This window comes from Paramormyrops kingsleyae, chromosome 8 (genome assembly GCF_048594095.1).
Source record: "Paramormyrops kingsleyae isolate MSU_618 chromosome 8, PKINGS_0.4, whole genome shotgun sequence".
NCBI classification, from domain to species: domain Eukaryota; kingdom Metazoa; phylum Chordata; class Actinopteri; order Osteoglossiformes; family Mormyridae; genus Paramormyrops; species Paramormyrops kingsleyae.
In genome coordinates, this window is record NC_132804.1 from 1408863 (window position 1) to 1960000 (window position 551138).

At 47.2% G+C, this 551138-nt stretch overlaps 12 protein-coding genes and 1 long non-coding RNA gene across 47 annotated transcripts in view; 7 read left to right on the top strand and 6 right to left on the bottom strand.

Moving 5' to 3' along the window:
• The first annotated feature begins 14241 nt into the window (after positions 1 to 14241).
• Positions 14242 to 212731, top strand: ptprga (protein tyrosine phosphatase receptor type Ga). Its single transcript, XM_072714954.1, has 31 exons — positions 14242 to 14317; positions 14435 to 15150; positions 60955 to 61056; positions 123952 to 124131; positions 126821 to 126966; positions 146079 to 146174; positions 151680 to 151746; positions 157946 to 158103; positions 163677 to 163866; positions 168896 to 169080; positions 171546 to 171654; positions 172054 to 172103; positions 173662 to 174376; positions 178262 to 178397; positions 182281 to 182319; positions 182755 to 182846; positions 195754 to 195845; positions 198233 to 198329; positions 198469 to 198551; positions 198675 to 198809; positions 199239 to 199373; positions 199729 to 199901; positions 200675 to 200810; positions 201360 to 201506; positions 205880 to 205973; positions 206366 to 206442; positions 206700 to 206828; positions 207244 to 207390; positions 207619 to 207761; positions 208786 to 208921; positions 209623 to 212731. Exons 2-31 carry the CDS (start codon positions 15063 to 15065, stop codon positions 209767 to 209769), a joined length of 4224 nt encoding a protein of 1407 aa, XP_072571055.1. The 5' UTR covers positions 14242 to 14317; positions 14435 to 15062; the 3' UTR covers positions 209770 to 212731.
• On the bottom strand, positions 208827 to 211312 carry LOC111834536 (uncharacterized). Its single transcript, XR_002836026.2, has 3 exons — positions 211230 to 211312; positions 209069 to 209183; positions 208827 to 208957 (listed from the first exon to the last, which is right to left on the bottom strand). It is a non-coding gene; the product is annotated as an uncharacterized lncRNA (long non-coding RNA).
• A 2636-nt stretch (positions 212732 to 215367) lies between the features above and the next one.
• Positions 215368 to 220022, top strand: cep15 (centrosomal protein 15). Its single transcript, XM_023793924.2, has 4 exons — positions 215368 to 215953; positions 218055 to 218178; positions 218491 to 218559; positions 218866 to 220022. The coding sequence occupies exons 1-4, from the start codon at positions 215901 to 215903 to the stop codon at positions 219055 to 219057; spliced, it is 438 nt and encodes a 145-aa protein (XP_023649692.2). The 5' UTR covers positions 215368 to 215900; the 3' UTR covers positions 219058 to 220022.
• Positions 220023 to 225768: 5746 nt separating this feature from the next.
• On the bottom strand, positions 225769 to 228838 carry fezf2 (FEZ family zinc finger 2). The gene is made up of 5 exons (XM_023794057.2): positions 228717 to 228838; positions 227617 to 228454; positions 227224 to 227358; positions 226988 to 227120; positions 225769 to 226356 (listed from the first exon to the last, which is right to left on the bottom strand). Exons 2-5 carry the CDS (start codon positions 228391 to 228393, stop codon positions 226100 to 226102), a joined length of 1302 nt encoding a protein of 433 aa, XP_023649825.1. The 5' UTR covers positions 228394 to 228454; positions 228717 to 228838; the 3' UTR covers positions 225769 to 226099.
• Positions 228839 to 239664: 10826 nt separating this feature from the next.
• Positions 239665 to 360120, bottom strand: cadpsa (Ca2+-dependent activator protein for secretion a). Of its 13 annotated transcripts, XM_023794024.2 has the most exons (31): positions 359518 to 360120; positions 335290 to 335403; positions 332488 to 332820; positions 318319 to 318399; positions 317881 to 318114; positions 316830 to 316951; positions 310246 to 310357; positions 308171 to 308310; positions 306048 to 306114; positions 302985 to 303093; positions 301970 to 302182; positions 296493 to 296629; positions 296132 to 296319; positions 292983 to 293084; positions 292439 to 292502; positions 291554 to 291677; positions 287689 to 287757; positions 286810 to 286842; positions 282146 to 282252; positions 281752 to 281781; positions 279417 to 279573; positions 277593 to 277734; positions 264200 to 264346; positions 261969 to 262124; positions 257549 to 257696; positions 256700 to 256774; positions 256499 to 256582; positions 256065 to 256097; positions 253159 to 253266; positions 243463 to 243567; positions 239665 to 239851 (listed from the first exon to the last, which is right to left on the bottom strand). In XM_023794024.2, exons 1-31 carry the CDS (start codon positions 359851 to 359853, stop codon positions 239678 to 239680), a joined length of 4044 nt encoding a protein of 1347 aa, XP_023649792.1. In that variant the 5' UTR covers positions 359854 to 360120; the 3' UTR covers positions 239665 to 239677. The 13 variants fall into 13 exon arrangements, with proteins under 13 accessions (XP_023649792.1, XP_023649782.1, XP_023649779.1 ...); XM_023794014.2 differs by lacking the exon at positions 287689 to 287757; XM_023794011.2 differs by lacking the exon at positions 286810 to 286842.
• Positions 360121 to 363135: 3015 nt separating this feature from the next.
• Positions 363136 to 381888, top strand: nampt2 (nicotinamide phosphoribosyltransferase 2). Of its 2 annotated transcripts, none has more exons than XM_023794026.2 (11): positions 363136 to 363633; positions 372015 to 372150; positions 372951 to 373054; positions 373290 to 373418; positions 373775 to 373933; positions 379056 to 379186; positions 379395 to 379620; positions 379888 to 380007; positions 380077 to 380217; positions 380575 to 380700; positions 380898 to 381888. In XM_023794026.2, the coding sequence occupies exons 1-11, from the start codon at positions 363586 to 363588 to the stop codon at positions 381060 to 381062; spliced, it is 1485 nt and encodes a 494-aa protein (XP_023649794.1). In that variant the 5' UTR covers positions 363136 to 363585; the 3' UTR covers positions 381063 to 381888. The 2 variants fall into 2 exon arrangements, with proteins under 2 accessions (XP_023649794.1, XP_023649793.1); XM_023794025.2 differs by lacking the exon at positions 363136 to 363633 and adding an exon at positions 366678 to 367507.
• Positions 381889 to 396785: 14897 nt separating this feature from the next.
• Positions 396786 to 439287, top strand: synpra (synaptoporin a). Of its 3 annotated transcripts, XM_023793925.2 has the most exons (6): positions 396787 to 397181; positions 397302 to 397367; positions 425847 to 425971; positions 433012 to 433210; positions 437313 to 437504; positions 437696 to 439287. In XM_023793925.2, the coding sequence occupies exons 1-6, from the start codon at positions 397164 to 397166 to the stop codon at positions 437975 to 437977; spliced, it is 882 nt and encodes a 293-aa protein (XP_023649693.1). In that variant the 5' UTR covers positions 396787 to 397163; the 3' UTR covers positions 437978 to 439287. The 3 variants fall into 3 exon arrangements, with proteins under 3 accessions (XP_023649695.1, XP_023649693.1, XP_023649694.1); XM_023793927.2 differs by lacking the exon at positions 397302 to 397367 and having other exon boundaries at positions 396786 to 397181; XM_023793926.2 differs by lacking the exons at positions 396787 to 397181; positions 397302 to 397367 and adding an exon at positions 420989 to 421195.
• An 11387-nt stretch (positions 439288 to 450674) lies between these two features.
• Positions 450675 to 455316, top strand: LOC111834552 (putative uncharacterized protein C3orf49). Its single transcript, XM_023793976.2, has 5 exons — positions 450675 to 450777; positions 452542 to 452711; positions 454029 to 454153; positions 454238 to 454354; positions 454613 to 455316. Exons 1-5 carry the CDS (start codon positions 450764 to 450766, stop codon positions 454802 to 454804), a joined length of 618 nt encoding a protein of 205 aa, XP_023649744.2. The 5' UTR covers positions 450675 to 450763; the 3' UTR covers positions 454805 to 455316.
• A 100-nt stretch (positions 455317 to 455416) lies between these two features.
• thoc7 (THO complex 7) lies at positions 455417 to 459137 on the bottom strand. Of its 2 annotated transcripts, none has more exons than XM_023793977.1 (8): positions 459011 to 459137; positions 458486 to 458606; positions 458120 to 458247; positions 457941 to 458027; positions 456708 to 456765; positions 456246 to 456312; positions 456093 to 456162; positions 455417 to 455629 (listed from the first exon to the last, which is right to left on the bottom strand). In XM_023793977.1, the coding sequence occupies exons 1-8, from the start codon at positions 459027 to 459029 to the stop codon at positions 455571 to 455573; spliced, it is 609 nt and encodes a 202-aa protein (XP_023649745.1). In that variant the 5' UTR covers positions 459030 to 459137; the 3' UTR covers positions 455417 to 455570. The 2 variants fall into 2 exon arrangements, with proteins under 2 accessions (XP_023649745.1, XP_023649746.1); XM_023793978.2 differs by lacking the exon at positions 459011 to 459137 and adding an exon at positions 458820 to 458928.
• Positions 459138 to 459305: 168 nt separating this feature from the next.
• atxn7 (ataxin 7) lies at positions 459306 to 482156 on the top strand. 5 transcript variants are annotated; one of them, XM_023793969.2, is made up of 15 exons: positions 459306 to 459496; positions 460616 to 460658; positions 461174 to 461271; positions 461944 to 462050; positions 462828 to 463043; positions 463236 to 463304; positions 468263 to 468367; positions 474067 to 474292; positions 475003 to 475226; positions 475550 to 475629; positions 475751 to 475986; positions 476874 to 477072; positions 477480 to 477601; positions 478102 to 479035; positions 479441 to 482156. In XM_023793969.2, the coding sequence occupies exons 5-15, from the start codon at positions 462836 to 462838 to the stop codon at positions 479456 to 479458; spliced, it is 2421 nt and encodes an 806-aa protein (XP_023649737.2). In that variant the 5' UTR covers positions 459306 to 459496; positions 460616 to 460658; positions 461174 to 461271; positions 461944 to 462050; positions 462828 to 462835; the 3' UTR covers positions 479459 to 482156. The 5 variants fall into 5 exon arrangements, with proteins under 5 accessions (XP_023649737.2, XP_072571059.1, XP_023649738.2 ...); XM_072714958.1 differs by having other exon boundaries at positions 461174 to 462050; positions 475553 to 475629; XM_023793970.2 differs by lacking the exon at positions 461944 to 462050.
• A 179-nt stretch (positions 482157 to 482335) lies between these two features.
• On the bottom strand, positions 482336 to 485171 carry psmd6 (proteasome 26S subunit, non-ATPase 6). Its single transcript, XM_023793974.2, has 8 exons — positions 484937 to 485171; positions 484262 to 484467; positions 483997 to 484142; positions 483614 to 483833; positions 483387 to 483495; positions 482990 to 483158; positions 482818 to 482895; positions 482336 to 482562 (listed from the first exon to the last, which is right to left on the bottom strand). Exons 1-8 carry the CDS (start codon positions 485079 to 485081, stop codon positions 482466 to 482468), a joined length of 1170 nt encoding a protein of 389 aa, XP_023649742.1. The 5' UTR covers positions 485082 to 485171; the 3' UTR covers positions 482336 to 482465.
• A 1230-nt stretch (positions 485172 to 486401) lies between these two features.
• On the top strand, positions 486402 to 497393 carry slc2a9l1 (solute carrier family 2 member 9, like 1). Of its 4 annotated transcripts, none has more exons than XM_072714960.1 (12): positions 486402 to 486459; positions 486592 to 486647; positions 488745 to 488882; positions 489360 to 489484; positions 489841 to 489970; positions 490099 to 490247; positions 491322 to 491509; positions 491626 to 491736; positions 491830 to 491931; positions 493167 to 493239; positions 493930 to 494057; positions 496781 to 497393. In XM_072714960.1, exons 1-12 carry the CDS (start codon positions 486436 to 486438, stop codon positions 496964 to 496966), a joined length of 1410 nt encoding a protein of 469 aa, XP_072571061.1. In that variant the 5' UTR covers positions 486402 to 486435; the 3' UTR covers positions 496967 to 497393. The 4 variants fall into 4 exon arrangements, with proteins under 4 accessions (XP_072571061.1, XP_072571060.1, XP_072571062.1 ...); XM_072714959.1 differs by lacking the exons at positions 486402 to 486459; positions 486592 to 486647 and adding exons at positions 486738 to 486847; positions 488496 to 488591 and having other exon boundaries at positions 488722 to 488882; XM_072714961.1 differs by lacking the exons at positions 486402 to 486459; positions 486592 to 486647 and adding an exon at positions 486745 to 486847 and having other exon boundaries at positions 488722 to 488882.
• A 16139-nt stretch (positions 497394 to 513532) lies between these two features.
• The window catches only part of prickle2b (prickle homolog 2b), a 71449-nt gene continuing 33843 nt past the window's right edge, over positions 513533 to 551138 (bottom strand). For 5 of the 12 annotated variants that reach the window (XM_023794039.2, XM_023794032.2, XM_072714965.1 and 2 more), the window contains 7 exons: positions 526799 to 526982; positions 524206 to 524319; positions 519779 to 519916; positions 519286 to 519489; positions 517616 to 517802; positions 516358 to 517194; positions 513533 to 514908 (listed from right to left, as the gene is read on the bottom strand). In XM_023794039.2, the coding sequence (XP_023649807.1) occupies positions 514052 to 514908; positions 516358 to 517194; positions 517616 to 517802; positions 519286 to 519489; positions 519779 to 519916; positions 524206 to 524319; positions 526799 to 526930 (2469 nt within the window). In that variant the 5' untranslated portion in view covers positions 526931 to 526982 and the 3' untranslated portion in view covers positions 513533 to 514051. The other 7 variants (XM_023794036.2, XM_023794037.2, XM_023794035.2 and 4 more) reach the window with 7 other exon arrangements.

Sequence of the window (551138 nt, forward strand, 5' to 3'; positions counted from 1 at the left end):
TACATTACTGCATATTTTGAAGAATTTTCCATCTTACCGTATCTTCCCAACGTATTGCAACCTCTCTCATGATGTAGACATTTAAAAATGAATTGAACTCTTTTTTTGCCATCAGTTGACAGAAATACCCATAGTGAAAGAAAAACATATTTGTTCAAAATGATTTAAAAATAAAAGTATTCAGTAAATGTTCATAGGTATTCAGACCCTTTATTTGGTACTCAGTAGAACTATCTTTTGCAGCAAGTCATCTTTGGTATGTATAGCTACTTCATACAACTGGACTTGAAATGTATCAGCGAACTTCAATCCTCAGGTCTCACCACTGATTATTTGGTGTCCGTGGAAGATTCTTGTTGGTTCCAGAGTTTTTCCATTTGGTAATGATGAAGGTTGGTGTCAGGGCTGCCAACTTTTGTCAGCTGGCTGAAGTAAGGTTTTCAATCGGAGGCTAGTCTGCACATGCATGTGGCAGTTTTATTACCTTGTAAATAGTCTGTAGGGTTCACAAACTAACCCAGTGCTTCAGATGTAGCTATTTTAGGTTAATAAAGGCATAATATTGGGGCGGCACGGCGGTGCAGTGGGAAACACTGTCCCCTCACACCTCTGGGACCTGGGTTCGAGTGTCCGCCATGGCTCCATGTGTTTTGGAGCCATGTTGTAGTGGGATTCCTCTGGGTACTTCACACCCCCCCCAAGCCCACAACATGCTGAGGTTAATTGGAGATACCAAATTCCCTATAAGTGTTTCAGTGTATGGTGTGTGAGTGCGCCCTGTGATGGGTTGGCATCCCATCCTGGGTTGTTCCCTGCCTTGCGCCCTGTGATGGGTTGGCACCCCATCCTGGGTTATTCCCTGCCTTGCGCCCTGTGATGGGTTGGCACCCCATCCTGGGTAGTTCCCTGCCTTGCGCCCTGTGATGGGTTGGCGCCCCATCCTGGGTTGTTCCCTGCCTTGCGCCCTGTGATGGGTTGGTGCCCCATCCTGGGTTGTTCCCTGCCTTGCGCCCTGTGATGGGTTGGCACCCCATCCTGGTTTGTTTCCTGCCTTGTGCCCTGTGAAGGGGTGGCACCCCGTCCTGGGTTGTTCCCTGCCTTGTGCCCTGTGAAGGGGTGGCACCCCATCCTGGGTTGTTCCCTGCCTTGCGCCCACTTGCACCCATAGCCTCCTATTCAGGCTCTGTGACCCTGAATAGGATGAGCAGTTACAGAAGTTTGGTGGATGAATAATGTCATGATTTGCCATTAGATTGCACTTCATAATGTGAGTTTTCTTATGCTGTATACTGGGAGATGTAAGATCTTGTGTGCCTTTCCAAATCATGTGCATTTGCTATAGGTGGACAATAGATTTTCAAGTTCTAGAAACTTCTCAAATCTGATCAAATGAAAAAGGATACACCTGAGCTCAATTTGGTGTGACATAATAAAGGGTCTGTATAATTATGTAAATGTGAGATATATTTGTTTTATTTGCAAAAATTCCTAAAAAAAAAAAATCCTAATGACTTTGTAATTATGGCTCTTGTCTGATTGCTCTTGGACAATCAGTTTAACCCAATCTGAAAATAGCCTGCAACATAACATAAATGTTATGGATATTCTCTTAAGTATATAATCAAAAGCAATACAAATGATTCTGAAAGATCGCTAATAATGGGAGAAGCATGATCTGACAATAATAACGACGGTAAATTTTGGTGTCCAGGGAATCCCTAGGCTACTAACGAGATCCGTTCCCTTAATCTCCCTTTAAGTTGAATTTGCAGGTAAGTGGGAACAGGTATGTACAGTACAGTTCTTATTTAGCGTCAATTGATCAAATGGTCGTCTTAGTATATAGTATATATTCTCCAGTCGATGAACCACTGAAGCCCACAATGTTTTCATGAGCGTAACAAAGTAGTATGTGCGTTTGTTATTACGAACCATTGTACTTCATTGAACTTCTCAATATATAGGCTTTATGGCAGTCCGTTCGTATGTACAAGTTGTACATAAGTCAGACTTTCCTAACCATGGGACCGCCTGTATTTGAGGTTTGTTACTGCTGTCCTTGAAATGTAGTGTGTTATAAAATATTAAAATGATATAAGAAGCCTCAGTCTTCTCACTGTTCATTGTTGTGCTACGCCTTTGCTAGCATTTCAGCATTGTAAGTCAGGGAGCCCATACAGTGCAGTCCAGCAGCATTGTAAGTCAGGGGGCCCATACAGTGCAGTCCAGCAGCATTGTAAGTCAGGGGGCCCATACAGTGCAGTCCAGCAGCATTGTAAGTCAGGGGGCCCATACAGTGCAGTCCAGCAGCATTGTAAGTCAGGGGGCCCATACAGTGCAGTCCAGCAGCATTGTAAGTCAGGGAGCCCATACAGTGCAGTCCAGCAGCATTGTAAGTCAGGGGGCCCATACAGTGCAGTCCAGCAGCATTGTAAGTCAGGGGGCCCATACAGTGCAGTCCAGCAGCATTGTAAGTCAGGGGGCCCATACAGTGCAGTCCAGCAGCATTGTAAGTCAGGGGGCCCATACAGTGCAGTCCAGCAGCATTGTAAGTCAGGGGGCCCATACAGTGCAGTCCAGCAGTGTTGTAAATCAGGGGGCCCATACAGTGTGTCACGCCCCACTCCGTCCGCTCCTAATGTGTGCCACGCCCACCTCATTACCTCCTGTTTCTCCCTGATTGTTCTCACCTGTGGCTCGTTACCCGTAGCTTGTCTTTTGTATTTAGTTCTCGTCTGAGTCAGTCTTCCCCAGACTCGTCATTAATGTTTGCTGTTGTGATTCCCCGGTCCTGCTTCCCGTAATAAATCCCCGTTTTGTCCTACTTCCTGACTCCGTTTCCCTGCTTACCGGATCGCCTTCTGACCGACCGTGACACAGTGCAGTCCAGCAGCATTGTAAGTCAGGGGACCCATACAGTGCAGTCCAGCAGCATTGTAAGTCAGGGGGCCCATACAGTGCAGTCCAGCAGCATCCCTTTCCTCCTCTGGCAGTTAGTGTTCCATCTTGTTTTAATGTTATATTCCACTACATGCCTACAGAAGTATATCATTTCCTAGCATGATTATTTTGGCCCATATTAGTTTTATCTAAGGTACGAGTCTTCAAATATACAAAAAGACCCCAAATGAGTCTTTTAAACTGCCTTTACTAGGCTAGTTGATTTGCAGCTGCAGCTTTTACCCCAGGTTGTATGTGATCTTTCTCTGTTTATACCGAGTGTGTGCAGTCCATTGAAAAGAGAGATATGGATTTTACTGTGTTACATATGTTATATAAGCAATTCAACATCTGGGCAAAACAGATTGACTTTTAATAAAAATTCTCCCACAACTGCCAATGGTGTCCCCTTTCATGGTGCCCAGTCTGTCCAGTAGCATACGAGTACTCAGAAGAGGTATTCTAATTTAGGAATGACTTTGTTAAGTCTACACTAATATGGTAAATCCATTATGGAAGCTGAATTAATAATAATAAAAAAGATCTATCCAATGTCTTTGCAAAATGTCAGGGCAATGACATTTAGGTAGGATGAAAACAAAATGACTTGTGATTGACGACAGTCCATTGCAAATAACTCTGCATATGCCTGAGCAAGAACATTTCATTTACATAGTTACTTTGAACAATTCACTTAAAGGAAAGGTGCCATTATATAAGCAATCATCTTACCTGAACAGGAGTAGCTTAATTATCATAACTCTGTCATAACTGAGGAGAAATACAGGCAAGGAGGGTTCCCACCACAGATCAGTTATACAATCTCAGTACTATCATAATAATCACTCTTCGTAGGTGTTCTGCTCCACATTCTAAACAGTTTGTCATTGAGTTGTTAAATCAAATTGCTCACACTCAGCACAGTGCAGATGAGATGAACAAAAGCATCTCCTTGATCAGGATGTGTGTGGAAGATGATAAATTGCATCTCTAACTTCCCTTTGACCAAACAGCTATATAATTGTGCTCCTCAGAATAAAATTAGCAGCATTCTTTGTCAGGCAAAAAATAAGTCAGCAAGATTTTCTACAAAATTGAATCAACAGCAGAAGAAACCCAATCAACATTTACAGCTTCAGCCCATATGGATTTGATCTGAACTGCCTATTTAGGCAATTTCCATGTGGCTCAGTTGTCTGTCTCAAGGAACTGACTGCCAATTCGCAAGTGATTGTGGGTCATAGGTCAGTGTCACACACAAACCATCTGGGCAAATCCGTATTAACTCTTTTGCTATTCACATGGAACCTACAGTGGCCTGGCAGTTGACACCAGCCCCAATTCATAAGCCCCAAAACATAGAGCAGACAATGAATCCCACAAAGAACATATATGAAAGAATAGGTGCCATTTTAACTATATAGTCAGAGCCTTCAGGATTCAGGATTCTGATTGGCTCATGCTAACTACAAATATCTCTCCATCAGTTTTCTAATCGCTGATCCTGGTCAGGATGATGCTGGGGTTGGATGTGGTCCCACCTTCATTTCTAATACTTGTAAAAAGGTCTATATTGAATTATCTCTGCAGTCTATGCAAACTTTTACAGTTTAAATATGTGTAAACAAGTTTGAATCTTTTATTTTCCCATATGAAATGGCAAAAAACTAATTTGTGTTCACATGCTTCACTCTAAGACACCATGAGCTCCTGTCATGAACTGACGAGACAGAGGACCCAGTTGTAGAAACACAGTTTTATTTCCAGAATCATAGTCCGTGATTGTGACCTGAAACACAGGTTGCAGAACAAAAGATAACGTGAAGAAAAAGCGAATCCAAAGTAAAGCTCATTATTTAAGAGTAAGTCCAGACATGGAAAGTTAGCAAAGCTACGGATAATGGATCCAAAAGACAAGGCAGAGGTGAGGCTGGGCTCCCCCTTTGGGTCTGGTTAGGGTTAGGGCTTCCTCTGCTGCCCCCTGGAGGACGGGCTCCCCCTTTGGGTCTGGTTAGGGTTAGGGCTTCCTCTGCTGCCCCCTGGAGGACGGGCTCCCCCTTTGGGTCTGGTTAGGGTTAGGGCTTCCTCTGCTGCCCCCTGGAGGACGGGCTCCCCCTTTGGGTCTGGTTAGGGTTAGGGCTTCCTCTGCTGCCCCCTGGAGGACGGGCTCCCCCTTTGGGTCTGGTTAGGGTTAGGGCTTCCTCTGCTGCCCCCTGGAGGACGGGCTCCCCCTTTGGGTCTGGTTAGGGTTAGGGCTTCCTCTGCTGCCCCCTGGAGGACGGGCTCCCCCTTTGGGTCTGGTTAGGGTTAGGGCTTCCTCTGCTGCCCCCTGGAGGACGGGCTCCCCCTTTGGGTCTGGTTAGGGTTAGGGCTTCCTCTGCTGCCCCCTGGAGGACGGGCTCCCCCTTTGGGTCTGGTTAGGGTTAGGGCTTCCTCTGCTGCCCCCTGGAGGACGGGCTCCCCCTTTGGGTCTGGTTAGGGTTAGGGCTTCCTCTGCTGCCCCCTGGAGGACGGGCTCCCCCTTTGGGTCTGGTTAGGGTTAGGGCTTCCTCTGCTGCCCCCTGGAGGACGGGCTCCCCCTTTGGGTCTGGTTAGGGTTAGGGCTTCCTCTGCTGCCCCCTGGAGGACGGGCCACCCCCTTCCTTCTAGCGAGTTTTTCCTTACTCACTGAGGCCTTTGGGCAGGGATGCTGTAAAGCGCTTTGAGACAATATAATGTTGTGAAAACGTGCTATACAAAAATAAATTTGTTTGTTGTTGTTTGTTTGTATAAACAGGGCAGCCAAAGAATGCTTACTCAGTACAGTGAGATTACACAATACTGCATTAAGAGGTGACTTATAACAAGGTCCTAAAATACACCACCAGTAAGTTCTTGGGTGGCAGGTGAGCTAAACTCAGCTGAGGCGGAGTGTGACCAAGCAGAGGCTTGTCTGGCTGCAGGATTATGCCTCTGTTACTGCTTCCTTCGCAAACACAAGAGAGCCTTTATATACTGTCCTCTTAGCACCAAGTCTGCTGAGCCTGCTGCACTGTGCGCATCTCGCCAAGGTTCCTGAAATGAAGACAGTGTACTATTATCAAGTTACCGTGATGGTCTACTTCATGTTCCGCACATGTCAAACACGGTTCAGAATGCAAATACATGGAGAATGTGGAGCAGTGGCAGCACGGTACGCACTTTTAGCCCTGCCACTGAGGAGACCCCAGGTAACAGGTCATATGTTTGGAGGAACAGCAACATTTTGTGGGTGTTTCACATACTATTTATGTCTCTATAGGTCAGCCAATTAAAGCACATGGAAACTACAGGTCAGCCAATGAAAATACATGGAAACTACAGGTCAGCCAATTAAAGTACATGGAAGCCCATTGACTTGAGGTTCCCTGAAAGACTAAATGCTCATTCATTTGATTTCAGCCGCTTTCACTTCTTGCAATTAGAATTTTTTTTAATAAATAAGAAATGCACTCGGATATACCATAAATATCTGACAAGTATCTTCATGCATTTTTCAGCACTCAGGCATGGCACAGTCTATGTGATCATTCCCTAATGTGAACAAATTGACCCTGAGATTTAGATGTTTCTGGAAGCATACACAAGAGTGATGTAGCTGTCACTGCATTGGCCCTGGGTTCCTTTCAATCCTTAAACAACCCCCTGAGCTGCATTTAGCATTTTTTAATGAAATGATAAATGGCATGCCATTGTACCAGTAATGCAGGCTAAAGTGGATGAGATACTGACCTGGACATAGCAGTATGATGCATGTTTTAGCACTGAAAGCATAGAGACACATTTTATCAAGATACCCATACAATGAAAGTATCAGCACATGTATTAAATAGGCTACAATTTAGAACTAATCAAGTACTTCATATCAATGTTTGGTAGTCTTTGTGATAATGTCTCCCTGCTGATTTTTACACATGAATATAACAATGGACTCGGAATTAAAATTCAAGCTCAAAATGAAAATGAAGTTAAAAGGGGAGTATAAAGGCCTCCCTAGTGTGAGCGAAATGAGAGGAAATCCGGCCCTACGGTGGGGAACCGGGCTGGACCTCAGGGGCCATCTATAGCAGAAAGACCCTGAGCACCAAGGCTGGCTGACGCCGGGTTGGGTGGCTGGGATGCGGGGAGCCTCTTCCTCTCATCGCCCTACAGTGATGTCCGCTGTCAGCCAGGCAATTAGAGGGCTGTGGGTGGACTCAAGTGGCACTCTACTCCGACTCGGCCCGACTCGGCTACGTCACTTAAGGACGGCTGACAGCATACCCCTACCAAGCTGGAATCCTTGATGAGATTAATTTGCCGTCCTAGACTGTATGAAAATCGAATATTTTCAAGGAAAGGATTAAAAGATACAGTATTCGAATGAGCAGTATATTACATATATTACGCTAATTTATTTATGCTTATCAAACGTCCATACGGTACCAGTGGCATAGACTGCTCATTAAACAATGGCAGTCTCATGACAAAGACCAATGAGTGATCATAACAAGGCCATTGATTGCCAGCCCTGGGCAGAGAAACACCTTAACTAAAATGTCCAGCTGGCCCCAATTAGGCTGCTGGCCATATTAGGGTTTAAATATGCTCAACTGGGTGTCTTATAAAGAAAGACTGGGCACTTTGAGGTTGGAGTCCAGTATGAGAGCCTTTGGGATTATTTGTTGGTTAGCAATATTCGGGACAGTTGTTTAATTGGTTTTGCACATGGTTGCATTCCTGAGCCTTTTTTGTGTGCTTTCTTCAGTAAAGGCCTTTGTTTGCCATCCAGTACCTCTATCCTGCCATTGTGGCACCTCTCCACCCTGCTACATTGAGGGACTGTAGGCAGATGGTGGCTCTTGGAGAAGCTAAGCTATTTTCCTCATTTGTTTATTCGTTGCTAGTAATATGTTGTACAGAAACACGTGGGCGATGGGGATTTATTCGCCTTTTTGATGCTGCGGGTGACTGTTATAATACAGTGAAGAAAATGGTGTAGTGATCCCATCATTTTGGGCAATGGCGGATTAGCCTGAGGGAGTCATGGACCAGGGAGGTTCCCGTTTGCAGGATTAGCTAAAAGAGACCAGTCCGTGCTACAGATGCTCATGGGTGTTGGTGATGCCTGAGTGGTAGTTTCCTATGGATCCCTTTGGGAGTCACCCCTTGATGTTGGAGAAAGAGCCTTCTGCCTGGAAGGTGTGTGGAAGCCTGCATCACTGCAGCAAGGAGGTTCACTACTACTCTGCTAGCTATGCCTTCCTGGCCAGAAGAACGATTGTGACGTGGCAGCACCAACCATAGCCCTGGGGAAGGTCTCACAGGTACCGGGGCTGGGTGCCACCTGACTGTGAGGAACAGCTATAGTCACCTTTGCCTGAAGAGGTGCCGTTGCCCACTTTTGGAAGCTGTTTTCTATCTTATCATTTTCATTAGATGTTAGTTTCTAATAACAATTCATCCTGTACTCTAAGCTCTTCAGCCCAACACTGACAAATGGCAACAATTTCACTTGAGTGTTGGAACTCTTCTGGGTGAAGTCACTCTCTCCACCCTAAGCATGGCTTGTGGTAGAAAGGTCATCGTCTTGCAGCTACTGTCTTCCCATTGCACTTCGGTTCTTTTCTTTTTTCTCCTTTACTTTTAGATATCAGTGTTCAAATTGAGGAAGCATGATTAATATTTTACTCGGTTATCCCAGAACTATCCATCCATCCATTTTCTATACCTGTTTGTCCAGAAGCTATGGATGCGAGGCAGGGAATTCCCCAGGATGGGCACCAGCTCCTCCCAGGGCTCTCCCAAAACTAAACAAACCCAATCCAGTGCTCATCCAGCTACATCAGAGAAACCTTGATTTTCAGGGAGAAAACTGCACAAACAACAACAAATACAAACTGTGGAGCTCAGGGTTCATATTTTTATTGAATAAACAGGTCAAGCAGGGGAAAAACTCCAAGGCTTGTAGCACAACACATTTCATCTTTTTGTCAAAGTGCTATTTGAACAACACACTTAAGATGCTGTCTTCACATGTTTATTCAAAGCCAACAGTAAAGCCACAAAATAAAACCCACTTCCTACCTCACATCTGCAGAAATAATTATTCAGCTCAATGCCAAGCACCTAGGCGTCATCTGTGACGTGAACTTCAGCTTCTCTCAGCATACTCTGCAAATTTCTCCGCTATGACACTGGCCCAGACCATGGCAGCTCATTCCAAATGTCATTCCATACCTCAGCTTACTAAAACACTTCATTGCTCATGTATCCATCTTTTCCCTTCCATACCAAGCCCAGATTAAGTTCAAAACCTTGGCACTGCAATTCCGAGTTTCTAGAGGCTCAATTCCATCCTACAGACAGATCCCTATCAAACGATACACACTTTTAAATCGGTCAGCTGCCTGTTGAGGTCATCTGACCATTGTACATCAGATGTGCTAGAAATCACTATTAAACGTCTATGTGATCAGAGCCCCTCATCGTTGGAACGATCTTCTGAATGACTCAACTCAAGACTCCAAACTAACTGCTTTTGACAACATTTCTTGTACCCTTACTGGACACTTAGATACGATTTTATTTAAATGACTGTGTATGATACTGTATCGGTAATGATTTTTGTACAATATTGTTTAGTGGACTGTTTATGACCATTGTTATTGTATTCAGCTGCACTCATTGTATCTGCATTGTATGACAGCCTCTGGGTGGGCCACTGATATGAGAATAGAAGGAAGGAATTGGGACTTTATTTAGGGTTGGAAGTGGAGACGGGCTGAACCAAACCAGCCCATAGGAATGAAAACAAGACAGCAGTTTTGGTGTCAGCACAAGGGGAAACAGAACAAAACAGAACAAAACAGAATGGGCTTGTATGGTGGAAGCAGCTTGATTGCACTGCGCCCTGTCATTTCCACGCCCATTCCCTCTCCTGTAGGTTACATCATAAGTCAGATAAGACAAAATGTTTGTTAAAAGAATAAATGTAAATCTGTGGTTCCATGATGGTGTCCCTCACAAATAGCTTCAGAGCAAGAATGTACTTTCAAATGTTCAAAAATGTTTTTAGTGGCAGGAAATGGTTACTAGCAAATTGATCATTGGATGATTTTCTTTCATAGAAGGTTAAAATTTCAATTCTCAAAAATTTTATTATTTATTTCCTCAATAAAGCTTTTTTTTCATGATACTGTCATGCAAATATTGAGAATTAATTTGATGTAGCCTTAATCGTTAATGTGTCCTTGCTAGTGTATCCTGTACTATGCCACCTAATGAATCTTTAGCATTTTATCTAAGGTATCCCCAAAAAAGTAAAAAACTCATTGAATAGGCAAGAATACTTCAGTGTTAAAAAAACTTCAGATAATAACCATGATACGTTTCTTCTAAGCAAGGTAATAGGTATATTCATTCATTCATCGTCCTAAAGGCAAAATGAGTATATGTACTTGAATATTTGTATTACTATCATCATCATGTCTTGTTGCTAACACTATTCAGTCATCCATCCTCAGCCTACTAACCAGGTACAGTAGGGTTTCTCTACCCCCAGTTGCAGAGCGGGGGTTTTTGTGGAAAGGTTGGTTAATTTCCAAAACATAGCTATATATTTTCATTTTTTACGACCCCTCTTGTTTGCACATTCTGTTCACAGATTATGAAATGTGTTGGTGACCCCCCAGGCCATTTTACCTGTCTGCGGACACCAAGACCTCTGTAGTGCAGGATACGGGAGGCTTGGAGCGTGTTGGGAGCACGAGGGAGATGGACACCCAGAACCAGATGGACACCCAGAACCAGATGGAAACCCAGAACCAGATGGACACCCTGAACCAGATGGAAACCTAGAACCAGATGGACACCCAGGAACAGATGGAAACCCAGAACCAGCCTGGACCAGATGTGACTCCACCAAACACACAAAACCACCAACTGTGCAGAATATAGAGACACCATGTCACCTAATTGCATGCTTTTGGACTGTGAGAAGATACTGGTGTTCTGCTACCCTGGGGATGTAGGCCAGCAGAGCTGCCCAATGAGCCAATGGCGGATGAGAAGCTACACACATTTTCATTGGCTACACCTACCTATGCAATCATTTACAAGGTTTTGGATGGAAATTGCTAGACTAGATTATTTGAATGTCTAAGAAGACGTAATTTGAACAACTATGTAATATTCTGCATAGTTTTTCCTTATTTTAAAAATATGTTTTACTGGTAAGAAGTTCAATTATGATATCAAATGCGATATTGTACTGAACACAAAAATGTCATGCCCAACCATCAAAATATCAAATAAAAAGCTCATCAAAAAATGATGGATTATCATGCCAGTCTGATTAGATGGAATAAAAATGTTTTTGAAACCATAATCTGATTACAGTATGTATATGTTACTTATTTTAAACAGCAAAATTTGATACCCAACTCCAAGTATTTCATTATTTCAGCTAATAAAACTATCCTTTCCCAAATGACCTGGCTTAGTGACAGTCATTGTGTTTGAGGGCATTGACAAAACAGACATAGAGATCATAGTCACTCTCTAGGAGCTTAACATTTCCCCCACTCAAAGACAGCTAATAACTACATTAAGTGAACCACTTGTTACAACTGGTTCAAACAAATAGCACCACGAGACAATACTGGTCAAAAACGGCAAGCGGTTTCTTACCCAAAGCTAAGCGCAAATAGAGAAACCATCCACACGAAGCATAATTAAGAAAAGGGAGCCCAAGCCAGGAGCCACCTGCTGAGATTGACAGCTTTTCTGCTGGAGGCGGGTAACTTTTGCCGACAGATTATGCGGGGACTCGGTGTGAATGGAGCCAGGCCGCTGATAATTAGGAGAGCTCAGCTTAAAAAGTAATAAAGAAGGACTGGGATGTGGAGGGAAAATGGTTCCTGCTCTGAAGCGCAACAAACAACAACTCATATAACAAGAAGCAAAACCAAAACACATAGGAATATGAAAGCCAGAGTGAAGAAAGTAAATTAGAGTAACTATGAAAAACCAAACAACAATCTTCATGGAGCCAATAGACAAAATATCATACAAAGGCTTGTCTGGAACCACCAACATGACTGACCAATGGATTCCAGGCCATTCATACAGCAACTAGAGCTTGTTGCTGCAGACTCGTCCTGGTGGTCTCTGATTGCATTCCTTCCCGGAATGCCTGTTTCCAGGGGCGCGTTCCACCTGACCTCCAGAAGGTGTAGACAGTTTTAAATAATCATGGATGGAAGAGTAGATTGTGAATGTAGCTTGAGGTGATATGTTACAAGGTTGACTTTTTACCAGAAAGTGACAAATGTATCTGGGTGTGAATTTCCTACATGAGTTGGGAAATCTAAGATCTTCACTCCAAATGGCCAGGTCAACAGTCTTCATCTGCTTGGCATTTCCTGAGCTGTTCACAGGATGTATGTGATACATGACATGCTGAGGGGGAACTGCACATGCCTGGAACTGCAAGACACAAAGAAAAGGCGTCTAATTGGTCGTTGAGCTGACAGGGGAGTTCTGGGTGCGTGTGACCCAGGGTAAATCTACCAAATCTGAGAATCTAATAAGAGAATCATCATCAGCATGTTCATCGGCAAGAACCTTGTAAATTCCTGATTTGAAGTTTCTGTAAGGTCGTTGAATTAGAGATAGCACCCTGCGGAAAGGCTGTCTGTGACTTACAAGAATGTATGAAACTCCCTCCAGATGCAGGAAGTGAACTGGGACCCTTGGTCAGTGGACCTGCAACAGGTGATTAGCAGCTACTGTACAAGCCAGTGTCGACATTCAAAGTCTAGCTTAATGGCTATGAGGTCTTGCTAACTGATGTCATAATTCCTTTCAACAGGTAAAAGGTGATGAGAGGGAAAAGACACAGCCTATGGTTAGACGCCGCCATGGGGAGTGCTAGCTAGTTAATGGCATGATGATACTGGAGATGGGGAGGTAACACAACCATTGGGTTCTTGCTGAATACCTGCATTGCTATAGAACATTCCACATCTCTAGCCGCCGGGGATGGAACAGAAAGGACTGGGGTCATTGACAGGCTGGAGTTTCCCAACGCAAGACATGTAAGAAAAATGAAGAAGGTGAACATGTACAACAGGTTCAGAAAGTACAAATCCAGACCAAGATTTTGTTTCAACCAACCAGGTGAGTATAAAGAGTTTCATTCACAGTCTACTCAACGGGTTGGCTGAAACAAAATCTTGGTCTGGATTTGTACTGTCTGGACCCGAACTTTACACCTCTGCAAAAAACATCCAACACACTTAAGCAACTACAAAATATCAGGCAAGGGCTAGATGTTGCCCGAAAACACCAAAAATGACTGAGCAGCAAACAACAGAGCCTGTCTGTCTGATCTGTCTGTCTGTCTGGTCTGGTCTGATCTGTCTGTCTGATCTGTCTGTCTGATCTGTCAGTCTGTCTGTCTGGCCAGTGGAGCTGCCTGCCCTCACTCCCTGATGTTCCCACCTGCTAACAGAGGCACGGTTCCACTTCACATCCAGACTGTGACACAACACATATTGATTGGTCAAATCGGTGGCCAAGCATTAGTAAAAATTCACTCGAATTTCACTCGCACGCACACACACACACATACACACAAGTTTAATATGGAGTCTAACATAATATATGTGCAAATATGCAGCCAAAATCGTTTTAATTATGTAATTGTGAATGTTATGCTTTAATGACGTATTTGTAATAAGAAACTGTTTAAATCATGTGAATTTAGTAGGATGCGACTTATCAAACGTGTATGTACATTGATTGCTTTTAATTTCTCAGTTTACCTTGTTTAATCTGCAGCTCATACTTCACTTTTTTTCAGACGCAGACGTCCTAAATTCTGCGGTACTGTCTCAAGGGAGTGATTTTGCTGTTGGTATGCAATTCAAATTAATCAATTAACAGCGTCCCTGACTTCAAGGGTCAAGGTCGTTGTATTAATTTGTCTTTTTCTTTCGCTGTGAGGTTTCCACGACAATTGTAAGGCACAAAGTTTATTTGTTTAATATTTAATACATTAAGAGAAGGAGCGAGAGAGCAAAAAAGTATATTTGTAATAAATTATGACCAGCTGTAATTATGGTCACAGGCAAATTCGAGGTGTATTCGCATGAAATACTGCGAAATAATGCATTTGGTGCTCTCGCATTTTAGGAGAATAAATTAATTTAATTTTCACAGAAGACAATCGGTCACAGCGTTTTGGCAAGACAATATATAAGGTTCAGCGGTACGAATAAATGTTATCCACACCCAGCGCCTCCCCATATAGTCATCGGCTTTAAATGATACAGAAAGCAGTGGTTTATAGAAACAAGGAATGGGAGTTTTACGTGTAAGTTAATCGAAGTTAGGGAATTGGGGAATAAGCTATTGGTTTAAATGTCAGACATGCCGTCTTTAAATAGTCGGCTGATTGCTCTTTATTCACGTAGTGGTTTCTCTCTCTAAGGGAGACGCACTAGACTAGAGGTTCGCAGACCAAGGGGGAGTCGGAGCGGCCGAAAACCAAGGGGAGTCGCAGGTTGCCTGATTCTTCGGCGCTAGGATCCGGAGGAATATGCTCCGACTCTCCCTCCCGTTCCCTTGAATTTTTCTCCCAAGCCTGTTTTAAAGTCTCTGCCAGACCCGGGCTCACATGCTACTTCCTGGATGGAAGAATGGAAAGCTCCCAGCTCTGCTCCAACTATTCCCTTTCTGTTTTTGCAAGAACCGCTGCAGCCATCCGCTGCATGGACTAAAGCCAGCGTTCTTTTTTTACCTCCCACGATAAATGAACTGATTAGGGCTTGAGTACTGTCCCTTGCATTTTTTTTTGTGGGGGGGAGGATTATGAAATTATGAAGAAGCTGTCGCATAAATGCGATTTTCTGAAATAAAAAAAACTATTCCTTCATATTATAACTTAACAAACCCTTCGAAACTGAGGCTAGTGATTGTGGCAACAGCAAGTTATATTGGCAGGGGGCCGGCGTTATTATTATTTTTTTATTATTCAAATAATTTCTTAATCTTTGTTTGAAATTTTAGACGGATAACTCCCAGCAGTTGCCTTTTGTGCTCTCGATGTGTTTTTTGACATGCGGAGGCTACTGCGATCGTGTTGTTGGTGGATCTTGTCTTTGATTTTCTCAGCCTTCGTCCTTTTCTGGGCCGACTGTCACCCCGGTAAGTTTCTTACCATCTGAAATCTAAAGTCTTTCGGACGCTGAAATAGTTTTCTTTATGCTATAAAATCTAATAAAAATGTCGATAAACTTTACTGATTAGGAATCGGGAAAATTTTCCTACAAAAAAATCTCTATATATAAACGCACGCAGGAGTAGCGTGATTCAATGTACGAATTTCGAACTAGTTAATTGTTTGAATTATTTCATCATAATCAGTGATCTCAATAATAAGGCTGCCTCGAGCTTTCCTCGTCTATATATATAGAACGCTATATATATAATGCATATTTGAATTATAAAAATGTAAGTTGCATTCATTGGCAACAATGTAAAGTAGCTATACTGGCAATGCCATCGGTATTTTTAGGGGGCTGACGGACGCTTCCAGAGCCGTTCGTGCAAAGGCGCCGCTTTTGCGTTTGTAGAAAAACGGCTTAGTTAAGAAACGAGGAGCGTTTTTCTCGGAGACTGTGTGGTGAAAGGCGTTCACACGAAAATCTGCTGCGATAACACTCGTCTATTACCGGAAACAAACTCGGCTACTTTGCGAGCCCCCAGCCTATGAGGGTTGGGAGCAAACACTCAAGGATTGCGAGTTTGTGTAGAGGAGGGGTTGGAAACAACGCCGTGTCGTTCGCCAAAAAGCTTTAGCATTACGCACTCTAAACATTCCATTAAATGCCGTGTGTTTGGCGCAGTGCTCTTCTAAGGGAAAGGGGGTCTCCGTTACAACGTAGCCATTTCATAGAATATATAAGCAAGTCCGATTGAAGAGCAGCGCGATCCTTAATCGTACGTAAATCGCACCCGGGACCTAGTGACGGATAATCGGTTCCCGGCCGGCCGGTTGTGGACGTCCGAAAAGCATCCACAGAAATGCACGCAGCTAAAGTGCGTTTCCGATCACTTTGTGCAGAATGTTATTTTGGATGACCTTGAATGAGACAGGCACGTAAATTGTTCCAGTTTATATATTTGTCTGTCACCAGCTTTCACAAGAATGAGCCCGTTTATCCCTTTAACTTTGCCCTGGCCAAGTGAACGCTACTAGGATGGGAGTTGCAGGGTTTGTGATAAAATCAATACCTTCCCGTATGCCTGCTCTGTCTCTCATCCATTTTAATGTTAACACGTTAAAGAAAAAAGAGAACTTTTGGATTCCCCCATTTGTTGTCTGTCTTGAATAAAATAACTGCGAGATGTATTATTTTGCAAAATTTCAGATATGTAAAGTTTGTGAATGAAAAAAATCAAGTTAAATGGCAAACTCAGGTATAGGTAGAATACTCCGACAGGATAGTGTAAACCATTGCATTTACAGGCACGTCATTTATTTGTAATCTCATGCTTAATAGGTTTACAGATTCATAATTTGTAACTCTGTAAAATATTGAAGACACATTTTGCATTTATCTGAAAAGCTTTCTTTATAATTTAAAAAATGTCAGTGTTCTGTATAGCACGAGCGGGAAAATAAAATAAAGATAAATACAGGCTTCAGCATCATCCTAAACTAGGTAGCCGTGTAGTCTCAGTCACTCAGACTGATTTGGTCAGTGAATTTGGCCATATTTTTCCTAAATGCTTTCTAGCAACACGTAACATAATGCGTATTGTACTTTTTTTGCCTTTGTGTTTCCCCCGTGAAGTGGTGGAGATTAGAAGCCATTTCCCATTTCCTTTGTTAATCATACATAAAGTTCTTCACTAAATTTGTACTGTCTGGCCCACTTAATAGTTTTTTACACTTAAAAGGTCATTTACAAGTCGCGCAATTTTTTCAGAGTGAGAAGCTGTGAAAACATGCCCTTTTATTAAATTAAGCACAAACGTAGGAATTTTATAGCAGCTGTGGTTAAGAAATGATGAACCACAGAACAGTCACAACCAGTTTGATCTGGGTTATGCATAAATAATAATAAAAACAATATGGTTTCTGTATATGTTTGTTACTGCTTCTATTATTGCTATTGTCATTAATAGTACTAGTATTTCTCAAATAGGTGGTGTCCTATATTCACTTGTTAGGTCACCTTTGGCAAAATAATATTTTAAAAAAGCCAGCTGGCCGGCATCCCCTCGCTGGGCTGTCGCCTCCCTGCTCCCATCTCCATGGTGCTCGCTTAGGCGAACGAAGACGACGTCCCGGAAGGGCACCAGTGTCCCTCCCCATGCCCCGTGTCCCAGTGTCCCCCAGCTAACGGCGAGGTTATGGGCATCGGACCTCAGTGCACGTGCTATGTGGCCATTTTTTACGGCCTGAGTTAGAAGTTTGGGTCCTGTAGCATCTGAGTCCACATTTCACTTTATCTTTAATGCTGCTGCTATTTAGAAACCCCCTTTTCCCCCATTTTAAATGTACGAATTAATTATGACTTTTTTTTCCTATTCAGTGTCTGTCTAAAATTGTATCAAAAATGTTTTTGTATCCTATGTTATAGATTTGAAAAGTTTCTGGGGAATTTAAAAAGCCCCCGTCTCTGTGGGACTTCATGTCACTTCTTCATGTAGCCTAACTGTTCAGGTACTGCCCCCCCCCCCCCCCCCCGCCAGCCTCGATAATGGCCAGTTAGCTGACTCAGCGATGGAAGTGCAAAACATCTGTTAGTAATATAAAACTGCTGAGAGTCAACAGAAGATGTCTTCGGCCATGGAGCTCTTCCGACCTTCCTGGAGTCTTGGCGCTTTGGTCATGCAACGCCGGCGTTGCCGTTTAACGGAACCCATTTCCCATGGCTGGGCAAGATAGGACTGTGGGTGATGTTGGGTGTAGACAGATGTTTACAGAAAAATTGCCTCTCCCAAGATCCTGTGAAAGACATGCATTGTTCAAGCAGGGTTCTTAGCGATACGGCATCGGTGTTTTTTTTTAATTCTTGTGATACACAATGCATTTTTGTGGGGATAATCAAACGAGATAAAAGATTCAATATCCATTCTGAGCGACGGCTGAAAATCCTGAATCTCTGGTGTACAATAGCCCAGGCTGACGTCTTGGGTGGTTGGATATTCTCCCGGCGTGGGGCAACCGTGTTAATCGCTAACATCATCTCACTGAGCTCTGCCCATTATCTGTTTAATGCTGGAGCCATGCGACTCGAATGTCCTCCTGCTCTCTTTATCAACCACGTGGCCTTGTCATCATCAGCCAGAGTCTTAACAGATCGATCGAAAGACACCCATCCTGCTCGCTGTCGAGAGGCACTCGGCTGACCGGGTCGGGGCCAGTATCTTGGCCCGGTGGCTTGAAGTTCGCCTGTCTGTGGCGTTTGCTGCTTCCCTTTCCTTTCTCGAGCCGCATCTGTTCTTTGAGTTTAATGGAGTGCTGTGTAATTCACTCCATTCAACAGAGGGCTCTCACGTTGCATTTCATTGTTTTAGCTCAACAATGTTAAATCAAGGCACGTTGAATTACTTCACAGAGGAAACATGCCCAGATTTTTCCTGCCATTCTCATTTTACAGTTCTGAAGCTGTGTTCAAGGGTTTGCCTTTGGCTCTCTCTCTCTCTTACCATGTCTCTTGCTCTCTCTCCCTCTCTTCTCTCTCTTTCTGTGTCTCTCACTCATTCTCCCTTGCTCTCTCTCTCTCTTGCTTGCGCTCTTTCACTCTCTCTCGGCCTCCTCCCCCTTCCCCCCTTTCTCTCTCTCTCCCTCTCTCTCTTTCTTCCCCCTGCCGGCTGCTTTCCATGGGCCGATTCTGTTACCGGTTTCCTGCCGGCCCCCTCTCTGTGCGAGAAACAGATTTCACGCTGTTAGATGTGGTGCCTCAGTTACCCCCAGTAAAGTACTGAAGTAGACAGTTTTTAATTGTGTATCTTTAGCGCTGATGCTGTCGCTGCTCTGAAAGGCAGTAGCCGACGGCATAGTGTGGCATAACGCCCCCCCCCCCCCCCCCCCGAATCCGCTGCAGTAATCAGGGTGATCGGAGCCTCTCGTGTGATAAGCACGCCCTGTCAGAGGGGTGACAGTCATCCCCTTCTGTCCAAGGTGGGATGGCGGTGGGGCAGGCCGGGTGGGTTAGGGATACAGTGCCGGTAACTCAGATGGGCTGGCAGAGACTTCAGGTCCACACTGACTTGTTAAGACACTTCTTTGGGAACGGACCTGATTTGGCAGAGCCTCCCAAATGACTTCATCTCTTCTAAGGAGGACAAGAGCCCACAGCAGCTAGAGGCCCCGGGAGCAGTTAGCCTGGCAGCCCGTCACGTCTGCCAATCAGATTCGAGACGAGCCGCTGTGATGGCAGAAGCAAGGGAGACGTGCGGGAGAAGCCGACCCAGAGCAGAGGGCTGCAAAGCCGCCCGATTCCCACGGAAAACTCAGGCTGTCGTCCTGATTTCCGCCATCCTCTGATTCATACGTACAGCCCCGCCCCCCACCCCCATATCATTGAGGAGATGCCGATGGAAATGAAAATAGAAACATCTCCTCCTCCCCCCTTTCCCTTCCCAAAAAGCGTGGCCTGGATACGGGAGACAGGCGCTCCGCGGTGTTACTGGCAGGCGGATATCCAGACTGCAATTCGAGACAACGAAAGAAGACGATTGATCACATTCATGCAATTGGAATTTGCATCGGTAGATCGATGTATCATCTTATGTCATTGCTGAGAGCCCCACACAGGCAGGGAAAGATGCTGATTGCGGGGGGGGGCAGTGCTCCGTGTCACCTGAGCACAAACGCTATGGATCGATTCCCTTAACCTGACCTCTGTCATGGTCACATTTATCTATAGCAACCGGCACCTAATCTGTTCAACATTTACTGCCCCCCACCCCACCCCTGCCCCAGGTCTGATGCAAGCAAAATTTTAGAGTAACAGACTAAAATGCCCTCCGGATTTATAATGGCATTTAAATTCTGCTCCAGGTCAGATCGGGGGATGTAAATAAAGGGCATTACTGTTTTGGAAGAATGCACAAATGTCAGCCGCTTGTTAATCAAGAGAGACAAGGTTGCCATGAGACGGTTTAGCGGAGTGCGGTGTTACGTTTCCAGTCCGAAGATGGTTTTAGCTACATGCATTAGTAAACCGACCCTTTACTCGGGCATGATGCTATCAGCTTAGGTTCAAATTTACATTCAAGAAGTTTGGCGCTAGCATTTCTCTGCGGTCCATTCCAGCGCTGGCCCATATCACCGCTGTTGTAACATTCAGCAAATAAAATATTGTCAAATGAAACCCGAGTGACAATGTAGTTTCTTTAGGAAACGAGTGCAGAATGAATGAAACATTCAGAGGAAGAAAAATTGATACTGAATGTGCAGGGATGTTATTCTGTAGTTTATTAACGCTCTGAATAGCTTTCAGTACGCACTCTCGTACACGGTCTGAATAGCTTTCGGTACGCACTCTCGTACACGGTCTGAATAGCTTTCGGTACGCACTCTCGTACACGGTCTGAATAGCTTTCAGTACGCACTCTCGTACACGGTCTGAATAGCTTTCAGTACGCACTCTCGTACACGGTCTGAACAGCTTTCGGTACGCACTCTTGTACACGCTCTGAATAGCTTTCGGTACGCACTCTCGTACACCTCTGCCTTAATTTAACACCTTACCCCCATTTCCAGCTTCGTCTGAAGTTTCCACCATGAAAATATTTTCATAAACATTGCTGGAGAAGGATGTAACGCTGTATTGTGTGTAAGGACAGCCCGGATCAAGTGATTTATGTACAGAATAGACTCTGAAGTCATAATTAGTGCAGATCTGGATCCCTGCATGAGAAGGTCTGCTTATTAATAACAAATTAAGGCCGTAAGTGTGGCATCTCCCCGGGAAGTTAAATGCCATTTTCACGTGAGAGCGGCATGTGTCTGTTCTGCCTTTCGTCTGCTGTTTGACGTGTAGGATATTTGTCTGAAGTGAATGACCTTCTTCGGCCAACACGTGCAGGTCAGTGTGTCTTGGTCCAGGCTCTGGTTTACACACACATACGTGTAGGTAATACTCATCTGGCATATTCATACATAAGCGCGCGGAAGACTGCGGATCTATGTGTGTTTGCGGCGCAATACTGGCTTGCTGAGGAAGTCTAGAGTGGTCCTACTGTCGATCGTATTCGATACCACTGTGATGCATGCAGAAGGCAAATAATAATTACAATGGATCCAGATGCTGGAGAGGCCTCGAGGAGATCCAGAAATGCGATACCGCCACTTTCAGGAAATGTCCAGTGTAATTAATTCCTTTCAAACGTTTTGATTGATATCGACATTTTCAGCTCTGATGTGTGAAGGGCTGAGATTTGGACGACTTTGAGCGATGGCGTGTGCGAGGGCAATCTGGGACGTCTTTGTTAGTTGCCCCCGTAAGATGGCTGTGACCCTGTCCTGCGAGGCTTGTTGCCGACAGGGCTCCGGTGTATGTGCTGACCGTAAGATGGCTGTGACTCTGTCCTGCGAGGCTTGTTGCCGACAGGGCTCCGGTGTATGGGCTGACCGTAAGATGGCTGTGACTCTGTCCTGCGAGGCTTGTTGCCGACAGGGCTCCGGTGTATGTGCTGACCGTAAGATGGCTGTGACTCTGTCCTGCGAGGCTTGTTGCCGACAGGGCTCCGGTGTATGTGCTGACCGTAAGATGGCTGTGACTCTGTCCTGCGAGGCTTGTTGCCGACAGGGCTCCGGTGTATGTGCTGACCGTAAGATGGCTGTGACTCTGTCCTGCGAGGCTTGTTGCCGACAGGGCTCCGGTGTATGTGCTGACCGTAAGATGGCTGTGACTCTGTCCTGCGAGGCTTGTTGCCGACAGGGCTCCGGTGTATGTGCTGACCGTAAGATGGCTGTGACTCTGTCCTGCGAGGCTTGTTGCCGACAGGGCTCCGGTGTATGTGCTCACCGTAAGATGGCTGTGACTCTCTCCTGCGAGGCTTGTTGCCGACAGGGCTCCGGTGTATGTGCTGACCGTAAGATGACTGTGACTCTGTCCTGCGAGGCTTGTTGCCGACAGGGCTCCGGTGTATGTGCTCACCGTAAGATGGCTGTGAGTCTGTCCTGCGAGGCTTGTTGCCGACAGGGCTCCGGTGTATGTGCTGACCGTAAGATGGCTGTGACTCTGTCCTGCGAGGCTTGTTGCCGACAGGGCTCCGGTGTATGTGCCTACCGTAAGATGGCTGTGACTCTGTCCTGCGAGGCTTGTTGCCGACAGGGCTCCGGTGTATGTGCTGACCGTAAGATGGCTGTGACTCTGTCCTGCGAGGCTTGTTGCCGACAGGGCTCCGGTGTATGGGCTGACCGTAAGATGGCTGTGACTCTGTCCTGCGAGGCTTGTTGCCGACAGGGCTCCGGTGTATGTGCTCACCGTAAGATGGCTGTGACTCTGTCCTGCGAGGCTTGTTGCCGACAGGGCTCCGGTGTATGGGCTGACCGTAAGATGGCTGTGACTCTGTCCTGCGAGGCTTGTTGCCGACAGGGCTCCGGTGTATGTGCTGACCGTAAGATGGCTGTGACTCTGTCCTGCGAGGCTTGTTGCCGACAGGGCTCCGGTGTATGTGCTCACCGTAAGATGGCTGTGACTCTGTCCTGCGAGGCTTGTTGCCGACAGGGCTCCGGTGTATGTGCTCACCATAAGATGGCTGTGACTCTGTCCTGCGAGGCTTGTTGCCGACAGGGCTCCGGTGTATGTGCTCACCGTAAGATGGCTGTGACTCTGTCCTGCGAGGCTTGTTGCCGACAGTGCTCCGGTGTATGTGCTTACCACCGTCAAATACGTTCATTCGCATTGCTGGGCCTCTTCGTCAGTTCCTTTGTGAGAGAGGTCTGAGTTCATCCATCAGAGCTTCTTTGGCCCTGTTCTTATTCTTATTTATCTCTTTTGCTATTTTATGTATCTTTTGCTTTTATGTCTCAGCATACTGAGAAGGTTTGAATTGTTGTTCAGTATGTGATCAGTAGTTTGTGAATGAACACATAGCAAAGGGGCAGCCAGACTGATATCAACAGAGTAACAGGCATAAGCGGTATAAAGTGTGTGTGTGTGTGTATGTGTGTGTGTGTGTACACCATTACAATTATTTGTGTATTATATTGCATATATACCAAACATATATGGTTACAGTTTGAATGACTCATATATTATGGGTTTAATCAAAATACTGTTAGACAGAAAGCAAAATAAATCTCATGAATGGCTTCTTTTTAGATAAGGCTGCAGCCTGTTATCGAAAGATAAACCTTTACTAATATGTGTATCTATATTTTCTGACAGATGTGCTGGGCCATTATATGAAGACTAACGATTGATGGTTTAAGTGTTGACCTGAGTTTACGATGTCGTCGTAAAAATAAAAATGTCACAGGCACAAGAATGCAGGTCTTTTGATATGCACGTGCATGCACGATAAAATAAGTTTAGAAGGTTTGTAAAAGATGCGGCAACATACAAATCATTTAAACATTTCTGGGACGAACAGTCTGATTAAAGTGTCCTGTAAGATGACACAACCTACCCCTCGTACCCCCCAGCCGGCAGATATATAAAGTAGCATTTGTGTGTTTGTGCTTTAATGTGCCGGCGGAGTGGCTTCCCCTTCGGAGAGTTAGTCTATCTTCAAAAGAGCTGCTCAAAGCCTAATGTTTGCTAGGTACTTAACCGTTTTTGGACTTTGGAGAAATGGCTGTTTTTATACTGAACAGTCCATGAAACTACGTGTCGGCCTACAGAACAATTAGACCAAAACAGATTTTATACACACACACACACACATATATATATATATATGTGTGTGTGTTTGTGTGTGGGGCTGGGCAACATGACCACATCACTGTTATATCTCTTTTAACTGAACATTTTACCTCAATTACGATTAATGAACGATTTACTCTTTTTTTCCCCCCATACTTCACTTTTTTTTCATATTTCACTGACGAGATTTGTACTGTAAATATGCTCAGATACTACAGCTGGGATATTTTTATAATGACAGACTGTATATCACACCTTTATGATTTTAAAATAATTGAAAGAAACACATACAGATGAACCATAAATGGTTCTTTATTAAATATTTCAAACAACTAAAATCAAAGCACATAAAGCTTGAAATGAAAACGTTTTATGAAAAAGGTCACGTTTTAGTTTTAATGAAAAAAGCATGTTCCCTAAAAAAAGTACAAAATAAATAGTTCGTATTTCTTGCAAACAAATTAATATAGTTTATATTTATATTTTACAGTATAGTATATAATAATATATATATATAATATATAGTTTACATTTATAGTGATCATGTCTGTCTGGGTGAAATAGATCATAATAATCATTATCACATTGGACAATCATTGTAACGGATTTTTTCCCTTTTTCTTTATGTCTCAGGCAGGTTACCATCTAAATGATATTTGTATATTTATACACGAATATAAGGTAATAAAACGGGCATCCTCGCTATTTACATTATTTTATTGACTGTATATTGACAGTATCGTCAAGTTTCAAAAACTTTTCAAATTACAGTACTGCACAAATTAAATTGCTGAACTGTGTATAATTCAAATACGCTATAATACAGTATAGTGCTGTATATAAAACATAGATTATTGTAGCTTTGCTGCTTCGTCTCGGTCGCTCGTTTTTTGGCAGTTTATCATAAACTTTGAGTCTTTCATTGTCATCGAGAGAAAATGTCTTTCTTTATCCCGTAACGTTTTCTTTGCACGCAGCATTAGCCTCGGGTAACTAGCCCAAAGCAGATTGTTTACCGCAAGGCAAAACAGGCAAATAATTTTTTTTTAAATTAAATGTAATTAAAATTTTTTCCATATGTTGTAATGTATAAAATGACCCAAAGTGAACATTGTGAGCGGACTGCTTGATTACTATAAGTAAATTATTTAACCAGTATTTGTACCCATAAAAATGGTTGATCACTGTAACTGTGATCACTATACGCAGTATACGCTTGTAAATATTGATAGTGGTGGTATGACCTTTGGTAGCTGAAACTGTTTTTGTTCGTTGTTGTCTTCATTAAAGCCACAATGTGTCCAAACGACGGACGCGGCATTTTTCTTTGGCACAAGCTGCTGGACTCGGTGTCGGCTCGGTGTTTGAGTTCACCTCCGTGCTGCCTCCATTTCGCAGACAGGATGGGGCGGAGTCACATGACAGGACACGCGGTAGTATGTTTTTAAGGGGACAGTACATGAACACACACTGGGGAAAGTATTAACAGATTATTCTTAAGTATTAACAGAAAAAAGCAAAGTAACAGACATGGACAAGATTACATCGATTAGAGGTTCTGAATGTTGGTTTTGATTAATTTTCGATTAATTGCTCAGCCCTGATTGTGTGTGTGTGTGCGTGTGCGCGTGCGCATGTATGCGTGCATGCCTACACACACAGACTCTTCATCTATTTTTATGGGGGAATCTCTAATCCCAACATGACAACCTTAACCCCTAACCAGCCCACACACACACACATAAACGCGTGCGCACATACGTATATATTATATATATTATGTATGTTTGTTTTTTATTTCTGATATGTATGATATGTGTATTTATATATATCCCATACCTCATATAATATATTCATATACACACACACACACACACACACACAGTGGTACTTCAGAACTCGAACTTAATCCGTTCAGAACTGGGGTTCGAATCCTAAAAAGTTTGAGTTGTGATCGAATTTTCCGCATAAATTACACCTAAATATGTTTAGCATTTAAACACAAAATGAACAGGATAAAACAAGAAGAGCATATACTGCACTAAACACATCTAAGCACATTTATCAAAGCAGTAATTTCTAAAGTAAGAAAATAAATGTATCCAAACAATATGTAAAGTAAAAAAAAAAAACAATGTGTCCTGCCCCGATCATCCACTCCTTCCATGTGCCACGCCCCCTCGTTACCTCGTGTGGCATCCCTGTGTAATCAGCTGTTTCTGGTTGTTGTCATTAGCCATCTGCATCTCATCATCGTTTCAGTTTGTTTCCCCAGCCCGGTCATTGTATTGTCCGTCTGCATTTTGCCTGCCTTACCTGTAATTAAACCCCGTATTCCCCGATACCCTGATGTCTGCGTTTGTCTCCGTTCCGTCCCTGATCGGCATGACAATATTATTATAATTGAATGTATTAATGGTTTATTATTAATGATATTAAAATAAGAAATCTTTATTTTAAAGTGTATTTTATATAATAATAATTACTGGTACTGTCTGTCATTGTCTAAATGCCTTTTTACTGTCTAAATATATGTATTCAGCTAGTTTAAACATGCACGATGCTATCACAGCAAATGCGAGGCTGAGACTGAAGCCTTACCCTTTGTTTCCGCTGAGAGACGTGCCCCATGACTCATTTCCACGCGCGTACAAGTTATCTTAGGTCGGCGTTCACGGTTCAACTTCTGCGATTCAGATCGAGTTCTAGGTAATTTTTTTTTTCGAACTGGTTGGTACCACTTTTAAGAAATTCGAGTTCTAATGAGTTTGAGTACTGAGGTACCACTGTGTATGTGTGTGTGTGTGTGTATATATATATATACACCGATCCCCCCACTGTCCTTAAAGCCTCCCTGTCACTGGCACATGCTGTCTCCTCTGCTAATAGCACTGTTCCGATTCGTCAGTGGGGGGGGAGACTGCCCTCAGCGGATGTCAGCCAGTAAAACTGGGATTTCACTGTGATTTAAGGAGTTCCCCAGAATGAATCCCAGCTGCATGTTTTGAGGACACCGGAGAGGCTAGATGGATCCTATTGATTCTTTTCATGCTTCATCTTTTTATAATAAGTGGGTTTGGTTTTTCCTCAGATGAGTTCAGACTCCCTATCAGGAGCCTAATTAACAGGGAATTTGAGTCCCGGAGCCTTTTCACACGGCATCTGAACGTATTGATGGCTGTATTCTCAAGCACCTTCTACAAGCAGGATCAGCGGCACTCAGTGAGGAGCTGGTGAGATGTCAGGCGTGCCCCGTACCACGCTCACGCAAAGGACGATTTACTCTCGAGCCCCTGCCTTTGGCAATTCTCTTGACAAAGGTCGACGCTTGACACGGCTGTTGGAGTCCTGGTTAGTGATCCGCCACAGCGACCTGGAGCCGGTGAAACGGCTACTGCAGGACGGCGAGATGCCGAGCGGGACCATTGAGGCAGTGAGGGAAAATTGGTGGCCAGCTGTGGCAGAAATGCGTGCGCGGGTATGTGAGGCCACAGCTGTGAGCCCCCCCACTCGCTGGAATGCGGTGAACATGGTGGGGCTCGCGTGTCGTACCCACAGCATGCCCAGGCTCTTCAGTCGCTCCTCCTAGTTAGTCTGAGGCGATGCTTTTTGCATGTTAACCAAACACTGCGTGTTGACATGGCTGCGTGGGCAACTTGCATGCCGCTAATCTCCAGAAACCGAGCCCCCTTTTGGTTTAAGTTCTCAGATGTTTCCTCTTAAGCTCTGGCCTCTCTTGCAGTTAGGTGCCTTGACTGACCACATCCTCAGGGCTGGCCTGATCTTTCGGCTGCACACGCCCCATTGCATGTCGTCTTCACTGCCCTGTGACCAGAGCTGGGGAGGCGGGGGTTTACTGGCCTGGAATAGCGATGCAGGGCCCAGCTACCGCCCTCCTTCATCAGGGGAGACAGGCTCTGTGTTACACCTGAAACGCGCTCAGATTTACACCCCTGCTGTGGCCATCTTTTAGTAGTTAATCTTGCTGGGGCTCCATGGTGTCTGATGCCTTTTGGGCAGGAGTGTGTGCGTGTGTGTGTATGTGTGTGTGTGTGTGTGTGTGGGGGGGGCATCAGCAGGGAGATGGAAAGGGGAGCATCCAGGCGCGGGGACGTGGGACACCCATAGGTGATCCCCCTTGCCGGCACAGGGGGTCAGATCCCTGGGGAAGCAGGAATGACATTCCCATGCTCAGTGCCACATCACGTAGGATGCGGAGCAGCTGCTGGCGGGGGAGGCAGATAAGCACGGCCACCGGTCCCGCTGCTTCCTTAGTCACAGCCAGCTGGTGACAAGGTCACCCTTGGACGGCCACGCAGTAAGCTGTGGCTGCCATGACCGACGCGTCATAACACCAGCTGCAGGGAGAGCCGCTATCGCAGGTGTAAGATGCAGACGAGCCAAGTCGGGGGCAGAGATGACCGGGCAACAAATGCTCAATTTACAAAAGTGTGAGATCTATTTACAGAGATATTATAGCAGAAATGGCCGATCTGTTTTCCGGACATCTGTGTTGGCATCGGATGTGCTGAGGAGTCTTGTGTTGTAGTGGCGATTTAAAATCTAAATGCGTGATTAATTTTGTAGTAAAGTCTGTGGACTTGTGATTCCGGCGATAATGCAAAGCCTTTTTAATCAAGCCGTTGACGAATGGCTGAGTGACACACAGGGGTGAAGGCTGGCGCCCTCCTGCAGATTATGATTTTGTGTTTTTCTGCAATAACCTGTTTGAATAGGCTGGTCTCTACGGCGATGTCATAGATACATACAGAAAAACACATGGGACAGACATTTGTCATTTTTTTTTCTTTTTTTAATCCAATGAATGGTTTCCTACATCGTCAATTTTGGGGGGGTTGAAAAAATGTTGCAGAAATGCCATCTGATATGTTTTTCCTTCAGTTTAAACGGCATGTGATTGTATATTTGTTCAACATTTGAAAATAAAGGCAGCTTGGTGACATTATTTTTACGTTAGAGCCGACTTCCCCCCCAGAAGACAGACAGTATCTCCAAGGCGTCTTACAGAAAGTCAAGGATGCGTGCAGACAGACCTTCTGGTTCCTGCTTGTCACTAGCACCCTTCCTTGTAGTCTTTTTTTTCCCTCCCCCCAACTCAGATACCCCGTTCTGACAGTGTTCCGTGTGTACTTATGGGAAGGGAAAAGGATCTGTGGAGCGGGTTGGGAGATCATCTCGCTGGCATCGACCTGCCAGGCTTGGCAAGCGGGTCCCGGGTAACGGGACACGGCCGCGATCGGCAGCTGTTTACACGGCCCCCGTGCCGCACGGCGGAAAGACCTGCGGCTTCTTACACAAAGAGGGATTGTGTTGCAAGAAAGAGTTTGTCCGTGCACTGCGACTGACCGTGGCAGGTGACTGGTATCAGAATATCATCACATTTCCGCTTGCGGTGACACTTGGAGCAGAATTAAAATATAAGGCTGGCCGCCCCACTGTGCGGGCGGGGTGAATCCCTGGGTGCTTATTCGCCTTCTCGGCTGGTGTGATGCGGGCACTCGTGTGACATGAAAAGCAATGACGTCCCCTGTTTAGTGTCCCTGACAAATGCACTCAACCTTCTCCTGAACGGGGGCGCTCTAAAGGAGCGACGTCTCGGGACGAAGGCTGGCCGGCTCAGAGGAGGAGCCAGGCCCAGTCAATGGAGCCTCTTTTCCACAGAATCCATCAAGGGCGTCCCATTGTCTTCACACCTGAATCATTAGTGAACATCATGGCTGCTCGTACTCGGGATACAAACTGCCCTGTAGAGCACAATGAAACTGAAAGTAAGAAATCGGACTGCTTCAAAACTGTGGCCAGTTAGTTTTGTTGCTGTGGTGTTGCTTGTTTTGTTTTGTTTTTATTTTTATTTTTCATTTTTTAACCTAACAGATGACTGTTTGTGTGCGGCAAACAGAAAAGCTCCCGCCATGCCTGAACGCAGCCACTTAACACCGGCAGGGTCTCTTCTGAGTACATGTTTTAATTTCGCGTCCTGGGAGGGAAAATGTACTTTTCCACAAGCTGGTCCGCCCACCAGCACCAGAGACAGAGATTAGCTTTGCCTGAGAACCACATTATTTAATAATGACTCGTTCTGGGTCTAAACCGGCATGAAACTGCTTCTTGGATGTGTTGTGCGGGTCCCATGTTGTCTGATAATTCCTCTTTTTCTGGACTTAGACATGGGATCAAAAGCCTTCAGATAGTGGAGTATAAACCTTCTCAAACACAAAGGAGAAATTACAGAAGTTAGAAAAGTTTTTCAGTCAGCTTTTCTATAAGTTCTCTTTAAGTTGACTCAAGTTGAGATTCTTTTGCTGCGACTGTTGCGCCTGCATGCTTAGAATGTGTGAATTCTGCTGAGGTTGATGATAACCCGTGAGGTAGCTATAATGGAGGTAATCAGCTGTACTTTTGCTGGACTGGAATTGTTTTCATTGGGATTGTATGTGAAGTATACGTAAATAACCAATGTACTCTGTTGCTGTTGCTCTTACAGTAAAAGTTTGCAGTGTGGGTTTATATAGCTTAGTGAGCTTAAAACTGCACTGATGACTATTTAGTGTAATTTGTGTCCAAAAGACCCACAGGGTGCTTATGTAATGGGATCGGTTCAATAAATCCCCCACTGTGTAGTTGTGTATGTTATGTGCTTGCTGTTAAACTATAGGAAAGCCATTTTGAATAGGTCTGTTTGTATAATATATATGTATATTGTACGGGAGTGTGGCAAAGGCAGGGGATGGATTGGTGCTACGGTTCTGGCAGTGGCTCTCGCTGACCTGTTCTGCCAGTCAAGGTGACGATTCTCGGCTGCCCCGGCATTCCGTAGGAACGTGAGCACGTCCTCGAAGAGCCGAATCGCCTGCCATCGACAGTGGGAAGGCCCCTCTTCTTTGACGCTCTGCCAACACTGGCTGATTTTTTCCCTTAATCAAAGATCTTGCATCCGACAGACTTAGTGCATTTTGTCATCTTGCCAGGAACGATAGGCTTTTCGTTTTCATGGTAATCCCACGAGCTTCTTTTTAAGCCTAACTGGTAAAGTTATCAATTCAGACAGACTAACGCCTCCCTGTAAGCAGCTTGTCAGTGAGAGATTGTGCATCCTGTCTATAAGAATGCTGTCATTCCAGGCTTATCTATATTGTACAAAACTGTGTACAGGAAGGGGCTCTGCTGTTTTTTTTTTGTATTGTTTCATATTATGAAATTTTTTGCAAATGTGTATCTCTGCAGCATTCGCAGAATACATTTTAGTATCTCTATTCTCAAAGGCCACCCCCACCCCCCTGACACACGCAGCCAGTGCCGCACCCTGGGAAATGCATTTGTGGGAGAGCGTGACCGCAGGGAGAGGGGTGAATGGAAGGCCTGGCTTGGCCCCTGCAGACCTCTCCGCGGATGTGTGTTTGAGCCGCTGAGAATATCTGCGGGCTTCCGCAGCCCTCTTCTGTGTGCTTTTTTGGGGGTGGGGCCCTAGCCGGTAAACACAGGTGCTTTTGTTCTCACGGGGGCCCTGGTGAGGGCAGCCATTCGGCCCGGTTACCTGTCCGGCACGAGCCACCCAGCATGCTCAGCATCCCTTTATTTCCCCGAGTTTCTGTAGATTGTTGATCCAAAACAAAATCCCACTAGTGGTTATATTTCAAGGCAGGGTTAAAATTATACAATTAAGACTACATTTTAGAAATATTTAATTTCTTTAAACCAAACTGTTTGTATAAGTATTAGGCAGCAGGAAAAGGACACCGCTTCAGTGGACCCGTGACTTGTTGAATATTTTTGGCACGACATTTCTGCAGCCTCCCTGAATCACGATTAGCATTAGATTGTGACGCATTCATTTGTGGAGCAAGAGGAACTTAATGTGCGACGAGAAGGTGCGTGGGCCGGACGAGGGGGTGCATGGGCCGGACGAGGGGGTGCGTGGGCCGGACGAGGAGGTGCGTGGGCCGGACGAGGTGGTGCGTGGGCCGGATGAGGGGGTGCGTGGGCCGGACGAGGAGGTGCGTGGGCCGGACGAGGGGGTGCGTGGGCCGGACGAGGGGGTGCGTGGGCCGGACGAGGGGGTGCGTGGGCCGGACCACGGGCAGGTCGCGCCTGATTGGCCAGGCACACAGTTCCTCCGGAGGTGTGTGGCTAGCAGAAAGTGGCCTGCCTTTCCTGCGGCCTGGGTCCAGTGTCCCCAGTGGAGGGCTCATTACAGGCCTACAGCTAGTTGTCTGTGTCTTAGTTTAGCTTTGGGCTCTATTTTGTCTCCATGTGGAGAAACAAAGTGAGATGAAGGAGACCGAGAACCAGTGATGTATGGCTGCGTAGATGGGAGCCGAATTTCCAGAAGGAGGATGTGATTCGCTTATCGTCTGAGCTAATGATGATGTCTTCTGTGATGGACACGGCGAGCCGCTCCAGTGGGCCGGCACCAACACGCAGGCCGGAGCTGTGGCCGGGTGTTTATATTGGTCGCTGTGGCCACACTCCTTGCATAATAAAACAGATATATCAATGACATGTGTTCATGTATATTTGTAGATAATACATGAGCCGACATTGCGGTTCAGCGTGTTCATTGTAAGTGGCTCTGTTGTGTTAGTCGATATTGTTTCCTTTATCTCTGGAGTTTTTTTTTTTTAAATCCATACATTCAGATTTAATGTTTGCCCTTGTCAAGCGAGGTATGCGGAATTCTTAAAGCCATTTGCTGCAAACTGATGTTACCAATAAATGTCCCAATGAACAGGAATTACTCCACTGAATTCAAATTTTTTTCCACCTCCTGTACAGACAGTGTTTTCGGCAACAATCACATGACCTAATGGTGCTCTTAGTGGCATACCAGTGACCAAGGCCCTGTTTAGTGGATTCTCCACCTTGCCCGGGTTACTGGGCCCTAATGCAGTGGTCCTAACCCATCGAACTACCCAGCTGTCTTTTGCCAAACTTTCCTGCGCCATATTTCACTGTGGCTTGCATTAACTCGCTCGATTCCTCTACAGTGATCGTAGTTACACACACAGGCCCTTTTAAAAGAAATATACCCTTTTTTCCCCCAAGTGAAAATTGTGCAGACATGCACATATTGCTAGCTGCTTTGCCTGTCCACTCTCCCCTTTTCCGCCATGTCGGGGCCTGTCTCATACCTCTGGCAGCATGGGCCAGATCTGCCCTTCCGTACCGATGTTTGCCGGGCCCCGGGCCCCTAGCTCCACCTGACACAGATGCTGCTGAAATCTAGTTGGTGGCCCCCTGTCCCTTCTGTGAAAATTCAGTGTCTTCCATTAAGTATTGATCACAAAATAACATCTGAGCTGAGTAACCTTAGAGGTTGGGATGGCCAAGCGAGGGCCGTTCTGCTTCGGAATTTCGACCTTGAAGCGGGAAAGGGAAGAGTCTCTCAGAGAAGGACCACAGTGCACATCTTGTCGAGTTCCTCCCCCCTGCCCCGAATTTAACCTTTCATTGCTTTTGGCCTGTGATGTTGCTGTGCTGTAGCGCTGAGCAGCCGCAGCGTGGCCAGCACAGCGGCGAGATTCTCAGTGGTCTGAGATGCTCTCGGTGATATAGACATACTGTAAGCTCTATGGGCTGCTTACTGTTGGAGCTTGAGGTCGGAAACGATCATTAATCGGCCACATGTGGCTTGAGAGATGCAGCGCGGCTCCCATCTGATCTCGTCTTACTCTATGCTTTCCTGGGACTTTACACAATCACCTGTTTGCATCTTAATTGATTGCAGCCATGGGTCATATTCAGCTGTTTTACTTACTGAAAACTGCCCTGATTGGCTCTTGAGTGCTTTCCAGTTGTTGCATTATTAATATAAGTGTATCTCATGAACTTAACAACAGTATGACACAGGTGTAGAACTATAAACTGCCAACTTGTAACTTTTCTTCTATGGGGTATGGTAATGCAGATTTTGTTCTGTGTGTCTAAACACATGGATGTGCAAATTCACAACCTTTTTATATTGTCACTTGGAAATTTTTATTTTCAGTTTAATCTGTTAATATAAACTGGTTTTGTCACATTCATGATTATTTTGCTGTTTTGGCATTTACAGACACGCACACCACACACATGCACAGACACAGACACAGACACACACCACACACAAGCACAGATGCAGGCACAGACACACACCACACACAAGCACAGAACAAACACGCATGCACAGACGCAGACACACGCGCGCACACACAGACACACACACCACACACATGCACAGATGCAGACACAGACATACACACCAAATGCATGCACAGACAAACACACATGCACAGACCCAGACACACGTGTGCACACACAGAAACACACACCACACGCATGCACAGACGCAGACACACGCGCGCACACACAGACACACACACCACATGCATGCACAGACGCAGACACACGCGCGCACACACAGACACACACACCACACGCATGCACAGACGCAGACACAGACACACACCACACGCATGCACAGATGCAGGCACAGACACACACCACACACAAGCACAGAACAAACACGCATGCACAGACGCAGACACACGCGCGCACACACAGACACACACCACATGCATGCACAGACGCAGACACACGCGCGCACACACAGACACACACACCACACGCATGCACAGACGCAGACACATGCGCGCACACACAGACACAGACACACACACCACACGCATGCACAGATGCAGACACACCAGCGCGCACACAGACACGCATACCACACGCATGCACAGACACAGACACACGCGCGCACACAGACACGCACACCACACGCATGCACAGACGCAGACACACGCGCGCACACACAGACACACACACCACACGCATGCACAGACGCAGACACATGCGCGCACACACAGACACACACACCACACGCATGCACAGACGCAGACACACGTGTGCACACACAGACACGCACACCACACGCATGCACAGACGCAGACACACGCGCGCACACACAGACACAGCACCTGCACATGCATATGTTTTGCTGTGATAATGAATTGTCATCATGTCCAATATTTCTATATTAAAGATTGGATTAGATTAGGTATAAGGACTGGGTTTGGGGTTAATGTCGCAGTTGTTGTGGTCAGAGCATAATTGTGCTTATATCTAACTGTATCATTTGTTAATTATAATACTGTCATCCAAGCAATATCCCATCTTTATAATGCCAATTAGATCACTCCGATTGGCCAATATGCCCCTTGGCACTGGGACAATCCAAAGGGGAACAACAGCAAAATCTGATGTGTGGAATCTGATGAGTGCTTTTGCTATAAGGCGATCTCACCATGTAGCCATTTAATGCACCCCCCCCCCCCCCCCCCCCTCACACACACACACACACTCTCTGTGGTGTTTGCTGTAATTCTGATAAAATCCTAATTCTCCCCATGGTGATGCAGGAATATCATACCATGTGGGCACAAGGCAACCCTGAAATTGCCTTTCATTCACTTTCTACGTGCTGGGGGGGGGGGGGTTACATTTGGCCTGGGACTTGGGATACCTGCGTAATGGAACTGTAAGGTTTCGCTCAGCTTTGTTAAAACTTAATTTTAATGTGGACTCTGCCTTTTTCTCAGACAGCACTTAGAGGGCGTATTGATCTGGAATGAAAGGGGCCGGGGGGGCGGTTGGCAGTGCCGCGGACGGGTGGGCCTCCCTGCTCAGGCCTGTCAGGCTCGCTGCCACGCTGCCCGAGTCCTTCTGTGGTATGGGGGTGGCCTCTCGCGTCACCCACTTGCTTTCATCCCTCAGTTTTATCAAGACGTGAAAGGTGCTCCGTGAAATCATCTGAAATCGATGGCGCGGCTAAAAAGAACTGCCTCCTCACTAGACACCCGGGACCTCATATTTCCCGATAATAGCCTGAGGACCGACCCCGGACCTCGCGCACGTCGCTGATTCTCCCATGGACTCGGCGCATCCCTATAAATTGCCGGTACAGCGGCGTAAGATGTGTGCCGTGGATTTCGGTAATGGCCCCCACGGTGAGATGCAAGGCTGGGGAGAGGCAGTTGGCTTCCTGATAAATAGTAGATGCAGTGGATGAAGTGCTTGGCAAACCAGGAGCAAAAGATATGTGACCTGTAATTGAACAGCCCCCCCCCCCCGCCATGATTAATCATGTTAATTAGTTTATGTACACCCTGATCGTCCTCTAATCGGAGAGCAATGGAAGCGTTTCGCTCTCGATACTCATGGCCCGGATTAATAGTGGCTGCAGGACTTGGGGACCGCTAATGTGGGAGCTATTAGCCATTTCCTGGGCGTGTGCGCCTCCCCGTGTGCCGCACCCCCCCTCCGTGTGTGGCCTCCTGTGTGCACACCCCCCCCCCCCCCCGTGTGTGGTTCTCTCTGCTCTGCCGGCTGATTTACTCTGCCTGTTGTAGCTGTAGAGGAAGCTCAGGCCGAGTTCCTCCCCAATTCCCGTAGCCTCGGCTTCCGCTGTCATGGAGGAGCACAGAAATCGTCCTGCGCTTTTGCCCTATTTTTCAATCAGCAGTGCGTATTGCTTGCTGCTGCTTCTTTGATGTAATCATCTTGAATTTCTGGAGCATCCGGTTAGAGCTTAATCATTTGCTGCATGCTGGCCGCCTGTTATTAGATTGTATCTTATGTCTCTCGGCCCTGGTCACTGCAGCCCACCCCCTGGTCAGTGCAGCCCACCCCCTGGTCACTGCAGCCCACCCCCTGGTCAGTGCAGCCCACCCCCTGGTCACTGCAGCCTACCCTCTGTGCTGCTATTAGGCCTCGGCTGCGGAACTTAGTTAATTACAGCAAATTGACCTTTTGCTTAAATCAAATGCTTGATTAAAATAACGTTAAATGGAATGCGTCAAATTAAGACTCTCTTTAAGTCTTTGGTCATGTTACACTAGATTGCTAGAAGTAATTGTAATGATGAAACCTGAATCAATGCTTCTAAATATGTTCAGTTTTGCACCTTAAAATGAATAATGCTTTGCTCATTGTCCAAATGAGTCAGTGCAAACTCAGTTGTTCAAATTGAAAATAAAGCAAAAAAAAAAAATCTAATAAGTCAAACTTGAATACAAAACTGTTTTAATTGAATTTATTTTTAAAATTTATGTTTGATTTTTTTGTTCATTAAATTTCACAAGTAATGAAATCAGATTGTTTTGAGGTTTAACATAAATAAAAATGTATTAATTCCTCTGGTAATGTATTCCATAGAGTGATTTGAATTTTGTGATGCATTAAATTAATATCTTGATCACAGGTAATTAATTAAGCGCTCAGCTGGACAGAAAACCAGCGTGTGCGATGGTTCACAAGGACAAGAAATTTAATTAATTCCGGAGTTATCTCTGCACTGTCCACCAGAGCCGCTGACCACCCCCCGGAGGCCTGGGCAGGCGGGGGCCCCTTTGGCCGCTCCCTGGCCCCGGGTGTGTACGGCAGACGTCCTGGCGGGCTGTGATGTTGTCGGCATATGGGAACAGGCTGTCTGTAACAAGGCACCAGACACTGGCATGCGGCCGTGATGCCCTTCACCATGGGAACCTGAGACTGAAGTCAAGACAAGGGTGCTCATCACTCACTATGCACTGCCTGTCAGAATAGCACCAGGAGGTGCGAAGGGACTGACACGTGCCTCGCTGCCGCAGGGAGGCCGGCACTGGATTCAGGTGTGACTCACCCTACCCTCAAGCTGCCCTTAATCGACGCATTAATCGCTAACCGCTGCGTACGACTGAGTGACGATCTTAGTGCAAAAAAGCGGCTCGTGAGCAAGAGGAAGGTGACATAACTTGCCCTTTCATAACTTTAACTGTAAGGGATCACTGCAGCTCCTTTATGCATCTTTGCTAATGCGCAGATCCTGATATACCAGCCTGGGAGACGATTATATTTATTATCATTATTAGCTGTTTAATAACTATGGGTAATCAGTGTCCCAGGTCACTCAAATTTTAATGCAGTGGATGGCAGTCCCCAGCCAGCTGTTACAGTCAGAGCCAACGTGTCAGCGGTTCAGCGGGCGGTAAATGCTCTTTTAACGGCTCCGGCGTCGAGTAAAGCTGCTATGAATCTGTGAAGGGGGAAGAAGAAATGGCTGAAATGAGCGGATTATGCGGTACGAGTCTACGAGTCGCAACACGGAAACGAAGTCGCGGATTGAGGGAATTAAGCGGTGCCTTGATGTGGAAGCATGTTTATCGTTTGTGGGGGGAAAGTGTGACTTTAAGGACCCAGTGTTGATTCCAGTGATTTGAAAATCAGTTTCACAGGCTCAGCTCAGTGATTTATAACGGTGGCATTGAAAGGTTGGGGCTTGGAGTGGATGGGGCGGCCTTGTCAAGCATGCGGACCCTAAGCACTCCGAGTGAAGTGTGTAATCCCAGCGTACATTCAGCTCTCATTGTCATTCATGCTTGGATTAGCTGCTGTGCCGCATGATTCACATGTACAAGGATCTGAATCAATATTTAGCCAAGAAGAACAAACTAACCAGCAGTAAACTGGAGAAAGGTTACTTATGGCTTACTGCAGATATATATATGTATGTGTGTGTGTGTGTGTGTGTGTGTGTGTGTGTGTGTGTGTGAGAGAGAGAGAGAGAGAGAGAGAGAGAGGGGGGGGGGGAGGGAAAGAAACAGGGGACGGGGAGTACAACGTATTAATTTTGAGCTAAATATGGAGCCAGCCATTGTAGCGGTACATTTTGAGTTCACCTTTATGAATATTAATATTAACACTTATAATTGCATTGTGACACTGGATGTTGGCTAATTTGGTTAGCATTTCCCTACATCACCAGGCCTGTAACAGTGCAGAGAAGGTGCTGCTGTGTGTCACTGACTTTATATTTGAGGAGTGGTTGGTTTAAATGTTTACATCTTCCCACAACCCTCAGCTTCATCAGTCTTTGCCAAGGATGGATGGATGGATGGATAGATGGATGTGTCTTTGTGGTTCCCTTGAGTCCCTTGTGCTGTACGCAGTGCAGCTCTGTATCCAAGGTGTATAAGGGCACTCATGAGCGCCACCTGCAGCATTCGCGTGAGACCCGTGCGATTGTCCATATGCGGGGCTGTGACGCTGTCAGCGAGCATGTCGGAGGAAGGCAGCCCACTGGTTACGTGCCCTTCTGCTGAACACCAACAGAGACTGCCGTGTCATGCTGTTCAGCGCCAGCCTGGCATGTCAAGGGACTTGTGGGAAGGGCAGACATTGGTAGGAAGCTACTGGAAGGGCTGGCTTCAGATGCATCTGAGTTACTTATTGGAACAAGATTTCAGTTAATGCCCCGGCAGGCAAAAGCTGGTTACATCCATATGTAAGTCGAACCCTTGTGGTCATGACCTTGAACACCCAGCCACAGGCGGTGTGAACTCCCCAGGACACTCCCCAGGAAACTCCCCAGGATACTCCCCAGGACACTCCCCAGGATACTCCCCAGGACACTCCCCAGGAAACTCCCCAGGACACTCCCCAGGATACTCCCCAGGAAACTCCCCAGGAAACTCCCCAGGACACTACCCAGAAAGACAGCTAGCCGTCTGCTGGCACGGTGGATATTGCCAGCTTTTTGTTTCGCTCTTGCACCGGGTAACTGTGGGAACGTCTGTGGTGGTTTTTGTTGTCAGAGGGCGCTTTTCCACCACACCAGGTAACATACATTCGGTACTTCCATAAAGTACCAAACGTATGGTACAGTGGTACCTCGGTTCTCGAACTTAATCCGTTCTGGACTCTGGATCGAATCCTGAAAAGTTCGAGTTCTGATCAAATTTTTCCCATAAGAAATAATGGAATACCAATTAATTGGGTCCCGGCCCCCCAAAATTACACCTCAATGTGTGTCTTTTATTTTAAGCATTTAAACACAAAATGAACAGGATAAAATGGCTTCCAAAAGGATAAAGATCTTATCCCAACATTACCCCTGTCCTGCCCCGATTGTCCGCTCCTTCCGTGTGCCACGCCCCCTCGTTAACCTCGTGTGGGATCCTCATGTGATCAGCTGTTTCTGGTTGCTGTCATTAATCCTCTGTTCCGCGTTTCAGTTTGTTTCCGCAGTCCGGTCATTGGGTGCGTTCGACTTGCTTACAGCGCTGGCTTAAAGCAACGCATTCTGATCCTGACGCAATGCATTACGGTTAGATGTATTGTGACATCTCACCTGGCTGCACAAACTGGAACCGCCTCCGTGACGACACGCCTTTGCCCTTATTGGCTGAAGAGTTTAGTTACACGCATGACGTTTGTATCCCAGGCAGTTTCGATGCGTAATCTGCTATTTCTCCCGAATATCACGTAAAGCAGTGAGAACTGGTTTTCAGTTAATTTACCTGGTAAAATAAAGTTTAAATAAATTACATAAATGCTCTAATAGTACACGTAAGTTAGTGGTTTATTCATTGTTAGTTACTGTAATGTTGCGCTGCTTTATTTGGTTAATCGTCCAGTCTGTGAAGAAGGCATTCAAGTAAGAATTGCATTGTAGTATGACTTATTTCTTGACGCGTACAATTTATATTAGGTCAGCGTTCACGGTTCGACTTCTGATATTCAGATCGAGTTCTAGGTCAAACTGGTTTGTTCGACTTTCAAGAAATTCGAGTTCTAGTGAGTTCGAGAACCGAGGTACCACTGTACTTCTTTTGTGTCAGTTTTCCACTGGCGTAAAAACTGGTACTGGCGCTAAATGACATCATCAGTGATCACCCCTGACTGACATCATCACAAAGAGCGACACGGTATTTCTTTCGCTGAATTCAAACGTGTTATTATAATCCTTCACTTTCCTGTAGTCCTGCTTAAGTTTTTTGATTTTCAAGCGGCATTGTTTGGTGTTTCGCGTGTGCCCCATTTCTTCCAAGCGGCTTGCTATTACGGCAAATACTTTTTTATTCCGAGTCGTGTCATCCAAATCCTGCTGGATCTGTTCATCCGACCATATGGCAATTAAGGCCTGTGTTTCCTCGTTTGTCCATCCTTCCGTTTAACTTTTTTTATATTTTTGTTTCTACTGCTTTTTATTTAGTTTCTCGCTGTTCGCTGTGTTTATTTTGTGTTTCAGCGGCAGGCTATTTGCATAACCAATCGACAGCAAATACGTTTGTAAGTCCCACCCCGAAGTACCAAAGAAGTACCCCAGCTGGTTTGGCACTTTCCGTACTGGAACTTTCGGTACTGGTACTTGACCAAAAATCAATGGAAAAGCGAAAGTACCGAAAGTACCGTACTTTGTGTGGTGGAAAAGCTCCCTAACTGTGCATGTTAGTAATTCGGCGTAGTGGCTGTTTTGATCAGGGCAAACGACGTCTGCTGCCGACATGATTGTGTGTCAGTTCAATTTTTGGATGAGTACTTGCATCATGTAGCTAAAACTGAACGGTTTTAAACTTTTGAGTCACAAGTTTTTTCGATAATTATGTCCTTTGGCTAATTATCTTTTGTTTTATTGGGTTCCAATGGTTTCCAATTAATTTTTTTTGTTAACTTGGCATGTTTTGTTTGTGCATAGTTTTATGTGCACTTTTATTCCTAGCTTTTTATTTCTAATTATTTGCTTCACAGCTATATCAAGTGAATTTTCTGAAGCTTTGCTGTAAAAAGGTTAACGGAAAGGAAAGGCGAACGAGGAATTCTAATAAATCATACTAATATCTTATTTTCATATTAACTCTTTTCTGTTGCCATGACGGCCGTTTTTTTTTAATGCTCCTACGGATGCACTCTTGCATTAGCTGACCTCTTGGTAATCCATCGGTCACCCAACCTCTAACCTTTGACATACCTGGTAAACAAAGAGACGCTCGACAAGCCGCGCCCTCACAGGCCGGGTCAGTTTGCTCTGGCCGGGCCACTTACTGCGCCAAGGAGATGCACATAAACGTCTTCCTGCGAGTCTGATCCCGACACAGCGGCATGGTCGCGCTGCGCTGAAACTAGCTTAGGGGAGGCGGGGTCAGCGTCGCCACTTAGCCAAAGGGACGCTTTAGGCTAATGCAGAGCAAACCCTGTCTGTCAGCTCGTGGGGTGCTTAGCAGCAGAGCGCCGTGCTGGGAGCTGGCGCCCTGGGGGCCAGGCGCTGGGGGATTACCCGCTCTGTCAAGGCTCCCACAGGCCAGCCGCTCCGCAGGGGTGGGGCAGAGCAGAGAGGGAACTACCAAGACTTATTGGGAGGGGAAAATTAGATTCCATCCCGAGCAACTCGACTCATTTCAGGGGAAGCGAGCTGAGATTGCATCACTTAGCGGGAGGCCTGGTTTATAGATTTTCCCGTAAGCCGGCGAACAAGGGCGGGGCGTGTGTCCCAGTCGGACGAAGGGCCCTCGCCGGGTGACGGGCGGCAGCCGGCCGCGGCGTTTGTTTATTTCATTTGGAGAGGTTACACAGGTGCGTCAAACTGCCGGGACTGAGCTGCAGGGAAAAGATTGTTCTCACCCCCTGGAAAATGTGTCAGCTGGCAAGTACCGTAAGTATTGGATTAAAAATAACGGTTATTTTTTTCCCAAGCACTTGACACACAAATTCAGCAGAATATGCATTTTTCTGGATTTGGTTTCTGTGTACCATGCAATAAAATATGTGTGTGCTTTTTTTTGTGGGGGGGGGGGGATGACTTTGGTAGTGAAATTAAAAAATGAGGTGGGGGCCTAGTTAAATTATGTTCCATGGCTATTTATACTATAAGTCAAAGGTTTCCTCCAATCAACTGAACCTCGTCCGAAACTGCCAGGACAAACCTTGTATTAACAGCTTCATCTTGGATGCACGGAGCAGTGATTTGTCACGTCTCTCCATGTAACGGCCAGTGGTGCCTTTGGCATGATCTGCTCGTCTTTTGACCTGCAGCTCAGCACAGCTCCTTCAGCCACCGGCAAAGTGCGGCTCTTTGTGTCCACCGGAGCTGAAAGACACGCCCACTTGGCAGGCCAGTGCTCCTGGACAGGAAGTCATTTGCGTGTCACTCCAGAGGAAGAGACTAGTCACCACAGTGCCCTTCTCACGCCACCAGACCCTTCACTGTGACAATGGTGTCTTTTGCTTGCCACTGATATGATCAGCCATTTGGGTAGGGCTTCTCACAGCTGTGTGATGTGATTGTTTTTCTGCTCATACCAATTGTCGGCATTCCCTAACCTTAAGCGATACCGTCTTCGATTAGACTCACAGATCACTGTGTCTGAGTTTTTAATGACTTTGCCTGTCAATGGAGTAAAATGGATGGTCTGCTCACGGTTCAGTCATTAATACAGCTGAATTCTTACAGTGGTAAGTGCCTTGTTTGAGTGCGACTCCTACCGGTAAATAACAGCTGTATAATGGACACCTTTCTCCTCTACTGATGTGTATTTAGTTTGGTTTCTGGGTTCAGTTAGCTAGGCTTAGGCCTAGTTCTGTTTAGAATCGTTACACACAGTAAAGTTCCCTCCTCCCCAGTTGTCTCTCACTCCGCACCTGACGCCAGGCCCCGTTCTCCTCCACTTCTGTCCATTCTCAGCTGCCTGCCTTTCCTCTTAGTGCTTGTGGCATCTGCCGTCACCTGAGTGGTTCACTCCAGTTGCCAGATGGATGAGTGGAAAGGCTTCCCCACCTAAGGTCACCATCTGGCAACCTTCCTTGCATACCCACCCAGCTTGCCCCATCCCCTTCACGGTGCCCTTAACTCACAGTTAAACAATCATGCCTCCAGATTCCCACCCTTCTTGGGAAACCTGACCACGGCGTCCACCATGTCCTCACTCACAGATGTTTCCGGATCTGTCAGTGGTGGCGTGAATGATGTAAGCTCGTTTTATGGATGTCAGTTGCAGCGCAAGTGTTTCACGATATTAACAATCTAATTGTGGTGATTATAAAGTGGGCAGTGAAAATAGACGTGTGCGTGGAGGCTATCATCAGGCTTTCACTTGTATTATTTTTGTTCCACTTGAAGGTAAAATTTAGCTGAAAATTCTCACATCTGGTAAGATGAGTGATCTTCAGATGCAAATTCAGAGGCAAATAAGGGTAGATTGAAGAGGTTTGGCTGCTTCCAATCAGGACACATTTGTTCTAATTCATTACGTTTAGCCAGCAGCTGGTTTTCCTTCCTCTTTAGTTTGTTTCTTCATTGTCCAAACCTGCACGATCCTTAATAGTTTGCTCAATTAATCTAATTGATTTTTAGAGGCGATTTGTAACCGCAGTCGATACCCGTGAGCGGACCGACCATTATGTAAATCAGGCTTTATTAGTTTGACTCAGTCTCGCGCTGTGATTGGATGGTGGTGTAAGGCCGCCCTAGGTGGCCGCCGGCCTCATGACGGCGAGTGCCTGCTCGGGATTCAGCTCTTACATCATAGGTACTTTGGCGGCGGTCTTAGAAACTCTTAAACTCGTAGAGTGAAGGATTATGGGACAGTGTTTGGCTTATTATGGGGAAGCTCTGCTTATATAAATGGACTTAAAGCAGGCTTTGCTTTTTGGATTTCTACATGCGAGGATCTTTGATAACACTGCGATGGCGGCGGCACACGCACATGTCTGAGGATCCGGCACCCTGATCACGCTGCTGTGTCTGGGGGGGGGGGGGGGGCAGACCCTCCATTAATAAGATGACAAAAAGTCGGAAAATAGGTTAGTGTTTGCGGATGGTATACTCTGTCTGCGGAGCGCGCGTCCCGCCTAAGCGCGTACCTGCGGATGGTATACTCTGTCTGCGGAGCGCACGTCCCGCCTAAGCGCGTACCTGCGGATGGTATACTCTGTCTGCGGAGCGCGCGTCCCGCCTAAGCGCGTACCTGCGGATGGTATACTCTGTCTGCGGAGCGCGCGTCCCGCCTAAGCGCGTACCTGCGGATGGTATACTCTGTCTGCGGAGCGCGCGTCCCGCCTAAGCGCGTACCTGCGGATGGTATACTCTGTCTGCGGAGCGCGCGTCCCGCCTAAGCGCGTACCTGCGGATGGTATACTCTGTCTGCGGAGCGCGCGTCCCGCCTAAGTGCGTACCTGCGGATGGTATACTCTGTCTGCGGAGCGCATGTGCTCCGCGTGTCCCGCCTAAGCGCGTACCTGCGGATCGCGCCTCATGCCGTTTCGTTTTCCTACCCAGGATCTTTAATTTCAGGCCTAATGTGAAAGCTCAGGGTGGCTTCCTGGGAGGGGGGGCTCTATCTGTCCGCGGTCTGCATATCCCCGGAGTGCCTGCAGTGTTGTTTTCCCACACAAATCAGGTACCGCTGTGGTTTTATTATCCGGCGAGTGGTGTAGTTGGTGTGAAGATGATTGGGAAGGTGCGCACAGCGTCAAGGCGACGTGCTCTTCAGAAACCTTGGGATGATAATGACTTTTCTCATATTTTACTCCAACTCGGCTTTGCCGTTGGCAGTATTACGCTGCTATAACTAAATTGCTTTAAACATTATATTTTTGTTTTTAAAGCTCTCAGCCCAGGCAGCCTTAATGCTGTTTTCACTCTGTGAGATAATGGGGCTTATTGGGAGACGGCCGTGCCCAAGGTTATAGATGTAGAAGAGCAAGCAGAGAGCTTGCTAATGACCTGCACCGCATGAATGCAGCTTTGGGGGTGTCAAACATCTGCATGTTAGCAGTGTTTGAAGGGTGGGTCGGGAGTGGAACGCACCCTGATCTGTTGCCAGTCTCCCATTTTGAAATGTTCACTACAACCCTTGACGACTGTTGCCGTGGGTGAGAAATCACTTACTGTTGTAACTGTCCTTGATCTAGATGATGTGCCCTGTGTCTGGCCTTTTCACGATTGGCTCAGTAAATACAGTCATGTTTAATTGGTATATTAAACCAAATGTCATTCATTTGCAGTGACTTTCATTGATCATTTCTGTCATGGTTTTTAGGAAGCCTTTCTGGAGAGCATTAGCCATCTGATCCATCAACAGTCCTCAGGGTCGATGAAACTTCCGTCACCGATACAGGTTTTAAGGAGCTAAAAATTCTGATGGCTGTAAAAATGGGTCGATATAATTTTATATGGTCAAAAGTGAAACCAAATAGTTTTCCTTAAACAGTGCTTTACTGGCTTTACAGCCCATCTGTCACACTTAAACAGTAGGATCTGATCTAAAATAATCTTAAATTATGTTGATAATAATAAATATATGAAACGTCTGCCTGTGGGTCCCAATGCCTCAGTGCAGTGACAGGGACACTGTGCTGTAAAAATGGTGCCGTCCTTCAGATGAGACATAAAACCGAGGTCCTGAGTCTCTGAGGTCATAATGGATCCCTGGGCATCCTTTGAAAGAGTAGGGGCGGTACCCCGATGCCCAGGCTAAAACTGCCCACCGTGGCCCTTTCAAATCTGGCCTCCTAATCACCCCCTATATCTAACTGGTGAATTCTCTCCTGCCCCCTCACCAGCTTAGCTACTGTGTGGTGAGCGTACTGGTGTAGAATGGCTGCCGTTGCATCATCCAGGTGGGGGCTGCACATTGGGGGTGGTTGAACTGGTTCCCCATTGGTTCTGTGATGCACTGTGGGTGTCTTGAAAAGCACTATATAAATGTAACATTGATTCATAACTAAACATGTGCACTGGGTCACTGCTCTCCCTGGACAGACTTGTAACGTTCATTAATAATCACAGACTAACAGTACTAATGCAGGAAGGATTTCCCTGCTATTCCTTTAGCCAGAGAACTCCTTGTCTCATCATAAAGCTTTAAAGAGTCATGATCAACGGTTTATCCAATAAATTTGAGAGACCTTAATATCGGCACGTTTTTATCCATCATATGATACGTCAGCTGAGCCCTAATAGGGCTCCACTGTACGACCCTGTGCTCCATGCTGTGTGTGGTCTGTAGAGTTAAGTGCTTGTATGTTCTTTCTCAGACCTGGTTAGGGTCACTGACTCCACAGATTTAAGGGTGTCGCCTAAAGTAAAAAATATATTTACATTTTTCAGGAAAAACTCACTCATGCATGTTCCCCAAGCTGCATAAGGGTGCCCCTTCCCTCATGCATGTTCCCCGAGCTGCGTAAGGGTGCCCCTTCCCTCATGCATGTTTCCCGAGCTGCGTAAGGGTGCCCCTTCCCTCATGCATGTTCCCCGAGCTGCGTAAGGGTGCCCCTTCCCTCATGCATGTTTCCCGAGCTGCGTAAGGGTGCCCCTTCCCTCATGCATGTTCCCCGAGCTGCGTAAGGGTGCCCCTTCCCTCATGCATGTGTTTGGTTCCACCTCAGCAAAGCCACCTTGTCCGGTCAACACGTAAAATATGTTTAGTTGTGTTTCCCAGAGATATTCGTGCAATGGGTCCAGCTTCCCTCCTGTCTCATGACAGCAAAAGGCAGAGTATGGAGACTGATCTGCTCTGAATCTGTTCCTGCTGCCGGCCTTTGTGTCTAGCTCTGTGCTCCGCCATCTGCGAGCCATTGTGTAACTGCTTTTGCCACCTGTAGAACAGATGTGGAACATTCCACAATCCAGTGTGCAAATTTCTGTTTCTTTATCTTCTCTATTTTCTATTTTTCCTCCCTCAAGTACTCTACAATGTGTGTTAACGACATGGCATGACTAATCTCAAAATATGAGCTTTCTGTCACCTGAGGATCAAGGAGCAGACTCAGTCTGGTTTTCTCTTGACATAAAAAAAATCTGTAGAACATTTGTTAAGTTTGATTTGCTGATGAAACTGACACCTTTGCTTGCTGCATGGCTTCAGCTAAGCTGGTTTCCCTGGGGGGGCTCCCTTCTATATGAGCTTTGTCACAGAAACACTTATAATCCTCAGCAGCCCTTTGTTCATGAACTTGTGGCACGAGAGCTGCCATAACAGACGCATTGCCAAAGTACAAAAGGACCGATAACTGCAACAGGTTTATAGGCTCAAGAGTTTTTCCAGGAATTTCATGGGTTTTGTTAATTAGAGTATTGTAGTAAAGTAGGGTATAGAGCAGGGGTGGGCAATCTTACCCGCAAAGGGCCGGTGTGTATGCAGGTTTTTGGGATAACCTTTAGGTCAGCTGTTCAGACCCAGGTGTGAGGACTCTTCAGCCAATCAGTCCTCTAATTAGTAATCTAATCAGGGAGTTTCAGCAAAAACCCGCACACAACAGCCCTTTCTGGATAAGATTGCCCACCCCTGGTATAGAGTATTGTAGTACAGCCAAAATGTTATAACCAGAGTATTTTAATACCCTGTTACACTAAGCCCCCTGGGTAACTGCGGGCAGGCCTCCTTGTAACGGCTTTCAGCAGCAGTGTGGATACATGAGGAGCAGCCCTCCACTTGCTCGCTCCCGTCCCGATGTGATCTGCTCCTCAGGGAGCATGTGGCCTGTTTGCCTGGATGTGTCAGCACCACCTGTCCGCTTCACTCCAGCGAGAGAGCAGCTCTTTAGCTAATTGCGACAATGAGCTCCCTGTTGGCCTCTGGTGCCGCTAGACCCTCAGCAGGGTGCCCAGTTAGCCACTGGTGCTTTGGGGTAGGCGCCTCACTCGGTCTGGGAGAAACAGGCCCAGTAACCAGAGGTGGTCTGGATTGCTGTGATGAGCTGGCGGCCCAGTTTGCCGGTGGGATTCTGTCTGTTTCTGATCTTCCTGCCTGTCTCTTTAAGGAAGGAAATCCATACCGCATTTGTAGAGCTTTAATTGTGCCCATTTCTGTGTTCTTTTCTCTAGTATGGGCTTCATTATGCCACCTTCATTAAATGATCGCTGTGTTCAAATAATGGCAATAATTGCGAGCTTCAGAATGTGAAAGGCAGCGTTTTGCTTTTCCTCCAGCAAGGCACGGTCGCCGTGAAACAAGGTGAAATAAATTAACTGGATCCCCACTTGGCAAGATTAAACTGAGAATAGCTTAAATGTGATGACTAGAACTGTTTATTGATTTTTAAATGTTTTTATGTTGAGTAGCAACACTGAGGTTAAATATACAATTGACCTTGAAATAATTTTCCAGCTGTTTATTGATTCCATCTAAAATTTAACTTTCAGATGCTGTCGTCTCCATTATAAAGCAATAAGCTAGGTCTATAAACTGAGGCTGCGTTAAATGTGCCGATTGGTTGGCGGTTTATTGGAATGCACCATTAGAATGTCACATGGGGGGGTACATCATCATGTTCATGTTCAGCCGTGGGGGTGAGCCGCTTTTCATCAGGTACAGTAAATTCATCATCTCGTTTTATCACCTCCCTAATAGCTTTCTCAAGGATGGATATATACTGTAGCGTGAAATAGAGCTCACTGTCGATCTGTTTAAATATAAATGAGATGTCACTGTCTCAGAGAGGGAGAAGCGAAGAATGAGGGAGGCATCGTGCGCTACTCCAACAAATCATGAAAAAAGTTGTATAAACATTAAACGCGTGTGTATCGCGGTGTGTGCCTGCTTTCTCGTATAATTATCATGAAAATGATTGATATATGTTCATGTTTTTTTTCTTGCCCTCTTTCTGTAATATTTAGATGGCCTTTTTAATCTCTTTCTTTCTGCCGCCTGCGATGACATGGAAAGATCTTCTGACAGGAAGAATAGCACTGCTTCAGACGGCAGGGCGACATGAACATTGTGAGATAGAGGGAGGAGCAGGTGTGTGCAGGGAGAGAAGGGGAGAGATTAGGGAAGGCCCACAACTCACTGAGCGCCACGCTCACCACTCATTCATTATCATTATAATTCAGTATGATTTCCTTTATAATGATTGTGATAATTGCTGGCCCAGCCGGCTGTCCATCCTTGGGCCTCAGATCCTGTCACTCTGTCCTCCTGGCGACAATATGGCCGATGAGGGACCTGCTGCTGGTGGACTGGCAGGGTGTAGAGCACGGGGGGCTCGGGGTGACTGGTGACCGTGGTGACCGGCTTTCGGGCCCCACCCTCATGTGATCCATCTCACTCGATGACCTTGTGTGTGTAGCTATAGTGTCACTCTTATGATTCAGGCTCGAATGCTGCTTTGATCACCCGTCTCCGGGGCAAAGTGACAGGGCCGATTGTAAACAGACGACACACTGTCTTCCCTCTGATCAAAGGGGGAGGATTTCTCCTGTCTTTCGTCCTACATGCAGTTGACATCCCTCTCGCCCGGAGGAGCTCTTCTGTCTGCTCCTGTGATTTTTCTTGTGATTTGTCTGATGTCGATACCTTGTCTGCTTGGGACAAAAATTGCACCAGTGTTACTGATTCTGGGACCAAGTTTCATGGAAACAGACTGAGAAACAGCTTTATTCAGTGTGAAATGTTACATTATGAATTTCCTATCCTGTACATATGTCGCTATTTGCACTTCATTTTATATTCTGCCTCATTTCATATTCTGGCTGATAATTCCGTCCAAATGTGCCAGGTCGACAGCCCATTGTTGCAATTCTAATATGTCCCGTCAAATACAGTAACAAATGTGTACAGTAAAACTCTGCTGGCCTTTTTGATGCAATACTGAGAATATCACAGGTCAGGGAGCTGATTTTAATGACGTTTTCTTATGTAACATATATAACATTATAACCCTCTAATACAGGGAGGCTGGCCACACTCTAATGCTCTCAGAATCACACCCCACGTCCTGTCACCCACAAGAAAATAATAATTAGGTTTAGATGTCCCTTGAGAAATACATTTTAAAGGTTTTTAAATTTTTTTCCATCCTGTGCTAAAAATACATTACGGCAGCTCCGCTCATTTATTAGCTGGATTCACTTCATCAGTCCGCGGCGCCGACAGAAATTGCTTTGAGCCGTTAACGCACAGTGTTTTACCTAGAAACGTCAAAAAGAGGGGGATATTTATTTTGCTGTGTCGGATCTAGATGGCTGACTCCAGAGCGTGCTGTCCCACCCTGCCCCCCCCTCCCCTCGCACCAGAGCTCAGGGGGGAGGGGGGTTACTGGACCTGTTTCTCACTGCCTTCTCTCTCACAGCCCTAGTTACGTATTCGGGACGCTGGGGCAGGGGGGAGGGCACAGTGACAGGCTTCAGCTCGGTCAGGCTCACAGGGCTGAATCTGGTAATCCCACCCAGATCTGGGGGACAAGCCCCTCTAGAAAACAATTTCTGTATTTACATTTACAAATCCCACATAACATGTTGTCAGACATGAAGAGTGGTGAGGTGTGTTTGGGAAGGACCCCTGTCATTCCCGAATACGATTTAAAAGCAGCTTGACTATTCTAGATTGTTAGACAATTAAAATTGTCTGTGTTTGCTTGTGTGATATTTACACCTATTAGGATTGTTTCTTAATTCATCCTCTTCAGTGATGCCTGTCCCTGACTATATATTAAGTGGACTGGGAATGCTGGTAAGGCACCATTATCCTCCACCATTAGATAAATCAGCCAAGTCAAGTGGGCTTTGTCGTACCATCCATATACAGACGTACAGTGGCAGGAAGCAGCCCCCCAGGACCAGCGAATGGCAACAACAGCAATAATAATAATAATAATAATAATAATAAAGTGGAAGCAGCTTTCTTCCAAGACTACGGTGCAGCATACAGCAGCTGTGACTGAGGGAGGATATAGGTAAAATAATCAAAGAGCAAAAACAGAAGACAGTGCAAAGCTGGGGCGCCGGACACCAGGGTTTATGCACCTAACACCAGGGTTTATGTACGTAACACCAGGGTTTATGCACGTAACACCAGGGTTTATGCACGTAACACCAGGGTTTATGCACGTAACACCAGGGTTTATGCACGTAACACCAGGGTTTATGTACGTAACACCAGGGTTTATGCACCTAACACCAGGGTTTATGTACGTAACACCAGGGTTTATGCACCTAACACCAGGGTTTATGTACGTAACACCAGGGTTTATGTACGTAACACCAGGGTTTATGCACGTAACACCAGGGTTTATGCACGTAACACCAGGGTTTATGTACGTAACACCAGGGTTTATGCACGTAACACCAGGGTTTATGCACGCAACACCAGGGTTTATGTACGTAACACCAGGGTTTATGTACGCAACACCAGGGTTTATGTACGTAACACCAGGGTTTATGCACGTAACACCAGGGTTTATGCACGTAACACCAGGGTTTATGCACGTAACATCAGAGTTTATATACGTAACACCAGGGTTTATGCACGTAACACCAGGGTTTATGTACGTAACACCAGGGTTTATGCAGGAATCACCAGGGTTTATGTACAGTACGTAACACCAGGGTTTATGCACGTAACACCAGGGTTTATGTACGTAACACCAAGGTTCATGTACGTAACACCAGGGTTTATGCACGTAACACCAGGGTTTATGTACGTGTGATAAGCATGTATGTGAACAAGGAGGAAGACAGCAGCAGCTGCTGAGGTGGAATACATTTAGCGGCTAAAATAAGTGCCTGTTCTCAGTAAAGAATTCCGGAAGCATGCGATGACGTAGAGCAGTGTGATGACTGGGCCGTTTTACACGCCAAGCCCCGGACCACTGTCTTACAGGCTCCTTTGAAATACAGTGACGTTCGCCTTTATTTTGTCCCGTTTTCTACCCGTCTTTCTTTTAAATGATTGCAGGCCAAGGCATCTGATAATGGACCAAAGCCGGGTGACAGAGAAGCCGGCGTTTTTCCGCCCTGCAGCGCGCGGGCAGCCGTGACGTGCCCGGGCTCGGCCTCGGCGCCGCCTTCCTGACAGTCTGCTTCAGAAAAAAACAAAATAACAACAAAACACTCTTTGCGCTACTGAATTATTAATGGTGGCGGCGGGCAAATAACAGGACTGTGTAAATGAGACGTCTGGGCCTTGAAAGTGTGATGGAGCTCTGGCCATTAGCGCGGCTTGCTGTTTATCCTACAGCCACGGGCCGTAATCTGAGAGGACTCTGTGATGCTGCGTCTCTCATGTCGCTTTTCCTGACAGGCCAGCGTCGGCCGCGGAGGGACGCGACTCTCTTCCGCTGCTCGGCGAGGAAACAGAGATTTACGGGAGGTTATATTTAGCTTTGACACTTTGAAAGATTATGAGGCAATCCTGTGAAAATAAATACAGCGAGCGAGCTGGAACGCGGGCCTCTGCGTTTCAGGGCTTTCGGGCACCTATAAACATGGCCTACTAATCTGCTCAGGCCGCATCCTGCTCTCTGTGCAAGATGAATTTGTGTCTCTCTCAGTGTGTGTGTGTGTGTGGGTCAGATATACATTACATTTTGGGGACATTCTGCGTATTTTGACGGTATGGGGACCATTTTTTCGGTCTGCATAAGGGGAAATAAAATTTTCGAAAAATTTGTGCCTGCAATCAAAAAACTAAAAATGCCAAAAGACTTGTCCTTTGTTTGGTTACTTGTGGTTAAGGTTAGGGTTGGGTAGGGGTTAAGATTGTCATTGTTGGGATATTATGGTTTTGCCCATAGAAATGAATGGAGTGTCCCCACAAAGATATGAGTACAGGTCTGTGTGTGTGTGTGTGTGTGTGTGTACATTTATTTCTTGACTTTACCAAGAAGGCTTTGGGTTATTTTGACTCATTCTTTTCAGTTTGTGTTTTCTTTAAGCGGGAACAAGACACAATTCACCTAGACAGCCCTGTTGAGGATGGGGAGTGAGCGGCTGCCTGCTGGAAGCTTAACCTCGTCCCTGGTCTCAGTACTATCAGTTTTGTTTTGTTTAAAAGCTTTGCTGCCACCAGATGGATACCTGCCATGAAGCAGTGGGCCACTTATTAGCCATTGGCAGGTGGCTCGGGTTTGTTGATCGGAGACTTGTTCCTTGCGCAAGCAGGAATCAGACGATGCACCTCTCTCCTCTCTCCTCTCTCCTACCCAAACACCATTCTTCCTAGCCTGTCATGCTGGGGCAAATCCCCAGGTGCACTGGGTTTAGCTGAAAGCTGATTGGCCCCCGACATGCCCCTCCCCTGTTATTCACAGATTCAAAACATATCATTGTTTAATGATAAGGTCGTATGAATGTCCCCTCTTGTGCCCCCCACCTTAACAAATTCTAGAATCGCCAGTGCCACCATCACCATATTATATCCATCTGGCAAATTCCTGCACATTTCGCAGTTTCAGTGTCTTGGTCTCGTCAGGGGGTATAAATTGCTTACATTTCCCTTTCATGCCTCGGATTACCTTCTGTTAGCATGAGCTCTGTCTCTATGTTTAAGCCAAGAACCACGAGGGCTGGATCCATGCAGACGAGCTGCGGCTTCAGCATGCAGACGAGCTGCGGCTTCAGCATGCAGACGAGCTGCGGCTTCAGCACGCAGACGCCATCTCTGCCACCTTGTTTGTTATTATATTCCTCTTGGTTACATTGTTATTAATGTCTGCAGGGGGGCGCCGCCCCTTTCTGTGGTGGAGCTTTGATCGTCGACATGTGGGGACCGGGGGCTCCGCCCATGACGGTATGGTTGGCTGAGCTCCTCGTGATGTGCGAGCTCTTACCATGACATCCAGGAGAAAACACCCGTTTTGTACCCTTCCCAGCAAACGGAGTCACGCTGAGTAATGTAAATACTCAACAAAGAAAAAGCCGCAGGTTAGAGATGGAGCAGCTAAAGACCTCCCAGCTCTACATTACAGGGCAATAAATATCATTTCTTCCTTGTCCCAGTATAACAGCTATTTGCTGAAACATACTTGTGTAAAGCTGAACCCAGTGTAGACATTTGAGGCGTGCTCACCCTTTACCTGTGACTGCTTACAGGTTAAAGAAGTCGAGTACTGAGTGCGGTTAGTTAGCGCCCTCCGGGATGCGTCGCCGCTGCTGTGAGCTGAACGGAGCAAATGTTTTCTTAAATGTCTATGGAATTGCAATAATGGAGCATTTCTCTGCGAAACCTAATAACAAACACACTTCGTGCCTCCGGTCTTAATTGTCGAAAAGGAGCGAGCCGACTTCAAGCGCGGCCTCCTAATTTATTCCCCATGTAATGATGCAACTACTGGTAAGCGAGTCAGAATAGGAGGACGTGTTTGTATGAATATTTTCCATGGTTTGTCATCCGCGATGCATGAATTATTCAGGGGAAAGAATGGCAAAAGTGAATAAATCCCCCTGTCTTAGGTTCATTTGTCACTCGGGTGGATGTACTTCCAGCACCTTGCTCCTGAGTCTGGTGGGCATGTTTACACATTAGCGCGGCCTGTCCGCCGAGCACGGCAGGGGACTGACGCATACTCAAAAGGTGAATGGGCAATGTCAGGGGGCGGAGCCAGTGGGTGCTTTTGCTGCTGGCTGAGTTCCGCAATAACGGGCATTTGACTTGGGCATCCACGGAACCATATAGCTGATTCCAAGGTGGTTCTGGGTGCCATCAGAGGAGGCAAGCGTGGGACCACCTCTCATAGCAGGAAGGAATGGCAAGAAGCTATTTTCTTTGCATGACCCCTTCAGAAGCAAACAGAGCTCCCAGGATTCGAATGCCCCCGACTGGCCTTAGACCCAGGGGCGATTGTCACACTTTTTTTATGGTGGTGGGATATAAGAAAGCAGTAATTCACGTAGAGAGGTAAACTTGATCATTAGCCAATGATATGTTTTGAATTAAGTGACAGACGAGGGGCACTCCAGGGGCCAATTAGCTTTCTGCTGGACCCAGTGGCCCTGTGGCCCCGCCCCTGTATACACCCCAGCTAAGACCTCACTCCTGTCTGTTGACTCTAGGCTCCTGGGCACCCAGGTTTCTCCTACTTCTTGCTCTCTTTACTAAATTCATTTCTCAGTTTATTTTCCTTTCTTTTCCTTTCCTGTTTGCCTATGCATCCTTCCTCACTTTCATGTTCGTAATCAGATCAAATCTTTTACCCGTCAGTCCCTTCTCTGACCCTGCATGTTCGGGTGTGTGTGTTTGCCGAATGGGCGCCCCCCCTGCTCCACGTCCTCTGTAATGAAGCGGGCTGATGGACTGGTGGCCTCCTTGGCTCGCTCCGTCGCTCCGTCGCTCCGTCTCTCATTAACCTCGGGGGAGCGTGATCAGACAGTGATGCCCAGCTTTTGTATGTTAATGAGCTCTAGGAAGTCAGCTGCTATTTCGGTTCCTGCCCTTCCTCTCCCCAAGCCCCCCCTCCATTCTTTCCTGTGAACTTTGGCTGATGTCCAGTGTCCTTCCTCGTGCTATGAACTCAGGATGGCCTCGTGGTTCCTCCCCAGGCCACGTCCCGTCCCAAGGGCATATTCACCGCCAATGCGATGCAATCTTAAAGGCCTGGAACGAGTGCACTGGATGATTGCCGGTGAGCACAGATTTGATGGTGACTCCGAGGCCCTTGTCTACAGGAGTGCAGCATGGGAGTGCTGTGCAAAATCCACCTTGAGTGTGAATTAAGGAGGAATGCGGGAGGAGTGCAAGCAGCAGGGGGAGCAGATGGCCAGTGCCGGCGGTGGGGTCAGCCTGAGCTTCTGAGGCGTGAGCTAGGAGTTATTTTTACGGCCGCCCTGCCCTGCCCAAATCCTCCTGAAAGGGCAGCGATCATTACTTCCAATTATGCTATTATGTCTGATGGCTTCGCCATGGCATTTAGAGTTGGTGTTCTGGGGACCGTCGTTAGCCTTCGAGGCCTCTCCTAGATTCATAAAATTCTGCCTCTACCAGGCTTCTCAGCTCAGACACCATGCTGCAAACCCACAACCCCCTACCCTTCTCTGGATAGAGACAAGTAGGACCCTTCTTGACTCGGGCGCCGTGCCGTAAACTAGATAGAGATGAGTGGGACCCTTCTCGGCTCAGATGCCATGCCGTGAACCCAAGATCCCCTATCCTTCTCTTGATATTGACTAGCAGGATCCTTCACGGCTTGGGCACTGTGCCGTAAACCCCAGGCCCCCTATCCTTCTCCCAATAGTGATGAGAAGGATCCTTTTCGGCTCGGACACCGTGCTGCAAACCCACAACCCCCTACCCTTCTCTCGATAGAGAGAAGTAGGACCCTTCTCAGCTCAGACACCATGCTGCAAACCCACAACCCCCTACCCATAGAGATGAGTGGGACCCTTCTTGGCTCAGATGCCATGCCATGAACCCAAGATCCCCTATCCTTCTCTTGATATTGACTAGCAGGATCCTTCACGGCTTGGGCACTGTGCCGTAAACCCCAGGCCCCCTATCCTTCTCCCAATAGTGATGAGAAGGATCCTTTTCGGCTCGGACACCGTGCTGTAAACCCGAGACCCCCTACCCTCCTTCAGATATTGACAAGCGGGATCATTCTCAGCTTGGACACCATGCCAAAAACTCGAGACCCCATACCCTTCTCCGGATATTGAAGAGCAGGATCCTTCTGAGCTCGGACGGCGTGCCATGAACCCGAGACCCCTGTCCTTCTACCGGATACTGACCGGCAGGATTCCTCTGAGCTTGGACGGCATGCCATAAACCCAAGAACCCCTATCCTTCCTCGGATATTGATGAGTGGGATCCTTCTCGGCTCAAACACCATAGCTTAAACACCAGATCCCCTATCCTTCTCTTGATAGTAAAATTCCTCCTTAATTGGGACGTTGTAAATCCAAGACCTTGTACCCTTCTTCAGATAGAGATGAATGGGTTCATCAGTGACTGCAGACTCCCAATTAATTGCTTTTCTTCCGTGTGACACTGCCACAACCCCATGTCTCATTTTCTGCCAGTCCTGTCTGGCCTTTGGTGCTGTGTCCGGAATGCTTTTGGCCTACTTGTGCCTACTCACAACTTAGCATGGTTGAGACCACCTTCTCAAGAGCTGTACCTGCAGAATGACCAAAAGGCAAACGTGTGCTGCGCGCCCTTGCATTTAGTCAAGTGGCATCTGCCTTGATCCGTCTCAGAAGCGCTGGCATTCCAGTGCCACTCTGATATACCCCACGCCAGGTTTCATTCACCGGGTGGCAGGCACTGATTTTTATGGATACACACCTATGTGGTCCGCTACAAGGAGGTTGAATTGAATATCGCTTTTCATCCCAATGCCACCCATCCCCCCCCGGAACAAAATGTAAAGCCTCCCCAACCCCAAGATTCAGTAGATTCCATTCTCACCCAACAGACTAGATAGAAATAAATAAATGAAGCCTGGAGAGAGGTAAAGTGAACAAAAATGACTAAGCAGTGTGACTATCAGAAGAGCAAAGATGCTGAGTTCTAAACCCTTTTGGTGAGGTTGGGGTGGGCTGAGGGTGTTCGGTAAGAAGCCTGCTGGATGAAGCTGGATTTCTCAGTGCTGACGTGCGCTTGGCACATCGCAGCACGAGAGTGACCTTGACAGAGGTGGTTTAGCTATTAATTAGCATCGAGCTGCCATGCGCCGTGTTGTCTATAACCAATCGATGTGAGTGGGGGGCGGGGTGCTCTGTTTCGTGTTGATCCTTGTTCTAAAACTGTAAAGCTAAACCCCTGTTTAGATTCTTACATTTGGCAAATAAATGGCCTGGTTTTGGGTTGCATCGCAATACTTTCCCTGCATAACCAATGGTGTGGCTCTCTCCTTGGCCAGCCAAATCCATCCTTTGGCTCGCTCCAATCGACCAACGCACAGTTTTGGCCTGGATGTCCGAAGGAAGAGACGATGTCGTAATGGTTGTGTCGTCAGTTGTCAAACTCAACAGCTGTTACTCTGACCGCTTAAGGGGGGTTGGGACATCAAGGCCAAACGGATCAACTGAGCCGCAACACGGATGTCCTTCAACTGAAGGTATTGGAGGGAGATCTGACGAATGCTAATGCCTTCGCATGTGTGTGGACAGTCCTGAAAGCTTTCAGAGGGCGTGTGTGTGCCTGTGTGGGAAAAAAGGGAGGGAAAAAAATCAGTTAAGTGAGTAGATACAAAATTATATTTCCATTGAAGTCAATGTCCAACAATATCTGTAATGCTTTTGTGTGGCGGATGATGGATATTTTGTTTTGTCATGAGTGCATAGTCAGCCAAAATATGTCGTTTCGCCTTTTAGAATTTGCAAGCCTGTGATGTGACAATGATAATGCCCTTCACAGCAGTGTTATTGTGTTAGAGCGGGTTTAGCAAGGATGCTGAAAAACATTTTGTTGCTCATTGTGTTTGTTTGAGCATAATTAATTTTTAGTTTTGCCTTGGCGAGGATGATCCCGTCCATTTTTAGTTGTCGCTTGCCATAATTTTTCTGAGCTGACATCAAGGAAGGAAGTCATGGGCCTTAGGTTTGATCTGGAGTGTCAGAGCGAATGTTGAACTTTATCCATATTTATATTAAATTAATTTGTTTCTTGGGAGTTTGTGAGCGCATGTGGCTGGAGCTGTATTAGATTTTTCTCATCCCTTACAGCGTTGTTTTTGCGGTGATAGTCAGAGCAAATGTCATCCCCGAATCTCTTCGTCATAAAACTGCATTCCTCTAATAAGAAAATTTAAATCAATTATGTCTGAATTCATTTATCAGGGGCCAGCAGGAAGGCCCAGATTTGATCAGGGCGGATGCTACTGGCATTGCATTTTCCGTTAGACATCACATGGCAGAGGACATCCAGTGAAGTCATGTTTTTAGCATTCGTGTCTCTGCAGTTTCATATGTATGCGTGGCTGAAGATGCACATATTCTAGATAATGCATGTGGTTACTAGAACATGAGATCGAAAGGTCAACAGTTCAGATTAGTAGAACACTGATTGTTGTACTAGCAGCTTAATCGGTCTAGTGAAAAACCAATTAGTAAAAATTCTCTGTAGAAACTGGGGGAATGCAAGCTATTCAACAATATTAAGTAACTCTGTTAAATGCTAGCATCAAAGAGAAGTAGCTTTGGGAGGGTTTGCAGACACAGACTGGAAGCCTGCCCTCTCTCCTTTTTGGCATGGGGGGGTCCTCCATACACCATACTGCCACACCCAGGCAGGGGGGTGGGAGGTGGTGAATGCTTAATGAGGGCCACACTGTGTCAACTCATTTTTGTTTTTAACCCACATCCACTAAAGGTCAGTGTTGCTCTTAATGGGAATCTATATAAAGCTTAGTGAGAGACCGAGTGTCTTTTCATCTCAGAAACCCCCTGCCTATAGCTTCCTACCTCAATGTGCTAAAATGACTCTTGACTGCTTGAATGCAGAGTTTGATCCAGACCCGGTGCTGGGGCTGGGGCTGGTGCTGAGCGGCCGCTCACCCCCTTCCAGGCCCCTCGCGGGCCCTCGGTCATCCTCCCCCCCCATACTGCTCTAGCCGAGCCGTTGCCAGGCAGCAAGCTGCCCATCACGGTGCGTCGACAACTGTCGCTAAGAGAACCCACTGGGTTGGAACAGGGACCTGCCCCACTGAGACTTGATTCTGCACAGCTATTGTACACGGTTCTGGAGAAGGCCCAACCTCCTCCTGCTGTTACTGTTTAAACAATTAATATTCCACTAGGTTGGCTGTGGATGACTGCAGAAGCCCAGGCTGACCCCAGAACTGGCCAAAATTTAAGCAGCGGCCCTGGCCACCACTTTAGTGCGTGCTGGGGAACCTGACTGCAGAGTCAATCACTGTCTGTGGAACATGAGCGAGGCAAGCGCATAGCCTAACCAGAGAGTCAATTTTAATATGCCTTGCCATGCGTAGAAGCAGAGCATTGTGGGCCCTCTTGACTGAGAGGCAGACCCTCCGAGCTGGTGGGATGAGGCAGCGGTGCATTGACGGGGAATCGCATAATTACATTTTCTGTTCAAAGAATATTGGGAATCAATAATGTAATTCATAGGAAAGCCATATAGTGTCCCTTTATTGACATTTGTGGTCGTGTTCAAGCTCACATCCAATAGAATTAAAGTATAAAAATCAGCTTGCCCTTGAAAAAAAAAATCGTTCATATCAAGCTTTGGCTACCCACAATTCCTGTCGAGGAAACTTCTTCATCATAATATGTTTCAGATGACATTTTGTTTTGTTAGCTAAGATTTAAGCACCCCCTGAACCAACACACGTGGCTTACGGGCTGCTTTTGGTGAGTCTTTACCCCTGGAGTAATGTTTCGGTGGTGGGCAGGTGAAATATAAAATGACTGTAACTCTGGGTGTAACTCCGAAGGTGTGTATTTACCCATTTACTCCCACTTTAATTGGCCAAAGAAATGACCTTGGAAATAAAGGTCATGGAAGGCGACAAAAACGCAACCTGGGGCATCAGGTGGCTCTCGGGGTCGTTGCTTAAGGAGTCATTAACATGTGCGGTGTGTGTGTGTGCGTGTGTGTGTGTGTGTGTGTGCGTCTTTCCGCAGCTCTGACGGAGGGTCAGCCGGCATCTTCGCCAGGGAGACAGCATGAAGCCGGCAGGACGAGGAACGGCAGGGCAGCAGCGGAGTCCTACTGGGCCTACTCAGGTGAGTCTCTGTCACAGCGACAAATTAGGGTCTGGCCCCCCGGCCTGACCCCCCCCCCCCCACCTCCTGCCTGTCGCTCGGTCTCGCCCCGGCCCTCCATCCCACTCTCTGGGGCCCCCATCCCTGGGGGCTTGGGGGGGGGGGGGCTTCCATGTTATGGATGTTTCTCCGGAGAAGAAGTGACTCCCGTTGTCCCTCGGAGCGATATTCGCCGAAGAGGAGCATTAATCTTTCAGCGTGCCCCAGAGCCCAAGGCACTAAATGATCTTTATTTTATTTATGTTTTATTTATTTAAATATTTATTTTACACGTGTATGTCCCGACAGCATGCCAGCAGTGTGGCTCTGTGGGGCCCTGACAAGCTGTAATGCCCCCCCCAGAGTTGTATCGATGTAGTCATTTGCTGGGGGGCAGGGGGGGTCCAGCATTTGTTCTTGTTCTTTGGGGTTTGCTCGTGACGCAAGGGAGCGGAGATGAGGAGAAGGTGTGTCAGGAAGCTGAAGCTGTATCGATCCACGCCACACCCCAGTCTGTAAATGGCCGAGGGGGGGTGAGGCTTGGGCCGGCACGTGATCCGAGCACGACGTAGTGTGGCTGTTCCGGAATGGGGGGCCGTGGCAACCATCCTTTTATCTAATTGTTATCCCTGCAACCCTGAGCTGTCAGACTGGGCTGGGATGAGCGCTTCTTGCTGGTGTGCGAGCCGCGGGTCTCACACCTAACACATACCGGCACATGGCGGCAGCGACGAAGCGGCTGTCAGCTTGTCTCTGTACCCTGCCCCCTGCCCCCTGCACCCTGCTCTGCCCCCTGCCCCCTGTTCTGCCCCCTGCCCCCTGTTCTGTACCCTGCCCCCTGTTCTGCACCCTGCCCCCTGTTCTGCACCCTGCCCCCTGCTCTGCCCCCTGCCCCCTGCTCTGCACCCTGCCCTCTGCTCTGCACCCTGCCCCCTGCCCCCGTGCTCTGCCCCCTGCTCTGCCCCCTGCCCCCTGCACTGCCCCCTGCTCTGCCTCTTGCACCCTGCCCCCTGCTCTGCCCCCTGCCCCTTGCACCCTGCCCCCTGCCCCCGTGCTCTGCCCCCTGCTCTGCCCCCTGCACCCTGCCCCCTGCTCTGCACCCTGCTCTGCCCCCTGCACCCTGCCCCCTGCCCCTTGCTCTGCACCCTGCCCCTGTGCTGCCGTTAGACACACGAGACCCTGTGGCCTGGGCTTCAGTGGAAAGGCATTTATAACATGCTCATGGTAGAAGGATATTCCATCTGTCAGTCAAACACAACAAAATCGGATTGGAGGACATTAATTAGGAAGTAACTTTGTGTCTAACAAGGTGGGTGAAGAAGCACCAAAGGCTTTGTGTAATCTTTGTATGACTAGTTGACGTCATCTATAACCATTTTGGAGGGTGTGATGAAGACCAGATCCATAGCTGTGGCATGTTATCAAAGTTTTTATTGGCCATGTTAATCCTGTTTTCGGTATAATTGTGGATATTGTGTAATGGAGGATGTGTATACTGGTCCATTCCCACTCCGTCTCACCTCATTTTTACATGCCAACGGTTTCAGAAATGTGAGCTTATGTGAAATCGCTGTATATGAAGGATTTGTGCTTTTAAGCAGAATAAACGTATTCTGCGCTGGATAAAAGAACTACTTTGGTGGCCTGCTGGTCTCTCCGGAGGAAATACCCAGACGCTACTCCCCCCCACTCCCAAATCGCTGCACATAGGCCCCTTTGCACCAGAAGATGGGAAGAAAATCAGTGGCTAGTTTTGATGCGTGGAAGTGTTTTGTTTTTCCCAAAGAGAGCAGAGGCAGCAATTTGCCAGCACAGCCCTTGGATAATGCGAATCGACACTAGAAAGGCGACATATTAAGCAGCAAACAGACAAACAGTATCGCTGGAACGACTCGTGCTGTTTGTCTCCGTCTGTCTTTATGTTCCCTCTTCTTCTGTTGGTCTTCCTCCGCACTTGTAGTGAAAGGCTTTAGGTAAATATCACACGACAGGGTCTGACAGCTGGGGTGTCCCCCAGGCTCGTACATCGGGCTTTTTTTGGTGGGCAAAGGCGAGCTTTCCACAGATGTGGGGGCGGCTAAGCACTTGGCTCCCAGATCGACGCTGGTGTGGGCCGACCGAGCACCATGCCTGTGGCCAGGTCCTGCAGACGACTGAGCTCGCCTTTTAATGCTAAGTATTTATACTGGGGGATGGGGGGGGGGGGCGATCCCCACTCAGGGCCTCTCAGACACGGACTCCCCGCTCACTGCTAACGCTGTTCGTGCCGTCAGTGTGGTGCGCCGCACTCCGACATGGGACCGGGCTGCCCCTCCCCGCCACCATTCCCCCCTCCCCGTGTGATTCCCGGTTCCTTTTATCGTGTGAATCATTCATTTCTGCAGACACTGTATCAGGAGCAGCCAGACATGAGACATGAAAAATTCACCGTTTACGAATTCGAGGCAAAAAAAAGAAACATTTACAAATACAAAAGCAAGTGTCCCGTATCTTACTTTCTTAGCACTGAAATATTTATATGGTGACTAACAGAACAGTGTTCCAGAACTTTCTGTGGTTATAACTTGTAGTTATTTTATGGCATTTAGGTGAAATACATTCCTATTTCTGTAGTAAATAAACTACAAGTAAATAAACAGTAAAAAAACAACTGTCCGATTGTCCTTTGACTATCAATCAAATACATCTGAAGAGAACTTTGAAATATAGAAGTTTGCACTGGTGTTACAGCATTATATTGATGAGGTGAAAACATTAGCATTACAAGATTTTATGAAAAACTTTGAAGACCCTGTTCTTTATTCTTCATGAGTAGTGGACATATTGTTCTGTGCTGTACATATCAGCTCTGGAAATGGTAAAAACAAAAAAAACAGTGAACTTTGCTTTAAAAACTGGAAAGTGTACCTCTTCTTCTTTGCCATCAGCTTGGGCTATGGGCAATTTCACAGCTACTGTGGAGTTTTGCTTGAGAGCACCCTGGCTTTTGATCAGGGCTTGAAAAATAGATGGAAATGGATGATATACATCCATTTTCAGCAGCGTATTACTTTAGAAAATTAAGGACAGTTATTTCTTCCTTTTTTATTCTGCGAATCTGTGGTCCTGTGAAGCTCGTAATATCTGAGTGGGGAAAAAACCTTTAAAAACCCCTTAAAGGCATACGGCAGTTTAAAGTATCTAAAATAGGTTCGAATTTATGGCTTGATAGAAACTCAGCTTGCTCCAGTGCTGTTGTGGAGAGGAGTCATGTCAGAAAGGGTTTTATGAAAAAAGACCGTTGGTGCTGTCCTAGTTAATGTGCGTAATAGTCCCTGTGACATTTAGTGAATCCTAAGTTTTGATGACTGTGTTACTAAGCGTGTTTCAGTGCATATGAGCGAGTGAGTGTGAGCATGTATCTGTGGGTATGAGTCTGTGTGGGTGAGTGTGAGCATGTGACTGAGTGAGTGTGGATAAGTGAGTGTGAGCTTGTGAGTGAGTGTGAGCTTGTGAGTGAGTGTGAGCATGTATCTGTGGGTATGAGTCTGTGTGGGTGAGTGTGAGCATGTGACTGAGTGAGTGTGGGTGAGTATGAGCATGTGAGTGTGAGCATGTGAGTGAGAGCATGTGAGTGAGTGTGTGTGGGTGAGTATGATGGAGTGTTATACATATGTCCCTGTGTGTTTTAGTGTCTGGTGTTTGCTTTTGCATGTGTGCTTTTGTATGTTTTTGGTCACAGAGATGTTCCAGCAAAGTTTCTGATCCCTGTCAGTGTCCTCTTCCTCCTTTACTCCGTCAGCCTCCTCTTCCTCAACATTTTCGGCCTCCTCTTCCTCCTGAACCCTGTTGGCCTCCTCATACCTCCATAATTCACTCAGCCTCCTCTTCCTGTGTCAGCCTTCTCTTCCTCTTTAACACCATCGGCCTCCGTCTTACTTAATGCCACTTCCTCCTGAACACCCTCCATCTCCTCTTCCTCCTGGAGATTGTTGGCCTCCTCTTCCTCCTGAACACCCTCCATCTCCTCTTCCTCCTGGAGATTGTTGGCCTCCTCCCCCTTCAGAATGCCCTCAGCCTCCTCTTCCTCCTAAATGCTATCAGCCTCGTCTTTCCCATCCTCCTTTTCAGAATGCTTCTCTCCTTTCTCCAAGCGCTTTTGTATGATGTGACAGCTGAGCTGCCGTGCGTGAGCCAGTCCTTGGTGAAGCACGTCATGGATCGGAGTTCGCCATGCCGGATGCTTGGGAGACTGTCGCTCCTCAGACGTCGGTGTATCCCACTGCGTGGCCTGTATTGGGAGTCATTGTGTCATTCACCAGGGTTCTGCATGTTTGCAGAAGATACTAGTATGCAAGGCTTGTCTTTATGCGTCAACAAGCCGATTTACTGTTTTAATTATATGAGCTGCTTGCCCAAACGGGGCGTATTCTCATTACATATTGATGTGACATTTGATGTGACCGGTTTGGCTTTCCTTTTCAGTTGGTGTATTTGCACTGTAGTCACCATAGTAACCTTAAATGCAACAGTCATTACTTTTCAGCCAGAATGAATATTTGCGATGATTATCAGAAGGAGCAATTTGGACTGGGATGCCAGTTGTGGGTTGCCATTCTTGAGTTCAAACACCTTGAAAAATGCTCAGCTTCATAATATATACTTTTTTATATCTGCCAGTAGACACTGACAAGCATATTTTATTACAGATTAATACAGCCCAGTCATTACTGTAATAAAAGAGTTATGTCCATCCTTTGTATTATAGAATAATTTTCAGGTAATTTCATATATAGTGAATTACTGAAAATACCCAGTAAGGGACTTAAATTATTATTTTTTTGGACCAGAACTGTGGTTTCAAGTGAGCAGTAATGTACATGCTCATTTTCAGCCCTGCGGTGGCAAAAGCCTCTGACTGGTCGCTTGGCCACCAGGCCTTGTGTGGCCATTCAAAGGGTCCTGTCATAAATCAGAGTGAGAGATGCATCCGTGGGAGTAAATAAAGGAGGGAAAGGGAAATCTCAGTATCCCGGGGCTTAGTGGATAGTGACGGCAGGGGAAGCGGAGCGGCTCCAGATGCGGTGGCTGGCAGTGTGGCAGAGGCATCTATCTACATAGGGCCGGCCACGTTAAGGAGGGCCGGCCACGTTAAGGAGGGCCGGCCACGTTAAGGAGGGCCGGCCACGTTAAGGAGGGCCGGCCACGTTAAGTAGGGCCGGCCACGTTAAGGAGGGCCGGCCACGTTAAGGAGGGCCGGCCACGTTAAGGAGGGCCGGCCAGGTTAAGGAGAGCCGGCCAGGTTAAGGAGAGCCGGCCACGTTAAGGAGGGCCGGCCACGTTAAGGAGAGCCGGCCACGTTAAGGAGGGCCGGTCACGTTAAGGAGGGCCGGCCACGTTAAGGAGAGCCGGCCACGTTAAGGAGAGCCGGCCACGTTAAGGAGAGCCGGCCACGTTAAGGAGGGCCGGCCACGTTAAGGAGAGCCGGCCACGTTAAGGAGAGGACTCAGCCTTTGCTGGCTGAATTCACCATACTGCATCATTTCCCCTATGTGCGCCTAGCCTGCCTGGTGAGGGAGTGGATTCTGAGGGGCGTTTAGCGTGACCAGCGTTTTTCTGTTCCGATGATGGAGCTGGTCATGAGGACCTTCGAGGTTTCTGTGACCGAGGTCCCAAAACACAAGCGGGCGTCTAATGGAATCACTGACCCAAACATTGCCATGTGACCAGAAGTGTGAGTGTATATGCCATACAGCCAGTCCTACAGCACATGGCCAAGTGGTCTGTGTATTTGGGAGGGTCTGTTCTCAGTCCGCAAGGTCTGCTTGACTATGCAGAGAGTCCCACCAAGAAGCTGCCCATAGCAGCCTCTCCTCTCTATCTACATATCTGACCTCGGATTCATGGTAATTGTGCAATTTAGCATGTGGTCAGTAGCCTGCCCTGTAATGCAATATGACTTGTGCAGTTTGAGTAATCTCTCTGACCCGGGGCGTGCTTCAGTGGAGTTATGTCTGTCACAGGTGGGGAGATCTGTCACATTAAGTGCAGGGGTCACATTGACGCTGGCATCATTTCCATTCAGGAGGGCTTGCAGCTCACGTCACTCACCACCAGGGGGTGCTGACACCGGGTCCAGCCATCAGTTTGTCATCATGCGCTTGCAGAGAGGAGTTCGGTTTTCCAAGGAAAACCTATCCTGGTTTTAGGCTTATAGCCATTTTTTGGTTCTTTCTTTCACTGGCAGCAGTCGTTGGAAGGGATTCTGCGGAAGGGACAAGTAATGGAGAATGGAGTGAAAAATGGCTTGTAAATGTGCAATGTAAATAGCCCCTTGCTCTCCAGTGCCCAGTGATGCAGTTGTTCCCTAGTCTTAAATATAGTGTTAAATACAGGGCTGTGTTGGTATTCAGCGGAAAGTAGAGGATTGTGCAGTGAAGGGGCAATAGGGAAAGTGTTTACAGTTTGGTGACTCGCCAACAGGCCCAGGGAGCTGAGGTGCTACAGGGATGGCCCTTTGTATGTCTGAGTCTTTGTGTTACAGGGATGGCCCTTTGTATGTCTGAGTCTTTGTGCTACAGGGATGACCCTTTGAATGTCTGAGTCTTTGTGTTACAGGGATGGCCCTTTGAATGTCTGAGTCTTTGTGTTACAGGGATGGCCCTTTGAATGTCTGAGTCTGTGTGCTACAGGGATGGCCCTTTGAATGTCTGAGTCTTTGTGTTACAGGGATGGCCCTTTGTATATCTGAGTCTTTGTGCTACAGGGATGGCCCTTTGAATGTCTGAGTCTTTGTGCTACAGGGATGGCCCTTTGTATGTCTGAGTCTTTCTGTTACAGGGATGGCCCTTTGAATATCTGAGTTTTTGTGCTACAGGGATGGCCCTTTGAATGTCTGAGTCTGTGTGCTACAGAGATGGCCCTTTGAATGTCTGAGTCTTTGTGCTACAGGGATGGCCCTTTGAATGTCTGAGTCTGTGTGCTACAGGGATGGCCCTTTGAATGTCTGAGTCTTTGTGTTACAGGGATGGCCCTTTGAATATCTGAGTCTTTGTGCTACAGGGATGGCCCTTTGTATGTCTGAGTCTTTCTGTTACAGGGATGGCCCTTTGAATATCTGAGTTTTTGTGCTACAGGGATGGCCCTTTGAATGTCTGAGTCTGTGTGCTACAGAGATGGCCCTTTGAATGTCTGAGTCTTTGTGCTACAGGGATGGCCCTTTGAATGTCTGAGTCTGTGTGCTACAGGGATGGCCCTTTGAATGTCTGAGTCTGTGTGCTACAGGGATGGCCCTTTGAATGTCTGAGTCTTTGTGCTACAGAGATGGCCCTTTGAATGTCTGAGTCTTTGTGTTACAGGGATGGCCCTTTGAATATCTGAGTCTTTGTGCTACAGGGATGGCCCTTTGAATGTCGACATGATGCCTGTGTCTTTCTCTCTCCAGCCACATTACATCCTTTGCAATACCCACGGCTGCCCTCAGGGCGGCATTGCTGCCTCCTCATTTCCAGGTTGATATTTGAACCCTGCATTCTCTAAACGCGTTCGCTTGTCTTCCCCCACAGTAACGTGGGTTTATGCACTAGTCGCAAATGAGGGTTTCTGTTTTGTGGGGCTCCCACATTACTGGAACGTTTCTGGATCAGTGCGGCTTAACTTTGATCACTGGTTATTGAGAAATGAATGGATGGGTGAACAGATGCTGTCATCAGAGTCACAGACCTCTGCGGGGTAAAGGGCCGGTTGCTGTCACAGCGACTCAAACTTTCTCTAAGATTAGCTGTTTAAATAATAGATCTGAAATGGAGATGTTGCCAGAACATTGGACCGCTGGACCAGAAGTAATCTGTGGTACTTTCCATTGGTGTGGAACCTTTCATTGCTAATGGGCTGATGAATTCTCTTTGGGGCACATTTCAGTTACTGCAGGTGTAGGTGCAAATATGATGTGGGAATTACCTACTCTTGGGCATCTTCTTTTTTTGATTTTTTAAATGCCTAATTAAAGATGTCAAACAGCAGTTCAAAGTTTAAGTGTGTTTAACTTAACCTACTTCATCTTCTGATTCTGACTTCAATAAGCAAAAGCTTGGGTGGGAAAAACCACGTAGTAATAAACAGCTCTGGTGATATCGATGGCAGTCCATCTGCGATGCTGACAATGAGGCTGGAATGGGACCTGCGAGCATTTATGGGGGGGCGTGTTTGATTGCCTGGTGCATAAATATTCTTCAACCTCTCGTGCCAAGTCGGGGGAGAGGGGCTTTACAGCTGTGTGTGTCTACAGTTTCATTCTGGCACTCGATTATAAAACAGCAAATGGATTAGCGAGAGACACATTCTGAAATTGATTAAAGTTTATTTAAAGCTTGTGTACAGGTGTCCATTTTTCATAAACGTGCAGTAATATTACCACACTGTAAGGCTTGTGGGAGGGGCCATGTGCATAATTTTTGAAATCAGGATTTATTTCTCACGCTCACCCTCAGCGCATATGTGTGTGTGTGTGTGTGTGTCTGGATGTGTGTGTGTGTTTGCAGGTGAGAAACAGAGAGAGAGAGGTGTCACTTCATGCATTTGTCCATTCGCAGGCTTGCAAATGTCAGCTCTCTCGCAGGTGCTTACAGAGAACCTAAAACCTGCTGGTGCATCCCTGCACACCACTAGACAGTAACTGTGATTATAGCAAGGAGCGCCGCTCTCAAAGGGGGCAACATGACGGGCGCAGCCCCGGCTTTTAGGGATGCTGCTGATACAGACAGCCGCACGGCACATTCTCTGGGGAAGAGGCCGGCCTGCGGGACCTGGCGTCCAGAGAGGCGGAGCTAGCTGCTCCGGGGAAGAGGCCGGCCTGCGGGACCTGGCGTCCAGAGAGGCGGAGCTAGCTGCTCCGGGGAAGAGGCCGGCCTGCGGGACCTGGCGTCCAGGGAGGCGGAGCTAGCTGCTCTGGGGAAGAGGCCGGCCTGCGGGAGCTGGCGTCCAGGGAGGCGGAGCTAGCTTAACCGTGACTTCACAGCTGCTCTTTCCTGTTTAGCTTCACAGACCTCAAAACAAAGGGTCCCGGCGGAGACCCAGCTGTTTATGCTAACGGGGCTGTGCCGAGGGGCCTTTTCCTGAGAAGGGCACTTCCATTTTTGGGGGTTGGGGGTTGACAGGCGGGGCGAGTTGACATACAGCCCAGGAAAACAAGGTCCGGCTTGCTGAGTTAATGAATCGCAGAGCAGTCTGCTGTTTGCGGCCCCCGCTGGCCGCTCTGCTGGAATAATGAGATGTTCCCAGCCTTGGAGATGAAGGGGTTCGGCAGAGCCGCCCAAACTGGAAACATGTCTTCATTGTTCCTTCATTCTCCATGAGGACAGTAATGACTTCTGCGTGTGTGATCCGGCGGTGGCGGCGGGAGGTGCTGGGCTCAGCAGCACCGGTCTTTTTTGGGAAGCGTCTTGTGTGGAATGACAGCAGCAGGTCTCAGAAGGAGGGGAGATGTTTCTTTTTCTGGCAGCAAAGATGCTCTCATGCGGACTTATGTGGGTAATAAATGATGGGAGAGATTCAGATTATGGGAGATCAGTAGGTTGCTTGGAGATACCTTTGTGGAGATGGCTTTAGGTAGGAGAGTCCGTGGGGATGGTGACTCCAGGTGTGAGAGGAGAGGAGAGAGCCTGGATCTGGGTGGCAGAGGGGAGACCACCCTGACAGGAGGCTAGAGGGAGATGATTCTGTACTGAAGGGCTGATGGCATTCAACATAATGAGGGACAAGGGCAGGACATCTGCATCGTTCGTCAGGTGTTGACATTCAGTGTGATTTCCTCGGGAAGGGAACAGTACGTGGTCTTATTAATTACACTTGAAATATTAAAAAGGCTCCATCATGCATGAAATATTAATTCATTTCACTGAGATCATTTCAGCTAAATGTTTCCAAGTGTTGTCGTACATCATCCGTGGGGTGGCGTGAAAAAAAAGATTACAGTCCTGTAAACAACTCCTGGAGACACAGTAATAATACCGCGTGAGCGTCCATCTTTGGTGAATTTTCTAGAAGTGTTTTTAGATTACACAATTCTGTTGGCTGCCACTGCTGCAATGTGTTAGGTCAGAATGGGAAAAATATAAATCAACAGATTTCATCAAAAAGTGTAGAATCAATGTGGCTTTACTACTGGAAAGCATTTTTTTAAAATTTACTGAATTTTTTTTTTGGTTTGTTCTTCATATAGGCTGTTTCGCTAACCATGACTAAATTATTGTTTTGTCCCGGAAATTGAAAAGTTTGTTCAATCATTGAGGCTTGGTGATTTGTTAGAATCTTAATGGTCCATTTCGGCCATTTTGGATTTCACTTAAAGTCACATGACAAAGGGTCTTCATATGAAGTCATTGACAGTAATATTTATATGACAGGAGATGATGTCAGCCATTTGCCTTGACTGAGCTGGAGTGCACATGTGTGCTCCTTGCTAACCACTCAGTTTGTATCCAGTATGATGTGTTACACAGCGTCCTCCTATGCATTTTGTATATATTGCTTCCAAACCCCAGATTTTTGTGTGTATTTTATTTCACTTGCCTGTTTAAATGGCGCTGACGTCCATTTAAGTTTGTGTGCATTAGTAGGTGAACTGATACAATGGGGGGGGAAACTTGGGAATTAAGTGTGAACCCTGCAGGACATATTCCTCCCAATCTCCAGCTGAATATGCAGTACCGCCCTTTTGTGCATTCGTCTGGTGAAATAAACAGCATCTATTATGCTGCATTGCAGATGAGGTTAAGCGGTATCGTGTTAAAGCCGCTTTTCCTGCCGTCCACACAGACAATAACTGGGAAGAATCCAGAGCCGCCCGTCCGATTAATCGGAAGGACCCTGTCCCAAAGGACTGGAGTCTCTCCAAGCTGAACATACGTGCACATGGGTACTAATGATTGAAATATACAAGAGACACTGAAAGATTCAGTTTTTAATTTAGAATTGGAATTACACCCCCACCCCCCTAAAACCTGGCTCTTCCCCTTCGCTTGGCAGGAGTGTGACACCAGAATTCCCAGTTCTGTGTCTCATCCCGGCCAAGAACTGAGTGCGAGCGAAACCCAGCTGCTTGTTCGGTTTGGACCTTATTACCTCCGATTGACTGAAATTCTCCCGAAGATTCTCCCAGCGAGACTCACCTATTTAATGCCCAAGTCAGTCTGGGCTGAAGGGAGGCTGGATGAGCCGAGAATGTGGTGCAGCTCCTCATGTAAGAATGAAATTGGTGCCGCACTGGAGGTGGGGCCACTGCGAGCGGCGAGATCTGTACTTTACGGGAGCTTTTCCAAGGCCCACTGAAACATGGCTGAAGTATTGTGCAGTTCCTGCCAAAAACCAGCTTTACGTGGCTGTATACATCTGTTAGTTTGTAGGGAGCAGTTACAGAACATCTGGATGATGCAGCCGCTGTGGGGCATCTCGCTGTCGACAGTGCAGAGTTCAGGCGTCCGCCGTGCATTTGCAGCTGTACATGCTGGTCCTTGTGCATTGGAGACGGCGGTGGCCCCCGTCGGCGATTACACCAGATCCCACTGATGTGATGCTGCCAAATCAGTGAAAAAACTAATGAGTTAGCTAAACTGTATACTTGTTCGATATGTTGTTTGAAATATTTTTCTAAGGCTCCTCCATTGCATATTCTGCTGGTCGGGTTCTCTGTAGAATGCCTGGGTGTTTACGTAAGCGATGGTCTTCATTTCAAAGAGAATAGCCCTCGTGCCTCGTGTTAGTGAGCATGTTTCCTCGGAAAGGAGCTCTTTTTTCACGAGGCTCGAGTCCACCTTCTCCGAGAGTCCTCTGAGCTGCCAGTGAGTGGCCAAAGGGGGTCAAATTAAATGAACAGCAAGTTGCCTGAAGGAGCGCCCTTCTCTGCCACCCTTGAGTAACACACTTGACCCAAATTGCTCTAGTAAAAATATCAGGCCGCACAAAGGTGTAAAATTGTAAGTCACTTTAGGTTAACGCATCAGTTTAGCTACGAAAGTAATATAGGAATTAAACAGGGGGCCTGTTCCACCAAGTCGGGTAGCTTCCAATGGGAGCACAGATATGAGTCAATGCAGAAATGGCAGGGAGGGGGCGGTGGCGTTTAGTGAGAGGCGGCCAAAGGCTCATGTCGATACTGCACCCTTGCATTCCTACCCACTGTGGCCAGGGAAGCGCTGGTCACGCTCAGAGGGCCGTCCACATGCACCAGGAGGGGGTGCTGGCATTTAATGACGCTGCGCCCTTGCGTTCCTACCCGATGTGGCCTGGGAGGCCCTCCTGACGCTCCGAATGCCGTGAGAGCCTGGCGGTAAACGGCGCTGATCTCTCTGGCTCTCGCATGGCCGCTGGAGCCTCTCCCATCCTGTGCGGAGTTAATTAGGACCATTTATTTTTCTGCTGAATAGCAGGTCGGATGGGGACTCCTCAAGTAGCGGCATCAAGATTAGTCATCGGCGACGCCGTCCAATGATCAGGCCGCTCATTTCTTAAATGTGGCTGCGAGAGGTCGTTTGCGGCCTGCTCTGTCTCCCAGGCCTTTCCGTGCCAGCGGCGTTGCGCGCCAAGCTGCAGCTGAGGCTAATCGCTGTGCGTCAAGGAGGGTGAGCGGCGAGGACTCATTACGGACTCATAATGGCTGCCTTAAAACGCAGAGCCCGTTTCTGAAGTCTTGAGAGAGGAGTGAAAATAACAGGAAAGTAGCAGGTCTCTGAAAGGCTGATCATTTCTGGCAGAGAGATCGGATGGTAGGGAAGCAGGAATAAAAATGAGCATGAAGAGGAAAGTTTAAAAGGAGGGTTTGCAGAAGTGCCGAGTCTGACACCATTTTACTTGGGCTTTTACAGACGATGCCAGAGAGCAGTGCATGGACAGGTTTCTGTGGTCTGTGATGTGGAGACGCTCCAATAAATCATGGATCAAAAGGTTACATGGAATTATAGTGATACTTGTTTATGGGCTGTGGTGGCTTTAAGTTGAGATCCTAGGCCTCATTCCCTTGTGGCATAATTATGGCCTTCTGGAAGCTTTTGGTGGGGGTTAGGGTTGGGCCACTTCCTGGTATTAGCATGAGCCCGGACACCTAGCCGTTTCCGGGACATGTCCGCCACACACGCTAATGCCGAGTCACCGTGACGGGGGAAGGTTGACTCTGAAAATCGAACCCATACTCAGTACCCAAAGTCCCTCTTAGGCAGATGGCTTTAACTGAGTTCCTTCCCTGAAACTTAGAGTTCTTCTTGTCTCACTTGCCCGGTTTCAATCTTCAATTTGCCACTGCTCTCAGCTTCCAGGACAAGTCTGATTGCCGCAGGTTAGCAGGTACTGCCTTGTGCCTCCCTGAGTGCTGCCGTTCCTCCGTTTGAAGCTAACCTTCGATTCCTCCTCGGGCCATGACACTACTGCTTGCTCACCGGACCCCGGCGGACTCCGCAAACACCAGGCCGCTAATTATTACAAATGAACTTTTCGCTTGGTGCGCTTTGACGCGGGATTCATCTTGGTTATCATTTAATGATGGGATCAGCAGTTTACGCCCCCTGAGCAGCTCATCTGTCACTGTCGAAGGTGAGATTTGAGAATGATGCGGCAATATGGCCGCCAGCCACAGCCGGCCGCTCAGGTTGGCCACGGAGTGGAATCGCCTTTTAATTCCGCGTGATGTATTAGCCCCGCGAGAACCAATTTTGGTGCAGAATTGAGCTCTAAATCATCTTATCAATTCCTGCTTCCACGATTTATGGCACTTCCAAAAAAGTAAATATATTAAGAATGTAAATAAATTAGTAACTTATGATTGCTAAACTAATACTGTATTGATGTATGTTTTTTCAGACTGATGGATGATATCCTCACAGAGGCCCCTGTGCCTTTCATGTACCTTTGAAGGACCTTCTGTCCTGGAAATTGCAGCACTGCATCCTGCCGAACTCCACTATGCTCATTTGCTACTTCTGGACTGGCCACGTGGAAATGACTACAGCAGAGTTAAAATAAGACAATAAAAATAAGGGTGAAAATGCGCAACGTCTCACATGAAATTGCAGGCTTCTCCCCTGGTTGCCCTGTCTCTCGCTTCCTCAGAATGTCTGTGCCATCACACTTGGGCTAAAGAATGAGTATCTGATGGGGAATGCATGGGGGGGCCCTCTGTGCGGTGTGGGGCCCCCTCTGCAATGCGTGGGGGACAGCGGCACAGCTCTGGCAGATCTGCGTGCTGAACAAGCAGACTGTTTCAGATCCTGGCGTCAGATGTGCCCTGTCCCCCTGGCAGCCCGAGATGTCACTGTCAGCCAGGGAAAGCGGGGTAGCCCTCCACTGCATGATGGCTGGGTGCAGGCCAGCTGTGCGCCGGGCTGCCGTGTGGGAGATGTCTAAATTACGGTGGCTGGCGAGGCCCAAGCTAATTACCTGTTTAACTTGTTTTCATTGGACGGGTTGCTGCCACTCTGGGCGATTGGCACTGTCTTCTGGCAACTTGGAAGTGAGTCTGCCGTAATTCAACAGCCATAATGGCGATGAGACCTTTGGTGTTGGGGTGCATGGACATTTTCAACTGAATGAAATGTTTGGGAACTCTTCTGTTGGATCAGAGCAATCTGGAATAGGGTGCGAGACCCAACCCTGTCAGCTTAGGTAGCCAATGCGGAGGCCGATCGGTGTCAGGGGAATAGGGTTCGGGACCCCGACCGCGTCATCGCGAGCAGCCAGTGCGGAGGCCGCTCGGTGGCAGGGGAATAGGGTTCGGGACCCCGACCGCGTCATCGCGAGCAGCCAGTGCGGAGGGCGCTCGGTGGCAGGGGAATAGGGTTCGTTACCCCGACCGCGTCATCGCGAGCAGCCAGTGCGGAGGGCGCTCGGTGGCAGGGGAATAGGGTTCGGGACCCCGACCGCGTCATCGCGAGCAGCCAGTGCGGAGGCCGATCGGTGTCAGGGAAATAGGGTTCGGGACCCCGACCGCGTCATCGCGAGCAGCCAGTGCGGAGGCCGCTCGGTGGCAGGGGAATAGGGTTCGGGACCCCGACCGCGTCATCGCGAGCAGCCAGTGCGGAGGCCGCTCGGTGTCAGGGGAATAGGGTTCGGGACCCCGACCTTGTTGACAGGAAATGAAGGAGAACCCAGTACTCATGCCATCTGATTAACTGCCTCGACACCCCCCACATTGTCCTTGACTGCATGGCGGGCCTTTCTCTCCCGTGTAATTAAGCTCTTAGGATGAGGAATCGCTTTCTTTTAATTAATCAATGGAGCTGTCATGTCTGCGGTTTACACAAAATAAATGTGTGTATGTGTGTGTATGTGGCTGTTTGGGGCTCCATCTTGTACCCACCTCCCATTCTGCTAAGCTGGAGGTGGGGGCAGCTTGCTCAGGTCTGATCCCACAACACTTTGATGAGCAGATGCTCCCGCTGTAATAATCACCTACTTGTTTTCAATGATCAGGATTATCTTCTGTATTTGTGTTGGACCTCTGCATGGAGATCTAATTACCCAAGCGGGGTAATTGGAAGTGGGATTGGGTTCTATGCCTCGTGCCTTTACCTCGGTATGAACTCCAGGGACTATGGCTCTCTGGTGACATGTGACCCTGCAAGTCAAAGGCCTCTCGCGATCTGTTAGCAGACGTTTTCATTCCCGGCTATTTGCATCCTTGTAAATGTGCACTTTTACCACTGTTAGCACATGTTAGCATTTAAAGTTTTGCTGGTTAAGGCAATTTGCATCTTTCAAAATAGGCAATGTTGCCTGTTAGCACATGGGAGCACTGTTAGCAAAAGCTAGTGCTTAAAGCTCTGCTGGTTATGGCAGTTTGCATTCATCTAAATGGTCAATGTTAGTGCAAGTTAGCACCGTTAGCACACATTAGCACTGTTAGCAGCAATTAACATTTAAAGCTCTCCTGGTTATGAGTTGCAGTGTAGCCTAGCCTTCAGCAGCCCCACTGTTATCAAGCGAGTGTGAGTGTGTGTGCCCTTAAGGGCAGCCCTGTATATTTTTATGTACTGGCCTGTGAATGTTCATGCGTGTGAACACCTATCATTGCGTGTTTGTACATGCATGCTTCAGAGTGGGTTTTCTATTGTCCTCACAAGGTTAGAGAAAAGAACATTTGCTTTTCTGCAACAAAAAGAGACCCAACCTTCTGTTTATCGATTTTTTTGGTTTTGTTTGAGTGGAATTAGAAGGTATTACATGCATTGGTGTTAATGGAACATCACTACAGCATGTGTGTGTGTGTGTGTGTGTGTGTGTATTCAGCAGGCCAGGGAGTGTCTCTCATCTCTCGATATACAGAATGTCTGCAGTTGGGTCTCCAGTGAGCATCATCACTCATAAGCATCTTCCGAAAGCCTTGCGGCCGATCTGATTGCTGGAAGATTCTCAGGAGTCGCTTACTGGGGCTGCTGGGGGGTGGCTGATGTCGACTGATGATTAAAACTAGAGCAGCGACCTGCACACCAGTCTCATCTAGGCAAGTAGGATCTATTTCAGCAGTGTGACATGTTTGATTCTGAGGGATCTGTGCACAGTGCGCTTCTGCCCACCCGCTCCTGTTCCTGCCCACCTGTTCCCTCTCCTGTCCGCTCACTCACTCCTGCCTGTCTGCTCCCGTTCCTACCCGCCCACTCCCACTCCTGCTAATCCACAGCTGTTTCTACCCATCTGTGGCCATTCCTGCCCACCCGCTTCCGGTCCTGCCTGCCATATCCTGCTCCTGTCCGTCCTTGGCCATTCCTGCCCGCCTGCTCCCACACTAGCCCATTCACTCCTGTTCCTGCTCGTCTGCAGCCATTCTTGCCTGTCTGCTCCCACTCCTGCCCATCTGCGGCCATTTCTGCCCGTCCGCTCCCACTGCTACCAGCCCACTCCTGCTCCTGCCTACCCAGTTCCACTCCAGGAGAGAAGGAGTAATTAATTAGTTTCGGGACAAATCCGCAGAGTGGCCGAGAGGCTGACCAAGGTGCCCGCGAGGGCAATCTGGAGAAAATGAATATTTTACTGGCCTAAGACAAGTGCGCTCTGGGCAGATGGTGGGACATTCCTCTTCTCTGACTGCTATTACAGTGTTATCACTCGCATCTCCAGCGGCTTGGCTGGCTTGATGGATCGCGTGCCCAACCGCCCTCGCCCCTCATTGCAGATGTTTAGCAGCTTATAATTGAAAATCTGAGGGGAATTATTGGCCAATCTCTCTCCGGATCCCACCATCATCGATTGGTCTCATGGGCAGTTGGAAGTAAAAATGATCTAATCACCAGCCGAGCATTGATTATTCCGGATCCATTTCGAGTCGAAGATTTCACTGAGAGCAGAGAGTCCATTTACCTCGGTTTCTATCTGTTCCTAATGGAGCTTGGGTGAATGCTGTGCTGTCTTTGTGCATGTATGTCTGTAAATATACTGTATAGCTTCTTCGGTAATTCATACCGGGAGCTTATCTGCTCAAATCAGCCTGCAGGTCAACTGAATTCACAGTGCTCTCACACAGTGAGAGTGAAATGTTCATTCCAGCAAATGCAGACCACCAAGAAAAATCAGCCTGAAGCACAGGACGTCTAACCGCCTCATCTCCCTACCTGATTAACGTAATAATTATAGATTAATAATAGCTGTGAGTATAACCTGTGTGTGTTTTTGTGTGTGCGTGGGGGGGAGGGTGGTCTTCATCAGGGGAAGTTCAGGAATGTTTCCCAATCTGCACCATGTTAGCATGTGTACTTCAGTGTGTTAGGCTGCTGCGACTGATCATCGGAAGGTTGCTGGTTCACATCCTAGAGTCGCAAGAGTGCTTTTTGCCGTTGGGCCCTTGAGCAAAGCCTAAGCATGACGCTGCTTTCTCAAAAAGGTGAGGTAAATAAATGTATGCGAGGGATCACTGCTCCAGCTCGCAAAGGCCCCTCTGCGCTAAACCTGCACAGTGCATCTAAAGCCCGGTTTTCCCAAATCCTGTCACACTGCTACATAGCTGTTTACTAACTTGCTTAAAGCCTTGTGGTTCTGGCTGCTGTAGTGACCTGCTTTAGATGGCAGCTGGGTGGATGTGAATGCAGGTTTGATTCTGACTTGTCTATGGTGCAGGTGGCACCACGCTACCAGCTGTTTTTGCAGGAATTGTTGGTTCGTTGGAGCTGTTGTTTTGTCTCGCTGGTTATCTATTGAGAAGTGAATTACATGAGCGCCTATTGATTTCTGACTTTATTCTAAAGCAGAGCGGGATGTTTGGAGCGTAAACCTTTAGCCTTTTACCAGGCGCTGCTTAATCTCCACCGCCTAAGTGCTGTTGCTTAAGAGCGTCTCATACCCGAAAATTTATCATTTGGAGCTGAGTTTGTCTTACAAATGGCTGCTTTAGGAAGTGGGTGGCGGGGGGGTCGGGGTGGGGGTCTGTACGAGGTCCTCAAGGCCTTCGGTAGTGCCTCTCCCAGAATTCAGCAATTACCATGATTCAAACAAGGCTAAAGTACAAATTTAGCCGTAATATGGATGATACTGATGCTGGGGGAGTAAAGTAATCGGGTGGGGGGTGAATCTGCATATAGTGAATGTGTGTAATAACTGGTAATGGATTTAAACGGCACGGGGAGAAGGTAGTAATTGGTGGCGGGGGGCGGAGGTCGCTCTGTGGGGATTCATCACGGCTCTTCAGTACTGCTTCTGTTTCCAGAGTGACACTCATCTGAGGCCTCATCGGGCCCTTTTTCTAGCCTGGGGGGCCATTTCCCCCCCATTAACGCCTGTGTTATGTGTCTGCACTGGCAGTTTATATGACCTTTATTTGTTTTGTCACTGAAATGAACAAACAGCCATGGTAATAATGATAATGCCGTAGGTGAGCTGGCAGAGTGAGACTCCTCTCACATCCCCACAATCCCCACCCTTTCACATCACTCCTCTCACATCCCCGCAATGTCCACCCTTTCACATCACTCCTCTCACATCCCCGCAATCCCCACCCTTTCACATCACTCCTCTCACATCCCCACAATCCCCACCCTTTCACATCACTCCTCTCACATCCCCGCAATCCCCACCCTTTCACATCACTCCTCTCACATCCCCACAATCCCCACCCTTTCACATCACTCCTCTCACATCCCAGCAATGTCCACACTTATACATCGCTGCTCACGTCCCCGCATTGCCCACTGTTTCACATCCTTTTAATGGACTGTGGGGCCAGTGGCTTCCTTTACACTGTGACTGTACTCATTCATTTTCATTTGTGTGGTTGATGAAATCGGTGATGAAATCAGGTTTGCGTGGGTCGCGAATTGTCTGTTGTAATCATTTTACTCCATCCTCTCATGTAGGCCTGTTTGTAACCTCCTATCTGCTGCCGTTGTCGTCAAATGCACTTTCTTGACTACGGAGACCTGCCTTCATGTCCTTTGCCCATATGAATGCTAATATTCATTTATTGGCTAGCAGTATTGACCCACCCCTCTGTGATCCCGTAAGCATGTGATCACATCATCTGCACATTGCTCACTTAATGAAAGGCTTGCTTCACGCTTGGCCTGTGGCCCCCCATGGTGACCCTGCAGAGCGGCCCTGTGCTGCCAGGCGGGCAGGGCCCACCGAGATGTTTCCCGAAGCCTGAGGGTCTGGCTGTGTGATTCCATGGGTGGAGTGTTGTGCCTTCCGTCAATGATCACTGTTTTTCTGCTATACTTGGAGAAATTTGGACATGGTAGAGATTAAATAGCTACTTTCACCCTGCAAGAGATGTGCCAAGGCCCATCTGTTTGGGGAGAAGCTCAGCTAGCCCTGCACCCGCTGATCCCCATGCCTTAGCTGCTCTCTTGCGTATCCTGGATGCTCTTTCTGCACTTGACTTTGATTAAACGGCCCCCTAATTAGCTGCAACTGCTGTAGCACATTAGCTAGCTCAGTGCTAACATGCACTTGTTACTGGTTATTCCCTGGAAGGTCAGTCCAGCCACACGTATGCATGCTGGCTCCCTGTTGATTTATCTTCCTTTCACTGTGAACAAGATCATCTGCTGTATAAATAAATTTAAATGTAAATAAATGCAACGGTCTTTCTGCAGATATGGGTTGTGGTTTGATAACACCTTTTGTGATCTTTTTCCATTCTAAATATTTAATACGGTATAACACACCTTTTATATATGACTGTTTTCTGCTGCTGTTGATAAATCCTTGTTTAGACTAGTCAGGCAGTGATGATGGGAAAAGCAGCATGCAAATCTAAATTTACTTCTGTTAAATGCTAGCTGCTTCCCTGACATGCAGTCACAGGAACACGTATGTTAATAAACACGCATGTGAGAACCCTGCCCAATCACTGTGAGGTTCTCGCAGGCATCGGAGGCCCGAATAAATTCCCCCCACGGCCCCCCAGGGTCTCACCAAACCTTTAACACATTACTGTGCTGTTTAAACCCCGTCTGCCCCTGTGGCTTTGACGAAGGGTAAAAGAATGTGGAATATTTAAAACGGAAGCCCCCGGTGGACCTGACGCACTTTCCTGCTAACAATCCGCCCCCTGCCCCTCAGAGACTTCTGTGGCATTTTGAGTGCAAATACCAGTTTCTGTTACTGTTGCCTCATGCAGTTTGTCCCCCCTCCCCTTCTTACAGTGGGATGCTGTAGGTAACGTCTCTCTTTTGGACGTTTCCAGTGCCACTCTCCACTTTTCTGAAGTGCTTCTTGACAGGAGTGATTTTTTTTTCTCACCTGCTTATCTTGGATTGCAAATAAAGTTCATGCTGTGGTTGGTTTTTCAGAAGGATCTTTCAGCTGTTGACAAATGACAGCTTAGCTAATATCAGAAATGGGGGGGTGAGGCAGGCGATAGCTGTGTGTGTGTGTGTGTGTATGTGTATTAGTGTGACCACATTTGTGTGTGTGAGTGTGAGCGTGATTGTGTGTTAGTGTGTATGAGTGTGAGCACATTTGTGTGTGTATGAGTGTGAGCGTGATGGTGTATGAGTGTTTGAGTGTGTATGAGTGTGAACACATTTGTGTGTATGAGTGTGTGTATGATTGTGAGCTTGATTGTGAGCTTGATTGTGTATGAGTGTGAGCACATTTGTGTGTATGAGTGTGAGCGTGATTGTGTATAAGTGTGTGAGTGTGAGCACATTTGTGCGTATGAGTGCACGCTTTAGTGACAGGTTAGACATTGAACTGGTCTCAGGGACTTCCACTTAGTATACTTTGGGAAGTGGAAACGGTTTTTATTTCCTCAGATTTTGACTAATTAAACAATTAACGTCAATCAAATTCCATTATGATAGAACTATATGATAGGGGTGCAAGGAAACAATTAAACCATACCCTCAGAACTCATTTAAAGCTGATTTTCTGATTCCGATGCCTGCATGGGACGGCTAATGACGGCAGACAGTGAAGATGCCATCCCAAAGACGGCTCTCTGGTCCATCACGCTCCTCACACAGACTTTTATTTATTCACACTTTCACACACCTCTGCCAATTTAGAAACGCCCGCTCACCTGAACAGCACGTCTGTGGACTGCGAGGGGAGATCCACTCTCTGTGGGAGGCTTCCAGAGATGGCAGGACAGATCCAAACTATGGCAGGACGGAACAATTAACAACATGACCTTAGAACTCAGTGAAGCATATGGCAGCTTAGTTTTTCCCTAAAGTAATACACTCATTGGTCAGTGAGTGTCAGGAATCAGGCAAATCAGTGCAGGAGATCAGGAAATAATTTGGGCTCATTAAACAGTTCATTTAAATCTGCACCTTTCTTCGACTTAGATTTTTATTTTGGCTGTCAGAACCAATTTTTTTACGTCTCGCTGTGAGGGCTTGGCGAGGGGAGGGTGTGCACTGGGGCTGCATATACTGCTGACTGGCTCTTTTTGGAGGATTACTGTCTTGTTTTCTCCTGAAATGCCCCCCCCCCCAAAAAAAAAAAAAAAGCAGAGCCAGTAAAGCATATTTGACCAGGAAAGGGGATCCAAGGAATCTCTAGCAGTCCCTGTCTGTGGGGTGATGATCCGAGTGGGAATACAGAAGCTGACGTTTCTCCTTAAACCCAGACAGGCCAAAGCAGAGTGACTATCTATGACTCTGTATGACTCTTTGCCCTGTATGGTAGAGTGACTATCTATGACTGTATGCCTGTTTGCCATGTATGGTAGAGTGACTATCTATGACTCTGTATGCCTGTTTGCCATGTATGGTAGAGTGACTATCTATGACTCTGTATGCCTGTTTGCCCTGTATGGTAGAGTGACTATCTATGACTCTGTATGCCTGTTTGCCATGTATGGTAGAGTGATTATCTATGACTCTGTATAACTCTGTTTGCCCTGTATGGTACAGTGATTATCTATGACTCTGTATAACTCTGTTTGCCCTGTATGGTAGAGTGATTATCTATGACTCTGTATAACTCTGTTTGCCCTGTATGGTAGAGTGATTATCTATGACTCTGTATGACTGTTTGCCCTGTATGGTAGAGTGATTATCTATGACTCTGTATGACTCTGTTTGCCCTGTATGGTAGAGTGATTATCTATGACTCTGTATGACTGTTTGCCCTGTATGGTAGAGTGATTATCTATGACTCTGTATGACTCTTTGCCCTGTATGGTAGAGTGATTATCTATGACTCTGTATGACTCTTTGCCCTGTATGGTAGCGTGATTATCTATGACTCTGTATGCCTGTTTGCCATGTATGGTAGAGTGATTATCTATGACTCTGTATAACTCTGTTTGCCCTGTATGGTAGAGTGATTATCTATGACTCTGTATAACTCTGTTTGCCCTGTATGGTAGAGTGATTATCTATGACTCTGTATGACTGTTTGCCCTGTATGGTAGAGTGATTATCTATGACTCTGTATGACTCTGTTTGCCCTGTATGGTAGAGTGATTATCTATGACTCTGTATGACTGTTTGCCCTGTATGGTAGAGTGATTATCTATGACTCTGTATGACTCTTTGCCCTGTATGGTAGAGTGATTATCTATGACTCTGTATGACTCTTTGCCCTGTATGGTAGCGTGATTATCTATGACTCTGTATGACTGTTTGCCCTGTATGGTAGAGTGATTATCTATGACTCTGTATGACTGTTTGCCCTGTATGCTAGAGTGATTATCTATGACTCTGTATGACTCTTTGCCCTGTATGGTAGAGTGATTATCTATGACTCTGTATGACTCTTTGCCCTGTATGGTAGCGTGATTATCTATGACTCTGTATGACTGTTTGCCCTGTATGGTAGAGTGATTATCTATGACTCTGTATGACTGTTTGCCCTGTATGGTAGCGTAATTATCTATGACTCTGTATAACTCTGTTTGCCCTGTATGGTAGAGTGATTATCTATGACTCTGTATGACTCTGTTTGCCCTGTATGGTAGAGTGATTATGTATGACTCTGTTTGCCCTGTATGGTAGAGTGATTATCTATGACTCTGTTTGCCCTGTATGGTAGAGTGATTATCTATGACTCTGTTTGCCCTGTATGGTAGAGTGATTATCTATGACTCTGTATGACTCTGTTTGCCCTGTATGGTGCCCCCTTCTACCTTCCACTGTCTGTCCAGTGTTGACACCCTTATTCTCAAGGGACAGACAAGTTGTATTTGTGCAGCGTTCCCTTCGATCGACGTGTAGGTCAGGAAATTCATTAAGCTAATGTGAGGAATAAAGGCACTGAACTCTGCTTTCCTTACAGATTTTTCTTTATTTGACTTTTATTGAGTTTCAGAGCTGGTTATTGGTTCTATAAAAAGTGTATAAAAGGGTTGCCTGGTTTGTGAACAGTCGTTCATGTGAATGTGACTGGATGTTCTGTACGTCCAGTAGCCAAGACAAGCTTTTCAGAATTTCGGAACAGCAAATCGTAATGGAAAGGACTTGCGGTGATCAAATCCCGAGTGCTGAACCTAGAGACCTTTTCTTCTGGGCTAAGTATGGGTTTTGTTTTTATTTTGTCCCAGGTATGTCCTGGATATTCTTTAGGAGCATTAGACTCTTTGTTGATCAATGCTTTGTTGATTTTGATGTGGTTGAGGCCTGATCAGGATCTCTTGCAGAGGCATGCATTGAGCTGTTTGTTTGTCGTGTGTTTTCAGCTTAATCTGTGTTTGTAACCACTGGCTGTAACCTTCATTCTCCATGGTTACCCACCAGCATCTAACTGGCTGGCTCCTCGTCAAGGATGACCAACTAAACTGAACATAGGTGACGAGAAAGTAGAAATAAAAGTAGAAATACCCACCCAGCTATGAATATTGCTCACCATTCCCCTGGATTTTCACCCTGGTTATTGGGAATAGTAAAGATGATCATACGTTGCTGCTGACTCTGAAATATTGGTGATCTTTGACTAATTGTGCTGTAAAACATGTATTAATTATATGTATGTTTGAGGTCAACTTGGTTGAGCTTTGTTCAATTCACCCAGAAGGACAGGAGATGAGGCCTACATCAGATCTCCCATGTGGTGTCACTCTTTAAATGGCAATCGACCCACACATGAGCTGCTCAGAGATAATCAGTTTGTCAAAGTGCTGAATGGGACTCCATCAACGACGCCGGATTCATTGTGTACCGGTGATCTTGCATAGCTGCGCTTTGTCATGTGGAACGTGTGTCGAGAATCAATTAAATTTGCCCTCCTCCCATTCACCAAGCAGAACACGGACCAGAAACCTTCTGGAAAAAAAAACTGATTTAGAGTCAATGGAATTTACAGATGCCATCGAATGGAGAATTAGCGTCTGTGATTGGGGTAGAGCGAGAGGTGGGCCGTTGTTCTCATTAAATGGGCAATAGAGCAGCCTGACAGGCCACATCACGGCCTCAATGGGTGCCCAAAGTGCCCTGGTCCTAGACATGACGCATGGAGACGAGTGCAGGGTCCTTTGGGGATACACTCCCCATGGCCCGCTGCCCCCGCCATGCCTTAGGCCCTGATCAGGGCAGTGTCACGCGGCTCCGGCCCGTGTCGACCGTCGGCACTAACAAGCGTCGCTGTGATTGGCAGCTGCCTGGGAGGTCAGCGTTTCATCCGCTGAAAGGATGACAGGAAGTTTGTCATCGGCAGTTAATGGCCGCGGCAAGAGCCACAGGGGTTCATTGGGGTTGGGGAGGGGCAAGGGAAGGGGGGTTGGACGGCTGGGTCTGTGTGTAGTTGTGTGTGTGTGTGTAGGGGGGGGAGTTAACAACAGGGGACAGAGACACATAGCAGGTGCCTCATGGTGTCCCTCCCCCTGGCTGGGGGTGGGGTGGGGAGGCTGACAGCAGGTGTGGGGGAGTTTGATAAATAGGGACGGTGAGTGATTGTGACTGTCCAGGTGACCGAACAGGGGCTGTTTTCTCTATGGAGATGTTAATAACAGCTGGAAAAGGACCGGAGGACACACAGCTCCACGCTCCGCCGCCTCGCCTCTGCATCCCATTTTCCGCCTGTTAGTAGAATCCCTGTCCCCTGTCCCCCCGCCCCCCGCCCCCCGCCCCCCGGCCGGTTTCGGGCCTGAAACGCAGCTGCTGCAGCTTATTGCGCAGCCTGGCTTGAGTCTTTCACAGAGTAATAAAAGAAGAGCCCAATGGAGATTGTGGCTCCCCAGGACAGGACAGGTCAGCAGCCAATGAAACCCCTGTGCGCTGGCGCCCTCCGCAGACTCACTCATGTCGTCGGCTGCCCCTTTTTAATCAGCTCGCACAAAGCAGCCTAATGAAATTCTCAGCTTATTTTTTGTCTTTTTTGTGTGACTCACCTCACCTAAGAACGAGCCCCATGGGTGAGCCGCCATTTTTCTCCCGCCAGTCTCTCTCACTCACTCTTGCTCTCTCTCTCTCTCTCTTGCTATCTCTCTCACTCTCTCTCACTCTTTCTCTTGCTCTCTCTAACTCTCTCTCTCTTGCTTGCTATGTCGCTCTCTTTCTCTCTCACTCTTTCTCTCTCTCTCTCTCTCTCTCTCTCTCTCTCTCTCTCTCCCTCTCTGCCCCGAGGAGCGGAGGCAGCAGCAGCTCTGCTGAGTTCGGCATTCTCCCGGACTCGGCCACTATTCACATGTAAATAAACTGCTCCTGGTATAGGGTGCGGCCATCTTGAAATAGGCAGCCATGCATTCGGAGGCTCAGCAGTGTTGATAGGGTGCTGTCACCATCTCCCATGATTCCCCTTGATTTTCACATTAAACCTGGGGAGGGCTGCATTGGATGGAAATTAAAGATCATAATTAGCTGTTCCAAGCTGGTACAATCATGGGCTGGGATCCCCTCTTCTGGGCACTGAGGCTGATATCAGTTAAATGTTTATCTTCTGATTCTCTTGTTTCTAAGGCTGACCTTGTACAAGACAAATCCTTGGACAGTTAATGTCACATTTTTAATTAGCGTCTTGCTTTGGTAATGCTTATCTCCTCCACCAGCGTGACTACTCGTCCACAGAGCCACCTTACATTTCACGGGGTGTCGGACGTGCTGACTGGGGAGTCTCCTCTGTCACCATGAGTACTCGTGACTGACTGGGGAGTCTCCTCCGTCACCATGAGTACTCGTGACTGACTGGGGAGTCTCCTCCGTCACCATGAGTACTCGTGACTGACTGGGGAGTCTCCTCCGTCACCATGAGTACTCGTCCACAGAGCCACCTTACGTTTCACGGGGTGTCTGGCTTGCTGACTGGGGAGTCTCTTCTGTCACCATGAGTACTCGTCCACAGAGCCACCGTACATTTCACGGGGTGTCCAGCGTGCTTGGTGCCATCTGAATGAGGCTTGGGCCCTCTTCCGCCCCCTGTTCCTTCCTCTGCTCCCTGCACTCAGAGGCTCTGCAGTCGGGTGATGCAGGTTGGCCTCTTTGTTCTCTGCTCTTGCGTTGTAAGAGAGACACCCCCACAAAGTACTGTGAGAGGTCTGTCACGTCCACATGAGATGAGATGAGAGGGTCTACTACAGAACAGTCTGGCCTTGTGAGCGATCGGCCTAACAGGGCATTGCTTAGCTCGTTTTCTCCTAGACTGCAGATCAGGGGAAATCTTCACTTTCAGTTTCTCCAGATTTTTCTTTGTGGTTTTTGAAAGCATTGACACCCTTCCTTATCAGCATCCACTGGCCCCAGACAACTGCTCTGTCCCCACACCTGGGGATAGAATAACACCATAACATCTGTCCATCACAGGGGTACACCCAGTCCATTGCAGGCCACATACATGTTCACACAATTGTCAGCAATTTAGTGGTGCCAGTTTAGCTTCACTACTCTTTAGACCCCATTTTGTGTGGGAGGTAACCTGTACAACATGGGAACAACATGCAAACTCCACACAGTTAGTGCGGGTGGGATTCGAACCCCCATTGGTAGACGTATGAGGTAATACTGCTACCTTCTGAGCCGCTGGGCCGCCCACATGATACGCAATGCCGAAAAAATAAATCATTAGGTGGTACATTTTTCTGAGTTGGTCTTACCATAGTGCTTAGTCATTTAAGTAATCACATTGTTTATGACTGTGTTCAGTATTTAATTAATTCCTGTAACTCTGCAGATAATGACTCAGACAGCTGGATGTCTGAGTCCCTGAGAGCTTCTTTGGGGTGAGTGACACGCTCTGTGACAGAGCTACGCTACGAGATGACAAACAAACATCGCTCTCCTCGTTCCGTGTGATGCGTGGATAGCTCCCTAAGTAGCTTTGCTGAGGGCGGCTGACGTGACAGTCAAAATAGATTAGCGCAAACACATGGTTTCATGTGAAATTAGCCATCTCTGCGCAGCTAATTAAGGCAAATAATATGGCCGTTTTTGGTGGCAGACGAAGGCAGTCTTCTATTGAGCTTCACTTCTGTGTTTTTTTCTGATGAGGCCAGGGCGACAAGTCGACAGACACCAGGTAGGTGTGAGGAGCTGAAAACTGCAGGTTTGCAGACATTCAGCAACCCAAAAAAAAAAAAGAAAGCTTGCTCTTGGAGAGAATCTAAGTGGAACTTAAAGCCTGGCTTTAATTCTTGGTGAGTGGCCTTCTTGCTGAGACATTATTTAGCCCAGAAGGAGGTAGAACCCGATCAGCTGTCCTGTGAAAGGATGTCAGTTAAAGCTTCTCTGACCGAGCTATGCAGCATCCTGTGGTTTCGCTGGAGACGGGACAGACGCGGCTCGCTGTGGGACCACACAGGGGTCACAAATGCTGCCAGTACTCCATGGGAAGAGAGACATTGCAGGAATTAGAGTAAAATGCCAGGTGATGCAATATTCATAAGGACAAGTGTATTCTGAAGGAGCAATATCGCCCCAGATAGTAACAGGAGACTTTGGGGCTCCCAGACAAGCCTGGCTGGATTTCCACTTCACAAGTGGAGCGATTCTCCCATGCAGGTCTGCCTTTGAACACGAGGAGCGTGATGCTGGACTCTTATGCCAGCATGTCAGGCTCACCTCAGTAGTTTGTTTTACAGCTGAATTTAAAAGGCTCTGACTGTTTCGCTCCCTTTGACATAGGATTCTATGGAACACAGCAGAGGCTGTTTGTGGAGTAGGCCGCTGATCCTCGGTGTGATGGGACAGGCCCTCGCATCTGTTCAGTTAATGGCTATTCGGCGAAATAACCACAATATCAACATGTACGCTTGAATGAACACATCATTTTTAAATGATGGCTAATGGTATTACTATACACTATTATAAATATTACAGTGAGAGGCTCCTCATGTGCCAGACATTCAATATGCAGCCATTTTGTGATCGTTGTGGTTTCTTTAAGTATTTGAACACACAGACACCTTTCACAAAAGTGCATCCACAACAAACACAAATCCAGCACAGGGCTGCTGTTAACTAATACAGCCTTAGCCGGAAATGGCACGTCCTTGTGCTGTAATGTATTTCTAATCGCAATGAGAATTTCTGGAGGAGCCCAGAGCTGATCTTTTGTTAATGCCTGTCTAGGGTGCTTCCATGTTGCTTTTGTTTGCATGATCAGATAATTGAAATAAGATGGGGACTTAAACCTGTACTGATTTATATGGTGATTTAAGAAAAGGATACTTTAAGAAAAGGCTACCTTAAGACAAGGCTACCTTAAGAAAAGGCTACCTTAAGAACAGGATAGCTTAAGAATAGGATACCTTAAGAAAAGGCTACCTTAAGAACAGGATAGCTTAAGAATAGGATACCTTAAGAAAAGGCTACCTTAAGAAACCTCATTTAAGCATTTCTGTCATCACAATTTAAGACGTTAATATGATTAAAGCAAGATTATATTGCTTCATGGCTGTGCATATCAATTAAAGTTGATAAAATTACCATTCAGATTGTAAAACCATTTAAGTTGCTGGAATATGTCATAAACTGAACTGGTAGAGCAAATGCATGCTACTCCTGAGTGTTGGCTTTGCTTATTTTCTCTGAGTTTTTGTTATGTGTGTCACACTGTCAGACTTCTTACTTTCCGTCAAACCCAGCTTTGCTAAAGTCCGCTGGCCTGCGCTGATCCCTGAAATACCCTCAGGCTCTCTCTGGTCGTCTCGGTCTGGGGGATGGAGCCGATTCATAGAGTATTTTCCGTGTAGGGCTGAGAGACGGCGTCGGTGTAGGGCTGAGAGACGGCGTCGGTGTAGGGCGGAGAGACGGCCTCGGTGTAGGGCGGAGAGACGCTGTCGGTGTAGGGCTCAGAGACGGCGGCGGTGTAGGCCGGTGTAGGGCTGAGAGACGGCGGCGGTGTAGGGCTGAGAGACGGTGGCGGTGTAGGGCGGTGTAGGGCGGTGTAGGGCTGAGAGATGCTGTCAGTGTAGGGCTGAGAGACGGCGGCTGTGTAGGGCTCAGAGACGGTGTCGGTGTAGGGCGGTGTAGGGCGGTGTAGGGCTGAGAGACGCTGTCGGTGTAGGGCTGAGAGACGGCGGCGGTGTAGGGCTGAGAGACGGTGGCGGTGTAGGGCGGTGTAGGGCGGTGTAGGGCTGAGAGACGCTGTCGGTGTAGGGCTGAGAGACGGCGGTGGTGTAGGGCTGAGAGACGGTGGCGGTGTAGGGCGGTGTAGGGTCACCCCAAAGACGCACCACTGGCCTTGTTGCTGCTCCTTGGGCAAGAATCAAGTTTCTGCTGCAATTCAAGGTTTTAACTGCACATTTGTGTTTAATCAAGAACACATCATTTTTATGTGGGTGAATTTAACTGCTTTAGTTTTTCAAGTCACGTTTGTAAATTCATGGAGGGAATAGTAACGTCCGTGTGTTCAGGCGCAGAGCAAAGGCAACTGGAGTGCTTCTGTTGTAGTTTTCTGTTGCTAAGGTAGATGATTGCAGTTAGCAGAGAAAGGGCTTCCACTGCCTTATCAAGATATTACCTAATTGGTCAATGGCATTTATTAGCATTGGTGTTGTGCCAGAGACGTTCCACAGTACATTATCCGCACATGATTTTCATGGCTTTGGGGGGGTGGGAGGTTATTTATCTACACTCACATAATTCTTATGGTTAATAGTTGAAGTATCAATTGTGTATGGAATAACTCGCCATAGCAATGTCATACACTGAATAATTTAAAGACATATTTTCTTGCCCATGCAGCAGCGTGAACTTATAAAATATTATTTTCTTGTGTCGACACTTTCTTCCGGATGCTGGCGCCCTGCCAGCGAAAACATAAATAAGATGCTCGTAACTCCTCCTGTCGAGACAGCCCAGACGCCTTCTATAAACGTCCTTCTGGGAGGCTAACTTTGTTCTATTAACTTCAACAGGAAGTAGCTTTCAGACAGTAGGCCATTAAGGAGGCTAATAGGGCAGACTTAACCTCTGGCGTGCTGCGATTGTGGGGTCCTGTTAGTGCCACGGCAACACGCTACTCTGTCAGTGTGCAGGTGGGCTGCAGGCAGACAGTGAGACCTGTCCTCTGCCCAGGCTGCTGGGCCGCAGGCAGACAGTGAGACCTGTCCTCTCCCCAGGCTGCTGGGCTGCAGGCAGACAGTGAGACCTGTCCTCTCCCCAGGCTGCTGGGCTGCAGGCAGACAGTGAGACCTGTCCTCTCCCCAGGCTGCTGGGCTGCAGGCAGACAGTGAGACCTGTCCTCTGCCCAGGCTGCTGGGCTGCAGGCAGACAGTGAGACCTGTCCTCTGCCCAGGCTGCTGGGCTGCAGGCAGACAGTGAGACCTGTCCTCTGCCTAGGCTGCTGGGCTGCAGGCAGACAGTGAGATCTGCACTCTGCCCAGGCTGCTGGGCTGCAGGCAGACAGTGAGACCTGTCCTCTGCCCAGGCTGCTGGGCTGCAGGCAGACAGTGAGACCTGTCCTCTCCCCAGGCTGCTGGGCTGCAGGCAGACAGTGAGACCTGTCCTCTGCCCAGGCTGCTGGGCTGCAGGCAGACAGTGAGACCTGTCCTCTGCCCAGGCTGCTGGGCTGCAGGCAGACAGTGAGACCTGTCCTCTGCACTCTCCCCAGGCTGCTAGTGCCTCAGTCCTGACAGGAACACCCTCGCCGGAGTCATAAATATCAACACCTTTTTTGTTAAAGAAACGATGTCTTGCCTTTTCTTCACCGTTCACAGCTTGTGAAACTCGTGACAGGGTGAACCGCAGGAGTGGAGTGGGCTCTCCGTCACTGCCTACGCCTGTGAAGATGCCAGCCGTGGGCTGTGCCATGTGCCAGTCGCAGTGCTCAATCCCAGTGAGGTTCCCCTTGCATTTTTTTCCCCAAATCCCCTGAAATGAATCCTTAATCTAGTTGTTTTTGTCCAGTAAGGAGCTTATTGTCTTAGCCTTTTAATTTATGGGGCCACGTTGGGCCCCGCTGGGCTGGTGAGGAATCCAGTACGCGCTGAGTACAGTGAATATTTCATGGTGGGGCACTTTCGCGTGCCAATGGACAGCCATGTGCAAGCACTGCCTTTGCCAATGTCAGTAAGCAGCGTTTGGAGAGATTCGTCGGTGGGGGTGGGGTCGGCACTTAGGGTGGAGGCAGGGGTGGGGCAGCGACGAGCGCAGTGATGGGGGGCGGCAGCGACAGAGATGAAGGGTGGGCGGTGACGGGGGAGGCAGCTGAGGTGGCGATGGGGGGCGAGGGGGATGACGACAGGGGGGGCCAGCCCCTGTCAAAATAATAAAAACACAATACGGATGATTTTATTTAGAAACTCTACCGCAGAAAAGAAAGGGCACAGCACTGTCTTGGGTACACAGTGGACAGAGAGCCAGTCCGTCACCGGGCACAGCACTGTCTTGGGTACACAGTGGACAGAGAGCCAGTCCGTCACCGGGCACAGCACTGTCTTGGGTACACAGTGGACAGAGAGCCAGTCCGTCACCGGGCACAGCACTGTCTTGGGTACACAGTGGACAGAGAGCTGGTCCGTCACCAGACACAGGGCTGGAGTACACAGTGGACAGAGAGCCGGTCCATCACCGGGCACAGGGCTGAGGTACACAGTGGACAGAGAGCCGGTCCATCACCGGGCACAGGGCTGAGGTACACAGTGGACAGAGAGCCGGTCCATCACCGGGCACAGCACTGTCTTGGGTACACAGTGGACAGAGAGCCAGTCCGTCACCGGGCACAGCACTGTCTTGGGTACACAGTGGACAGAGAGCCGGTCCGTCACCGGGCACAGGGCTGAGGTACACAGTGGACAGAGAGCTGGTCCATCACCGGGCACAGGGCTGGAGTACACAGTGGACAGAGAGCCGGTCCATCACCGGGCACAGGGTTGGGGTGCACAGTGGACAGAGAGCCGGTCCATCACCGGGCACAGGGCTGGAGTATACAGTGGACAGAGAGCCGGTCCGTCACCGGGCACAGGGTTGGGGTGCACAGTGGACAGAGAGCCGGTCCGTCACCGGGCACAGGGTTGGGGTCCACAGTGGACAGAGAGCCGGTCCATCACCGGGCACAACACTGTCTTGGGTACACAGTGGACAGAGAGCCAGTCCGTCACCGGGCACAGGGCTGAGGTACACAGTGGACAGAGAGCCGGTCCATCACCGGGCACAACACTGTCTTGGGTACACAGTGGACAGAGAGCCAGTCCGTCACCGGGCACAGCACTGTCTTGGGTACACAGTGGACAGAGAGCCGGTCCGTCACCGGGCACAAGGCTGAGGTACACAGTGGACAGAGAGCCGGTCCATCACCGGGCACAGGGCTGAGGTACACAGTGGACAGAGAGCCGGTCCATCACCGGGCACAGGGCTGGAGTACACAGTGGACAGAGAGCCGGTCCATCACCGGGCACAGGGTTGGGGTGCACAGTGGACAGAGAGCCGGTCCATCACCGGGCACAGGGCTGGAGTACACAGTGGACAGAGAGCCGGTCCGTCACCGGGCACAGGGTTGGGGTCCACAGTGGACAGAGAGCCGGTCCGTCACCGGGCACAGGGTTGGGGTGCACAGTGGACAGAGAGCCGGTCCGTCACCGGGCACAGGGTTGGGGTGCACAGTGGACAGAGAGCTGGTCCGTCACCGGGCACAGGACTGGGGTACACAGTGGACAGAGAGCCGGTCCATCACTGGGCACAGGCCTTAGGTACACAGTGGACAGAGAGCCGGTCCATCACCGGGCACAGGGTTGGGGTGCACAGTGGACAGAGAGCCGGTCCATCACCGGGCACAGGGCTGGAGTACACAGTGGACAGAGAGCCGGTCCGTCACCGGGCACAGGGTTGGGGTCCACAGTGGACAGAGAGCCGGTCCGTCACCGGGCACAGGGTTGGGGTGCACAGTGGACAGAGAGCCGGTCCGTCACCGGGCACAGGGTTGGGGTGCACAGTGGACAGAGAGCCGGTCCGTCACCGGGCACAGGGTTGGGGTGCACAGTGGACAGAGAGCTGGTCCGTCACCGGGCACAGGACTGGGGTACACAGTGGACAGAGAGCCGGTCCATCACTGGGCACAGGCCTTAGGTACACAGTGGACAGAGAGCCGGTCCATCACCGGGCACAGGGCTGGGGTACACAGTGGACGGAGAGCCGGTCCGTCACCAGGCACAGGGCTGGGGTACACAGTGGACGGAGAGCCGGTCCGTCACCAGGCACAGGGCTGGGGTACACAGCGGACGGAGAGCCGGTCCGTCACCAGGCATAGGGCTGGGGTACACAGTGGACACACACACACACACACACACACACACACACATAGCGACAGCCACTGAGCCACATTAGTTCACTTCCTCGCTTATATCCAGTTCAGGACACACATGATGGAAGCATACAGCTTTAAGAGATAAATAGTACCTTTTACTTGGAAGGGAAAAGAACTGCCATCGATCTCAAATGGTAAATATACACAGCCGTAAGCTGAAAGTCACTAATGCCTTTAGCCTTTAAGTCAGAAATCCACCACAGGTTAAAGAGGATAATCGAAAGTTAGTGGTTTTTGTCTTGAACAAGTCTGTAGCCAGGGTAAAATCAAACTGTAATTTAACTTGGTTCCTGTTTTTCTTGGGGGTGCAATGGCTAAAGTTTCAGAAGAAGTGAAAACGTTGTAAACATGGCGAATACCAGTGGTTTTCTGTTAATGGCGTCTTTACAGGTCCGTACTTCTGTTTTTATTCTTCATTTCTCAAATATGTTTTGTTTTTTATCCCCAGAAGTCGGGAATACATTTTTCCAGAGTTTTCTGACAAATAAAATAAATAAATATGAAATCTGCTCAGAGTGAAGGGGATGGGGAGACTGCAGCTGAAATTTTCCAGCTGTAATTCGATCTGGGCCGCTGTGCCCTTGCCGAGCTGGATTCCTACTTTTTGCAGGGCAGAAAGTCAGAGAGGAGATTGATTAGGTCTGTGGGCTTTACTCTAAAGTTGCCACAGTTTCGGTGCAGGACGCCCTTAGCAGAAGCCTCGGGAATTCTGAAGGCACCTTTCCTTCTGTTCCAGAACATACTCCGGTCCCTGCTCTCTAGACCAGGGTTGAAAGGTTGTTTTGGCAGGAAGGAGAGTGGAGACCATTGCCTAGAAGAGCAGTCATCAATTTTCTCTGATTCTAGGGTTTACAATATACAAGGATGAAGGCTTACAGTTATGGAACCTACTTTTTCTTTTCAAAGTTACTGCTGGATTGTTGATGTCCATACATCTTTTTTTCCTGACATAAGAACCTCTCCTAGCCATCTTGATTAGCTCCACTGGACATTAATCAGATAACAGGCCAATAAAAGCCAACATATAATGGTGCAATCTAGCCGGAAAAGCAGGGAAGATGAGCACAACGGATTCCTGTAAGACCCAGACGGTGGTATCCACAAGCAGGCCGATCAATAATGAATTTTGATTCTATTTAGAAATGTATCATAAAACATTGCTGTGGTTTTAAAGAAGAAGGGAAGAGAGCAGAGACCTCCGAGAAGCACCTCACAAGCGCTGGACGTTGTTTGGCTAGTAGTGGGGTCAGAGAATGATATGAGAATCGACACGCTTCTTTATCTTTACAATTCACTTATGCTTTCTGCCAGGGTTCCTCACAAACACCTTCTTTGAGTTTCTCCAACCATTTGCTGCGCTTATTATAGTCCATCTTCAGCACAGTTGAGTCCTGCGAGTGATTCATGGGGCTGCGGAAGAGGATAACTGTGTCGAGCAGGAGTGCTCAAGGAGAGTTCTAGCGGTTCCGATCCAAACGTGAACGTGATAGATTTCAGCCTTGCTGTCATGTGACTTGGCTCCTCCAGCTGCTCCCTGTTTCTTCCCGTTAGAAGAAGTGAAGCAGGCGCCTGTTGTTACGCCCTGTACAGTTACACAGGCCTGAAGGTGCCTGGGGGGGGTGAGGATGCTCCGACTCCATCTGTCTGCCCCAGAGGGTTCTGCTGCTCCTCCTGCGTCAGTGGATTTGCCCCGTCCCTGACCCTGGCTATGCTGGGAACCAGCCGCAGCCCATTAAACCTTCCCACTGTCTGCCAAATCCAGACCCCCCCCCCCCCCCATTCCTAAAGTGCGTCTGGAGCCCGACACGATCGATAGATGTGATGGCTTTCCTGCCGCAGGAATTCCAGGGACGTTTCCCAGGGAGCCCCGCCCACCAGGGGGCTAGAGGCCCAGTGAGAGCTCTACCTCTCAGATTGGCTCCCCCCCCCCCCGGTAAGCTGGCTCTCATTCAGACAGAAGTTTCCCCCAGGAACGTCAGACAGACTGGTTAGGAACTGGATTTCTCTGATCCCTGCTTCCGCAGTGCAATGGCCTGCGAGTGTGCAGTGCCGCAGATCAGTTAGCACAGCTGTGGATGAGAGATCCTCCACCCAGATGCGCTGTGGACTGTGCCACGCCACAGCCGTCGGTTCTGTTACACGCAGGATGTGTATCGCACCTGTTTTCTGACAGTGTTTCATGTCCAGTAACTCAGCTCCATGTTATCAGCAGAGAAAGGCCGGCTACGACCCCAGCAGCCGAGAGAGAGGGGCCTTGTAATATCATCACTGATAAGTGCTTTCTGCACTGTAATCGGGATTTAATATGTCGTAGGACAATTTGCTCAATTTCTTATTCCATTTTTTTTTATAGGTTAACGATATTTGACAGTTTAATTGCAGATGGTTTAAAATTGATAGCAAAAAGTATGCTTTTGTTAGAACTTGGTTATAACAGGCAATAAAATCTTATAAAGAAGAGGCTGAAGTAAGTACAACTAATTTGACTAATTAAAGGCATGAAGATTACTTAATTAGTTTAATCAGATTATGCATATTGTTATTTGTTTCAGTGAAACTCCAAATGATCGAGCCTTGATTTGTGTCAATTGAATTATAATCACTGTTTCACTTACCCTGATATTTCTAAATTTCTCATTTCATTTGATTTAATCATTGCCTGTTGTGGTCAATTATTATAATTTATATTTACTTAATACTGTGTTTTACTATGCCAGTTATAAATTGGCTAATTTATGGTTAGACAAAGCTGCAGATATTCACAGGTGGAGTGTCGGCAAGGGTGACTTCTCTGACAAAGGGAACTTTAATGCTCTGCCGTGTCTCACAGACTGATCATGTCTCACAGACTGATTACTGGTGGCACATTTGGAACTGCTGTATAATGTCAGTCTCCCTGGCATTTATGAGTTTTTGTGTGCTCCTGAGATTAGAAAGCATCTTGCGTCCACAAATCCACCACAGGTGCTGTCGCAGACACAGACAGGACCCAGAGAGGACCCAGACAGGACCCAGAGAGGACCCAGACAGGACCCAGGCTTCCAAAAGGTCCAGAAGGATCTGAGCCAGGGCCTCACTTGTGCCTGACCGCCTTTAGCACTTTTCCTCCAGCTTCCTCTGTACCTATATTACCTCCAGCTGTGATTCACTCGCTCCCTCCATCTGCACACAGCCAAAGGCACTTGGCACTCCGTGAATGATCCTTAAGCGATTAATGATGTGCTTCGTAGCCAAATGTTTGTATAGCAGTCACCTTAACAACCTGCACTGCCCTCTCAGACACACCACTCTGCCCGGCCAGTTCCCCGTCCCAGACCCACAATGACGCAGCACTCTGCCCGGCCAGTTCCCCGTCCCGGACCCACAATGACGCCGCACTCTGCCCGGCCAGTTCCCCGTCCCGGACCCACAAAGACGCAGCACTCTGCCCGGCCAGTTCCCCGTCCCGGACCCACAAAGACGCAGCACTCTGCCCAGCCAGTTCCCCGTCCCGGACTCACAATGACGCAGCACTCTGCCCGGCCAGTTCCCCGTCCCGGACCCACAAAGACGCAGCACTCTGCCCGGCCAGTTCCCCGTCCCGGACCCACAAAGACGCAGCACTCTGCCCGGCCAGTTCTCCTGGGAATTTTTCCTCCTACCTGGAAGTTTCATCGTCTAAGTACGCAGGCCAGAATCGTGGGCCTTTAAAATGGCAGGTGCATTCGTCCCCAACTCCTCTCGTTCCGTGAGGTTCTCCACCTCGCTCTGGTACTGTTTGTTTTGCCTGCTCTGGGAGGCCTAAAAGAGTTATGAGTGTCTTTCATTTTCCTCAAAGAGCAAGAGAGAGTAAGGGCTGGCGTGCTCTGAGCACTGTTATTCCAGATGATGCGAAGAGCTAGACTCATGCTAATTGGTTATTAGATTGCCAAGATGTGCTGGTACATGGCTAATTGGGTCAGGGCCTAGTCAAATGAAATGTCTTAATGCACTCGCTCTCCTTCATATGCAGTAATGACTGATTTTGGCTCGTCCATCAGGCTGTAATGCGTGCCTTTCTGCAATGACACGGGAGGGAGCTTTTGCCATTTCCCAGAGCGCTCGGCTGCGGGCCTGACCTTTCCAATTAAGGCACCCCCCCCCCCCCCACTGCCGCCTGTGCTGCCTTCCCCACTCTACAGGTTGTCCTGGGGGGGCCTGCAATCTTTCAAGTACCGACGATAAGCGGAGTGTGTTTTGGGTGGCTGCGCCATGAGCCTGATTCTGGCGCCGGCTGCCGTTTAACGTGCCTCCGTTTGATGTCCCCGACCCGGTCGCCTCACGCTTTGCTGGCTCCTTTCATCTGGGCCTAAACCTGGCTGGGAGCGTCCTTGTGAGAATTCCCGAAAACTGCACTGATATTATCGCACGCCCCTGGTGACCAGCAGCCACGTTAAAGGTGTCCCCGTGCACGGCCCGCCAATGACGGCAGTCTGCCTTGTCAGCCGAGCGCGGCCAGAGTAATTACCCTGTTTTAAACGTCTGTACCGGCAGAATCAGTCTTCGCCATCTCGGGTTTGTTTTATCGAGCAAGCGGGCCTCGCCACACTCAGCTGCGACGCTCCCTTCAGAAATTATCACACTCCGGCTTTAAGAGACTAATTACATCTTTATGTAGCACCGTGACATTTTCTTTCTGCATACATGCAAACTGCCTTTGTTACTGATACTATTAGGCTACCCAGAGTTGTCAAACCGCACCATTATTCGGAGGTGACTTGCCGTTTCAGCAGAAACACACAAGCGGTCCGGAAAGCCAAAACACTGAGTGCTTATTGATTTTTGCGTGCAGACGGGGCGGGCCGCAAATCGCCGCACTCCACACCCTGCCGACCACGTTCTCACTTAATTGCCTTTTACGGCACAGACATCTCCGCCCGGTACATTTTTAAAGAGGCTCCGTCACGTGAAGGAAGTCCGGTGTTGTGAAATCCATTAGGGTTTTGTTTGGAGAAAGAGAGCCATTGCAGAGAAGCAAGCCACTTCACACTGCGGTGTGCAGTGTGCAGTGTGCGCACGTGCGCCACCTGCATGTGGATAAATGCAGCTACACGGCCAGCAACACGCTCGGCCGCTGTGCTCGCTTCCCCAGTAGCAGAAGCAGCTATTTCTGTCCGCGCTTGTTTTAACGTCTGGGTGGAGTGCCGTTATTTCCAGGCCTCTCCAGGAAATGGGCAGAGATTTCCACCCATTAAAACAAGTTTAATTCACTCTGAAATGTTTCCAGTTAATTAACGAAGTTTGTGTCTTATCGCATCCCACGCTGGCGAAATGGAAGTAAGTCACGGTCAGTTATGCAACGCCTTCGTTCGCATTATATAACACGGGTCAATGAGGGAACTGGGAAGAGATACAGCGCATGGAATATCACGCCAGCAGACGTTGTAGAAGAGACGTGGATGTTTGTTGCAGGGTCCTGTATGTGCGGAGTGTTTGTGTACACTGTGACTATAGGTGGCAGTCACCGCCTCTGCCCACAGCCAATCATAGCGACCCCCATGGGAGCGCTGACATCACAGCAGAGCCGATACAGGGAGTGACTATATGTGACTCTGTGTGTGTGTCAGTGCCCTGTAATGGGCTTTCTCCCCTGCCCTGTCCTGCCTGGGATGGTCTCCAGCCCACTCCATGCCCCTGACCTGCATAAGTGGTTAGAAGATACTGCTTCTCCTCATTGCCTAGAGGTCTGCTGGACGTGTTTACTGCTCATTCACGGCAGCTGTGGGCTTAGCCTTCAGGAAAATGGCACAGGGCTGTATTTCACATTTTGCTTGACCGTTTACATTGCTGTTTATAGATACTGCATCGCAATGTTGTGTATGTTTTTATAATGTTAGTTTGTAACAGTAGTTTGTCTTGGAACCGGTCTGATAGGAACAAGAAAACACCACATGGTGTTTCCTTCACATTTTAAGAAACGCAGGATTCAAGTAACAGCTAGGTCTTCGGCACAGCTCATGACAGATCTACTGAATTTAGGAACGACCTCAGGCACTCTGATTCATTAATGAAGTTTTCCTGTTGATGGAAATTAGCTATTATTTACATTAACAGAACATCTCTCATGCCTGGCAGAGCTGCATCAGGAATGCTTAGGGTGCAGACATAACTCCTGGACGTCTCGCTGTGCCTGACTGACTCTAAATCATATGCGTTTTGATACCGCCAGTGAATTTATGAGGACGGGCGAGTGTGTCGCTGCATGTGTAAATGTGCGCGTCATTGCCCACCCCCACCCCCCCATGCCATCAGCATGGTAATGTGGGCCTTCAGCGAGTCCCTCAGGCGAGCCTGTCTCCCTTCAGGTCCTCATTCTGTCCTACTTTCCGGACCGAGAGGGAACCTGCATTTCAGAGCCCTTAATTGATAAACTCTGAAGCCATTACACAGTACCAGTGCCTTTTGTAAAAAAAAATTACAAGATAATTTTGTGATATTTTTTCTTTAATCCACCAATGTTTCAAGCAGATTAAGCCGGTACCGCATTGTGTGATAAATGGAAGAGTTGGTAGGAATGGGGCAGCCTCATTCCTATTGGCTGCTTTGCATGGTGACTGTATAAAACAGCCAATGGCTCGCTTTGCTGTTTGACCGAGGTTCTCTGGCTGGCATAAATTGGAGGCCAGTCGACCGTGACGCTCTCTCATGGCACACCGGCCACCACAGTGACACGGGACCAGGGGCCTTCTGCACCCTCGTGTGAGCTTGAAGTTGACCATCTCCTGGGGTGAAAATGCTCTTCCCTTCTTTCACTACACCCCCCCCCCAAGAGAATCTGCAGAAAATGCTGCCATTAGGTTCTTTAGTATAAATGTGGTTCTGCCATGGACAACTATAATTACTACATGTGACACGACAGAACACTTAGTACTGCTGCAGCAGGGCACTTAGCAGGAAACACAATGCTAGAGACCTCACCTGTGCCCACAGCGGACTGCACCTGCCACACCAAAGGTCAAAGGTCAGTGGTTCCCGTCCAGCCGCGCAGCCCATTGGTAGATGGCGACCACGAAAGTCTGCGATGGATTTGAATACCAAACACGGAGGCACCTGCTTGGAATTTCCGTTTGATTAGCCTGCAGTCTGGTTCTATCTTGTTCATGTGACCCCCCCCCTGCAGCCCCCGCCCATATTTGAATTCACTCAATTTGCTTGTTTGCAAACTAAATAGAGACCATGTGTTGCATGGACAGGACAGGTGAGGATGGGGCCCTTCTCCACAGTGACCGCCGCCCATATTTCACACAACATTCTCAGTTGGGTTCTAACTCTGCAGTTTTTCAGTTTATGTGGAGGCCAAGAGTCCAATCTAGTTTTAACTATTATTGTCTCTAGGGAAGAGCAGCATGTGCATTAGATATGGGCGCCGCCATGTGATAAAGCTCCTTGATTAATAATAATGATGTTTCTCCTACTGTGCAGCCCTGAGGGACTCGGAGCTACAGGACCAACTTCTTTAATAATTCTATTGCATTGGAATGATCTGATTTACTGCTGGGCATGGAGAAAGTATGCTGGTAGAGCGCTGGGAGAGCACTGGGAGAGTACTGGGAGAGTGCTGGGAGAGCACTGGGAGAGTGCTGGGAGAGCGCTAGGAGAGTACTGGGAGAGCACTGGGAAAGTACTGGGAGAGCACTGGGAGAGTACTGGGAAAGCACTGGGAGAGCGCTGGGAGAGTACTGGGAAAGCACTGGGAGAGCGCTGGGAGAGCACTGGTAGAGTGCTGGGAAAGTGCTGGGAGAGCACTGGGAGAGCGCTGGGAGAGCGCTGGGAACCCAGGAGCACAACTGGAGAATCCCAGGAGTCGTTCTAGTGCTCCAGAGTCCCGGGTCACGGGAGAGGGCACTCGGCCATGTGGAATCCTCTCCCTCGTCTCACGGTGCCAGTAACCATCAGGCAGCCGACTTGAGGAATAACCAGGTGTGTTAGGGGACCTGGGCCAGGGCCACATCTGGGGGTGCGGGGGCCGCCATGCCCTCACCATGGAAACCCATCCGCCGAGTTGGCCTCCGCGGCCGGCCATTTCCGCCGTTATTGCGTTCGCTGTCGGAATGCACATCGGTAATGAGTTTGACTGAGGGAAGTAATAACTGTGATGGGACTTTCATCAAATCAAGGCCGCTTGGTGGAATAATCAGTAACGGAATCAGGGGTGAAAGCTGACCTGACAAAATGTGAAATATCATAACCTACAGTCATAAAGGAATCAATGAGCTGCACTTTCCTCCATTCTTTGGAATATAGACACAGGAGAATGAAAGACAGCCTCTCCTTGGCCTCCGTGGACAATAAACAATGGACGCTGTGGACTGGTTGGTAAAGCGTACCAGTATGGCCTGGGGAAACTTCCTAAATCCCAGATCTCTTGTAAAATATTCCATGACCTATTTTGTTCTTGGTGTCGCACACCAGCCCAGACGTGGCAAATTCAACTTTCCGCTGTAAATAATAGTGATGTGTACAAACTGGATGGAAAAACAGTGTTCATCATTACATGTCCGATGTTGTGTGCACACCGTTAAAAAAAATTGTACAATACAGACAGAGAAATATTTAAAGCACTGTGTGAATGTTTTTTTTTTTTGGCCTTAATGGTGAGCTTTCAATTGTACGTTTAAAAGTTTGTACACTGTAGAATATGCCACAGTGTTTTATAGACCAGGTTTTTTTTGTTTCAGTTCTCATATTTCATATTTTTTAGCAGGTTTAAAACCTCTTCTTTCTTTGTTGATTGAATGATTCCTGTGAGTCCAGATATATGATGGGATTTTTTAAGTCATCCCCCCGCAGTGACTGTAAGATGTCACCTGGCACAGCCGTCATTGTGTCAAGGCCCTTTCGTCACCAAAGTAACAGTCACGGTGACCTACCGCATTACAAACTGAGAGCTGGTCGTACAGTACTTGGCTTGGGCTGAAGGTGGCCACAGGGGGGGTCACGGGAGGGGGCTTCTTTACCATTCAGAATTCCTTGCACATAGTTAATGGTCCCCCGACTCGTCTTTGTTTCCCAGAATGCCTGTGACACCTACAGGTGGTTTATGTTACCTCCTTAATTCTGTGCTCTTTTTTTCCCTTGGATACAAGCTGACCTCCTTTCCCCACCATTCTTCCCCGATAAGGTATTGTGGTTGATGATGTGGTATTTCCCAGAGGTAGAAGGGTTCAGGTATTTTATATTTCAGCTATATTGGGCATATTTGTGTCAGGGGGCACCATTGTTTCTAAGGGCTTCTGAAAATGAGAAAAAATTACATAATGGGTTTATTATAATAGGATTTGGGTTAGAAAATACAAATATGATTATTATTCCTTGGACTCAGTGCACCATCAGGTCTTTAGAAGGCAGACATTATTCCTGAACCAAAATTTTCTGTTTTTAGTTATCAACTAAAGTTATGGTCACTAAATATTCAAGGCTACTTGTCTGTATAACAGACCCATGAGGGCAGCAGAGCCACACTTCAGGAGGCCTCTTCTAGTTAATAAATCATTAGTCCTGTGAAAGGTTGCTGTCCATAGCAGCAGATCCTTGGAGGTGGAGCAGCGTGAGATGGTTGTGTGGTGCAGCGCTGCCCTTTCCCTCATGGGCTGACCTCCAAGTGCCAGAGTGTCCGTTGCGGATTAGCCCCGGGCCTGAACTTTCACAACCTGAATTGCCTTGTGTAACATGTAGCTTATTAAATTAGCAAAGCATATAATTCTTAGCTACGCGGCATCTTCCCCCATGGCTCCAAGAAGCAAGCACTGTATCCCGCACACTAGCTAATGCGACGATGCATGGAGTCGCCCTGCTCAGAGCAGCTGCGACAGCGTTACATTGTACCTGATCTCATTCCTGTACATGTTAAAGCGTTGAAGCGTTTGTTTAATGTCTGCTACAGCTGTGCTGGGAACTTGATATAATGCAGTGTTGGGATAGGCTGAGACTCTTCTTGGTTAAGTATGCATTAAGGCATATGGCAAGTTCCCTCACGTCATTGGCTGATGTATTCCCTTTGTTTGGCCCAGACGTGACATCGAGATGATGTCAGCCCATTTCTTTTGGTTTTATTACACTTGTTCATCGAAGCTCTTGGGTGTTGGTTATTACTGAATCTACCTTACATCTTGGGGATCATTAAATAATGCATCTCTGCTCCATCTCCACACACCACGGTACTGCAGCACGTGCCGCCATTCCTTGGCACACGCAGGCCTGTCCTTTGAAACGCAGCTTTGATCATTGGTGGTCACATATGTGTCAGTTCCTCATATGTATCCCTGCCATCTGTAATTAAAGATGGATCCGCACTCTCCGAAGTCCAGCACAGTGTTGCCTGGAAAATTCATCTTGGATAACAAAATGATGACTAACACATGTGTTTTTCATTCATCTGGAGCGGAGATCAGTCGCAGTGATACACATGAGAGAGTCTCTATCAAACAAAGGTTTTAATTTGCATATTATGTTTTTGAAGCCTTGAGGTAAAGAGCATGCACTGATTACTGTGCATTGCAGCCTTGGAGGTCTTGTAATTAGGTCTGTATTTATATGTGTGATGACGACCAACCAATCAGACCCTCAATTGACATCTCCTTTTGATGATGCCGAGAAAATTGTTGGAATGCATTGCAAGCAAAAAAAGTGATTAAATTTGGATATTTTCTATGAATCACCTGTCATTTTATACATTTTCATCCACAGCGAGTGGTTTTGATTAATTCTTAAGCATTTGGCCGTTAATGTTTTTCTTATCTCTGTCACAGACATTTTGAGGCAAATGGAAGAGTAAGACACGTTGGATAACGTGGCACAGGAGGTGGCATTTCCCAGAATCCTCTGCTCTGTGACTGGTAGATTAGGCCACAGCGGCAGGCGTGTTTTACGGTGCCTCGTAAGGGACCCGATTAGGCAGTTTAATTAGCAGTCTGTGTACAGTAATTACTGGCCATTGCCTGGTGTTGGCAGCCTAAGGGGGGGTTAGGTGGAAATGTCATAAAATCGTTTTTCTGTGCAGACTTTTCTGTTATATCGGATTTTCCCTGCCCCCCCCCCATACATATTGGTCCTGACCTGTGATTTGTGCATCCAACAGCTAAAACTATGTGTTTTTTTTACAATTTTAATGAGGTAACCAATGTTTTTCCCTGTTTTTTTGCTTCTTTTTGCCCTTACATAATATGCAGGGTTTGTGATATTTTATTGTCTGGGATTAAAACCTTGTCTTAAAACAGCTTTTAAGGAACCAAACCAAAGGGGCTTCTAGCCATGCATCTGTGATTGTGCCCCATGGCTGCTGTGGTCAGTCAGCAGGTTCAGCTTTGGCCGTCTCCTTTCATGATAGCTGCTTGAATGATATCCAAAATGCTCATATCAAAAGTACACTGTATTTTATTCTCTTTAACTTTTTTGGTCCCGCGTAATCCCTGTATGAAGGCCTTTAAAACACGCTGCTTAGTAACGGGGTTTAGCTTAATGAGGCTAACGACGAGAGAAGCCATTAAATGTCTGCGCCCATCTAATTAAACTGCAAAGCCAGTAGCTGAGTGTGAGCGAACACGTCTGGCTACACATAAAACCTGCCTTTGAGGATCTGATGGGTGATGTCTTTCTTTTGGGAGAGGCAGAGTGCCCTTCCAAGAGCTCTCTGTAAGGCTGGGTCCCATGATGTCAGGCATGATGTCAGGATGGTTTGCTCTCCCGTGGACTGCCGTGACTGTGCGCTGTCGTGCCCAACGTGCACACGGGTGCAACCGCGTGTCTCAGTGCACGTCTCCATGTGAACAGCAAGGAGGGAAACACAGCACCTTCCGGGGAGCTGGTCTAAACGTGGGAAGTCACTGACCCCGCTCATTAAATCACCACCTTCCACTAAATCATTCAAGGCGTTCAGCACTGAAATCGATTTGTCTCTGGAAACGTGACCGGAGCTAAATGCGATAAAAGGAGCACAAACACAATGAACAGTCAAGAATTAGGATATTTTAGTTTTTTTAGAAAAGTACTCATACTTTCCTATTAACCTTCCATCAGGACACTGTTTTTCAGAAATCAGAGCATGGTGGATTAAACCAATTAACGGTATTGCTAATTAGCCATGCACTGTCAAGACTATGACATAAAGCTGATGCCTTGTGCTCTTTGTGCGATTTCCCATGAAATCAACAAAATCGCGTTACTCAGGGCACCAGGATGTCGGAGCAAAGACGAGGTGCCGAGGAACTGAGGCCTGCTTTGACGGAAATTTCCAGAAGTTTCTGCATGTGCTGATTGGAGTCCATTGTGTGAGTGGTGCTACTGACTTTGGATATCAGACTCCCCCCAGCATCATAAATTAGTCAAAAACTTATAATAATGCACAGTTTTTATTCCCATAAATAAATAGTACTCAAGTGTAAATTTCAGTATTACTCAAGATGTAAAGCTCTTGTTTTGGACTGGCATCCTCTGTCGTCGTCGTCGCCCCCCCCCCCCCCGCTTGCTGCGATGGACTGGCATCCCCTGTCCCCCCCGCAACCCCCGCTTGCTGCGATGGACTGGCGTCCCCTGCCCCCTCCGCAACCCCCGCTTGCTGCGATGGACTGGCATCCCCTGCCCCCGCTTCCTGGGATGGCTCCAGGTTCAGCATGAGCAGTCACGCAAAGCGGAGGAACGGCTCCCTGATTATATCATTATTCCTGTGCGCATTCAGCACGAGCAGCGCGCGAGCGTCTTGCCGCTAATCCGTTATCCGCGCGCTCGGCTGCATTCGCCTTGTTTGCTTTCGCCGGCCGCCTTTAACCTCCTTAAATCATGTTTGTGTTTATGACACCGCCGAGGCCCCACACAAAGGCGTTGTGACGAGCGGCAGACACACAGTTGAAGGGCAGACAAAAGCCTTTTTCACTTTACATAATATTTGGTTGGGGATTTAGTAAAAGCTCTGCAGCACTTCGCTTCCAATATTCTTGGCGATAACGGCGAGCCGAAGCCGTCGTGGAAAGGGAAAAGGTGGTGGTTTCTTCATTTGTGCTGTAATTACACCGTGTGATAAAAGCCCTAATTACCAGCGTGCACGGCCCAATAATAGTTTTTAATTTTAAATTATTACGGCAATTGGTTGGCCCCGCTAGGGCGCCGTGTGTTCTCGTGACAGTGCGTCTGCTACGGGGCGCCTCCCTCTCGCAGGTTGGCACCTCCGTACCCACCAGATTATATAACAGAATCCGAAACCCTCTGCCATTTGGCGAGGTGTGCCACACAAAGAAAGACTCCTTCCAAAACCGCGCACTGGCTTTAATTTTACAAGTCAGCGCAGGCTGCGTTTATTTACATGCGAGGAAAAAAAAAGAAAATTCACTGCAAAATGTGCTGCGTTTGGACATGTGGTAAACGTGCGGTGCAGTGTTTAAGGTGACTTGTTCTAAAGTTTCCATGCAATCGTTTTTTTTTTTTGTTCTTTTTCGTTTTTACCCCCAGCACGAAATCGTTATATTGACTGGGTTTAAATTTGTATGCTTGAGATGCTTTTGGAAAATGATGCCGGTGCTATCCGCAGCCGTGAACTGCCAGGTGTGCGCATTAAAAAAGGAGAAAAAAGTTCCGGCTAAGGAGAAAAGCTTCCCGCCTTAAAGGGGCAGCAGAGGCGTCTCCTAATGGAGAACGAGATGTGGCGCACTCTCCGTGTGACCTGTCATCGGCCGTAAAGTGCGAGGCAGAGAATTAATGAATCCCTGACCGCAGATGGAGTCCCGCGTTCCGTAACTGACTCGTCATAGTCCGTGTCCGAGACTGGCTCCCAGCGCTTCCCTGACGGAAGCGTAATGGAAGTGTCTGCAGCTCTTTTACCAGCTTGACTTTTTAAATGGGTTTTCTGGTACGGGGTCACTGGTACATAAAAGACTCCATTTAGCACTTAGTGGCAGTCACAGACTGGACCAGAGAAAGGACTGACGGGGTTTGCTCCCCGCTCACCTCCAAGGGCCCCCCCATGTACCCTCATGGGTGCAGCTGGCCTCCTTGTTCCCATTCCTACCTGCTCTACCTGCCACACACCTATTTTTCCTTCCATGTACTTAGTAACTCAGCTGTAGTTCCTGTTCTATAAACCCCATTTACATTTTAGAGCTTAATGTTCCTGAGTTTGAGAGAAATTAAGGCTTCTGAGGCAGCTTCTCTGCCAAAGCTCTTAATTAAGTGATTTCAGATGTTTTCCTGGAGTGGCCGAATCACCATAATAAAGCTGAGGATGGTGGCCAGTGGAGGCTGGGCTTCAGGAGTAAATGGCAAAGACGTTTCTTAGCTTTGTAGCGTAAAGGCTTCAGTCAAAGCGAGATCTCGTCTAAAGCAATCATGCCGGTAACTGCCAGCAAGAGTGACAGATTAGATCTGAATTGGCAAGCAGATCATGTGGTGTTGGAGCCCTTGGCAGAGCCACTCCTGTCCAGCTGATGCTCTCCTTGTTGCTATTGGCTGTCGCATCTGTCAGCCTGAATCACTGACATCACAAAATCCCGATTTGCTTTTTACCTGACAGTCTTCGTTTCCAGTTAAAATACCTCATCTGTCGTTGGTCATTCCTGTTTCTGCCTTCGGCCCATTTTTTCCTTGATATGTTTACAGTTCCTCCTATTCTTTCCTGATTGGTCTCCACCTCCTGAAAGGTTTGCCAGGAGTGCCATCTCTGTTGGGCCCTTGAGCGAGGCCCTTAACCCCCCCGTAATGCTGCAGGGGCGCAGGATAAACGGCCTGACCCTGCACTCCCACCTGTACGTACAAGTCTGTGTTTCAAAAGAGAGCATAATGGGATATGTGATGTAAAATAAGCATTCCAGTACACCTTCACTAGTGTGTATGCAGAAGGCAAATAAAGCATCATTCCGTTTAAAGTCCTGGCAAAGTAACAAAGGCTAACACTCTTTCCCGAAGAAGCCTTTAATGAGGCAGATGGTCCCTGAAGAATCTTTTGTCCGAGCAATTTGGGAATTCTCTCTGTTGTTGCTGAAATAGATGTGACGCCTGTTCTCTGGGTGCATGTGGCACGTTTCAGGAATGTAGCGTAGAAGCTGTCGATAGATTCGCGAGGGTGTCTGCTTTCAGAAAGACACACAACCTGAAAGTGTGTCAGGATAAAAGTAATGGCGGAACTGTGGCTTCTTCAAGGGATTAACCCAGACAAAAGATCCCCACTTGGCAATTACTGAAAAACATATCAGCAACTCGCAGATACAGATGTGTTCGGCATTAGGTACGAAAGAGAAGAGTTTCATTCTAAGACCATGCCAAGTCTGAGTGCTGCATCTGAATTTACTAATTGCTTAAGGAAAACAAAGAATCAGCATCCACATTAACGAACACAAATTGATTTCTTCTGCATCATAACAAGTTAATAATAGTAGTGTTTTTAGCAGCATTATTCACCAGTTTAATTGGTATTACTCTACATAATCAGCACATTGTTTTCATTCTTCCAGCTTCCAGATAAAAGTACGAAGTCACTTTCTTGGTTATAAATGAGCAGCTTAATGTGAGGCTTAATGAAAAGAATGATATTAACTTAGAATTTTTTGACAAAATCATAATAGAACTTGTAGTACAAATAGTAACAAGTTTTTTTTTAGTTTTACTCTGTGGAAAATTAAATATCAAAGACAGAAGAATCGCTTGTCTTCCAATACAGGAAATTTGGCAAAACTCGGCTGTTCGTAGAGTGCTATGATCTCTATTATTTTCTGCTGCTAACTTTGAATATTGATAAAGCTTAAATATCAGGCAAGACTGACATATCAGGCTAATGCCGATATTTAGATTTTTAACATTTTGATAGCAATATGTAAACCGATATATTGTACAGCTCCAGTTAAAGGCCTCGATCAGGGGCCAAATGGTGACATCACTCTGCCAAGCACTGGATCTGAACCGGCTCAGCTTGCAGAGCCACATGCCACCCAGAATCGGAATGTAAACATACATCTTCTAGGGTTCAGTCATTTCAGCCAGGGTGGGTCCTACATATGGACTTTATTTGTATTGATGGCGTATGTCTAGTAGTGAAAGCTTCACCAATCTCCTATGTAAACTGGAAGCTCAGACCTATGAGGGTGTGCCCATAGATGCCCTGTGCCAGCCTAGTGGTGTCCCAGAGTGTGGGGGGGGGGGGGGGGGTCTTTGTTAATTTTGCCACAAGGATCTTCCATGCATATGCCATCTTCATTGGTATTATGTGGAAGTTCCCCCCAGCTCAAACCTGCGGCTGTAAGTCTGAGTCTTTCTGGCATCTGGTTGGCCGGGCCGAGTTTACGCCGGATCGCGTGGCTGAACCCCGCACTGCATTCATCACTGTACAGACGAGCTGTGACTGAACCCCCGCACTGCATTCATCACTGTACAGACGAGCTGTGAAAATCGGCCTCGTGAAAAATGGCCGGCGGAGATTTCTGGGCAGGCCTTTGGGGATGGCGCCAGGGCTGGGCTGGGCCGGGCGGCCGCTGCTTACAGCCCGGGCCCCCGTCTACCAGTACTTAACAAATCAAACAGCGGAGCGTGCCTTGAAGCGAAATCAATGCGAACCCGAAGGCTGCATTCATCAGGCCTTGGCCGTGTCATAAGGGTGGGGGCTGGGGGGGGAAGCACCACGGAACAATCCTAATAGCAGGACAAAGAAGAGAGGCACTGACGAATGGCCTGAGCCGCGCCGAGATCGCATTCTAATGTGCGCCGCCTCTGTAAGACCTGACTAATGTCTGAAGCCAGCAAATTTGTCACATTTGTGCCTTCAGAAGCACTTGCTGCTGGAGACCACGTCACGTCCTGCTAATCCTTTTGTTCGCACCTCCCCTCCCTTTGTCTGTCTTCAAATATATATATATATTTTTTTTTTCCCTTTTTCCCTGCCTTTTATGCTTCCTCTCCCTTCTTTACTCTCCTCTCTCACTGTCTGTCTGTCTCCCTTGCATTTATCTCATTAGGACCACAGTGTCTCCAGTCGCAGTAAAAATGAAGTGTTGATCTCTCTCCGTGGGTCTCGGGGCCTCGCCAGTGCATTGTCGTTCCTGTGAAAACAATGAGTGGCACATTTTTTTTTTTTTAACATGTTCTAAGAAATAAACGTCGATTAAATTGAATTTTAATGGACGGCGCGTTGCTTGTGAAAGGTGTAATCCATTATCCGATGATTGTAATGTTGTTTGAAGCTGGGTGTGATTTATGCTGTGAGTTACATGAGGGTGAGGGGGGATTTGTAAAGAGACAGATCGTCCTTATGAAGTCTTAAATACCGTGCTTGGGAGTGTGGCCGCCGGAGAGTTTTCAAAAGGGGGGGGGGGTAGTTTTTGTCTTACAGCACGTGTCAGGACACTGACGGCATCACATTAATTTCACCCACATTCTGGCTCTTTGGGATCAAAAATGAATCAAAGATGGCTGTTGATTCTTAAGCACCTGCATTGCTTGCACAGCTCCGGCGTTGTCTTGGGTTTTTTTCTCATTAGCAGAGACCTCCTCTCTGTCACCGCTCTAGGTGCCTAAATCCGCAGGTTAATCTGTTTGGATCACATTCAGTATCCCAGGTCCTGCCAGGTGGTGAAGGCAGGGGGGTGAAATCTGCATGCGAGCGAGCGGGCATCAAATGTGGGTGGTCACTTTTTTTGATATGCGCATATAAATGTGAACGGTAGCAGTAGGTCAGGCTTTACAAACGGATTTTGTGTTCAGAAGCGGGTGAAGGTGACCATATGGCAAAGAGACGTTCCCTGCTCAGAGATAAAGCGGCTTTGAGATTGGACAGGCGAGGACGGTCTCACATCCCTTTTTTTTCTCCATTTTTCTCGAGGACTTTAAAGCCGGTTAGTCAATTTAATCTCAGCCCGGTGCTATAATTAAAAGCCTGACTGGAATGGCACACTCTGGGGTCAGCGGTGGGCGTGTCACATGGGGGCTCCTTTTGGATCGGCCCTGATAATTAAAGGATTCTACAAGAATGCTGATAGTCGCCAGGGACATTAGGGGGACACTGACCTTCAGCGGTCAGGGTGGGGGGAGGATGTTGTCGTGGAGAGTGACCAGCCGGCCACACAGACGCTCTTTGATACCGGGGGGGAGGGTTATGGGCGAAAGGCCCCAAGCAGTGTCTTGTAAAATAAAGTTTTTCTGGGTTGTACTCTACCCAAGAGCACAGCCTTACTGTCCTGTGCGCCTGTGTGTCTGTGCGTTTGTCTTTGTATAAGAATATCAAGCCTATGTATTTTCATGCTGGTTCTGATTGGCGCCAACAGAATTTACACCTGGCTGACAGGAGGGCAAGATTGCAGAGACATGAGCTATCGCAGCTGGCTCTGCCCTGGAAGGGCCTTTCTGCTTGTTTGTAAGAAGGGAATTCTCCTGGTCACGCCTAAAATCACCAGGAACCTCTCCAGACAAGAAGCAGTCTGTGTAATGTGAATCTGAGGCTCGTTCTCTTTCGATTGTGTTTTCGGTTGTCTCTTGTGTGAGAGACCTGGGGTTTCTCCCTAATAAATCCACTACAGGCAATTGTTGCCCAGATCATTCACAGTCCTCCTCTCAGTGAATTGTGACACTTATGACAAGCTTCCCCAAAGTTGGAGGTCCCCGTGTGTGACAGGGCTGTAGTCGCACCTTGTAGACGTGGAAAAGGGTTTTGTGAATGATTGTGGAATCGCAGAGGTCCGCCGAGTGTAGCACAGGCTGCCACGTGGGACGCAGTTGCTAGGAGCCCAGTTGTAGGGGCTGATGCAGAAGGCTGCCTGGGAAATGAATAACGGTAATATAGCGTCCCGCAGCACGCATTAGGCGTCTGCATCGGATGCAGCCTTCGCCGTGCACGGGGGGCAAGCGCTCTGGGGGGCCGCGTTAATGTCTAATCTCGCACAACAGCTCCTGCAGTCTATTAATTGCTGATGTTTCTGCCAGCGGACAAAAGCAATTAGCTGACCGGAGGCTAATGTTCTCCAGCGCGGACTCCATTCTCTGACCTCGAACTGCGGCTCTGTTTTCGCCCTCGGTGCTCTTCGGTGTGAGGGTGCTCTAAGGATGGATCGGTAGGCTGTTTAAAAACGGCACCATTGACCGCTTCCACCTGAAGCCTGCCCCCTATTGTCCTGACACTTCTGCTCAGAGTGACTCCGTGGCCATATTGGATTTTGCCAGGGAATGGCAGCCTGTGTCAGTACATAAATTGCTTTTGTTTTATAGCTCAAGCATCGAAATGGCCAATGCTTTGTTGCATATTTCTGCCTTCACCTGGGAACCATGTGTGGGGGGGGGGGGGGGGGGGGGTGGTAGAACTGCCAAATTTGGAAGGGTGTCTTTAGCGGCCTCAATTATGGGGTTGTGCTGTGTGATGAGGGATATTTGTCTGCCAGGTGTAAATGTTGGGGTAGGGAGGTCGTAGCAGCAGTGAGGAGGCCCTGATCGACCCCCATTATTATCTGATCAGCCCCCCCCCCCCTTACACAGCCCCACTAATGGTGAAAATCATCCCTGTCTGGCTGAATAGGACGTAATCTGTCTCTGAATAGGACATAAGGTGTGTATTTGTTTGTTCAGAAGAAGCATCTATATAGAACATTTTTTATTATTTCAGATTTACACAATGTCCTGTTTGACTGTTTTGGTTAAGAAGATAATCTTATGAACTGACCCTGTCTTGGGCCTGAAAGCCCAGCTTAGGTTCTGTCTAGGGCTGACTTTGCTGATGAGGATTAACTGAGTTTCTGAGGGCCATCACACTGATATCGGAGCGATGTTTGGCATGAACGTCGACTGCGGACAGTGCTGTATCCGAACAGAGTGGCGCTTCCTGTCCCCATTCTCAGCCGCTCTGTACCTCCGCTTACTCTCTCACCCCTTCCCAATGGCTTTGCAGGGTGTAGCTTGGGAGATCTCGCTGCAGGGACATTCTTAAAGCTGCTCCCTGGAACAGTCTAGAAGCCGTAGGCATGCCTGGGCACAGTATTCTGTCAGGGTGGGGGGGGGGGGGGGTTGGTTCGGAGAGAGGGGGGAGAGGGGTGCAAGGTTACAGAATGGCAGCTCGGAACAGGGAGGCCCCTGCTTTGCTGTGATGTAGTAAGGACTCGTTTAGGCCTCATAACGATCTTTCCTGAGCTGCGGACAGGACAAGGGCAGCGGGATCCCAGGGAAGTGGTCGATCTGCTTTGTTACACGGTCCGACTGTCCCTCCGGGGTCCCGCGCTGGACTGAAGGGGCAGATATCGACTCGGTCAACAGAAAAACAACAAGTACAGGAAATCAGGAGCGTAGCAGCCCCTTTGGGTCCTGGCTGTGTTGTTTTTAGCCTCCACACAGGCTTTTCCCCTAAAGCATAAAACGAAGTCCTAAAAAAATCAGTTTAAGCTTTATTTATTTATTTATTTATTTATTTTTAACAACATAATAAACGCGAATCTTGCTAAGTGGCTTACGGACGTATCAAGCATTTAGATGCAGCATCTTATCCTTCGTTTGATACTCGTGGTTATGTTGAGCAGCTGTCCCAGGCATTATTGTCTCAGGACGTAAGCTTAGACATCTGCTGCACAGCCCTATGCCTCCAGACGGCTTCTCCAGGTTCTTCACGGTGGGCTGAGATAAGCGCTTTCAGAAGACCGTGTGTTCAGGTAGTGGCTGGCACTCAGTGAGCCACCGTGTGACTGACCTTGCAAGCACCCTGGTATTTTACTGCCTTGCCTTCCAAACCCCAAACCCCCAGTCTCCTAGATGCTTATCTTCACAACACGGACATGACGATGCACACTAGGTGCTCGGCTGCTGGCCTCGATTGAATCAGAGCTCCATGAAAATGTACAAAAGGCCACGAATCCTTGGCCATTTTCACTCAAGGCCTTTTCTCCTGCTGGGATGTACAATTGAAGGTAAAGCCATTTGACTAAATAATTAAGAAACCATCAAGTAACTGCCAGTTAGCTAAACTGCAGGAAATAAAAAAAAATGTCACACAATATTTTTTTAATATCTGACTGTCGCTCCAATTCTGTACCCCTGGTAGGCTTGCCGTTCATTTTCATTTCTTCCATGGAGGGAGGAAAATGGGAAACAGAGAAACAAACACAACTTCAAAACGCATCGACAAAAGCTTAAGCTTAAGCAGGATAAACGCTGCCTTTCTTCTCGGTCAAAGCTAAAACGTCAGGGAGGGGAGATGTTCCATCAGCTTAATGAGTCATATCTACCCACGGAAAAAACAGGGAGAAGGATGAAGAAACAGCTTCATGATTGTCATAAACAGAAACCGCTCTCCTTTACTGTAGCTCGTATTTCTTATTTGCGTGTCAGATACCTGCCTGCTCCGGTCCTGACTTTGTCAGTTGCGTGTTAATGTGTTTTCCACTCTTTGACAAAAGGGCTGTTTTCCCAGTGGGCTGCGTGTGTGATGCATGGGGGTGCGGAGGGTGACTGCGGTTTCGTTCGGAGCGGAGTTTGCCGGACACGTGTCCTGCGCTTGCTGACAGCTTGTGAGGGGATCATCTTTGCTGCGTATGTGTGCAGTAGAGGCTGAGATGCCCATTGGCTCAGTGGACATGCCTTGGCTGACCACAGACAAAAATGAGTTTTCTAATTAATGCATAAGGACATGCCAACAGACAGTCTATTTTTACCACCACCTCCCCTTAGTTGTCCTTGGTCCCCTGGTAATATCATGGTAATATCAGAGCAAAAATATGACATGGTGATTAAATCAACGGTAAAAAAAAAATTACCTGTGTTCTAAGTGAAGTGGCCAGAGAAGTCGTACATACAGTAAGAACATACATGAGGTATATCTGCCTGTTTCTTTTCAGTCAGAAGTCAGCTCATTAATTCAAGTGTGTATTTCAATAATCCTCAGATCTGGTGGCTGTGGATGTCTGTGCTTCTTGTGGCAATAGAACAGTGAACAGCCAATCAGAGTGCCGTTGCCATTGATTGGTGAAGATCCTGGAAGCTTGAATGATTCCCGGTGGTTTTAAAAACAAGATTATTTGTGCTGTGTGTCAGACCTAAGGGCAGCCATATACTAATTTACAGCTGTAGATAATTGAAATGTTTTTGCTCTTAGGTTTTTGCACAGCAGTTTTTATTTATTTTACCCCTGCATAATATTCAAGGCCTCAGATAATCAGCAGGCTTTTGTGAATTTGTCCTTAACATTTACATCAGCTCACTGAAGGTCACAGTCAGGACATTCCTGTGACATATTACCATTGATTACTGAATTCCCCATATGCGTGGCTGGTTTGAGTAACTGCAGCACCTAATTGATGTAATTAGGCTATTGTAGGGAGGCGTGAGGCGTTCCCACTCAGCGGGGGGGGGGGGTGTGGCTGTGTGAGGGAGGCCCGGATTGCGCTGCTATATTTCAGAGCCATTAGATCGACTCGTAACAGGAGAGCACATATGAAAGCGGAGCTTCTGAGCCCGGATCCAGCGTGGGCACAGAGAGCTCTCCACTCATTTGGGCGCGAATCCCACAGCTGACGGGCGAAAGCCCGCATTGAGCGCCGGGCTTTAGCGGAACCCGTGCACTCGAGTTAACCACCCACATGTCCGTGCCAGGAAGTTCTCTCGCCTCTCGCCAGCCCTAATGGATATCCGTGAAATCCTGCCCACACTGCACATCCAGGCACCTTTCTCCTCTCTCCTTTTTCCGGAGCCCCGTAGCTCTGCCCCAGCACTGAGAACCCAGGAGAATCCCTCTCCCCAGTCAGCACCGTCACTGCCCATCCATTGTTCCAAGGCAGATGTTCTATCCCCAGCAGCCAAGGTGTCTGGCATTCCCTTTTGTTTCTCTTCAAACAGCCGTGAAAGTACACTTTTCTCACCCCCTGCATTTCCCAGTAAGTATTTCGTTTGCGGTTTTATCTGCGGGCAGGCGGCCGGCTGAGCCCTGAATGCTAATATTCATCTGCGGTTATCTGCTTGGCTTCTTCCGCGCGCGTCCCTGGGGTGGGAGCAAACCTACACAAAGCGCTGTTTTTGTCAGCTCTGATTTCGGGGGAGGGGTGGGGGGGCAGGCTTTTGTTTTTCCTTTCGGTGTTCTTTCATTACCGTTGTCCTTTTATTCAGTTGCTTCCAGAAGTGACTCCTGCATGGAGCGTTTGGACAGACACCTCTCAGCTACTGGGTCCAGCCCAGTAATAACATTCTCCCTCCTTGGTGTTGTATCGTTTTGGAAAGCTGATCCCCTCACTGGCCACGCATGTCAGAGTCACAATTATATTCATATATTTTAATAACTTCTGTTCAGTTGTAATGAATTGATTGTAATGTAGGGGGACATTGTAATGAATTTGTATAGTTTCCTATAACAGCTGGTTGTGTAGATGCCTTTATATATTATATATATACCGGTACACTGTCATTTGAAGGGATTTCTGTTACTTAGCGCGTGTGTGTGTGCGTGCGTGTGTTTCTGTACATGTGTGTGACCATGCTCGCATGCATATGTTTGTGTGTGTGTGTGTGTGTGTGTGAGTGTGTGTGTATTTCGACATGGGGACCATTTTTCAGCTCCCCAGAAAGATCTGTGAATGCAATCAAAAAAGTAAAAATGCCAGAAGTATGGTATGTGTGTGTGTATGTGTGTATGTATACACGTGTGTGTGTGTGTGTGTGTGTGTGTGTATGTGTGTATGTATACACGTGTGTGTGTGTGTGTGTGTGTGTGTATGTGTGTATGTATACACGTGTGTGTGTGTGTGTGTGTATGTATACACGTGTGTGTGTGTGTGTGTGTGTGTGTATGTGTGTATGTATACACGTGTGTGTGTGTGTGTGTGTGTGTGTGTATGTATGTGTGCATATATACACGTGTGTGTACACATACACACATGCATGTATACCTGCCCCATACCCTGTGCTTTCTGGGAGGTGCTCCAGTACCGCCACAACCCTGTTGTGGGTAAACATTCTTGGATGGATGGATGGATGGATAATGGCCTGGCGATGTAAGGCCCCCACTTGATGCCAGCTCTGTTTGGCAGGTGAATCGGTTGTCTCCCTCCTTTATTCATCTTCAGGGTGTAATTCAGCAGTGCTGCCTTCCACAAACAGGCCGGGGTCCATTTTAATCCCACGCCCTGCTGGTTGCTTCGTCCAAGCGACCCCGGCCTGTTTGCGTGAACTTGGCCACCTGGCATGTTCTCTCCAGCTGCCCAGTGGGGCTGGAGCCAGGTATTATCCTACTCACGGCAGTCTGCGTCTGAGTTGTACAGGTAATCAACGTTTACCAGCTGTCCGACTGTGCTGTGGACGCCTTAAACAGTCTGGGTGACGGCCGTTTCGGTGTCGGCCGGCGGTGCTGTGGACGCCTTAAACAGTCTGGGTGACGGCCGTTTCGGTGTCGGCCGCCGGTGCTGTGGACGCCTTAAACAGTCTGGGTGACGGCTGTTTCGGTGTCGGCCGGCGGTGCTGTGGACGCCGTAAACCATCTGGGTGACGGCCGTTTCGGTGTCGGCCGGCGGTGCTGTGGACGCCTTAAACCATCTGGGTGACGGCCGTTTCGGTGTTGGCCGGCGGTGCTGTGGACGCCTTAAACAGTCTGGGTGACGGCCGTTTCGGTGTCGGCCGCCGGTGCTGTGGACGCCTTAAACAGTCTGGGTGACGGCCGTTTCGGTGTCGGCCGGCGGTGCTGTGGACGCCTTAAACCGTCTGGGTGACGGCCGTTTCGGTGTCGGCAGGCGGTGCTGTGGACGCCTTAAACAGTCTGGGTGACGGCCGTTTCGGTGTCGGCCGGCGGTGCTGTGGACGCCTTAAACAGTCTGGGTGACGGCTGTTTCGGTGTCGGCCGGCGGTGCTGTGGACGCCTTAAACAGTCTGGGTGACGGCTGTTTCGGTGTCGGCCGGCGGTGCTTTGGACGCCTTAAACCGTCTGAGTCGACATCTCTGCAGCCCAGTACTGGATAAGTGGTTGGAAGATGGATGAATATAAGCATGTCAGTATTTCAGTTTCAGTGTCAGTAGCTGTAGTTCTCATTAACACCATGTATCCATAATTCATAGTGATTGTCCTGAACACTGTATTTGCAAATATATTTTAATTGCACCTGCTGCTTTATTTATAATTGCCAAAGTTATGCGGCCAGTGTGGGGATATTTGGCTGCAAAGCTGTTGTTTTTTTAATGGCTACTAAAATAAAAATGCGAGAGGCCCCTCCAGCCTTTTATGCCTCTTGTGCTCGTTCTTTTAAAGGCTGCTTTCAGAGAACGGATGGTGAGTCACAAGCCGCAATTGATAGTGATTTTAAAAAGAAATTGGGATCCTCCAAGCAGAGGCGCCTGTGGTGCCTCATGCAGAGGCTCCCTTGGCCTTACTTGTAGTGTGAGATTAAACGTAATACCATGACTGACTCAATAGTGCTTCACCACACTTCTCTAAGATATCCAAAATACTGACAGACCTTTCAAAACATTGATTTCCTCCATTCCAAAGGAATCCAAAGGAATAATAGTCACTCTAAGAAAAGAGCCAAAAAGTATGTTAAATGAGGATCCGAGGACATTTTTATAAAATACACCTTTGTAAAAAGTATGTCTTTTTCACTTTACATTGCATTGCTATGCTATTAAGACATTTATTATCTAGTAAACACTCCGACAGATTTTTATTAGGGATCTCGACTGCAGGCAAATATATAATTGTGCACTATAAACATGCTGAGCATAATGGCGTGTTTATGTTTCAGATTTAACTGTGGTGTTTGGATTGAGTTTGATTGAGCAAGGTCACAACACAGGGCCTGTCAAAGGGAACAATCCCTAACTGACTGGAAAGATAAGAAATCACTGGGATAAAAAAAATACTGAGCTTTTATTTTTAGTAGCCTGTGTGCTGCCTGAAAATACAGACACTTTCTGGAAAATGATGGTACGCCGGTTTTAAGGTTAATTGAATTCCAGGTAACACTAAAGTGAGTTTTTCCACCGTGGTCAGAACGTCAGAACGGAAGCCCAGCAGTTTTCAGCCACTGTCCTGAGATGTTTTTCAGTTTTTATGAAAGCCGCAGAGCAGGAAGCCTTTTTTGAGAGTAAACAAATAAAATCCATTTGTCTTGTTTCTACCATCTTTCATTAAGGTCACAGGCCAATAAAAGCTGTTCTAACTGTTTCCGCGGTGTGGCTCATTATCACCTAAGAGCAGCACGCTTCTCGATATGCCCCAGCTTATGACGGCTCTGTACGCCCCACCGTCGCATCGCTGAAGTCCCTCTCTGCTTCTTATAACCCGGACTAGTAGCTTGGGGTATGATGAGATATGTCCTTTGTACCGCTTAGTAACTTAAAGCTCTGACCCCAGAATGCATTTCTCATGTATGATGGGGCAGCTTTCCTGTACCCAATATCAGGGCCAAACCGTGGCCAATTACGTGTCAGTGCATTGCGGCATCTATCCCTCTGGCTGCCCTCTCTGTGTGCCTCTGTTTGGGATACACGGGCGCTCTTGGAAATATGTGTATGTGAAGCAATCCATCAGAAAACTAATAACAGTGACGTCAATGAAAATGGGCTCTTCCTGGGGGCCATTCCATTAAGCGCATACCCAGCAGAAGGGTTATGGAGAATCGGGGGTCTTGTAAACACTTCTGGAAAGCCAAAACATGCCTCCGCAGAGACTGGCAGCCATTGTGGGAATGCTTTTTATAGGGAGGGAGCCGGTACCAAGTGCAGATTTTACTGGTTGTTCTTCGGTTGTTGGCAAGATAAATTGCGACTTATTGATCTAGGTGACGGTGGGGGTCAGAAGGCAAAGTACTCTTGTCCTGACCCCCCCCCATCTGCCCCCCACCCCGGCTAAGTGTGGCTGTTTGGTCTCACTCCCGGTCACCTCTGGGACATGCAGAATGGCCGGCAAAGACAGGCCCCGGTCTCAATTACTCTGAAGCCCTTTGGCGTGGTGCCTCTTGCCCCCTCTCTGTGCTTAATGAGCACTCCATGTCGCAGCACACTTTATCGACGGCATGATGCACACGGCCTGCTTTAGGCCCGACACCCGATTGGCCAGTGAGCTGGACACATTAGCCGCATTACAGCGGTGACTGATGGCTTCACACCGGTATGCCGCCGTGTCGCGGTCCCGACCCGTCGTGTGTGCTTCAGTATGAAATCCAGACTCTTCCGATCGATACGTCCAGCGCCCCCCCCTCCTCAAAGCTTCTGCAGGAGCTGGAAAAGGAGATGCTTCCTAATTTAATGAAATAGACATCACTGAGCAGCCCAGATGCACCCAGGGCATGTGAAATTGGAGACAAATTCATTTTAAAACAGTAATTGAATATTGCATTCAATTAAGGGGGCACTTTAGCCAGAGCTGTATGTATTGAAGTCCAGCTGAACTGTCTTCCCCCTCACCACCCGGAACGTGCAGCTTTTCCTGGGGTTGGAGTGAGAGTTTGAGCTGGAGTGCTGCACCTGTCGAGGTGTCTCTTGCAAAAGAATTTGCTCTAAAACGTTCATTCACCAGGTTTTCTGGTGTCTGCTGGCAAAATGAAGAACCAAGTCCATCTGGCTGGCGGTGGCTGTTTCATTCAGAAGGTCGACGTTATCAAACAAAAGAAATTAAATTTTCATTTCAATGGCTGCATGGTACAGCTGGCGTGGGCCGACCCGGTCTGGCCCCCTGGCTCCCGCACAGGCCCCCAAAGCATCTTTAAACTCACGTTGACCCGATTGAGACTGTTTGTAAGCAAACAGATCTGCGAAGTTCACTGTTGTGCGTGTGCTATTTTTAGGCTAGTTTGTTCTTGTTAAGTCGTTGTCAGGTGCTTTGAATCAAAATGTCACCGGTGCGCATCGCATGAAAAAGTGTGAAACTGGTGTTCCCATTGTTCTGTCACTGCCAAGACGTCAGCTGTACCCCAACGATGCTAAATGAGCTCAGTCGCATCGCCTGAGCTTGAGTTTTCCAGGTCAGAAAAAGCATTAGGCAGTTGGTAGAACCTTCCGGAATGGTACAGAAGTGTCCTGTTAAAGACGTGCCGCTGCTACCGTCCTGGGGGGCAAGGGGGTAGTGACAGCAGGTCTTTTAACAGGATGCTTCTGAACCATTTGACCGGTTGCCAATAATATTCTTTGGTACCGTTTGATGGTTGCCAATCATCCTTTTGACTGGCTGCCAATCGTTTTCGGCCCCGAATCAGCCGCCTGGGGTTTGTTGAGGACGCCGTGCTCCAGTCGGCACTGTTAAGTTGGAAGTGATCCTTCTGAAGGGTGTCCAGTCCTGGAGTGTTTGCCATATGGACCCCGGATCTTTGTAGAAGCCGTCTGGAAAAAGCGGCCATGGGAGCAGCTGTGACCTTTCTGCCCGCTTCCTCGCTGGGGGGGTCCGTCTCCCCAGGCGTAAGCTGGTGCTACCGGACCCACACCTCCATGCCTCCATCGATGGTCCTGGGATGCCTTAGTTTAACGCTCTTCTCTGACGTGGGCCTCCATGCAGAAACACCATCCAGCGGATTATGTTTTAGGCCCAATGGGTAGAGTTTCTGCAAAGGAGTAATAATTTCATTGGTGGTTCAGCCGCTGGTAATTTATGAAAGAGGTATTTAAGCAAAACAAAGCAGCGATTGTATTACAGCTGGGAGTTATATTTTCTTAATGGGGTGAGTGTGTTCCTTTTCTCTGGCAAAGGAGAAGAAAAGCAGGAATTCCGTGTTTAATGAGGACTTCGGTGAACACAGAGGCTTTACGTCTGATACCTTGAGCTGCCTTTTAAGACCCCGAAGGCGCACATGAAAACAACTGGCCAATGAACAATACTATACTTCATGTGCATTAGTGTGCTAATGTTATGTTTGTTTTGTTCTTGCTTTGCAGGTACATATGGGCCAGACAGTTGGGCCGCAGCCAACCCAGAATGCCGGGAGAAGAACCAGTCGCCCATCGACATCATCGACCAGGATGCAAAGGTGTCCAAGGAGTACCAAGAGCTTACCTTAGATGGGTTTGAGACAGAGTCTTCAAACAAAACCTCAATGAAAAACACCGGCAAGACAGGTGGGGCTCAATTCCGTCGGCCAGATCTTCCCAAGGTGTTCCGTCTAGAGATTATACGGGCCCACGTTGGCAAGGCAACATCTGCGTTTATGGCCATCGCACTCGCTGATTCTGATGGCTGTCAGAAATCCAGATGAACTGTCACCCAAACTGAACGGAGATCATGGATATTTGCATTCGGCTTTCGGGTCGATTTTCGGCGGGAGGTTTGGCATTTCTTGCAATTTCACTCTGTCACCAAGATGGATTGTCTGCGTAGAATTCTTTTAAATGGGGTTTCAGTTTCGGCAGTGAAGCGGGCCTCAGGTGTCCAGTGCCCCCATTGAAGCCAGCAGAAACAGCCAAGTGTTTTCTTGCATAAGTCTTCATCTCTCTCTCTGGGCGGGTTCAACTCGACTGATGGGTCATAGACAGCTGTTCATGAAGGGCTACTTTTTAGCGGGAAACAACAAAGCATGCAGGTGCTTGTTAATCACAAGCCCATCAAGAGGATTAGCGTTAGCTGGCGGAGCAGCTCCCCAGTGTCGCACGCACTCCTGTCTCTCCCTGGGGGGTCACCCACATGACCAGTGGCAGGCAGCCTCCGTGTCACAGAGGGCCATCTATCTCCTCCCCAGCGGTGGGGACCTCTGATCCCGGCCCTGTGTATTTCTGCCCCTTGCATCACTCAAACGGCGAGCTACAGCATTCAGGCTGCTGCAGATGAGAAAAGTTGAAGCCTGTGCAGATGGCGGCAGCTTTGCACTCGCCGCCTCTGTCTGCGGCCGCGGAGGATCAGCAGAAATGTGCTGCCTTGTTCCCTTTACACTAATTCCTCCTGAAAACATTAAAAATCACTACAAAGACTATGTGAACTGTATAGTATATAATATGACCTCTCACTTTTTTACCCCCTAAATTATACATGCAAAACAAGACTGACCTCTTGCTTGCATTAATGCATTATTTATGCCTCCGCCCCAGTGCTGCCTGTAAGTGACAGTGCAGCTGTATCTGCGCTGCGGCACCTGAACTCACGCTAGTGGAGGGACGCGACCAGGCAGGTGGCCGCATTTGAATACATTATGCCTTAAATCAGGTTGGAAATTCTATTCTCACAGATCCTAAGTGTGGGCCGGCCTCAACTCCATCAGCTGCAAGCGGGATAGTCATTACTGATATTTCTCATTGCTGCTAGTTGGGGGGGTCGAGGGCCACGCTTTTCGTCTTTTCTCTCCCAGGCTGATATCAAATAAACCCTTTAGCAAATTCATGAGGATGGGGGCCTTGAGGAGTATTTGCATTCATCAGGCATTTATTTCTATACGGGCTGCTGTTTTTCAGGCAGTGCTGTCCAAGGTCTTTTTGGCTTAGTGTCTAATTCCTGCTCGCCTGTTAATGCTCGCAAGCACAGGCTGGAATCGCTAATGAAACTCCCGGGGTCTGACTCGGACTTACACCGGATTGTAGCTGAAAATCAACAAGAGATAAAACGAGTGATTAAACCCCCCTCCCCCCTCAGGTTGACGGGATGCTCTTAGCGTTGTACGCTGAGATTGGAGCCGCTTAGCTGCTGCGGGTGAAGTGTGTGCAGACATCCAGCCGATACCCCCCCCTACCCACAGCCCCCCCTCCCCGGCCCCCAGGGTGTTTGGCAGTGTCGGCTCTGCTCATCCTCTTGTTCATGCTGTTCATGTTTGTTCTTCCAGCCCTGCCGGACGGGTTGCCAAGCAGAGAGATGGTGGCAGATGTTACAAATATAGAGCATCTCCCCCCCCCCTAGAAATAGCCCCTGCTCGTTCTTGCCTCTGCTCTTCCTGATGTTGACACTCCTGTCTCAAGTTTGCCTCGAGAACCTCAGGCGTGAAAAACTCGGGAAAACGGCACGTGCTCCGAGCTCGGACTCCAGACTTCTGGCAGGGGAACGTGATGCTGTCCACACTAATGGGACCTTGGCGTCATCGCTGGAAAGTCTGGGGTCAAGTCGACTTTAAAGGGTCCAATATTGTTTGGTGACAAGCGGTTTTGTCGTGTGCATTCCCGATGCATAGGGCTCGTCAGAGTGCTGAGGAACTGAGCCGCTCATTTAGCTGACTGGCTGTTTTAAATGGGGCAGAAATCTCAAGTGGAAAGAGAATATAAAGGATTCAGGAATTCAATCAGAATGAGAAATACATGTGAGAAAGGGAGCCCATATTTAAGGTCGTACTGGTTAATTAAGGGCCGGTCTTTGCGAAAAGCAGTTTGTGAATCCACGTGCAATAAAAGTATCAGTTAATCCCTCCCTTATTTTGGGAGTTCTGTGAAACAGCAAAAGGCTTTAAAAAGCCATTTAATATGGTGATGGAGATCATTCTCGCTTGCCAAATTAGCACTTCATTTGAGGGCTTGTCTTCGAGGGCACTGGGAACCACTATAGCTGGGGCACATGTAATATTCCACTGACCTCCCAGAAGAACGTAAGCAAACGTGGGCCAGGCTCTGAGGAGGTGAAATCTAAATGCTCACTGTCTGCATTCAGCATGTCTTGATGAAAGGCTTTAATCTCTCGTTGTCTCTGTGGTGATTGCTTGTGCGTGTGCGGATTCGGTAATAGGCATGTGTGGAGGTGTCCCTGAGGTGCCCACGTGCCAACGTGCTCTCTTTTCCAACACAGAAATAGGCGTGGGCTTTTGAGTATGACCACCTGCTTCTCTGCCCTGTCTCCCAGTTGCCATCCTCCTGAAGGACGACTACTTCGTCAAGGGGGCCGGACTCCCTGGGCGCTTCAAAGTGGAGAAGGTCGAGTTCCACTGGGGTCAGAACGGTTCCTCTGGATCAGAACACAGCATCAACAGCAGGAGGTTCCCAGTGGAGGTGAGCAAGAGCCAAGCCTGGATTCTCGCTGTGAGGGAGTGGGAAGGGAAGGCCGCTCAGTATGGATTCTCGCTGTGAGGGAGTGGGAAGGGAAGGCCGCTCAGTATGGATTCTCGCTGTGAGGGAATGGGAAGGGAAGGCCGCTCAGTATGGATTCTCCATGTGAGGGAGTGGGAAGAGAAGGCCGCTCAGTATGGATTCTCGCTGTGAGGGAGTGGGAAGGGAAGGCCGCTCAGTATGGATTCTCGCTGTGAGGGAGTGGGAAGGGAAGGCCGCTCAGTATGGATTCTCGCTGTGAGGGAGTGGGAAGGGAAGGCCGCTCAGTATGGATTCTCGCTGTGAGGGAGTGGGAAGGGAAGGCCGCTCAGTATGGATTCTCGCTGTGAGGGAGTGGGAAGGGAAGGCCGCTCAGTATGGATTCTCGCTGTGAGGGAGTGGGAAGGGAAGGCCGCTCAGTATGGATTCTCGCTGTGAGGGAGTGGGAAGGGAAGGCCGCTCAGTATGGATTCTCGCTGTGAGGGAGTGGGAAGGGAAGGCCTCTCAGTATGGATTCTCGCTGTGAGGGAGTGGGAAGGGAAGGCCGCTCAGTATGGATTCTCGCTGTGAGGGAGTGGGAAGGGAAGGCCGCTCAGTATGGATTCTCGCTGTGAGGGAGTGGGAAGGGAAGGCCGCTCAGTATGGATTCTCGCTGTGAGGGAATGGGAAGGGAAGGCCGCTCAGTATGGATTCTCCATGTGAGGGAGTGGGAAGGGAAGGCCGCTCAGTATGGATTCTCGCTGTGAGGGAGTGGGAAGGGAAGGCCGCTCAGTATGGATTCTCGCTGTGAGGGAATGGGAAGGGAAGGCCGCTCAGTATGGATTCTCCATGTGAGGAACTGGGAAGGGAAGGCCGCTCAGTATTCCAACGGGACATGGCGGGTGGTGGCTGGCCATCGATCCTGCCCTAACCCCACCCCCCTGGAGCCTGATCGATGAGCAGGGACTGCTGGTAGGACCTCACAACTGAAGTGTGATTTTTAGTTATGTGTGTCTGGTGCCTTTTATGCACTGTAAGGTACGTTAGATGCAAAGATGCATGGTGGGTCTCTCTGGTTTGTCATCTCTCCGGCGCAGGCTTGGGAATATTAACCCAGGATTAATGCAGTGCATGTGTTGCATGCCATTTCCCATCCTGTGAGACCCCTGGTTTCCTTCATAGGTTTTCTGCTGGCAGATTGTATGTATCAGAGTAGATGTTGTATACCTTTGTGACTGACCAAAGCTGATTTCATAGCACTGATTAGAGGGCAAACTCCCATCCGCCTGTTGGGGTAGAGAGCTGAGTCTTCTCCATGCACCTTTGATTGTGCAGGGCTGTGGAGGACCTATGCCAGGGAGAGCAGGGCACAGCTTGGACGGAAAGCCACACACTCACACATTGACTGACGGCAGGTTATGGGACACCAGCTAACCACATGTTTGGGCCAGGGGAAGGAAACCAGTATGAAGTTAATGCACGCTGGTCTGGCCACAGTCCTAACCCTAACCCTAACCCTAACCCTAACCCCTCAGCTGCCATCCTGCTCGTACAAAGCCTTTCCTTGTGTCTGATGTAATATTTCCGTGGCTGGTATCCTACATGATCATATGTAAAATCTTAACAGACACAATTCAGCTGCTTAACCTGCATGTTTGCAAACTCCAGTCAGTCGGTGCCCTTTCCTTTTCATTCGATAGCATCATTTGGCTGTCTGATGACTGTATTCCTGGCTGATGTACTTCCTGGGATCAAACAGATCATCTGCATTCAGAGGCTTCAGGAGTCGCATAATTGGCAGAGGGAACGAGGCCTCTGAGGTTTTGGGGAATCCCGCAGTGCTGGAGCCAGACCTGCAAATATCTTCAGAGAGGAAGCAAGCAACTTCAATCACCTCCAGAGTCGAGTTAATGGAGGTGCGGTTATCTGAAGGAGACCCGCGGGCCGGCCAGGAGGGTCGCCGGCGTGTGGGGAGGTGCCCGCTATTCGCTGACTGTGCGTTAAAAAGGACAACGGGAACTGGGAATTGAGACCGAACTCAGTCGGCATTCGACATCTCTAAGGCACATCACTTGCGTTCTGTTCTGGGGGGTTCTCTGAAGGGATTCATTTAGAACTTTTCGCTCATGTTACAGTGGTAGCAAACCTGTGATAAATAATGTAGACCAGGGGTTTCCTCCTCCCTTTCCTGAATTTGTGACCCTGAGATGGAAATAGACCAAGCTGGTGACCCCCTACCATGAATACATGATCACATTAGCAGCTAAGGCTGGTGGGGGCGGGGGGGCTGTTTGAAAATGATGATAATTCCTGTGCCTCCGCAAACTTCTCTACTGTCTCCCAGGACCCCAGGTTGAAAAACACCTGATTTAGGTCACTAGAAATTATGGGAGACTGAGGACTGCGGGCAGGGGGGGGGCGCATTGCAGGAACGGACTCCTCTGATGAAGAAATTTCAATATAGGAGCATCGCATTCAGGGGTACATGCAGCGGGGGCTGAAGATTAGATTATAAAACCACACACACAGACGCAGCTCTCCATAGATTGTTGCGTAAATGTCAAAGGGTCCTTTTTTTAATAAAAACACAGGCCAGCTCTCTGTTCCAGGTGCGTGTAACACAATTAGCTATAGATGCCTGGGAAATCGTTTCATAATGAACAAAAAGACACCCGTGCTTTTAGGGGGAATTCCTCTTTAATTGCGCTCAAGGTCTTGATCACGCAGCAGGCCTTTTGAGTATGTCAGGAGGAGTCTCTGCGCCTGAGGGGCAGGAGGAGTCTCTGCGTCTGAGGGGCAGGAGGAGTCTCTGCGTCTGAGGGGCAGGTTAGTCTGACATCCTAACATGGCTGTAATGCCATCATAGCCGATGGCCTGCAACAGCCTGACCATTCACAAAACGTGTAGGAATGGTAACGTCGTATATTTACTCCCCCTGACGTTGTGGGTCAGGGGGTGTAAATAACAAAAATGCTGTGAAAAAGTGGAGTACATGTTTTAGAGAGATCCTTTTATCTAGGGCTACATTTCCCATGTAATTCTCCTCGATCCCCTTTCTTAACTCATGCACAATTCAGCAGGCATGTTTCACGTCGCATTCTAATCCAATTATCCCCCTGGAAGGTACCTTGACAAAACTGTCACCTAGAATGGTGAAGTACCGCTTCCCTGAATCCCAACATTCCAGGCCTCAGTCTCTCACTCTGTGGTCCACAAATCAACAGCCGACCTCCGCTGTCCTGGACCCCCATGTCGGAATTTTTACTTCAGTTGGACTCGCGAGCTGAAGGAGTGTTTCTATGTGACAGATAGGATCTCAAGCCCCCCACCTTGGCACTCCCATTTCATGTTTTCCGAGGACGCCCGAACCCCAGTGCGTGTCTGTGTGCAGCTCCACCTTCACAAAGCGTCCCCGTTGACTCGCTTTAACACCTGACATTTTTTCATTCCCCCTAGACCAAGTTGGCAATAACGCGATAACGAGGCATCCGTTTGGTCGAGATGTACCTGCTGTGATTGTTTTCCGGGAGTTCTTAAATACGGAGGCTTTCTTTACTGAAATTCACTCCCACAAACACAGTAAAACCTCCACAGGTCTTCTGTAAAGCCCTGAACCTGCAAGCCAGCATGCGTGTGATTAGTGTTCAGCCGAGAGGCCGGGCACGCCGGGGCTCATTAAAGATGGCTGCTCTGTGGCTGCCTCTCCCAGTGCATTTACATCATTACGGTGCTTCAGCTAATGGGGCCGCTAATCTCCTACTTCCTTATGGGCTCCACTGTTTATTTAAAGGAAAAATTCATCGGCTGACGGTGCGAATGAGTCGAGCTGGGCCCGGGCCCCGCCACAGTAACCCTGGCAGATTAAGGCCTGCATTTCTTGAGGTTCTGGTGTGCCTCCAGCCCAACATGCAGAGATGAGCTGGTCAGGACACTATGCCCATGATCGGAAGGTTGCTGGTTCCAATCCCATCGTTGGCAGAGTGACTTCGCTGTTGGGCCCTTCGGTTACTCTGGGGCCTGGGTGACCCCTGTTTGACCCCTGGTTGACCCCTGGGTGACCCTGCTTTCTCTGCTGTATGTTGCTCTGGATAACAGTGATGTTTTTCGTATCCCAGTACACGCCGTTCTCCCTCGTGGAGGTGGTGCAGACAGCAGGAGGGGACATTCTGAGGATTTCTATCACGATTACTTTTAATTAAGGTTTTGCTTTAGCTTCTGGCACAGGGTGATTCCCTGGTCGATGTGATGGCATGACATTGGAGGCTCACTTTGACTTATTAATACAGCGGTGAGCCGCTTGTGGCCAAGTCTGGGGCTGAATTATCTACAATTTTTTGTAAAACTGCAGCGTAAGTACTTCTATATTACTGCCGTAACACGATTAGAAGTGGATGTCTGAATTCAAATCGCCCCAGATAATTTAACCTGAAGATGATGACTGCGGTCACCCGCACGGGGGGGTAATTTGTTCTTAATTTTTTTATTTATTATTTCCTGTCTTTGTTGAATTGTTGATGGTAGTTAATGTGACGTGTCAGAAACAGTGTCGACTTGGCGCGGGTAGCAGGACATAATTCCAGTTTTAACGTTGTTTGTTAAATCACCTGTGGATTACAAGTATGTTTGCCTGGGCTACGGCTGGGATTTTGGCAGTAACGTGCAAAGAAGGACCAGCTCTGCATGCCTCTTGGATGCCCAGATCCTCCCCCTGACGAATCCCAAATAGAACAGCGCTCGGGAGCCAAGGCATGCCATGCCTGCTGTCTGCCAGTAGGTGGTGCGATGGTAAACGGGCTGAATAGTAATCTGAAGGGCTTTTGGCTTGTGCCATGACTGAACATCGATCTGAATTTGTAATAAAACATTATACTGCGTAACCTGTAAAATGGTATTGAAACTTTTGCCTTGTAAGTTTCTTCAGTTCAGAGACTGGGCTGTATCCGGCAGTGGAGCAGTCCTTTCTGCTTTATGGTGGATGGCTGAATTCTCCAGATGGAGATCCACCATAGCAACGGTCACAGGCCAACATGCCAAGGTCTCCTGGCGGCAGAACAAAGCCGCCGCCGTGAGGATTTTTTGGGATTATTATTCCAACAAGTATCTGCATTTTTCCCGCCTCCCTCCACACCCTCTCGTTTCCACCCGACACCAAGCTGCCCCCCAGCTGATTGATGGACGGCAGCCGTCTGCCATATGTGCTGTAGGACATGTGTGCCAACGACACGTCTGGGAGCGATCAAAGCAACCCGACTCTGCTTCAGAAGGTATTACTGACGACGCGAGGGACCTGGTGACCCTGACAAATCGTGCTTCCTAAATTGTGACATCATTTCCTGTGCTGATGACTAGTGATGTTTAGCGAGAGAGACAGCTGATGATCTGTGCGGGGAGGACACATTGCCTACGGTGTGAATTTCACATGCTGCACGTATTTTAGTGTAAGTGGTATGACAAAGCCTGCATGTCTTTCTCGTCAAACAAAAAAAAAACTACAAAAAAAATCAACTTCATCAAACCGTCATCTTATTTAACAAAAATGTTATGTAGCTAAAATCATGTATAATATATCAAGACTGTTTGAACAAATGTTTGAGCCTCGTAATGAGACCTAGACTGGGTCCGTTTCCTCAAGTGGGCCATGTCCTTCGGATAAGTGAGTTATGTCTGGCAGGTAATGCCATTTAGTGATTCTCCTTAATAATCCCGCTGAACAAAGCGAGGAAATGCAGGCTCACAGTTTCACACCTGCTGTTTTAACTTGCTAAATGGTGCTTAATATGCTAAGTATGTCATGGGTGTGGTGGCACGGCTCCTGATTTTGACATAAATCACCTGCACATCGCCTGTCAAAATACCGCACCGTATCTGTGACATTTACAGCTTTATCTCTCCCCTGTAGGCTTAAGATGTGAATGAGATGGTCTGTGAAACAGTCTATGGACACGAATGGATGAATTCTAATGAAATAATGAAATTAAAATGAACCCCCGCCCCCAAAGCTATGCGTGATGTTCATCATCATCACCATCATCATAATATACAAGCCCATGCATGGAGATCCATCTTCCTGGCCTCCATCCTAGTGTTTGTTCCACAATCACCACTCATGTTCTCAGATGGACCCCCGCATCGGTCTAAATCCCCAGTAAAGCATCCTGCCCCCCCTAGAAGGGGGTTCCCGTCAGCGGGGGGGGGGGGGGGGGGGGGAAGCAGGCTTTGTTTCGGTGCCAGCAGACCTGCTCTCCTTATCTATTATACACCGTTCATGGTCCTCAACCGTTAGCAAGGCCTCCTTCCCCAGGAGGGAGGGCTTGTGGTCGTCACCGCTTATTTTAATTATAATGCCCTGACCATGAATGGTCCCGTTTATCATCACGGGCCGGACCTCGTCTCGCCCACAGGGCACGGGAGCAATTTTCTGTGAAAAATGGTGGTGTAGGAATGCAGAAAGGCTTCACAGAGTTTTGTGATAGGCAGCGTGGAATAAATTAACATGAATGATGGGTCCATGTGCGCTGCTCTGCCCCCCCCCCCCACACACACACACACACACACACACATACACACACATACAGTACAGACACTTTGGACATGCCTCTGAAGGGTCTCAGGCAGGCATTTGCCATGTCGTGTTCGCATACTGGCACGTTTGTACTTCTTGCAGATATAATCATTCACGGCCAGGGGGCGCTATGATCCGGACCCTGATCCGGACCCTCTAAATCAGGGGTGGGCAATCTTATCCAGAAATGGTCATTGGGTATGCAGGTTTTCATTGGGGCTGCATAATTAGATTACTAATTAGAGACTGATTGGCTGAAGAGTCCTCACACCTGGGTTTGAACAGCTGACCTAAAGGTCACCCCGGAAACCTGCACACACACCGACCCTTTGTGGGTAAGACTGGCCGCCCCTGCTCTAAATGCTGCTGTGACCAGGATGTTACTTTCCAGGATCCAGAACTGTTTCACAGCAGAGAAATAAACCTGAATGGGCGTCTCCCTCTGGACCCAAAGGCGTATTCCTGACTAATGTAATGCTTAATGAGTCACTGACTACTTTGTGAACCAAAGTACTTGTGGACAGGGAATCCAGTTAATTATTTTTTTTTATTACTAATTATTATTATTATTACTGCATATATTCTTTTTCAGATTTTTTTTAAAATCAGTATACCTTCAAAAGCCATTATAATGATTAAACCGAAGGACCACATTCAGGTTGCTGGCTTGTTTATACACCCAGGCTGTTCCTCCAGGCGTCCGGCCCAATTACGGCCGTTCGCCACACCAGCCAGAGGCCTTATACCCTAGGAGGAGGAAAAAACCTTTGCTGTAATTCTCTGTAAACATTTATTTCTTATTCATGCTTGTATCAGTGTGACGGAGGGAACCTGCAAGTTAGATTTATTTGTGTTGGGGGATGTTGTGGGATAAATTACTTTGAACATCAAATAATTGCTGTGTATCTGGGTGAGAGTTCCCCGGCAGAGCGAGGCTGGCCTTCAATTTTAGAGCCACTGGCCCTGAGAGAACCCAGCGTTTATGCTGCGGGAAGCAGCCATGAAGGTTCTGTCTGCTTCTTTGCTCAATTACAGCCGGCATTTGCCCATAGTAAGTCACTCTTAAAGGAGCATGTCTCCACCTCTCTACTTCTCCTTTGTGCTGCTCTTTCACCGGATCGCCCTCGCATGCCAGGAGGCCCTGTATCTAGTGGCCCTGTTCCTGCCGTCGATGGTGATGGAGTAGGATCCCTGTGTGACGCTGCTTTGTCCCAGTGTAGACGTGGAACACTCGTGCGACACGGAACCTGGACCTTCACTCGTTTATTGCTGAGGATCTTAGGATCGTTGTTTCTATGTCACTTTGCTCAGCCCGGTTCTCACTCTGGCTGGAGCAGAGATTGCACAGTGGCTTGGAAACCCATAGAAACACTACAGAGCATTCCTGTATGTCCTGTTTGTCTTTCCCCAATCAGCATTTTTACTGCAAGCTCACATGCACAAGCATCTTAAGAAAATACCTATTAGTGTGCAAAGCTCAGAAATTTATCACTCAACACTGTAATGTATTCCTGAGCCATATTTTGTACAGTAACACTTTGATGCGTGTTGGCTTTGAATATCCGCTGCAGTCTTCAGATTGTGTCATTGGTCCTCAGTGGGGCCCATGTTGGGATCTTGCCACTGTCCCCAACATTGTCAAGGACTATTGAAAGGCAGATGCTCTGCAGTAGATTCAGGTTTTGAGCTTTTTTCCTATCAGACTGAAATAAGTGCCTTGCTGTATATTTTCATGCATTTTGATGTATCTGGTTTTCCTTTCACTTAGAGGATGACTGGATGGACTGATGTCTTTCCTTCAGTCTCCACATGGTCCCCAGTCTTTGCTGATGAGATGCATGAGATGTGACCCCACCACCGAACTTCACAGTCAGGTTGATGTCTGGCCTCAGCTTCGCATTATGGTCAGGAGGCCAGCATCTGGGTTTGTTCTGTCCAAAAATCTGTTCCCACATAATAGATTCAACAGGTTCCTGCTGTCTGACAAATTCCAGAGAACATTGCCATGATTGTTGAGTAACGGCTTCCTCCTTGGCTTGATGATAGCGGGCAGTGTTACGCAACGAGTCTGATGTTCTGGATAGAGGCACCTTCAGCTGAATTCTGGAGACCTCAGTGGCCACCCATAGATCTCCTCCTTGCCTGGACTCTCAGTTTTAAGGTTTAGTGTCTTCTAAGTTGCATCTGCAATGGGTGATAAATGATGGCAGAGAACCTCTTATGGCCTGTGGTGCTCACTAGGATTCCTAAACCCTTCCATGTTTGTTTTACCCTTTTCCTACTCTGCATTTTGGTCACTTCTCCACTAACTTCCTCAGAACGCTCTTTAGTTTCATTCCCGTCTCCACCCCTCCTACCTGGCTAGCAATCCCTGAATAGGCTTGGGCTTTTATCCAGAAAATGGGAGAATATCTTCAGCTGCTATTTTACCCTTGTTAATGTCCTTATTTCCCATCCGTGTAAAAAGCTCTCTCACTAGAGCACTTAAGCTATCAATATGTCTCCAAAGCTGCTTTTGCTTTTCCCCACTAGTTTTTGATTGGACGCAGCCGTTCTTACAGACGGAGGTACTTCCTTGTAAAAGGTACACACAGAAACCATGGAATGGTCTGGACACTTTAGCAAGGTTGTCTAGCAGACCGGAGATGGTGAGAGTATTACAACCTTGTGACCAGTAAGAGGTTGCAAAAAGAATCCTTAGCCTAGCAGCAGCCAGACGGGAAAGTGGCACGGCATGTAGATGTTGTTTAGGAGGCAGTTAAGGCGAAAGCGTACAGGGGAGCAGTCAGTGGGCCCCGCTTTGCACCGCCGCCTGCAGTGGCCTCTGATAATAGCTTCTATTTCTTTTAGCTGGAAATGCATTAAAGTAGACGGGAGACATGAGCCCTCTGAGGTTGCTAAGGAGCGAAGATGTATCACGGTGGACCTGAAGAAACTCGTGCGCTGGAGAGCTCTCTCTCAGCCAAACCCGCCATCCCTAGCGAAGACCCAGTTACGTGTGAAGACCACGTACCGTATCGATGGAGCTAGACGCTTTGCTGGAGCTCTTCCAGAAGGTACCGTCCTTGATGGGGGAACCAGAACCTCCCCTTGATTGTGGACCTTCAGGTTGCACAGCTGCGCTGAAGCTTCATGCTGCCTACTGTTTGTACATAATGTAGCGGAAAACAGCTCCGCGGTCTGCAGCTGTATCTGTTACTGACCCAAATCTAAGACAGGCATCCATTCTCATGTTATTTAATGATTAAAAAACTCCACACAAGTCTGACAGTAGCATACCCTAGCTGAGCTAAACAATTTTCACAGTTGTGCCACAGTATGTCACCAATATAGTTAAATATAATTGTACCTTTGCATAATGGGTCAGCTTTTTGTACAAGCAGAATCAGTTAATCATGAGAACAAAATCGCGGCTGGCCTGCACCCTTATGTCTGTACGGCTGCCGTGCCGCTCTGAGATATTGTTTTCCGTTAAGTCGGCCCCGCTGCTTTAACAGTAAACTAGGCCCTGGACACTCGCCGTAGCTCTTGCTGGCCCGCCGTGCCTGTGGTGCAATGCACTGTGGGAGTCCTTATGCAGCATTTTCCTGTTAATTACGCCGAATCAACTGGCTTGTAATTTTTTTTGCCCCCCCCTGTTTCATGAGCCTCTTTTGCAGTTGTGCAGACTGGCTTTCACAAGACACATGCAAACACTCGTGCAGATAGAGGGGCACAGAGGAAAAGCGTTTAGAGATGTGCACCATCACACTCTCACTCGTAATGAGGTACCTCTGACTCACAGGCTTTTAAAAACCAGGCCGCATCCGATTATTTCAGGTATAATAAAACTTCCCTCAAAAGCAAAAACCAAAAAATGCAGAAAATGGGGACCCTTCAGCCGATTAACAAGGCTGGTACTTTTGCTGTATTGTTCAGGGGCCATTTCGTTTTGTTTGTGGCTGTCGAGGCAGGGCAGTGAGCACCGCCGCTGAGTGGATTCGCTCCTCCATCCCGTTCCTGTTCCCGGCCGTGTTCCATTAAACCTTCGAGAATAACTGATGACCGGCCAGCCTCTGACTCCTTCGGCTTTTCTTTTCATATTCGTTAATTTATTTATATCTGATTCTATTTAATTTAAATATTTGCCCATCCCTTTGAAAAGCGAGCAGCACGTTCACGCCGTAATGTCGCGCTGTAGCCCCAGGGCCTGATCCTCCATCCTGAGGCCTCGACGAGCGAGAGAGCACATCTGTCCAGTCACAGGCCAAGGCTACCGCCCCCCCCCCCCATCCCCCCCCCCCCCCCCCCCCCGTCCCGTGCTCAGCTCTCAGCCGATTTTTAATAATCTCTTTGCAGATATTTTTCTGTTCTCTCGAAAGCAATAAAGTTACTTTTTTTTTTTTTGCTTAGCGATACCTGGGGGAAGAAAATTTATCAAGGAAGGAGAAATTCTGTGAGGGGTTAAAGCCGTTTTGAATGCAGTTAAAGGAACCCATGACCTCCTCCTTCAATTAGTGTATGGTCTAGCTTTTAAACTTTAAAATAAATAATAATAAACAAATCACACTATTTGGTGAAATGTACTGGACACTGCTCCTGATCCATTGTGCTCTGGCCAGGAGCTGCAAACATCATCAAGTCCAGCTGAAAATACATTTGGCACTGACTGCTTGTTGTGGGGTAACTTGGTCATGATTCTGTCGTGCTTGTCGTTTGAAATCGACGACCATTTCTTTCCTCCTGGTCTGTCACCTGGGCCAACGAGCTGCCGCCGTTTTCGGCGACCCTGTGGACCGGAGGCGCTGCTCTGGAATTTACACTCTGCCTGGCGTGACATCCAAAGGGCGTGATCCTGCACACGCTAACGCTGTCACTCACGTCGAGGCCGAGATGAAGCGCTCTCCTCGCTTCTGCCCTGTGCCATTTGCCATTTTTATATACGCTCATCACATCACCAAGAGCAATGGAGTTCATACAGTTGATACAGTGTTTACATGTTAGCATATAGCGGAGAGAAGCAGTAATTATGGCGGCCAGCAAGGTCCCAGCACACTGATAGGGACGGCATGCTGAAAAGCTCTCCGTGTCAGAGCAGTGACTGTTTCCTGCGTTCAGTCTTATTTTTCAGTCTCTCTCTCCCTAACTCTCTCTCTCTCTCTCTCCTCCCTCTGTCTCTCTCTGAGCCCTGGGCAGACAGGCGTTCTGACAGAAGCAGGGACATGAATCGGATTGGGAGAGTGCGCTGAGTCGCCGCCGTGTTCCTCTGCGTGTAAAACAGACTCCGCACGCCGTCGCTGGGCCGCGATCTCCCCTTCTCAGCCCTCATTTGTTGCTGTTGGATTTTTTTTTGGGCGTCATGTTCCTGAGATGCAAATGGCTTTTTGAGCTGTGCTCTTCAAGCGCCGAGCGGGATTTGTGAGCTGAACAGCTCATTCCAAAGCTGCGGAGCTCACACATCTAGGGGTTATCGAATCCCCCCCCCCCCCCCCATACGGTTCATGAGGACAACAGCACGTCCATGTAACACCCATCCAGTCAGCTTCATGTTAACATCCAGTGGGGGTCGGGCCACAGCTGGCTTTATATTACATTTTTTCATCCAGGAAGCTCTCTGGTAGAGAAACAGGAACATCCTCTGGCACTTGAAATTCTGTGCCGATGTACCATTATTATCATTTATATTAAGGGTGTCAGAGACTATGTACCTGAGATGCTCTCCTCGAAGTCAGTAGCAGTGTTTTCTGTCCACACACCTTCTCCCGCGGATGTTTTAAAGTATATAACACATATTAGATTCCTTTCCCTGCGTCCTTAGGCTGGGTAAGAGGCACCGATTGAAATTGCTTTGCTCAGAGCCCAGGTATCGATTTTATCGGCACGATGGGGGAGGAGGGGGGGTTAGGTGCAGAGGAGCCAGGTCAAATGGAGGTAGGACAAGGAGGAGTACAGCGGAGGCATAGGAAATCTTTGGAAAGCGGTCTACTGTGGTGCCAACCGTCGTTTGTCTCCCTCCAGACATTGATGGCTGTTGTTTTAAAGGAATAACTGCGGAAATCAATATATGGGCTTAGTTGCTCAGATCTAACACAATGAAAAATGAAGCGGTTTCCGGGGCAGGTGTGGGGGCCCAGTTCTGCACATCCGCAGTATCGATAGCAGTAAAACGGTCAGCATACGAGGTGCAGTAACACCTTGACCAGTAGGGGGCAGATGTCAGAGGATAACAACAGATAAAACTGACAGTGCTGTTTGCCTGGACTCGGGGTCTTCTGTGCTTTCCCAGCTGGCCCGTTCACTCTTTTAGGGTTAAAGCAGGGGAGTTTAAATGATGCTTTCATTTGACTGAGAGATATGAATCGCTGCAACATGAGGGAAATTACATCAGCCTACGCATATTTCAAGCAACGCACCACCAAGAATGTGTCGTTTGGCTTGGTTTGCAGGGGCATTATTTGACACGGCTTCAGGTTCTCCTGCAAGAGCCTCGAGGTCCGTGCCGACCGCACCGGTGTGTGTTTGAGTGTTGGCATAAAGCGATTCCAATCCCTCACGTCTGAAAATGTTGTACGGGAGCCCAGAAAGAGGAGTCTCTCTGCCTGCCTCCCTCGCGCCTTCTCTGCCCCAGTGCCTGCTGGGAGTAGCGTCTGGGCTAGCCTGGTAATCCACTTTGTCATGCAGCAGACTGGCCCCTGCCCCCCCACAGAAGAGTATCGGCGTTATCCAGCCTTTATGAACCCGCAGGATAAAATCGCTGTCATGTTCGGCCGCGTTGCTCGTTCCGGGTCGTACCCGCGGGCGGCCGGTACAGTCAGTAAAAATGCCCCCTGGTCATTCCCAGTCTCCTGTGATGTGGCACCAGTCGGAGTCTGGCACTGACAAACGCGAGGCAGACCAAACGAGCAGACAGAAAGTGCTGCATCGAGCCGTAAGAGCCGCAGCTCTGCTCTAAATAGCAGCACCAGCTCCATTATTATTTATTCAATTTATAGTGGAAAGCGGCCATTTTTAAACGTCAGGACGACCTGATAATTGCTGTTTGAGCAACAGGAAGCTTTATGTGAGTGCAGTCTGAGGAGCAGATTGGCTCTGCCAATAATGACTAAAATTAGCCTAGGGGAGAAGCTAATTGGCTAATGTAGTTAGGGACGGCTGAATTGAGATAGATGGTCAGTGTGTTTCTCCTTGAACACTTAGACGGACAACAAATGATCGCAGTTTGCCTCCAGTCAGTGGAAGACGGGAAGCAGCTGATTAATTTTAATTAGTCAACTAGGCGGCTCTTTGTCTCTTTGTTATTGCTAACGGATGTTTATTGTTTTTTTGCCGTACGGTTCAGTTGGCGGGAGGGCCGGTCGCCCCCAGCCCTGCTTTCCTGTCGATTTGCAGGAAGTCGGGTATTTTTAGACGACAATGTCGAGTTGTCGGGAGCCGGATTTCAAACGCAGCGACCCCGGAGAGGGCTGGGGGGGTGGCCCCCAAGGGCTAGGGCCCTGGGCATTCATAGCCTGAAAACTGCTCTGCGCACTCCTGCGAGACCCGCAAACGAAGGGAGACCAGGATGACGGTGTCGGCTCCACGGCAATGGGGAGGCTTTGTGTTTATGGGGACCAGACAAATCAGGAGTGTTTGTTGTTCTGAAGCTGCAAACCAGTTTTATTTTATTTTCTTGCTGAGACTGGGGGGGAGCCAGTGTCCTTTGGATGGCCCCCGTTTCGCTCCGGCAGCCGCCGGGGGCCACGCCGTCTGGACGCCGTCAGAATCGGCCACGCCGCTTATCATTCCCGCCAGCATCGCTCTTGGGTTCCTTTCCTCACGCTGCTGTTTTCCGTGTGTTTCCACACAGTGAAGGAGGATACAGGGGTGTCTCTAAAAAGGGGGGCATTTTTTTAGATCGATTACAGAATGTTGCCCTTCTGTGTGGACTTCGAATCTGGGCAGTGAGGACCAAAGCCATGACCACGTCGCTTGTCCTGACTAGCAGGTCAGCCCAGGTCTTCAGACGAAGACTGGTACCTACGTCTACCTGCCTTACAAGGAAGGGTTACAATGTATGTGCTCTCCCTGGGATTTGAACCCACAACCAGGCTGGTGGATGATGCCAGTACCTGCCTCAGTACATGGGGGAAGAGTTTTTATTTCTATCATTAAAACTTACCTAAAGGGCAAACTCAAGTTCTCTGCTATACCCGTCTTGAACAAATTATTTCTAATCGTTACATTGTTCTTAACTCTTTTTTGCCGTTTCTTGCCCTGCACATTTAACTGAGAATATTTCATGTTTGTGGAAAAACATAATTAATGAATTATTAATATTGTAATGACTAGAGAAAGCTCTTGCTGATTTACTGTCACACCCTGGGTTTTATAATCTTTTCCGTAATTTACTAACTGGCCAGACTACAGTGATCTTAAATAATTCATTATTTTTTCTGATTAGTTTGATAACATCACTAGTCACTATAAATCAAAATTAAAAAACGAGGTTGTTATCCATCACACCTGTACTTAGACAAAAAAAACACCAGCAAACTTTACAGGATAAAACTCGGGATTTACATTCACGTACTTCAGTACTTAAACTTAGGATTTCCAATCACATACTTAAGTACTTAAACTTGCTATTTTGAGTGCAAAAGTGCATTCACTTACGCACTCAAACTATGAAGTGTAGTACTGAAGTACGCAATTTGAAATTGATGGCAGGCTATACAGAGGTAAAGTGAGGTGAGGAGAGACTGTGAATGGGCTGAAATGTGCAAAAAACTGAAATAGTGCCAAATTAGCAGTAATGACTAATTAGTAATACTGAATGAAATTATGAATAGTCATTTCAAAAGTGGAAAAGGAACTACATAAAATTTACAGTACCTTCACAAGACAACACCCCCCCCCCGCCATGTCATTGTCCATGCCCACGTTTCCCTGTAGATGTCGTCTTGTGTCCATTAGGAAGCCATCGCCCCCCCCCCCTCACCCCCCCATGTCATTGTCCATGCCCACGTTTCCCTGTAGACGTCGTCTTGTGTCCATTAGGAAGCCATCACCCCCCCCCCCCCCCATGTCATTGTCCATGCCCACGTTTCCCTGTACACGTCGTCTTGTGTCCATTAGGGAGCCATCGCCCCCCCTACGGTTCCTGTATGAATCCAAGCTTTATTTTCTTATTTGTTTGATACACTTGAGCGGGATTGGAGGCCAAGTGTCTCGTCATCGCCCCCCTCGGGAGTTTGCTGAATAAGCCGGCAAGGTGATGTGATCTATACGGTGCTCTGTGATCACAACAAGTGCCTGGTTTTTAATGGTTCCCCAGAGCCTGTGAGCTTCTCAGGATTACGCTGAAGCTCTCCTACATGACAAGGAGAAGGCTCCAGCAGAAAGCTGTCAGCTCTTAAGCCAGGCCCTGTCTCATCTGCGTTTCCTTCCCAGGAAACAGTCTGCTGTCCAAAGATATGTTTTTGGTGCTGGGCTGTTTCGGGGGCCTCGTGTTCTTGTTCATCTCGTTGCTCATGTCACTTTGCATGGCATATAAAGAACTGAAGAATGCCCCCCCCACCTATTTCTCTTTGCTGGAGGAAGCCCAGCATCCCACCTGAAGTTACCACATTCCTCGTATGGAAATTCCAGAGTAGCTGCTGCGTGACTCAGGAACAGCCAGGCAGAGGAGCACAGGCACCTCCTCGTCAGCTGACTGGCACGGGCTCCTCCTCGTCAGCTGACTGGCACGGGGCTCCTCCTCGTCAGCTGACTGGCACGGGCTCCTCCTCGTCAGCTGACTGGCACGGGCACCTCCTCGTCAGCTGACTGGCACGGGCTCCTCCTCGTCAGCTGACTGGCACTGGCACCTCCTTGTCAGCTGACTGGCACGGGCTTCTCCTCGTCAGCTGACTGGCACGGGCTCCTCTTCGTCAGCTGACTGGCACGGGCTCCTCTTCGTCAGCTGACTGCTGGGGGCTGGGGGAGTTTCAGCGAGAGCGGGCACCTCCATCACGCCCCGCCTCATGCCCCCATTAGCGAGGACGCCGCCTTTCCGTAAAGCCGTCTCCTTCTTTCATGCGTCAGAATACATTATTGCCATATCTGCATGATTAATTTGCCACTTGGCTTAATCTCTCAGACCCCGGTGTTGTGGGATTCTGATTCACCCCATTAGTGCACGAGCTCTGATGTATCGCAGAGCATTCGCTCACACGATTATGAACAAACAAAACTGCCAACCGCAAAACCAGTGGCAGGCCTAACTGCAGTCCTCACGGTCCTGGGGGTGTCTTCTGGTGTCTGTCTGGGTCGGACAGAGATATCGCAGCCAGCCCCCGGTGACTGAGGTGACTCTACCTGTGCCGTGGGCCTCTCGGCTGCATGCAGATGGGTGCCTTGTCCCTGTGTGTCATTCCTCGATGCAGCCGGACGCAGTCTGCCTGCAAATGTGCCGCTTTTAGCACAGAAAGATAAAAGCCTGCCGGGCACCACGATGCAAGCTGCGTTTGTTTGTTTAAGCACGTCTGGAGTCTCCTGTGTTCACACATTGTCGCTTTCTGCTGGAAAAATACTCTTATTATTATTATAATAATTATTATTATTATTATTTATCCATCCTTCCATCATCTAACTGCTTATTCTGGTCGGGGTGGTGGGGGGGGGGGGGGGCTGGAGCCTTTCCCAGGCTGCCATTAATTATTGAAAGGCAAGAACTGCGTAGCATTATTTCTGTGGTATAAAACACTCCGTCTCTATTAGGAGGATGCAGATGCATTTCAGAGCTGCATGGACTGCAGGGGTTAACTCAGTGCATCGCATGCTAGCTGCATATCACCAGGCTGCAGGCTTCATTCCAGTCGGATCTCTGCATTCGGAGTTTGTATGTTTTTTCCTTGTCCCCAGGGGTTCCTCCCACAGTACAAATACACGCAGGTGACCCTGGGTCTGTAAATTGTTGATCGTGTGTGAGTGTGTCCTGTCATGGACTGACATTCCATGCAGACTGTCCTGGGAATGCAGTTATGGAAGATGGATAGATCCCAGGCGAGAGAGTGAGTAAGATATCAGGGTAATTCCATATGAAAAATCATCTCTATTTATGTTATACGCACTCACACACACTACGTATAGGTATGTTCATGTCAAGAACAAAATGCAAGGTCTGGTCTCTGCTTTCTCTATTACTACAGAAATGTGTCTGATAGTTCTGTGGTTCTGAATGCTGCTATCAGCAGCTGAACTCTGCAGGGGGTGAACCTGCGGCTTTGGGATCGCATTTCAGTGTTAATGTGATTTTAAACAATCCTGCCAGGTCATTTTCTTCCCGGCCATTTAAGATTCCCCGCCTCTGTAAAATGGCTGTGCTGAATGTGTTCTGAGGGACACTGGTTTCATGCTTACCCCCCTTGACGGGTGTCTGGTGTCTGCAAAGATTATACCTTTATACACATCGGCTGCCGCAAGCCGCCTTGCTGGGCTTGATTAAAGGAAGCGAGGGGCTGTGCAGTCTGTCTGCCGTTTATCCGTAATTCCGTGGAAGTGTCACTATGACAACGGCTCAGCGTGTGGTGGATCACGAAACTCGTAAGCGGCACACTGGTCCCGTGCGCCCCTAGCAACATGTTGACCATCCTGGAGATCTTGCAGTGGTGAAAACACCCGGGTGATTGGCCGCACTCCTCTGTGTGGCGAAACCAGGTGAATGGAGTACCACCTTGCCCCGACCTCGACCCAGCCTCAATCTGAACCTCAACCTGGCCACATCCTGACCTCATTCCGGCCTTGCCCCGACCTCGACCCAGCCTCAATCTGAACCTCAACCTGGCCACGTCCTGACCTCGTTCCGGCCTTGACCCGACCTCGACCCAGCCTCAATCTGAACCTCAACCTGGTCACATCCTGACCTCGTTCCGGCCTTTACCCAACCTCGACTCAGCCTCAATCTCAACCTCAACCTGGCCATGTCCCCATCTCATCCCGGCCTTGCCCCGACCTCGACCCAGCCTCAATCTGAACCTCAACCTGGCCACATCCTGACCTCGTTCCGGCCTTGACCCAACCTCGACCCAGCCTCAATCTCAACCTCAACCTGGCCATGTCCCCATCTCATCCCGGCCTCTTCCTGACCTCGATCCGGCCTCAATCTAAACCTCAACCTGGCAATGTCCTGACCTAGACCTGGCCTCGTCCCGACCTCGACCTCAATCTGGCCATGTCCCAGCCTCATCCCGGCTGTCAATCCTGCCCCCTGGCAAGATCTGTCCCAGCACGGTGTGTCCTTGGCTAATTTGCATGTTCGGGGAGGTTCGGCGTTCCCACCCCTGATGGAGACAACTAACTGCCCTGAATATAAATAGACTGTCACAGAAATTCTGTACATTGTAACATACAGGCTGGTGGGCTTCCGCTGTGTTGTGGATGTTTCTCCTGCGGCCCGCATGTGTGTTTCTGAGCACGCGAAGGCACACGCGCATATGTCTGTCTCCTACACCTCCTGACGAATCTATACTGCTCAAAGTTATGAATTACACAGAGTTTCCAGCTGTGACCTTCGATTTTTTTCCTCTCTCCTTTCCAGATGCAAATTTATATGTACAACTCGGATGATTTTGAAAGCATCAACATGGCAATTAAGGAGCGGCGAACCATAGCAGCTATGACTGTGTTTTTCCAGGTCAGTGCTCATTCTTCATTAATCCTTCAAAATATCTTAGAAATGTGAAGTATTTTTGATTTGTTGGAGGTGGGATATAATGCTTTATATAAACACACAAATGTTATACATATATTAAACTACCTTTTTATCATACATTTAAAATGAGTTGAACTTCTTTGTGAGGGACCTTTGAGTGTCACTCCCGGAAGATTTTTCTTTCGGGTCATTTAACGGAAAGAAGGGGGTAACGTGGCCACCCGGTCCCTCTGAATCGGCAGGATTAAAAGCACATTTTGCAGCATTGATTCCACAGTAAGTGGCCTTTTCCTTGCATCATTACCTTTCTTTTAATACTTTGCCATCTCACTTCTGCAAGGTTCCAGTGCCAAGACCAAGCAGGTCTTTCCTGCAGATTGTTAATGATGACGACTCTGTTTTTACTCATTCAAAGCAGTTTTCACGGGAGATGGTGACACTCACACAGGAAAACCTTCCCATTCACTAGTGATGTTATCAAACTGCTGTTTCAGATCAGAGTGGATTTCAGCGCCTCTTTCGCTCCCTACAGCTCAATGACCTTTTATCACCAGCCCCTAATTTATAGATTCATCATTGTTTTTATTATATATTACAGCGATTTTTGTTTGGGCTTCAGTTAAAATTGTGCTGGTCCTCAGCACCTTCAGACCAAGTAATTAACAGCTTATTTGGATCAATTCTAGCTGAAGATGTTTGATGTTGCTGTTGTGTTTCTGTCTTTCGCTTTTTCCTCAACTTTTACTGAAGCACGGATGTGATCTGGCCTTGGGCTGTTTGATTGTAAAAAAAAAAAAAAAAAAAAAAAAAAACTTTTATTAGGCTGACAAACACTGCACAAGAGGAAGTTTAATTAGGATTAGTGATGTGATACAGTGAGCTCCTGAAAAATGAGGTATACAGGTTTCCTCTGTGTTAATGTTACCAATGCACTGTTGTATAATTTGTATAACTTATGTTTGAACAGTTCTGTAAACTATATAAACTAAATAAAACATACATCCACACATACATGCATGCATACATACATACACCCACACATACATGCATGCATACATACACCCACACATACATGCATGCATACATACACCCACACATACATACATGCATGCATACATACACCCACACATACATGCATGCATACATACACCCACTCATACATGCATACATACATACACCCACACATACATACATGCATGCATACATACACCCACACATACATGCATGCATACATACACCCACACATACATACATGCATACATACATACACCCACACATACATACTTACATACATACATACACCCACACATACATGCATGCATACATACATACACCCACACATACATACTTACATACATACATACACCCACACATACATGCATGCATACATACATACATGCATACATGCATGCATGCGTACACCCACACATACATACATGCATACATACATACACCCACACATACATACATACATACATACATACATACATACATACACCCACACATACATGCATGCATACATACTGTACATACACCCACACATGCATACATACATACATGCATACATATGTCAGATGGATAGAATGCAGCCCCCCTTTTGAGGTTCAAGGGAGACGGACTTCAAAAGACAAACATTAATAATGAAGCTGTAATTCCCAAGTCACTCTTTGCACTCCAGCGCCGCCTGATACTCCCAGGGTAGTCATATCGGCCACATGGCTGCTAAATTAAACCCCTGATTCCATGCTGCCGTCTGCGTGGACCTTTTGTTCAACACAGTTCTGATTTGTCCTCAAGACTGTGCCCCCCCCCCCATCCTCCCCCCGATCATTGGCAGAAGTTTAGCGATTATAAATTTGCTGGGGTAGCTGCCGTCGGCCTATCAATCAGGCCGTCTCTGGGCCGGTGCCGAATCGCGGTCGCTGTCTCTCGCGCGCCACCCTTTAATTCATCTCCTGCAGAAAGGCGTCCATTTTCACCTGAATCTATCAACCGTTTTGTCGGCCTTGATGAAAAACCTTCCACCAGCTCTGCTGCCTGGCGAATCTGTGATTTTGGGATGGAGGGGGTGCAAACAGGTGAGGGTGAAAAGCAGTGGGGACCCCCCGTTGTCAATTATCATCTCCACATAAATTACCTCTGCAGACGCTGCCAGGCTGCCCGCGGCTTTGGAAGGCCCTACTGAACTATGAGCGCAGACCCCGGGTGGACGCTTTTCAAAGGCTTGTGTGGGGTGGGATTTACAGCGAAGCGCCGAATATATTAAAGGGAGGAGCAGAGGCTGGCAGGGGACAGTGGGTCGGGGTGCAGTGGGAATGTGGAGGGGTTTCTCACTGCTGACCCGCCCCCCAGGCCGATGGGGTCACCCTGTGTGCTGCGTGGCCTCCCTCCCCTGCGCCTCTGTTCGGAGGCCTCCATGCCTGGCGGGCAGGACAGATGACCCGATGGGGTCTGCGATGTGCCTGGAAAAAGGAAGACCTATTTTTGCCGTGTGTAATTATTTCCACCACTATGCTTCACAGGAGTACTGAACATCTTTTTAATCGTGCTAAGAAGATTATTTGCAAGATTATCACTCTTTCTGACCTTTACTGGACAAGCTCGGGCTTCATTTAAAATTGCTGTTTTATATTCTGCTGAGTTTCCTTCGGGTCCTTTTTATATAGCGCCCTTCCCAAAAACAGTCACCCCAAAGCGCTAAGCAGGAACCGCAGCCTGAGAGATGGCGACGGGTACAGTTGTGCACTATTAAAAGGCAAAATCTAGAGGACAAAGAAGATGAGGGAACAGAAACTCCCGTGGTAGTCGTATGAGGAGGAAATCTCTGGGGGGGTCTCATGTCAAATGGCTGCCCACATACCCCCACTCTTACTAACTTTATACTCCTCAGTAAGTGATGTGTAGCTGTTGTTAGAACAGCAGCTATGAGTGCGATGCTGGCTAGGTGCTAAAACGCCCGGTAGGATCAGCAGGTCAGCCTGCAGTCTTACCGCCTTCTTGACACAAACTGGGAGCCGTTGTACAGTCGACGCTCTCTTTGGGTGCGTTACCCCAGCATGGGGAGATTTGGGGGGGTTTGCGGTGGCTGGAGATGTGATACACAGATATTGAGACACATGGCAGCATGTACAGTGGCAGAAGAAACATTATTTAGTCAGTTAAACTAGAAATAAGGCAAAGGCAGGTAGAATAAAATAAAAGGTCTAGATGTAAAATGCGATTGGCTCTGTATACCTCACATCAGCTGGTAGCCTGATCCATAAACTCAGAGCCCTGTAGCCAAAGGCTTTACAGCTAGCAGTTTCTAAAATGTATCTGAGGAACTGTGAGAGGATCCGAATCCTGTGATCTGAGGGACTGATCTGGATTGCCCACATTAATCAGCTGAGATATGCTGGGGCGAAGCCGTTCAGTGCCTCATAAACGAGGAGGAAAATTTCTAAAGTCCAAATTGAGCTTCACATGAAGCCAGTGAGGCTGAATGAAATGGCAGGAAAACTGGTCATTTTCCATTTCCACTTGCAATTCTTGCAGCAGCATTTTGAATGGGCAGTTGGGCAGAGAGAACAGCATTACTGCTCCTTAAGAGTAAGGGATTGCAGTCCTGTGTCTGCTGCAAACAAGCTACTGTGTTCATTTTTCTCTGTTGAACAGCAGAATATTGCATTTTGTAATGTTCCTGAGCTACAGTGATGAGCTGATGGGATGTTAATGGACAGGCATGTGTCAAACAACAGTGAAGCTTTGAGCTTTATACTCTACGCAAAGGGCTGCCAGTGGGCATTATTACCAATGCTTTTTTCACCATTCAGTACAGGAGGTGTTTCAAGGTTTTTTTATACTATGGATAAAGTATCATTGGGTCTGGTTGAAAGTTACATTGTGTTGTGTGTTGTTGTGTGTCGTGTGTAAATGTCAGCACATACTCAGGGGAGGATACTAGTCGATTCGTCGGTCTCTGTTCTGAGAGGCAGCTGTTCAGTTTCTGAATGTAATGATGACAATTATGTCGAATAAGAAGAAAATCTTTATAATAGACGATAACAGTCAGTGGAGTAAAATTCAGCATGAAGATCTATGAACTATGAGTATTGGTGTTGGATAACAGTACATCGTTTAATACTTTGGTTAAGCCACTTTCTGGGCTGTGGTCATTTGATGGGTGTCGGATTATTTATGGCTGATTTATGGCCTGCAAACATTTCTGTTTATTTCTTTTTTTTTGAAAGAATGAAATGAGTGGCTTGAGACTAATGACTGAGTTTATGAGAATCTGATTTTGGGGTTTCCAGTCGTGGTCTTGCCACCTCCACTTTGATGGAATAAGACTAACGTTCGTCTGCTGTTAATTATTATCAGGACGAGCCTCTTAAGTGCTCTCTTGCAATCCTTGAATAGTTTAGCCGCAATGAGAGCAGACCCACAGGCAGTAGATTTTCCATTCAGAATGACTTTTTCTTTTCTTTCTTCTTCGTGTTCATCAGCTAGATGGGAGTCACTGAAGCAGCGCTCGCACAGCCTTTTGTGATCCGGCCTTTCTAGCAGAGTTAATCACAGGCAGCTGAATGTGAAGTCTAATATTATCAATTTTACTATTACCGAGTTCCAGGAAGTCATTACTGGTTATATGAGGAGCCCCTATAGCTGACAGGAGCTCTGCAGCGGCACTGGCTGTGAGATCTGGGCGTGGAGGTGCGACAGGCCCATACGCTCAGACAGAAGCCCTGTGAGGCCGGAGTCTGTGTCCCTTGGCAACAGGCCCGTCACACTTTACCTGCACTCCTGTTCAGTACCTCAGCATTCTCATTTTTGCATTATTGCATTTGATTCCATTCCATTCGACTCCCCCCTGACTCACTTGTAAACAAGCCCTGACTAACTGAGCTAACTGTAGACTGAGCACACATGTCCGTGTCGGGAAGCGAGAGCGGCCGCTGTCACTCACAGCACCAGCGCTTTTTGAGCGTGAGGCCACCAGCCCGCCAGTTTGCCTCCCAGTGCACCAAGCTGAGGTAATGAGAGGATTTCTTTCCCGCCCATCCTTCCCTCGATGGCGTGACCAGGTGAACGCGGCGAGGATATTTGCCCGGAATGGACTGGCGCGCCTTGGCTCAGCAGTGTAGCTGGTGGTCCGCACGGCCTTCGTGTATTAGATACGGCCTTCTTCTTTATGTCCGCCTCTGACTCTATGGCAGCAGCCTGGGAAACAACTGGCCTTTATCACTTTAATGCATGCAAAGGAGCCGCTTGCTCTGTGTGTTTCAAGCACCCTTAGAAAGACCACTTCAATTGCCCCGCAGGGGATCGCCCAGTCGAAGAAGCTTCCATTTTCACAGTGTTTCGTTATGGATATTCCTTCTGCGAGCCTCTCTTGGGTAACCCCCAACAATTTTGTACACATTTAATTATAATGTACCCCGAACGAGCTGTAGTGTGCTTTGGTGATCGAATGTCCATGAGAGGTGCTGACTGTCATCCCCTCTGCAGGTCGGGCTGAATGATAACCCGGCTGTGGACCCCATCATCCACGGGCTGAAAGGCGTGGTGCACCACGGTGAGTACTGGGTTCTGTCCGCTGCCGGAACAGCCGTGCCCCCGGAGACCAAATGAAACAAAGAGCTACACTCGCCCTCTAACATCCAGCCCCTTCCCGTCACCCCCCCCCCCATTTAAAAAAATGGGACTGAAACAGACATGAACTGGAGTTTGGCCCAGTGCCAGTTCATGGCTGCTCCCACTGTGGATATTCTGGGAAACCTCGTTGGTATTGAATGTTCTGCCGTGTGACTCTCGCCCTCAGCTCCGACAGGGAAGCTGGGAGCCCAATACACATACCTCACTGGCCTAAAACATTTAATCGCAAACTTCACAAAAATAGCAGCAGGATGTGTGCTGCAGCCTGACAGACATGGCTGGGGGGGGAGGGGGGGACACTCCCAGCTATTAGGTGAAGGAATTAGAAAATTCTTGTTTTTCTCGCTTTTAAAGCTCCTTTTAAAAGCAGGTCGCCATGGTTGTGCACAGGTTAGGCTATTAAGTAGGCTGAGGTTGCCACCTTTGATTTGTGAATAACCAGGACGCTTGGACGTCTTTTTGTATTTGTGTGTGTGTGTGTGTGGGGGGGGGGGGATTACACCATTTTTGCACATATACTATGTTAATATGTTAATATTTGTAGAACTCCCTATTGTCTCTCTAACCTGTCTACATTAAATACAGATGTTTTGCTTTCACAAGTAAATATATGTCTAATAATAATCTATTACAAAATCTAACCCTAATATGTCCAAAGGTAAACATTCTTAGACATATTATAATAAATTATAATAATAAATTATAAACAACCTTTTATCTTAATGACTTTGGACAGCCTAACACTGACATTTCTCACCTCTTTTCCATACATATCTCTCATCCCTTTCTGCCGCCTGCAGAGTCCCTTCTGTCCCTCAGGGGATGTTTAAAACTGCAAGCATGATAGCTTAAGGTCTAATCTAACTTGAAGTTCTGCTTTGATCAAAAGCTGCAATGGGTAGATTTTTACACTTGGTTAATACAAAACTCTGATGTTCTTTGTTTTTGCATGATTTTCTGACACTGTTTTCTTTCATATTTTACTGAAATTTTGGCTGGACAAGAAACACAAGTGCCAGAGAACTGGGGGGGGGACAAATATAAGGATTGTCCAATTGGAATGTCACTGACCTCTCCTTCTATTGGACAGTTTTCATGTTTGGCTTAAGTTATCCCACTAACTGGGAAATTCTGCTTTGTGGAAACCACCTTGGTTGGGCCCATTCAGAAAAGTTTTCTCTTTTCACTCACTCTGAGTTGTACGTTGTGAATCACTTTTTCTTTGATGCTGGTGGCTTGTCTAATATTGTTTTGCCGTTCTCTTCCGTCACTTCCGCCATTTCACAAAACCAACAAAATGAATAGAATTTTTTTTAAGAACTAACGTTATGTCTAGCTACCAATTTAAGTCACAGTGGGGTTGCTGATGTGTATGCGCACGGTGGACCGACAGCCTGCACAGTTGCTAGGTAACAAGGTAAGTTTCGTATTTCTGCTACCAATCAAATAAAAGTGCAGTATTGACATGGGCAGTCGTCGTTGGGTTTTACCTGTTTTTATCCGTTTACAGACACAGGATTGGGTATATAAATGTAACTAGGAAGAAAAAACAATAGCGGTAGAAGGAAACCAAGTGAGGTTTTATTTGAAACTATGAAATTCTAAATTAGATGTAGATTTTCACGAAAAACTGGGACAATTTGTGTCCCGGGAAAAAATATGAATTTTGCTCAAAGAGAACAGTACTGCGAAAAGCAGGGTGGGTGGAAACCCTAAGGAGACGTATTCGACAGCTACTTATGAGAATAATTATTATATTATTATTACAATTATTTATTATGTAATGATAATTCTAAAGAAAATTTAACAATAAATTATATGCAGGCATGTATGGGTATGTATAATGTGCAATGAATTTATTACCTATATTAAATCATCTGTTATCATTTTCCCTCATATAACAAACTCGCTGGTTAGATGGATTGTGTTGCTATTCTGGAAGGTTTTCTGAAATTTCCCATTTCTCAGCATGTGACCTTACAGCTCCCACAAAAGCAGAGAATGGCCACATTTTATGTTTCCCTTCCACCGTCGTTTCCTTCCTGAGGGGAATGTCACATCTCTGCTCCACCGTATCTTGTGTGGACGGCCACCATTTACGCTTTACTATTACAGTATTATTTTTTCTCTTTCAACATCATGGACGACCCCCTCCCTCAACACGTCGAAGTGCTTCGAACCTGCCTTAAAAATTCACGTGATGGGGGTAAAAAAAGTTTAAATACTAAAACCTGAAAGTTAAAGTATAAGAAGATAGGACACGTGGTGTCCGTGGCTGTGGCAGAAAGGAGCGGCGCTATTTTCGCAGCGGCTGTCACGCAAACGCAAACTCGCCTTCCAGATCTGCTGCAGTTCAGGGCTGCTGGCTTCCTCCTTCCTCTATGCATTTCATTAACTTCACTCTCACCCATCGTTTGTTTTCCCCACTCGCCTCTAATACATTCTGATGTTGCAATAGAAAGTGATACTATTATTTATTATAATAAGCTAGGGCCGTACCTACCATTGAGGACACTGAGGCCAAGTCCCCAGAATTTTTTTACAACTTTAATAACCACGCCCCATTGCAGAGCACACCTAGGATGGGCTAATACTTTTGACCTCGGAATTTTAAAAATGCTGCATATAGGGGAAAATGAAAAAAGGAGTCATATACACTACAGTAAATACGGTGAACTTTTATCCTTTTTGTATATCCACCTTCCTTTAAAAATTGTGTTTTTTTTCTAGTTTAGTATTTCCCCCCCTAACTTTAACTGATCGCCGTTTTCCTCCCTGACTCATTCACAGTCATGTCTGTTCTGCGCTCCCCACTGTTGATGAGGGCTCATGTATAAGCAAAGTAGAGCAATGACAAATTCAGCAGCTTAAGTGCACTTAAAATCTCCCCTTCCAGCTCCGTGGGGGGCGGAGGGTCAGCGTGTCCCGGCAGCTACATAAGCTGGATATGTCACTTACAGCGCTGAGATGATTTTAGGGATAGGTGTATTAGTGCACGCATGAGTCTTAATAAGAGCAGTAATAATCCTTTTAGCGAAGGATTATAATTAATAATAAATATAATGAATTTACATTATCCAATTAGGGTGATAGTTGCAGTTCTGTAGTAATAACAGCAATGATAATAATTAAGCAATAATAAGAAGAAACGATAATAATAAACAAGAAATAGTGCTGACAATAATCATGAACAGCATCGTTTTCAATAACAGTGCTTTGAGTTCATCCTCGGGATCTGACTACGGGGGAGAGGTACGCACTGATGAGGGAGAGGTACGCACTGATGAGGGAGAGGTACGCACTGATGAGGGAGAGGTACGCACTGATGGGGGAGAGGTACGCGCTGATGAGGGAGAGGTACGCACTGATGAGGGAGAGGTACACACTGACGTCGGAGCTGTATGTGCTGATGGGGAAGGTACACGCTGCTGTGAGGGAGGTACGCACTGATGAGGGAGAGGTAGCGCTGATGGGGAAGAGATATGTGCTGATGGGGGAGAGATACGCACTGATGGGGGAGAGGTACGCACTGATGAGGGAGAGGTACGCGCTGATGGGGGAGAGATACGCACTGATGAGGGAGAGGTAGCGCTGATGGGGAAGATATATGTGCTGATGGGGGAGAGATACGCACTGATGGGGGAGAGGTACGCACTGATGAGGGAGAGGTAGCGCTGATGGGGAAGAGATATGTGCTGATGGGGGAGAGATACGCACTGATGGGGGAGAGGTACGCACTGATGAGGGAGAGGTATGCACTGATGGGGGAGAGATACGCACTGATGAGGGAGAGGTACGCGCTGATGAGGGAGAGGTACGCACTGATGAGGGAGAGGTAGTGCTGATGGGGGAGAGATACGCACTGATGAGGGAGAGGTAGCGCTGATGGGGGAGAGGTATATATGTATATATCCTCTGTTTTATACAACTTTTTATGGATTAAAGAGAGTGGGGTTGTTTTCCATCTGTGCTCCCAGGAGTTTTTTTGTTTTTTTTAAGCACAGGGACCTCTCTTGTTACTGGAGTGAAAGGGAATCTGTCCATGCAAGTAATCATCTCTTCACAGCTTAAGACGCTTACCCTTAATATTTAATTATACTATAAGGCAGGGAAGCGATCTCAGCACAGTCGCCTAATTAGAGACACCAAACACAGCAAGATATGTCAAGGTGTGTTAATATCCGCCTGGCTTATGTGTTTATATCCGCCTGCTCTCCCTAACACTGGCAGGCTGATCGCGAACACATTTTGCCTAGTAATGAAGCAGCGCATAAACACAGAGAATAAATCATATGTTTCATTCAGCACCAATAAAGCTACTGGTAACATATGTGACATTTAAAAAGAAATCCTGCTTTTCATGGCTCCGGGTGTACATACATATTTTAAAATGTTCTTGGCAAACGTGATAATGTTAATAATAGTCATACTGTTTGTTTTATACATGCACTTTTTATTCATTTATATAACTGGATGATTTCTCGAGCTCAGCATGTAGCTTTGGTTAAAAGAAACACATCATTCCTTGACTTAAAACCAGGCACCTTGAGGCGAGACCATTAACAGACCATCATGTTTCTGAGAGCTGTTGCATTGGTTTCCTCATGCAGTATTTTATTTTTGACCTGGTGTACGACATACAGTGTATGTGTTACAATATGGTGGCTCAGTAAATAGCAGTTGCCTAAGCTGTGCAGGGCTGGGGGTTGGAATCCTGCCTCTACTCTCTGTGCAGTTTGCATGTTCTCTTTGTGTGGTAGAGATTCTGCTGGCAGAACAAAGACATGCATTTAGAATAATTGCTTTCTTTAAGTTGCCAGCAGTGTATGAAAGCGTGAGTGTGTCCATGTACGTGTCCTGCAAAGGACTGGCCCCCAAATGAGAGACCCTAACCTACCGCCCCCTGTGATTCGCACCAGGATAAGCCATTCGAAGTTCGATCTGGGCAGTATTTCTAGTCAAAGTAAGAACTTTTTAAGTGATTTTACTGGTTATCTCTGGAATATATAACAAGATTAATTATTTGGTCTTCTAAGTGACTCTTAGCCGTGTACAGCATTGAGTGACAGCTCTATTTTAGGTGCAGAAATTGCATAATTACATGGTGACACCATAGCCAAGTGATTGTGTGAAAGCAATTATGTTTTATATAAATATATATATATATATATTCAGAAAGTGAATTCAGCATGTAATTCCCCTTTAAATCAGATGCAGTTTGATAGTCATTTTAATGTCGTCTTTTTTTTTACCCTGTTGAATAAGACTCCGGCTTAGTTCTGTGCTGAAAATGTGGGTCAGCTGTTCCTTCATTTCCTCGGCGACGTGTCTGATGCCGGTGGCATTATCCTGATAACACAGAAACCTTATCATCATCGATTCATATTGACTGCTTGTCCCTTAAAACGTCTCCCACTGATAGGGAAGATGCACTTGGCCGCGTTATTGTTGTGGGGATTATGAGCGTTTGAGAAATGTGAAGATTTGAAGTCAGTCAGATTGGACGGGTTTAAAGCAGGATCTCGTTTATTTTTCAGGACAGGCTGGAGATTCTTGGGTCAGGAGTCAGACTATGAACCATATAAATGTGGAAGATGCCAGTTGGGCATTATGGTGGAGTGCTGCCTAAAATCATGTAGGATCAGATACTAAAAGGTCTTTATAAGCTGTTCTTTAAGCTTTTTAATGAGCATAAAGCTGTGGGAATTTTCAGGCCTCGGAAGCTTGTGGCCTTATAACCCTCTGCTAATGATGATAACAGAATCAGTGTCTGGCTCAGAGTGAGTCTGGTATATTTCATTACGACCAACATGCCCAGTAATGTTTGTTAACAGGATAGCAGACCCACTATTCTGGTGGCTAATGAACTGGACTGGACTGGACTAAACTGACCCAGAGTGTGATTTTCAATACCCAGAAAGCAAGTTCAAGATTCAAAGTGATTAACCTGATTTGCTACAGTTAGTCTCCATATATATCAATGAATTTACTATAACTAGTTTCGCTAAGTCACTTTAGCGAAAACCATCCAGTTAGCATGTGTCCTGTGACTGTGCTGTTTGTTCGGTGCGGGACAGATAGGGCTGCTGTGACATGTCCTGGCCTCTGCACCCCCACAGAGAAGGAGACCTCGCTGGAGCCCTTCATCCTGAGGGACCTCCTCCCGTCGTCGCTGGGGAGCTATTACCGCTACACAGGCTCGCTGACCACACCGCCCTGCAGCAAGGTGGTGGAGTGGATCGTCTTCAGTCAGCCCGTCTATCTGTCCCACCAACAGGTGAGTCCTTTCTGACCTGCGAAGGTCGCCGCCCACTGCGCCCCCTGCCACGCCCACAGGCGGCAGCTTCCTGCCGCGGCGCCTCGCTGGTCGGGGAGCGAGACTCAGGTCAGTTTCTTGGCGGATAATGAGAGCCGCTCCTGCCGCTGCATCGCCGCCTCCGGGGGCACATGAGGGTAACAAAGCGGTGAGACGTGTTTTACTGAGGGGTTGGCAGGTTTATCAGCCCTAAGTGAGTTTAGCTAATGAGCGGGAGGCCGGATCGGGTGGCCCCGGGTTTGCCGGGGAGCCTGGGAATGACCAGAATGGCAGCGTGGCTGAGTAAGCAGCCCCGCGCTCGGCGGAGACGGCGTCACGGTAAAGCAGGGAAAGGACTCGTCGGTGGATTGCGTGCCTCAGATTGAGTCACAGGGAACTTATTACTTATCTGAGACTCTTTTTGTCATTGTTTGCAGAAGTGCAAGTTCTTTGGCATTCCTGCACTATGCCCATAATCAAGGGTTAAAAACGAGAAACAGGACTATTACATATAGAAAGATGCTTTCAGGTTTTTAACGTGTAATTAAATAAACTGAAATAGATTGCGAAGTGCTTGAGGGACAGACAGCATCACTGGTTTGGCTCTTGGTCCAGCGTTGGCCTTTGTTTATACTTTTATGCGAAAATTCATATGGAGGGTAATTGTTTCTATATATATATACACACACACACACACACATACACGTCTAGATACACTTGGTTGTTGTATCAGGACATGTGATATTAATAAGATTAATAGAATTAATGCAGCTATCGCATAATGATTTGCTTACTGTTTACTGACCTTAATTTAAAAATTAATTTCATATTTAAATGTGTTGCTACTTCGCTGTGCCGCTGAGAAGGATAATAAATAAACGGAGGAGCAATGGGAAGGTGCGCTCGGCGGCCCCTTAAATGCCGTTATATTTAGCAGCTTGTACTCGTGTTTTTCCTTTGTTCCCCTGAAAGTCGCCTCTATGTCGGTCAGAGCCGAATGCTGGAACAGGCCTTCATTTGGCACGGCGTTCCAGGGCAAGGTTGCCGATGCGGAGGTGAAATCGCGCCAAGCGGGGTGAGGCGTTGCGTTAAGCGCTCCTCCGTCTCCCGCTTAAATGAGAGACGCATTTTGTTTCGGCTGGACTCCCAGAGCGGGGGGTTTCATTTTGGGAGGGACTGGGGTCACAGCAGCCAGGAAATAAACGAAAATCAGGTGGTGAGACGAGTGCCGCACCATACCAGTCCATGCCCCCCCCCGCCCCTTTCTGTCCCCCCCCCGCCCTGCCCTGCCGTGCCCTTTTCTGTCCCCCCCCCTGCCCCTTTCTGTCCCCCCCCCGCCCCTTTCTGTCCCCCCCCGCCCTGCCTCACCCCACCTCACTTTTGCTCCCACCTCCTGCTTATCGGCCCCGGTGAGGGGTGCGCCATTTGTCTGACAGCTTTCCATTTGTAAGTTCTTATTTATGCCATGCCGTGGAATATTTATCGAGGCAATTCGTGTTTAAAGCTGGCTGCTCAAGGGCGGAATAGTCGCTCCCTCCCCTCCCGGGATCCGAGGCCCCCGTCGTCGGCTTGCGAGGCGTGTACCTTAACCGCTCCTGCGGCCAGCATCCATCTCCCGTGTTGCCTTCCCTGTCGCTCGCTGAATTCTGATTGGTGAGACTGGGCTGTATCCCCCTGGCCGTCCTCGTCGTAGCTGCGCACTGGCTGTAAATCGTATGTGTGCCTCAGCTGATTTCTCTTCAAGCTATGGGATTGTTTCATTGTTTCTTTAAGGAACCCTTTCGAGGGTATCGGTTCTGGAGCGGTATGGCTTGTTTTTCTAATGAGGGGGCACGTTTAAGATTAAGAAACCGGATGTTGTAAACTGGGCCCTGAAAACATCAGTATCGAAGAACACGTCATGCTTTAAGCTGTGAAATGAGAGCAATTGGGGTACAGGACAGTACTCTGCTTTCAGGGAGCGATCGGACCTGTTCTGGAATCAGGAATACATGCAGCATTATAGGAAGTGATTTTTTAAATACATTATTATCCTTTAACTAATTAAAATCCTGGATCAATACAGCAGACCTCCTGTTTTAAAAAATTTAACTATTATTAATTTTAAATTAATTTTAAATTTTAAATTAGAGTCATACCCATAGCTGGAGAATATGAATGTAAAGCCCCCATAAAGTGAAATTGCCCTTAGCTGGGGACACATAAGGGGCGGGGGGGTACCTGTAATTTGCTTGTAAATTAGCTGTTGTCATCGGGTGACTGTGGGTGTTATGAATCTCCTTGGAATGCAGTGAAGGGGATAAAATATGCGCGTGTCATGGGCGCAATGTGCTGGGAGCTGGACGTCTGATTTTGCGGACACCTCTCGGGGGGGACAGGGATCACCCCCATGCCTCATCCCGCAAGCTCCAAGTGCTGTCCAAGGTCACCAGTGACAGAATGGGTGTGAGCGTGCTCTCTGCTCCGCGGCCGGACGAAGAATGGGTGTGAGCGTGCTCTCTGCTCCGCCGCCGGGCGAAGAATGGGTGTGAGCGTGCTCTCTGCTCCGCGGCCGGACAAAGAATGGGTGTGAGCGTGCTCTCTGCTCCGCGGCCGGGCGAAGAATGGGTGTGAGCGTGCTCTCTGCTCTGCGGCCGGACAAAGAATGGGTGTGAGCGTGCTCTCTGCTCCGCGGCCGGGCGAAGAATGGGTGTGAGCGTGCTCTCTGCTCCGCCGCCGGGCGAAGAATGGGTGTGAGCGTGCTCTCTGCTCCGCCGCCGGGCGAAGAATGGGTGTGAGCGTGCTCTCTGCTCCGCCGCCGGGCGAAGAATGGGTGTGAGCGTGCTCTCTGCTCCGCCGCCGGGCGAAGAATGGGTGTGAGCGTGCTCTCTGCTCCGCCGCCGGGCGAAGAATGGGTGTGAGCGTGCTCTCTGCTCCGCCGCCGGGCGAAGAATGGGTGTGAGCGTGCTCTCTGCTCCGCCGCCGGGTGAAGAATGGGTGTGAGCGTGCTCTCTGCTCCGCGGCCGGACGAAGAATGGGTGTGAGCGTGCTCTCTGCTCCGCCGCCGGGCGAAGAATGGGTGTGAGCGTGCTCTCTGCTCCGCCGCCGGGCGAAGAATGGGTGTGAGCGTGCTCTCTGCTCCGCGGCCGGACGAAGAATGGGTGTGAGCGTGCTCTCTGCTCCGCGGCCGGACGAAGAATGGGTGTGAGCGTGCTCTCTGCTCCGCCGCCGGGCGAAGAATGGGTGTGAGCGTGCTCTCTGCTCCGCGGCCGGACGAAGAATGGGTGTGAGCGTGCTCTCTGCTCCGCGGCCGGACGAAGAATGGGTGTGAGCGTGCTCTCTGCTCCGCGGCCGGACGAAGAATGGGTGTGAGCGTGCTCTCTGCTCCGCGGCCGGACGAAGAATGGGTGTGAGCGTGCTCTCTGCTCCGCGGCCGGACGAAGAATGGGTGTGAGCGTGCTCTCTGCTCCGCCGCCGGGCGAAGAATGGGTGTGAGCGTGCTCTCTGCTCTGCCGCCGGGCGAAGAATGGGTGTGAGCGTGCTCTCTGCTCTGCCGCCGGGCGAAGAATGGGTGTGAGCGTGCTCTCTGCTCTGCGGCCGGGCGAAGAATGGGTGTGAGCGTGCTCTCTGCTCTGCCGCCGGGCGAAGAATGGGTGTGAGCGTGCTCTCTGCTCCGCGGCCGGACGAAGAATGGCGGGAAGACGGCTGAAATAAAGCGGCTCCACACAGGTGGTCACAGAAATAAAAAAGTTGGAAAAACACGCTGTTATCTTTGTTTACTTGTTATGTTGCTACTGTGCTGGTTCCACTCCAGTCTCGAAAGTATTTTTCACATCGTAAAAATCACTACATTTGACAGCATTTCATGTTTAATCTTCCCTTAGGATGGAAATAATTTAAAACCGGCTCTCCTTATTTTTAGGTGAAGCTAAAAACATAGTGTTAGGGAGGTACACATCATTACGGGCGAGATATTCCGAAGAGCGTCCTTTCCCCGCCCCCCCTCCGTATGCCTTACCTTACTGGAGGATATTAGCCCATTAATAAGCCGCTTTGTATATTTAGTGCCGCTTTTGAAGTCTTTTTCTTAGCATCTTGTTCCAGTTTATTGTGCTTTAAGAAGAGCGGCTCCAAGGCAGCTAAAAAGCATGTCTGTGTGGGAGGGGCCCGTCTGCATGGTTCAGCCGGTAGGTCTCGGCCGGGGCCATCGATGGTGACAGGCGTCGCTCACGGGTGACTTTCCGGGCAGAGCGACGTCTCATTGCCCCTCCTTGATAGCTGCCCAAAACCAGGTGCAGCGACCCGGACCGAGCTGTACCCAGCACTGTCAGCCTCCCCCCCCATCGCTGGTTATTAACCAGCCCACATAGAAGACCACATGACAAGAGGATGTGGCTTTCCCACCCCCCGACACTGGCAGTGGACCTCGTCCCAGGATCAGGGACGCACTTAACTTAAAAGAGCCAAATACCCCAGTCTAACTCAACAGCACTTTTTGACCCAATAAGCTCTTTTTTAATTTACTGTGATGGGTAGGACAGAATTGGGTCATTTTTTTTTTCTCAATATGGGAACAAAACAGCTTGATGCACACGATCGAAGCCGTATGGAGGAGTAGTTGCAGTTAACTAGCAGTCGAAGAGCAGCCGGCCCGCTATTAGTGTTTTAGCTTAGCACTCGGGTGAATGTAACAGGACAGAGGTTTCCATGAGTCACCATGGACTGCTGGTATGCGAGGCTAATGTTCTGTACACACCAAACACCTTTTTCTGCTCTGAATGTGTCACCGCTGTTCCCCAGTGGACACTTGCTGTCCCCTGTGAGATTCAGCCGCCTGAAGCTCCCTCTCACCTTTCCGTCCCTCCCCAGGCACTTAAGGGCCGCGTTAGCCCAATGCCCGGGGGCCGGTGGACTCATTACCCACTCCTCATCAGGCCAGCCAGACCATAATAAACACAGGGGGGGCACACTGCTGTCTGGAGGGATACGCAGAGAGGTGGCAGATCCTTCTCCCAGAGTATCGCGCACGTGGGGGGCTGGATCTCCCATGCTCCTGCTTCACACGTGACATGTGGGGTCTTATCAGAGGAACGTTCTGTCTCTGGCCCAATAGAATTTTAATTTGGGGAGGGGTGGGGGGTTCGAATCTCACGATGCCATTGATATGACTCTTCAGTTTAATATCTTTCTGTTTCTTTGCTTTTTTTAATCACTCCCTCACTTTAAGTGCTGCTGGGATTGTTTTCAAAGTGTGTTCTTTGCAGTTATTGTTCCCCGTTTGTGTCCGTCCTGAATGTGGGGGCTTTTCGCGTTTTTCGAGTGTGGGATTTGTCCTCTTTGGCTCCTGTTTGCCAAGTCGGTTTTGTCCGCATTCGGAGGTGGAGCAGGGAAACGAGAAGTTGGCCGATACCATCGCAAAGGCCAGATGCTTGAATATCAGGCATATCTGCCATTACTCTGGGCTGTACAGCAGTTTCCTGCATGGACCTGCCTACAATCTGCCCTCCGCTGTGACACGGTGAAAAATAGCTGCACGCTGGAAGCCAGACTTCCTGTCCATCTCTCCCCCACCCCAGCTGGAGGCCTTTTACTCCATATTCACCACCGAGCAGCAGGACCACGTCAAGTCCGTGGAGTACCTGAGGAACAACTTCCGCCCCCAGCAGAGCCTCGACAGCAGGGAGGTGTACAAGTCTGCGGTCACGGACGCCTGGGCCGACCTGTCGGACAGCATGGGGTACCCCTACGGCACGGAGTCATCCAAAGGTACGAGTCTCGCTTTGGCCTGTTAGCCGCTTGCTAACCGGCTGATGTGCACAGCTGCCGCATCGCTACACTGTGATTATCAGGCTTTCTCATCCAGACTTTCAACCACAGGGCCTAAAATAGCGCATAATATTATAAGTGTGGTCACAGAAATAAATAGACTGGCCACAGTCCAAAGAAAGCTTAGAGGAGGAGTATCTGCCTGACCTCTCTCAATGGTGTCACGCAAGATCAGTCACTGCTTTTTCAAGGACCTCTTTGGAAACGCACAACACAAATAAATGTTGCAAAGGGATCACTTGAGTCCACCCTCACAGTCAGAAGTGTTCAGTCCTCCATGGGGCTGACTTGGTGAGGCGGGAGTGTTACCAGTCTCACAAATGCCGACAGTTCACCAGCGAGGATTGGGCCGACCCAGCAACCGTGCGTGTGGCTGCGTGCGAGTACAAGGGCAGTGGGGGGGAAAGAACTTTCATATCAGTCTTTTCGTACTTAAGTAAAAGTATAAACACCACACCAAAATGTTTTTCAAGTAAAAGTCATCCAGTAAAATACTTCTCAAGTAAAAGTAAAAAATATCTGGTATTAAAAGTACTTGCTATGCATTCAGATCTTTTGATCTTACAAAAAGCAGTCTATCCTTTTAAATTTACACAAGACACTGATTTGCATATAGCATTGTAAGTTACAGGGCATCACAATAAGGGAAAAGTGTTTTGTTTTTTTTTAATTCAGAAGAAGGAATGAAACTTGCCGAGTTTGCTGGCATGGATTAGCAGAATGTCTTTTTTTATTTTGTGGAAAATGAAAGGTTGATCTACAGGCCAGATTTAATAAAGAATGATAAACATGTCGCAGCCCAGTACTGTTCACCCCTTGAATGTGGTGAATGAGGCGACTAAATCCCTCATCCTTTCCCACAGAAAATGGTGGATCAGCCAATGCATTCATCTCCATTATTTCAGTAGTATAGGTTTAAAAATCAGTAGGTTAACCAATAATTTGTACACCTCTGCATACTATTTGTTCCATCTTTTTGTAATGCAAAAGAATAAGAAAATATATTGTTCAAGAATTACGAAAAAAATTGCGAGTGAAAAATGTCATGATTCTTGTTTTACCCGGAGTTGTCTGGATGTAACACTGTAGCATGTATTGTTTTAGTTGGGTCTGGATGTAACAGCATGTATTGTTTTAGTTGGGTCTGGATGTAACAGCATGTATTGTTTTAGTTGGGTCTGGATGTAACAGCATGTATTGGTTTAGTTGGGTCTGGATGTAACAGCATGTATTGGTTTAGTTGGGTCTGGATATAACAGCATGTATTGTTTTAGTTGGGTCTGGATGTAACAGCATGTATTGGTTTAGTTGGGTCTGGATGTAACAGCATGTATTGGTTTAGTTGGGTCTGGATGTAACAGCATGTATTGTTTTAGTTGGGTCTGGATGTAACAGCATGTATTGGTTTAGTTGGGTCTGAATGTAACAGCATGTATTGGTTTAGTTGGGTCTGGATGTAACAGCATGTATTGTTTTAGTTGGGTCTGGATGTAACAGCATGTATTGGTTTAGTTGGGTCTGGATGTAACAGCATGTATTGGTTTAGTTGGGTCTGGATGTAACAGCATGTATTGGTTTAGTTGGGTCTGGATGTAACAGCATGTATTGGTTTAGTTGGGTCTGGATGTAACAGCATGTATTGGTTTAGTTGGGTCTGGATGTAACAGCATGTATTGGTTTAGTTGGGTGGGTAACGATGGTCGTGCAGAATGTACTGGAGTAAAAAGTTATTTGGCTCAGAAAGGTAACGAAGCAGAATTAAAAGTTGCTGAAAAACAAACAACTGAAAATACTCAAGTAAAGTACAAATCCAGGAAAACCCCCTTAAGTACAGTAACAGTATTTGTACTTAGTTTAGTATTTGCACCGCTGTGGCGAAAGTACTGCGAGATGCTGAAGCACAAAAGAGCGTGTGGGCTACCACTGGAGAACGGAGCGCGATGGGGAGTCACTGGAAAGTGGGCGGGGGGGATTTAAGATGCCTTGACACCAGGGGCAGTTCTAGGACTTTTAAGGCAGGGGGCATAAGAGCAGCCATAATTCATATAGGCCGGCCACCTTTTTCATTAGCTAATGATAAGCCTTGATCAGGGAGTGGCAACGACAGGGCACTCCGGGGTCCAATCAGCTTTCAGCTGGGCCAGAGCCCTTGTGGCCCCCGCCCCTGAATATGCCCTTGCTTGACGCACCAATCGGATGCCAAAGCAGAGAGTCTTCTCCGTCTGCTGAATAGCTTAAATTACAAATACCCATTTCCTGTTTATAGTGTGTCGTTTGCTAAAGTAGTTTAAATAAAGTACCTCGTTTATGGGTATAGCAGTTTACCCCGGGCCAGTATCTCCAAAGGAAGATTTCGAAGTTCAATCCCTTAATCACCAGTGGCCGTCCATCATGGCTGGTGCAGCACGGGCTTCTGGTCGTGCCCGTTATCTTACACGTCCCCAGAGAGTGCCCAGACTCCCGTTTCTAAGCGCAGTGTGCCCTTCTGCGATATACCAGACTGACTCTCAGACCTTGAAATGGGACATTTTCACTCTTCCATAAATTGAGCTGCATATTTGCCTTTTTTTGGTAGTGCCCCCTAGTGGAAAACAATGTGGGTGTTTCTTTCCATACTGCTACATGCCCAGTGGGGATTTTGTTACTCTCGGTAGTTAATTCTCTTTAACGTTGAGAAGGTGGTCAGATCATTGTGAATTCCATCGAATAGACCTGGCGCTGAAATCTGCTGCAGGAAGTGTTCCTTTAAATTTTACCCCTGAAATAATTCAGATGGATGTGGAATAATTAAGGCGTCCAAAATAAAAGGCTTCTGAGATTTTCCTTTGGTTCTGCATAATGATAATTTGTTTAATTCTGGCACAGAGAATCAATTGGTAGATACCATGTAGATCCCAAACCGCCATCAAGAGTGATGAAGGAGGGGAAATATAATTGAGAGGAAAGGATACAATCATTAATAGTCATTCCAAAAATAGTATGATGGAAGCTTGGAGCTTACGAGGTTTTTTAGTGGTATTGATGGTGGGATTAGTCTGGAATGACCGTGCAGCTGTGGGGGGGTGGGGCTAGTGAGTGGGCGGAGTTTATACCTGAGGGGCGTGGTTTGGGGTGAGTGACATGGGTACTTTTGCACCCATTACATCACAATGTAGGCACGCTGTGGATACTGTCACCATAATTATTATAATTACTGTTAATCACACGGCTGTTTTATTGTGAGTGACCTGCCAGTTGACCCCCAGTAGTTACAGAGAAGCCGCACACATCACAGGAACGTCTGATCCCAGCCCCCCAACTGTAACTCCATACTAGCTGTATGTAGCCTGCCGCGGTGCCCCCCCGCCCCCCATTTAGTGACACATCTCCAGCAGTGTGCCCCCCCCTTTAGTGATATGTCTGCAGCGGTGTGCCCCCCTTCTCCATTAGTGACACATCTCCATCAGTGTGCCCCGCCTTCTCCATTAGTGACACATCTCCAGCAGAGTGCCCCCCCCTTTAGTGATGCGTCTCCAGCCGTGTGCCCCCTCCCCCCCTTAGTGATGCGTCTCCAGCCGTGTGCCCCCCCCCCCCCCTTTAGTGATGCGTCTCCAGCCGTGTGCCCCCCTCCCTTAGTGATGCGTCTCCAGCCGTATGCCACCCCCTTTAGTGATGTGTCTCCAGCCATGTCCCTCCCCCCCCCCCCTCCCCATTTAGTGAAAAGCCTCCAGCGGTGTTTGGCCCCCAAAGCTCTCCATCAGGTGGCCAGAGGAGGCTTAGGGCCCCTGGGACCACTGCTGTTCTCCTCATTAGGCTCCCGCTCTGGAACAGGGCCCAATCACTTACTGCCACGCCCCCCCCTCCCCGTCCCCTGGTCCCCCTGCCCCCGCCCGAATGAGCCCTGCGGGATGCCACCACTGCCGCATGCCTCTCGTTGGCACCCACCTGTCACAGAGGCGGGGCAGAAGGAGGGGGCTCTCATTTAGCGCCCTGTGGGGGGGGGGCCCACCCGCCGTGAGCCGGGTACGGCAAATCCACCATCCCCCCTCACCCCCAGCGCGGCGTACAGCAGGAGCACTTTAGAGATGCACGTCCATGGGGAGGACATCCATCCACAGAGCGGCAGGGGTGGTTGTAGCTGGGCCCCCACACTCATGGGCCGACGCCTCTCCTGCCGTGTGCCAATTGCCACCGAGGTGGGGGCCTGCATCCTCATTATCAGGACATTCATCAGCGGTACCGTTTGCTGGTGGATGTCCTGGTGTCTTACGGTGCCGTCATCTCGACGGCACAGCGGTGCTTAGGAACAGCAGGAACAGTGGGGGTGTTCTTCGTGCGTTACGTTACGTGTTTGCAGAGACATTCCTTAAGTACTGGAAAATAGAGGATTTCTACACGGTTTCATTCTGAATTAAACAGGTTCAGATTTAAGCAATTTATTCCGTTTCCTGACATGCTCAGTGATTAAACACCTTGTGCCTTTGAGATTACTGGGAGCCGGGAGATGACGCCCATGTTCCGAGAGGCGTCATGCAGAGTTGGCGGCCGCCCGGCCTAAGTCTGGGTTTGTGGAGCCATCTAGTGGCCGGAAGGTGAGACAGGCCCGCTGGGTGCTTGAGCTCCTGCTCCTGACTCTGCAGCCAGATGATGGCCCGGAAGGCGTGTGTATATGAACTCATGCATTATTTTATTTCCCTGCTCTCCTGGAGGTCGCCCTGGTGCGACTGCATCGGGCACCTCACAATAAACCGCCTCCCTCCGCAGGGAGCCAGGGCTGTGTCATCGTTCTGGGATCCAGCGGCGGGAAGCAGAACCTGGCACTTATCCTCACCGCTAATCACATTTATTCCACGCCGGCAGTAAAACAAAAGACCACCTGTGCAGTCGCTGTTACCCCCGCTTGTGGTCGGCTTTGGCCAGGGCGTGTCTGATGCACCCCCACAACGCACACGTTTAGCCCCTCTCCTTGTCCTCGTCTTCCTCACCACAGTGTGCAGCAGCCCCCCCATCAACATGAAGGTGCAGCCTCTAAACCGGACAGCCCTGCTGGTCAGCTGGACCAGGCCCGAGACGGTCTACCACCCACCCATCCTGAGCTTCATGGTCTCCTACAGCTGGACCAAGAACGACGAGTCTTACGAGAAAACCTTCATGAAGGACAGCAGCCAGGACCTGGTGAGTCACGCTCGCCCTACCCCCCACCCCCCCCCCCACCCCCCCACTGCCACCTTCCCATCTCGCCTCTTGATGATCGTGCCCAATTTGCTCATCTTGGCATTCACCTGATTCTCGCAGTCTGGCTTAATGATGCTACAAACGTCAGATGTGGAAGTATGTGCTGAAGACTTTTGATCTCATGGAAAGTTCTAGAGAGAGGTATCCTTCATGCTATGCCTCCAAACGCAAATGCTTCATTTCAGACATGGAGGGTAATGACCCATCACTCTCTGATGCTGACCTTAGTGTGATGTAATCATTAGTGAATATCCATCCATCCATCCATCCACCAACGATGGGTTAATGTATAGGCTTAGGCTCTGGCAAACAGCAGGGCCTCGCCCCACCTCGGGAAACATGGAAGGGTCAGTTAAATCAGCAACACCTGAGTGTCCATGCTGATGTCACCCTGGGGCTCCCAGGTAAGTTTATCCACCCCTGCCAGGGCAACCTGGAGCCTCACCAGCAGGGGGCAGAAGTCCAGGCTGCACCCTAGGCGAGATGCCTGTCGCATAGAGAACTGGAAGACCTCAGACAGAGGTCATGTTTTTATCTTTGCCAGTTTACTACAACCTAAGGATCCATTAGCTGAGATGTTCCAGATCTGGAGAGCGTTATTCCCGAGCCGCGACTCTCCTGACGATTGCTATCTTTTTTTTCCGGGTCATCTCCAAGCAAATCGGTAATATGATCACATTTCGGTGCGTGGAAACGTCGACACATCCCTCTTCCGTGTCCTCCCCCACCCCCAACCCCTCCCGCTCCCACCATTCCCGCGACACTTCATTTCCATTTTTATTTTCAATTTCCTCCCCGGACATTGTTATCTGGGTCACATTAGGGAGCGGCAGCTTATGAAAGCAGCGGCGAATCAGTGGGGGGGCTCTGCAGACCGGCCCGTTTTACAGCGCGCCACATGTCATAACTGCACGTTCTGGGGGAGGGATCCTTAACAAAATTAAACTGAGCGGAACGTGGCATAAATCAGGGAGGAGAGACTGGCGATGAACAAACGCCATTACTTAATGTAGGATTTACTCCTTTGGGAAGCTCTCGGACCAATGCCTACTCTTGATGTAAATTATGATAATAGCGATTTGCTCACTCAGTTAATGTTGGATCAACTTCCACATCGCAATTGGGATCAGACCATTCATGGAATGGTTTTGGATGTTTCGGTCATTAGGGTGAGATTGGAAAAGACAGCGCGATGGACAGCTGACTCTGATGTGCTGGAATATAGATGGATGGTTTCTGCAGGAGTGGAGGAAGTCGTCATGGCGACATATTAAATCCGGTTTACTGTGCCGTACACTCGCTGAGTATTTTAAACCCGCTGAGGTTTCAGCAGCACGTCCGTTAGTCCATCCGTATTCCATCCGCTTTTCTAGGACCAGGAAACCTCCTAGATGGGATGCCAGTCTATCGCAGAGCGCATGTAATACAGGCCATTTAGCGATGCCAATTATGCTAACAGCATGGCTTTAGGCTGCAGGAGGAATGCGGAGTAACTGCACACACACAGCGTAGGTGCGAGGTAACACTGTTACCCACTGATACACCCTGCCGCCTACAAACCATATATACGCCTGGCCCAAACTAGCTTTAATGTTAGTAAACCTGCAGCACTGAATTGGACAAAGAGGACAGCGACATCTGTTTATCAGTGAAAAAATACTGTCGGTTTTGTGTTACGGTCTCAGATCTTAAGAGTGTGCCTCTAAAATTGTTTACGCCACGAGGCAGAGTGGGAGGCAGGATGTGTTCAGGGGCAGGATCACACGGGCACTGGCCCCAGCTGAAAGCTGATTGGGCCCTGGAGTTCCCCCGCTCTTGTCAATCAGTAATTCAAAACATATCATTCGGTAATGATAAGGTTGACCAATCCATCCATCCATACATTTTCTGTAACCGCTTGCCCTGTTCAGGGTCACGGGAGTCCAGAGCCTATCCCAGAGGCTACGTGCACAAAGCAGGGAACAACCCATGTTGGGGCGCCAACACTTCACAATAAGGTTGACCCCTCTGTATGAATTATAGCCCCTCATGCCCTTGCTGCTGATGGGAGGGGGCAGTATCTGTAAGCGTAAGACTGCTCTGGCATGTATTTAACTGGCGACATCCTCTGATCATGGTGTGACTGGGCCAAGCTTGGCACGTTACATCTCAGGACCCTGGCATGTGGGGGATGGAATGTGGTGGTGCTGGAGGCGAAGTGAGGGTATGGCATCAGCGCCCCCTTTAGATGCTCTGCAGCAAAGACTGGGGTGGGCAGTATTTTTTTTTTAAAATGACGACAGTAATGTTCCATTGGTCAGCAGTCTCAGTCCTTGCTCATCACGGATGTCTGACTGCGGATGTCTGACTGCGGAAGCCTGACTGCGGATGCCTGACTGCAGATGCGCATGCTGTATCTGTTGCAGAGGGCCGTCATCACCCATGTGTCCCCCGACATCTTGTACCTGTTCCGGGTGCAGGCCGTGTGCCAGAAGGACATGCGCAGTGATTTCAGTCAGACCATGCTCTTCAGGGGTGAGTGTAGCCACAGCGAGGAGCCACTACGCAGAGGGCCTCTTCTCCTTTCTTAGTAATGTGAGCGTGGGGATGAGGCCCATGCAAATACAGCCCTTAACGGTCCCTCCCTTGAGGATGTGGGCATGGCTTCTCAGATCTTGATCACTTTGACATTATGTAAAAGAGAGTTTATAGTGCTGTATATAAACTATTGTTCTCTGTGTCTCTGTGTATAGTATAGTTATATGATGTGCAGGATCTCACACTATAGCCCCCACCCAGAAGGTAGTGCGCTAATGTTTTAACTGGCTAAACTGATGATAGAGTAATACGTATCATAATAATATTGTAATATTTATAAGCTCTGTATCCATTACCATGTCTTAACAAGTACCATATTTCTAATGTTCTTTGTAGCAAACACGACCAGGATTTTTGAGGGAACGAGAATTGTGAAAACAGGAATGGTAAGTTGACCTGAGATCCTGTCGGTGTAGTTTGCACATTTTCCCAGTAGATGGCAGCACTACGGCCTCACCAGATTCACAGCATCTGCTTCAGAGCAAATTAACTTCAAAAGATTATGTAGAACAGAAGAAATATGACTAATTTAAGATTTTATAGGAATAAAAACCCATGTTTGGGATGCACAAAATATCCTCCAGACCGTTTTATTTGGCTAGGATTGCACAGCCAAGCTTTAATACATTTTACTCAACAAAGATTATGTAAATGTCACCATGTCCCATGATAACAGCTGCTGTCCCAGTCCCACAGCCCCCCACTTGTCCTCCTGTCCAATCCCGTCTCTGACGTCACTCTCTCTCATTCGCTCTCCCACAGCCCCCCACTTGTCCTCCTGTCCACTCCCATCTCTGACGTCACTCTCTCCCATTCGCTCTCCCACAGCCCCCCACTTGTCCTCCTGTCCACTCCCGTCTCTGACGTCACTCTCTCCCATTCGCTCTCCCACAGCCCCTCACTTGTCCTCCTGTCCACTCCCGTCTGACGTCACTCTCTCCCATTCGCTCTGCCACAGCCCCCCACTTGTCCTCCTGTCCAATCCCGTCTCTGACGTCACTCTCTCCCATTCGCTCTCCCACAGCCCCCCACTTGTCCTCCTGTCCACTCCCGTCTCTGACGTCACTCTCTCCCATTCGCTCTCCCACAACCCCTAACTTGTCCTCCTGTCCAATCCCGTCTCCGACGTCACTCTCTCCCATTCGCTCTCCCACAGCCCCCCACTTGTCCTCCTGTCCACTCCCGTCTCTGACGTCACTCTCTCTCATTCGCTCTCCCACAGCCCCCCACTTGTCCTCCTGTCCACTCCCATCTCTGACGTCACTCTCTCCCATTCGCTCTCCCACAGCCCCCCACTTGTCCTCCTGTCCACTCCCGTCTCTGACGTCACTCTCTCCCATTCGCTCTCCCACAGCCCCCCACTTGTCCTCCTGTCCACTCCCGTCTCTGACGTCACTCTCTCCCATTCGCTCTCCCACAGCCCCCCACTTGTCCTCCTGTCCACTCCCGTCTCTGACGTCACTCTCTCCCATTCGCTCTCCCACAGCCCCTCACTTGTCCTCCTGTCCACTCCCGTCTGACGTCACTCTCTCCCATTCGCTCTGCCACAGCCCCCCACTTGTCCTCCTGTCCAATCCCGTCTCTGACGTCACTCTCTCCCATTCGCTCTCCCACAGCCCCCCACTTGTCCTCCTGTCCACTCCCGTCTCTGACGTCACTCTCTCCCATTCGCTCTCCCACAGCCCCCCACTTGTCCTCCTGTCCACTCCCGTCTGACGTCACTCTCTCCCATTCGCTCTCCCACAGCCCCCCACTTGTCCTCCTGTCCACTCCCGTCTCTGACGTCACTCTCTCCCATTCGCTCTCCCACAGCCCCCCACTTGTCCTCCTGTCCACTCCCGTCTCTGACGTCACTCTCTCCCATTCGCTCTCCCACAGCCCCCCACTTGTCCTCCTGTCCACTCCCGTCTCTGACGTCACTCTCTCCCATTCGCTCTCCGACAGCCCACTGCCTCCCCAGCATCCTCTGCAGATATGGCTCCCATCAGTTCGGGGTCCTCCACCTGGACCTCCTCCGGCCTCCCATTCTCCTTCGTGTCTATGGCGACAGGCATCGGGCCGTCATCCAGTGGCAGTCAGGCCACGGTGGCGTCGGTGGTGACCAGCACCCTGCTGGCAGGGCTGGGCTTCAGTGGGGGGGTCATCTCCTCCTTCCCCAGCTCTGTGTGGCCCACGCGAGCCCCGCCCCCGGCCCCCGCTCCTACCCGTCAGGTCGCCAAGACCGTCACTCCCGTCGCCGAGTCGGTGGCCACCCAGGCCTCAGACACTGACAGTACTGCCAAGGACCATGAGGGCGGTGCCAGTGAGGGCGACAAAGATGGCAAGAGCGAGGGAGAGGAAGGACAGAGGGAGGGAGAGGAGGATGAGGATGATGAGGGAGAGAAGGAGACTGTGCGGGACAGGAATATAGTGCCCGCAGAGGGCGAGGCAAAGGAGGAGGGCAGTGTAGCCAAAGAGCCCCCATCAGCCGCCCCAGCCTCAACTGCTAAAGAGAAAGGACAGCGCAATGCGAGTGCCACTAGTGACCAGCTTCAGAAGAGCGCAGCTCCCCCTACAGGGCCTTCCTTGAATGACACCTCAGCAATCCAGCCTTCTGACGTCACCACACGTTCCTACAGTGGCCCAGAGAAGAACAATTGGCCTTTCGTCTTTCACACAGGTGAGGCGGGAGAAATGGGGGGTGGGGGCACTATTTGATTATCCTTGGCTTAGGCGGTGCCTCATGTAGTAAGCCACTCAGCAATGAGGCATGTGAAATCAAAGATGGATGCCCCATCATCTTGACCTTGCTGGAGGTGTTTAACACCCCTGCTCGTGCTGTGGGTCCCACATTCTTCCCAAGGCTCCTTGCCGTTGGCACTCGGTCCCTTGCGGATCTGCGATGACGGGATTAGTGCGGCCTCACTGCACCCACAGTGTCAAATCCTGTGATGGCACCATTCCGCTTGGGGGGTCCTCTGCTCCTCTCCAGGAGTCACACGTCTATTTGATGGCCTTTTTTTTATTTATTTGAGTATCTTAATCCAGCAGAAATGGCTTTGGCGTTCAGTGGCCAGCCCAGTATCCGGGAGCGCTGACATCGATCGCCCCTTATCGCTCCACTGGCTGATAATTGCCTGATGCCCACAAGCACACAGGAGCTTCAATAAGTCCTGCCAGTCGGAGGCATGACACAGTCAATGAGCCACGTTATAGCTAATCGGGCCTCTGCACTTGAATCGATATGCGCGTCTGCTCGATGTGTACACAAATGCTGGACGCTTTATTTTGGCCCCACTGTAACGTACGGTGTGTTTTAACTGTAATCTGATGCACGATTCATGTGAGGAGAACATGGGAGATGAGAAAGATTTGTTGCTGCTGTTGTTCTTGTGATTACAGTTGTTGTTGGTGTTTAATCACGCATACCTACATGCCAGGTTCCCCAGTGCTCTGACATGCTGACTCGTGTTTGCTTGCTCACAGTCGAGCCCCAAGGCTGGGGGGGGAGGGGGCGCTTGCACCGGTGCATTTGGCATGGCACCAGCCACACAGGTGCACGAGTGCAAGGGTCGCTCACACACGGGTGAGAGGGTGCCCCCCACATGCGTTGCTCGGCAACGGGGCCACATGGACGGCCACTTTGTGCTCAATCTGGCCAGCCATCTGCGAGGACGTGTGCTGCAGGGGATTCTCTCTCTCACTCTCGCCGCCCCGGGGCTGGATCGCACCCTCCGCCGCCAGCCAGCCAAGCAGCCGGCCCTCCTGCTCACCTCGCCGGGTGAGTAGGCGGCTGCACCGTCTCCCTCTGCCTGCCTCCGCAGCGGGGGCACCAGCAGGTGACAAAGGTGCCGTGCGGAGGGGCACTAGGACCCAGCTACAGCCAGGCCAGCTGTCCCCGGCACAAGCAGCCATTCTCCCAGCCTTGCCCATCTGTGGCCCAGGCCACGGCAGGAACATGCTCTTTTGCCAGTCTGCCACCTCCCGTCTTTGACGGCCATATGTCATTTGGACTAAATGGCACGGATCGGCACCATGTGAGCACGAGGGCTAGCCCCCAACGCTCCAGCAAGCACGGTGCTTCGGGGGGATGAGGCCTGCCGTGTTTCCAGCCACCATTCGGAAGAGGAACCTTGGCGCGCCATTCCTGTCACAGAGGCTGGGAGGCAGTAAGGCTCACTGGGGTCTCGCATTCTGCCAGCGTTTGATATTAATGTTTATTTGTTGTACATTTAACACTGAATATTATTAGAGGAACAGGAATTAAATATGACGAAACAGCCAATAATCAGCCATTTCTCGGATTATTAGGGTTAAATCGCATTAAATGTTAGGAGTTAAAGTGGCACTTTTCTGCATATCAGCGTGTTAATTGGGGTCGGGGTTCATCCCGCTTTGTCCCCAGTCCCCCACTACCCTGCAGCCACCCATCCCCCCGCCCCATTCTGAAGTTGTCTCTGTAGCACTGGGGGTTATGGGTCCAGGTTAACATTCTGGGCACAGCGAGGGGGGCGCTGGGGGTCATGAGGGCATAATTTCCATTTTCCGGTAATTACTGGACTTTTAGTGTGGAAATCTGTTGAGCTCCTCTAGTCATAATGTCTAGTGGGAAAAAAAACCATTAGGCACAATTTGAGTATTAAAATATGCTAAAATTAAATGTCCACATATCCTTCTATTTAAAATAAATAAATAAATCTTGTTGGGGATTCTACCCCCCTGATGCCGGTGTGTGATGTGATCGACCGCTGGAGGGCTCCGGTCAGAGAGCACTGAGTCGTTAGACAGAGTTAGGAATTTTACTACGTAGGAGATTATAATCCCACATACAAAATGGAGCACTTAAACAGGATTGCGACGTGGACTGAACTGAAGACAGAATTCTAAATGGACATAAACAGAATAAAGACATTGAGGCACATGACACTGTTACAACAATACATTCAGCACTGAAGCAAAAATCACTATAATTATAACTATGCATTACCTACACGAACAGCCTACATCCATTAACTTAAACAAACATTAACAGACCTGTTCATTAGGATATCGGCGTATCTAACACTAAATGCGTCCAACCGGCGAACGCAGCCGGGTTATATTTATTCGCCAAGCGAACTCGCGGCAAGCGCTTATACAACTTTATAATATCCGCTAACCCATATAAACATCGCATAGGCGATCGTGTAACACTCATATAATTCCAACATTAAATGCTTACATCGGCAATGACTTCTGCTTCAGCTCGGCGCTGTAAGGAGAGAGATAGAAAAAATGGCAACCCCCACTTTACACGACAACCTCCCGTTTTTTCCCGGCAACCTCTAAACTAATATATGCTGCAATAAAAGTCCCATACGGAAGCAATACAGTTATCAGAGCGAGAGTCCCAAATCGAAAGAATTCACAACAAATCTTATTTTATTTTCTGAATGTGAAGGTTATAGGCTTGCCCGCATGCGTGATGAAACACACCAGTGAGCGAGATCAGACACGGCTGGACAAGTGAACCTTAAAAAGCGGTTTCTGAAACCAAGCAGGTCTACTGACAATGACGACAATGCATCTGAGATACATGAATCTGAGATGTGAAGTCACTGATGCTATGGCGTGTAGTGAACAGAAATGATCTGATTTCAAGTGGGCCGCAGCAGACTGTAATTAAAATGCTACAGCCAGATAGGTCTGCATGCATGTTTTGGTTTGTTTGCAAATAGTTTGTGTTCTGTTTTATTTAATCTGAGAATATGCAAGCCTGAAGCTGAATAAAACACTTTACCTGTGACAGTATAGGCTTGCATGATTAATTTTTGCATTATGCCAATGAGTCTGTTAACAGGACCTCTTTTATTTGAATTAGCCTGCTTTTCAATAAAAAATGAAACTACATTCCTTGATCTCATTCTTTAGTAGCCTGACTATCCGTTATTATTAAGCTCAATAATAAGCAGAGAAAATATTTTATGGAAATTCTCCCATTTGTCCGAGACATTGAAATCTTCTGGCACCAGTTTTTCGTAACGCTGACGCCAGTGGGGGTCGTGGGGGTGTGGGAGGCCTTTCTAAGAATGAACTTGTTACAGATACGCCTCGTCAGCGCCTTCAGAAGTGCGTGACCATGTGCTGTCCTGAGTCGGAACCTGATCATGCAGCGAAGGAGTATTTATAGGGAACAGCAGCGCCCCTTACAGGGCACAGAGGAAAGGGCAGCGGGAATGACAGCGCCCCTTACAGGGCAAAGCGGAAAGGGCAGCGGGAATGACAGCGCCCCTTACAGGGCACAGAGGAAAGGGCAGCGGGAATGACAGCGCCCCTTACAGGGCAAAGCGGAAAGGGCGTCGGGAACAGCGACATGTAAGAGGTGTTACGGTTGAACCGCAGATTGTGGGTAAACTGTGGTTCTTAGCATTCGCTGCTGCTGTCTCCTGAAAAGCGGTGGCAGTTTCTTTGTGTGTTTCATGCTGCAGCTCTGAATGATGCAGAGGAGATGTATGCCATGTGCTGGCCTGCCTGTTCCAGCGAGAGGCCTGTCATCAGTAATCCTGCTGCTGTCTGTCCCCCACAGAGAGGAGCACAGTGTCCAACATGAAGAGCCCAATCTATAGCTCCAGCAAGATGGAGTGGATAATCCCCTTGGTTGTGGTGTCAGCCCTCACCTTCGTCTGCCTGGTCCTGCTGCTCGCCGTGCTGGTCTACTGGAGGTGAGTTCTGCCTGCCTGAACCCCGTCATGCACCATCTCGTCTGCCAAGACCCGCAGTTCAGCTGCTGAGCTTCGGAGGATGCAGCGAGAGCGCTTGTTGTCATGGCGATCTGCATCCTCAGGTCACTGGGCTCTCTTTGAACCATGGATCATCTGGGGTGCTGCATATTTTTTAGCTCCCCAGTCTGATTTCTGGGTTTAAGGATGGGAAATAGCCAGTGCTTTAGGAGCAGTGGAGACGCTGGCAGTGGGGCGACGCTGGGGGTGGGGCGACACTGACAGGGAGGTGGCACCATGGTGAGGGGCGACGCCGGCAGTGAGGTGGTTCCGGGGTGCGGCCCGACGGCGGCAGTGAGGTGGTTCCGGGGTGCGGGGTGACGCCGGCAGTGAGGTGGTTCCGGGGTGCGGGGTGACGCCGGCAGTGAGGTGGTTCCGGGTGCGGGGTGACGCCGGCAGTGAGGTGGTTCCGGGGTGCGGGGTGACGCCGGCAGTGAGGTGGTTCCGGGGTGCGGGGTGACGCCGGCAGTGAGGTGGTTGCGGGGTGACGCCGGCAGTGAGGTGGTTCCGGGGTGCGGGCCGACGCAGGCAGTGAGGTGGTTCCGGGGTGCGGGGTGACGCCGGCAGTGAGGTGGTTCCGGGGTGCGGGCCGACGCAGGCAGTGAGGTGGTTCCGGGGTGCGGGGTGACGCCGGCAGTGAGGTGGTTCCGGGGTGCGGGGTGACGCTGGCAGTGAGGTGGTTCCGGGGTGCGGGGTGACGCTGGCAGTGAGGTGGTTCCGGGGTGCGGGGTGACGCTGGCAGTGAGGTGGTTCCGGGGTGCGTGGTGACGCTGGCAGCGGGGCCATACTGACAGTAGGGCAGCGAGTCGCTATTTAGCCATCAGCACTTCCACAGGCCCGTGTCTCTTGGCCACTGGCCCGGAACGGTGCACCGATACGGGCCATAAAAGCCACCTAAATGAGATTTACCATCCCCCAGTGGTGTGGCTGCCGTCAGCACTCCACAGAGCTGCTTGCAGAAGCGCTTTTTGGGCATTTTTTTGGCACCCTCTGCTTCTCCCCAGCCCAGTCACACCACTACGCCTTGGCAGTCAGGCCCAGAGCTTTCACATTCCAAGTGGCTGACCTTTCCTGCCCCCACCCGCTGCCCCCCCCCCCCCCATCTTATTCACAGCCACCCGGGCATGATCACCAGTCACCAGTGACTCCTTGTGCCCCGTCCCAGTCCCCCATTCCCCTGGCCTGTGGGGGTGGGACACACCATCTGCCGGCCTTCATGCCGTGGCCCCCTCCCACATGCTAGTAGCTCTTTACACTGCAATCAGGAGCCCTGGGGGGGTGACGGCCATGGCCTGCCTGGGCACTGTCAGCACACTGGGCAGGAGGGCAGAACTGCCGGCCCCATTTCTCACATCCACCTGCCGTTTTTATAGACTTCAGCTTTTCTACTTAGTAGCAGAATAGATTGTCTTTACTGGCATTGTGCAAGTAGTGAGCACTTGAAGTTCGCTTTTTGCATATCCGGTCCAGCTCTCCTGTAAGACGCAGCAGATACAGGTGAGTCAGACACAGCGCCAGTCGCTCTTACTTCTGGCCATGGGATTCAAACCAGCAACCTTCTGGACACAGACACCAATTCCTAACTAGAAGAGCCACATGCCACCTGATATAGTTACTGGAGACTGCATTCTGCCAGTTTATGGTGCTCTCCTGTGTCAGATGAGGGGGTATGAACGAGGTGACATTTTGATAGATAATGACAGGCTGACAGAGCCCAGGCCCTGCTGATCTTAAGTGTCTCCTCAACTCTCGCTGCGAATGGCAGGGACACGGCGACTCGGGCCTTGTGGATACGGTGCCTGGAGCCTGTCCCATCACAACACGTCAGCAGGGGGCGTATCAGAGTCCCTGCATCACACGCTGTGTTGGGGCTGCAACAAGCATGTGGGGAGATGCATAGAAGCGGGGCGCCTAGCTACCCCCCCCCCCAACCCCACCCCGCTGTGTGATCAGGAAATCTGCCCCAGCATGGGGTGACCGCAGATTCACTACAGTTAAGAGTGACATTTGCAAAGGTTACTTCAATTAGTGTTAGCAACTGCGATAAACAGACACACGCGCACACACCACGCACACACACAGACTCACACACACCACACACACGTGCACACACACACACACCACACAAACACACGCACACAGACGCACACACGCACACACACACCACACAAACACACGCACACACACACACACCGCACACACACACACCACACACACGTGCACACAGACGCACACACACATACACGCACACACACGCGCACACACACACACCACACACACGTGCACACAGACGCACACACACATACACGCACACACACGCGCACACACACGCGCACACAGACGCACACAGACGCACACGCACACACACGCGCACACAGACGCGCACACACAAACACACGCACACAGACGCACACACGTGCACACAGACGCACACACACATACACGCACACACCACACGCACACACCCACACACACGCACACACACGCGCACACACAGACGCACACGCACACACACACCACACACACGTGCACACAGACGCACACACGCACACGCACACAGACGCACACACACACAGACGCGCACACAGACGCACACACACACAGACGCGCACACACAAACACACGCACACGCACACACACACGCACACACACACACCACAAACACGTGCACACAGACGCACACACACATACACACACACGCACACACACGCGCACACAGACGCACGCGCACACAGACGCACACACACATACACGCACACACCACACACGCACACACACGCACACACACGTGACCCCGTGTTGCTTTTATTGCGCACCAGTCGCATTTCAGGTTTTACGACTCCGGCTGCAGATCAGCTTGCCTCACAGGACGTTCCTGGCATGCTAGCAATGCACAGCGTACAGGGCCGGCCAAAGGTCATCGTCCTTCAGGCTGCGGGAGGTGTGCCATTTTAACCCTCCTTGTCCGGATATCCTCATGGGGGGTTGGGGGGCAGCAGCTGCTTGGCAGTCCCAGCCGGGCTGTGGGGCACTTTGGGAAATAGGCCTGTCCTCCCCTGCTGAGAGGAGAATTAGGGTGACAAGGCTGTCACTTGGAGCAGGACTGCCCTGAGCCCCCCTGAGCCCCCGCCTTTTGCCACGCTTTCCCCGGCTGCCCTTCTGAGGCGAGTAGAGCTGTTGAGGTGTGAGATTCCCTGGCTTCCCTGTTAAAGGAGAGAATCTGCAGCTCCGTGCTGTTTATTAGTGCAGAACAGCATCTCTGAACACTGACTCCTGTAGCTGAAGGTGCTCAGAAGAGCACGATCACCTGGCCTTCTGTGACAAACCTGCAGACTGACCATGAGGAGCCTCCCTCATCCGGCTGGGACTCCTGAAGGGCGGCCGCTCACTAAGCCCACTTCATTCACAGGCTGCCATTTCAGCCGCCCCCCCACCCCCTGTGATGCCGGCAGCTTAATCCAATGGCAGATACTCAAGGTGGTGGGGGGGGACGAAAGGCACCGCTTGTTTGTGGATGGGGTAGGGAGGGTTTGGAAGGAGTGCGGGAAAAGCTGGGGGTCGAGGGACACTGGTAATGCCATTGAGCCGCTGGCCCCTCCCCCTCCCATAGCACTGGAACCTGATTCCGCTGCTGGGGCAGTGCCGCCAGCAGCGGGGGTGGCTCTGTGGACTAGCGGGCCTCCTCCAGCCCTCCCCCCCGCCTATCGCTATAGGCAGGGTGACACAGGCCCCCAGTGGCCCCTCCCCCTCTCCTCCAGGCCTTGGCAGTAGCAGCAGTATGTGAGGCTCGCTCCCGGCTCTGCCTGCCACCTCCTCTTCCTCCGAGGATGACCAGTCTCTGCTCCCTATTCTGTCTGAAGTACAGGTAGGCTGAAGCCCCCCCCCCTCTGTGCCAGGGAGCCACCAGGACTGGGATCCTGCCCATTCTTCCCTAGAGCCACTTTCACTCACTTCCTCCTCTTTTCCATTTGTCTATCGCCTGGTTCTTCCTTCGCCGGTCATGTGTGTGTGTCTTATCTGTTTGTTTTACTTTGTGTTTGTTTTGCGCCTTACCGGAACATTCCGCTCTCCGACAAGCCGTCGCGGGGCTGACGTTGGTGTCACGAGTCTGCCGTTTCTGCCACAGGCGTGGCGTGTCTGGCCTCTCCAGAGCGCTGCCGACACACCGCCCACAGAAAGCAGGGCCATGCTGGTTTAGGTGGCCGTCGCTTCGGTCTGATTAATGGACGTCCAGGGTGCCATCTGTGTTTACTCTGGCGGGGTGGCTGCATAATTTACGAGGCGCCCTTTGTGTCTCCAGGAGGTGCTTCCAGACGGCTCACTTCTACGTGGAGGACAGCAGCTCCCCCCGTGTGGTCCCCAACGAGAGCTTCCCCGTCATCCCCATCCCAGGTGAGCCCCCCTCACCGCAGCAGGGCGCTAGGCGGGGCTGTCGTCATGGTTACCCATAGCTCATTTTGGTCATGGAGGCTGTCCTGACGACTGGACCCCGCTGTGACTCCACACGCCAGCGTGAGGGTCTTAGCTTATGGTCAGTCCGTCTCTGTGCTTCTTTCCAGGTATTTTTTTCTTGTCATACACATATTTCTATATTTGTCTGGCACTGTAAGTGTTCCTGGAGCTGGTTTTTAAATTACGTTACTGCTTTGAGGGTTTTTATGGCAAATGCCACAGGATGCTCTAAGAGAAGAAATGTCCTACAGCTGGCGAACTCGATTGACTTCTGCTCAGATGGAGATTCGCAGAGACCAGCACAGACAGTACGCTTCGTCTTTTCTGGCTGCATAGTTCACTGTCTGCTTTAACCATGAAGCTGGTCAGCTTCTTGCTGCAATAATAGCTTCTGCTCTTCTGGGAGGGCTTTCCATTAGATACTGGAACTTTGCTGGTGGGATTTGCCGCCATTCAGGTTGGGTGTTGATGCTGGGTGATCAGATACCTCTCCAGGAGCTCATGTGATCGGGCACCTCGCAGCTGAACTTGATCCCAGATGTTTGGACCTTCAAAATCATGTCACACTGACCAGAGCAGCTCTAGCAGGGCATAAATGACTTGCTGGAAAAATGTCGTCTTGCGATGATGCCAAGTGGAACGTCATTTGTTGGCATTGAACTGTCAATGTTCGTGGCTGACGATTTCATGGCTATGTGCTTAATTATACACCAGTGCCTTAATGAGTGTGTCTTAATTAGCTAATTCCAGTAATTAATAGGGGTGTTCACATACTTTTGGCCATGTAGTGTACACTGGATACCGACAGTATGGTATCTACTGCAACTACATGGTATCCTATAGCTACAGACAGTTTCTACTGTAACTACATCCTATCTATCATAACTACAGACAGTTAAATGTCTACTGTAATTACACAGTATTCTATAACTACAGATCTTACACTGTCTGCTATAACTACAAGGTATCCTATAGCTACAGACAGTTTCTACTGTAACTACATCCTATCTATCATAACTACAGACAGTTAAATGTCTACTGTAATTACACAGTATTCTATAACTACAGATCTTACACTGTCTGCTATAACTACAAGGTATCCTATAGCTACAGACAGTTTCTACTCTAACTACATCCTATCTATCATAACTACAGACAGTTAAATGTCTACTGTAATTACACAGTATTCTATAACTACAGATCTTACACTGTCTGCTATAACTACAAGGTATCCTATAGCTACAGACAGTTTCTACTGTAACTACATCCTATCTATCATAACTACAGACAGTTAAATGTCTACTGTAATTACACAGTATTCTATAACTACAGATCTTACACTGTCTGCTATAACTACAAGGTATCCTATAGCTACAGACAGTTTCTACTGTAACTACATCCTATCTATCATAACTACAGACAGTTAAATGTCTACTGTAATTACACAGTATTCTATAACTACAGATCTTACACTGTCTGCTATAACTACAAGGTATCCTATAGCTACAGACAGTTTCTACTGTAACTACATCCTATCTATCATAACTACAGACAGTTAAATGTCTACTGTAATTACACAGTATTCTATAACTACAGATCTTACACTGTCTGCTATAACTACAAGGTATCCTATAGCTACAGACAGTTTCTACTCTAACTACATCCTATCTATCATAACTACAGACAGTTAAATGTCTACTGTAATTACACAGTATTCTATAACTACAGATCTTACACTGTCTGCTATAACTACAAGGTATCCTATAGCTACAGACAGTTTCTACTGTAACTACATTCTATCTATCATAACTACAGACAGTTAAATGTCTACTGTAATTACACAGTATTCTATAACTACAGATCTTACACTGTCTGCTATAACTACAAGGTATCCTATAGCTACAGACAGTTTCTACTCTAACTACATCCTATCTATCATAACTACAGACAGTTAAATGTCTACTGTAATTACACAGTATTCTATAACTACAGATCTTACACTGTCTGCTATAACTACAAGGTATCCTATAGCTACAGACAGTTTCTACTGTAACTACATCCTATCTATCATAACTACAGACAGTTAAATGTCTACTGTAATTACACAGTATTCTATAACTACAGATCTTACACTGTCTGCTATAACTACAAGGTATCCTATAGCTACAGACAGTTTCTACTGTAACTACATCCTATCTATCATAACTACAGACAGTTAAATGTCTACTGTAATTACACAGTATTCTATAACTACAGATCTTACACTGTCTGCTATAACTACAAGGTATCCTATAGCTACAGACAGTTTCTACTGTAACTACATCCTATCTATCATAACTACAGACAGTTAAATGTCTACTGTAATTACACAGTATTCTATAACTACAGATCTTACACTGTCTGCTATAACTACAAGGTATCCTATAGCTACAGACAGTTTCTACTGTAACTACATCCTATCTATCATAACTACAGACAGTTAAATGTCTACTGTAATTACACAGTATTCTATAACTACAGATCTTACACTGTCTGCTATAACTACAAGGTATCCTATAGCTACAGACAGTTTCTACTCTAACTACATCCTATCTATCATAACTACAGACAGTTAAATGTCTACTGTAATTACACAGTATTCTATAACTACAGATCTTACACTGTCTGCTATAACTACAAGGTATCCTATAGCTACAGACAGTTTCTACTGTAACTACATCCTATCTATCATAACTACAGACAGTTAAATGTCTACTGTAATTACACAGTATTCTATAACTACAGATCTTACACTGTCTGCTATAACTACAAGGTATCCTATAGCTACAGACAGTTTCTACTGTAACTACATCCTATCTATCATAACTACAGACAGTTAAATGTCTACTGTAATTACACAGTATTCTATAACTACAGATCTTACACTGTCTGCTATAACTACAAGGTATCCTATAGCTACAGACAGTTTCTACTCTAACTACATCCTATCTATCATAACTACAGACAGTTAAATGTCTACTGTAATTACACAGTATTCTATAACTACAGATCTTACACTGTCTGCTATAACTACAAGGTATCCTATAGCTACAGACAGTTTCTACTGTAACTACATCCTATCTATCATAACTACAGACAGTTAAATGTCTACTGTAATTACACAGTATTCTATAACTACAGATCTTACACTGTCTGCTATAACTACAAGGTATCCTATAGCTACAGACAGTTTCTACTGTAACTACATCCTATCTATCATAACTACAGACAGTTAAATGTCTACTGTAATTACACAGTATTCTATAACTACAGATCTTACACTGTCTGCTATAACTACAAGGTATCCTATAGCTACAGACAGTTTCTACTGTAACTACATCCTATCTATCATAACTACAGACAGTTAAATGTCTACTGTAATTACACAGTATTCTATAACTACAGATCTTACACTGTCTGCTATAACTACAAGGTATCCTATAGCTACAGACAGTTTCTACTCTAACTACATCCTATCTATCATAACTACAGACAGTTAAATGTCTACTGTAATTACACAGTATTCTATAACTACAGATCTTACACTGTCTGCTATAACTACAAGGTATCCTATAGCTACAGACAGTTTCTACTGTAACTACATTCTATCTATCATAACTACAGACAGTTAAATGTCTACTGTAATTACACAGTATTCTATAACTACAGATCTTACACTGTCTGCTATAACTACAAGGTATCCTATAGCTACAGACAGTTTCTACTCTAACTACATCCTATCTATCATAACTACAGACAGTTAAATGTCTACTGTAATTACACAGTATTCTATAACTACAGATCTTACACTGTCTGCTATAACTACAAGGTATCCTATAGCTACAGACAGTTTCTACTGTAACTACATCCTATCTATCATAACTACAGACAGTTAAATGTCTACTGTAATTACACAGTATTCTATAACTACAGATCTTACACTGTCTGCTATAACTACAAGGTATCCTATAGCTACAGACAGTTTCTACTGTAACTACATCCTATCTATCATAACTACAGACAGTTAAATGTCTACTGTAATTACACAGTATTCTATAACTACAGATCTTACACTGTCTGCTATAACTACAAGGTATCCTATAGCTACAGACAGTTTCTACTGTAACTACATCCTATCTATCATAACTACAGACAGTTAAATGTCTACTGTAATTACACAGTATTCTATAACTACAGATCTTACACTGTCTGCTATAACTACAAGGTATCCTATAGCTACAGACAGTTTCTACTGTAACTACATCCTATCTATCATAACTACAGACAGTTAAATGTCTACTGTAATTACACAGTATTCTATAACTACAGATCTTACACTGTCTGCTATAACTACAAGGTATCCTATAGCTACAGACAGTTTCTACTCTAACTACATCCTATCTATCATAACTACAGACAGTTAAATGTCTACTGTAATTACACAGTATTCTATAACTACAGATCTTACACTGTCTGCTATAACTACAAGGTATCCTATAGCTACAGACAGTTTCTACTGTAACTACATCCTATCTATCATAACTACAGACAGTTAAATGTCTACTGTAATTACACAGTATTCTATAACTACAGATCTTACACTGTCTGCTATAACTACAAGGTATCCTATAGCTACAGACAGTTTCTACTGTAACTACATCCTATCTATCATAACTACAGACAGTTAAATGTCTACTGTAATTACACAGTATTCTATAACTACAGATCTTACACTGTCTGCTATAACTACAAGGTATCCTATAGCTACAGACAGTTTCTACTCTAACTACATCCTATCTATCATAACTACAGACAGTTAAATGTCTACTGTAATTACACAGTATTCTATAACTACAGATCTTACACTGTCTGCTATAACTACAAGGTATCCTATAGCTACAGACAGTTTCTACTCTAACTACATCCTATCTATCATAACTACAGACAGTTAAATGTCTACTGTAATTACACAGTATTCTATAACTACAGATCTTACACTGTCTGCTATAACTACAAGGTATCCTATAGCTACAGACAGTACAGTTTCTATTATAAATGTATGGTGCAGACCATAGTCCACTGCAAATAAATAGTATGCTGTTTGTTGTAAGTACATCATCTGTAGTCTGCTGTAATGACATAATGCACTCCCATGTAACTATATACATACTATTCTGTCTATTTTAACGTAGGTAACAAAATAACTAGACTACGCTTTGCTCTGCTTTGGTGTTTCATTGGTTGCTCGTCTGCCTCTTCCGCGCTCTGAGTCATTAATCTCTACGAAGGACACGGCGTCGTTTATTTGCTAATTTAAGTGCCAGGTCTATTTGTAAGCGTAGGTCACTAGTTCTGACTATTTATACTGCAGTGTACGTGTGCTATAGCAAGAGTATTAAACAGCACCCCAGGTCATCCTGGAACCGTGTGTAATGTTCTTCCTGACTTTCTTTAACACATCAGGAATATCAATTTACCACAGAGAAGTGGATTGTGTAACGCTCACACTTTCAGCCATCTTGTTAACAATGCGCAGTACTGACAGATTACTCATGGATCACATAAACATGTGTTTTCTTTCTACACCTTGTAATGAGAGTCTGAGTGGCTGTTCTCGTCAGGCCTTCGGTGACTTAGTGCATCCTTCGTCCCTCAGCTCTCAGTCACGCTTTCTCCACCGGTGAGATGCTCTGGTGTTTATGCAGGTCTCCCTGCCGTCTCTCTGTACACAGAAGTCTCTGCAGGCTACGTCCCGGATGTGCATGGTCGTTCTCCGCTCTCGCACCCGGGACTGGGCGGCGCTGCCCTTCTCTCTGTTTTGTTATATGCACAACCAATATCCCCTCGTTCCTGCGGAAGCCTCCGAAAAGAAGTGATTATGATGAAATCCAGTTTAAATCTGTGACTGATCCACTAGAGAGAGGTTTCAGCAGGCTTAGTAAGCAAACAAAAAGTATTCAGTACTCCGAGGGTGTTTATGTATGGTGCTCTGAGAAATATATATAGAAAAACTTTTGGAAAACTAAAAACTCAGGTTCTGGTGTTCTTCAAAGTGAGAGAAGCTAAACTGGAGACCCATGGTGTGGGGGTCACCAGGTCGGAGATCGACAGACGATCTGAAAGCTGATGCAAACTCTGAAGACAAAGGCTGTAAGATTCCATAGAGTAATACTTGATTATTGTTGTTGTTTTGTTGTGAGTGAGTCCCCTAACTCACCCCATTATGGAAATGCCATTGTTACAGATTCCGGTGTATGGATATGGGAGATTATAAAAGGTCGCATCCAATTTGCACTGAGAGGAAAGCGAGAAAAGCTGCAGCTGTCGCAGCAGAAAAGTTTAGCGGGGTGTGTTTCCTCTCTTTAATGATTCCCTTGTTTCTTGTCAGTTTCTGTCAGGGGAGTCAAAAAATGTTTGCTGTAATTAGTGACTGTCAGTTGTTATTTTTGGTTTCTCTGAACTTTATTAAAACTTCAAGTGAAGAAACAGTCCTTTCAGGATGAGAAAGTATTCTGTCTTAAAATATTGGAGATTCTCGTGATGTAAAGAATCACAAGGTGGCTTTCAGATTAAGCTTTTAAGGAAAGTTCTCAGCTGTCAGATGGGTGATGTTCTGAGGAGAGGTGGTCGGCATTATAAGCTTCTTCCAAGTCTTCTACCAACTCCTACCTTGAATGAAGTCTGAGAGACTCCATCAAAATGTTTCTCGTCTAGCCATTAGAAGTTAGATTGTTGATAAACTTTTTGAAACAAAGAGCCATTGTTACTGTGGGAAACAAGTTGTCTAAGAGAACAATGTTTAAAATGGCAGATTTCCAGGTGGGAAGTTAGTAGCTCGCTTGGCCGGTGCTCTTCCGGTGCAGGACCAAGATGCATTGTGGGTTGTTTTGGGCCTTTGGCCCCCCGTCAAGTTCAGGTGCTCTGTGGAGAGGTGTACTGGGGTGCCAGGAGTCCATGCGTGGGGCTTTGGAGAAGAAGAAGAAGAAGAAGAAGAAGAAGAAACTTTATTTGTCATTGCATAAAATACAACGAAATATAGAGTTGCCACTCTTGGTCAGTGCTTCAAAACGAATATAGTTGAAAATAACAAATATGTATAAAAATAATAAATAAGTAGCAGACAGGTAAAAACCCTTCCATTTCACTCTCTCACACACCCACCCTCTCCTCAGTCCCAACGTAGCCCACACTCACTCACTCATACACTCCCCCCAAGCCTATTCACCACTCCTCTCACCCAAAACATTAGTCCCTACCTCCCAGACAAAACAAGACACTCCCCTGCAGGTATAACACCGTAGCAAACATAGCAGCATGAGACTATAAAGTGCCTGGTGATAAAGTGCGAAGGTGATGAGGAGAAAGTGCTCAAATACAATTTCCAGAGACACAGTTAATCATGGCAGACGATGGGGGGGGGAGGGGGTTGGGGTGGTGGGTGCCCAATGTCTGCAGAGGGATATTGCTTTTGTTAAGTGAACGTATGGCCCAGGGAAAAAAGCTGTTGGAAAGTCTTGTAGTGCGGCCGTTTATTGACCTGAACCGCCTGCCGGAGGGAAGCGGGTTGAACAGGTGGTGGGCTGGGTGGGCAGAGTCTTTGAGAATGGACCTGGACCTGGAGAGGCAGCGGGAGTCGGCGAGCTCTTCCAGGGAGGGCAGAGGGCAGCCTATGGTCTTTTGGGCTGTGTTAATGACCCTCTGCAGAGCCTTCCTCTTCTGCTGAGCATCCCGCATACCACACTGTGATGCTGAGGGTGAGTATGCTTTCGATGACTGACTGGTAGAAGGACACCAGCAGCTTCTGTTCCAGATGGTTTTTCCTGAGAATTCTCAGGAAGTGCATACGCTGCTGGGCCTTCTTAGTTATTGCTTTAGTGTTGGTGGACCAAGTGAGATCTTCGGCGATGTGTACCCCTAGGAATTTAACTGACGCCACCCGCTCAATGCATTCCCCGTTAAGATTTAGTGGAGCATGGGCAGTGCGTTTGCGTCTGAAGTCTATGATGATTTCCTTGGTTTTTATTGTGTTGAGAAGTAAGTTGTTTGATGTGCACCAAGTTGCAAGTGACTGCACCTCATCTCTGTACGCTGTCTCATCGCCCCCTGAAATGAGACCGACCACTGTGGTATCATCTGCGAACTTTATGATGAGGTTGGAGGGGTGGGTGGGGGAACAGTCTGATGTATAGAGTGTGTACAGGAGTGGGCTCAACACACAGCCTTGGGGGGAGCCAGTGCTGAGTGTGAGCGAAGGGGAAAGATGGCGACCGAGTCTCACTTGTTGTGGCCTATTGGAGAGGAAGTCTTTAATCCAAGCGCAGGTGGAGGGGGGGAGGCGTAAGTCCAGGAGTTTTTTGACCAGAATGTCTGGGTTTATTATATTGAAGGCTGAGCTGAAATCTATGAAGAGCAGTCCTGCATAGTTACCCGGGTGGTCAAGGTGTCTCAGCGTCGCATGGAGGGTGATGGCAATGGCGTCCTCGGTGGAACGGTTTGCCCTGTAGGCTAACTGGTGGGGGTCAAATGATGGAGGGAGGTAGTCTTTGATGTGCTTGGCAACCAGCTTTTCCAGGCACTTCATTGCCACAGATGTTAATGCCACAGGCCTAAAGTCGTTCAGGTTTTTGCAGGCAGATGTTTTTGGAACTGGAATGATGGTAGAGGATTTCCAGCAGTATGGGACGATGGCTCGGGACAGGGAGATGTTGAAGATCTTAGTGAAGATTCCTGCTAGTTGGTCTGAGCACGCCTTGAGTACCTTGCCAGGTACTCCGTCCGGTCCAGCTGCTTTCCTTGGGTTAACCTCCCTCAGGACCCTCCTCACCTGATGTTCCTGGAGGAGTAGCGGGGTGTTAGTGAAGGCTGGGGGGGGGGGGGTGCTGATTGACCATTTGCCTCGAACCGGGCAAAGAAGTTATTTAACTCCTCTGCCATTGTAGCATCGGCGGAAGGGGGTGTGATCTGGTGGCCCTTGTAGTTGGTGATGTTTTGCAATCCGTGCCACACTTGACGTGGGTTCTTGTCTGTGATGTTTCCCTCTATTTTCCTTTTGTATGCGACCTTAGCAGCCCTGATGCCCTTCTTCAGGTCAGCTCTGGATGCACTGTACAGTGCCCTGTCTCCTGACCTGAATGCTGCGTTACGGTCCCTGATGAGGTGCCGCACTTCACTCGTCATCCAGGGTTTTTGGTTGGGGAATACCCTAACGCGTTTGGTGATGGTGACCATATCAATACAGTAAAAAATGTATGTAAGCACAGTCACTGTAAATTCCTCCAAATCGTGGCCTTCAAAAAGACTTCAGTCCGTGGTTGTGAAGCAGTCTTGAAGCTGGGAGAGGGCGTCCCCGGGCAAGGTGTTGATCACCCTGGTGATTGGCTTGCTTTTCCTGATGTAGGGAGTATAGGAGGGTACGAGATGCAGCGAGAGGTGGTCAGACTGGTCAATGTGAGGGTGTGGCTCTGTTTTATATGCATGTTTAATATTACAGTAAACATAGTCAAGGGTGTTGCCCTCCCTGGTGGCACATTTCACATATTGGGTGAATTTAGGGAGAACAGCTTTCAGGCAAGCCTGATTAAAATCCCCAGCTATTATGTGTACCCCATCCGGCTGGGCCTGTTGTTGTTTACTAATGCATCCATGAAGATAGCTTAGAGCTACGTCCACGTTAGCATCTGGGGGGATATACACAGCCGTAATGGAGACAACAGTTAGCTCCCTAGGTAAGTAAAAAGGGCGGCAGATGACAGTTAATGCCTCAAGATCGGGGGAACAGTATTTATGAGTAACATGGCTTTGTGAGCACCAGTCATTGTTAATGTAAATGCAGAGACCACCTCCTCTTTTCTTACCAGAGTCACTGTTCCTGTCGTTCCGGTGAATGACGCGGCCTGCTAGCTGCACAGCTTTGTCGGGTATAGCAGGATGTAGCCAGGTTTCAGTTAGGATCAGCACACAGCAGTCCCGGACGAAGTTGCTGTTTGCTATCCGTAGCTCTAGGTCATCCGTTTTGTGCACGATGGATCTGACGTTTGCCAGGAAGACGCTAGGGAGCGGTGGTCTGTGAGGATCCTTCTTTAGCCTCTTTATCAGGCCGGCTCGACATCCCCGTTTCTGTTTCCTGTCCCGTCTCCGTCGTCGCTGTCTGTGAGAGCCGACAACAATCCATGGAGATCCCGGTGTCCTCCATATTTCAGGTGGTATGTTGTTGGCTTGTTGGAAATAGTCCGTGATGGGAATGCTGTTTTGAAAACCGATGCTGATCGGGTTTTTGCACGACTGTATACGCATTGTGCTTGGCAGAGATCACCATACAATTGCCACGAAATACAAACTAAACACATTAAAAAGCACCGAACTACAGGGCACCAAGCCGCAGCACTCACACGCGCCGCCATCTTGCCGTAGACGTAGTGGTTCGGTGACACACGCCAGGAGGCATGATGGGGACAAGGGACATGGTGGATGAGATGCCACAACACAAGACCCCGTAAATTGGACCTACAGAAGTGCACGTGAGGTTCTGTGACCCTGGAGTGAGCAGCAGCTCTGATGTTAATGTGTCAGTGGAGACTTTGCTTTGTAGAAGCCCCACAGCACAGCGGCCTCCTCCATGTCAGCAACTCCGTCTGGAAATGGATACTCGGTGTTTACCAGCTCAGTCCCTGCTCTTATTCTCCATTATCGTCCCATCGACATGTTCATCTTCACGTGACATCGCAAATCATCGGTTTGGGAACCAAGCTTCAGTGGGCTTTAATGAAAAATCCATGGAAATGTCTCGCAAGAAGTTTTTATCTGCGTCTGGATAAGAGGGCTAGACGATGGGAAAATGAAATGTCGTTGCCGGGGTGTCATTTGTGATAAATGTGGCTTGTTTTTTACAGCGTCCGTCAGCCTATGATCAACCTGGTAACAGTCTGAGAAAATCAATAATTTCTTTTGTGTTCTTTCAGTCCATATACAATATGGACTTAGTTCTTTTTTTCTGCTAGACTTCATTTTATGGTCTAATTCTGGTTATCTAATTTTTTTATTTAATAATTGATTAATGAGGTTGCCAGTGTGCACCTTGTGTTGCCATATTTTTTTTACACTTAATTCATTTTAAAGGGATAGAGAATAAATATTTGGAAGTTGCCAGTGTTCCGATTTAAAACACTGAAAGGTTTCATTTTATTTAGTTAATTAAAAAAAAAGTTTTGTTCCGGCGTACCCTTTTGCAAGGAAATGGCCGTGTATAATGATATTAAAGAATTTCAATACGGTATAAAACCCGAATGCGTGTAACCTCTGTGATATGAAGTCTGTACATTCTGTTAGGACGACCAGTGTTTGTGTGTATTACATTGTGGGGACATTTGGCAGCGATTATTTTTTGTTATAATACATAGCTAGTAATTTTGTGTATGCATTTCTGTGTGTTTATTTGCTTGTAAGACGTATGCGTATAAACATAGTGACTTGGTGTGAGCATGTGAGTTCCCCTCAGAAAAGCCCTCCCAGGAAAAAAAAATCCCTCCCACATAAATGGAACCGTCAAAATGCGACGGCGAAGTTTTCAGTCAAATAAACAGTTGATTATTGCAATTTCTCACTCTGTTGCGTCTCTACATGCATGGCAAAGAAGGAGAGCGAGGGGAAAAGAAAAAAAAACTTTCTGCAAGTCCTTGCTCTGATTGGACAGGTTTTCTTTTCACGTTCATTGGACATAAGTTGGGGGAGAGCGAGGCTTGCGTGACAGTGAGATGTGACATGGGATTTCAGTAGGGGAGTGTTAGGACGAGCATATGTGGGAATAATGAGTCCACTGCTGCGTTTGCTAATTGTCTCCACAGGACCTCCTTAATCTTCTCTTAAATGTGCCACCAAACAATATGGCTGCCAGATCTTGTTTCGTTGATTACAGCTTGCATACTTTCTTAAAGCGGAGTCTCTGAAGTGTAAGCAGCTCTTGTGTCTCTGCTGGCTGGCGTATGTACGCGCTTAGCCACACTGTAGTGTTGCTGAGGGCTTCTAAGCAGGGGCACCAAACTGGCTTCCGGCATCAACAATAGTCAATCATGCTGCTTGCAGGAAATCTACGATCCACGAACCTTGTGTGTAGAGAAACGTGGGTTTATTCATTAGTCAGATAATTATCATTCTCTCCTGTAAGGCGCATCGAACGGGTCCCATGCTAGGGGCCTTGTACCATTAAAATGGTCCTATGCTTGTTGCATAACATGGTATTTAGTTGCCAGTTTAATTCCTAGCAGGGCTGCTGATGTTGATGTTGTTGAGTTGTTGTGAAACAAGAGGTGAACTGCTGATGCATTGTGAGTGACAATGTCGGATTTTACAGGACAGAAGAATCGTAAGTAATTAAGGTGTAGTTACTGTGATGCATGTTGACCTGACTTCTTAAAACAAAACGCTCTATGTCAGGGTTGGGCAGTCTTATCCGCAAGCGGCCGCTGTGTATGCAGGTTTTCGCTGCAACTCCCTAATTAGATAACTAATTAGAGCACTGATTGGCTGAAGAATCCTCACACCTGGGTTTGAACAGCTGACCTACAGGTTATCCCAAAAACCTGCATGCACACGCTTTGCGAATAAGATTGCTCACCCCTGCTCTACGTGTTAAATATATTGAAAAGACACCTCTTGAGTAAGGTTCATAAATGGGGAGAGATGACAATCATCTAAGAAACATCTTGATAACTAAGCTGAATGATCATTTCTGCTTGCGTTTCAGATTCATGTTGATGTTGTCCTATTGGTGCAGCCTTGTTTCACCTGGGAACAGTAACTGTCTCTCTTTCAGATGACATGGAGGCCATTCTAGTGAAGCATTTCATCAAGCACGCCACAGAGCTTTACTCCAATGATCAGCATGGATTTTCTGAAGATTTTGAGGTGACATCAACTTTGCCTTATTCTCCATCTATTTCATTAGGTTGCAGCCTCAGATTGTGAGTCTGTATTAGCTCATTTTCTCCCCTGGCAAAGGCTGGCTGTCTGCTTGGAGGTGTCACGGGAGCAGGGGGGGTCCTTTAAATGATCTCGGTAACTCCTGCTTCACACAGACATACATCCAGTGGGCTGGAGACCGGCCCACGCTCCATGGTTCTGAGTGTTCCTGCTAATGCCAGGTACAGATGTGAGGAAGGCTGTCAGTCTGTAGTCAGTCTGTAGTCAGTCTGTACCTTTCGGCCATCTCTCCTGGCCACTTGATTTGGCCACTAGGACCAAAAAAGACTCAGATTCAGTTGCAGCCTCTAGCCCTTTGCAGTTTGGGCAGAGGCATCATTTCTCTGCTAAGGTTTTACAGGAACAACATCAAAATGTATCAAAGGAGGTTTTTTCCATTTTATTTTCCTCTTTTTCCATCTGTTGGTTAAGAACGATGCACCCCCATAGGGTGACGTTAGGGCTGGTTGGGGTGACATTAGGGCCGGCTGGGGTGACGTTAGGGCCGGCTGGGGTGACGTTAGGGCCGGTTGGGGTGACGTTAGGGCCGGCTGGGGTGACGTTAGGGCCGGCTGGGGTGACGTTAGGGCCGGTTGGGGTGACGTTAGGGCCGGCTGGGGTGACGTTAGGGCCGGTTGGGGTGACGTTAGGGCTGGTTGGGGTGACATTAGGGCCGGTTGGGGTGACATTAGGGCCGGCTGGGGTGATGTTAGGGCCGGTTGGGGCTTTCTTGGAATCTGAGAAGTGACCTATGCAACAAAAAGGCTTTACCGACAAAGAACTGCAGGATATTGTAGCCTTTGTATTGATTTATGTTGTTGGTACGAATGAGATCATATTTAATGAAGCAGTATCTAAATTCTCTGCATAGTGGTTTATCTGTTATTGGCTGGTCATTGATTCGTCACTGTTTTTCATTTCTTTGGATCTTAAAGTCAATAATTAAATAAAGGTATCTGTAGGCTTCAGTCTATGTGAGTGAAAAAGTCATAGCACACAATAGTACAAATGTTTGTAGCAAAATATAGGAAAAAGCATTCAGCTAAGAGGCCACACACAATTAAAACTTGAGTATTAGAGAATACAAAGGATACAACTTTGCAAAGGCTTTCTTTAGCCTGAAAATATACCAAGAAAGTGACAGGAAAATGAGCAAACATGGGGGAAATGTTTTTTTTTCCTCCCCTATTTTTCAAACACAAATGTGAGATTAGCACAAGAGTCCATTTAAAACGTATTTCACAGCTAACAAAACAGCCAGGAAGGGGCCATATGCAGCCTTAGCTAATTATAATGACTGAAGACACTCGTGCAGGACGTGGCCCATTCAGGCGTAGCTGTACCTGCATATGCTGCTGTCTAATTAAAAAAAGGGGGAAAAGCGTGTTTGCCACAGCAGCCGCTGCTTTCCCGTCGTGCACACCGGCTCCCCGAGGACAGACGTGCGGCTTGTGCGTCTGTCCTGCACCCAGCTTTTGTGGGCATTGCCCCGGAGCTCTGGACCCCCCATACATGTAACCAGAGCCAAAGTCCAGCTGCAGCAGGAGATATATAAAGCCCCCGCCATCTGCTGGATCCGTCGACAGGTGGTTTTAGAAGCGGCTTCAAAGCCCCCCACTCCCGTTTGCCGCGCTCACTGCACGCCAGTGTGATCGGGTGCAGCAGGAAAGAGCATCAATTAAAAAGCGCCGCTGCTCGTTCGTCAGCTGCTGAAACAAATAATTATCGCCCTGAGTAAATAAAGACTCTGAGGCACTGGATGCCATTAGTCGGTATACAGCGATAAAGCTCCCATTAAACGTGGATGCGTGTTTTCCTTCTTTGTTGGATTATTTTTCTCAGATTGCTGCTTTCTTTAAGTGGCCATAGATGTAGATCTGGGTCCTGAGACTGTTTCATGCAGGGATTTAAATAGATGCTAATTTAGCCGCTTAAACGCATGCTGAATGTGGACCGTGGGGTGTCTCTGGGCTCTCCAGGAGAGACCCTGCCACCCCCCGGCACACTAGAGGGGGCCCAGGAGGAAGAGGCCAGGCTCTGGGGCGGATGGTGAACAGATGAGAGTAGCTGGGCCCACCTCCATGGGTTCATGGCTAATTCATCAGCATTGTGTGCTGCTCCTGCTGGCGTGCGCCGGCTGAGGTGGCTTTCGGAATAGTAAGATGAGCCCTGCGTTGTGGGTGATGCCAGCATTGCCTTTAATAACATTTAAGAGATATATAAAAATATGCCTTCAGTTTCAGTGCCCATTACAATGCATCTGAGACATGGGACAGGGCCATCACACGTGGCCATTGCGTGCTGAGCTGAAGCTCTCCCCCTCATCCCTGCAGGAGGTGCAGAGATGCACGGCCGACATGAAGATCACGTGGGAGCATTCCAATCACCCCGACAACAAGCATAAGAACAGATACATCAACATCGTAGCGTGTGAGTGGAGTAGCGGTCCGGCGAGCCGGCGGGCTTCGCTTTCAGGGGCTCTCGTCAGAGGAGCATTTCCATAAAAGACCGTTGTCATGGAAAAATTAGAATGATTAAAACCCCACTGCTCTCCTTCCCTCTCCCCTAGATGATCACAGCAGGGTGAAGTTACGCCCGTTGGCTGGCAAGGACGCCAAACACAGCGACTACATCAATGCCAACTTTGTGGATGTGGGTCTTGTTCTTTCCTCTCCTTTGAGTTGTGCACAAAGAAACAGCTGTTTCTGATGTCTGCGTGTACGTGTGCGTGCGCCTGCTGCTTCATGACGGGCTGTCTGGCTGCATGTCCTGCAGGGATATAACAAGCCCAAGGCCTACATTGCTGCACAGGGACCTCTGAAGTCCACCTTTGAAGACTTCTGGAGGATGGTCTGGGAGCAGAACACAGGGATTATCGTTATGATCACAAACCTTGTAGAGAAAGGAAGAGTATGTATGCCGCTATGAATGCTAAACTGTCCTTTTTCATCTCTTAATTCCTCACGTCAGACCTGATTGTCTCTTGGGTTAAGGATTGTCCTTCTCGTCCAACAGCATTAGCTTTAAACATGAGCTGAGGTCATTTTTACTTATCAAAATGCAGGGGCGTATACAGGGGCAGGGCCACAGGGCACAGACCCCAGCTGACAGCTGATTGGCCCCCCGAGTACCCCATCCCCTGTCACTCACCGAATCAAAACATATCATTGACTAATGGCAATGTATGAATCATGGTCCATCTTATGACAGACCATTGATTATCTTAGAATCACTCCTGTTGAATCGTGGTGAGATCTGAGTGACCATGGGCTCACCAGTGCTGGTTCTGCTGGTTCCCATGGACTCACCAGTGCTGGTTCTTTCGGCTCTTGTCCACAGAGGAAGTGTGACCAGTACTGGCCGACGGAGAACAGTGAGGAGTATGGGAACATCGTGGTGACGCTGAAGAGCGCCGAGGTGTACGCATGCTACACGGTCCGGCGCTTTACAGTGCGCAACACAAAAGTGAAAAAGGTCAGTTTCGGGTCGGTGGTTCTAAGAATCAGACTCTCACCTTGACTGGTCCTACTGGTCAGTCTTTCACTTGGTAATCCCCAGCTACGGATAACTTACTGATAGCTGACCAGCTGGCAGGGGTGTACGTGGGGGGGCACTGGCGCCAGCTGAAAGCTGATTGGCTCCTTGATTGCTTCTGCCCCTGTCACTTACCAGTTCAGACCACCATACCATTGGCTAATGTTAAGCTTGATCCTTCTGCATGAATTGCGGCCCCTCCTGTGCCCTCCACCTCAGATAACCGTAGAATCATCCCTGCCATCTGGTGCCTGGATTCAAACTCAACTTGAAAACGTTTGTTGCCCTGCTGTAGGGTCAGAAGGGGAACCCGAAGACCCGGCAGAACGAGCGGACTGTGATCCAGTACCACTACACGCAGTGGCCTGACATGGGCGTGCCAGAGTACACCCTGCCAGTCCTGACCTTCGTGCGGAGGTCCTCCGCCGCCCAGACACCAGACACGGGACCAGTGATAGTGCACTGCAGGTAGCGCCTGAAACCACATGTCCTGTAGGGGGTGCTGTTCTTGCTGTGGCCTCGTGTTTTATTGCCTTAGCATAAAGGCACGCTCACAGCGCCATACGTACGACTCCCATTTGCTTAGAAAACTGATATCTGGCTCTGGAAGGTTTAATATCCCTTCAGATAAGTAATGGAGTCTTTGTATGTTCTTGTGGAAGTTTACACTGTCCATATCAGAGAATTACTCATTACCATGTGCTGTCCTGGGTTCCTGATGGATATTAATATTATAGATGATTGTATGATTACATGAATTGGCCAAAATACTGCTGCTGTCCAGTGGAAAAAAGATTAATGAATTTTTTCTGCATTGAGAGTGATGGGTGTGATGTCATCTGCACTTAGCACTTAGATAATGATCCTTCACAATGAGTCAGCTACTGCTGCCAATCATTTACTGTATTGAACTTAAAGTGCTCCTGACTTACCGCGGCCACCCCGCTTCCCTCGTATCTCCCGGTGTCTGGCCCGTCACGTCGCTGGCCCCCTCCCCTTCAGTCTCCGATGGCCTTGCCACCTCCTCTGTTAATCGTTACACTCACCCTTTTGTTCCACTTGCCCTCAATCCGTTGGGTGCATGCTGAAATGTCAGTCTCCGATTCGCGCTGAGGAGTCGCTGTGTCTTTGGCTGCGTTTTCCTGGTGGGGCGGGGGGGGGGGGTGTTAAACGGGGCTCCACGTGCATTTGAGGATGGTGGGGGCCGGACAACGATGCTCTCTTGCCTTTGCCCCTCCTAGCGCCGGCGTCGGCAGGACGGGGACATACATCGTCATCGACAGCATGCTGCAGCAGATAAAGGAGAAAGGCACGGTCAACATCTTGGGCTTCCTGAAACACATCCGGACCCAGAGGAACTATCTCGTGCAGACAGAGGTGTGTGTGTGAGCGCTCCCTGTGGCCAGCCAAGTTCCTCACCTGTCTACTTAGATAGATAGATAGATAGATAGATAGATAGATAGATAGATAGATAGATAGATAGATAGATAAACAATGTATTCATTTCTTGTACTTGAATTTCTTCAATTTATGGTTCGCTGCCGCTCTCCGCGCCGTATCGCGGCCGCTCTCCACGCTGTATCATTTCTCTCTACAAGGATTTTGTAGCTTGAGAACAGTGGTTTCATGTACTGGCCTTCTAAGGTGTAGAAGAATCTAAGGGATTCTTCTGCGTTTATTGGACATACTGTGTTGTCGTTACCAGTTTCCACGGTCTGGAGGGTCCCAAAAGGTGGTTGCGGTGGGGTATAATCTGCCGTGAAGTCTTTCCATTTCAGGCGCTAGGTGATTTATCAGGCGACTGAATGGAATTTTTGGTAGCGATCTGACAGTAGCCAGAAATAAAGGCGACACGTATGTGCGGTACGACCCATACCGGGAAGCGGACTGGGCTGAATGGCTGCTCTACCTCATCCCAATGTACAGGAGCAGTACATCTTCATCCACGATGCCTTGATGGAAGCTATTCTTGGCAAAGAAAGCGAAGTGCTTGCCAGTCAGCTCCACAGCTATGTCAACAGCATCCTCACGCCAGGCCTGGGGGGCAGGACACGTCTGGAGAAGCAGTTTAAGGTCAGAACCCCCACACCCACCGCACTGGCTGCTTGTCACCTTCATGGCTGACAGTTTTAAATCTGTTTCAAAGACCTAATTGGTGACACTTTGAAAGATGGCTCCTTGTATCCTTACGATCTTAAGACGGCTCCTTAAATAGCAGCATGAATTGAATGAAAATTAAAAGAAAGCCAAAAGATTGCCATGCTTTTTTGGCCCATTAGGGAGAGTCCTGTGGGCTGGTTGTCATGGCAACAGTATCCTCCTTTTGTAGCATACGGTCCAAGTCGTTGCCGAAGGTAACGGCAAGAACAGATTTAGGATTACCCTCATTATTCTAATGCTAATGTGATCTGTATCTTGACAGTGCTGTTATCTGTATATGTTCACGGAAACGGTGTGGTTGTTTAACTAAACTGAAATCAACGCATTTGAAACACTATTCGCAATATATATTGCTAATGCTTTCTATACGCTATGATATAGTTTATATGTAAACATTTATTTTGTTTTCTAATGAAAATATAGTTTGAATGTGCCAAGCATATGATCCTTTTATATTTCAAATGCAATTGTATAATTTAAGTGTCCATATAAATGACTGATCCTAAGATGAAATTCATGCATATGGATATAAAACAAAGCAACTGGAAAGTGGAATAGAAACAAAGGAGATCTATAAGTAACAGAGCCTCCAATGAACCATGGTAATCAAGGGGTGCCTCAGAGGCCTTTTTGGGGTCCATAACTTTTTACAGGATATTAAATGAAACAAGAATATTAAAAGTGTAATTATCAGTCAGCAGGAAACGTGTAATGGAACAGACAATAATACATTTAAAATCTGGACATTTAGCAAATTAAATTCTACACGGTCGAAACCAAGGTAATGCCCTTGTATTATGTATTTACATTACAGGTATGGGGAAATTGTATCTTATCAAGGGAAAGTCTTGAATTAAGGAAGTCGTGCCGTGTTTGTTGTTTTAGTATCGACTCTTGCACGTTTTGGACATTGGTGCCCTAGGGCTGCCATGCACAGACAGGCTAACAGATGTAAATAAATGGGGACGTGATCCAAACACAACCTTCAGGGTTAGGGTTAGGGCACTAAGATCATCAGCAGAGCTGTTAACATGGACAAACGGCTGCTACCCAAATATCAAAGTCTCAGCACCCCCGGAAGTGAGCTCTATATCAGACGGACGGACCAACCCTGGACAGACAAGTGTCAGCAATCCAAAGCAGGTAATTTTTTATTGTGTCCTCTGTAGAATGCATATTACTATTGGGTGAATCCTACCAGCTGAAATGATTCATTATCCTGTAATTGTAGGAGAGGGAATGTGTACTGCAGGAATGCATTACCAATCTGTTAAACATGCAAACTGACTGCGGGACTGACTGATGTGATCCTTTGTGATTGTGCAGCTATTTCTAAGCGAGCAGTAGGTCCTCTGGGCCACACTGTGGCCAGTTTGGCCCCAGAACCAGCAGCAGCCAGCTGTCTTATCAGCTGGACAGCAGACATATGGCTAAAAGCTCAGACCGCAGATCGCCACTCACCCATTACAACAACAAATAGCTTCTCTGCCTTTGCTGGAGTGGCTCTTAATATGATGCGCTCATCAACAGTTTGTCATAATTCAGTAACTAAGTTTCAATAAAATACCTTCCTAGGTAATTTGACAACCTATCCAGTCAGGTCACTTCATTGACTTTCTGCGAAGTTCATGATGCACTTGTTAGTTACTTTCTTTGCACTTTTAATGCATTGAATGATTATCCATTTGCTTATCTGATGCATCCAAACAGCTGTCATATCAAAGAACTAATTTGCAATTAATCCAATAAAAAAATGTAAAATTGTAAAAGATTGTAAAACCTTCAGCGGTAGGGCTCCTGTTTTAATGAACAGGCGTCTGACCAGATTGCAGAGCTGTTATTTTGCTCTGCCTACACTCGGATTATTTTTAGCTTGGCTTACTGTAAATGATGCTGCTGATGTCTGAGTAAGTGCTGTCCTAAGTCTCTGTATATCTGTCATTTATCAGTGTCACACTGACCCCTGTGTGCCTCTCTCTCCCCATGCCTGGGTGACTCTGCACCTGGAATGATCCTCTGCTGAGGTCCAGCCGGAAAGTATTCTCCCCTGCTGACCACAGAGCTAAAGAGCGCCATCGTACCCCGGCTCCGTCCCGGCGGCCTGCCTCTCACTTCTGCAACGTTAGCTTTCCCAGAAGAGCCAGCCTGGCCTGTTAAGAGTTTCCTCTGGATTTTTTGTTCACTCTCCTTCATTGTCTTTTATTCTTTTTTATTTACCATTTGTATTTAAATCCCATATGGTCTTAAAACACTGGGGCTTGAGCAGTTTAAAGAGACTTGTTAAGTTGAGCCATATCAAATTAGATTCAACAAACAATAAGGTAAACAGGAAATCCAGACTGATTCAAAAACACAAGGCCACAAATGGAAAAGATGTTCAAAAATATGGAAAGTTCCCACAAATGATGGTGGGAGTTTGGGTTTAGCTCTAGTATAAGCTGTTTGAAAATCACATTCTTTGGATTCCTGCATTAAATAAAGTTCTGTCAGCACTGAATAAAATATCTGTCAGTAGCCTCTGTCTCGTGTTTAATAGTTATGTTGTTATTCACCCTGCATCTAATGAACTGACAGGAAAAACGGCTCACTTGGATCTAATTTTGGGTTTGGACAGAGGTGCGGATTTATTAAACACATGTCGAGGATTTGCATAATTATTAGCTTACATCCTGGCTCATTGAGGCAGGGTGTGCTAAACAGAATTCTCCCGTGCAAAAAATTCACCTGTCTAATCTTTATAATTAGAAGTATGAAAACTCTCTGACTAACTGCGAGGTTGAAAAGTCCTCCCTTAGCACGTAATATGATATATAAATTTCCATCATCCTTACAGCCAAACTGTACAACATGTGGGAGATAATCTGCAATGGAGCTTCAACTTCCAGCAGATTACTAAGAAAACATGTTAGAAGAATCATTTGGGCACCGTTACACATTAAACACAGTGGTCCCTGAAATGTATCCTCCAAGAACTGGGAAATACAAACAGCGCGTATGATTTGAGTGAGAGGCCCAAACAGCCAAACGGCTCTGGGTCTCTCCGCTCCTGTCCCCGCGTCCACACATAGAGCGTATGGTTTGAGTGAGAGGCCCAAACGGCCAAACGGCTCTGGGTCTCTCCGCTCCTGTCCCCGCGTCCGCACATAGAGCGTATGGTTTGAGTGAGAGGCCCAAACGGCTCTGGGTCTCTCCGCTCCTGTCCCCGCGTCCACACATAGAGCGTATGGTTTGAGTGAGAGGCCCAAACGGCCAAACGGCTCTGGGTCTCTCCGCTCCTGTCCCCGCGTCCACACATAGCGCGTATGGTTTGAGTGAGAGGCCCAAACGGCCAAACGGCTCTGGGTCTCTCCGCTCCTGTCCCCGCGTCCACACATAGCGCGTATGGTTTGAGTGAGAGGCCCAAACGGCCAAACGGCTCTGGGTCTCTCCGCTCCTGTCCCCGCGTCCACACATAGCGCGTATGGTTTGAGTGAGAGGCCCAAACGGCCAAACGGCTCTGGGTCTCTCCGCTCCTGTCCCCGCGTCCACACATAGCGCGTATGGTTTGAGTGAGAGGCCCAAACGGCTCTGGGTCTCTCCGCTCCTGTCCCCGCGTCCGCACATAGCGCGTATGGTTTGAGTGAGAGGCCCAAACGGCTCTGGGCCTCTGCTCCTGTCTCCGTGTGCTCACTTAGAAAGCTTCGTTTCGCTTAGCAAGGCCACATCGAAGTGCTCCAGCGCGGAGCAGCAGACGGACGTGTCTCTAATGGTTCCCCGCCACTGTGTCCCCCGGCCTGCTTTGTTCACTCTCCCCTTTCAAACCGTCTGCACTGCATTCTGAAAGTGGCGCTGGTCAGCACTGTGCCAGTTCCTCTTCTGTAGCATGTCGCTGTCATCTGTCGAGTCCCTCGCATCGCTTTCTTTTGTTTTGTTTATCACTTCATGTGATGTTATTAGCTGATGTTAGGCCATGCGTGTTATTGGGACACAAACATCAGATATTCCCATCTGTCTTCAAACATGTCGGTCCCTGATGCAGCGTTTCCCAACCCGGTCCTCAGGGATCCACAGACGGTCCATGTTTTTGCTTCCTCCCAGCTCCCTGCCAGACAGTCCAAAATCATGGACCGTCTGCCGATCCCTAAGGACTGGATTGGGAACACTGCCCTAATGGATATGCAGCCGTATCGGAATTCAAATATCCGCACGACTCTGGCTGAGGGTACAGCTACTTTCATAGTTTAACTGGTGATCCCATGGACAGTCTGTGAGTCTATTACACTCTCTCTTCCCCTTTGCCTTCTCAGTTGGTGACCCAGTGCAACACCAGATTTGTTGAATGCTTCAGTGCCCAGAAGGAATGCAACAAAGAGAAGAATCGCAACTCTTCCGTGGTGCCATGTGAGTCTATGTGTCATGATGGATTATGATTTAGTGTCATTTTGCATTGTGCTTGTTTCGCTTGTATTGGTTGAATTGTGGCCATGAGACGTCACTCGTTCCTGTCATATCTGGCACTGACATCAGCTGAGAATTTTCTGTCTGTCATATAGCAGCTTAAATGTCTTAAACTGTCATAATGGTGCGTTTTGATTTCGATACTCAGTCACTCTTTCCAAGATTTTATCCATCTATTTTTCAGCTCGTGTAATTCATAGCTTTTGAAGTTTCTCTGGATAATATGAGCTGCCAAGTAAACAACAATGAATACTGTACATCAACCCCAGTTGCTTATTAACCAATGTAAATACTTCTGTTGCATGCGATTGAGTGTGTCTGTGTTTTCTTTCCAGCGGAACGAGCCAGGGTTGGCTTGGCACCACTTCCTGGAATGAAGGGCACTGACTACATCAATGCCTCTTACATAATGGTTGGTCTGATTTGTATTGTATCATACATTAACCATCCTCCATGTAGTAGCAGCTCATATTGGCAAAGGTCAACAGCAATATATGAAGTTGTCAGTGATGATCCTTTTCTGTTGATTGGAAAATAAAGACTGTTTCATGCGTCTGGCTTTTCGAATGGTAAATGTGGGAGTCCAGATGGATTTATGATGAGATAAAACTCCCCTCCCCTGCAAACATCAAACAGTAATGTCTGACTTTGTTTATTATTACGGAACAGGGTTACTACAGGAGCAATGAGTTCATCATTACCCAGCATCCCCTTCCTCACACCACTAAGGACTTCTGGAGGATGATTTGGGACCACAATGCACAAATTATTGTCATGTTGCCAGACAACCAGAGCTTGGTAGGTATTACTTTCATCACCTCCTCAGTCGATGTTTTCTTTTCAATTAAGCGGTTATATGCGACACAGAGCCAGTTTGTATCCTGAGTCTCAAAAAAGAAATCACACGTTGTGTGAAATAAATTGCGAAGTGCTGTTTAAGTGTCAGCAGCAATATCAGGGCTTCTTCCCAGCTGCATGCCTTCACTGGTTTTTTTCCAGTGCTCTGGGATTTTCTTTTTCCCCGCAACCGGGGACACATTTCACACCATCCCTGGAGATGTAGCAAACTAAGTACATTAGCGTCATTCTGTTGTTCCGTTTTCATAGTTAATAGTCTTGTTGGGGGTGTAATGAATTTCTCAGATTGTAAACTGGAAAACCCAGGGGCTGAGGCTCACATTTAGTTTACGGGGCTGGTGTTCTGTCCACACAGGCCGAGGACGAGTTTGTGTACTGGCCTAGTCGGGAAGAGGCCATGAATTGCGAGGCCTTCACCGTCACGCTCATCAACAAGGACAGGCTGTGCCTCTCCAATGAGGAGCAGATCATCATCCATGACTTCATCTTGGAGGCTACGCAGGTATGGCAAGCTACTCAGCCACCTACAGGGCAAGATGGGAAGTGACATCTTTGGATTTATTTAGATATTTCATAGATGAAATCAATAAATCTGCCACTTTCCAGCCTCTTTTCTCAGCAGTACATCAGGGATAGATGATGGATTTATTGTCACTCCTGTCAGACGAATGTCTGTGTTCCCGAGGCATCGGTGCGTCAGCATGTTTGCGCTTTCGCTTCCACCCCCCAGGATGACTATGTCTTGGAGGTTCGCCACTTCCAGTGCCCAAAATGGCCAAACCCTGATGCTCCAATCAGCAGTACCTTTGAGCTCATCAACGTCATCAAGGAGGAGGCCATGACCCGAGATGGACCAACCATAGTGCATGACGAGTACGTGGCAGGTCGTATGCACACCGGGTGCTGTGAAAAATCAATACCCATTTGCTGCACCGTAGTCCTGCGAGTTTAGCAAGTGCCATATTAAGTGGGTGACGGCAATGATTTCTTGTAAATTAATCACCCGCATTAAACTAATAACCACATTTCTGTGAAATGTAACCAGTTGTGTCGGCAGCTGGCTCAAAACTACGGCTGCAGATGTAGCTGAAAGGGTCTCTTTGTTAAATAAACGTCCAGCAAGCAGATGTGTATAGGATATGCCCCAGGACGCAGTTAGTCGTGTTTATAAATGAATTTCTTGTCAACAGTCCAACTAAGCATCTTACTCTGGTGGTTGAGAAAAATTGGTCTTGCCATTTCCCAATTGATTGCACCAATAAACTCCATTCTCATCATGGAGTATTTCACCATCACTCCTGCAGTCATCCTTCACTGGCTATTCTGTTAAAGGTGTCACTGAGGTCCTAAAATCATAAAACAGCATCTTATTATACTGTAAGCTCTAAGGTTTGCCTTTTCCACCTTTAATAAACATTGATGCCTGAGTAAATCTTACAAAAATGAGTCACTGCAGGCTCAGAAATGGATTTCAGCTGGATGCTGTGTCATATTTCCCTGTACACTTAGTGGCCACTTTATTAAGTACACCTGCCTTTTATCTACAGACCAGCCTGAATTTAAGGCAGGGATTCGAGAAGGTTCTGGAAAGCTGCTCAGTTAATGAATGCATAAAAGAATCTACAGATACACACTGGAACAATCTTCTTACACAGTAATAGTTTAGTCATAGTTACTCATTACTGTCACTAAGATCACTTGAACGAAAGACATCAGTTACTGTATGTTTATCAGTCAGAAAGTCTCACAATTTTTCAAATGTTTTAAAATGAAAATGTAAAAACATGCTACCCTGCTTTTCCATAAACCAGATACAGGTGCTTTTCTGTTGACCCACGTCCACCTGGGACATCCCGCTGTGTCCTTCTGACCCGATTTGCCTCCATCGCTTGCCCAGGTTTGGAGCTGTCTCGGCGGGCATGCTCTGCGCCCTCGTCACCTTGTCCCAGCAGCTGGAGAGCGAGAATGCAGTGGGGGTGTACCAGGTGGCCAAGATGATCAACCTCATGAGGCCTGGAGTGTTCACTGACATTGTGAGTATAGTGCACTTAGATGCTTCACTGTCTCACCTAGAATGATTTAAAAATGGAAGTAGTTTGGCATTCAGTGGAAACATCTACCGCCCGGTTACATGTTAAAGTGTGTTTACCATGGCTGTTTTTGGCTCTTTGATGACTTACACCTTTTGATGTGTTACTGGAGAAATTTCACATTCAGTGGTACAAGAGCTGGGCCCCAGGATTGGGACCAGTAAACTTCCAGTTAGAAGTGCACGTGCTTCACTGCTGCCACCTGCTGTTAAAATATCACCAGAAAAATGTTATACCACAACTGACATGAAGTCACTCTGCTCACATCTTTCTGAAAAGAAATCTGACAGGTTTATTACAAAGCTGTAATAAATCTTTTTTTTTTCTTAAAGTATGTGAATTTTTAATGAGCACACAAAGAATTTGAGGCTCTGGATTCTTTCACAGTTTCAGTGGCACCAAGAGTTATTCTCTCCCTTTAGAAGGACCATATGTTTCATTTTGTTATCGTCTCAGCTGACATAAGATACATGGGTATTTTTAAAGAGAAATAAGACTGAGTAGTATGTGCTTGTATCTGTATAAAACAATGTTTTACATACTAATGAACTGTTCATAGCTTCAGGCAAGTTTTGAAAAGTGATTTTTGGTGAATATCTGGTATCGTTAATATTTGTTTTCCCCTGCCTCTGTTGTGTTTCCAGGAACAGTACCAGTACCTTTATAAAGCTATGCTCAGCCTGGTCAGCGCCAAGGAGAACGGAATGAGCCCCATGTCCATGGACAGAAATGGCACTATTGTGATTACAGACGAATCGGACCCTGCAGAAAGCATGGAGTCACTTGTTTGAAGAGGACTTTGGCACGAAGAGGCACTTAATTTGTAAAACTTCAAGGACTAGACAGACTTTTTTGAGGCCTTTTTTGCCAGAATCTTGGTTAAATGGAAAAAGAACCTGATTACTTTTTTACACTGATAAAAAGTTTTTGATATTTATTTTTGCCATTTTATGTCTTAATGTTATCCTACTGAGCGTTTGCACCTGTCTTTAAGTTCACACGACGAAACACAGTTTTCTCTAGTTTGCACTATAATGTCAGTGTTACTGCCTACAACCCAGTTGACATTATCGGTCACAAATCCACGCTTTCCCGGTTGGTGGCCACGCCCCGCTTGTTTGTTTTCGGCCAATTGGAGACGAGAAGCTTCGATCACGCGCTCCCTGCCGCTGAACGCGCAAAATGAGGATGATGACGCGGCCACTCCCTATGCGCCGTGTTACCGAGTAGCTGTTCGCGGCCGTACAAGATCAATTGTACAGAAAAGTGGTGTAATGGTTTCCAGGAGAAACATAGCTTTGAAAACCACGGCGGGAGGGACTACCATGCCCTGTTCAGTAACGACCTGTCTTGGACTAACGTTTGGCCTGGCATAACCCTATACAGCATGCGAAGGGAAGCGGGTTAAGCTGCTCGGCGACTGGTCGCGCTGATCTGGCCCACCTTGGATTTCAGAGCTTAATGTCTCCCATCACTGGCTTAATGTGCTTCAGAAATCACAATGGAAAATCATATAACAGTAAGCAATAGGGTCATTATTTGGCATCCGAATTTGATTTCATATTTTTTATTAATAAGTCAAACCCATATTTTCATTTTACATGTGGCATTTAAACCACTACTGTGAAATGTACTTCTTTTTGCAGGCTTCTTTTTAAAATATATCCTTAATCCTCTTAACGTGTGGTTTTGTAGACTTCTTTTGTCGGCGAACCTTGGAACAGATTCTCCTTGGTTCTCGCTTAAAGGATTTGACACAGTGAAGACAGTTTGCTGCTCCCCCCTTACCCTCTAGCTGCCTCTAGGCTCACCTGTCTCTCTGTCGCTCCTTTTACGTGTCTTTCTACCATGAAGGTAGCATTCAGTGTTAACATATTAAAAAGAAATAAACATTTTGGTTTACTTATAAATCGGTGCTTACTGAAAACCGGATGAGTGAAATAGCTCGTATGGATATAATCAGAGACCACAGTTTTGTGTAATTAATATACATAATTTCATTGAATTGTTTGCTTCCTTAGTTATCTCAACCCAAGTGCATTCAGTGTTGCCGAGAACGTTTAAATTGCGCGTCATTTCTCAACGTTTTGACCTCTGTGTCCCCGCCCACCTATGATTGTACCGTATGTCATGTAAAATGTGCCCCCTACTATGGTTTAAATGGAAAACAAGGTGGAGAAAAAAGAAGAGCAGACACCGACCTCATCTCTCGAGTGGTATATACACCGGCCCGAGGCCCAAGGTGACCTACCCATCATTCCTCTCCTGCTGTTTCAGAGGCGAAGTACTCCCAGCACATTCAAGGTGGAGTCGCAAAACGTGCGGCTCCCTTCCCTGTGTCCGAAGGCCGCCACGCATCAAGCGGCAGACTGTACTCATTCCAGGCACAGTGGGACTCTGCGGCTTCAACCTAAATGGGAAAGAAAAGGCTGTTATCCTTTTGTCACACAGCACAACTGCCTTGGCGTTATATATATTTTTTTATTTTTTTTAAGCATAGCGACATATAACCTGGGGAAAATATAATGCATCAACTCTACCAAAGATATAAATGCATTTCAGAAAGGAAAACAAAGCTTTGTTTGGTCATTTTTTATATTTCTGTTTAGTCGAGGTTGTGATTAAAATTAAACGATTACATGTGTGCTTGACATTCATTACTGGCAGAGGTGTGACATTATCGGCATACTTATACAGACTATCTACTAATTAAATTGTATTTCGTTGCGAATTTTTATTTAACTCAATTAATTTGCCACAGAAATATGTGGGAATAGTTTACTCTTTTAAAGGTGTTTTTTCAGAGCCGCGGGTGCTTTTCTTAATTTAACTGGAAATAGATAAAAAAAATGTGATGTTTTGAGGTGGAATGTCAAGTCCGCCCTTCATCAGTGTCACGCTGTGGCTGATCTTTAATCACGTACTGTTCTCTTTATATTATTTGTTTTTCTGCATACGGATGTGGCTGAAAATTGAGTTATTCAGTATTACCCAGTGAAATGTTATTTCCTTATTTTCGTCTCCTTTTTATCTCCTTACAAGGAGGCTGTTTAATGAAGTCGCAGCTCCAACATTTGGGGATAGACGCGACTTTCGATCATTCGTCACCCTAAGCACTACTGAGTTACAAGCCACCGGTTTGGATTTTTTTTTTATTATTGTAATTTTTTGCTTACCATCCCGAACATTCCTTTTTGTTACATACGCTATGAAACAAACTCTAGTGTCTCATAAAATTAAAAATGTACATATTTTGTTGTTCCAATAACCATCTTCTGGAAACTTTGTATCTATGGTATATAATCATAGAATTTTATATTTTCGTATGAAGCTATTTTTTCCCTAGTTTCTGCTCCGTCATTGTTCTGTGGTGAATATGTGGGGAAAAGTCTCTCTCTGTGCATTGAGGTAGTGATTGTCATCACATACCAAAAAAATCCATAAACATCCATGCCTATACATCTCCCTTTCTGGCAGTGATTGTGGTACTTTTTATTTCATTTTCTTTTTCAGTTATTATTATTATTATTATTATTATTATTATTACGTTGTCAGTGTGTGCAATAGAATAGATCTAGTGAGTCACTGAATAAGTTTGTCTCATTGGCCCATTTGGAAAAGGTGGGTGTTTCTCTTCTTTTGTAACCAGAAAAAAATGTTTTGTTGAAAGCTATATAAAATCATTCTATTATAGTGTTATTTAATATGTAAATTGTATTGCTATACATAAAATAAAATATGGGTTTTGATGTACTTTATGGAAATTTTCGTGTGGTCCATAAATCCCAGTGAAAAATCTAATTACGTTTTCAGTTTTGCTCGGTTGACTAGGGAAGACAAATGTTCTCTAAAGGAAGAATTTGTTTTCTGCCATATTTATGCAACAACTGAAAACCTCCACAGATGCAAAAGCGTTACTCTCTCCTGTCATTAGAAAGAATGATTACTCTTTTCTGAAGCGCTTTCCTAATGACGCTCAATGTGGCCCAGTTTCATCAAGGTTGATGTCCCCCTGAGCAGCCTTTACTCCCAAATGTCATTCTTTACGCTGGTGCAAGCAGACGTGGAGATGAGCAAAGAGGGAGCTGAACATCCACACTGCCACCTGTTTAATCTACCTTTTTAACTACTGTTTTTTAGTCTTGTTTTAACTACTATTAATGAGCACCGTTACACAGTCAATCTGTTAAACATACTGCCCCACAAAGAATTATTATATTCCGCAACTCTGTTTTCAAAGCACCATGTTTTCCTTGCTGTTACTTACTAATGAAAAACTCATTCAAAAAAATAGGCCAAAATAGCATTTTTAGTTTTCCAGGGCTTAGCATGTCCCTTTGTGAAATGCATGGGTTCAAACACAAATGGCTTAACTACATGAGGTCTCCACTGGAAAGCTTGAGGTTACATTACACTGCACATTTGGTTAGACCTTCTAAAGACAGATATAATATCACCTTAAATAAACAAATAAATTTTCATGTATAAATGTGATAGATTATTCTGTTTTATAAATTGCACCATCTAATTTTTAATCCTGCTACCCAAGCTAGAGGTACACTAAACAGTTAAATGACACCAAATGCCATCCAGGGTGAACTGTGCTCCGCATCCTGTGCTGGACAGGTGACCCTCACCCCCACAAAGATAATGCAGGACAAAGCATGCATTGTGTAATATTAACACTAGAAACTGTCGTCATAGATGGGGTACAAGGGATAGGAAATTAAAAAACAAGCTATGTTATTTCTATTTTTAAAAAACAAATTAATATTATTTATGTTACATTGGATGCTGATTTTTTTTCCCCTCCCGGGGTCAAAGAGCACCATCTCATCTCTCCTTTGCTGTAAATGAAGTAAATAAACAATAAATTGCAATGAACAGCTAAATATTTCTCCTTTACCTAAAATGTGTCTGTTTTTGAGAGTTTTAATTAACACTTCTTAATTCCTCCATATGGTCATTTAGCAAACATCATTTTACCCCAAGCACTCGCTGAAAATATCATGCATAATAATATTTTGTGTGCTTTATAATGATAATAAAAATATTCATTGGACTATTATTACATTTTGTGTAAAGAGTAATGGAGAAACACCAGTGACTGGAATGACAACTTGACGGTTTCCTTCCAAACAAAATGAGATATTGTATACAAGAGTGCCCACTGCTGGAGATATGACTGAAGTGCAGAATTAAGGATGATAAAATATGATCGTCATTGTTGGGGGACAAAAAGGAGTCAGATTCAATTTTTCAAGCTAGGATTCTGATCCACTTAAAGGTTTTCGCCGTATTCATTTTACGTCTAGTACAAATTAATTCTCACTCGCTACATCCATATATGTAGGCAAATACATATTTAAATAGTGTCATCATACACATGATTTATGTCTTATACTGACAGTGAATATTACCCCAATTGGATTTAACTGGAAGGAAAAGAATCATAAAGTGATAAGTATAATAGGAAGCAAATTAAACTGTCGCCTCTGGGATAATAAAAATATTCAGAATCTGAATAGGTTAGGTTGGTTATGTTTTATAATTTAGTACAGTTAAAATTAATAAAATACAAGAATGATGTGTGTTTTAAGTTTATGCACACTTACACTGTTCTTACCTTTATGTTAATAAAGTGGGAAAATTGACAAATTGATAAAATGTGCACTCAAAAATGCAAGGCATATGGTTTTCGGGGACAGAAACTGACCATACTCGCTGCTATTCACTTGTACATCGCTTTGGACAAAACCCCTAAATTGAAGTATGCTGATCTGATTAGTCTCATTAAGTTCTTGCTTTGTTCGGAATGTGCTGTCTGGTCTCACTGGAAGCTCAGCCTTGCCCACTTACGCCTCAGTGACCCCTTGACAGCCAGATGTTTGCAGTGTATTTGCCTGACTTGTTCATCGACTTGACAAAAGTGTCGCTCAAATAAGTATATCCATCCATCCATCCATTTTCTGTAACCGCTTATCCTATTCAGGGTCGCGGGGGTCCAGAGCCAATCCCAGAGGCTACGGGCGCAAGGTAGGGAACAACCCAGGATGGGGCCACCCCTATGCAGGCTACACTCACACATTATACACACACACATGCACACATACGGACAATTTGGTAACTCCAATTAACCTCAGCATGCTTTTGGACTGTTGGGCGGGGAGTAGTCCTACCCAGAGGGAAACCCACGACGACACAGGGAGAACATGCAAGCTCTACACACATGGAGCCATGGTTGAGACTCGTGTGAGGCAACAGTTGCACCGTGCCGCCACATCACATATATGTCAATGTAAACTGAAACGCATGTGGAAGCTGAGGGTTAGTTGCAATACAGTTGACCTCACAAACATGGCGGCTGTTGCAGGATAGAATGTCAGCATTTCATTGGTTGATTCCTGTCTCTCCGCCCGTGTCTATGGATACGAAGAATGCGGATGCAAATGGGACTTGGACTTAAGTGGTGTCGGTGTATCAAACTCAGAAGTCGTCTGTTAAGTAGCTGAGAAATTTGCTGTTTGCTAAGTTGCCGTGTAGCCAGTTGGTTTATGCAAGCTGTAGAGAAGGTGGGCTTTTCTGAGCCAGCGTTACATACAGCCAGCTAACCGCTCAGTTACTGATTTGTGCTACTTTGCACAAGCAGTGCGCGTTCGTCGTGCTGCGGATTCGCATATGATCGAATCGCCGTGTACCGCGATCGGCCACTAATAAAGCTGCTTTAGGCTGCGTGCGCGCACACTTTCCTTATATGGAAACATAAAAAATAACAATGTGATGTTTTAAGATTGTTGTGCGTTTTATTGAACAAATTCCGAACCGCCAGATCGCCGCCTTTCATTAAAGTTAAACAGTTTCTTTTTGCTTACGTAAGTTCACATTATTTTTCTAAGTGAGAAAAGCCTGCTTGTCTTCTGAGATGGCAGCTCGTTTATCAGAAGAAATTAAATTAACCAAGAAACATGAAGAAATGTGAGTAACTTTCGCTGTTTCTTATTAATTCAGCGCGGCACCGTCATGATTAATGTAAATCCATGGGCTGCGCATGGTACGAAGATAAATGTTCAAACCCTGGTGGATTTAGCGATGGCAGCATTGAAATGGCCCCTAATGTACACGTACATGGAAAAGTTTTACTGCTTTACATTAAAAGTAAACTGAGCTAAAAGCGTTGTTTTAAATGAGCTTCCTGAGTGTTCATGCCAATTAATATTTCTGCACCACTTGTCACTGGTGAAGCATTAGTTTTTATAATTGTTATTTTGGGGAATTCATTCGGATGATAAGTCAGGCCTGTACATTTTGGCAGTAGTGCATTTTGCAGTTGCGGGTTCAAGGTCCTGCAACAGCACACACTGTTTAATCCAGCGTGATGCCACACAGAGCTCACGTCATGCTTTCTGTGTTATTATGACATTTTTTTTTTTACAACGGACAGGATATTTAACAACGTAACCTATATGTAGGGCTGGGTAATATGGAAGAAAAATATTTTATTAGGATATTTTTTTCATATGAGTCAATATCGATAATTATCATGATATAGTTCAATTAATTAGTTCTTTACTCCAAGACCATTTTTTTGCTCTTAGAATTCCCTCTAAACAGTTTCCGAACATGAAAAAAGGGGACAAGTTGAATGAGCTGCAAGTTGGAATGATTTAAAATATAAAGCCTAAGTAAATTGTGTTTCCACTGGATGGCAGTGCTTCAAGTGCTAAAATAAGTTCGTAATATTTCTAGTTTTAGTTGGCACAAGTTTTCGACAGACTTCACAGTATACAGCAGCGGTCTGCAAAAATACCGCAGCTTCACCGACGCTTTTTATATCCGTTTTAAAAAGATGTCTGCTTTGCTGTCGCTTTCTTAACCGACACTGAAAGCTTCCTCTGAGGGAGCGATTATCAATTCCATGATGCAACCAAAACAGTAACATGTTGCGTGATCCCTAAACCAGGCGTCCTTTGTGTGCAGTTTTTGGGTGAGTGACAATCCTTAGACACGCTTAGATGTGAGCCCCTCAGCCCGGGGCGGTACAAATTTGTCGCAATGGTGCCCCCTAGTGTTCCAAAGAATTCTCTGGCTTGTGAATGCACAGGCCTGATCTTCCTCTGGTGCAGCGCTGCCGGTTTCAGGAAAGCGTTTTAATTGGCGTCCGACTGATACCTGAAAACACTAGAAATGGCTTACCTTTCAAATAGCTCTAATTACTGTATTCAAATAACGCAATTAAGTGCTGAGACTGAAGAAAACCAGCATGCAGTAATACTAAACCAGCCCCGATTTCTGCATTGACCCAAGGTTTATTTTAAAACTACCCTCATTACTTTTAAGTAAATCATTTGTAAATAATTACTAGTCAAATTATGTAGTAATAATACATTATTGTTGTTATTGTTAATATTCTTGTTTATATGTAATATAAATGTGTATATGTGTATGAATGTGTTTGTGTGTGTATACATGTCATCATAATTATTAGTCACTACTTTTTATTCTTTATTATGGCATATTGTGTATCGTATTCATATTGTATCATCATAAATGTGTAGATTTCTATTAAAATAACCTTCTCCTTGTATGTACTGTCTTCATTACTTTTGCGTAATCGTCATCATTCCATACAGTGCACTTTAACTTTATAACTTATAACTGCATATCGCACATCTGTAAATCTGTTTCAGATCTGTATTATATTCAAAGTTCTATTTAAAAAAAAATGGATTTCTCCTTTTAATTTTTTTTCATATCCTTTGTAACTAGTTGCACAGTCTATAGAGTGGTTCAGGATACATTTCACTGCATGTTGTACCTGTATAACTATGCATGTGACAATTAAAGAATCTTGAACCTTGGAATCTTGAGTTTCCAGTCAGCAGCAGTTTCATCCTGACGTTTTCAAATGGCGCTTGTGTTTTTTGTTGTATATCCTTAAAATGGAGGGTAGCAAAGTGTCCATCAGTGGCCCATAACCAAAATACTGTCATAGCATGAAAGACAAGCAAGGGACGCATTGAGAAGCTTCCCTCGCTTCGTTACTGCACAAAATGACGCGAAGACTCCTTTGTTTCAGTTTAGCGAAGCGCACTGACTTACTGGGACAGATGGAAAGCGGCTGCAAGCAGCAGAGAGAAAACAGAGAGCAGCGTGTGATTTTGTGGCAAACCGCTCAGGAAAGAAACGCCACACTCCTGCAGGTATGCTGCAACGGCGCCATAGAGCCAGGTGCGGGGTCACATGATGTGGGGTCACATGATGCGGATGAGGGGGGGCTGTGCCGCTCAGGCCTAGGGGTGCGGCTGGAGATCGCTGCAAGGTGACACTCAGGGGAGCTAAAGAGAAACACGGATCTCTGGCCTCTCACGTTCACAGGGGGCCACCTAAAGAACGTCACCCTTCTACTCACTTTCTATTCCCAGCTATCAGATTCTAGCTGGAGACACTGCTGTCTGAGCATCTCATCTGTAGTCTTTGTTAGATTTTAATTAAATCCCTTGACTTATTTTTAGGATTTGCAAAAAATGGAGGAGCGTCTGAGTGCCAGACCACTTCTTCAGCCAGAGATGATTAGCCTGCAGGTAAAGCGCCTTGCGTTGCACTCGTCCTCTCCGTCGTTCCCTAAAGCCTGCAGGTAAAGCGCTTTGCGTTGCACTCGTCCTCTCCGTCGTTCCTTAAAACCTGCAGTTACAGCGCTTTTCCTTACACTCGTCCTCTCCGTCGTTCCCTAAAGCTTGCAGGTAAAGCGCTTTGCGTTGCACCTGCTTCTCTACAGTCAAGCCTCCGAATTTTGAACTGTGTGACTTTTGCACTTGCTGCTGGCTTTTAAATACACTTCTTTTCCTGAGAAATTTGTCCATGGTGCATTAAGAAGTGCTCTGTTACAGACGCGTTACTGGGAATCCGTAGAGGAGAAGATCCCGGAATGGGAGGACTTTCTGTTTGGGAGGGGGCCGCCCCCCTCTGCTCGCAGGGGGTGGTCCTCCAGCAGTCTGAAGCGGAAAGGCGCACCGCAGGATCGCTCCCAAGTCGGTGTCACGGGTCTGCCACCTCGTGCGAGCACGAAATGCGTTTCCTGACCAGAGGCACTTAACACCCAGCTTCTGCACGGAGCGTAACGCTGAGTGGGTGTTGGCGTTGGCAGGCTCCGTATGTATCTGTTTGTGGCGTTACCTTGCTCTCAAATCTAACACACTGGTAATCCAAGCCTTTGGCAACACATAGCGTTCAGGATTACAGGATAAATGTGTTTTATTGCCCTCCTGTATATAAATGTAAATTTATGTTAGGGATTTTAAGATATTAAGTGAATATAGAAAAATTGTATGTTCCATATTTTCATCAAAATTTATTTAATCCAAATCAATTCCCAGATTAATTTGAAGGTAGGCCTGTTGGAATAAAGGACATCTAAAATAACTTTTTAAATTTATATCAATAAATTTAATTTCACGTGTCTGTTGTTTTACTGCTGTTGTAAATGAAAAAAAGCTTAACTGTATTTAATATTTTGAGGAGGGTGACAATTATTAAATATTAAGTGTATCGTGTGTTTGCCACAAGAGGGAGCCATTCGCTCAACTTTGTCTATTGACATTCTATGTGTTCGAGGTATTTTGTAGTAGTTAGAAAATGATTGTGAAAAATACAGTTTAGACTTGAGTCTTTGTCCTACTAAATATGGCCATAGATTTTTTTATTTATCTGATTAGCTAAGAAGTTCTTTAGTGGGCTGTTTTTGTGTTGAGGTCACATGTGTTGATTTTATTTATTTTTACTTTTTTGATGTGACACCTTTTGCTCCAGTGGAATTGTCTTAAACATATATATAAAAAATATTTAGTGCATCTCAGCACGTATTAATACATTATTATGGATATTGGCAGTTCAGTTTTAGAATATTTACAGGTTTAAGAATGGTAGAATGAAGAATATCTTTTAAACGGTCCCAGTTCTCTTCCTTTGGGGCTGTAAAATGAAAAAACACAGAACCAGTGACCCCGTTCTTATAGAGCATCCATAAAATATTTCCTGTTCAGACTAATTGCTTTGGTATCGTCTCTTAATTCAGGTCAAGCCACAGCCCTCAGCTACTTCCCACATGTTCGTAATACTGTTCAGCATTCTGGTATAATCCACACGTTCCACCACCGTATTCTTCTGTGAAACACATTCATTGTAAAGATTCTATTTCCAGCCCTTTTGTGAAGGTCGCGATTCTAGCATCAAGTTATATCTGAGTGAGATAAATATTTTGAAGAAGCAGCATATGTCTCACGTTTTAGGAACATCGTAACAGTTTCTGACTGCTCAGAGGCGAGCCGCTGTAAATCTGTCTAACGAGTCTCATGCGGGAGCTGGCGGTGATGGAAACGGGACGCCATGAGCCCCCTACACCTGCTCTCTGAGCGCCGCACGGAGGCTCCCTTCCCCCCGGACGACGTGGCATCCCCGATCGCCCTAATTGTGGTGATCAAGCCGTGTGGCGTGACGCGGAGTGGCGGCTTGACAGACGCGATCATCCGGATGGCCGGGATTGAAGTGGCCGCGTTTGGCAGCTGCCCTTGCTCCTCAGCTGGGACCTGCTCATACCCTGGAGGTCGGGCACCAGTTGGGGCGGGTTTTTCGGGCGGAGGGTGACAGTGTAGCGAATTATCTAAAAGGGTTTTGAAGAGCAAGGTCTGGAGCCTTTCCAAATGACTAGCTCTGCATCATGTATTCTAATGGCGATCAGCCCGAGGTGCCTAAGCCACGGACGAGGCTGTCTCCACTCGCCGCTGCCTGAACCCCCCCTCATCCCTTATTGCATTCCCGGCTCCGCAGGCGCTGCCCTCGCCCAGAGTGTGAAACACTGCCGACACCTGACCTGGCACCGCAGCTCTTTGGGTCGGAGCGGCCTGAGCCCGACGTGACGGCAGCTGCTCGCCGTGTTTAGGAGATCTGATGCATGCAAATCATGGGAAATGGAAAAACCTCTCAAACTGAATGGAAAAGAATCAAGTATTTGCTGAATATTTTGCATGTTAATTAGCTGTAAATAGTATTCTGGAGAAAGTGTTACATTTTTGCTCAACCCGAGAACCTGCAGCATAATATTTCCTTTCGGCAGTGCTGGGGCTTCACCGTGTCAGGGGATCAGGGAGCCCGCCGGGTTTAGCAGCTCTGCCAGCGCTTATAAATACTGCTTTTGTCGCACACCTTTCAGGTTGTAGTGCACCTAAATGCTTCTGATGTGGGAGCTAACTTGAGAATTGTAAACCAGTCTCTATTATGGCTGTCTTTATTGGTTGCAGTAGATTATTATATCTTAATTGGTCGGCCGTTTTCCTGTCACATAAGGTGTAGATATTTGCTATTAATTGATTAGCTCAGGATACCATTTTATTGGTGACTGCTTGTGCGCCTTTGGTTGATTAAACATCAGCTGACCTTGCACTCTTCCAAGGAAAGCTCGGCTTTCGGATAAATATCAGCCGCCAATCTGTGGTGCATCTAATTCATGTTATTTAAGGCACTACAGTTTCCTCTTCACTTCGAAGTGTTATACGCCGTAATTGTCACATACAGATAGGGATGTTTTTAGACTTTTTTTTTTTTTTTACAAGCAGTCCTGCAAAGCTTATTTTGCAATCCCTGTAGGAGACCTGATATAGTTTTAGTTTGTTAGTGACATACAATTAACACATGGGCACACAGTTATTATTGCCAACGTGGATGTTTCCTGAACGGGCAGTTCCGGTCAAGGCGATTGGTTCTGGCCATCCCAAGACTGGGAAACTGGGAAAAATAAAAAGCATAGATTAGATCCAGAAAACCGAATCAAAAGTCTTTGGAAACCGTTAGAATTTCCAGCGGTCAACGGATCATGTGCTTCTGGTTAAAAACAGTAAATATGTGGATGGGAGTGTGGAGGGGATTATTTTGAGGTCAGGGATTCAGCGCTTTTAAAAATGTTGATGGGGAATGGGCACAAGGACAGGAGGGCCCCTTCAGCTTCTTGGCCTCAAGCTCTAAAGACTTACTCTGAATGGAGGTCATGTTGGAGCCTGACATTGATGTAATTCCAGCAGAGCGGCCATACACGGCTCCCAAGAGGGCGCATAGAGACCTTTAAGCCACAAAGCACCTTCTCTGGCTGTGTCCTTGAAGAGGAGCGTAAGGAAGAGGTCTATATTGCTGGCTTTCCGTGTCTCCCAGCGCCTAACCCATGAATACGATTCACAGAAGTCGAAGCAAATAATGTATTCTTTTCTCGCAGTTGGTGTTTGTCTCAGTAGGAATGCAACAAAAAAGGCCAGAATACGCAAATTATATTTTCATTTGCAGAGAGTTAATATTTACATTACACACTTAAAATGTGCGTATGGTTTTGAAGCGACATACCAGAAAACGGTAGGCCTAAGATTAATGCGCTATACAGTTTAAATTTGATATTGTCAGTATATGAAAACGGGACTACATGTGCAGTTACGAAAACGCCTTATTTTTTTAACAACGCAGTGTCGCAGTAGATTGCCCTTTTCAAATTTTGTACATAAAGAACAGTGTACAGAACACCATACAGCCTACTGGCTGCTTCCATCTTTTCATCACCATTCTCCAGGAATAGATCCAAGGAGTTCGTCTGATGCTCATTAACTTCCCCTTGGCATTTTACAATGTGCCTTGCGAGCTCTTTGTGCCAAGAACTAACGCTCCTAACAAGTAATACAACTCGCTCCGTCTCCTCCAGGAGGGAAAGAAATTGCTTTCCAAAACGATCGTGAGGGACGGTTTAATTAGAATTTCATTCGGGCTAAACGGGGGGAAAGCGATGTAGTTAACATTTGGTGGACTTAATTGGGCTTTTTTTCTTCACCCTTAAAAATGCTGAAGCTACCCCCGTTAATCTTTCATTTATAATCAATTGAGTTGACTAAACAAAAGTCTAGGTCTTCTTTTCTTCCTGTCTCAGGCGATCTTTTGTCGCGGGTAAATGCCTCATTTTTGAGTGATCTGGTCGTGGAGATATACCCGATTGTTGACAGTTCATTAATGCGCTTTTGTCCTTGTAATCTTTCTCGCTGCGTTACATGTGCATGCCGTAATGAGCTCCGTTGTCAATTAACATGTTTCTAGGAGCAAAGCTGGTTGCTCAGATGTTTAAGAGCTAGGTGCAGAGAAAAGGGCAACGCGCCTGCCTTTAGGTTGTTTACTTCCCAGCACTTTTTCTTCACCCAGGACACGACGAGCCCCTTCGCACATGGCGCTTTCTCCGGCACAAACACGCGCCCAGGCCCCTCGCTTTAAAAAACATCAATTTTTCGCCCACGAAACGTTAATCCACCTGACGAAAGAAAACAAGTACCTCGACTTAGTTTGGAATAAGGATATTTATCTGGTTGTCACGCTATTCCCGAACTACGGTGTATAGCGAAGAAGTGTAAGAGTTCAATTCATAGTGTCGAGGCTTTTTCAAGGTTTGCTGAACTAACACTGAGAGATTTGACCATGAATTCGAGGGTCACAAAAAGCTTGTAATACTGTAGACACTGTTTAATTGGACATTTAATAGCAGTCCTGTCACGTCTTTTTACCCTCTATTGAGAATTACAATCTTATCCTACATTATTGAAAAATCCATTTTATTTACTATTTACACCAGACGGCTATTAAATCGTGTAATCTGGAATGTTATTTAAAGATGATCTTGCGAAGTATCCATAGACAATATATTTTTTTTCTACGCGTACTGAGCTGTGAAGGAATTCATCTCAGTTAAGCTTCGCTTTCTAGTGGGTTTTGCAGAACTAATAATGGATATGTAAGAAAGTATATGCAGGCGAGAAGAAGTAACAGTCATTCCTTACTTTTTCCAGTATCTTGTTACCTGTAGGCTACGGCAATGCCTATGAACTGGATGCAGATACGCTTAGACTGCACAGTTTATAAGGTGCAGGGTGATATTATAAGTGGCTACGCTTAAGGTATATGTGTGGGCATATAACGGTAGATTGCATTTTGTACTATATTCAGAATGTTTTGCCCTGCCGTTTTACAAGAGTATTGTTCAAAAGTATTAACATTGAACAACGTGTTTGTAATTTTAAGTATTAAAGCGCAGTTCGTGGGAAGTATCCGGTGCTATAACGCTAAGTGGCTTATTTGTTTTGTCTAACAGTTTTTGTAATGCTTTGCGATGTTGTGCAACTTGGTAAATACATAAACACTTGACATTAACATAACATTAAAACAATGCTCATAGAGTGGGGGCGCAGATGAATAAATTGCTTTAAAATGTTAAGAAACCACCTGTTTGGATTGCTTTCATTCGAGAAGCATTTATGTGCACTAACTGGAAGGGAAGGTGGACGGGCCATTCAGATAGCATTAATAGCCGTCTCCTCGCTCCTTGGGCTAGGCACGTAATTGCTAATTGCATTGTAATTGGGAGACTGGGATTTGGTAGCACGCGCATGTCTCTCATCAGAATTTCTGTTAGCGCCCAAGGATAATATTGTTCCAGCAGCCGTGTGCGGAATACATTATCCTATATTAAAGTTGGGGAGATGAGGAAAGCTGTAGCTGATGTAGTCCAAGTGTTTTATTATTAATATTCCAGTGAAGCCAGTTTGATACGGCGAAGCTTCCCTTGGGGGTGTTTAGCTGATTAATTTAATAGGCTTTGAAGAGTCCATGTTTTATCTGATAATTTTTGTCATTACACGGAAGTCAAGTGTAAGATTGCATCGCCATAATCGGGTATTGTTCAAAAATAGTTCAAATAGAACTTAATGCAATAATACTCAGCTATTTAGTCTGAGTCGAGGAAAAACCGATTGACAATTTTTGGGCTGCAGTTGTACCTTTTCTATGGTTAGAATATTCTCTTTAAGACAGTTTGAGTAATACCTTAAATAGTAATATTACATTCAGAAAATGTAATTCTCTTATGGCGGACGCAGCTTTAAACGTTCTGCATATAAATCTGATGATCAGCGAATGTATTCGCTACTCTCTTTCACCCATTTACTAAATGTAAAAGAGATCTGCGATTTGCATTTATCCATTATATAATTTGAGTTATAGCTACAAACCTACTGATGATGTTTTATGACGCTAATGTAAGTTATATTATACTGAAAAAAAATCACCATACATTAAGAGCAATTTTCATTATGCTCCTGTTTTTCAAGACCGAACGAGTCGCATCGTTAATATTAACGTTTTACTCCTTATAAAATGAAAGTTTTGAAGAGCACTAATATGAAATATATTTACCCTTATAATGGTTTAATTGATTAGGCCTAGTGTTAACTTTAGAGTTGCTATTTTTTAAAAGCTTTTAATTGATACAATTCAAACAATTTTAAATTGATTATCCTGCCGGTATAATGGAATTTTTTTATTTGTAGCCTTACGGTTGGCGCAAAAATATGTCGACAGCATCCGCGGTTTTTGGTTTGCTTTGTTAAATGTTTCCTGGAAAAGGTTTTCTGAAATACAATACTGTAAATGAATGTTATTAATTGAAGAAATGATATATCAGTAGCATCTGACCTGATTTTTTTTTTTTTACCACGGCAATGAAAGTTTTTGCAAATTTATCAAACTAACGAAACATTAAGGGTCTTTCAGATAATGTTTCTCTCAGAATTTACAATGGTACGATTGTAACGACTTACTCGAAAAATGCACGCTTATAGTTAAATAAATTCCATCACGATATCAGTTTTAAATTTTATTAAGAGTTATGTCCTTCTAACTTGGATTTGTGAATTTCAATATCCCAATATTCTCAAACACATTCATTAAACATATAACTTATTTTTATTGAATTATAAAACGCCTACGATTCACTTATTACAATACTTGCTTGTGAACAAGCTCTACATTACAAAACATGAAAATACGTTCATGGTAAAACACTTTAAATAACATTTTATTTCTCATATTATTTACAGAACAATTCACAAACTGGCCTCAACACCAAATCCAATGAAATTAAAAATAGATGACCTGAATTTCCTCCATAAGAATCTTGTCGATTTAATGTCAGTTATCGTTCGTTGATGCTTATTTACAACAGACAATATATATTTATATTTAAATGTCCAGTTCCGACAGAAAACAACAGACGTTTCAGCTTTGGAGTTTCCTGGAAGTGTCGCTCGACGTGGACAAACACGAATTGCTGTCGTGCAGTTTCCGAATGTGCTTCTTCAAGTCAAAGTTTCTACAGAAACCCTTTCCGCAAGTTCCGCAAGTGAAAGGCTTCTTGTCGTTGTGCGTGTGCATGTGGAACGTCAGATTATAAATCTGGTGGAAGGCTTTGTTGCAGATAGAACATTTGTATTGTTTTTCTCCACTGTGTGTGAGTTTGTGGTTCTTATAATTACCTGGAATCACAGAGAGCATATTAGAATAAAGGACGAATAAATATTAAATACAATGTTTTAAAAATCCTTCTTGAGGTCAATAGTTAACAATTAAGTTACCTAAGTCAAAAAACGTTTAGTCCGTGATCATTCTCTAATCAGTACTTTGAATAGTGAAGTCAAGAAGTTGTCAAACTTTATCAGAATCAAGTACAACAACAACCTAAAACTGTCGGATTACAAATTAATGACAGGAAGGGGCTGTTTCCTGACCCGTGGTAGGACTGAGGAATCTCGTGCATACGTTAGTGTAAGTGACATATAGGCAAATGCCCTTCAAAGTCAGAATGTGGGCTTAACTCTATATATATATATATATATATATATATATATATATATATATATATATATATATATATATATATATATATATATATATATATATAATATATATATATATTTGTGTATGTGTGTGTGTGTGTGTGCGCGTGTATAATGTGTACGTCAGTGTGATAGGTCTATAGTATTTTACCGTTATTCATTGTCCTGATGAATGTCATTAACAATACAGCTGAACGATTATTATATTTGCAATAATTCGATAGGCCTATATTTAGAAAAACAATGCATTATATAAGAAATAGACAGTTACCCTTTTGGTGAAAGCCTTTTCCACAAAATTCGCAGACGAATGGTTTGTAGCCGGCATGAATACGTATGTGTGTGTTTAAGGTCGAGCTCCGGTTGAAGGCTTTTCCACACTGGTTGCATTTGTGAGGCTTTTCCTAAGAGATGAGAAACGAAGAATGATCGTGATCCCAGTTAAGTCGTAAATCTCTCCATAGTTGTCCTTAAATATATTTCTTAACCATAATAAACATTTCTTACCTGCGTATGAATAATTTTGTGTCTGCACAATGTGCTGGCTTGACGGAAGCCCTTCCCACACACCTTGCAGACAAATGGTCTCGCGCCTGTGTGCACCGGCATGTGACGGGTTAAGTTATAATGCGCATTGAACACCTGAAAAAAGAATTAGAGTTATGCAGATATTCGGGTTACAGATACGAGTTGATTGTTTTCTTTTGAAATTTTGATGTATGCGACATCAACAAATATATATTTGATAGAATTTCAACAAGTTGGATACCTTAGAAGTTCTATATTAATTCCGTTTCTATATTTTACATAGTGCTACTGCTACAATTATTTTGTTCTTTACACAGGAACGATATTTATCATTTCACTCGTTTTATTCGCTGCAGCGGATAGTTGCTTTACCTTCCCACACACTTCACAGGTGAAATGTTTGGGTTTTCCGTCTGCTGCAGCGTTACTCTGTTTATTATGCGTTTTCACGCCGTTTTTCTCCGTTGTCAGGTTGTGATTTTCCTTCACAATCTGGTCCAGTTGTCCAGGCAAATGCTCCTTGTGCGGGTACTGGGGTTTGGGGAACTTATCGGCAGTCGCACCTGCAAGTTTCGCATTCTCCAGCAGAAGTAATTTCTGGTGTGCACTTAGGGCCGCTTGCGCATTCGTATTTGTTATGCTGGAAGAAAATAAATGTCCACTGAATAAATCAGCAGCGTGATACCCAGAGTCCAAGTAGTTGAAGTAATAAACAGAGCCGTTGGTCGGCATTGCCACCGTCTGATGAATCACTTGGGGCTTTATTACTCTGGTCCCTGGCAATAACGAATGCTTAAAACCCGGCTCTGATTTACTGCATAGACCGCAGTTAGTTTTGCACATTGTGCTAGATGCACATAAGGTCCCTTTGAAATTAGCTTTCCAGAATTCGGAGTAATTCATCAAAGTCTTGGTTTGCAGGTCGTAGCTGTAAGGCTGTATGGGGATCATGCACGGTACAGGTGAGCATAAGCCGACTGTCTTCTTGCCTTCCGAAATATCCACTCCGTGGCGGGTTTTTGGTTCCGAACTCTTCGACATGATTCTGTCAATGGAGAAGGCCAGCGCCTTCGGGGCCGCCGCGGCTCCGCTCCTGCTCTCGTGCCTCGCGCAGGACATCACTGTTTCCAAAGGAAGGGAACTCGCCATTTTTGCCGAACTTGGTGTGAGCAGCAGTCGACTGGGCGCCCTGTCCTCTCCTTCTGAATTCCTGAAAAGCCAAGACACACATCAGTTTAATAAGCACCTTGGTTTTACAATGTCTCCTATTTACATTCAAATGGACATTCCCCGAACAATAGCATCCAGGGGTACCAGATTAATGCTCATTAACTAGTACACACAAAATTAACAGGACATTACAGAGCTTGTTAGAAAAAGAGAAAGAGCCCTCTCTACGTCCACTCCTATTCAGTACTCCTGAACTGAAAATCTGATTGCAAACTAGCAGCAGAATCAGCGTTTTAGTTTACCTTTTCTGAAGAGAAGACAGATGTATTGAGGAAGGATGGCTGCGTGTCTCTGCTGTCACATTTCACATTTTCGTGTGGACATCCTCATCGGCGCGAGATCGCTGTCTCCTGCATTTAGCTAACATCACATGTACTCAGTTGTATCAGGGTGACAAGAGAACGCCATCACCAACCCAGCCCGTTCTCCCTCCGCCCATTTATACACGGCCAAGGGGGTGGTATACATGTTAGATATTACAGATCATCATTTATGTATCTCTACTCAAGTCTGCTTCCTTTCACTATGTGCTGGATTTCATCAAATACCGGTTGTTTAATCTTCCGAGAAAAGGTCATGATTCATTAAACAAAACAATGCCTAATATTAGCTTTCTTCGGTTGATTTTACGACTTTTTGCATATAAATATGTGAATGTAGGACATGTGCTTATAATAATAATAATAATTATAATTATTATTATGGTTTTATTATTATTGTTTTTATTATAGTTGTTGTTGATGTTAATACTAATAATGATAATTATTATTATTATTACATGCTTGAGATTAAAACAAAAACACAAATAGGCTATAGTGTACTCACAGACTGGGATTCATTATGTCTATTGTAAGTTACATCAAAATGTATTTTAGGGTTAGCTGATGGGTAAATGGGTCTTGAACAGAACGAATCAGTTTTATTTCTCTAGACTTTGTTTTAGTGTAAACCGCTTTTGAAAATAAATTGCCAAATTAAAATGCTCGCATAGTCACAGGTATTTTAAAAAGCATTCTTAGTTAAGAATTAAGATTTTTTTTTTTGGTGATCTGGTTTAACTAATTCCAATTTTCATGTCGAGTTCTTAATCCCTGGAGATGAAAATAGGTTTTCCATCCTCGTTTATATGTCGTATTTGTATAATTGAGAAAGTCCAATTTCCACCTGTTTAAGGAGCAGAACCTCCCTCGGATCCTATTAAACGTTTTTCCTCCTTCGCCTATTCAGAAGAACCAATTTTGCAGAGTGATTCAGGGAGCTGAGCTCCGAGAAAAGCAGCTCTTTCACTTTTAGTCACTAAAGCACTGCGTGGAACCTGGTTTTGTGTTTTTCTGAAATAAAGGGACGGATTAAAAGGAAAAGAAAAGACTTCGCCTGCCCAGAGGTATACCAAGCAATGAAAAGAGTCCCTTTTAAAGCGGCATAAAAGTTTGTTGGAATCCAGAGTTTTGTGTGCTTGTTACAATGACCAGTCGCCCTCTCGTCTTCCTTTATTTGGGGAAGCTTGAGTTCATTTGTTTGCAGACGATTTCACCTGACTCACAACAAATTATTACAAAAACATTCTTAGTGAACTTTTCAATTCCTTCCTGTGCGCTTCTTCAAAAAATATTTTATTTATTCCACTGTTAGTTTAGAATACTTCATACATGTTCCCTTTGCTCCCCCAACTTTTTCAGTCCACCCCGCCCCCTCGGTACCGCTGCCCCCTATACCCTCCGTGGAATGTATGCAGTTGAATATTTGGCGAAAGTTAATATGAATGTTCGCCAGATAATGACCCTGAAACACGCGGTCTGAATTCTTGTATGATTAAAAAATCATTAGGATGCGCCCTGACGTAAACGGTTGTTTAGAGTCTTCTTTGAGTATTTTTACAAAATGCGCGATTTAAATGGATACTGATTTTTTTTTTTGTATGTATGTAATTTGCTTTAGTGGATTTACAAGAAATATAAAAATGTAATATCAAAAACGGCAATGATATATCTACAAAGGTGAAATCCTTTCCATGATACCGTTTTCGTTATAACTAGTCAGAAGAAAGAATTGTGGAGTTGCAAGTGTTCTTTTTTAATCCAGTTGCAAATCTACGGACTCTGCAAGGTTTTAAAATGTCAGACTAATTCCAGTCAGATGTAAATGATCTGAGTTTATTCAACCACAATTGTCGGCTCGGCCACACAATAAACATTGATCCTATTGCTATGACAGGGCACTGTAGCCCACTCGGCATTAACGCGTCCCGCAATTAACTCCGACATCGACTGAGACGATATGCCTTTGTGTGGCATTTGCAAAGAAGGAATGCAAACATGTAAAACATGTCGATGATGGTGTTACATTTGCAAGCACATTTGTTTGTTTTTGAGATGTGCATTAATCAGCCATTCATACTCCCTCATAAATGAAGGCGGCACGGGAGAAATCCCGCCGCTTAGGCTATGCGTAGAATCCCATATTTTTTAAAGTTCATTAAACAATTTTTTACATTGTATGTTCATATTTCACATTTTCCCGATATTTGACATATTTGATATATTCTACTTTTGGGCGGACCTAGGTTATTTTGCGCAAGAATTAATAAAAACAACCAACAATGTGATTTAGATTACACAACCATGAAATCATAATTTACGAAAACTTGTAGCGGCTAAAGCACTCTGCGGGAGCTTTTCGACATTAATTGTAGGCGCAACAAATCTGTAAATCGAAATAGATTTGGAATGATCTTCCGCAGCCATAGAACGTTAATTGAATTAACTGTAAAAGAATAGGCCTAATTTTAGTTACTGGTGTTAAACACTCCACGACGTTTGTTTGGTAATTGATTAATCGTTTACTGAAATACTGTTTTGTAATTCAATAAAACGTTTTTTTTTTGTGACAACGAACGCTTCATTATACAGTTATTGTGGTTGATTAGTAGATGCGCGTTACACATCAGACTGTAGTTTGTCATTATTTGTCTTAATGCAATGTGTAATGTGCCTAAAATCGCCATCGGTTGTTCAAGTATTATATCATTATTTTATTCGTTTTTATTAAGTGTTTGTTGCTGAGGTAAAATAGTATGAATGTGTCTGTTTAATCTTATTTATTGGGTCGTGGATGACATCGCTTCCAGTGCTGACTCTACAGGAGTCAAGGATAGAACTTGTGTGTCCGTGGCCGGCTAACGGTGACTCCGGTGTCGGAGCCGATCGCAGCAGGTTGATGGCGATGGCCGCTTATCCGCAGAGCCCGTGCAAAGAGCGATAAGTACGATCTTGAACTTGAAGGTGGCATAGAATTAATCTACGCTAAAAGGCGCGGAGCAAAAATTGACCAAAAGTACATTTGAACTAGAATCAGCAAATTAATTAAGAGGCTTCCCAGTCCGTGCGTCAGTGTCCCGTGTGACGTCTAAATACGTGTTTTGATTGATATTGATAAACAGCTGACATAAGCCTTTTTGCAATTGGATATTTAAATAGTTCGTACTAAGTATTTTAAAAGCACTCAACATCGAATGCATATAAGATACATGGTTTCTGCAGCAACGAAATGAAAGTGCTTTTCGTGAATTCTCACAATATGAGATTATTTATGCATACCGGGGAACGGTGATAAATTGACGAAGTGAATACAATGCAATTCAAAGCATGTGGTGCAAAAAGTCTTAATGAGGTTATCAAGATGGGAAATATGAAGAAACACATTACATGTAGGCTTATCTCACACCTACACTGTATGAAACAACTATACAGCTCGTTAAGACGCTCGCGTTTCTCCCCAGTTAAACCTAGGAATATTTTTGATTATGGCCTTTACTCAGATGCTCCAAACGGTGAAAGTAAGCCTTGTAACAGGCGACGTTATTGCCGAATGGGGGAAGCGAATTTGCCTTTTCACCAGCCCGGTTAAAAAAGTACTTTAAATTTTTCAGTTGTATGCCCAATTTTTCTTAGAACTGCACAATTAGGAAAGAAAAAAAAAGTTTACTGAAGATTCTAACAGAATATAATGCTGATTTTCTTCTGAATCAAATGACAACAGATGCATATTTTACTGAAAAGTAACAGTCAAGCTGAACTCGAATTACTGTTTATTGTAATATAGTTAAAATTAGCATACAAATGTAGACAGTGTAAAGCAATGTATGACCCTATTGGGGAAAAGAACACGTGTTTGGCCGTGTGAAAACTTCCTTTGGGGGAATTCGCATGCATATTTCTCGGGGCTGCCTTTACCTTCTGGGGTACCCGTATGTTTGTGTAAGCAGGACCTTTTTGCTTTGTTAAAAAAAGATAATTATAATTTCTGAGGAGGTGGCAATGGGCTTTGTCACAATACAGAAAAAGACGGGTAGCCTGAGCACTCGTGATTAATGGAAGCGGAGTTTTCGCCATGCAGGCCGCTGCTCATGGCGAAAGGGGCGTCAGAAGCATTTTGAGTGTATGTGTGGGGGACACACTGGCATAAAACTAATATTTTATGTTAAATGTGGGGGGGTCCAAACGAATAATTATGAAATGTGAGGGGGACACGTCCGCTTCAGATTTAATGGCGGCGACGCCCATGCGATCTGATATGGACTATTTTGCATTTGTCAACGGCGCGGTGCCGGCCAGTATCTTCTTACACCGATACCTGTCCCAGACTCCCAGGGCTTTACGTTAGCGCTAACGCGGCGCGGTCCCACCCAGGTCTGAGTGCGGAGGGGAGCCGAGAAGTCGAGACCACCGGGAGATACTCGTGATTCAAACGTGTCACCGTGTCTGTGCGCCTCCTTCCTCTGAGATATGCAGCTCTATCCTGATCTAAACTGTGTGTATGAATTATGTTTATATTACATTGTAGGGACCAGATGTTCCCCACAATTTAATAAAAACTTATTTTGATGTTGTGGGGACCATTTTTCAGTAACCCACAAAGATCTGTGAATGCAATTAGAAAGCTAAAAATGCCAAAAGTCTTGTATTTTGTCTGGTTACTTATAGGTGAGGTTAGGGCTGGGTAGCGATAAGGTTTGTCATGTTGGGATTAGAGTTTTCCCCATATAAATGAATGGAGAGTCCCCACAGAGATATAATTAAAAACCTGTGTGTGTGTGTGTGTGTGTGTGTGTGTGTGTGTATGTGCGAGCGGGTTTGTGTGTGTTTCTGTGTGTGTGTGTGTGTGTTTAACATATTCAGATGTGACAGTGTATGTCTGAGGACATAAGCAGCTCTCTGAACCCACAGCCAGTACTCAGTTATAAGCTCTTTGCCAGTGAGTGATCACAAGGGAAATCAAAAGTTAGAAACATTCTCTAAAAGGCTCATTGACAGAAATTTAAATTATTCATTCCTATATGTTGATGGTGAGGAGTGAATAAAATGCCTTCAACCCAAAGATGATCTATGAACAAACATAATTTCTCTTTGCATAACTGGTCAATTTTTAATATTTAGGAATGTAACTGTAATTGAAATTCTCATATTTGGCAGCCAGGGGCAGCACTGTAAGAATGAAAAGTACTCATCAAAAGTTATTTACGCAGAGTAATTGCCAATCAAGGAGAGAATAAGCAACATCAAAGCATAGGGGGTGTCTCCCCCCTGAAATCAGCTCCCTAATGTATTCCCTGACTGAGCCATTTTGTCAGTCCACATTTACATCCATGATCTTCCCTCAGTCTCTCTAACCTGGCAGATCTGCCTCTCACCTGTCCCACAGAACGGCCCACGGCTGTGAAACCTGCCTCTGTGTCTCCGGGACCCTCCTCGCCGTCTCCGTAGGTCCGTGTGCTTACCGCTTTTCCTAGGTGTCCGACAGGATCTTTCATAAAAGACGGCTGTCCCCTTTCGCCAGTTTCATACTTTCCCTTTGATTTTGCTCACTGGTATCACTTTTAGCCTGGGCTTCTTTCAGAGCAGAACTATTTTTCTGACCCATGTCAGAAGACGACGGAGGTTCCTCATACTGTTATTGCTGAATGGGCTTTCCCTTTTCAAAAAGAAGCTGGAGTGAGTCTTTGATGCTGGCAGAACTGGAAGGTGAATAGAAACGGGACAATAGTAAGAGGGCTTGGGGTCGAGAGTGTGGTGCAACCTGTATGGACCGTTTCCCATGTTGTCCATTACAGGCAGAGCACATAAAAACGAGGCCCACCTCCCAAGGCCTGCTATGAGTTGAGTAGGACAGGTTCTTGGTGTTCCTTGGAAATGTAGCGGAACACTTACCCTACAAAGCAGTTTCAGTTTTACAGATCCACATAAACAGAGGTTTGCCAGTTGAAGTTTGACCCATATCTGTCAATAGTGATGTCAATAAAAATGCATAGACAGCTCCACCGCTGACTGTACAGGGCAGGAGGTCAGTGACAGCGCATAGACAGCCCCACGCTGACTGTACGCGGCAGGTCATCAACGACAGCGCATATACAGCCCCACCACTGACTGTACACGGCAGGACATCAACGACAGCGCATAGACAGCCCCACCACTGACTGTACACGGCAGGACATCAACGACAGCGCATAGACAGCACCACGCTGACTGTACGCGGCAGGACGTCAGTGACAGCGCATATACAGCCCCACCACTGACTGTACACGGCAGGACATCAACGACAGCGCATAGACAGCCCCACGCTGACTGTACGCGGCAGGACGTCAGTGACAGCGCATAGACAGCCCCACGCTGACTGTACGCGGCAGGACGTCAGTGACAGCGCATAGACAGCCCCACGCTGACTGTACGCGGCAGGACGTCAGTGACAGCGCATAGACAGCCACACCGCTGACTGTACACGGCAGGGCCTATAAGTCATGCTTGTTGTGTTTTCCCATAAGTGAGCGCAATAGATCTCCAGATTTAGCATTTCCGTTTACACACTTGGACAGTCAATCAAATCATTTTTGATATGGCCCCTTAGGCCTCATGCTTTGACGAGTATTTATTTTTGTGCAACTTCGCTGGTGTATTTTTGCATAATTGTTAATGTTATACGCGTATATCAAGAGTCAGTGTGAATACCGTTCTGAACCAGAAGGTTTCAACAGAAATGAGGAAACACGTTCCTGATTGTCTTTTCTGCATGAATGTAAGTGCAGATGTTCCAGTCTGGCATTTTTAAGTAATTGCTTTAAACAAAAAGCTATTCCTTTTTCCGAGAAATAACAATATGAAATTAATCGGTTCCACTGTGTTTTGTTCTTAAGGATTAGATAAAGGCGGCTGCTTGGGGATGCTAGAAAAAAATAAATAAAGTCATAAGAGGCTTTAGCCTGCCTTTATTAAAAGGATCTAAGACGTAACTGTGTTACAAAGTGAGTCATGATGCCGGTGCCTTTATCATGCGAGGAGACGCTCTGTCACTCAGCTTCCAGCAGATGTGTATTCACCTATTTACAAGTAAACTGCAATCATGCTCTTCCCCATAACGTTCTGCAAATCATTTTTAGAGTACAAGGCGGTGTGATAAAATGTTTTCCTGTAGAAAGTAATGAGAACATCAACCAGTTGGTGTTTTTACATGGATTCACAACAAGCCGGCCTTGCTTGAAATTCCCAGGGCGTAAACACAAGCGCAGGGGTGAAGCCAGTTCTTGCTGAGATGGTCAATTGGAGAATCTTTTATTTGGATACTGTTATTATTCCTAGTTCCTAACCTGATTGGGCCTTAAAAATCAAAGCAGCCCAGATCGTGCTGGAATAAATCTCCTCTTCCATTAATCTGTCTCCTTGCCCTCTCCCTAGCAAAATTGTTGCAGTGAGGTTGGATTTATAAGGAAATTAAACGGATGAATTCTGAGCCTGACGCATCAGATTGAATGTTGGGATACTGTTGTTTCTGATTATACATAAATCGTAGTCAGACGCTCCCACGGTAAACCTTACACTCCAACAATTACGTCACCACTGTGGTCCTAAATAACATATTTCAGCTGTGACTTTCCCTTATTTGCTGTTTCCTGCCCTTTGCTGACTGAAAGCAATAAAAAAATAATGTGTTGTTGGGCACATAGCGGTAGTGCTTAAGGAAGACCATGGATGATTCAGCTTACAATTAATTCCTCTTTTCAAATATAAAAAATCTGGACTTACTTATGGTGCTACATAAAGAGCATTTTCTGGAGGAAATTATATTTACTTTTAGTGAAAACAAACAAAAATGTAATTCAGTGTAAATGTTTAAAGGAAAAGAACTGTCTTGATAATACTACCGTGGTTTCAAAGAACTTCGTAATCACACTTTAAGTGTCTGTATTCTGTTAATTTGGTAATAGCCAATAACTATCTTAAATAAAGTACCAACATTTTGATTTCTGGTTGTAAAGAATGTAAATCATTGAAGACTAACAGCTTAATACACAGCAGATAAATAAATGCTTGTTATGCATAAAATACATGGCATTTTAGTTTGGCATTCAAAGCTCAGTGGTTGTACACTGAAATGCCCCTGAAATAATATTTATCTTTGTTATTCTCTCAGAGATGAAGATGAGCTTATATAATAATAATAATAATAATAATAATAATAATAACAATTACAACAACAACAACAATAATAATAATAATAATAATAATAATAATAATAATAATAATAATTAATATCAAAGCATACACGTGCTTGATGTGAAGTAGAGGTTGTTTCTAAGTTTTTTGTGACAGGCAATGGCACGGGTGTCTTAATGGTTAAAAGCTCAGGTCTTAGGAGAGATGCTGTTAGGGAACAAGGTCGAGATGCTTGGTATCTCTCTGAGACGAGGCACTCTCCGGTGAGACGGCGAGATGCTTGGCATCTCTCTGAGACGGGGCACTCTCCGGTGAGACGGCGAGATGCTTGGCATCTCTCTGAGACGGGGCACTCTCCGGTGAGACGGCGAGATGCTTGGCATCTCTCTGAGACGGGGCACTCTGGTGAGACGCCGAGATGCTTGGCATCTCTCTGAGACGGGGCACTCTCTGGTGAGACGCCGAGATGCTTGGCATCTCTCTGAGACGGGGCACTCTCTGGTGAGACGCCGAGATGCTTGGCATCTCTCTGAGACGGGGCACTCTGGTGAGACGCCGAGATGCTTGGCATCTCTCTGAGACGGGGCACTCTGGTGAGACGCCGAGATGCTTGGCATCTCTCTGAGACGGGGCACTCTGGTGAGACGCCGAGATGCTTGGCATCTCTCTGAGACGGGGCACTCTGGTGAGACGCCGAGATGCTTGGCATCTCTCTGAGACGGGGCACTCTGGTGAGACGCCGAGATGCTTGGCATCTCTCTGAGACGGGGCACTCTGGTGAGACGCCGAGATGCTTGGCATCTCTCTGAGACGGGGCACTCTGGTGAGACGCCGAGATGCTTGGCATCTCTCTGAGACGGGGCACTCTGGTGAGACGCCGAGATGCTTGGCATCTCTCTGAGACGGGGCACTCTGGTGAGACGCCGAGATGCTTGGCATCTCTCTGAGACGGGGCACTCTGGTGAGACGCCGAGATGCTTGGCATCTCTCTGAGACGGGGCACTCTGGTGAGACGCCGAGATGCTTGGCATCTCTCTGAGACGGTAAAAAATAATCATTATTAAACCCTTGTTAAATGGATAGCTCTCTTAAAGCACTTTGTTTTGTTTCTCCAAAGGAATGAGTGACAGAACCAACCTCCTTCAGATTCTGTCTTTATTATATTTAATGCCTTGAATGTGTTGATATCATCCCTCAGGGACAGATTTGTTTCTGAGACTCCTGAATTATTTTAATCCGGCTGAGAGGATATCCTTGGGGCTCTTTTTCTATCACCTTCAAGCAGACTTCTTCAATCTCCTTCTGTCTGGTAATACAAACTCAGAAGATGGGTCATTTCTTAAGCCAAAGCTGTAATCCTAGATCTGCGTGAAGAGATGTTTTGGGGCAATATGAGCACTGCAGGTGTCAGACACGTTGCCTGTTATCTGCCGTTTCTTCCTCCCTCCTTTGGGAAGCTGTCATTTCTCCCATTGAAGCCCTAACTTGCATTATTCCCAGGCAGGACCCATACAGCAGCATGCTGTTCCCTGTCAAAATCTATTTAAGACAAGCAATCAATCATCTACACGCATGCACATACCTATATATAAATAGTTCAGAATGAGTTAATTACAATTAATAAATGACGATAAAATATTTTATTTCTATATGTTAGCTATTTATAAGAACTTGAGACTCCCACATGTGATTATGCTCAATTGACCGAGGCACAGAAGAAACATTGTATATAATTGTAACATTTTTATTCAGAGGCCACAGTCTTTGCATATTACAACTGTAGGCATTCGTAAGGCATAAGCATGGTTACTCCACCTGCAGGTACTTTACACATAACAAAAGCTTTGGGATACAGTGGGGCGCGTGGGGGTCAGTCAGCTACTGGAAGGTGCAGTGAATGCAGTGTGATATGTACAGGCAGGCCACAGGCCTGAAACGGCCGCTTCACATCTCGTGCCAGAAATGATGGTAATAATAAGAAGAGGTACTCTGTCACCTGCAGGAAAAAGCTAAAAGTTTCTCATTTGTCTGTATCCTGATTAAAAAAACATTAATATCCCACACAACATCACAATGGCTTTATATGGATATTGCATTTCTAAAATACCAACTTATTTAAATTAAAAAAATATTTTCTGTGTGTAGGGGAATATCACTGGATGCAGAATCAATTGAAGAAAAAAGAGACAGTTTAATAACAATTACAGGATACAGAGTATGAAAACAGCACAGAAGTCCTTCATGATGAAACTTGAAAACATTGGTAAATTTTAAGCAGCCTGCATCCATTTCATAACAAACAAAATAAATAATAGGTCTATATACTTTTTGTCACGACAATATACCATCAAAGTATTTACAGTACGTTGAAGAAGCATATAGGGTTGCAGTGAACAGGGACACACCTAACAGTATTCCTAATTACCTTACTTAACATCGTCAAACAAATGATATTCCATATTGCTTAGGAACATACAGATATCAATTTCGATACCAAATGCGCAAAGTTTGTGCTACCTGTATTATACCACACCTAAAATATCAATTATGAATATATTTTTCCATTCCTATTATTTTTTAATACTGCTGTTTTTCCTTCATGGGCATTTAGACCGGACAGAAGTAAATGATCAGAGTGCTGAGCTGAATAGCTGAGCTGGTACATGCACTGACTACCAGGCTAAAGCATCCCCCCCCCCCCCCCCACCCCACCCAGTGTTCTAGTCGTCATCCTCTTCCTCATCACTGTCCCTCATGGAAATTCCCTGCATGCCGCCTTCTCGGACTGACGCTGTGGTCTCTTCCAGTGTCAGCCGATTCCGCACAGTTTCATACATCTTGCTGTTCAGTGTGGAGTCCAGCACTCCTTGTAGTCGGAAGTCACGGTACTTTTTCTACAAACAGGAAATGGGACAAAGGGAATCTCTGGCACTTTCTTTAAGGACTCTTCTGAGAGCTGGTAACGAGTGGCATTCACCACACCTGTTCCCACGTTAAGGACGACACTGTCCTGATACCGTCTGTTTCACGGCTGTCGAGTGGGCGACACAAACCATGGAGCACCTCCTCCACAGATCGAATGAAAATAAAACACATTTTGCAGTGCTTCCAGGCCCTCGCACCGAAACAGGGTTGTACTGAAATTTTTATGATGTAAAAGGAGCATGGAAAACACTGACTGTGAGGGCATGTTCACTGGCACAGCCTCCTCTCCGCTCACATACGCCCGGCACCTCCATCGCCCGCAGTGCCGAACTGCATCTGGACCACGACAGCAAGCCGACTTTGTGCATAACTGAACTGGCTGTGATATTTTAATTCAGTTTGTAAATTTGAATTGAATTTGAATTGTGGTGGATAACAGGATGCAGAATTGCAATGCAAATTTGCATTTAAGGAAGCAGTTGTGTGTAACTTTTAACAATATAGCTTAATATTTCAATATAAATTATACATAAACATGCTAACAGACAGGAATTAAACTTGTAGTGTCTCCTGTAGAATAAATAATTTAACTGTTATTTTGTGTACCAAGGTGGATCTTGTCATTTGAAAAGTGTCTCCCCCGAAACTCCGTGCTTAGCTGTAATGACTGCAGCACCCGACCAATGAAATGTCCCAAACTCTACAAGGAAACTCAGACTAGTCCCGCACCTACCAACGAAGCGTCACGTAATGTATCCAAGCTTGCTACCTTTAGTGGAGGATGCCAACACACTGAGCTACTGGAATGGACACCAAAGCAGCTTCCCTAAGCTAGTGCAACCTGCCTGCAAAAACCTTGCTAAACCAGCTTTTTCTGCACCTGCTGAGAGAATCTCCAGTGTAACAGGAACATTTAATCTAAAAGATAAGACCTTTGAACATCTTTTGCTAATTATATGTAACGATATTGAGCAATGAATCGTGTATTGGAATAAAGCAAAACTGCATTTTCTATTATATCATACACAATTCTACGCTTACAATCACGCAAATAAAAAGTGCACTTGTGCATGTATAGGCTCAATACATCTACCATCTAGAAGGTAAATCTAGTATGTAATCAATAGCAAAGGAGAGAGCGTGAAATTGTGGGGGACACAACTTAATTTAAATTTCACAAACTGTTTACTTTGGGGGGCGAATGATGTCAAATTAAATATGCTCACACACCAGACTACTGGAATACTCCCCCCCAATTCCTACTCTATGGTAAATAAGTAGATTAAATGGCATTCCTCTGTTGTGTTATTCCGTTCAATATTTTAAAATTGAAATTAATTAAATTATTCTTCCTCTCATTACAATTCAAATTACAATTCAACATCCTGCTGGGTGTGGCCAATTCAAATTCCAATTTGCGAATGAAATGAAGCACAATTCATAAATTCTGAATTTTGCACACCCCTGCAGCAAACGTGCTGGTTTGGAGCTCAGGGACCTACAAGCACTATGCGTGTCTGTCCCAGACTAGCCGACGGGGCCCGTTAGCTCACAGTGCATACGTTTCATCCACAAGGACTGTGTGTGTCTATCCCAGGCTACCTGACCGAGCCCTTTAGCTCACAGTGCATACCTTTCATCCACAAGGACTGTGTGTCTGACCCAGGTTAGCCAGCGGGGCCCATTAGCTCACAGTACATACCTTCCATCCACAAGGACTGCGTGTGTCTGTCCCAAACTAGCCGACTGGGCCCATTAGCTCACAGTGCATAGCTTTCATCCACAAGGACTGTGTGTCTGACCCAGGTTAGCCAGCGGGGCCCATTAGCTCACAGTACATACCTTCCATCCACAAGGACTGCGTGTGTCTGTCCCAGACTAGCTGACTGGGCCCATTAGCTCATAGTGCATACCTTTCATCCACAAGGGCTGCGTGTGTCTGTCCCAGGCTAACCAGTGGGGCCCGTTAGCTCACAGTGCATACCTTTCATCCACAAGGACTGCGTGTGTCTGTGTCAGGTTAGTCATTGGTGCTGTTAGCTCACAGTCCATACCTTTCATCCACAAGCACTGTGTGTGTCTATCCTAGGCTAACCAGCAGGGCCCGTTAGCTCACAGTGCATGCCTTTCATCCAGAAGGACTGCGTGTCTGTCCCAGGCTAGCCGGCGGAGCCCATTACCTCACAGTGCATGCCTTTCATCCACAAGGACTGCATGTGTCTGTCTCAGGCTAGCCGCTGGTGCTGTTAGCTCACAGTGCATGCCTTTCATCCACAAGGGCTGCGTGTGTCTGTCTCAGGCTAGCCGCTGGTGCGTTAGCTCACAGTTCATGCCTTTCATCCAAAAGGACTGCGTGTCTTTCCCAGGCTAGCCGGCTGAGCCCGTTACCTCACAGTGCATACCTTTCATCCAGAAGGACTGCATGTGTCTGTCTCAGGCTAGCCGCTGGTGCCGTTAGCTCACAGTGCATGCCTTTCATCCAGAACGACTGCGTGTCTTTCCCAGGCTAGCCGGCTGAGCCCGTTACCTCACAGTGCATACCTTTCATCCACAAGGACTGCATGTGTCTGTCTCAGGCTAGCCGCTGGTGCCGTTACCTCACAGTTCATGCCTTTCATCCACAAGGACTGCATGTGTCTTTCCCAGGCTAGCTGGCGGAGCCCATTACCTCACAGTGCATGCCTTTCATCCACAAGGACTGCATGTGTCTGTCTCAGGCTAGCCGCTGGTGCCGTTAGCTCACAGTGCATGCCTTTCATCCACAAGGACTGCATGTGTCTGTCTCAGGCTAGCCGCTGGTGCCGTTAGCTCACAGTGCATGCCTTTCATCCACAAGGACTGCATGTGTCTGTCTCAGGCTAGCCGCTGGTGCCGTTAGCTCACAGTGCATGCCTTTCATCCACAAGGACTGCATGTGTCTGTCTCAGGCTAGCCGCTGGTGCTGTTAGCTCACAGTGCATGCCTTTCATCCAGAAGGACTGCGTGTCTGTCCCAGGCTAGCCGGCGGAGCCCATTACCTCACAGTGCATGCCTTTCATCCACAAGGACTGCATGTGTCTGTCTCAGGCTAGCCGCTGGTGCCGTTAGCTCACAGTGCATGCCTTTCATCCAGAAGGACTGTGTGTCTTTCCCAGGCTAGCCAGCTGAGCCCGTTACCTCACAGTGCATACCTTTCATCCAGAAGGACTGCATGTGTCTGTCTCAGGCTAGCCGCTGGTGCTGTTAGCTCACAGTGCATGCCTTTCATCCAGAAGGACTGCGTGTCTTTCCCAGGCTAGCCGGTTGAGCCCGTTACCTCACAGTGCATGCCTTTCATCCACAAGGACTGCATGTGTCTGTCTCAGGCTAGCCGCTGGTGCCGTTAGCTCACAGTGCATACCATTCATTGATAGGCTTTGTGTTTATATTTAAATATTTAAAATATAATGTGGTAGCTAGCTACGGAAGTCATATAGAGGTATGAGCTATGCAATAAAGTGACATATTCCACAAAAATGTTAATTTCCCTCCTCAAAATGCAGACGCAGACATCCGTAAACCCTCAAAAGGTGAAGTGAGCACAGTTTCAGACAGCAGTTACCTTCACGATCCTGATGAGGATTTTCAGTTGGTAGACGTGGAGCTGGAGGTCCATGCGGTCGGTCAGCCAGGTCCCCAGGAGATTCATAGTGCTGGTGTACCATTGCTGAAACAGAGACAGACAGTGCTCTCCAGCAAAACAAGCAGACAGAGAGCACCAGGGGACACAGAGAGCACTAGTGAACATGGACAGCACCAGCAGAGACCAACAGAACTTCTACAGAAAGTCAGATAAGCCCACGGTGATACATGTTTGTATTCATTCCTCATACATCATAACGACAATGCAGGACTGACGCAGTGAAGGGAAGGCAGGCTACTTGTCTCTTCGGAGGGAAAAACTGGACCCAAAATATCATTTAAATTTAACTTTTTCAAAGGTCTGCAGAAAAGTGCCTTGGGTAACATGCAGTAGGCAGTATAGCGGCCGTGAGGACATGGACCTCCGTTCTGGTTCCGCTTAATTAGAGAGTTGAATGAAAATACAACCTGTGGCTTGTGAGAAAAGGGGAAGATCACCTTTGAAAACATTTATACCTAAACCGTGGGCTGGTATTTATACTGCAGGATTGATAGAATAAGTGCTATATATGCATATATATGTCTTGGTGGTATTGGTGCATACGGTACTAGACAAGACAGAACATAAAAAAATAATGGAAGTACAGTTAAAATAAAATAGATTCAAATAGATTTGGGTATGGAAACATTTAACGCACTGATTAGAAACAGGTCCCAGTGGTTGAGAACTGATGTCTAGACAAACTGCAGCAGATATGCATCACTGGCCGTGGAAAGAAACTGTGATCTGATGAGTTTTCATCAATCCGCTTATAGCCTAATAAATCTGGTTCATTCCCAAGTTTGAAGCACCTGTATCATTAGCAAGGCTGACAGAAACCCCTTATTTAGCCAGTTAGAAGTTGCTCCTTTGATTTAGGCTAATTAGGTAAACAGGCTTGATTTCAATTGAGTCCGATCACTGTCAGTTATGACATTTCGGTGACAATTTGCCGTACTCAATAGCTTAATGGATATCCTTTATTGCCAATTATATAACCTCATAATGAGGAGGACTACAGGCTACCGGAGCACAAGAATGCAACAAAGCAGCCAAACCTTCTGGTTTGTCCAGTGTTAGAGATGGAGAGCATGTTTCTGCCTGTACAGTAAACACGTTTTTAAATATCGGTACCGTATTTTTTTCTATACATTTTTGGAAAATCTTTTAAATATTTTAATAGCCAAGGTCAGCTTGAATTATGAAGACATTTAATAACATTACTGAAACCACAGGCATTTATTAAAGACGACCCAGCCCCCCCAGCCTGACCTGCATAATGGCTGAGAAGGTGGATGGATGAATGGAAATCAGACTAAGGGACTCTGGCCTCCCTCTTGTGTTTCTCCGTATTCTCTCCAGGCACGTTTCAAATTCACCCCACTGCCACTGGCATGAAAGTTTGGCACAGGAACAGCAGGCAGGTGTTTGTTTCCTAATCTGGGTGCCCTTCTCCATGCTCCTCTGAGCGAAGAGTCCGCAGCCCAGATAATAGTCAGAACTTGATCCAGTAGAACACTCTCGGCTCTTCAGTAATTTGACCTGGAGATATGTCTGCGAAGCCCTGGAGGTTTGTCATGCCTGAGCAGTGTCCCGGCGAACTTTAGTTGTGTAACGGAAACACGGACCATCTGATCAGTCAACAGACATGCTGCCTCTTCCACAGCCAGCATACGCTTGCAAATGTGACAGGTCCTTTTGGTCTGTTTACCACATGGTGTTGCTCTGCCGGAACGGAGTACTCAAGAGTGCAACAGAGTACTTTGCTGTACTCAAAGTACATCTGCCATACTCAAAGTACTCAAAGTACATCTGCCATACTCAAAGTACTCAAATCTCCACCTAAAAATCTGAGCAGCATGGACATTCCTGGTTAGCTTCAGCTTTTAGCTACATCTTGGTGTCATAAGTTGCCACCTGGTCCATTTTTGGAAGCTGCTTAGACAATTCTGGTGACATTTTTCCACAAGAACACTTAAGCCACAGGAGCTTATAATTGATTTGCATTAAATTATTCAATTAAATGAAAAACCAATGCAAAGATACCTTAGGTCAATGCCTAGATCATTATCACGTCTATACCGACCAAGTTTCCCCAGCGAATTCCCATCATGCACTAGGCTTTGCTCTACCTAATCAGTTGTGACCTTCGTGATCTCATTTGCACCCATTCGTGTCAAACAGGCCGCCGTGGCATGGCGTAACTGGAAGAGTTGCCCGCGGCACAGAGTCTCCACAGCCCAGTACGGGACGAGCACGGGGGCGAAGCATGGCAAGGGGGGGGGGGCAAGAGTGAGCAGGCGAGCGAGCAGGCCGGGGCCCGGGCACCCTGTGCCTGTGAAAGTGCCCCCAGTCACGCTGAGATCCAGCCAGGGCACTGCCGCGCGGACCCCCCTCCGAGAGGCCAGGCCTTCGAGCGCCTGTGCTCCCTCACACCTCTTCCAGGCCCCCGAGAGTTAACCTTTGATGGGGGGCTCCTGGGCTCAGCACAATCCGCCACACACACCTACTGCCTGCTCACGAAACCACCAACATAAATGCTAGCAAACCTTAAGAATAAGTATAAAAATGTAATTTAATTTAATTTAATTTAAGAACTAACACTAACTCCCTCTACTACCTTCACCTAAATATCTAAGGGCTGAGGCCCAAGAGTGGGAGCTTTATGTTGCTATTTGATATTTATCAAGTGACACATTCACCCTCTCAGGGCCCCACGTGCAGAAAAAGAAAACAAAATAAATGCATAGATTCGGTTCTGATGGATGACGTTACGTTTCTGACTGGCATAATAATCCCAGTGTCCCCTGAGATGAGTGTAACGTATAAGTCCTGTTTCCGCACGTCTGCAGAAACACAGCCTGCGGGAAGCGGGATCGATTTGCTCCTGGGGACCGATTACGGTGCTGCTGACAGCCGAGAGGCGAGGACACGTACAGCCCGCGACACGGTAACCCCGGCACGCCGTAACCCCACCACGGTAACCCCGGCACGCCGTAACCCCGCCACGGTAACCCCGCCACGGTAACCCCGCCACACGGTAACTTCATGCTTGTGCCACTTGCACCGTCTCTGTTCTCTGTGTTTTTTCTGAACTGCAGTTCGGCTGAGGGCTGAGCGACCACACAGCCGTCGCAGTCAGCCAAACGGCTGTAGCATTACTCTGAATATATAATGCAATTCAGAAGCGTGAATAATTCTGCGGCATAACGAGGCCTGATATTAGCGGGGTCGTGGTGGCGGGGCGGAGGGGGTCTGCGGTGTTGTTACACGCACACACATGAACATCTGCAGCCCCCCCCCCCCACCCCATGTAGCGGGGGCTGGGGGGCTGTGTGACCTATTGCCCCCGCCCCCAAACAGACACACACGCGTGCACGCATCACCTCGAACCCGGCATTCGCACTCATATCCGACATGTTACAAGAAGCCATAGCGCCTGGTAGGGGGGCAACAAACAGAATTCAGTGCAACTCCATCCCCCCCAGGCCTGCACATGCCCCACCCCCTCCCACCGGCTTATACACCTGAAGGGCTGTAGCTGCCCTCTGAGAGCCCAGGGATGGTGGGGCAGGGTCAGCGCGGCCTTTGTGCCTGTCAGAGACCAAACCGGGAATGTCCGGAGAAAGGGGGTGGGAATCCTCAGCGGGGGGGCCAGGGGGATTACAAGCAACCTGTGACTCTGCCTCTTTCTGCCCTTGCTGGTGGTTTTCAGTGTGTGTGTGTGTGTGTGTGTGTGTGTGTGTGTCTTGCCTTCACGCAAGCTACACAACAGATTGAGGCCGGCTACTCGGGCCCGGGACTCTGCGAGGGAGTCCTGCTGGGCCCCAGCTGTGTCTGCAATTAGCAGGAGGCATGCGATGGTGATTGTGGTCCAGGCTGATGGAGATGCAAAGTGTCAGCTTCTGTAAGGCAGGCCGGCGTGGCAGGCTTCCAGGGATGCAATACCTTTATTTTCTCTTCCTCTGTGTCTCTCTCTCGCTCTCCCTCCAATCCTCCAAATCCATTAACAGAGTTGTCCCATTTGGGGCCCGGGATCGAAGGCACTTTACTACCTTTCTCTACAACTCTCGGGGTGTCGATGTGTTTTTCGCCCCGCCCTCTGAAGGGTCTTTCCTCCGCTCCACTCTGCTCCGTGGCCTCTGAGTGCTCGCCGCACTGTTTAGCTGCCAAATTGGCCCCCGCTCCTCACGGCGGGACCAGATCAGGCCCCCGTGGGCGTCCTCAGGGAGGACCTGAGGGTTGAGAAGTCTTTAAATCTGAGTACAAGACATTATACACTGGGGACAAAGGAAGGCAGTAATCCTACCTGTTTGCTTTTCACTGGTGCTGTTTGCCTGTTATTTTGCGCTTTATTGCCCATGAGGGGAACTCTATTGATGATGAAACTCAATTACCATAGTAACTCACACCGGTGCCCCGAGTCCTCGGGCTTTCTGTGTCCCTCGGAGGAGCAGCCTGACAGGGAATCCTTTTACAGGGAATCAGTCTCCCTCGCCTGCACCTCCCACGCTACGCGCTGCTGGTTTGTCCCCCCACAACCCCCAATTTCTTTCTAATAACAAGGGATTTCTGAATAGATGTCTTGAAGTAAAGTCTTGAAGCCGTCCGGCCCCGAGGCCACAAGCCGCTCTGACCGCAGAGTCTCCACAAGGAGAATTCTGGCACAGATCAGCTGTCAATTAGCAAAAAATGCTTCCTATCAGCAGAGCCAAGACTGTCACCTAAGCTGTTTTCTAATTTGAGGTTAATGTTTCCATTTTTTGGCATCAAACACAAATTCACATAAAAATAAGAAACATGGGAATTAATCCACCTAAAGTGTATTTCCCTTATTTTGTGGGACGCCTTAGAAGCACCCGAACCTGCCCGTCGCACTGTCCAAATAAAGACGACTTTATAAAAACACACACCACCACCCTGGCCCAAAAAAATAAAAAAACTTGTAGTAAGAAACTCAATGACAGGAATTATGTCCTGAACCATGTCATTGAATAAACACACAATGAGGGGAAAAGCATAGAGAAAGCAGGTCCACTGCTGGGCAAAGTGAGCTATTCTGCGCACAATGAAACGCTTACAGGCGAACTGAGGCGCCGAATAAGACATAAAACACTTGTGGGCTGAGGCTATAGAGCAAGCAAAATGAAATAAGCCAGCAAGCACTTGAGAGTCACACTGTGCGTGTGAATGAGGGGGGGCTCGCCGGGTGAATGGGGGGGCTCGCGAGGTGAATGGCATGCCTTTTGGGACCAATTTGTTTCCTTTCACCCTTTCTTCCTGCGCCCCCTGACAGATGTACAAAGGCGGAGCCGCACAGAGCCGCCCCTTCCACATGCCCCCACGACAGCTGCCACTTTTGTGAGACAAGTTAATCAAACAAATGCCACCGTGCGTCGCCCGCCAGTGAGGGAGGGGGCACGTCCCCAGCCCCCCCGACGCGACGCTGCGGACACGATTCTCCCGACTGCATTAACAGCCAGACACATCCCCCAAATCTACTCGTCTCGATCTGTTGTTTTTTCGTTTTTCCCCTCAGTTTCTGCCTTTTATGTTAACCCTGGCCTGAGGGGGGCGCTAGTTGAGCCAAGGCGAGATGAGAATGTGTCTTTCTCTGTAATTATGCCACATAATATTTAAGTGGCTTAAATGTCCAGTGGTTTTCATTGGAGGGGGGGGGGTTAAAAGAGCAGTGTTTTTCACTCATGCCTTTTTAAACTGAACAGCTAGACTCCGGGTTAGGCAGCCAAAGCTATTATTTTTTTTTTACTAGTGCTTTATTTCCACCTAGAGATTCACTGAAACGACCGAAAGTAACTGGATATCAGCACGCTGCACAGCAAAACTGTGTTCTGTTTTTTAAAGAAAAATCATCGTTCTATGCATTATGTTTTAATTTTATAAAATTTATTAAATTTAATTTATTTTTGAAGAATTCCCGGATATGCCTGGGAAGTTTGCACGCATATAATAGGAAATAAACATAGCTTTAACATTCAATGGAGCGGACTCTGGTAAAATATCAAAATGTATCATAATCAAACATATTTTCCCTTGTTTTGGAAAATTTTATTTAAAAATCATGAGTCTAAATCATATCCATTCAAGTTTTTTTCGCAGACTGTGCCATATAAGTTACACTTTTTTGTGTTTTATGTGCAAGAATAGAAAATTTGCCTTGAGGATGACATCAAGTAACCTTCAAAATGAATGGGAAACAGTAAGTGTGATACAGGTCGTATCAGGCTCCTGGAAGCAGGACTGCAGTCTCCTGAAGCCAGGAAGAAGCCCTTCATCAGTGAGAAACAGAGAAGAACCAGGCTGGGGTTTGCAAAAAAAAAATATATATATTATTCAGAGACTCAGACCCATAAATTGAGAAATGAGTCAAACAAAAAATGTAAGTTTTTCTTAAGTTTTTCCATGCCTGTGTGTGTGTGTGTGTGTGTGTGTGTGGGAGGGGGTAACGCGCCCCAAAAGTTCTGGGGAGTCGCATGTCCACAGGACGGTCTATTGGGTGACCCCATTTACCAAGTGCCCCCGTCCCGCGGCAGAATCCAGCGGCGGCCGTCTTCATCGCACCCGTGACTTTTAGAACCTGATAACTGCCAAGGTCAATGGAAATGCTTCAAATCAATCAATGAGCGTTTAATCCCCCGAAGGCAGATTATGGGTATAATTGACGTGTGTAATCCACAGAGCCCCATTTACATGGGCACGGCACCCCCCGGAAGCCGCCTACGGACAGGCTGCCTTTCCGCCGGCTGATCTGTGGCCCCCACACTAAGCAGATGAGCTGCCTTAAGCACAGCTGCTTTAATCCTAACCCCCCCCCGACAGCACTTTACAGAACGACAAAGGGGAGGATAAATTAATTTTTTTAAACCCGCCCCCCACCCCCTCCTCTTTCCAAGTAAACACGGCCGTCTGATCAAGTGGCTCACGCCCCCCCTACAGAACAAAATTTGCAGGCTGGTGAAGCTGGTCTCCTATGAAGCCCTACGTGACAAAAGCCATTTGTGGTCAGAGGTCAGTCCTGTGATGTTAGCCATTAGCCGTTAGCTGCCCAAGACAGACGTAGTGAATGTGGGTTCCCTGCAGTAAGGCTTTTCGAAGTCACTCCACCTTATACCGCCTTTCTAATTATGCATATCAGCTCATGGCTGCAGGTTCACTGACACATGCTCTACTGAAGCATAAGATCTTTAAACCAGTGCTCTTTTTGACACACTCTTTCAGTCTATGATATGGAACAATAACTATTATATGATTTAATTAATATTAATCGACTCGTCTGCTAGCGAGGCTTTGACGTCAACAGAGGCTAGTAATTTTGTTTCCAGCAGAGAGGAGACATATTTAAATATACAGAATGTAAATGTAATCTTCTTACATTCAGCACATGATCCGGAGATGTGATAGCCTCGGCCTGACCTCCTCGAAACACAGACCATTTCTGTTTCCTGTTTTCCACTGACCTCTACCGGAAGAATCCACTCACGGCTACGTGCGGCATTACGGGGCACCACAAAGCGATAAGCATCGTGCCCCATTTCCAAGTTTCACTGGGCAGGATTAGAATTCACCGGTTAAAACGACAGTGAATTACAAACGCATCTTATAATCTTCAAAGACTGGGGGCGAGGCCAGCGCACATAATGAATGGGGAGGGCGAACGGGAGGGGGACGGGGGGTCGCGGGACTTTTGCTGGATCGTTCGTCATTCCTTCACAGATTCTCAGGCCAAATTAGTTGCCTTTCAGAAGCAAACGGACGCGCCGCCAATGGAGGGCAGCAAACAGCCCCCGCGGAATTTCCCAAAAGCACCTGTTAAACAGAAAAACACTTCATCCATACATTTTGCAGTAGTAGACTTTTCCACAGGTAAATTATTTTACATCAATCTGGAACTTTTGAAGAAACCAGTGAATGAAATTGAAAACAAGTTGGTGAATAAAGGGATTTAGCAGGAGGGAAAAGTGCTGTTTTCTTAAGCTTTTTTTGGAAATATTTTCATGGTGTATGATTGTGTGCGAATGAGCTAAAGGTCTGACTGATCTGGTGTCTTTTCTTAATATGTACAAAATCCGGTCTGAAGAGAATCAGCACCTGGAATGATTACTGGGAACATTACAATAATCCCCAAATAAAATAAAAATAAGAATGGAATCGTGTTTGTGAGTCTGGTCATATGGAGCGACTGGCCGGGGCTGGGAGCACCACCTGACACCCCCGCTCCCCGGGCGAAGCAGTCTGGGCTGGACAGCCGGCCGGCTTTGGCTGTCAGGCTGAAATGCCACGGCACTCGTTGCAGCCGTGCATGCAGGGGGGGGAGGGGGTGACTCTGAGTAGGCGGGCCATGCTAGGGGATGCACACAGCAAGATTATCTGAGCCTCAACCATGCCACCTGAAATCATGTGACAAAACAACGTAACATGAGAGATAAGTTCCATTTCCAGCTTTGAGTGGGGGGGTGAGGGGAATTGATGAGTGGGGGGGTGAGGGGAATTGATGAGTGGGGGGAAGGAAGTGGGACAGAGACAATAGGGAAGGGCGAGCGGGACATGCAGAGCTCTGCTGTCATGTATGGAAGCAGAGAAAACAGGAGTCAACAGCGAGGATGCAGACCTCTGTGACAAAGACCAGGAAAGGGGACAAGCGGGCTGGACCCCCCTGTGGGAGGGGCTAGGGCATGTGCACTCTGGGGCTCCTCGTAGGCAAAAGGGGACCAAATCGGGCCCCAAAATGCAGCACACAGACAGCGGTGTACCCAGCAGAACCGCTAAATAATTAGTGGACATGCATCACAAAGGATTATAACTGAGCCGATGACGGCCGTTACTTAAGACAGTGCACTCCCTCTCTCTCTTTCCCTCTCTCTCTCTCTCTCTCTACTTATCTACCCTAAAGCCTCATCACAATAAGCTCTGGGCAGATGAGGCTCCTTGGTATTTACATTTCCTTCGCAGGAGATTTGCTTTAAGAAACCCCCCCATCCTGCCCTCTCTATTCAAACGCTTCGCCCACTAATAGGAGCAGAGGGAATGAAGATGAACGATACATTTGCCGCCAAATACGAAAGGTGGTTTTTCTGTAAAATTACAATTACGTTGTAAAATTACGTAATAGCGTCACTGATGTATCTCCCCTTTGGCTTTAATGTTAAGCCAAGCAGCCAGTGATAAGCTGACTTATGACGATGAAGGAAGTGATGTATAAGAACAGAGGAGCCAGGAGAGAACACTGTCTCAGACAGCCCTCCCTCATACCTTTGCTGAGTTGGTTGCTAACAGACACAGGTGGGCGACAAGGTGGGGGGGGGGGGGGGGGCTTACAGGCCTTAGACCCCAAATGTTTCTATCTTTACGATCGCTCTGACATTCCCCATCGCCACGTTACAATGGCCCTGCACCCAGTCACCCTAGGCATGTCCCTGGTGGACAGCACCCACACGGAGAGCACAGTACAGTGTTTCTCAGCAGTACAGCTTCAGATAGGACAGGGAAAAGACAGGGGGGGGGGGGGGGGGGAGGCGTCCATATTAAAGGGATCAGCGAGCATCAAAATGTGACTTATCCCTCTGTTCTGTCGTTCGGTCACATTTTGAAGGACTTCCTCCATGGCATCTTACTTACGTCAAATAACCTTTCTATGTACATCTCCTCATTGACCTTATCTCGCAGAATGTCCTGAGAGTGGCGCACAAACGTCACGTAGCTGTCTGCCACATCCATCCCAGGCTTCTACATGGGTGGGGAGGGGGGGGGGCAATAAGGGTGAGGGAGGGGAGAAGGGGGGGGGGGTGGAGAAACACAAGACCGGTCATTAGCATGAGCCCAGATGCAGTGAAATTAGGCTTCTAACAAGCACATGTAACAGGTTGGGAACTGGACAGGAGACGAGACTAAATGGCTGTTAGAGAGCCGCTCACTTCTGGTGGTGGATCTCTGTGATCTCTTTCTGAAATATCACTTCTGGGGTGAATCTCTGTGATCTCTTTCTGAAATATCACTTCTGGTGGTGAATCTCTGTGATCTCTTTCTGAAATATCACTTCTGGTGGTGAATCTCTGTGATCTCTTTCTGAAATATCACTTCTGGGGTGGATCTCTGTGATCTCTTTCTAAAATATCACTTCTGGTGGTGGATCTCCGTGATCTCTTTCTAAAATATCACTTCTGGTGGTGAATCTCTGTGATCTCTTTCTAAAATATCACTTCTGGTGATGCATCTCTGTGATCTCTTTCTAAAATATCACTTCTGGTGGTGGATCTCTGTGATCTTTTTCTAAAATATCACTTCTGGTGGTGCATCTCTGTGATCTCTTTCTAAAATATCACTTCTTGAAGTGGATCTCTGTGATCTCTTTATGAAATATCACTTCTGATGGTGGATCTCCGTGTTTACTCTTTATGAAATATCACTTTTGAAGGTAGATCTCTGTGACCTTGTTCACTTATGGAAGTGAATCTCTCTGATCTCTTTTCCTCATTTCCTTTGTCTTTTTGGGTCAGTGGGTGGGCAAGAGCTTTGAACAAATGTTTATTCAAAAAAAAAAATTCCACATGACACTTTTACCATCTATGATATTAATTTAAAAACATCACTTTGAGTGTTAAATTTAAAAAATCTATAGCAATGTATTTTGGACACTTTTAGACTCATTATAGATTTGAATACGTATAGCACTGTGCAAAATTCTTAGGCTGTCAAGGAAAAAGATGTTTAAATGATCTTCATGTTGGTGTAAAAGTATGATGTCTGTCAAAGTGCGTCAGTTGTCATTCCAAAGGCATCCCAGAATTTGTAGTAGCTGTCCAATACACTCATGCATGTTAACCATATACTGACTAAAGCATTACCACGCTCGGCTAATCAATATCTCACTGGATTATTTAACTAACTAAATTAATTAAATGTTAACGGGAGGTGAGATGTAACAAACACATGAAATGTCTGAGGTGCCCCTGAGGTTTGTGAACTGAAGCCGTGTTCATCTAGCCATCCAAGATATCAGTAACTGTTTGGAGGACAGACAAAATCCTTGTTAGTCTTTATTGCGCTACTGTTAATTTGCATATGTTAGGCTCAGTTGTTTTTCTCTGAGTAAATATACACATACTATCCAGATAAATAGCAGTAAATGTTTTCTTTGACTGTCTAAGACTTTTTCATAGTATACTGTACACACACACACACACACACACACACACACACACATGCACACACAACAGTCTTGCATCGACTTGCGTTTGTATTTGGGAGCAGGACCACTGGACAGAAGTCAATTTTAACGTATTTCCATGGCTGTACGAAAGAGGCAAAACATTAAGTAGAGTACAGTAATATAAATGCAGTACAGCAAAAAACAACATAAATATACAATCACAACACTTCAGAATAAGCGATACACCTGCTAACGTCCTACTCGGGCTGCCATCATGCGTCAGTGTGTATTAAACATAATGGACCTCAGACTTAAATGCGTTCAAACGTGACTCGATAAGGCCAAGTCGGAGTAAGCATTATGCCTACTATAAATATATGAAATCATTGTCTTTTGTCATCAGCTCTGATTTGGAAGTAATGTCGGTTTTGACAATTCCAATATGCGCCACTCCGCAACACTCTATAACGTAAACAGCATTGTCGGAAAACTCATTAACGAGCCGTAGAGTGCTTTCATAAATGTGTTGCTTTTGAAAGGCTTAAAGTATTCACGAAGACAATGCATTTGCGAGAAACCCTTTTTAAACATTTCTATCGGTGAATTAAACACACCCCTAACCAACAGATGAGGTCAATACTCAGTTGTCAGTCACTGCAAATTGAACTTAGTTAACACTTCAAAGCCGTTCTGAGGGGTGCAAATGCAAGACTCCATCTGTAATTTTATTGTGTGCTTTAAGCAGACAGTTACTGCGGGAAAAGCCAGGTTCCCTGGCCTTCAGAATCCGAGAAATATACACAAGTGTCGCTGACGAGGCTTTAATTTAAAACTGTTGTGCTTGCCGAAGATGTGTTGGCAGCTAAGTGATACCCTCTGAGGCCGTCTCAAGGCCAAAAGGAAGAAGTCCGCCTTGCAACAGGCTAAAAATGTGTTCAGTGACACAACAGAGAGCGTCCCTGTGTTAGCGGGGGAGAGCCACGCGTCGGTCATGCTGGAGCGAGCAGCACCATAGGACGTTTGTGGAGAGGGGACCATCTGTGAGCCTTCTTGGGCGTCCAGCTCTCGAGTAAACTTGGACCAATTATTCGCAGAGAGATGAAAACAAATAGCTGAAGGCCACCTGTTATTCAGAAATCGCTCATCTCTGGAAGGCTCCGCAGAGATTTCTGCATGTCTCTTATGAGCAATACTGACAATTTCAAAGAGGGCATAAAGCACTCTTTTTTTAAGGAAGGCTGCCCTTAACCTACCTCCCTACCTACGTACCTGTCTACCTACCTTTCTACCTTTCAGCCATGACAGGTAGAAATCACAAAACAAGCACAGGGAACACACAAGCACAAGCACTGACATCGATGGCATTCTAACTTACAGGGACATCCACATACTTTGAGGCTGCTTTCACCTTAGACAGAAGAAATTAGGAGAAGAGAGTAAGTTTTGCAACTCTTTGGACTGTGACCAAAGCTAACATGTTCAGCAGTAGGGAGCTGGGCCATTTAAGCAATGCTGCAATTAGGAGAAATAATTGCGCACTGCAGTTTCACAGTGTTCATGCAAGGTCAGTCATGCTAGGCGCTGACGGCACCCCAGCGTCGCATTCTAAGCATCGCATTCCAAATGCGTGAAAATGTTTGGCGCATTAAGTTTTTGGCACCACGTCCGAGGAAAAACTACGCACCGTCAAATAAGGGCAGACAAGCGTGTTAATTCAAGCCTTAACGATGTGGCAAACAATGGCGGTTACTTTGGAGTTGGTGTCTGTTAGTCGGGGTGCAGGAACGGAGTGCAGCTCCATGCACTTACTGTGAAAGAGAGGAATGAAGAGAAGAGTGTCCCTTCGTCGTACCGGGACAGCTTGGCCAGGACGCTTTCGAGAATGACCACAAACTGCAGGAAAGGAGAGACACATATGCTCAGGTGACACCTCTTCCAGTATTAAACACCGTTTACAGATTCAGATATAAGGTGGATTAATCAGGCCTGCTGTGAGAATGAGAAAAGCACCTTCGCTACCAGAAGAGTGGTCATCTCCTTAACCGTCTCCTCGATGAGATTGTCGATCTGGGAATGGTACTGTCTCTGAAATGTACAAAAAAACCAAACTTTCTTTAGAGCACCACCCAGCCCACGTTCCTCTTAGCACCCCGGTCCACATTGAAAGAGAAAAGACACAGATTCACAAACGTCTGTCCATCTGATTTTGTTGCGAATAAGCCTGTCTGACAATTGTCGCTCATCTCCATCCGCCGTGGATGTGACAGCCATCATGTAAAGCCCATGTATATTCAATGCCATCTACTGCATATGGTAATGAAATCAAAACAATTTAATGGAGGGGGGAATTGGCAAAGCCGCGACAGCTGCTAATTATGCATTTGGGAAATGAGGGTGAGACGTCAATTGAATTGTTCGCCACACTTACCCGTTTTTTAACAAACTTTCACAATATTGAGAAAAGAAAAGAAGGAAATAAAGGAAATACTCTAATGGAAACGTGAATGTTTCAAAACGATGTGAAAAAAATTTAAAAGAATATAGGGACAAAAAATGAGAGCATTTCTAAATTTAATTACATCCAAGTAATGAACCATCTTAATTAAATTGCTACAAATGATGATACAGGAAAAAAAAAGTAAAAGCACTGGATTGTGAATTGCTAAATAATGAACGCTCCTACTGGGCAAACAAATAATACTTGCAAATGAAACTCAGTGTGCAAAGCGGACTCCCAGGTGCTGACTGCTACTTTGCAGAATGGAGAGCGGCTTTCTGCTGCTTCCTGGGGCCACAGGGAGACGCCGTGCCGAGTAGCATGGCCGCCGGGGGCTGGGAAAAGGCAGCGGACCGCACTACCTCCTGGCCCTGCTCCATGGCGCACAGCTTGGCTGACTGGGCCTTGGCATCCACCATCACGTTGAACATGGTGCATATTGACTGCGGCACGCGGAAGTCTGTCGTCCGGCTGCTTTTCTGGAGCTTCGACTCGAACGCTGCCCTCGTCCTGCAAGATTAGAGTGGCCCGCATTGACACCCGCGTTGACACCCGCATTGATACTCGTATTGACACCTGCGTTGACACCCGCGTTGACAGCCGCGTTGACACCCGCGTTGATACCCGCGTTGACACCCGTATTGATACCCGTATTGACACCCGCATTGACACCCGTGTTGACACCCGTATTGACACCCGCGTTGATACCCGCGTTGACACCTGTATTGACACCCGCGTTGACACCCGCATTGATACCCGTATTGACACCCGTATTGATACCCGTATTGACACCCGTATTGACACCCGTATTGATACCCGTATTGACACCCGTATTGACACCCGTGTTGACACCCGCGTTGACACCCATATTGACACCCGCGTTGACACCCGCGTTGACACCCGCGTTGATACCCGCGTTGACACCCGCGTTGATACCCGTATTGACACCCGCGTTGACACCCGCGTTGACACCCGCGTTGATACCCATATTGACACCCGCTCTGACCTGCGACCAGCCTCCATTTCTTTAGTTTCCTCGGCCTCCATTTCTTTAGTTTAATTTGTTGGTTGCCAGATTTTCCTAATATCACACATCTGGTTTCACACACCCAGCCGCCTGTGAATGTCAGTAAATCTGCTCTTGAGTCCTGTATTACTTTGACTCAACCCTTTACTTTGACTCACTAATGAGCTGGGTTGTACATGATTATACATTTTTGCTATCCAATGAAAACCACATGCGTCCACTTTCTGAAGATTGTGACTTTTCACTGTAGATGGAATACGTCCATTATCCTTGATAGCATTTGACATCTATTTGACCAATGAAAAGACATTTCATGAAGTCATTTATTTAACTAGTATTTAGATTTGTGCTAGTTAACATTTGTACTCATTGTATCTTGTGTATATCTTGTTTTCACTGACAGATTTGCCTTGTAAGCACTGCTTCATTTGTAAAGACCAAGGTGCCAGAGTTCATAAAGAGCACAGAGACAAACTGTGGCCACCGTTACATGAGGAGGCGGAGTTCATAAAGAGCACAGAGACAAACTGTGGCCACCGTTACATGAAGAGGCAGAGTTCATAAAGAGCACAGAGACAAACTGTGGCCACTGTTACATGAGAAGGCGGAGCTCATAAGGAACACAGAGACAAACTGTGGCCAACGTTACATGAAGAGGCGGAGCTCATAAGGAACACAGAGACAAACTGTGGCCACCGTTACATGAGGAGGCGGAGCTCATAAAGAGCACAGAGACAAACTGTGGCCACCGTTACATGAGGAGACGGAGCTCATAAGGAACACAGAGACAAACTGTGGCCACCGTTACATGAGGAGACGGAGCTCATAAGGAACACCGAGACAAACTGTGGCCACCGTTACATGAGGAGGCGGAGCTCATAAGGAACACAGAGACAAACTGTGGCCACCGTTACATGAGGAGGCGGAGCTCATAAGGAACACAGAGACAAACTGTGGCCACCGTTACATGAGGAGGCGGAGCTCATAAGGAACACAGAGACAAACTGTGGCCACCGTTACATGAGGAGGCGGAGCTCATAAAGAACACAGAGACAAACTGTGGCCACCGTTATATGAGGAAGCGGGGCTCATAAAGAGCACAGAGACAAACTGTGGCCACCGTTACATGAGGAGGCGGGGCTCATAAGGAACACAGAGACAAACTGTGGCCACCGTTATATGAGGAAGCGGAGCTCATAAAGAACACAGAGACAAACTGTGGCCACCATTATATGAGGAGGCGGAGCTCATAAAGAGCACAGAGACAAACTGTGGCCACCATTATATGAGGAGGCAGAGCTCATAAGGAACACAGAGACAAACTGTGGCCACCGTTATATGAGGAAGCGGAGCTCATAAGGAACACAGAGACAAACTGTGGCCACCGTTACATGAGGAGGCGGAGCTCATAAGGAACACAGAGACAAACTGTGGCCACCGTTACATGAGGAAGCGGGGCTCATAAAGAGCACAGAGACAAACTGTGGCCACCGTTACATGAGGAGGCGGAGCTCATAAGGAACACAGAGACAAACTGTGGCCACCGTTATATGAGGAAGCGGGGCTCATAAAGAGCACGGAGACAAACTGTGGCCACCGTTATATGAGGAGGCAGAGCTCATAAGGAACACAGAGACAAACTGTGGCCACCGTTATATGAGGAGGCGGAGCTCATAAGGAACACAGAGACAAACTGTGGCCACCGTTACATGAAGAGGCGGAGCTCATAAGGAACACAGAGACAAACTGTGGCCACCGTTACATGAGGAGGCGGAGCTCATAAAGAGCACAGAGACAAACTGTGGCCACCGTTACATGAGGAGACGGAGCTCATAAGGAACACAGAGACAAACTGTGGCCACCGTTACATGAGGAGGCGGAGCTCATAAAGAGCACAGAGACAAACTGTGGCCACCGTTACATGAGGAGACGGAGCTCATAAAGAACACAGAGACAAACTGTGGCCACCGTTACATGAGGAGGCGGAGCTCATAAAGAGCACAGAGACAAACTGTGGCCACCGTTACATGAGGAGGCGGAGCTCATAAGGAACACAGAGACAAACTGTGGCCACCATTATATGAGGAGGCGGAGCTCATAAGGAACACAGAGACAAACTGTGGCCACCGTTATATGAGGAAGCGGAGCTCATAAGGAACACAGAGACAAACTGTGGCCACCGTTACATGAGGAGGCGGAGCTCATAAGGAACACAGAGACAAACTGTGGCCACCGTTACATGAGGAGGCGGGGCTCATAAAGAGCACAGAGACAAACTGTGGCCACCGTTACATGAGGAGACGGAGCTCATAAGGAACACAGAGACAAACTGTGGCCACCGTTACATGAGGAGGCGGAGCTCATAAAGAGCACAGAGACAAACTGTGGCCACCGTTACATGAGGAGACGGAGCTCATAAAGAACACAGAGACAAACTGTGGCCACCGTTACATGAGGAGGCGGAGCTCATAAAGAGCACAGAGACAAACTGTGGCCACCGTTACATGAGGAGGCGGAGCTCATAAGGAACACAGAGACAAACTGTGGCCACCGTTACATGAGGAGGCGGAGCTCATAAAGAACACAGAGACAAACTGTGGCCACCGTTATATGAGGAGACGGAGCTCATAAGGAACACAGAGACAAACTGTGGCCACCGTTATATGAGGAAGCGGGGCTCATAAAGAGCACAGAGACAAACTGTGGCCACCGTTACATGAGGAGGCGGAGCTCATAAAGAACACAGAGACAAACTGTGGCCACCGTTATATGAGGAGGCGGAGCTCATAAGGAACACAGAGACAAACTGTGGCCACCGTTATATGAGGAAGCGGGGCTCATAAAGAGCACAGAGACAAACTGTGGCCACCGTTACATGAGGAAGCGGGGCTCATAAAGAGCACAGAGACAAACTGTGGCCACCGTTACATGAGGAGGCGGAGCTCATAAGGAACACAGAGACAAACTGTGGCCACCGTTATATGAGGAGGCGGAGCTCATAAAGAGCACCGAGACAAACAGCATCCACTATGCCGACTCTGAGTGATGTCACACGCAAATCAGTCTTTAACAACAATAATTACTGCCTAATTAGATCAAAATGCAACACAGTCTTACCCTATTTGATGGGTGAAATGGTTTAGATGGTAACAACATCATTGATTAAAACACAAATGTTTTCAGCACACATGAGGTGTGGTTCATGTTTTTCAAATCCAAAGCCAGATAAGCAAGACACTCATTTAGGCAGATGCATGTCGAAACATCATACGACACAATGGGGTTTATCGTCATACATTCCATTAGTTCAGTTTGCATTAAAATAAAGTTCAACTCTAATTTTAATTATGCTGGGTGTAGCATGTGAGGCGGCAGGGCGCAGAGCCGTAGGTCCGAGGGTACACAAATGAAGATCTGCATGTAAGTCCCTTTAGAACATCAAACCTTTCAGTGACGGCTGTGTAAAGATGCATTTTTGTTTTTGGTGCTAAAGGCGTCTCATTACATTGTTTTAGGCTTATTTTGCAGTAAGTAGTTTCTGAGAAAATGCATTTTTTCTCACTCCTGAAATAACAGATTTTCTCGTTTTCATTGGACAGCAGCGCTATTTAAAATGAACATGATCTTTCTATGACGGCGAAGAGATGAAGCACCAGGCCTGTGTATGCTATCACTGCCGGCACAGAGACCAGCACAGAGACCGGCACAGAGACCAGCACAGAGACCGGCACAGAGACCGGCGGAGCGAGGCTCACCGTCGCACGCAGGACTCAATCATGTCGCTGGACATGAGCTTCAGTCGCGTCTCCAGGTGCTTGCCGAACTCCTCCTCGGGCCAGTGCAGGTCGCGGATGAAGGACTGCAGTGCGTCCAGCTTCCAGAAGAGGTCCTCAGAGGTGCCTGAGCCGTTGCTGGCAGGAAGGTGAGAAAGTCAAAACTGAGAGCCAAGCTTTGGTGTCCATGGGAACCATAACACAGGACAGAAGAGGAGGCCACTGCGGTGGGGCTCTGATCCCTGTCACCTCCGCAATTTGGGGGGGGGGGGTTCCTTATTTTTACCATTGACTGATAGCTATGGTTTTGCGTGAAACAGGCTTTGATAATCTAATAATGGGTTTCATTACTATTAACATTTCTTTTAAATCACACACCTGTCAATGGCAAAAATAATAGGAGAGCAGGTGACCGTCACACAGCGGGTCGTGTGAGCAGGTCACTCATGCATAATGGCGTGAGCTGAGGTCGCCGGGGGCTTCACAGTGCTGAGCGCGCCTGCCTGCGATCGCTGCCCGTTCCTCCATATTTCGGGCTAATGTCCGTGCCATTGCCAGAGGACTGTTTTGGGTCATGATGATTACTGACTGGCTCACTTTCTGCACCATTAAAAACAAGCACTGGGCTCTTTGTGAACGAGTCGCTCTCATCTGCCACCATACTGGCTGGACGTGTGTGTCATGTTGCTCCAATGAGAAGACGGAACAGCAAGACTCTCTCACGCCCCAGTCAAGCCCCAGGTGTTAGCTGCTTAGCGTGTTTCACGCACCATGCATGTTCAAAGGTTATTGCCATCCTCAGTAGAAACATGTACGTGTTTGAGGGATATTTCTACTATTCAGGATGGGGTCGGTCTCAACAGGGCACCGTCTGATACACAAAGATGACCAAGTGGTGCCTTGGAGGACCACATGCATGCCAAGCCACTACCCCCCCGCCCAGCAACTGGCCTCATGAGGCAGTGCCCTCTTGTACGACTATCCTACGGCCAACGCGGCCTTTGACAGCAGCTTCGGTGACAAGTAGGGGGCCTCCTGAAACAAGTGGAGGAGACCAGGAGATGCTGGAAAGATACAAAATCACCTTTGCAGTTTCATTTCTCCAATCACATCCCTTCTGTTCTCCTTCGAGCCTGACGTCCCCGTCTCGCAGTGGCAGAGCATAAAGGTGGGAGGCCTTGCAGGGCTTGCAGTGCATTGTGAGGACAGACGCAGGAATGACGGTATTGGCTACGAAAAGCGCAAATGACGCCTGGAGGAGCAGAGACCAATCGCACGGTTTATCTGCATTACAGCTGCATTTGTATCTTTCCACCCGACAGTTAGGCATCATGCAAGGAGAAAAAAAATTAGCCGTCACCTTCTCCACTGTAAATTGCCACTGAACCCAGCTAGTCCTCTGGTTCTGCCAGTTTGGCAAGAAAATGACTTCGGAGTACAGGGGCTAATTTGTAAGCCCAGGTTCGCAATGGTTGGTATCACCTACAGATCCCCAGCCCTCATCTGGATCTATATTTAGCTATTCCAGGCAATACAGAATTGTGTATGTATATAAATGCATATGCATGTTAATGTAAAACAGTGCATTCTGTGGGGGGGGGGGAGGGGGGGGGTCAGGCAGGGGCTGTTAAGTGTGAAATTCTTACTGCCAACTGGATTTAGAGAATACAAACCTGAAATCATAAAGCAACAGGATCTTACCCAGCATGAGGGCGTGTTTTTATTAATTTTTTTGATCTAATTTCTGATTGGGGTGTAAGGAAAGTTCCGCTTCCATTTAGAAAAGGAGGTAATGAGATTAAAAATAGTAACTAACGTGTGCAAAGTAAGTCAGAAATACAGATAAAATAACAGTGAACTGCAGTAACGCTGAATTAAATTAGCAATTCGCTTTGCACTCTAATATCAGTCTTTGATTTGAGTACATCTTACTCATGCAGAGTGTACTACCCCACGGTGGTGTGTTAAGCAGCCAGGTTAAGCAACGTTTTAGTAAGTAACATTAAGATTAACATTAAGAGTAACATTAAGAGTAACATTAAGATTCCTGCTGGCAGTTGTCACCAAGGCCCATGGGGATACATAGATAATGAAGCTTGGACTTTCCAGTGAAATCAACCTATGATTGTGCTGATGAGTGATCAGACAGGGGAAGCCATCTTCAAGCCAACATCAGCCGCAAAACCAGATCTATACATGAACTCAGTACACACTGGAAGTCATACAAGGGTCCCATCCATGACGGCGTGGAAATGCTAGGCACGTGTGGAAGGTTAACCGGTACGGGTAGGTTTGGTACTTTGGGCATGTGAAGATTCACGTTTGGCAGATTCACATTGGGCAGATTACTGCTTAAATTCCTGTAGGGAAGACACAGACAAAAAAAGAAAAGGAAAGAATGTAGCTAAGGTGAGCATCAGGCCTTCGGGGGGAGACATGATGACAGAACACCAGGAGTTATAGAGCGACCAGGCAGAGTAAAGGGCATTTAAAGCATCTGGGCTGTATTTTAGGAACTGGTGGAGAATGGATGAGCAGGTGAACTGGGAAGAACTGGTGGGTTGGTGGCCAGGGAAGACTTACAACCCCTCGTGGCAAAAAAGAGAGAAAGATATGAGCAGGCAAGGTAAGGTGGCAGAGTCTGATGTATGGAAAACGGGGAAGGTACTGTGCATCAGGGAGAGCTGGCTAACTGTGCTCAGGGAGAGCTGGCTAAGTGTGCTCAGGGAGAGCTGGCTAACTGTGCTCAGGGAGAGCTGGCTAACTGTGCTCAGGGAGAGCTGGCTAAGTGTGCTCAGGGAGAGCTGGCTAAGTGTGCTCAGGGAGAGCTGGCTGACTGTGCTCAGGGAGAGCTGGCTGACTGTGCTCAGGGAGAGCTGGCTAAGTGTGCTCAGGGAGAGCTGGCTGACTGTGCTCAGGGAGAGCTGGCTAAGTGTGCTCAGGGAGAGCTGGCTGACTGTGCTCAGGGAGAGCTGGCTAACTGTGCTCAGGGAGAGCTGGCATACCAGAAAGCGTGAGAACATCTGAGCACACACAAGAACTGCGGGGCAAAAGGAGGTAATCTTATAACGTAATAGCGCCTTGTCCACGTGTATAGAGATAGAATGACAATTTTGGCAATGCTAACTGACAACTGACTAAGTATTTAGAATTTAATACTTCTGATCCTTACTTGCATCTAGAAAGAAAAAGTAAAGGGTACAAATAATACTAAATGACTGATTCTTATTGATGGTTAATGAAATCATGGTAACTGGGTTTCGAAAGACTTCAGCGGATTTTCATGTCTAATAAACAAACGGCACACAATCAAGTTCAAGACGCTGGCTACATATAACCAGCGACACAGAACTAGTCTGTGGCTTGTTTATGATGGTCTGCTGAGCTTAACACTGCTGGACTGAGGAATCTGCTTCTCAAGACAGGCTTTCCATCAGATCCTCATGTTTCCATCCTCAAGTTACCATGATTTCTGTAGCAATCGCAGGAACTGCAGGAAAATACCGAGTGAATCAATTGATGCTGATCAGTTTTAAAAGTTTAACAAAAACCATTAAATTTGTCATTTCAAGTCTTCAGTAACTTGTAGTGGGTATTTCTAGGTACCTGCCGGTTTGCATCAGCATCAAATCATGCAGTACAGTCATATATATATTGGCCACAATATACTGGTATAAATCAAAAACTGATAGATTAAAAAATGCCCAAATAAAAATGCTTGTGCAATTTTTATATCAACCATCTAAGTAATCCCAGAATTTTCCAGATTATGCTGTAGCCCACTGATCTATTCTACAAGTGATTTGTCGAACATAAAATGTGTACATTCATTAACATAGAATTTATAAAGATGGATGATTTAAAGCAAAAAAACACAAAATACCCATTCATCTACTAACCACTTATCCTGGTCAGGGTTACAGGGGGCTGAAGCCTACCTCAGGCATCACGGGGCACAGGGCAGGGGTACACCCTGGAAGGGATGCCAGTCCATCACAGGGCACAGGGCTGGGGTACACCCTGGAAGGGATGCCAGTCCATCACAGGGCACAGGGCTGGGGTACACCCTGGACGGGATGCCAGTCCATCACAGGGCACAGGGCTGGGGTACACCCTGGACGGGATGCCAGTCCATCACAGGGCACAGGGCAGGGGGATACCCTGGACGGGATGCCAGTCCATCACAGGGCACAGGGCTGGGGTTCACCCTGGACGGGATGCCAGTCCATCACAGGGCACAGGGCTGGGGTTCACCCTGGACGGGATGCCAGTCCATCACAGGGCACAGGGCTGGGGTACACCCTGGACGGGATGCCAGTCCATCACAGGGCACAGGGCAGGGGTACACCCTGGACTGGATGCCAGTCCATCACAGGGCACAGGGCAGGGGTACACCCTGGACGGGATGCCAGTCCATCACAGGGCACAGGGCAGGGGTACACCCTGGACGGGATGCCAGTCCATCACAGGGCACAGGGCTGGGGTACACCCTGGACGGGATGCCAGTCCATCACAGGGCACAGGGCAGGGGTACACCCTGGACGGGATGCCAGTCCATCACAGGGCACAGGGCTGGGGTACACCCTGGATGGGATGCCAGTCCATCACAGGGCACAGGGCAGGGGTACACCCTGGACGGGATGCCAGTCCATCACAGGGCACAGGGCTGAGGTACACCCTGGACGGGATGCCAGTCCATCACAGGGCAGGGGTACACCCTGGACTGGATGCCAGTCCATCACAGGGCACAGGGCTGGGGTACACCCTGGACGGGATGCCAGTCCATCATAGTGCACAGGGCAGGGGTACACCCTGGACTGGATGCCAGTCCATCACAGGGCACAGGGCTGGGGTACACCCTGAATGGGATGCCAGTCCATCACAGGGCACAGGGCAGGGGGATACCCTGGACGGGATGCCAGTCCATCACAGGGCACAGGGCTGGGGTACACCCTGGACTGGATGCCAGTCCATCACAGGGCACAGGGCTGGGGTACACCCTGAATGGGATGCCAGTCCATCACAGGGCACAGGGCTGGGGTACACCCTGGACGGGATGCCAGTCCATCACAGGGCACAGGGCTGGGGTACACCCTGGACGGGATGCCAGTCCATCACAGGGCACAGGGCTGAGGTACACCCTGGACGGGATGCCAGTCCATCACAGGGCAGGGGTACACCCTGGACTGGATGCCAGTCCATCACAGGGCACAGGGCTGGGGTACACCCTGGACGGGATGCCAGTCCATCATAGTGCACAGGGCAGGGGTACACCCTGGACTGGATGCCAGTCCATCACAGGGCACAGGGCTGGGGTACACCCTGGACGGGATGCCAGTCCATCATAGTGCACAGGGCTGGGGTACACCCTGGATGGGGTGCCAGTCCATCATAGGGCACAGAACTGGGGTACACCCTGGATTGGATGCCAGTCCATCACAGGGCACAGGACTGGGGTACACCCTGGATGGGATGCCAGTCCATCATAGTGCAAAGGGCTGGGGTACACCCTGAATGGGATGCCAGTCCATCACAGGGCACAGGGCAGGGGTACACCCTGGACGGGATGCCAGTCCATCACAGGGCACAGGGCTGGGGTACACCCTGGACGGGATGCCAGTCCATCACAGGGCACAGGGCTGAGGTACACCCTGGACGGGATGCCAGTCCATCACAGGGCAGGGGTACACCCTGGACGGGATGCCAGTCCATCACAGGGCACAGGGCTGAGGTACACCCTGGACGGGATGCCAGTCCATCACAGGGCAGGGGTACACCCTGGACTGGATGCCAGTCCATCACAGGGCACAGGGCTGGGGTACACCCTGGACGGGATGCCAGTCCATCACAGGGCACAGGGCAGGGGTACACCCTGGACGGGATGCCAGTCCATCACAGGGCACAGGGCTGGGGTTCACCCTGGACGGGATGCCAGTCCATCACAGGGCACAGGGCTGGGGTACACCCTGGACGGGATGCTAGTCCATCATAGTGCACAGGGCAGGGGTACACCCTGGACTGGATGCCAGTCCATCACAGGGCACAGGGCTGGGGTACACCCTGAATGGGATGCCAGTCCATCACAGGGCACAGGGCTGGGGTACACCCTGGACGGGATGCCAGTCCATCACAGGGCACAGGGCTGGGGTACACCCTGGACGGGATGCCAGTCCATCACAGGGCACAGGGCTGAGGTACACCCTGGACGGGATGCCAGTCCATCACAGGGCAGGGGTACACCCTGGACTGGATGCCAGTCCATCACAGGGCACAGGGCTGGGGTACACCCTGGACGGGATGCCAGTCCATCATAGTGCACAGGGCAGGGGTACACCCTGGACTGGATGCCAGTCCATCACAGGGCACAGGGCTGGGGTACACCCTGGACGGGATGCCAGTCCATCATAGTGCACAGGGCTGGGGTACACCCTGGATGGGGTGCCAGTCCATCATAGGGCACAGAACTGGGGTACACCCTGGATTGGATGCCAGTCCATCACAGGGCACAGGACTGGGGTACACCCTGGATGGGATGCCAGTCCATCATAGTGCAAAGGGCTGGGGTACACCCTGAATGGGATGCCAGTCCATCACAGGGCACAGGGCAGGGGTACACCCTGAATGGGATGCCAGTCCATCACAGGGCACAGGGCTGGGGTACACCCTGGACGGGATGCCAGTCCATCATAGTGCACAGGGCAGGGGTACACCCTGGACTGGATGCCAGTCCATCACAGGGCACAGGGCTGGGGTACACCCTGGACGGGATGCCAGTCCATCACAGGGCACAGGGCAGGGGTACACCCTGGACGGGATGCCAGTCCATCACAGGGCACAGGGCTGGGGTTCACCCTGGACGGGATGCCAGTCCATCACAGGGCACAGGGCTGGGGTACACCCTGGACGGGATGCTAGTCCATCATAGTGCACAGGGCAGGGGTACACCCTGGACTGGATGCCAGTCCATCACAGGGCACAGGGCTGGGGTACACCCTGAATGGGATGCCAGTCCATCACAGGGCACAGGGCTGGGGTACACCCTGGACGGGATGCCAGTCCATCACAGGGCACAGGGCTGGGGTACACCCTGGACGGGATGCCAGTCCATCACAGGGCACAGGGCTGAGGTACACCCTGGACGGGATGCCAGTCCATCACAGGGCAGGGGTACACCCTGGACTGGATGCCAGTCCATCACAGGGCACAGGGCTGGGGTACACCCTGGACGGGATGCCAGTCCATCATAGTGCACAGGGCAGGGGTACACCCTGGACTGGATGCCAGTCCATCACAGGGCACAGGGCTGGGGTACACCCTGGACGGGATGCCAGTCCATCATAGTGCACAGGGCTGGGGTACACCCTGGATGGGGTGCCAGTCCATCATAGGGCACAGAACTGGGGTACACCCTGGATTGGATGCCAGTCCATCACAGGGCACAGGACTGGGGTACACCCTGGATGGGATGCCAGTCCATCATAGTGCAAAGGGCTGGGGTACACCCTGAATGGGATGCCAGTCCATCACAGGGCACAGGGCAGGGGTACACCCTGAATGGGATGCCAGTCCATCACAGGGCACAGGGCAGGGGTACACCCTGAATGGGATGCCAGTCCATCACAGGGCACAGGGCAGGGGTACACCCTGGACAGGATGCCAGTCCATCACAGGGCACAGGGCTGGGGTACACCCTGGACAGGATGCCAGTCCATCACAGGGCACAGGGCTGGGGTACACCCTGGACAGGATGCCAGTCCATCACAGGGAACAGGGCTGGGGTACACCCTGAATGGGATGCCAGTCCATCACAGGGCACAGGGCTGGGGTACACCCTGGACGGGATGCCAGTCCCTCACAGGGCACAGGGCTGGGGTACACCCTGGACAGGATGCCAGTCCATCACAGGGCACAGGGCAGGGGTACACCCTGGACAGGATGCCAGTCCATCACAGGGCACAGGGCTGGGGTACACCCTGGACAGGATGCCAGTCCATCACAGGGCACAGGGCTGGGGTACACCCTGGACAGGATGCCAGTCCATCACAGGGAACAGGGCTGGGGTACACCCTGAATGGGATGCCAGTCCATCACAGGGCACAGGGCTGGGGTACACCCTGGACGGGATGCCAGTCCCTCACAGGGCACAGGGCTGGGGTACACCCTGGACAGGATGCCAGTCCATCACAGGGCACAGGACTGGGGTACACCCTGGATGGGATGCCAGTCCATCATAGTGCAAAGGGCTGGGGTACACCCTGAATGGGATGCCAGTCCATCACAGGGCACAGGGCAGGGGTACACCCTGAATGGGATGCCAGTCCATCACAGGGCACAGGGCAGGGGTACACCCTGGACAGGATGCCAGTCCATCACAGGGCACAGGGCTGGGGTACACCCTGGACAGGATGCCAGTCCATCACAGGGCACAGGGCTGGGGTACACCCTGGACAGGATGCCAGTCTATCACAGGGAACAGGGCTGGGGTACACCCTGAATGGGATGCCAGTCCATCACAGGGCACAGGGCTGGGGTACACCCTGGACGGGATGCCAGTCCCTCACAGGGCACAGGGCTGGGGTACACCCTGGACAGGATGCCAGTCCATCACAGGGCACAGGGCAGGGGTACACCCTGAACGGGATGCCAGTCCATCACAGGGCACAGGGCTGGGGTACACCCTGGACGGGATGCCAGTCCCTCACAGGGCACAGGGCTGGGGTACACCCTGGACAGGATGCCAGTCCATCACAGGGCACAGGGCTGGGGTACACCCTGAATGGGATGCCAGTCCATCGTTGGGCACAGGGCTGGGGTACACCCTGGACAGGATGCCAGTCCATCACAGGGCACAGGGCTGGGGTACACCCTGAATGGGATGCCAGTCCATCGTTGGGCACAGGGCTGGGGTACACCCTGGACAGGATGCCAGTCCATCACAGGGCACAGGGCAGGGGTACACCCTGAATGGGATGCCAGTCCATCGTTGGGCACAGGGCTGGGGTACACCCTGGACAGGATGCCAGTCCATCACAGGGAACAGGGCTGGGGTACACCCTGGACAGGATGCCAGTCCATCACAGGGAACAGGGCTGGGGTACACCCTGAATGGGATGCCAGTCCATCACAGGGCACAGGGCTGGGGTACACCCTGGACGGGATGCCAGTCCATCACAGGGCACAGGGCTGGGGTACACCCTGGACGGGATGCCAGTCCATCACAGGGCACAGGGCTGGGGTACACCCTGGACGGGATGCCAGTCCATCACAGGGCACAGGGCTGAGGTACACCCTGGACGGGATGCCAGTCCATCACAGGGCAGGGGTACACCCTGGACTGGATGCCAGTCCATCACAGGGCACAGGGCTGGGGTACACCCTGGACGGGATGCCAGTCCATCACAGGGCACAGGGCTGGGGTACACCCTGGACTGGATGCCAGTCCATCACAGGGCACAGGGCTGGGGTACACCCTGAATGGGATGCCAGTCCATCACAGGGCACAGGGCAGGGGGATACCCTGGACGGGATGCCAGTCCATCACAGGGCACAGGGCTGGGGTACACCCTGGACTGGATGCCAGTCCATCACAGGGCACAGGGCTGGGGTACACCCTGAATGGGATGCCAGTCCATCACAGGGCACAGGGCTGGGGTACACCCTGGACGGGATGCCAGTCCATCACAGGGCACAGGGCTGGGGTACACCCTGGACGGGATGCCAGTCCATCACAGGGCACAGGGCTGAGGTACACCCTGGACGGGATGCCAGTCCATCACAGGGCAGGGGTACACCCTGGACTGGATGCCAGTCCATCACAGGGCACAGGGCTGGGGTACACCCTGGACGGGATGTCAGTCCATCATAGTGCACAGGGCAGGGGTACACCCTGGACTGGATGCCAGTCCATCACAGGGCACAGGGCTGGGGTACACCCTGGACGGGATGCCAGTCCATCATAGTGCACAGGGCTGGGGTACACCCTGGATGGGGTGCCAGTCCATCATAGGGCACAGAACTGGGGTACACCCTGGATTGGATGCCAGTCCATCACAGGGCACAGGACTGGGGTACACCCTGGATGGGATGCCAGTCCATCATAGTGCAAAGGGCTGGGGTACACCCTGAATGGGATGCCAGTCCATCACAGGGCACAGGGCAGGGGTACACCCTGGACGGGATGCCAGTCCATCACAGGGCACAGGGCTGGGGTACACCCTGGACGGGATGCCAGTCCATCACAGGGCACAGGGCTGAGGTACACCCTGGACGGGATGCCAGTCCATCACAGGGCACAGGGCTGGGGTACACCCTGGACGGGATGCCAGTCCATCATAGTGCACAGGGCAGGGGTACACCCTGGACTGGATGCCAGTCCATCACAGGGCACAGGGCTGGGGTACACCCTGGACGGGATGCCAGTCCATCACAGGGCACAGGGCAGGGGTACACCCTGGACGGGATGCCAGTCCATCACAGGGCACAGGGCTGGGGTTCACCCTGGACGGGATGCCAGTCCATCACAGGGCACAGGGCTGGGGTACACCCTGGACGGGATGCTAGTCCATCATAGTGCACAGGGCAGGGGTACACCCTGGACTGGATGCCAGTCCATCACAGGGCACAGGGCTGGGGTACACCCTGAATGGGATGCCAGTCCATCACAGGGCACAGGGCTGGGGTACACCCTGGACGGGATGCCAGTCCATCACAGGGCACAGGGCTGGGGTACACCCTGGACGGGATGCCAGTCCATCACAGGGCACAGGGCTGAGGTACACCCTGGACGGGATGCCAGTCCATCACAGGGCAGGGGTACACCCTGGACTGGATGCCAGTCCATCACAGGGCACAGGGCTGGGGTACACCCTGGACGGGATGCCAGTCCATCATAGTGCACAGGGCAGGGGTACACCCTGGACTGGATGCCAGTCCATCACAGGGCACAGGGCTGGGGTACACCCTGGACGGGATGCCAGTCCATCATAGTGCACAGGGCTGGGGTACACCCTGGATGGGGTGCCAGTCCATCATAGGGCACAGAACTGGGGTACACCCTGGATTGGATGCCAGTCCATCACAGGGCACAGGACTGGGGTACACCCTGGATGGGATGCCAGTCCATCATAGTGCAAAGGGCTGGGGTACACCCTGAATGGGATGCCAGTCCATCACAGGGCACAGGGCAGGGGTACACCCTGAATGGGATGCCAGTCCATCACAGGGCACAGGGCAGGGGTACACCCTGGACAGGATGCCAGTCCATCACAGGGCACAGGGCTGGGGTACACCCTGGACAGGATGCCAGTCCATCACAGGGCACAGGGCTGGGGTACACCCTGGACAGGATGCCAGTCCATCACAGGGAACAGGGCTGGGGTACACCCTGAATGGGATGCCAGTCCATCACAGGGCACAGGGCTGGGGTACACCCTGGACGGGATGCCAGTCCCTCACAGGGCACAGGGCTGGGGTACACCCTGGACAGGATGCCAGTCCATCACAGGGCACAGGGCAGGGGTACACCCTGGACAGGATGCCAGTCCATCACAGGGCACAGGGCTGGGGTACACCCTGGACAGGATGCCAGTCCATCACAGGGCACAGGGCTGGGGTACACCCTGGACAGGATGCCAGTCCATCACAGGGAACAGGGCTGGGGTACACCCTGAATGGGATGCCAGTCCATCACAGGGCACAGGGCTGGGGTACACCCTGGACGGGATGCCAGTCCCTCACAGGGCACAGGGCTGGGGTACACCCTGGACAGGATGCCAGTCCATCACAGGGCACAGGACTGGGGTACACCCTGGATGGGATGCCAGTCCATCATAGTGCAAAGGGCTGGGGTACACCCTGAATGGGATGCCAGTCCATCACAGGGCACAGGGCAGGGGTACACCCTGAATGGGATGCCAGTCCATCACAGGGCACAGGGCAGGGGTACACCCTGGACAGGATGCCAGTCCATCACAGGGCACAGGGCTGGGGTACACCCTGGACAGGATGCCAGTCCATCACAGGGCACAGGGCTGGGGTACACCCTGGACAGGATGCCAGTCTATCACAGGGAACAGGGCTGGGGTACACCCTGAATGGGATGCCAGTCCATCACAGGGCACAGGGCTGGGGTACACCCTGGACGGGATGCCAGTCCCTCACAGGGCACAGGGCTGGGGTACACCCTGGACAGGATGCCAGTCCATCACAGGGCACAGGGCAGGGGTACACCCTGAACGGGATGCCAGTCCATCACAGGGCACAGGGCTGGGGTACACCCTGGACGGGATGCCAGTCCCTCACAGGGCACAGGGCTGGGGTACACCCTGGACGGGATGCCAGTCCATCACAGGGCACAGGGCTGGGGTACACCCTGAATGGGATGCCAGTCCATCGTTGGGCACAGGGCTGGGGTACACCCTGGACAGGATGCCAGTCCATCACAGGGCACAGGGCTGGGGTACACCCTGAATGGGATGCCAGTCCATCGTTGGGCACAGGGCTGGGGTACACCCTGGACAGGATGCCAGTCCATCACAGGGCACAGGGCAGGGGTACACCCTGAATGGGATGCCAGTCCATCGTTGGGCACAGGGCTGGGGTACACCCTGGACAGGATGCCAGTCCATCACAGGGCACAGGGCTGGGGTACACCCTGGACAGGATGCCAGTCCATCACAGGGCAGGGGTACACCCTGGACTGGATGCCAGTCCATCACAGGGCACAGGGCTGGGGTACACCCTGGACGGGATGCCAGTCCATCACAGGGCACAGGGCAGGGGTACACCCTGGACGGGATGCCAGTCCATCACAGGGCACAGGGCTGGGGTTCACCCTGGACGGGATGCCAGTCCATCACAGGGCACAGGGCTGGGGTACACCCTGGACGGGATGCTAGTCCATCATAGTGCACAGGGCAGGGGTACACCCTGGACTGGATGCCAGTCCATCACAGGGCACAGGGCTGGGGTACACCCTGAATGGGATGCCAGTCCATCACAGGGCACAGGGCTGGGGTACACCCTGGACGGGATGCCAGTCCATCACAGGGCACAGGGCTGGGGTACACCCTGGACGGGATGCCAGTCCATCACAGGGCACAGGGCTGAGGTACACCCTGGACGGGATGCCAGTCCATCACAGGGCAGGGGTACACCCTGGACTGGATGCCAGTCCATCACAGGGCACAGGGCTGGGGTACACCCTGGACGGGATGCCAGTCCATCATAGTGCACAGGGCAGGGGTACACCCTGGACTGGATGCCAGTCCATCACAGGGCACAGGGCTGGGGTACACCCTGGACGGGATGCCAGTCCATCATAGTGCACAGGGCTGGGGTACACCCTGGATGGGGTGCCAGTCCATCATAGGGCACAGAACTGGGGTACACCCTGGATTGGATGCCAGTCCATCACAGGGCACAGGACTGGGGTACACCCTGGATGGGATGCCAGTCCATCATAGTGCAAAGGGCTGGGGTACACCCTGAATGGGATGCCAGTCCATCACAGGGCACAGGGCAGGGGTACACCCTGAATGGGATGCCAGTCCATCACAGGGCACAGGGCAGGGGTACACCCTGGACAGGATGCCAGTCCATCACAGGGCACAGGGCTGGGGTACACCCTGGACAGGATGCCAGTCCATCACAGGGCACAGGGCTGGGGTACACCCTGGACAGGATGCCAGTCCATCACAGGGAACAGGGCTGGGGTACACCCTGAATGGGATGCCAGTCCATCACAGGGCACAGGGCTGGGGTACACCCTGGACGGGATGCCAGTCCCTCACAGGGCACAGGGCTGGGGTACACCCTGGACAGGATGCCAGTCCATCACAGGGCACAGGGCAGGGGTACACCCTGGACAGGATGCCAGTCCATCACAGGGCACAGGGCTGGGGTACACCCTGGACAGGATGCCAGTCCATCACAGGGCACAGGGCTGGGGTACACCCTGGACAGGATGCCAGTCCATCACAGGGAACAGGGCTGGGGTACACCCTGAATGGGATGCCAGTCCATCACAGGGCACAGGGCTGGGGTACACCCTGGACGGGATGCCAGTCCCTCACAGGGCACAGGGCTGGGGTACACCCTGGACAGGATGCCAGTCCATCACAGGGCACAGGACTGGGGTACACCCTGGATGGGATGCCAGTCCATCATAGTGCAAAGGGCTGGGGTACACCCTGAATGGGATGCCAGTCCATCACAGGGCACAGGGCAGGGGTACACCCTGAATGGGATGCCAGTCCATCACAGGGCACAGGGCAGGGGTACACCCTGGACAGGATGCCAGTCCATCACAGGGCACAGGGCTGGGGTACACCCTGGACAGGATGCCAGTCCATCACAGGGCACAGGGCTGGGGTACACCCTGGACAGGATGCCAGTCTATCACAGGGAACAGGGCTGGGGTACACCCTGAATGGGATGCCAGTCCATCACAGGGCACAGGGCTGGGGTACACCCTGGACGGGATGCCAGTCCCTCACAGGGCACAGGGCTGGGGTACACCCTGGACAGGATGCCAGTCCATCACAGGGCACAGGGCAGGGGTACACCCTGAACGGGATGCCAGTCCATCACAGGGCACAGGGCTGGGGTACACCCTGGACGGGATGCCAGTCCCTCACAGGGCACAGGGCTGGGGTACACCCTGGACAGGATGCCAGTCCATCACAGGGCACAGGGCTGGGGTACACCCTGAATGGGATGCCAGTCCATCGTTGGGCACAGGGCTGGGGTACACCCTGGACAGGATGCCAGTCCATCACAGGGCACAGGGCTGGGGTACACCCTGAATGGGATGCCAGTCCATCGTTGGGCACAGGGCTGGGGTACACCCTGGACAGGATGCCAGTCCATCACAGGGCACAGGGCAGGGGTACACCCTGAATGGGATGCCAGTCCATCGTTGGGCACAGGGCTGGGGTACACCCTGGACAGGATGCCAGTCCATCACAGGGAACAGGGCTGGGGTACACCCTGGACAGGATGCCAGTCCATCACAGGGAACAGGGCTGGGGTACACCCTGAATGGGATGCCAGTCCATCACAGGGCACAGGGCTGGGGTACACCCTGGACGGGATGCCAGTCCATCACAGGGCACAGGGCTGGGGTACACCCTGGACGGGATGCCAGTCCATCACAGGGCACAGGGCTGAGGTACACCCTGGACGGGATGCCAGTCCATCACAGGGCAGGGGTACACCCTGGACGGGATGCCAGTCCATCACAGGGCACAGGGCTGGGGTACACCCTGGACGGGATGCCAGTCCATCACAAGGCACAGGGCTGGGGTACACCCTGGACGGGATGCCAGTCCATCACAGGGCTGGGGTACACCCTGGACGGGGTGCCAGTCCATCACAGGGCACAGGGCTGGGGTACACCCTGGACAGGATGCCAGCCCATCACAGGGCACAGGGCTGGGGTACACCCTGGACGGGATTCTGTGCTTATTTCTATTTACCAGAATACACAGAAGGCTGAGAGGTAAATCTTATCAATGTCTGTATCTATTACGAAGGCAAATGACCAGCTGTTATAGCGCCACCTCAGGAAGTGCAGCAGGACGCAGTGACTCAGCAGGGGCTCCTTACTTCACTGGCTCCCAGGACTCGCGCTCGAAGCCCCTGTGTATCGACTGAGCGATTGATGACTCCATCAGGTCCACATATCTAACCACCAGCGGGGCAAACAGATCCTGCAGGTGTTTGTGGAACTTTCCGTTGCACAGGTGATCTGTGGGGGATTGGGGGAAGGGTGGGGTGCAAAAATGCAAATATCAGTCAGTGAGAATCAACAGAACAGCACCACGAGACATGTTTGTTATCTGTAACAGACAAACACAGATGTCACGTAGAGTTCTCAGATAAAGGCAACGCGGGAGATCAGATGGTGTGCTCTGGTAGCCTAAAATATCTGCTTTTCATCAGCGTGCCCATGTCTGCGTGTCGCTCAAGGTTGTCAAAACGCAGTGGGTGCAGTGTTTGCTTTCTGCTGTGATTCCCCTGTACCAATTAGCCACTTCAGCGGCTGCTGTACACTTTGATTTATTTATCCAGGAGGGTGAATAACTGTCTAGTTCCTCTGGAGGCTTTGCAGCTTTGGACCTCATTAATGGGTCCTCTGGCCGCTGAGCTTAGCGCCTGGCCACCGCTAAGGCTATTTCCCGCCACATAAGCTAACTGCCAGTGAGGAAGCGTCAGATGCCCTCCCTTGTCAGATGCCCTCCTGTGTCGGATGCCCTTCCGTGCCGGATGCCCTACGTCGGCGTGTCCCTGGGCGCAATCTGAGCACAAAGCTCCTGTGCATCCAGATGGCACTGGGACTGCTGGCGAGGAAGGCAAATTGGCACTGCCCTTGCCCACAGAAGCCACTAAGGTTGCTCGATCCCCGGAGCCTGCACCTCTAGGTTACGCCATCAAGAAGGGCTCAGCAATTAAGTGGCACGTCACCTGTCACATCAGAGCTGCGGAGTAGGTGCTTGGGTGGTGGGTTTAAACATGGAAATGCATCACAGCTCTATTGCAGCTAAAAATATCAATCCACAGCCTAAACAGTCCGGGTCAGTCTGAGGCGTCGTGCTGGATTACCATCAATGCAGGGCTAGGGGTACGGTGCGGACCAATGGGTCTCACCACCAGACGGCATTTTGCCACGACATGACTTCTCAGGTCCAATCAGAACCACAAGGAGCTGAACCGCACACGCAGAAGCCCCAACAATCACTCTGATTTCACCATGGTTCAGCAAGATATGTGAATGTTTGTGTCCTGTCTGTGACTGACTAGGAGGGGGGTTTTAAACAAGGGACCCCCAAATAAATACAGACCAGGGGTAGGGACCCCCCATGTATAATGCATGATCACGCAGGTACCTAAAGACGAAGGTCTGAGGGTGTTTCTTCCCCTTTGAGTATTTTTACTCTGAATGGAGTCATCATTTTCTGAAACACCTCTACCACTGTACTGTGGAAGCCCACGGGGGGGGGGGGGGCGCACAAGAGCTGGGGCCCCCTCAGAATACGGTGCCCTAGATGGAGGATTCCTGAAGTGTGGGTTATGAGACACTGGGGGGGGGGCAATTCAGAACATTTCAGGAAATCCAAAAAAGTATTCCATTTTAAAAGTAAACAGGTTGATTGCAAAAAAGCTACCGATGGGAAACCCACCTCCCATTTGGTGAAACGGGAAACTCCTGCTCCCACCAGGTGGGAAAATCTAGCGATGCGACCCCCTGGTTGGAAAAATGGGGGTTGCAAGTCTGTGGCACTATTATTTTGGGGGTTGTGGCTTGAAAGGTTTTGGAATCCATCCCATAGACCCTAGTCCCAACCCTAAGCCATGATGCTCAAAGGCTTGACCAGCACTGCTTCTATAGGCCAGTGGGGGGGGGGGGGCAGGTGTGTGTTGCATACTCACAGTCAATCCGAAGGAAATCATTGAGCAGCTGGAAGAGCGGAAAGCTGTCCCAGCTATCCGGGGGCTGGACCTCTAAGGCGGCATCCATGTCCACGGCATAGAGGGAGAGGAAGGTCTCAGCATGCTCCACCATCAGGTCTGACCACCAGGCGAAGGCCTTTGTGATGGGGGAGGAGGGCGGCAGAGAGGGTCAGGCAGCAGCGTCGGAGCTGTGACTGAACTACGACCTTCATTACCATAGTCAGAACCCCTAAGAGGAGATGGCCTTACTGTGATCAACCCGAACCGCCGTCTCCTCACTTTCTCTGAGGAAACCAACCATCTCCCTGTTGCTTTGTTATGATGCAGTACAGTGTATCACTCTATACTTCTGTAAATAGGCATTTCTTTTGAACGAGGTCATACTTTTCTGCTTTTCTCGTAGTTCATAGATCACTTCTGCAAATATCAAGCTATTATCAAATGCAGATTATACATTATTCCTTCCGAAAGAGAGACAAGATACAGATCTAGCAACTGCTGACTCTCATTTTGCAAGCGGACACCGACATGTCTGTAGGGTTGCTGGTGAATGGCAACGGAGCAGGGCATTCTGGGAAGGTTAGGGGGTTACAGGGACGTCGGGGCAGCCTTCTCATGCAAGAGGGAGGGCCTCCATGCTATCGTCCCTCTCAGGTCGGGCGTCCCGGCCTGGCATTCGCATCACAGCTCGGCCTTGATGCGAATGTCTTGTGTGGTGTTCATGCACTCCAAGCACCTTTCTGCTCTCCCCCCATTTTGAAAATGTCAACATGCAGTGAAGCACGTCACCAGCAACAGGGTATCCTGGGCCAAAAGCCCTCGGTCTTTCACCCAAACCTGGGGAACCTTTTTGCCCAAAAAAAACAGAAGAAAACAAAAAGCCCCACCTTCTGTTTTGGTTTTCATGTTTCAGCCAATGGGATGGCAGGGGAGAGAAAGCGTCAGAGAACTCTCAAATATATATGTTGCTAGTGAGTTTTCATACTATTCCATCCACTGATAGTTGATGAAAATCCATGTCTAAGTTCTAGTGAGGAGAGAGTTTGGTTTTCCTAATGAGACACATGCTTCTTCTGTCAAGACACCAATTATCTGTATGAACATCTGCCTGAGATAGGTATGGCCCATAATGTGCCCCACAGGGTCTTTCCTCCATTCACTTACCTCAGTAAGAAGACAGAATGCTAGCTTTACAAGACGCGAATGACACACAGTAGGTCTGGCCCCAATGTTAGCTGGCAGAAGCTAGCAAGCAAAAAATGACCTACATAGGTTGTTGTTTTGGGAGGGCAAAGAAGAAGGTGCTTGTGGGAGGCAGGTAGAGGAAGGGGCCCAAAGCATTACAAGCCAGATTGCTTGTGGGGAGGCTTTTGTGCCTCATTGTTAACAGGGCCAAAGGCTACAGTAGCACACGTACTGTACGACTAAGTGACAACAGAGACACACGAAGGAAGTGTGACCCTGGGAGAGATAATCCCCAGTGAGTAGGAAGGGCGTTGGGCGGACATGCTCACACCATAATGCTGAGACGTACCTCTTTAGCCTGCCCCGGATCATCCCATATGTAATGAACAGTGGCAGCAACGGAGAAAGTCAAACAGTCCATTGGGAACTACAGCTAGAGAAATCTTTGGGAGTCACATAGACTCACAGAGAGACGGCCGTAATTTAGCGGGAAATACACACAGCAGCTAAAAAACAGATGGCAATAAACTGAACCAGGTATGGAACATGTTTTGGTGCTTAATAATGCTGCTGTAAAAGGATCTCTGTTAGACAGAGAGGACCGCTGAATTCTGAGACAGTATTAAGTGTTCATCTCAAACTAAGCCAAGCACGTCTATGTCTTGCAGAGGTATTGTGATGGATAGTGATGTCATAACAGATCCACCCTCAGAACCCTTAATTAGATATTACAGATTCTCATTTGGTCCCGTTTGAAGCCGAGAGATACATTTCACAAACACCTTGACCACCTGGAGATGATTCGGCCATCGTAGGATGGTTTTCCCCCCTTTGCCATATTTCTGACTTCCTGTAGACCCCATTAACTGATCTCAAGCATCTGGGAGTCGGGACATTCTCAGAGGATGCTGAAGCTGAAGCTGCCTGTCCTCGTTGCCGTGCTTCAGTGGAATGGAGCCACACCCATGCAATGGCTGAGCGAGGAATGACTGCTCCCCCCACCCCCGCCTTCTTCTACCGCAGAAAGGAGACCGTGAGCTTTCCCCCGATCTTTAAACCTCATCAATAACATGCGTCGTAAATGTGTGCGGTGACTTAAGCAAGAGGAACAGAAACATATATACTATACCGACTGATCCCCCGCGCCCATGACAGCAGCCTGTTGGGGATATTCAGAGAGACACCAGAAATCTGAATGACTGTGAAAGCAGTAGATGGACCATCTCAAATTACGTTTATATAACTGCCTAAGGCTTTATCAGTAACACTGTATCGTTCTTGGCACAAGATCCCCATTCCAAAAGTTTATAAGTGCAGTTACTGGTCCTCCCTTTGCAGACCAACTGCAGCAAGGGTAACATCAGAACACAGGCAACGCTGGCTAGAAACACCTGCCTATTTTGTTAAGTCACATGAATTGTTGGGTATTGTGGGTAAGAAGCAGATAGTGTTGACAAGATAGCAATATAGGGGTATTCCGGACCAGGAAATGATGCAGATGCGAGGATTGGAACGTCACTCACCTCGGCGTGATGCTCCTCATTCTGCTGAAGGACCTCGATGACCAATTCGGCCAGGCGAATGGTGTCTTCCAGCTTTTTGGCGGGAGTGACTAAGCGGCCTACGTTCTCTGAAGTGAAAGGGAGTGGTCAGAAAAGTCCTAACAGCTTTTTTAAAGCCAGATTTGTCAACTCACAGCAAAGCGATCTTATGGGTTGCCGGTCTACATGCAGGAATTGCGAGTGTCACTGCTATCAATCTTTATCGAATACAGCAGAGTTCCAGGAGTAGCCCCAAGATTTAACATGGATTTACGTAGAGCATTGCGAATAGGGACGCAATGGCTGCAAAAAGCTAATGCATTTAAGAGGATAACAAATTATATCCAAATTAAGTTTATAACTGTTTAATGCAGGACTATGCAAGACCAGCAGCCATCGGAGGTATTAATAACAGATCTGCCAGTTATGTGACACAGTAGCACATGCACATGCAATAGCTAGTTTGCCTGAGAACCTGAGCATTCACTGGGTCTGTTATTTCCCAAGTTAAGCTGTCACCAGCACAGCAGTGAGTTACTCAGTATAGGTAAGCAATGAATAAAATTAAAATAAGAAAACAGTTATCATGCAAAATGTATAGGAGGTGCAGCATGTTCATTCGTGCCGACATCAAGACTTAAATGTTGCATATGTGACAGATACTACTAAACAGAAACATGGGAGAGACTCTGGAATCTAATGGCCATCTTTGCTAAGTCCAGTGCTTCTTATATCTAAGACAAATGAATTTGCAAGAACAAATTACAGAACTACATAAATATCTAAAATATGCTTGACCATTAAAAATAATTTACACATTGAAATCAAAAAGAAAATATGCAATAAATGCACAACTGCGTGTTTATGTAATCTGGAAATGCCTCTAATGTCTACCTACAAATAAACAAGTGGAGCTTCCATGCAACTGGACAAGAGACAGAGAAGGGAAACAATCGTGTGATCATGTGACCGTGATCATGTGACCGATGACGTGGCAATGAGTGCAAAGGAAACACACCGATGGTGCTGGAGGAAATAAGTGGGACATGTTATCTTCTCAATCCCAGGACTGACTGAGAAACGTATTTGGATCAACACATCCCACCCGTTTTCTATTTTCTGTTTCTCATCAGGAAACTTACAGGCATGTGACTAGCCCAGGTACCTTCTGTAGTTAATCCTTTTGAGTTTGACTCCCTGAGAAGTACAAAGAGCTGTTGAGTGTGTTGTGTGTCTAGCTGCAAACTGTTTGAGTCCTTCCTGTGCTACACTGACCCATGAGTGTGGAGACATTCAATGGACTGAACTCCACATATGCTGTCTATGAGGGGTCATGTGACTTAGACTCCAAGTGTTGAAAAGCAGATTGTTCACCTAAAGGGGGTAAGAGCTAGTCTACCTCACATGGTCACATGGGGTCTATATGGTTTCTCAACCAATAATGTGCCGTCACAAGCACACCAACACTTTCTCTTTAAGAACCAGGTGTCTTCTGATATCTGCTAATGTCATGCACCATGTAGAGCAGGGGTCTCCAACTCCGGTCCTGGAGAGCTACCGTCCAATAGGTTTTCTATCATACCCGGCTTCTGATGAGCCACACCTGTTCTCAGGTAAATACCAGGAGCAGGTGTGGCTCATCAGAAGCCAAGTGGGACAGAATGCCTACTGGATAGTAGCCCTCCAGGACCGGAGTTGGAGACCCCTGATGTAGAGTGACTTCAAATATGTCATGGAAACCCTTAAGAAACAATAACGGGTATTCTTCCAAACCAGTAATGGAGAAGACTCAATAAACAAGCTGCCTTGTGCTACCGTTGTCAAGGTACGCCAGCCATTAAGAATTTAACGCCTGTTTTCTACAGGTCCAGTAGCAAACTGTCAGCATAAATAAAGTGTCTGTCATTCATTCCATCATATTCCTGTCTGACTGGGTATCACTTTAGTCTCTGACTAGATCCTTGAGGTCAGCCGATAAGCTGCTTTTATTTGTTCCATGAATACTTTAAAAACTACGGGGGGTCGGGCCTTTCCCAAACTTTGGAACAGTCTTCCCGTCAGTCAGGTCTGCTTCCTCTAAAGATAGTTTCAAATCTAATCTTAAAACACATCTTCATGCATTATCATTGCCTGGGTCATAGTTAATCTTATCAGTTCTTTTACTTTTTGTACTAGTTATATTTGTGTATTTACTGTTTATATTTGTTACCTTTTATTTTAATTAGTGCTGTCAAATGATTCCATTTTTTTATCAGATTAATCACAGGGTTGCTGTGGATTAATTTCGATTAATCACGATTAAATATCATTCATTTTTAATCTATATTAATCACATTTAATTTTGCATGAGCAAACAGACTCAAGAAAAAAGGGAATATATATGCACTTAACATGTTTATTGAACATCTTGAACATGAGTCGGATGCATTCCATCTGCCACAGAGGTGCAATACCATGGACCCATATCAAAAAGCAAGATTTTTTGCTTGTCGGATTTAAGGTACCTCAGTTTAAATATTCTTTATCTTTGTTCGCTTACAATTAGCACGAACTACTGTAAATCCGACAAATAATCCAAGTAATCATGATGTCCAATTCTAGCCCGGTTAATTGCCATTGTTAGCAATATCAGTTGATAACACATTACGCGCGGTGCTTTACATATCAAACTCCGTAGCAACACATCCACAGATAAGTTGGACGGTATAGCGTGTGCGACTGATTTAATGAGCCACAAATGAGAAGTAGTGCTTAAACAGTATAAAACTACAACTTTCCCTTCTGTTGATAAAGGGCGCAGCCATCTTGGATTCTGAACTCGGGATCCTCTGTGCTGCTCCAAGATATTTCTCAGATCTCCGAGAAACAGGAGCGCATGTCGTCACTTCCGGCTTCAAAACTCCGGAATCCGACTCGGAATACGAGTTCCGAGGGCAAATGGAACGAACTAAAACTGCCCGAAATGGGTTGACAGAGACATTTCAGGGATTTTGAATCATTCTGCGCTGCAGATGAGTTAATTGCGTTAAAAATTTTAATCAGATTAATCATGATGATGGATCAATCTGCGTTAACCCGTTAATTTTGACAGCCCTAATTTTAATTTAATTGCCTTTTACGTATTACCTTTATGTATTACTTGTTAGTATTACCCTTACGTATTACCTCTATGTATTACCTGTACGTATTACCTGTATGTATTACCTGTACGTATTACCTTTACGTATTACCTGTTAGTATTACCCTTACGTATTACCTCTATGTATTACCTGTACGTATCACCTGTATGTATTACCTGTACGTATTACCTTTACGTATTACCTGTTAGTATTACCCTTACGTATTACCTCTAGGTATTACTTGTACGTATTACCTTTACGTATTACCTGTACATATCACCTGTACGTATCACTTGTACGTATCACCTTTATGTATTACCTGTACATATTACCTGTACATATCACCTGTATGTATTACCTGTACATATTACCTGTACATATCACCTGTATGTATTACCTGTACGTATTACCTTTACGTATTACCTGTTATTATTACCCTTACGTATTACCTCTACGTATTACTTGTACGTATCACCTGTACGTATCACCTGTATGTATCACCTGTATGTATTACCTGTATGTATCACCTGTATGTATTACCTGTACGTATACAGCCATTCTGTCCTACCTATGGAGACCAAAATCTGTAAAAGAGCCGTGCTCTGTAGAGCAGGCTCAGCGTGAAATTTATCACTTATGAAACAAATACAGCAGACACTGTTTGTCACCAATAAACAATCTGATGAATAACATATAGATTTACTACAACCATTACACAGATATCTCGGCAAGACCATGGAACCCGTGTCCTACAACAGCCTGCCAAAGTACGTCCTGTATCGGCCTGAAGCCTTTAGACTTAAGTTGCACTGTTTTTCTGAGGGATAACTTTTGCTTGTGAACAACTATCCAGTAAGTACGTGGAACAGTAACAGTGATGATAATAATTCACTATTATCATCAGAGAAGGCGTAACACTTCACTCATTTCCAATGTGGTAAATGAAACCATTGATATTGTTGTGAAAATTAGTATTAATGTTACTAAAACCAGATCTGAACAGTGAGATATTTAGGGAAATCATCCAAAGGTATCAGGTTTTTGTTACTCTTATAGGTAGCTTCATGTAAACACACTGGAAATGCTGAGGGCTGTTTGCTTTTTAAGACAGTATTGTTTTATTAGCAAACTTGAATAATTTCAAAAATAATATTTCATTGTATGAACAAAAACCTCACAGTTAACAAGGTTGCAAGAAAGCAATACTGCTTAAAACCCGTGACACGATGGCTGTCACACGGGTCGTCTCTGCAGTTGGGTTGTCTGACACCACGCATGCAGGGTCACCGGCACAAATTATGGGGGGGGCAACTCCACTTGGGGGCCGCGATGGAGAGGAAGCTGGAGGGGGAGAGGGCCGTAACGCTGTCACAATGCTTCTGCGCCATGGTGACGCCCCTGCCACCAGTGGCATGAGAGCAGCAGCATTGTGAGACCGTTAGGATACCAGCTAGGTGGGAGTATCTAACCAGCAGAACAGGACTATGCTCTAATGATCTCGGCAACGAGGAGGACAGAGAGGTTCACCTGGATCCTGTTGATCCTTCTGATCTTTCTCTACTTCAGAGAGAGAAAAAAGAAGAGAGAAAGAGAGGAGGAGAAAACAGAGAGAGGAAGAGGGAGAAAGGCAGCATTAGTGAGAAAGTTAGAAAGGTGTACGATCCTGAGGTCGGTCACCGGCCATCGGCCTCCGGTACTCAGCCCTCATCTGCATGAAGGAGTCGCTGCCAGGCTCTCGGGTAACTCAGCTGTCTCTACATACGTTTGCTTTTCTCCACAGCGGGATGGATGTTGAGGCAGCAGTTGAGTTGGGAAAACAAAACCAAACACCAACAAAACAGTGAAACGAAACGAAGGGCGGCAGCTCCAAATGCAACCAGTGAGACATAAAAAAGCCGTTGTAGTAACAGACAGGACAGACAAGTCCATGATTTGAGCTGAAACGTGTGCGGCGCTTGACATTGACAGACAATGGCTTGACTTTCTTGTCGTACTTTACAGCTCCTGTTTTCTAAAGCCCTGACTCACCGTGAAATAGGCCTGTCATACCTGACACGTGCAGTGTAACCAGTGACACAATGTGACCAGTGACACGTCCAGACAACTGAGGAACTACACAGAAGCAAAGTAAAAATGCATTCAAGTCACAGACATAAACGATCACGCAAAAAAGCTAGCAGCTATCCCACGGTCGTCACGAAAAACAAATGGACCACTTGTAATTTCTGATTGGTGTTGACAGGACCCGGTTGGATTTCTCACACTTGGTTTCACAGACAGAAGCAAACAGAGAAAAGGTAAAGGAGACTTCAAGCGAGAAAGAGCTAGCAGTCAGGGGCTGTTTGAAGCGTGCTGTCTGAAGGTGGAAAACAGAGGGATGGGTGACATTATGGCGTAGGTACTCACGAATGGTTAAATCCATCACTTGAGACGCCAAGCAGAAGACAGGATGCTCATACATTTCTCTCTTTTTCCCTATAAAAGAGGATTTGGGCATGCAAGAGGCTTAGGTCAGAGGTGAAGAGGTCAGAGGTCAGAGGATTACTGCTCCTCAGGTCTGGAGGCGAGAGCTGCAGTGGGCTTAGTGGCTTCAGGTGGTCAAAGGAGAAGAACCTCCAGTTCCGGAGAGACTGCTAGGGTGCTTTCGCAGAAGGTCATTTTTAATTGTTTAACCATTCAACATGTTCAAGGCCATGACGTGAGAATGCCTGATAATTTTCTCTCAAATTAAATTATCATTAATCATGGTAAAGAAATAATGAAGAAGGCAAACAGCTCTACAAGGCTCAAGATACAACGAGAGGAAGCCTTCAGTATCTTCAGTGTCCCAGGATTTTCTTTGTAGACATTGACTGCCGCAGGGTAATCGGAGAGATAGCGCCGTAGGCTATTCCGATGTTTGTCTATAGATGTATATAGCCATATGCTATATACTTGTACACTTTATAAACACTTATAAAACAGTAACAGAGACTGTGAATACGCCACGTCTGCCAAACATGTCACATAGTTTGAAATACATTTTGACAGGGTGATGGGCATCCAGCTAAGTCTATGTCTATCAAAGAAAACCTCACGCATGCAGCTGACAGATGCTGGGCTGCTTGACCAGGCAATCCCAGGGTGCTTTGTGTATTGGCTGTCTATTGGCTTTCCAACAAGCTATAAATAAGCAACAAAGCCAATAAACGAGGGAGGGGATAAGGGTGGAGCAGCATCAGAGTAAGTATGGAGCAGCAGTTTGGAAGGTAGGGAAATGAGGGTGGGAGGAAGAAAAATGTGCTTCTTCAGAGTTTTCCCAGACCTAGACGTCGCCATGTGAGTGACCAGGCAAGCTTTAGAAGAAACAGCAGCAAGTGAGACATGGAGGGAGCCAAGGTAAAGTGTGAGATCTGCAGGATTTTCGATTTGAATGCATTTTTACTTACACATCGCTAACACAGCATCAGTGACCTACAGCAACTGCACTTGGGACAAGATTCATGAGTGAGGAGCAGACCTGAAACAAAGGTCCCACCCGAACCTGTATTCCAAGACAGTCTCAGCTTTGCTGCACGCGATCCGTCCCCCGCTGCATGGCGGACACCTCCAGCCAACTGCAGACCACAGCCATCATATGGAAGATGCTTATCATCCACATACCATCAGGTCTGACCTGCGTTTGGAGCTCTCTCATCCGCCATCATTCTGCATCAGCCCTGGATGTTCATACTTTTTCACTGTTGACAGATTCTTTAAATTTTCCTAACTGCAAAACTACTCAAAGAAAGTACATATCCCCTAGCTAGGCAAGCTAGTTTTGTACAAATTAAATTAATTTCTGTAAAATAAATAATCCAGTATCAATGTAAGTCCTCAGAATCAACCTCAGACCATCAGCTTGTGGGTTACCTGTGCATTTATGCAACAACAAAGCAGTTCTACTTTTGTATGATAGTACAATGATAGTATGATGGCATTAACACCACTCTGTTTGTAACATAAATGCCCATGTGACATGTGTGTGATGGTGTCACCACTGTGTTATGGGAGGCTACAGATAAATACATTGAATTGAATTCCAGGATTGAATCTATTTGTTCTTTTGCATATGCTTCCTGTCGCGTGTGAATTTCCCAACAGGTGGCGCTATAGTGAAGTCTTTTGGGCAGATAATTGTTTTCAGGCATTGCTTTTGGTATGTTTGCTAAAATCAACACATGATATCAGATCGAAGAAACAACGAGAAAAAAACCACTAAACCATGGAGTATGAAATCTGCCTGTAAAACAGTGTTATAACCTATGACATAAAACATTTAAGCAAAACAAAAAAAAAACAATAAATCAATTACTGTATTCTCAATAAAACTTATTTATATAGAAGTGTATAAAGGCATTTTCCAGAAGGGTAGAGGTATTTTTACATGAAGCAGCACAAATTACTGGTCATCCACATACCACATATTCCTTCACCAGAAATAAAGAATGAAGAATTCAATGTATTTTATTATCATTCTATCTTATCTGTTTTCTTTACTCTATCCAAGTAAGTGCACTTATTGGCCACTGTTCACACTGCTGACGATGCAGCTCAGCATCGCGCTTGTGTTCCCAGATCAGTGTGGTTTTATAACTTACTGTACAGGATCTTTGCAGATGAAGGTACTGTATGTGTATGTGTTCCTTACAAAAATGCCTGAACTGTTCTTCCAGATCAGTTCTATCCTACAAAATATATGTTTGCACTTCTGAGTCTAGATCAGCCTCTGACAATTATGTCACAATATACCCTGTGATAACTAGATGTCACTCTTCCCTATTCAGTTCCTTCCAATAAAGCCCTTATAGGATGAAGCTGGCTGTTCCCTGATTGGGTCCTGACAAACTCCTCGGGATCCCGGCCAGCCATCAATCAGATCAATCGGAGGAAATGAAATGTTGAGCGGCAAATACATTGGATGCCTCTGTTCACAGATGACTATAACGTACCATACACCCTAATTTTTCAGGTGAAGCATTCTTTTCCCAGATTGTCAGGGTCAGCACCTGTTTTGTCCCAGTCTTGTGTCTTCTCCCCGTTTGGCCAGCAGGTGTCGCTGGCCATCCTGTCCTCCCTGTTGTCAGTCTGTAGTGTTTCCCCTGCTCCCTGTCAGCTGCATAGCTCAATGAGCTCAGCATGTGGCAACCTAATTAATTCCTCTGTTGTGTGTTCAAATCCCATCTTCTCTGTTTTTGTATTTTGTTCCCTAGTGTTTCATTGGTATCAGTTTTTCTAGGTCCTGTGATTTTGTGGTTTCTTTTTTGTTATGGTTTCTTAATTAGTGCCTTGGTTGTGTTTTACTGGTTGTTGTCTTTCTTATTTCCCCAGTGTTATATTCTGTTTTCCTTGTTTCTTTGTCAGTTCCTAGTCTCCCTGTTTAGTTTCTAAGTTAATTATTAGTTTCGCCTGTTCTTGTGCCTGTCCTTGTGTGTTTGCCTGATTGCTCGTTGTCCTGCACCCTCCCCAATTGGTTAATTGTCTGTCTCACTCCTGCTTCTCGTTACCCGGTTCAGTTTTTGTATTTAAGTTCCTGCCTGAGTTTAGTTCCCCAGTGGGTCTTTGTATGTGATGGATGTTGGATGTTGTGTGATTTGTAACCTACCTGCCCCCTTTGTAGTTAGTCTTTGTTTTTCCCCTTTTACTTTTGACCCCTCGTGATCAGTTGCTGACTGTAATACCCCCAACACCCTGTGTTTCCCAGATCAGCTCCTGATTATGTTTGCTATGGATGTTTTCAGGTTCCAGAGCATTTCCTTACAATAGTGCATCATTGACCATACTACTGTACTAGCACAGTGAGGTTTATCATGATTGATCATACAGAACACCCTGTGTGTGAAGGTCTGTTCCTGGATTAGTTCTTTATTATAATGTACCAATTTGTAAATGGAGGTCTGTGTTATTCAAACAGATTCTTACTATAATGGAGGACAGAGACTATTCCATATTCTGTTCCCAGATCAACTACTGTCTATAATGTTCAATACACCCTGTTTGTGGTAGACATCGATGTTCCCAGATCTTACATTCTGGATTTACCAGGGGAGGTATCACTTGGAGAATCTGTCCCTTACTATAATGTACCACGCACCCAGTATTAGCACATTTCTGTTTCCAGTTCAGTCCTTTACTATACTGTACAAAACAGAGGAAGGTTGCCATTTCCGGATCAGTTCCTTACTGTAATGTATTCTAAACTCTGTGGTGACACAGCACGGGCCCCCATTTGTGGACGTGCACCAGCATTTACCTTCCACTTTAGCGTACTCGGAAAGCCGCTGGTAGTTGACCAGAGCTGCCTGCTCCAAACAGCTGCGGATGACGGCCTTCACCTCCTCCTGTGGGACGGGGGTTACTATGTCTTTCATGAGGACCTGAGGAAATGACAGGAAGACAGTGCTGCTCAGTCTCTTGTCAGACTCAGCAGAATTACCTCCCACACTCAGAAGCTACAGGCTGGTCTGTGTGACTTAAACTGAATCTATATCCATCATTTATTTTTTTTCTCACACAGGAAAATAAGAATAGAAAAAATTCACAACAATAAAATCTCATAATATCTCATTTTAAAAATCTCATAAAATTGTTTAAAAATGATTAATAAAATACACAATATCACACAGCCCGCACCCCGAGACATTCTCTGCAGATGGTTCGATGACGTTCAAAATGAAAACAAAATGTTCCACCTTTGTGGCTTCAGGCACTAAAATCATCTTAGTATGAGTTCATCATTTATAAAGTTACTGGAGGTCAAAGGCATGAATCATTCCACATGGCTGCATTTACTTATGTCACCTGAGATCTGCTTTTAAAAATGACCAAATGCATTGTGGCCAGTTCACATCAGCTTGTTTTAGTCAAAAAAGCTGAACTTGGTAAGAAATACAGCAGAAACAAACACGTTTGGTTAAAAATCACAAGATAGAAAGGTCTGCCCATCTACTAAGCAAGCAAATAAATAAATCAAGAATGAAAGAGCAAGAAAAACTATTTCAGGGAAGTTTCTCTTAAAGAAGCTACTTTTTGTTGCATAACCAGTGATCATGGCCACAGCATAGAGAAGACAGATGGATGGAATCCTTTGCATCATACTTTCTGTTAAAGAGGCTATTTCATGAAATCTTCTGCATACCCTTTCTAGTAAAGACAGCGTGGCTTTTAAAGCTCCTTCAGGCCGGCCAAACGGGAAGCAATACCTGGCGAGAGAAATTACAGCATGTGGGCAATATGCATCTCAAATGAGGGGCTCCACATGCTATCCCCATGCTATCCCCATGCTATCCCCACTCTATCCTCATTCTATCCCCACTCTATCCCCAGCTATCCTCATGCTATCCCCAGCTATCCCCATGCTATCCCCACTCTATCCCCAGCTATCCCCATGCTATCCCCACTCTATCCCCAGCTATCCACACACTGTCCTCCTGCTATCCACACACTGTCCTCCTGCTATCCCTCCAGTTATGCCCATGCTATCCCCCTAGCTATTCCCACACTGTCTCTGGTAGAGCACAATAAGTGTTTTCATTAACTTTAATGTACCAGTGTTCGAAAGGTATTTTTCTTGTGCTGAACAATTCACCATAGCTCTTGAGTCAATAGGGACGAAATCAGAATATAAAGCTCTTATCCACTGTTGAAAGTTGCCAGTGAAGAGCAGCTGGGCCCAGCAGCACCTGAAATGTGTGATCTGGTTCTCCAGAAGAACCCGTAGACGCTCCTTGATCTCCTCAAAACGCTCTTTCTCCTCCACCGTCACTGTCCCAATCCCGTCTGGCCTGGAATCACACGCATATGCATTGGTGTCGGCGAATACAGCAACAAAAAATCCCAATGAAAATGCATGTGCTCTCAGTGCTTGTGTGGACTCATCTGATGTGTTGAGTGGGACTGGTATCCTCTCTTTACCTTCTGGTTACCATGTCCATGTTAGGAACTTATCCAATGCCCACCTCAAGTTGCTGGATCAACTACCCATACTCACTATAGCACAGATAGTATTTTATGCTTTAAATTTGTATATTTGAAGGTATACTATTTTCTGTAAGTGTTCATCAGTCACCCTCCTTTGAAGGAGGATCACTGAAGAATTTTTTCATAGAATTTAAATTTCTTGTGGCAATTAGAGTATAAAAAATTGTTCAATATGTAGATAAAAATAGAATCTTACTGGAATTAAATCCTCAATCCCAGAATCCTCAGTGCCATGACACCTGTCCGTGGCCTAATCCTCTGAGGTCCTGGGGAGCTCGGGGGGGCGGGTAGCCGCTGAAAGGCCCGGGGGAGGGATTTACACCTGTGCAGCACCCTCGTCTGTGGTGTCTGTTTCTGTGCAGTGAGACCTTTCAGCTGAATAAACCAAGTCCCTCCTTTAGGTCTGGGGCCTGAGCTGGGCTTTCGCCCCCCCCCCCCCCCCATACAGTTGTGTGCCACAAAAGGCCAGGAGCTCACAAAGGCCCCAATAAACCAGCAGTCAGGGGTTAATGGGCTGGCTTTATCCTTCCTAAGTCTCTGCAGGCCATTCACTACCTGAGGCCAGACAGGGCAGGAAAATAACCCCAAATTACCACTGTCATGTTCCCCTGACCTTTGAGTAGGAAGACATGTATTAAAACGTCAATGTCCCCGTCCACAAAGGGAAAACGCATCTTTTACACGACGACTAATGCGCTCCCCTCGTTTAACAATGGGGCACCTCCGAACACACAAGCATCATGCCCTGCAAGCCGTAAGGAGCACTGGTCTCCAGTCAGACCCGCACGCGCCAGTCCTGGAAGTCTGGCTCATGAAGAAATGGTTTAAACTGAACTTTTGAATGAGATTAATAGTATTGATTGAAAAACAGTCTTCAATTTTTGTCATGCAATAAAAACAACTGTTAGGGTATTTTTTCAATGTCAAATCCTGAACTGTGTATGTGGCCATAACATCCTCACCACACTCATGATCTGACCTTGCTCAGCCCTCAAAATCCTACCAGTCAGGAAGAAATGGACTGTGGGTTATGCTCTATATGCCTCTCTGCCTGTGATTCAGGATGGGGGGGTGGTGATTCTGCATCATATCCATAAAGGCCTGGAAGCCTGAATCACTCCTTGGACCATCTAGAAACTGCAGCCACATTTGAGGCAATGCATTCAGCCCCCCGAGCACCTTGTATATCCCAACCCCTCTGCTCTCACGCCGAGGGTCGTGTCAACCCACCTGCCTGCTGGCCTCACGTGACCCTCCTCAGCCGTGTCACAAACAATGATGCCCCCCAATGTCCCCCGTCCCACCCTACACACATGTAATGGCAGGCCGTCCCGCGCAGGCCTGCGCATATCACAGGGTAAGTCTGGGAAAAATCCAGAAAAGAAATCCAAGTATTGATAACCAAGGCAGTAATTATAATCTTGTCCCTCCTCCAACACACTCTCTTCATACCTACACAAAATGACTCTTGGACATGGAGCGATAAACTGAGCAGTATTAGCGCTTCAGCTAACGCTACATGTCGCTCTTTGGCTACGAATGTATGTTTCTCTAGACCAGATTGCGTTGGAGTCAGCAGCGAGGTGATGGCCGTCCAGCTGGTTCCGGAAGGACCTCGGACAGTGGCAGGACAGCCGCTCCCCATGACGGGCTGTCATCCTGTCATCCTGGACCTCCAGGCTGACCCGCACGCCCCCGTCCCCGTCGTCCATCCTCTCTGACTCCCAGCGTCTCCCTGTCCGACCTGATCATCGCACGGCGGGAACAGACAGCCCACCTCCATGCCATCAGGATCTGTCACCCGACTGGCGGACTGACAGGCGCGGCCTGTGACCTTCTCTCAAGATGACGCGGGGGGCTTGTTTGTATGCTAAGTGAAAGCAAGTAGCGGCCATATTTGGGTGGCCGCTGGAGTCGGTGCTGACGTTGGGTTGTGCGGGACTCGCTCCGATTAGTCATGCCCAGCTGAGCGTGTCCCTTTCTCACGTTTTAATGATACCCAGTTCTCAAGTAAAACAACTCTTTAATAAACCACTATTTGCTATCCATCTATGCAAATCACTTTGTGAATTGGTATTTTTAAATACCAGTTTCCTTTGTTTGGGATAAAACATGGCATTTGTGCGGCAGTCTGTCCCAAACTCATCCAGTTGAATATCGTGACCCCTCCTTCAAAGGGTCAGATAATTACAAGGGGCCCTGTGAATAGCTACAATGGAGAGGACAAAAACTCGGGCTTTACCTTTTAGGTTCAGTGGCCGGCTGCAATTTGGAATCCCTTTTTTTTTTGGACTCCTTTTTGGGGAGGGTCTGAGGCTCAGTGACTGAGAGTGGAGCCCTGCCCCCCTCAGGCCCTGGCCACACCGCGCCCCCTAATTCGGGCCAGTTGGGTCTTTGGGTGTGTGGCGTGGGGTGAGTGGTGTTTGGAATTATGAGATTAAGAAAAAAAGATAAAGAAAAGTAAGATGCAAACAAATCACAATGACAAACAAGGAAAAAAAAATCACTGAAATTGAGCATAACGTAAAGAAAGTCTTAAAGTGGAACATGTGACCATGGGGCAGATCGGTCAGAAGGGAGAGGAAGATGAACCGGTGTCTCCGCCTGAAAGGGAGTCAGTACTGATCCATAAGGAGCCAGTTCTTCCGGGTCAGCATTGTTCCAGCTGTCCAGCAGCGTATAAGGGTGTGGGGGGGTGGGTTTGTCTGCCTACCTATTACCGTGGGGGGGCTGTCTGCCTACCTATTCCTATGGGGGACGCTGTCTGCCTATCTGTTCCTGTGTGGGGGGGGCTGCTGGCTGCCTACCAGTCCCTGCGTGGGGGGGGGGGGGGGGGCTGCTGGCTGCCTACCTGTTCCCATGGACGTGTGAGGCACAGAAGGCGAAGCTGTAGTGCAGCAGGGTGGGGTCGATCATGGCGCCGTTCTCAGCCCGCTCCAGCAGGTCATTCAGGTAGCACAGGTGCCTGTGACACCCCCGTACGCCGTTCCGGGCGCAGTACTCGTCCAGGACGAAGACCTGACCTGGACTGAACCAGCCCTGCACACGGAGACACTGAGACCGTCAGGGAGCTGGCTAACCCCAAAGGGCCATTTAAGTGTTTGTGTTTTTTTTTTAATTCCTAATATAGTATTACATCAATCTGCTTGAGGAAACATGCCAGCTTAGTGTGACAGTGTGGGAACCACAGGGCGAAGTCTGCATGTCCTCACCAGGCAGGAGTATGAGTCGTTCAGCCTGTGATCCAGGGTGAGTCGCTGTAGCGCCTCAAACAGCGAGGCGTGATTGAAGCTGCACGGATTGGTGGAGATAAATTCGTCCATCCCATGTTTCTGAGCTCTGTCCGCATCTAATCCAGGCAGACCATAGGCGGGAAAGGGGCGGGATTCACAAAAGGCACCATGTCAGCAGGGGCAACGATGCCTGTTCTAGGACATGTCATTCAATACTGCCCTCTACCTGTGAGAGGCCACACTACAGCAAAAAACCACACAGCTAATCAGCTTCATTGTCAACTTGCATCTCGGTAAAAAACAAGGCACTGAACTGAACCGAAAGAAATTTGCCAAATTTCTGGTGCACCACTAGCAATACAGACACACTCAAGTCCAAATTAACTTTAAAGTGATACCTGCATTCACAATCATTTAGAAATTTTGACTTGTAAGTGTATTCCGTGAACTCAACGACAGATATAAGCTTCAGTTTAAATAAATCAATAAAAAAACTGCCATAACTAATAGCAGAGCTCAACACCACGACGAATTCCAACGGCCATTTTGATCGAAATGCAATTTCTACGGCAGATATTTTAAAACGTAGCCTGGATCATGGCATCTTGCCACAGACATGCATGAGTCTTTACGCGGACATGTTTGCCCGTGTGCGGACAGGCTGACGGTCGCTGGCTAGCAGCCACACTGCAGCGATTGCTTGTTAATCATTTCAAATAAAATAAAGAACGACGGGGGGGGGCGGAGCACCAGAAGCGCACAGCGAGGGCTACATCCTGGCGTCTGCGATGAATTAATAGCCCGAGTGTGCTCACACTCGGCCATTCAGCCAAGCCCTGCAGGCAGTGCTCCTGGGGTAGGCCTAATTAATCCCACCCCATGCGACTAAAACACGGCCCACAAACAGTCAATGCAATGGGGGAATGGCCCACTGAAGCCCCCCCACCCCGACACCTTTGTTCATTAAAGGATAAATAAATGAGACAACATATTTTCACTTTTCATTACTGTTAGTGCCTTTGCCATTAGCAATAGATGAAGCCCTGAGTAAACAGGCGGCGTTTAATCCCAGACCTGACCACTGCAATCTACTTCTGCTTTAATGCCCCTTTTACTCAGGATTTAATGTCTGTATGGAGGCTGGCACTCATTAGCTGGAACTAGTTTGAGCAAAGTCTAAGTAAACAAACTTTCTTAAATTTCGTTTAGTAATCTTAAAGGTCAACAAAGGATCAGAATTAATTTACAAAATATAGCTTCATCTGTTTATTTAAGCTGCCACAATTCCCTGAGAGATTCTGTTGCTTAATTAAATATATACGCAGATATTTAAATAAGACAATAATACAGAATTTTTTTCTATTAAAAAGTTCAAATGAACAAACGATAAGATAAATCATTTAGTTTGATTAAACATAACATTAATTGTTCCATTCTGTTATTGTTGAACTGACCAGAGGTAAAAAATGTTTGTTCTTTTTTTCCACAATGACATCATGAACGCAAAACCCCGGACAAAAAGGTGACTTGGTGTCTTTCTGATGTGGCTCAACATGATCTTGTCATGTCTGACATTACAGCAGCACAGACGAGTGTCTAGACAGTAACAGGCAGCGACACCATGCAGCCCTGTTTAGATAAATAGAAAAAAAATGACAATGATTGACGGCTGCTATTCATTTATAGAGTCTAACTCGGAGAGTCATGACTAGGAGGTTCCGGCTATTTGGCCAGTGTCACTGCGATAGCCGGGGTCCGTCGGCCCTGTGCTGTCAGGGGGACCTGGTATGACAAGTCCTATTTCCCAGAAGCAGCTAAACTGATAAGCTGCTTCATGTCCAGTAGCTACTCCCTGGATTTCTTGCTCTCTGAAGGAAACGAGATGAAGTCACGCCTGTCGGGATTGCCCACTCATTCACCATCAGGACAGTGAGGTCCGTGTTGGTTCTGTCTACAGCAGGTCCATCACCTTCACGGCTCAGGACAATCACACGGAGGTGTGGCAGGTGCCATCGTGCCATTAAACCAGAGACACCGGATCACTGACTCCGCCCACAACTGAATGATGACACAATGTCCGCAGGAACCACGCATAACAGAGCCCCTCCCAACGTGGATCCTGTCGATCATGAGACTCACGGCATACAGTTTGGCCAATATGCTTTTCTACATCATATTCATCACTTGACCTGAAATTCCCATAATTCTTTGCAAGTTGACAATACTTAAGTGCAACTGATCAATGGTATATATGTATATATATACAGAATATATATGTATATACATATATATGCACATATGCTTATAGGCATACTACTGTAACATTTTAACATTAGCAAAGCATCTAGGTGCAAATACATGGACTTGGCATGAAGTTGAGAGGTTCTTTGATTTTTTTGAAAGATGGCAAAGTATTTTTTTTTTGCAGCATCAAATGTAAAACATCACACAAGTGTGTCCTGGTCAGGCATCAAAGGGCGAAAAAAAAAATTAGGATTGTTCCTCCTGAACGTGGCGCCAGTGGCTCTAATGTCTATTCAAGTCCATCTCAAGGAGAAGGAGAGGAGCGTCAGACGGTGAGGAGGAGAGGAGCGTCAGACGGTGAGGAGGAGAGGAGCGTCAGACGGTGAGAAGGAGAGGAGCGTCAGACGGTGAGAAGGAGAGGAGCGTCAGACGGTGAGGAGGAGAGGAGCGTCAGACGGTGAGAAGGAGAGGAGCGTCAGACGGTGAGAAGGAGAGGAGCGTCAGACGGTGAGGAGGAGAGGAGCGTCAGACGGTGAGGAGGAGAGGAGCGTCAGACGGTGAGGAGGAGAGGAGCGTCAGACGGTGAGGAGGAGAGGAGCGTCAGACGGTGAGGAGGAGAGGAGCGTCAGACGGTGAGAAGGAGAGGAGCGTCAGACGGTGAGAAGGAGAGGAGCGTCAGACGGTGAGGAGGACGGGAAGCTCCTGCCGCTGTTCGTCAGCATTCAGAATACTTCAGCTACATATTTGCCAACTCTCATAAATAAATAGAAAATAAGACAATGGGCAGCACATTTGGCAAGACTGAGTCCCCTTAACATGACGCACAGGGCTGAACATATAACCCGACAGATTTATGAAAGTAAACACAGTAGAACTTAACAAACATAGACATATTTTCCTAATAAAGGCTCACGTTTTAGAGTCATAACCTTCTTAATTTGAATATGTGAAAATGCATTTTAAGGTGATTAAAACAACATAGCTAATAAAGGCACATGGATAGCCGGAACATGTCTGCAATAGCCTAAAGATAAATGGTTTCTTTATATATTTATGTAAATGGAATTTTACATAGATTTAATTGTAGATCTTCTAAGATTACCAAATTGCTTTGGTCACAGTTCTGTACTTGTAGTGCGATCATCGCTAGCTGCTGCGTCATATATTTACTTTGTGATTTTATGAAAATGCTGTACCTAAGAAACATTTAATACAAAATGTTCTGATTTAACACACTGATCATTTCTTTGTATAATAAAATGAAAGCACTTTTATTTGCTGTGCCTCTTTGCTACATTTGCTCTGCTAATGTACAGAACAGCATTACCAATAGGAAGCGAGTGTTGGGCCTCTGGTTCATTCACAGGCACTGCAGTAACCAATGGAGTCACAGAGTCAGAGAGGGCAATTATGCAGAATGCAATAATCATACAAAACCATAATGAAACAAAAGTAATGGAGTGAAAGAGTCACATGCATCCCAAACTGGCTAAAATGGGGTTTATTTCAAGCCTAAAAACCCACGAAATTCCTATAAACAGAGAAAGGCATGAAGACAGAAATCTGAGAGGGAAAAGCAGAGTGCAGCAGTCAGATAATCTCGGGAAGATTATCTGGGTTGTGCGGCCACAGGGAAGCACTTACCCTTAAATCCAGCTAGAAGATAGCAGAGGGTAGGAAGGAACAAACCAGAATGACACAGAGACCAGCAACAGGGCTGAGGAGGGCAGACAGGGGACCTACCCTACTGGCTGAAGTCGCAAAGGAACAAGCAAAGCATGGCGAGGAAGGACTCATGGACACGCCGGGCGTTAATGTCAGACAGAGGGAGACGCGGAAAGAGACAATCACTGCTGCTGCTGGCCATCTTTCATTGGCATCGCAAGAACTAAACAGGAAGTGTGAGAACATGAGGTTTCTGCTATTGGGGCTCACCTTGGTGGCCTATTACACCACCCGGCCCTCGGAGGCCTGCTACACCACCCGGCCCTAGGCAGCCTCCTGCACCACCCGGCCCTCTGAGGCCTGCTACACCACCCGGCTCTCGGCGGCCTGCTACACCACCTGGCCTTCTGAGGCCTGTTACACCACCCGGCCCTTGGCGGCCTGCTACACCACCCGGCCCTAGGCAGCCTCCTGCACCACCCGGCCCTCTGAGGCCTGCTACACCACCCGGCCCTCGGCGGCCTGCTACACCACCCGGCCCTCTGAGGCCTGCTACACCACCCCGCCCTCGGCGGCCTGCTACACCACCCGGCCCTCTGAGGCCTGCTGCACCACCCGGCCCTCGGCGGCCTGTTACACCACCCGGCCCTCTGGTTTTAGGCCACGTCCCCGTAGCCTGGGTTTCAGGTACAAAATGCATGGCATTCAGCTGCTTACAGATCCAGCTGAATTATCCGGAGAGCCTGGCCAAATTGCTCTTTCTAAGGTCAGTAAGGCCTCCCCCAGAACGTGGATAAGAGCTTTCTCAAGGCAGTACGGTATCACTAACCCCATGCCAAAACGATCTACCAGCGCACCCAGGATAAAGAGCCTGGCTGGATGAACATCCAAAGCGCAGTGACTATGCAGGGATCTTAACAGACAACCGCAAGGTTCCTTATATAAATACACGCCCATTACTCTCATTCTTAGCTAATAGCTAGTGTAACTTTTAATTGCAAAAATGTATTTAAAATGACATTTTATAAAAAAATACCATACTACTCATTAATTACAAGCAAAGACTGTAAAAGACTACTATAGGAAAGAAAAAAATATTCAGTGGAATAAACCCGCAAATGTCAAGTCTAGATTCACAGACATAATGAATTATATTGTAACATGGTTTGGGTTACTGTTGGGTGAAGGGATGGTGACAGTATGAATCTTTTAGCAGGATCCACTTTAAGTGTGTGTGGGGGGTGTTGTGGCAGAGTCCACTTTAATTAGGGGGTGACGTGGGACAGTCCATTTTAATCGGCGGGTGTTGTGGGACAGTCCACTTTAATTAGGGGGTGATGTGGGACAGTCCACTTTAATTAGGGGGTGATGTGGGACAGTCCACTTTAATTAGGGGGTGATGTGGGACAGTCCACTTTAATTAGGGGGTGATGTGGGAAAGTCCACTTTAATTAGGGGGAGTTGTGGGAGAGCCCACTTTAATTGGTGATTGTCCACTTTAAGTGCAGGGTGTGTGAGAGAGTCTGTGCTGCTTCCAAGCTACTTACAGAACTGGGAGATGGGTGCATCCAGCTGGGGTGCTGTGCCCCCCTTGGCGTTGAGCTTCTGGACTTGGGTGGGGGGAACAGGCTTGTGGGACTGCCCCGTGGCCCGGTACATGGCCTGAACCCACAGGATGCGGTCCTGCTCATCGTCGCTGGCGAAGATCACGGTGTCACCCTCCCTCACGGCATTAAAGAATGCCCTACCGCCATCCAGACCTGTCAGTAGGGGGCGCCGGGTGGTGGGGAAGGGTTGTCAGAGGGAAACGCTCTTTAAAATCCTGGATCACGCTCACGACCTCCCAGTCCCATGGCCAGTGACTGCAAACAAATCCTCCCGCTGCTCTCGGCGATTATTTTATCACTCAAGCTGCTTAAATTCTCTACAAGAAGGCTCTCAGACTCCTCGTCGCGCATTGATTGTGGGACGCGATTATCCTGCTGGCTGTCATCACGCAGAAGCTGCGTTATGACCTCAGTCACTAAGCTGCAGGTAAGACAAACAGTGAAGCCAGGAACCACTCCGCCAGGACCAGGGCGCTAGGGGAACCCCCCCTCCCCCAGTATTTCATTTGGTTTCATTCATCCCCCTAATAAAAAGACTTTGGTATTTTAATTATTATGTCCCCCCAAAATTTAAATCTCTCCTATGCCGATGACTCCCACTTGTCAGTTCATATCATTTTCATGCGCTGGTAACAATCTATGCTGTACTCCTATCCAAAGAGATCCTCATTATTCCTAACAGGACTGGGATTGTTCTGAGAGCAAACACCACCTAGTGGTCAAAAGACTACTTTGCGGCTCAGTACTGAAGCTGCCTGGCATGCATTTGTAAAGTCAATGGTGTTATACAGAAAGAAATTAAACAGTAATAAATATGATTTTTAGTGACATTTACAACTGGCTGAATATTCCATCCATCGTATCCCATAGAGGGTCAAAGTGGATATTTAAAGAACTTTTATTACAGAGAAAAACCGTAAAGACAGGAGCTGGACTGAAAGGGCAGCAGGGCTACCTGGCTGGGGGTCGGTGTAATCCACCGTGTAGCCGTCCAGCTGCAGCAGCTCCTGCGGTTCAGACTTCTTCTCCCGGTAGCTGCACATGGCAAATGTATACTGGCTGACCTACAGGTGGCAGCAGAGAGTCAAGAGGTTAGGGTCATGGGGAGAGGGTCACAAGGACCAACCAGCTTGTCTGCTTGTATGTTCTGGCAAGCAGGTTGTGAACAGTGAGGAATTATGGTGGTGGAGTGGGGCAGAGAGTGACAGACGGCACGGCTTTTACAAACTGTGCGAGCGGGGCTTGTGCCCATCGTGCACTGTACCATTCCACGTGTGTGTGCATAATCAAGGCTGCATACTAAATAAATAAATGGAGGAGATGTGGGGGCTCTCAGGATGAGACAGGAGAAGCCAGGAGCATGGGGGCAGGGAGGAAGGTAGGCGGGGCAGGTGCCAGCGAGGCTGGCATGTGGTGGCGATGGGGCTGGACGCGGCAGAGATGGGGTAGGATGCAGTGATGAGGTAGGATGCAGTGATGAGGTAGGACGTGGTGTAGACAGGGTGGGGAACAGCAGTGACGGAGCAGGACATGACAATGGGACAGGATGTGGTGATGGAGCAGGATGCAGCAACAGCAGGGCAGGACATGGTGGAGACGGGGCAGGACGCAGTGACAATAGGGCAGGACGCAGTGACAATAGGGCAGGACGCAGTGACAATGGGCAGGATGTGGTGATGGAGCAGGATGCAGCAACAGCAGGGCAGGACATGGTGGAGACGGGGCAGGACGCAGTGACAATAGGGCAGGACGCAGTGACAATAGGGCAGGACGCAGTGACAATGGGCAGGATGTGGTGATGGAACAGGATGCAGCAACAGCAGGGCAGGACATGGTGGAGACAGGGCAGGACGCAGTTACAATAGGGCAGGACGCGGTAATGGGGCAGCATGAGGCGAAGATGGCACGAGATGCAGTGGAGCCGGGGTAAGACATGGTGGCGACAGGGCAGGATGCGACAATGACGGGGCAGGACGCAGTGACAATAGGGCAGGACGCAGCAGCGATAGAACAGGATGTGGTGCTGCAGCTGTCACTCAGACCAGACGAGTCACAGGAGTGACACTCTGTCACAAACAATGTGAGCCGCATCGTGAAGTGCAAGTCGTATCGGGGCGATCTCCACGTCGCGGCACGATTGTCACCTTCCCTGCAAATGGCAGCTCTAGCTCGCTTTGCCTCTGCGTGACACTACGAATTCAACGTCACGCTGGTGATGCGGGCTAGGCCCAGCCGCGGGGCGAGGGGGGGCATGCCGAGGCCCCAGCACCTGGCTGAACGATGCTGGAAGGCCTGGGCCCTACGCTGAAGTTTGGGCCTGTTAAGAGCCGTCGGCACGGAAGTGCGGGATTTTGTATCCCACGGGCCGGTGACCTGCTGTCAAACCGGCGCTTAAAGGATTTTAAATGACTTTGCTCCTGATTACCCTACATGCTTTGCTCTTTTAAATAACCTTGTTATTGTTGGCAGTCTATAAATTGCACTGTGAAGCGGGCGGCCTCAATCGATGCAGCACTCGGCCGCTTTGCTCTGTGTGTAGTCAGAGACTCCCCCCCCCAACCAGCCCCCCAAGTCACATGGAACATTACCATATTCAACTGCTTAAGACTTTTGTTCAAAACCAGCAAATTAACGCAGGGGGAGGGGGGGTGAATTGTGTTCAAGGGCTGTTTTTAAGGGTATCCCCCTGACTTTGGAATAAATAGCTTCACTTTGTGTCATAAATATTGGGCTTACAGCTCTGATTTGTTTGGGTCGACGGTGACATGTAGTGGCATTCAGCTAGAACTACATGCAGGATACGCCGTGTGCGGGGTGCGGGGGGGGGCTAAAAGCGATTCATCAACACCCTCTTCAGTTGAAACAGTTTCACAGTTTATTACCAAGTCGACATAGCAACTTCGAGCAATCCTATATACCGCTGTTTTAACTCACCAGTTTTTTTCCCACTTTCATTTGCTATGAAACAAAGGGGACCGCAGCACAGAGAGATTGCGGGGGGCGTATTTACACCGCAGCTGTCCCTGTGCGGCCCTTCGGGCGGCCGCAAGTCCTCACACCCGCTCTTCGCTGGGCCTCACCGGCAGCTCCCGAAAGCTCCTATAATGCATTTACAGGAACTCGCAGCAAAGTCCTGCAGGCTCTAATTTAAGCCATTAACTTCACGGTGAGCGAACCATGAAACACGAGCGGCGGAGACATTCGTATTAAAATTAATAACTTTTGGTTTGCATGGCCATGGTTTAAAAAACTGAAAATCTGACATATGAGATTATGATCCAAAGGGATACCAGGATATACGCATAAAAATAATAATGGTTAATATTCTAAAAAGGATTGTAGTCTAAATTCACCATCATGTGTAAATTATTTTTTTCAGCGATCCAATAGTTTATGGCCCTAAATGATGTTTGCGTTCTTAAAAAATCATCGTGAAAAGCGTCTTTTTCATTTCGCTATACAGACCCTGCGCTTCGGGTGGGGAGCGGATGCGCTTCGGGTGGGGAGTCCGTGCGGATGCGCTTCAACGAGTCCGCGGTTCGGGGGACCTGAGCATCGCCGCTCCCGTAACGTTATGGTGCCAGAAACACGGCGCAAAGGCCGCGATCAGAAAAGGAAAGAAGGAGGGAAGAAGCAGAGGAGGCGGCCGGCTGACCGGCATTTGTCACTTGCTGTAAGTGTAGCTGGGAGCAAGACGCCAGCGCACCGCGCACAGACCTTTGGCTGGGAGTGTATTCGGGTTTGTCTATTCGCTGTCATCTCATAGCTCTCAGACACATCTACCCACTGCAGAGGAGACGCGGAGGCTGCACCAAATAAGCTGGAATAAATCAGCCCGTTCAACGAAAACGCGCCATTTAATGTCACGCCTTTTCATGTCTCTCAGTGATACAAACAAGGGTGTACCTATAATCAATACGTTTCGGAGTGACATTGTGGAGCAGTCTGTATAACTGGTGTGACGCTGATGGCTGCACGGAAATCTGATTGAATGTCACAATGCACCTCTCTTACTTACCTGGACCAGAACAAAGAACCTTTTCTTCCATCTCTTCCATACATTCTTTCCAATTGCCCAAAGATACCTGTGAAACACAGTACTCGGTAAACTCCCTAAGTGGAAAAAAAATCACCGAATAGTTGCCGTGAACAAAGAATGATTGTAATTTATTTAGAAAATCAGGCATATTTCGGAGACTGCTTTGCACGTCAAGGTTGCACGTTAAACAGAGATTACATAAACAGCATCTGTATTTTTACTAATGCCTGATTTGTTTGTACTGTGTACATATTTTTAGAAAGTGCAACACAAAAGAAAATTATCAATAAGTGACACAAGGCGTCACTCTAGTGCCCTCTAGTGGTGAATGAATGATTGGAGTTTTCATGAACAATTATTAGGTTGATGCAGTAATGCCTTTTTTCAGGTATTTTAAAAGAAGGATATTAGCGTTGTAGAAAGCTATGCTGATTTGTTTAATTCAATGGGAATACTGGCAATGTCTTTGCCTAACAATTGTGTTAGGCAAAAGCCCACTAGTTAAAGTGATTAGCAAGGTTCAGAGGATGTCTAAACCATAGCAACAGCATTTGCAGAGTTGATTGAGAGAGAGGTTTTGTATTTTCATTGAAACAATGCTTTTTGTTTTCCTATACACGCACAGAGAACTACAACGACCGATGGCCATCTTGACAAACTAACACAGAATGGCAGTGTGGCTCAACAGCCGGTATCTGAGGCCATGATGCTGGTCAGGGGAAAATATGACAGCGTCATAAGAATGCACCGGGGAGCAAGCAGGCTCCCGTTCCTGCCAATGCTGCACCGGGGAGCAAGCAGGCTCCCGTTCCTGCCAATGCTGCACCGGGGAGCAAGCAGGCTCCTGTTCCTGCCAATGCTGCACCGGGGAGCAAGCAGGCTCCCGTTCCTGCCAATGCTGCACCGGGGAGCAAGCAGGCTCCTGTTCCTGCCAATGCTGCACCGGGGAGCAAGCAGGCTCCTGTTCCTACCAATGCTGCACCGGGGGAGATGCTGCGGGTGAGAGTACAGCTTCTCTCACTGCTCACCCAGCAGCAGAATGCAGAGCACAGGACTGCAGTGTGTGGGAGCGAGAACAAGGAGACAGGCACACCTCCCAGAGGAAGACCCAGCACCGTCTCAGCACCACAATACTCATAAAGATGCCAGTAGTGCTCCAACTACTCAATGTGTGCTCCACCTACTCAATGTGTGCTCCACCTACTCAATGTGTGCTCCACCTACTCAATTTGTGCTCCACCTACTCAATTTGTGTTCCACCTACAAAATCAGATTTTATAATTGTCAGAGCATTAGGGTGGTTATGTATATAAACCTCAGGGCGCTCTGGTGCATACTTGTCCTAACACGCTTTTGATAAATATGCTTGCTGAGTAAATTGAAAGAAAATGTAATGTTTTTAACTTTTAAAAAACTTTTTATCGTTATCACATTAAACTTTTAAAATCAAATCACCTTTACTGTCACATAACTTAAATGAGTGAAAGTTTTTGGTCACGCGTTCCTATTAGCAGTGCGGTACATTAAATAAAGCAAACTGTACAAAAAACAACTGTACAACAACGTACATGGGCTACGAGTAGATATTGGAGAACTGGCAATAGCACATGTGATTTTACTGTACACTTAATTTTTAATTTGTATTTGTAAGGAAATAAAAAATGCAGGGATATTTCAGGTAACAAACTCATGCTTAAATACACAGTGTAAAATGTTAGGGGACCTATGTCCCAGTGCGTGTGGGCAGCTACAATCAGTAAGCACCCACTCAAAAGATTATATGTTGATATTCCAATAGATGTATTAATGTTGTTTGCATAGTTGAATCATATTTTTAAACATTTAAATACACTGGAGGGCCAGTGAAACACAGTCTTCAGATTCCCCTGCTTAAAGACACCTACTAAATCTGGCAATTAGCTGGTGATTTTAATAAGTTGTGTTTAAGCAGAGGCATGATTTTGCAGACAGGTCTTCCAGGACTGAAATTGGGGATCCCGAGTGAAAATAATGGAAAATACAAGCAACCACCAGATGGCGCTAAGAACATAGCACTGTGCAACAATGTCTCAGCCTGGATACCAGAGAAAAGCCCAACTTACCCACAATGCTTCATGTTTTGCGGCTTGTCCATGCGAATGGCCAGCTTAATCTTCAGGTCGTGGTCGGGGCATGCCTTTGATACGACCATTTTGTGCAGTTCGGATTGTTTTGGACTGTTGGGAGTGGGGTGCAGGACGACCTGAGGGGGTTAAGGAGAAACTGAGCAAAATGAAATGGTGCATGATAAACACAGGAACATCATACACAGCACGTAGACCGTGACTGTGAAACCGAAGTGATGGACTGCTGTACTTTATATCGCACCTTCAGTCCCATCAACCCAGCATACACTAGAGCAGAGGCTGGGCCACGAGTCAGGATGGCTAAACCAGTGTTCATTTCATTGACGAAAACTGACAAAAATATTCGTCAACGGGGATTTATATTCAGAAGTAGCATTATTGGTTGTAGCTGCATGACTAGGTAATGCTGGTCTAACGTGCTTCACCATGCATTCACCATGCATTCACCATGCATCCATCTGAGCAGCGGCGGCCGGTCAGTAGAGGGCGCTATGGGGCTGACAGTCCGTACACTGCTCAGGAAGTGCTGCCATCAGCCTTAGGCATGGAAAACCTCAGAGTCATGGACTGAATGAGGTAAGAGGTACAACATAGCTGGTTTTCACTAGTCTGATATTAGTTTCAGGACACTGAGATTTCTTTATTCTAGTTCTATGCATTAGTTTTTTTTTTATTTTAATATGAATAAAGATGCTTCATATCCAAGTATGTTGAGACAAAATTTTGTTTTTTTTTTTTCCCTATATTTCAATGATAAATAAAGATTATATAAAGCCATTCTAGAAACAGTGCAATGCTTCATATTACAACCTTCACAGCAGTTAGATTTGTGTCCGTCTAGACTGGCCATTCAAATGTAATGCCATACCATAATAATAACTTTATCCCCCTCTTTGTTCTCTCTCTATAATCTTTCATGTTTGTTGGGGCGGGGGGGGGGGTCTCAAAAATATTATCCACAAACTGAGGGTCTGGCAGAAAAAGCCCAGTAACCCCCGCACTGGAGGATGGATTGTCTTCAAACCGTGCAAGTGCCAGTAGATCATCACCGACTACCTTCAAACCCTGCGAGTGCCAGTAGATCATCAGCGACTGCCTTCAAACCCTGCGAGTGCCAGTAGATCATCACCGACAACCTTCAAACCCTGCGAGTGCCAGTAGATCATCAGCGACTGCCTTCAAACCCTGCGAGTGCCAGTAGATCATCACCGACAACCTTCAAACCCTGCGAGTGCCAGTAGATCATCAGCGACTGCCTTCAAACCCTGCGAGTGCCAGTAGATCATCACCGACAACCTTCAAACCCTGCGAGTGCCAGTAGATCATCAGCGACTACCTTCAAACCCTGCGAGTGCCAGTAGATCATCAGCGACTACCTTCAAACCGTGCAAGTGCCAGTAGATCATCACCGACTACCTTCAAACTCTGCGAGTGCCAGTAGATCATCAGCGACTGCCTTCAAACCCTACGAGTGCCAGTAGATCATCACCGACTACCTTCAAACCCTGCGAGTGCCAGTAGATCATCACCGACTACCTTCAAACCCTGCGAGTGCCACTGATCACCACTAGCAAAAAATGTTTCCTTATATTTTTTTCAGTAAATCATAACAGCGATAAGTTTTCAACATGAGAGATTAATGTCGTAAGAGTTTTTAAGTTCATTAAAGTCTAATTTCTGAAAGGGACAAAGATAGCCCTGAATATCTGTCAGATGAAACCTGAACTTTGAACCTGAAGCTTGTTTGTGTTGTGAGAGCTAAAGTCACCCAAGTCAACCTAGTAGTCTGACATTTACAGTCATGTACAGTGAGTAAGGCAGGCCAGTAATAAACCTCTGTAATGGTGTTAAGGTTCTATCATGTGAACATGTACAGTGAGTAAGGCAGTCCAGTAATAAACCTCTGTAATGGTGTTAAGGTTCTATCATGTGAACATGTACAGCTATAACAGGGTTTGACCGATGGCGGCAGAGTAAACCAGTGTGAGGCCTGTGTCCGAGCTGGGTCCGTCCCAGCAAGCCATGGCGGGGGGTGGGGGGTGGGGTCCTACCCGTCCCAGCTCCTTATCTTCCAGAGCCAGCACGCCCGTGCTCTCGGTGAACAGCTTCACTTTGACGGCTGGCAGGGGGTGCGTGGTGGTGAAGTCACCCTGAGTCCCCCAGCTGAAAGCAGAGAGGGACAGGCCACACGTCAGCGATTCCCGTCGCGCCGTCTGCAAACTCAGGCACGCGGCCCACAGATGAAATGGAGCAGAATTAATCCTGGTCCCCGCCTGCCAAATGGCCGGCGCTGATCGCTCGGCCGTGAAAGCGATCCCGTTCCTGCCGAGCTCCTGGCCACGGTGCCGCCCGGGCCGCCCCCTATCTTACCTCAGGTGCTGTGAAACCAACCAGATGAAACCAACCAACAATCACTGCCTTCAGCCGAAGCTGTTTTACGCCATTTTCCTAACTACATAAGATCAATGTCATGACTTGGCCTTTGAGTGAAATAGGGTGTCTGGGCTGCCTATGTACATGTGTGTGATTGTGTGTTTGAGAGTCTGCCTTGAAGTTGCCTGGCTTCCCGTTCAGGCTTTGTGCTGCTGGGACAGAGGCCACGCTTATCATGGCTCTGAATCAGGTGAGTGTTTATGAAAAGAGGATGGGAAGCAGAAGCATTTTAAACATACAAACCTGCTTCAGTGCTCGTGTGGTCGTTGCATACCGTTCTGCTGCGCATAAATCCGTCTTATCAAACCGGTGCAGGTGCTACTGCATCACCTGACGCATATTAAGCAAACATGACATAAGAGTTGGGGGGGAGGCTTTTAATTGGCCCAGAAATAAGCAGGCAGTCTTTCCCTCTAGGTGACCTTGCAAGAATCAGGAGGAAAAAAAACTAAAATAGCAGTAGGTATTTCCCATGTCACAGGCCGAGAGTATTTAACGGGGGGGTGGGGGGGGTGCTTAATGAGCAGCCGGCTAGAGCGCGCCGAGACGGGCTGCCATGGCAACCGGCAGCGCACAGCCACGCTCGTGGTCACAGGGGCGGTCTGTATTCGTGTGAGACACATGCAGACCCAGCATGGAGATGGACGTCTGCGTCGATAAATTTAGCCGCGCAGATAACAGGGATCTGACTGCACTACTGGAGTCTGCAACATCATATGGGAAGAAAAGACTCATGGATAGAGGAGGAATCTGCATTACATCCGCCAAATTCTTTTTCCTATTATTATTATTGTTATGAACAATGATGATAATTAATGACTGAGTGTAAACCGTACTTCCAGTCTAAATTACTTAAACACAGACCAGCCACCTTGTGCAGGAAACTGCTTATTATACATCAGCTATAATATTTGTATCTTGGCTCAATAGACAGCTGAATCCGGAACAAGCCATCATGCAGTTTTACTGGTGACCTCACACCATGCACTGAGAGTGCAGCGGGAAGCCGTACATACTGACCTCACAGTAACGTCAGATACAGTCCATAACCGCAACAGGACCAGACCTGTGAGATAAAACCTAGGCAAGATTCAGGCACGTTTTCATCAATGAAAATGGAATTTGGTTATTTAGAGCGATAAGCATTTTACTATGTAGAGGAACAGTGCCATCGTTCTATGAGTTACGAAAGCGCTTCAATAACAGGTGGCCTTCACTGTGCGAGATCCTCCAAACGTCTTTCAGTCTTTGTTTGTTTAGAAGAAGGTTATCAAGGTTAAACTGCCTGTTGGCTGATGAGTGGTTTGCAACAGCAACCTTGGGGGAATTCATCAAAGTGAACCCATCCCCCAGATCAAGAGCAGTGATCGGCAAAGCAGGAAGCCTTTGGATGCAATGTTAAGTTACGGACACCGCCTGAGGCCTGACCAAGAAAACGTCACTCCCTGCCTGAGACTATGAGGCCTGACCAGGAAAACGTCACTCCCTGCCTGAGACTATGAGGCCTGACCAGGAAAACGTCACTCCCTGCCTGAGACTATGAGGCCTGACCAGGAAAACGTCACTCCCTGCCTGAGACTATGAGGCCTGACCAGGAAAACGTCACTCCCTGCCTGAGACTATGAGGCCTGACCAGGAAAACGTCACTCCCTGCCTGAGACTATGAGGCCTGACCAGGAAAACGTCACTCCCTGCCTGAGACTATGAGGCCTGACCAGGAAAACGTCACTCCCTGCCTGAGACTATGAGGCCTGACCAGGAAAACGTCACTCCCTGCCTGAGACTATGAGGCCTGACCAGGAAAACGTCACTCCCTGCCTGAGACTATGAGGCCTGACCAGGAAAACGTCACTCCCTGCCTGAGACTATGAGGCCTGACCAGGAAAACGTCACTCCCTGCCTGAGACTATGCTCCATCAAAGCGTTAAACCTGAAGCATCTGTGATTCAACTGCAGCATATTGTGGTTAATAACATGCTTGAAATGTCACATTTTGAATGCCTGCTAGGAATGATTAGGCCTTTTCCCAGGAGGCTGTGATGAATACAATTTCAGAAAAACAGCCCATGTATCTCAAGTCCAGTAGTTTTAGAGGTCTCCCCTCCCCCAAGTCCTGTAGTTTTAGTGGTCTCCCCTCCCCCAAGTCCTGTAGTTTTAGAGGTCTCCCCTCCCCCAAGTCCTGTAGTTTTAGAGGTCTCCCCTCCCCCAAGTCCTGTAGTTTTAGAGGTCTCCCCTCCCCCAAGTCCTGTAGTTTTAGAGGTCTCCCCTCCCCCAAGTCCTGTAGTTTTAGAGGTCTCCCCTCCCCCAAGTCCTGTAGTTTTAGTGGTCTCCCCTCCCCCAAGTCCTGTAGTTTTAGAGGTCTCCCCTCCCCCAAGTCCTGTAGTTTTAGAGGTCTCCCCTCCCCCAAGTCCTGTAGTTTTAGAGGTCTCCCCTCACCCAAGTCCTGTAGTTTTAGTGGTCTCCCCTCCCTCAAGTCCTGTAGTTTTAGAGGTCTCCCCTCCCCCAAGTCCTGTAGTTTTAGTGGTCTCCCCTCCCCCAAGTCCTGTAGTTTTAGAGGTCTCCCCTCCCCCAAGTCCTGTAGTTTTAGAGGTCTCCCCTCCCCCAAGTCCTGTAGTTTTAGTGGTCGCCCCTCCCCCAAGTCCTGTAGTTTTAGAGGTTTCCCCTCCTTCAAATCCTGTAGTTTTAGAGGTCTCCCCTCCCCCAAGTCCTGTAGTTTTAGTGGTCTCCCCTCCCCCAAGTCCTGTAGTTTTCGAGGTCTCCCCTCCCCCAAGTCCTGTAGTTTTAGAGGTCTCCCCTCCCCCAAGTCCTGTAGTTTTAGAGGTCTCCCCTCCCCCAAGTCCCGTAGTTTTAGAGGTTTCCCCTCCTTCAAGTCCTGTAGTTTTAGAGGTCTCCCCTCCCCCAAGTCCTGTAGTTTTAGAGGTCTCCCCTCTCCCAAGTCCTGTAGTTTTAGAGGTCTCCCCTCCCCCAAGTCCTGTTCCCCAGTAAAACTTGCATTCATGCCAAGATAACAGGTGTATGACCAGGATGTTGTAATTCCACTAATGTATTAAATCCAGACGCACCGATACTATTTCATTTTCGGACCTAGTACAAGTGCGGATGTTCACTTTCTGGTAATCACCGATGCCATTTTTTTAGACCAAGTACGAGTATGGTGGCTCACTTTCTGGTAATCACAATACCATTTATTTCAGACCAAGTACGAGTATGGTGGCTCACTTTCTGGTAATCACGATACCATTTTTTTAAGACCAAGTACGAGTATGGATGCTCATGCTATGGGTGATCGTAGCAGTGCTGATTATTGCCTTTTTATACCGTGTACCACCTCAGAGAGGACGCTCTCCCCGTACCACCACAAGAAATCGTGCCTGATCAGTACTGGCTAACAGCTTCTGTTACTTTCATAACACGAGGAACGTTTACTGAATGTTATGGTTACGGTATGGAAACATTCAAAGTGACCAGTTTTCCTGACGTTCCCAGAACATCATCAAACTATTACAATGACTCCTACAACTAAGATAAATAACATAAAAGCAAATGAAGACCGTGGCAGAACAGCAGGTAATATTTTCACTTTACACCTCAAAGGTCACGGGTTTAAGGCTGGATGGCATGTTCACAGCATACACATATAGCAATTTATAAAACAATATTTTTCAACATTAATTGCATTAAAAGCATGTTCAGGTCAAGCCTGGCGTCTGGGGGGGGGAACAGCCAGGAAAGTTCCCAGGGGCCCAGGAGAAGCAGTGACCCTCATGGAGGGGCGCCCCATTTAATTAGCTTTGTCCCGAGCCCAGGAATTATGCAGGCCGGTCCTGGTGCAGGGAATAATGGTGACATACTGACATTAGCTCTGCCCGAACTCAGGGGCCTCACCGTTCAAAGGACGCGGTCTATGAAGGTGTAGGCTTCCCCAGTATTAGCATTAGGTTCCAGTCCCTAATACCTGCCAATGAAATCTTACAAAAAGCACCACAGACTAAGCAGGTTCAGTTAGGGAAATAACTCCAGCTGTTTTAGCGGGAAAGTAACTCACTTGGGCATCATCATCTCTAGCAGAACATTGTAAGCACGATGCAGAAGAGTCTAAGCTTTACAAAAAATGTAGGGCAGAAAGGAAGCCCATGGATTTTATCAAGGAGGTTCCTCTTAAGTACACAGCCTGCCTGCTCATGGTCACATGACTTATGCTGGGCTGAAATGGCACTTGGAAGGAGGCTGCCGCAGCAAGCACAGGGCAGGTCTGACCAGCCCGGAGATGTATCTTTCTGGGTACTCCACATGTTCGGTGCTCACATGGACGTGGAAAAGCACAGCCTATGTAGTACCCAGGGCAGGGGAGTGCCCCAATCTCCTCGCACCTCAGCTCGCCGCGTACTACACCTGCACCCTCTCTCCGACCCATGATCACATGACCTGTGGGTAGCCATGGTGACCAGAGTGCTCACCATTTCTGAGGGAATCGCTCGCTCTCAGTCATGTCTAAGCGGCCGCCAACCCTAGGCGATATTCATCCCCATCTGGCTGGCATCAAATGCAAACCCCAGGAGGAATTCTGGCGATGTCACTGGTGACGTCATGAGGTCACCAGGCATCGTGAGGAGTAATTATGGCGAGTGGGATGAAGGCCGGGCTGCCCTTGATCTGCATTCCCACCTCCATGCTCTGGTCAGACACCGAGGGGAAGCTTCCGATTGAGGCACATAGACAGGGGTCTTCTGCATTGCAGGAAACCTGTTCAGACTGATCAGCTCTTTTTTCGGATTTAATTGACCTCATGTGGTCCTTGTATGACCATTTGAATGCACAGGTACACATACGTGCTTGACTTGACTGTGATCATTGACCTTATTACCAACCAGCTGTCAATGAATCATAACACTTTGACTCTTCAGATTATTGTTGGTTTAAATGCTACAACATGTACTGTTTGTATGTTAGGAGACAGGTCAGTGTAAATGTCACACTCTCCGCATACATTTTCAGGCATTGACATGCATAGGGATGCAAATGTTAGCTGTAATATTGTACACCCCTAGATGGCAGCAGAGGAATCCACATCTATTTCAATACAGGCGATCCCAGGTCAGTCATATTTTCATTAGTGAGGAAAATATTATTATTCATCGAAACAGAAGTTGCCCTCTTAAGAGTAATGTTGCAGATCTTGCTCGTTAGGTGTCAAGTTGTGTTTTTTTTATATGAATTACTGCAAAGAAATGAAAGCTGTAATAAAGGAGGTTCCAGGATTTCTGTCTGAGATTCATACAGGGTCAGTGACAGGGGGAGTAGATGTCCACTTCAGTGCCACAGGAAAGGTCCTTTCTGTCCAGCTTCTGTCGCACGGCACTGATTCTCAGCCCATTAAACTTCCATCTGTTTGCCACAAGAGGCGGTAGGGAGGGCGTGACAGCAAAGCCGTTATTGGAATGAGACACGCAGAATATGCCGTCTCCTTAAGACTTAATATCGGAGGACAAAACAGAACATTCCCACTATCTTTTAGCTGGCAAAAATGTATAAAGAAATGCATATAACTCCTGTATCTATGTATGATAGCTTTCTATGTTAGTGTATTTATGCATATGTACTACATATACATATAATATACATCTATCTATCTGTATATGTTGTATGTATGTGTGTGTGTGAAGATAAAAAAGAGGCCTCCTTTAGCAAAGATAAGATCATTTAAAAGCAAAGCAGAAATGGCACAGACTAATCTCTCCAAGGAACACAGACGGTCCAAGAGTCCCTCAGCCGACATCTCATGTGAGCTTAGCTTTAATTAAAGCTAGAGAACAGGATCAGTGCCGGGGGGGGGGGGGGGGGGGGGGTGCACCCACTGCCCCTGCAGAGAGGATGCTCTCTGTCCCAGGTATCTTATAAGCCCCCCTCCCCACATGGGGGGAGGAGACAGCACCTCGGTGTCAGCACAGCATGTCAGCTTTCATGCCACCCCCCGCCGCACCAAATGATTGACAGGTAGCATGTGATGATACGTGATGTCCCTCGGCCGACGTCGTCGTGCGACAGTGTGCCACTAATGTGTGAGCTAGTGAAACGGAACCAGCAGAGAATGGCAGGTGTTTGAGGTGGGGTCCAAAGGGTTAAACTCGGCGAGGGGAGGGACAATGATGCAGCGTAGCCAGCGAGACCATAGTTGGACACAGAGCAAAGGTCACACACTCACGTGGGCTTCGACGCCTCCGCCTGGTCAGTCTGCAGCTTCTGTCCGCCCTCCACCTCCATGGTACAGTAAACAATGCGGTTGGGGGCCAGTGACTTTAAGCCCTGCACCTCCATGATCACCACCTGAAAACAGCCCCCACAATCCGCCGTCAGCCCCTGGCCATTCAGCTCCGACACCGACTGATGCTGCTTGGTGCTATCAGCACTCTGAAGTATGACAGCAATCTACGAGAACTAAGCAGATGAGTCAGTTCTGTGAGGTATAAGGTCTTCCTGTTCTTACCCGATTACTAAGATACCTCAGTATTTTACAGATTGCCTTTGTGACAGCAGTCCCTGGCTGCTCTAGTGATCTTCCTACTGTAGAACAGCAGATCTGCTCATAATCACAGGCGCAAAGGCAATCTATCACAGGTGCATTCATTATGCCAGCAGCTGATTCGTCAGGAACTCAGATTTTTAATGTATTTTTTCTAGCATGAGGCATTTCCTTAGAACACACAGGAACCGGTACACATCCTGTGCATTGTGGATTTCATGGCAAAAAGATCACTGAAATATAGATGCCCAGAGGACTTCAAATGCTAAAAAAGGCTTTTGTCTTGTGGACAGAATGGCATAACGGATTCATAACACACCCATCACATACCTCCAGACGCCCCCCCCCCCCCCATCCCCACCCCCTTGTAACATTTTACTCTGTGGACAAAAATACACTTTATCAGGCATGGAACAGCAGGGGAAACAGAGACCTGTGAATTCTGGAGGGCTTGGGAGGTTCTCAGTGACGCAAACTCTCCCACTGCTGGGATTGCATTTAGCCGTTTAGCCGACGCTTTGACCAAAACAACATATGGGTGAGGAAAGCCTGGGGTGGGAATGCAGGGTCAGTCAGCACCCGGTGGCCCTCAAACCGTCGGCGTTAGGGGTCTGGTTCAGGGGCCCAGAGGTGTGATATGATTACTGTGCTGACCAGCGGATCTGAACCCATACCCTTCCTGAGAGCACAGAGGCCTCACACCAGCCACCGAAACGCCACAGAGCTTCCTCACCTCCAGAGTGAAGGAGAGCACCACGTCCGACTTGGAGAGCTGGTTCTCGTCTTCCTGGCCCATGTCCATGATGGAGGTGTTGTGACCCCTCCTCAGCTTCTGCAGCTTGAACTCGCCCCCCTTGGACACGGGCATGCTCTCCAGGTTGGCCATCAGCAGGTTCACCGACGACTTGAGCTCCTCGATGTACATCCCCTCCATGTCTTTGGAGACAAACTTAGGAAACTTTCCTGCCTACAGATGACAGACCATGTGGGACGTTAACATCAATACAAACACCACTGACATCTCCGAATCAAATGTACAGGAAAACGATTTCTACCCTAACTGGGCCAAGTCTCAGATCTCTAAGCTGCACTCCTGTCCATGCACATGGATAAACATGGAGTTTCCATAACCCAGCTGTTCGTGAGATGTTCGCGCTCCCCAGATACACACTCTCGCTATCTGCTCCGCCATCTGCAGCCTGCCGTCCAGCTCCCGTCTGATCTGGGCAGCCTGCTCGTCGGGGTTGTCCAACTGGAAATACAAAGGAAATAACAAAGGAAGATGAACCAGACACAGTCCAATCATTCTATATTTCTCAAGGAATGAATATTATTATTTCTCTCACTTAGTTGACTAAGCAGATGCCATTGTTACTGCAGCCTTGACTGATGACCTTTGAGTAATTGTCCTGCAGTCTCTCCCTTCTGAGAATGTCAAATATCACCTGATCACAAATTACCCAACATAATTTCTCAATCTGTCATGACATTCTTTACCTGTGAAACATTTGGTGTTTGTACGATGATCCTAATGTAACCCTCATGTATAAGCATGAAATTAAAGTTTCCTGATCATTGGGTTGGAGGTTGAATAGCTGCAGTACGCTGGAAAAATCTACTACAGCATGTATCTCTTGGACAAAGGCATATTTTTATATCTCTCAGATCAGGGGGATGAAAAAATGCATCGCAATCATTATCAAATCAAAATAATTCAATCAAACACAAAAAATATGATGATATGATGATGATCAAAATGAAAAAGAAACATCAAACTTTTTGGTGGCCATCCTGTCAAGTTTCATTCACTTATAACAATGTGTATATTTCACCCTTGATTTGAACATTAGTTGCTATCAGACGGAAACTCACCCTGGGTCAGCAAGCAACAGAGACACTGAAAGGCCGCCAGCTTTCAGTTTTGCTTTATGTGACCTTTAAGAATGTCACTTTATAATAAGAAATCGTACTGGTCACAGTGTGCAAAGGCCTTTGACTGCAAAGGCTAATTTGGAGTAAGGAGTTTACAGAGACTTGTTAGTGTGCGTGTGCTGAGCTAGATGGAAAAACAGCCACAGTTTCTGAGTTATATTCGCCTCGGAGATGGAAACAAGCCGTGAAATGATGGAGAGAGATTCAATCATGACCTTCCTTCCGAGCACAGCCAAACAAGGCCACGTTGAAAGATATCAGATTCCATCAGCCACAGAAATAACAGAGGCAAATTCATACCCTTTCTGCTTTTTCCAAGTTGTGAGAAGATGGTTTTTAAATCTAAATTGATTGGTTTGGTTTCGCAAAGGTTATTAGATGCATTTTTATGAGTCCTTGTGATAAGGATTTGAAATGTTGGATGGGGCAGTGCAGTTATATTCTGGAGCTCTGTCAGGTTCTGTAATGAAGGGGGGGCACCACCAGCTGCATGGTGGTGTAATGTAAATAAACAGCCCCAGACAGTGTCTCATATGTACGCTGCTTATAGCCTTGACTGTGAGATGTTTGGAAAAGCGAGGCTGACCACGGCACAGAAGCCATACCGTGTGACAGAAACGAAATCGTCTCACTGCTGGCGGAAACAGCATCTTCTGTCAGCGAGCAGAAACGGCCTCAACCTTTTCTTTTCAAAGAGTGGCGACTTCTTGGTGGTACACAGTGCAGTTAGGGGCATAACAGGCGATCTGTGCTGCTGATATGATGAGTTTTCAAATGTAAGCGCTCACTGAGAAAAAATAACACGCTGCCACGCTGGAGAGGAATTAAGTGCATGGCCTGTAGAGACCAGCTTAATTAAGCACTATTTCCTTTTCAAGCCATCTATATATGTTAGGATATTGTGGTAAAAAGGGAAAAAATGATGAAATAAGTATTTAGAGGAGGTGATACCTCTGACTATAGCAGACGGAGCAGAGCGTGGGCGGGGCTCCTGACAGCCCGGGGCGGAGGGCAGACAGGCTGTCACATCCACCCTATTTGGCCTGTCCTGCCCTCCGGCTCTGTCCCCGGGACGGGCAGCACAAGGTGCGGAGGTTCTGCAGACATGTTAGCTGGTTGTCTGTCTGGGACAGGGACCTACAGTGCTGTTCCCCTTACTGTCACCAGCTGGTCCCCTAGAGTCTACATCTTTATGGAATGTCCATGAATCACCAGCTAATTCCCTCCTACAGGATCCTCCAGGGGGGTTCATGCTCACTCTGTCCAAGGCTATAGTCTCGGGCCCCAGCAAAAATGAGGGCACCCCCGCCTCGCGAGAAAGGGAACGATCAATTAAATCAGCAACACTTGCTGATAACAGCTAGGGGCTCCCAGGTAAGTTAGTCTGTCCCTGGCCTCATCCTCACACGCAGCTTTCACCTAGCAGAATGAAAGCATGTTCTTTCCAACCTGCGCTGCTCAGTCCAGGGTGAATGTAGATGGGTCTGCTTTTCCGGAACCACAAACTTCTGTCGTATTCCCACCACTGGAACTCGGACCAATTGTAGTTTCTCAGAGGTAGTTCAGGAACTTTTTTTTTAGTCCCTACTACCAGGCAGGAGAAACCCTGTAAGGTTTGGCTGTCCATCACAGGGACACAATATGAATTTATTTAGTTTTATTCCCATTTCCTCTGGGATCGTTATTTACTGCCAGAGACCACAGAACAGTAAGTGGCCAAGGAGTATGTGAGAGGGCACAGCGCAGATGTACCTCTGAGTGTGTTCCCCGAATCGCTCGCAAAGGCAGACTGTGCGACTCTGAAAGTGTTAGTTGTTAATGATTCCTTCTAGGAAACTGAGGAGACTGTTGTTATTTCAGCTGAAATAGCTCTGAAAGGTCAGTGACACGGAACGCGGCCTGTCCGCAACAAAATCTGACACCCACAATTCACTGCAGTGCCCAGGTGCAACAGAGCCAATCATTGTGTTGTTGTTTGGTTACGGCCTGCAGAAACAGGAAGTGAGGGCTACCTAGTCCCCCACAGCCAGTATTTACACTGTTCTCTCATTCATTACTGTGTATAAGGCTCAGCCAGTACCCAAAATGAGATTAGGTACATATACGCTCACAGAAAGCCTAGGGACGCGTGCTCAGTTCTATATTGTAGCAAATTTATTGGTTTTATAACAAAATTCAATTGAACAGCAATGTTTAACATATCCTTATGCATCTTCCACAAATTTTTGTTTTATTGAGTGTCATAATTTTTTTCACTGCTTTTCCCATTTTGCAATCGTTGTCACTGGTTCCCAAATGGATACTAAACACAAAAGTTTGGTGTTTGATGTCATTGCAAAGGTGTTACTAATTAAAAAACACCCAGTGAGACTGCTTGTCAATTAACCTTTTAACTCAGAACTGTTTTAGAGCTATAATTTGGTTTCAAAACTTCTGGTTGTTTTTAATGTTATATATATTTTTGTTTGTAAACAAATTAATAAAGTAATTTTTGTTATAAAACAATAAATTTGCAATATTTTTACTGAATTAATAGAGCCTTTCTCTGAACATTCTACTGCCCAATTCAGCCAAAGGGAATGTAATTTTACATGAACCAAACATTAAAAGAAGTGCATTTTGCGAATGGCTCCTTGTCGTTCCCTCTGAATCCTGCAGCTATCCGAGACTCTGCCACACTCTGCCAAGCAGAGATGGATGAGGAGCTGAACTCGATACCAGCAGCAGCAGATCTGCATGCAGCCAGTTACCATCTTCCCTTTGTTCCTGACCTAACTTTTCCCGCCACGCTGCACATCCGCTGTGTAAGCAGATAATAAGCAGATAATGTACGCCGCCCAGCATTTCCCAAACAAGTAATTTCATTACAACTCAGTTCATTTCCTTCGTGCATTTTCTCTCAGGTTCCACAGTAAATCCCACCAGGTTTCTGAGTTACATCATCTCATCTTCTGCTCTGAGGCTGGCAGCCATATGGGCCACCGAACTAGAAGGGCCTTTTATGGGAAAGTCACCTGACCAGAGGCGGCACGTGATTGGAGCACAGAAAGCATTATAAACGATCCTGCTAGCTTTCCATGGAGCAACACCAGTTAGGCATCTTTCCCCAGAGTAAAACAGCAGCTAGATGTGCTGGTTGGTAACACACTTCAACCCAGGGGCTCCTTCTGATAGACAGCAGCATGATCTTTATATTCCATCTGGAGCCGAATTGTATTTAACCAATCAAAGTATTTTTAAGGACCTGTGCTGCAGGGTCTGGTAAATCAGGCTCATTGTTCAGTGTGATTTTTATCAGTTGATGAAGTTAGTTTTCATGACACAATTACTCAAGTAATGAACCGGTTCCGTTTTAACAGTTTAGAACTTGTTCGTGCAGGAATGTCAGTGTGATGGACAGGATTCATCTGAAAGAGTTTATTTGGTTAAACACAGAAAAAAACACTGCATGATACACTGCTAAACACTGTATGAGGGACTTGAATATAAAGACTAACAAGAGGTAACAAGCACCAGGCGTGGCTCATCAGGGTCACGTCAGGGGGGAGGCAGGGGGGGGAGGCATTTGGGTGAGCCCTTCCCACCTGTAGCCATGCCCCTCATGGACATGAAGTTCAGCTTCCTGGATAAGTCTAAACATGGGTTAAGGGTGAGGCCATGACCCAGGTCCGCGTTTCCCACCCAGGTCCTCAGAGATCCACAGACCATCCTGGTTTTTGCTCCCTCCCAGCTCCCTGCCAGACAGTCCACATTTTTAGGGAGCTCGGAGGGAGCAAAAATGTGGACTGTCTGGCCGGGAGCAAAAATGTGGACTGTCTGCAGGTCCCTGAGGACAGGATTGGGAAACACTGCCCTAGAGTAAAAGGGGGTCAGACAAGCTACTACCATCTGCCTTCATCTCAGAACTGCTATCCCTCCTGGCCTGAACAATCCAGTCTTTCTCGAAGGGTACATTACAAGGGAGACAAAGAAATAATTCTTCCAAAGCTTGCCTCAGACTCACAGGCGTTCAGACATTAATAATATGTAAGCATCAAGCAAATTTATGGAGGCTCACTTAGGGAAAGAGCTAACAGCTGCGGGTAAGAGCTGAAGTTCCCTCCCGCGTCGATTCAGCCTACGGAGGCTTTAGTGTTTGGACTGAACAACTGCCCCCCCCAGCAGCCCACGCACCCACTGATAATCCCCATGGCAATGGGAGCTTCAGTCAAGCCACACCAGCATCACCACAGGCTGAAGGGCTGCACAGAGGAAGAGAGAGCGCTTGTGCAGACAGAGAAAGGCCAGGGTTTGGTTCTGTTGTTGATCCGGACCGCATTCAGCGGAAGGTAATGGATTCCATTGAAGCTGCTTGGCTCTGGCTCCCTGTCCTGAAACAACTCTGTTTGCTACAGAAATAAGGAGGGACCATAACGAAGTTCTCTTAGCAAATTCAATTCCTTAGCTATATTTCAGCCGTAACAATTTTTATGTCACACAGCCTGCTGCAGAAGAAGAGATTGATCTGCAGTTGTTGCCCCACTGCCAATCTGAGTGACAGCATTTGGCAGCCTACTGGGCATTTCTTTAATAACTCATGCACTCTCTCACCACCCAAATAACTGGCCAAGAGGCATTATCATAAAGCACCCAGACCCCTGAGCATCTGAGCGCAGAAGAAAATCCACTGGAAATTGTTAACCTGGCGGAGTAGGTGTCTCTCGTGTACGTCAGGGCTGAGGTAAGCGTGCTTGGATCTGAGCTGAGATCCAGCTCCAAAGCCCGTGTAAGGCCAGGACAGGAAGTGTGTTACTTCCCTTCTCTTCTAGAATAGTTCCCTATAAAGCCATCCATCCATCCATCCACTATTTTCTAACTGCTCAGGGATGTGGGCCTGTATTAACCGAACATTGTTTGATGTTTGTTTAGTCAGGCAGTCCTGGGCGCCCCCCCAATCTTGCACCCTGTACTGCCTGGGATAGACACCTGGTGACCCTTTCAAGGATAAGGGTTTAGAAGAGAGACAGACAATTGGATGAATGTCTGAATAGATGGATGGATAGATATTTTGTGGGTACTTTAAACTGATCAGATTTTATAGATGATATTACTTACTTGTATAGTATGCTGTTAATCATACAGATGGGCCAGCCTTATCCAATTAAATGTTTTGAATCAGTAAGTGACAGGGGAGGAGCACTCCGGGAGCCAATCAGCTTTCAGCTGGGGCCAGTGGCCTCGCCCCTGTATCCACCCCAGTACGTATTTGGCAGACGCTTCTGTTCAAAGTGACATATGTGAGAGGAAAGTTGGGGGTCAGAGAGCAGGTCAGCCAGTATTCAGTGCCCCTTAAGCACCTGGCTTTAACCTACTAAGCTAACACACCAACCTCCTAGTATCGCTCCCATTGCCATCCTCTGTGACTCTGGTCTGCTTCAATAGACACTTATCCTTCAACCCGAAGCCAAAGCTGTTACATGCAGAGCACCAGAGTGGACTGGGTGAGACTGCAATGTGGCAAGGTCACCTTACGGCCCATAATGCATTCTGGCTGAATCTATGGCCACCGGACGGGGCGGTCCTGCCCGCCAGCGGATCGCGGCCCCTGCCACGTGCCCCTCACAGTGCCCCGCGCGTGCCTACAGTGAGGCTCCCTACAGTGAGGCTCCCTACAGTGAGGCTCCTACAGTGAGGCTCTCTACAGTGAGGCTCCTACAGTGAGGCTCCCTACAGTGAGGCTCCTACAGTGAGGCTCCCTACAGTGAGGTTCCCTACAGTGAGGCTCTCTACAGTGAGGCTCTCTACAGTGAGGCTCCCTACAGTGAGGCTCCCAGCCCTGCTAAAGGTAATCTCGGCCTGGCAGCCCACGCCGCGCTCCCTGGTGACGGCTACCCACCATGTGCACCTGGGTCCTACACCTGACCCCTGCTGGACGAGTTGAAGCGGAGCAGCTTCTATAAACTGCCGGTTGCTTTATCCACAGGCAGCCTGAATCTAGGTCAGGTTTACTAGCGGCTGAAATCCCAGGAATGATTTGTAATGTAAAACTGCTAGATTTGGGTATTCTTACTAATGGAGAATAAATTTCTTTGGCTTTAAAAAGATTTTGAAAATGGGAGCCACTCCCCAAAAATCTACAAACCAATGACTGAAGCGGACAAAATTTGATATGTACAGCCAATTGGTTTTAAGGGTTTTTATCCATATCGATGCTGAACAATTTATTGGCCCTGTGAGGTATCTCCCATCATCACTGCAGCTGGCATGTCGGACCAGGACGTGCAACCCTCCGTCACTCAAGGGGAGCACATCATCTCTCCCTAAGAGACGAAATATGCAGCAGTTCCATTGGCCACTTGCACTCCGTGCCAGTGAGTGTCATCCTGACTCCCCCCCCCACCCTTGGCTTCTACAATCTAGCCCATCTCCCTTATTAAGACAAACAGCTGGGGACGATAAAAATGGGGAATTATTATTAACAGCATCATTCTCCTTGGTCGGGTATGGAGGCTGATGTGATGATGATGATGAGTGACGATGGACAAGTACCGGTAAACTGGAATGTGTTTTTGTCACATATCTGATCTTGCTCTCCTTTTTAAGACATAGACGTGTGCATAACACAGGGGGCAGGGAAGCCTGGGGTCCAGCCACACATCAAGCACCCCTGGGGCATTTTTGCGGGGGATATGGACCTTGTTCCAGGCCCAATAGAAATTAAGCTATTCTGCCAAGCACAAAATACAAACTGGCAACCTTCTGAGAACTGGCCCAACCTGCCAACCTGCTGGGCCACACCGCCCTGGGGATCTCTGTGATCTGGCATCGATTGTTCCTGCCTGACACAAACTGAACACTGCCTTGTTTTCTAAAGATCTCCTCAGGCATAGTGTCTGGCTCTGTGGGTCAGGACCCTGCAGTGGGAAGGTTGCTGGTTTAGGTTCCACTGCCAGCTAAGTAATCATATCATTGTTGGGCCCGTGACTGAGGCCCTTAACCCCACCAAAATACTGCAGGGGGCCGTCCCAGTGCTCTTACTGCAAGCTCCTCATTCATATGGGTCTCATTAGGGAATAAGATGGAAGTTTAGCTAACAAAAGCATTCATGTCTAGCCTATCTGTACAAATGGCAAACAGAAAATGTTGTTATCATGCTGCCAAACTCACAATCACTCATTTTTAAACTTGACCTGGCCTTCTGAAGGAGGGATTCTCATCCCAGCACCTTTAAGGGGCCGAGGATGAGCATCACACCCACACAAGATCCAGAGGGCGGGAATCAAACCCATGCAAGGGGCAGAGGGTGGGAATGAAACCCACACAGTAGGGGCCGAGGGCTGGAATCAAACTCACACAAGGAGCTACAGGTGTGGATCAAATCCATCCAAGGGGCCGAGGGCAGGAATCAAACACACACAATGAGCAGAAGGTGGGAATCAAACCCACACAAGGAGCCGAAGGCGAAAATAAAAAAACAAACCCAAGCAAGGGGCAGAGGGTGAGAATGAAACCCAGACAAGGGGCTGAGGGCAGGAATCAAACCCACACAAGAGGCTAAGGGTGGGAATCAAAGCCATGCATGAGGGAGATGGTGGGAATCAAACCCGCACAAGGAGCCGAGGGAAATAATCAAACCCAAGCAATGGCCAATTGTGGGAATGAAACCCACACAAAGAGCAAAGAGTGGGAAATCAAACCCACGCATGGGGCAGATGGTGGGAATGAAACCCACACAAAGAGCAAAGAGTGGGAAATCAAACCCACGCATGGGGCAGATGGTGGGAATGAAACCTACACAAAGAGCAAAGAGTGGGAAATCAAACCCACGCATGGGGCAGATGGTGGGAATTAAACCCATGCAAAGGGCTGAGGGTGAGAATTAAACCCATGCAAGGGGTCGATGGTGGGAATAGATTGTACGCGCATGATCACTGTGCCCACATGGTCACTGTCCTTGCACGAACATTATCCTTGCACTATCATTGTCCTCGCATGGTCACTGTGCTCACATGGTTACTGTTCTAGAACAATCATTGTATTCGCATGGTCACTATCCTTGCACGATCATTATTCTTGCATGGTCATTGTCAGCAAGAGTGAGGTGGACAGCTGGACCATTTATGACACACAGGGAGAGATGGGAAGACACGTGGGGAGAAGTCAACGCCCCTAAGCCTGAGGGCACATGCCAGCTACAGTGGATGCTAAAATCCTGCTGCAAAGGTTACCTGTAAAATCGTAGCTTAATGTTGTGTGTTACGGCCTGGTCCAGCGGGTCAGTAGAAATTTAAATAGAAAGCACAGAACAATACTGTATGTTTTTTCCAATTTACCATCCTCAGAAAATGCTATGATTATTGTATGTCATTATAAACACAGAGATAGCTTTTTAAACAGATTTAACTGGCAATAATATTCCTATTTTTACCTTGCTGTGTGTGTCAAATTACTAGGTGAAATACAAATATGTAGAGTGTGTGTGTACGGCCCTAGCGGCCCAATGGAACAGCACCAGGTCCGCTGGTTTCCATTCCCTCCATAGCCCCCGTAGCCGTTCTTTGCCGGAATCACACCTCCAGGGCAGGCAATGACACCGTCACGTTTCGCAGCGTTTGCTGCTGCGAGTCGATTTCGCCCGTGACCATTGATTGCGCTTTCATTAGCCGAACACCAGGCGGTCGGAGGAACAGCAGCCTACTCAGAACCACCTACGCCGGGCCTCCTACACCAGGGAGCTGTTCCACGGGAAACAGCCGTAGCTTGTCGGCGTTATTAGATCAAGGGCTTCATGGATGGGCCTCATGGATGGGCTTCATGGATGGGCTTCATGGACGGACATGGACTTCAGGCTAATTCAGAAAAGGTTATTACCATTATTGAAAACATTTTTGTAAATTGAAATAAAATAACACACTAAACTAAAATAAAAAACGACATCTAAACTAAGACTATAAATTTTACTTCCTAAACTGAAATTAAATGCAAACAAAAATCAGATCCTTTCCATTACTGTTTTTAATACCATTTAGCTAAAGTAATGGTTTGCTTATGTTTCATTACCATTGATAATACCGGGAATGTGGTTTGCCCATTTTAAAGACATTAGTACACAATGTGCACCGTGTATTAATTTAGGATTCTCTAAAAATCAGACACAGAAAAAGCTCTAAAAATTTAGTTTGTCCACAGAAATAAAATTACTGAACCTTAAAGTGAAACTAAAATATATAGAAACTAAAAAGAAATATCTGTAAAGTAAAAACTAATAGAAACTAATAAAACCACACTGAAAACCAATTAAATCATCAAATGAAAAAGGAAAAAAAAATAAAAATAAAAACTAAATTGAAGAATCAAGTCTATAATAACAAAGGCAGGACAGGACCGCCACGTCACGCCACGCCCGCTCCGCCACACCCAGCATGTCAGACACACCTCTCTCAGGCCCAGCATGTCAGAAGCACCTCTCTCAGGCCCAGCATGTCAGAGACACCTCTCTCAGGCCCAGCATGTCATACACACCTCTCTCAGGCCCAGCATGTCAGACACTCCTCTCTCAGGCCCAGCATGTCATACACACCTCTCTCAGGCCCAGCATGTCAGAGACACCTCTCTCAGGCCCAGCATGTCATACACACCTCTCTCAGGCCCAGCATGTCAGACACACCTCTCTCAGGCCCAGCATGTCAGAGACACCTCTCTCAGGCCCAGCATGTCATACACACCTCTCTCAGGCCCAGCATGTCAGACACTCCTCTCTCAGGCCCAGCATGTCAGACACACCTCTCTCAGGCCCAGCATGTCAGACACACCTCTCTCAGGCCCAGCATGTCATACACACCTCTCTCAGGCCCAGCATGTCAGACACTCCTCTCTCAGGCCCAGCATGTCATACACACCTCTCTCAGGCCCAGCATGTCAGAGACACCTCTCTCAGGCCCAGCATGTCAGAGATACCTCTCTCAGGCCCAGCATGTCAGAGACACCTCTCTCAGGCCCAGCATGTCAGAGACACCTCTCTCAGGCCCAGCATGTCAGAAGCACCTCTCTCAGGCCCAGCATGTCAGACACACCTCTCTCAGGCCCAGCATGTCAGAAGCACCTCTCTCAGGCCCAGCATGTCAGAGACACCTCTCTCAGGCCCAGCATGTCAGAAGCACCTCTCTCAGGCCCAGCATGTCAGAGACACCTCTCTCAGGCCCAGCATGTCAGAGACACCTCTCTCAGGCCCAGCATGTCAGAGACACCTCTCTCAGGCCCAGCATGTCAGACACACCTCTCTCAGGCCCAGCATGTCAGACACACCTCTCTCAGGCCCAGCATGTCAGACACACCTCTCTCAGGCCCAGCATGTCAGAGACACCTCTCTCTGGCCCAGCATGTCAGAAGCACCTCTCTCAGGCCCAGCATGTCAGAAGCACCTCTCTCTGACCCAGCACGGCGCAAATAGCTGACTGGTTTCGACATCAGCATGCATCGGGCTGTAAGGCGCTCACCCCTCGATTTCTAGTAGGTTTTTTATACGCACGAGTCGAATTGTGCTTAGAATGGCTAAGAAAAATGCTTTAATAACTTCACCAACACTAAGCCAATCAAACAATTTACTCATTACTCATGGCAGGGGGCATTACATCTTTACATGGGAGGCGAACCGAGTTTGTTGACCTATTAGATGATGAAAGAGCATAAAGTCTCTGAGCTGCGACTCATTCTGTACCATTTTAATGAGACACAAGACCCCAAAGAATATGGTGATCCCCACCCCCCCCGCCGACCGCCCACCCCTTTCCCCAGTTTGTTAGCAGGGCAAAGCATAATCCTATCAGCCTGTGAGACATAGCATGTCAGAAAACGTTGCAAACTATATTCATTAACCTGAGTTTAGGAGGCTGCCATATAGGTCACGACCTTCCGGAGTGTTCCAGGAAGTCAGAGACAGGTGTCATCCACACACAAAGAGGGGAGAACATGGCTCCTGTAATCACTTCCACCAGCCATGTCACACTCATGTCACACTCATGTCACAGCTCAACTCAGAATTGGGAAACTTAGAATGAATCCTGACAAGATAACAACAGATACTGTTGCTTTGAGAATGTAATCACAGCACTGTCATTCTCCAGAGAATCTTTGAGAATGTAATCACAGCACTGTCATTCTCCAGAGAATCTTTGAGAATGTAATCACAGCACTGTCATTCTCCAGGGAATCTTTGAGAATGTAATCACAGCACTGTCATTCTCCAGGGAATCTTTGAGAATGTAATCACAGCACTGTCATTCTCCAGAGAATCTTTGAGAATGTAATCACAGCACTGTCATTCTCCAGAGAATCTTTGAGAATGTAATCACAGCACTGTCATTCTCCAGAGAATCTTTGAGAATGTAATCACAGCACTGTCATTCTCCAGGGAATCTTTGAGAATGTAATCACAGCACTGTCATTCTCCAGGGAATCTTTGAGAATGTAATCACAGCACTGTCATTCTCCAGGGAATCTTTGAGAATGTAATCACAGCACTGTCATTCTCCAGAGAATCTTTGAGAATGTAATCACAGCACTGTCATTCTCCAGGGAATCTTTGAGAATGTAATCACAGCACTGTCATTCTCCAGGGAATCTTTGAGAATGTAATCACAGCACTGTCATTCTCTAGAATGTAATCACAGCACTATCATTCTCCAGGGAATCTTTGAGAATGTAATCACAGCACTGTCATTCTCCAGGGAATCTTTGAGAATGTAATCACAGCATTGTCATTCTCCAGGGAATCTTTGAGAATGTAATCACAGCACTATCATTCTCCAGGGAATCTTTGAGAATGTAATCACAGCACTGTCATTCTCCAGGGAATCTTTGAGAATGTAATCACAGCATTGTCATTCTCCAGGGAATCTTTGAGAATGTAGTCACAGCACTGTCATTCTCTAGGGAATCTTTGAGAATGTAATCACAGCATTGTCATTCTCCAGGGAATCTTTGAGAATGTAATCACAGCATTGTCATTCTCCAGGGAATCTTTGAGAATGTAATCACAGCACTGTCATTCTCTAGAATGTAATCACAGCACTGTCATTCTCTAGAATGTAATCACAGCACTGTCATTCTCCAGGGAATCTTTGAGAATGTAATCACAGCACTGTCATTCTCCAGGGAATCTTTGAGAATGTAATCACAGCACTGTCATTCTCCAGAATGTAATCACAGCACTGTCATTCTCCAGAGAATCTTTGAGAATGTAATCACAGCACTGTCATTCTCCAGAATGTAATCACTGCACTGTGATTCTGAGAATCATGCTGACATAAAATAGCAAGCATCACGTTTACAAATGTATATTTTGGCTACTTCTCATTCTGGACCAGGGTAAACGGAGGAGACCCTCCTCCGTTTACCCATGGATCAGACACACAAAATCTGCTACAGACCAGAGATGGACTCAGATCCCTCTGCACCATGGATGGAAAAAGTCTCCTATAGACTACAGATGGACTCTGGTCTCTCTGCACCATGGATGGAAAGAGTCCCCTATAGACTACAGATGGACTCTGGTCCCTCTGCACCATGGATGGAGAGAGTCCCCTATAGACTACAGATGGACTCTGGTCTCTCTGCACCATGGATGGAAAGAGTCCCCTATAGACTACAGATGGACTCTGGTCTCTCTGCACCATGGATGGAAAGAGTCCCCTATAGACTACAGATAGACTCAGGTCTCTCTGCACCATGGATGGAAAGAGTCCCCTATAGACTACAGATGGACTCTGGTCCCTCTGCACCATGGATGGAAAGAGTCCCCTATAGACTACAGATGGACTCTGGTCCCTCTGCACCATGGATGGAAAGAGTCCCCTATAGACTACAGATGGACTCTGGTCCCTCTGCACCATGGATGGAAAGAGTCCCCTATAGACTACAGATAGACTCAGGTCTCTCTGCACCATGGATGGAAAGAGTCCCCTATAGACTACAGATGGACTCTGGTCCCTCTGCACCATGGATGGAAAGAGTCCCCTATAGACTACAGATGGACTCTGGTCCCTCTGCACCATGGATGGAAAGAGTCCCCTATAGACTACAGATGGACTCTGGTCCCTCTGCACCATGGATGGAAAGAGTCCCCTATAGACTACAGATGGACTCTGGTCCCTCCGCCCCATGGATGGAAAGAGTCCCCTATAGACTACAGATGGACTCAGGTCTCTCTGCACCATGGATGGACACAGTCCCCCATAGACTATAGATGGACTGAGGTCCCTCTGCACCATGGTAGGACACAGCCCCTACAGACCACTTATGGACTCAGGTCCCTCTGCACCATCGATGGAGAGTCCCCTAAAGACCAGAGGTAGATTCAGGTCCCTCTGCACCATGGATGGAAACAGGCCCCCTATGTGCTAGGAGTGCTGCGGAAATTGTGATACTGTACCTGGCAGGCATTATAGAGCAGCTGGTGCTCAAACTTCTTGATGCCTAGGATCTGCTGGAACATCTCGTAGAGCTGGTCCTTGCTGAGGATGAGCTCAGAGGCAGCGCTGGCCGTCATGCGCTGCTGCTGCTTGCGTGGGTCCTCCTCTCCCCTGTAGATGGTGTCGAACTTGGCAATCCAGGAACTGAGCACTGTTTCCTTACTGAGGCCGTCAATCTCCGGAAGGCTACGCACACGCTTCTCAATGTGCTTCTTGAAGACATCGCGGGAGTCGTTGGCTGAGAAGCCCCCGCTTTGCACCATCCGGGACACGCGGTCGCTCTTCAGGAACACCTGTGGTCAGAGGCATCGCAAAAATTAGTCACTCTTTATTTCATGCTTGTGTTCCTCTTCAGTGAAGCCACAGAAAATACAAAAAAGTGTTACTCTACATGGTTGAGTTCAGACTGACTGTGTCCTTGATCCTGCTTTAAAGAGGCAGCACAGTCATGAAATGCTCTTATAATCTCTCCTTAAATTCAACCTGCTTCAAATCTAAGCTCTTAAGAACAGGGATGTGGCAGAATGAGTGAAATCATACAGTCTCCCCCAGAATTCAGGGTCTGGCTAACCTGGACAGAAGTGAGTCCAATTCAATCAAGGTACACAAGACATATGGCATAGTGTATCTCTTCGTGATGAACAACCCTGAATACAAATGCTCTTTTCCAAGGCTAACATTGTCTACAAGCGTACCTGATCTGTGAAAGGTAAAAATAGATGCATAATTTCCCCGCAGCTGATTGAGGTAGGCCGCCATTAAAGTATAACAAAGCCTCACTATGGACAACAAAGGCTCCCTGTGCTTCTTTCATCTTCACATTCATTTCTCGTAATAACAAGGCCGACGCCGCGTCCAGCGTGCCAGCTTTGCAGCACAGACACACTCTGAAAGCGCTATTCCCCTGTCAGCTACAAGATTCGCAAAAGTGTCCTTTGCTGGTATCAACAGACAGCCAGGGAGCACAGTGGGGAACGAGAGATCCTAGAAGCCCTTCATTTAGCCTGCAGCAGTACTGAATACTCAATGCTCTACATTCTTACATGTCTTCTTTCAATCCATCAATTTCTCGAGCTGAAAAATTCCCATAGGAGGAATTCCACAAACATGGCTGGATACAGGCTGCCTCGTTTTTTCATGCTGTGCTAGTTTATGCATTTGGACTAATGTCGTTTTATGCTTTTGCTCCTGTTCCGCCAAACGGTCCTCAGATCCTATACACATTTTCTGGAAACTTCTTACCATTTCTCTTTCGTAGGACAACAAGCCCGTGTTTCTGCTACATTGCCACCTTGGCAGCTTGTACACAAAAAGCTTACTGGTTTTCAGTGTCTCCCAGTTCAGAGAGTGTTTACTTTTCATATCTGCCAGGGAGAGGCAGACGAGCCTCTAAGCTGTCCAGCTTCTGCCTCAACAGAAACTGAGAAAATTCTGTGAATTTTGCTGTTGAATGAGCCTCACTGAAGTACAGCCGGTGATAAGGATCTGAGACCTCAGACCTCACACCTGTGTTTCTCCCCAGTTAGCTTCTCTAAGGAGAATAAGAATGAGTGACAAACTGGCCCACATCCAGCAGAAAGAACCAAAGAGCTTTGAGCTTAATGAAATTGAAAAGCCACCTTAGGCTGGTTTCAATAATGCATAATTGAAATGGCTAATTTAGGTCTTTAAAATGGCATGTTGATAGACTGTGTATCCTGGCCCCTCTCTGTTCCACTTCTCTTAATTTTCATTAAAGACCACTGCAGCCAACAGGACCTTCTCAACTGGCACGATCCAAGGTTTGGCTAAGATACCGACTTGGCGCGATGTTCAGGGAAGCTATCAATGTCTCTGTCGGATTTGTTACCTATACTCTGGAGACCCCAGAACTGGCCACACGCCACTAGAACATCACCTTCACGCTCCAATAAGCAAAGGCGCAATATGAAAACGGCTTAGAACCTAACAGAACCTCTTAATGACGTCTTATATGAATGCTATTGCAAGCATACGCTCATGGCTGTTAGCAGCTGTTGGACACTTGCCATTCATTGATGATGCAACAAAAGTAACCGCTAGCAACAGCCACCTACAGCCGGCGATGCCTCTGTGATGGAGACACCGAGCAAACAGCTCAGGGCTCATTTTGTATGTGATCTCATTTAAAAAAAATTACATCAATCAACTGAAAAAAAAAAATATCATAATCTGCAAACTGAACAGAGTTTGTAGTTCAGCATGGTCTTTTGTGAGTCTTTTTTTGTAGTTCAACATGGTCTTCTGGGAGTATTTTTTTGTAGTTCAGCATGGTCTTCTGGGGGTCTTCTTTTTATTTAATGAACTCTTTCTTTGTATTTCTGGCCCATTTTTTATTTATTAAGCTGTGAGGGCAGAAATTCATTAAGGCTGTAAGCTAAAACTTAAGCACAGACTCTATGGCATTCTTACTAAATGGACCTCCATTCATTCCTGTGTACAAAGAATGTTTTAAATGCCACCTTATGAGACTCTACTCTTTTGTTTGTTAAAACACATTCACAAGCAAAGTAATTCAAAAGGCGATGATTCATCATTTAATTCAGTAACTGCAAATGCCCCTCATTAATATAAACATTCACAGACAATGACAGACTTTACTTTATCATGTAGGGGTCATGGATCCTATTCAACTGCACAGCTCAGTAACTGCTTACAGAACAGCCGGGCTCTTTGGCATGGCTGGGGGTCGCCATGCCTTCAATGGGCGAGCCGTTGCCTGGTCTTTCAGAGATAGAGGTTACCTCATAGTAGCTCTGGACGGCATTGATGAAGGCCTCGTCTGCTACGATCTGCGTCTCTCCGTTGAGGAAGGCCTGGAAGTGCTCCTTGACAGTCTGTAGCTGTTGCTTGCTAATCTGGAAAGGAGAAGATACACAGGTAACACCTCTCCGCTGCGGAGCATGCTAATCCCAGCCAGTCAGTTGTATCTGTGTAGCGGGTCCTGTGGCCTTGTTACTCAAATTCAAAGCGATGACGTTCCCCAGTTGCAGCCGGTAGGTACACTGAGGAGATGCAGGAGATAATCCTCAAGTTCCCACAATCAATTCTGGGTGTAGCTTGAAGGAGATCTAAAAAGATCTAAAGTCCGGAATCATCACTAATCCAGGTTTAGGGATGTTTTTCTTGTAAGACAGCATGGGGGAAAGATTGGTGCCAGCGTTTTATGTTATGAGGGATCTATATGTCAGGAAAGTGGCAGGAAGTGAGACGCAAGCAAGGAAGTGATGAATAATGATGTGAATGAGGCTGCGTGCCAGTGCCACAGAACCAGCTAAGTGCCGTGGCAGGGAGGAGGCTCATGCTCATTTTCACATTTATTTCAATAGTGCCTTTTCCCCAAACCCAATATTTAATTTTGACATCCACACTGTGCAAATTATTAAGCAGCTGAGCCCATAAAGGCTGCTCTACAATATCTAGCATTAAAATCAGTAATTACTCATTCCATCCTGCCACCATGTGCCCTTTTAATTATTTTCGTTAACTTTATGTGGCTTTTTAGGCCTTGATTGTTTTTCTGGATAAAGATTTAAAGGGAGTTTGTCTGTTGTCATAGCACTGTGAAGACAGTTTAGTCATAGCACGAGGCTTAGCTGCAGAGCAAGGCTTAGCCATACGGCGAGGCTTAGCCATACGGCGAGGCTTAGCCATACGGCGAGGCTTAGCCATACAGAGAGGCTTAGCTATACGGCGAGGCTTAGCCATACGGCGAGGCTTAGCCATACGGCGAGGCTTAGCCATACAGAGAGGCTTAGCTATACGGCGAGGCTTAGCCATACGGCGAGGCTTAGCTATACGGCGAGGCTTAGCCATACGGCGAGGCTTAGCCATACAGAGAAGCTTAGCTATACGGCGAGGCTTAGCCATACAGAGAGGCTTAGCTATACGGCGAGGCTTAGCCATACGGCGAGGCTTAGCCATACGGCGAGGCTTAGCCATACAGAGAGACTTAGCTATACGGTGAGGCTTAGCCATACAGAGAGGCTTAGCTATACGGCGAGGCTTAGCCATACGGCGAGGCTTAGCTATACGGCGAGGCTTAGCCATACAGAGAGGCTTAGCTATACGGCGAGGCTTAGCCATACAGAGAGGCTTAGCTATATGGCGAGGCTTAGCCATACGGCGAGGCTTAGCCATACAGTGAGGCTTAGCTATACGGTGAGGCTTAACCATACAGTGAGGCTTAGCCATACGGCGAGGCTTAGCCATACAGCGAGGCTTAGCCATACGGTGAGGCTTAGCCATACAGCGAGGCTTAACCATACAGTGAGGCTTAGCCATACAACGAGGCTTAGCCATAAGGGAGGCATAGCCATACAGTGAGGCTTAGCCATACAGTGAGGCTTAGCCATATAGCGAGGCTTAGCTGTAGAGTGAGACTTAGCCATACAGCAAGGTTTAGTTGCAGAGAGAAGCTTAGCTACAGGGTGAGGCTCAGCCATACCGCAAGGATTAATCATAGAGCAAGGCTCAGCCATACAGCGAGGTTTAGCCGTACAGTGAGGCTTAGCCATACAGTGAGGCTTAGCCGTACAGCGAGACGTCTATTGCAATCATTGATGGTGTCCTTTTTTGGTTTACCTCTCAGGTCGTACTCTGTTTGTTCAGTTAAAAACCATTAGATCTTAGATTGTTCTAGTTGCTAGGGGTGTTCTGCAGGGCTCTGTTTTGGGGCCTCTTTTATTGATCATTTACCTTTAACCTCTTGGTAATTTTTAGAAAATTTTCCATGCCATGTCACTGTTATACAGTTGACATCCAGCTCTACTTATCTGCTATGCCTAACTCTGTTATCCCCCCACTTCCCTCTCAGAGTGTCTATCTGAGATTCAAACTTGGTTTGCCACCAGTTTCCTTCAACTTAATAAGAATAAAACTGAGGTTCTCCTCATAGCATCCAAATCTACTCCTGCCAAATTTGATAATTTTTCCCTGAAAATTGAAGGCTCTATAGTATCTCAATCCTAGTTTGGGTGTCACCTCAAGTTTGGGTGTCATCCTTGCCTTTCAGATCACATATTCATAATATTACTCATCTGCGTATCTTCACCTCCATAATATTAATCATTTACACCTTCAAGTACCACCATTCTGGTACATGTATTGGTCATGTTCAGGGGCGGATTAACACACAGGCTAGATATGGCTTAAGCCTAGGGGCCCCACGTGTGCCAGCCTGCAAGCGGGCCCCCATTAGCGCGGAGGGGGGCGGGGTTGGGGGGCCCACAGACTACTGTAGCCTAGGGGCCTCTGTACACCTTAATCCGCCCCTGGTCATGTCCCATATTGATTACTGTAATTGTGGATTGTTTTTTTTTGTAAGGAGTCCTTGAGAGGCCTTGAAAGGCGCCTTTAAATAAAATGTATTTATTATTATTATTATCAGCTGCAGAGGAAAGCTTAGCCATACAGTGAGGCTTACTCATAGATCAAAGTTCATAGTCACAGAGCAAGATTTAACCATAGAGTAAGGCTTAACTGCAGAGTGAGGCTTCGCTATAGAGTGAGGCTTCGCTATAGAGTGAGGCTTTGCTGCAGAATGAGGCTTAGTTGTAGAGTGAGGCTTAGCCATAGAGTCGGAGGCAGTTGTGGGAATGGAAAATACCCTTTACTTTTAGTAAATGTAAATAAAATATAGAAATATGTTTATTTTTACCACCATAATAATATTGTGATAGCCACAGTTTTGTCGCACACTCAGAATTATTCTAAACAAATCAGAGTGTCAGAAAACGCCTTACTTACATTTTAGTGACATCGACGTATGTGATCCATTTATCCTGGATTTGCATGCGAGGTTTCTGTTAACCAGAAACATTAGAGTAATTTATAGAATCAGCATATAAAACCATGCGATAAATCATGAAACTTCGCCCCCCCCATATTTTTTTTCCTGCGGGAGGCTTAAGATTCCCAGGGGTACGAACAAAGCCCAGTCAGGGAGCTCAGATACCAAAAGCACTCCGGCAATACGCAAGCTGGTCCACCTCCACCCGTTCTCCACCTCGCATGCCAGATTGGTGCCCTAAAGGAGGATGGTCAGCTTGCCAGGCCTGCTTCCCCGCAGTGGACTTCAAGCCAAAGATAACAGCATCATCCCACTCAGGCAGGCAAATCTAAACAACGACGCAGTGAAAAGTGTATATCAGGCTGATACTGAAACAGAGCAGTGAATAAGACCAGCAGTAAGACTTAAAGGGTCACAAAGAGCAGAACTATGGGAATGTCCTGGGTGTGTTATAGCGGGACCTCAGTGTGACATGGAGCAGCTGCAGAGAGAGGCACTCCAGTTTGGACAGCCTGCTAACTTTCCTTAGCATGTGAAACACTCTTAAGTTAAATATGGGATGAAGATACTCCGTCATTTAAATGTAAAATGTGTAAATTAAACTGCAATGGGGCAATAGATACAATAAGCAAAAGAGAAAATGCAGATTCATTAAAGCTGAACTTGAATCACAAGAAAAATCAAATAAATTGGGGAAAAACTAAATCACTAAAATCAGACGCCTTTTAAGTAAATTTTGCAGATTATTTGTTCTCCTGAAAGTTCCCCTGGTGTGGCAGTGTTTGTCCAGTTACTCCACTTCCAGCCAGTCCCAGCCCACGCTGATCGGTTAGTCAGGGTCTCTGAATTGACATTGAATCAGAGCACTGTCAGTCGCTGCCTGATTTGCTGCCAATCGCTGCCTGTAAATCTGACAATGCCAACCACATTGGATCAGAGTGCCTTCAATCGCTGCTTGATTCGCTGCCAGTCGTCACCTGACAATGGCGAATGCCATTGGATCAGAGTGCCGTCAATCGCTTCCTGATTCACTGCCAGTCGTCACCTGACAATGGCGAATGCCATTGGATCAGAGTGCTGTCAATCGCTGCCTGATTCGCTGCCAGTCGTCACCTGACAATGGCGAATGCCATTGGATCAGAGTGCCTTCAATCGCTGCTTGATTCGCTGCCAGTTGTCACCTGACAATGGCGAATGCCATTGGATCAGAGTGCCGTCAATCGCTTCCTGATTCGCTGCCAGTCGTCACCTGACAATGGCGAATGCCATTGGATCAGAGTGCTGTCAATCGCTGCCTGATTCGCTGCCAGTCGTCACCTGACAATGGCGAATGCCATTGGATCAGAGTGCCTTCAATCGCTGCCTGATTCGCTGCCAGTCGTCACCTGACAATGGCGAATGCCATTGGATCAGAGTGCGTTCAATCGCTGCTTGATTCGCTGCCAGTCGTCACCTGACAATGGTGAATGCTATTGGATCAGAGTGCCGTCAATCGCTGCTTTATTTGCGAGGCAGAATCAGAGTAACATGTTTCTCAAGGAGAAATGTGACGCAAGCCACATAAATCAAAACATGCACATCGGAGGAACTCTGTAAAAGGTCAGTTACAACAACTGACCTTAAGCCTAACCCACTTACAACAACCTAACCCTAACCCCTAACCCTAACTCCCCCCCGACTGGTGCTTGTTCCCCCCTGTGCCACCATACAGTATTTAAAAAAAATCCTTCTTAGAATTGCCCTGATTAAACACAGAAATTTCAAAATTTCTATTATACATTTTTTATTATTCTTCTTTTCAAAAAACAGGCTGATGTGCTCAGTTTGTGTGAAACATCTTTCACTTCTACTACCAAATTCCAAACATTAAGCGCATCAAAATGTAAAACCCGTTACGTATGACAGAAGTTTATAACACTGAACACCAGTGAGCACCAGTCAAGCTTGGCACACTAAATTTCAGCTTTGATTAGAGTTTGGGCTGAGCAATCAGAGAGATGTGGTCTTAATGCCGGTCTTGGCTTCAGACACCAGCCATTAAGTAATGAAATGTTAAGCACAGGGTTGGCATGGCAACCAGGGGTAAGAGGGAGGAGTCAATCTGTGGAGAGGGCGGGGCTTGCCCATGGAGGATGCTCATAAGCCTGAAGTTTACAGCGAACATAATCCATGAGATGGTCCTCATTACCTTCACCATCTGCTAGGGTAAGTCGTGCCGTGCGTTATTAGAAAGCTGGTGTAAGACCGGAGGAAGGCCTCGCTCCGAATTCGTGATGGTTTGTGTTTAATTAAATCCCTTTGTTAATTAATTCCCTGCTGTCCATCCATAACCCGCCATGTGGAAAGCAAGGCTCCAAATCACAACCCCCCCTCTCTCCACCATCTTCCCAGCTCTTGTTAGCGTTCATCCATTGAGGTGCACACGGGTCCCGCCTGTGGGAGCGGAGAAGACCCCTGTGATTCTAAGACTCCCCAGGGTGATTTCAGCCAGTGTACACTGAAATGCTGTATGTGCTTCCTACTGGATCTGAAAGCCTCACCCTGCCTCATCCCACTCCTAATGCAACCCTGTTTGGTCAGCAAATTTACCGATTCAATCACAAGCAGGATGTGACATGTGAGAGAAATTATGCCGCCTTTCTGTAGATCAGCAGTCCTTTGCATGCTGTGTAACACCCTCTCTCCAGACCATCTCCAAGCCTTTGCCCTAAATCCATGCTGGCCAGGTCTTTCTCTCTGCTGGTTTCGTTTGGCTGGCGCAGTGCATTTATTTGTCATGGATTAGCCTGCCTCCATCTCCAGTGCTCCATCACGATCATACGGAACCCCTGAATTCCACACAAACGTGCTCCGGTGCCTTGGGGAGTGCTTGATTTTCCGGGTTACCGCCGTCGGATATCCGCTCACTGGGGGGGGGGAATAAGGTTGCACCAACAAAATGCTTTAGATTGTACTGTTGGTGCCAGTGAATGCAGTTGATAGTAAGCAGCTCCTTCACAGAAATCCCTTCTGATCCTCCTTTGTTATCGTACAGAGCCGACTGAGACAAAAGCTTGTACCAAACACTACTGTGACAGTGACCGCTGATGGCGATCACTTTGACGGTCAGTAGTGTTTGCGTAGTGTGTCCTGAGAACAGTAAGTATTCAGTCTCTGACGCTGCTGGATTAAAGAGAGGCCAGGGAATTTTGCCAACAGACTATGCATATATACCATGTTATAAATAACAAACTGAGTTTCCCTCCAATTTTGGCAATGAAAGAGCCCACAAATTGCCAGGTGTGTTGCTTTTCATAGCTGAGATTGGAGGTGGAAAGAAATCATCTCTTTTGGAGCATCTCAGAGGCTAGAAGTGCTTCATATCAGTCATTGAAAGTAGCAGGTAAATGAAAGGAAGGGGTCTTCACTGGCTGAGCTCGAGGTTTTCCACACATTTGGAGTTTGTGTTCCTTTGACACGGACACGTCTGGGTAACAATGGAGAGAGTTACTGCAGAAACGGGCATCGTCAAGGAGACTGAAAACTCCCCACAATCAGAATTACATAACAGAGCCACCTGTTGCAATTAAAATCCTATTAAAATCCAGCTGTGTCTTTTATAGGCGCTCTTTCCATCAGGTTTAATGCCCTGGAGTGAGACTGGAACAGAACCATGTACCGCAGAGGGAGATGGCAGGAGGGAACGGGAACTCCATTTGTGTGCAGAGGTCGAGATGGATTTAACAATGTTGTAGCGAGGAATGAAAGATGGATCTTTTGGCGTCATTGGAACCATCGTCTAACATTGATACTTATCCATATAACACACCCATTTGCTAAAGATTGGGTCAAGTTAGGGGTTTTGGGGGCACAAAACTATGGAGGTGGATGCAGGTAATGCAGGTAGTGCAGATGTAAGGTTTACGGGCAATTTATAAGGTACATATGCTTGTTATCGCAAAAAGCCTGCTTCTGCATTCAGGGAATCATGTGGCCGGAACTAAATGCATACAGCAGGCAGACAGGACAAGAGGCTCAGTGATTGTTTGGCAAAGCATCAGGACACCTTTGGTCTAGATGTTTTTAAACACGGTGTGATCATTAATGCCAGATGTACCAGTGCCTGTATCTCAGACAGCTGTCCTCCTGGGATTTTTGCACAGCACAGTGTGTGGAGAACAAAATATGTCCAGTCAGGGGCAGCTCTGTGCTGAAATCTCCGTGTTAATGAGAGAGGTCAGAGGAGAATGGGCAGACTCGTTACAGCTAACAGGAAGGCCAAAATAACAGCTCCGGACGACAGCAGTCGGCAGAAAGGCTCCTTGCACCACACAATTCCTCCTCCGGCGAAACGTTTCTGGAGGCAAATGGCGATCCTACCCAGTACTGACCAGGTTTATCTATAGAAGTACCCAATGTGTGGATGACTGGAACCTTGCTAGAGGTCAGAGAAATTATGAGTCAGTGGCAGATTGAGAAGGCCAACGCACATTCACTCCTAGCCCTTAGATTGCACCTCTTTATTTTTGTGCATCTGCCTTTCATTTTGTGGATTGCTTATTCTGTTTGTACGTTATTCTTTCATTAGCATCTTTTCATTGGAGTCTTTATGACATGCGTCGACATTCTCTGAGTGTATTCCTTATTTCGTTTGCATCTTACACTTCAGGGTCAACCTACAAGGGTCTGCTGTTCCTGTAAACATTAGTGTCCTGACTTCAAAATGAGACACTGGAGATTACAGCAAACACACAGAGTGCTTATACAGCTCTGTCTACCGACAGACAGGGTGAGTAATATTGATAGATATGCTTTTTGTTTGTTATTTTATGTCACGTTTTAGTGTTTTCTGGTGCAGCCAGAAAATCCCATTAGATATAAGATACACAACACCTTTATGTTTAAATCCACCCCACAATTAAAACACTGACTGGAAAATTCTTACAGGATTGAGGATAAACAAGTAAGAGTCAGTTTCCTGTAAATTTGCCCTTTTAACATAATGTACTGTTGTTCTCTAATTAAAAAAAGCACCTAAAGCCAAAGAGAACAACTGTGCATTAAAAAAGATTTAAAACATTCACCAGTGAATGACTCATGTCTTCCAATACAAAATCTGTGACCTTTTTGCCCATATTTCTGATGACAATCACCCTAATATATTTCACTTGAAGTTCATTCATTAAAATTAGCTGGCTAACTCTTAACTCTGTTCATTTAGAAAACATCATTTACTGCACCATGATAAACAACCCTCTTTCTAAAATGATTCCACAAACTGTTAATCTTGTATCTCCTACCTAATAACAACCTATCAAATGTTATAATGCATTGATCTGCTGGATTTTCTTCGCACACGCAATCATATGAAAAATATATTATATCTATAAACTACTGATCCAGTACAGGGTCTCAGTTAAATAACACATAACAAAGACAAATAAGGTTAAGCATAAGGAATAACTCTTGAGATGCACTGGAATGTCCAGCAGGGGGCTCTGCTGCCTGGGATGAGTCCCAGGCCCCTAGCGACCCGGAGCTGGAAGGCAGGTTGGAAGGCGGATGGCTGGATGTGTCATATAACTGAAGAAGGTTAAAAGCTGGTTACTAATCATCTGACAGCATACAAGTTGGTGTCCAAGTCAGTTGTATTAATCATGGCGTATATGAGGGAGGACTACAATAGCACAGCCTTTCCATGTCCCCTGGGGGCCTTAAAGTGTTTCACTCACCCTGGGAGAGGTGGGCCAGTGCTTTTGTGTGGGAGTTGACATTAACAATCCTACAGGGATTGTTTCCTGTCCCTTAAAGAAACGGGACCCTGCCTTATTAATTCCCTCTCACAATGGCCCAGAGGCTCCGCCTCCTCGATAGGGCCGCAGGCTCACCACGCAAAGTCATGTCTTCTTCACACAATGGACTTATTTGTGGAGCGAAATATGTAATTTGCTCTGCAACTGGCATTCATTGGAAAAAGACAAAGGCGGCTTTGATACTTTGTTTGTCAAGGGAAGCCACACCGCGTGCAAACGTACACATCGGCGTCAGCGGTCACGCCCCATCTAACAGGAAGGGATTCTTCTTAACGTGACAGTCAGGAGAGGCAGAAATGACGAAGGCACTGAAGTGACCTCGTTAGCTGGAGCGTGAGTGTGAGCCCTGTGCTAATTATGCACGTAACATGGGGACAGATCATTGACTAAAGCTGCCATCTGCTCGGACACCTGCGAACAGGGCGGGTCCTAGAAGAGAGCATGAACCAGTGCACATGGCCGGCGCCGTGAGTCCGTCAGGGCTGCTCGAACGAGGACCGACCCTAAGGGTGAAAAGATGCCATGTTTGTTTGCCGGTGAAGTATCCAGTGTTAAATACCACCTTATTGACATTTCCATGACTCTGATTGTTAAATGGCCATGATTATAATGCCGCACAGAGGTTTCTGAGAATTTTCGTACTTTGAAATAGTTTTATAAGTATTTCAGCGTGAGGGATTTTCCACAGATGAGCTGACATAACTCCAGTGAGCGTGCAGCCATTTCTCCCCCATTTTGTTTTTACATAACAAAATTGCATCAGTTAGTCGCGCGGCACTGTGACAGGGTAATTAGCCGCAGTGGGACTGCTGCCGCGATGTAATTGGCTGTGTCAGATCCGGTATTTGGAGGTATGCATCGCTTCCTCACACCGACTATCAGCTGCCGAACGGCTGTGTCTGTGAGAACTGGCGCAGTGTGAAGACAGCAGAACAAGCTCCTCTAATGGATCCATGTACATAAAAATGCATTCTTACTCTGCCTTGAGGCGGTGTGCGGCTCAGTAGGTTATGGATTTGTGCCCATGTCCAGAAGGTTGTCGGATCAAATCCTGGGGCTGGTAAGGTAATCACATGACTGTTGGGCCTTTGAGCGAGGCCCTTAACACCAGATCCTCTGGAGGCCCAGAATGCTGGCTGACCCTGAGCTCTGAAGCCAGACTTTCGTCACATGTACATCGATCTGGACAAAAACATCTATGAAATAAATGAGTAAATAACCTGTGTAGTCAAGGAATGATGTAATGCCTGCAAACTGATTCTGGCTTTCAGAGGGAATGAAGGAAAAGGTCTGATTCCAAGGGACTAGACATGTAAAACAATCATTTGTAGCCCAGAAACAAAAGAGAAGCTATGAATGAGCAATTTTTAAGCTAGAGCGGTCTAGGTATGGTTCAGTCATCATTATGTTGAGCAGTAGTCCTGGTAACTTGCCATGGGATTCAGAAAGAAGCCCAACGGCGCCTGGCTCACTTTAGGAAGCCAGACTGTGATTTGTGATCCAGGTGGATGATTCATTCACCCGTCAACTGGTCAAACGCGAGCTGCTGCAGCGCTGAGAAGTTGTGGGTGTTTGTTGTTAGACAACACGCTGTAACTTCGAAGATGCTAACAGGACTATTATAGCAACAGCAAGTTTTACTAAAGGCTTCTATTTAACTCCCCGTCTTCCAATCACTTCACAAGTGAGGAATCCTTGTGGTCAGCGAGCAGGTCAGCCAGACTTTAGCAGTCGTGGTTAAGGGTCTTGTTCTAGGGCTTACACTTATATGGTTACCTGGTCAGTCATGGGTTCAAACCCACAGCCTTCTGGATGTAGGCACAGATCTGTTACCCCATAAGCTGCACACTGCCTTACAGAGCATTCAGAGACTCTCCCAGGTAACAGAGGGCACACCCCAGCCTTGCACACCCCAGCCTTGCACACCCCAGCCTTGCACACCCCAGCCTTGCACACCCCAGCCTTACACACCCCAGCCTTGCACACCCCAGCCTTACACACCCCAGCTTTACACACCCCAGCTTTACACACCCCAGTCTTACACACCTCAGCCTTACACACCTCAGCCTTACACACCCCAGCCTTGCACACCCCAGCCTTACACACCCCAGCCTTGCACACCCCAGCCTTGCACACCCCAGCCTTGCACACCCCAGCCTTACACACCCCAGCCTTGCACACCCCAGCCTTACACACCCCAGCTTTACACACCCCAGCTTTACACACCCCAGCCTTACACACCCCAGCCTTGCACACCCCAGCCTTACACACCCCAGCCTTGCACACCCCAGCCTTGCACACCCCAGCCTTGCACACCCCAGCCTTACACACCCCAGCCTTGCACACCCCAGCCTTGCACACCCCAGCCTTGCACACCCCAGCCTTACACACCCCAGCCTTACACACCCCAGCCTTGCACACCCCAGCCTTGCACACCCCAGCCTTGCACACCCCAGCCTTACACACCCCAGCCTTGCACACCCCAGCCTTGCACACCCCAGCTTTACACACCCCAGCTTTACACACCCCAGTCTTACACACCTCAGCCTTACACACCTCAGCCTTACACACCCCAGCCTTGCACACCCCAGCCTTACACACCCCAGCCTTGCACACCCCAGCCTTGCACACCCCAGCTTTACACACCCCAGCTTTACACACCCCAGTCTTACACACCTCAGCCTTACACACCTCAGCCTTACACACCCCAGCCTTGCACACCCCAGCCTTGCACACCCCAGCTTTACACACCCCAGTCTTACACACCCCAGCTTTACACACCCCAGCCTTACACACCCCAGCCTTGCACACCCCAGCTTTACACACCCCAGTCTTACACACCCCAGCTTTACACACCCCAGTCTTACACACCCCAGTCTTACACACCCCAGCCTTACACACCCCAGCCTTACACACCCCAGCGTTACACACCCCAGCCTTACACACCCCAGCCTTGCACACCCCAGCCTTACACACCCCAGCCTTGCACACCCCAGCTTTACACACCCCAGCCTTACACACCCCAGCCTTACACACCCCAGCCTTACACACCTCAGCCTTGCACACCCCAGCCTTGCACACCCCAGCCTTACACACCCCAGCCTTGCACACCCCAGCCTTACACACCCCAGCCTTGCACACCCCAGCCTTGCACACCCCAGCCTTACACACCCCAGCCTTACACACCCCAGCCTTGCACACCCCAGCCTTGCACACCCCAGCTTTACACACCCCAGCTTTACACACCCCAGTCTTACACACCTCAGCCTTACACACCTCAGCCTTACACACCCCAGCCTTGCACACCCCAGCCTTGCACACCCCAGCTTTACACACCCCAGCCTTACACACCCCAGCCTTACACACCCCAGCCTTGCACACCCCAGCCTTACACACCCCAGCCTTGCACACCCCAGCTTTACACACCCCAGCCTTACACACCCCAGCCTTACACACCTCAGCCTTGCACACCCCAGCCTTGCACACCCCAGCCTTGCACACCCCAGCCTTGCACACCCCAGCCTTACACACCCCAGCCTTACACACCCCAGCCTTGCACCCTCCTGGATGAGTACAGATTAATGTCAGTGTATTCCTGGCCACATACACAACCACACGTCTTGTTTGGGCTGAGCTATATGGTGAAATATTTTATCATTTTATCAATATATAAGAACATAAGAACTGCTCAGACTGTTGGAACATTTAAGTCGTTGCTTAAGACCCATCTGTACTCTTTAGCTTTTATTACGAGCTGAGTTGAGATATCGTGACTTATAATAATTGTTTTTGGCTAGTTTTATGTGTGAGTGTCAGATATTGTTAAGCACTTTGGTCAACCACGGTTGTTGTTGAATGTGCTATATAAATAAAATTGAACTGAACTGAACTGAATATAGTTCAAGTCATTATTTCTTTACTTCAATGCTCCATTTTTCCTTAAAATCCCCTTACAATCACCCTTAGACAGATCCAGAGCATGCAAAAGGTGACGAACTGAATGGACTACAATCTCATTTTAATAAATAAATCATACAAAAGTAAACTTTTTTGTCATAGGGCATAACACTAGAAAACGCAAAAAATATGTTTTGTTGCTATGTTTTTCCTCTGTCTGCCTTGTTGTTCATTCCAGGTAATGGGTTTGACTAGGGCTGGGTGATGTCATGCCCCGATCGTTCGCTCCTCTCATGTGCCACGCCCCCCAGTTAACCTCATGTGGATTCCCCGTGTTTATCAGCTGTTTCTGGTTACTGTCATTAGTGCAATGTATTTAGTCCGCGTTTCAGTTTGTTTCCCCAGTCCGGTCATTGTAATGTTACCCCGTGTTTTACTTGTCCCCATCGTTGATGTTCTTATTAAAACCCCGAGTTCACCCCGGCTCCTGGATTCCTGAGCTTTTGTTCTCCGTGCGCCGTGAGGCAGAATAGGCGATATGCACTTAAAATGATATCATAATATGGGCAGTGATTTTCACAATATTGATATTTATCACGATATTGTAATATCCATATGTAGAAAACGGTAAAATATGACAGGTGGTTTTGAGTTCTTCTGATTATGATGACTAAATTGTTTTACTAATAATTATGGGACATGTGACAGATATAATGATAAATTAGACCAACAGTATAGTGCATTTTAACTGCCAATGTCACAAGAAATCAAGTGTTTAGTTTATATCCTGATACTCATGATATTTAAATTAATGTGAATGAATGTTCATAATCATGACACAATATTTTTCCGATATAACACTCAGCCCTACATCACAGGCAGCTGGACTGACTGCTGGTCTTTCTCTGTGAAAATCCACACAACAGAGGGAGAACATGCAAGCTGCACACACACACACACACACACACACACATGTAGGGTAAACATATCCTTATGGGGACCGCTCATTCATTTCAATGGGAAAAATGCTAACGCTAACTATGACAACCTTAACCCCTACCCTGCCCTAACCATAACCATAAGTAACCTAACAAAATACAAGAGATTTTGCATTTTTAGTTTTTTCATAGCAGTCACCGATTTTTATAAAATAGAGTTTTCCCTTATGGGGACCAGGAAACCGGTCCCCATAAGGGAAAAAAAATTGATATTTATCACGTTATGGGGACATTGTGTCCCCATAAGGATAGGTAAACCCGCTCACACTCACACACACACACACACACAACCACACACACAGGGAGAACATGCAAGCTGCACACACACACACACATAAACACGCAAATGGCATTAAAACCCTGAAAGCAGAAGGTGTGAGCCAACAGGGCTACCCAGAGCGCCTCCGCAAGGCCCCAGATAAAACTGCAGTTTAGAACTATCTTACGTCACCCTGGCTCTAGCGTTTAACCAGTAGAGAGGGAATAACATGATAACGTTACCAAGTAAACATTTACTGCCCGTTCATCAGCACACCAGCAGTATAATAACAATGTGAGACATGAACGTGAATCTGAACACACGTGTAAATAACGACATTAACAGGACATTAACAAAGCTTCTGCAAACACAGATTCAACCATTCTGACGTGTCTAATGTGAACAAACTTGGCATGGGCAGGTGACATAGCTGAAAATGTGCCTACCTTTAGGATCCTAAAAATAAATAGGGATATTTATTATGACAGTGTGTAGAATCCATTGGCATCGATAATACAAAGAAGTGAGTTTCTGACAGGTGCAGCATTTTATTGTTGTATATTGTTTGTATTGTGTATTAAGCAGTTTGAGTTCGATGTTGCAATTCTGTTTTATAACCATTTCTTTCAGTGAAACTTTAAGTAATATATGTGTATTTTATTTATTTATTCATTTCGTAGTTTTCATGGTGCTCATGATACGGCGGTCAGAATGGTCCTAAATACTTCCTGTGAAGACTCAATAAAATGCTGCACCCGTCAGAAACTCACTCCTTTGTATTATCGATGCCAAGGGATTCTACACTGTGGAAGTGTAGTGTTTTCTTGCACTAATTACAACCTTGATTAAATACGTGACATTAGCACTGTCAGGGACATCGCTGGCCATCCTGTCAGTCTTTGTGGTTCCCTTGTTCCCTGTCAGTCACATGGCTCAATGTGTTGAGCATATGGTTACTTGTAAGTCCCTTTTGTCGCGTGTTCGAATCCCACCTCCTCTGTTTTTGTATTTTGTTCCCTAGTGTTTCATTGTATGGATTTTCTAGTTCCTGTGTCTTCTGATATGTATTTGGTTTTGGTTAAATTCTTCGTGCCCATGCTTGTGTTTCTACCTGTCTGTTATCCCCCAGTGTTAGTTTGTTTCCCTGTTTCCTTGGTTAGTTCTTAGTTTCCCTGTTCAGTTCCCTGAGTTAATTAGTTCCACCTGTTGCCTGTTCCTGCCCTTGTGTGTTTTCCTGATTGCTCGTTGTCCTGCACCTTCCCCTATTGGTTAATTGTCTGTCTCACTCCTGCTTGTCATTACCCTGTTCAGTTTTTGTATTTAAGTTCCTGCCTGAGTTTTAGTCCCTAGTGGTTCATTGTTTGTGGTAGTTGTATTGTCAGTAAAGTTTTGAACATTCTGTTTGTTGCCTGCCTGCCTTGACTAAATTTAGTCTTTGTTTATCCCCTTCTGTTTTTAACCCTTCGTGGTCCTTTTGGTTTTTTTGTAGTGTTCTTAGTGTTTTCTGTTTTGTTTAATAAACGACCCATTTGTCCTTTGAGCTGCAAGTGGGTCGTCCACATTTCTGCCAGAATCATGCCTTGATCTCGTGCCTGAACCGCCCTGATCTGTAACAAGCACGCTGGTAGGGTACGACTGTACAGGAGAAATTAATAATGATACATTCATCCTTTTTGCTTTTAGAAGGATCTTGGCAAAAGAGGCTATTATATAATGTATCATAACATAAACTGTATGCATACTGTGACACAGATTGTTATAGAACAGACAGTTCTATTTGGCCAAGAATGATTTTATGTTTTTTTTTAAACCATGAAATGTCACAGATGAGTATAAATAACACATAAGCCAGAGCCAAACGCACTGATCCATACTGAAAACTGCTGCAAAAAAAATTCTGGGTTTTTTCAGTCAAATGTTCATAAAATTAAAAATTTTCACAGAAAACTAGAACCCAAACAAACATTCCATCATATGCTTTGTGACTCATCAGTCCTGAAAACAGACTTACTAAAACATTGCTGCCTTTAAATATATATTTCGGAGTAAAACAGGGAGAGCTGACAGACCAGCGGTTCTGCTACAGTGGAGATCTGGCTAAAATAAACAGTGAGCTTTATCTTCTCTGACTGAGAACTGTCAGTGACGGCCCAGGGCTCAGAGGACACGTCTTCAGTCAAATACCATGCATGGGACACACAAGACAGTTTGTGATGCACTTATTTGCGGGAGCACAGGAAGGGCAGCTACTGAGAGCTTGGCTGTAAACTGGTACCAAGGCGCTCATTGTTAAGCTCACCTTACGGATCGTAGAGACCAGGAGCCAAGGAAAGCCAAGATCAGGGAACGAGTGGGCGGACTAGGAGATGCACTGGGAGTTACCACTGGTGTCTGTGGCCCTGGGAGCCACTAGAGGGCACTTTGCTGTGAGCCTCCTCTCTGGAGAGCAGCGTAATGGTCCTTCTCAGCCCTCTGCCCTTTACAATATCCTGCCAGCGGCCCACGTGACAAACGACACCTGGCAAATTATATTCCCTCGCTGTCTATGTAAAAACTCTTGTAATAATAACCAGGAAAATTAACCAATACATCACAGACTAAACAGCAAAACACAGTTTGCTTAGATCACCAGCTTTTCACTGTTTATTCCATAGTAACGTGGCTTTTTCTCATACAGTCATTCCTCCCCCCGTCCGGTTAGTTACCTTGACGATGCATAACATGATGCCATTTGGATTCAATTAGTAGTTCTACCCATTAAATAAAATTAAATGTCATTCATTTTTCCTTCACTGACTAATTTTAGTTGATAAATGTAGCCAGATTCACTGTGTTTTCATGGCTGCAGGTCTGTTTGTCCTGCCAATCTGTGTTCAGTCCTCGCACTAATCTAGGCCTCCGTTAGCCTTATCTATGTTCAGTCCTCGCACTAATCTAGGCCTCCGTTAGCCTTATCTGTGTTCAGTCCTCGCACTAATCTAGGCCTCCGTTAGCCTTATCTGTGTTCAGTCCTCGCACTAATCTAGGCCTCCGTTAGCCTTATCTGTGTTCAGTCCTCGCACTAATCTAGGCCTCCGTTAGCCTTATCTGTGTTCAGTCCTCGCACTAATCTAGGCCTCCGTTAGCCTTATCTGTGTTCAGTCCTCGCACTAATCTAAGCCTCCGTTAGCCTTATCTGTGTTCAGTCCTCGCACTAATCTAGGCCTCCGTTAGCCTTATCTGTGTTCAGTCCTCGCACTAATCTAGGCCTCCGTTAGCCTTATCTGTGTTCAGTCCTCGCACTAATCTAGGCCTCCGTTAGCCTTATCTGTGTTCAGTCCTCGCACTAATCTAGGCCTCCGTTAGCCTTATCTGTGTTCAGTCCTCGCACTAATCTAAGCCTCCGTTAGCCTTATCTGTGTTCAGTCCTCGCACTAATCTAGGCCTCCGTTAGCCTTATCTGTGTTCAGTCCTCGCACTAATCTAGGCCTCCGTTAGCCTTATCTGTGTTCAGTCCTCGCACTAATCTAAGCCTCCGTTAGCCTTGTCTGTGTTCAGTCCTCGCACTAATCTAGGCCTCCGTTAGCCTTATCTGTGTTCAGTCCTCGCACTAATCTAAGCCTCCGTTAGCCTTATCTGTGTTCAGTCCTCGCACTAATCTAAGCCTCCATTAGCCTTATGCATTGGTGCCACTGCAAGTATCACTGTACCATCGTTTCTCCTGGGTTTGGGATTTGAACCCCCCCCTGGTGTTTCCATGTTCCCCCCATGTTTACTTGGATGACTCCTGTGTTACAGTATGACCCCACCCTGGGTGTCCCCTGCCTTGTGCCCTAGGCTGCTTTGGGACAGGCTCTAGCCCCCGTGACCGTGTCAGGGTCAGCTCCTGGAAGATGGATGGCTGGGTCGTCTTAATTAACACTTTTGTACTGAAGGCTTCCATGTGTGCTGCGTCTCCTTGGCTGGGGCCTGTGGCCGGGCGCCACAGCCCACAGGAGACCCCGCGGAGGTCTCCTGATCTCCAGGAACACACGCCGTCTTTTCATGAATTATGCAGGCCCCATTTAGCCCCTTGGTAACAAAGAGCAGCAGCTGTGCAGACACGGGGGGGGGGGGCAGGCACCGGCAGGAACGGGGGGGGGGCAGGCACCGGCAGGAACGGGGGGGCAGGAGCAGGAGCGGCAGCGCTGGCAGGCGGGAGGCACCCATTAGCATATCACAGCGGCTCTCTGCCTTGCAGGTGTGCTCTGCCAGACAGGTAGACCACTCAGTAAACAGCCAGTATCAGCCCACCGCTAACGCAGGCCAGCAGCAGGCTAAACCACCTGTGTGAATGAAGTGGGGGGGGAAGAGTACTTGCCACAGAGATCGGGGGGGGGGGCTGTCTGAGCACTTAGGATAGCTGGCGATAGCGGGCATGGGGAGGGGGGGCTGTTTGAGCATTTAGGCTAACTGGCGATAGCAGGCAACGCTATCGCAGCTTTCCAGGTTCCGGCTAACAAAGACGACTCCATGCAATGCTGAACATATTCATCGTAATTAATTAGCAGAGGACTTTAATTTAATTTCATCAAGCACTTCATTTCTCCCAGCTAGGAGAAGCTAATGAAAGGCGCTGTGCACTTTAACATGAGGCGAGACCATGACCCCATATTGAAATAATAATGAAATAAATGTTTCACACCTTTTCCCTATTCGCGGGGCAGAGATACTGACCTATCAGGCTTCACCCTGCCTATCAGGCATCACCCTGCCTATCAGGCTTCACCCTGCCTATCAGGCATCACCCTGCCTATCAGGCTTCACCCTGCCTATCAGGCATCACCCTGCCTCTCAGGCTTCACCCTGCTATCAGTCATCACCCTGCCTATCAGGCATCACCCTGCCTATCAGGCATCACCCTGCCTATCAGGCTTCACCCTGCCTATCAGTCATCACCCTGCCTATCAGGCTTCACCCTGCCTATCAGACATCACCCTGCCTATCAGGCATCACCCTGCCTATCAGGCTTCACCCTGCCTATCAGGAATCACCCTGCCTATCAGACATCACCCTGCCTATCAGACATCACCCTGTCTATCAGGCTTCACCCTGCCTATCAGTCTTCACCCTGCCTATCAGTCTTCACCCTGCCTATCAGGCTTCACCCTGCCTATCAGACATCACCCTGCCTATCAGGCTTCACCCTGCCTATCAGGCATCACCCTGCCTATCAGACATCACCCTGTCTATCAGGCTTCACCCTGTCTATCAGGCTTCACCCTGCCTATCAGGCATCACCCTGTCTATCAGGCTTCACCCTGTCTATCAGGCATCACCCTGTCTATCAGACATCACCCTGCCTATCAGGCATCACCCTGCCTATCAGGCATCACCCTGTCTATCAGGCTTCACCCTGCCTATCAGGCATCACCCTGCCTATCAGGCTTCACCCTGCCTATCAGGCATCACCCTGTCTATCAGACATCACCCTGTCTATCAGGCTTCACCCTGCCTATCAGGCATCACCCTGCCTTTCAGGCTTCACCCTGTCCATCAGTCATCACCCTGTCTATCAGGCTTCACCCTGTCTATCAGGCTTCACCCTGCCTATCAGTCTTCACCCTGCCTATCAGACATCACCCTGTCTATCAGGCTTCACCCTGCCTATCAGGCATCACCCTGCCTATCAGGCATCACCCTGCCTATCAGACATCACCCTGTCTATCAGGCTTCACCCTGCCTATCAGGCATCACCCTGCCTATCAGGCTTCACCCTGCCTATCAGGCTTCACCCTGCCTATCAGGCTTCACCCTGTCTATCAGGCATCACCCTGCTCCTGATTTACACAGCTCTGTTATTTTAAGGCAAACCATAATGGGCAGCACTGGTGGTGTGTGGGTTAGTGCCCTGTGCTAATGAGCAGAAGGTCGTTGGTTCAAATTCTGGGGTCGACAGAATGATGTCACTGTTGGGCCCCTAAGCACAGCCCCCCCCCCCCCCCTCCCGAGCCTGCTTACTCCACCTTAGGCCACATTGTATAAAAGCTTCAGCTAAATAGATAAACTGGGGCTTCAGCTTCTGGAAACTGAAGAGTCTTATTCATTCTGCCAGAGTAGCTGCTGGATTGACTGCAGAACATAAGCAACAACTGGCAACAAGCACATCTGGTTTATATCCAGCTCCTTTAAAGCAGAGCAGTAAGAATCACGGCCTGTTGTCCCAGGCGATGGCTGTCACGGAAACGCTCCGCCCGAATCCATGGGACCCGCCGCTCTCGTCCAGCGAGCAGATGGCGCAAATGTGGTGCTGCCTGACCTAGGCTTAGTCTCTGGCCTGCAGCGTGGATACGACTGCGAAGCTTCGCTCTGCAAACCCGCCTTATTGCACCGCGTCTGGAAACCCAGCGAGCGTTTGCACACTCGCGCTGTAACAGAGCCGCGGCCATTCGTATCACCCTCCTAACGAAGTGGATGAACACCAAGCAGAGTCTGAACATGAATTTGCCCTTTGCTGAGAAAGAAGCACTTGGCTTTGCTCTGTAACATGGACTGTAGCAGGTCATTTTCATAAAACATCCAATCAAATTCTTGGCATGGGCCCATTTTAACGTCATATGTTTCAATAGCACAAAGACAAAAAGGGAAACGGGTCTAAAAATTAGGCATTTTTCATCTCTGCTGTCCCCTAAACCCTCTAACCAAAGGTAAGAGCTTGGGCTGGTTCCCCTACAATGACTGATGATGAAATGATGCAGGACAGATTCATAACTCAGGCATATTATTTCACATGGAGTGACAGCCAGGGTAGCCAACACACGCTTCCCTCCAAGGTACATCCAAGGGTTTCGTGGTTCCTTATCTACCCAGGAGCGTCCTGCTCTGTTTGGATAAACACAAAGCCCCACGCAGAACGAGATGGGCAGCTTCATGTCATCTATAAGCCGGGGCTGGACTGGTTCATTGGGGCTTCTGAGAATGTCCTACCACAGCTGACGACAAACAGCCGCCTAGGTACCGGAGCGTCATTCATGCTGTGGAAATCCAGCTGTGCCTGGCCGCCCCACCCTGCCCGGGGGGGTCAGGGGCAGCTCCTGTCAATGGGGGAGTGGTGGAGACTGAGATGCCATCACTGGAAGCAGGGAAGGACACGCTTGGATATGTTAAGGAATGCATCAAGCGACTGAAATGGCTCCCATCCACTTTGGGCAATGCTTCTTCCTGTTTTCTACCAGAGTGAGAGCAAAGATACGGGTTCAAGGGTCGACTGAATGACAGATTCTGTTCGCAGGGTCGCTGCTCAGTGCTTTCTGGAAGTTGATCCTGCAGCTGGTGGAGCCTGTCTCAGCGAGATCCTGCACCAGCTGCTTACAGCTCAAACACTTACTATCAAACCAAACGTGCCACCGTCCATGCACGGCTCCTCGCACGGCTCGGCGCACGGCTCGGCGCACGGCTCCTCGCACAGCTCCGCGCACGGCTCCTCGCAAGGCTCCGCGCACGGCTCCTCGCACGGCTCCGCGCACGGCACTCATTCATAGTTCTTAAATCCTTTCATATAATCTCAGCTGTGGATCTTTCAAAACTTGCGTTACGTTGGACGTAAAAAAGCAACAAATACAGGATGTTTCTGACCAAACATCTACAGCATTACGTGGTATTAGTAGATTTTTATATGTCTTAAATACATTGTCAAATGACATCATGAAGCTGCTTCAAGGTGCTTCTGACAGTCATGAAGGCGACCAGAATAAGAAATGGAAGCCTTACTTAAAATCAAAGTCAATAGGAGCTGATTACAGCATTCAGGCGTTTCGTTTCCAGTGTGCTAATGATATCTCCGTTAGTTAAGGGTTTTACCATAGTACCTGCATGTCAGCAGGAACTGCCATATGAGGGACTCTGCATGGCGCTCCAGCTTCCTGTAAGACTGGGGGGGCATTTAATAATGGTTTTCCTTAGAGGACCAACACACTGCAGATTCCAGCATTTTATTTACCACTGGGTGTGCCGACTTGTGTCAAAATGATTTCACCATAAAGCGATTAGGACCACGAGTGCAAAGCCGCAGATCAGCAGGGAGGTGAGAAGGGGGGGGCCGGCAGACCGGCTTTGGGGGGCCACTTGTTTCTGTCAGCGAGCGTATCTCACTCCACATGACCAGAAAGCAACACCAGACTAGACTGAGGTTTTCATGCTATCATTCATCTAATCAGGCATAAGGTACCATTACACAGAAAGCAGGAGACGCCCCCAACAGGTCTTGAATATAAATGACAGCTCCCGTGCCACCCCCCCCCCCTCAATATAAATGTGAAAGGCGACATTCCCAAAACACAGAGCCCCCCCTAAAAATCTGCCTGATCCTGATCTGGTTTGGTTTCATTATACTATTTAACATTTGCTATTTACATAAAACTTCATTGAATATAAAGAATAAAATCACAACTTCTAAACTTGCGCCATTAGCCATTGTGTCTGTTCATTGATGCCAATGGCAGTCTAATACATATATAATTTACATGCCAACTTTGGAGGGAGCTAATGGCTAACGCCTGCAAATTGGTTCATAAATGTATAATAATCTCAACAGATAGTGTATCTGAAACCTTACATCAGATGTACCTATCGTGCAAACACGTAAATTACAAGCAGAATAAACGACTCAGCTTGTGCAGCGGGGAGATTAATGTTTGCTTCAAATATGGACACAAATCACTGCATTAAGCCTTTTATGACGGCAAACGCTTTTATTTCTGCTGCAATGCTTTGACCAAAGTGCACTGGGGCAACATCTTTTAATAACTGAAGAACAAATTCAAGGAGACTAATGTGAATAATAGTCAATTTCTCACTGCAGAAGGCAAACAGAAAGATGCACTGCAGCCTTTGCAGATTCACTGGCCAGGGGTGTGGGAGAGGCACGGATACCCTGGCTGATTCATGGGCCCAGCACTTCATTGGGGCCCCAAAATTTCAAGGGGCTGGTTGGTAGAAAGCCCTCCCCCGAAATGGGGCATTCTGTCAGCGGACCCAGAGTTTCTGGCCTTGTCTCTGTCACTGGCTGTTTAGTTTTCTTAATATTGATCTGTATCTGTATCAGTACAAATCCATGTAAATGTGTATAATAACTGGTAGGGAACAAATAATTTTGACAGGTTAGCACATTAAATCAATGCAGATGGCAAACTGAACCTGTCACACGTCAGCCTGATGCAGACGGATCTCATTTGCGACTGCAAAGTCTAGTTACCCTTTTGGAAATGGTCCATTGAATATACGGCAATAGTTGTCAGATTCTGTTCCATATATGTGATAATCTTGCGTATGTGTGCCCGTGCATCAGGTTCAAATTTGGACTGTATTACGATACCTTGATTGGCGCCCCCTAATGGATGTCACAAGTTAACACTAGAAGGAATAAACACAAATAAGACGGACGTGTCTTAAGATTGTGAGGAGAAAAAACGCCTCAGTATCATATTATGTATGGATTTTCCGGTACTTTCTCAGGTGATCACATCTTTGATACTGAAAAAAATGTAGCAAGTTATTTGATTCGACCAACAACGCTGGCTTCATTTTTTTCTCTTACTGCCTCTCTGTTAGGAAATTCATAACGTTAAATCAATTGACAAATTTCAAATGTATTATTAACTGAAATAAAGATTCGCATGTCGCGAGGTTATATGTGAATAAAATCACTTTGATAAGCAGCTGGCTGCGCCACATATTCACCCGTCTGCACCGGAGCATCTCGATGTAAAACGCTGCACCGCGCGCCTCACGGAGATTCATACCATGTGAGTAATCGCTCTTATAATTTGCGGGGCTATTTCTTTCGTGGTGCACCTGATCACTTACGTGGCACTGCATGAACCCCTACACTCACAGTCTACGTATCTCCATCTGAATTCACTTTTAGTTTACGACCCATCAGATATTTTACATTTTTTCTGTACTATTAGTCAACGGGAACGTTTGCTCCTAAAATGTGTGAATGGATCTGTGTGAAAGGAGCCTGTCGTTGTTCTTTGTATGTATATATATATATATATATATATATATATATGCACATTTATGAAGTCAAAATCCAATTCGAGGGTGGAATTGGTGCTGTGGACAGGAATAATGTGCATTATGTTTTCAGCGTATGGACGATTTACCATGTCGTAATTGCCTTTGTCAGGCACGTAAGGCACACATGGAATGAAGATGCCATCCTTTATTCATGTGCTTGTTGCTTTTCTTTATATTCCTCTTTATATTGGTCTTACCTTCTGCTGTCGCCTCGCCATGTCCGTTGGCTGCTTTGCATTGAAAGGATAAGCGATGCATCTCATCACAAAGACATAAAGCTGTAGCCTTTTCTTCCGTTCTTCTTCCTCTTTCTGGAATTTTTCCACCTCTTCCTTTTCTTTCTCGCTGGCCACCGACGGACTTGGACTGGACGGGCGGGCACTGATGCTCCGGCTGCTGGGCTGTAACCCGCCGGAGCTCTCGCTGGTTCGGCTCGGAGACAGGCGAGACCCGGCCTGGGGTGCCTTCACCTCTTTGCTTTCCTCCTCCACAATCTCATCTGCTTCCTCCTCGCTAGATGATGGATCCAACATTTTGTTTTAGATGGCTAGTCACCCGCTAAGGCAGGAAATACGGAAATCAATGGATTTCACTGATAGACAATAAGGACGATTTCTCTATTGAATAAAAGTTTAAATTTGCATTAATTGCGTTGAGAAACTGAGAAATACAGATAACAAACCGCAAAACAGTCTCAGTTAAATTAATGAAGTAGGAGCCTGCGATTCAACAGGGCAGCAGCACTGAAGCCGAAAGATCGTGCCGAAAAGCTCCGCACAAACAGCGGTCTCCCCCCCTGCAAAATGAGATTGTTGCTGCTTACGTCTGTCCTGTGTTTTAACCCTTCAGGATCCGTCGGTGACCTGGGAGGATGCTACGGGAAGGGGAGGGACATAAGTGAGAAATTTTCAGGTTTCTCCTCGCCTCACTTGCTCCGCTTACTGTGCACTTCGGGGCAGTCGAACCCAAGGCAATATTATACTAAACAGCGTTTGACAGCGATGGGAACTGACCAGGGTACTGAATCCAATTGGTGAAGCTACACTCCCGAATTGGATCTGGGTTTAATCCATTGTTTCATACTATTAATGTCATTTTACTTTATTTTTAGTGTAACCTAAAATTATAGCAGTGTATATCGATATATTTTTATTCATGTTATATATATTTCACGTTAGTTGCCTGTGATTTCCAAGCTCTTTTCCAAGCTATTTTTTTCGCGCAAACCCACAGAATATTCACGCATCCATCTTCCATACCCACGTATCAAATTGCTATGAGCCTAGTCCGCCGACTTTTACCTTATGCGTTAACGCATGTATCTGGTGTAGGCCTATAAATAACCTATTATTTTGTCTACCAACAAACCGCTTATGCAAAAGGGCAAAGTGCCAGCATAGAACATGCTATGCTGGTTCTGCCGATTAATTGCAATTTAGAATCAGGCGACTACAGTTAGTCTACTGCATATTTTGTAATGATCAGAAAAGATCTTTACTATGTTACAATTGTTCATACGTTTTTGAAGCTCCATTGTCACAAAACATACCTCCATAAAGTTTATAAAAGGCAACTACATATTTGTCAGTTGTAACACAATGGCATAGGCCTACTAGAAAAGCCTGTTCTTTTTAGTGACTCATTTGCATTGCATTTCGGAGCCATGCATTTGATTAGCTAAAGTTCTTGAAGAAAGGCTGTATTAATTTAGAAAAGTCCATACATCCATCTTCCATGAACACTTATCCAGTACAGACCTGTATTAAAGCCTGGAGTGTATCCTAGGCAGCACTGGGCATCCACTCACAAACACATGCAGGATATAAACTAAAAGTCTTCCGTTTTGAGACACCAGCTCACCGGAATATATTTTTTGAGCTGCGAGAGCCGCGTGAAGGACCTGGAAGAAACCCATGTAAATGCCAAGGAGATCTTGAACCCACAATCACATAGTATACAACCAGCCGATGCTGCTGGTTTACAACGTAAAATTTCAATTAATTTAGCAAAGTTAAAAACAATGGGTACGGCAAGTGTTCATAGTAAGACGGTCTGCCGAACTTTAGAAACGTGACTGCTCCTTGGATATACTAACCACCGGCAGATGTCACTATAACGCTCGTGAAACTCAGGGATGTCCGTATTTTTTGTTCAATTCAATTCCTGCTCTGTGTGTGTCCTCATTGTGTCTCGCCGGTTTCCTCTGGGTACTCTGGCTTCCTCCCACAGTCCAAATACATGCAGTTAGTATGGGATTGTGTGTGTGAGCGAGCATGTGCCCATGACTTAATGGTATCCCGTACATGGTCTGCATTATATCTCATGCTGCCTGGACCAGACACCCATGCAGCCATGTCCTGCATAAATGGCTGATCGATGGATGCATGGATGTATGATAATATTGTGATGACTGGCAGACCAAGGCATCGCAGCAATGATGGCGAATGACAAGGAGGCTTATTTAGGGGAGAACATTGCCCTTTTAGTGCAGTCTGTAATAGGGCTATAACAGGCACCCAACGAGTACCGAACCAAACACACAGAGTGGAAACACAAGATGGTCAGAGGCCGAACTGTAAGATACAGACATGGAGGGAGATTTATACAAGCTAAGGACACTCGAGGATCAGACAGGGTTCACATAAGACACAGGCAAACACGCACACCACAATCAGGAACACAAGTATTAAAAGTAACAACAACAATACAAGGGCTATTTACAATGACATACACTGGGCTATATACACATGCTCGCGAGGCATGCCGGGAAGGGCTACACTATGTATCTGAGGTTCAAGGTTCAAGGTACTTTATTGTCATCAGCAGCCGTGTACATGTACATAGTGAGATGAGGCAACGTTTCTCCATGGACTGTGATGCAACATACAAGACACAGTACAAAGGAATCCACTCGCAGAGCCTCATTTCAGCAAAACATTGGTTTATTGATCAGCAAAAATAATGTAATGTAATACAGTGTAGCTCAAATTAAGGGCAGTTCTTTACCCCCCTGTATATTCCAAAAAACCCTCCCCAACAAGGTGTTGTGTGTAAGTGTCTTGAGTGAATTTGCATGTAGAGGGTGACCCCCTGAACTGTGAGGATCTTGAGGCAGTGCATCATAATAATAATAAAAAGAAGAAGAAGAGGAAAAACAAAAATGTGTGAATGGTGTGTCCTGCATAGGGGTGGCGCCCCCTCCTGGGTTGCTCCCTGCCTTGCACCCATAGCCTCCGCGATTGACTCCGGCCCCTGCGACCCTGAATAGGATAATTGGTTACAGCATGGGCATCGCCATCGCCGCCATTAAATGAGGGGGGGGGGGTGTCCCCCTCACATTTTATAATTATTCGTTTAATGCCAGTGAGTTCCATCCACATTCAAAATGTTTCTGACGCCCCTGGGTTACCGAAAATGGATGGATATTGTTATCATTAGGCTCTGTTTACATTTGCTTATGTTCTCTTATCTGCTGTTGAATTTTTGCACTTCTCTTGTGAGAACCTAGTCATCGTGTCATCATGGGGTTTTTAACTGGAATAGCTGTCCCCTTTCAGTATTTTGTGAGGCATTGTAGATGTATGAAAACTTTGGCGTGTTACTAGACTGGTTGATATAAGGATGAACAACAAGGCCATGTCTTTAACTGCTACGGTTCCATACAGCACACCTAATAGGATCTAAGATCAAAGCGAGAACTGGTGGCTGAGGAACTCCGGCATGAACGTCAGCAGCTGCGGGAGGGATCGCCGTTTCTCCCGTGGAAATGACGTGACCTGGGTCGCCGGAAGGTTTGTAAAGGCGCATGGGTATGTAGGTTTCTGTAACGTGGAAGCGATTTCAGGGATTTCTTCAAAATCAACAAGTTATAAAACAGACTTGGATTTATGCGTGTGGTGGAGTGCATTTCGAGTAACACGAAACATCAACCGCGGCTTTTTAGAAAACGAAACTCGCTGCTCCTGGAAAATCTCCGCCCATATTCTGACTGTTTCTGGATCAGTTTGACCGCTTATTTTCATAGAGTCGGATTTGTTATCATATGTATATATGATAGTATGCTATCGTAGGTTGCAATAGGACGCTGGTCTATGGCACGCCCTGAATTTAGTACTAGAAATGCGAATGGATGTTGCGGCTGCCCGAAGGTGTTTTAAAGGTTGACAGTCGTAGTCTCCACCCACTGGAGTCACGCTTTTGGCTTAGATGCAAGAAACACGCTGGACTTGGTGCAGGCTACCGTTGAATAGTAAATTTTTGGAAGCATGGCGGCGCAGGACTTTAACATTTTGCTTGCTAGCGATTCGTACAAGGTAAGGCACGGTGACCGAGAGCTTAACTCCACGTTGGGACCATCGAAGGTCCTGGACTGGTTTTGTGGCTGCACTGCTCCAACAAAAGGGAGTTGAGGAATTTTAAGCGGTACTTTCTACTCGAGTGGACGCTATTCATGTCCATTTACACCAGAGAAGTAGATCCCACGATATCGGAGATTATCTTGTCTGTTTTTGTTTGTTTATGGATAGTTTTGAGTTTCGGAAACGTGAGCGGTCGGTGTGGGTTAGTACACAGCTTATGCATGGCAAATGCGCCCATCCTACACTGTTTTTCTGCTAATTTATGGCACGACGCTGGGTCACCTCCGGAAAAGGGCTTATTTCACTTTTGTGGTATTAACCATGTCCTAAAGACCATGTCACTATCCAGCTGGCTGGTCACTGCTCACTGCTAAAGCTCACCAAACAGTCACTGGGCTTCTGTCTAGGGCGACCCACCACTACGGGCTTCCCAATATCCGACCCGAGTCAGAAAGCCAGGCGACTGATTAAAATAAGAGAGTTAATTATAAGGTGCATATAATCACGGATGCGGGCTTGCCAGTGATATGGGAGCGCAGAGTGACCTCCCACGGGTTGTTTAGTAGCTCATTCATGCTTCTCCGAGTCACTTGAAACATTTTTTTTAATATATATAAATTTCTCAGTCTTGTGTGTTTTTTTCAGTAAATATGCAAGGCCCTCTTTTAGGGGGTGTGAGAAAATGTGCAGTTGAAGTAGTACATCGCTCCCATGAGACGGGATTCTTGCACACTGGATGTTTCTTTTGGCACGAAGGACCAAGATGCATTGAGTCATGTTGAAAAGTAACTAGTGTTTAAGTTTTAATTTTGCAAGACTATTTCTCTCTGCACATGAGCAGCACATCTTTTGGTAATTTTTTAAAATTATTATTACAGGCTTAATAACCAACTTGGATAATTTTTAAGAAATGAAAAGTCAGTATCCAATGTGAGAGGTACATGTATCCTTAGTAAGTAATGCTGGTGTTTATGTACTACGGTAAAATACCGTATTTACTCGAATATAATACGACCCACCAACTTTTTGGTAACTTTTTAAGAAACATAATTTTATTTGACAAGAACATAAGTTAACCAGCAACCACAGCTTAAAAAGCAACCGCAGGAAATTAGATTACATTAAGTGTATTAAACAGCAAACTTAATTAGAGGAGGCCATTCGCCCCATCAAGCTCGTTTGGGTAGATAATGAATATTGCAAGCTCCATAATCCTTGAGGGTATAGAATGTTTTGGATGGTGCAGAGCCACATGAAGATGGCAAAACAACGTACTTTTGGAGAAAGGTTGAGCCATATTAATATTAATAAATGATATGGCAGTTCTTTTAAAATGAATGTTACTATCTTTATTAGCAGCCGCTGTCAGATTAATACTGTCGGTGGCACAGGCAGGGAAGCCAACAATTTAGATGACACTCTGGGATAAACGCTCAATACAGGCGTCGCCTGGGCTGCCAGGTCTCAGGCATCAGGCGTGAGACTCGCGCTTTCAGACTCTCACGTAGTGTTGTAGTACCCAAGACCGCTATTGAGACCACTTTTTTGTGGTCTATTCTCCGTCTCGACACAGAGGACTCGAGGTTTTATTTCAAGACCATTTCAGACCACTCATAAGAACGTTAAAAATCTCACAAACGAAAAATTGATTATTTTTTTTTTCATCCAGTCCCCGACAACGAGACAACACCACAACGTATTTGAGAGGGAAAAAAAACTCCATCATAAAGGAAATACTTGGAGACCGTCATTCTTGCATACCATGGGGATGTTCTGCTAACTTAACTGCTACAGTACTTGGGTGTTTTTCTCGATTTAAACTAGAGATGGGCCGATCCACACATTTTAAATTCCAATCTTATTCTGATACACAACTGCCGATACCTATACATACTCCGATATTAGTTCTTTCTTTTTAAACTAGTAAATATAGATTTAAAAAATGCATGCCAAAAAATCTTTAATTAGGCAACTACATACTGTTTCACCTCGTTTATATATCTTGTTTTAATCGTTTTTGAGGCATTTTGCAGTTTGAATATCTTGCAAGTGAGGATACGCAAGTGGCAAATGCTTAAAATCACCATCATTTTTCACCTACTGCATGGCAACAGCGTCACTTACACTTTGTTGCGATAGCAGCCGCTTGTGTATCTCAAGCTGTAGTGAGTGTGAAAAGCAGCCCAAGCTTAGCGGCTCCAAATCCATCCATTCCTTTTTCATGTTGTTCGCCTGCTTGTGCACATGCTGCACAACTGCGTGCACGGTTTCCCACCAAGCGCTACTCCCAGCTCTCAAAACTTTGTTTTTACAATGACTGCAAATCGCTGTGCAACTAGTTGTTAACAGTGTAAAATACTTCATGATCATCACCACCTTATCTGATGTTCCTACGCTCCTCCTGCTGCAAAGGGTATGCGCATGACATCACAGCAGGCAGAAGTCGCCACGCTCACACCCACCGAGTACCAAAAATGAGTGGCAGCGTTGGCGTTCAGCTTGAATGCCGCAAAAAGCACATCTAAAATAGGAAAAAAAGCTGCAGTGCAATTGATTGTAGAAATAGATTTAATACGAAACAGGACTTTTCTTTTTAGAGACTGCCAAAAACTAAATAAGTATCGGCGGTGGATCGGTCATTTATGTCTGATACCCAATCCGTGAAACGGGTCTGGGTTGGTGCCAGTACCAATCCGAATATCGTATTTGTGCATCTCTAAACTGGCTTACAAAACACTGAGCACGATAAAGGTTGTTGTTGTTTACCTCTTACAGAGGTCCTGAAGGTGCTTGTTTTGCTTCATGTTTGAAAAACATGTTACTGTGATTCTGCATATCAAACAGCGATTGACAGCACTCTGATCCAATGGCATTGAGCATTGTCAGATTTATAGTCAGTGATTGACAGAGCTCTGATCCAATGGTGTTTGGCGTTAGAATTGATAGTCCTCTAGCCCAGTGGCATTGAGGGGGAGGGGGAGGGGGAGGGGGAGCAGGGATAGGCCAGTCATACCCTGCTTGTCTGGCTAATCAATACCCACCTCTTTGAGTTGTTGTTTTTCTCAGACTTCGAGGAACACAGGGTTTTAGAGCTGGTCCATCGCTGCAGACGACAACTCGGTCTGTTTAATGGATCTTTTTCTGAGGCATTGTATAGATGACCGTCTGGAACTGCTTAATATTTGAGACAGATTGCCCCAAAAATGAAGCGGCTGCGCTGTGTGTCAGCAAAGGGAGGAAGCAGCAGCTGTAGAAGACCCTTGGGCTTGTGAATACAGTAACTCTAAAAGTATTTTGCAGTATTTTTCAAACTTTACAGGTACATTGTTGGAGTGACAGATGAATGGTTGCCCCAAAATTGAAGCAGTGTGCATAGTGATGGCAAAACGGTAGCTTCCGACCCTTGATAGCATGGTAACTCAAAAATTATTTGTTCGATATTTGCCTAACTTTATTATATGGGTAATGATCTGGACCTGTTCAAATTTTGATGCAAATCGCACTGAAACTGAAGCTTCGCTTAGTAACACCGAAAATAAGGATGTGTTGATTACAGGCTTGTCCTTGTGAACAGCATCACTCTCTTTGTAATTGATGCTCTATTTATTCTATTTGATCTTTGATCTTATTGCCACTTCACAAAAACATTATATTGATGAAAGTCTGCACTTGAAAATGTACAATCGACCAGACAAACTGCACTAACAAAGGGCAGCCAAAGGCCCAAATGGAGCCACAGCGCCAGCTTGTCAGCGGCTCTGTCTGCCTCCTGCCTCCTGCCTCCTGCCTCTCTGGATCTCTTTGCAGACTCCCCAGGAACATTGTACAGGTCAGTGATTCTAAAACTGTGGGGTTTGACATGATTTTCTAAATATCATATACCAAATTTTTATTGGCATACAATATTACCCCCCCCCCCCCCCACACTCTGCTAAATTTACCATATGGGAATTTAATAGTGTCACTTCGCCATAGTCCAGACCAGCTCAGTCAGTGTTGACACATAAAAGAACAGATCTAGTGAACCTCATTACATTAAAAGTCACACTAAGTGCTCCAGGGCCTCCGGATAAATGGCTACACCAGCGGTCAGCAACCTTTTTAAAGCAAAGAGCCATTTTTCCTAAATGTCTGACCCACTATTTACAAAGAGCTGCAATGGGCAGAGACGGGGGTTTGAGATACGATTTTTTAAATGTTATATGGGTATATATGCATTTACCGCAAAAAAGTACTTACAAAAAATAAAGAGAACCAATTTCACTCAGACACATAAAAGCGCAAAGGTGACTAATATTACAACACATTTCAGTTCTGTAGCGATAGTCGTCACTATCATCCCTCCTTTCATTCGACCCTGCAGCCGCCAGCCCTTCACTCTCCTCTTCACTACTGCTGTGCTGACGAGCAGCGCAAATGTAGTCACAACTCAGCTGGCTATAATATTTTTTACGAAAACATGGAAAGGCGTGGTGACGATTTACTGCAAAAAGTATGTGAAAGAATTAGGAATCCCAATAATCGTTGAAGCGTACATACAGCCTCAGGTACTGAAGAAAACTGAAAGCACACCATTTGACCGGAGACGTAATCTCATCGTAGAGAATGACTTTGAGGAAGATATGTCTTAACTGTATAATTTACAATGTCTTAACTGTATAATGAAATGAAAAATAATATTAACCCATAAATCATTTATATCTACGAAAGCATTATCATATGTTGACATGAAAATGTGAACACGCTTATCGTTCTGAGAAGAGCCGCAGTCACGTGGTCAAAGAGCCGCATGTGGCCCGCAAGTCGCAGGTTGCCGACCTCAGGGCTAGACTGTGCACTCAGACCACAAGGTTTGCCGATTAGCCAGTGTCACTGGGGTAACTCTCTGATATCGTCGATTACTGATATCGTCATACCGCCCAGTCCGACTCTGTATATATACCATCGCTGTGCCTGTTACAGTTCTTACGGTTATGTCATGGAAAATGTTGGTCATAATGCAGATGAGAAATAAGTGCAATGTAAATATTTAGATGTATAAAGACAAATGACATTTTGAGATGTGGACTTCAAGACATACACAAAGAAATACAGGTGAAAGGTTTGTGCAGACTGGCAGGTAATTCCGACGTGCCATAAATGAATAGGTGTAGTTTCATGTCACAACAAGGGCCCTGAGCATTTGGGTTAACACATTTATTGCCTTGTTTTTCAGGTGGTCTGCCCAGTATTTCTTGAAATAGTAGGGGTGGGGTGTGGGAGGAGTTAGGGTTAGAAGGGCGGAGCAGGGTGACTGGGCTCTATGACAGCCCCCTTTTCTATCTAACTGCTTCATTTGATTAATTAATTAATCAAATGATTTAATTAATTAATTGTGCTGGCAGTGAAATTTAAAGAATGCGTGGGAACGACCCTGAGGAGACCTTTCTTCTATCTGTCCAAAATATCAGCAACTTTTTGGGGAACAGAAGAAATTCTTTTTTTATTGCGTCATTGTTAATTTGCAGATGTTCTAATGTTAAATGATTTATTATTCTTGGACTGCCTAAGACTTTTATACAGCACTAGTGCCAAGATTGTTTAAGTTGTGCCGTGTATTTTCTGCACTTTTTCAGACTGCCAAAGTAGCTAAGTCGCTGTTAGCGTTATGGACCTGCTCTGGCTGCTCCTGCATAGGGAATCACATGGTCAGTGTGGTCAGCGCCTCTCAGGACCTGCTGCCTCCACACTGTGGACTCCTGAGACGAGTGCTAACATGTCTGTGTGGAAGCCGCTCAGCTGTTGGTTAGTGGCATCTATGTAAGCCCTGCAGCTGTGACACCGCCTCTAGTCACATGATGCCCTCTGCCAGTATTTCCTGCTGAAGGGAGAATGAATGGAACCTGTCCTCTCACACATGGCTGGGGGGCGCGGGCTGGGGGGCGCGGGCTGGGGGCTCGGGGGCCTGAGAGAGCAGCAGACCTTCCTGAAGGCTGACTGTTAGGCCTTAGTAGGAACAGGACAAGTTTACAATGCAGCTCATTTCAAACAAAAGCATAAACTGCTTACTTACTGGAGAAATTAGTGAAAATGTTAAAGGGTTGCAAAATATTCTGCTGTAGTATTGTGGGTTAGTGGTGTTTGCATTTCAGGTTGTTGAGGAATCGCAGATGTTATCTTAGTTGGCCATGGCAGTGAACCCCATTGTGCAAAGTATTAACTTATTTGAAATGCAGTTCATTTGCCCTAAATATTGCACCTTGCCCAAACTAAATGGCCGATTTGGTTCTGTTTCAGTTCTGTTCATGGTGTTTATAGCAGATCATAGCCAGACCACAGCAGAATTTTTTGTTTCACTCATTTCTCAATTTATGGGTATGCACCTGCAAATTTTATATATACATATATATATTTTGCAAATGGCAGGCTGGTTCTCATTAATGAAGAACTTCTTCCTTGCTTTATAGGATTTCAGTCCTGCTTCTAGGAGCCTGATACGAACTGTCCTATCAGTGCACCTCACACCTGCACTTAATGTTTCCCATTCCTTTTGAAGGTCACTTGATACCATCTTCCGATTCATGACAAACTGTCAGATAAGTTAATGGTCTCTGGCATTAGAAAGTTGCTTCTGTCCTTTATCTGCCTGGTTTCTGGTTGTTCCCAGTGTCTCCTGCTTCTCCTTATTTTTGTGTCCTGCTGTCTTAGAAATTTTGGACCGTGAAGCATCCTGCTGCTGAGCTAAACCTTCTGCCAGCAGAACTAGGATTAAACCAGGATTTAAAAATGTAGATTTCTTTAAAAATGTCGAGTGGTCTCAATTTTTTCCACTGCTGTATTATAGGGCTGTACGATGTGCAATATTAATACCACAATCTCATGTTGTGCATGTGCAATTCTTACATCACTAGTCAGCTACTGTAGATTAACATCAGGTATTTCTTAATTTCAGTTCCTTAAACGGACATAATAGGGCAGGGAGTTTGGGTTTTGCTGAAACATTTTTACTCTGTCATAGGGGGGGAAAAAAGTTTTGCAATTTTAATTATTATTTCTTTTCAGGATTATCTAGTATGTGTTTAAAAATCAGTTTAAAGTTTATCTCTACTGCTTTTGAATGAGTTCTGCATGTGATCTCCGAGACGACAATCATAATTATCTAAATCCTTGCTGTTTAAATCACCCCTATATGGGTTTGTCAGAAATTTGTTGAGCTCCATTTTTCGTTTTATAAATACCCAAATATTCATTACCATAAAATCACATTGCAATACCGTGCTGTCCAAGTATATTCTAAAAAATACTGAATTTCTTTTTATGCTATCTGCTTCTTCCGACCAGATTAAAAGCTTTTCACTTCATTTGTCCACACACCCATTATTTTATTTGTTTGTTTGTTTGTTTAACCTCATTTATCGTTTTCTTTCGCAACTGTTTTCAAGGCGGTGGCTGTATTGTGTTTCAGCGGCAGGCTATTTGCGTAACCGTCAAACAAAGACCGTTAAACCGTTTCCAGTCCTCCCTGGACGTACCTGAAGCACCAAAAGAGTAGCTAACTGGACCTTTTGGTCCTGGAACTGGACAAAATCAAAAACATATCAAACAGAAAAAGACATATGGCACCATAAAACAAAAGCAATTCTGATACAGAAATTGATTAAAATAGAAAAATTAAAAAGTAAATATATAAATAGTATATAGTATACTGTATATTTAAGGATTGAAAAATTGTATGTGGGTTTCAGAGTGAAATCTCAAGCCAGGTAAACCGTGTATACACCTGTGGCTGTTTCCCGACTGTGAGTGCAGGGGATTGTGGGTAGCCAACCGTGTATACACCTGTGGCTGCTTCCCGACTGTGAGTGCAGGGGATTGTGGGTAGCCAACCGTGTATACACCTGTGACTAAGATTTTGTGTTTGTTCTGAGTGGCACATATTGCTTAAACCCAAACTCCGTCTTTCGTAATTTCTCGCGTCGTTCTGCTACGGAAGCTGTATGGTCATATTTCCTGGTTACCGGGAGAGATGGGATCCCCAGCTGACGGTGCTCTTTAGGACTGCGGTCATTTCATGCTTAGTTCTGGGCTGATGGGAGCTGCTTCCCATCATAACTGGGATGTGGCTGTACCACCATCTCATTGTTTTTCCTGCTCAAATTACTTTCACATCTGCTGTAAATTTACCCTTTGACAGTCTCTGCTGTGAATTCAAAATGGATTTTATTATAAATACTTACAATAAAAAGGCTGGCTTAGATGAAGGATATGCTTTCGGATAAGGAGGCTCTTGAGAGAGTCATTACGCTGATATTGCACCTCTCCCTCTCGTCACAAACCCAGCCTTCCCTCTGTTTCAGATAACACACTACAAGCAATACCCCCCTGATATCAGCAAGGTCTACTCGTACTTCGAGTGCCGGAGCCGCAGCGAGGGCCAGTTCAATGAAGTTGTGTTTTTTGGACTGCAATACCTGCTGAAGAAATACTTGGCAGGTAGGCCTGCTTGGACCTAAGGCGTGTGTGCTGGGGCCCGGTCTGGTACGCCTCTTCCGGCCCGGTCTGGTACGCCTCTTCCGGCCCGGTCTGGTATGCCTCTTACAGAAGCACCAGGCTAATTTTGTGTCTGTGATCCAAAGTCAGAAATCTGCATGACACCAATTATCATATTTTGCATATTCATAAAAAAGTACAGAACTGTTGATTTTTAATCCGGCAGATTGTTCCACCCTGATGTTCAGAGCTTTTATATTTGTGTGGTTTCCCATGCAGCTGTTACACAGAGAATCTTAATAAAATAAATCCATAATCCTTACTACAAATAGGGAAAAAAGTCAGAGCAAACTTTCTTCCCCACTAAAATAAATGCAGGTCCTGCTCTTCCCTCAGGATTTGCTCATTAAGCTGACTGTGTATCATTTCCAACAGACCTATATATAGAAAGACACCAGAACTTTCTCTGCTGCATCAAGAGGCCATTTTTTGTCCCTGATGATGTGCCCAATAAGTCCTGTAATGATCCACTGATTTGGCGCCATTGGCCCTGCCCACTTTGATAGCCCCCACACCCCCCCTGGGTTCTGATTCTGTGTATTTTTTTGCTTAGTCCAGCCTGTCTGTGGTTTGTGAGGACCCTGCGTGTGCATGTTGATTTTTTTTAAGATGCGTACAATAAGAGGCCGGTCAGCTACTCTCATGCCAAATGCCGTTAGTCTTGGTGTCACTTGTGGCTTGTTGGCTTGTCCTGATACCATGTAAACAAACATACCCCCCCCCCCCCCCCACCCAAAAAACAGGGCCTGTCGTCACAGAAGATAAGATTCAAGAGGCAAAAATCTTTTATCAGCTGCACTTCAGACAGCCAGTCTTTGATGAAGAGGGTTGGAGGAAGATCTTGGAGGTAAACGTCATACGAGGATTTATTACGAATTGCTAGTTAATAAACACACACAAATCATCCTCCTTATTACCAGAAAACAGAAGTACTTGTTTATTGATCATCAGTTTTTTTCCATTTTTTTTTTTTTTTTTTTTTTTTTTTTTTTTTTTAAGTAACAGACAGTTTAGGTGAATCTGGTCAGAGGTTTTTCCCAGAGAAGTTACTGAAGGATATCTTGGGTCATTGTCTCCATCAGAAACACGATGGTCGTCTTCCCATCTGCATCAAGGCGATTCCCGAGGGGAAGGTCATTCCACGGGGGAATGTCCTCTTCACTGTTGAAAACACGGACCCGGATTTTTATTGGCTCACAAACTACGTAGAGGTTAATGGTTTCAATGATGCCCTCACAACCTTGCCAGATGTTGATCTTTTAGCTCCTAATGGAAGGTATAGGCATCAGATGGAGAAACTTAAGGTCTCTTTACACAGATTGCTTCTATTGAATTGGTTGACATTGGGGTTTTCAACCTACTGTGTGTAGAGCAATTGTAGGGGGTCCACAGCAATACAGGATGGTCTGTATAGAAGGCGACTGTGAGCTATATGAAAGCTATATGATGCATTGATGTGTGGAGCTACTCTTATGTGGGCTGTCCTGTATATTGTGGATGGACAACATGTCAGAGCTGGAGTTCCAGTTGCGGAGGATGTAGCGGTCTGTTTGATCTCCTGCCACAGACCATGCTGGTGCAGGTGTGGTACCCTATCACCGTGGCCACCATCTCCCGAGAGTTTAAGAAGATCCTGGCAAAGCACCTAAAGGCCACTTCTGGAAGCTTGGAGGGACTGGACTTCAAGATGCATGACTTTGGCTACCGAGGTGTCTCATCACAAGAGGTGAGGAAGACCTGTAAGGCCACAGCGTTGCCCCCACTCTCATTTCAGAGCAGGACCCACTCGTGTGATGGCCTGATGTGCTTCATGTCCACAGGTAATGACTACTGTCAGCTCTGACTAACTGGCCTAACTAATGCATTTTTTGCATAAAATACTATTCTGTCCTGAAATTTCGTATTGCAGGGTGTCCGCGGGGTTTTAAAAAGTATTAAAAGGTAGTAAATCACATAAGCAAAAATTAAAGCCATTAAAAAGTATTAAAAGGTATTACACGTAAATTTACGAGGTATTAAATTTTAGATTTTTTTTTTAACTACAAATTGTCCATTTGTGTTTTAAAGTTTATCTGATAAATTTCTCGCAAATTATTTTAAATGTGGATTAGCTCATTCATAGATCTCTGTGATGCTGACGTCATATTCGGTGGTCAAGCGACGTCTTAAACAGTTTGCGCGCTGAAGTACATGTTGGCTGCTTACACTCAAAAGCTAAGTCATAGTCATCATGGGTAAGTGCAAATTTGCACGTAAGTGGTTAGAGGACGCAGCGTTTACGGACTATGGAAATAAATTTAATGACAAAAGTCGTTGATGACAAAAAACACGTTGAATTACACATCGAATAAAAACGCATTGCATTAATTAATGACGCTTTGAATTTTTGGGGACTGTAATTTAATATAAATATGTGCATACATTTAAACATTGAACATTTCAACTGAAAACATTTAAATCGTAATTTCATTGCTTAAATATTCAGTACAAAAATATTCGGCTTCCAAAATTCAGTTCCAAAAGATACGTATTTTAAAGTGCATATTTATAATTCAACCACATGAATTCAGTTAATTTAATTTCGCCTCAAAATAAATTTCAAAAGAACAAATTCAGTTTAAAATATTCCATGTGTTTTATTCGCATCTTTATTATTCAAGCAGTAACATTCAGTCCTCTTATTTCCGCTTTACAATATTCAGTCCCGTTATTTTCGCTTTCAAATACGCTGCCACAATTTCAGGTTATAATACGATCCGAAATTCAACCCTCTACATCCGGGACTAGCAGGATGAGCCATAGATTGCCGATAGAATTCTCTTCGGGAACCGCGATCAAAATGGAGCGAGCGATCAGTACAAGTACTGATTGACTTGGCTGCAGATTTTTGTTGATTGTGTTATTTATGTTTCTTGTCGTTTACTGGTCAATACGATAACTTATTGCAACCCCAACTAGTAGGTTTTTATGTAAGTAATTCGCTAGCTGCTTTAATTATCACCAAACTTATCTTGCTAACGTAAGATGCCTGCAGGCAACTACAAGGTTTACACACCAAGAGTTTAAATCAGCGTGATAAATTTATGATAATGACAGTCAGCGCTCTCTTTTCGCATATGCGATGCACAACTCATAAATCAGGAATGCATGAATGAGAGCAGTTAGTCAACTGGTGCAAATCGACAAACTCATTGAAGAAAAAGCCAAACAATTAAGGCACTTGCCATGAATAGCCTAGTGGATAAAGATATGGACTTGTGACTGAAGAAGTTAAATGCAAGATGTTTTTATTCTGTTGACCCATGTTCCCTATTTAAATTCTGTTGTACAGGCCAAAAGTGTGTAACATTATAAATCTTTAAATCAGTTTGAAACTTGTTTACAAACGGTTGCAACTCAATGCCGTTCGGGTTTTAAAAAATATTGAGAAAGTATTAAAAAAGGTATTAAAAAGTGTTAAATTTAACCTCTGGATTTCTGTATATACCCTGTATTGGTTCTACAGATTAAATCAGGATCACAGTTGGTGGTTTGACTTGGGGCCAAATGGAGGTTGGGCTACAGGCCACTAAATAAACCCTTTAATCCGTTATCTGCCACACTTTACTGCCTCGACTTAATATATTTGAGTTGCTTTTCACCTGATTGGACGAGTGACCTTTCACTCTTCACTGAGTGCAGATCTTCCTTACGGGGAGCTGAAAGGCTCGCACCTGTTTGAGAAGAGCAACACTGAGTTCATCTGAAGCTTTTGGGCAGTTTGGGAGTTGGGGTGGGTGTGTTACAGACACTGAGTTCTGATGGATTTTATGGCATTTTTGTATGCAGCACCTCTTGTTATATAAGAAGCCTCTTCACATTTACAAGATTCATTACTGAAATAAAACTGATTTCAATCTTAATTCTAGAATTAAATGCATGTTTTGCTCTGCGGAGACTTGGAACGTTCCAGAATGTTTCCCTTGTCATATACACAGTTATACCCAGTACAGTGTGCAATGAAATGCTTAGGCGGCTAGCTCAAGACTGCAAACAGGGGACATGAGTATACAGGCGTATGAATGTGAAGGGGACACGAGTACGCAGGCGTATGAACGTGAAGGGGACACGAGTACGCGGGCGTATGAACGTGAGGGGGACACGAGTACGCGGGCGTATGAACGTGAGGGGGACACGAGTACGCGGGCGTATGAACGTGAGGGGGACACGAGTACACAGAGACATCAGACATTAAACATGTACAGTAAAACCTTGGAACTTGAACACCTCTTAACTTGACCCACACTAACACTGAACAGGTTTGTTGAATTTTTTTTCCTACTTTTACCTCGACCACAATCTTGGAACTCGCCTGTTCCTGCTAAAACTCATATGGGTCGATACGTGTTCAACTCTACCGATGCAGACCTTGAACGGGTCTGTCGAGAAAAATCTGGCCACAAATCGACTGAAAATTAGGAACACGAGAAACAAAACAAGCCTGTTAAAATTTGTACGGATCGAGAGGTGTCTCTGGGCTGACACACAGGCAAACAGACCTAGTGGGACACTGATGCCTATGACTCACTCTGTCTCGCAGTACCTCTCGACCCAGTTTGATGTGCGAAAGCTGTGTTCCTGTGTTTGGGGTGAATTGTTGTTTTGTGCTTTATGTGAAGTACGTTTAGTTATAACAGTAATTATGGCCCCCAAGACAATGAGCAGTGATAGTACTGTAACAACCCAAAGAGGAAAGTAGTGCGAGTAACTGAAGAACATAAAGAGATTATAGCGAGACTTGAAGGTGGCGCATGTGTGTCTGCTCCTTCTCCGGAGTGTGGGATTGTCGATTATTTCGTGTGTGTTGCTTTTGTTTCTGTGACTTTTCATATGTGTATTAATCTTATTGATTGTTAATGCTCTTTGTCATTAATTAGATAGGTAGATAAATTTTAAATAGGCAATCATTTAGGGGTCTGGAACAGATTAAATTAATTTACATTATTTCTTATGGGGAAATTTGAACTTTGAACTTGACCAAATCACAGCTCGACCAGCCTTCTGTGCCAAATTAAGTTTGTGTTCCAAGGTACCACTGTATCTATTCATGCATCTTTTAAAATTCTATAATCATCCTGAGTTGATTATAGAAGGTAAGACACTATACAGCAGATCCAGCTTTTATTGCTGGTTCACTCTATTTAAATTCAACAAATTTCCAAAATAGTTTGCATCGATTTTGATTAAATTTGGCATGTGAATTACACCTTCCAGAGCTCACCAAAGTAAATATTTATTTAAACAAAAAACATTCCTTTGAAATATAGCTGCTTTTTGGTGGCACTGTGACAAAAAATAACTTTTACTATTACAGCTTCATGCTGCTGTTGCTTATTGGAAATGTCAGAAAATAAGTATTTTCCTGGTATAGCAAAATTTAACTTATTTTTCCCATTCCTTTTAAAGGTCACCTTGAGGTCGTCATCTGATTTATGAGGCATTGTTGGATAAATCTCTGGAATTAGAAGGTTGCTTCCACCCTTTGCCTGACTGGTTTCCGGTCGTTCCCAGTGTCTCCTGCTTCACTTTGTTCTTGTGTACTGCCGTCTTAGAAACTTTGAGCCTGGAAGCATCCTTCTGCTCAGTGTAACTTTCTGCCAACAGAACCAGGATTAAACCAGAATTTAAGAAGGCAGATTTTTTTAAAAAATATAGTGGCCTCTTAATTTTTTCCAGAGCGGTGTGCTTTTATATCCTCTTGGAAGGTACCTTACGTGGTCTGGCCATCTGACACGGTGTAAGCAAAGCGTGAGTGTGTATTTGTCACTTATTAATGCTGAGTTCTGTTTTTCCGTTCTGTCCTCCTTCTGTCAGCCTTTCAGCTCGTTACGGTGTTTGGAAAATGTATCCCAATAAAATGACATGAGCAGAAAAACGTTAAGGTTAACTGATATGACTCTGTTGATGCGTTCCAATTTCCAGGTTGATCAGTTACATTTACTTATGTAGCAGATTCAATTGATGCAATCGAGAAAGCAGCGTCAGCCGTCCTCTGGGACGATTGGGGGTTTAAGTACCTCGGGGGCACAACGGTGAGATCCCTCTGCTAACGGCGGCATCTGAACTGCCGACCTTCCGGGCGTGTCCCCGGTCATGCGGCTCATATTTCCCCACCCGGCATGTGTAGCTGACCTTTGTCATGAGGAACATAGCCTAGAGAGGGAAATTTTGTCATACCTCAGAATTAATCGTTCTTAAAAAATGATGCAACTGAAATTGAATACAGTTTAAAATGCTGAAATACTCCTAAGTCCTGCTTCTCTATGAACAAAAAGCATTAGAGGCTGGTCCCAGTTAGTCTTTATTAAAAATGCTGAATTTTAATCTGCGTTTAGTAGAGGAATCAAAATTTTGTTCACAGTAATGGACAAAGTAATTTATAACTAGTGCTTGTCTTTGTGGGTCTTTCTCCTGGCACCAGATTGATTTGGCAATGATTTGCTTGCTCTGGGGGAGGGGAGGTGCTTTTTGGAGTCCTGCCAGCTTTACTTCCAAGTGTGTGATGCCGGTATATAAGCGGGGGGACAGAGGGAATGTACCCCCCCCCCCCCCGAACGTGCACCGTAAAGTGTTCAACATTTTAAATGATGAAATCATTATTATATTAAAACCTTCCTCACTTTGCATCCTTTCACCATGTGACTATTGCATGTGCACCCATTGTGATGTCATGACCCCCCCCACCCACTGCCCAGGCTAATTCCCCCCACCCAATGTCAGACTCCCTCTGACACCACTGGCTGTAGTGTAGATGACCCGCTGGATTCCCTGTCCCGGTTCTGGCCCAGTGAGCCTTTCTTTCTCCCCAGTCGGCAGCACTGGGTGGTGCCGCCCACCTGGTCAACTTCTGCAGCACAGATACGGTGGCAGGTATCCAGATGGTCCGGCGCTACTACGGCTGTCCCATGGCCGGCTTCTCCATCCCTGCTGCAGAGCACAGGTGAGGGCCGGCCGGCCTGGGGACTCGGCTGGCCGGCCTGGGGACTCGGCTGGCCGGCCTGGGGACTCGGCTGGCCGGCCTGGGGACTCTGCCGGCCGGCCTGGGGACTCGGCCGGCATATTTGGTGAAAGCAGTAATACTTTTTGTTGACTAATGTTGCTTGCGCCCCCCCCCCCCCCCCGTGGATGTCCCCAAAATGGCTGCTCAGCACCATCATCTCCTGGGGCAAGAACCGGGAGAAGGAGGCCTTCGAGAGCCTGCTGGACCAGTTCCCGTCGGGACCCGTGTCCGTGGTCAGCGACAGCTACGATATCTTCAATGCCTGCAAGCGTATCTGGGGGGATGAACTGAAGGAGCGAGTTATGGAGCGCAGCGCAGACTCCACGCTGGTCATCCGGCCGGACTCGGGGGACGTGGCCGAGACCCTCCTCCAGGTGAGGCGGGGGCCACTGTGGGTGGGGCGTGTCCCTGAGTCGCTACACTATCAGGGATTGGCTCCGTTTTTTTCTCATTTTCTCACATTTTTGTCCGGACGTGTTTGGAGAAATTTAGCTCTCAACAGTATTTGGCTACAACTCTAAATGGTCGGCATCAGGAATCTGGCCACACTGCAGTCTTACTCAGATGCCTGGAAAACAAGTCCTCAACTGACTCATACTCCCCTCTCAAAATGCCCTTCTCCCACGTCCCACGTCACCCAGGTCATAAAAATCTTGGAGGACTGCTTTGGATGCTCCTTGAACTCCATGGGCTACAAGCTGCTCCCGTCATACCTGCGCATCATCCAGGGAGATGGGATCGACCTTGGCTCCGTGGATGAGGTCAGGAATGCACAAAGGCCAGGAGGGCTGGAGAGACCCATGCTGAACTGACTTTCTCCCCATCTGCAGGTCCTGAAGAAGCTGAGAGACAAGGGCTGGAGTGCGGAGAACGTCTTCTTCGGCTGTGGCAGCACCCTGCTGCAGAAGATGAACCGGGACACGCTCAACTGTGTCTTCAAGTGCAGCTACGTGGAGACCAACGGACGAGGGGTCTGACCACAGCCGCCCGCATCCTCACTGTCACCCCACACGATGTCATGCATAGCTAGCTAGCAGCAAGCGGCCTTGCCTTTGTAGTTAACAGACTCATATTTGGAAAAGCCCTCCATATCTGTGCTTCCTGGGATCAGATCCAGGTAAGCTTGTGGAAGATGGGCTTGTGGAATGGATAAAATCCAGTATCTTCTCAGACCGGTTTCCACATGGCTTTTGCTGTTGTAATAAGGGGATTCATTAGAGCCTTTGCAGGTCTTAAGCAAAAGTCAGCGCTGACCGCATCCACAGCCACGAGCCGAGCTCTTCTGCCGGCCGGCTGGCTAATCTCCACACCCATTTCCTTGCCCCCAGATGGACGTGTGGAAGCAGCCGGTCACTGACCCATCCAAAGGCTCTAAGAGAGGCCGCCTGTCGCTCAGGAGGAACTCTAATGGCTTTCTGGAGACTGTGGAGCGAGGCGCTGGCAAGCCGGAGGAGGTTAGCATCTTCAGCTTCAGAAAGTCGGCCTGTTTCCCCGAAGCTTGGGTGGTGCCCATTTCTCTGGCATTTACTGTGAATTTACTGTGCTTTTTTCTGCTTAGTAATTTAATTTTCGCTTGAGAAAAAGCGGAACTGTGGTTAGACTTTGTTTGCTCAATCAAGTCCCCATGGGTGTTTTCTTGCGTCCCCCGTAGGACCTGCTGGTGACCGTGTTTGAGAACGGCTCCATCCTGCAGGAATACACGCTGGAGGAGATCCGCAAGAATGCCCAGCTCTGGCAGGAAGACATTATCCCATGCCAGCACAACCAAGACCACCTGCAGGCAGAGCAACAGCACATCATGAATGCAGTGCACTGATCCACCTGCAGGGGGAGCTCAACACACTGCCAGTGACCAATGAGTGCCCTCCAATTAGCTCTTTTAAATCGTTTGTAATCGTATATATATTTTTAAGTAGAGAATATCCAGTTTTTTTTTCCCATGCCGTGCCTCCGCTAGGAACAGAACCTGAAATACACATGCTGCCATGGATATTAAGAAATGTGTTAAAAATGAGGTTTCGCAGAGTGAGGGCTGATGTGCTTGGTTTTCAGGACTGAAATCAATTAAGATTAAAATTCTGTTCTTTTTTATAAATGTGACTTCTCAGAGTAAAGATATATTAGATGAAAGGTGTCTAAGCCTTAAAGCTGCATTTTAACAATGGAGGGTGGAGTTTGTGTGTGTGTGTGAGAGTGTGTATTTAATGATCACAATGAGGGTGAAGAGTGCCTCCCAGTGGCAATCTTAAGCGTGTGTTTAGACCATTTAGACCAGTACGGCGTTCTGTCAGGACCGATCCTGGGGTGTGGCTTTCCCGTCTTAGAGCTTCAAACCTCAGATGAATTTCATTTTAGAAAATGCTGGCAGCTAAAGTCAGTCACTTTAATTGACCTAATTTGTGCTGATTGACCTGTAAACTGTCTGCACACTGAACGCATGTCTTGGGTGGAGTAGATGTAGATGTCATCTAACACTTCGGTTTTTAAAGTTCCATTTGTTATTAACCTTGAAGCTGGATGAAGGTCTTGTTCTCAACTCTACCTCTTATTAATTATTATTATTATTATTTTAAATACAATATGACAATGTACATGAAAAGATCGAAACAATAAAGTCCTATTAAATTGTGTACATTCCTCAATGGATCTGTAGCTATTGTTTTAGTATTATTTTGAAAATGTGTGTAAGGAGGGCGGCATGGTGGTGCAGTGGTCAGCACCTCTGCGACCCGGGTTCGTGTCTCTGCCAGAGATCATGTGTGGAGATGGTATGTTCTCCCTCTGTCGTCGTGGGGTTTCCTATGGGGGGGAAACCAAACTGAGGCTAATTGGAGTCTCCAAATTGTCCGTAAGTCTGCATGTGTAAGTGAACGGTATGTGTGAGTGTGCCCTGTGATGGGTTGGTGTCCCATCCTGGGTTGTTCCCTGCCTTGTGCCCTGTGATGGGTTGGTGCCCCATCCTGGGTTGTTCCCTGCCTTGTGCCCTGCGATGGCTTGGTGCCCCATCCTGGGTTGTTCCCTGCCTTGTGCCCTGCGATGGCTTGGTGCCCCATCCTGGGTTGTTCCCTGCCTTGTGCCCTGCGATGGCTGGCTTGGTGCCCCATCCTGGGTTGTTCCCTGCCTTGTGCCCTGCGATGGCTTGGTGCCCCATCCTGGGTTGTTCCCTGCCTTGTGCCCTGTGATGGCTTGGTGCCCCATCCTGGGTTGTTCCCTGCCTTGTGCCCTGTGATGGCTTGGTGCCCCATCCTGGGTTGTTCCCTGCCTTGTGCCCTGCGATGGCTTGGTGCCCCATCCTGGGTTGTTCCCTGCCTTGTGCCCTGCGATGGCTTGGTGCCCCATCCTGGGTTGTTCCCTTCCTTGCGCCCGTAGCCTTCAGGACAGGCTCCGGACCCCCCCCAACGCTGAATAGGAAAAGTGGTTTCAGAAAATGTATGGATGCTGACGAGGAAATGTAAATATAACATTTTTGGTTTTACAAAAAGACATTTTTGTCTCTCATGTCTAGCATTTTGATGTCTCTGAAGAATACAGTTTTGTATTACAGCTGTGTAATGGTAATTGCTCATTCTTGTTATTTCATGTTAGTTTGTAAATTTAGTCATCTTGACTGAAATGAATTGTCTGGAAAATGTCCAAGATTTAATCTACCTGGCGTCCGAGCTTCAGTGTGCCCGCAGTGCCTGCCCGCAGTCCCTGCCCGCCATAAACAGACGTGCCCTTTGGTCCCCGCTGCTGCTTAGCCGCCATAGCTGTGTGTTAGCTGGACGCCGATGTGCTATGCACTGTGTGCAGTCTTAGTAAGGTGCTCATCTACGCTACTGATCTGCTTTGGAACTGTACTCTTCTATCACTTTCTTACATGAAATACTTTGTTTTATTTAGACGCTTTGGGATTTAGTGCCTGAATTTATTGCTTTTGAAAACAAAGAACAAGGATTGTTTGTTCGGTCACAGAGCACTTCTGCATAAGTAGCTTGACAAGCTGTGGCAAACGATTGAATGCCTGTGCTGCTTTTTGTCCTTTGGTGCTTTATTCTGTTGGTACTGCAGATACGCTGCTGCCATTTTCATAATGGACTCATTATCATTATTATTAGTTGCCGTCAATTCAATATCTACTCTGGGCGACCAGACATTCTTCCAGAACTTACTTTCTTCTGTCGAAGTCTTCAGACATTTCAGTGAAATGTTCATTGTGATCACTCCCTATACCAGGGTTTTTCAAATCTGGACCTTGATTCCAAATCCAGGCCTTGTTTTCAGTTCTCCCAGGTAGTTAGTTTAATAATTACTGATTCTGATTGGTCAGAGGCTTCACACCCGGCTCACAGATAAAGGAAGGCTGGAAAACCAGCAGTGCTCAGACCTTGAGGACCGTGATTTGAATAACCCTGCCCTATACCTTTGCTATGGCAAACCCATGCATTAGTGATCAGCAAAACACAGCGGACTGCCTCTTCAGATCATCCTTCCTGCGTTTTGCTCTGATCCCTGTAAGTCTGCCTCTGGCCTTCCTGGACCACAGCTTCCTGACTCTCAGAGCTGTATTTGTAGTTCTGCAGGTTTTCAGACCTCATGCTGTGTCTCCCACCTTGCTGGTTAGGTGTGGCCTGTCAATCTGCAATGGATTCCTACTCTGGACAGGACAGACGGCAGTTTTTTGTCACCATATATGAGGGTTGTGATTTCTTCATTTTTGCTAAAAACCTGCATCAGCTCTATCTGAAGGTTTCCTGAACCCCTTAGTAAATGGCTCAAATCAAATTGTGCTAAAATCAAAAATTATATGATTAAAGCATCTGAATACTGCTCTTTGTATCCAGTACATAGTGTTATGCTGCAGAACAATATTTAATGATTATTTTTAAATGACCAAATTCACCAATGGGCCCCTTATTTTGTCACTGTAACACTAGATCAGAAGGTCAAATAGCACCTGATTCATTGTACTCCGTAGATCAACGAAGACAATGGGCCCCTACTGCGGATCAGCGAATTGGCGCCCCCTGCTGACCATTACTATTCCACCATTACTTTGGAGGAACCCGCGGATTAGCGGTCATCCGCCCGCCTTCCAAGCCCATATCCATCACGGGACTACATTTAAAATGCAATCGTGTGCAAACTTTTGTCACGACGTTGATTCGCCTGTTTCATATCTCAACATAGTTAATGCTTCACATTACTTATGACTTATTTGATAGATAATGACTATCACAGAATTATAACCTGGCCAGGAGTAACCCAAAGTAACCCCCCCGCAAAATCGGCAAAACGAATCGTGGGCACGTACAGTATGGGGCGAGCCTGTCTGGGGCTGATCAAAACTATCGTACGATACATGACATGCATTAACCTGGAACTACAACTTGACCGTCAGAACTGTTACCTCCTTAGTAATATTTAAATATATATTTTATTATTGTTGTAATTGTTATGAATTATAATTTTATTTTAAGCCCTAAACTGTAATATGCATCACGGTGTGAAGTACTCTTTACAAAGAAGTAATCTTTGTTGGCAGTCTGTCTATGATGGTGTAACAGACACTCCCCCCACCCCCCCCCCCCAAAAAAAAATAAAGAAAAAAACCTGGAAAGGCTAAACAGACAGCTTGCACCGGCAAGACCGAAGCAGATCCATTAAAACGGGAATTATATAATGACCGACTAGGTGGTATTACGGAGTATAGCCAGCAGAGGGAGTGCCCAGATTTCATTACCTCGTTTTATATACAAAGATTCAGATTTCCAAATAATTTATTTGATATTACTGTATTTCATCTCTCTTTAACAAGGACTGAAACTATGCATTAGACTGTAACATGAACGAGTTAAACCTCTGATTGCTGTTTCCCAGTGTTTGCCATTGCATCCACCCATAGCACCACCCATCTCTCTTACAGTAAATAAAAATGATAGTGACAATCCGCAGATGTGTGATCGTTATCCAGAATTTTTTTTTCCTGCATGATAAACATAGATAGAGGAATATTTGTCCCATGGACTGAACAGACTGACTGACTTGTGAAAGGCTGGTGCTTCTGGTGTCTTGCCTATAAAATTGTTTCGTACTACAATTTATTAATCGTGCTTCCAGCATGTTTTGGCAAAACAATTGATTTTGCCGCAGCATGAAATATCTGTAATTTGAGGCTATTGAATATTGCTGTTGTGTGATTCACAGTGTAAAGTCATATGAGGTTATGAGAACAATGTCAACAGGAATGAGAGGAATATATAAAAGGACCGGTCCATCCATCTTGTGACTCCTATTCAGGGTCACTAAGGGGCCTAGACCCTATGCTAGCTGGCGCACAAAGCTAGCAGAATACCGTGCTCGGGATGCCAGTCCATTACACGCTCAAAATCACATACAATGGCAATTGAGAGATGCCTGTTCGGGTAAAAGCATGTCTTTGGACTGCAGGAAGAAGCAGGAGAACCTGGTGCAGACCAGGCAGCACTGGGAGAGCATGCACAGCGTGGGTGGGACTCGGACCCCTGACCCTGGAGTTGTGAGGCAATGTTACTCACCATGCCACCCACTTAAAATATGTCCCCCATTTTAATTAGGAAGTATTTAATTTGTTTTAATTATGTTTCATATTTGCACATGGTCTATATACTTAAACAGTGTTGCGATCTGTCCGGTTCAAAGTGGATGGGCTTTTGAAAATGGAGATTTAGGATTATGGTATTTCTGATACACATACAGATGCCTGATCCACGTGAGATTGGACACCAAGTGAATATAAACTTCTAGGTATATGGAAGTCACACCGTGCCCTTAAACAGGCTCCGGAACCTTCTGCGAGCCCCTCCAGCTGTGATTCTGTCACGGCGACGGTCTGTTCCCCACATGTGAGACGTACCCGCTCTCTCGTGTCCGCTGCTCTAGGCTTGTTGACATGGCTCTAGAGGACAGCAGATTGTTGATGTTAATGGACCCACTGACACGGCAACAAATCACACATCCTGATTAAACCAAATATATGCAATTATAATAGCTGTATTGTGTCATGCCAGATACTTTTTTTGTGACTGAAACTTAACAGGCCCCTAATTTGTTTTTACTTCAACAAGACATTTTTTGCTATTTCACAAATGACATTTAAGGTAATGACATTCCAGGGCACATGGAAGGGGGCAAAGAGCTTATTTGGAACCGTCTTAAAGTAAATAAGGCTGCTAATGGCTGGCAATGTCAAAACGCACTAGCCCATTTGTTATGGACTAGATTAGTTGCTTAGCAACCAAAAGGCAAAGCCTGTTGTCATGGCTTCAACTTTCCCCGATGCATGCAGAAATGATTGGCTGTCTGGTGACAGCCCCTCCAGTGCTGAGGTGGATCTGAGGTGGATCAGAGGTGGATCTGAGAGGAGCCAGCATGAGGTGGCCTGGGATGCCCTTTGTAGTAACGTAAGTCAGAGCATCGCTGGGTTGCCGTTCACGCTCCCATAGCTGGGGTGGCTCTGTGCTGTAAACAAGGTCGACCACGTCAGACAAAGGAGGATGGACCAGTAGGGAAACAGCGGCCTGCTAGGCTATTTGAGCGTGACACAAATAACACTCCTGGTCAATTTAGTTACTACTTTTGCACCTTTGTTCAATTCAATTTATTTTTATATAGCGCCTTTCTCAACAGAGTCGCCCCCAGGTGCATTACATGGGTGTGCTGCTCCACTTCCTCTTAGATGAGGGTAACAGAATATATAAAAGGAAATGGTACCTGCCCACAGAAATAATAGAAAATGCACTGGTTTACAGTATCACTTAATCTGAAAGAGTTCCAAAAAAACTAATATCACAAAACAATCAGCCGACTGCTTTCAGCCAGATTCTGGTTTTCACCCAGCAGGTTGTGCTCATTTCTGCCCATCTGATGGCCGGTTACTGGTCATGCGGCAGTGCTGGTTTGCAGGAGAGACCCTCAGGCCACGCGAAACACAGCTCGCCCCTGCTTTAACTGGGTATCTCCCAGCTGATGGCCGGTTACTGGTCATGCGGCAGTGCTGGTTTGCAGGAGAGACCCTCAGGCCACATCAAACACAGCTCGCCCCTGCTTTAACTGGGTATCTCCCAGCTGATGGCCGGTTACTGGTCATGCGGCAGTGCTGGTTTGCAGGAGAGACCCTCAGGCCACATCAAACACAGCTCGCCCCTGCTTTAACTGGGTATCTCCCAGCTGATGGCCGGTTACTGGTCATGCGGCAGTGCTGGTTTGCAGGAGAGACCCTCAGGCCACATCAAACACAGCTCGCCCCTGCTTTAACTGGGTATCTCCCAGCTGATGGCCGGTTACTGGTCATGCGGCAGTGCTGGTTTGCAGGAGAGACCCTCAGGCCACATCAAACACAGCTCGCCCCTGCTTTAACTGGGTATCTCCCAGCTGATGGCCGGTTACTGGTCATGCGGCAGTGCTGGTTTGCAGGAGAGACCCTAAGGCCACGTGAAACACAGCTCGCCCCTGCTTTAAGTGGGTATCTCCCAGCTGATGGCCGGTTACTGGTCATGCGGCAGTGCTGGTTTGCAGGAGAGACCCTCAGGCCACGTGAAACACAGCTCGCCCCTGCTTTAACTGGGTATGTCCCAGCTAATGGTTCTTGAGCAAAACATCTGGCACATTTATATGTTCATAATTAGGTGATTAAACGTGCTGTGACCTCCAGAATGTGGGCTATCCGGCTTCATCCCCGCCTTCCTATCACAATCCTATCTGCATAAGTGCTTATTAAAAATGTATGAGTAGATGTAATATACATTTATAAGTTTGTGTTTCAATGTGTATGGTAGGCTGCAAGGGATGCTGTGCCAGTTCAGAGTAGCTAGAGTAATTTACTACTGTGCAGTCTGCACCATCATGAAAGGAGAGTAAAGGTGACTAAACACATCAGCCGGCAGGTCTGGCTGTGTCACAGGGCTGACCCTGGACACCCCGGGGCCAATGGGGGGCGACGGCTAAGCTACCGGCCCTCAACCAATGCTGCACATCCCCGTTGCGCTCCAAGCAACTTCAGCCACTGGTTCATCTAACCACCATAGGTCAAGAAATGCAATTGAGGCTCCTTCATCCCATCAGCCAAAGGAGCCCATCACACCTCCTTCATCCCATCAGCCAAAGGAGCCCATCACACCTCCTTCATCCCATCAGCCAAAGGACCCCATCACACCTCCTTCATCCCATCAGCCAAAGGAGCCCATCACACCTCCTTCATCCCATCAGCCAAAGGAGCCCATCACACCTCCTTCATCCCATCAGCCAAAGGACCCCATCACACCTCCTTCATCCCAGGGGGCCATAGGACCCCATCACACCTCCTTCATCCCAGGGGGCCATAGGACCCCATAGTACCTAATAAAGAATTAGCGTGCGAGCAGAGAATGCTGTCTTATAATACATACACAGTATTACATGCCAGGCCAGCTTCCACATCTCCACCGTGCTAAATGTGTGTGTTCTGGGCCAACAGCTAGTCATACGGTAATTGCCTTGAGAACTCGTCCAGTGGTTTTATTTGCAGTATATTGGTGGGTCGCACTCAAGGCGCGGGGGTCAGCACTCTGCAGCAGGCATGGGGGCACCTAGATAAGGGTGGGAGCCGCTTCCCCGCTCAGTCCAAGCATGACATTGCGGAATTGCATTTTCGTAGGGAGAGACGATCACACAGATCGTCGCATTAACCGGATTAAGACTTAAAAACGTTTCTGGTCATTGTACACATTCCTTGCATAATTTCCTGCAGGTTGAATGTTTGCTTTTTTCTAATTGGATGTGTTTGCTTTAGGCCGATAAGAAACAGCCCAGTGCAGGCAGGTGCCGTTTGTTGACAGGAGACAGACCAAACTAAAATGCAACATAAATGTAACCTTTCAGTCATAATGAATTACTGGCACATGCACAGACGTCAAGGTGTCCAGATGACTGCAGTAGATAATTAGATAAGTCATATACCTCGAAATGCATCAGTCTTGGGCTGTACGACTGCAACAAAATGTCAGTGTAACGTCCCTGGCATGGAGTTTAATGATCATCATTCTAGCGGGAACGACACAATATCATTACTGAAGACTGCCTAAAATAAACACAACTTTCAAAGAAACATAGCATGTGCAAGATAATCTCTATTGTCCTAAAGTGCCTTTCATCTCTTTCATAGTATAGTGACATTTTCTAGCGTAATTTTCTAGGCTCTAACAAAAAAACAATGGGGGTCTTTAGGTATTTGGCTTACAGGTGAATAGGAGCTTTTCACAGTGACAGTGTGACCAACTCCCAGGCTTCTAACTTTTCATAGCAAACAAGTGCCACCTAGTGGTTGTGATTGTCAAACCTCAGCACAATCATTTTAACAGTGAGGTAATGTTAGGTAACGAGAAGCAGCTAAAACCTGCAAATCAAGTTTCTTCTAAAACGTTATTTATTTTATGCAGACTTAAGTCATCATGCTGTACTTACTAAAACAAGGATAATGAACATTAAACTCTATACCAGGGGCTTGACACTGACATTTTGATGTGACTGAGGATATTTATGATATATTATCAGGGCAGTGAATTCCCCTGACATTGACCCATAGACTTAACTTTTATTTTAAAGTTAACTAATTGAATTGGAACAAAATGTGAACTTATTCATGTGGTGGACTGATTTAATTTTACATTTGATTTTGGTTCCTAGTAACAACCACTTATTTAATAAAATGCAGAAAACTGGACAATTCAGAATAACAATAAGTATAACACTTAAAATAAAAATAGTTTTATTTGCTTTAACAAGGCAGGGATAATACAACACAAAAACAACAAAAAATGAATCCATTCACTGTGAAAGGTGTAGATATAATATATCATTGTGTTTTAATGAAGGGTTTTGAGCTGTTGCCAGTGGGATGTTTAGCTCTCATGTCTCTATGATTTTGGAGCTTTCCGCTCCTTTCCGCTCCTGTCGTCTCACACCAATCTCACCACGCCGTCCTCTGTAAGCAGGCATATCCTCAGCCGTGCTCATCATGACAGCTCACTGGGTCAGGAGTGAAAATCTGTTTCCTCTCTGAATGAAGCCCCATTTGAAATGTGGGCTACTAGAGTCATGTAGCAATTCTATTTATTCAGAATGATTGGTTAATTCTCTCAGGAAATTATGTAACTATAGCAATAGTAGTTCTGTTTACTGCATAATATGATTACCCCAAGAATATTGGTACCACCCAGACCTTAATAGGTCACTTACTCAAGCTTTTGTTGTCCATTAAATTTAAAACATTAATTACTGCTATACTGACAAGCAGAATTTGCCAAGTTGATAACATGTAGATGTAACATTCATCTCATGTGATTTTCCCCTTTGATTTTATTTATTATGGGCAGTCATGATTGTTATTCTTATGACAGGTTCAAACGCTTTGAATCACAAAGAAAATTATATTTTCACTGACATCACAAAACTGAGCAGTCAGTCCTGTGAGCAGTCAGTCCTGTGAGTAATCATTCCTGTGAGCAGTCATTCCTGTGAGCAGTCAGTCCTGTGAGCAGTCAGTCCTGTGAGCAATGATTCCTGAGAGCCATTCTCTGATGGCTACTTCCAGCAGGATAATGCACCATGTCACAAAGCTCGAATCATTTCAAATTGGTTTCTTGAACATGACAATGAGTTCACTGTACTACAATGGCCCCCACAGTCACCAGATCTCAACCCAATAGAGCATCTTTGGGATGTGGTGGAACGGGAGTTTCATGTCCTGGATGTGCATCCCACAAATCTCCATCAACTGCAAGATGCTATCCTATCAATATGGGCCAACATTTCTAAAGAATGCTTTCAGCACCTTGTTGAATCAATGCCACGTAGAATTAAAGCAGTTCTGAAGGCGAAAGGGGGTCAAACACTGTATTAGTATGGTGTTCCTAATAATCCTTTAGGTGAGTGTATATGGAGAGTGTAATATCTCATAATATTGTGGGTAATGTGGATGAATCATATTGCTACACATGACCCGGTTCTTTCTTAATAATCTTTTAATTTTTTTTCAACCACCAATAAAAACAGAATACTTCAGCAAACAGTCTTAAAAAATTGAATGCTTCATTGCCTAAGCAATGATGTCTAACATACAAACACAATACTTTTTAAAAAGATTGGCAAATTACCTTTGGACAGATCTGCTGGAATATGGACTGGTCCCAAATAGGTCCAAATCTGAATCTGAGCTAATAATAAGCTGGAGCTGGAACACTTTAGATGTATATTATGTGCAAGATTGTACTAAACACAAGTTATCAAATAACAAAACGTACAGGGGTACTGCTCCATTTTCCTCTATATGAGGTTTCATGCATGTAATTTCCATACCATTGATTGTTGTTAGTCGGCCTGTTTGTTCTGCTGCCTGAGGGGGGCGCCGACTTGGAGTAGCGATGGCTGCAGCTGCTGCTCCGTCTGTTTCCAGCCACACGAGATTGGCGCCGCTCCTGAGGAGGGCGGGCGTGGCCTTGCTGGGCCAGACGGCTTTTCTGAAACAAGTGCTTTTTACTGGAGGTAACAAATGGCTATTTGTACTTGAGAGACGTGCCCATTGTTCCTCAGCCTCTCATGGTGCCCCAGGAGCACAAGGGTGAGTAAGAACCGTCGAGCGTCCGTGCTCGAGCACCGGCATAAATGAGCACGGGAAATGCCCCCGCAGGCACCTCCTAAGCCGGGCCGGACCCGACGTCCCCCTGACGTCCCCCCCGCATCCAGACACCACTTCAGCATCTGTGCTGCTTTCATCTCATTCATTTGGATTATCCAGCTTCGTTTTAATGTGCTTTTAATTAGGCTGGTTTGAGGCAGAAAATCTGACGCATAAATCAATCACCCAGCACACAATATCGGATGACGGCTCCTTCGAGGCGAATGGAGGCTAACAAAGGAATTATAATAGGCGACTGATTCACAGAATTTGTATGATGAAGCGTCTTTGATGTCCTATGTTTTGCAGAACGCACCATATTTGGGAATATCCATCTGTTTAACTTCTTATTGTGGTTAGGGTGGGGTGGGCAGCCAGCAGAGGGCGCCAGCCTGATCCGGTACCAGGTTTGCAGGTCTGGGAAGCTGAAGAGGAGCTGGTGCAGCTGCAGGACCAGTGTTATAGCAAGGGTTCTCAAAGTGCACACCACGAACACATAGTGTTATAGCAAGGGTTCTCAAAGTGCACACCACGAACACATAGTGTTATAGCAAGGGTTCTCAAAGTGCAGACCACGAACACATAGTGTTATAGCAAGGGTTCTCAAAGTGCACACCACAAACACATAGTGTTATAGCAAGGGTTCTCAAAGTGCACACCACGAACACATAGTGTTATAGCAAGGGTTCTCAAAGTGCACACCACGAACACATAGTGTTATAGCAAGGGTTCTCAAAGTGCACACCACGAACACATAGTGTTATAGCAAGGGTTCTCAAAGTGCACACCACGAACACATAGTGTTATAGCAAGGGTTCTCAAAGTGCACACCACGAACACATAGTGTTATAGCAAGGGTTCTCAAAGTGCACACCACGAACACATAGTGTTATAGCAAGGGTTCTCAAAGTGCACACCACGAACACATAGTGTTATAGCAAGGGTTCTCAAAGTGCACACCACGAACACATAGTGTTATAGCAAGGGTTCTCATAGTGCAGACCATGAACACACAGTGCTATAGCAAGGGTTCTCAAAGTGCAGACCACGGTCCAAATGCGGACCGAGCTCCAGGTTAGTCCCAGCCAATAAGGTACTTTATGAATTCACGTGGTTAGTGTTAAAAAGCTTAATGAGATTTGAAGTACAAAAATACAATGAAGGACCACCAAATTCGCACGCACATAACTTGTCATAATCCCCCCCCCCCAACCCCCCTGCAATCAGAGAGTCTAAACAATCATCAAGCGTTAAACCAGTCCTTACGTTATGTGCTCATTATTGTTATATATTCATATCCAATATAGAAAATTATTGATAATTTATTAAAGATCATGAAATGCTATTTTGTTATTGAGAATTGTTCTAGACCTCTGACTTTGAACAAAAATGTGATGCGGACCATTTACCTGTAGGCTATAAAAGTCCTGATGCAGCTGACAGAAGCACGCTGTCCTCTGAAGGGGGGGAAACGTGCCTTTGGCTGTCAGTCTGTGCTGCTGGCTTCTTAGTTTATTTATTCAACCTGGAGACAATCAGCCCCAGGACTATATACCGCCAAAGAGTTCTGTGAGAGACAACAAAGTCTGGAAACAGGGAATATAAAGATCTCCTTCATCGCCGCTGCCTGCTGTCAATCTGCTTAATTTGCACGAACAAAACGCCCCACATCCACTGTGATGATTACTTTTTTGTTTGGCAAGAATAATGAAGGTCGCCCTTTTATAATGGCTGAAAGGAACATCAGACTCCTTACTGTACCCATTTTTGTCTCACCAATGGATGTTGTGCACAGTTATCTGTATGTATCCTATGCCTGTGAGGCAAAGTGAATGAAACAAAGGTCCTGAATTGGACTGAACTGAACATTAGGATATGAAAAGCATTTATGCTTGTCTTCTGCCATGGGAAAGTCAGTCCACTGGTTTATTGGCAGAGCTGCTGAAAAAGATCTCCAGCAAAAAATAAAAAATTCTACTTGAGCCCCTGCATATAAAGCTTGGGACAGAGGCCTCTTCAGCTCAGGCCTGATCTTACCAAACTCCTGTGCCATCACAGGGCACAGGGCTGGGGTACACCCTGGACGGATGCCAGTCCATCACAGGGCACAGGGCTGGTGTACACCCTGGACGGGATGCCAGTCCATCACAGGGCACAGGGCTGGGGTACACCCTGGACGGGATGCCAGTCCATCACAGGGCACAGGGCTGGGGTACACCCTGGACGGGATGCCAGTCCATCACAGGGCACAGGGCTGGGGTACACCCTGGACGGGATGCCAGTCCATCACAGGGCACAGGGCTGGGGTACACCCTGGACGGGGTGCCAGTCCATCACAGGGCACAGGGCTGGGGTACACCCTGGACGGGGTGCCAGTCCATCACAGGGCACAGGGCTGGGGTACACCCTGGACGGGGTGCCAGTCCATCACAGGGCACAGGGCTGGGGTACACCCTGGACGGGATGCCAGTCCATCACAGGGCACAGGGCTGGGGTACACCCTGGACGGGGTGCCAGTCCATCACAGGGCACAGGGCTGGGGTACACCCTGGACGGGGTGCCAGTCCATCACAGGGCACAGGGCTGGGGTACACCCTGGACGGGGTGCCAGTCCATCACAGGGCACAGGGCTGGGGTACACCCTGGACGGGGTGCCAGTCCATCACAGGGCACAGGGCTGGGGTACACCCTGGACGGGGTGCCAGTCCATCACAGGGCACAGGGCTGGGGTACACCCTGGACGGGATGCCAGTCCATCACAGGGCACAGGGCTGGGGTACACCCTGGACGGGATGCCAGTCCATCACAGGGCACAGGGCTGGGGTACACCCTGGACGGGGTGCCAGTCCATCACGGGGCACAGGGCAGGGGTACACCCTGGACGGGGTGCCAGTCCATCACGGGGCACAGGGCTGGGGTACACCCTGGACGGGGTGCCAGTCCATCACGGGGCACAGGGCAGGGGTACACCCTGGACGGGATGCCAGTCCATCACGGGGCACAGGGCAGGGGTACACCCTGGACGGGATGCCAGTCCAACACGGGGCACAGGGCTGGGGTACACCCTGGACGGGGTGCCAGTCCATCACGGGGCACAGGGCAGGGGTACACCCTGGACGGGGTGCCAGTCCATCACAGGGCACACACACTCGCAATCATACTATATAGGCAGTTTTATTATGCCAGTTTGCTTAATTGCAACACTTGCAGCATAGAGAGTCCGTGAAAATTGCACGCACACACAGGTAGGACTGTAATCTCCAAACCTGGATGTGAAAGGAGCCACCAACAGAGTCTCTGAGTCACAGAGCCACTGAGCCTTTGAGCCAATGGAACCACTGAGTCACTAAACCACAGGGCCAATGAGCCACTGAGCCACAGAGCTACAGGGCCAATGAGCCAATGAGCCACCCAAATTAGGAACTGCACCTAAATTGGTACAGTAATATATCCAGGGCTACACAGAAAAGCTGGATTTGTTCTGGTAAAAAGAAGCATATGGTTTGGGACAGTGAACTTGTAGTTAACCTGCTTTTTCTTCATGTACTGAGCAAACTACTAAGAAATAATGCTGTTGCCCAAAATATTGATGAGCTAGATGCTAGTCTGCATCTAATGATCTTATGGCATTGTTCATGAGGCTGTTTAATGGTTAATGCATAATTACTGTCACCATTAGTTGCCCCAGCTGGTCCCACCCAGCATCAGATGCACCCACCCTGATCCGACTGCCAGCTGCCAGGGCTGGAAGGGTGGCAGGCATCTGCTGGACTGTTTACAGGCCTCCCATCATGGGCGGGGCAGTCACGACGGAGACCTGTCATTACTGCACCCAGAGACAAGGCGAGCTGGACAAGACCTGGGAGAGGAACTTCATGAAGATGTGAGTCCCCAGCCCCGGACACGGAGAGAGCAATGCTGCCGTCTCACTGGGATGCTCTGTAACAGGCTGCTTAGCACTAGCCTAGCTAAGGCTGTGCCAGTTAAGGCAATGGATGCATGATTAAAAGGTGTGGGCAGTGGGCAGTGGACAGTGGGCAGTGGACAGTGAAGCCATGCAGCTTCTGGCTGATGAATTGCCAGAGCCAGCAGCCGCCTCATCCTCTCCGCTGTAAATGGGGCCCCAACAAGATTCACTTTTAGGGCCCCTTCAATCAATTTACTTTGATTCAGAAGACTGTTCAAAAACCTTTTTACTGACTTTCAGGGTAATTGCATACCTTGTACATTCTGGTAGAGCACGGGTGTCAAACTCCAGTCCTGGGGGGCCGGAGCCCTGCACATTTTTGGGTTTCCCCTCATTTAACACACCTGATTCAACTCCTTGTGCTAATTACCACACAGCTCTTGAGCTGAATCATTTATGTTGGAACAGGGAAAGAACTAAGCTGCACAGGGCTCTGGCCCCCCAGGACTGCAGTTTGACACCCCTGCAGTTGAGCAATGTCTCAAAACTGAAGCATTAATTGTACTTACTGTATCACCCTTGTCCAGATATAATGTTCAATCAACGTAATTTAAAAAAAAAATCCAGAGATTTTGCTAAACTCCACTCACGGATATACCAGTTAGGGCACTTTTCAGGTGCTTATCGAAACAGCATAGATGCAGGGTTGTCAGGTCTCACGCATCTGGCGTGACAATCACGCTTTCAGATTCTGGCGGTCATGCAAGAAATCTTGCGGCAAATCTATATTATTCCATTATAAATCTAAAATTAGATACATCAAAAGCATATATAAACGTTTTCAGTTATTTCATATTGGGCACAGATACTGAACAGGCCAGTAATGGTTTTTACCCGTCTACTCAGTAGGGGTATGCATCCTCACTGCTTTCCTTATACACAAATTCAGCCAAACACTTGGCAGATTTTACTTTGAGCCTGATACACCGTCTGGGGTGACGATGTTCTCGTGCCTCTTTGCCTTTGACTTGATGGTGCACATATTTCACTGCACACGACAGCGACAAATAATACAGCGACAGTGATCGATGTTTTGCGATTGCGAAATGCGGGGACCGCCGTTCATGTCCACGACGCCCATCCCAGCGCGTCTCCGCGGTGCCGAGCCCCCGGCGTGCGCCTCTTTCCGTGCGGGGAGCTATTAGAGCCGCCAGTCCGCCTTCGCGCCCGCCGCTCGCAGTCACTTGGTTTGGCTTAACCTCGTTAACCAGTTTACCTATCGCTCAACAGCACGTAATATACCATAAAACATATAGCGTTGAAAATCAAGGTTTGAAAAAATGGATACTGCTGACCAGGTAGGCTTGAATGTTTTATTTACTCCAGGTATTATTGCCAGTTTACAAGCTACGAATATAGAAACAAGGTTAATTTTGTTGTTTACTCATTATTCAATTTGTCATTTATTTCATTCCCAGATCGTGTCTGTTGGAACATTTCGGGTATTAAAATTACCCCTTGGATTTATACGCGTGTTGGAATGGGTAAGTTAGGTGCTTTTTAAGAAACACGTTTCCCTCTTTGTTTTCCCGCACCGCCGGGAACTTCTCAAAGTGGAAATAATTTAAAGCATTGGTCGGATATTTCGATCTATTTATCTATTTGTTTATTTATTTGTGGAAATAATATGCTTTATAAGGGAGAATTAAGTCCTTGTAAAAACCCATTGTGCTTTTATCTTTTTTAAACTGTCCCAGTACCCCAGCATTGCGACCAAATGGTTAAAGTTTATGTAATAGATTGATAACTCTCCACTGCAGCCATTCACCACGCGGGGTAAGTTAGCTGGCTGTCTTCAGAACAAAAAAAATATGCTTTGTTAAATTTCAGTGGATAACGCGGTTGTTATGATACCTCTTTGAATAGCAATTATTTGATTTACATGTTTTAATTGCCGTTGATTCTTCTGGAATTGTCACTGAAAACGAATTTAATTGCACTGATGGAATTTTGAACGCAAAATATAAGCAAGATGATTACTGTTGACATGTTTTGTTAACTATACGTCACGCTCAGCACTGTTAACAGCTGTCACCCTGCCGTGATCGAAGTCCCCGCCTGGAAATTTGATGTTAATCTCATTTCCTTTCTTGGATATGAAGACAATGATATTTAAGTCGAATGTAGAAGTTTACAGAAGTAAAGAACAAGGAAATATTCTCGACGGTGCACCGCTTGATTAAATTTTTGCAAGTAGTACTTGGTGTTAAGTGAATACATAGATGAATAGTCAGTACGTTCGATTTTAAAAATAACTCTAAAAAATACGTACATGCATAGAAATTTGTCTATTTTCACGAACAGTGCAAAGCTTAACACCACGATTGAAGAATGTTTCCCGGACTATGTTGTTGCATTAAGGGACTGACGGCAGCGCTGGGATCCTGCTTTGGCTGTAAACTGTAGCTTACCGCTTGAGGATATGAAACAGGATTATTTCCTTTTAAAAATTTTGTGGAGTAGTTGTGTGTAGGCTATGTTGATATGTCTGAGTCAGCTGAGCCGTGTGGCTAGATGATCATAGTAAACTAAACGATGAAATACTCACCCCAATTTTGTTTGTCAACAAAGGTATTAGTTTGCTCACGAAGGTTTCAGCAATTTTTGTCACTTAATTATCCGGACTGTTATAGGTATATTACCATATTTAATGATGTCAAATTGCATTTAGTGATGTACTGCTGTATTTGGTGAATCGGTCATGTTTTGCTGAGACCCTGTGGAGCTGATGCCTCGCATAGCCGGGATTTGCAGAGTCTGCATATTCACTCCATGTGCATGTGAGTTTCTTTGGACTTTACAGAGGCCTTGGTGACTTTAAATTGCTCATTGTCATAGACTGTATAGTAAGTAAATGCCCAGTTAGGGACTGATGGCTTCTGCCTCACGTCACGACTGGACGAGCAGATATTAAAGGTGGTGAATAGAGTTTCTGCTGCAGGATCCAGTCACACATAATGAAATACATGCAGCATGAAGCCCCTGTAAGTCTATGAATGGGGCAGAAGGTGGCTTATGTGTGTAACATCAAAACGGTCTAACGGACTGCATGGAATTTAGCAGTTCTGCATAGTAGTGCTTCTGAACTTCAAACGACGTTACCTTGGGACATTTTACTCACTCATATACACCCATCAGCCATAGCATTAAAACCACTGACAGGTGAAGTGAATAACATTGGTTATTTCATTACAGTGGCACCTGTCAAGGGGACTATTATATGTCAGGGAAGTGAACAGTCAGTTCTTGAATTTGATGTGTTTGAAGCAGGAAAATGGGCAAGAGTAAGGATCTGAGTGACTATGACAAGGACCGAATTGTGATGGCGAGACGACTGGGTCAGAGCATCTCCAAAAATGGCAGGTCTTGTGGGGTGTTCCTGCTATACAGCGGTCAGTACCAACGAAATGAGATCCAAGAACAGCTAACTGGTGAACCAGTGTTGAGGTCATGGGTGCCCAAGGTTCTGTTTTGATCCCACAGGAAACCCACTGTAGCACAAGCTGCTGAAAAATATGCTGGCTATGATAGAAAAGTGTCAGAATGCGCAGTGCATCAAAGCTTGCTGCGTATGTGGCTGCGCAGCTCATGTTGACCCCTGTCCACCACCAAAGGTGCCTGCAATGGGCACATGAGCATCAGACCTGGAGCAGGAAGCAATGGAGGAAGGTGGCCTGGTCAGGTTTTCTGTTACATCATGGAGTAAGTGGAGGTCATGGGGCCAATGTGTGGATCACCGAGGAGGAAGCGGAGATCATGGGGCGAACCCACTGATCAACGAGGAGGAAGCGGAGATCATGGGGCGAACACGCTGATCACCGAGGAGGAAGCGGAGATCATGGGGTGAACACGCTGATCACCGAGGAGGAAGCGGAGATCATGGGGCGAACACGCTGATCGCCGAGGAGGAAGCGGAGGTCACGGGGCAAACACGCTGATCGCCGAGGTGGAAGCTGAGGTCACGGGGGGAACACGCTGATCGCCAAGGTGGAAGCTGAGGTCACGGGGTGAACGTGCAGATCACCAAGGAGGAAGCGGAGGTCACGGGGCGAACACGCTGATCACCGAGGAGGAAACAGAGATCCTGGGGCGAACATGTGGATCACCAAGGATGAAGCGGAGGTCACGGGGCGAACACGCTGATCACCGAGGAGGAAGCTGAGGTCACAGGGCGAACGTGCAGATCACCAAGGAGCAGATCACAGAGGAGTAAGCAGAGGTAATGGGGCCAATGTGCAGACCAGTCTTTAGCTGAAATATTCCTTATACGGAAGCTGGCCTTGAGCTGACCATCTCAGTGCTTCAGTGAATATACCTCAATATAAGCCTCTTCACCCAAATCAGGCCTGATTCTCTGTGATCTGCTGGAGTATGACTGACAATCATTCATCATCGGCACTGAAGGGAATGGACGTGTGCCAACTGGGAGTCATGTGTGTTACAGAGGCAGACCGTGAGTAACACTACATACTGTATGCTGCTTAATCTGTTCCACTCACCTCTGAGATTTGTATCATTTTGGACAGAGGAATGTAGGCTTCACCTCCGCTCTGTGTGCATGGACTTTGCGTGTTCTCTCCATGTTGCGCTGTTTTCCTTCAAGTACTCAGGACTACTCCAACATTACAAAAACAGCTAATTGAATTTCCCCCAGTGTTTCATTGAGAGTGTATGTACATCCTGTGACGGCCTGACATTCTGTCCGTCCTTGTGCTTGTGATCTATGGCACATCTCACAATCTTCACTTGGCCTCTGGAACACTGTGTTCTCCAGGTGGCCTCATTTAGCACAGATAAATAGGCATTGCCTTTGTCAAAGCAATAGGCACGACCATTAGTGAGAGCGACCCTCTTTGTGCGCTCAAGTGGGACTTGTCAGATTACCTCTTGTAAATGTTTCCTGTTTTTGATGATGCCTGATAGAGATGCTTGTGGGGAGGGAGGGGGGGGGGTCAGGAAAAATTTGCTAAGATGCCACCTGCTTACTTGGTCTCTCAGAGGCAACCTTTTCACGTTACTCTCGGCACAGTGCACACTTCTTATTCATAAAACATCACTGAAGAGCCGACATCTGAACATCACAGCAATTCAGAAATTAAGTATTTTTTTGCAAGATGTTGAAAAGATGTAGATTCAGTTTAGTGAAAGAAGTGCATTTACAGAAAAAGTAAGATTGCAACGGTGGACCAGTGCATCGCGGTCATGTCTGTAAGACTGCGGCGGTGGACCAGTGCATCGCGGTCATGTCTGTAAGACTGCGGCGGTGGACCAGTGCATCGCGGTCATGTCTGTAAGACTGCGGCGGTGGACCAGTGCATCGCGGTCATGTCTGTAAGACTGCGACGGTGGACCAGTGCATCGCGGTCATGTCTGTAAGACTGCGACGGTGGACCAGTGCATCGCGGTCATGTCTGTAAGACTGCGACGGTGGACCAGTGCATCGCGGTCATGTCTGTAAGACTGCGACGGTGGACCAGTGGACTGCGACGGTGGACCAGTGCATCGTGGTCATGTCTGTAAGACTGCGACGGTGGACCAGTGCATCACGGTCATGTCTGTAAGACTGCGACGGTGGACCAGTGCATCGCGGTCATGTCTGTAAGACTGCGACGGTGGACCAGTGCATCGCGGTCATGTCTGTAAGACTGCGGCGGTGGACCAGTGCATCGCGGTCATGTCTGTAAGACTGCGGCGGTGGACCAGTGCATCGCGGTCATGTCTGTAAGACTGCGACGGTGGACCAGTGCATCGCGGTCATGTCTGTAAGACTGCGACGGTGGACCAGTGCATCGCGGTCATGTCTGTAAGACTGCGACGGTGGACCAGTGCATCGCGGTCATGTCTGTTTTGCTCAGTGATTCAGTTGCAGGGTTATTTTTAACATTCCTCTGGGAGGATTTCAGAAAATTTCTGAAATTAGGAAAAATTCATCAGACATCCTATGAACTTTGATCTCAGGCAACTGTTTTGCCAATCAATTTTAATTTACTCACACTGAGGCGCTGTGAAATTGGATTTTCACAATGCATCCTTGTGTGTAGCAACAAAGCATAGCAACAACAGTAAAAAAAAAACACGTTACCCAAGCACTGGCCTGGGTTACCGTGAGACATTCCCTGTGTTTTTACGCAGAGGGCGGATGGCGTGATGATGGGCAGTTACTGTGCTTGGATGTCTGAGTGAGCCCAAAATGAATCTTCACACTTCCTGTTTGAAGGGTCTTCTGGAAGCTGAGAGTTACTTATCACCCTGCAGACGTGCCTGATCCCATTTAGCCACTGAAGTGTTTTGGTGGGTTACAGGTCCTTACGGTGGCTGAACGAGTAGGAAGGACACGTGCTGCCTCTGATGTGAATACAAGCACAATTCTTGCACAGATGGACTCTGCCTTGTGGAAGATTTAGCAGTTTTATCGTTGTAATAATAATGCCTGACAGGGCGCCTCGACACCCGGCTCCATTTATGGACAGCAATGATAGTAAGTGGGAATGAAGGTGACAGCGTGATTGGTGCTGTGGAGAGCAGCTTGCGAGGTAGATATCCTGAATACCCTGCGGGGTCTTAGAAAAGCAGCAGCCCCCTGTCTGTTCACGGTAACATTAACGATCAGTGGGACGGCACAATGCTGCCTTCCGGGTCAATCTGAAACACTTAACATCTCAAGCGCCTTTATCATCCACTGTCCACTTCTGAGCAACGGATTGTTAGCAAATAGCACACATACTGTGATGGGAATTTGTTTTAATTGGAGCTGGGATTTTAGGAAAATCAGGGTCATACAGCAAATGTCATGGCATGAAATGAGTCTCATCCAGTCATGTTAACGTTATTTTGCCTTCTGAAGTCATTCATTTGAGTCCCATTTCTCCTATTTCGCTTCCCCTTTCATGGATGTTCTGCCGGTTTGTGATGTAAGATTTCATTGATTTTCTGATTATTAGTTACTTGACACTGTGTGAAGCTGCTTTTGGTCACATAGGTGATTCTTTTCTGTAAGACTCCTTACAATAGTGTATGAGATTAGTGTGCAGCTCTGTGGGTTAGGACCCCTTGCTTGTGATTGAAGGGTTGCTGGTTCAGATCCTGGGACAGGCAGCGTGATGTCACCAGTGGGCCCTTGAGCAAAAATCCTGAAAAATGACAACATATATTTAGATTAATATTTGTTAACCAACACCTATATCTCACTTAAAACCGGTCACATTTAAATGTTCAGTATGATTCAAGTATTAACTAATTAAAAGTTTCATTAAGAAACAAACAATTGTCAGCTAAGCCAGACAAATATGTGTAGCAATTTGAAACTGAAATTCTTTCACGAATACAAAAAAATCTCCAGTTAACAGGAATGTCAGAATATATCACATCTAGGTAAGAAAATGGTCAATCAACAGTCTTGGTCAGTCTTAATTAGCTACAGTCTAGCTGCAAACTGCACTCACAGTTACCCTGCTAGCAGATTGTTGTTCTAGCAATGTTACAATTAATGCATGGAAATGTTCAAAGTGTCCAGTTTTCCTTATGCCTCCAGAATATTATCCCACTACTACAACTAAGACTAATGTAAATAGAAATGAAGGGCATGTCAGAGCAATGGGACAAACCATCACGTTACATATCGACATTTACGGGCTTGGGGCTGTGCAGCACTTACTGGTATACACTGGTATACAGCGATTTTATAAAATCTTTTTTCATTATGAAACAACATTTTTGAACATTAATTGCAATACCTTCACAGAGCCTTTGTTAAAATGTAAAACGTGGAAATAATGTTCCATGAACGTTACAGTAAGAACGTTCTCTGCAAACTTTGAGAAGACCTTCACGTAACATTGGCTAAAGTTCTGGGAACGTTCCCTGTTCGCTGGGTGATCAGAACCACGGCTGAGAATCGCAGGCATGGAAGACAGTGGGCTGACGGTGGTCACCTGCGACTCACTCTGAAAAGGCTGCCTGTTTCCTTTTTCCTGATCACATGACATTCTGTGTGACAGCTAACCAGAGGTGACGGCTGCCATGTCCCGTCAGTGTCATATGGTGAGCTGAGCCCAACAGCAGAGAGCTACACCGTGAGTCTCCCAGCAAGCGCTTCTGTGACACGTTCACGTGTGATTACAATGAGGCCCCACCGTCAGCCTGATATGCAGGTTCACCTATGAAGGCCTAACTGGAGTTCAAAGGCTGTTGTGATGCGGGATACTGACAAAGGGGTAACCATCTGAAAGACAATCATCTGTTTTGACAAAAGTGAATTGGGGATTTTGGTGACTGATTCACATTCTCATGGAGAGCTGAGGAGCGGGATCCATTATGCAGACTTTTCCGGTGAATTTTGGGACTGTTCACGGGCAGGGGTGATCACGTGGTTAAGTGTGCATAATTCGATCAGATCTACATGAGCATTTGCCTGACCGTGGTTCTGTTTTGCTCTGGACTTTTCAGCTTGCACTGGTGAACTGCCACAGTGTCCCTCCCGGGATCCCAAGCCTGCAAACCGCCATGACAATCACTGGAGGAGAGGGGATGGGCTTAACTTGGGTCACCTGACCAGTCACCATGGAAACCCCAGAGGGAGGGAAAACACTGTTATAAAAATAAATTGAGATTTCATGCTGCTTATGGTTAGTGAAGCTTGCTTAGTAGCTTGGCTATACAGACCAGGAGGAAGGCTACCAGTCTGAAGGGAAAAGGGCAGCCTGCACAATCCCTGTTATCATCACCAATTCCACATGGAGGCCACTGGAACAGCACTGGCAACAGTGGAAACAGTGCTGGGACACCAGCATGTTGACTGGATCACCATCCCTGACTGAAGGGATCATTTCATCCCCTCTATTAGTAAACATCACTGTTTTTAGGTTCATGTTAAAATAATGAACATATCAACATATTATGTAGAGTCACCTGCTGTTTGGTGATGGGCCCATTCATACCATCCATCCATCCTTCCGTTGTCCAGCAGCCTCCCTCTCTAGGGTCGTGGAGTTTGGATCACAGGAAGCGATCTGTGACTGATCCACATCGCACACATCAGACACTACACATGGAGAAACATGCACCTTGACTGTTTTCGACCCTACACACGTTGACCGTATGACGATACCACTATCTCCTCCACTGTACAGTACCTCCACTGTATTCCATGTAATCCATTATACTCTGCAATGTGACTGTTCTTGATCATTTGCTGCACTCTGAGGCTTTTCTCAAGTGCAGTATATTTATCTCATGTGCAGTAATTAATGTGCAATATTCCTCCTATACTTTTACACTGTGTACTGTAATCTCTATATGTTACTTATTTTATTCTATCTGTTTTTTTCCCTTAAACTAGCTTTAACTTTAGCTATGGTCTTTACAGAGACTTGTATAGAAGGATCGAAATGTCATGTCATTGTACTCTTAGAGGAACAATAAAGATATCGTATCTTGCATAATCTTAGCTTAAAAGCAGAGAGCGTGACATCGGGGAGCCTCACATCGGGGTGCCGGTTCATCTCAGGGCAAATCACACACTACGTGTGATTTAGAGACAAGAGCCGACTTAATGGTGTGTCTTTGGACTGTGGGGGGAAACGGTGTGTCCAAAACGTCATGTAACACATGGAGATCATGCACAGACACACACCTATACACATACAGACACAAACACACACAGACACACCTACCTATACACATACAGACACACACACAAAAATTGGCAAAAATCATATTTACGGTAATATGATTCAATTACATAAATTCGTATTATATTTTTAGGTGCGCAACAGTTCTTAATGCAATACTTCGAAGGATTCCCACAGTATTATAAAGAACACCACTTTCTCTCAGGCTGCAATTAAGCAGTGCTGCATGGAGGGAATATAATCGATTCTCGAACCATCGATATCAACCATAAGGTCGCACTTAAGAAGCTCTCCCCTAAGAAATCTCTTAAGAAATTGTTCGGGAAACAGGAAATGCCTTTCGTAAGAAATATCTTTAGAGTGTTCGTAAGACGCTAAGAGTCTTCATTATTGAAAAACGCACCCAGATGAGTTCATGTATGGATTTAAAAACAAATACACATGTTTGTTAGTGCTGTTTTGGATTAAATATTCTGGGCTCTCAAGTGACCGGAATCAATGGGCGTTCAAATGAATGTCTTTAAAAAGTTTAATAATACCACTAGTTCACGTTTTGTTTTTAACCATTGTGATCCAGCAGTGATATCGCGATATATCAGATCGTGACATGTATATTGTAGCGTTAGGGATTTCGTGAGAATTTAAGCTGTGTTCATGCCTGGCCTTCATGTTATGTGGAAAACACAGACTGCAAGATGAGTTGTTTCAGCAATGCTGGAAAAACATGACGTTTTACCTCACTAGTCAGGCACGCGGGGTGTAGCGCTTAGAGGAAAAACCTGTAAAAGTAACGCAGGGAGCAGAGGGGTGGTTATCTGGGCTCCAGCAGGGCTTGTAATCAATGTGTGAATGTATCAAGCTTTCAGCAGATTTGCTTCTAAAGGACCAATATTCATTTCAGTCTTAAATTTCCTCTTTTATCAGGTTTTGTTGTAGTGCTTGGAAATTTACCATGTTAGAGACGCACGATCGACTGGCCAGGAACCGGAACCGGCTGATTTTCAGTGTGCTCGGCCGAGACCAGAGACCGGCCGAACATGTATTTCCGATACTGAACCAGTCCGTTTCACGGATGCCCCACACGTCATGCGCACAGCAGCGCAGCCGCGTGCGCACTCACAGTCGCGCGCTGGCATGTCATTAGCGTGGAAGTGCTTCACTGTGAGGGCAGACAACACAAAGCTTGCAATATGTAATACATGTAAAGTCAGAGTAAATTGTATGTGCATAACATGCAATGTTGGCATTAATAATATTACCCTGCACCTGTTACTATTTTGAAGGAAATAGTACACTTCAGTTTCATTTGGAGGTCATGGACTTTTTACTTTAAGATGAGTCAAAAAAATTAAAAGGTCAATCTCGTGTTATTTGGTGAATTTAAACATACTGGAAAACAAGAAACAGACATTTGTTTAATTCTTATTTAAATCTTAATTCTTAGTAAGAAAATTGGAATCAGCAAAAATCGGCATTGGCCGGTCACACTTGCAAAAATTCGGAATTGGCCAAGAAAATTTCAGTTCACTCTAGATCATGTTATTTCATAGCCTCCTGTACTTTGTTGGTTTCTTTGTGGTTTTGAGGCTGAGTATTAGTTAAATATTAGTTGATTATCCCTTTGAAGACTGAACTCATGTATTACCTTTCTTCCACCTCAGTGAGGAACCCTATTTCAGATAGGGTTTGCTGAAGGGATCACTTGAGCCTGACATTGACAGCTCGCAAAGGTTTGGAATTTTCTTCATATGCAAAAAATGACTGGATCCCTTTTGTGAGATCCAGCCCCCTGTAAATAGACATGTTCTTATTACATATTTTGAATATTTTCCGTACCAGAAGCACAGCCTCCTCTGTCCATATCTCCCTGCTGTACCTGTGCTGCTCTCTGCCCTCCCTGCGCTCATTGTGCTGTCGGCCTCATTGGTGACACAGCTGTGTAATCTCTTTTGCCGCAAACCCTGTACAGGGATTTTCAGCGCTGGTCCATGGAGCACAGCTGGGAGCATGAGATAAACAGTCAGTGTGGTGTCCCACAGTGGGAGAAGTGAACATTGTCACACATGGTTGGCTAAGTGCCTCAGGACCTGGGCAGTGACGGTGGTGAAGGCCATGGGCGATTGTGGCCGGAGAAGAAGGGGAGAGGGTACAGCTGGCGGTGGGGATTAGCGGTAGGGATGCGTGGCAAGGCTTAATGGCCTGGAATGGCAGCAGGGATCAGTGCTGATGATCAATAGTGAGGATCAGTGGCAGGGATCAGCTGTGAGGATCAACGGCAAGGATTAACAGTGAGGATCAGCGGGGGGGGGGGGGTGGGGGTTGGTGACAGGGATCAGTGCTGGGGATCCATGTTGAGGATCAACGGTGAGAATCAACAACCTGGATCATGGCGGGGATCAGTGGTGGGAATCTACAACAAGGATCAGTGATGAGGAACAACAGCGGGAATTGGCAGTGAGGATCAATGGTGCTGATTGGTGGTGAGGAATGGCAGTGGGGATCAGTGGCAAGGATCAACAGTGAAAATTGGCAACGAGGATCGGTAGCGGGAATCAGCAGCGAGGGTCAGCAGTGGGGATCAGCGGCGGGGATCAATGGTGAGGAATGGCAGCGGGGATTAGTGATGATTAACGGTGAGGATCAGTGGTGGGGATCCGTAGCGGGAATCAGCAGCGAGGGTCAGCAGTGGGGATCAGCGGCAGGGATCAATGGTGAAGAATGGCAGCGGGGATTAGTGATGATTAACGGTGAGGATCAGTGGTGGGGATCCGTAGCGGGAATCAGCAGCGAGGGTCAGCAGTGGGGATCAGCGGGGGGATCAATGATGAGGAATGGCAGTGGGGATTAGTGATGATTAACGATGAGGATCAGTGGTGGGGATCAACAGCAGGGATCAGTGGTGGGGATCAGTGGCAGGGATCAGTGGTGGGGGTTCGGGAACAGGGATCAGCAGCAGGCCTCTCTGGGGAACAGGCAGCTCCTTCCTTGTGTGTGGAGTCAGAGGGGGCCACACTAGAGGTAATGCTGCTAATAGGTGTGTAATGAGCTTAGTGAACTCAAGTCTATGATCTGTTGCACTTTGTGGCATGTGAAGAGCTCTATAAACCTGCTCCTTTTGAATACCAATCAGAGCCACAGGAGCAAAGGCAAATGAGGCGATCTTATTGGCTGGGATATTTCAGGAGGGCGAACCGAGCAGCTTACAGAATGAACTCATTATTCTCTAATGACCATAAAACACATGAGCTGGACCCAACAGTTCATTCTCTCTGAGGCACGGATACTAGCTTTCATATGTAATAAAATTAGCTGGTGGCACATTCAGGAGCCGCCCCCAAATGTGCCCCGCCCTCCTACTCCCTATACAGGATTCACACTAATGGGTTTTCTTTTCTGTGAACCTAATTTCAAGATTTGGAAAACATTATTTCCATTACACAGGGGGCGAGACGCTTAGAAAGGCCCATGCTTTCTGATGCCTGTGGAGGTTTTATTTCAAACTGCAGTGTGACAGCCAACAACACAGGCATTAATTTCGTTGTCAAGTTATCACAATTAACCCCTGTTAGAATAATAATAGCATTGTCTAATAACAATAGCGTTGTCTTAATGGTTTATTTTAGATAATACATTTTGAAAATGAAACAAAAAATTAATCATGTAATATAGGACAGGCTCTTTTCTCGATCTGAGCACACGGCATTGTATCGAACCAGCTTTTTTTGTACAAAGAATAAAACCTTAAATTACTTAACGTGCAGCAAACAATTAATACTGGCTGCATGAGGGTACAAAAAGCCTTCCAACGGAGCTGTAGGGTCGCTGGAAACAGAGACCAAACTGAATTAAATGCAGGCTAGCAGAAACATTACAATAGGTTATAAACCATTACCACTGACAATGAGCTTCCCTCTGCAATATCCAGTGCGTAATTATAATGTTTTGAAAATTCTGGATGGCCAAACCCAGACTATCAATGGTCATTACTTTCTGCTGGGTCCCCTTCAGCACATAGCTGAAGGTCGAGGCAGCCAGTGGAACGAGGACCGCTGCAATTTCAGGAGAACATCACTGGGTTCCCTCCGCTGCTACCGCACAGATGACATCATCACTTGCTGCCCCTGAATGGGCCACTGATTGCATAGGAAGTGCCCCTCTTGTGTTGGCCTGTGAAATATATCATTAGCTGAGTAACGTGGTAATCAGGACAAGTACCAAGCGTCGCCTGCTGTTTTAGTCACGTAATTAGCATTAACCATAGCTGTTAGCTACAAATAACCCACAGCATCGTGCTCTCATTCCTCGCTAATTTCTGAAAGGGACTGAAAATCAAATCAAACCTTAGCACTCCGTCTATACTAGGCAACCAAACTACACCCCAGCAGCTAGGAGAGATCGCTCCTTTTTTGAACATTATTTTATAATGTAATACGGCAACTTGGTTTTTACGGTTTGTAATCAAATGGCACTTTGTGGGTGTTTGGCAAACATTGAACATGGATTTCTTACCTGTTTTTTTCCATAATTAATACCGTAAATTAGACTTTGTCCACATTGTACCACAATATTCTAATTGCCAGAGATGTTCCTCTAAATGGGTTCTGTGCTAAAATGTAATATTACATCAGCGGAATGGCGAGTCCTACACAGAAACATGCTGAAGTCTCCTTCACTAAATGATTGGGATGTGTGACACATGGTGACACGGAAATTGTCCCCGGCTGTGTGAAAAGTGGAAAGGGGCTGGATAATTAAAGGAGGGGATGAGACAAGCAGGCCTCTCTTATAGGACATACAAGAAACAAATGAATGTTGCATCATCACACCACTGCCACCTTCCCGCAACCCCTCCCTGCTCCCCAGTCTGCTTAGAAGTGTCCCCAGCAGTCAGCAAGTGCTGCAAGTCCTTAGGAGTCCAGTCGAATCTCACCATTTATGAAACATTTTAATCTGTGGTTCTTTTTCTCATTACGGCATTTTGGCTGGAGATCACAAGAGGAAGTAGTTACGTCGTCCTTGGCAACAGAGGGGCACGCCTTGTGCTGTGCAGTAATTTCTCAATCACAGTTCAATGGCTGCTCAGTCTGGCAGCCCTGCCCCCTGCTGGCTGTGTCAGATGCTGCAGAATTGCCCTGCAGTTGTTTTTAGAGAAGCACAGACACACAGTCAGGTTTGTAAGCTGGCATGTCACTGCACCCATGGTCTGCTTCTCACGCCATGTGCCTCAGTTGATTATGGTTCTCATGGAAGATGGACTTATATGAGCATAAACCTTTGGAGTTGGGGCTTCAAATCCTACCCTCACTGTGTGTGTGTGTGTGTGTGTGTGTGAGGGCGTGTGTGTGTGTGTGTATGTGTGTGAGGGCGTGTGTGTAAGGGTGGGGTGGGGGGTTTGCATGTTCTCCCCATGGGGGACAAAGGGACTGAGGGTATATGACCTGGCCTCTTTAAACTCCCTGTGGTGTGTGTGTGACCAAGCTGATGGATGGATGGATGGATGGATGGATGACCAGAAAGCGTGATGGATTAGACTTTCTGGACTGTCAGGTCCCGGCTTGAATGACAGTGTTTGAGTACTATGTTGGCATCAATATTTATCAATTTATTTGATTAGCAGTTTGGACCATGTAGTTAATGCCATATTTCACTACAGGAACCACCCACACCCAGTTCTGGAAAATGTCATTTACTATTTATAATAATATAATAATATAATAATAATATTAATTAAGAGACAAAGTTGTGTCTCCAGAGACAGGTCACTCATGATGCCCAAGCAGCTGTGTATGCACCTTCATAATGCATTCATAGAATGTTCAAAAGCGGCATGTAAGCATACCTTAACATCCTAACATTCCTTAACACCCTAACATACCTTAACATCCTAACATACCTTAACAGCTTCAGTATACAGTATTACATGATTAGAATGTTTGATGATTATATGTTTAATGATTCTACTGTAATAAAGGTGACCTAAATTGATTCTAGAAAGTTAATTAATGAAACGTGTGATAATCCAGATGGGGTCACTGGTACTGAGAATTGGCTCTCCATGTCGGCTCATGTCATCATTGTGGTTAGCACTCTAGCCTCAAACTCTGAGCCCTGGGTTTAAGCCCCCCTCCCCCAATGCCCCGGTCTAGTGTGGTGGCAGTGTCCAGGTTTCACCACAAGATGGCGCAGATTACCTGGGTGTTTCTTTCTCAAGCATCCTGCAGGCTTATTGGATGACACGTTGGTTCTGTGTATGTTGAAGTTTCAAGAATTTGCCACATCGCCCATAATATCTGTTTCTGATTAATTTTCCTGAGAAGAGCACCTCCTCAGAATGAATTTAATGCCACATTTATTCATATTGTTAGAAACATTGTGCTGTTTAATAGGGTCCATCACGCATAATACCCAGGCCAGGAAATTACACAACCCCACCCACTGGGCCCGTGTCTGGGACATGACCTGCTGTCCCCCTACTGAGATGGCAGGTCTGCTGTTTAACCTGCAGACATCCAAGATGTAATCGGGGCAGCGGGTAATACCATATTCTGCCAGAGGGTGGCAGCAATGTAGTACCAGGAAGACAGGCACACGAAATGGCACCAAACTCCCAAAATCTTCAAAATAAGATGTGGTTCCCTTGGCACCTGTCGAGAAATGAAAGCACCCATGCGGACTCGTACCAGGGTCCTATTATATGCCCTACAGTACCGTGCAATTGCCACTAACATCAATAAGCGCAGTAAAATTATTTTTAAGCAAGGTTTTGGAAAATAGTTTGAGATGCATTTTTATAGATGCCAAATTGCCTTTGGGTGAATTGGCTATTTATATGGGAGCTTCACAATGGCAAAAACTATGTCAATGCAGTCTTTTCTGGGCTGAAATATATAACGTTTTAAAGCTGGTTTATGCAATTTTTAGTTTACCTTGCGTTGCTGTGGGGGGGGGGGGGTGGTGGAAGTGACTTGCGGTGTGAGTGGAGCCTCCGCGGGGCAGCTAGTATGCAGGGAGCACCGACGCTAAACTGATGGCCACCCCAGGAAGGGGACTCGCCACTGGCCTCGAGGGAGCTTTGGAGAGCCGGCGGGGGCACTGGTCCTCTGCGAGGAGGGCCACCCCAGGAAGGGGACTCACCACTGGCCTCTAGGGAGCTTTGGAGAGCCGGCGGGGGCACTGGTCCTGTGCGAGGAGGGCCACCCTAGGAAGGGGACTCGCCACTGGCCTCGAGGGAGCTTTGGAGAGCCAGCAGCAAGGGCACTGGTCCTGTGCGAGGAGGGCCACCCTAGGAAGGGGACTCGCCACTGGCCTCGAGGGAGCTTTGGAGAGCCGGCGGGGGCACTGGTCCTCTGCGAGGAGGGCCACTTTAGGAAGGGGACTTGCCACTCGCCTCTAGGGAGCGTTGGAGAGCTGGCGGGGGACGGTGGTCCTTGGTGTGGAGGGCCACACTTGGAAGGGGACTCGCCACTGGCCTCTAGAGAGCTTTGTAGAGCCGGCGGGGGTGCTGGTCCCCTGCGAGGTGGGCCTCCCTAGGAAGGGGAGTCGCCACTGGCCTCTTGGGAGCTTTGGAGAGCCGGCGGGGGTGCTGGTCCTCTGCGAGGAAGGCCACCCCAGGAAGGGGACTTGCCATTGGCCTCTAGGGAGCTTTGGAGAGCCGGCGGGGGCACTGGTCCTCTGCGAGGAGGGCCACTTTAGGAAGGGGACTTGCCACTCGCCTCTAGGGAGCGTTGGAGAGCTGGCGGGGGACGGTGGTCCTTGGTGTGGAGGGCCACACTTGGAAGGGGACTCGCCACTGGCCTCTAGAGAGCTTTGTAGAGCCGGCGGGGGTGCTGGTCCCCTGCGAGGTGGGCCTCCCTAGGAAGGGGAGTCGCCACTGGCCTCTTGGGAGCTTTGGAGAGCCGGCGGGGGCACTGGTCCTCTGCGAGGAGGGCCACTTTAGGAAGGGGACTCGCCACTCGCCTCTAGGGAGCTTTGGAGAGCTGGCGGGGACGGTGGTCCTTGGTGTGGAGGGCCACACTTGGAAGGGGACTCGCCACTGGCCTCTAGAGAGCTTTGTAGAGCCGGCGGGGGTGCTGGTCCCCTGCGAGGTGGGCCTCCCTAGGAAGGGGAGTCGCCACTGGCCTCTTGGGAGCTTTGGAGAGCCGGCGGGGGCACTGGTCCTCTGCGAGGAGGGCCACTTTAGGAAGGGGACTCGCCACTCGCCTCTTGGGAGCTTTGGAGAGCCGGCGGGGGCACTGGTCCTCTGCGAGGAGGGCCACTTTAGGAAGGGGACTCGCCACTCGCCTCTAGGGAGCTTTGGAGAGCTGGCGGGGACGGTGGTCCTTGGTGTGGAGGGCCACACCTGGAAGGGGACTCGCCACTGGCCTCTAGAGAGCTTTGGAGAGCCGGCGGGGGTGCTGGTCCCCTGCGAGGTGGGCCTCCCTAGGAAGGGGAGTCGCCACTGGCCTCTAGGGAGCTTTGGAGAGCCGGCGGGGGTGCTGGTCCTCTGTGAGGAGGGCCTCCCTAGGAAGGGGAGTCGCCACTGGCCTCTTGGGAGCTTTGGAGAGCCGGTGGGGGTGCTGGTCCTCTGAGTGGAGGGCCGCCTTAGGAAAGGGACTCGCCACTGGTCTCTAGGGAGCTTTGGAGAGCTGGCGGGGACACTGGTCCTCGGCAAGGAGGGCCACCCTAGGAAGGGGACTCACCACTGGCCTCTAGGGAGATTTGGAGAGCCAGTGGGGACACTGGTCCTTGGTGAGGAGGGCCACCCCAGGAAGGGGACTCGCCACTGGCCTCCAGGGAGCTTTGGAGAGACAGCGGAGGCGCTGGTCCTCTGCGAGGAGGGCCGCCCTAGGAAGGGGACTCACCACTGGCCTCTAGGGAGCTTTGGAGAGATGGCAGGGGTTCTGTTCCTCTGCAGGAATGGGAGTAACTTCGGGGCTGCTCACACTTTCAGATGTTTACACAAGAAATCTCACTGCAAATCTATATTATTCCATTATAATCCAAAAATTCGCTACATCAGAAGTGTTGGGGTAGTTTGTAAACCCTATGCAGAATACTTGCAAGGTAATAAATCTGTTACATACATGTAAATGTGTGTGCTTGTGTGTGCAGACATGTCTCAAATTGAAAATCTCACGCCAGCCTGCTAACCAAAGTTGGCGACTCTCAACTTTAAAGCAAGTTCAGTCCCGCCTCCACGTCTGCTCCCCTATCTGCCCCTGTGTGGCACTGGTGGGCGTTAGATGATTATCGCCCCTGTCTGTGTCATAAACCTTCCTCCCAATCAAATAATACCACGCGGGGGGCGGTGGCCACTGCTTTTGGGGGTTTAGTGAAATTTGCAAACTCAGTAGCTCGAAACTTTATTGCCACAAGATTGATTCTGTAGTAATACCTCCCCTTGCTTCAGATATTCATACGATGTGGTTATATTTGGGTATGTTATCTTTTCTATATTTTGTTTTAAAAATTGCAATATCATCTCCACTGTCACCCCATCCTGGGTGCACCCCAGCCTGACGTCTGTGCTGCCTGGAATAGGCTATAAAGCATGTTTAGTGCTCCTCAGTCCAGTACGGAGAGACCCGTGACAATCCAAGACCTGTTCTGGGTTCTGTTATCCATAGAACACAGGTTATGACTTTTTAGAACTCGTGTGATGAAGCAGCTGTAATACAGTATATGCATAGATATATCTTTGTTTTGTCTTTCAGGGGTCATTCCAATCCCACTGGCTTAGTCTTCATAAATCCCTGCCAAGCAAAACAGCTTCCCCACCAAACTGAAATGTTACGCGGTTCGATATGCATTCTCTTCCATCAAATCTCACACAGCTTTATGTCTACATGTACAGTACAATGCAGTCCCCCACATCATTTTTTTTAAATGCTTCTCAGTCCTTTTGCTTCTGTTCAGTTCTTTCTCTCACCTTTTTTAACAAAAGGCTGCTCTGAAAGGTTTTGCCTTACAGCTGAAATACCTGTGAACCAAGCTGACCGTAATTTAAGGTGGCAGGTGAATTCAGACACACGCAGACACTCTCTAAGGACCACAGCGGTCTATTCTCTCTTCAGTCTCAATAGGAAAGGGAGCTATTTTTCCTTTCATCCAGTGATCTTTTTTGTAATGTTTGTAGTTCATATTTCCAGGGCAAAAACTGTTTTTTCTTAGAGGCTGGTGTGTTCTGGCTGCGGCCGGGTGCAGTGGCTGCTTTCAGAGAATCAAAATGGCCCTTTGTGCACAGAGTGCAGCAGTTTGCTGAAATCGCCCACCAGTGTAGCGGCTAAGTTAAACGCCGTCTGTCTTTTTCATCAGTATCGACCCAAAGCCAGTGTGACGGCAATAAAACCATCTGGCTGGGCTATGAACACAGGAGATCCCCCACCCCCGCTGTGGGGGCTCGGGGAGCCCGAATTGACAAGAGGAAAGGCCAGCTGATTGGCCGGGAATTAAGCTCTCCCCCACACCGGGGACCAAGGAGGTGAGGGGGCTGAATGACGGGCAGCGTCTTGTACTAAGAGGCAGCATTACGGGGCTTTGACCAAATTTGTCCTGGGGTGGAGTGAATTGTGTGGAAAAAGTACATGAAGATAAGATGTGGCATAAATTATACCTCTCATTGTACCACTTGGTGTGCTGGGAAAGAAACTTTATTTCAAGACAAGTGCGACAAGTACACATTCTCCAAAAGGATGCTGGGTACACTCTTTGTATTGAATAGATATATGGCTGTAATTTAATTTTAGGTCACAAGACCATTATCATTAGGTCACATGACCATAATCATTATGTCATAAGATCATTATCATTAAGTCACATGACCATAATCATTATGTCATAAGACCATTATCATTAGTACATGGAGTAGAAACAGAAAAAATGTATTTGTTATTCTGCTCAGAAATTTACCTAAAACTGGAAATTTGAAAGTTATGTGCCTGCTACTGAAAAACCTTGCTTAGTGATTTAAAAAAGTTTGCATCCACGTAGGTGGTACCGATGAATGTCAGGATGGCAGGAATGAATCACGGCACGGCTGGGCCTGCTGATGGCCAGAGGGGCCTTGTCCTCTGTGACACGGTGTTGGAGGTCGGCTCGGCGGTCTTTGCCGAGGCAGTGTTGGCGGCTAGGGTCTCACACATCATGGTATTTGTGGGTGCGCTTCCACAACACTTACTGAGCATTCAGAAACCAGCAACCAGTGTCCTCTTATTACTCTTTCTTTTTTGTTCTACTGTTTATGTATCATTTCTCTTTCCCTGTCTCTCTCTCTGACCTCCCTCCTTATTTTATTTTTATTTTTATTATGCATTTATTTATTTTTCTACTTCCTCTGTATCTCACCCCTTTCTCTCCTTTCTCACTTTCTCTATCTCTTTCCCCCTAACCCCCCCTGTCAGCTCCGGCTTTGTGGCACAATGACATACAACCGATTAATAAAGAGTATACCTCAAGTAACAAGAGGAGCTTAAATCCGAAGCTCCACTTGGCAAAATAAAAGTGTTGGCACAATAAAGCACCCAGACTAACATCCTGCTTGCTAAACTGCCGGACACGACAGGGGAAAAAAAAAAAAAAAAAAAGAAACCAGCAACCTTCAGAAGTGTAAACAAAAGTTGCTGTCAGATACTCATTTTTGGGTATTAACTGCTGCCACTTGATGTCTGTATCTCTTTAAATCCTGAAAGACCCAAGAGAAGCTCAGCGAACGGATGCAGTTTGCAGCCTCTGTGCTTCCCCCTGAAACTGACACATGTTGAGACGTTTTTCCGTGAAACTAGGTAGCAATATTTGAAATTCTATTTTGTTTAGCATTTCATGGGAGCTTTGAAGGATTATCCTTCAATGTATTGAGATTTAATTAAACTTAATGTGAATAATTTTGGAATCTTAGGGCAACACAGGGGTTTAATCATCCAGTGGCTTGTTCATGAGGAGTTCTGCCTGTGCCGGGCTTGTGTTGCCATGGCAACATTTGCAGGAAAAACTAGCCACCACTAGTCAGGTTTTGTTTAAAATTCTGCTTATAGTTTAGCAAATCAGTTACATCAGCAATGTTTTGGTCCGTTACACGATTGTCTCATATGTTACTTTGAAGTTGAAGAATTTTATAGTGATTATTTATGGTGATTGACCATTCATCTTCTTATCCTGATTAAGGTGGGTTGGGGTTATGTAAGTTCATTCAGCTGTGAAACATAAGTCATGGAAATATCTTGATTGCATTCACAATTTTTTATAAAATTGAGCTTCACCTCGTGGTAACTGAAAAAATGTGGACATTTGGACTCTATGATGTAATATATACATTGTCATACACACACATACACACTCACACACACACACACACACGTGTATGGACATATAAAAGCCTGAAATGAATTATTATATTGTGGGGACCAGATTTCCCCACGATGTGATAAAAAAAAAAACTGTTATTTCAAAGGGGAAATTCAATTTTACAAAAATCCATGAATGTAATCGAAAAACTAAAAATGCCAAAAGTCTTGTATTTTGTTTGGTTACTTATAGTTAAGGTTAGGGCTGGGTAGGAAGTAAAGTTGCCATTGTTGGTATTAGAGTTTTTCCCATAGAAATGAATTGAGAGTCCTCACAAAGATATGAATACAAATGTGTGTGTATATGTGTGTGTGTATATGAGTGTGTGTGTGTATGTGTGTGTGTATGTGTGTGTATATGTGTGTGTGTGTATATGAGTGTGTATATGTGTGTGTGTGTGTATGAGTGTGTGTATGTGTGTGTATGTGTGTGTGTGTGTATATGTGTGTGTGTGTATGTGTGTATGTGTGTGTATGTGTGTGTGTGCGTGTGTAGGTGTATGTGTGTATAAGTGTGTATATGTGTGTGTATGTGTATATGTGTGTGTGTGTGTGTGTGTGTGTATATGTGTGTGTATGTGTGTGTATGTGTATATGTGTATGTGTGCTTCAGGCCTTCATTTTAAACTGTGAATCATTAAGTGCTCATAAACCGCTGGAGTTCACCTGGGTAAATGTCAGATGTCAGAGGACTAAGTAGCTGCATTTTTAAGCAGCCTTTGGGGGATGTGTTTCGTGTGTGATGGTGTCCAAGCAAGGCTTCCATGAAAACAGCTCAGAGACTCATGTGAGATGTTGCCGTCCTGCGAAAGATTGGACCCCTGGTGTGGGAGACAGCCACCTTACTCCCAGGCCAGTACGGAGGTCTGGGGAGGAGACAGCCACCTTACTCCCAGGCCAGTACGGAGGTCTGGGGAGGAGACAGCCACCTTACTCCCAGGCCAGTACGGAGGTCTGGGGAGGAGACAGCCACCTTACTCCCAGGCCAGTACGGAGATCTGGGGTGGAGACAGCCACCTTACTCCCAGGCCAGTACGGAGGTCTGGGGTGGAGACAGCCACCTTACTCCCAGGCCAGTACGGAGGTCTGGGGTGGAGACAGCCACCTTACTCCCAGGCCAGTACGGAGGTCTGGGGAGGAGACAGCCACCTTACTCCCAAACCTGTATGGAGGTCTGGGGAGGAGACAGCCACCTTACTCCCAGGCCAGTACGGAGGTCTGGGGAGGAGACAGCCACCTTACTCCCAGGCCAGTACGGAGGTCTGGGGAGGAGACAGCCACCTTACTCCCAGGCCTTACTCCCACCCAGACAGCCTGGCTTAGCTAAGCGTAGGTAATGGTGTCTTTATCTGCTCTGATTTACATGTTTGTGGTGATACAGTTACGCAGTCGGCTGCTGTGCCCTTGGTGGAAATTTAAGGGTTTTGTTTCTCTGGCATATTCATAGACAAGTTTTATGGTTTGCCCTGTGATGGACTGGCATCCAATCTTGGCTATTGGCCTATACCCCAGCCCTGGGCTGCCTGTGACAGACTACAGTCCCTCACCGGGGTTGGATGGATGGATGGATAGATGGCCAGATCATGTATCCCTGACTAGCATACTTTTGAGTTCATATATTGCATTGATTTGTACCAGTAAAAGTACATTAAATTCAAGTAAAATGTCCTACTTGGTGCGCAGTTAAGGGATCATCCTGAAATTTGAATGGGCAGTTTATGAGATAAATCAGGAGACTGTAACCAAGATCCACAGAATATGATTTATACAGCTGAAGCAAATAAGATCATATGCAAGGCCGTGACTGGGCTGGTGACAATCCAAACTCCTATATACTCTACCTGCTTTCGTAACATGAGACAGAAACTGACAACATAAATAAATATCCAAAAATATATTTTTACTCATATGAACGCCGAGCTCTTAAATGATCCAGATACAGGGAATCGGAAATTGCGGCACTGATGCCGTGCCTTTTCGTTGTTTAACATGCACTCAATTGGTCGTGGCGTGTTAACACAATAGAATTTCAAAAAATTACATCATGAGGCTTTAAATTGCAGCTCTGCGCTTCTGATGTAGGAATACTGTTATTGTCTGGCATTTCTGTGAGGCTAATTTTAAAGCAGCTTTCCCTGTGTGTGTTTCTGAAGTTGTTTTTAGGTGCCTTGTTTCCCCTGAAAAACAATAGGAGAAATACTTGTGACGTCCCTCCAAAAAACTATTTCACTGCATGAAAAATATCGATCCACAGTATATGATCCCTAAATGAATAGAAACAGTGAACACAAACGTAGGCTACAATGCCTTTGTTAGGAAAAAATGATGATGGCGAAGAAACAGCCGTTGAAGTTGACAACATAATTTGTATTGTATTTTGCATATAAAGATGTCTGAGCTTGTTGTGTTGAAACAACTTAATATAGGCCTATTCTGAGAGCTGCTGATGATGGTGATCATTTGTGCAGGAATAACAAAGCAGCAATTCTGCATTTGGTTCAGAGAATAGAGAATCTATTTTTTTTCTTTTTGTTAGACAAAAAATCCGATTGCACTGATCATGATGGCTTCAGAGAAAACGCGCAGACATCTTAAGCCGTGCAAATCAGGGCTGTAAAGTGCAGCCGTCGCAGTCACACTGCCTGCTGAAGGATTATGTCATTAGCGCGGAGGGATCCCTTTGGTCCCCTTGATAAACTGACAGTAACGTTTTTTCCTCTGATCTCATTTTCAATTACAGTGACCCCCCCCCTACCTATCGCGGAAGTTACGTTCCAGAAAATCCGCGATATAGAAATACCATATAAATTATATAAGCCTTAAAATACCCCTCCCACACGCTTTAAACACATGTAAACTTATTAAAACACACTTTGTAAACACATATGATATGTGGATGTCGGGCTACGGATATGAGTGACATAATTCACAAAAAGTTTGCTCACAACAATCGGACCAGAAGCAAGGTTCGCGATAAGTAGAGAACTGTGATGCGTCGGGGGGGAATCCGCGATATAGCGGGGGATCATTGTAGTGCAAATCCCAGAGCTCAGTCTAGCAGTGGCGCGAGTACCTGTTTGGGGGGCGACGGCGCGCGGCGGACTGCCTTTTGGCGCGAGGGGAAGGTATCCCAGCGCCACGCCCCCTTTCGGCGGGGGTCTGCCTGCTCACACCCTCTCAGAGCCGATCCGCCTTCACTCTGCGAGTGGGGGCCACTCCGCGTTATCTGTCCGCGGGATTTTCCCGGACACCCCCGTTTTTCGCTCTCCACTTGTTAGCATGAGTGAGCTGACGAGCTGCTGCTCCCGCGTGCTGCTGCTGGATTGTGTCTCCTGCTTTTAAATGTGTATGGTGATATTTGCTCCGGTAAGTTTAGAATTTTTAAGAAATGTATTACTATTTTAAAAATACATTTCATGTCCTGTATATAGACCTTACGTGATGTAAATTACGATGTAGATCACATTCACCAAGTAAGCAAGTTAAGCAAGTTTTCATCCTGTCTGATGCGAGCTACATCTTAAGTTTTTTTTTTTTTTAGTTCATTTAGGATTTGTTGAGTAACTTGTTCGTTATCGATGCGCGTTTTATTCTGTACAATTCAACAATTGCGCAAGTGTTTTTTTTTTTTAAATGTATAATGTTATATGATACTTAAATTTTATATTTTGCGAAGGCTGTTCTGCGTAGCCTGATGCATTCAAGACTGACAGAACCTGTTCACTCACTATATCCTGCAATGTCTAATCTCTGGCTGAAGGTTTTGTCTCATTTGATTCAGTGCAATTCTTTTGCCATCCGCGCATAATACTTTGCAGTCTCTTGAAATTTTAATTATCCATTTGTGTCCGTAAATATTGATATTGATTCTCGATCAGCGTCTTTTCCGAGGATGTAATATGTCCTTGCCTGTTTTCACAAGCACGCTGCCCTTGAGAAATGGCCCTGTTTGGTAATAAACTGCATTTTTAATCTCCCGGCTCTTGAGATTACATCTTTACACTTGTATGCTGGCACGTGTGTGTGGGTGGGGATTTAAATCACTAGGTTCTGAGTGCCCCACACGCGGAATTTACCGAGGGGGACCCACCTGTCCCTCGAAAAGTCTCTGCCTGCCTGCTGTTCGGAGCCCTTCTTTCCCTGTAATTTATGATCGTCACTTTTCCTCGCGTGTTGGATTCCCCTTGTAGAACAATTAAGGACAGACGCTTTCTCTTCTCTGATAGGACCTGCCTAAACTTTCTGGAAAGTGTTTCTTACTCTGTCAGGCAGCAATAGCAGATACCACAGGACCGAACCATCTGCAGCTGAGAGAGACCCCAAGGTGGTCAGCTTTTCCTTGGCCTGTGGTGGGGGGGGGGGCTGCTACATAACTTCCCCCCTGTTATCCCCTGCTGTGGCTGTGTGAATAGAGCTCCATCACTGTTGTCAGGTCAGTGTAATGCTTGATGCCCCCTGTCATCATTTGCTGATCGGAAGCTGTGATGCCAGTACCCACGCCGGCCTGGATGCAGCCGCCTCTCACAGGTCTGGCCTCCAGCCATGCATGGGATTAATAGCGTCTTTTGCAGTTTTTCTCGGTTGCTTTGGAACATCTCTCAAATGACAACTAACATTTGCACAACAACTAGTGTAATCCAGACACCATAATGACACAGCAGAACATCATTTCTCACTGCTTCACACAAATTTCCAAATGGTTTTGTACAATTGCCATCATTTGGCACAATTTTCAGTTGCTGCAGTTTTGTTGGTCAAAAATAGATTAAAAATAGATTATGTAGGTCCCCACTGTAATAATTTTTCTCCCATAACTATATGAGTATGTGATCATCTTGTTAACCACCACAAACAAACCAGTTTACCAAGATTTCAAAATGAGTAAAAAATAAATATCATAAGTTGTAGTGATACAGCATTGTTGTGTTTTTGGTCCGCACAGTATGTCACTTTGTTACCATTTTGTTTTTCCTGTATTGCCATGTTACTGTTATACAGAGCTGTGTGATTTTTTTTGTTTGCTATTGTACTCTGTCAAGAGATCTGCAGAAGTTACATGTGCATGTGAGTGTTTTCTCTTGCCAGTTAACTTTACATACTGTAATGTAGAGCCTTGCAGTGTTGAAACTGGTGTCTTTGACATGAATAAGTATCAGTTTGCTAATGAAAAATGATCAGTCAGTGACAATGAGAGTGGGAGCCGACTGTCAATGAGAATTGTGGCGATCAGCATCCTTACACTGACACACTGACAATGTATCTAAGCATTTTGGTACTTTACATTGTGGAGGCACTGACTAATTCATTGATTAATTCATGAATTCATGGATTATTTGCTTTCAAAAAATGAATTCATTGTTTTTTTTGGTGAGATATGGCCTATTGCAGCTAAACCAAAGTGTTGTGCTATATGCAGGAATTCTTTAGAGAAATGCTCTTATAGTCTTGAGTATGTTAAGTATGTTTCATGAAATGTGCCAAAACAATTGAAAAAAAAACTGTAATCTCTGCACAGTCACATCATTGCGGTCACATTTTTTGTGATTTTTAAAAATAATACTTCTGTTTATGTAACTCTAGGGCTTTTGGGAGGCGTAAGATTTCTAATGAATTGCTAATTTTTCTTGTTTTTATTCTGTGGCTGTACTCAAAAAGCTGTAATATGACCTCATCACCATTATGTGTGTTTGGTCTGGATGAATATTTGACCCGTCCTGTAACAGACTGATGCTTGCGAGCCCACTGCCCCACAGAAGAGCTCCTCCGTAGCGGCTCTGTGATCATGTGTCCACGACAGCTAATGGATCGGGCTCGCGGGCACCTCCAGCTCCGTATGGCTTCCTCACTTGCCCATGGAGGGTTTCCCCAAGTCATTTGGCCAGACCTGTGGAATCTTCTGCAGTATCATGTTCCCCAGCCAGGATTTTGTGTTTTTGCTGATTTCGAGCTGTGCTGGAGTTGGCAGGAGAGCCCAAACAGTCTTGTATGTGACCAGACATGTAGGCTTGCTGATGCAGTCCAGGTCTGACACCCAGCTTGGTTTTCCACTGTCACCAGCACTACTTGGTCTCACTTCTAAATCACCTATTGTCTAATTAATCAGCACGCATAGATGCCCACTTCCTGCCTTTGAACCTTAGTCAGCTGTCCTCTGTTCCTTGCCATCGTTGCATCCTCTCTGACTTGCTTGTCTGGCTGCCCTCTGACCTGCTTCTGTTTCCTGACTTCCTGTTTGGCACCTTGTTTACCTTCGACCCTGAGATCATGGGTTGTCTCATTAGACACCTTGCCTGTTTGTGGATGATTTCCAGCTCGCTGCTCTGCTGCAGAGGATGGCTTTAACATCTTAAGCCAGCTGTAGACATCCTCCCCTATCTCACTTGGGATTATATAATTTCATATCTGTTTTCCCTCACTCCCTGTAAATATGTGCTTAAATTGTGCAGCTCTTTGTGAAGGTAATTGGTTACACAGCAGTTTCATTTGTGTTTCTAAATGAAGTCATATAGTTCTCTTAGTGCCAATTAATGGTGTGTTATATTTCAGCCAGCAAATATGCCATTTGTCATGTAAAGAAGGGGGACAGATTATTTCTTAGCAAAGTGATCAGCTGAGTCTCGCAGCAGAATTAAAAGAACGATTTCAAGACAGACAGTTTAAGTTTAGTGTGCATTTCAAACTTCTACGTTGTTCCACAGCCTGCAAATATGTTATGCTTTTACATAAAAAGCATATACTAAACTTTTCCCACTATGAACCAATTGATGTGGTGTGTTCGCTTGTCTTACTGAATTATGAACAATATTGATATAGCTACATTGTATTGGGACACAATTCGGGACGGAGACACTAGCAAGTCTGCGGTTTTGGTCTGGCTTGGCCCATTTGTGGGAGTCTTCTGGATTGAAACCAAACACAGTCTGGATGTTTTGCAGAAGTTGAACTCGAAAATAAATGACTAGAAGCTCAATATAATAAGCCACCCATTATATTTATTCAGAATTTGCATTCTATTTAGAAAATCTGGAAAATAATACAGCGGAAATTTTCCTCAGTGTCTGTTATCTTCTCCAGACTAAGCACTCTGTAACAAACAGATTCTATTTGAATAGCAAACAATTTTTTTTTGTGGATATAAATTTTCCATTCTGTTATTTAAGCGCCATAGTGTGTAGTTTATAAGGACAGTGACTTCTAATGCAAGTTACCAAATACCAGAGGTGGGTGCTCAAGTCACTGGCTCATAATTTGATTTGGTCTGAAGTCACAAAAGTGATGGAAAGACTTGGATTTTACTTGGACTTGAAGACAGATGACTCGAGACTTGGACCCGACTTGGACCCTACGACTCGAGAAGACTTGAAATTATAGTCCCCCCTCTGGATACATAACACTAATTGTATCATGTCGGTGTACATTAATTCTCTGCTGTCTGCGTTTGGCTGAATGCCAAGGTCTCCTGAGAGAGTTTGTTGGAAAGATACATCACTCTTGCATATACGCAGACGTAAAAACTGTGTGATGGCAACCGTGACAGAGTGGAGACTCACTTTTCAACCTACCTCTGACTATGAAGGGCTTGACCTATGACTTTGGTGGGTTTTTGCTGCAGCAAGTTTTAATCACTAAAAAAAACTGACAGGTTTACATGTGTGCAGTTTCTTTGTGGTCTGAGACAGATTTTGGTTTAAAGAATGAATGATGGATGTTCTCGAGATTTTAGAGAATGACAGCACTCCCTAATCATGGAATCTGATGCATTGGTCAGCATTGATGCTTAGGTTGTAATATTGCCCCTAATTTTGACCCCAGTGTCTCCTTCACATCCCTGTAGCAGCTGAGCAGAAACCTGACTTTGGGTCTCATACAGTTTGAGGCGTGTTGCCAGCACCCACCCTCGCCCAGGGCGGCCCTCCGGACCGCAAACCGCTCTCTGTCACAGAGAAGTGGCTTCCCAGCAAATGGACACTAACAGCCGGGAGGTGCAGCCTTGACTCGTGTCTGTTTCTGTTCTCAGCTCTTCGCCATTTTTGCCTTTGCGACATGTGGCGGATATTCCGGCCAGCTGCGGGTTAGCGTGGACTGCGTCAACAAAACGGACAGCAACCTCAGCATCGCCGTGAACTTCGCCTACCCCTTCAGGTATGGGCGACGGCCTGCTCACGCCTGCCCCTTCAGGTATGGGCGACGGCCTGCTCACGCCTGCCCCTTCAGGTATGGGCGACGGCCTGCTCACGCCTGCCCCTTCAGGTATGGGCGACGGCCTGCTCACGCCTGCCCCTTCAGGTATGGGCGACGGCCTGCTCACGCCTGCCCCTTCAGGTATGGGCGACGGCCTGCTCACGCCTGCCCCTTCAGGTATGGGCGACGGCCTGCTCACGCCTGCCCCTTCAGGTATGGGCGACGGCCTGCTCACGCCTGCCCCCTCTGGGGGAGCCACCGGCTGGACCTGCTGCTGCACTGAATCCTGCACTCCTGTTCTTCAACATCTGCTTCTGAATGCACAATCGGTGAATAGAATGTGATGGAAAACAGGTCTTACATCTGTTTCTCGGTAGATAAATACACTCCCATAGACCTGTCCACTTCCACAAGACATATAAACTTAAAAAAACTCATCAACTCCTGCATATTCTTCAATGTGAAATTAGTCTATTAAGTAATATTATGTAATGTTGCTCTGCTGCAGTGCCCTGTCCTTCACCTCTATCACCAACGGATTTAAAGATTACATGGCATTACATCACTTTCCTAAGCAAAGATACCAGAATCGGCCTCAGTACAAGTGTATGTAACATATTTATTTTTTAAGGTTTACTGTAGTAAAATTCAAAATATGTTAATGGGGCAACAGAATGCCTCACACCTTAAGGGCTGAGGGTTGAGGCCCCTGTCCATTCTGTGTGTGGGCTTTGCATGTGCTCCTCATGTTGTGTGGGTTTGAGGCCCCTGTCCATTCTGTGTGTGGGTTTTGCATGTGCTCCTCATGTCGTGTGGGTTTGAGGCCCCTGTCCATTCTGTGTGTAGTTTGCATGTGCTCCCCATTACATGTTGGTTTGAGTCCCCCCCTCCTCTATGTCTGTGTGCACTTTGTATGTCCTTCCCTTGACGTATAGGTCTGGCATTCCATCCAGGGTGTACCCCAGCCCTGTGCCCTGTGATGTACTGGCATCCTGTCCAGGGTGTACCCCAGCCCCATGCCCAGCGATGGACTGCCATCCCGTCCAGGGTGTACCCCAGCCCTGTGCCCTGTGATGGACTGGCATCCCATCCAGGGTGTACCCCAGCCCCATACCCAGCGATGGACTGGCATCCCGTCCAGGGTGTACCCCAGCCCTGTGGCCTGTGATGGACTGGCATCCCATCCAGGGTGTACCCCAGCCCTGTGCCCTGTGATGTACTGGCATCTTGAACAAGACATGACATTGAATGATGAATGCATGGAAAAATAATGGAAAAATGAGTAATAGCATAAATGTTAATATAAGAATGGTAGATAGATACATACATACACACATACATACATACATACTTCATTGTTTCCTGTGGGAAAGTGAATGTGCAGGCAGGAACCCCAGCACCACAATCAGAAAGAGAAGCCAAGGGAGTACACACTCACTGACAAAAATATCAGTCAGCTGTTACGCGGAATATGTGGGAGTGTTAACACATTACCTATAGTACACACACACACAGCCACACACACACGACACAGAAACACACATACAGCCAAACACACACACACAGCCACACACATCGACACAGAAACACACACACAAACACACACACCGACACACAAACACACACACAGCCACACACACGACACAGAAACATACACACACGACACACAAACACACACACAGCCACACACACCGACACACAAACACACATACAGCCACACACACAAACACACATACAGCCACACACACACGACACACAAACACACACACACGACACACAAACACACACAGCCACACACACACAGCCACACACACACGACACACAAACACACACACGACACACAAACACACACACAGCCACACACACACACGACACACAAGCACACACAGCCACACACACACGACACACAAACACACATACAGCCAAACACACACACACAGCCACACACACCGACACAGCCACACACACACACGACACACAAGCACACACAGCCACACACACACAGCCACACACACACGACACACAAACACACATACAGCCAAACACACACACACAGCCACACACACCGACACAGAAACACACACACAGCCACACTCACAGACACACACACACAGACACACACACACTCACTGACGCACACACAGACTCACACACCGACACAGACACACACAGACACACCGACAGAGACACACACAGACACACACAGGCCTTCTGATGTTACACGGTATGCGTCCCTTTGAAGCTGTTTCGTAGCGTTTCACCATAAACAGGATTCAACACCCTTAGGTAATATGATTATAAGATCAGACAGCAGCAGATACGCCCCATCTTTACAGCCCTGCATGTCCTGAGATCAGACAGCAGCAGGTATGCCCCATCTTTACAGCCCTGCATGTCCTGAGATCAGACAGCAGCAGGGACGCCCCATCTTTACAGCCCTGCATGTCCTGAGATCAGACAGCAGCAGGGAAGCCCCATCTTTACAGCCCTGCATGTCCTGAGATCAGACAGCAGCAGGGACGCCCCATCTTTACAGCCCTGCATGTCCTGAGATCAGACAGCAGCAGGGACGCCCCATCTTTACAGCCCTGCATGTCCTTAGATCAGACAGCAGCAGGGAAGCCCCATCTTTACAGCCCTGCATGTCCTGAGATCAGACAGCAGCAGGGACGCCCCATCTTTACAGCCCTGCATGTCCTTAGATCAGACAGCAGCAGGGACGCCCCATCTTTACAGCCCTGCATGTCCTGAGATCAGACAGCAGCAGGGACGCCCCATCTTTACAGCCCTGCATGTCCTGAGATCAGACAGCAGCAGGGACGCCCCATCTTTACAGCCCTGCATGTCCTGAGATCAGACAGCAGCATGGACGCCCCATCTTTACAGCCCTGCATGTCCTGAGATCAGAGAGCAGCAGGGACGCCCCATCTTTACAGCCCTGCATGTCCTGAGATCAGACAGCAGCAGGGACGCCCCATCTTTACAGCCCTGCATGTCCTGAGATCAGACAGCAGCAGGGACGCCCCATCTTTACAGCCCTGCATGTCCTGAGATCAGACAGCAGCAGGGACGCCCCATCTTTACAGCCCTGCATGTCCTGAGATCAGACAGCAACAGGGACGCCCCATCTTTACAGCCCTGCATGTCCTGAGATCAGACAGCAACAGGGACGCCCCATCTTTACAGCCCTGCATGTCCTGAGATCAGACAGCAGCAGGGACGCCCCATCTTTACAGCCCTGCATGTCCTGAGATCAGACAGCAGCAGGGACGCCCCATCTTTACAGCCCTGCATGTCCTTAGATCAGACAGCAGCAGGGACGCCCCATCTTTACAGCCCTGCATGTCCTGAGATCAGACAGCAGCAGGGACGCCCCATCTTTACAGCCCTGCATGTCCTGAGATCAGACAGCAGCATGGACGCCCCATCTTTACAGCCCTGCATGTCCTGAGATCAGACAGCAGCAGGGACGCCCCATCTTTACAGCCCTGCATGTCCTGAGATCAGACAGCAGCAGGGACGCCCCATCTTTACAGCCCTGCATGTCCTGAGATCAGACAGCAGCAGGGACGCCCCATCTTTACAGCCCTGCATGTCCTGAGATCAGACAGCAGCAGGGACGCCCCATCTTTACAGCCCTGCATGTCCTGAGATCAGACAGCAACAGGGACGCCCCATCTTTACAGCCCTGCATGTCCTGAGATCAGACAGCAGCAGGGACGCCCCATCTTTACAGCCCTGCATGTCCTGAGATCAGACAGCAGCAGGGACGCCCCATCTTTACAGCCCTGCATGTCCTGAGATCAGACAGCAGCAGGGACGCCCCATCTTTACAGCCCTGCATGTCCTGAGATCAGACAGCAACAGGGACGCCCCATCTTTACAGCCCTGCATGTCCTTAGATCAGACAGCAGCAGGGACGCCCCATCTTTACAGCCCTGCATGTCCTGAGATCAGACAGCAGCATGGACGCCCCATCTTTACAGCCCTGCATGTCCTTAGATCAGACAGCAGCAGGGACGCCCCATCTTTACAGCCCTGCATGTCCTGAGATCAGACAGCAGCATGGACGCCCCATCTTTACAGCCCTGCATGTCCTGAGATCAGACAGCAGCAGGTATGCCCCATCTTTACAGCCCTGCATGTCCTGAGATCAGACAGCAGCAGGGACGCCCCATCTTTACAGCCCTGCATGTCCTGAGATCAGACAGCAGCAGGGACGCCCCATCTTTACAGCCCTGCATGTCCTGAGATCAGACAGCAGCAGGGACGCCCCATCTTTACAGCCCTGCATGTCCTGAGATCAGACAGCAGCAGGGACGCCCCATCTTTACAGCCCTGCATGTCCTGAGATCAGACAGCAACAGGGACGCCCCATCTTTACAGCCCTGCATGTCCTGAGATCAGACAGCAGCAGGGACGCCCCATCTTTACAGCCCTGCATGTCCTGAGATCAGACAGCAGCATGGACGCCCCATCTTTACAGCCCTGCATGTCCTGAGATCAGACAGCAACAGGGACGCCCCATCTTTACAGCCCTGCATGTCCTGAGATCAGACAGCAGCAGGGACGCCCCATCTTTACAGCCCTGCATGTCCTGAGATCAGACAGCAGCAGGGACGCCCCATCTTTACAGCCCTGCATGTCCTTAGATCAGACAGCAGCAGGGATGCCCCATCTTTACAGCCCTGCATGTCCTGAGATCAGACAGCAGCAGGGACGTCCCATCTTTACAGCCCTGCATGTCCTGAGATCAGACAGCAGCAGGGACACCCCATCTTTACAGCCCTGCATGTCCTGAGATCAGACAGCAACAGGGACGCCCCATCTTTACAGCCCTGCATGTCCTGAGATCAGACAGCAGCATGGACGCCCCATCTTTACAGCCCTGCATGTCCTGAGATCAGACAGCAACAGGGACGCCCCATCTTTACAGCCCTGCATGTCCTGAGATCAGACAGCAGCAGGGACGCCCCATCTTTACAGCCCTGCATGTCCTGAGATCAGACAGCAGCAGGGACGCCCCATCTTTACAGCCCTGCATGTCCTGAGATCAGACAGCAGCATGGACGCCCCATCTTTACAGCCCTGCATGTCCTGAGATCAGACAGCAGCAGGGACGCCCCATCTTTACAGCCCTGCATGTCCTGAGATCAGACAGCAGCAGGGACGCCCCATCTTTACAGCCCTGCATGTCCTTAGATCAGACAGCAGCAGGGACGCCCCATCTTTACAGCCCTGCATGTCCTGAGATCAGACAGCAGCAGGGACGTCCCATCTTTACAGCCCTGCATGTCCTGAGATCAGACAGCAGCAGGGACGCCCCATCTTTACAGCCCTGCATGTCCTGAGATCAGACAGCAACAGGGACGCCCCATCTTTACAGCCCTGCATGTCCTGAGATCAGACAGCAGCAGGGACGCCCCATCTTTACAGCCCTGCATGTCCTGAGATCAGTATAGACCAGGGTTATTCAACTCACGGTCCTCGAGGTCCGAGCCCTGCTGATTTTCCAGCCTTCCTTTACCTGTCAGTCAGGTGTGAAGCCTCTGACCAATCAGAATCAGTAATTATTAAACAACTACCTGGGAGAACTGAAAACACGGCCTGGATTTGGAATCGAGGTCCAGAGTTGAAGAACCCTGGTATAGACTATGGCTATATAGACTACAGCTATATATATAATACATACATATATATAATCCATAATCACACAAAGCCTGGTCTCCTTGTCATCAGGTTAATTTTCTCTCTCTGTCGAAGTGGGCCCCCACCCCCTGAACTATGAACTAACCTATAATACAGTGGTACCTCGGTTCGCAAACTTAACTGTTCTGGACTCCGGATCGAATCCTAAAAAGTTTGAGTTCAGATCGAATTTTTCCCATAAGAGATAATGGAAAACTAATTAATTGGTTCCCGCCCCCCCCAAAATTACACCTAAATATCTTTTTTTAGCATTTAAACACAAAATGAACAGGATAAAACAAGAAGAGCATTTGTTTCTTAATGGCTTCCAAAACGATAAAGATCTTATCCCAACATTACCGCTGTCCTGCCCCAATCTTCCGCTCCTTCCGTGTGCCACACCCCTTTGTTAACCCCGTGTGGAATCCCCATGTGATCAGCTGTTTCTGGTTGTTGTCATTAGTCCTCTGTATTAAGTCCGCGTTTCAGTTTGTTTCCCGAGTACGGTCATTGGGTGCATTCGACTTGCTTACAGCGCTGGCTTAAAGCAACGCATTCTGATCCTGACGCAATGCATTACGGTTAGATGCATTGCGACCTCTCACCCGGCTGCACAAACTGGAACCGCCTCCGTGACGACACGCCTTTGCCCTTATTGACTGAAGAGTTTAGTTACATGCATGACGTTTGTATCCCAAGCAGTTCCGATGCGTAATCTGCTATTTCTCCTGAATATCACATAAAGCAGTGAGAACTGGTTTTCAGTTAATTTACCTGATAAAATAAAGTTTAAATAAATGACATAAATGCTCTAATAGTACATGTAAGTTACTGGTTTATTTATTGTTAGTTACTGTAATGTTGTGCTGCTTTATTTGGTTAATCGTCCAGTCTGAAGAAGGAATTCAAGTAAGAATTGCATTGTAGTATGACTCATTTCCTGTCGCGTACAATTTATATTAGGTCAGCATTCACGGTTCGACTTCCGATATTCAGATCGAGTTCTAGGTGAAACTGGTTTGTTCGACTTTCAAGAAATTCGAGTTCTAGTGAGTTCGAGAACCGAGGTACCACTGTACTGTCTTTGCAGTACATGCTTAACAGGGCTGGCCCATAATGCATCTCACACTCCATTTGCTGGGTCCTTGCTGCTGCTGGGCATGAAATGGACAGATTATGGGATCAGTGAAATCAGGCAGATCCAAAAAGCTGACAGCTAGAAAAAGAATATTGACTTACATAAGAACTTCTGGCTGGTTGTCCAGGTTGGCTGATTAACTGCAGTTTTTTCTGTATTTTTGGCTGGACTGAAGGTTGTACCAAACCTACTTCGATGTCCCAGTGTGTGACGGCAAAACTCGGGAGCGCCTCTTCCTCATTGGGGACTACTCTTCTTCAGCCGAGTTCTTCGTCACTGTCGCTGTCTTCGCCTTCCTGTACTCTCTGCTGGCCACAGTGGTCTACATCTTCTTCCAGAACAAGTATCGTGAGAACAACAGGGGACCTCTCATTGTGAGTGGAAGCCTCTGGCGTGGAGCCGTCGGTGGTCATGGGGGGGCGCGGGGGGTGGACTTTTTAGGGTCTGCATGTCTGTCAAGCATGAAAATTGGAAGCTGCCTGCGGTTATACTTCTCTGTTCAGAGGAGGCTTTGTGAAGCTGGGATGAAGCAGCTTTCAGAGGTTTAAATGTTCAGCAGACTTCTGCCCATCATTCGCCCCACACCAGGGTCACATGGGTATGATGTCTGAGGAGCAGGTATAAGAGCATTACCCACTGTTGAGCATTACAGGTATACGAGCATTACAGGTATAGTAGCATTACAGATATAAGAGCATTACAAGCTGTTGAGCATTACAGGTATAGTAGCATTACAGGTGTAAGAGCATTACAGGTATAAGAGCATTACAAACTGTTGAGCATTACAGGTATAGGAGCATTACAGGTATAAGAGCATTACAAGTATAGGAGCATTACAGGTATAAGAGCATTACAAACTGTTGAGCATTACAGGTATAGGAGCATTACAGGTATAAGAGCATTACAAGCTGTTGAGCATTACAGGTATAGGAGCATTACAGGTATAAGAGCATTACAGGTATAAGAGCATTACAGGTATAAGAGCATTACAGATATAGGAGCATTACAGATATAAGAGCATTACAAGCTGTTGAGCATTACAGGTATAGGAGCATTACAGGTATAAGAGCATTACAAGTATAGGAGCATTACAGGTATAGGAGCATTACAAACTGTTGAGCATTACAGGTATAAGAGCATTACAAGTATAGGAGCATTACAGGTATAAGAGCATTGCAAACTGTTGAGCATTACAGGTATAGGAGCATTACAGATATAAGAGCATTACAAGCTGTTGAGCATTACAGGTATAGGAGCATTACAGGTATAAGCATTACAGGTATAGTAGCATTACAGATATAAGAGCATTACAAGCTGTTGAGCATTACAGGTATAGGAGCATTACAGGTATAAGAGCATTACAAACTGTTGAGCATTACAGGTATAGGCGCATTACATGTATAAGAGCATTACAAGTATAGGAGCATTACAGGTATAAGAGCATTACAGGTATAAGAGCATTACAAGCTGTTGAGCATTACAGGTATAGGAGCATTACAGGTATAAGCATTACAGGTATAGTAGCATTACAGATATAAGAGCATTACAAGCTGTTGAGCATTACAGGTATAGGAGCATTACAGGTATAGGAGCATTACAGATATAGGAGCATTACAGATATAAGAGAATTACAGGTATAGGAGCCTAACAGGTGTAAGAGCATTACAGGTATAAACATTACAGGTATAGTAGCATTACAGATATAAGAGCATTACAAGCTGTTGAGCATTACAGGTATAGGAGCATTACAGGTATAAGCATTACAGGTATAGTAGCATTACAGATATAAGAGCATTACAAGCTGTTGAGCATTACAGGTATAGGAGCATTACAGGTATAAGAGCATTACAGGTATAGTAGCATTACAGATATAAGAGCATTACAAACTGTTGAGCATTACAGGTATAGGCGCATTACATGTATAAGAGCATTACAGGTATAAGAGCATTACAGATATAGGAGCATTACAGATATAAGAGCATTACAAGCTGTTGAGCATTACAGGTATAGGAGCATTACAGGTATAGGAGCATTAACTAGACAGATGGTTCTAATCATTCCATCAGGCAGCGGTCCAGAAAATGACATTTTTACTGAATTTGTTTTATTTCTGATAATTAATTATTGCTAATTTGATATTTTCTTAGTTGAACTGTATTATACAAATTGATTACTAGATTTTAGTGAGATGATAGTCAGGTTTTTCTTAAGATTCTGCTACCATTTCCCCAGAGCACTGTCCCCCGTTGCAGATCTTTATTAATGATTGCCATCCACTCATTCTTATTGTGGCAGCACATCACCTGACAGTGTGTCTCTCTGGTCGTAGCTGAGCTTGGGCTAATCTTGGGGGGGGGTACGGCTATCATTAAAACAGTCACTTGGCTGTCCTATCCCTTCAGCCCTGTCAGCAGACTTCTGTGACCATGATAGCTCAGTTACATTCTGATTGCTTGGTGTGAAGAGTCAGTGGTTATTCGGCGCATCACAGTCACTCACCGGCATGTCAGCACTGCACCTGTCATTGCGTTCATGCCCACAGATTTCTTACTGAGCAGTGTTTCTGTGTTTCTGTGGGCAATATGATGGTCGGCTCACATATGTCACCCTTTAGATCCAGAGCACAGCTAAATATATGGATGCTAAATGGCGCAGTTCAGCCAAATGTGATTTTCCAGGTTCATAACTAAATCATAACTCCCTTAGTGCACTGCGCCTCTGCTGTCAGAGTCAGAGCTAAATGTCATGCTTACTTTGACTGCAGCAGGAGAAACATTGGGTCACAGGTTAGTGATTTGATTTCTTTACTATTTATTAAACACACACCATCATTTGAGTGCTAGAATGATTTTACAGTACATGATAAATATGAGAATTCAAAACGGAGATTGCTTAGTTTCTTTGTAAAAACCAATAACCTTCCATGGTTCTGTTCCGGTGTCTCATGGATAAATGTAGTCGCCTGTAGCGTCTTGAGTCTAAAATGGGACAAGATAAGTGCATTAAGCCCTCATAAAACAAGCAGTACTGGCCTCCTCTCACCCAAAGGCAGGCCAACTTATCATCCTTGGGGAGCAGTACTGGCCTCCTCTCACCCAAAGGCAGACCGACTTATCATCCTCGGGGAGCAGTACTGGCCTCCTCTCACCCAAAGGCAGGCCAATTTATCATCCTTGGGGAGCAGTACTGGCCTCCTCTCACCCAAAGGCAGGCTGACTTATAGTCCTCGGGGAGCAGTATTGGCCTCCTCTCACCCAAAGGCAGGCCGACTTATCATCCTCGGGGAGCAGTACTGGCCTCCTTTCACCCAAAGGCAGGCCAACTTATCATCCTCTGGGAGCAGTACTGGCCTCCTCTCACCCAAAGGCAGGCCAAATTATCATCCTCTGGGAGCAGTACTGGCCTCCTCTCACCCAAAGGCAGGCCGACTTATCATCCTCGGGGAGCAGTACTGGCCTCCTCTCACCCAAAGGCAGGCCGACTTATCATCCTCGGGGAGCAGTACTGGCCTCCTCTCACCCAAAGGCAGGCCAACTTATCATCCTCTGGGAGCAGTACTGGCCTCCTCTCACCCAAAGGCAGGCCAACTTATCATCCTCTGGGAGCAGTACTGGCCTCCTCTCACCCAAAGGCAGGCCGACTTATCATCCTCGGGGAACAGTACTGGCAGTACTGGCCTCCTTTCACCCAAAGGCAGGCCAACTTATCCTCTGGGAGCAGTACTGGCCTCCTTTCACCCAAAGGCAGGCCGACTTATCATCCTCGGGGAGCAGTACTGGCCTCCTCTCACCCAAAGGCAGGCCAACTTATCATCCTCTGGGAGCAGTACTGGCCTCCTTTCACCCAAAGGCAGGCCAACTTATCCTCTGGGAGCAGTACTGGCCTCCTTTCACCCAAAGGCAGGCCAACTTATCATCCTCTGGGAGCAGTACTGGCCTCCTCTCACCCAAAGGCAGGCCGACTTATCATCCTCGGGGAGCAGTACTGGCCTCCTCTCACCCAAAGGCAGGCCGACTTATCATCCTCGGGGAGCAGTACTGGCCTCCTCTCACCCAAAGGCAGGCCAACTTATCATCCTCTGGGAGCAGTACTGGCCTCCTCTCACCCAAAGGGAGGCCGACTTATCATCCTCAGGGAACAGTACTGGCAGTACTGGCCTCCTTTCACCCAAAGGCAGGCCAACTTATCATCCTCTGGGAGCAGTACTGGCCTCCTCTCACCCAAAGGCAGGCCAACTTATCCTCTGGGAGCAGTACTGGCCTCCTCTCACCCAAAGGCAGGCCGACTTATAGTCCTCGGGTAGCAGTACTGGGCTCCTCTCACCCAAAGGCAGACCAACTTATCATCCTCGGGGAGCAGTACTGGCCTCCTCTCACCCAAAGGCAGACCGACTTGCAGTCTTCAGGGAGAAGTAAAAATTAGTGTGGCAAACATCCACTGTATCAATTGCTAAAATCCCTTTCCTACTCCTGGCAGGATTTCATCGTGACTGTGATCTTCTCCTTCATGTGGCTGGTCAGCTCCTCTGCCTGGGCTAAGGGGCTTTCAGATGTCAAGGTGGCAACGGACCCAGACGAGGTCTTGTTGCTGATATCGGCCTGTAAGGTGCAGGCTAACAAGTGCAAATCTGTGCATGGCCCCATCTGGTCAGGCCTGAACACCTCTGTGGTGAGTCCCTGTCCAACAAGATCCGAGCTACGTTTCTGAGGTTTAAGTTGCACTTTACCTGAGAGCTCATGAGTTTGGCTTACCCAGAATCTTATTAGCATAAGCAACCCAGAATGCTTGTTCTGTCACAAACAAGTCTACAGTTCTTTGGACTGGAGGAACTTTGTAGAAACTTTGTCTCCTCCTCGCAGGTCTTTGGCTTCCTAAACTTCGTCCTCTGGGCTGGGAACATCTGGTTTGTCTTCAAAGAGACCGGATGGCACAAGTCGAGCCAGAGGTACCCGCCTGACTCCTCGGAGAAGCGGCACAGTGGCTTCACCCAGCAGCCCTACAACCAAGGCAGCTGTGAGCAGGGCAACTTTAACCAATCAGGGGGCTTCGGCACTCAGGGGGACCTGGGCCAGCAGGTGACTTATGGCCAAGTGTACGACTATGCCACTCATGGGTCCACCTCATTGGCTAATCAGATGTAACCATGGTGATCTAGTCACCCCATCGGTGCAAGTTCAGTGCAAGGAGCTGGTATGTGTGACATGGCAAAGTGGCAACGAGCGTAGCCTGTTCTGAAGCCTGATGCATGATTTATGGGTCGAGGAAGAGTTTGGCTTCAGTGACGGCATTTTGGCGGGTAGCGGGACAGGCAGCGTGTGCCAGCTATTGACAAGTGTTGTACAAAGTCACAGATAGACGCATTCCGTCATTAAAGGTTTCCTCTCGTTTTTTCTATCTGTTGTGTTGACCATGGTTCACACTCTCCATCGCCAGGTCATGTTGACTCATGGTAGGGCTGTGCCACTGACCTTTCAATGGTAAATATTTCTCAAACTGATTTGCACTCTCGTGAAGGATAATGTGGTCATTTGTTTATCTGTTGAGGAATATTATATTGTAATACGTGCATGACTGTGGTGTTTAACATGCCTGTTTGTGTAGATTAAAATTAAATTATATTTAGTTTATATATCTGAACAAGTTTTAAATATCTGAAACTTTAAAGAATCAACTCAGGCTCATTTTGAAAATGGGCTATGCAAAAAAAAATTCTTTATTGTTAAACTTAGTGTAACTTTTAACCAGATACATATTAATACATTTAAAATAGTATTTAAATATATCTGATCTTAATATTAATGCATTTAAAAGAATTTTTGCCTGGATATTTGCCTATATAACACAAAATATCTTTCTGTGGGATTAAAAATTCTGCTATTGTTATGAAGACCTGTAAGTGAAAATGTTCTGTTTGTTTACGGGTCCTTTTCTATATGTATTCTTACATGAGAAATGTAAAACAAGGCTGTGAAGACGGGCTGCATTTTTCTGTCAAGTTTGCTACCAATATGTTGTGATTGTGGACAGCGAATCACAGCAGTGCAGTAGCTGCTGCACGCATCTGCACGTCATGGTCCCTATCCAAGCTTGATGTATCCCTGCCACTTTGTACACCACTTGCTCCTTGGTGCCCCCTGCTGACTGATTTTATTTGTAATATTTCTAAATCCATTAATTGGGTTTATATGCATTTTAAAAGGTCTGTAATCTCAACAGACATCAAAAGAGATATTTTAAAGGGACTATTTCTTAACTTTGCTATGTTGTGTCTTGATATTCAAAGCATGTAACTTATTTTGCCTGGGAAAAATGCGTGTTATTAATGTTAAAATGTTTATGTGAAATTGTTGGAGTCCATATACTTATTGTAATCTGTACACGATTACCAAGTGTGAATGGTGTTGTATGTGAATTTGCAGTGGTGACAATTAAAATGTTGCACAAAACCAAATGTGAGGTGACTCTGTGTCTGCACTGGAGGAGGGAATAGACAATGTCTGGTAGTGAGGAAACCAAGTGAAAGTTATATTAACCCTGAAGGATCCCGCCCAGGACGGCTGAAGGATCCCGCCCAGGACGGCTGAAGGATCGTCCCCTGAAAATGTCTGTTATGCAGTTGTTGGATACCTTAATACAGGGCCCCCAAGCCAGCTCCTGGAGACGCACCGCCCTACAGAGCTTAGACGTAGCCCCAGTTTAACACACCTGACGCAGATAATCAGGTATGTTAATATATCTGGCTTAAATACTAAGATGCCATTAAAGGGCCTGATTATTTGCGTCAGGTGTGTTAGATTAGGGCGGCGCCTATGATCTTCAGGGTGGTGGGGCCCCATGAGCTGGGTTGGGCCACCCTGCTTTAAAACATGGCTGTACAAATTGTTGAATGTATAAAACTGAATAAGTGTTAATATGTGGTAGTATTTATATATCAGGTAAAAGAAAATGCCAGCAGTGGGTGTTTCATCATCTCAGGTTTGAAGCAGTGATTTTGTTCTGCTCCTATTTGAGGATCTGAAACATGAACGTGACATTGATTCGGTTCGTGTTCATTTCATCACAGATGCTGCGTCTGACTGCACCGTCTTGCCCAGGGCTGCTATGGCTCAGCATGTAGCTTGTGATACGGGGCTGCTATGGCTCAGCATGTAGCTTGTGATACGGGGCTGCTATGGCTCAGCATGTAGCTTGTGATACGGGGCTGCTATGCCTCAGCATGTAGCTTGTGATACGGGGCTGCTATTGCTCAGCATGTAGCTTGTGATACGGGGCTGCTATGGCTCAGCATGTAGCTTGTGATACGGGGCTGCTATGGCTCAGCATGTAGCTTGTGATACGGGGCTGCTATGGCTCAGCATGTAGCTTGTGATATGGGGCTGCTATGGCTCAGCATGTAGCTTGTGATACGGGGCTGCTATTGCTCAGCATGTAGCTTGTGATACGGGGCTGCTATGGCTCAGCATGTAGCTTGTGATACGGGGCTGCTATGGCTCAGCATGTAGCTTGTGATACGGGGCTGCTATGGCTCAGCATGTAGCTTGTGATGCGGGGCTGCTATGGCTCAGCATGTAGCTTGTGATGCGGGGCTGCTATGGCTCAGCATGTAGCTTGTGATACGGGGCTGCTATGGCTCAGCATGTAGCTTGTGATGCGGGGCTGCTATGGCTCAGCATGTAGCTTGTGATACGGGGCTGCTATGGCTCAGCATGTAGCTTGTGATACGGGGCTGCTATGGCTCAGCATGTAGCTTGTGATACGGGGCTGCTATGGCTCAGCATGTAGCTTGTGATACGGGGCTGCTATGGCTCAGCATGTAGCTTGTGATACGGGGCTGCTATGGCTCAGCATGTAGCTTGTGATACGGGGCTGCTATTGCTCAGCATGTAGCTTGTGATACGGGGCTGCTATGGCTCAGCATGTAGCTTGTGATACGGGGCTGCTATGGCTCAGCATGTAGCTTGTGATACGGGGCTGCTATGGCTCAGCATGTAGCTTGTGATACGGGGCTGCTATGGCTCAGCATGTAGCTTGTGATACGGGGCTGCTATGGCTCAGCATGTAGCTTGTGATACGGGGCTGCTATGGCTCAGCATGTAGCTTGTGATACGGGGCTGCTATGGCTCAGCATGTAGCTTGTGATACGGGGCTGCTATTGCTCAGCATGTAGCTTGTGATACGGGGCTGCTATGGCTCAGCATGTAGCTTGTGATACGGGGCTGCTATGGCTCAGCATGTAGCTTGTGATACGGGGCTGCTATGGCTCAGCATGTAGCTTGTGATGCGGGGCTGCTATGGCTCAGCATGTAGCTTGTGATGCGGGGCTGCTATGGCTCAGCATGTAGCTTGTGATGCGGGGCTGCTATGGCTCAGCATGTAGCTTGTGATGCGGGGCTGCTATTGCTCAGCATGTAGCTTGTGATACGGGGCTGCTATGGCTCAGCATGTAGCTTGTGATACGGGGCTGCTATGGCTCAGCATGTAGCTTGTGATACGGGGCTGCTATGGCTCAGCATGTAGCTTGTGATACGGGGCTGCTATGGCTCAGCATGTAGCTTGTGATGCGGGGCTGCTATGGCTCAGCATGTAGCTTGTGATGCGGGGCTGCTATGGCTCAGCATGTAGCTTGTGATGCGGGGCTGCTATGGCTCAGCATGTAGCTTGTGATGCGGGGCTGCTATGGCTCAGCATGTAGCTTGTGATGCGGGGCTGCTATGGCTCAGCATGTAGCTTGTGATGCGGGGCTGCTATGGCTCAGCATGTAGCTTGTGATGCGGGGCTGCTATGGCTCAGCATGTAGCTTGTGATGCGGGGCTGCTATGGCTCAGCATGTAGCTTGTGATGCGGGGCTGCTATGGCTCAGCATGTAGCTTGTGATATGAAATAAGAGCTGATGTTTCGCTAAAGATAATTGACTTATTGCTGCCGTGTAGCCATGCTTCAAAAATAGGGACTGTTTTAGAGTTTGCTTGCAAAATAACAATGAGTGTCATAAATATTCTATTCTCTATTAATTGTGACTCCCAAACCTGGCATTAAGCTTTAAAATGGGGCTTCAAGACTGATTTAAAAAATGTTTCAAGAGGGGAAAGTTATTGCCACTAAAATTGCTTGATTGTTAAACATGAATCCCCTGAGCGAGGTCAGTGTACACTGGTCGTCTCATTGTACATAACTACAGTCCAAATATATGTTTTTTTTCGTGTGTGTGTGTGTGTGTGTGTGTGTGTGTGTGTTTTAATTCATGCACTTGTCCCAGGTAAATGCTCTGCTGTATAAATGGATAAAGTTGCAATTTTCATTAGATAATTAGATCCACTGCATTGATTGCAAAGGAACATGAAGTGCTCGGGTACAAACAAAAAAATACAGAGGGCAATGACAGAACGCAAAGTGTATAATGCACAACCCATTTTAATGCATTTGTGTTAAAACAGCTGTTTCACTGCACAGGGCGTCCCCTGCCTGGCTCCTCACTGCACAGGGCGTCCCCTGCCTGGCTCCTCACTGCACAGGGCGTCCCCTGCCTGGCTCCTCACTGCACAGGGCGTCCCCTGCCTGGCTCCTCACTGCACAGGGCGTCCCCTGCCTGGCTCCTCACTGCACAGGGCGTCCCCTGCCTGGCTCCTCACTGCACAGGGCGTCCCCTGCCTGGCTCCTCACTGCACAGGGCGTCCCCTGCCTGGCTCCTCACTGCACAGGGCGTCCCCTGCCTGGCTCCTAGTCACAGAGCTTACTGGATGTATCTGCTCGACGGCCTGATGTGTCTCAGCAGCTTACGATTCCACAAGGGCCCTGGTTCAAATCCCATGGTCGGCAGATTGATACCACTGCTGGGCCCTTGAGCAAGGCCCTTAACTGCTGCCGAACCCTGTAATGTGACTCCAATTCTTGCTCCCACTTGTATGTGTGTCTCATGGAGAGCAAGACGGAATTTCCCCATGTGGATGAATGAAGTGTCACTAAAAGTACATTTTGCATCTGTACTGAACAGTTTGACACTTGTCGTCCAGCATCAGCTTCTGCTGTGTGTAGATTCAGCATATGAATGATATTCCAGGACATTCCTGAGTGGTTGGCTTGTGTGTTGTGTGACTCTCATAAACTCACCTCACTGCTGTTACCATGGCAATGAGCTGTGGGGTGCCCCCCCACCCCCATCCTCTCCACATGCAGAAGCTCATTGTGTCTTTCCTCGCAACCCAGTAAGACTTGGAGCCCATTTTTTGCCCCAGTGATGGGAGAATGAAATGGGCCTCTATGTAATTTACTTCAATGGCCGTTTGAAGATATCTGGTTAAAAATGTGGCCTTATAATGGATGTATGAAAGTATTCATCCTCTGATGTTGCCTTAACCAGCATATGACCATGTTTTGGGGCCCAAAATTATTTCCAGCGCATCTAACATTGACACACTGCCATTCTTTCTTTTAGTTCATATCATGCGACAATATTGCATTTTATATGCATTTACTTAACGAAGCAGACATTTCTGTCCAAGTGAAGCAAAAGAACCTTACAAGCAAGAGTGCAGCTCTGCTGAGTTCCCACTAAAAAGTGTAAAAAGTACTGCAGAGTGCAGACAATAATGCATGCAGTCCAAAAAGCAGAAAAATAAATGTAATGCTTTACATTTAAATAAGTTTAACGTCAACTCAGTGACCTGCGGCTGTGTTTCAGACCGGGGCTGTTAAACTATCCATATCCTCTAACGCTGATTATACAGAATCTTGCATCCCTACCAGGATGGATGGGATGCCAGTGAATGGGGGACATGGACAAGGTGAGGGGACGCCTCGTCCCCGGAGCCGGCAAAGCCGCGGCCGTCGACGTAATTAAAACCTCACAGCGGGGGGCGAGAGCGAGACGCCGGCAGCCACCCGGCAGTGGGAGCTGCTCAGCCTGCAATCAAAACTGACTTTTGTGGAGTTTCGAGGATGGTACCTACAGTTTTAACCTTAGGCCTTTAAAGCGCTGTTGTCTGAGGTTTGCAGATCTCATTCATAGCTCCGCTCATGTTCAGTCTATAGAAATGTGTCAGATCTAGTCTCGGATTTTTAAGGCACAGAAATACTCAAGTTTGCCTTAAGCCCAAAAAAAGAGTAAACTATTTGCTGCTCAGCTATTTAATATGATACAACATAAAGCACAAAAAAGCGAGTAGTTTAAATAAATTATGCTTCTTGACTGCAGTTTATGGTCTGCACAATCTGTGGGGAGACAGGCAGTCTAACTTCTGTTCTAATTTGGGAGACATCTGTATCTGCATGTCAAAACCTCGTGATGCAAACAAACTTCACGCACTGCACACCGCTGGAGCCTCCACGAAAGGCACCTCCCATGCGCCGCAGTGCAGCGCCGCAGTGCAGCGCCCGATGTGTCACGGCACGCGGCCAAAGGCCTGTCGCTCACAGCAGACCTCTGCGAACCGGACCTGGGGAGCAGAGGTCCTCAGAGTCATCGCCAGTCTGCAATTATCTCAGTGTCCATCTGAAGATTGCAGTCCTGATATTTATTATTGTCAGGGTCAGCTGCTGTTGTCCCAGTCTTTCGTGTCCCTTCCCCATTTGGCCAGCAGGTGCCGCTGGCCACCCTGTCCCTCCTGTCACCCTTTGTGTTTTCCTCTGCTCCCTGTCAGCTGCATGACTCAGAGTTGAGGATGCGGCTGCCTGTGAACCCCTATGTCATGTGTTCGAGTCCTGCCTCGTGTTTTTGTAGATTTTGTTCCCTTGTGTTTCAGTTGTATCAGTTTTCTACTCCCTGTGTTTTGATTTGTATTCGGTTTTGTTTTTTTTTCCTTTGTGTCCTTGATTGTGTTTTTACTGGTCTGTCATTCTCAGTGTTAGATTCTGTTTCCTTGTTTCTGCCAGTTTCTTAGTTTTCCCCTCCCAGTCCCTTGATTTAATTATTAGTTTAATCTGTGGCCTCTTTTCCCAAACCTTGTTAATTAGTCTCACCTGCCCTGTGTTACTCTTGTTACCCCTTAGTATTTAAGTTCCTGCCTCAGTTCAGTTCCCCAGTGGTTCATTGTATGTATGTGTTGGATGTCGGCCTAGCAGCTAAAATATGTGTGATGTGTGGTCCATAGTAAATGCATATTTTAATATTATTAGTCTAAACCATTTGAAATTACGCAAATTATACAAAATCTGTACGGCATACATTCAAGAAAGGTCATTTGTAGGAAAAAACTAATCAAATTTATCATGAAATATGATTGCTCTTTCTGACTCACTGCTGAGTGCTTTTGTAGGACTGAAAATAACTGTATAGGTAACTGATCCTGTTTCCAGAAGCTGTTTGTGTGCATCTGCCTCATTCTTTTCGCTTCCTCTATTGTCCAAATGCAAACTCGTGTCTTTCTGTTACAGTTCATTTGAGGAAAAATACTGTATGCGCACTGGATTCATGTGCAAATCTACAATTTCTAGAACAGACCAAATGAAACAATACAGAAGGCGTTGTCGATCTTACTGCATCTTTAAAATGCCACTTTGTGTTTTTGTTTAAATTTATTCTTTAATGTGGTTGATTCCTAATGTCCACTGATCTGAGGATAAGGGATTAAGTCCTGACGTTTATGGTGGAGAGTAACTGGCCAGCCAGTGTTGGCTGTAGACATGGGCTGCGGTGGATGGCTTCCCAATCCGATATGTTCATTCCCCAAAAAATATGAGGTACTTTAATCTGACTTCACTGAAATACATACATGTTACATACATTCTTTTATAGGTTTTTTTTTGTTTGTTTAAGAAAAGCAGAAACATTTTTTGTACCTGCTTAAAAGGCCTTTGCGTTTATTCAGGCATATTTCTTACCATCAACTGTTGATCACCGGGGTTATGATATTATGATGTTAGCTAACAGCCAGACCTATTTTAGACTTATATCTGGTGGCTAACCCCACCATTTATTTCATCTCATCTCAGCCTGCTTCCTGAGACTTGCAGCAAGTGAGGAATGCTGTCCCAGAATCAGCCCGGTCTTCCGTAGCCCCCCCCCCCCCCGGGGGGCAGGGGGGTTGGGTGCGCTGTGATGGGGAGGTGAGGGAAATTAATGTCTCTCGCCCTCCTGCCGAATACTCCATGTTGGCTGACTGAAAATCCCATTACAGCCATTCGCCTAGAAAGATTAGAGCAGCTACCGCAAACTCAGGGGTGAAAAAAGATTTAATAAACCCTATGTTTCTGAAAACACCCCAGACAAATACAGCCAAACTGTGTTTTGAAATGAACTGGAATCAGTCATAGAAATGTGGAGTTAACATAGCTGAATTGATTAAATGATCGCAGCAAAACAAAAATCTTTCCAACACCCTCTCCGCTCCTTCCCTGCTGGCTCTCGGAGTCTCTTTGACCTTTTCTTCCCCGCTTAAAGCAAATTCCATCAGCAATTGAACTTTAAACCTTATATTTGTCATTCTGGTCTATTTTCCACACTGATATTTTGAGTTGGTAATGATTAAGCTTCTGGACTACTGTTTATTGTGATTCATTATATCAAGCAGGCTTGTGTATTATTTACATGTGTTTGATGTTATTCACAAAAGATTAGTACAGTGTGACTGAGATTAGTGACGGTTATAGAGACGTTTGAACATCTGGCTGGCAGAGGGAAGCTGCAGAAGCTCGTTCTCCTCACCCTGGCCGCCTGTCTCTCTCTCCTGGCTTGATGAAGACAGTCAGCATCTCACAGACGGTCAGGCTGGACTGGAGATGCAGCAGCTGGGTCTCTCTTTTTGTCCATGAAGAAGATTTTCAATGTCTCATCTCACCATCGAACGCTGGTCGGGTCCCCAGATCAAGACGTCTTGGTTATTTCAGTTACTTGTTGGGAAAAAAAGAAAAGCGACACTCCCTTGTCTGTACTTAATACATTTCTCCTTATTATGCAGGGATCACACATAAACAACGGTCCCTGCTTCTTTAGAGAAAGGATAATGTTTCCTTCCTGGACTGTGCTGTCTTCTACTCCTTTTTTGATGTTAATTAGGCTTACCTTGTTATTTCACACACAGATATCCTCACTGCTGCCCTACAGCTGTCTCATTAGCATCTCTTTCAATATTCAGTGTATTTTTCAGTGTTTCGCATTCCGACCTTGATCAAATTAAACTGCTATTTGCCCTGAAATAAGGCGAATTTAAGGTTACTAATGCTAACCATTTTGACAATGCTAGATTTGAATTTTAGGGTGATTTGTCATTGATTATAGCAGCTATTTGTAATAAATTGTATTGTTGTTCTAGTTTGAAGCGTTTTCAGGAGATACTGCCTTCATCCAGCTGTAATTTATTGACAAAAAGACTTCAACCAAACTTCTAACAGCTGCTGCAAACTAATTGTTACTGCTGTAGGTTGACATCTAACCTGCCGTGATGAGAGTCTGCTTTCTGTCTCAGTGAGTCAAGGTAATCGATGCAGCGCAAGGCCTGACTTTCTGTCTCAGTGAGTCAAGGTAATCGATGCAGTGCAAGGTCTGACTTTCTGTCTCAGTGAGTCAAGGTAATCGATGCAGTGCAAGGCCTGAGCTCACTTCCCACAGATGGCTGTTCAGCCAGGTTTCACTGCTCTCCAGTGTCCCATGCAGGATCCCTCAGTGTCGTAGGGTTCATTAAGGATTCCACCATTACAGTAGCACCCTAAATGCCCGCTGAGTGTAGACAGCAGAGATGAATGGCCTCTGAGGCAGATGTAATGGTTTGCAGGAATGATGCTTATCGCTCACCCTGGGGTTTCTGCTTTTTGGTAATGCAGTTTGACGGAGCTCAAAGTAGAGGCTTCCTTTAAAAATGGCTAGCATGAGAAGACACGAAACATTGCACCATCCATCTGCAATACCACTTTCGAAATTCTAATTAGTTTTATGATGTCAGGGATGACTTCTGGACATTCTCAAGTACACGATATTAACCAGTAATGCTTCTGGTGAGTACTTTTCAGTACATAATCAAGTATGGATTTCGAGTAGCTGACCATACACTAATCCTTGTAAGTGCATGATCAGGGTACTGTTCTGCTCCCACTTGGGGACATCACCATCAAACACCCCAGTCAGTAGCAGAGTTGGGGATTCAAGTCACTGACTTATGACCCGCCTTGGACTCAAGTCACAAATTTGATGACTTGTGACTCAACTTGGTAAAACTGCTGGTAAGACTCTCTGCTGTCTGCATTTTTATTTGGCTGCATGTAAAGTCTCCTGAGAGAGTTTGTTAGAAAGATGTGTCACTCTCTACAAATACATGGACATAAAACTGTGTGAGGATAATCGCACGTGGACACTCTCAACCTATCTCTGGCTATGAAGAATGTATCCTAAAATGTACTGCGGTAGGTTTTTGCTGCAGCAAGTTTTAATCACTTAAGGTAAAAAACAGACATAGGTAGAGACTCAAGTTACATGAGTCTCAACTTGACTTGGACTTGAGTCAGAAATTTGATGACTTGTCACTTAGTAAAAATTATGGAAAGACTTTGATTCAATTTGGACTTGAGGGCAAATGACATGAGACTCAATTCAGACTTCAATGTTTTAACTCGAGACTTGACTCAGACTTGCCAAGGTATGACTCGTTCCCATCCCACTCAACCTTTGCTTGGGATGAGCGATTTAAGCAAAAAAAAAATTACTTGAACTTCTCACAGCTTCCGAGTTTAGTTTTTTTAGATGCTGAACTTGTACTGAAGCAATTTAGGCACCTTTGTCTGACCTGAAACTTTCCATTGTCACTTTGTGGAATGAGCATGTGGGACATCTGCCAGTCCTGTGGTTTTCTGAGACATCACTGTCCCCTGCTTTGGTTTTTAAGTGCTGTGCTAAATTTCACCTCTGTCTGCTACCAAATGAGCACCATAGATCTAAGGGGCAAGAAAATACTAGAGGTGTCCCCTTTCTGCAGAATCGGTGTTACTTTATTGAGAGATCTCTCATAGTAACCACAAGTGCAAATATAATTACTGATTTACATTTTTACAGAGAGAGCTCTCAGGGTGATTCTAGGAAGGCATCTACAGCCACCCCCTACAGCGTCCTGACCTGTTTGATGGTGCCACTTTATGGGAGTTTTATTGCAAAGATCATTGGCTCTCCCATCCGCAATAGAGGTGGCCCCTGGGACACCCCACCCCCCCCACACACAGAACCCCACAGGTGTGTGGGACCGTGCTAGTGACCCCAGCTGGTACTAGTCAGTATTCTTGTACCAAATACCAATGTCTGCTGGTGTGAGGCCACCCACACTCAAGCAAGCTGCTGACAGACAGAGTCATGCGCTTCGTGGGAAATATGACCACAAAAGCCCGTAATCACCATCCAACCAGCGACATAATCTTTCACCATGCAGTGTGCTGCATGAAGATGTGTTCATTCATTCTCGCCTACATACAGGTGCCATTTACCCCACAGGACATTCTAGCTGATCTCAGTGCTGGATGTGATTCACTGGACATATCGGAGGAATCATTGCAAAGGTCTTTTCAGTCTAATGTAGACATCCAGTTATTCTAGGCAGAAACTAAAACCAGTGAATGTAGGTACAGGGCTACAGCTCGTTCTGACATTTACATTACTGATTAATGGAAGCCTAGGACATGCTTCTTCACCAGTACAGGCTCCCAGTGAGCCTGGGGGCCACGGGACACCACTATGGGGAATAGGAAGCCCATCAGCACATGCAGACCACATGCTGTTAGCCTGTGAATGGAAATGAGAGTCCCTGGTGGGAAGCCACAAGACAGTGGGGGGAACGTGTAAGGCAGCAGCTGCAGCTACAGAGGCAAGAGGCCGCAGGGATGTTCACTGACTCACCACAGTGGACAGCAAAAATCCCAGGATGTCAAAAAGGAGGATTTACATGCTGTCCAAACCAGGTTATGGGAGACGGAAATTTGACGCTGTCAGCAGAAGGGTGGATTACACAGGATCCTTTTAATGTGTGAGGTACACTAAATATCATCACTTGGATGTTGCTGCTGGAAGATGCTGCATGTAGTCATATTGACAGGGTGTAGTTGTATTGATAGGGTGTAGTTGTATTGATAGGGTGTAGTCATATTGACAGGGTGTAGTCGTATTGAAAGGGTGTAGCCGTATTGACAGGGTGTAGTCGTATTGACAGGGTGTAGTCATATTGATATGGTATAGTCATATTGACAGGGTGTAGTTGTATTGATAGGGTGTAGTTGTATTGATAGGGTGTAGTCATATTGACAGGGTGTAGTTATATTGACAGGGTGTAGTTGTATTGACAGGGTGTAGTCGTATTGACAGGGTGTAGTCATATTGACAGGGTGTAGTCATATTGATATGGTATAGTCATATTGACAGGGTGTAGTTGTATTGATAGGGTGTAGTTGTATTGATAGGGTGTAGTCATATTGACAGGGTGTAGTCATATTGACAGGCCGGCGTCCTCATCCCTCTGTTCCATTCATTACAGTCTGCATCCACAGCACAGATGGCTTTGAATGCAGAGTTTGTGCTTGGTGTCTAATTACTGGCACAGCTTACTGCTCATGCATTAACTGTAACCACTGGTTTAAAAGGAGCTCAAAGCAGCACGAAACAAAACATTTGGGCTCCTGATGCCAAAAAGCATGACGTATTACATTCCTAGCTTTTAAAGTGCTTTGTTTTGCCCGTCGTTGTGCACATTATAAGGTTTCAGCTGCAGTCTGCAGTGGCAGCTCTTTGCCAGGCATGCACGACTTTAGTGAAGGCGTGTCAAGATGCATCTAGCACCTACTGTCAAATTAATGTGGGTTTCAGCCAATTTGAAGATGATCCCAAGCAAACACAGGTGAGGTAAGAGCCCCCATGCTGGGCCACAAAAGCGGGCAGCCCGGGGGCTGCTCAGCACTGGAGGAAACCAGGGTCCTGCTGCCCGGCCAAGGGGACGGAGAGAGGGTCCGCAGATCAGAGCAGTGGGATGAGGATGTCCAGGTAGTACCGCTGGGAAAAGCCGCATGGCTTCCGCCAGTCACTGCTGCAGCCACAAATCATACCTCACACTTAACAAATGCCACAAACTGTGCTTTTACAGTTTTTCTTGATTACTTTGTAGCACTCCTCAAATGACAGGCAACATTTGCAAAACAAGTAGTGTAATCCCCACATCATGATGTCATTTTTGTACAAAAGAACATCAATTCTCATTGCTTCACACAAAGTTCCAAATGTTTGAGTTAGGGGTGTCAAAGTTAACACATTAATGCCTGTGATCAATTAAAAAAATATAACACGTTATTGCTTTTTAATCATGTTAATGCACCCTCATACAGCCTGCTGTAGATCCCTGTCCGGGGTCAGGACAATGCATTTGTTGAGCTTTCTGTACCACTTTGTTCATCAGAACATCATTTATCATTGCTTCACACAGATTCCTAAATGTCTTAGTGCATATATGCAAATGTTTTTGTACAATTGCCATCATTTGGCAGAATTTTTAGTTGCTTTGGTCTCGTTGGTCAAAATAGATTATGTAGGTCCCCACTGTAATAATTTTACACCCAAAACTATATAAGTATGTGATCATCTTGTTAACCACCACATGCAAAACAGTTTACCAACCTTTCAAAATGATTAAAAATGTATTCTTTGAATTGCAGAGGGACGGCATTGTTTTTGCTTCCCACAGTACATGATTTTGTTGTTCTTGTATTGTCATGTTATTATTTTTTGTATTATACAGTGCTGTGTGACTTTTTTTGTTCTGTGTCATGAGATCTGCAGAAGTTACATGTGCATGTGAGTGCTTTCACTTGCACTTTGCAGTGTTGAAACTGGTGTCTTTGGCATGAACTAGTGTCAGTTTGCTAAAGAAAAATAATCAGCCAGTGACAATGACAGTCAGAAACAACTATCATTCAGAATCGTGGCGATCAGGACCATACTTACACTGATATACTGATAGTATATCTACTGTAAGCATTTTGACTCTCATGGTTAAAACAATGCCGATTGTACTTTTGATTTTGGTGGCACTGACTAATTCATTGCTGGAATTAGTTGCTTTTGAGAAAGGAGCTAATTGTTTTGGGTAAATTACAGGCTTTTGCAGCTAAACTATGGTGTTGTACTGTATGCATGAAGTGTTCTGAGAAATGGTCCTATAGTCTTGCGAATGTTAAGTATTTTTCATAAAACATGCCAAAGCAATCGAGAAAAATAGTAAATGGAAAATGAAATGCAATGGTAATATACCCCACGACCCTGACCAGCGTGAGTGCTTGAAAGATCGATGGATGGACAATCTGTTAAATACTTTGCTCTTTAGCTGCCTGTTTGGTATGTCATCACTTTACACAAAAATGGGCTACTATAAGAAATGGGCAGCTATAACAAATGGGCTACTATAACAGATTCAAGCTCCAAGTTATATCATTGGTACAAATACAAATGTCACCCCAATAAATTCTGGCATTTGGAATAAAGAAAATACATACATTTTATATGTAGGAATTAAGCAGATTAACAGTAGACTGGGATTTAGTATCTATTTTTAATCCAGTTACCCACCCATCTGACCCCCACACCAATCCTCTCACAGTTCTATTACTCTTAGTTTTTGCTGAAAATTTTGAAAGCCATTTAGACATTTAATTTTTAAACAGTAAAAAAACCTGTAACGACTTCAGGCCATTGACTCTTGTTGATTGCGGATTGGCGGTTCCTGAGTGCGTACTGAGCGCGACCTTCTCTTCCGAGGTTCCTGAGCAAACTGTCGCCGAAAGCAGCAGGTGGCTTCCGAAGAGTCCGCTGCTTAGTGTCCCCTCCTGCTGGGAATCCCCCGACACTCAGGCCACAGGACGCCACTAAGAGGCTGCGGAGATGCTTCCGGAAACTGTGTCCCTTCCGCCGGGACTCAGGACGCGCAGGTGAGCGCCAGGTCGCGAGAGGAAGCCCTGATCCGCCACATCGCCATCTAGGAGGTGCCCTCTGCATCCCTGAGACCAGGGGGAGGAGCCAGTGCCACAGGTCTTTAGTCATTCGATGATTCAACAAGCAGCAGCACCAGCAAAGGCCTGTTAGCAGATGTTCATTAGGTCCGTAATGACCAGGGGTTTTCAACCAAGATCCTACAAATGAAAACAGACCAAAGGTAGGGCCGCCCGTAAACCTAATATGAGGTCCTGTTAGAAAATTTTTGTGTTGTTCAATTGAGAAGGTAACGATTTACAGACCCAAGGTTGAACTGCTTTTCTCTGAGGTTTCCCACTCTGGAGAATGATGAATTTAAAAGGCAGAATACATTCTGAGCACAAACAGAGGACAAAAGCTGTGCCGGAGCCTGCTGGCTTTACTGTGTTCAGGTACCGAGCCGCTGGTGACGTCTAAAGCCGCATTTAAGCTCATCTTTTAAATCTCTGAAAGAAGCACAGGCAGCTACACCTCAGAGTTGAATTTACATAAATTAGCATTTTGCCTATGCAGTGCAAGGGCTTAAGTTCTGATTATTTCGTTTAAATGTTAAAATTCCTGAGGGAACTTTTTAAAAATAATAATACCCCAAAGATGATCTCCTACAAGGAAATAAGTGGAATTTAGCCCCTTTGAAGTGGACACAGCGCCACCTAGTGCTATATAAACTGAACTGCTATTTGTTGTTTTTTTTCTCTGGTTCTTACAGTTGGCAAACAAGACTACAATGCACAAAACCAGCAAAGGCTGAATGTGTTGACGATCATGTTTATTAAATTTCATTGCCTAGAGTAAGCTGCCCAATCCATTTCAAGTGGAGGCCAGATTATGAAAACTAAAGCAATTCTGAAGCCAGAGCATTTTTCTCTAGAAGCACGAGGAGATACGGGGATGACAGTAGGAAGGGCTGTGACAGCTGGCCACTATCTTCAGTACATGGTTCCATCTTCGGCAACTAATTATAACTAATTATAATTGGGCATTAACACTGATACAGTGGGACAAACAGGAAGAACTGGCATATTATGCAGGCCCAGTGAAATGGTAATCCAAATTATATCTCTTTTAATTAGTTGGAGAGAGCCAATCAACAAGCCAGTAAAAACAACTGTTGCACCCAGGGGGAGGGGGCGCTAATCAGACAGGGGTAATTTAGGGTTAATGCGGTAATTTAGCGTTTAGATTCAGCGTTCATGTTTAACGTCTTCTTGAGGCCTGATCGCTCGAGGGCGCTGACAGTGGCTTCTGGGTTTATTTGTCCACATGAACACCAGCCACCATGCAGGTGGATCTGGTGGAGGAAGAAAGACAGAAATATGTTGGATCGAACCTGGTGCTAAGGTCCAGGCGACTGTTCCAGAGGGTCTCTGTCTCAAGGCCAGCCACACACACCCGGAAGGTACGTCTGTAGGTCAGTGTCAGCCAGCCCACCCGCTATTCCGGCCGATCCGATCCCTTCTGGAGTTCCATATCCTTTTTCCAGGTAGCAGATAAAAAGGGAAACAAGAAATATGCATTCTGGAGAGGAAAGTCCAGGAGGAAACCAGCCGAAAGAAGCAGAGGGACATCAAGGCAGAGCGTAGAGCAGCTGCAGGGCCAGGTGAGGCCAAGGATGAGGCCTGGGGGGTCCTAACCCCACCATGATTAAAATGCCCGATGCAGATGTTCAGGCGAGAGCCGCGGCTGTGGTCCACTTCCTGTAAGAACGTTAATGCTTCACCTCCCACAAATGTCTCATCTGAGCAGAGCATAGCAGGATGGACCCACTCCTCCTCCTCCTCCTCCAGCCAGTGGCTGAAGGTCAGAGCCCAGAGAGCACTGAGAGAGCCTGAGCTTAACCCTCTATCACCACCCTCAGGTGGACGGCCTAATCGACGCCGTGGTGGACAGCTCCACACGCCTGATAGCGCGGCGCCAGTCAGAGCTGGAGCAGTGCCAGGAAGTGGGCGGGGAGATTCTGCAGAGCAGCAGCCAGTTCCAGAGGGTCTCTAGAAAGGCAGTGCACAGACACCACTGGAGGAACACAAGCGCCATCTGCTGGTGCTGCTAGGAGACAAGAACACGTCTCAGGCTCCGGAGCACCTCCACGTTTCATTTCATTTAGCTTTAGTTTCACATACATAATAGCAGTTTGAAAACAGCTAAAACACCTGCATAGAACAGCCCAGTAGAGACACGCTGCAGCAGCAAACATCCCAGACACATTCAGGCTTTAATACGGGGCTTGGCGACCAAAACAAAAATCATCGTTAAAAATGATGCATGAGCGTTAAAAAAGGTAGGTTACCTATTCGGTGAACTATTTTTGGTTCTATCAGCCCATCAGTCTGCTCTTAAGGCTTGCAGTGTTTGAAAATACAATGTGCTTTCCTATCAGAACAGTGTACTGCTCAATTATTAACATTTCAGCAAGAATGCCCTTGATTACTAGCCCTCAGTCCCTTTTTAAACATGTCCGATGTAAAGAATAAAATGTATCGTTTCAGTATCAATTAACACAGGGATCCCATATTGTATTTCTGCAAGATTATTTATTTACTGCTTGTCATTCCAACCTAGAGGCCCTACTTATGTAGTGTCTGGACAAATTATGTATTTGGATCCACATCAGCATGTAGGAGACAATAACCGTCCAAAGCTCAGCCAAAAATATATGAAAGGATGGACAAAAAAGGCATTTTATTTATACACAAAAAGTACAAACTATAAAAACATCAAATGTGGCATAATCATAGCTTGACGAGGATCTTGCAAATCCGTAGCAACAATATTTCAGAAAGGTGGTGGTGGGGGGGGTCATAACCAACGCATGGGGTCTACTGTCCATTTTCCATGGTGCAGTCTTGGGATTCATCGCTCTCTAGCTTTTCATCATCTGTTGAAATACAGAACCAACTCAGAGACACAGCAAAGGCACATTACTGAGAGCTATAATATCATACATACCGCACTGCACTTGCACTAATTACAAAACATTTCCGAGTCCCCAGACCGGGGTGGGGGGTTGGGCTCAGACACCAAAATCATTTTCAGCAAGGCAGTGGTGGAAGGCAGAACTCACCAGAGACACATGCTTTACGATTCCCAGTCCCAAGCCAGCCAGACTGGGCATGTCTCCCATGTGTGATTTTAAGAACTCCACCCACCGGGAAATTAAATATTTCAGCCCTGATATTCTCCTCCTTTGCTATTGCTGCTTACAGAACGAGCTTGCATCCGAGTGGCAGGCCTGTGGAGGCAGGCCTTGCAGGTGGCCGAACTCACACCCTGCCGACGTGCCCTCGAGGTCACAGCCCAAAAGCAGGGTGCCCCCTCAGCAGAGGAGGAGCACTACTTACTCTCGAGGGTCTGCTGCAGCTCGCGGATGGTGCTCAATAGCACATGGAACTGCTTCTTCCTCAGCTCGAGCTGCAGGTGGGGAGACAAAGGGTTAAATCTCCGCAGGTGAGGGGAGCCGCGAGTGAGGGGGCGCCCAGGGCTCCCTACGTCACCTTGTCCTCCACGTTCTCCTTGATGCGGGATAGCTGCTGCAGTTCTTTGTCTAGCGCCTTGAGCTGCCTGAAAGACAGTGACACCGGTCACCCGCACTGCACTCCACTGCACAGCTCTCATAAAATATGAGAAAACACTTTCACAAGCAGACACACGCAGACGTTACTCCCTGCTGCAATCCCTCACTCTGTCAGAGATGACATTCAAAGTCACTCTAGCTGGGGAGTAGCCTGCCTTTGGGTTACTCTCCACCCGTGGGCATTTCTAAATTAGTACAATTATACTAAATATATATATTTAAGCAGGCCATGCATGTAATGCAGACACCCCTAGCCCTCCAGGATTAGTTGGATTAGCTGGTTAGTTGCCTGGCGAAGTGTCTTGCTTAGTTAGCATTCACCCGGTTAGAGGTACACCAAGAGTGAGAAGGTGACTGGCTCCCTGGCAGAGGACATACTCACTTCATAGTTTCGTGTCTGTCTGGATGCTGCTGGATGACCTTGGCCAAGGCGTCATATTCTATAAAAACATGTTTCCTCTTTTAAAAATAACACTTAGAGAAGATTTATAGAATAAAGCCAGAAATACACAAGAGGAGCAACATTTTAGAACAAGTTACAGTAAATTCAGTAAAACTGTCAATGATGCACAAATACAAGACGACCTGTTTCAAACGACAGGCTCCCTGTTCACTTTCCATTTTAAAATTAGATACTTTTGCAGACTTTACTGGGGTGAAACCAATACATGTCGGCAGGGGGAGATTAGTGTGGGTGGTTTGCAAAGTCGCCCACCCCACCCCAAAAGATGCCACCCTGTCGGTTTGCCACTCCCCCCCGGCTATGACTAGACACCAACGCTTCTGCCTGCCACGTAGCCAACTACTCATCCGTGTTCAAAATGTCAAACAGCTTCACATATACTTTGCATTTTACTTTCTGTCCACATCTGGGATCCCTAATCAGGCCAATCAGATGAGGACTCATGTTCCTCCCATTGTAAGTGCTGGAAATGGGGAGGCAGCCTACATCAGTATTCCTTTCCCGGGATTAATGAAAGCCGCAGCCCCCCCCCCCCTTGGGTTTGGGACGTCACCCCTCAGCGTGTGCAGTGTGCATGATCGGGCACTGACAACTGGCTCACAACGCGACTACATCTCAAACATTAATAAGTATAAATAGAAATATGCAGATATAAATGTTGACCGTGGGGACGGGGTTAGTGCTGGTGGTTTGCAAAGTCATTCAGAATTATACATATATTTATTTTAAGTAAGTGTTGTCCTGTGTTCAGTTACTGAATATTCATCATGTCGTTACTCTATCTGCAGAAGGGATCATCTCATTGTACTCAGTACGAGTATAAAGGAAAATAAACCTTGAGTCCTTCTAAAGAAAAAAGTTAATTGTTTTTTTTTGGAGTCCACAGTAGGCCAATTTGTTGCAATAGTCTGGAAACAGGGGAATATTTCCACACTTTTTCCTTTTTCCACAGACATTCACACCAAAATCCATACTTTTCCATAATATGAAGGAACCCAGATATAATGGTTTAACTGGAACATTTTAAATACCCTTCAGGTTATGAGGCCATATTTTTCAGTTATACAGCTTTATCAATATAATATAAATATAAAATATAAATAAAAACAGTCATCTGTTTAATGACCCCTGCATGACCGGGCACCATCGTACCCTGTCGATTTTTCCGGATGCGCTTGGCTCTGAGAATCTCCTTTTTGCATTCTGCAATCTTGTCATGGGCAGATGTAATGCTTTGCTCTGTAACAGGGAAAAAAGTTTAGCTTTAAGAAAAGGCCAAAAATACAGTGATAGTCTGCATATTATTCACGAGGCTCCAACACTCAACTTACCAATATCAGCATAGATTTTCTCATAGTTTTCCATTTCCCTGAGGTTCATATTATAGACCAGAACAGTCTTTCCCATTGAGAACTCACACTGTGCCAGAGTTCCCAGCATCCGCTGGTATTGCGTAAACCTGCAAAGAGATGCATGAGGATTAACGACATCAATACTATGGTAGAGACCAATATTCCCAGCCAGCCAATGGGATACAAATACTGTGGGTGGAATATACAATTGCATTGTGTTTGGTTGCAAAGGTTCTCATATCTCAAGATACACAGCAAACCCATTACAAGGGAAACTGTAAAAAATTCCAAGTGCGAATCTGGGGGGGCTGGATATGTAAATAAATACACTTCCAGTTATGTTACCCTTCCTCGGGTGATCCACCGGAGTTGCACCATTTTGTGAAGCTTTTCAGGAGAACATTGATGCGTCGGTCGTCGCCAGCTCCGTCGCCGTCAATCAGGAGGCGTTTCCGAATAACTTCGTCTGTAAATCAACAAAAAAGGTCAATATGTTCCTGTGAGCACATCACACACCCGTAGGGGCAATTTAAAATCACCATATCGCCACCTTGCCAACTACGATTATTACTTTAACTAGCAGGCTGTGCAACTATTCAGTAATAGCGAACTGTTGTTAGACACCTAATTAATAAAACAAACTAGCCCGCATTTTTTTCCATAGAGGACCCTTACGTACTCATGCTAAATTACTATTAACCGTGTGGCTAGCTGCCAAATGAAAGACCACTAATCTTGGTTTACTGTTCAAGATCCCTCTTCGCATAACACGCACACAGATTTTTAACCACCGTATCCAGCTGCCAATTAATAAACTAAAGATCAATCGGAATAATTGGTTAATGGCAGAGTCAGATCAAAGTTACTCACCATCTGTAACAGCCCCCATTTGTTCAATGGTGCCCGTCTGCTTCAAATAAAACTTTATTGTCCGCTTTGACAGACATTCCCTTAATGGACGCTAGCTACGTGCGCAGCTCGACGGGGCTGATTGGTCGAGAATGATAGTTCTCGTGTGCTTAAATGTGAGAAACTACATCGCTTATTCCGCCACGTTGGCTCCAGGTTCAGTTAAGGCGTTCGCGGCGGAAAGGCGGATGCTGAGCCAAAATGGTCCCAGTTTCATCCTCCCGTCGATTCAACCGGCTGTCGTAAATGCGTGAGGGAAAAGTGACGTCCGTGTCCCAGAATGCAGTTTGGTAAACAGAGATGGAAGCACCTGGTCCGGACCTCCACAGTCAGTGAGCACTGCAATCGCGATTTTTTTAACGATCACATCCGTTTAATATAACCTGCGGTCATCGGATTGCGGTCTGCCAATGTCTATATTTGTATTTTACGGCGTTTTATAATCAGGTAAGGGAAAAAGTTGGGTTGCGCTTGTAGTTCTTAATTATTGTGTTTAGGGACCCACTTTAAATTTCTTTTCCATTGGAATGACGATGAACTAATTAATGTAGTTGTATTACTCGTCAATATGATTGTCTTTACCCTAGCCACTAATTGTACGGCATCGTGATTACAGATGTCGTTTACCGTAAGTATACACCGGAGACACTGTATTGTGGGTACTGACATTAACAGAACTGCGTTGCCCAACTAATGAGAAAGAAAGCGAAACCTAAACAAGCGTAAGTTCATCAGCTGAATGTATGCTGTGGTGTTGAGTGGAAAACTTGAAGTTTTGTGGAAGAAGGTGGCAGGTGTTTAATTATATACAATGTACTTATATGAGTGGTTCTCACTAAAATTTAGGTATTGATCGACTTTAAATTTCTTGTGCTTGACCGCATTGAATTCTACCACTGCGATAAGTGGCTATGTTGTGTTAGTAGGCCTATTTTTTCTATGCCACTACTTATAGAATTCAAAAGTATATCCTTCCGTCAAAACTAACCACCACAAATCACTTTTTTATGGAAGAGAGAATTATACAGCTGTCATTACATTTGCTTGAGTGATTTGGTACTTGCACCCATTATCTATTAGGAGTCCGATAAGACAATTCTACTATTGCATTATGCATGTAAAATTAATCTATTATGAGTTGCTCAGAATGATCTAAACTAAGGAAATGGAAATTCAACAACCTATCTCACGAAAAACATAGCAGAAGAAATATACTTGCTGTGAGAATAACAGTGTGGGACATTTGTGTATTGCACAATGACCACTGTTTTAGGTTATAGATTTTGTGTGACATATAATGTGCATGTTAATAATTATTTCATGGATGGGCTTGTGTTATATTGCAATATTTGGGGGCTCAACTTTATATTAGTATTGCGTTATATTTGTGACATAGACTGTAAAACACCCTGCAAGCACGTTGTCTGCATCATAAATATGCTAAAAATTAGTTTTTTATAATTTGATCTCACAGATTTGCTTATGACAGAAAGAATAAATGAAGTGTCATTTTATATATTCTTATTCCATTGTTCTTACAGTATCAAACTCATTTTTGTTTTGCAGGTGTGTTCAGATATCATAAGATGTTAGTATGTAACTCATCTTGGTAAGTTAGCAGATATATCTCCTATAATGGAAGAGTGTAGAAATATGTGTGTGTGTGTCTGTGTGTGTGTGTCTGTATGTGTGTGTGTCTGTATGTGTGTGTGTCTGTATGTGTGTGTGTCTGTGTCTGTCTGTGTGTATGTGTGTCTGTATGTGTGTCTGTGTGTGTGTGTTGCAAATTTCTTTACATGACATTATAGGAGATTGTAAGAAATGGGATTGTAACTATTATGTTTTTAAACTGAGGGTGTCCATTTGTAATATGAGATCCACAGTACCTAAACTCTTTGCATACAATGCTTTGAATGAGGTGAGAATTTTAAATAATGTGTGAGATTTTGCATTATTGTAAGTTAATGTGGCTTGTGGTTCTCAGCAACTGCTGGAGAATCATACTATACAGTCTAAATTTACAGCTATTTAGGTAAAAGTGTGTTGGCAGAATGGTCAATGTTTTATTGCCAAAAAATGTCTGTTACTCTTATTGTTAGCAGAATTAATATGAATCTCTTTCAGATTCTGCCTTTTAACTGGCACAGGAGACTCGCAGCAGCCACACCAATGAAGTGAAGCTAATCTGACGAATTGGCTTCTCTCGTTTCGTGTCTGGGAAGGTATGAGACAGCTGATACTTTCTGGCTTTCTCTGGGGCTTGAAGATCAGAGCTGGATCTGAGCCTCCTGACAGGGCCTCCTCATGAACCCTGTAAGATATGAGGACTTAATTCAGACAGCTGGAACAACAGTCAGGTTCCAACCATATCATTGACCCATATTTGGCATTTATGCATTCCTAATGTTTGCCCGTTACCATAAACCACCCATCCGGTTTGGGAGAAAAACACTGGGCCACATATACACATAGGGTCACAGACGCACACATAGGGTCACAGACGCACACATAGGGTCACAGACGCACACATAGGGTCACAGACGCACACATAGGGTCACAGACGTTTTGTGTTTATTTATTTTTATTTTTTTTAACATACCTGGAGAATCACAGGGCTCATTCCAAACAGATTTTGATAAAGTGACATTATCTATTATGCACTTACCCATTTATCTGACAAAGATCTGCCAAAATAGATAATATTTTTCAAACCATTCAGAATATTGATATCTGCATATTGGATATTATATGTAACTGTTATGGTAAATGATAAGCTTAGTGTTTCACAAGTTATTTTAATTATCATGGTAAAATGTTTCTTTCACTCATAATTGGACATTATGTAACTCGATGCATAAAACTCTGTATCATGATCTCCACCATTCGCTGGTGAGCTGTGAACTCCGGCACACATCACAGATCACGACTCTGAGTTAGTTTCAGCTCTGGAGCAGCTGACCGCAGGCAGGAGTCTGCAGGCCTTTTGGGGGCCTTTGAAATGGTAATCAAACATTATGATTTCTAACTTCCAATACCATTTCTAATATGTATTTTTAAATGATAATTTCTGAGTCATTTGTCCACAACAAATGTTAGTTCAGTGACTGTTTTGCCTCCTGTGTTTGCCTTTCTGACCAGAAATGTTGAGCAAATGAAATTCCTCTATCTGCGCAGTGATAGTAAAAAGAAGGAACTATCAAGAAGGGCATTTGCACGCTTCAGCTTTGTCTAACTTCCAGGAACCTTTAACATAACATGACTTTTAAACACTACCTGAACGTAAATGTTTCAGATGAGAGCGAACTTACATTATTTGGAAGTTACTGTGTCGTATTTGAATGATCATGAAATTAGTTACCGGTGAAATAGCTGGATTCCCCCCCACAGCACACTTTTTAAACTTAAACAGATCAGGCTGCTTGTATTCCTCGCACAATTCGGCAAAGTTATTTGTTCCCCCTTAAAGTTTTATCTCTGCGCTGGGGACGCTCGGCGTCTATGTGTGTGTCGGGGATCGCCGTGACATTTCTCCTCAATCGCATCATTCCAAATACGGGAGGCCCGCCTAATATGACAGCCCTCCGGACTGAGTACTTGTGCATAAGGAGCCATATCCGAAGGAGGGTGGACACGGATTAATGAGGGATCCTCGTTAAGCACCTTTATCTCTCAATGTCTGGCACCAACCACCAAAGCAAATTCCTTGTATGTGTGAACGTACTTTGTAATAAACTCTATTCTGATTCTGAGCGCTGACTGCCGTCTCGTTACATTGTAGCGGAAAGAATGTCGGAAAGGGCCGATTGTGACGTCAGAAAGGAGCAGCGCAGAGCGGCCAGGCAGCCAAAGCAGCAACAGCGGCACATCCAGCAGGGAGAAGCCTCTACAGCAATGGCGACTGTAGGGGAGCGCAGATCTCTACCCAGTCCAGAAATCGTGCTGGGACAGCCTTGGAGCGACTGGCTGGATGTCGCGAAACTCCACGGGAACGACGGTGCGTCTCCTCTTTCGGGAGGGCGATAAAAGCTTTCGGTCGCGATCTCCCGGTGAAGGAAAGCTTTTCAGATTGCGCGCAGTTGTCGCGGGAGGGGGCTTGATCGGTGTAAGAAACGCCGCTGGTAGCTAAGCAGCAACACCAGCGAGCAAGTGTAACTATTTATCTGACTGTATGCGATCGCTTGTTTAGGTGCGGAATCTGAAGAAAGTTTGAAAGAGTTCGGGAAAAATCGAGAAGCCATGAGGCTCTGCAGAGACGGTGAGTGGCTATTTTTGTTTTTGCTCAGAGGTACGTTTTTATTTTGGTGGATTGCATAGACTTAAACGCACGGGCAGAAATCTCATCTCCGCTTAAAGCAAGTGCACTTGATATACGTGAGTTGAAGCGGTCTGAAAACATCAGGGGCCTCAAATGGACCCCACAGGGACCGAAGTTTCACTCTTTGGGGTTAGAAGTTGCTGTCGTTCACTGGAGTGTTAAGGGGCTGCAGGTACTGTAATAACTGTTATGCTTTCTGCCGTCAAGCAGGGGAGGAGACGGTATGGGGAAGTTAACAGCAGACTTCTGAGGTTGTCATTAAGAACATTTATTGATTTATTCATATTATTGTTATTGTTTTTAATCTCAGACATTTTAGTGATGATCTATGCTAACCGCCCTTTCTGGTGTCAAAGCTGGAAGATCTTTTTGTGACATAACTGGGTTTTAAGCTACTGAGGTGTCATCTTCTCTTGTCATTTATTTTTGTTAAAGGATTTTTGGTTTAGGAGTAAATATTTTGGCAGTATATGTACTTAATTTAGAGGATGTGATTAAAAAATGGATCGCATAATTATATTGAAGATTTTTTTGCCAAAGAAATAAAGTAAACGAGCAGAATTTATTCAGCGGTGATGTTTGTTGTTAATGTGTTGAATCAGGAGTGTAAAGTTGAGTTGGTGTATGAGTATATGAATAAAATGTTATGTAATGATTGAGGGGTTTTGAGGAATCTGAGAAGTATGATGTTTGTGTGGATGGTGTCTGGCCTCAGTGGCTTGTGGCTTTGTTTCCCACCGAAAGCTCAGTCTGTGTGCATGTCCTCCTGCAGTCCAGAGACATGCAATTAGGTGAATGTGTGTTTCTCATAGTGTGTAAGTGGGCAGACTGTCAGCCCATGCAGGGTGTACCCCAGCCCCGTGCCCTGTGACGGACTGGCACCCTGTCCAGGGTGTACCCCGGCCCCGTGCCCTGTGACGGACTGGCATCCCGTCCAGGGTGTACCCCGGCCCCGTGCCCTGTGACGGACTGGCATCCCGTCCAGGGTGTACACATGCTCTGTGATGGATGGGGATAGATTGCAGGTTCACTGCACCCTTGTATTGGGTAAGCAGTCATGCAAGATGAGTGGGTGAACATAGTTTTTCCTAATTTTCATAAGTAATCTAGTTTGAATTTTAATATGCATATTAACATGCAAATTGTTCACACATTTGACCATTTCATGCTATTTTTATATACTTTTTAGTGTATATCTGACCTCTTACTAAGACACCACATGTCCATTAGCCCCAACTCAGCTACACAGTTGGTTCTGTAGGTTCTTGGGGTATTTCTGCTGTGGGGCAAATCGCATAAGGGCCTCGGAGGCCGTGACCTCATACATGACGCCTCACTACAATGGGATCACTTTTCTGTTTAATGCTTCTGAGGGAAAAGATTGGAAATGGTGCATTTGAACCATTTGTGCAAAATAATATTACATATAAATTAACAAATAAATATATTTTTGTTACATCAGTCTGACATCTGTCATTGACATTGTTGGTGTGAGGCTGTTCAGCTCGTCAGGGAGTTTAGCTAATAGAATGTGTGCATCAGTAAGCAATGAACCAGTGTGCATGTCGCAGCCGGGCCTCGTTCGGGCGCCGCAGCCGGGCCTCGGTCGGGCGCCGCAGCCGGGCCTCGTTCGGGCGCCGCAGCCGGGCCTCGTTCGGGCGCCGCAGCCGGGCCTCGTTCGGGCGCCGCAGCCGGGCCTCGTTCGGGCGCCGCAGCCGGGCCTCGTTCGGGCGCCGCAGTCGGGCCTCGGTCGGGCGCCTCGGTCGGGCGCCGCAGCCGGGCCTCGGTCGGGCGCCTCGGTCGGGCCTCGGTCGGGCGCCGCAGCCGGGCCTCGGTCGGGCGCCGCAGCCGGGCCTCGGTCGGGCGCCGGGCGCCCGCATGGAAACCTGGGCCCAAGAAGAAGTTGCTGTTTTCCCATGTTTCCTCTGAAGCTTAGGGGTTTCAGGCATTTCCTTTGTTCTAATGCTCTCGGTCAGACTTTTATTTTTGCTTTGGAATGCAAAGTCTGGGCATCGTGGGAATCTTCTGCAATCAGAGGTAGTCTTTTCATGACTGGCAGACTTGCCGTCGGATGGGCCTGGATTTCATCTAGGATGCAAGACTTTGAGCTGGAGAGTTTGGCAGAAGAATTTTGATAAGAATTTGTCTGTGCCCTGCGATGGACTGGCATCCTGTCCCGGGTGCTCTGTGCCCTGCGATGGACTGGCATCCTGTCCCGGGTGCTCTGTGCCCTGCGATGGACTGGCATCCTGTCCCGGGTGCTCTGTGCCCTGCGATGGACTGGCATCCTGTCCCGGGTGCTCTGTGCCCTGCGATGGACTGGCATCCTGTCCCGGGTGCTCTGTGCCCTGCGATGGACTGGCATCCTGTCCCGGGTGCTCTGTGCCCTGCGATGGACTGGCATCCTGTCCCGGGTGCTCTGTGCCCTGCGATGGACTGGCATCCTGTCCCGGGTGCTCTGTGCCCTGCGATGGACTGGCATCCTGTCCCGGGTGCTCTGTGCCCTGCTTGCGACCCATTTGGTCAGATGGGGCTTTTCAGAAGTTACATATTTGGTGTAATTGTTTGCTCTAAATCATGCTTATATGTCAATCTGTAAACTCTTCCTCACAAAAGTTAGCAGTTCCAAAATTTCGCCTGTGGTGTTTAAACGTTCTATTTGCCACCAGATCATTGCTTGCCACCTAATGATGTCAGCAAGCTGGAAAAAGGATTGTGTTTAGGGGGAAGTTTATTTTTAAATAATATGGCGCCCCCTGGCTGCTGGTGAGGAATAAAAACAGGCTGGCGGGAGGTAAGCAGAATGACAAACGTCAGGATGATGACAGATTTACGGGAGGTCTGTGTTCTGGGCTGTAGCCATTATGAAACGTCTGTGATTCTCATTGGGTTACTAGTTTGTCTGTGAAGCTTCACTGAACAAATCCTCCGCAGCTCGGTTTCTGTCAGACGCTGAAGGTTGCTGGCAGCCGGCAATGGGGATGGTGGCTCTGGGGATTCGCAATGCCGCCCCGCTGGGTCGCGTCCTGCAGCGCCAGGGGGAAAGGGGAGGCCTGTGGGTGGCTGTTATTTTTAGGCCTAACTTTTGTTAAGACTACAAGTTGGGGCAGCGTGTGGCTCAGTGGGCTAAGCCTGTGTGCCTGTAATCAGAAGGTCGCTGGTTCAGACCCAGCCTCAGCATGTCTGCGGGTCCTAGAGTAAGGCCCTTAACCCCCAGCTCCCTGGGCGCCGCTACGGGTGGCTGCCCTTCGCGGACAGCATGCTCCACAAAGAGCAAGTTGAGGGAGGCATAAAGACAATATCGCCAGGGGGATCAATAAAGTATCAATTATTTTTATTAATTATTATTATGATGAAGTAGTGGGTTCAGCCAGTGCACTGGCTTGCTGGGTAGCCTCCAGGGTTGTGTATTCGAATCCCTCCTCTGCTCTCTGTATGCGGACGTTGCACGTTCTCTGTGCGTCAAATACATTTCCCTACGTTCTTCTGTCCAATGCAGTCCAGAAACATGCACTTGGGTGAATTGGGTAAAATTCTCTAAATTGCTCATAGTTTGTGTGTGTGTGTGTGTGTGTGTGTGTGGATTATGTTTATATTACATTGTGGGAACCAAATTTTCCCCACAATGTAATAAAAACCTGTTATTTTGACATTGTGGGTACCTCTTCTCAGGATCTGTGAGTGCAGTCTGGTATTTTGGTTGGTTACTTATGGTTAAGGTTAGGGCTGGGTTGGGGTTAAAGTCGTCTTGTTGTGATTAGAGTTTCTCCCATAGAAATAAATAGAGAGTATCAATACAAACCTGTGTCTGTGTGTGTGTGTCTCTCCTGTAATAGACTAGCCCTCCATCCAGGAGGTCCGCTGCCTAGTGTCACCTGCAATAGACGACCCTCAAGTCATTAAGTAGTTTTGGACGATGGATGTAGAATGATTCCCATGGGCTGTGACTGACGCGGACAGTACATGTATAGGCCATACAGTGAGTGTTTGGGCTCGCAACTCCGTGTTTGGGCATGCACTCCGTGTTTGCGCTAGTGATCGCCTAATCTTAATAAGTACCTGAAGACCACGGAATGATCAGGGGTGAGTTTCCCGAAGCCTTCTTAACGCTACGTCGTTCGTTAGTTCTATCTTTTAACACAGAACTTAAGAACGACGTAGCGTTAAGAACGCTTCGGGAAACTCACCCCAGCTCTGTTATGGAAATAAGCACTGATGCTTGTAGATTCTTCTAGAAACTTTAAATGCCACAGAATGAACCCTGTCCCCTCTCTTCTGCCCAGTCACCTCCCTGTCTACTTTTGGAATTGAAGCTATTTGTGCAAGGTTTCTCCAGTGTGAGGCAGTTGCTGATCTCCCAGAATTCCTTGCTCCCCCAGTAACCTTTTTGGTGTGGGTGTAGTTCTCTGTAGAGCCACTCCTCCGGCTCGAACCATGTGTGGGGTTCTCTCTGGGCTTTGGATGGTTGCTTGCAGAGTGTTTATAGGTGGTGCGGCGCCCGCGCGTATGCCGTGTTACTGGTTCTGGTGCGGCGCCCGCGCGTATGCCGTGTTACTGGTTCTGGTGCGGCGCCCGCGCGTATGCCATGTTACTGGTTCTGGTGCGGCGCCCGCGCGTATGCCGTGTTACTGGTTCTGGTGCGGCGCCCGCGCGTATGCCGTGTTACTGGTTCTGGTGCGTGTTTGCGCTAGTGATCGCCTAATCTTAATAAGTACCTGAAGACCACGGAATGATCAGGGGTCCGTGTTGAAAGACCGTGTTGCCGTCTGTGGTTGTGCACGTGCGTATACCGTGTTGCCGTCTGTGGTATTCTTCCCTGCACATCCAGCTGCAGGGCTCTATGCTGTCCTGCACATCCATCCACCTTCTCATGTCTGTTTTTCTCCATCTTGCTGCAGACATGCCCATATTTGGCCAGTTCCCGGCACAGGATGACTTCTTCCTGGTGATGTGCAGCCACTGTGGTCAGGTGGTCAAGCCACAGGCCTTCCAAGCACATTATGGTGAGTGTTTGCGCCCCATTAAGGGCAATATGGTTGGGATTGTCTGGGGGATTAAGTGAAGCTCTGTGTTCACGGCAACTAGGAGGCTCCAGAGGGTGCGAGGTTATAGACCCCGGTTGGGTGCTGGTTTCAAGATTGGCGCTCTCATGTCGGGAATGACTCTGGCCATCTGCCTGACCCAAATGAGAGGTGGCGTGATAGGAGCTGAGCAACGGAAGTGTGACGATGACGGGAAGATGGTCCTCTGTGGGCTCCCCTAACACGGGCTCGGATTTTTCTCCCTTCAGCCCCCCAAGGGCCCCAGTGCCAGTCAGGAGAGCTCGTGATGAGCACCCCTACACCCCTACTCACTAGTCATACAGGTGACCTGTTACCAGGCAGAGCTGTGTGTTGTTAGCCCTGTGTATTCTCACATCGCCTTCGCTTAAGCAGTGCTTTTATTTGAAAGAATCCTGCAATGCCAGTCTGTTTTCACACTTACTCAGTACTTACAAATTCACTGAAGCAAACTGGCTTAAAATCAGTCCGCTGCTGCTATAGGATTATGGTCGAGGGATTTAACCCTGCAACCTCCCGGATACCTAATTTGCCTGCTGTTACAACCTTGAGTTTATACCATCCCTTAGCCTGCAGTTGCTGGATATGGGTGCCTGTACAGTGGTCTTACAGCCTTATAATCCACGCTGCTGGCTGTTTAATATCGGTATGATTGATACCCCGTTTGTGGGGTCACGGCGGTGAACAGGAGGGCATTGCCAGCAGACGGCAGGTAATTAAAGCCTTTGTAGGTGCATTCCAGGCTGGGTTACATCACCACCCAGAGTGTCGCCAGGTACCCCAAGTGTGGTCAGATCATTAATCAGGACGCTAGCCAGAACCGCACGTACTCAGGGGGAGTAAAGGGGCAGACCTGATACTGCATCACAGATACGGATGTGCACTGGATCCCTGCCGTGGGCCTGCAGACTCAGGACTGCGCAGGCAAGCTGGCGGCTGCGCGATGGGCCTGCAGACTCGGGACTGCGCAGGCAAGCTGCCGGCCGCGCGATGGGCCTGCAAACTCGGGACTGCGCAGGCAAGCTGCCGGCCGCGCGATGGGGCTCCCTGGGCAGTCGCAGCTCACTGGAGCAAGGGCGTCGGGTCCAGGCCCATCCTTAGGCAGGCGCCGGTTCTCTTCTGTGGGGATGTGTGTGACTGTGGTCCCTGTGGTTTCCCCTGTCTGACCTTATGCTGTGTGATGGGGGCTGTCTAAAATAAATCAGGACACTGTGGTGCTGATAATCTGGCATGTTTTGGCGTGGGGGGGGTATGGGGCATTGGTGCTCTGTATCTGAATGAGGAAGCACATCACACTCCTCTTGTGAGGCTGCACTGGGTGCCGCTCCGCCCTTCCGCGACTGGGCCCCGATGCTCCGCCCTTCCGCGACTGGGCCCCGATGCTCCGCCCTTCCGCGACTGGGCCCCGATGCTCCGCCCTTCCGCGACTGGGCCCCGATGCTCCGCCCTTCCACGACTGGGCCCCGATGCTCCGCCCTTCCGCGACTGGGCCCCGATGCTCCGCCCTTCCGCGACTGGGCCCCGATGCTCTGCCCTTCCGCGACTGGGCCCCGATGCTCCGTCCTTCCGCGACTGGGCCCCGATGCTCCGCCCTTCCGCGACTTGGCCCCGATGCTCCGCCCTTCCCTTACTGGGCCCCGATGCTCCGCCCTTCCGCGACTGGGCCCCGATGCTCCGCCCTTCCACGACTGGGCCCCGATGCTCCGCCCTTCCGCGACTGGGCCCCGATGCTCTGTCCTTCCCTTACTGGGCCCGCCACTCCAAATTACAATTTATAGTGATCACATCTGTCTGGTACACATCTGTACCTGTAGCTATTCAGCTAGAGAGAGACATGAGGCCTGCTTGCCTGGATGAGGCCTGTCTGCCTGGATGAGGCCTGCCTGGATGGGACTTGCCTGCCTGGATGAAGCCTGCCCGCCTGGATGAGGCCTGCCCACCTGCATGGGAGCTGCCTGGATGAGGCCTGCCCGCCTGCATGGGGTCTGCCTAGATGAGGCCTGCCCACCTGCATGGGGCCTGCCTGGATGAGGCCTGCCTGCCTGGATGAGGCCTGGATGAGGCCTGCCTGCCTGCCTGCATGTGGCCTGCCTGCCTAGATGAGGCCTGCCTGCCTGCATGGGGCCTGTCTGGATGAGGCCTACCCGTCTGCATGGGGCATTTTCCCAGGTGTCTGCCAGATCAATAGTTGTAACCTCCTATAACCTTCATGTTTTCTGTATTTATAATAGCCACCAGGGGGAGGTAAAAGGTTCCGTTTGTCACACTGCTAACGTCAATTCTGAATTAGTGTGAATGTGATGAAACATCCATCTTGCACAGACACCTCTCTACAGCATTACAGTGAGCAGGGCAAACCCCAGGTGGGATGGGATGAGGGGCTTAGACTCCCACCCTGATGCTACCTGTATACTTCAAACGCCGTCTGGACAAAAAGAAATCAAACATATCAGTGCAAACAATCTGTGAATCACAAAACCAGGAGCCATCAGCCAATAGCATTCACCGACAAGCGTGTACAAAAGCAGCCAAAGGTAATCCAATTGAGGATGTCTGTCAATTTGAGATGGAAAAAAACATCTGAAAAGGAAAAAAGCATGATATTGTGACACACGCTCACGCAATTTTTTTTCTGTGCTTGTGAGTTTCATATTTGCGCTCAGAAGTGGGATATTTACACGCACAAAATGTTAAAACACCCAGGTTTAAATTGTGCACCTTGCATTTTAGCGCCCTCTAGTGTTGGCACTGATGTGGTGCCATTGCTCTTGGTCTAAGACGAGCAGCAGCACAGACAGGGAAGCCAACGATTTAACTCGCTGTTACTTGCTAATGAAACACACGCATTACATTTAATGAAGTACAGTGAGTGTCTTTAATGAAGTACTTTTTTCCATGGTTAATATTTGTCTTTGAGTGGCACGACCATGGCTGTGTCAATTTGCAAGGAGAAGTCTTTGGTTAATTGCAGGGGGGTGAGATGCTTGTGGTCCTGTTGGGTGGTCGCCATGTGTAACACCCTGATTAAATTAATTTTTAGCAATGGAATTTTCTCCAGAGGTGCCCGTTCCTGAGTGCCATTAAATAATGCATGAGTGATAGCCGTGTGCTGTCTGCTTCCATTACATTTCTATCCTATCACCTTTCCACGCCTTCATGTCTCTGTCAGTCATTAAACTAGCAGAATCTGGGGTTGAGGGTCGAGGTGTGCGTGTGTGTGCGTGCGCGTGTGTGTGAGATCTCCCGGTGCCTTGTGGGTTTCCTCCAGCTGCTTCAGTGAAAATGGCCACCCTGAAGTGTATGAATGTCCTGGGCCTTCTGCACTTTGCTGTCTGCACAGGCTGCAGGCCTCATGATGACCCTGTACTAGGGTCGGGGTTTAGGTTAGGGTTAGGGTCAGGGTAAGTGGTAGCTTTGTGTGGCATGTGAGTTGTGTGCTATCCCTCAGTGGTGACCCACAGTGTTGCAGGTACCGTCTCTGAATAATGCACCAGCTCTGATCTCACATTTCCCTTAAAAACTATCGCAAATTGCATTCTCTATTTTATGAGTAACCTGCTGGACAAATTCCTAAAGCCAGTCCCTTCAGAGGTGGGGGGCATGGGGTGCCTGGTGAACTGGGAGCTGTGTGCACCTTCCAAGCCTTAGCAAGCAGGGGGGGGGGGCGAGGTGGGTGCTAGACGTGGGGAGGGGGGCTTTCAGAGACGCTGCGCCGTGGGCGGGGGCCATGTACAGCCACAGTTCCTCCCCAAGCAGCAGCTTTTGGCCGGACGCCCAGAGCTGTGCCGTCTTTTCGGAGGGCTGGCATCGCCGCCGCAGATTGGCGGTTAGACCTCGGCACTGTTTTCCTTTCTCTCGTGCTGCTGAGCCCCCCCCCCTTTTTTAAATAACACGGCCTGTTTGGATGGCAGCCCTGTGCAAAGCCGCCGGAGGAGCTCCCCGCCACCCTCCCGGGGCCTGATCTGGTAAATGTGCCTGCGAACCGCCGGACTCTTCCGGAATCTCGCCTCCACTGTCTTCCTGCTCATTTTTACATTTTCTTCCACTGGTTTGCTGACGGTCTTTAGGAGCTGGATGGGGGTACACCAAGCAGGCGGGGGGGCAGCCACACGCAAACAAAGAGCACGGTGGCCGTGTTGGGGGTGAGGGGGGGTGGTTAGACTCCTTAGCTTTGTCACCTTTGATTTCTCCTTTTAAGAAATTGTTCGTTAGAAAGGAAGGCCTCCAGACTGTGTGTGTGTGTGTGTGTGTGTGTGTGTGTGTGTGTGTGTGTGTGTGTGTGTGTGTGTGTGTGTGTGTGTGTGTGTGTGCGCGTGTGTGCGCGCGCGCGCGCGTTTTTGTGCGTGTGTGCGTGTGTGTGTGTTTGTGTATGCGTGCATGCGCGCGTGTGTGTGTGCGAGTTGGTATACCTATCCTAATGCAAAAACTCTTGTATTTTGCTTGGTTACTTATGGTTATGATTATGGTTATGGTTAGGGCAGGGTGGGGGTTAAGGTTGTCATACTGTAATTAGCGTTAGCATTTTTCCCATAGAAGTGAATGAGCAGACCCCATGAGTATAGGTATGCCCGACGTGTGTGTGTGTGTGTGTGTGTGTGTGTGTGTGTGGCACTGGCAAGTTTCACCGCTGGCAATATTACACAAAAGTATATTGGTTAGCAATCAGATTTTCTGATGCAGAAATATGGAGACAAGCAAAAATGTATTAATTGATGCATTAAGTATAATTGGGGTACAAAAATAATTTTCTGCTCAATTTTTGTTCTGCTACGTCCCTTTTTCTACACTTCTGTGTAGCTTCCAAGTTATTGCTGATGCTTGTGGTTGACAAATCGGCAAGTTTTTGCTATAAGTGCCTCCCAGTAGTTTGTGTTTGAAAGAATTCTGGAGTGGGTACTGCCTCCAAGGAACTGTAATCGGGCCGAGTTCCTGCAGTGTGAACATGACAAAAGTGCCTGGTTCCGGTCCCTGCAAAAAGTTCCGGCCTGCCTTTAGAGGTGGTATGACTCAATCACTGACTCATTAAATGACTCTGTAGATGTGGTGGGGGGAGGGACCATCACACACCAGGCTGAAATCAGTCTGATCTTTATACAGAAGGGTCCAGCTTACACCGAGGCCTCATGTTGTGTGTCTTTATGTGCAGAACCAGGAAGTTAATATTAGTTTCAGTTGTTCCTTTTCCTGATGTATGTTCAGTTTTAAAGGTACGTATCCACATAGCTCAGTTTCGAAAACTATCATGCAGTAAATACATTGTTTTGGAACATTACAGATTATGCTAATTGATAGGAGAACTTGTTTTGCTGTAAGTTTGAGGAGCACTTTTCTGGAATATGCTATCTTGCAATAAATGTGCTAACATTATAATAAACATGAGCCATTCCAAATCAGGCTAACGTGATAAAATGAGTTCAAACGTGCTTTTGGGAGATTGGAGAGATTAGAGAGATTATTCCATAATGTAATGCAATAGAATGTAATGAAGATGCTTGTTTTGTCATGAAACAAATGTAGGGTTTTATGTCTCCTAAGGTTGTTTGGTTGCTACGAGTGCTGCAGATGTAAGTGAGGGAGCAGAATGGGTTGGAAAGATCTGTCATCTGAGGAGCGACTGTCATGAGCATTTGCTGTCTCCACAGAGAGAAGACACAGCTCGGCCAGTAAGCCCCCCTTAGTGCCCGTGATGACCTATCCGCTGTCTGGCCTGCCGAAGACCGGCACGGGGATGGGATGGGGGGGCAGTGGACGTCCTGCCTCTGGGAACGGAGCTGCCCTGCCTCCACCCAAAGTCGTCAAGGTGGCCAAAGAGAAGATGCCGGTGCATAGGGGGCCGCCGTTTGCATTTAAGGTGCTTCCTGACAAAACGTAAGCAGCCAACGTTTGTATAGTTCTTATGTTCTTATGTTCTAACGTGCTCCCTCACCAGGTGTCTGCACACCATACGTGGAACATAATGTGTCGGCTGATCATTGACTCATGAACGTTCTAGAAGCAGGGTGTCAAACTCCAGTCCTGGGGGGCCGGAGCCCTGTGTAGCTTAGCTCTTTCCCTGTTCCACCACAGATGATTTAGCTTATGAGCTCTGTGGTGATTTGAATCAGGTGTGTTAAATGAAGGTAAACCAAAATCTGTGCAGGGCTCCGGCCCCCCGGACTGGAGTTTGACACCCTTGTTAGAGAATATTCTTAGAAGAAACATGGGTGTTTCTCAATGTGTGTACTTGCCCATACTTGGGTTCTCGTGTACCCCTTGTACGTTGCCAAAGACCAGTTGTAATACAGAAGTACAGACAATGGTAAAAATCCTCGGATGCCTCACCCCAAATCCTCGGATGCCTCACCCCAAATCCCTAGGATGCGTCACTGGCATCCTTGCCAAGCGAGAACAATCCCATGATTCATTGCGCCCCAAGTTTGTTCTTGGGAGGCAAGTTAGCAGGACGGTCTTTGTGTGCTTGGTAGTGAGAAACACCACATGTTTACTGGTTGGAGGAAACGCCATTGGATTGTCAAGGATGGAGTTGTCTGGTCAATGAACGGTGTCTGCCCCCCCCCCCCCACCATCGCCCCCTACAGGTTGACTTCAGCCGCAAAAGTGGAGAAGCCAGAGCCATCGCCGAAGCTCTCCCACAGCTCCACGTCGTCTGCCACTGTGAGCCCCCCCACGAAGCTCAGCCTTAACTACCCCTCCATACCAAAGGCGCCCCTGTCGTGCCCGGGCCCAGTGCTAAATGGCCAGGGCCTTTATGCCGACAGGAAGCAGGACACTAACCGCAGACAGCTGCACAGGAGGTTACCTGGTGAGCACACTCCATCAGCTTGTCATTTTTGGGTTCTTTTTATGGCTTTGGCACCTTCCCACCTGGTGCAATGACTGATTGCAGCCAGCAGGGTTGTCCCCCCTTCCCCCCCCCCCAAAATATATGGTTCGAGTGCTGTTAAACACCATGGCTAAGACCAAAGCCACTTCCCAGAATGACATATTCTGTTCACCTTGACGTACGTGCCTGGGATGAAGCAGTTTATAGCACAAAGTGCCCTGTTCCTTCCCTCTGTCTGCTGTAGGGTGTAGTGCCCACCCACACTGGCTGCCTTTGACTCGTCTTCCTGTTTTCCTACCCAGCAGAGTTCAATCCAGATGTCCACTGTGGAGTCCTGGACCTAGTAGCACGAAAGCCATGCACAAGGTCTCTCACATGCAAGGTGGGTCCCTCAGCGTTTCGCTGCAGTCTCCAGCTGGGGCTGCCCTCTGCCGAGGAAGTGGGGGCATCTCAGCCGCTGTGCGTCATGAGAGTGAGGCTGAGGGGGGGTGTCTTCTCCACAGACACATTCCTTAAGCCAGCGGAGGGCCGTGCCGGGAAGGAGGAAGCGATTCGACGCCCTGCTGGCCGAGCATAAGAGCCGGGCCCGGGACCGGGAGCTGCAGCGTGGCTCAGAGCTCCCCCAGCAGACCCCCCTCCTCAGGGACCCTCACCCCTCCCCCGCCCGACCCGGCCTGGAGCACCACCCCGCTCCCCCGAGCGCCGGCGAGCCCAAAGCCCCCAACCCCAGTCTTCCGCGGTGAGTCGCCATGAGCATGGTTCTGCGCTCGCGTGGTTCTGCTCCTGTGAACCGGCCCGGCTGGCTCTCGTGAAGGCCAGGTCTGATGTCTGTGTCAGCTGCAGTGTCAGACAAAAGGACGAGGATGAGCAGATCCTCAGATACTGCAAAACGACCTAGCAGCACATGTTTAAAAAGGCAGCGTCACTGGACCATAACCTAACAACAGTTGTCGCAAAGTGTCAAAACTGTACATATGCATGAAGCAGCTGTCGATCTAATGGCTTTTATTCCTTACTGAGTCAGAGGGTCATCTGGCGTAAGGCGAAACGCCCCATGAGCCCAGTGGGGAGCTAGTGTCTCACAGGGCGTGTGCGTACACAGACACGTACTGGCAGACAAACACAGAGATGCACAGGCATACATAGACAGACACAGAGACGGACGCACACAGGCGGAGTCAAAGACACAGACACACACAGACGGAGTCAGAGCAGATCTTTTTGGGGACTTTCCATTAATTTCTGTGGGCGTAACTCTATTGCCAACTGTGATAACCTTAATCCCTGCCCAGCCCAAAGCTTAACCCGTACCCTGGAGGTGAAGCCGTTCCGAACCACCATCCTGCCCCAGTTGTGTGTAATAAGTTAGTTATAACCAAGAGAAGTTAACTGATTATTAACTAACACCCCATCTCAGAATGCTTCATATTCCTGGGGTCACATGACCACTGACTCTGTACTCATATGAACTGATCCTGCACGTGTATTCAGGGCCTTTCCAGCAATAACAGTTACCACTGCTGTTCCTGCCTTTCATTATGATACAACCCCCTGCCTGGACCACCCCTGCCTGGCCGGGCACTGGGGCTCTGGTCCTCCCCATTCTGACCACGTTCCCCTCCGCAGGCTGACCTGCGGCTCCTCACACACTGTTGGAAGCTCTCAGGGAGACCCCAGGCTGACCCAGGGCTCACCGCATCAGCCCACCTGCATTGCTGACGGGGTGTCCCACCTCTCCAGTGACGAGGGCGAGAACGAGGAGCGGGAAGAGGGCTTGGAGAAACTGGACTGCCACTATTCGGGTTACCACCCCCGGCCGGCAGCTGTGAGTTCCCCCGCCGCCCCCACACCTTTCCGCCCTTCTCCAGCACCTTGGGAGCCCCTCTCCGGCTTGCTCGGTGTCTCCTGTGCTACTCGATCTTGCAGCTCCACAGCATTAGCTGAATGTCTCAGGAGAGTGTGCTTCTCCTATGGCCTGCATTGTCCCTCAGTACCCAGCCAGCCAGTTGGGATGCGTTGACTTCTGATGTCTGTTGTTCTCTGCTCTCTAAAAGCAAAATTATTTGAAATTTGAGGATTTATTTTGTTTGTTTGTGTGTAAATTGTCATAGAGTATTTTTGTCCTGAGCTTTGATGTCATGGTAATCCCACTGAGTGTAAGGAGTCACTGGGGGTTCGGGAGGCATGTTCTCGTGGGGGTGTCTAAATGCAGTGCCCCCCTCCCCACCGCAGTACTGCACCTTTGATGGCCGACTGTTCGGGAGAGGCTGCTATGTGTTCGGCCGACGATGGGACCGAGTTCGGAGCACCTTCAGCACCATGGTGGACAAACACGTCAGCTCCCACCTCTGGAAGTGAGTGGCTTCTCTGGGACTTGGGGATATTTCCAGGCTGCCTGATGCCCATTTGCATTAGTGTGCGTGTGGTCGGGGTCATATATGGGCATGACAAGGTGAGTGGGTGTGGTTGGGGTCATATATGGGCATGACAAGGTGAGTGGGTGTGGTCGGGGTCATATATGGGCATGACAAGGTGAGTGGGTGTGGTTGGGGTCATATATGGGCATGACAAGGTGAGTGGGTGTGGTTTGGGTCATATATGGACATGACAAGGTGTGTGGGCGGGGCTGTACAGATGCGTGACTGTATGTGGATATGGTTGTTTGTGTGGGCATTGCTGTGTTTGGACATAGTGAGGACTTGTATATCTCCAGATTCATTGCAGGCTTTTCTTTTACCACTTTCACACGTTTTCACATTCGTTTTCTTCCCTGCATGGACATATTCCACTACAACAGTGGGCCAAGCAAGTATGCAATAATGAGAATCATTTACTCACATCCCGTCTCTCCTAGGAAAATCCCCCCAGCCCCGGAGAGCTCGCCATCCACCATGGCGCACAGGACAAGCACAAGCTCCCTGCTGCAGTCTCACACCCCCTATCCGGCCACCAGCCTGTCCCCCCCCCTCTACGCACAGTCACTCGACAACAAATCCGTGCCGTCGTATGGGACAGCCCTAACTGCCCGCACGCCTCCCCCGAGCGCCGCGGACCACCCCGCCCACAGCGCACCTTCTAGACAAGTGTCTTCGTCGCCCCAGATGCCTTCGGTCTTCTCGACCGTGCCCGGTCGGCCACCCAAGCCCAGACCCAGCAGCAAGTCCCTCAGGTCCAAGGAGTCCTTGGGCAGCGGCTGTAACAGCACCGGTGGCGGGGGGGGCTCGGCCAAGAAGAGGAGGAACAGCTCGCCTCTGCCCTCGCATCCCCCCTACCCCGCGGAGCCGTCCCCCTCTTCCTCCTTCAAGAAGAACTGTGCCGTGACCTCGGGTGGCTCAGGAAGCGCCTTCCACCCGCCGCTTGGCTACTCCTCCTCCTCTTCCTCGCACAGCGGCATACACAGCCTGGGTTTCAACAGTGCCCCCAGCAGGACGAACTCTCTCGGTCTCAAGCAGGAGCAGCCTGGCAGGGTCCCGACGTCGGGAAGCCCCGCAGAGTCCATCAAACGCATGAGCGTGGTGATGAACAGCAGTGACTCCACCCTCTCCCTCGGGCCCTTCGTCCACCAGGGGGCCTCCGAGCAGCAGACGGGCTTCAGCCACACGCGTGGCGTCGCCGACGGCCAGCCGGAGGGCAGGAAGCGGAAAGGCCCCCCCAGCGTGGGAGGTATCCACGGCAGCCCAGGGAGACCCAAGGTGGCCAAGTCGCTGTCCATCAACAACATCCATGGCAAACATGGCCGTGGTATCCCAGGGACGCAGGGCCTGGCGAACAGCTCGCTCATACAACAGGTACGGAAAGGGTGCGCGTGGGCCGGCGGCTCGGTCTCTGCCCTCCAGCCTGCTGTGATCACAAACCGGAACATTTGCTGGCATGTGTTATAAACCACTGATTGCTGATCTAACAATGGTCAGAAAGTGTCAGGGCTCAACCCAACTGTGCCGTTTGGCCAGGCAGCAACAGAGAGTGTAAATTTGGCAGGGGGCTCCACAGCAACACCTAATGGTCACTCGACGTTTTACAGCTTCCTTACAGCCTGCATCAAAGTGGATTTATTGAATGGAGAAGGTGTGTGAGCTAGTCTGCATTAATCCCCGGTCAGTGCAGGAGCTGGGAGCTGAGGGCCAAGTGTTAAGTGTTAAAATGTGAGTTTGTGGCGCTCAGCAGTGCTGACAGTTGTCTGCTGTCTCTTGCAGCCAAAGGCGCGTCCCTGACGAAGGGCCCCGCTTCCTGCCTGGCCGAACCCCATGATGTAAGCAGGACGGTGCCAGCTTCAGCACTCTGAACTGCACAGGGCCTTTTACCTGTTAATTTCAGCTTCCCATGATCCTCAGGGGTGGAGAGAAACTGGACAGTCACTGGTATCCTGTTTGGAGCGGCGCCCCCTGCTGGGGATGGGGTCAGGCCTTTGCAGTGCTTCATTAGAAGACAGTTGTGAGTTGTCCCTGTGCCCATTCAATGTTCGACTTACGGTACAGATAAGGGCTGGTTCTCGCAGCGATGTGCCTATATCCAAGCACTAGGGGGCGAGTCGGTCGTGGATGGAGGTGCACTGTTTGTGCTTTCGTCAGGTCAGACTCTGCTTAACTACTGCGAGTAAAACCCCAGACTGCCTAAAATAAAGCCTCACGATGGGTGCACTTCCAAAATGGACACAAACTACTTTTATTCCCCATACACTGGTTCATCTTAGAGATATTTTCCCCAGCAGCACAATGCTGGTTAGCTTGACGTGTAACACAGGGACGGTCTGGATGCTCGGAGGGATGCGGGTCGATGCTGAGGATGCCTACACCCTGCTTTTCTTTTCAGGATTCCTGTCCTGATGTGTCGATCCATTCAAATGTGTATTTGGTTGAAACTTTCATCACTGGTTTATGCAAGGGAGGTTACTGAGTGCCGGCAGTTCTCTGCGTTTAGTTTACACTATGTCTGTCCCTGTGAAGATGAAAGAGGGAGAGAGAAGCACGTCAGCCTTAAGTAATGGAGAGCATCTCCTGATCTGCTGGACAGGAGGTCTCACCTGCTTGACAGGTCGGTCTCGCAGGGTGAAAACCTGGACTTGTTTCCCCTTGGACTTTAAATCATCACAGCAAGTACTTGATACCGATTACCTTACACAGAATCTGGAGATTTACCTAATTTCTCTTCTTGTTCATTAGGCTCTGTGGCTTGTTTTAACACAGATTGTTCAAATTAATTGCAGAATCCTTGTTCAGTAATTCGTAAATTTTCGAACCATGGGATAAACATATGGACAGACTGGAGAACAACTTCAGATCAACTTCAGATCAACCTGGAAATGACATAATATTCCCCCAGTGCCACCGACCACCTGCCAGTCAACCGAGAGACTCCCTATACTGTGAATAGTATTGATCTAAAGCAAAATGCCACTATGTGTACATAGATAATGCCCCTCCCGGCCCCCCAAGAGCGGCACTGTGTGAAGTGTGTGGGCAGGTATTTACTGCTGTCGTTTGTTTCCTGTGAGCATCTCTCCTTAAGGCTTCATCAACAGACTCGACCCCACCCATCAAGTTGCGGGTCAGGTCGAATTCTCTGAAGTCTTCGTACCTGCCACAGACATGTTCTCACACCATTGGTGTGCAGTGCTTTGCATTCTGGGTATTTTTGGTTTGCGTCTTAGAGAGCCGTGTGTGGAAAAGGGTTCCACGTGCCGATGGCTAATATTGTAACACTTATTCCTGACCCTATTGATGGCAGTCACCATAAGTGTTTTGTATGTTTTTTTTTTCTTCCTTGTATTATACAAATATTGAAGTATCCCTATTTCAGAATACATATTTTGTTAAGTGTACATATTTAAATATGTATTTTTGCACAGGTGTTTTTTCCTACATACGATTTTGGTACAATTTTGAGATCATCATTATTTATTTACTAAATGATTAATTAAAATAAGACTTTTATTATTTGAAGTGGTTCACTGCCAAGCCAATAATGTGACATGTCTAACAGCCAAGTGACTCATCTCCTACGTCCCTGTCTGAAAAGGTGAGGCGACGCGTGACGCATGGCGGTCCGCGTTTGTCATCGGCAGCTTGGTTCTCAGCCGGTGATTCCGTGAACGCGACCCCCGTCGGCACCTCGTCATGGTCTCCTGGGGGGGCGCTTGCACGACTTTGGGATGGATGGGGAAATGTGTCACTCCTCGCCTTCAGGGGACAGAGTCAGAATGAGGATGTGGGCTCTACCACTGTTGCCAAACTAACATTTTACACGCGTAACTGAGTTTTATTTGCAGATTTTTAAACTCGAACACTGAGGGAGAAAAAGTGCCTGATTTTGACTTCAGAAAGACAGACCTGTCTGATGGCATTTAGCAGCTTATTTTATTCCCGAACAGCAGCTTGGTCCTGCTGACAAAGACCCCCCCCCCCCCCTTAAAACGCCGTAAAGATGTCTATCATTTGGGGACAAAAACTTCATTCAGTTCATTGTGTCTGAGCACAGTAGACGTGTACACGCTATTTGAATTAGTGTCGCTTGTGAAGTGTTTCTGGGCCCGGCGTGAGACTGGAACCCGCTCATGTCCAGGCCACGGAAAAGCAGCTTCTCAGCTATGCAGTGTGGCTCACTTCCTTACCTGCCGTGTTCCGAACCTCCCCCTCACTGCTCTGCCAGTGCTGCCCTGTGAAATCTCGCACGGTGAGGCACCACAGCTGTGTAATGTGAGGGGCCGGGGGGGGCAGCTTCACTGTTAAGGACTGTATTCTTCTGCATATGAGATTCAATGCATTTGACTATCCAGTGGCTGTGTAACTAATGGGGAAAAAGCAGGACAGACTCCTTAATATTTAAGATTGTATAGATATTTGTTTTTTAACAAGTTTCTGTAAATAAAATAATTTATACACCTATTTATAAGTAAAGTAAAAAAAAAACGAATTCTTCTCTGGCATGTCTTATTCTGGGTAGAGGGTGTGGTGTAGCATACAATGATTAACCCACAGTACTGAGCCACGTGATCCAGGCAAAATGCACAAACAGCTACACAGAACTTCATTAAAGTAAATCAGGGATAACGTGCATTGTGTGTGGCTGCAAATCACTGAATGCACAAGAACTGAAGTTTGACTGAAAATTTAATATATACACAAAAGCAAAACGGTTCTGTTTGAGTTGTTCTCGTACAACATCAGCTTGACAAAAGTAACCATTACACCAGACTTAAAGGGTTCCCCTGTAACGCATGAACTACATGTTAATGACTCTGGAAAGCTTCTGGACTCTGTTCAGCAGCAGGTCTCCCTTTTTTATGGTCTCTTGGTACTGCCAGTTCTTACTGTCAGGCCTGTGGAAGAAACCATGTCAGCATAACACAGGGGTAGTTCTATGTAAAATGTCAAGGCAGTAATTCACAGTCAAGCCAAGTGTTTGTGAGAGCATGAAGAACTGAATACAAGTCATAACAACCAGGGTTCTCAGCAGAAGCTGCTGGCTTCGCAGTGGCGCAGGTTGACCCTGACAAACGGACCCCGCAGTATAAACGGCTGGCCCTCGTCTGAGAGCCGCCGGGTCCATAGCCTACAGGCCAGCATGTCCATACCTGTTCGTTTCCACGATTTCGTTCACTTTATCGATTTTGCAGTGGAGCCGGCCTGCAGCGATGAATCGTGATAATTCCCTGTGGCAGCAGAGGAGAGAGAATGAATAACGGAACGCGGGCCGTGCAGCCAGCAGGAATCAAGCTCCGGAAAACCTATTGGAGGTAAACTCACTGGTCGATGAACTCTGTGCTGACGCCAAAGGCCTCCGCCATGTAGCCGAGGGTGAGCGAGCGGTAGGACTCCAGCAGCTGGCTGTACGCCAGGATCCGCATCTCCCTCACATAGTAACGGTAGTGAGACGCAAACAGCCAGTCCTTCTTCATCTCCTGCTCCACCATAGCTAAACGCAAACGCAGACAGTCTTCAGAAGACTACGCACCTGATATTACTCGTGTACACAAGTCCTAAACAATGCGCAAAACAGCCTGACAAGTACAGCACCTTCTGGCCAATGAGAATGTAGCAGCTCTGCTAAACACTCAAAGTCGTAGAACGCCGAGCACTAAATACCGGGTTCCCCAGGACAGGCCATCTGACAGCAGAACAGACTTGGAGACTATAGACTCACCCAGTGACTGGAAGAACACGGAGTAGCGACACTCGTACAGTGAAAACAGGTATTGGCGGACAGCGGGCAATCCATGCAGGACTTCCAGAATCTCTGAGCCTTTTATCACCTGAGATCCAGCAACAAAGGAAGAGATGGACCTCATGATAGATCAAAAATCATCATAAAATGTCTAAAAGGTCTAGTCAAATATGATCACACAGACGATCTACAAGCAGAGAGCTTACCTTTTCCCTGAGGTCGGGCCGCTTCAGCGCGATCATGCTCACATACACTGTGTACGTGACGAACGTCTTGTAGTCCATGAGCTCATACGACGTGAAGGTGGACACTGTGTCCAGGAACAGCTCTGCTGCCTGCTTGAAGTCCCTGATGGCGACGCAGTAGAGCCCCTGGTACACCTTCAGCCGATTCCTTCTGTCCCAGTCACCCCCTTCTTCGATGAGGCTAGAGGAAAGAGATGGACGGGTTAGTTTTTCATCTTGGCAGAACTCTTCCATGCTCATTTAAGAGTCCGTCTGAATGAAGGCAGCATGCCGTCTGACAGACAAGAAGTCCGCAAGCCACAGGCATACAAGTGAAAGGGAGAGACGGAGGAAAAGAACCTCACCTCTTTGCTTTCTCAGTGTTGCGCGTTATGAGATCATTGTCCATGTAAAACAAACCTATCCTCAACAGATAGAATACAATATCCAGCCGGTGTCCCAGGGCCACGGTCTTGTCAAAGGTTTTCCTGAACGCGGTCAATGCCCCTTCCTGTACATTTTACACACACACACACAAATCTACGATGGTTGACAATCAGACGTCCTTTCTAGATTACCGAGTTAAAGATGATTAAATGAAGTATAGGAGGCAGCTGGTGAGAGCCATACCTTATCCCCGATTCGGATCAGGTACTCGGCTTTGGCCATCATGGCATCTCTAATTTCACTCTCGCCCAGGTTCTTCTCGGCATCTTCCAGAACGTCGTCCAGGCGCTTCAGCACCTCCTCGTTTTCCTTCTTCATCTTGCCGATCAGCTCCGCGTCCACTTGCCATTTCAGCTCCTTGCACAGAGACTCGTAGTAAGGAGCCATGTCTTAAAAAGAAAAACGTATGGTCAAATCTCAAGGCATGTTTCGTACATTTTTCCCATTTATTGCATACCACACTGGCGTGCGTTTTAACGTCAATAATGTGAGAATTAATATATTTAAAGTATTTATGTACTATGTAAGCAGACTGCCCGTATACCCTCGTTAATTTTAATGGCTAGCCATAGACGTGCTTCATTCAACGGACCGTCAACAAATAATCGTATTTTCCAAATAATACTGCGAATAATTAATAGTCCACTTAAATTTGAGTCTTTAAGACAGAAAGCTGCATCAATCTGACCCATGAAAGTACAGCGTAGGGCACTACTTTACACATCTACGGCGCTATGGTCGTGGATGTTGAGGCTCAGACCCTCGCACAGGCCCGTCACTCCGAGGAAATCGAGTCCGAGGATGAACGTCGGCCTTCAGTGACGATGCAGATATGCGTTAAGCTCGCTAGCCACTTACTATTCGCCTTAATGGCCTCCATGAGTTCCGATACAACTTTCTCATCTTGCTTCTGGTCGTCTAGCGTAAGAAGAAATTTCAGTTGCGCTATCCTTAAATCCGGATTTTTGGGCAAGCCCTCTTCTTCTAGGTTTTCTAGCGGCATTTCGACAGCTAGCTAGATACGATCCGCCGTTGCGCGTTCCCCTGTCAACTTCTTTGTCAGCAGGGATGCGGACTACGAACTCTAACTACGGTGGCCGTGCAAGGAGAAAAAGGGCAAATTGAAAAACACGTTATCGCACAGCGTGTGACTGTTGCCATCTGGTGGTTATGAATGAATTAATACCTTTTATTGTCACTATACCCATGTATAATGAGATTAAGAGCAGCACCTTCAGTGTAAACATGTACACACGACAAACAAACAAATAGTGCAAAAGTTCTGTAGCGCTATATACATTTGGAATAAATAACTGAATAGGGTTTTAAATATATGAATATACAATGTAATATGCAGGGTAATAATGATCATGTGATATTGCACAGTATATGGTATTGCACAGTTATCAATACCATCTAGGTAATGGATATTGCACAGTTGATAGAAGGAAGTCCAGGGGTTGGGGGTTAGACTGTGTAGTCAGTGCATGTGTACGTTTAGGGTGGCTGTGGCTTTTGGGAAAAAACTGTTCTTGAGTCTGTTTGTCCTTGCTGTGATGCACCTGCAGCGCCTCCCTGAGGGTGGGAGCTGCCCTTGGTGATGTTTTTTGCTCTGCTGAGGCAGCGGGAGGTGTAAATATCCATCAGGAAGGGGAGAGGGCAGCCGATGATCTTCTGTGCTGCCTTTACTCCTCTCTGAAGCCTCTCCCTGTCTGCTGTGGTGCAGCTGCCGTACCATACTGTGATACCATACTGTGATACCACACTGTGATGCCACACTGTGATACCACACTGTGATACCACACTGTGATACAGTATGTCAGCAGGCTCTCGATGGACGAGCGGTAGAAGGTCAGTAGCAGGTTGGAGTCCAGGTTGTGCTTCCTGAGGACCCTCAGGAAGTGTAACTGCTGCTGTGCCTTCTTGGTAACTGCTGTGATGTTGTCTGTCCAGGAGATGTCAGCGGAGATAAGGATACCGAGAAACCGGAAGGTGTGGACCCTCTCCACACACTCGCCGTTGATGTAGAGGGGGGCTACGTCGGTGCTGTGCCTCCTGAAGTCGACTATGATCTCCTTGGTGTTCCTGGTGTTCAGAGACAGATTGTTCTTTGAACACGAGGCAGCCAACTTCAGAACCTCCTCTCTGTAAGCTGCCTCGTCTCCCTTTGAGATGAGTCCGATCACTGTGGTGTCGTCAGCAAACTTGACTATGAGGTTGTTGCTGTGGGCCGGACTACAGTCGTGGATATAGAGACAGTACAGAAGGGGGCTTTTGGTTTGGGAAGACCCGTATGTTTTTGTCTACAGTCACATTTCCGATGCAGAACTTCATATAGTCCAGTACCGTTCCTGTGAATGTTTCCAGCTCTTGATGTTCAAGTATGTCCCAGTCTGTCTAAATTAAACAGTTAAACAGTTAAGTTAAACAGTAACGTTATTTGTCACAAAGTCGAATTATGATGAACATCTCCTAAACCGAAGTTGTCCCCTGTCTTGGTCTCTCTGGGATAGGCTCCAGGCGACCTTCTCAACTGGATAAGCAGTTATGGCAGATGGATGGAAGTACAGTACGTGCTAATCATTATATATAATGACGTGAATAAAATGACGTAAAATGCAGATATTGGTTAAAAGGAAAGCTGCTTCACGATTCTATAAATCTTCAACATATTTAACAGACCGTAAATTTGTCAAGTTACCCTTGTCTGGGAAATTGTTAAGGTTGCTTCTATACAGGCAATGAATGGAAACTATGCTGAAACAACTGGTAGGATCTATATCTTTTATTTTTCTTATTATTATTACTATTTTGAGATTAACAAAAAATACGTATACCCCCATTTAATCAACAGAACAAAACGGAATTCCCTGTAATATGCAGTAAGCTACAGCTATAGATGTCATCGTTTCACTTCTGTTGTGCGTGTCGTTGCGTTGACTGGAACGCGCCTCCTTGCTGTTTGGACGCTTTTTATGTACATAGTCTTCATAGACTTGTGGGAATGGCTGTAAAATAATCGATTGTTAAGAAATAGTTTTACGTCTTGAAATTTGTTTCATTAACAGGGGGATGCTGCTTCACATTGCATTTTAACAGCATGTAATACGATTTAACGTGATGCAAGGCTGAAAAAAAATTACTGGATGATCAAAACAATGCTATAAATTTACTTTTCTTTTTAATCCATATTGAATCTGATTAAATCATGTTTGAATAAAAGAAGCGGTAATTGATTAGGCCTATATATATCATATTTATAGCTCTGATTTTGTGTCATACTTGCAGGGAACAATGTAGCAAAGCGGAAAGTTGCTACATACTTTAATTACCTTCAGTTTAAGGAAAGCTTTCCAACATGCTACAACATGACTCATTTTCGCACATCCCTGTAGTGAGAGAAACTATTTTTAAATATATTTAAAAAGATGTAGTCAGAAATGAAACAGAAATACCCAGCGTTAAACGCCAACTGAAATGAACGCGCAAATGATATATTAACTGAAATTCCTCGTTTCAATTTGAATGATCCATCCATCCATCCGTCCAACCAACCATCTAAGCCAGGGGTCATCAACCTTTTTGAAACTGAGAGCTACTTCACGGGTACTGAGCCATACGAAGGGCTACCAGTTTGAAACGCCCTCCTAAACTTATCTAAACTTCATGTATAATAAACATGTTTTAAATGCTTTTTTAGATATTGTCATTTTCAAATCTATATAAATGTAAATGTGATTAAAGAAGAATAGCAACAGGATAAAATTAAATTTTGGATGCTGCTCACTGGTGAGTTGTGCTACTTTTAGAACAGGTCCGCGTGCGACTCATGTGGTCCTTCGGGGCGTCCTGGTGCCCGCGGGCACCATGTTGGTGACCCCTGATCTAAGCTGACTGCTTTCCCAAGACAGGGAAAGTGTGGAACATTTCCAAAGAAGCTTACAAGGGACAGCCTGGACAGGGTGCTGGCCCTTACGAAGGCACACACTCACACACCGTAAACAATATCCGATCTGCAGCAACACCTGTCTTTAGACTGTAGGAGGAAACTGGAGTATATTCACCTACAGTCAGAGCAAAATGTGAACTACACAGACAGAGCCACGGCAGAAACTGAGCCCACGAAGCGGAGGTGTGGTCCGTCAGAGATATATTAAAATTGCCTTTTGTGGGTGAAAACGTGCCATTTACTCATGGAATATACCTACACACCAAGCCCCGGATGGACATGACAGCAGTAACTGATAACCGCTGAAAATGTTTTATTTGTAGAGATTTGTTAACAATTATACAGTGCCGAAGATAATACACTGGTTATTGCATATGACTATAGTTTTTTCCTCTTTTCAAGGCCTGTGATAAAGACTATTATTCGCCATTTCCATTCACCCCTTTCCTTTGATGCGTTAATTTCCAGATACGTGGGAAAGCATTATTTTTCATTATAGTCCTTGGCATTGGAGGATCCTTGCAAAATGGATTTCACGTCACAGTAATCAGTTCACCTTCACCTGTAAGACACGTTCAATTGAATCCCCATTGTTTGAATTCATTTTGCTGCCGTAATCATATCTTTATGACTTATCGATTAAAAACGTGAGCAGCTTCCGACGAACCCTTGAACCAGTTCCGTCTGCCTGCAGTACATCCAGGATTTCATCAATAGGAGCTGGTTCGAGCGTTATGAGGAGCCGCTGCCGAATCGCACCGTCACCTTCATCTGGTCCAGCATCGTGGGTCTCTACGGCGTGGGCGGCCTTATCGGCTCTATGTGCGTCAAGTACTTTGCAGGTAGATTCGGAAGGTAAGGTTCTGATTTTCATCGTGTACAAATGCACTCGAGACATGTAACGAGCCTTTTTACATTAAAACTCTGCGATTTCAAGCCATGCATTTTCATACAAATTGATACATAAATGATACATAAACAGTAACAACGTCTTCAGAAAGGAAAACAATTGAAGAACTGTATGATGAAGAGTGGATTTTATATTTCTTACTCTGAGGGAAATGTTTTTTTTTTTTAAATCCTTTGATTTGGCGATAATACATAAAGACACTTAAGATTGCCTCATTGGAAGTACATTGCACTTTAGCAGAGGATGGTTTCAATCCATCGACCTCCAGGTTATGGGCCCAGCAAGCTTCCACTGCGCCACCCTGCTCCACATTAGTCCCTAATTTGCTAATCGTCAAGTGAAAAACAACATTCGGTTATCGAATCGAATTGAATATTGGCTGAGACATTTTCCGTTTAACCGTTGTTATGTATTTGCTTTAGGAAGGGAGCCATGATGTGGAACGACGCGATCAGCATCGTGTCCGCACTGATAATGTTCTCTAGTAAATCTTTGAATTCCTTTGAAATGGTCATTCTTGCGAGGTTCTCTTACGGATTTGCAGCAGGTACGTAGACTAGTGTTATATTTACTTAGAAATTAAGCATGGAAGAGGAACTATTCTATTTGTGAAATAGGCAAGATAAGATATTGTTCTGAGTTTCTAAATTTCACAAGGTATTTTATATGTCACGAGGAAGTGGAATTAAAGGACAGCAGCTGACCCTTCAAACAAAGTTTTCTGACGTACAGTGTTGGTAACTGAATGTGCAACAGTGAGATGCATATTTATTTTAGGCTTGTCTGGGTAGAGAAATGTCTTCTAAAGTAAATCTCTTATGTCTGACAGTTTAAAAAGAAACAAAAAGTGTTTTTCTTGCCTTTTTTTCATTTGGAATGACGGACCACTCCTTGTTTGTTCAGGGCTGGGTTTATTTGTTCATATGATGTACCTGGGGGAGAGTTCTCCTACAAAACTCAGAGGAATGGTCACCCTGACATCTGCTACATTCTTCGCCATTGGAAAACTGTCAGGACAGCTTGCTGGCCTAAAGTATTCACTCATTCACATCTAGTAAAAAAAAAAAATGGTTATACAGATCAGTGGATGGAAATTCCCTAGAGAGGGCTGAAAGCGATGCAGTGCGTGACGTTTTGGTGCGCTGGTTTGCTCTCTTACAGGGAGTTCCTAGGTCATGAGAGTTTGTGGAACGTGCTGCTCTCTCTTCCTGGGATTCTCGCTTTCATTCAGCTGGTGGCTCTTCTGTTCATCCCAGAGGCACCCAGGTACTTACTGATAGACAAAGACAACAAGGAAATGTGTCAGAAAGGTGGGTTTAATCTGCTTTGTGGGATTAGGCCGCCGCGCCGTTGAATAAAATACAGCAAAGTCTGCAATAATACTATCTGCTTCCACAGAAGAAATTATGATTATTATCGCTTAATATAGACTAGATGTACAAATGCTCCATCCATCTTCCATATTGCTTATTTAGTACATGCTCACAATGACACTTACAAAATACAACAAAACAAGCTTACTTAACATTACACTCTTGGAGTTATTGTAGCATATGCTTGGTTTTAAAAACATGTTCGCAGTCATCATGCATGTGAAATGTCAATTATGTAGTTACAGTATTCCAGAATCGGTGTTTATCAGAGTTTATACAGATTCCATTTGCTGTGTTTGTGAGTTTCGTTGATTTATTTGGTGGTGGCCTGGTAATGCATACTTCACTTTTCATCATCGGGGTTGGTGCCCGTGCAGAGAGCCCAGATTGTCTGTCAGAAATCATGCGCATACATTCGCTCCTGTGTATGATAATCGATTAGGTGTTTCCAGTAGGTGGCAGTGTGGACTTTAACAGATCAGCGATCAGGTTGTTGCTGTTGTAGTAGTTAATGGTGAGCTTTATAAGAAGGCTTGGAGGTTCCCGCATATCTAATTTTTCATACTGTCCAGACATGATACCGAAGTATGCAGTATTTTTAAAAGCAACACTATTCCATCATTTTAAAATATTGCCCATAAGATTATTCCTTTTGTCATAAGGAATTCGAAATAGTCTACTCTGTCGTACTACTGCAGTACCGGCCAAGCCTTGACCAATATCTTCAAAACTGTTCATAGAAGTTCACCAGTTTCACTACACTGCTTGTATGTGTGTTTGTTGCAATTCACCTGCACCCTCCTGGTCTGGTGAAATATCACCGCAGTACACATGCACCGACCGCGACCATCCGCATCCGCAGCCACATGTACAATGAACACAAGCTGCTGCGCGGATGTCCGTCCGCAGCCCCAAAGCGCACGAGGAAAAGTGAAGCATGAATTGGCCTGAGTTTCCTGCCGAAAGCACAAGCGTGAGGAAACGCCTCAAGTCCCAAGGGATGTCTTCTAGCCCTGCAGACTCTGTGGGGTGTCGGAGAATACAAGGTGGAAATGGAGGAGATGATGCTGGAGCAGGTCGCTATAAAAGGACAGCCATCCAAGAGCGTGGTGGGCCTGATGAGGGATCACCTGGTCCGCTGGCAGCTCCTCACCATCATGGTCATCACCTTCTCCATCCAGTTCTCGGGTGTCTCTGCGGTGAGCATATCGCACATGCCCATCACCCGTGGCAACACACGTGGGATCGCATGTACATACAGGGCCATGTCAGGTGGTCGAGGCGTCTGGTGATTCTTCTGTTAATGCTGGTGCAGATCAGTTCCTTCTCCTACTCAGTTCTGATGGAAGCGGGCATCCCGTCGGATAAGATCCGATATGTCACCCTGGGGCTGGGAATTTCAGAGGTTATGACCTCCATCGTGTGTGTAAGTCACGACGGAGAGAGTTACATTTAGTGTGCCGGGGGAAATCTCTTTGGAAGATGAAAGACGGTGCTCTATCTGTGCCATGTCTCCCAGGGATTTCTCATTGAGGACTTGGGGAGGAGAAGCCTACTGTGGAAGGGCTTTGGCGTCATGTCTGTACTCATGGCGCTGGTTGGACTCACACAGCTTCTGAAGGTTAGCTTCCTGGACCTTGGGCCCATCATTTGCCGATTCCTGAATAAAAGAGTTTTCTCTTAGCTGAGTCAGTGCAGCTCCTGCTGCAATTAAGGCAGCGTGTTTAAAAACACGGGGCAAAAGTAATACTGGACATTAGCCAGTAACCACAAATGCTAAAATCTAATCTATCTTTTACCCAGTTATCACGGTGGGTGGAGCCTATCCCAGGCAGCAAGGGGATACCATGGTTGGGATGCCAGTCCATCACAGGGCACATATACACAATGGGATATTTAGAGATGCCAGTTAACTGTCTATCTTTGGACTGGCAGAGGAAGCCAACAGCACATGCAAACTGCACACATGAAGAGCGGAGGCAGGCTGTTAAACTTGGAGGTGTGAGGCAACAGTGTTACTTACTGAGCCGCTGTACCGCTGTTCATCCATATGTTTGAAATGATATTTATGCCGCTACTTTAGGATTTAATTGAGTTAGACTGTAAACCTCATAATGTAGTGCATATAATACAAAATTAAATCAGGATATTTAAACACATAAGGCTTAGCAGAGATTTCCAGTCTCCAGCATGACCTCGTGTGTGTGGAGTTTGCATGTTCTCCCCGTGTCGTCCTGGGGTTTCCTGGATGGCTTAACACATGCTTGTTGGCCTGAACGGTGCCTATAGGTCATTACCCACTGCTGCTTCTTCCATTGATGTATCCTAGTCAGAGGTCATATGGGGTCATATGGGGGCTTGAAACCTATGGCAGGCAGCACAGGGACACGGCAGAGATACTCCCTTGGTGTGTGTGTGTGTGTGTCTGTGTGTGTGTGTGTGTGCGTGTGTGTGTGTGTGTCTGTGTGCGCGAACGAGTTTACCTATCCTTATGGGGACATAATGTCCCCATAACGTGATAAATATCCGTTTTTTTTTCCCTTATGGGGACCGGTTTCCTGGTCCCCATAAGGGAAAACTCTATTTTATAAAAATCAGTGACTGCTATGAAAAAACTAAAAATGCAAAAACTCTTGTATTTTGTTAGGTTACTTATGGTTATGGTTAGGGCAGGGTAGGGGTTAAGGTTGTCATAGTTAGCGTTAGCATTTTTCCCATTGAAATGAATGAGCGGTCCCCATAAGGATATGTTTACCCTACATATGCGTGTGTGTGTGCGCGTGTGTGTGTGTGTGTGTGTGCGTGTGTGTGTGTGTGTGTGTGTGTGTATTCATTTTGTGTTTTTTTGGAATACAGGGGAACGGCTATTGGATTCCATACTGTACAGTGGGCCTGATATTCCTTTTTATAATATTCTGCGGTGGACCAAGTAGGTGCATTACATTAATTTCAGTAACAGTATTGCTTTATTCAGATCTTGCCAAAAATTATAGATTTATAAAAATACTAACTGTGATTGGTCAGCCCTGCACGTCCAAATATTATGATTAAGGTATAAGCTTGAATATGGCACATATTATTCATGTAACATATTATTCATGTAACATATTATTCATATAGTACTTTAAATAGTTTACCAGAGAGCACATGCAACGCTAGTGCTGATTCTTCTTTAGGCAGACGGTGGTGGCTGAGTGTGCATGCTGTGAGTGACAGTGCCATAGCGGGGCGTGATCCATAGCGGGGCGTGATGTGATCCATCGCGGGGCGTGATCCATAGCGGGGGGGGCGTGATCCATAGCGGGGCGTGATGTGATCCATCGCGGGGCGTGATCCATAGCGGGGCGTGATGTGATCCATCGCGGGGCGTGATCCATAGCGGGGGGGGCGTGATCCATAGCGGGGCGTGATGTGATCCATCGCGGGGCGTGATCCATAGTGGGGGGGCGTGATCCATAGCGGGGTGTGATCCATAGCGGGGCGTGATGTGATCCATCGCGGGGCGTGATCCATAACGGGGGGGGCGTGATCCATAGCGGGGGGGGCGTGATCCATAGCGGGGGGGGCATGATTCATAGCGGGGCGTGAGCCACGTGACCGCAGTGTCCTTCCCTTCCAGCTGGAGTGATGCCTCCCTTCAGTCATGAGATATTCGTACAGACCTACCGGCCGGCCGCCTTCGTCTTCTCCGGGATACTCAGGTGGTTGGGATTCTTCATAATGGGAATGATCTTTCCCTTCCTGCTTGTGAGTCTGGTAGCATCCCGCCGTTAGCTTAGCTGATGCCCGTCTCCCAAACCGATTCTCTGCTCGGTTTTATGCTGTAAGTAGAGAATCGGTTTGGGAGCTTAGCTGATTGGCTGAGGAGGCCATTCAGCCAATCAAGCTTGTTTGGGGAGAATTCAACCAATAGCTTAAAGTTTTTAAAATCTTACCTAGCTCTGATTTAAAGGAACACAAGGTTTTAGCTTGCGCTACACTAACAGGAAGTCTATTCCATAGTACACAGGGAGACTATTCCATAACTATACGATGTGTAAAGAAGTGCTTTCTCAAATCCAGTTATAATATTCTCCCTCTAATTTCCACATATGGCCACGAGTTCTTGTATGTGAACTAATTTTGAAGTAACTACTTGGTTGAACAGCATCCAGACCTGTTAGAATCTTATATACCTGGATCATGTCCCCCCTTAGTCTCCTTCGCTCGAGGTGGAACAGATTCAGCTCAGCTAATCTGTCCTCATAAAACATTCCTCTAAGACCAGGAATCATTCTTGTAGCCCTATGTTGAACCCTTTTAGGGCAGCAATGTCCTTTTCAAGGTAAGGTGACCAAACCTGCACACAATATTCTAAGTAGGGTCTTACCAAGGAATGCATGGATTACCTTACATTTGTCTACATTAAATTTCATTGGGCAAGTATCAGTTCAGTTACTAATTAAATCAAGATCTGGCTGTAGCATCTATGCTTCTAGTTCAGTATCTGCTTCACCTTGGTGTGGTCTGAAAATGTAGCCAGTTTGCTGTATATATTGTTGTCAATAATGTTAATTTAAATTAGGAACAATAGTGATCCTAAAATTGAACCCTGTGGTACCCCACTATGGACGCAGGTCCAGTGTGACATCGTGCCTCTAATAACTACTCACTGCTTCCTGTCTGTTAACCAGTTTTTGATCCAAGCTGCTACAGTTCCTAAAATCCCTGCTGCTTTGAGCTTAAGCAGGTGCCGTTTGTGGGGGACAACATCAAAGGCCTTCTGGAAATCTAAGTAGATCACATCGTAGGCCTTTTTGTGATCAATTTCCCTCGGAGCTTCATCAAAGATCTCAAGTAGATTTGTTGAACAGGATCTGCCTCTCTTATATCCATGTTGGTTATCCCTCAGAATATTATTGGAATCCAGTTCAAATAATGATAATGGCAATCATAATGACAACAACAACAATAATGAAAGTCAAAATAATACTAACAATCCATCCAATTTCTTGCCACGTATCCTGGTCAGAGTTGTGCAGTGAACGGCAACAACAAACAATAATAATAATACAGTGACACAGTTGCTGAATTAAAAGCAGGAGGCTACTTTTTACTGCTCTTTTCAATTCTCCTTTTAAGTTTGCCTTTCGCTGTGGGAGGTTTCGAGTAAACCAGGCATACAAATAAAACCATATTAAAAAAAGCTTAAAATGCATTTCCTGGAGGATTAAAGCAGGCACTGCATACAAACCGATACCATCTGCCACCAGTAGTGGTATCTGCATGTTCTAGTTTAGAATGAAAAATATCCCATTTTCACCCACTTTGTTAATAAATGTTAACATTAAATCACTTTGTCGTATGGGTATAATGAGCTCTGGTGAGATATTAATGAAGTTTGAAGCAGAAGCTGGAGTGGAAGTCCATAAATAACAGACGTACTGACAGATATCATGCCAGTGCTCCCAGCCCCCACTAGTCACTGCTGTAATGTCCAATGGTGGGGGGGATGGGGGGCATAATGACTGGGGGCATCCCACTGGGGGCTCCATACCAAGGAAAATCCAGCTCTGTGTCTGCCTGCAATATAATGCATGTCTTTATTTACAGTAGAGCTGCATTTAAGTTCTATTGTAAGCGCTAAGATTATTACTAACTTTTTATATTTGATTTAAAAGGTTGTATGTCAGGTTTGATACCATGTCCCTCCCTAACCCCGCCTTTGACGGTGACCCTGATAAACTGATGTGTTGTTTCATGTATGTAATTAGATTGTTTGTTAATCGCAACTTCCGAAATCGCATGGCTCAGCACGTTTGTAAATCATGTCGTCCCGACTGACGCTATCCCCTGCATTACTGCTCTGCACCCTAACACCGGTGTCAGTAACTCAGTCCTATAGACTCTGCTGAGTTATGAGGTGACAGGCAGACCTTTCCTTCCTTGTGGGAGGTGTGGAGGGATGGGGGGGGGCAGTGGGCAGGGTGCAGCAGGCAGGGGGGCAGCTGGCAGCGGGGCAGCGGGCTAGGGCTCTGGTTCCCTGTCCGGTGATCCCGGTGTGGGTTCTTTGAGCTGCTCTCTCATTCTCCTTAAGACATCACAGCTAGGAACTGTAACAAAGGGAGCTATCTGACATGGAAGCCCATTCCAAGTCGAGGAATTATAAGACTTTAAGATGAATAGAGCACCTTGTAGATTGTATTTGTCTCACATCATGTATTTGAATTCAATAACCCTTACATCTTATATGGAAACTGTAATTAAAACTCCATTCTCTGTCAGGTTAATAAGCTACTAGGATTTCTTCATTTAAACTGAGCCTTTTATTTTCAACCTAATGAATCATCATAAAGGTCTAATTAAAACAAGACATTGCTGTAAAGGATTTTTAACTCTGCCTTTTCTGGACAAAGGATAATCACACTATAAAGGCCATTCACCATGTTTTACTATTGTATTTGACTAGTTCCTCTCTGTTCTCATTTCAGGCATCTTTGAAGTCCTTCAGTTTTTTGCTGTTTGCCAGTGTCTGTCTGTTGGGGGCGCTGTTTGTCTTTTTCCTGGTGCCCGAAACGAAGGGCAAAACTCTCCTTGAAATATCAGAGGAGTTTAACAAGATCCACATATACAGGCCTTCACTGAGTAAGGACGTGGTTTTGGAGACGAGGCTATAAAACAAGCCGTCTGTTTGCTTTGTGCCAAAACTGCAGAAGCAGGTCTTGTGAAAGGGTTTGGATCTCTTAAAAATTCATACTTTAAATGGTATTCTTTGCACGTTCCCATGGCAACAAGAACAAGAAAGCCACTCATTTTTAAGTTCCTGGCCATTTATCCCTGACTTTCCGGTTCAAGTTTAACTGGAAGCAAATTTTGAAACATTTCAGCTGTTCGGCACATTGCGCCTTTCTGTGAATGCAGTCTGTTTGGTTTTATTTAGTACAGATTAAACATTTGTGCCAGCCTGATGCCCTAAGTATTTAATTGGCTGCAAATTAGATCTTTATTGTTCTTAGTAAAAATATTTGCCTTCAAATAATTGATGGATTTACTTTTTTGTGCACTTTGTCTTTGCAAAGAATAAAATCAACTTCTAACAGACAATGTTGTTCAGTTCCAAAACACACAGACCTGAGCTGTTATTTTCCACAATCAATTAATGTGTTTGTACCTCAGAATGCATGATGTTCATTTAGAGATTGTGCAGTGTGCCATGTCGGAACCTTCTGGAAGGTCTTTGGAGGGATTTCTTATCGATGTTCACCAGCCGTCAGGGTTTAACTGTATCCCAGATGCGGTTTGTGTGCAAGGAGGAAAATGATTGACGTTATCTGAGCAGGAAAGGATGTGATATTAACCATGAAAACAAATTAACAAGGCATTAATTAGGCAGCAGTTTCTCTGGTGACCCAGTCTGGGTCAGAGGAAGTCAAACTTTACACTAAGCGATTACCTGCTTGGTCTGGAAGGAGCAGATGTTTAAGAGGCATTCCTCACTTTTTATGGATGTCAAATGATTATACACACTGGGCATTTATATTACAGCTAAGGTTAAAAAATGTGAATGATTTCAAGATTATCTGAATCCTACATCTCGACATACTTCCTATTCAAGGAGCAGGCCAGGCAGTTTTCTGTAGGGAAATGAAAGTAACAGTAGGCTTCAGTGGACTTTGGGTGGGAGACGTATGACTGAGAAGATCACAAGTCCTGGGGGATGCCGATGGCATACTGAGAAGAGCGTAATGAGTATTATGAGGGAGACCCCAGACCCCAAGAGTGACGATGTATGTACATCTTGTCAGTATGAACTGACTCTTTTCCAAAATCAGATCATTACTGATCTGGTTGAGTAAATTCATCTCTGCAATCTATTAAGGTTGAATGGGATGAGGATTGGAGAATTCATGGTCAAAGATCCAGACATTCATGCATGACTTTTGAATAAGTGACTGATTAACTCCAGGTGAGATGGCCTCACCTTAAAGTAATGGATTCCTTAATGAACGGACAATGAAACAATTGAGAGCTGAAATAAAGGGGAAGCTGATTTAACCATAAGCTTTGGGGACTGGAATTTAAATTACACTTAGTCAGGAACTACAGAATTTTTCCCAAGACAGAAAAAAGAGCGATAACACAAATGATTGCTCAGGACATTATGAATGTGCTTTTAAAACATCGCTACATTGTGTATTACATAAAAAGCTTGAATTAGGCGATGGCATGAATATTTACAGAGCCTGGCATTCACACATTGTTTCTTTATAAGGTATTGAAGCCTCCTTCATGGGGATTCCCTTTATTAGAGGTGTGTGACAGATGCAAACTAATATTCCCCAGGTCAAGGTGTTGTGCACGGTCACTTACATTAAATATACTGTATACATTAGACAAATTCAATAACATTTATAAGAGAATTTTAAAATGTTAAATAATACCTATAATATCCTAAGATTTTTTAATACAAAAATAACGGACATAACAATATGATCACGCACATCGACATACATGTTTTCTCGTAGACGTATATTATAATGTGCAAGATTATATAACGTGTAAATTATGATAATAATGTGCAATATCAATGTACAGTGGTTAGTAACAGTGATGACACAGTATGCTGGTTTATGGCAGTATTTCTCAAACCAGTCCCTGTGCTGGGAGCGGGGAGAGCGCAACAGTGTGGACTGTCTGGGGGTTCCACCCTGGGCACTGGGTTCATAAACACTGGGATACTCTGATTGATGTACTGTACACTGCATGATACAGTACAATTTTTGCAGTGCACAATGTATCATGCGTTCATTTTATGTCTATGATCTAGATCGTGTAGAGTTAAAAATCCTTATAGCTTTGAGGAAGACGCTGTTACAGAGTCTGTTTGTGGTGGTCCGCATGCGCCGGCACTGTCTTCCAGGGAATTGCGGCGGGGTCAGTGGGGTCCCAGATAATGCAGTGAGCTCTCCCTCCACAAGGGAGATACATGTCAGAGACGGAGGGTGCTGGTGATCCAGTGATAGGCAGTGCCTGTTTCCCTTAAGGTCAGCGCTCCTGCAGTGTGTGTGGACACTCTCCACACTGCATTTAGAGAAGCTCCTGAGGATCCTGAGAAAGTGCATGCATTGTTCTGCCTTCTGTAACAGCCTACAAAGGCCCATCCATCTATTTTCCATAACTGTGAGCAGTGACCAGTACACCGTTTACCTGAAAATATCCATCCATCTTCAAACCAATTATTCAGGTCAGGGTTTCACTCAAAATATACTAATTTATTGTAAATTTGATTCGAAATTAATTTCAAAACAATGCTGTAATACCTCCAATGTTACCATGGCTGGAATATGAATTGACTTTTGACGACTGACGTTTTTTTTTTTGGCCTATACTGACATAATCACGTATTCACACTGCACGTTAGTCATGATATGCACCTGCTTACACATTCAGCCAGGAGCAGCCAGAGATGTCCAAATAACCAGCTCCAGGCAACCAAGGCAATCGACAAGGGACGTCTGTCGCTACTGAGGCGGTCTGTTCAGCGGTGTGTATAAATGATGAAAGTACGTCTGGATCCCAAAGAGGCACCGCGCTCACTGCCTGCGTTACGAGTGACGGACAGAATTGATCGCGAGATTTTAGGTCACACGCTGATGCCCATGAGAAGGACGGTGTCTCATCGCAGCCCACAACTTGGCACTGGTTAGGCTGGAAAACATGTTATTGCAGTGAATTAATTAATCCGGAGTGTGAGACGACCTACTAGATTTTACAGAATTTTGTACTTCGGCAATACATACGTGTGTATAAATATGCATGTGTGTGTGTACTGCGCTAAACCTGAATGGTATTTGTTTAATTTTAATAAAATACACAACATGCATGTACCTGTTTGCCCCTGTGCTTGGGACACAAAAATCTACAGAATACTCCACAAACGAGAAACATAATTCATTACAGTTCGGTAATGATTTCCGTGTACTTTGTACATTTCACCAACATTTACTCTGATGTAAATCCATGACCAGCCTCAGAAGCTGAATAAAATGGCTTACTAGAAACCCCCGCTCACAAGCCCGAAGCTCCCTCTGTCTGAAACGACGAAATGATGCCGTTTGATCCAGCGAGGCATCTTCACTGCAACATGGTTTTTTTTTTCTTCCCTGGACGTGATCTAATGCCACAGACTATGGGAAGGACTCCCATTCTAAACAATGGCACTGAGAAACCACTCCAGTAAGTTTTATGCATGTGTGTTTGGCGAGCTTCTTTGGCAGTGAAGTGTTTTAATTATGACTGCGCTTCAATTTCTCCCCGGGATCAACATCACCTTCACCCTGCTAGAAAACTTGCATTGACACCTCTTGGTCAGCAGATGGCATTTACAATCTGCTCTTGAATATGTGGTGTACTATCTGAAACCATTTTAACTGTTTCCCCTTTAACAGAATAGCGTCAGATAAATCTGATCTAATTGACGTTACAGTCGACCAAGGTGTTTATTTTCTCGTATGGTCATCCCGAGTCAAAGACCTTAAGCTGTCTCTGTAACCAAGTGAAGTGTGCAGTGTTCTCTAAAATACACACTATGTTGTAGATAACCAGCAAAAACGTGGGATGACTCAGAGACCACTTGTGACAGAAGAGCTGGGCACCAAGCCAGATATACATAATGAGCCACAGCAGAACCTAAGCCCACATGTCAGAACACTGCAGCAGTGTTGCCAGGCAGATTTCAGCACTGAACCCAATGGAAAATATCTGCAGAAACATAATTCTCAGATTCATAAGCGGCCACCTGTGGTTAGATTAAAACAGGCTTACCCATAACCAGCACTAATGTGATCGGGTTCAGCTAGCGCTGTCTGACACACGCATCATCGGGGGAAGAATGACATCACGTCCCGAGTGAGAGACATCAGCCGTCCACTGGACACATTCAAGCTCAGGTCCAGAGACTGCTCTCGTCACCTGGCTTGAATGGCAGATGTAACATGTCTTTCTTACAGTTAGACAGGGACAAAGCAAATAGTTTGAATCACCAGCCAGATCCCAGTTACATCATCACAATCCTTCATATGGAAATATAATTCCCATTAAGGACAGGATAGCATTAAACCATTGATTGTCCAATTGAAGTCCAGTTACACCTTGGAATCGTTGCTGGCACTTTGGTTCGTTAGTAGGTGGATTATGTCTCTGACTATCCCCAGTTTTACAGGTTTGTGGGTAAGACAGCGGTATCCAGTCCTGCCCCACAGTTTATTTTTACTCACAGAGACTGTTGTAGAATCACTGGAGTAAGACACCTACCATGGTGATCATTTGTCAGGCTGGTTCAGAGGTTTGTTCCATCTCAATCAATCGTCCAAACGATTTGCATTATTTTGGATTATGCAGCTGCACCTGCGACAGTCACATCTAATCTGCAAGCTGCATGTGGGCTGCAGGAAACAGTAATGAAATAAATGACTCCACAGACTTATGTGTCATGCTAATTCAACTACAGGCCAGAAATAAGGGTTGAAACCTCACCCCCCCTCCCCCCCAAAAAAAAAAAAAGATTTGTTTAGGGAGTGTTGTTTACATAATTATGATATATTAGACCCCAGTAACAATCTTCCTACTTCTTCCTGAAATAACCCCCCCCACCCATCACCACACTGAGTGCTATTAAAAGCTTTCTTTGTGTGTGCATCTCGGAGAGACGTTGGTATTTATTTTATTAGCAGGGGGCCACACTGTGGTTCATAATGTTTGTTCCCAATTAATGTGATAAAAAGTTGGCAAAATTGCTTGGGACAGGAAAACCGCAGAAACTCTGTAAATCATTTAAGCTCCACTGGGCAAACCAAGGATACATTACTGAATAAAAGATGAGCTCAGTGAGGCCCAGGAACATGGACGTACATAAACAAATCACACATGCGATGGGTTCTGCTATTTGGGCTTTTTGAATCGCTGGGAAAAGTCACCTCCAGAACAAAAGAGTAAAAACAAGTGCCTTTTACCTCTGCCTTCATTTGGGCAGTGCTCCTCCTGTCCGGTCCTGGAGGTCTGTGACACAGTGTGCAGGTTTCCAGCTGCTAAACCTGGCACTCGCCAGATCTGCTGTGTGCTTGAGCAGGGAAACCTGCACACAGAATTGCAGACTGGCCCTCCAGGACCGGAACTGCGGTACCCTGCTTTAGGGTGTGCAGACACCAATCACATATTACAACGAAAATGACATTAAGGGAAAATAGTTTTCCCTTAAAATATTTTTGTTATGCGGGGTTTGGAATATCACAGATGTAGACTAAAGGCAGAGCCAATTGAATGCTATGACATGGGTGCTGAGATCCGAGGCATGGAAGTGATGACGTAATCCCTCGTGGTAGGGCAAGGTGATGACGTAATCCCTTGAGGTAGGGCAAGGTGATGACGTAATCCATCGGGGTAGGGCAAGGTGATGACGTAATCCCTCGGGGTAGGGCAAGGTGTGCTGCATTTAAAGGGCCTGTTGTAGTTTTACTTGGGCTTTTACTAAAATGCAGTGACCAGTGTCAAATCCAGTAAACAACTTACCAGGTAAAGATGACTTCAATCTGATTATGTCTTAGTATATGGTTACACACCTACGCATAGTTCAATTAAATTGTACACATTCAGTTTTGAGTCAGATTTTTTTCTAAATGAAAAACTAATATTTGACATCGTTTGTTTCAGTTCATGAAAATGTGGATAAGTATATTATTATTATATTCAGTCAGGGTCATCCTGGTCTTGTCCACATTCCATTGATTGTCTAAGGAGGTGAGAGTCTAAAGAACTACAGTGGAGTTTTTGAATAACAAAATGGGTCCAGTAAGAGTCAGCCAGCCTGAAAATGTGAGAAATGGGAGAGGACTGTACGGCTCATTTCGCACTAAAAGCCGAAATGACTCATCCATCATGGGCAGTGAAACCAGCAAGCTCGCACATCTAACACTCTTCACCGTGATGTGCTAACATCTGAGGGTCACCACTATGAACGTAGGACAGAGTGACTCTTTTCACATTTATGTAGTGTGTACATTCAGTGTTAATAGGAGAATCCTTAAAATGGCATAAACATCAAGCTCTTGTATTATTTTTAGAGTGAGTGTTTTACTGGGTTAAACAAAACATCACATAATGACAAACTGACCATGACCTTCTTTGGGTTGGTCAACATATGTGTCACAGTTGGTTACCATCATGGCAAAGTTGGATAGTTCATTTAAACACCTTTCCAATTAATGTAGATGTGAACACACCACAAAAACAAAATGTTTTTATTAATGTGGCAGAATTTACCATTCATTGCTTGTGCTTGATATGACCAATTTGATTACAGATTCCACCAGCGAGACCCAAATGAGGCAGAATCAAAATAAAAGCCTTTGTCATGCTGTGTGAATATCAGTTTGGTAGACTGAATATCTGGTTCAATGTGTGTGTGTCTGTGTGTGTGTGTGCGGGGGTGGGGGGGGGGCATTGTATGTATTATTTTGATGTTAGGTGGACCATTTTTTCGGTCCCCACAAGGTAAAACTCGGTTTTATAAAAATCTGATCTGTGACTGGTCTTGTATTTTGTTTGGTTACCTATGGTTAAGTAAGAAAAGGCGTAGCCATTTTTGTGTTTCATATTGTACCTTACTGTATCTTTTGTGTTTGATTTTGTGTCTAATGTATTTTTACATTAATTATAGCTTAATACTAAATAGTTTGAATAAGATCTCACACCCCTAAAATCAAATTGCTGTAGCACCTTTGGGAGACAGTCAAGCTTCATGTCTTATTTTTGGTTCACTAACAGCTTTCCTCAAACATCTTTGGGAACTTTGCGTAAGCTCTCCGAGGTTAGCAGAGGATATGGCACCATTCATGTGTTTTAATAGATTTTCAGCTGGTTTCTAATGGGGACTTTGTCTGGGCCACTCAAGGGCGTTGGTTAGTACACTGTAACTAGTCCAGGGTAGCTCTGCACTTGTGCTCTTCTCCACTTTGGCTGCAATTCGCATTCAGGAAAATGTGTCTGTTTGAGAAGCAGCAGTGCTGAAAGGGTCCGAATCTTCAGCAGGAATCTGTGACTGTAATGAAAGGAGTGGCACGTAAAGGCCAGTGCGCCAGCCCTCAAAAGGCATTAACATTTTAATTGGGCATACTTAGGGTTCATCGACAACAGGCCAGTGCTCCGGGCCGTGATGCCACGCGGTGCCGCCTGTCCCCCCCCTGGGCCTGGGGTCCATCTGCTTCATATGGATGAGATGTTCTGAGCCACCCTGCAGTCACTAATGACAATATCGAGCTGGATTCCTCGGGGGGGTCCCATCTGCGCGCCACCTGTATGGCGTTTCGCGACTACCTGCTCACGGATCCCGCAAGCTCGTGCCACCCACGGTAACCATGGAGATGAGAGTGCAGACAGAGCTCTTTGCTGCTTCTGCAAAGGAATGAGGGAGCTGGTGCATATGGCTGGATTCACCCCCTGTCAGTTCTGGCAGATCCGTAATTTATGACTCTGCCGCCTTTGGATGTGCACATTAACTGTATTTGCTCATGTCTACAGGACCTTTCTGTTTGTACAAGGGCCCGTTTGTGGACAGTGATTGTTTGTTTGGTGGGTATTGGTGGGTATTCCTCCACAGGCAATAAGGGAAGATAATACAATATACTTGTTATTTTCAAATCAGTTCTAGATGACCAAAGGTTAGTCCATTATAGTCATAAAGAAAAACACTAACATACAGGTTATGTTCTTTTTACAGATTTATTTCAACTAGATTTTCTCATCATCCTCTTGTTCCTGCGCGGTATAAGAAGGCCGGTGGAAGGTTATTAAAAGCACAAATTAACTGCTCTGCAGATTTGGGTTAATCTGTTCAAAAATAACATAAAATCGATGGGATTCTCATCTGAGCATATGTGCAGGGACCAGGTATGGAGGCGAGTGTACAAAAGTGGCTTTTGCTGCACTTTAGCTGGGGGAAATTATTACAGGAAATAACAGACCCCCCCGGGAGAAAATGGAGGCCTTACGCAAGATCACATGACTCATATCCTCATACAGCCAGCTGGTAAATGTGTACAGAGATACACAGAGGTGACCTGGGTATTAAATTCTCAGCTTTTGAAGGACAGCACCTGTTCTAATATTTTTGCGACATCATGCTCATAATATAGTACAATTGCATGCAGAGTCGCCGGTAAGTATGAAGATGTGAAGTTAACCAGGTATTCAATCTCTCTCTCTCTCTCTCTCTCTCTCTCTCTCTCTCACACACACACACACACTTTAGTGTTCTTATCTTTTTGGGGACTGTCCTTTGATTTCTATGGGCATAACCCTAATCCCAAAATTCACAACCGTAACCCTAACCCAGCCCTAACCTTAGCCATAAGTAAACAAACAAAATGCAAGAATTTTTGCATTTTTAGTTTTTTGTTTTTGTCACTGATTTTTAGAAAATTGCGTTTTCCCTTGTGGGGACTATGAAACTGGTCCTCAAAAAAATGGGTTAAGGTATATCTAGACCACACACACACATTTGTATTCATATCTTTGTGAGGACTCTCCATTCATTTCTATGGGAAAAACCCTAATCCCAACAATGACGACCTTAACCTCTACTGAGCCCTAATCTTAAACAAAAGGGGGCATTGAATGTTCTCCTGTTTAAGCGGAAGGCCAAGGCGTCTCATTGTGCACTATAGGTGTGCTGTATGTCCCAGCAGTGCATCCGGAGGAAGAGAAAACCTGCTTATGGAGAACATGACAGCAGGTTAGCCTGTCTGAACACTCCCCAGCTGAACACTGCCCAGCTGACTCATGAGCCTGAACACCATCTGAACACTGGCCAGTTGGCACACAAGCCTGAACACTATCTGAACATTGCCCCGCTGACACACAAACCTGAACATTGCCCAGTTAACACATGAGCTTGAACACTACCTGAACACTGCCCAGCTGACACACGAGCCTGAGAACTTTCTGAAGTCCCTAGCTAACAGAAGAACCTAAACAGTATCTGAACACTGCCCAGCTAACAGGCAAGCCTGGCCTGAATACTATCTGAACACTGCTCAGCTATCAGGTGAGCCCAAAAGCTATCCAAACACGCCCTAGCTAATACGCCAGCCTGAATACACTCTTAACACTGCCTAGCTAAAGGGTGAGTCTGAATGCTATCTGAACACTGCCTAACATGCCAGCCTGAACACTTTCCGAACACTGCCCAGCTAACTTACGATCCTGAGCACTATCCGAACACTGCCTAGTTAACAGGCCAACTGTCGGTCTGTTCAATGGAGTAGCAAAGTGCTGTAATATTTGCCTGCGGCTGGGGTCTAGGCTCGATTCCCTGCCATACCACTTCAGCTGTCTGCGGCAAGGAACAAACACAAATGAGCTTGTGTTGTGTCGGATAGGTTAGATTGCTCTCCCTCTCTTCCTCTCTCCCCCTCTCCCCGTCTCCCCCTCTCCCCGCCTCCCCCTCTCAGCTCTGTGGTGACGTATGCAGTCGGGCCCCAAGCCGCCGAGGCTGTGGGCGGAATTAGGCGCACGGCTCTCTCCTACTCAGGCTTGTTACGTCACTCTGTACCGCCCACAGAGCCAGGCTGCTGACAGCAGACACGTCGGAAGAGGTGGGCGCTGGTTTGCAGCCCGTCCAAGCTGTGCTGAAGGGGAGACCTCGGGTGGGGGAGGGGGGTGCTGAGGGAAGCTCACACATGGGTCGTAGTGTCAGACAACTCAGAGCACTTTCCTTATATGAGCGTAATGGGCGGCTGACAGATGGCCCCCAGTGTCTGCTAGCGGGACTTACGCTGATGAGCAACAACTACAGTCAGCTGGCCGGCCCCTCCAAGGAAGGAGGTCCCCGAGCACTGGGACACGGCGGCTTGGCCACGCAGAGGCGGCGCTCAGAACCTCTGCTGCTTGTCACATCCAAGGTGAGCGGATGCACTGAGTGGCTCAACAGACTAAGCGATAGGATGGTTGCCGGTTCGAGCCCTGGCCTCGGCAGAACACTCACCTGTCTGTGTGCCCTTGAGCGAGGCCCTTAACTCCCAGCTCCCGGGGTGCCGCACGACGGCTGCCCCAGTGCTGTGACCCCCGAGCTATGGAGAGTGGAACGGGGTGGGCAAACAGAAGAATTCCAATGTACCTGTGCAAATGCCCAATAAAGGCCTTACCCTTATCTTGTGTCTTCATTCGGAATGAGCACACTGTCGTCTGTGAGGGGTTATGTGACCATAAAAGCCGGCGCTCTGCTTTGTCCTGCCCTCAGTGATCTCACACGCCCCCCGGCAGCTATTCACCACCCCACTGCCCCACTGTCGTCTCGCTCGGCCCCCGGCAGCTATTCACCACCCCATGACCCGATTGTTTCCTGGCTGTAGCCCGATGCCGCTGTTTTTCTCGCTTGTACGTTTCTGTCCAGATTCCCAACGGACTCTCTTTTGTTTCCATTCCCCCTTGGTGTTTTCTGAGCTATTTCAACCCCATCCCAAATAAAGTCCCTGCGCCACCCCTCCCTCCCTCCCCTGGTCTTGCCTGCCTTCCTGACTGCAGCCATTCCTACAATTACTTACTTGTTCCACCAGTGCTTTTATCGGGATGATTAATGACACCCATTCTCTGGAGTATAATGCAGGTATACAGAGGCAGGCAGCTTAATGTTCGCTGAGGAAACTCGGGTTAAATGCGTCGTTCAGGGATGTGACACCAGCAGATCTCCTGCAGAGGGGCCACATCTACCGTCTCCTAGGCAATAATCCTGCTGTCTCATCTATTCCAGTCACTGTCCATCTCCAAGAGATATTAAGATGAAGGTGACCAGACACAGTCCACTGAGGGATGTTCAGGTGTCCCCCAGTCTCCCCAGACTGCCTGCCAGTCACAGAGGAGGAAAGTTCAGGTTCAGAAAGTACAGGTTCATATTATCCAGACCAAGTCTCAACCAACCAGCTGAGCACTCTGTGAGTCTTTATGCTCACCTGTTTTGTTGAAACAACATCCTGGTCTGGATTTGTACTTTCTGAACCTGAACTTTCCACCTCTGGCCAGTAGACGGTTGCCTTGTTCCTCAGCGCTCATATGGGAGGGGTCTGTCTTCTCTGACCCAACAGAGGACAGGGAATGACTGGGAACAGTGTTCATGGAGCTGGGGCAATCCCGGATAAACACCACAAAGAAGCTCACAGTCACACAGAATTAACACAGTGTCATCGCTGCAGATCCATTAGGGAGGAATGCCTATCATTCCTTTTCATGGAGAGAAGACCTGGATGACAAACTCCCTTGTTGTAAGAATCATCCATAATTATGGACAATTACACCAGATGCACATGACATTTGGCTGACGAGCACACACACACGAATCACACCGGTATCAGCAACAAAACACACAGCGTCTCTAATTTCCACATCCCAATTTTTAATTATTTGGCCCAGGTTCAGGTATTAAATGTGACAGAGTCTCTGTTTATTTTCTCCGAAGCTGTCAGACTACTCCAGTCAACAGTAATCGAACGCACATGACAGTGGGAATACGGCCAATCAGAATCTCCCGTCCTTGTCACCCGTCTCCTATTTGCCAGTCCAGGCCCTCAATTCAGCACTGATAACATAGCAGCATTCCTCATTTGCAAATAACTGGATCACGCTATTTTAGTCCATCGGCACTCAACTGTAATTTGCCGCAGTTTTCTCCCGAGGGCTGGTAATTATGGCTTTCAGCGACTTCCAAAATGTCTCAGAATGCTCCAACCTTTCCCTTAAATGGAACAAATGACTGCTATGCTGAAAATTACCCAGACGTGACACGACGAAGTGTCAAACTCTGTATTTTCAAATATAGATCCTTTACAAGAAAATTAAAAACTTTAATCACTTTAAATTATAGTCAGAACTTGAAAAGGTTCACAAGTGAGTCAGCAAACGATCGGTTCTATTTTCGGCGTGAATCATCAAATGTCAGGCAGAAACCTTCTTCTGTTGCCATGTGAACCTTACACAAAAACGAGGCCTCATCCGTCATTCCACGTTCATTTTTCATGTGAGTACTGTTCTGTTATGTGGTGAATATTCAATTCTCATACTTCCTTGCTTGATCAAGAGTGAACTGGCCAACACCCCCTAGATCAGCGGTGGCCAATCTTATCCGCAAAGGGCCGGTGTCTATGCAGGTTTTTGGGGTAACCTTTAGTTCAGCCGTTCAAACCCAGGTTTGAGGACTCCTCAGCCAATCAGTCCTTTAACTAGTAATATGATTAGGGAGCTGCAGCGAAAACCCGCACACACAGCGGCCCTTTGCGGATAAGATTGGCCACCTCTGCCCTAGATGATTAGATTCCTGGTATTAAAGACCTACAGCGATTTCCTCACATCACTTATTTGCTGTGAGCATACAGTGAGATACTGGTCTGAGAGAGTATATGGAATGGTTATATTTTTTAAGAATAAGAATGAACTATTCTTATGCACCTTTAATTAGTCGGAAAAATATTTAAAAATATGTGCACTGAAACTGTATGGAAAGAGGAAAGACAGTACTGGAAGCTTAGAAAATGTATGGAGAGATCGTGGGGGGCATTTCAATGGGGAGGTGTAGGGCTACAATGCTATTTGCTAAGTCACCACAGTGCCCTCAGTTAACGCTGTGTAGCACAAAGAAGGGAATTATATTAGCATTAAATAGATATTTCATAACATATAGAAGAACACAAGAGTAACAAAACAGTTTCCAAGAAATCAAAGTAGAATTAATTAGCGCATAATATTACCTTAGTCTACGGAGATCACAATGGTGGTGTTGGCTGAACATATAATTATCATCAGAGAAGGCCGAAAACTGGATATTATTTGCCTGATTATCCATGATTTACATGCTTGGCTTATCTCTATTAACTGTGCCAGATGATTAGTTGAAAAGAACTGATTCATGCAATGCAATCAGCGTTCTGATGATTATATTCCATAGTAAGGATCAGATTAACTCTTCAGTTTTGCATGTCCAATGGGGGCTGTTTTACGGCTGGACAGTAAGTGGTGAACTGAGACAGAAATCTTTAATATTAACACTCTATCCATCTTCTGACTGGTTAAGCTGGTGAGAGGGGGCATGGAGCCAATCCCAGGCAGCACCAGGAACACGGCTGAGGTACAGCCTGGACAGGAAACCATCCCAACAAAGGTAGAGCATGCAAAGTCACACACATAGCAGAGGTGGGATTCAAACCCACAGCCATGCATGTGTGAGACCATGCCACTGGGATATTCCCATCACCATCATCAACACCGCCATCATTATCACTATCACCATTATCATCACTATCACCATCATTATCATCATCACTATCGTTATCAACACCACCATCATCACTATTACCATCAACACCGCCATCATCATCACCATCACCATCATAATCACCACCATCATTATCATCATCATCACTATCATCACTATCGTTATCAACACCACCATCATCACTATTACCATCAACACCGCCATCATCATCACCATCACCATCATAATCACCACCATCATTATCATCATCATCACTATCATCACCATCGTTATCATCAACACTGCCATCATCACTATTACCATCAACACCGCCATCATCATCACCATCATCACTATAACAATCATCATCATCATCATCGTTATCACTATCACCATCAACAACAAGGATTAATGGTGCTTTCTAAGGGCACATCTGCCTTCCATCAGAAAGGGTAAATGACATCAGCCAGCAGCGTGATGTCATCTATAAATATGGCATCAGCCAGCAGCGCAGTGTCAGCTAGCAGCAGTTAGCCAGCAGCATAGTGTCCTCTAGCAGCGGTTAGCTACCAGCATGGCGTCATTATCAATGCGGCACCAGCTAGCAGCAGTTATCCAGCAGCATAGCGTCCTCTAGCAGCGGTTAGCTATCAGCATGGCGTCACTATCAATGCGGCACCAGCTAGCAGCAGTTATCCAGCAGCATAGCGTCCTCTAGCAGCGGTTAGCTATCAGCATGGCGTTATTATCAATGCGGCACCAGCTAGCAGCAGTTAGCCAGCAGCATAGCGTCCTCTAGCAGCGGTTAGCTACCAGCATGGCGTCATTATCAATGCGGCACCAGCTAGCAGCAGTTATCCAGCAGCATAGCGTCCTCTAGCAGCGGTTAGCTATCAGCATGGCGTCACTATCAATGCGGCACCAGCTAGCAGCAGTTATCCAGCAGCATAGCGTCCTCTAGCAGCGGTTAGCTACCAGCATGGCGTCATTATCAATGCGGTGCGCACCAGCTAGCAGCAGTTATCCAGCAGCATAGCGTCCTCTAGCAGCGGTTAGCTACCAGCATGGCGTCATTATCAATGCGGTGCGCACCAGCTAGCAGCAGTTATCCAGCAGCATAGCGTCCTCTAGCAGCAGTTAGCTACCAGCATAGCGTCATTATCAATGCGGCACCAGCTAGCAGCAGTTAGCCAGCAGCATAGCGTCCTCTAGCAGCGGTTAGCTACCAGCATGGCGTCATTATCAATGCGGCACCAGCTAGCAGCAGTTAGCCAGCAGCATAGAGTCCTCTAGCAGCGGTTAGCTACCAGCATGGCGTCATTATCAATGCGGCACCAGCTAGCAGCAGTTATCCAGCAGCATAGCGTCCTCTAGCAGCGGTTAGCTACCAGCATGGCGTCATTATCAATGCGGCACCAGCTAGCAGCAGTTATCCAGCAGCATAGCGTCCTCTAGCAGCGGTTAGCTATCAGCATGGCGTTATTATCAATGCGGCACCAGCTAGCAGCAGTTAGCCAGCAGCATAGCGTCCTCTAGCAGCGGTTAGCTATCAGCATGGCGTCATTATCAATGCGGCACCAGCTAGCAGCAGTTAGCCAGCAGCATAGCATCCTCTAGCAGCAGTTAGCTAGCAGCATAGCGTCCTCTAGCAGCAGTTAGCTATCAGCGTGGCGTCATTCAGCAGCTGTTAGCTAGCAGTGTGGCGTCATTCAGCAGCATGTTGATTCTGTTCAAGATCAAAGAAGGTTCTCAACCAGGCGGCATGGGATCTCATGCTTGAATCACCATGGTCCTGATAAAGTTATGGCCAATAGTCCTATTTTTAGCTTTAGGGTTCATTTAAACTTCATCCCTTTTCACTCCACCAGCAAACAGCTCAGCACTCCAGCATCTTATAATCAGACAACTATATTTAAATGTAAACTGCTAAATACACACTTTAATTACTATATTTAATGGATTAGCTAGCCTAAATTGGGCTTGGAAAGTACTTTAATGCCATGCTTTGTATTTAAACCTACAAGTTGCACCTTCTAATTGCTACCCAACACAACTTCCTGTCATTAATATGCAAATCATGTTTCAAAAAAAAGAAAGTGCACACTACAATCTGTGGTTCACAGGAATAACAGGGCTGCACTGCAGGAGCTGCCAGCGGGTCACACGTAGGAGTTACTCGCCCTGGAGTCTGAGTAAGCTGCACCAGATGAGGAGTCCACTGCTCCCCGGTCACTGCTCCTCACGAGACAGGTATGCAGCACACACCGGCTAATGCTAATCAGACTTCAAGCGACCCGCACCGCAGCACCTCATGGTTTTAAATGCCATGGGCTTATACGCTGCCCCCGTCCTCCCAAATGTGTTGTGTGCAGCAGCCTGATGACCATCGATTCCACAAATCGCTTTGAACGTGCAAAAAGCAGCCCAGTAAATGGCCCTGGGGCTCAAGGCAGTAAAATAGATTTCTGAACTGAGGAGTCTAAAAAAAAACTGCTGTTTCCATGGTCCCAATCCCCTAGGAGAACCACACGCGCTTCGGATCAATACCAGAACCGCTCAAAGAACGAGGGCTTCCAGAGTGTCACTGTAGAAGCGGTGCGAACATGACAAGATGACTTTCTAAGGAGTATGAAATATTCAGCAGCAACAGCCGCAAGGCTCAAAGAAAAGGAAGCCACTGGAGAAATTTAGGAAGGCTTTCATTTCACCCCTTTTTGTTTTGCTTTCTGTCTAACCGGCGACGTAACGTGGGTTCCAGAGGCTGACAGCCAGCCTTTATGTTAAGGAGCGCTAACACCATCAATCATCCATTCATACAGTACAGTGTCATGAAGCATCATCAAACCATTGGCGAAACTGCTGTGAACATGGCTGTGATTATGTTTACTGAGCATAGAGAAGCAGAGCAAACCAACCTGTAAGTGCTCACAGGAAAAACGGTTTTAAGATGTTCAATGAAATATTCTTTAATTCCAAGTCAAGACATTATCAGCGAATGGACACGCATGCACATCTACATTTCTACATTATATAATACATAAATGGTTCTATCGATACAAAATATAAAAATACCTCATTTACATATTTACATTAAAACATTCTTAACTTAAGGGATTTCTTTATATACACATCATAGAGCTTTATTCAGTGGTAAACACACAGCTGGGAGAAGCAGGACTACACTAAACTGTTACAGTGCCTGAGTATGGAGAACACGCATTTTGCGTTTGTCGGATTAGCACTGGCCGTTTAATAGAGTGCCGGGTTAGGAATATAATTAAGAAGTAATTGGGACGGTTAACGAAGAGCATGCAAAGTTACTGCTGTCGACTGACACCTCACTGAATATCATTCCCTGGCTGGGCTCACGGTACAAAGCGGCAGGGTGTTATGGCTTGTTGTTCTGGGGCGGGACCACGGAGCGATGTGTACAGACGATTTTTGTACTGGGTAGAAATGGGGGGGGGTGTCAGGAGATGATGCAGTTCTTGCTTTTCCTGCGCTTGCGTGTATGGAGCTGTCCGTGGCCCCCCAGCGGACCGGCGCCCCCTATGGCCGGGGAGGCGTACTTGTGGAGCAGCTCCTCGCCGCTCAGGTAGCGCATGTGCACGGGCCGGGGGATAGGCTCACCCAAGAAGTAGCCCTCGTCGTCAGACTCGGAGGAGGATGAACAGGTGGAGCACCAGTCATCCTCATAATCGTCCCATCGGCAGGGCCCAAGCCCATGACCAACCGCGTTCTGCAGCGTCAAGTCCGATGTGGTGCGTGGGCACTGCCGGTAGGGGCCCTGCCGGAAGTGGCCGCCCCCGCCAAACGGGCCCCTGCCCCCCCCAAACCGATCATAGTCCTCGTGGACTCGCAGCAGGGGGCGCTCCAGCGTGGGGCCCCGGCGCTCCGCCACCAGGTGCAGTGCGTTATCAGACCGCGAACGGCGGGACCGGCGTCTCCGGTGATGGTGGCGCCGGCGTGGCTCCTCTAGCTCTTCAGCCCTCCGCCGATTCCGAACCCCCGCCCCACCCATCAGACTCAGCCGGTCCTCCTCCTGGAAGGGGAATCCGTGTGGCTGACGGAGCCGGCCTGGGGACTCCCGGCGGTGCGATGGGTACTTCAGCTGTGGTGGTGGTGGGGGGCGGAGCTCCGGGTTGCCATATGGCTGGGCAGAGCCGAGGCTGCGCAGGGACTCAGTGCTGCGGAAGTGCAGTGAGGAGTTGAGGGTGCCCATGTTGCTCTTCTCTGACACATTCATTCCGGAGTCCTTGCTAAGGTCGGGCATGGAGAAGCGGGACAGGTGCTCCTGCCGCCGGCTACTCCCATCCACGGATGTGCCTGTGTGGGACACAGATGAACACCGGGGTTACAGATGGGAACAGTGGGAGGCCAGGTTACTCGAGTTAGAGAGGAATGCACCGGGATGTCGGGGTCAGAGAGAAGTGCGCTGGGGCGCCAGAGATAGACAGCGTGCAGGTACACTTGGAATGGATAGAACTGCAAGATGCCGGGGTCAGACAGGAGTGCGTTGGGACACCGGGGTCAGAGATCATCCTGGGATGCATGGGACAGAGGGGAGCGCGCCGGGACGCATGGGACAGAGGGGAGCGCGCCGGGACGCATGGGACAGAGGGGAGCGCGCCGGGACGCATGGGACAGAGGGGAGCGCGCCGGGACGCATGGGACAGAGGGGAGCGCGCCGGGACGCATGGGACAGAGGGGAGCGCGCTGGGATGCATGGGACAGAGGGGAGTGCACCGGGGGGATGCCAGCAGACGCCCAGTGCAGACGGCTCTAATTTAATGGGCTTTTTAAATCTCCCAAGGCTGGAGTCTGAGAGCCCGAGTCACGCCCTGATGCTCACTGAGCCCCGTGGGGGTGAGATCCTCAGGTCAGAGAAACAAGAGCAGCGCTCATTTATTACACCGTCTGACATTCTGATGAGGGGCACTTATATTTTGCAAGACTAAGCCAGTAAAATTATAATTATGCATGAGAACGTTTACAGATGTTTTGCACAAAATATTTTGCTTCTTTACCCAAGGATTTATAGTACAGTGCAAAAGTCTTAGGCAGCCAAAGTAAATGCTCATGTTGGCATAAAAAATTAAAATTGTGTCTGTCAAAGTGTATCAGCTTAGCCATTTCAAAATCTCTCCTCACATCACCCCAGTATTTGCAGTAACTGTCCAAAACCCCAATGTATGTTTGACTTGATCACTACCTCACCTTGAGTGTTTTTCAATACGGGCACTTGTCCATACTTGTGTTCTCGTATACCCATTTTACGTCAACTTCTGTTTCCAAAGTCTAGTTCTAATACTCAAGAAAAAATATACAGAGGACAGCAAAAATCCCTGGATGATGTTGTTGCCCCACCCCAATTGTCACGGATACATCAGCTGCACCTTCGAGACCAATCTCATAATTCAATGTGCCTCAAGTTTGTTCCTGGAAGGAAACTTGGCAAGACCGCTCTTGCCAAAACCACGAGTAAGATCTTCACGTTCTTGGTGTTGGGGAACTTGCCCTTGTTTCAATACTTCACTAAGTTATTTAACGAAGTTATTTAATTGAAGGCTGGTGGTAAAATGTAATTAATACACTGAATAGCTCCTGTTAGGAACTGAAACAGAGATAAACATTTGAAGAACAGAACAAAAGAAATCATTTGTGTTTATTATGTTACTACTAATTTGCTAATTATATTCTCATATTACATTGTGTTTCTGACTGTTTAAGCGTTTTGAACAATATTGTATGTCAAAATGGGAGGGGGGGAGATACCTGTCACATTGGAGAGGGCAAGAGACTCCATGGAGCCTCTGGGCGTCTGTTCCAGTGGGGTGAGCTGCTCCGTAAAGCCCAGGGCGTTGATGGGGGTGCGGGTGCGGCCCAGCTGGGTCCCTGCTTCCGGATCTCTCTGGAAGCCATGCAGGCTGACGGATCGCTTGTCCAGGCAGTCGCTGCGGGCGGCATCGTTGAAGCTGGCCTGGCTCTTCAGCTTTGCTGGGTAATAATCGCCCTGCTCCGCGTGGAACCAGTCCTCATTCAGGGAGCGGCCCTTCAGGGCACCCATGGGGGGGCGTTTGGGCCCGGCCGGCTCTGGGGACCGTGGGTTGGTCGGGCCTCCAGGGCTGAGGGTGGCGCCGTAACTCGTCCTCACGTTGCATTGGCTGAGCAGCTGCAGGGGGCTGGGCGCCGGCTCGGGGGGGCCCTCCTGCACATACTGCTCGCTACGGCTCTTCCACGCTGGGGGGTCACGGCTCAGGCTGGGCGTCTGACTCGACACACTTAACAGGTCCATCTGCAGCGAGAGTGGGTCGATGTCGGCCGAGAAGCGGCCCGGCCCGGTCGGCTGCCGGGCCTCGGGGCCATCGGCGCTCTTGCATGCCTTGGTGCTGCGGCGCGACTCACGGGAGCGGGCACTCTGGAAAGCAGAGTCGCACGAGTCTGAGCCATCGAGCTCATCACCAGCGCTGCAAGAGCGAGAGCAGAAGATCTGGCCCTGCTTGGGCAGGAAGGGCCGGCCAAGGAGGGACCGCTTACAGCGGGCACAGCAGAAGCAGCTCTCCGTGGCGTGCCAGTGCTGCCCATCATAGGTCATCTGGCCCTGGTCGATACCTGCGGAGGCAACGCCCAGGGTTAAACCACGAACAGGGATAAGCCTACCTAGTCTTAAACCCCTCCCACCAAGGCTTAAACCGCAATCAGGGTCTAAGCACCAGACACAAACTAAACAAAAGGTTGTTTTGCATCCTGCTCTGATGCCTGTATAACATGGATCCATGATGCTGATTACCACCGTAATACCCGGCACGTGGCCCTCCTTAACGAGCCTCGCGGGATTCCACATGTCGTTAGTGCGCTTTAATTTGTATTTAGTCTCACACGCGACCAAGGAAGCATCAGAGTAACGAATAGTTACAGGCCGGCTGTCTGCTTGCCAGGCCTCGGAGGCCGTAATTAAGAAGAGCCCCCCAGATTTGATGTGGCAGCTGCTGCCTGCGTGTAGTTCCTCCCCAGGAAACGGCGCGGGGCTGACCGATGTGCTCTCCGCAGGCGTCGCAGTACTCGGCGTAGAGCGACTGGAAGCAGTCGCAGCAGTAGGGCCGGCTCTCCCGCATGATGTAACGCTGCCCCCCCAGCACGGTCTCACACTCGAAGCAGCAGAAGTGGCTCATGTGCCAGTGGCGGCCCTCCGCCTCCGTGCACTCGTCCGCAAAGATGATCTGCAAGGGGTGGGGGGACCGTGCTGTTAGTTAAAGGCCAGATCTCCCCGAGAAAGTGGGGCAAGAACATTCATAGAATAAAGACTGATGGAATGAAGCAGCAGAGCCGACTGGGGACCTGAGGAGCATAAGAACATAAGAACATAAGAAATTTACAAATGAGAGGAGGCCATTCGGCCCATCAAGCTCGTTTGGGGAGAACTTAGCTAATAGCTCAGAGTTGTTAAAATCTTATCTAGCTCTGATTTAAAGGAACCCATGGTTTTAGCTTCCACTACAATAGCAGGAAGACTATTCCATACTCTGACTACACGCTGTGTAAAGAAGTGCTTCCTCAAATTTGTTTTAAAATGTTCTCCCGCAAATTTCCACTTATGGCCACGAGTTCTAGTATTTAGACTAATATTGAAATAGTCATTTGGCTGAACAGCATCCAGACCCGTTAGAATCTTATAGACCTGAATCATGTCCCCCCTTAGTCTCCTTTGCTCAAGGCTGAACAGATTCAGTTCCAGGTGTATATGGTGTCACAGCCACCAGCAATCATATTACGGCAACATAAACAACACAGATGTATTGACATACCACCTAATGCTAATAATAATTACATAAACAATCGAATCCAAGTCTCCCATAGTCACCACCTTTGGCATCACAGTAAAAGGTGTCACATCCAGCAACACTGGGACCAAAGCACTGCTGGATAGTTCAATTTTCAGGACAGCTGAATGTTACTCTTAATGAACATTGAACCATAACACATTTCTTACACTAACTTAAGTCTTTTTTATTATTATTATTATTATTATTATTATTATTTTTTACAGACAATGATTATTGTACTGTTTTTTTAACATGCTACAAGGTCACTGACAGTCAGATATTTGAGAGAATTGCACAATGCTTTATTTTTAGTTTAGTGTCAATTTTTAATAGAACAGTACTATTAACTATTATTAATTTTTATTGTTTATACGAATGTTTTAGAACTTTGGTTCTTAAACCTTTCTTGAGTCATGGACCCCTTTTTGAATCTGGTGTAAGCTACGGCTGCCCTCACTGAAATATGCACATAAGCACATGAACTCAATTTTGTGTGCAATGAATATATTTCATTGTACTTTGTCTCATACGCTCATACAGTGCATGACATGCACAAAACATGAATAAACAAACAATCTGAACAAAAATATGTTTCTTACTCTTTCTTGCAAAATTAATGGTCATGGACCCCCTAAGACCCATTGATGTACCCCCCTTGGGGGTCCATTAAGAACCCCTGTTTTAGAGTATTAACAGTTACTCGACTGCACCGATTAGTTGAATACCGGACATGACAGCTTTTGCTGTATCTGGAAATGTATTCATGAAAATGACCCATTACTGCTGCATAGGCTTGTTGCCAAGGTTTCCGGCCGAGGGAGCTGAGACATGCCAGTTCCCGGTTTGTCCGCCCTAGACTCCCCCAGGCCCTAAGACCCACCTCGTCGCAGGCAGAGCAGCGTGGCTTTAGCCTCTCTGCATGGTGCCGGCCGCAAAAAATCTTGCCGTCCTGGTAGAAGTAGATGAGGTCAACCAGCAGCTCATCGCATGTGCTGCACACGAAGCAGTGGGGGTGCCAGCAGACGCCGTGGCCGGCCCGTGATGCAAACACGGCGATATCGCCACCGTTAATCTGCCCGCCGCACTGAGAGACCAAGACAGGGGGAGACAGGGTTATCCAACGGAAGCAACTGCTCCAAACACCACTGTTTGTTTTTCAATTAATTTTACAGGTTGTAGGTCACATTAAAGGTGAGAAAAGTTTTGAAATGATTTATCGTGGTGTCTTTTTACATCACAAATACCTGGCATTTTAATAGTGGTGTGGACACTTTTTGTATCCACTGTATATCCAAAAACCCAACAGCCAAAATGACCCCCCCCCCCCCCGCCGTGTGCCGGTCCCAGGCGAGTCCCCTGATCAGGGCCCCCACCTGCTCACAGACTGTCCCTGTCATGGTCACCGGGAAGGGCCTGACGTTCCCCCGCCCCAGGTTCTCCCTCTTGCGCTGGCTGCTGAACAGCTTGAGTTCCCGCTTCTCCTCGTCGTCCAGGGAGTTGCAGTAGCGCACCTGAGAACAGTGGGAGGCGTGTTGGAACAGTGTGCCAGCGACGTAGAACAAACATGGTCATGCCAAGACACCCTGTTTCTGCTGTTAAACCGGGGAACTCACACACATCCCAACCTCAGCAGAATAGTCACACCCCTATTGAGCCTTTGAGTGAGACCCTGAACAATCCCCCCCCCCCCCCCCCCCCCCCAATGCTGCGGAGGTGCCAGATAAACGGCTGACCCTGCGCCTGGAGCCCAAGCTTCATTCTCAAAAGAGAGCATGATTGGATATGTGAAAACTAAAGATTTCCTATGTGCCTGTAATTGTGCAAATGGAAAATAAAGCTTCATTTCATTTACATACACAAATGCACAAATTAGGTATCTATGGGTGCTTCCACATTGCAAGAACTTATTTCAGGAACCAGAACCATTTTCTAGAACCAGGAACTTTTGTCGCATTCACACCTCAAGGAGTCGGCTTGATTGCAGTTCCTCAAAGGCAGTTCCAGGACCCGTTTCTAGTTCCTACATTCGAATATGATCTACTGGAGAGGTGCTTACAGCAACAGCTTGCTGATTGGTTGACCACAAGCACCGGGGTAAAAAAAATTGAGCAGATGGAATTATTTTTGTACTTCAATTAGATTAAATGCATCGCTGGATACAGTTTTGTTTGCATCTCAACATTTCACGCAAGCTAGAGAGCAAGTGGTGCTCAACTAAACTAGAAGTTCTCAGATCAGCCTGGAAAGAGAACCTCTCAAAATACAGACAAGCACTAGTGACTGCTAGGTATGTGTCTCACTCCAGATTAGTAGAAGAGAACAAAATCAATCCTAAATTCTTGTTTGAATCTGTGTTTAGCTTAACACAGAATTCTTCAAAACTAAACTTACAAGTCCCACAAGTTCTTAAGTGTGATGACTATATTACATTTTAATGGTAAAATAACTAGGATTAGACAGACCATCCAGTGCACGTCTGTAGCTATGTACCGCTACAAGCCTTCTGCTAGTCACCTTTGAATCTTTCTTTCCTATGAAGCAATCAGAACTTTTAAACTTAGTTTCCTCCTGCAAATCCTCTACTAGCCTAGACCCAATTCCTACTAAATTCCTCAAGGAGATTCACCACTGATTAACACTACCCTGTTAAATGTGTTACACTTGTCTCTTAGGCTTGGATATGTTCCAAAACCTTTTAAAATAGCTGTTATTAGACCTGTTCTAAAGAAACCAAATCTTGAACCTAGTGATTTAGGAAATTATAGACCTTTCTCAAATCTTCCTTTCATTTCAAAGATCCTGGAAAAAGCTGCTGTTCATTAGCTGTCTTCTTTCTTACCAAAAAATAATGCTAAGGAATGATATCAGTCTGGCTTTAGACCAAACCACAGCAGACACAGCTTCAGTCAAAGTAGTGAATGATTTGCTTCTGGCTTCTGACTGTGGCTGTATACCTTTGTTGGTGTTACCAGATCTAAATGCATTCGATACTGTGGACCATAATATCCTATTGGCTAGAATCTGTGGTTGGCATTAAGGAGACAGCCTTCTCTTGGTTACACTCTCATTTAACTGATCGCTATCAGTGTGCCCATGCGAACAATGAATCTTTCAAGCCCACCAAAGTCAAACATGGTGTCCCACAGGGATCAGTACTGGGCCAACTACTGTTCACTTTATATATGCTACCTCTTGGTAACATTATTAGAAACCATGGTGTTGGGTTTCATTGTTATGCTGATGATGCACAGTTATATATATATGCTGTTTTGTTATATATGTTAAGCCAGATGATGCATCCCAGTTCTCAGGGTTAGAAGACTGTCTACTAGATATCCGGTATTGGATGGAAAAAAAATCCTTATGTTAAAAACAGAAAAAAGTACTGCTACTTGGTCCCAAGGCTGCTCGAAATTAGCTTGACAGCCTCAAACTTGGTGGTCTTCTTACGAACACAGCCCAACACAGTGGTCAGAGATCTTAGTGTCCTGGTTGATTCAGATCTACGTTTCGATGCTCACATAAGAAGTATCACTAGAACTGTGTTCTACTATCTACAGAACATAGCCAAGCTTTGGAAGATGCTCTTCTTTCATGATGCAGAGAAACTAATAAATGCCGTTATAACTTCCCTACTGTAATGCCCTCCTTTCTGGGTGCTCACCTGGATCTTTAAATAACTTTCAGCTGGTATGAAACGCAGCAGCCAGAGTTCTTATAGACATTAAAAAACTTGATCATATTAGCCCTGCTCTATGCTTCCTTCACTGGCTTCCAGTTAAGTCTTGGATTGACTACAAAATACTGCTATTAACTTATAAAGCACTGAATGGCCTTGCAGCAGAATGCCGTAGAGATCTTCTGGCCTCATACAGCTCTCCTCGCTTTCTTCGACCTCACGGAGCAGGATATCTATTAGTACCCAGGGTAGAAAGAGCTACGGCAGACTGCAGAGCTTTCTCTTACAGAGCTCCAAAGCTGTGGAATAGTCTCCCAGCAGATGTGCGGGATTCAGGCTCACTCTCAATATTCGAGTATACACTTAAAACACACCTGTTTAGTTTAGCCTATAGGGACTCTAGTTCTAACTCTAGCTAACTCCTCACTCCCAGTTTGACCTATAGTGTGAGGCGTAGAGCTGGGTGGGGATCGGTGCCATTGGTTTTAGATGAGCTGAACCATCAGTCTGTCACTCTAGCTTCACAATCCCTTGTGGAATTGGAGAGCTGACATTTCAGGGACTCCCCATGCCTGCGTTCCCACCTCCCTCCTACTTATGCTGCCATAGCCTTATCTGCCGGAGCTTTCTAACTACACTCACCTAAGTGTTTGCACTGTCTCTAGTCTCCCCTACTTTGGCTAATTGCACATTTTATTTCCCCTACCCCCTACCCCTCCTAGGGTGTGCTGCCTGGAGACCCCAAATTATCAAGATATCCTGTTTACCCCACTGCCTGTGACATCTCCACTACCTATGGCGTCTTTCCGGCCTGCTTGCCCATCTACCTGTGACGTCTTCCCAGTATAACCTGCTGCTGTACCACTGCTCATCTTGTCATCTGAAGCAGCACCAGTACCTGCCTGCCCGCTTTGAGATTCAAATGTTAAAATTTGGACAGTGAGAATTGAGACTTTGCCATCTTGCCCATTTGACTTCCTCTGCCGGCCCCTGGAGGATGGGCTCCCCCTTTGAGTCCGTTTCCTCCCAAGGTTTCTTCCTTCTAGGGAGTTTTTCCTTGCCACTGTCGCCCCAGGCTTGCTCACCGGGGGCTTTGGGCGGGGATAATGTAAAGCGCTTTGAGACGATGTAACGTAATTGATAACCAGTAGACTTGTCTAACTTCGCTGGTGCCAGTAATACTTGCCAGCGCTTATTAGCAGAATAATATTACATTGTTTTTTATTCTATGGATCGATCTACCAGCCATATTTAATAATGAAATATAAACATGTCACGGGTTGTATAAATAAAATACATATAACAGGCTGCGTCCTATTTTGATTGTGATCAATCCTCCCAATAGCTAACAAATAACTAATGAAAAGACTTCTTCATCCGCCGTTGTTTTGGGGGTGGCTGTGTCGTTTCGTATGAAATCGTGTGTGAAGTTTAACCTACGAGCTTTTCGCGTCTCTCCTGCTTATTTAGTGTAAAAGTCCCAGTTCCTGTGGAGTGAAAGTAACGCCTGAAAGCAGCCAGGAGCTACAAAAGTCCCTGGTGAAGACGGCCCAGGAATCAGGTTCCAGAACTTCAGTGTGAAAGTGCCCTGTGTCTTTGTGGGGACTCTCCATTCATTTCCATGGGAAAAACCCTAATCCCAACTATGACAACCTTAACCCCTAACCCAGCCCTAACCATAAGTAACTAAACAAAATACAAAACTTTTGGCATTACTAGTTTTTTGATTGCAATCACAGATTTTTATAAAGTTGTGTGTCCCCTTGTGAGGACTGAAAAAATGGTCCCCACAGTGCCAGAACACACACACACACACACACACACACAGTATTCTTCTCAACTGAATTAGTCTCATTCTGAAAATACATTTCATAAATCCTTAATGCGGCACACTGAAATAAGCAAAAGGCATTTACCAGAGGGCCGGCAAATATGCTAATATACGCTAATGGAATGATGGTAATGCTAATTTTTTTTCAGATTACACAACACACGTCTACAAACCTAAATCCCCTGGAGACTTGCGGCAAACTAGTACACAAATGGGCCATGTTAGCGAGCGCCCGACGAGCAAGCATGCGGCGTCTCAGGCTTTCTGCAGGCAGTGGGAGCTGCACTCACCTCATTGTCATGCGGGGGCAGCTGATGCAGGAGCTGTTTGATGCGGTGCTTCTCTCCAGCGCTGTTCACATACGGAACCTTCTCTTCCGGAAATGAGCTGTAATATTGGTGGACCTGGGTGACAGGGAGCAGAGCAGGGCCTCGTCAGACGAAGCCGGTCCGGAACCCGCGGGCCGGGGAGGGATGGCGCCAAGTTGCACCTAAGGGTCTAAGGGCGTTTGCCTGGCTGCTGCGCTCTTGCCCCCCGTCAGAGTCACCTGAGCATTTCTCGACCCTGATTGGAAGGTGTCTGGTGCAGCCCGATAGCAGGCTGAGTGCATGTCCTGACCTCGGGACGCTCAGCCCTGTCCAGCTTCCACAAGGGGCTCGGGTCCACAAACAAAATAATCCAAAACCCAAGGGCACAAAGTCCCACAAAGTGACTGACCATCATGGCTGGGTAAGATCAGCAAAAGAAAAGACGGGTAATGATTTTAGAGGAGGAAGATCGTAGAGACAATCCGAGAAGCCCTCCCAGAGCACGGGTGCCCATTTAAAATGTGAAGGATGGGAGGCGGGGGGGCACCAGTGGCTACACATGCAGTCTGCCAGCCAGCTCTGTTTCAAATTAACATGATCTTGGGCGCCTTACCCAAGAGGAATGTGCCAGGAACAATCTGGCAGAATCAGAACAGCCAGGCTGGAGAATGCGTCGGTACTCGATTCTGTTCTCAAGCAAGAACAGATTTCATTATTCTACATGTGGCTCCTCCTGAATCATCTACTGATATATAATGGTCATCATGGACCTAGACCTTCACTAAAAGGCAAAATGGAGGCATGATGGATGTCTGTGGTTCATTTGGGCTAATAAGAGCAGAGAGCTTGATCTTCGGTCAGTCGATGCAATGGAAATTAATGTTTGGAACATGTGCTTACAGTATGGGATCGAATGTTTCTGACCTGATTTAACTGGCTTCAGAACCACTGGAGGGATTTCAGATTGCACTGAGGGATTCCTCAAAGCTTCATAAATGTGTGGTTGTGGTCAGGGGTTGATAAATAACAATTAACCACATCCAGCAGTAACAGCCGGACCGAGACCATCGCCAAACGTCCCATTCTATGAAACATTTGAGAACTCAAATACCCGGGATGCCGTCAGGCACAGCTGTGGGGGAAAATAAGCGCAATACAGCAAGCCGCCCCCAGCTCAAATAGAGCCCCTTGCCAGCCTGAACCTGAGATCATCTCTCTAGAGCACATTGGTGTGAGAAATGACCCAACTTGGACCAAACCTCCGACCCTACAAGGAGACCTGGTCGGATCCGACTGATGGGGAGAACTCCTTAGGTAGGGCACGCCAAGGCAGCACCTTCCCACTGCTGGAGTCTTATGGAAAGAACGTTCTGGAGAAGATCACATGAAGGAGTTTGCATGAAACAGAAAGAGCCGCTCAGGGCTGGTCAAGTAAACCCATCCAGGTCTGCAGTGTCCCTAAGAAGCGAATAACCATGCATGTGAATGATTGTATTTTCAATAGCAAGAGGCAAACCAGTAGGTAAGTTCACATTGTGAAGGCTGAAGGCTAGAGTCATACAACCATAGTCTCCTCCCAGCTGATGTGTGCACAGTGATTAAGTAAGAAGGCCATGAGCTCATCCATGCTTTCCAAAAGACAAGACACTGTGACAGCTGTACTGCGGTGTCCCAGCACCCAGGCAGCGGACATCATGGACGTGCCTGTGAATCGACGGCACTCCCAACAGCTCTATCTCCACGGTCCCGACACGTGTCTACAGTGAACAATGTTGAGGGCAGAGGAGCCTTGGCGTTATTTACAAAGTGATGCCTTCATTCTAACAATGACCCTGCAGTCTGAAAAGGCACCTCAATTTTCATATCAGATTACTTACGGTCTTTGTAAGATGCAATATCCCCGGGAACCTGAAACGTAAACTCTACTGAACAATTCCAGTTGGACAAATTTGCCTCAGTGACCAGTTTATCCATTCATACCAACATTTATAGCCAGACTGGGAGCTCAGTACAGCTCTCACTGGAAAAGGCCAGTTTCTCTGGGACCCCAACTGAGTAACTGGCATCTAAGCTCATCTGTGACCTTCGGTAGAAAGGCCACGTTCTGCTGGCATTTCACAAAATGACCAGTAAATCCTCCACTTAACGAACAGCGAGTTTATTGGGAAATATCCCCCCAGTTTCACAAGACTAGTAAATCATCTACCTACCAGACAGCTAATTTATTTGTAAAATACCACCTCCAGGTTCTTAATCAAATCTCTCTACAAATACATTTTTCTGGTCAGTGAAATATGGTTCATAGAAATTGCCACAATTCAAACAAGGAAACACATTCTAGAACCAAGCACTAGCTATTTTTATTTCCACTGTGTCAGGAACAGAACATTTCAGTAACACTTATCATTCTACAAGGAAACTATATTGCAAAAATAAAACGAGCACATAAACCTAGTGAGGATTTCTCAAATGGAAAGGCCATTTAGTCTGAATTGACGAGGGGTGGGGGGGGGGCTGACCTCTCTAAACCACGAGCCCCCATGGGTGGGTTTAAGGGACTAGTCAGTGGTATTACCTGTTCTGGTTTAAGCCCCGGAGGCACCCAGGCGTATTCCTCCAAAGCACACCCTGAGTCGTCGTCGGACGTAGAGTTCCTCTGGAAATCGTACATCAGCTTGGTGACCGTCTTCTCCATCTCTAGGGGCATCACGGCGACTGCATGCTCCTCCCGTGGACACTTACAATGGAGGCAGATCTTCCTAATGGACAGAGAGAAAGGGGGAGGAGTCATGCCAGAAGCCAGCCAATAGGAGACGCTGACACGTGGACCTATAAACACATTCTTGGCAGTGAGGTACTTGGCTAGCAGCCAAAAATACCTCACACTTATTAAAGGGACGGAGGGAAATATTTGCCCTCAGTGTCATGCTTCTTTTGTGTGATATAAGCTGTACTCCCGGGTGTCACAGGTTACACAGGATCCCTTTCTTACAGCTTCTCAGTCAATGATTCTCCGTGGTCGAATGTCACTGATATCTCAACCCCTTAGACTTAAACAAAATAAAACGGGGACAGTGATTTATCGAACTAATTACGTGTGTTTGGTGAGGACCAGGACAGTATTCATAGTGCTTTTCCGATTTATAAAGGAAAAAACCCACATAGTTAAAACGAGCTCCTTTGTAGGGTTAGAATCCTCTTCACATGACAGATCTTGATTATGCAGATTTCACAACAAAGACAAATATCTATCGCCAAGAGCGAACCAAAACACCCGGCCAGAAAATGAAAACGTGGATGTTTCTGGTTTCCCAGAAAGCTGTCGAGGCTTCCGGCTCCGCTGTGTTCAGCAAACAACACCAGTGTTAGGAGAGACCACCTTCCCTTCTCACTGAATGTGTGAGTTACACAGCAGTACGCAGGCAGCATTCTCCATGTCCTCCTTTTGGAGCAAACAGAAAACACACACAGACTCATGCACACACAGACTCATGCAGACATGCACACACAAGCACACACACAGACAAGCGCACATGCACAAACATGCACACACACACAAACACAGACATGCACACATACAAACGCGCAGACACACACAAACGCAGACAAACACGCACACAGACAAGCAAACAGGCTGCCTGCATCTGGTTAGTATTTAGGTGGCTGAAGCTCACAAACCTACCCCCCCGCCGGGGCTGAGAGACTGCAGACCTCTTGTCGAGGAGCAGAGCGCGTGAACCAGTCAGATCCCTTAACCTCCCTGGCGTCCTGCTGCGAAAACAAGCTGCCTGCTTACGACAAACCTCATTACCACTTTGGGCCCTCAGACGGCCGGGGGTGCTGAGGGATACCCCGTGGGCAAAAGCAAAGGGAGTCTTTCCATGTGACGATAATGGAGGCAGAGGAACCAGGCTGTCGGAATCATGTCTGCAGATAACATGCATTCTTACCAACACGATTGAGCAGATAAGAAAAGTAGGACTGACGTTATCGGCCGGGGACCCGCGAAATGAAGCAGGGCCTTACCCCCGCACTTATGCACGAGGCGGTTTCAGCACTGAGGTTGTGACCCGCCCCTCGGATCTCACCCAGGCCCCCCCCCGGAATAGGGTTGTCCCCAGAGGGAGGCCATTTGTCTACCGTGCCTCGCGGGAAAGCACGAGACTGAAAGAATGATTATTACAAAGAAGAAGGAAAAAAAAAATCAATTAATACCGAATGAGCAACAATCTGGGCCATTAATATTCATGACTGTGATCCAACCTGGCCACAGGACAAAATAATCAACATCCTGACACCCCAGATGGGGGGAGGGGGGGGGGCAGTAGGGTTCTCTCATTACACCACTCAGGAGTCAGGCTTCACGCGGTCATTCCTGCATGCCTGATTACGGGGACGCGTCTACACCTCGCTTTGCGCCCCACGAGTCGGGCCACGTAAACAAAGATGGGCCAGATCTGGTCCTGTATGAGCGTCTGCACGCCACTCCGACTCGGGGGGAGGAAACGCGAGCCTGCAGATGCGGGGCTAAATATAGCTACTGGAACGTGGGCCGCTCTCTGCCTTCCAGCCTACCGTCTGCAGCGGGGCGAAGGAGAAACCCACACCTCTACTCCAGAACCCGGGAGGTGACAGGTCATGTGATATAGGGACACCGGGACGCCGCCTGAGAACGTGGCTACGGCCGGGACACACTTGGGGAAGAGAGAATCTGTGTTCACTTTCCATTTACCGCATAACACGCAGAACCAGAATCTCCTGTGGATATCTGGGTCCCTTCAAGTCCTTGAAGTCAGCGGTATGTCAATTAAGCAAGGCTGCTGGGCTGGATAAGCGAATCCTTTTCTTTCTTATATTTGTAGAGTGGAAAATGAAAGGGGAGGGAAGGATGGGGAAGGGATTAAAGTCGTCACCCTGGGGCTGGGGGCGCCTGAAGGGATCCTTCTGACTGGGATGCATGTGGACCGAATGGGAAGCTGGGATCCATTCAGCGCGTGCCGTTAATCACTGCGCGCGTCGCTAAAACAGCCCAGCAACAGCGGACTCAGATCCGCCCTCAGCCGCGTGCTGGCGTAGAATCACGGAACCGGTATCATTTCATCTCAGGGGGAAAAAAGAAGAGGTCTGCTTTGAACAGCCAACTTAACCACCCCCCCCCCCCGCGAACCGGGGCACATGTGGCTGAATTACCCACGACAAATGTAGGAGGGCCGCCAGGACGAGGAGCGGGTCTGATATGGGTTCTTAAAAAAAACAATGATAAATAATGGTATTTTTGAAAAATCAGCCTTGCGGCTAGGGAGCGTCTCATAGACCACGCGCAGAAGACCGTAAGCATTTTCCAGAATGAGAGCTTCAACTCACCAGCAAAAACTAAAACAAATAAAAGAACAAGCGACATTAATACTTTCTTCCCTTTCATTGTCATGATATGGGGGAAGAGAGCGCAATTAGCGGCTCAGCATAGTAAGCGGACAACATCCACAGAGCGTCTGCCGCCCGTAATTGGGTTTTTCACTTAATAAAATGTGTCAGAAGCGCAGTTAGAGCTTCAGGGAGATGGCAGCACCATAAAGTCTCAAGGCAGCTCCCTAACTGCGGCTCATTAGCGAGCGGCGTGCCGGACCGGGACGCCGGTATATTAAGATAGGGGCATTGTTCGCGCGCTGCAATAAATCACAGCCCTGACACTCGCTGCATAACTCACAGGCACCTGTGCAAACTAATGTCACACAAGGAAAAATAAAATGCCGCACAACTAAATACTGGTGAGACAATCGTTAACATCTGTTGCATCGATAACAGATTAGAATATAGCAATTACCCAGTTTGTTATAAGAACAATATTTGCTGTCATGCTTAATCCGACAGGCTTTTGAATGATACCGGTACTGCGGACTACTCGTGTGCTTGCATCATCAACAGAAGCAGACATTTTCTGCTGAAGAACTTCACTTTGCAGCGCCCATGTCATCCATTCAGTTTGAAATTAGCTTTAAAATAAAGATTAATCACACCCGGGCGACGTACAAGGTAAGGTTTTGTGTTTTGTGCGGGGTTCACTGACGCACTAAACTGCGGGTACCGTATCCGCGCGTTACCACTGGGAATCAAGGCTGCAGTCCGGGTGAGCCATGGACGCAGAGTCGGCAAACGGGAAAAACACCGATATTAAGTTAATGTTTTCACAATAAATACATATCACCGTTACGGATTATACACCCATCTCCCATTTTTAAAAAATAAATTAAATATAATCCAGTGTTCTCTTTATTCTATTACTGAGATGGTCGTCCAGCGCAATATATACAGCAGAGGCGCATCTGCTGATCCGATTAACACGGGTCATACATGGTACACAAGGAAAAACACGCATAAACCGAGAGCTTTAGCTTTGCACGAACACGAAACTGCACCCAGCACCAAACTATCAAGCAAAGCGGCAACCGCTTCGCATTACTGTTAAAACCCAGGCACTAGGGGACTCTGGAGCATTCAAAGACAAGTTTGATTGCTTTCTTACACGGTCCAAAATGCACATATTTAGCTTAAAAAACAAACAATTGATATGGGAAAACAATATACAACCTTTAGGAAAGTAGCGTCCTGCAAGCACATCCGTGATTAATAAAACACTGGATAAAAATATTGCACAAATATCATGCAAACGGGGCTCCTTTAATTGCGAACCCTGGCAAAGAAAGGCAAAATAACCATGCATCGATGGTACAGTACAGTCTCACTACACTTAAAGCGTCCCTTTTAAATTTTTTATTTTTAAACTGCGCACTACATTTCAAGAAAATCATGTTTCAATCGTGTGTATGTAGCCTACTGGCAGATGTGGAGTAAATCACATGCAACGTTTACGGTCAAAATTCCCACGTCTTACTTTGGATGTACCGGAAAAGGAGAGCGGGTCCTCGAATGTTAATTATTTCTTAAAATGCGTCCCTTATTCCGCCGCCGACCATCTCAGCCGCAGTCCCCGTCCTTACGGCGCAACCAGCCGCTTCTCTACCGTGTCGGGCCGAGCCTTTGTCAGACCTCAGAGCAAACATGAAGTCCCCGCAAGAGCCTCACGCCCCAAAGAAACGCTCCTTATTCCGCCTCCAAACCACTTCCACTCTCCGCCAACCTGGCCGCTTTAGCGATCACCCTTTACAGCGACACAAATGCACTCTCTTGCTTCCATACACTTCTAAAAACACTTCTTGCTATCCACCGTGAGCAATCCAGACTTGTCCTCCACGATCGGCATTTTTTTTGCTTGCCTTTCTAATCAGTAATAAAAATCGCAAGCGTGCGAGGGTTTGAAGTTAATCTCCGAGGTCTCTTTCCACTGCATACATACGCGGAGCCGTGCTCGGATGATCAACCCCCAGAGCAGCCGTCAGCGCGGCCCCCTGAATGTTAATAAGCGCCGCTGATGTCAGTAAGTCCGCCGTCTTAACACTGTTATAAATAGCAGCCTGAATGACCGCCGCTTTCCGCTCATTTGCATCTAAATCGGGCGATTTCTCTGAATCAACCACCGCGAAGATTCACCCCGGCGAAGTCCGCAGAAATCGTCCCAGAGGTGGGAGAAAAAATGTATACAAAATACTGCCATCTCGTTGTGGAAATGTTTATTTTTAGATTAAATAACGAGATACCTGGAGTGGGGGGAAAATCACAAAACAGAAATAATCTCGGCATAAAAGGGCCAAATTGGTGCTGCAACAGTGAACTATAGTGACCTCTAATTTCTAACAACGTAACCGAGGTAGATTAATAAAGAACGGGCGGCTTTCAAATGGCAGTGTTGTCCAGTTACTCAATACGGGCCTGAAACTACAAACGGGAACTACAAACGACAATGATGCCAACGACAAAGTTTTTTGTAATTAAAATATGAGCATATTCTTCACTATACACATTTTGTTCACACCCTTAAATGCTTTACAGTAGAAACCTTATACAGTGACTTTAAAAACCACCCAGTTTCTGATTTCCTAAACTAAACAGGCTGATTGTCTCTTAACAGCAGATTGTCTCCATGGTGTCCCTGTTAATGCAGCTGATCTCTGGGACTGATCTCAAGAGGAAACGGCAAAAGCAGACGTTTTTTCTTGTTTTGCATTTGTAATGTCAGGGAAATAAAAACCCAAATCAAAATATTGGCATTAAAAAATGGCAGTTTGATTTATGGTTGATTTTACAAAAGATCAGAGGATGGGGGGTGGGGGGGCTGCGATTTCTTCAAACTCACTCTAGGAAAAGTGGAAGAATGCACATCCAGGCAATAATCAAGTCAATATGTAATGTTCCAGGACCTGCTGATGGGGAAAATATCTAGAAGAGCATTTGTTTTGGTTTGGGCCCGTTATGGAGAGTGCCAGCCAATAACAGCAAAGGAAAGTGTCTTTGGCCAGTGGAACCATCTCAGACCTCTGCAGGCAGAGAGCAGCCGCCCACGGCGTGCATCACCCTTTCCGACTGAACGCAGTGCCGTAGCCTTTTACGCTCAGCTCTCCCTCTGCTGCCATATCGGCTCCCAGGGGCCGGCCGGCCAGTGGAAATGTCGCCACGCACCGCGGTTCCCGGCTTTGAGTCGGTGCCGGCACGTGGGAAGCCTGTGCCTGTGAGCTACACAGTTCAGTGATCTTAGAGCCCTTCTAAACACAAGGCTATCAATTACTGTGTACCCTGTACTCAGGCGGTCTGTGGGCTTCTGCGGAGAACTGCATGCGACAGCTCTGCGCTGGTGCTGACCGCAGGGTAATTCCGCAGCCTCTCTATGGACTCCATTCCCTTTTATAAGATGAGCCACGCGCTCAGTTACACATAGGGACACAGAGCTCGGGGCTGAGTGACATCTCTGACACCGAGCCCGTCTTGGCATAACCGTGACCACAGTGTGGTTTGGCACTTGGAAGGATGCTTCAAGCTTGTGGCTTGAAGGTTCTTGGTTTAAACCCGACAAGGAGACACTCCCAGTCCTCAGTAAAGTGTTATAACATATGTACTTGGAATTAAATTATGTAGATATGGACAGAATCTGCATCCCCAAGAGAACACAAGAGTTGCAGCATTCTCTCTGTATACAGCCCAGGAAGTTCAAAGAATGAATGCATTGTTAAATTGGCCTGTTCTATTTCTGAAAAGATATTATCTTACAATAATATTATTCAAGTCTTATCGAAGGAAAGAGGGAAGAATCCAGAGTAGACAGAAATATCAGCAGCCGTGTATTTGAATAACATACCAATCCAGCTTTGGTGGCACTTTCCGCTCTTTATTATTCACACTGGAAACCGTTTCATGCAGAAAAACACAGATGGCTATCAGGAAGTCGACACAGAATTAGTGTATTCAGGACCAGGGTCTGAGCTCTGTGGACTCAAACCCACAGGTTGGTAACCAAACGCATGTTACACATCAAACAGGCCTTGCCTCCCAGCCTTGGCACATCTCCTTTTCGAGCAGCCCCCCCCCCCATCCAGGGATGGGACGATATCTCTCACCATTCCCATCTCCGTTTTCCAAATCTCCTCTGAAGGACCCCCCCCCCCCCTTTTCTAGCAGGCCTTCGCATCCTTGCATGATGCACGCTGGGTGGTGGTGGGGGGGTTTGAGGCCGATCTGAAGCAGCTGCAGGTCACTCCGTGTTGAAAGAGAGGATCGCCCAACAAAGGGAGGCCTTTGTGTGGCTCGTGTTAAACGTTAATGGGCTTATTCTGCACGCTGCAGAGCCCGATGATATTTTAAGCAGGGGCTAATAAAGCCAGCCCAGGCTGAAATTTAATTTACCTTAGCATAACTTAATGTCTGTCCTGCCCTGCCGCAGCCTGCCACCCGCCCGTCGCCGTTACCCCACTGATCTGTAGCTGTGTAATTCATTAGCCCACGCCGCACTTGTTCAACACACTGTGGGGGCCTGGGCTGCGCGACGACCTTGTGAAGTGGCCCGGCGGGGGCGGCCTATTTTCTGCCCTTCCTGGCCCACTTTGGAAGGAGCTTCTCAGCGATAAAGTGTTGCTAGGACACGTCCGTCAGAACATCCATCTCCAGAAAGACGCTGAGAACCAGCCTCCAGGTCCCTTTTGTCTGACACCCAGCAGATCTGGGTCACGGCTGCACTTAAAGAGACCGATGGGGGGCAACGGCATGGGGGGAGAGCAAGGAGAGGAGCCAGAATACAGAGGAGGAGACTCCATCTTTGTGGGCCATTTTCACAGTGACGCTCAGCGGCAGGACCCTCGAAATAGGCTTATAAAGCTTTTAAAAGGGGCTTCTTCAGTGAACTGAAGCTGGTGAGGAATCGAGGCTTCCCTCCCTCCCTCCCTCAGTCACTCACTCACTCACTCAGTCACTCCCTCCCTCCCTCCCTCAGTCAGTCACTCCCTCCCTCAGTCACTCCCTCCCTCAGTCAGTCACTCCCTCCCTCAGTCACTCCCTCCCTCCCTCCCTCAGTCACTCACTCACTCACTCACTCAGTCACTCCCTCAGTCACTCCCTCAGTCACTCCCTCCCTCAGTCACTCACTCACTCACTCCCTCCCTCCCTCAGTCACTCCCTCCCTCAGTCACTCACTCACTCACTCCCTCCCTCCCTCAGTCACTCCCTCCCTCACTCAGTCACTCCCTCCCTCACTCAGTCACTCCCTCCCTCCCTCACTCAGTCACTCCCTCCCTCCCTCACTCAGTCACTCCCTCCCTCACTCAGTCACTCCCTCCCTCACTCAGTCACTCCCTCCCTCCCTCACTCACTTACTCACTCCCTCAGTCACTCCCTCCCTCACTCAGTCACTCCCTCCCTCACTCAGTCACTCCCTCCCTCCCTCACTCAGTCACTCCCTCCCTCAGTCACTCACTCAGTCACTCCCTCACCCACCCACTCACTCACTCCCTCCCTCAGTCACTCACTCACTCACTCCCTCCCTCAGTCACTCACTCAGTCACTCACTCAGTCACTCCCTCCCTCAGTCACTCCCTCACCCACTCACTCACTCACATAATGCATAACTGCGACAGCTGGAGCTCCTGGGCTGTTTCCCTCCAAAAAGGCAGATATTTCCACTCAGCCAGACAGACATAAGGCTCCAGCCTAGTGCTGACTCTCTGCTTCATGGACCACCTCCTCCACTGTGTGGACCCATTAATGATTACACATATAATTCATGTGAATGATCAGTGCACCAAATTCCGTTATTGTTGTGGTGGCATAACATAACAAGTGAATCTGTGTGTTTGAACAGCATAGCAAATGACATAATCACAGATGATGGTCCTAATATGTTCAGTTCAACTTTACTAGCCAAGTAGATCAAATTAAAATACTTACCATGGATATATCTATTCAAGGGAAACATATTTAGACAGCTTAGGAATCGTAAACACCACTGTATGCCCAGTACAATAATACTATTTAAATAAAAAAATATGAAAACTGTGTGATTACCAAAGATGTAAAAGAAAATGGGCAACAAAATATTTCAGGCTGTCATGTTCTATCAAAGCCAAGCAGGTAGACAGACTTGCCAGAAATTTAAATTTTCTGTTGAATGAAAACAAAGTGAAGTATGTCCTGTTTAAATATTTGCCTTGGGAAAAATACTGAAATGGGAGAACATTCATTTAGACTCAGAAGCGTTTTAACATGCCCTCTGAACTATTGGGAAATTGTAACCATACAATAATCCTTCTGTCAAGGTACATAAGTCAGGAGTGTTACCCAAAATGCATCAATGGACAGACACATGGTAATAACAATCCATCCATCCATCCATCCATCCATCATCTGACCACTTATCCTGTCAGGGGTTCTGGACCTTACCCCAGACACGGCACGGGGCTGGGGTACACCCTGGACGGGATGCCGGTCCATCACAGGGCACGGGGCTGGGGTACACCCTGGACGGGATGCCGGTCCATCACAGGGCACAGGGCTGGGGTACACCCTGGACGGGATGCCGGTCCATCACAGGGCACAGGGCTGGGGTACACCCTGGACGGGATGCCGGTCCATCACAGGGCACAGGGCTGGGGTACACCCTGGACGGGATGCCGGTCCATCACAGGGCACAGGGCTGGGGTACACCCTGGACGGGATGCCGGTCCATCACAGGGCACGGGGCTGGGGTACACCCTGGACGGGATGCCGGTCCATCACAGGGCACGGGGCTGGGGTACACCCTGGACGGGATGCCGGTCCATCACAGGGCACGGGGCTGGGGTACACCCTGGACGGGATGCCAGTCCATCACAGGGCACGGGGCTGGGGTACACCCTAGGTGGGATGCCAGTCCATCACAGGGCACGGGGCTGGGGTACACCCTGGACGGGATGCCAGTCCATCACAGGGCACAGGGCTGGGGTACACCCTGGACGGGATGCCAGTCCATCACAGGGCACAGGGCTGGGGTACACCCTGGACGGGATGCCAGTCCATCACAGGGCACGGGGCTGGGGTACACCCTGGACAGGATGCCAGTCCATCACAGGGCACGGGGCTGGGGTACACCCTGGACAGGATGCCAGTCCATCACAGGGCACAGGGCTGGGGTACACCCTGGACAGGATGCCAGTCCATCACAGGGCACAGGGCTGGGGTACACCCTGGACGGGATGCCAGTCCATCACAGGGCACGGGGCTGGGGTACACCCTGGACAGGATGCCGGTCCATCACAGGGCACGGGGCTGGGGTACACCCTGGACGGGATGCCGGTCCATCACAGGGCACGGGGCTGGGGTACACCCTAGGTGGGATGCCAGTCCATCACAGTGCACAGGGCTGGGGTACACCCTGGACAGGATGCCAGTCCATCACAGGGCACAGGGCTGGGGTACACCCTGGACGGGATGCCAGTCCCTCACAGGGCACGGGGCTGGGGTACACCCTAGGTGGGATGCCAGTCCATCACAGGGCACAGGGCTGGGGTACACCCTGGACAGGATGCCAGTCCATCACAGGGCACAGGGCTGGGGTACACCCTGGACGGGATGCCAGTCCCTCACAGGGCACAGGGCTGGGGTACACCCTGGACAGGATGCCAGTCCATCACAGGGCACAGGGCTGGGGTACACCCTGGACGGGATGCCAGTCCATCACAGGGCACGGGGCTGGGGTACACCCTGGACGGGATGCCGGTCCATCACAGGGCACAGGGCTGGGGTACACCCTGGACGGGATGCCAGTCCATCACAGGGCACAGGGCTGGGGTACACCCTGGACGGGATGCCGGTCCATCACAGGGCACGGGGCTGGGGTACACCCTGGACGGGATGCCAGTCCATCACAGGGCACAGGGCTGGGGTACACCCTGGACGGGATGCCGGTCCATCACAGGGCACGGGGCTGGGGTACACCCTGGACGGGATGCCAGTCCATCACAGGGCACAGGGCTGGGGTACACCCTGGACGGGATGCCGGTCCATCACAGGGCACGGGGCTGGGGTACACCCTGGACGGGATGCCAGTCCATCACAGGGCACAGGGCTGGGGTACACCCTGGACGGGATGCCGGTCCATCACAGGGCACAGGGCTGGGGTACACCCTGGACGGGATGCCAGTCCATCACAGGGCACAGGGCTGGGGTACACCCTGGACGGGATGCCAGTCCATCACAGGGCACGGGGCTGGGGTACACCCTGGACGGGATGCCAGTCCATCACAGGGCACAGGGCTGGGGTACACCCTGGACGGGATGCCGGTCCATCACAGGGCACGGGGCTGGGGTACACCCTGGACGGGATGCCGGTCCATCACAGGGCACGGGGCTGGGGTACACCCTAGGTGGGATGCCAGTCCATCACAGGGCATATACTACAAGTCAGCAGTTCACCTCAGGGAAGCTGGGGAAGCCCCCACAGCACTGGGCAAGTGCACATACCTCACACATAGTGCAGGGATTTGACCCCTAATCCTGCTGGGGTTAAAAGGAGGAACCTTTGAAATCTCCTGACTGCCCTGATCACACCTCTCCCTTCCACACAAACGCTTCAGGTCGCCGCGGATACAGCTGCCTGCCAGATGAATCAAGAATAAATAATGAGCACAAACTAAGAGCAGGAAACCCTCTGTTATCATCCAATGAAGGAATAGGATCCCTTATTAAGAGTCAGGTTTACTTAATAGCTAAAAAGCAGATTAAAGGATATGGGTGTACGGCAGCCGCCCTGCAGGGGGCAGCGTTCCAGGGTGCCCCCCCGCCTCAGCCGCCCTGCAGGGGGCAGCGTTCCAGGGTGCCCCCCCGCCTCAGCCGCCCTGCAGGGGGCAGCGTTCCAGGGTGCCCCCCCGCCTCAGCCGCCCTGCAGGGGGCAGCGTTCCAGGGTGCCCCCCCGCCTCAGCCGCCCTGCAGGGGGCAGCGTTCCAGGGTGCCCCCCCGCCTCAGCCCCTGTGGTGAGCCGGTCACGGCACACTGATGTTGCTCTCCAAACATTAATGAATCTAAACAATGATCACAGCCGAACTCAAAGAGGGGACCTCTGGTGTCCGTACCCTGAAGCTAGCGGGGTGACGGGGGCGTGTTCCAGCGCTCTAAGGGCCCTGAGCAGCCGGTCGCTCCCACATACTGCGCTCGCTTTGGCCCGCAGACGCCAGCAGAGTGAAAAACCCAGCGGACAGAATATGCTTTCAAACGTCAACAGCTGACGAACGTCTCACACACTCCTGTGCAAGTCTGGCTCTGCAGATATATTTGTTATTCCCGTAACCGTTTCTTGATTGATTTAATACCATGTTTTTGCTTATTCTTTTCTCCCGAGGCTTCACTCAAAGCACAACATCCTGAGAGCAGTTAAGTAGCCCGAGTGGCGAGCTGTTTATGAAGCCCGGTGTCTGTCTTGCTGCTGTTTATTTTAACAGGCATTTGGATGTGGGCTGGGGGGAGGGGGCCAAAAATCTATTTACAAATCCTGAGTCCATGCTATTCACAGTTTTATATACCTATAGTACGCTTGTCGTCAATCTTTGCCCCTCCAGGCCTGAGCCTGAATTCTCTGAGCCTTGGGACTCAAGGGTTCCCAAGTAACAGTATTCAAGTGGCATTTCCCAGGAGATTATGGAACCTTCAATGGCTCACACATGATGCTTGGTGCTGCTCCTGGAAAGTCTGAGAAGGCTGAACCACGGTTTACACGGCACCTTCCATAGCTTTACTGCGGCATACAATGGGACTTGCCAGAGGACAGACCTAAGCGCTACTGTGGCTGGTACATAGTGTATGAAATTCTATGTAAACATATCAGCTAGCGACATGCTACGATAAGGACTAGCAGGTTCCAAACCCCGCGTCGTGCACCACGGTAAAGCCCTGGGACTGCTTTACATAAGGACCGTGCCAGGGGGGCAGAACTCGGCCTGACCTACATTTGGGGAGCTCCTCCCTGCCAGGTCCCAGGAACCAGCCGCATACCGAATCACTGCTCTACCAGCGATTAGAGACGGAAATTATGCAAAAGCACCTTAGTGATTCCCGGATCACTCAGATTACAGGCAGGGGGCTGAAAGTGCGGTGTGGGGTAAAGCAGGGTGTGGACAACACTCAGGGCAAAACACACACACACACACACACACACACACACTTTGGGGACAATTTGGTCCTCAAATGTGATCTATGCAAACACACACTCTCTCTCTCTCTCTCTCTCTCTCTCTCTCACACACACACACACACAAACACACTCTCCCCAGTCCTGCCGCCCTTCAGCTAATTTTGCTCATACACTTCCTGTGGGCCTAAGTGGAGGAACTGGAAACCTTTATTTCAGCTTTTACAGATATATGTCCTCCCCCACCCCTAGGCAGCATGGTGATTAAATGGGGGGGCTATTGCCTCATACCTCCAAGATTGATTGTTATTTTGCCGCTGAGTGTAGTTTGCATGTTCTCTGTGTCAGGTGGGCAGCTACCATCTCCCGTCCAGGGTGTACCCCAGCCCCGTGCCCTGTGATGGACTGGCATCCTGTCCAGGGTGTACCCCAGCCCCGTGCCCTGTGATGGACTGGCATTCCGTCCAGGGTGTACCCCAGCCCCGTGCCCTGTGATGGACTGGCATCCCGTCCAGGGTGTACCCCAGCCCTGTGCCCTGTGATGGACTGGCATCCCGTCCAGGGTGTACCCCAGCCCTGTGATGGACTGGCACCCCGTCCAGGGTGTACCCCAGCCCCGTGCCCCGTGATGGACTGGCACCCCGTCCAGGGTGTACCCCAGCCCCGTGCCCCGTGATGGACTGGCACCCCGTCCAGGGTGTACCCCAGCCCCGTGCCCCGTGATGGACTGGCACCCCGTCCAGGGTGTACCCCAGCCCCGTGCCCTGTGATGGACTGGCATCCCGTCCAGGGTGTACCCCAGCTCTGTGCCCTGTGATGGACTGGCACCCCGTCCAGGGTGTACCCCAGCCCTGTGCCCTGTGATGGACTGGCATCCCGTCCAGGGTGTACCCCAGCCCTGTGCCCTGTGATGGACTGGCATCCCGTCCAGGGTGTACCCCAGCTCTGTGCCCTGTGATGGACTGGCACCCCGTCCAGGGTGTACCCCAGCCCTGTGCCCTGTGATGGACTGGCATCCTGTCCAGGGTGTACCCCAGCCCCGTGCCCTGTGATGGACTGGCACCCCGTCCAGGGTGTACCCCAGCCCCGTGCCCTGTGATGGACTGGCATCCCGTCCAGGGTGTACCCCAGCTCTGTGCCCTGTGATGGACTGGCACCCCGTCCAGGGTGTACCCCAGCCCCGTGCCCCGTGATGGACTGGCACCCCGTCCAGGGTGTACCCCAGCCCCGTGCCCTGTGATGGACTGGCATCCCGTCCAGGGTGTACCCCAGCTCTGTGCCCTGTGATGGACTGGCGTCCCGTCCAGGGTGTACCCCAGCCTTTTCTTTCGAGGTTCACTGTCACCCTGGGTAAGCAGTTAGCAGATGGATTTAGTGGAATGGCCTGAAGAGTCGCCTCTCGAATCTGAATTTAAAATTCGTTAGTTAACTTTATGACAACGTGGATGTGGGCTGGAGTGTCAAGGAGAATTTGGAGATGGTCAGACTCCCCGCCATCTTGCATTGTGCTGCGGACATGTGATGCGGATGATGTTAAAATGCGTAAATATTCCCTGCACAGTGGGACTGTAGTTCGTGATGAGAGTGGAAATGTCATCAGAAAAATCTGAGCACCCAGGCAGAAAATTCCAGTCGGCCCTTGATCCTTCCGTCTTCCCCGTGACTCATAACTCGATGTTAATTTCTGCTGGTGACGGGGAGGCCGTCCCAGGGTGGGGGGTGGACCCTTTAAGATGGCTGTAAGTGGTATTTCACACCCAGACGAAGCCTTGCGTCCACCACGCCCGACCGTATCGCCTCGCCCCAAACTGCATGGCGTGCACACAGATGTAAACATCTGCAGGCTGGATGCAGTGGGACACACACAGCCCATTCCCTATCCCCAACACCCTCAAACATCTGTTCGGCCGGAACGCTGAGCCACGAAGCTGCACTGTGCTGATGTTCCAAGCCCCAGAGTGCAGGTGTGCCGGAAAGTACGTGATATATTCTGGTCATGTGGTTCGCCCTGCCTAAGGAAGGACACTGAGGTCGGCCTGGTAGCTGCTGGGACGGGATGAGGTGATCCATGCGTGCCTCCATCCCATTGGCTAATGGCCCATGGCTTTTACTAAATCACCTCCTCTGTCAATAAACTCTCCCACAAGCAGGTGGGCTTCTGCTGACCATAATCCCGTATCTGGTCCATCGTATCGATCGGGAGCTTCAGCATTAATCTGCTGCTGAAAGTGCTTCTGTCTCCATCGAGGCTCTGACCCTTGACCCCCGACCGGAGCGCGGCTTCCCGTGATGGCGTCCTTTTAATCAGGATGATGCACTGAAATGATCCCACCGTTGATGCCATGGCAAATTCCAACACTCACGCCAACGAAGAGAGACGCTTAATTTGGCATAAGGAAAGAGGGGCGCCGTCTCAGCTGTGCCAAGAAAAGCAAGCAGCAGATACATAATAAAAGCATTAAATAGCTGAGAATTGGTAGTGAGCATATATATATATATATATATATATATATATATATATATATATATATATATATATATATATATATATATTAGTGACATTAGTGACACTGCAAGAATCAGAGAATCGCGTAAAGTCAGCACAGAGGATGAACTCCACCATCTGGGACACATATGGTCTGCATGTGTAAATTATTACACGCATCAAAAAGGCACTTTCTCTCCGTCTTTAATCTGTAGATGCGGTCGCCCCAACAGAGGCCACGTCACTCAACCCCAGAACATGCAATGTAAGCAGATGCCCCATCTGCAGAGACCTGACGAGGAAGCACCGCAAATCGCCGCATTGGAGCTGGGGGGGGGGACCAGCCCTTCCCACCCTTTCTGGATCTAGTCACTCTGACCCTCTCATGGCGCTGTGCACGGCTGTGGGACAGAGAGCCGGCATTCCGGCGAGGTGCTGTGCTGTTTCTTAGCACCAATCGTCACAGCCGCACAGGTCGAGTGCCGTCAGCCATGTCCCCGTGGCGAACGGATGGCTCCTCGACAGCGAGAAAGATAAGAGCTTTAGAACTGGTCTGATCCAGTTTCCAGCTGCCCCACCCCCTCACCCCCCAAAAAAGTACAGGAGGAAAATCACTTCTCATTGTACTGATGATAGATGTATGGATTGAATAAATGGTTTTAATCTCTTTCCTATAGCAAAAATTTCCCAAGTGCAATACATCCTGTGTGTCTGAAGAATGTCAATAATCCAGGCAGCTATTAAAATAACTATGTCCTGACTAAATAACAATTTAGTACAGAGCATCTATATTTCAGCCAAACTTTATTTTATCCCTTTTCTTGATTTGAGAACAAAGCTTTGATGATCTATTGAAATTAAAAACATCTAGCTTAAAAAGTTCAGCATTTCAGCTGTTGGAGAGTGACTCATAAACTGCTCTTATTACAGTCGTTTTGTTCTGAGGATGAGCTGATTGTTGAGCGATGACATTAGCAACAATGCGTGACTGAGGCTTGTCAGAATCCTCTCGACACAAAATGGCCCCGCAAACCATGATGACGACTTAAAATGGCTATTTCAATATTACCGTAGTTTAAATATTAGAACTCGTGGCCATAAGTGGAAATTAGCGGGAGAATATTTTAAAACAAATTTGTGGAAGCACTTCTTTACACAGCGTGTAGTTAGAGTATGGAATAGTCTTCCTGCTAGTGTAGCGGAAGCTAAAACCCTGGGTTCATTTAAATCAGAGCTAGATAAGATTTTAACAACTCTGAGCTATTAGTTAATGGCCTCCTCTCGTTTGTAAATTTCTTATGTTCTTAAAACATAAGCAAGTTTGCAATCTGCACAGATGTTTAAAGAAGAGAAAACAAGAATTAAGTTATGATGGAAATAGCAACTGGTCTATTGCTCATACGAAATGCCCCCAACACACACACACACACACATGTTAATGTACCTTAACCTCTACCCATCCCTAACCTTACCCACAAGTAACCAACCCAAATACAAGACTTTTGGCATTTTTACTTTTTTGATTGCATTCACAGATTTTTTTTATAAAACTGATGTTATCCAAATGGGGACCTTAAAAGATGTCCCCAAAAGTAGGGAAATTTCAGGTTTTACTACACTTTCGGGACAATTTGGTCCTCAAATGTGATCTTTGCAAACACACACACACACACACACACACACACACACACACACACTCTCAAGGCTGACAGATCCACATGGGAACAGTTTCTGGCTTTAATGTAATTTATTAACAATCCTTAGGTTCACCCCATCAAACCCTGAAAACAGGGAAAGATCTTCCCGGCAGCATTTTACGAGTTGCTGCTCTTGTGGGGGATATTTTTGTGAAAAGCTCAAACGAATAACCAGAAACAGGAAAATCTCCGATATCCCCTGAAAGCAGGCTGCCGCTTCCCTTCTGCAGTAACGCTTTGGCCTGGAGAGACGGGCATCTGCGGAGCGGGACGATGACGCCCCGCCTTTTATTACGCGCAAAAGCTGCGCTCCTTCAGACAACGCCAGGGTGCGAGTCGCTGGAGTGAAGGCAGCCATAATTATTTGCAAATGGAAGTGGTTTCACCTCCAGGACCCCCCCCCCCCACCCCGCTGTAATGGGCACCCTCACCACATGACAGCAGAAGGGAGATTCCAGCACACAAGCACGGCCCTGGTCTCAGTCTGCCATCCAAGGGGCCGCATCTCAGCAAAGATGGGTCTCAATCAGAATGATGGCATCAGTGAGTGATGGAGGGGCCGCTTGTAATTAACAAGGGAAAGGTTTATCATCTCCTCGCAGCTTGCGGCTGTGGGGGTCCACAAATCCCTCAGTGGATGACATAATCGCTTACGAAAGGCAGATGATAAACTTTAATTGCCTCCCCCACCAGCACCACCCCAGCCGATCTCCCATGCACCCTCCCATCCACAGAGATGTAGAGAATCTCTCACCACACACCCCCCAGCCTGATGACCAAGTCTCGTAACTCTGCTCAAGACAGGAAGCTCCTGCTGATTCACACAAAGGAAGACGGCTTTGGGGTAACAAGCTGGAGGTCTGGGTCCACCTTCAAAGTGAAGTCCTGTTTTTACATGCCAGTTTATGGTGTGATGCAGACAGCATGTGGTCTGGCCAGACAAGGCTTTAGGGCCTCAGGCCACTTATTTAAACACACACACACACACACACACACACACACACACACTATTCCTCTCCAAACCAACACCACATTTTTCATGTCGTCCTGTTCAGCTTAGCCTGTATTTCACACGTTTATACGGTTCGTATTGGAGTAAGGCACACTTCATATGGTTAAATACATTTAAAGCTCAACTGTAAAATTTTATATAGAAGTGCATAAAGACTTCATTGTAAGTATGAGTCCTTTATATCTGGATCATAATTCAACCCTAAACTGTGCAATAAATGCATGAATAAGCTGGATTTCACACAATAACAGTGAGTTCTTAGAATCAGCGGCGAGTGAAATACCATGCTTTGAGCGCAACGCTCAATATCTGTAATATCCAATTATATTATACATAGGACCTGGACAAAATCACCACAATCTCACATGTAAAAGGAGCCTTGAAGAAATTAAATTATAATTACAAGCCTTTGGAAAGGTGAGTCACATTCAGCCGAGTGCCAGTCAGCACTTTGAAAGAGTGACTTTTTCCAAGGTCACATGATGCAACACAGTTCAAGGGTCCCGATGAGTCAAAGTATCAATTACTGGCAAATCAGTCACAAAAGCTGCGAAATTATTATAGAAGCAGGCTCAGGAACCACGACAGAGAAACAAAGCTTGAGAAGCTGAACTTCACAAGAAAGGGCTGCTGTTTGGGGATTGCTTGTATCCAGCACCAATGCACAAAGACACACAGCCCGGTATGAGGTGAAATAATATAGTCTGGTGAGTCATCTTTCACCCTTTTCCCTATATCCAGACGATGAGCTAAAGAAAGGCTTCAGCACATAATGTCTGTTGGCTCAGGCGGCCATTTTGTGGGAGCTATTAGGCCTATTGATTGCTCTGCATGGTCATATAAAAGCCAAGCGATATTAAATCACTCCAAGTGCTAAGTGCACCCTAGGATGCAAAACCGTCCCCACATGAAGTTCCCATGTCCCAAGATAATGATGCCCACAAACGCATCACCAAACCAGTGGAAGAGTAGCTCCATAAAGACCAGGATGAAGTCAAACATCTGCCACAACCTCCCCAATCAGCAAATCCGCACACCGTAACACCTTCATGGGAAATGCTGGAGGCAGATGAAGGACACCTCCCTCAAAGAAGCCCAGGCTTTCCTGCTTTGAAAAATGGTTCAATATCACGCAGGTCAGGCAGACTTATTAGGTCTGTGATGTCAATATATTTTTAAAGTGTTTCAGTTATTTTGTCTTCCTCCTGTAAGTAACATAAATGCACATTATTAAACAACTTACAAAAATATTTCCATGGGCAATGTGTTGTTAATAATCTACACATGTTCTCACAGTTTATAAGCTTAGAGAATTCCTTTGTCAATGTCAAGGTATTCTAACCATGAATTGACTCAGATGGCTTACAAAAAACTGAAAAACATTCAGGAGTGGTGGAGGGTAGTTTTTAACATTAAATGGAGGAGACAGGGTAAGTAAGGATGCCTGCATGCCACATGAACGGAGCAGTTGGATACGGTTCAGGGATCAGCACTAAATCGCAGGAGGCCCGGAACACCATTTGGTTTCCCAACATTTCCTCAAACGGAGCCGTCCATCACGAGGAGCCTAATGAAACCAGAGACCCACAGAAGAACAGCAAAATCCCACAGCACTCATCATCAGGACAGAGGATTTATGAGGACTGCAGCGCCAAAAAGCAGTTTTGCTCAGCCTGAATTAGCTTGCATGTTCTCAGCAAACACAAACAATTTATTATTAATGATAAGGCCTGGTTCACAATACAAATCACAACTGAAAGATGGAAAGTGAACCACGGTTAATTGTGTAAGCCAGCGCTGAACAGAAAATCCTAATGAAAATAAAAGAACATTAAGTTAAAACAATGTTGTTTTGAATAATAGGACTTTCATCCAGAAAACCCTCCAGTTTAAGTGCCTCGTTTTGTACTTTTGTGTTGCTTGAACCAAAGAAATGAAAAAGACACAAGAGCTCCAAGGAAATAATGGCTGGATCGTTGTGCACCATGGACGCCAAGTCAGTGGAGGCGAGTTTGGCAGGATGTCCTAGAGAAGGTGGGTGGTAGGGGGGATGCTGCGGCGGCGTATGCACCCCACTTCACACAAAAGGCGGGGTGCCATCTAGACCAATCTCCCATCCAGCAAAGACCCGGTCCCATATTGGCTAAAGTGACCCCATGTCTTGCGGGAGTTTCTTGAAAGGCATAGCGGGAGCAGTGTTTCGGTGTGGCTGTGACTGAGTGTGTCTCCACCTGAGCCTTGTACATCAGACCCATTTAGATTTGGAAAAATAATTAAAAGAAGCCTTGGATTTGGGCCTTCCTCCTCAGCACTCCTGATTCCCCCATCCTCCAACAGGAACCGAGACGGCTAGGAGAGAGAGCTCAGGGATGATGTCTTCGGCAGATCTGCTGGCTGGCTGGTCAGCCGGCATTCTGTCTGAAACGTGGTCTGGACCTGTTCCTTCATGTCAGCCCCATGGCTGCTGCCAGAGAGCTGATACCTCAGTGATAAAGTGCAGTCACAGCCCTGTCAAGCGACCACGCGGCTCTGAGGATACAGCTTTGCCATTTGACACATCCACAAGAGAATTTCAACTCCAAAACAACCGGTATAAAAAAGCCAACTCGCTTGCCATAAAATATGAGCCACTAGCATGGCTGAATAAGAAATCCAGGGATGAGGGACGTGAAAGCAAGTTAAAGCTAAATCCTTTGGTATTTTTATATAACTGACCCAAAAAAAAAAATCGACGGAGTTTTGCCGTATTGCAGACCCAAAATTGACAGAGCTTTGCCATACTGCAGACCCCCCCCCCCAAAAATCGATAGAGCTTTGGTAGATCGCAGACCCAAAATCAACAGAGCTTTGCCATATTGCAGACCCCCCCCAAAAAATCAACAGAGCTTTCGCATATCGCAGACCCAAAAATCGACAGAGCTTTGCCATATTGCAGACCCCCCCAAAAAATCGACAGAGCTTTGGCATATCGCAGACCCAAAAATCGACAGAGCTTTGCCGTATTGCAAACCCAAAATTGACAGAACTTTGCCATACTGCAGACCCCAAAAAAGAAAAATCGAAAAAATTTTGGCGTATCACAGACCCAAAATCGACAGAGCTTTGCTATATTGCAGCACCACCCACCCCACCCCACCCCCCCCCCCCCCCAAAAAAAAAAATCGGCAGAGCTTTGGCGTATCGCAGAACGAAAAATCGACAGAGCTTTGGCGTATTGCAGACCCAAATTCGACAGAGCTTTGCTATATTGCAGACCTCCCCCCCAAAAAATCGACAGAGCTTTGGCGTATCGCAGACCCAAAATCGACAGAGCTTTGCCATATGGCAGATCCAAAATTGACAGAGCTTTGCTGCACAACTATACTCTTAACTTGTGGCTGGTGCTCTCAAGAGAGAGGAAAAGCAAGGATTTGGTGGGGGAGTTAGCTATGAGAAAATGTGCTTTTACCCTACAATGATCATGTTTGTTGTGCTGGACAACCCATTCATTAAGGTTGGCTAACAGCAGTTTGGTACAAGCTGTTCCAATATTGTGCTATTCTCTCCACCCCTGAGAGGAATCCTCAAACACTCATAGAGAAACAGACATGAAAATGTATCAAGTTAGTCCCACTTCCCAATTCAAATCCAATGCTTAAAGGATCCTCCGGATTCTCACTAACAATTCAGAAGAGAATTCTAGTCCACTCACTATCAAAAAAAATTTAAAAAGAGGCAAGAGAACGGTTCTCCCTGTTCTTGAGGACTGGAGTACGTGTCAAGGCACTTCCAGTATCTCCGAGGGTGCACTGCCAGGGCCTCTCAGGCATCAAAAGGAGCAAAGCAGAAAGTGGCTTCATTTTGTTCTTGGAATGTGACTCTCCCGGAACTGAACAGCACAGAACACAAGGCATCACAAGACTAGCATCCGTCAGCAGTCCTGCTTGGGTCAAATGTTTCATGCACACAAGTCCATTTGAACATCAGGCACTCTACACCACAAATATGTAAACCAGCATGATTCATTGCTTGCGCAAGGAATTCACATGGATGCTCTATCTGCACAGTGCCTCATCACGCCCAGACAACAGCAAGGCCAATGAGGGATAGGACCTCCAGGGTCACATTTGGTTTCTGTGCTAAACGTCGCTATTTGCTGCACTCCTCCCCAACTCTTTGTGCAGCTTTCTGTGTTAGTCCGTGACTTTGACGGGAATCCCTGCCAGTTTGTGACTTTGACGGGAATCAGCACTGAAACTTGGCGCGATCCCGTCATTCATTTGACAAAAGAATCCACATAACAGGGGGGCGAAGAGGCACCTGCAAGCGTCCCATCTTCTGTCAACTGCATCATGTTTCAGGTTTGGCAGCTGTCATATGCAGAAAGAGAAAATAAATATGTAATCAAAATAAATAAATCAATAGATCCTCCTCCCTGCGAGAGCCGTCTTGCCCAACCCGCATCACAATACATCTCTGAGGTCAGCTCACACTTCCTCCGCCATGCTGTTTGAGTATAGAGTCCGTGGAGGATTCTGTAGTCTTGTGCCAAGGTTGGAGTTTGACAAAGACCATGAGAGCCAAGGGGGGGGGGGGGCTACATTGCAAATGCCATTTATCAGTGCTGAAATGACTTGGCAAAACTCCATCCCTCCTTATTGCACCTCCTCCCGTTCTGCCTTCTGTACATCACCCACAGATTCACCGACTGTAAAAGTGTTATTGCAGGCTGAAAGGACACAGGGGCCCGTGAGAAGGTCAGCCATACACCCCAAAAACAAACGTCCCTCAACACTAGCCCCTTGTCTTTTTCTGGCTTTCCTCACCTGCCCTCACAGAGCTGGGATAGTTTTGCGAGTACCGCCACGGTGCAGACCGAGTGGCGCCTTGGCATCCGATGCCCGCGGGAGCCTGTGCTTCCCCCTGCCCCCCGATGGCAGTGTGTGTGCCTGATGTGCCGTGCCAACTGCTGTCATCTGTGCAGAGCCCACTATCAGGCCTTGTGGCCTGCATTTGAGAGAGAATGGAAACCCGGTCGGGGGGCGTGGCCTCCATCTGATACCCTCTATTCATTACATAATTCTTTTCATTCAGATGTCATAATTCACAGGCGCTTCCTGCAACATAAAAACTGGGAAATATGGAAGTAACTAATTGTGGTGTGACGGCTGCAAGCAGATGCTCTAGTGTAACGGTTATTGAAGCATGGAGGTTTCCAGGGGTAAGCCACCAATTCAGAGGCCTCCCCTGCCAGCTGCTGGCAGTGCCAAAGTGACCTGTACACTGAGCCACCCATGAAATTCGCCGTAAAACACAGGGCCAGGTCTTGCTGGCATCCTTTCCACCTGCTAAATGGACCAATACCAAGGGATGGGGAAGAGACAGCAGGCTGTGAGGTGAAAGTAGCAGACTGTCACGTCTACGAGCGACTCCTGAAGCACCCTGAAGTGCAAGCCATCAGGCGCAGTGCAAGCCATCAGGCGCAGTGCGGCTACGTCACGCCAAAGCAGCTTTATAAATCGCAGGGAAACTGCTGGTCCATCCAGTGTGATTTCATTCACCCAAAAATAAACACAAATGGTCTAAATATCAACAGATCATAAAAGTAATTTATAGATGTCAGTTAAAAGTGAAGGTCAGTATTTTATTGTCAATGATAAGCTACATTTTTACAATGTACTGGGGGCTTTTCCAATAAGTGGGAATTTGAAACAAATGTGTGACTTCGGCTGTGTTATTATAATGCCTATTAATGCCATAAACTGTCCAATTCTCCCAGCACTGGGTGCTCGTTGGTTCTCTGACCTGCTTTAACGTCTTTAATCCCACTGGACAGTCATATGTTCAGGGTTTCAAATAATTTAACATACAAACAATGCAGTGTAGCACAGTCTTCAATGGAAACTTCCCGATGGGTTGGATGTTACTTAAGCCTTGAGGTTAACACTTCAGAAGGATTACACAAGATTTTCACTGTACACTGGGGTAATGCCTGATTTTCACTGTACACTGGGGTAATGCCTGATTTTCACTGTACACTGGGGTAATGCCTGAGATTATCACACCAGCACTTCAGGACACAGTCCAGTTTAGAACGAGACCAGCGATGAACAAAAACTAGGATGAGTATTGGTTTACTAGGACAATTTTCAAAAATGCACTTACTTTAAAAACATGAACCTAAATACAAATATTAAAACATAAAAG

Bases quoted from the DNA above. Each gene is read 5' to 3' on its own strand.
- ptprga (XM_072714954.1), top strand. From the start codon at position 15,063: ATGCGGAGGCTACTGCGATCGTGTTGTTGGTGGATCTTGTCTTTGATT. The intron at 124,132-126,820 runs GTGGGGCTCAAT...CCTGTCTCCCAG, and splicing joins GAAAAACACCGGCAAGACAG to TTGCCATCCTCCTGAAGGAC. The intron at 207,762-208,785 runs GTACGTGGCAGG...TCGCTTGCCCAG, and splicing joins CCAACCATAGTGCATGACGA to GTTTGGAGCTGTCTCGGCGG.
- cep15 (XM_023793924.2), top strand. From the start codon at position 215,901: ATGGCAGCTCGTTTATCAGAAGAAATTAAATTAACCAAGAAACATGAA. The intron at 215,954-218,054 runs GTGAGTAACTTT...CCTTTGTTTCAG, and splicing joins ACCAAGAAACATGAAGAAAT to TTTAGCGAAGCGCACTGACT. The intron at 218,560-218,865 runs GTAAAGCGCCTT...GCTCTGTTACAG, and splicing joins CAGAGATGATTAGCCTGCAG to ACGCGTTACTGGGAATCCGT.
- fezf2 (XM_023794057.2), bottom strand. From the start codon at position 228,393: ATGGCGAGTTCCCTTCCTTTGGAAACAGTGATGTCCTGCGCGAGGCAC. The intron at 227,359-227,616 runs GTAAAGCAACTA...TTCTTTTTTCAG, and splicing joins CCTGTGAAGTGTGTGGGAAG to GTGTTCAATGCGCATTATAA. The intron at 227,121-227,223 runs GTAAGAAATGTT...CTCATCTCTTAG, and splicing joins ACAAAATTATTCATACGCAG to GAAAAGCCTCACAAATGCAA.
- cadpsa (XM_023794024.2), bottom strand. From the start codon at position 359,853: ATGTTGGATCCATCATCTAGCGAGGAGGAAGCAGATGAGATTGTGGAG. The intron at 292,503-292,982 runs GTGCTGCTGGGC...TTCTCTCGCCAG, and splicing joins AACCAGATCACACATTTCAG to GTATTGCTTCCCGTTTGGCC. The intron at 262,125-264,199 runs GTGTGTACTGAG...CCTTCCTGCCAG, and splicing joins GGACCCTTGTATGACTTCCA to CAACGGCTCAGGCACCTCTG.
- nampt2 (XM_023794025.2), top strand. From the start codon at position 367,406: ATGGAGCCACAGCGCCAGCTTGTCAGCGGCTCTGTCTGCCTCCTGCCT. The intron at 379,621-379,887 runs GTGAGGCGGGGG...CACGTCACCCAG, and splicing joins TGGCCGAGACCCTCCTCCAG to GTCATAAAAATCTTGGAGGA. The intron at 380,008-380,076 runs GTCAGGAATGCA...CCCCATCTGCAG, and splicing joins ACCTTGGCTCCGTGGATGAG to GTCCTGAAGAAGCTGAGAGA.
- synpra (XM_023793925.2), top strand. The intron at 397,368-425,846 runs GTAAGTTAGGTG...TTCTGTTCTCAG, and splicing joins TTATACGCGTGTTGGAATGG to CTCTTCGCCATTTTTGCCTT. The intron at 425,972-433,011 runs GTATGGGCGACG...GCTGGACTGAAG, and splicing joins AACTTCGCCTACCCCTTCAG to GTTGTACCAAACCTACTTCG.
- LOC111834552 (XM_023793976.2), top strand. The intron at 452,712-454,028 runs GTGAGCGCCAGG...CATGAACACCAG, and splicing joins CCGGGACTCAGGACGCGCAG to CCACCATGCAGGTGGATCTG. The intron at 454,154-454,237 runs GTACGTCTGTAG...TCCTTTTTCCAG, and splicing joins CAGCCACACACACCCGGAAG to GTAGCAGATAAAAAGGGAAA.
- thoc7 (XM_023793977.1), bottom strand. The intron at 456,766-457,940 runs GTACGATGGTGC...ATGTTTTTATAG, and splicing joins CATCCGGAAAAATCGACAGG to AATATGACGCCTTGGCCAAG. The intron at 456,163-456,245 runs GTGACGTAGGGA...CCCCACCTGCAG, and splicing joins AGGAGAACGTGGAGGACAAG to CTCGAGCTGAGGAAGAAGCA.
- atxn7 (XM_023793969.2), top strand. From the start codon at position 462,836: ATGTCGGAAAGGGCCGATTGTGACGTCAGAAAGGAGCAGCGCAGAGCG. The intron at 463,044-463,235 runs GTGCGTCTCCTC...TCGCTTGTTTAG, and splicing joins GAAACTCCACGGGAACGACG to GTGCGGAATCTGAAGAAAGT. The intron at 475,987-476,873 runs GTGAGTCGCCAT...TCCCCTCCGCAG, and splicing joins CCCAACCCCAGTCTTCCGCG to GCTGACCTGCGGCTCCTCAC.
- psmd6 (XM_023793974.2), bottom strand. From the start codon at position 485,081: ATGCCGCTAGAAAACCTAGAAGAAGAGGGCTTGCCCAAAAATCCGGAT. The intron at 483,496-483,613 runs GTAAGCTCTCTG...GCTGGATCTCAG, and splicing joins GGCCCGACCTCAGGGAAAAG to GTGATAAAAGGCTCAGAGAT. The intron at 483,159-483,386 runs GTGAGTCTATAG...GTTTGCGTTTAG, and splicing joins CGTGTTCTTCCAGTCACTGG to CTATGGTGGAGCAGGAGATG.
- slc2a9l1 (XM_072714959.1), top strand. From the start codon at position 486,824: ATGGAAACTATGCTGAAACAACTG. The intron at 489,485-489,840 runs GTACGTAGACTA...TTGTTTGTTCAG, and splicing joins CTCTTACGGATTTGCAGCAG to GGCTGGGTTTATTTGTTCAT. The intron at 491,510-491,625 runs GTGAGCATATCG...ATGCTGGTGCAG, and splicing joins AGTTCTCGGGTGTCTCTGCG to ATCAGTTCCTTCTCCTACTC.